Genomic DNA, 567828 nt, shown 5'->3' on the forward strand with positions numbered 1-567828 from the left:
CTGTGGCGTTTTCCTTCTGTGTGTCTTCTTTCACTTCAGTGTGTGTCAGGAAGAGGGGCTGTGGGTCTCCATTTGATTTTTAAAGGAAGACCAGAGATTCAGAACAGGACCAGCCTTGTTTCTGTGAAGCAGGTGCTGTTGCTGAGCCTGTGAATGGGAATGGGTGTGTGTGTGTGGGAGGGGGGTTGATTAGAGAATATTAACTTTGAATCAGAATGTGAAAAATATTCTTGATCTAATGAAGATTCAAGACTGAATTATGTCCAGCTAACTTGCACACTACACTAAATTTTGGCAAGATAGTTGAAGAAAAATCCTATTCAACAGAAAAACTGGGGTGTGGAGCTTTCAAAGGAATTAGGACGGGGGAATCACACTAAGTTATGTGGTAGGGGAAATACAGAGAGGAGATACACACTCAGAAAGGGAGAGAAGTATTTTTATTTAGTTCTTTGAATGGAAAGCAACATCAAATATTGTTTTTTTTTAAAAAAAATTAAAAACAAAGACTGGAAAAAGTAAAAGAATACAAAGGTTTAATGAATATCAAAGTAAAATAAATCAGGATTAACTTAAAAGCACCAGGGAGCTGGATGTTCTGAATAAATGGGGGGAAAATAGAAATATTTCTTACATATATACCCTTAGTCCCGACCATCCATCACTTCCACCTTTATTCCTTCCTCTGTATCTTATACAGATTCAACTTTCCTTCTCCATACTGCAGGTATCTGTTCTCCTAAGCTACAAGAGAGTCAGAGAACAGTGGTCCCAGAGGGTCCCCACCTCTCCTATTGGGTAAAATATGCAAGTGAACCATTGACAGCCTAAGTCTGTTGCTGTCCAACTGCTGAGCTATTTGCTTCTGTGCCTCTAAGAGACAGAGGCCCCCTCGACTTATCCCAAGTGATAAGATAGAAGGTGTTGAGACTCTTGTGAAACAGGAGAAGGGACTGGGCAAAGGCGACGAGCAATTGAACAAATGGTTACCAGTCTCAGTGGGGAGAAAGATTGTCCCAGATCTCTAAAGAAGGAAAAGGGGTGGAGTTGAGAGACAAGAAAACAACTTGAAAGAAAGAAAACACTTGCCTGTGCTTTATTCCCCTATAGAGTCTTAAGCCCTGTAAAAGAAAAATCTAATGAGGTACAATATATTTAAAAATGTCCATAAGTGTACAGTTTGATGAATTTTTACCTGTATATGCCTCCATGGAACATACCCCACATAATTTCAGTACTTTAAGAAGCTAGTCCTGCCCTTCTCAGTGAAAACCGCCCTTCCCAGAGATAACTACCATTCTGATTTCTATCATCAAAGATTAATGTTACCTGTTCTTGAATTTAATGAATATAGAATTTAGGCTATACACATGTCTGCTTTCTTTCATTTATCATTACAGTTGCATGTTCATTTTTTTTTATTGCTGTGTAGTATTTCATTGCATAACTATATGATGTCTATCCATTATATTGATGCACCTTTGGGTTGTTTCCACTTTTTGTCTATTATGAAAAACCTGCCATGGGTGTTCTTGTACATGTTGTTTGGTGGATATATTGCAATCATTTATCCTGAGTATACACCAAAGCGTATAGATCGCTTAATTTGCTTTTGGCTACTACATGGAGGGGGGAATATCTCATGATGCCTACTTTCTTTCTGAAGTAATTGAATAAGGGGATAATGGCAAAAGCTGTCATCCAGAGCACCAAATAAATACCTAACACATATCAGAGCCTTTATACATAATCTCATTTCCTTCTCAACTATTCTAAAAAGTATTTATTATTATTGTTCCTAATTTGCTAACAATATTGAATGCTATGTATTGTATCAGGAAACGGCCTTGACTTCCTAAAGTGGCGGTCTTAGGGGTGGCAGTAGTGGTTGCGGAGTGTGTAAGTCCTCCATGAGAGGAGCTGTGAAAAAAAGGAAGTGATGGAAGGTCTCGCTGTATAGAGGAGGCTGGATATTGGTCTGCAGAGAGGGGATGATCTGGAGAACACAGAGTGGTCCATTCCAGGTAGGATGCAGGGGAAGAGTGAAACTGGGAGATGGGCTTTAATTTGATTGGGATGTGTCTGTGCATTATGGGGGGATGGGGGAGGATAGTGCGGTAAGCAATAAATCGAAGAGAACAGGTAGTAGGAAATTTGGAAGAGTTTTTAAATTTTTAAACCATGTTCGAACTTACCCCATAGTGGGGAAAAACTTGAAAGAACTTTGTAAAGCAAGATTTCATGACGATCATCCTGGTAGCTGTGTGAAGAATAAGTTAATAGCAGGGAAAACATTCAAAAGCTGTTATGAGTCAAGGAGCAAGGCCATTCGTACTCGAATATAGGAAGTTGGACCCCAGGAGAAAAATCAAAGTTGGCGATGACAGAATCTGGTATTTTATAGTATCTTAGTGAGCATAAATACTTGCACTTCTATTACCTGTAGCCTATGGGGTGGGCAGAGATAACTGACCCCATTTTACTGATGGGAATACTGGAGATAGGAATGGTCTGGGCTTACCCCCAAATAAGCAAATTATAGAGCTGAGACTTGAATCCACGCCTGATGTTTCACTGAGGTGATGATTGAGATGCATGCAAATTTCTTTCAGTCCCATTTAAATGTGAGCAACCTTTCCCGCATCTCTAGGTATTTAATTCCCCGAAAGGAGGCCATATGACAGCATATGCGTGTTTATAGGAATCCAGTGTCCTGGAAAGATGCGATCTCTTTTTATTTGTACAGTTTTCTTGCATGATCTTTCCATTGAGAAAAAGGTTTATGAACACTGAGACACTGACTTCCAACGGTTTCCACCTCAGAATGCATTTTAAGTGGTCATTTTATCGATGTACTATTTTACTTATAAATGTGAATAAGAAAGCATGTAAAAATGACTATAGATAGGCAAAGAAAACTAAATACTGACTTATCACTTATCAGAAAAACAACCCCAAATGGTTCACTTCGATTTTCTAAAATGGCTCAAAACACTTCAGAAAATTAGAAAGAAAAATGTCAAAATAATAGTAGATTACATGCTACTCAAAATCCGGAGTACTTTGTTCTAGAATCTGTCCATGCCTAGCCAACATACTATAGGTAGGTAAATGTTTCCTGAATGAGGTACTGTGACCCATAAAGTCCGATAATTGTCATGAATGCTCCTAAGTATACCTTAGGTATGTGATAGAAAGAGCACTAGGCAAGGGAGTCTTATGGTCTCCACCCTTTTTTAGCAGACTGATGTTTGGTAAATCACCTCACTATTTCGCCGACATCAATTTTCTCCTCTATTAAATGAGAGCCTGGACTGACAGGTGATCTGGTAGTATCTTGCCACTTTTTTTGCATTCTAGGTGTGTTCTCCTGGCATTCACCCAATTTTTCAATGGTAAACTTTTTATAACTAAGTTTAATACTGCTTTTTATGCTTGCAGAGAGTATGAAAAAAGTATCATGGAGTCTTTCCCTCAGTGTCTCCTAGGGGAGTAATGGAGATAAAGATAAGTTTTAGAAAGGTCATTAGCAGATCAATCTTTTTTTTTTTTTTTTTTTGCAGGAGTTTGCTATGTAGTTAATATATCTCTGGGTTAGTTCTCAGATATGTCAGATTCAAACTTATAATAAAGTTTTCTTCTTTTTTTGTTGTAAACCTTGCACTCTTAAACATAATCTTAAATACGGCTCTTTTTTTTTTTTCTATTCCCATCCATCAACTAGAGCAGCCTTGTGAAATATGTGGTGAAAACTTTTGTAAAGGACATGCATTCACATATGCCAATAAACTGACACCAGGTAGAAATGAGAATGAAATTGTTTTTAAAATGGGAGTCCTTTTTGAGAAGTTGGATGCGTTAAACTCCTAGAGAGTATGATTACCTGTAATGGTCTTATAGCACCTCATGTGTAAGTTGGCATGGAATAAATGACGGCTGGGGCGGGGGGGGGGCAAACTTTCCAAATAAGTCGTCGATTATTATATGAGAAAAAGTTCCATTAAAGATGAGATTGCAGCGCACACAGACGTCGCTTTCTACCTCTGTTTATTGCACATTGTCATTATTTTAAGGCAACACTGCCTGGCACTAACGGAAACAAAATTTTACATGGTTTTTGTCATTACTGTTGTTTTTATCTGCTCTGTTCTACTCTTGATTGAGCCAGGATTGACTTGGTCCAGCCCGCGGATATGCTTTCCACTTGTTAAGAGGGCTTAGAAACTTTAGTTGTTCTCACATTTTCTTCCAGCTCTGTTCCAGTTACTGGATTCTCTAAAATTAAGGGCTCAACATTTCATGGAGCTAGCTTTACTTTTTCTATCAATTACAGCATTTCCAAATCATCTTTGTAGTGGTTACAACAGATAGATAGCATTCGTAACGAAAGAAAGGGTCAGAGAAGTTGCAAATAGTAGTTCTCGTCTCTCACTTAGCTGTATGTAGTAGGCTGGTTTGTTCTTGTTGTTCATATCTACCTCTTGGTCTATCTTTATCTATATGACTAATATTTTCTTTAACTATTTCTGCAAAGTTAGTGCTGAGTTAAAAATACAGACGTGCATTTATCCCAGTACCCACTTATCCAATATACAAATCCAACTACTGGGTAAAACAAGGCAAGAATGGGACCGCCTATATCCACAAAATAACTGGGTGTAGATTTGCATGTAGAGAGCCCCCCACCCTCACCTGCTCTGAGTAAGCGCCTTTTAAGATATGTGCCTGTGTGTACGCGTGCGCGTGCACGCGCCCTTCCCGAGCCATCTGGATGATGATGCGAAAGAGAAGGTTTTTGCATTGCAAAGGCTGATTTTTTAAAAAATGCTGTGCATGTAGTTAATAGCCAAGAGCGTGGTCCTCCTGGGGGATGCGAAGGAGGGGAGAGGCGGCCGCACCAGCAGCCTGCTGGGGGCTGACCTGATTCCCTAGAATCCTCGCCTCCCTTCCTCTTTCCTCGCTACGTCCTTCCTTCTCCTTTTCTCCTCTCCCCCTCCCCCTTTTCCCTTCCCCAGATAAGCAGTTCTCAGAAACAAAGAACGCGGGCTCTCCAGGCAGGCATCAGCGCTTAAGCCCCGCGCACGCACCGCAAGCGGCACCTCGTTGGGGGACCAGGGCTCTCCGGCTGCGCGTCCCCTCCCCAGCCGCCCCCGCCTCCCGCACGCGCTCGCCCGCTCCCTCCCGGCTCGCTTCCTCCCCCACCTTCGCAGCGCTGGGAGGAAGGCACCCGGGCTCAAGATGGCTTTAGCCGGGCTCTGCGCCCTGCTAGCCTGCTGCTGGGGGCCGGCGGCGGTGCTGGCCACGGCCACGGGCGACGTGGACCCCTCCAAGGAGCTGGAGTGCAAGCTCAAGAGCATCACGGTGTCAGCGCTGCCCTTCCTGCGCGAGAACGACCTGAGCATCATGCACAGCCCCTCGGCCTCCGAGCCGAAGCTCCTCTTCTCCGTGCGCAACGACTTCCCGGGCGAGATGGTCGTGGTGGACGACCTGGAGAACACGGAGCTGCCCTACTTCGTGCTGGGTGAGTCCCGGGGGAGGTCGAAGCGGCCGGAGGCGCGGCCCGGCGCCCCCACCCCCACCTCGGCTCGCCCCGCACACCCACCGTCAGGCGACCGCCCCTCCCCCACCCCCACCTCGCTGGATCCGCCCCGTTCCCCACCGTTCTCCACACCCACTCGCGGGCTAGCGCCACAAGACACCTACCTTCTCCCCGCATCCGACCTGGATGCTGGGCCCACCACCTCCCCTCAGCCGCCCTGCCCTGAGGAACAACTGGTTGCAAGAGTCTCTCTGAAACCGTCCCCAGCCTTGACCTCCCAGCTTTCATACAGAACTCTTCCTCAGCAGCCCTCAGCCCTCCCCCTTACTCCCTGGCCATGGGCGCCGTTCTTTACTTCACACACCTGGGACACCCACCTCCAGGCACAGGCCCTGGGGGAGTTGGAAAAAGAGACCCCATTGTCACCTAGCTTGCCCTGGCTGGATCTCAAGGCTTTGCTCAGAGCTACTCATCTGTCACCAGGTTACCCCACACTGTCTGGCCTTCCTTCAGATCACTGAGACTCCTCTACCCCTGGTGTCCACCATGGCAAGTCTTACCCCCAGGCCTCCGTGTAACCGCCCCTCCATGCAGCCTCACCTCTCAGTTCCCTGGATAGATCATCCAGCTGTGGCCTTTCGGTGTGGGATTTTCTTTGTTCTCCTGGACACCTTAGGTGGGCAGAGGCATTCCTGCGCACTGGCCTCCCAGGGCAGGAGGCTCTTCCTGCCTTCCTTTGTCTGTTTGTCTGTTTACATCTCCTTCAGGATCCCTCTTTTAATTTCCTTAAGGCCATGAAACTCCTTCAGGTCCTGGGAACTCTACATCACTTCTAATCCACCCCTCGTTTTCACTATTGAGATGCAAAGATACTGTGGTCCTGCTCCAGCATCTTGCAAAGCACCGCGGGTTCATGTGACTTCCTTAACCAAAGCTTCCCTCACTTTTCCACGTGCAAATGTAGCTCTCACCCTGTTGGGCACACCCACCATGCAGTTCATTTCTTTAGCCATGCTGTAAGTCCTATTTATTTTGTCCAGGAGAGAATTCAAAGGTAATCACAAGAAAGTCTCTAGATCTGAGAAAAAAATGCAGATGTCCAAAAGGCTGTTTCATTTAGTGAGCGCCCTACCTACTAGAGTTCACGCTGTAGGATCAGGGCTTCCTGATGGCCGGATGTAGGCTAGAGCCATGAGTAGGATGCTATCCAACATCTCCTTGTGCTCTTCACACTGAAAACATTAAGAAGCGGGTGAGTAAACCTCAACTTCCCACCCCTATGGAAAAGCAATTTCAAAAATCGTCTGGTCCTTTGAAAAGTTGGTTTATAATTCCTGGAGTGCAGCTCAGGCAACTCGTTAAAGCCCAACACTCTTGATGGCATGATTTATTTTTGCATTAAAAACTATAATATCGTAATAAGAACTGGGGGGCCGACTGGGAATGGGGACATTGTGCATATGCTGCTCATTAAAACGTGCTATTGCGGGTGATTCAGTGGACGTAAATTTCCCGTTGAATTCATGGTGATGTGCGAGTATGATCTGTCCATCACAGTGTGTAAAAGCGAGTAGAGGGACTTACGTGTTTCTAACGGGCCTGTTTTGGGCTCCACATGCTGTGTCCACTGTGTGCGAAGAGGGACACGTGTGATGTGTGAATAAAAGGAATATTGGACTAGCAGGTATTCAAAACTCACTTCCCTTTTTGCAGAATCCCAAAGCCAGGGCCTAAAGCCATGATGTGCCTACCAGGATCCAATGTGCACAGCAAAAGACCAGATGTTACGAGTGGGTTTTCTGCACCTCTGTGCACAGCTGCCCAGTGCAGTACCCTGCTGGGGTTGCTATGGTAACCTGCAAGTTGGCATTTACACACAGGGACAGACTCTCTCACTCCAGGGCCAGATGCATTTGCTAAATGCACTGATTGTCCCCCGCCCTCCCAGTCAGTGGGGCATGTTCAGAACCAGAGATGAGCTGGTACTCATCCCTCTGGCCCAGTATTCCCAGGGGGAGTGAGAAGGAATCTCGAGCTGAGCGGGGGAGCAGAGCTAGGAAGAAAGGGAGAAGTCTCCGAGTTCATGGAGTGTAGACTCGAGGTCATTGCTTTTGAAGTTAACTTTTGTGGATCTCGTCACTTTTAGCCAATAATAAAGACTACAGTGACTTTGATTTAGAGCTTTCCGTGTGCTTGTCTCTGGACCCTGATTAGTCTAACTCATCCCCTGGACAAATCTGAATCAGTCAGTCTTGGGAATTTTTTGAGTATTCATCTGCTGGGCACTATGAAGATACAGAATTTAAAAAAGAGAGAGAGAAAGAGAACAAATGAACAAACAAAAACAACAAAGTTCCTTTCGCCAGGCCTTCTCTGGTCAGCAGATACAGAGATAGCCTTCGAGCTGTAAGGGATAACACCCGATTGTGTGGTCTGGCCTAAGTGGGGGTAGGAGTGCCAGGAGGAGATTCTGCATGATAAGATCAGACTCCATGAAGACCTGGGCTTGACTAGGGGCCTCGGCCAAATCAGATCCTTTGGTTTCCTTCGTCTGCAGGATCAAGTTTTGTCACTTCTGTGAGGCAAACCACCAGCCTCTTATCCCTGCAGGCCTGCTGTGGCATGTCAGGACTCTATCGAGACTTTGCATGTGCCGTTCCCTCTGGCTAGAATGCTCTTCCCGCCTTCTCCACTTGGCAGTCCTTCATTCTTTCTTCCTTCTAAGCCCTGATGCATGTCACCTCTCTACGAAGCCGTTTCTACCCTCCCAAGACCAGTTTAGTCCATCCCACTTCTGTGTTCTTTGCGCGGATTAAAAACAAACAAACGAACAAAATGAATGAAATTCATGATAGATTGGTTTGGGCTTGGCCTAGGAAAAGTGAAGCCATCTGACATCATGGCAAAAAGATGAGCCAAGGGCGATAGTGGGAGAATATGGGAACGGCACGCGTACGGAGGTCAGCCCTGTGGTGTGAAGAGTAGAGAGAGTTGCGCCTGGCTCGTGGGAGTGGGGTGTGGCCCTCCACTTAAGAGCTGGGCAGGGGAAGGCTGACTTGACATGGAAAGTGGTGCAGCCTGACTCCCAGGGGCTGTCTCAACCATTGGCGTGGTCGGTTTTGCTTATGGGATGATCTCGAAGGGCCACGGAGGGGGTGGCGGTAGGGTTTGCAAACTATGGTGCCGGGGTCATATGTGACTTTCAGTTCTGTTTTGTTTGGCCACATAGTTTTAAATTGGAATATTTTTAGTCAAGGCATGCCGTCTTTAGATTGCAGTGCTTCCCACGAATTCTGATTGGACTATGGCTTCTTTCTAGCTGGCAACTCTAAGTCGGTAATCTAAACCCCTCTTTTCAGAAGTGCGGTAAAACTGTAATTTCTAAGATAATTAAGCACATAGGCCTAATGACCCTCTCAGCCAATTAAAAATTTATATTTCAACCATAATTTTGTATCTCAGCTTTCAAAACAGTAGCGAGTCCTGTTGTAGAGCTGTATTTGATTTGGAGACAACTGGTTAACCCGCAGTGTGCTTCCACACCCAGGTGTGGTTTTCCGCGCCGCGAACGGAACCTGGTTATCACCCTCGTTACTATGTGAAGGGGCTGCTCCTCTGTTTCAGCTCCAACTACTGAGCCTGTGCATCTGTGAAACATCATGAAGAAAGCTGTTTCTCTCAGAATTTAGCTTTAGCTGTCATGGCTTCTGATTGAAGAAGGTACTCCTGAAGATAAATCAGCCATGTGGTGAGTTCCCACGAGCAAGGTGCTGTTTAAAGTGTCCGGAGCAGTCCGGTGTGGTGGTTAAAAGAACAGGCTTTGAAGATAGATCTGATGTCAACTTCTGGCTTTCCAAGAGTGGAGAAAAGTAAGGATTGGAGAAATTAAATAACTTACTCAGGGTCACAGAGCTAACAGCTGATGGATCCATCACTCAAACTGAGGCCAATATAACATTTAAGCCTTTCTGCTGGTTACTCTGCCTTACAATTTTTCAAAACCCTGTTCTTTTTCATGGCTGGATGAAAGGAGCCCTGGCAATGGTTAGACTGGGGAGAGCGCGCTCACCTGGTGTGTACAGAAGAGTCCTCTGTGCTTCTGTGTAAACACCTTTTGGACATTCTAGACCACTGAGTGATTTCTCAATCAAGCCTTACTGCAGAAGAGCATGTACTCCCTCAGGAAATGCTCACCTAAGCTGCTGTACTTCCCTAAGGAGAACTGGGGACTTCTGGTTTTAGTCGTAGCTTCCAGGTTGGGGTAGCCCTGTCCCATGGTGTGCTATGCAACCGCAGTCATGGTGTACAAGATAGGGTTCATGGGGATGAAACTAACATGTCCAGGTTTCTTCTTAGAAGGGCCCCGTGGAAATGCAGAGTGGGAATCCAGGGAGAATGGTCCACTGTCAAACCAAGCCATCCAGAAGGTACTGTGGTTCAAGCTCCTTTCCCAAGGCCACTGGCCTTCGTATTTGGTGGCCTCATGCTTGGAATCCAGGGTCAGAGCCCAGTGGTGCTGCTTGAGTAGCAGTCACTGAGCTTTTCAATTGGCTTCAAATGTAATGCTGGATGTGACTTTTTACATATTGATGAGTTTTTGCCTAACAGGAAACACTCCCAACTTTATTCACACATCTCCCCATCTGAGAAGAAACTTTAAAATTTGTTTCTTTTCCCTGTTTTTGGTCTCTGCTACGGTGAGCTGCTTAGATTAACGGTAAACAGATTCTCACAGACTGCCAGTCCCATCCGAGACATGGGAAGATGAATGGCAGCAATCTTAAGGTATGGTCTTCAGCACTTACATAACTTATGCTAGCAGAATGCACTAATTTATAGTATTGAGAGTGTTATTATTTTACCATGTCTCTACAGAAATGTAGATTTTTACATCAAAGGAATTTTGAATGCAAGAGTGATGAATTCTACAACACTTCAAATGCTCTTCTAGATATATCGATATGGCTTGAATTCACGTCATTGGAGTTTTTGAAGGAAAAATAAAATACACGCTTAATTTCTTTATTCATCTTTGGAGGAAAGATTGAGGTCTTGTTCTCTAGAGCTTATCCCTCCCTCCCTTCCTCCCTTCCTTCCTTTCTTCCTTCTTTCCTTCCTTGTTCATTCCTTTCTTCTTAGGAGTGTAATTAAACTTAAATGGCTAGTAGTTTCTCAGGTTAAGGACAGTTTATGAAAAGAATTTGGCATCTTTTCAGCAGGAAAATGCCAAGTCTTTATTTCTTCACTTTTACACCAAGTTCAAGTATATGCACACAGATGGCAGGAAAAGCTCTATTTTGAGCAAGTTAATCTCCCAGGACAAGTCGAGGCCTCTGGTAATTTCTAACATCCCACCATTTGGCATCTATTGCCATTTTTTTATTACGAATATGAAAGTCATTTTATTTTTTAACCACATACAATTTAAACCTTTGAGACAAAAAACAATACCTTTATCGATTCTTAGGTTTCTTAGGACGAAAATTTGGAAAAATTAAATTGTTGCTAATGGTAACCTAAAGTGACATGACAACTTTTGTAAAGCAATTTGGTATTTTAAGTAAAGTTGAAAACATGCATGCCTTATGGACCCAACAATTCCCAAACACTTCTAGGTGTTTGTTGCACAAGTCACAAACGTGTTTGTTACATGTGTACACGAGAACATTTGTAGCCACATTTTTGGTCATAGCAAAACCTGGAAGCAACCCAGTATCCAGTAACAGGAAGCAAGATGTGGGCACAGTGTACATTCATCAACTGAATGTCATCTAGCCACGAAAATACATGAGTTGCAGTTTCATATACCAACATGGATGTAGCTCGCAAATGTACCATTAAGTGAAAATAAGCAACTAGCTAAAAAATACATACAATACAATTTTATTTATATAAAATTCAAAATGACAAGGTAATGATCAAGAATATATACAGATATGTTTAAATTTACATAAAAAACAAGGAAACAAAAAAAAACACAAAATAAAGGATGGGTGTTACCCCTGGTGGAAAGGGGAAGGGGAAATGAGGAGCTTCAAACATTCTGACAGTACTTGATCTTTGTTTTTCTTCCTTTTAAAAAAAAATAAACTTATTTTTATAATAGTTTTAGATACAGAAAAATTGTGAAGACAGTAATCAGGGTTCCCATATACCCCACCCCAAGTCCTCCTGTTATAAACATCTTACATTAGTATGAGGCACTTTTTACAATTAAAGAACCAGTATCCATACATGACTGTTAACTAAAGTCCATACTTTATTCAGACTGCCTTAGCTTTTACCGAATGCCAGTTTTCTGCTCCAAGGTCCCCTACAGTGTACCCCATTAGAGTTCATCACCACCAATCTTTAGGCTCCTTTTGGCAGAGACGGCTTCTCAGACTTGTTTTTCATGACCTTGATAGTCTTTAGGTGAACTGGTCAGATGTTAAAGTTACTCTCTTTCCCCTCTCTCCATACTGTACTCTTTGAAGGAAGCCACCGTGCACAGTCCATATCGAAGGAATGGGGGTCGTGGTCTACTTTTTTGAAAGCTGAGTATCTAGATAAATTATTTTGAATTATTCTACATAAGGGAATTGTCTCTTATCGCTCATTAATTTATTTACATAATCATTAATTTATATCATATGGAATATTGAGTATTTATTTTTATACTTAGGGTTATAATCCAATACTACTTTATTGATTTTATTTCCCACATTGCCCAGTTTGGACTCACGGGAGCACTTTCAGATGGCTTCTGTGCCCTGCTGATGTACCCCCATCCCTGTAGGTTTCGGTTCTATTTTTGCTTCGTGAGCACTTTGTTACTTTCTGTCAAGACAGACTGCTCCGGGCTAGTTTTGTATATTGCTGGCTCTCATCCTAGGATCAGCTATTTCCCCTAATTCTTTTGATTAGAGGATGGTATTAGAAACCAGATCTAGGCACTATGTGTGCTTATTTATACTGGGCTGTTGTTTCTCAGCTCTCTCTGCTGACAGAGCAAGGAAATATATGAATGTGTGCACACTAACTTCATATGTATACATTTCTCTGTAAATATTTCTGTAGGTAACCATCTGTACACATAGTAAACTGAGTATGAGTGCATACTGATGTCTCCAGCTGTAACCTGTTATCTAATCATCATTACCTGATTATCATTGTCTAATCTGTGGGTCATTCTAGCCTCCTCCCCTTCCTTCCTCATCCCATTCCAACAGTGGGAAATCTGGTTCCCACTGTCTTCCATCTACTTATTTACTCGTTCAACTTCACTATGCATCTATAGCAGTATCCAAGTTGTTTACCCGTTCCCCCATAGGGAAAAAGTCTTTATCAGTTAGAGTACAATTCTTACATACAGTCTTGCACTGCTTAACAATGCAGATATCTTCTGCCTTGTGCAGACATCACAGAGTGCACTTACACAGACCTAGATGGTGTGGGCTACTACGTAACTAGGCCATGTGAAATAGCCTATTACTCTGTAGGGGAAGAAAATAATATTCTTTCTACCCTTCTGGGTTCTCGGCTGAGACATCCTTGTAATAAAAGACAGATTAACAGGAGAAAAACAATCAGAAATTTAATAACATGTTTACCTCTCGTCAGCACTGTCTTTTTGAGACTCACTCAATGTCACTTTATGCAAATATAGCCCAACGCTGTCCAATTGCTCTTTCTGCAATGACAGTGTTCTGTATCTGCCTTAACCCATATGTAGTCCCTAGCCATTTGAAATGGAGGAACTGAATTTTTACTTTAAACAAAAAATTTTTAGTTATTTTTGCATTTAAATAACCTCATGTGGCTACCATATCCAACAGTGCATACACAAAATATCTCCACCATTGTGGAACATTTACAGGGCAGCACAGGTCCAGCCCATTGATTCTGACTGCTGCAGAGGACTCTGTGGTGGGCATCTGCCCCTTTCAGTGATGGACACCATGTTAGTTTTAGCTCCTCATCACTATAAACAATGCTGCAGTTATCCTATCCACGCATATTTTTCAAGGGCTATTATTAAAATTTCTCTGGGATAGATAAGCAGCTGTAGAAGTGCTGGTTCATAATTATTATGTCTCCTCAATTTGACTGAAGACTGTCAAATCATGCTCAGGATGGCTGTACCAGTCTGTACTTTCATCAATACTATTTGAGGGTTCCTATGTTCCCATATCCCCCCCAACACTTGTCTTTACCTGGTGTTCTAATACATGTCAATCTACAACGTGTAAAGTGATATCTCGTTATCTCATTTTGTATTTTTAGGAGCACTTTAAATACTATGGAGATCATTCCTTTGACTGTAGTATGAGTTCCAAATACTTTTTTTTCCCCCAAATTATTGTATGTCTCTTGATCTTGCCTATGTTTTTATTTAGTTGGTTGGTCGTTATTTCCAGAAGCTTTTTAATTTTATGTAACTAAAGTTACTAATTATTTAATTTTTGGTTTCTACACCTTACGTCTTAGTTGAGAAGTTCTTCACTTTAAGGTAATAAAAAGATTCACCAATTTTTCTTCTCGTACTGTAATGGTTTCACTCTTTGCATTTAAATACTTGATATATTTTGAACTTATTCTGGTATATGCTGTGGGATATAACCTTATTCAAATGTACTATATAAAGCACCAACTTTACTTCTCCATATGGTTACTCAGATGTCTCAGTGCAATATATTAAATAGTGTGTTATTTCCCTTTTAATTTGTCACCTTTACCATATACAAAATTCCTTAATAGGTCTCTCTAAGCTTCTGTTATATTTCTCACATATATATTTATGTACTTATCCATATCGTTTTAATTATAGAAGGACTGTTGTATGTTTTAATATTTGGTAGGACTAGTCACCCTTTCTTACTATTCTTTTTTATAATTCTCTTAGCTATTTTTTTAATATAAACTTTTCAAAAGAGCTTGTCTATTTCTAAAAAAAAAAAAAAAACCAAACAAACAAAATCAAGAATAACAAAAACTAGTGGTATTTTTGATTGAAATTCTGTTAAAAATTTTAAATCAACTAAGGAAGAATTAAATTGTTAAGATGAAGATGTTGGATTTTTCTATTTGAGAAGTTGGTATCTTTGTATTTGTTCAAGTCTTTTAGTCTGCCCTTTAGTAGAATTTTAAAGGCTGTTTTTTTGTTTTTGTTTTTTTTTTTTGTTTTTTGTTTTTTGTTTTCCCCTGAGTTCTTATATATTTCTTGCTAGATTTCCTTCTAGGTATTTTATCTTTTTGTGCTTTTGTAAAAGGAGTGTTTTGTTTTTATACGCATATTCTAAGTGATCACAGTTTCTCTCTATGAAAGCTACGGATGTCTGTGTGTTAATTTTCAGCCCCCTCTTGCTTTACTGAATTCCGTAGCTACAGATGTGTCAGTTCTCTCAGATATTTTAGTTATACAGACATATCTCATGCACATACCGGTTATTTTATATCTTCCTCTCAAGTTTTCATACTTCTAATTTCATTCTCTTGTCTCATTACACTGGTAGTAACTCTAGTACCATGTCAGATAAGAATGTGATAATGCGAATTCTTGTCTTTTCCTGATTTTAATGGTAACAGCCCTGCTGTCTTGCCGTTATAATGGCTTTGGGTAAAAATAGCTAAAAATTAACATGTTAAAGGAGAATTGAGTATTTTTTCCTTATCAAAATTATTTTTTAAAAATATTTAAAATATGTTTTTGGTATTTATAATCGTATGATTTTTCTCCCTAGATTTATTAAAAGGATGAATAATATAGATTTCTTCCAACTGAACCTTGCATTCCTGAAATAACTCTCACTTGGTAAATGATGAATTATTCCCTTTATATGCTGTTGGATTCTGTTTTGTTGTTAAGGATATTCCGTGTCGATATTTCTAAGTGAGATTAGCCTTAGCTTTTCTGTGTGTGTGTGTGTGTGTGTGTGCGCGCGCGCGTGTGCGCGTGTAACTTTTATCAAATGTAAAATTGATATGGTATCAATTTTACATTTGCTTCATAAAAATAATATCCAAGTTTTCCTTCTTTGTTTGCACTAGAGCAATTTAAATAGCCTTGAAATTATTTCTAGAGTCTGTAATCATAGCCAGTGTACTACACAGTGTGGTTCATGGAATGGCTGAATTAAGAACTGAATCTTTTGTTAGTAAATAACGAACAACTAAATCAGACAGGATAATAGGGAATTCTTTCCAGAAAAGATGGTCTGAGTCGAGATTAAAGGATAGTGGGATTTAGTCTGGTAACCACGGGAGTTCTGAGTTTGGGGGATAAATAAAGTATGAGCTTTAGCCTAAGGAAGCAGGAATTAGAAAGCATAAAAACTAGATTGGATGTGCAGTATGGAAATATTTAAGTGCCATCTTTGGCACCAATGTCGAAGTTGACAGCCTTCAACTTCGAAGTGGCCTGAGGGGTCGTGAAGCGATGCATGTAAACCACGGGTGTGCCCAGTGAAAATCTGATACCGTCGCCTGTTTCTAGGTGGCTTTCGTAATTCTGCATAGTGAGGGAATTCTCACAGTGGACGAGCCACAGGACGTAGTCCTTTTGTCATGAAACCTGTGACCGTACAGCATGGCCGGGAGCCATGTGGTACCAGACTGTGCACGCTTAGTGGCCTTGACTTCTGGCTTCGGATTGTCCTTTTCTCTTGTGGAAATCTGCTTTCCCCCCGCAACTTCTACGAATTTAAATTTTCCCTCATCCGTTTTATCCCGTCATGATCTCATCCTGTGCCTTGACCTTGCTCTCCTTCCCATGTCCCATGCTTTTTAAAGAGGCACCGTACGTAGGAAAGAAGTTACCCTTCTGGAACAGAGAGACCTTTAAAAAGTGACTTAAAGAAGAAAAGCTCATCGTCCTTCAGATGGCAGTCCCGAGGGGAGTGGGTCAGGCAGGAAGCGTGGTGGTTCAGAAATCCAGGATCCTTCCATCTCGTTGCTCTGCCGTCCTGGGTCATTATTCCTCTTCTGCACATGAAGCGGGTTCACGCATGCGTGTGGTTCAGCTCACAGGCAGGAGAAGGGCCGAGGTCCAGGCTGACAGTTTTTTGATTTAAACAAGTGAGACAAAACCCGCACACATCCCATCTACCCCCGTGCCATTGGTGAGAACTTTGTTCCATGCCCTGAATCTGGGCCAGTGACTAGGGGAAGTACATACAGTCTTAGCTGGGCGGTCATGTTAACTTCTTAAATTTAACGCGATCATCACTTAAATTCTGCAAAGGAGGGAGAGAGGGAGGAAGGACAGATTTTATTTTAAAAAATAACAGTCCTTGTCACAGGGACTTCAAAAAACTTAAAAACCGTCTGCCCAGCCCATATACTTTTGTCTTGGAAGTGCACACCTTCAGCCTTGTCGCCTTCTGCCCGTCCTCGTCACCCCCATCATCAGCTTCTAGGCCGCTTACCAATACGCATGGCGCTGCCGCTCTGATTTTTCTCTTTAATCTCCTACCTTTACCCAAGACATGTCATTAACTATGCCAAGATCTGAGTGTGAATCTCCATTTATGTGGATGGGAGGTGCCATAAATACCCGGATTCTGATCTCGCTTTGGTCCTAAACATAGCTTATTAATTTTTTATTGCCCTCGAACAACCTCTCCTTCCAGCACCCTGACTACTTTAGACCTTTAGTGAGATAGTTAATCTCCCAACTTAATGCCTACATCTTTACACGTCGCATAGGGCCTTGCCTCATACTTCTCCTGAAGAATGGAGGCTACCAGGATAATTTCTGCACACCCCCAACTCTCAGACCTGCAGACCTGCTGCCACGCCCATTGTTACCTTTTCATCTCCAACCGCCAATACTTTTTTAATAAATTAAATAATATATTTAACCCAATATATCCAAAATGGCGTCCTTTTGATAATCAATACACAATATTAACAAGACAGTTTATATTTCTGTTCTCAGCCTTCTAAATCCAGTGTGTCATTTACACTGACAGCCACATTTCACGTGCTTAGTAGCCACATGTGGCCGGTGGCTACTGTGCTGGACAGCACAGATGAGTGGTTGTAAAGAAACTTCTCAGTGCGTAGAAGCCCAAATTAACAGCCAGATAGCTTAAAATTGCTCATGGAGACTTATCTAGCTTTTTGAGGCCAAGTTCAGTACCTTTTAGAGAGGAGATTCTCAAAGTTCATTTTTCTAATTGAGTTATTTTTATTTTTTTTTCAGTTGAATGTTCATACTTGTTTTATGTCAGTATGGTCAAAATACCTCATTGTAGCAATGAATCATTTTGTTAGTCATGAAACGAAAAAGAATTCATACATTTTAGTTTGTTTCTCAGAAATGAGAGCTGTTTTAAGAATGTGTTTTCGTGAGGTTTGCCAAAATTTTTCATCACACAATAGCTTTTTTTTCTGCCAATTCTTTTTGAGCAGCTGCTAAGTACTGGTCCTGAGAGCAAGCTCTCGGGATACAGTGAAAAATAAAAAAGGTACATCCTCTTCACAGAACCAAGAATTCTCTCTTCTGGGACCTCATCGTATGTTATTTTTCTCTTTTATACCTTTAGTATTTCTTTCCCCTTCTTTTCCCTAGATTTTTCAGTTCAGCCTATAGATGTAGTCATGGTTCTCTTGTCATAAATATACATATATATACATATATCCGCTTATGTACTCTCTTAGCAAGTGCCTTCACAGGGGCTTTTGACTGCATCGCACTAATTGCGTTTTACCCCAAGGCTAAGTCCCATGGACACACCTGCCCTCATCTTCATGGCCCGCTGTTACATTTGCCACTGCAGATCCTCCCTGAAATTGTCTCCTTTTCTTGGGAAATGTACAACCTCTTCATAGGTAAGAAGGTACTTTGTAAAACTGGAAGAAATCCAATGTGGCCAGGACATAAAAGTAGAAAGATTCCTCCCCAGATCAGCTGGAGGGACCTTCAGAAGCCCCACCGGTTCCCAACTTACGGTGCTGTATCGATTTCCAGGACCTGCCGAAGAGGCTCAGGAGTCCTAGCAAGGCATGAAAGGTCCTTCAGGATGTGGCTTCATTTCTCTAGCACCATCTCAAATTAACCTCATATCAGTTGAGACTTTTTTTCATTGCACGTAAGAGAAAACTTAACTGGAACAGAGGTAACGATGAAGGGGATTCATAGACTCGGTCAATGAAATGGTAATCAGGCTTAGGCTTCTCAGGCCCGTAACTGTGAGAATGCCATTCTCCCGGCCTTGGCCTTCTCCATGTGAGCCGCATCCTCAGCATGGTCATTAGATCTCTGCGGTTCCAGGCATCACATCCGCCTGGAGAAGGTCCAGAGGAAGTTGGAAATGCTTCTGCGAGCTCTCTCATGAAAGGAAAAAGAGTGCTGTCTCCCAGCAGCCCTCTGCAAGCTACACCCCACAATTCTTTGGGTGAATTGACTTAGGCCTGCCCATCCCTGGATCAGTCTCTGTGCCAGGGGGGATGCGGTAACTGGTCAGCTTTGCATCCAGGGCCCATTTCTGGAGCTGAGGAGAGAGGGGAGGGGAAGAGGAACCTCAACAAGCTCGTTTTTGTACTTCAAGTATTGTGACCTATTATCGTCTCTTTTATTTTTTCCCCTAAATCCTTTCATTCTTCTGTATACTGTACATCTTGAATACAACTTCCTCTTTCTGTGGGTCCTATATTCTCATAGCATTCCATGCCTACCTCTCTAGTAATACTCAGTATTTCTAAAATTATTCTCTTCCGCGTTCACCTATCCCATGAGACTAAAAGGATCCTTACAGGAAGACATTTTCTTAATCATCTCAGTATCCTCAGCTTCCAGCACGATGCTTGCTTGTCATGGGGCATGTGCTTCCTGAATGCATGTCGAACTTTACCAGACCAGCTCCTGAGCCATCTTCAGCTCTAGCTCGGTTGTTCTCAGGTGTTCACAGATCTTCCCATGGATGCATTTGACCTTTCCAGAGACTCTTTGCTGTGGAAACTATGTTCTGCATAATATCAAGGTATTACCTGTCCTTTTCCCTGAGTTTATATTTATACCGATGGTGCAAAAGCAGCGATGAGAAAAGCTGTAGGCACCTTACCAGGAATTAATGCAGTGACTCCAAACCACACTCGTAGTCACTGTCCTTTGCGCCACACTCACAGTTTTGTAAAAATCTATTTTTACTTTGGGGTAGCCTCGGTGAAGCAATATGAATTATTAATTTACTAAATATTGACATTTGAGTGTGTGTCCTCTTAATAATCTAACTGACAAAATGAGAAGTATGTAGAAAGCGCCTTGATAAGCTGAAGTGTGATTGAGTTGCGAGCCGAACTATCTGCTTTTGTCTCATATCACAGTTTTTACTTGCAAGAACAAGCAGACTGTACTTATTCAGACTTGGGGATTTGGCCCACATGTTCTTTAAGATGAGCAAAGTGAGCTTAGAAAACAATTGACAGTATTCGTAGCCAATGATAAAATCCAAGCTTTCAAGATTAAAGAAAAGCACATTATAAAAACCCGTAAATGCCACAGGGAGCTTGTCAGCTTGCCCACACTTACGGATGTTTCTCAGGAGACCAGTAATGAAGGAAAGTTGTTGATACCGGGTAGTGAAATGTGCCCACATTCGGAACATCTGTGCCAATTCACAAGCCAGTACTTTCAAAATGCCCAGGGCGTGATGTTTCCAAACCATGCGTCAGTTAGAAAGTACATTCGGATTTCAAATGGGTAGTGAGTTTTAATGAAGAACGTACAAAACGTTCAATGTGTGGTTTCTGTTTCCACGTTGCCACTCGCCTTTAAGACAGCAATGCTTGCAGAGTTTTGGTGTACTACCAGAGAACATCCACACTCTTCTGAAATGGCCGTGAAAATGCTCCTGCCCTGGTGACTTCATCTCTGTGTGAGGCAGGCTTTTCTTAATAGACTTCAGCCAAAATGACAGTTCGCACTGCATTCAGTGCAGAAGCAGAGGTGAGAATCCAGTTGCCTTCTATTCGGCTGGATATTTAAAGAACTGCGATATATATGACAGTGCCACTCTTCTCATTATTTCTTTTGTCATAAAAAAATATTGCTTTTACATAAAATATATGACTTCTGTTATTATATAACATACATAGAGTGGGTTTCTTGTTGTTGTTTTTCAATGGATTAATAAATATTTAAAACATTTCTCAGTGCCGGCTTCAAATGTGATAAACTTTGATAGCTAGAGCCTGCATAAACAAAAGCTCTCTGTGGCTCTCAGGAACTTTAACAATGAAAAGGGTTTCTGAGACTGAGAAGTTTGAGAACTGGTGATCCAGCTCACATGGCACCTCTGCTGGGAACCAACTCTGTGTCCCAGGGAGAATTCATTATCTTTCGTGTGCGTGTTGCAGGCCTTGGTTTATATCTCTGTTACAACACTTCCCAGAGAGTCGCATCTTGGTTCGTACGCCTGCTTTTTTTCTAGCCAACGAGCCTCACGCGGGTGTGTATCTGATAGTCACACGTGATGAACGAATGGGGGAATGAGTGAAGATAACTGGTCTCCTCCTTCTACTCCAGCTCCATTGTTTTTTTGTCACTGAGTTTTAATGAGTATCCTGGGGTTGCCTTGGAGGGCAGAGCTTTATAGACACGTGGTAACCTCTACCAATTAGATGTGGGAGATTTCTAAAAGTCAGGAAGGAAATGCGATTGATCAAGACTTTCCGAATCATGGCGCTTAAAAATGCTTTCAGAGGTGCTTTTTTTTAATCACTTTTTTTTTTTTTCAGGATTTTGGATATACAGTAAGCCTAGAAGACATACTGTCATCATTTCTTAAAGGTTGCAGGGGAGGCCGGTTGAAAGGCTATGACATTTAAAGCAACTTTGGCTTGTTCCCCAAGGGTCCTGGGATTAAAAGCAAGGAGGATGGCTATTATTCTAGAGCCACTTGGGAGAGTTTGAGCTACTTTCAGACAGGCTCTAAAACCCAGGCATTTTTACCTTCATTTACCACCGGAGGAATGGAGATGAAAGTTGATTGTTCTAAGGTTGCACGTTAAAGAAATCTAGTCAGTAATCCAACTTTCTCAAATCTTGGTCCCGGACTGTGCAGTCCTGGGCATTAGTCATTTGGAGACTCAGAGACGTGAGGACTCAAGGTCCTCTGAAAGCTTCTAGGGCAGTGCTTCTCGGACTCATTCATGGCAGGAGATCTCTCTCTCTCTTTTTCCCTGGACTAGCTTCATGTCCTCTCATGGCTGGAGGTGATGGGTTCGGGGACTGTGGCTTACAACAGACCCCACCAGTTACCCCAAGCGTTGAAGGTGAACATCACCTCATGGCTGATGCATTCGCGGCATACCAGCGCGCTGTGGCGTACCTGCTGGGATGTTCTTTTCCAGTCCGAAGTGTCTTTGTGGGAAGGAGCTAGAACCTCAACATCCCCTGTGTGGACTCTGTGTGTGCAGTGAGAGCTCACTAATAACTGTTCTAAGCATCTGAAAACTGTGGCACCTCCAAATTGGACCAGATTGCCCCTAAAACACAGGGCTGTTCTCCAGTATGTTAAACCAGCTCGTAAATAACACAAAACCATTGGGATCCACCCCCAGCTCCTTTCTCGTCTTGGCTTCAGGCTTCAGTACTATTCGTAATCCAGCATAGAGTGCATGTTCCAGAATTTCTCGTGACCTCGTCAACAGCAAGTTATCGTCTGTGGAAACATGTAATAACCATAATTTCCATGGTGATAAAGTTCTAGCCAAACCTAGAGGCGCAAAGAAACTTGATATTTTATTTACCTGTGGGACCTTGTTCAGTATTAGCATAGCCCAATAAATGGTAACTGATTATTTGTGAAATAATTTAGGCTTACAGGAAAGTAGCAAAAATAGTGTAGAGTATGCCCTGATACACTTCACCCAGCTTCTTAGGATGAACCTTTGGTCCACATATAATGAATAATCAGAGCTAAACAATTAGCATTGGTATAGGAATATTTTTAGCCAGTACCTGGGCTACATTATAAAGATATAACATTTAAACATATATTAGAAAACATGTTTTAGAAAACAGTAGGCATATCAAACTCATAATTTCATTAATTTTTTTTGTCACTAAGACTCAGATTCAGCAAAAAAAAAAAAACATGTAAAATAATTTTAATTTAAAAACAGTTAAGTGTCTAAAATTTTAGGTGGTATCTGGATGCGGCAAAATTAAATTATGAAGGAATTCCTTGAATGAGTGGCATTTGGGAATCTAAGGAAATGCGTGATTCGGAAAGATGAAGCATTAACCTCATCCTGGCCACCTTGTTGGGTGCCTCTCAGAGGCTGGCTCCCCGGGCGGCTTCACTGCTTCACGGCGCTGCTCCCAGCCTTCTGCATCCTCCAACCAGCAGGCTGACGATGGGCAAGTCTAGAACAAAGTCCCTGCACTTGAACATAGCCAAGTTGACTTTCTATAATCTTCCCATTACAATGTAGACGGATGATTATGGTGGTGGTGCTGAAAGTTAATGTTCTTCCTAAGACTGGACATTGACAAAAACTTGGAAATGTTCGTACTAGAGGGAGATGTGAGAGGGAAATGTAAATTATTCAGTTAATGGGTTTTCCCCAATAAAAATGCAAAAACTGCTTTCATCTTTCAGGTCACCACGTAAATCACGCTGCCGTCTGGCAGTTTTACGTTCTCCCGAGTTCTGTGCAGAGGTGATTACTGAGAACTCTGGAGCAGGGTAGCTATTCGCGGAGTTTAGATAGCCATGAGGGGCATGCAGAAGGCTAGAAGGACTTGTGTTTAATTTGGAATGGAATTTGCTGACCACATCTGTCTTCTCAAGTTCTCAGCCTTTCCTCCTCCCTCAGGAGTCAAAATCACTTTAAATAATCTGTGACTCTTGAAAACTCAGCGTTTCTTTTTATATTTCCCTCCTCCTTTCTCCTGGCTCAGAGAATCCTGACTTCCCCCCATACATGAGGAGCGAAAGCTTGGTGAAATGTAGGGTTTAAATTAAGCCCCCCCCCCCCCCAGTTTTATTGTCCTTCCAGAAATCAGGAATTTGCTAGATTAAATAAGGACCTCCATATAGAACAAAAGTGTTTTCTATTATGTGGTATACTTTTTGAAAAAAGTGTTTTTTTAAACAGAGTCTTTTTCAAGGAAAGTAGACTCAATGTCGCTGACTACTAGGTACTGTTTCTCTATTTTTTTTCTTATATAAAATCCTGGGCATAAGAAGTGGCAGTAATGTATAAAGGACCGTTTGATTGTTAGTTGCCACTTAACAGTCTTTCTGTCATGCTTTTTATGTTTTTTATTTCCCTGGCTTTCCAGATCATTCTACATCAACTGGTATTCCAAAGTAGTACCAACTCTTGGGGTGCTCTGGAATAATGGGGGGAGGGGTCTGCTGTCTGAATGTGAAGCCTACAAACTGTGTTTAACACAAACTTCTATTTCCGCATTGGCTTTTACTTGTTTATTAATTTCTGGTTTGATTCCTTTATTTCTCATGGGTTTGTTCATAATGCAATAACCACTGACAGTACAGCATAATTTAAAAAGATATGACAACAGTTTGACCGCCGAGCCACATGCTGACCACTTTGCCTAGAATTTGTAAATTTGCTGGTAATGTGTAATTATTATTTTCATTATTTTTATTGCCCCGAATAACAATACGTACAGAATAAATATCACCAAAGGGAGCTGTCATCAGAGCCTGTTTACATACCCATTAGAGCTGGGGTTCATGGTATAATGATGCGAACAGTCGCCTGTGGCTATTGTTATGCTGGTAGACACATGAGGAGCATTAGAAAATTGGCTCATGTATTCATACTAACTTGGCAGGTGGAATCCAGTACAGTCTTGTGTGCTGTAATGACACTGGCAACAAACTAACCTGTTGAGTGACTTCATACAGGCAAGAGAGACAGCTAGGCTTTGGTTTTGCCCCCAGGTGCCCTTTGTGAAATACTTCCCATTAGGGTTGAGTGGACCCAATGAAGGTCACCCACTTCTTCTCCCAGGTTCAAAACCAATTGAGAGGCAGAGACAGGAGAGAGTTGGAGATGGAAATGTCACCTTTATTACTGATAAAACTAGGCTGGGAGACCATGGCTTAGATATGATCAAAAGGCTTGCCTAACATTCTTTTCAACTAACGTCACGTTCTCAAACACCTGGCTTCCTGGGACTTAGAGCTGGCCCTGCCAGATAAACCCCTGCAGAGTTCACAGGACAGAGCAGAAGGTGTACTTTCCTCAGGCCTGAAGCAAAAACAAACAGCTGGGAGTGGAGGGCCCGAGCCCTGCCGGCTCAGATCTGTCCCGGTGCTCATCACTCAGATCCGTTTCTCTTCTTCCCACGAGCAAAGCACGGGCAGAGAGACCAAAGGCGTGGGAGCACGGACCCCCGCCACCCCCTGCACTCTCTGTGTGCCGGGCCCTATGCTAAGGACGCTACCCATGGTCTCAAGCAGCACAACTATGCTATGACATGAGTGCTATTTGACTATTGTAGAAACAACGGCTTCGTAAGAGTAGTTTCTCTAAGATCGCACAGCGAGAAAGTAGGGGAGAGAAAATTCATCCTTCAGTCCCCCCGACCTCACAGCCTGTGCTCTTAGCCCAAGCACTGTGAAGTCTTGGACACTTTGCATTTAACTGTGCAAAGTGTCTCACCGTAGCACGCGCCTGGACATAGCTCCACGTGTCCCCATTTCTTGGTTTAGCCATCTGTTCAATGGGGAGAACAACCCTAACTGAGAAGAGAGAACTCTGATGAGGAAGAGATGGTAAAGAATGGTTGTGAACTACAGCCGGCAGACACACACACACACGGGTGCCCGAGGAATGCACGTGCGCGTGATGGATGCATACTTAAACGGGGAGAGGAGAGTGTGCTGCGCCCTTTGCAAAATGTTCTTCGTCTGTGAGCGGACTCTTGCCGACACTGCTGGCTGAAGGAGGTTCGCCTCGTTTCCCATAAAGTGATAAATTGGGTCACGTTGTGCTTGGGACAGTCAGTCATTCATCCTTCCGTACAACACGTATAAGGTGTCCACTTTGTACCAGGCAGCTTGGGGCTAAATACAGGGGATGCTTTAGCGGGACAGGTAATGCTCACGTGACCCGGGACTATGTGGTTCTGTGTGTACTCCGGAAAGGGAAGGTAGTTAAAAATATGGTCATGTCCGCTCAGCTGTGGTGGATTCTTGACAGATCTGTTTTCAGCTAGCATAACTCTCATTCTTCTCAAAAACACTTTCACTGTATTTGACTGCTGAAAGAAAAACACTTTCTTTTACTCACAACATTTCTGACACCAAATGTGTGGGGTTTTTTTCCCCCTACATCAACCAATTTTCCAATTCTGCAGACATTGTCTGGGTGTCCTACAATTTGATCATGACTCTAACAACCTGGAGTTAATGCAGACCCCACAGGGACAGGGCTCAGAGACATAAGACTGTCCCCCACTTCAGAGGCCAGTCACAAGTCCTAGATTGTCACCTATACTTCTGGCCAATCAATTATAAATTGGGGTTTCTATAACTGTCTTCTCATTCTCAACAATTTGCCATAATGGTATACAGAATTCAGGGCAACAGTTACTAACGTTTATCTGTGTGTTAAGAAGGACAGGATAAAGGACAGATGAGCACCTAGATGAAGAGGTGCACAGGATGGGGCCGGAAGGGTCCCAAGCACAGGAGCCTCTGTTTCTGTGGAGTTGGGCCATGCTGCTCCCCGTGCTCGTGGATGTGTTCACCAACCCAGAAGCTCTTTGAACCTCATACTTTAGGGATTTTTACGGAGGCTTCATCATGTAGGCACGATCCATTGTTCACTCAGTCTCCATCCAGCTCTCTTCCCTCCCCCCAGAGGATGGGGCAGAGGGCTGAGCGTTCCAAGCATCCAATCACGGCTTGACCTCTGTAGTGAACAGTCACCATCTAAGAGCCCACCAAGAGTCACCTCATTAGAACAAAAATGTCCCATCACCAAGGAAATTTCAAGGATTTAGGAGCTGTGTGTAAGACACTTCTGATCACTTGGGAAAATATGAGGGTTTTAGGAGCTCTGTTCAGGACCCAGGGATGGAGACCAAGTACACATTTCTTATTGTGCCACAATCGCCTACAGCATCACCATGATGCAGAATTCATTCATTCATTCAGTTGCACACTCGAAGGTGGCTGTGAAGCCCTATGTTTATTTCTCAGGATTCTCTTTGATTACGGCCAATTGGGAAAAAAATTGGGGCTCAAAATGGGAGTGATTTGGAAATAGTCTCACTCATTTGGTGGTTAGTGAGCTGTGGCTTATCTACAAGTGTATTATCTTCTTTTTATGCCAAATGTGGACATCCCTCGGCTGTATATGGAGAACTTCCCAAAAGATTTATTTAAATACCCTGGTAAAGAACACAGTGAAAGTGCTTGGGATATTTAGATGGAACAGACCAAGGGTAGATGAGGGGAGGTTTTCCGGGCTTTGTCGTACCCTCTTGTTGCTCTATGCCAACAAATTCAGTGTGTTTCTGTCCACTCTGAGGCTTCCACTTGTAAGATTAAAACAATAACTACTATTGGCTAAATCCTAAAGACTCACCGGTTTTCCTATTATCGCTAATAGACTTCTTGACAGTCAAGATTCTCAGTTGTTTCCACACTGTGTCTGCTCCAGCAAGACTGTCCCCAATGCCATATCCAAGTGACCTTCTTGAGTCAAGCTCTAAGCGTCTGTGCAGGACAAATGCATTGGTCTTGATTTGGTTCATAGCCTGTCTTTCATTCTAGATCGTTCTTTTCCCCTTCTCTACTCCCTGAAATGCTAATCATTCTGCAAAGTTCAGCCTGAGTCCTTCTCTTTGGTAAAGACCTCCCATAACTGCACTCTCTCACAGAAATATTCCTCATCCTCTAAGTCCCATAATTCTTGTTATCCAGCTCGCATTATTTCATATCACTTAACTGTTTGCTCTGTGTTACTTTTCCCTTCCAGCTAGATGGCAAGCTCGTGTATAGGAGGGACTATTTTTATGTGTCTTTCGTTAGACCTTCATCTTGGTTAGTGCTCAGAACGGTGCTCCGCTCATCACAGGTGCTCGATAAGCACAGAATATGCACAGGAGCCCTCATCTGCTGAGGCCCGCGAGATCCCGAGCTCCGGCAATAACTCACACTCGGAAGGGTGTTCAATGGGTTGGCCTTTCCTTCCTAGCTTTTCTGCGTGATGAAGTGGCAAGAGCTTAAACTTATTCATTCAATGACCACAGCCAAGTTTTCTTCAAAGCCCCTGAACATCGGCTGCCTCATCTGCATAGGAAAGATAATGCTTCTCTCCTAAAACTGCAGGAAATCACTTACTCTGGGAAGCTGGCACAGTGTTTGGCACCGACAAGATGCCTCTTCTTGCTACCCGCTTGGACTCCGCCCAAACTGCACCTTCTCCTCTGCCTTTAATCAGGTAGCTCCCAAGTGCCCCTCTCTGTTCAGTTATATCCTGATTAATGAAAGCTTTCTAAGGAAGCTCAGCTCGGTGCAAACAAACTCACAGAAACCTCTAAATCTTTGGGAAGCGGAGCTGTCCGAGCACATTAGCATGACAAAACCACCTCGGGACACAGCTATTTGTCCGAGTCCAGTTGAAGAGGGGGCCATGTCAGCTCAGCAAAATGGCCGAGCGTTCTAAATATATCTGGATGCTCAGCCTCCTTCTCTGCGTTCCCTCCTTCCGCCTGTCGGAAACCAGAGATTCCTCAGTGACTTCACGTCATTCCCACCACCACACCGCGAAGGACCCGGTATCGTTAACTCTCTGACTCGCTGACTTGGAGTCGAATGAGAATGAGTTTCAGCCAGTGTGTTACCTGAACCAGCAGTTATATTTTAAACCTTTCTGTCTTTGGTGGCATGTGAAACTTTGTCTAATGGAACAAGATCTTCAGCATTTGCAAGTAGAGAGACTTTTTTCTTTTCTTTTTTTATTTTATTTATTTATTTTTTTAGGTGACGCAACACTTGGTTGACCTCACAGATTGCAAGGACGTTGTCATCTTACAATCCCTTATTTTTTATTTATTTATTTATTTATTTATTTTATTTTTTACGCCTACAGCACCTGGTCTTCCCAGGTGGTCTTCCATCTAAGTACTAACCAGGCCCGACCCTGCTTAGCTTCCGAGATCAGATGGGATCGGGTTTGTTCAGGGTAGCATGTCCGTAGATGAAAGATTTTCTGGAGCTGGGACATTTATAATCTCAATCTGCAGGCTCTAATGTTCACCTTGAGCATAAACCAAATTTAGCATTTTTTAAGGTGACAGGATATGTTGGCTCGGGCGTGGTGTCTCTCATCTTCTTTGATGGCTCAGCTCTGTCCTCTGCTGGGGATGGTTAATGTGGGCTGGGTTCTGGAGCCCATTCTGGTGGCGGCCGGATAGAGAAGTGAGTACTACACGACAGGCCCCTTCCAGCCTCTGGAGAGTTCCGTCTCCTGCCAGTGGTACTTGGAAGCCACCTCCTTCTGTCACTGGCCAGTTGATCAGGATCTTCTCATCTGTCTGCCCGCTCTAACACTCCCTCCGTTGACTGAGGTGTCTGAACCGCATACTAAACTCTATCCTTATTAGTTTCTGTTCTAAGACACATAGATAGACCGGATGCTGTTTTAGTTACCATTTCATTAACAGATTTTCCACACTCTAAAAATCCTTAGAAACCACAACAGGCAGAAGGCACAGTCGAAAGAGTATTAGGCTATGAGAGATCCAGTTTCAATTTGCACAGATATCATTGGTCCTCAATAGTCTCCAGGTCCAGCTCTGGGTCCTGGGCAACCAAGAGCAGTCCTGAGCCTGAGCTTTCACAGGCCTTGGGGTAGATGTTCGAGTTCTGCCTCTAGGGAACAGTGACCTTGGACAAATGCATTCGCCTCTCTGGGTTATGTAGAGAATGACGGCGTTGGGGAAGGTGAATCTGACACCCTTTCCAGCTGTAGAATTTATGAATCTGTGTGCGGTCGACCTGCTGAGAACTGATACTTCCCAGTGATATTTTCATATCGTAACAACCCTTCTTGCCTGACGTCCTTGCTCCCTTTTCTTTGTCTCTTACATTCGTTCCATCGTAGTTAATAATGTCTCAGTTAATAATGAGGGCCTCTGCCCTTCAGGAAGAGATGTCTGCCGGAACTACAGGTAGCCCGTCCCTCTTTCTGGTTTCTGCTTTCTGAGTCGTGTATCTCTCACAGTCCCTCCTCTCATCTTCACCGGCCTGTCGACTCACATGTTATTAATGCCTCTTTGCTGATTTTGCCCATCGATATGATTGCTCGGCGTTTACACCGTGGCTTTTCCAAATCGCATCCCCATAGATTTCTTCCTCGGCCTTTCCCGATTGTCCACACTTGCGTTTTCTAAACCAGTGGTTCCCAACCAGGGATGAGGCTATCCCCGCTCCTCAGGGAGCATTTGGCAGTCTCTGGAGACATTCTGGTTGCCACACCGAGTGGCGACTGCTGCCGGCATCCAGTGGGGACAGGCCAGGGAGGCCGGCAAACATTTCCCAGCGCACAGGGCAGCCCCACGACAAAGAACTGTCATCCCAAAATGTCAGTAGCACTGACGTGAAGAAACCCTTGTATAATCCTTTTTAATTTCTTAAGTGCAGAGATCAAATCTGTCCATTTCTATTTGAATGGCATGCAACGTCGGACTACGTAAGGAGGATGACGGGACTTCTTTATTATTGTTTTACTAACCTCTCGGCAGGTGAACAGAGCCACATTGTACATTCAGTCATATTACAATCTCACAAGCACATCCAGAAAGGAAGGGCTGCCTCAAACCACGGTTTGATACTTCTCGCGAGACTTTGAAATGGCTAAAGATTTGTCTGTTGGGACCCTTAACCATGTGGAATAAGACTACAGACCCTCAGGCGATCCAGCTGAGATATGTTCGAAAAAGGACACCACGTGAGAAGAGCCACAAGCACTGCATCAGTCACTTCTGAGGCATGGGGCGCCTGCCATGGGTGAAAACTGCGAGAAAGAAAAACCTTGAGTAGGACGGGATTTAATCTGATGGCAAAGTGTAGCACAGTGTCAGGCCCTCTTAATGGGCAACAGTGATACTTTCTTCCAGGGGAGAGGTCATTCAGTCTGGGATTTGTTTTGCTTTACTTTATAATCCCCACGTTAGAGCTGATGATTATAAACCCATGATAAAATGTTCTAGAACAATACTTGTAAAACCTTAATGTGCATACAAATCGCCCGGGGATATTATTAAAATCACAAGTATTTTTAAGTAGTTCTGGGGTGGGCACCACGATGACACATCTAACAAGCTGTAGACACACTTGGGGTGACCAGGTTTTAGAGCATCAAAACCGGAAAGTATTTAAAGGTCATTTAGTCCAAGCCTCTGCGTCACGGGGATGAAAGCGAGACCCGGAGACTGTAGGGCAGTCACGGACAGAGTGCGGTGACCAGATGTCCGAGCTCAGCCCAGTCCCACTCCTTCCCCGCGCGGGCCTTTTCGCACTCTCGTTGGCAAATCGCATACTGTCGCTGAGCCTTGGGTTTCTCCTTTTAGAAACAAGTGGGCCGTGGGCCGCGTGCATTGTGCCACAGCCCAGATGTCATCTCCTCCAAGCTTCTGTCGTCTGAATGCCAACGGTCACCCCTGCTCGTCTCTTTTCCTGTGGACTGCTGCCCGAGGGAATGGATCTGGGGTTGCAGGCAGCGGGGCTGGGAGGGCAGAGGATGGCCAGGGACCGGCGTCGGGGTACCGGCAGGATAGGCAGGCACCGTCTTCATGTGGTGAGTGCACCTCTTTGAGATGGGCTCTACCTCTGTCCACAAATGAATGCCGGCACCCGTCAGCTGGCTCGGGGCCACTGATCTGCCTAGATGCGCAGAGCGTGATGCGAGCTGGCCCTCCTTGCTGCTGAGACACAGGTGATGAAGCGAAAGCCGCAACCTGGGGCAGGAAGCACGTCTACCTGCCCCTCCGAACGTAGCAGAGCTTCTCAGCATCACGGGGACGGCCCTTCTGTTAGACCCGCATCAGAGGGCAGTGAGGAGAGCTCCGGGAGCGAGGGGGAGAGAGGAGACTTGCACCTTCATTCTTCATGCGCTTGACCCTCTCATTATTCATCTGCTGTAATGTCTTCCCTGGCATCGTGTGGCTTCTCAGGTCACGGTTATAAGTAACCACTACGAAAAGCCTCGGACATCCCTCTGGGGATTTCCGAGGCACTGCTCACGACTCACTGGAAAATAATGATTATCCCTTTTCGCGGAGAATGATTATTATTGCTAAAGTTTCTCTCCTTCCTGTGCACATTCTTTCTACTTCCTCTTCGCATTCTATAGTAGCATCCCGTGAAGCCATCTTTAAAACGTGAAGAAAAAAAATCAATATTTTAAGCAATAAAAATCCATCATTTTTCACTGAATTTTTCTTTGAGGAGTTTTGCAGACATCAGACAATAAATCTCTTTCATATTCCTTTAAAGTATTAAGGAGGGTAGCTCTTTTCATTTCGTCTTGAGTAATAGCAAGACTGAAACACACCAATTTTAGCATTGGCCTAAATTCACTCCTTTGGGTTGGTTGAGAGTGGACCCACATCAAGAACGGAACCAGGTTGTCTAGTTGGAATTCTGACACCTTGTGATTCTCCGCTCCGGTGAGGTCGCTCCCCTAAGTACATGAGTCAGGACTGCAGGGGTGGGAGACTGGTGTTCTCTAACAGGATCAGGGCTGTAATTGCTGATGAGGCCTTGGGATGGGGCAGGAGTGGATAATGAGCGGTGAAGGGGTCAGCTAGGTGCTGCTGCCTTCCTGGCCCGCGTTTCGGAAGCAAGAAGGCACTCAGTGAAATGAAACTGTAACCCATTTAGTGTTGATGAAATGACATTCTTATGTTTGCAATCCATTAGTAATCTGCAGATTTCAGTACTCCTTGGAAGCATGGAGGCCAGCTAGGTACACGAAAGGATGAATTTTTGAGGTGTTAGAGCAATAGATTAGAATTTGTGGGTCCAGAGATCAGTGCCCTTGTTTCTGCTACTGTTATCTGTAATCAACAAATGCTTTCAACCCACATTATCTGGGTAACTACTATGGACACAGCACAGTCCTAGGCACAGATGATTTTGTCCCCCTGGTATCTAATACACAGTAGGTACCCAGGATGAATTCTTGACTAGAACAATGTATAAACTAAGGTAAATGAGACCTCTTCCTTACCCTCATATAGCTTTCAGAAGCATATAGTCTGGAGCAAAACAAAAATGTTCTTTGTCTCACTTTGTCCACATTAAAAATAAAAATAAACTAGACCTTTACAGGGCAAACCTTAAACGCATGCATCCCCACCCTTTTGGATAAGTAGAAACGCTTGCCCACAAATTACCATTAGATGCTAACCTGAGCCCTTACATTAGCTGGACTATAGATAGAATAATGATTTTCATCTTTGTTCAGATGGCGTTCATTGTGCAAGCGATATTAATCACAAGAGATAGCCCCGTTCCTGCCCCGTCATTCTGCTCTGACCACCTCTGTCCTTGCTTTATCCATCACCAATTAGCAGGAAGGGAGGCAGTGGTGAGGAATTTGGGATCATAGGACATTCATGTCTGCACAGCACATGGATTTTGTTAGGTAAAAGGCAGTCATGTCAATCTCATGAAAAGACCCTCCTCTTTCTTGAGGTAACAGAATGTTGTGGAAAGACAAGAGCTGGGCTTTGTATGAAGACAGACCCTGTTTCAAATGCCATCTGTGGGCAATTGTTGTCCAGTTACTTAACTTCTCTGAGCCTAGGTTTTCTTTCGACTATGGGGGAAGTTCAGAAACAGTAAATCACCCAGCACATAATCGTCGATTCGTAAATAACTGTTCTTATTCTGATTATTACTTAGGCCAATGCTGAGAGCTATCTTTTGAGATACCTCAGTTGAACAGCTGAGGTGAAATGTGTGAGAGAAACAAGATACAACAGGATGGGTGTGTATGTTTGTGACTCTGGGATGGCGGGGCCACACTAAAAGCTGTCTTTATAAGGAGATTGCGTGGTCAGTCATGCTTTATGAACTGACTGAAAAGGATCGTTTTTCCTGGAGGATCTGACCCGAGCTGGGAAACATGGGGAGGGAGAATTCCAAATTAGGACAGCTCCTTCATCTTTTTAGCGCCTTCTCACTCTGGGTGTGACCATCCCCGAACACACGATGATCCTCCTTGGGGTCTAAGCAAACGCCGTGGTTCCAGGTCTTGCGTGAACGGCTCTGTCAGCGTCGTAGCAGCTCGCGCCTGTTAAGTGCAGGCGGCCTGCTCGGCAGGCGCTAGAACATAGGCCAGGGCATGGTGCTGGGTGGTTGGCGGAGAGGAATCACATGGGCTTTGATTTCCCTCGGGGCCTTTGGGACCCAGCTCTCTGTCCCCTAGCCTGTGCCGCGACGGGATTCTGGATTATTGCTTCCAGACTCCTGTTTTGGATGTTCTGTTGAAAGTGTAATCTTAACGAAGAGCTGAACCCCTACTGCTGATGTGCCTGGACTGTCCTCCTGATGGCTTGGGTGTTGGGGTCAGCAGGGGACGCGCAGGGATTCAGCCCCAGAATCACAAAGCCGTCCGAGTGAAGCCACAGGGTGGGGAAGGCAGGCTGTCACCTCTCCTCTCTGGCGACTTCATTTGCTCCCTATTTATCTCTACTTGGTGATTATTAAGTCCAAATGGAAGATAGTAACTGGTAGTCTGAAAGGCAGAAGTGAGTCTTCTTAGCCAAGGTAAGACCCACATTTCTCAGGGAAAGGAGTTCGATTGTACTTTTCTGTTTGCTCACATGTTTTTAGTAACAACGCTTTCCCCACCTCCTTTAATTCTAAAGGTAATATATGCTCACAGTAATTATGTCAGAAAAAAATAGGAAAGCATAAAGAAGCGAAAAACATCACTCTTAACCTCACCCACCAGAGGTATCCCTATTGACACATAGGTGCAGGCCTTTCTTCTTAAGCATCGTTTTTTACCTGCTCGAAGTACTATTGGAAGTGTCATTAGAAATTTTGGGTTTCCACTTGAAATTTTAATATAAACAAATTTTCATATCGAAATTTAAAAACATCGATTTTATAAACTCTGAGAAGGCAGTGGATGGCTGTATGTAGATGGTTTACCATTAAATTCTCAGAGCGCCTAGCAAATAAATATTTGTCGAATAAATTGAACAATGATATCCTAACATTTGGAATTCAGTAGTCTACTGAATAATGTTAATGTTTACAACTTGTTTATTTTTGTGATGCCGCAGTGATCATCTTTGGTGTAACAAACTTCTTTTGTGTTTCTGGTTATCGTCTTCAGATAGATTCCCAGAAGTATAAGTTTATACTTGATCAAAAGGATATGAATGTTTTTCAGGTTCTTGGAACATACTACCCAGTCGCTTTCCAGAAAGGCTACGTTAATCTACTTCCACAGGAAGCACGTGAGAGGCACATTTCGCTGCAGCCCAGGCAGATAGCTAGTGAAGAGACCAGGACCACTGGGGCAGCTCTGTCCATCGGCGAGGACAGACCAGAGCCACTTCTGGTCAACTGAGGCAAAGGTGTTTTTAAATAGGATCTGAAGAGTGAAATGTGTCACGTACTTTAATTTAAAAAAATCCAATAAGTGCAAACTGGGGCTCGGAGTAGAGAAGAAATCGTTTTAGGGAAACTAAAATATAAAGCTTTCTCCTGCTCGAGGGACCTGTGGGCCAGCCCCCACGAGCCGCAGAGAGGGGGCGCCGTGCTTGGAGCTAACAGTAACCTTGTCTGCCTTCACCGCTTAGTGTCAAACGCTTTAACATGAACCAGGCTTACACCAAGCTCTCTCGGTGACACTAATCCCTGATTTAATTACCCTTGACACTGTGTGATGGGCCCTAACGAGCGAGGCTCCCTAATGAGCTGCATCTTGGGGTGTGGCCCTCACCCAGGCTAACTCTGGTGGGTGCAGAAAACCAGCTTCCAGCTCAGGGACTTCAATGCAAGTGACAAGGCAGCATCCAGTGACCTGCAATGTGATACCTTTAAGTGGGAAGGTGACACATGGTATTTTCCTGGCCTTAAATCATTGGAAAGGAAGAACTGCAGGGACGGTTTTCAGAGTGTCAGCATTGTGCGGGTACCATGCCACCTTCCCTGAGACAGAGTCATCTTTCCGGGGACAAGGACCGTTCTGGTTTTTTCGCTCTTTGTTAAAGTTTCTTTATTGACATACCATGGGACTGGAGTGGGAGGGTGCGGCTGCCAACTGTGGTGGAGGGACGTCCTCACCTGATGACCAGGATGTCACAGACCACCCTGTCCAGCACTGGCAAGGTTTAGCCCTGCTCTTCTTTGTTGACAGAGGCAAGGTGACTGCTTCGTAAGAGGATCTTCAACGAGAAGAAGTGACAGAAAAAGGGAAAGTCGAATGAATTGGAAAAAGTAGAGGTGTTTATAAAATAAGCATTAGCCATGAATGGGTTTGTCTGTTCACAAAGCTGTGTGACCTTGGAACGAGTTAACCTTTGTCAGCCTCAGTTTCCTCGTCTCTGAAATGTAGATGATAGTACTCACATTGCAGGGTTCTCATGAACATGAAAAGATAGAATGCACAAAGATGTGACCAGAGCATGGCTTTTAGACCCTCCTTAGGACTCAAGAAATGGCAGCTGCTTTTTCATTGTTGCTAGGTGATCGTTATTTCCTGTTCTTTTCTTTATTCGGCCCTTTCCTCCAGTGCGGACTATATAAAGACATTCCAGCTCCCAGTCTGAGGAAGATTTGGGTTGGCGGTGCTTCTAGAGCTGACAGCTGCACAGGTCCTTGCCGGCATTCCGCTTTCTCATTTAGTAGGGTCCCCAGATCTTGCAGAAGTTGTTCTCCGGTCTCATTTCTGCATCTTCCACCTCCTGTCCTTAAACTGGTTTTTAGTTTGACTGTGAAACTATAACTGTCTCTTCCATTCATGTCTGGTTCCCAACGTCTTGGATGTGAATTTCCCACTTGAAATTCAGACAAACTTGTTCTATAAACTTAATGATTACACACAGACCTGGAAGTTAGACCCTCATCCCTTACACATGTTTGCTGTGAAGTTTTTACACGGCCTGAAGCATCTTCTTCAGTTTGTTTCCCCAGTAAGATCGAATCTACCGTTTGATGAAATGGGGCAAGCCTTCATCTACTGCTCTAGTTGGGCCCATCGACCCGGTCTAAAAGCCTGAGTAATCCTGATAGCGCCGCCATCTTTCCTTGGAGTTCCTTTGCCCCTTCAACAGTCAGAGGCCAATCCATTCTCTGTGCTTAGATTCTTTTTTGACTGGTTATCATATTGCTACTTCATGCTGATAAGAAACTCAAGCCCTCCTATGTATTCAGCGCAGAGATAAGTGATTGCTACGTCCTAAGGCTGGTAGTTTATCCAGATTCTGCTGGGCTGGGTTGCTAGTTCTATCTATCCACTCCCCTAGTTTCTTTGAGATGCATTCTATAACACTAAACACTTTCCCTCAAGTGCCCCTACCGGGTATGAGCAGTTTAGATTCTTGTCTAATACCCAAAGAGCATAAACACACTGTTGAAATCTCAGAAGAGAGAGAGGAGTCATTTTATCACAGATGTTTCTTCTAGATTTTAATTTGAGAGTTGCTTAGAGGATCTTGTATTTGGTACATACACACGCACAGACAGACACGTACCGACTTCAAAAATAGCTATGGTACTGTGAGTTCCCCAAACTAAGGGAAAAGAATATTTTTAAAATTGTGGGCTTTTTCAAAAGTAACTCGTTTGACTTTTGAAAGCAATATATGGAGAATTTGAGGATAAGAATTTTAGGATTGACTTTTAGAATTGTGATTCAATCAAACAAACATTAATTGTAGTTTGTAGTCTTTGAATTCACCATAGAAAAGCCCGTCACAGGCAATAGAATCTCTTTGTACATAATAGAGAAATTATGGGGAGTATGACCTGCAGAGATAAGAAAGATTCTCCAGAGAGGCTCATGAAACGGAAAAAAATGGCTACCCTTTTGTTTTTCCTTTTATACAGTACTTCCCAGTTATAACTCCTCTTCAGAAATGTGCCATTTGCTCAGATTAATCTAATGACAAGAAATTATGCAAATAACTTTAAATCTCCATGTAGGGTTGTAATTAATAAATAATAGAGACCCCAAACCATTTTGCTGTTCGATCGAAAATTACATTTATATTATTATTTTTCTTCTTTTTATCAGAACCTGCTGATTGCCTCACCGGGGCATTGTGAGTTACTATTTATAAAGAAATTGCATCTCTCTGGAATAAAGGTCATTTTCTCTTGGTGCATAAGTTGACATGAAAAATTACATCTACAGCAAACATTTATGTTTTGAATCATATGCGTACAGGATACGGTTGACCTGACAAACTGTTTAAATAAATCATCAAAATGGGATGCCATCCATCTAATAGTTTGGAAAGAACTTGCTAGTGAAACTGTAAAACTATGGGCCCAAGGTGTCGGATGGTACCTGTCTGAGCAACCTGATTTCGTGTTTGCCTGCGGAACTGTCAGAGACACCCTGGGGTGTGCAGAAGGGACTGCCTCAGATAACCCTTCCATTGTAAGAAAGAGGTGAAGCACTTGGAAAGAGAGGGTCATTGAACAGGTTTCAAAACACAGCCAGGGCTAGAGAGCACAGTGGTTAGGGTGTTGGGCTTCAGACCCAGATGGAGTGGGGCGAAATGCCAGAGCTGTTTGATTGTGGAGAAGGCACTGGGTGTGGGCAGAATGGCAGAAAATACTGTGACATGGATGAAGAACTGGCTTAGATGTCAAGGAAGACGATAAATGGGTGCTTCTCGGAATAAAATGCATTAACCGTGGGGTCTTCTAGAAACCACTCCTTCAAAAATTTTAATTTAACATTTTAATATTTTTATAGAAGAGAGAGGCCATAATGAAATTTCTTTAGTGTGCAATCGACATTAAAGTCTTTCACATACAGGAATGTCAAGCCAATAGAAATAAATTTCAGAAATATCAGGGGAGATTAGAAGAGGGAGTCGAAAGGTAACTTTTGTAAAAAAAAAAAAAGAAAAGAAAAAAGAAAAAGTTAAAGCTTTATTCTTTGCCATCCAGGTGATTATGACCTGATTATGACCTGTACAAGGTGTCTGATGGTTTCAGATATTGTTCACCTCTTTCAGTACCTTTGACGTTTGTTGTTTATGCTATTTATTTGGCATAGAATATATGTTAGCTTTAAAATGTCATTTACCCTTTTTCATACGTATGTCAAATCTCCAATCATGTTGTTTGTTTCCTCCCGGTATCACTAGAACCTACCACACAGAACCCAGAATTTACTAGATCCTTAGTAAACCTTTAGTGGTATTCTTTATGATTACCTAGCCCAAGCTCCCTAGAAAACAGGGCCTAAGGACCAGGTTCTGATGCTTTATTTGCAAGGTGAGGGCCAAACATAGTAAGGAGAAGGGGCGATGAGAGTGGGAAGAAGAAGAAAAGATGTACCATGATGTATTATCATAGTGGTCACTGCTTCGTGACACCAGCAAGAAGACTTAGCATGTCGCCGGCACATGTTTGGCTCTGCCAAATGGGAAGCCTTTGGCCTGGGCTGTGGCACACCTTGGAGCAGTTCGTGGAAGGAAGGCCAGCCAGTAGGCAGGCAGGAAGGAAGGAAGAGAGAGACCGTTTTTGGCTCCTTCCTTTGTCCTGTTTCCCATTGGTCAACGTCTATACCAGAGGAGTTCCCGTGCTTCCCAGTTGCATCATCTGGCCCCTGCGGTGGCCACTCAGCAAGCCAGGTCTCAAACCCTAAGTAGCGATGCTACATTCGATCCGGAAATTGCAGGGGGTGCCAAGACTCAAGGGATGCAGCTAGGTAGCCCGGTTGTATGTTCCTAGTCAGAGGAGAAGATCCGTCACTCCCAAGCAGTAACTGATTGGCTTAAATCAATTCATCAGACACAAAGATAGCTGAGGATGGAGCAAGCCGCTGAGGGTCTTGAAGGCAGGTGGTGCCTAAGGAGTCAGATGAAGCCCGTAAGATGTATCTGAGAGCATGCTGATGACGATGATGATGGTGAAGAAGAAGTAACGCTGACAGTGAGAAATGAAGCCAAGAAAGTGCTTGAAGAGGCCAACAAGAACCAACGAACAAGAGGAATTTTTAAACGTGAGGATAGGTTCCGCGCTCTTCCATTTAGAGAGGTGAAGGCCAAGAAAAGTTCTAATTATATGACCATAGATTTGTTCACAACATCTTGGAGTATTAGAAATAAGGGGCATCCTCTGAAGCTTGAAGGAGAGACTTCACTTGGGAGAAATGAAAGGAGGTATTATTATTACTTAATATAGTGGGTAGTAAACATAGAACGTATCTCCCTCAAATGTGATACTGTCAGAAAATACAAATTGGTTGAAGGATAATTTAGGTAAGTTTATATTTTATGGAGCTATAATCGGAGGAAATTAAGGGTGTTTAGGATACTAGCTCTAACCTTTTAAGATTGAGATCACAAAAGACAGTAATGTCCTTTCTTTAATGTACTTGGTGTCATTTTCAATGACTGAATCCTGGTCTGAATGGATCATTGGTCTAAGCCTATATAGGGCGCTTTACGTAACTATTTTTATCATCAGTATCCCTGGTAATTTCAGGGACTTTCCCCTTGCGGGAGGCGTGGGGAGGTAGGTGTGCAGGGTGCATCAGACTCGTCGTCTCGGCGTCTAGGTGAGCATCCTGCTCTCCCACTGAGGTGTGATGTTCACCTTAAAGATTCCTCTGCCTTTGCCTAGTTCTGTTAGCATGGAATTCTCCTCTGCGAACCAGTCAGGAACTAAATGAGCACTCGATCCACGTGATCTCTGCATAGTCGTTTGAAACACCACTATAATAAAATACATTAGTTTCATCACACTCATTCCGAACTCTAGTTCACTGCCTAAATTAATCCCTACCCTTGAATTTTCTTCTCCCTCTGTTTATCCAGATCCATGCGCTGAAAGGTTCGGGCCAATTCCCGTTTCTCCACAAGACCTTCTCTGACCACCTCACTCCTCATGGCCTTTCACTGCTTTAAATCATTTGACATTTATTGTCGTTATCATAAATACTCGGCTTTATGCTATCTCGAATCGGTTGCTGATCACTTTGTTTGTACGTAGATCACTTCACTCTAACCAGATGTTAAGCCCTTTTAAGACGGAGCGAGGTCTCCGGGTACCTTCAGGTTTCCCCAGCTTGGAGCACAACTACTTAGTTGATACTGAGTGAGAAATTGGCAGGGGAGTGGAGGATGCATGCTACCATCAGACAGACTCAGGGTACTGGGCAGCTCTCTGTGGCCCCACGTGAAAATGCTTCCTCATTGCTTTTGGACAATAAAAGCCATTCTGATGGCGCTGAGAATAATAAAAGGGGCTGCCCTTTTTAGTGGCGCTAACTCATTCCCACTCCTCCTCCTCTTATCAAAACATGCCTGAGAATCCTGAAGACCTCCTAATTGATAATAAAGAGAACATAATCTCCTGCCTGATTTAGAAAAATAATTCGCCTTCCCTATTTTGGTCCTGTTGTTCCCCTGGGCAGTGGCTTCGGTGGTAGCTGTTAGCACAGTGCCTCAGGCGGTGTACGTCAGATAAGGAAATGCATCCTTACTGAGTTCTTCCCCAAACTCCAATCTGAGCTCAATCACAGTTTAGCCAAAGCAGTAGCAAGCTCACACTGACACACCCTCACCGAATCTGTGATGAGTCTCAAGGGCCTTCTTCCTCTTCGCTGTCCTGGAGAGAATTTTGATGGAGGGAATTCATCTGCACTAGGGAGCCAGGAAAAAAGAATGACTCAAATAATTAAGCCTGGAACACGCTACTCAACTTCTGTCGGCCTCAGTTTCGTTATCTCTCAGATGTTTTGTAAGAGGATGAAATGAGATGCAAATACATACGATGCACGGACAGGTGAGGGTAGTTAGTGCTTCGTACGGACAGGTGAGGGTAGTTAGTGCTTCATTGGCAGGTGGCGTCTCCTGACCAGGATTCTGGCTGCCTGCTTTGAGCTCGTGTGTTCAGGCGGGCGTGCAGGGAAAAAGAGCTGAACTAGTGCCCTGTGCTGCTTAGAAAGGTCTGTGGAATGTGCACGTGCAAGAAGAGTCGAGCCCTTGGAGGGAAGCAGCTCCCAAAGCCCCATGATAATCAGATGTGCAGCTGAAAGCCTTCCTCCAAAGCATCTCCATCGGAGAGAACACAATTAAATGCCCTTCAGTCACGCCTTTTACACAATGGGTCTGTCCCCTCCTCAGCACGATGGAAATAGACTTGCAACTCTGGGGCTTAGTCCTTCACTTCTCTCCTCCCGGAGGGGCCACTGGAGTCAGCTTTCTGCCTGGGGTTAGTTCACAAGTCAATTGATCCCATAGTGAAGTCGTAGAGCCAGGGTGGGTCACATGCAGCTTGAGACCAGTAGCTGCCGTCCTCTGAGAACACCTGCTGTCAAAAACCCTGTCCTCCTTATGAAGAAAGAAGTAGCCTCTGGGCCACCAAGAGCCCACTGGCTGGGAGCGAGCGTAAGAAGCTGGGATAGGAGCGTGAGGGTCTACCGTCCGTGATCTGTGATTGCCGCCATTGGGCCACTGGCTTAGGGTTGTATATTTTGTAGCCTCTGTAAAAAAGGAAAAATAGTACCCACCCTACTTCCTCCATGGGGTTCTGATGAGAAGCAGATGCTCCAGTGTATTTGCGAGAACTTGGCAAACCACAAAAGGCGCTAGGCAGTTGTTGGGCATTAATTGAGATTAGAGGAAATAAAAGTCCAATAGTGATTATTATTTGGTGAAGTTTTCCTCTTTGTTCTAAGTGAATATTTTGAACGTCGTTGTGCAAATTTGTGCTGACCTTCCTTATTTCCCACTGACCTTTGGTGTTGGTGTGAAGCCGCCCCCTCTCTGTGAGCGTTTGCTTAGGGATCCCCAGTAATGCCTTCTGCTCAGCCGGGACCGCTTTCCTCAGCTCCCTCTATGAAACCTGGCAGAAGCATGTGTTTCTTCCGTCCTGACTGGTCACTGAGGCCAGGGTCAAGTCCAGCTGCATGTGGCTGATGTGTGGTTTTAATAAGCGAGGCAGAGCCAGCTGCTCTGGGCCTTTCCTGGGGCGTCGAGGTGCCCCGGCCTTGAACCTGGGGGCCGGTGTTCCAGGCATGTGCCCACCATGGTAACCCCCAGAGGAAGAAGGGTGAGGGGTCCAGAAGAGGCTGTGCAGTTTGGTGTGGCTTCCAGCTCACCGTCTCAAGGGACCTCCTCTCTCCGACTATTCTCATAATTTATTGCAAGCAGCTGAGGAGACCTTTTAGATCCTGGGCATTTCTGCCTCCAGTTCTATGAAATGAGGACAATTCCTGTCACCTCCCTGGAGGGAAGGCAGTGAGTGATGAGTTAGGTAATGTCTGGACAGAACGCTGGCACCGTGAAGTGCGGAGGGCAGGATGGCCAAATGCGAAAACACTGAGCGGTGATGTGAGTGATCGAGGCACAGGACGGGGAGGGGAGTGTCGCCCCAGCCTTGTCAGCAGGAACCTGAGCGGAGTTTGGGGCGAGGGGCTGGTGAGGGGGGCGGTAGTGAAGGGAGAATTGGAGGCGTCCCTGTTCTGCTCTGTAAGAGTCCTCTGCGGCACCCTTGACCGAGCGTGTGGAGACTCCGCCTGCCGCCACATCCCAGCAGCGATCGAGGGCTTCCGAGCTGTCCCGGCTCGGCTCCCGTGTCGCCAGATGTCACGGGGAATCAGGTCGACAGGAAGCAAAGACGGTGCCACCATCTGGGTTTTGTTTGGGTGGCATCGAGCTCTGCCTCTTTGAGAGCAGGTGAGACGTGGCTCCCCCATCACTTCCCGTCCCCACCTCCGAGCCTCTGGCCGTCCACGTGTCCACCTGAACTCCCCGCCTTCCCCCGACCCTCAGTAACACGGGTTCACCCTCTCCGCCTCCTCATTTCGACTTATTTTAAAAGCACGTTGTCTCGAGGAGAATGCGATTTGGCAGGAAATGGTAGGGCCCCCATCAATCTCTTTTTAGAACCAATAACCCCGAGGTGCTCCAGGTAGAGGCAGTATATCCTCCGTCAGCATTTACACCTCTGCTTGTGCCAAGAAACAGAACTGCCAGCTCTGTGCTAAGTGGGTCAAGAGGTCCCCTCCCTTGTGTCTACTTCCACTCTGCTGACGATGTCCCCGAGCCTTTCCGTTCCAACAGCAAGGCCACCATCCCATTCCTACACCAGGACTCACCCAGCTTGAACTGTTGGCACGTATAACCCACCTCCTGGGTCAAATATGGGTCCTCACCCCAAACCCAGACTTTTGGAAGGGCACTCCACAGGCCTGACTTTTTACCTAATTTTTAGGGCCTGTCAGATCAGCCAATCACATGTAACCTGAGAGCTGATAGAAGCCTAATGAAGTAGGAGGAAGGGGAGGAGATGGAGGCAGAAACACTTTACAGATAGTTTCTTCTAGTAAAATGTTGTCTCCCTTAATTTGACCCCAAACCCCAGAAAGTCTAAGAGTGGGGAGATGAGCAACCTCAGGCTCGGAGGTTGTCTCGTCCCCCGTCACACAGCCATCGGGGGCAGAGCTGCAGACTTGTTCAAGGTCACTGGCTTTTTTTAGGAACATAGATCTCTCAGTCTTTTACCCAGTGTTTTTCTTATAAGGCACCCAGCAATCCCTCATGTCTACAGGATTTTGATGATGCCCTATCTCTGAGTCACAGTCAAAATGCGAAACCTTTTATCCTCACAAAGCTCATGTGCGGTTTACAGAGTGCATAAGGTCAACCTGAGTGTTTGGACAATGGCAAGGCCCCTCCTTCTATGAAGACAAAGCAAAAGCGGCAACAATAAACTAAAGCAAAAACAAATACCAGCTGGTTTACGAAATTGTTAATTCACATGTCTTCTGATTCCTCTGGGGTGAACACGCTCTACACTTGCAAGCCACCCACATTTCTGAATCTCAGCTCACGACAGTCTAATGCACAAAAAACAGGGTGATCGGCAGAGACCCAGATTAGAACCCCCCCGGGCTCAGATCTGACAGAGACCCTCGCTAAGCCCCGTGCAGCCAGAGCACGTCGTCCAGTCCGAGGGCCATCTTCTCTCTAACGACCGGACTCGCTGAGTGGGCTTCCCCCACCGAATTCCTGCAGCTAAGAGAAAAGCGAAGGCGAACACCGACTTAGAACAACCGACGAGGGACCGCGTGTGCGAGTGAGTTAGGAAAGGGGAGACTCATTACAGCCGGAAGCGCTGTCGTTTTGTTACGGAGGACCCTCCTCCTGTCTGGGAGTCATGAATATTGCATCAAAAGAATAAGCTTATTTAAGAGAAGGGAAAAGAACCCAGAAGCTGAGAGAATTCAATAACTCCTGGGAACTAGCCTTAGGAAAGCCTTTTCATTTTAATTGTGGAAGTGAAGTTTTTGTCAGGGTTTGGCCTTGGATTTTGTAGCTTTGTGTGACTCCAGATCAAGAAGCCCTTTTGGGATGCCAGAGGGGAGGAGAGAGCTCTTTGTGAAAAGGAGGCGGGCGGTGACTTCATAACCAGTGTGGCTCTTGGCACCGATGAGGCGTCTCCATCCTTGGTTCCTATACAGGTTTTTTTTTTTTTTTTTTTTTTTTTTTTTTTGTAGAATTTCCCAGTGTTTGAATCTCACCAGGGTTGTCGAGGATGTTTCAAGGTGCATAGCATTGCAGCAGCTCACCATTTTTATACTTCAGTGAGATATCAAGCAACCCGACAAACATAGTTCTAGGGGTCCTTCCAGCTGAGGTCAGTGGCGGGAGCCCACTGCAGCTCTGCTGACCAGGTCGGAGGCCGTGTGGCCGCTGCTGCTTGTGTGGAGCAGAGCAGACAGACATCACAACACGTGGAACCGGAAGGAGGAGGCGGTTTCCTGCGTTATTTGTCAGGTTTTTCACCCTGACTCTCTGGCGGACCACGTGACAAGGCTCCTGTTTGGGGAGAACGGGTTCTTTGAGCAGTCTTCCCTGTCTCTTCCTCTGCTATTTTAGGGCTGGGAGGCAGCGTCTGCTGGTTGGTTGTCATTGAGAAGAGGCAGGTTGTTGATGGACTTAACCTGGGGGTGCTTCTGTGTGATATGCGGGGGGTGGGGGGGCGGCAATAATAACAAATGGATGGTAATGGCAGCGCGGAAGGCATTAAGGTGGCCCAGAGGTAAATCCACATTGTGCTGTGTGGGCAGGTTCAGTCCAGGAGTCTGGAATTCTAGGTGACCTGCCCCCCAGAACTCGGCTGGCTTCGGCTTTCAAGTTGCTCAAAGGAGTGCAAGGTTTAGGAGAAAAGGAGAGAAAGAGGGAGAATCAGAATACCCTTTGGATTTCTGCAGCTTCTTTTGAGTGGAGAAGGACTCTTTAGCCAGAGCCTCCATCCAGAACCTCGTTTCCATGGCAACCCACTCTCAGCCTGCAAAGCCGACAGCCCACTCTGGCACTAGTGTTGCCGAACCAGAAAATGGAAGAGTTTTGTTTCCTAGATTATTAGTGTTAAATATGTGCACAGAGAGGTATGTAGGAATCTGTGTATTTAGTAGCAAATGCTATTTTTCTTCCTCGACCTTAAACACAAATTCTGTACGTTTATTTAGCATCTACTCTCCACTGGGCAGGTAGGTTCTGGGAATCCAGAGGTGAATAGGACGTGGTCTTGGATGTTGACATCTGCGGTGGGGTTACCACACCAGAGGTCCATGTCACCGAGCCCTTCCGTGCCGGTGTCTCACTGGTGCAGGCGAGGGCATAGCTAACTTTGGCAGGAGAGGCATTCAGGAACTGGCAAAAAAGGAGAGAGTAAAAGTTTTCCAGGTGGGGGATGTGAGGAGAAGGGAATTCCTGTGGGAGTCACATCTATTAAGCAGGAAATAGACCGAACTATGATTTCGTTTCCCGCCGTGTCCCTGAGGCTCCCTGACCCCCCATAGATTCTGCCCAGCGGCTATCGAAGGTTCTGGCTGCAGCACGACCACCTTGGGATGATTCAAAGCCTGTGGACCGATGTCGTTTCCTGCATCTTAACGGGGCTATCACCTCCATCTTGCCTTAAGGGACAAAGGCAGTTCTAACATTCTGGAGAGAGGTAATTCTGGCAAAGCAGATGCCATGGGGAGCTCAGAAGGTAGTTAGTGCTAATTTTTGGAAGACAGCTTGTAATTAAATATTTGAATTTTTTTGTTGTCGTTTGGGGATTAGAGTATGTTCTCCCTGAGACATCCATCCCGCCATTAGTTTGGCTCCCCATATGATGACTTCTGTGAAGAGGGACATACCTGTTCTGAGCTACCGTAGTGGTCTTTACTTTAGCTCGCAGATTTCTTTGTGCTCCTGGGGATATGCTAATTTGCATATTGGCACGAAGAATATAAAGATAAATTACTTCTCTGGGAGCACCGGAGAGCAAGGCCCACCTCAGTAAGGTTCCACAGAGCCCTCCAGCACCAGTGCCAGTCATCCTGTGACGACTCCGTGCATATTAATTGGTGATAATTGAAAAATAACACCCATCATCCTTAAAGAAGGAACCCGCCCCAAATGATTGCACTTTTATACAAAGGCTATCTTTATTACCGAGGTTCACTAGATAATCAGATGGCCATTATCATGCTCAATATTTCTACTAATATATATTTAGTCTTTCCATTCATTCAACAGCTCTGTTCAAAGCGGCGTGGTGGGGGACATAAAAATGAAAAAGAACAAGTCCTATTTCCGAAAAATCTTACAATTTACTGGTCGTGGAAGGGAGAGTGGAGATGTATAAATAAATACGATACGGAGCAGAATGAAGCAATAACTGTATATATAGAAATGTGCGTGTGTGTATGTATATACACATGTGTACAGATCACTGTGCCTCATCCACAACACGTTTTGCAAGTGTAAAATGATTGATAGGCTAAACATGCTGTAAACACACATGGAAGAAATGATTCATTTTGCTGGGTGTCCAGGACAGAAAGGCTTTGCGGGGGAAGTAACGTTTATGTAGAATTTCAAAGGGCGAGTGATATTTCGTGGGTATAGAGAAGGGCGAAGGCCGGGAGGTGGGGCATCGTGGGGCGCCCCCGGGGACGGTGAGCGAGCCAGCGAGGCAGGATACACTGTGAGACACCTGGAAATCGGGCGCTTGACTTTGGAGACTCTTGGGTGTCATCATGCGTAGGAGTTTGGATTTTATTTTCCCGGCGGGGAGGGAGGAATGAGGAGCCGTGGAAGACGTCGGGGGTGGGGGGAACCGATGTGCGTTTTCTGCTTTTGTTTTTTATCCTCCCAGGAGTTCGTAAGCTCCACCGGGTGAGGCCTTTCCCCCCACTTTGCTCGCTCACCCGTCCCAAGGGCCCACCCAGCGCCTGGCACTCAGTAGGTAATGATCGAGCGGGATTCCACCAGGGCCTTAGGGATTTATTTCTGGGCTGATGTGAAAGTCAGGAGGCGAGAAGGATTTCGGGCAGGAATTCAGGAAAGCTTTTCCAGAAGCTCAGGGGTAAACGGATGAGCCTGAAGCTGAGGATGGCGCTCAGAAAGGAAAAGAACTGTAACGGGGGTGCCGAGGAAAGCACCCCGCCATGGAAAAACGTGGGGCCGAGCGTCAGACATGTCCCTCGGACGTCCCTGGGACTGCCACCAACCTAGGCTCGGCTCCAAGGAAAGTGCCACCTCCCCTGGGTAGGGTGTGGAGCCGCCGAGAAGGAGGAGATAATGGCTTTGCTTTTGGAAAGGTTGAATGTGAGATGTTCTCGGGAGATTTATGTGGCTACTCAAAGGGAAAGTTGGGGAATGGTGCTCCGTTGGGGACAGGGGGACTGTCCTGAAGGACGTGGGAGTCATTAGGAGAGTGGCGATTGATAACTGAGGTGCAGGGAGCTGGGGAGGAAATGGAGAGCAGGACTTACCGGGATGGGAGACAAAACCTGAGGGAAGCTCACATTTATTGGGTGAGAAATTCAAAAACTTGAGAATCGGGATGGAAGTCAGCACTGAAATAGGAGGGCAGAGGGTCAAAGAATTCGAAATGGCGTTTTCTGGTTGAGGATGAGACCAAAGAACTCAGTTTGGTGGAAAACCAGGGAGGGCGAGATGGGTAAGAATCCCTGGATTAGAGAGTCAAGAGGTGCTAGTAATTTCCATGGAATGGTAGAGGCAGGAAACACTACAGGAAGTCGAAAATGTTGGCGGAGAAAATGGAGTGCAAATATGTTTGGCAACGGAGGAAAAAAGAGAGGAGGGTTCAGTTTCAGGGGAAATCAGAGTCGACGAAAGACTTTTTATATTTTATGAAGGGAAGTAGGTTTGTGAGCTGAGGGCAAGGAAACTCTTATGTAAAGATTTAACGATAAACTTTTAGTCATTTCTATGATATAGGAGAAGTATTTTGATTCTGAAAATAGAGGCATTATAAGACTCCTGCTTTCATGCACACATAAAGTAATATAATCCATCTGAGCATGACTTTAATGTGATGATGCCAGACGCAATGCACAATGATGTTTATCTTGCTAACAACGACCATGTGGGCAGCCTCAGGTTTTGTGTACGGGAAGAGGGCTTGTCGCTCTAAATGCTGTGAAGGGCAAGAGGTGGCGACATCGCGGGCTGCCTGTGCCCGTCTCTCCATTGCCCAGCGATGGCTGTGCAGTCCCAAGAAAGGTGGACATCAGGTCAGACGGAGTAAGAACTCGGGAGTCGTGGATTGGGGTTTTATCAGAATGTTAGGAATCTTAGATGTTGAGGTACTTTGGAAGGTTATTGGCACTTTCGCCTTGTCCTCCAGAAGGTTTCAGTGAAAAGGGTTCCAAATTGTGACGTCCCACCGTATCAGTGTGCCTGCGACCTGGAGAGGTATCAGTGTAGAGAGAAAAGGATCTCGTGGGGTTTTATGTCATTCGTCCTCGGTTTGGTGAGTTAGAGAGCAGAGCTGGCGTAGAAGCAAATGGGAAAACATTTTTTCCTTAACCAGATAATACAGCCAAATAGAAGCGAGTAAAATTTGTCATCCCTTTTGTGAAAGTTGAAGATTTCGTTTTGCCCCGTGTCTTCAGAGAGCCGGGACAGAAGGCTTGTTACAGAAGCGTGACATGGGCCGAATGCACGTAGAAAGGGTTCTGTGCAAGATGTTTCCAGTGGGGAGACTGAGTCAGGGACATGCGCTGTCTCTCTGTCATTTCTCACAACTACAAGTGAGTCTACAATTATCTCCAAATAAAAGAGTTTAATTAAAAAAGTTAAAAGTATGTGTGAGCCATCGATGTCACATCGCCCATGTGGCTCAGGATTCTGCTCTAATGTGAAAGCAACAGGTTTCAAACACCTGTCTATTAAGAAATGATTGTGTTTTAGGCCCTGTGCTAACTAGGCGCTTTGCATTCTCTTTTCATCAGTTCATCGGCCCTGTGATGGGTATGATTATACTCCTGTGACATATAAGGAAATTGAGGCTCAAAAATTTCAACTGCCCACGCTCACCGGCAGGTAATCGGAAAATACGGAGCCAACCCGGCCCATCTGTCGCCAAAGCGTGCATGCATGGTCACTAAGCCCTGCTCCCTCTGCATCCTTTCCGGTGACATGTTCTCCTCTAACCGGTGGTTAACTCAGAGCCCATGGGGTGTCTTGTCTGCCTCTAGCCATCGTTTCTTAGCATCGATCATTGGGGCTTATTCCCCTATGAGTTTATCGAAATACTTACTCCACTTATTTATGTGACCAATTTTATGACCTCTACTTCACTATCTCAATTTGACTATCAGTCAAGTTTATGTGCTGCGCTGCAGAAAGGTGTGTCTTTTTAAATTGAACTCTCGCTCTTCGATTTCCACGATTTCCACGGAGAAACGCCTCGCTCCCTTCCCACCCGCTAATTAACTATTGAGATTAGGTGGGGCTTGCCGATGTGGTGGGGCCAATCTTGTAGCCGGAACTGGAAGAGTGTGGGAGGGTTGGGAGGACCCGGAAACTGATATTGGGGCAGAGCCCACAGCTTCCGGAACCAGGGCAGTGGCCGAGCTCCTGCAGCGAGAGCGAGGAGGGGAGTTTAAGTTAGGCGCCCTGGAAAGGAGAATGCAGACAAAATAAAGAGCAAAACAGGGCTAGCCCGGGCCCTGACACATCCGGAGGAGACCAGGTGGGAGCAGACAGAGGAGGCGGGGAGGAGAACACGCCCCGGGCCGAGAGGACAGCGGTGCTGAGCAAACTCCTCCCGGGCCGATGTCGTCTGTGCGCTGCCTCTGAGAAACAGCCAGCTCCAGGACGGGGACAGCCTCACGCGTCACCCAGCTGGCCCTGGCTCTAAGGTGCGTTGAGACTCTTAGTCACCCAATCTTGACTGTCTTACTATCATATGTGGTGTTTTTAGCCCTGTGGGGAGGGGCGGGGGCGTGGAGAAATGGCGTCTTCTTGGCCACGTGGAAGCTGGAACTAGCCGCAGGTGTTTCTCGCTTGGTTTGGAGCAAGTGCTGTGGTGATGAGTTACGCGGTTAGTGCCCCCTGTGGCGAGTTGACTGCCCCGTGCCGCTCTGAGCCAGAACGCCTCGCGATACAGAAGCACCTCCCCGGCGATGGCTGGGAGGGTGCAGAGAAGGCCGGAGAATGGGCGTGGGGCCGCTGGCCTCACGCGGGTCGGTTCTCTCTGTGCCCGCGCGTCCCTTTGCAGGGGAGGCTTTGTGCAGAGTTGGGGAAGAATTGGTCGTCGGCTAGTGAAAGTTAGCTCTGCAAAGATCTCCTTACAGGGAAAATAAAAGAGAATCCTCACAACGCGTCACAGGGGAGCGAGGTCATGGCAGAGGGAGGAGCAGGAGAGGAAGTTGAGGAAGAAATTAATGAGAAGAACACTGGGCTTGAAAGCAGACTGACTTGGAAAAGGAAAAAGAGAAAATGGTTCTGGGCTGCCCCAGACTGTCTAAGCTGCGTGGCGTGTAGAGTTGAAAGGAAACGTGTTAGACTTGGAGGACGCCCGCACCGCATGCTTTTCTCCTCGCCCTGCTTCCCAGGCTGCATCTCAAACCCAAGGGCATTGGGTGTGGGGGACGAAGGCTACAGAGATGCCCGTTTGAGAGGGAGCCAGGTCCACTCGTTGTGGTGTATCGATCGAGCGCCGTTCGAAGCCATATTCCCCATTGAACCTCATCACCTGCATCCGCCTTCGAGTCAGTGTCCCCAGGGTCCTCAGTCGGGTTGTCGCCTGCTGGACAAGGGCCGCATGCAGAGCGTCCTCTAGGAACTCCTCGCTGGTGAGCGGGGCCTCTGCCAGACTGCAGACGAGGAAGGGGGGTGGGAGCGAGCAGTTCTGGAAGCCTCTGGTGTGTGCTGCCCGCTAGTCCCTCTTCCTTTGATGTGCAAGAGTCCCTACACAAAAGCCACCGTCAGCTGCAAAAACATGGTAATAAGTATTTTCTTTTCCTGCTGAAATAAAGCAATTACCGCAGACTATGCAAACACCTAAGTGACCCCACTGGTAACCGGAGCAATTTGCTGTGAAGTTGGTTTCCACTGCAATAGCAAAGCGCTCCATGAGAGCCGGCCTTGACAGTGGAGCGCAGACATGGAAGAGGGTCCCTTGCTCTTCGGCTTCTGTAAGGAGGCTGCCGGCAGCCCTGGAGGGAGAGAGGGGCAGGGGGAAGGAGTGACGTGCCAAGCAGAGCCGTGGAACGTGGCAAAGAGTTGCAAAACGACTTTGCACTGAAAACCTCCAAATTGCCAGCCCTTTCCTTGGCTGAGACAGCCATGGTTGGGGCTTGTCGGGTAGGATCATGATCATGTGAGAACTGCTGTAGCCTCCAAGGTCATAGGAGACATACCGAAATTCTGCCTTACAAATGGGGACTGCTTCCTGCTGCTGTGGACGCCCTCCTTTGCTGAGCAGTGCACCTCCTGTTTGCAGAATTGAGGTGAGAGCTTGGGCGACCCCCACATGGTATACCTAAACCCTCCGTCCCCGTCTTTTATGTGACCTGGTGCTATCTTAGCAGCTATCCCAGGGAAGATTATCATCCCATCCCTTAGAACAGTACCTGAATGTTCTAGAAAGCACCAAGGTTCCTCTGAAGCCATCTGACAGAAGAGTGCCATGTTTGACCACACACTTGTAGGATTTGCTTTGTAAATGCTTTTTACAAATCTACTCTTGAGAGTGGTCTGTGGACCAGAAGCATTGGCATCACCTGGGGACTTATTAGCAATGCGGATGCCAAGGCTCCACCCCCGACCTAGTGAATCAGCCCTGTGCTTTCCCAAGACCTCAGGCGAGTCACACGTGCCTCGAAGTCTAAGAAGCGCTACCATCAGTGTCTTCAGTGATGCTTCTCTCAGGAGTGTTATGGGGAGCAAGCCTCGCCTTTGCAGCTCGCCCTAGATCCAAATCTTAGCTCGTTACTTAATGACGTTGATCAAGAAACTTGACTTCTCTGAGACTCAGTTTCTCCAGTATAAAATCATAATACCAGGGCAGTTGTGAGAATTCAGTGTGCTAATAATACATATCAAGTGTCTAGAACGAGACTGAATTAGCGAACTGTCTTTGTACTATCAAGTTCTCCTGTTTAAAGGACCTTTGAATAAAATACCTCACCTCCATCCCTAAAAGGCTAGCTTTTATAGAAACCGGCGTTTTCAAGTGTTACGGGAGAATTCCATAGAATTTCGCTTTGCTCGATCGATCTCAGCTCTCTTAAACTGCGCCAGGCTTTCACAGTGATCTTTTTCTAACTCATGTCTACTTCATAATTAAAGGCGAGGTACTGGCTTGTTTCCTGGTCAGAGGATCTTTCGCATTTGCTTTTCTTTGAAGCGGACCATGGTGCCGCTGCACGGGCTTTGGGCTTTGACCATCTTGGGTCTAGACTGTAGATCTGTCATTTACTAATGTGTGACCTGGAGGAGTTGTCTGGTCTCTGTGAACTTTTGTTTCCTTATGTCGAAAATGGACCTAATAAATCCTTATCTCATAGGGTCATTGTGAAGAGATAGTGAAAATTATATACAGCTGAAGAGACAGAACCTTGCACATAGTAGGTGTTATATATATGTATTTCCTCCTCCTTGGTATCCAGAAATAACTAACCATTTTGGGGACAGTTAAACTAATATGTACCCTAGAACGTCACTGGAAAAGGAAGATTTGCATGCCAGTGAACACACCTCTAATTTTTTATCCTCTTTTAGTCACTGGCCACTTCAGAATCAGAGCTAATGCTGTGTCGGACAGTCCAGGCAAAATGGTATAATGATGCATTGCTCTTGTGACTTGTTTTAATAAATTAACTTTGCAGTGTTACCTATTTTTATGCTTAGGAATGCATTCTAACTTAGTTCTTATTTGATCTTTATAACTTATTTTAAAGGTCTCTTTGTACATTATTTTTTCCTCTTTCAGCCTTGTGATGGCCCTCGTCCAAAAGCAATGAAATTATGACCTGGTAAAATCTCTATTAACGGTTGTTTTCAGTGTCATGTATAGTTCATAATTACCCACCAACTTTGAGTTCTCAAAGCTACAGTGAGAAAAAATCAAGTATTAGTGTGCTTTGTGCAGAGATAAATAAGGTAGAGAAAGGATAGAGAAGGGAAGGCGAATAACCAGTGAATGGTAGTAAGTAGTCTAAGAGGAAAACATTCGGATGCATAATTAAAGATGAAAGATGCCTTCAGCTGAACTTTTGAAAGAGGCAGAGAAATCAGTGAGTCTGAGAATCTTGGCTGGGTTATCTATTCTAGTAGATTGGAAACTGGAAAGATGAAAACTCTTCCACCAAAAATGGTAAAAGAGTGTAGAGAATCATATAGCTTTATGAAAGGAAGGACCCCTGAGAGATCTTCAAGTCTGTCTTCTTTGTCTTGAGGTCTACCCACATGCAATTCTAGACAGATGAGAACCCATTTTTGCTTTTAAACAATGTTAGAAGAAGATACCCCACGGTCTCTTGATTCCAATTAACATTTAACAATTTTGAATGTTTTGAACAATTTCCAGTCACAGAGTGCTTTTCCTGAAATCTAACCCAAGTCCCATGTTTCTTATTCAACAATGATTTTTACAGATAGTATACTGCCAAGGGCTGGAATTTTAAAATGCCATCCTAGAGCATTTCGACATCCGGTACAGTCAAGTTAACTATCTCTTGAGATACTGTGTGTGTGTGTGTGTGTGTGTGTGTAACATTTGTCTCCCTTAAAACCACTTTACAAGTTTTAGCCGGTATATCTCAAGCATCTGACAATTTATTACAAACGTAAGATTAGTGATTTTATACACGCCTTCCTAGTATCTATTTGTATTTCTCTACTATTTCTTGAATAAATGAGTTTCTTAGATTTACTACCTGTTTTCTGCAAGCTTCGGGTACATACTTTTAAATGTAGTAGCAGACAGTATTTTAAAAATCGATCTTCATAATTTAATGGATTTCAATTTTATCTGTTCTCAGTCTTCGCTTTTGCCAAAGTCATGAGGCCCGACATCCTCTATCAATTCCAGATGTTCTTTGGAATCAAATAACCCTACGCTCTGCTGAATTTCGTTCTGTTTTTCTGTATGCCATGCCGTCTCCTCTTCTAGCTCGTCTCCTCTTCCTCACTACAAAGTTGGTGTCCTTCAGGACTCAGCCCTCTTCTGCTTGTGCTCTGCCTGTTCTCCAGAGGTGACCTCACTCACGCCCTTGGTTTCCATTGCTACCTAAATGCCTACGACTTCTAAATCTGTACCTTCGGTCCAGATGTTTTGCTGAGCTCGAGAGCCACATGTGTATTTGCATACAGAATATGAGCATTTATGAGCACAGGCATTGGAAGTTCACATATCCCAAACTGGATTCACCTTTCCTCCCTTACCTTCTATTCCTCTTCCTTCTGTTTTCCATACTGTAGAAAATGACACAACCCATTATTCACTGTAGCCAGAATGTGGAAACAACCCATCAAAACGCCCATCAAAAGACCAATGGATAAACAAAATGTGCTATATACATACAATGGAACATTCAGCCTTTAAAAAGGAAGGGCATTCTGACACATGCTATAATGTGCATGGACCTAGAGGACATTATGCTACGTGAAGTAAACCAGACAAAGAAGACAAATACTGTATGATTCTACTTATATGCAGCCCCTAGAGCCATCAAATACACAGAGGCAAAAAGTAGAGAGATGTCTGCCTGGAGCAGAGAGGGACGTGGATGGAGAGTTCCTGGTCAACAGGTACAGAGATGTTCAGTTTGGGGAATCGAAAACAGTTCTGGACATGAATTTAGTGATGATTGTATAACAAGGTGACTGCACTTAATTCCAGTGAACTGTCCATGTAAAAAATAGTCAAGATAGTGAGTTTCATGGTATGTGTATCTTACCACAGTTTCAGAAAGACAACAAAGTAAGGGACCGTGTTAAAAGGCACCACAGAAAGCAATCTGCCAAATCCAGAATATGGAACATACAAGATAAATGGCCGAGCACCTCTAAAAAAAATCAAAGGTGTGGGAAAAGGGGGAAAGACGGAATGCAGGAGGCCTGAGGGACAAAACAATTAATTAAAAAAGTGAGTCAGCAACACCGAGGGCCTTCCACCTAGGCTTTTCAGCAGGAAGCTAGAAGTCACGCTCGCATCTTCCTGCCCCGTGTGCCCATCCGTACATGTGCGCACGCGTACTCGGCTTACAGGAAACCCCCCGGGTTCTGACTTAGAAACAAGCCAGCTCCAAAGGAGCTGGGTAAAGCAGACATTTTTTGTTTTAGAATAGGAAGAAAGACTTTTCGAGGAAGTGGGGCTGCTAAGGGCGTTGAGCGCTGGGTAAGGTAGAGTTACTGAAGAGCTGGCTGTTGGAGGGAAGATTCTAGATAGAGGGACAGAACGAGGATGTGGTGGGAAGAGGCTTGAGGCAGGAGTGGCAGTGAGGGATGGGGAGCTGCTGGCAGCCTTTTTGCCTGACCAGCCATGGTCATCCTGGCTTCCCATAGAAAGGGTCCCTCCGGAGCGGTGTGCGCCGTCCTCCATTTGGTCTGTCATATTTTGTTTTGTCGGTAGGCCAACGAGTGTATGCATTTGACATCCTGTGATATAAGGTGTCAGAAAGAAATTTGATCAGATCTAGTTCTGGAAGCTTCTAGAAAACGGGTCATGCTTTACAAAGGAATTGGGGACCTGAACAAGTTGATCGTGAAGGGATAGATCTTACAGGGAAACCAGTGACTTATCTAATCAAGTGTGTATTTTATAGAGAAGGGAAGGAGAGGGGACATTTTCAGATGTCTTCTACAGTCGTTTCATGGATGCAAGCCAGATGAGCCCTAAGGGGACATTGCTGTTTGAAGATATAACCAGGATACGCTTGACGAATAGAGAATCTGGATTGAAGGGCAATGGAAACGCCGTTTTGAGAATTCGGATTCTGTAACAGATGCAGGGGAAGCTCCTTCTTAAACACGTGGTTTTCGTATTCTGTGTGCAAATACACATGTGGCTCTCAAGCTCAGCGTGGTTCCTGTGTTGGACATCCTGGCGTGGTGGGGCAGGCCTCTGGTTAAGTTGGTTGCAACCTCTTCCTCCCTGGACCATTATATTAAGTCCCCTCCCCATGGCAGGTTATTGTTCTGCATTCTCCTTTCTTTCTTTGACGCAATAGTTTAAATCCATTAATGAAAGTCCTGGCTGAACACTCAGGTTTACAGGATTTACTGAGACCGTACTCAGAAGGTACAGGGAGGGATAGTGCAGTGTGCAGAGGCCGCGCGTGGTGGCCTCCAGAGGCCCGAAGGGGCTGGGTCTGGAACCCAGAACTGTTTGGAGAAAGCCGTGACTTCCACGAAGGGACACAGCCAGCCCAGGCCCAGCCCACAGGTCAGCCTCCCGGGTACAGAGCAAGAGGAAGACGGGCAGCAGAGGAACTGTCCCCGTCGGGTTTCCATGTCCACCTCGTGGCGTCTCCACGTTGGTGTTACTGCATTTATCCTGAGCACGGTTTCCAATTAGTTTTCCCTTTCCTAATCTTGCATTTATATTACGATGCGTACTTACTCATTCATTTGCATTTTGAAGATGGAGTCTGTTTTATAGCCAGTTTAGTCCTGCCGGTCTTAACCCGAGCCACGAACCCTCTACCAGAACCTCTCGGTCCCTAGCGTGCTTGGGAAGAACCCGCTCGTAATGCTGATTCTGATTCGGGATGTCTGTGGAGGGGACTGAGGCTCCTCGTTTCTAACCAGCTCCCAAGTGGTACCTGTGCATCTGGTTCATGGGCCACATTTTGAAGAGCGAGGCACTGCGTGATTGGAAAATGGTCTTTAGATAAACTGCCAGCTGCCCCGAATTAGTTAGGTGAGGTAGTGGGAGGGTCCACCCTTCTACTGATGGCCTGCCATCTGCTCCTTCATTATTTCTTGGCATGGCCACTAGTTCCCAGGATTCAGGTGTACCAAGTGCTTCTCCAAGCCTCAAAATTTCTGCCTTCCATGTGGGATTTGATGCTGCTTTTCTTCCTGGACTTGTGAGGGAACCGCGACAGCAAATTACCGTGATTATCTCCTGAGAGTGGTGTCGTAAGTCCTGCGATCTGCCTCACTGTCACTGTCATTCGTTTGAACACCAGCCAGCTCGATGCTCACCTGAGCCAAATAAGATGACGGTGTTTTGGTGTTCGGCTCGGTGAGTCGCAGGAAATGAGGGGGTCTCTACTCTTAGGGTGAGTTTACCTTTAACGAAGCAAGGTATCGCAGACTAAAATGTGGGGGGTATCTCAACATGTCCTTGGCCCTCTCGTTCCACGGAATTTCAGCAGATCTTACAAACAGCACAGATAAGTGACCAGTTTACCAGAGGCCGAAGCTCTGCTAATAGTGGGGAAGGCGTAGGGGAGGGGGCAGGGACCTGTTCCTCTGAGCGTTTTTTCAGGTAGTAAGCTGCCATATCAGTGAGCAGAAGTCTGAAAGCCGGGACCGAGGGAAGTTACAGATGGGGCCTAAGGGAGGTCACTGTGTCCCTGTGGATGCTGCCGGACATTGTGTCCATGGGCTGAGATGGCAGCGAGGCCAATGGAGTTAAAAATATGGGAAGTTTAAGGTGGAGAAGAGGTATATAAAGGATGAATTCGTATCATAATCAATTGGGAAAAGCAATAACATTTACGAAAATAGCTATTTTAACCTAAATAATATAAAATGCTATTTACTGCATGCCTACAATATGGCCAGTTCTCTGCACATTTTCTTTCCAATCATCATGCCAACTCTGAGAAATAGCATAAGATCCCAGACTCTAAATTGCCTGGCTTTAAATCGTGTGCACTAATTTCTAGAATTGTGGCATTATGAAGCTTTTAACCTCCCTATGCTACATGATTTTTAGACGGTGAAATGGACATGAAAATAGCAACAATCTCATAGGGTTGTCTCGAGGAATAAAGAACTGATAAGTGAAAATTACTGAGATCAATGCCAGCATAGACTAATTTCTCAATCAGCACTAATAATAATGATGATTATCATCTAATCAGGTTCAATTTCCTGCTTAAATGTGAGTTCTTTCCATGAAGGCTTGTTGTCTCTTCCAGCTTGGTGAAAATACAATTTATAGTGGGATGACCAAGTTAGCTATGGTGGCGGAGGAGTCTTAATAATGTTGAAATTGTCACAGTATTTTCCTGTTATGTTTATAGCATAATCATCTAGAGAAGAACATACAAAAAATGATTTGAGACTGGAGAACATGGCGATCATGATTCTTAGGGATTCCGAGGAGCTAAGGCGAAGGAAATTCATGCTGTAATGGTAAATCAAGGCTCTTCCGTTTTTGGCATGGTTCTTTTGGGGGAGCAGAAAGGCACTAAACTCTCTTAAAGAACCATTTAGCCCTTGAATCTGGAAAGTATTTCAGGCAAGTTCTTTGAGACTCAAAATGTAATTATTACTGAGAATCCAGTGTAGCATCAAGTGTTGTCAAAGTCCCACACGAGCATATTATTTAATCCTCTATCGCTGTTTTGCGGTAGCCAAGTGTTGTCACGTAATCCCCCATCAGTGAGGAAATGACGGGCCTGGAATTCCTAAGTGACTCCCTGCTCAAGGACAGACGGCGAGTCAGAGAGAGAGCCATCGCCTGACCGGGCCAGCGAGTCTCCCTTCTGCCCGTTAACTCCATGAGCCAGGCTAAGTCGTTGAAGAGGAATGCCCATTTGGGAAAAAGAAACTCATTTCAAAATGGTACTTGACAAAAGGCAGCGGTAATCAAGAGGGATCAAGGTAAAGCTCAGAGGAGCACTATGTCACAGTCGTCAGGTTGACACGGACCTGCACATCATCTCGTCGACAGCTTTCTGCCTCACAGAGGAAGAAGGAAGGGTTTAGACCTCAGGATCACTTGCAGCTGGTGTCAGCGCAGAGACGAGAACCTCTTCCCGGGCTAACATTCATATCACTCCATCGCTGTCCCCCAAAGTGCAGTGGCTTGAGCCGGATGAGCGTGAGCGATTGTGGCGTTCTTTTGGTAGGAAATGGTTAAACTGGGAAGTCATGTTTTTTAATTATCGAAATCATTTATTGATGCTGAGACATTGTTTGTTTGGTGAACATATGTGGAGAATATTAATAGATATTATATATCACTAAAGTGCCTCCTTATTGACTTCTGTGTCACAACATAAACACGCATAGCCCAATAAAACATGACTTTGTCTTAATAGCATTATGAATAAATTATTAAGGACTTTTTTTTCTTCCGCAGTAATTTTACTAGTTAAAAAAAAAAAACATCGATAGGACTGTAATTAAAAGTAAAGGGATGTGCAGCAGCTTTTAGCCATAATCCCCAGAAATTTAATAAAGAACTGTCAAAGCTCAGATGAACGAGCATGCTATTTCTGAGGGACTCCTGGAGGATGGCTTTCAAGGGGCCATCATCACCTCAGTGGCTGCTTGTGCATCTCGCTGACTGTGGCTGAGGTCTGTGCCGTGGAGAGCCTGCCCAGAATGGGCAGCGCCATGCTCGTTGGGGGCCAACGGGCGTTGCCAAGTCCAGGGAGTGAGTGCGTCTTCCTTTTCTGCATCATCCATGTCCAGCATAAACCTGGCTTATAGTAGGCCCTCTTCAAGTGCATGCCGGATGAGTTACTGCACTCCAGGCCATTACCCTTGAACTCTAAAGCCATCCCACGGTTTGGGTTTCTTACTGAGCCGGCCTCGGGATCTGCTCGGGAGCGTGGGGCACACTGCGAATAACTGCGATAAGACCTGAGGAGGGCCTAGTTTAATGAGCAAGGGGCCCCTGTGTCAGCCAGACCTACGTTTTACTGATGGCTTCACTGTCTTAGGCAAGTTACTTTGTCATTTGTACCCTCATGTCTTTATAAATGATAATACCTGCCTTTCAGGGGCCCGTGTGATGACCAATAAACATGTGAAATGATCTCATGTTTTACATGAACAGCCTGGGAGGTTGTTCCTCTTCACACTGCCTGCCGCCGGGCGGAAACCTTAGAGGAAAGTCACCTGATCACAAGCTGGCTCTTGCATCCGATTATCTACTGTTCTGCTATGTTTGTGTAACCGTTTAGTATCTGCTGCCCCATCTCGGTAGCTCACTGTATCTTCTTCTCTGTTCTCACCTGGGATCAGTTTTAGTTCGGAGTCCCTGTGGCTGCTCTCTCTTGACCAGCCCTCCAGTGTGCTTTCGGTCAATTCTCCCAGGGCCCGGTCCTGCTGACCCTGCCGGAGAGGACACAGAGGACTTATCTCCACCCCATGATTTTGTATGCAACGGCAGGGCTTATTGTACATCTCTAGTTGTTTGTTTGTTTGGCTTTTCAATCCATCAAGTCCCCAAATATAGCTCCACCTCAACTGCTTGCCATAATGTCTCATTGAGAGTTAGGAAATTACTCTTATGTTCTGTTGGGAGCTGAGAACGTGTGTGATCTGTGTGGGACTAACGCCAGTCTGCATCATTCAAGGGCCCCTGCACTCATGGTCACACGATTCCATTCTTGGCAGTTGCACGGTGCATTTTTCTGAAGACGTTGGCTGGTTCTTTTTACACCTGTGAGGACAGGTAGTTGTTGTCATTTGTTCACAGCGTAGGGGCCTGAGACATGGAGTCGGATGCTTATTCTGGGTCCTAGCAGCAGCCATGCGGTCAGGGAGTAGTTTTCAGGGGAGGCCTGTCCCGGTCCGAGTTCTGATACCTCAAAGCAGGATATCAGGTTGACTGTTTCTCTGAAGCCTTCTGGGTTGGCACCGTTACCTTTTCCTCTTTGGATGTTGGCCATTTCTTAGCGCTAGGAGCGATCCCTTCTGGGGTCTAAGGGAAGTTAGACACATTGAACGTCAATACCTAACCTTTTGAGACCTGCTTTGTGGCAGGCCTCTCACAGAGCACCCCTTGATACCATCATTTAATAAAAAACGTTGGGCTGAATTGAAAAAGATCCGACTCGGCAATGACAATTATTATCCTCCTACCCCCTCACTACCTCAGCCCTTTAAGACTTTTTTGTTGTTGGTTTCCAGGCAAAAGGGCGGTCGTGTTTTTTCTTTGCACTTGGAATACTCAATCATGTTAGGATGGAATTGAAACAGAGTTGAAAAGAATCCTTCGTTGTGCTTTTTTTTTTTTTCTCTAGGGGATGCAGACATTTCTTCAAAAGGCTTTTGACCTCTCACGAAGCCGTGTGACAGGGAAAGAGCCCAGTGGGGCAGTGGTCCGAAATTTGAATATTTCTTTCCTTATTTAGTAGCAGTGTAACTCACATAAGCATCATCCTCTCAGAGTTTATTCCCTTCTCTGTAGAATAAGGCCAGTAGTATTTACCTTTGAAAGTTATTGTAAAGATTATATAAGCATTTAACACTGTACTGACTCATCACGGCCACTTAAAAGCTTATTCTCCATGTTCCAAATGACGTGTTCCCCAAATGTATCTGATTTAGCTTAGTAATTCCTGGGACCCATCTCAGATACCACTGCCAGCAATCAACTTGAAATGACAGACCTTTGCTCACTCATTATCCTAATAGGTCCATTTTTAGTGTTTGAAAACTGAGACCCAATCTTGCCTTGGGGCAAAATGAAGTTAAGTGGCTTGGTTCCTGCATAAGAATGACATTTCTGCATTTGGGTCTCTCATTTGCAAGCTGGTAACCAGTTTCTTAAGGGAGGACGAGAGAAGCCTAGGGCCAGGGAGGAAAGGCTGCCCTGTGTGCTGTCATTCTTCATCTTATTGAGGGGACATCTACTAATTGTCATTCTCACCTTATCATGTCTTTATAGGAAAACTTTTAGGGCTTCAGATTTTTTAGAAGACATATACATATGCTCACATAAACTCACAAATCATAATCATATAGGTCAATATATTTTAAGAAAGACAGCAGCCCTGATGACCAGGACCCTGATCGGGGTACAAAATGGCATCAGCCTCCCCTCCCCCTCAATGTTCCTTGTGCCTCTCCCTTCCAGTAGCTCTTGCTACCCCTCCCCCGACCCCACCGAAAAGCTAACTTGATCTGCAATGCAGTAGATCACTATGATTACTCTTAAATTTTATATAAAAGAATCATAACTTTTTATGTGTGGCTTTTACTCTACCTTACCTGTTTGCGAAAATCTGTTTGTGTTATTGAGAGTAGCTGTAGATCACTCATTGTCACTATTGTGTGACTATATCACAATGTTCTATTTACGCTGCTATTGGTGGCCATTTGGGTAGTTTCCAGTTTGGTGCTATGTTGAATCGGGCTCCTATGAGCATTCTTGTGCATGTCTTTTGACTCATACGTAAATGAATTTTTCCTTCACTGCAAATTGTTTATTAAAACACAAAACAATGGACAGTGAAAAACATCCTCATTTTTTTTTTTTTTTTTACTTTTTGGTGGGAGTAGGGCAGGGTATGGAAGGGTAGTGACAAATGGAGACAGCCTAGGAGGAAAGTTAAGTCCGTACCTACGAGTGGGATTTTTAGCTTATAGTGGATGGAAGTGCTTAGCTTTCAAGCCTACTGCTGCACGGTTCTCTAAAGTCGGATCTTCGGTTTTGACAAGATGAGGTCATTGCTGGTAACCTTGGGAAAGGGCCCGGAGACCAAACTTGTATTAGTCATCAACCTTCCTCATACTTAGCAGTGGAACCATCTTCCTCAAGCCGAAGTTTCTGTGCTACTTACAAATGGAGTTTCAATACCCAAGTTGTATCATAATAGCTAGTTGTCCTCACCCCGTGGTTAATGATTTGCTCTCATCCTGGACTCCTGAAGGCAAACCATTTTCCATGGAGGCACCAACCTTTCTCTGGATGTGAAAGCCTCAGCTTTTTCCTTTTTATGGTACAATAAAGGCCCACTTTTCAAAGTTGGCCAGCAGGGGTTTCGGGTATCAGTAGAAAAATTCTGTGTATGCAGTTTCTAAGCTATCTTTACCCTGCTTGTTCTGTTCTGGAAAATGTATTACTAGGAGCTGTCACTTGTCTTAAATGTTTTAATGAATGATATTTAGTTGCCGTAGGCTTTTTTTTTTTTTTTAGCAAAGTACATAGGTTTTTTTTTTTTTTTTTTTTTTAATCCAGAAAGAAATGGAAAATCCACTAGGCAACTGTATTGGCAAAACAGTTACTTGTCCCCATCTCTAATATTTTATTAGTTTTTATTTTTAACATTAATATTTATTCAGAAGGTATTCATTAAGCATCATCTATTTGTCAGGGACTTATGATCTAGAAATAGGTTAACAGAAACCCGCACAGTCAATGAAAGTCTCTTGTGTCTAAAAACACGACCAATCTGATATTTTGCATGGTTTTTCTTTTTAAAATAAAAAATAATGGAAGATAGTATATGGTCAATGTAGAAAACTTAATTTTTTTGAACAGCCTGTACAGATCATAAAATATAAACTCAAACTTTAAAGAAAGATTATATGTTGATTTATTCCTTTTTGCCTGCCTGTTTTCCCTGGATTATAATTATTATACTGAAAAGCTGGTAAGAATGATGTTTTTGTAGGAAAAAAGAGAGTACATGAAAGTCAGCTTTGGTGTTTCTGCAACATAATACTTTGTGTTTAATTTTTAATTATAGCAGTACAAGAGATTATATCCAGTGTATTGAGAATTGATGTTACTTAATGGGAATGTATATTCTTCCCTAGTAGTATATGTATTATTCATAGGAAAAAAAAAATGATCTTGCACGAAAGGGCAGCTGGTCCTTTAAGAAAACGGACCTCCTGATTTCAAGTAGCTGCTAACAGTGGCTTTGATTTGCTGCCCAAAGTGCACTTATAGGCTCATTTAACATTAATAGAAGGTGGTCTGGGTTTCTTCACGACCTCTTGGACCTCAGTCATAGACTGGGTCGGTTAAGAGTACGCAGCCAGTTAGCAACAGGTCACGGGATGCCGCTTCTCACCTTTATCTCCCTCGTGGTTCTACTCAGTGATACCCACTTCCTTACCCCGAGACAGATGGAAGGAGGGGATGGAGGTCAGTTCATCACAGGAAATTATATGCAATGCCTTTTTAAAGTCACTCTTCTGCACTTTGTCCTTCCGTTCCCCCTTTATCTTCACTTCTGAATTCCTACCGTTCCTCCTTTTCCACAGCTGTTTGCTTATTCGACAGTGACCGTCACAACACCTAATGCCACATAAGGAAAAGTCACGTCATTACTGTATAGAGAGTGACTGCAAAGCAGAGTAAAGCCGCTTGTCCAGAGAAGTAAATAATAAGGATAGCTCTCTGTGCATTCCAGAGGTCACTGCGGCATTATTAACGATGGCCAAGATATGGATCTAAACGTCCATTGGTAATTAAATGGATAAAGGAAAAAATACACACACACGCACACACATCACTCTGCCTTAAAAAAGGAGATCCTGTCATTTTACAACATGGACCTCTTGAGGACATTATGCTGTGAAATAAGCCATCACAGAAGGGACACACAGTGCATGATTCCGCTTACATGAAGTGTCTACGGTAGTAAAACTCACAGAAGCAGAAAGTAGAATGGTGGTTGCCAGGGACTTAGGAGAGGAGGAAATGGGAAGATGCTGTTCACTGGGTGTGGTTTTAATCATCCAAAATGAAAACGTTCGAGAGCTCTGCTCTGCACTGATGTGTATATAGTTAACAGTACTGCGCCGTGCTCTTAAAAACTTGTTGAGGGGAGGGAGCCATCATGTTAAGTGTTTTTTATACACACACACAAAAGCACAGATTGAGAATGGAAATACATACAATGAATGTGAACAGGACACAAAGGAAAGATAATGGACTTGAGATTATGTACATTGAAACTGGAACGGGAGCTGCAGTTGAATACACTCAGGAGAGAGTCACAGGAACAGGCAGCCTGTCTTCACACCCACTCTGTGCTCATTTGAGGGTGTGCTCTGGCCTTTTGGGAGGCGGGATGTACAGTGGCTAAGGGCATGCAGTTTGGTGTCAGACGGTCCTGGGATTGAATCTTGGCTGCCTGGTTGTGAATGGAAAATTTTCTGAACTTCTGTTAGCCTTGTTGTTCTCATCTGTACAGCAGAAGACAATATCTGTCTCAGTTGAACAGTTTAAATGAGACAATTTGTCGGGCAATCTCACATGAAAATTGCGATTGTTATTAACATAGATGCACCATTGTTACATGAGGTTGGAGTAACTGAATTATAGGGGAGTTGTGTGAGAGTTCCTGAAATTTCAGGCCAGGATATTTCTACAAGGCAGGCTCTCAGTATCAGCATCTGTATGTAGATCTGCACCCAAAATGTAAATCCCAAAATGTAAAGCCCCAAATGTAAACCTTCAATTAAATTCTGAAACCCGACAATCCCATGTACAAACATACAGTTGAAAAGTCAGCTGTCACCTACAATTAAGAAAAAAACCTGAACTTTCAAAAATGAAACTCTGTAGTCATTAATCTGTGGGAAATAATTGGACTCTCTCTTGATTTTTTTTTTTTTTTAATCTTTAGATGAAATCTGCTCACTGTGTCATTTTTCAACCAGCTGGGTCCTGGTCAGAAGCAGGAGGATCCATGGCAGAGCCCATCTGGAGGGCCTGCCTCTGAGGGTCTTCTTCTTTTTTCCTTTTCCTTTCTTTTCTTTTTTCTTTTTTTTCTTTTTAATCGTTGCTTCCTAGGCTTGCTCTTTTAAGAAGGGCAAACGTGACATCTCCGAATGTTAGCTCAGACAGGGTTTCTTTCCTTCTTGAACTAACAGAGATATAATTGTGGTTGCTTGAAGATTTTGCAGTTCCTAGCTGGTGATCATGATTTTAAGGCAAGAGGATTTTTTTTCTTAAATCACAGAAGTCATCCCTGTGCCAGGTTTGGTCGGAGTCATTGTCCTTTTGGTAACTCTAAGGTGGCGGAGTCACATTCAGTGTCCTGACGCTTAGGGTTGAACGTCCTTCAGACTTCAGCAGGGCGTTTGTCAAGGTCCCCCACACTAGCTCTCTGGACACGATGGGAGGAGAAGGCAGAATGCTGGTCCAACTAAGTAAATTCCTAAGTGATTGAAATTTCATAGTGGATTCCAGTCAGATTTTTATTCAGACATTTACTCAGTATCAACACATATTTATATGGAGCTTTGTTTTCAGGATCTTTTCCCCAGGTGCTGGAGATGCACCCGTGGCCAGAGGAGACAGACAGCACCTGCCTTCACGGAGCTTATATTATTCTATTGTCTTGTCACGTCCTCTGTCCTCAGTCCTGTCTTGTTCAGCATTTCTGTTGCTAACATCTGTGACACTTAAAGACATGTTTGTCCTCCAGAGCTATAGTAGGAAAGACAGTGTTTATTGGCATAAGGATAGACAGACATATAGAAATGGGGTAGAATTAAGAATCCAGAGACCAATCCTTATGTCTATGGAAAATTCATTTTGACAAGGGTGCCAAGAAACCGCAAAACTGCATGTCCCATCATGCAAAAGAACAAAGAATCCCTTACCTCATGCCATTTACAAAAATTCACTCAAAGTGGATTTAATATCTACATGTAAGAGCTAGAACTATAAAACTCATAGAAGAAAACATAGATATAAGTCTTTGTGATCTTGGATTAGACAGTGGGTCTTAAGTATGACACCAAAAGCACAAGCAACAAAGGAAAAATAGATAAATCAGGCTGCATCAAGATTTGAAACTTTCAAGAACACCATCAGGAAGTGGAAATACAACCCACAGGATAGGAGTGAATATTTGCAAATCATGTGTCTGATAATGACTTTGTATCCAGAATACATAAAAAGTTCTTATAACTCAACAATAAAAAGACAAATAATCCAACTAAAATTTGGGCAAAGATTTGAAGAGACATTTCTCCAAAGAAGATATACGAACGACAAATAAACACACAAGAGGACAACATCATTAGTTGTTAGGGAGCTACAAATAAAAATCACAATGAAATACCACTTCATAACCACTAGGATGGCTATAAGAAAAAGAACAAACAATAATAAATGTCGACAAGGATGTGGAGAAAGTAAAACCATCGCACATTGCTGGTGGGAGTGTAGAATGCTTCAGCCGATACAGAAAACGATTTGGCATTTCTTCAAAAAGTTAAACATAGAGTTACCATATGACCCAACCATTCCACTTTTAGGTGTGTACGCAAGAGAGCTGAAAGCATCTGTTCACACAAAAACTTATACACGAATGTTCATCGCAGTATTATTCATAATATTCAAAAAATGGAAACGGTCCAAGTGTGCATCAGCTGATAAATGAATAAACAAAATGTGCTATATCCATACAATATACTATTATTTGGCCATAAAAATGAATGAAGTATGGCTATTTACTACAACGTGAATGAATCTTAAAAACATTATGCTAAGTGAAGGAAACCGACACAAAAGGCTAAATATTGTATGAGTCCATTTATATCAGATGTCCATAACAGGCCAAGCCGTGGAGACAGAAAGTAAATTAGTGGTTGTCGGAGGGTGGATGGAGGTCAGATAGGGACTGCTAACGGGAACAGAATTTCTTTGTGGCACAATTAAACTCTTCCGGAATTTGATAGTAGCGATGGTTGCCCGACTTTGTAAATATATTAAAAATCGCTAATTGTACAATTTAAAAGGGTAGAGTTTGTGGTATGTGAATTATATCTCAAAGAAGGACATGCTTATCGTAATTATAGGTTACGTGAAACTAGCAAAGGGGATATTTGCATTGGATGGCAAAGATGGCGAAATCAGTACTCAGAAGAATCTTGACAGATCGAAAAGATAGGCTGAATCTGACAAGGTGAAATTTAGTAGGAATAAACATAGAGTCCTAAAACTGTATTCAAGAAAAACAACTAATAACAGCTCTCTAAAAATAATTCCAGGCTTTAGTTCACGGGAGCCCGACGTGAGTCAACAGAATGTCACATCCTAAAAAGGTTAATGTACCGTTTGCAGCATTAATAGAAGTGTAGTTACTCAAATGAGGCATTAACATCATTTTTTTTTGAGAGCTGGTCAAATGACACACGGACTTTTGAGGTCAGTCTGGTTGCTGTGTTTCAGGAAGCATCTAGTTCAGTGGGTGAATCGGGTACAAATACACACCGTGGTTGGCTTTTTACAAAGGCTGCTTTCTCACTTGAAGGCGTTTTGGTAGGACAGGCTCTCTCCTCCCCACCAGCCCCATTGCTCCTTCGTTACCTTAAGCAGAACCAGACTCGCACGTGCGTGTTACCCACCTGCTGCTTACTGTGTTTGAGTTCCCCTGCCCCTCTCCACCCAGTCCCCAAAACAAAGGCACGTGAACAAGATGGTAAAGGGTCCCAAATCACGTTGAAAAGATAAGAATTAGTTGAATAAATAAGTTATGTTTGATCGAAAGAAGATCTGGAAGCCGTGGGAGCCGATGACTTCAGGCGTTTGAAGGTCTTACATGCAGACGTGAGAAGGGTCAGAGGAGTACGAGGGGGTGATGGGCTGAGGCCTCGGAGAAGGTGCTTCGGTTCGGCGTGGAGAGCATTTCAGCATAGCTCCCCGTGGATGGATGGCCTTTACCCGTAAGTGGAGTGTCGCTTGAGCTTTATTGACACAAACCACATGGCCGCGTAGATGGAATTTATGATCAAATGAAGACAGAGTCTACATGACCTTTATAACCTCTTTTAGTTTTAAGGGTTCATCATGATGCTAATTATCTGTCAAGCCAGCCCACCGGTTTATCTGTGAAACGCTCGACCAGGGACTGGAAACATAAGACCGGTTCATGGATCTCGTTCTTTAGGAAGCTCACAGTCTCAAAAGGATAATGAGAGTTATTGTGAGGATTAAGCGATGCCGTGTTTGTAAAGCAAAGCCTGTGTTTAGCACATAGTGTAAACTCACCGTTATGCTCTTTTAAATTATGGGAGACAGACGAAGTACATCTAGCGAATGGGATATGTATGTATGGTCGAACGACAGAGTGCGGTTGTGTTGGTTGCTGATTCTTAGGAACTTGGGTCCCCTCCATCTGGGACATTGTCATGTGGTGATGATTGGCTCTTAAGGTGAGAACAAATTGCAGAGATGATCAGTTTGGCTGTATATTTTAAGTCACGATTTTCTAACTTTCTGGGGCCTTGCATTGTTTTATATTGTATTGATGATAGTGGTGGTGATTAAGGGGGGTGTGTGTGTGTGTCTGTGCTACAAGTGTGTGCCTTTATGCTCATGTGAGCAAGGCCAAACCAACAGATGGCTAACTCGTGCGTTTAGTGTCAGAAGTGAAGAGGATGCCCTGTTTTTACTCCGCGAAGTAAAAGCTCTGATCAACCACAGACTGTTGGTCACCCAGGAAAGGTGGCTGTTTTCAGTGACTCCTAACTTCCATTTCTTTTTATTGTTTAATTAATTAATTTAATTAATTAATTATTTTTATGGTGACATTGGTTAACGAAATCCAATACTAATTTCGATTTTAGCGTCTGATTTCGAGCCCTTTCCTGAAGGTCATTTTCGTGGAACCCCAGGGAGCCTAGCGGGCCGACAGCGCTGGGAAGAGTGTGGCGGGTGGGTGGACAGCAGGCTCCCAGGCTGGGCAGTGCAGGGAGGAGGCCGAAGCCACCCTTCATGCACGTGTGACTACGTGAGACGTGAGTGCGTGTGAGGGAGGGCGGTGTGAGCGTGCAAACACGTGTATGCTGGGAGGTGTCGGATACGGTTTCTAGGACTTGTACTTGTTGATCTTACTTGTCCCAAACATTTTCACTACATGGTGGCCCTATAGTGCACCTCCCCTTCCCGCTCCTCGTCCTTCCCATCATAGCTGTGGATCAGAGATTAATACATGAGTGATAACAAATGGCTTTAACTTCCTTGCATAGGAGCTTCTGTTATTAGAAGCGTCTAATTGGTCCCATTCAGAAACAATCCAGAAACTCTCATTGGCCTTCAGAGACCACCCAGGGGTGTGAGCTTCCCACTGAGCAGAAAGACTCTTGGCATCAGACAAAGATAAATTTCAAACCTTAATAGTAGTTACTTCCGGGAGTGGGAGGAACTGCAAGGCAGAGGGGCAGAAGTCGCTTTAAGAACTTATGGGTGGTTTGACTTCTTAGAATGAGCGTGTTGCGTTTAAAAGTAGCAATGTTTAAAATAATTTTTTAAGATAGTACAATGTCAATAGAGTGTGGGATTTTTTGGAAAAATTAAACTGGCATCCTTTGATCTGTGTAAAATTCCAAAAAACACACATTTTTCCTTGTGATGTCTTGTTTGCCTTCTCGATTTTACTGATGGTGACACTGGCCACATTCGAGAAAGTCTGGTCAGGCGTGTGGCTAATGTCATAGCTCTTCCAACTGCTCTTGTCTTTGGCTTATAGGCATGATTCCCAAGCCCAAGGGAGCTGCCTCCCTGTCCCCTTCCCCACCTCCGTGAAGTGGGGAGCACCGAGAAAGGTTGGGAGCAAATATTATTCAGCTCCAGCAATGGAACTTTGGGCTTTTTGGTGCTGGGGGAGCGGCAGGCAGGTGGGCACCTCCACGTGCAGTGGTAGGAAGCCCTCGCTTCTCCGGAGGTGCTGAAGTCGAGTTCCAGTACAATTCTGTCACATCGGAGGGGCTAGGATGTATTTTCAAAATTCAAGCCTTTAGGGCTGTGCCAAACTGAAACTCCGAGGCCCCTGAGATTGGTTCCTCCTCGCTGTTACCGGAGTCGAAGGGAGAAAAAGATTAAGTGATAATAACACCTTACAAGTATACAACTTCTTTAATCCAAAGCTCTTTGCCAGCAGCTCGGCAAACCCCAGGGCCGAGGGCCCAGCTCAGCCAGTGCTGAAATGCAGCCTTGCCCAACCGGAGGCCCCTCCGGCCAACAAGCCACCCTCGGAGCCACCTGACTCCAGACTTCCCTTGGTGAGGTGAAAATGAAGGCTGCATCGAACACCGTGGCAGGGGCGCTTTTTTGAGGCAAAATGTAATTACCAGAGTCGGAGCTAGCCTGCAAGTGGGGATTAGCACTCCCCAGCCCCCCAAGCACCTCGGGCTCTCTGACTGGCTTCAGCAAGATTTGGGGTTTTATGCTTCCATCTGAAAGTCAGCTCTGTCTGAAACTGGTTGAGGACTAGCCAACAACAGGGCCATTGATTCATCGCAACCAGAGGAAAGGATTTACTGGGATTTCTTGTAAACCCAGGCAGCCTGAGGGTGGAGGTGGGGATTAGAGGCGGTTCGCAGAGTGCGAAGGTTGTGAAAGAGGCCATGGTCACCTCCAGATTCTAAATAATGTTCGGGCGCCTGCCGAGCGGGCCGGACCCGCCGAACCCGCCAAACCCGCCTGTGGCTCGCCAAGCGTGCTGCTGAGCATGGCTGGCCTGTCACAGTCAGCATCGCGGGGACTGGTCCTCGTCTCGGACCAAAGAACGTTACCGAAAGATGCTTTCCTGCCTTAGGCAAGTCTCACGCAACCAGATTAGGAGTGTGGAAATTGGGGTTTTTCGTTCTGTCCTGGTCAGGAGACATAATGGCCTCCTGTATGTCACTGCCCCTGTGGTGCCTCGTTCTGCAGCAAGTCGGGGTCTTCACTAAAGACGTCTCCCACAGCCCTGGGGGTTTTACGGACATGCTGGGCCGCCGCCCGGAGGGCAGGGGGAGGGGACGAGGGGGCTCTGGGTCTACTGTCCCTGCGAGGAGGAGAAGCTGGCTCTCCCCTTGTCTTTGTTGACATAGCAAGTGTCCCTTTAAGGTTTCTTCTGAAGAAGGAGCTTTGCTAAATTAAAATGGCTCTAATAATCTGAGCCCGTGCAAATAGCTTGTCAGTTTTACAAACAAAACACCCTGAATCTGCGTATTAGTTACCATGGAAGATTCCTAACAGTATATAATGTTAAGATAAAACTGTTTTTTCCCACCAAAAACTATTTATTGATCACGGAAAAATTAGAAGAAACAAAGAATAGGCAGAAGAAAAAAATTTAAAATCGCCTATAACCCTACTCTCCAGAGATGAACTGTAATCATTAGTTGCATATTTTGCCAGTTTTCTATTCATATGTAATTTGTTTTTAGAAAACTGAGCTCGTATTTTACACAATTTTCAAAGAAAATAAAAAAAAATTATTTAATCTTATATTATAAGTGATTTGCCATGTCATTAAATGTTCTTTGAAACATGCAATAGTTAATGGTCTTTAGTGGTAAATAGTATTTCATCTTAGGTCCTCATCATCCTTCATTCACTGTTTCTTTCAGTGTCTGAGCATTAAATTCCAGGAGGAACATTGTTGGAATGATTTTTTGCCACCACGTATATCAATTTAAAGTTTAATTGTTGATGTCGTTGGTTGATTTATTTGTTTAGTTTTAGGGTTATGGCTATTTTTCCCTTCTTGAAAATTTGTGTTTATGTCTAAAACTAGTTGACATGAGAAGAAAGCAAAAGATGGAGAAAAGAGTGGGATGAATACATTCATGATGCTGCGGAGAAGGTCCCGCTAGAGAGACGAGGAGGAGGAATGAAAAACGCTAGGGCAAGGTGTGTGGGGGAGGGCCGCGTTTCTCTGATGCTGTGAAAGACCTGGCTTCCTCGGTTATGCAGAGAAGCCTCTGTGTCAGATCGTGATTATTGACTTTGAAAAACGATTCCATTTCTGAGGAACACAATATGGGCCACACAGATCCCCCACAGAGCATCGTGATCCCCCACAGAGCATCGCCCCCACAGAGCATCGTGAGGGGCTTGACTAAGAACCGCGTGAAGAGTAAGACAACCCGTCGCCAATTTTGACGTTGCCACTAGCATCGCAGACTTGGGCCAGTGGCCAAACTCTGTCACTTCCTCACATAGTAAGGCGGTTCCGGCAGGCCAGTTGTTTCCCATGACAGACACCAGCCCACCTAGGAGCCACGGAGAGAAGGGCGTCTCTGTGGCATTCGCAGTAATTGTGAAGCACCTGATAGAAACTCTGCCCTTGCTATTGAAGAAAGAGAGAAGGAGAAAACCAGGGAGACCCACATTTATTCATTCCGTGCCTCCTCCATGCCCACCACGGTGTGAACCAGGCTCTTTACCTCGGTCACCTCTCACAACGATCCTGGGCAGCGGGGATTCTGCAGGTGCCCTTTGCTGCCTTAGCTGCATTTCACAGGTGAGGGCTCCGAGGCTCAGATCAGTTCAGTGGCCTGTCCAGAGTCATGTGGCTTGTAAGTGGCAAAAAAAAGGATTCAAATTCATACCGCCTGGCTCCAAAACCTCTGGTCTTTTCACTGAACCATGTATGTCTTTCAAGAAAAAGAGAAAAAAAATAAATTATTACCCGATAAATAAATTTGGTAAACAGAAAAAAAAAATATATGATACAGGCTCTCTGTCAGACTGCAAAAAAAAAAAAAAAAAGATGCTTTAGAAACTCTGGACTATTTCATCTCTAAGTTCTACTCCAACATAGACAGCCAAATGCCTTTCCTTCATATCTTCTAGTTGTCAAGGAGCATGAGAAATCCTTTAGTCCAATCGCTGTTTTATAGATAAGAAACTGGGGTTTGGAAAAAGGTAATTGACTTGCTCTGTGTCATTTAGATGGTTAGGAGCAGAACTCAATTAAGGTCCAGAGTCATCCGTTGTTATCAAGTGAGACAAGTATTTGTAACACCTGCCCACGCCTGGCATGGATTAATACCCGTCATTTGGTAAAGGTCATTCCTTTGCTTGCCCTCTTCCTGTGTTCATTCCTTCATCCGCTCAGCATTCACTTGCTGCGCCCGCGCCATATTTTCAAGAGGCTCTTGGCCCAGAAGTTCACAGTATCCGACGCCAATGCTCTTCTGCTCACACCCAATGTCATTTGGGGAAGGAGTCGGACGTTAGTGGGCCGAGAAGTAAATGGGAAAATGAGCAGAGAAAACGAATTTATAGATTCAATTTTTGAAGGTCTGGGCAATAAATAAAAGAAAAAAGGCAGTAAGAAAAGTCAAAATCAAGATCAAAAGTGGGTTTTTTTTGTTGTTGTTTGAGGAGATGAAGGTGAGAATGACTGTGAGCATAATTTTAGACCAAGAAAGAAGAAATCCTGGAAAAACAGACTGAAGGTAAAAGAGACAAGATAGTGGAGCAAAACCTTTCGAGTTAGCAAGTGAGGGAGAGGGTCGAGGGCCCCAGCAGAGGTGCTGAACTTTAGAAAACGCAGAATGGCATTCCCTATAAGGTGCAAACGATGGAAAGGAACAGCAAAGATACGGCAGCTCTCGTCATGAGAGGCCAAGGAGTCAGCGGCGTTCACCTTTCTTATAGGATAGGTTGGGATTGGGATGATAGGTTTGAGTCATAAAGGTGGGAATAGGGCTCAGCATGTCCCCGCTCTGGAGGGACACGCTCTTCGGCACCTGTGACTGGGAAGCGCCTTGAACCCTGGGAGCTCACAGAGCAGCCCGTCTAGAGTGGGCGGCACGAGGGGCCCGGGGTGGTGGTGACACATAACTAGATGGTTGTCTTGCCCTGAGTCAGTGCGGTCACTTGCCTTTCTTTGCGCTAACGTGGAAACTGTGACACCTCCAGCCATTCACTCCCCGAGAGAGGTTTAGAAGTGTGCTCACGAGAACCGACTCCCCTCGCGATGGGGAACCAGACCCGGGCTGCGCCTTGCAGTCGGAGGCCTGTGGCACCTCGTAGGGCCGTCGTCACCTGTCTGCAGACATTATAAGGAGGCTCTGAAGTAGATTCTTTCCACCTCCACAGGAGACAAAGCTAACAGGAGCAGGTTTAAGTGGCAGCAAGGGAGGATTTACTCTGACAAAAGAAGAAAAACATCGTAATTTAGGCTAAGGCTCTGGGGGAGGGCTCGGGGCATCCAGCCTGGAGACCCCCAGGCCCTCATTTGTCTGGCTGCTTGTGACACAGAAGAGATTCACCTGATGTTAAGACTCCCTTATACCTAATTTATAGTCTTGGTGTTCTGACCCCCGGTGGTCATTGCTGAGATAGGACCACTTAGGTGGCCGGCCATGTTGATAACTGAGGACAGGGAAGAGTTCCACCAAAAACAAGGGGGGAAAAACCTCTTTTTTGGGTCTTTGCAAGAGGAAAGCATTTTATTCCAGGGGTTAGACATCTAATGCCTAGTCACGGTTTTATCTGGGGGAAAGCTCCGGGTGCTTTATTTTCATTCTTTTCTGACTTTACCTTGGAATCCTTACTTCTGGTACCTAGAAACAGTGTTTTCATTTTAAGAAAGGAGATGAAGCATTTTTTTTTGTCAGTAGTGCATGACTTGACTTAGCATAGAAAAAGGATTCCTTGCAAGAATGGCAGAACATTCCAAGCACTGTTGTCTCCTGGCATTGAGTGGGACCACAAAGAGGACGAAAGATCACCAGTGTTGAATTTGTAAGTGAAGAGCAATGCTTTTTATACTCTGCCCAGACAACCAAAAACATATGGCCCTGGATTCACATAACAGGGAAAATATACTGATCCATGGCCAGTTGTAGTCACCAGGTCACTAAACCTATTTCTCCACATATAAAAGGGGACTATCTTGCCTCTCAGTACAAATGTAATAAAATCTAGTAATGCAGCCATGAAAATAAGCACTGGCCCATAACCTCAGGGTTTAAGAAGTCAAGGCTAATGAGGAATGGGCAGTATACGAAAAATAAATTGAATTTCCTCCTCTTTATCTTGGGTTTAATAGGAATTTGGGTGTATTTTCCACAGAGAACATGTGCCTTTTGCAGGCAGGATGGAGAAAAATAAGAAGGACTGCGCATTACAAAGAAGAGGAGTAGGCAGAGTTATAAATGGGGGCATGGCCAATGAAAGTGTTAGGATCCTAATAAGTTTTAAATCTGCTAGCGAGTAATGAGGTACCAATACTTAGGCATGTTTATAGTGACGGAGCATTGATGGGAAGCCAGGAGTATTTGATGAGACGTGCCCGTGTTATTATTCTGGTTTGTATAACAAACCTTACAGGCAATGAATGAATGAAGGAATGAAAGTTCACACAACTCACTAGTGCCAGAAGCAAGCAAGGGACTCTTGGTTTTCTTTTTTCCTGTTCACATTTTTCCCTGCTTCCTGCTGCTTGATGAGAAGACCCTGGCGTTTAAAGTGGTACCATTGGTTCATTTTCTCTACAAAATTTATCTTGTTTTCAAGTTGAAACGTTAGGGCTCACAGGCTAATCAGAAGTAAGCGAGGATGGGTTTCCCATTTCCAGAACTTGTCATCTCAAGGCTCGGTTATATTTTAATTGTCCAAGGAAAAATACAGGAAAGACGCACACGTGTACCGAGTGCCTGCTGCGCTCCTCCCATGTGGTCTCATTTAATCCTCACACACCTTTTGCAGTGTATATTACCATCTACATTGTACAAATGAATTCGCGGAGGCTCCAAAGTTCTGTCACTTGCCAAGCTAGGATCAGATGACTAGCAAATGCCAGAGTTGGGAGTTTCGCCACGTCTTTCTGACTCTGAAGTCCATTCTCTTTTCTTTCCACTGCGCTTCCTCCCTAGGGGAACAGAACGAAATTAGAGACATAAAATCTCAAGAAGTTTCACTAAAAGACATTCCTCTGTGACTCCAATAACAAATTGGACGGAAGAGACAGGAGCTGTGAACCCTGAATCTTATCGTGTTGCATGGTGTGATTTCAAGAAAATCAATTAATCCCTCATTCCCCATCTCTTTATATTCACAAATATGGGACGCACAGACTTTCCTCATCAATCAATTAATGAAAAAGAGTTACTTTATAAGTGAGTTTGTGTCTTTGGCTACGGAGATGCATTTGATGCAATTACCAACCATAAAAGTGACCTCATTTCTATAAGAAACTGCTGTTGGTCTAAAGGAAATAAGACAGCTGGTCTAGTGAGAAGCAAGCAGTGGATAAAAAATTGATTCCCTTTTTATTTAATTTTATGTAAAGTCTTTGTAGAGATATGTGAGGTCTATATCTTATGCTTGGAGATAAAGCAAAAATGGAGGAAGGAAGACATGCTTAGCAGGGGAAGAGGAAGGACAGGCGTGTACGTGCCAAATTGATTATTTTTTTTCCTGTAGATCTAATAACTCCAAGATGGAGATTGATATTTTTGCTTGAGCATTAAACACGTAACATTCATAGCATTTATCGGACCTCAACAGTTACTGGCTGTTAGTAGAACTTGAATTTCAACATTGGTTACACAGAGCAGAGAGTCTAAAATAAAATACACTGAACAGAGCCATAGAAAAAAAATATTCAAAGGAGAAGCATCTCAGAATATAAAAATTATATTTCCATTTCTTTCTGGATTTTGAGAGGCAATATAACAGAAAGACCTCCAGTCCGAGATTCTTTCTCTGGATTTTTTTTTTTTTTTTTAATGAGCTAATGTTCCTCGTGACCTTGGGCAAAATACTTAATTCTCTGAGCTTTTGTTGTTGTTTTTTTTAAATGAGGGGCGTGGGGTTTATGCTGTTGAAGAAGGATCTGGTCTGTAAGATGAGGGAGGACAGTGTCTCTACGTTCCTTCCCAGTACTTGTGTCCCTAGGTTTTATGGTGGCTGGGATACTCGATTTGGTCTCCAGAAACCTTCAGAGCGCTCCTGATGACGTGACAGCAGGGAGGCAGGAGAAGACAAATGTTAGAAGGCCCAGATAATGGGAGGGAAATGGGGAAATTGTGACTGATTCTTTTCCTTAAAATCATGGCACTTCTTTCGAAATAGAGCCCTAAATATAAAGATTTTTGAATTGGAAGGGAGCATTAACCCAAACTCTTGGAGGCGAAGTTTCTGGAGGATGAAACACTGTGAGACTTTTTTGTTTATGGGACAGCCCCCTCCCGGGCGAAGGGTGTGTGACGGCTGGGGAGACCTGCGCCGGCCTCGACCCTTGCCTTACAAAGTGCCCGGTGCCACATGCTGCCATTCTCCTGGGACCTGGGAAAGACACCAGCTTCTTTGCCAAGCATCCGTCACACCGACAGTCAGGATGCTCCCTCAGACACGTGACCCGCTTTCCCCCCGTCTTATAAAAGGTTCAGCCGCGACGCCCCTAATGCGACCCCGTCCCGGTTCCGTTCGCCGCCTCTCTGCGCCGCCTTCCCTTGCTGGGTCCCGTGTTCGGTGCCGCCGGCTTCTTTGTCCCTGCAGGTGCGGACGAATTAGCATAAAGAGTAAGTTGCAGAACTGGAGAACCGCAAATTTGATTTCAAAAGCCATTTCAGATTGAGGTCCACTTGGTGGCATTAGGAGCAAAACTAATAAACCAGATTTTTTTTCCTACTCAATTTTTTTTTTATTTTTTTTTTTTTTTTTTACTTGACAGCATCCCTTTAGAAGTAGACTATTTTATCAGACTCTGATTTTAGCTTGTCACATACACTTCTCTTTCGAGGGGTTTCCTTCCTCATGATTGCTGACCGTTCAGTCGTGTGGGTTGGCAAAGGAAAATCTTTTGTTTCATTATGAAGGATGCGTCGCCTTCAGCGTAGTTTCCTGCCCGTGTGTTCGCGATGCCGCGTATCGTGGTTTGATGCTGTCCGTGCTGTCGTGACTCTCACTTTGCAGACGTGAAATACATCGCAGAGGGAATTCAGGGCCATACCTACACTTTGAAAAGATACATCCTGGAGAAACCAGGGTCTCTCACTCTCTTACGGTCTAAACAAACATTTTCTCTTATGGCTTCTCACATAAAGAGTGAACTATCTTTAGCTGTTCTGCAGAATTGAAAAAAAATTCTTCTGTAAGCTGTGGTCAGGAGGCCGGTGCCGGGGGCCATGATCAAGGCCATCTAGCGAGGGGGCAGAGTTGAGGGTCCTTTGAGCACCCCTGATCTCCTGCCGGAACTTCACGTCACAGGCTCCTTTGGTTGCAAACACAGTGACTCGCGCAGATCATTCGGCGATGGGGAAGGCTGGGCGGGAATCACGCATGCCGGCAGGAGGCAGGGACCTCGCAGGAATGAAGGGGCGGGAGCCACCCTCCTGCCCGGCCTCCAGGCAGGCGGACCTGCACCCGGGACGGCGCTGCAGGCCCCGCGAGCGTTTCGGGATATCTCCCATGTTGTTAAGATGCCTCCTCCCCTGCCGCACACCTGCCCTTCCTCTTACCCCTGCCGTCTGGCCTCGCTTTTCCCTCCGAGCCCGGTGTCTCTTCTCTTCCTCAAAGCTTTGCTTACTCACACGTTTTCTGATTTCTCATCTCTCCAGCTTGAAGTGGCCCTCATGGCCCATCTGTGCCTTTACTCTGCATCTCTCTGAGCTCCGCTTCTGCTGACCGACGCCTGATTCCTTCCGTAGTTCCCACTTCAGATTCCTGAGGGTGAGACTCTGATTAGCTCATCTCGAGCTGAGCCACGTGGTGGGTCGCTGCCCAGTCCGCAGACAGGCTGCCCTTAGGGGCAAGGTGCCCACCCCGAGGGTGTCATGTGGAAAGAAGTGCCAGGAAAGGGTCCGTGGGACGAGGGACGGGTCCCTCTGGAAGGGGCGGCGGGCAGCCACTGGCCCTCTCGTCTTTTCGTGAACCTTCCGAATACTGTTCCTCGCCCTGAAGGAGCCTGGCAGCCAGTGAGGAATGACTGGGCTTTCATTTCTAGGAGCGAGAATGTTTTCAAGGTCAGGAAAGGAGAAATCATTAAACTGGCCATAGCTACGAGATACTGCATTAAAAGCTTCACATTTATTACGGTGTTTCCTGCTCACGACAACTCGATAAAGTAGATGTTACAGTGCTTACTGGGCTTAAATAACCTGTTCAAGACAAACCAGCAGTAAGTAGAAAGGTTGATATTTAAACCAGTCTTTCTGACTCCAAATTATCCTCCTTCCGGATCTAACGAGGTATCTAGAAGTAGCGTTTTCTTCACCTGAGTTGAATTCAGCATTTCTGACGTTGTGTGATTGGCGTGAGGGCTGCGATGGGAGGGCGAGTGTCCTACGCCAGGACCGGGATGGAGGGGAGTCGCTTGGTGAGGCTACGGAGACATCGTCCCTCCAACCATGGCTCCCTAATGTCAGCGCCGGGAGTCACAGTGCCACCTTGAGGTCACTTCACCCCCGGCAGATGTGAGTGCACCGTGCGGAAGCCTTCGGTGACTTATATTAACACAGATCCATCGTTAATGTGACAAATATGCACACCTGCAGACTTAATTGCTTCAATTTCCTTGAGTCACTGATAGGTTTATGGCCGGCCTCAATTCCAGTAAAACCGAAGCAATCTAGATTGGACAAGAAAGCGTCTTGCCCCAATCAATCTCCCGAACAGACTCAGACTCCAGCCCTGATGACAGACGTCCCTTCTCGACAGGGTAATTAAAGAGGCAGAGCCAGCTACTTTTCAAAGTCCCTTCATCTTAGTTTTATCATCTATAACACAGTCTCGGGAAGTCTAGACAGAAAACATCTTTCCTTCTCTCATCCCTCGTCAGACGATCGGCCCTCCATCTTGGCAAAGGCTGGACCTCTCTCGCTTCGGAGGCCAGTCAGCCTGGGCTTTCTGGTTTGTTGCTGTGAGGATGGTGGAGGTGGTGAAGGGTTTCTGTTGCAGCTTAGAGATCCTCACACCTAAGAGTGAAAGGTTTGCCCGAAAAAGGAAGAGCCATCTTTTTACCAGAAGCTTTTTTCCCCCACAAAATCTAGGTCCGGCTCTTCATGAAAAACCAAAGCTAACACAAAGTAAAATATCAGTTATCCTTTAAATACCGAGGAAGCCTTTAGGAAAGAAAGCAAAGCTACTTAGTATATGTTTTCTGTCAATGGAACATTTTAAATATCAAAAAAATTTTTTTTTAATCAAGGATTTGGAAATTCTAATAGATTATTACATGATTTTTGAAATAATGTGTTACGTTGGAATTCATTGATCAAAAATAGATTTTTGGAATCATCAAGAATATAAGAGATCTTCAAAAATATAAAGAAATGTGCCAGTCAGAAAACCCTCTCATTTTTTCATGACTGTGGAGGAGAAAAATGAGAAAAGTAACAGAATGACTTTTCTCAGTTTTTATTGAAGAATTTGTCAAATTTCAGCAAGCGTGTTACTACCTGAAACAAGTAAGAGCGAGTACTAAGAACACCTCGAAGGAGGTAAAACAGAAGAGTTAAATTACTGGTGCTGCATGAAATGCACTCATGAATCCCGAAGAATTTCAGAGATGAAGTTGAGGAACGCGGGGTGGAGCATCCAGTCCAGCCCGATGTGGCAGACCAACCCTGTCTGTGAGGACTCCGAGCCCTTACTGGGGACAATCCGCCAGCGCTGATGGTGATGGATGAGATCTGTAAACAGTTCGACATCAGTTGAACCCAGCGCGAGTGTAGGGGGTGGGACCAGTGGGCGTCTATAAAGGGAAAGCAAGGCCAAATATAGGGGTGGGGCATGCTGATCAAGGGGACCTACTTAGATTTCCAAAATGCTTTGGGAGCTTCTCCCTTTAGAATCTTCTTTTTAATTTTTTTTTTAATTTTTTTTTAAATAAGAAGTTACTATTTGATAGGCAGGGACCCTCAGTAATGAAAGCAGTACAATTAGCAGTCTTTCTACATGATTTGTGTGATACTAAACTTTATATGCAAAGAAGTCAAGGTGCCGGAGGAGGCAGACCTCAAGGTCGTTAGAATCTGTGTTAGAGGACCACAGAGAGGGAGGCGATTTTATGTCATCGGCCTCAAGGTCACGCCCTCCCAGATGAAGGCCCGCGCTCCAGCTGTAAAACACAAGGCCCTCTATCATACCATTAATGATTCAGGAAAGTAACCCAGAGTTCACGAAAATCATCCTCGGAAAACATCAACCCAACTTGCTGTCCTGGCTACGAACAAGGAGGCACAATGTCATGGTGACGGGCATGAGAAGCCCAGCAGGGCTCTGCGCTAATGTAGAATCATGTTGATTCTTTTTTTTTTTTTTTTAACCAGGAATAAAGTAAGTTATTCTTGTCACTAATCTTTAATGATTGCATTAATACGAATAATAACTATAACCCATATTTCCCATATTTTGAAGTTTTTCCATGTGTATCTTCACCTTAGCAGCTCTGTGAGGTACACATTTGATAGGCATGGACCCTCAGTCATGAAAGCGGTACGATAGTTTGTATCATTACTATTGTTTGAAAGACGGAGGAACTGAGGCACAAAGCTTTTAGCGACAGCAGGTGCAGAAGCCTTGTCACCTCCTTAGGTTTTACAACATTACAACCCTTCCTGTTTCTGCTCTGCTACATTACTGCACTCTAGGGAACGTATTTAATAAACCCACAGAAAGTGCCCAGAAAGGCAGTTAGAATGGGCAGCAGGAAGTGGGTGTGGCTGTGTAAAGGCAGAGTAAAAATCCTGACACACGCTAGACACAACAGCCCAATAAGGATGAAAGAAATCAGAATGAGTCTGCGGACAAAAAGGCAAAGATTAAGAAAGGAACGGCGTCTGTATTTATCACAGAAGATATAAGCGACCCTGTTCACCGAATACTCAACTGCTAGGATTCAAAGCTTCACCTGAAACTCAAGGAAGATAAATTTAGGGCACATAAAAGGAAGTACTGCTTTATCCAGCAGGTATATTCATATGGATCTTACTTCCCAGTGTGTGGTATAATCAGAAACTATAGATGCAGTAAACAAAACCAAAAAAGATACTTGAAAATTTCATGAATGAAAAAGACGTAGTTTCTCGGAAGCTTAGAAAATTGGCTTCAGCTTTAAGACTGACGTCAGGGAGGATTCGTTCCCCGCCCCACACCTCGCCCCGCACAGAGTGGCTTTTCACCTGTGCGCCTCTTTGGCCACAGAATGAGGACTAGGTAGATGGAGAAGCGGTCAACGCTCTACCGCTCTCCTTAGGTTCCTGTCTTGGTGTCCTGACTTAAGTCTCATAATCTGCTCATTCCAGTTATTCTCACTTGTGTTCACAATCGAATGGCTTGATTGTAGAGCTTGTCACTGTATTCTTTCTAAAGTGTGCTCTTACACGTCAGAAGCAGAAAGCCCAACACTCATCGTTTTCATCTGGTTAAACTTCATTAAGGTTGTTTTCGATGTAGCCTTTAATTAACAGGCTAGTGCTACGGACTAAGGAATAGGAATATCAGCTCCACCTCTGCCTGCTAATTGCTTGACCTTTGGTCCAGGCAGGGTTTGCCACAGTCGACTAAGAACTACCCGTGGTAGGGTCACCTTGCAGTGGGAATACATGTAGAGCATTGCCGAAAATGAAAAAATTAAACTCCAGAAGAAGCGTAATGCCAATTAATAGTATCAAGGCTATGTCAGATAAATCACGAGAAAAGGGGCAAGGACCACTTAGTGAGCAAGTACGTTGATTAGAAATTAGGCTTATAATAGGGGTATGTATTAGGAGGCCTGTAGGAACGGGACAGAAAGACAGTGGTTGAGAGCCCAGACTCTGGAGGTAGACAGTCTGTTTGAACGCAGTCTCCCCCACTTGCTAAATGTATGATGCGAGGCGAGTCATTGAACCTCTCATTGAGCCTCACCCTTCTCGCCTGCACTTGTTATCCACTTCCTACAAGGACTCTGAAGATGAAATGAATCCAAAGCATTTAGATAGGGCCTATTTTATGACATACTTCGTAAGCATTAGCTCTTATTGTATATGGGGTTGATCGTACCTGTTTGGGGGCTGATGTTTGTATATGCCTTCCTACATAACGACCTGATCAAGGTCAAAGGCAAAGAATACATAGATGGCTTATCAGGTGCCAGGGCACGTGCCACCATTTCCCATTCTCGTGGCCATGGCAGGCGATTTCGAGGACCCTGCCTCACTTATCTTCTCACACAGTGTGTCTACAGCCTCTTCCTTGGTCATTGCTCAGCGGTGGGCAGAGCCGAAGTCGAGTCATTAGCCTGCATGTTGATTATCCCTCGCTGGACTGTCACTCACTAAGTGGCAAATGGAAAGAGTGAGGCTTCAGGAAGAGTACTGCTCTTCTAAAGTCACAATGCCAAAGTCTCATGACCAGTTACCTAACCTCTTTGCGCCTCACTTTCTTAATCCTCAGTAATAATAGTAAACACCTTGTGGTCTGTCAAGTAGCTTAATGAGAATGTATGCGTTTAACCCATTACCTATCACCTAGGAAGTGCTAACTGTAAGTTCGCCGCTGTGAAAAATAGCAATAATTATTGATAGCCTTGCTTTATTCCCGTCCGATCCAGCCTGATTATCACAGCACTTTATGGGCACTCGGCCTGTGCAGAGCACGAATTAACACTCTCGTAAACAGAGATGAGTAAAGGAGAAAAACGCCCCTGGTGCCACGAGCCACATGTGATGACGTCAACACAGATTGAGCCGTGCTCCGAAGAGCAGCGGCCGGCACAGGAAGGGGCGGAAGGAGAAAGTGGGCAGAGGAGCGGTGTCGAGGAATGCAGAGGAGCAGACAGGACACAAACGGTCATGGACCTGTTTCCTAAAATGCATCCTTCACGAAGCGCGCATGCCTCCCCTTTCCCACCGCCAGCCCCTCAGAGGCGTTTTGTGTGGAGGGCAGGTAGGGAAGGGAGGGTTCTAGAATTAAGATAGAATTTTAGAGAATCGGAAGGATGCTGGCAACTGGTACTGTCACTGTATGTTATTCCCAGCTTAGCAGCAACATATTTTAGCAATCAAGTGACCTTGTCTTCTTTTTAAATCATCATCATTCACTCAGCAGGGGCTGGATGGCTCCATCAGCATTTACATGGGAATATCTGTCAGGTCATTTAGAGGTCATCTAGACCCCTTTTGTCATGAATACTTACATAGATCAGCCTGCAGAAATGGGCCCAAGGCTGTGTCAAGAGAGTCTTCAAACCAGTAACCGGAAGAAACAGATCTCATCCTCCAAGGGAGTCTGTCACAAGGAAATCACATCAGATTGCTTTGTGATTTATACACTAGTGTCGATTGGTTGATAACTCAATTTCATTCCTGTATCTATAAGCCCAGACTTTTCAAACTCCTGACAGTGTTCACTCTTGATGTATAACTTCTGTATATCTAATTCATTAAGCTGAAATACAAGCACAGTGGTTCATGATTTCTCAGTATAAATAAATACTGAGTATAAATACATTGCTTTGGAAGGCTGTACAGTTTGGTAGAAAGAGCACTGTGCTAGGAGTCCAAAGGCTGGATTCGAACCCTGTTATCTCCATCTCATTAGCTCTAACCCCTGAGATCCTCACTTACCCTCTGGGCGTCGGACTCTCATTCTGTAAAACCTACCACTCAGGATTGATGAAAGAAAAGGGAGGGGGGCTTTGAAAGTTATATAGTGATTATAACAAGAAATTTTTTACTTGCTCAAGTCTTCATAGGAGTCCCTTTCCCCTTTCTCAGGCTGAACAACACAGTGGAGATACATTAGATTATTGACACCCCATTTTCACTTTGTAGGAACTTAAGGTTGAACTCAGCCCTCAGTATGGCAATTGCAGATCATAGGAAGATTAAAAAACAAAATCTGAGAATTCGAGTGAGAAGAAACTTTACAGATCACTTAGACACCCTTTTCTTTTTTGAAAAACCTTTATTAAAGAATGATTGACAAATAAATAGTACGCATTTAAAGTGTGCCATGTGATAATCTGGTATCGTATACTTAGACCCCTTTTTCTATAGGAGGAAGGGATTGAGAGAAAGCCTAGAGGAATGGCCGGCCCTCTGAGCTTTGGGCTCCCCAGTTGTGTAGGTACAAGAAGACAATGGTCATGGTCGCAAGGTGGGCTCACAGGCCTGTGGGGATGGGCTGGAAAGCCTCGTCGCTCAAAGTAAAGATGAGACCGCAAGATTCCACTCGAGTGCAGTCACTACCTCTTAGCATTATGATGTTAAAAAAAATTCAAATAAATTTAAGGATCTAATAGGCTTTATTTAATGATTCATGAATCAGACAGCATCTCATCTTAGCAGATAGACATGAGCTCTGAGGAGCTGGGCAAAATGGAAGATGTATAAGCAGAAGGAGGTGGGGTGAGGAAGTTATTCCAGCCATGAGTGATTGTTTCAGGAAGGTCACCTTCCTTGGGCAGGTTACTCACCAGTGCTGACCAGGTAATTCCTTTCCAGTTGGTTAAAGTTTACATTCCTGGAAGAGGCTGAGACTGCAGCTAAGTTAGGTATTATATCACAGTTTGCTGGCGTGGGGCTTAGCACAAGTGACTCCATTTGGGGCCTGATGTTTTTTTCTTTTAACAGTCACCTCCTTTTGTTCAGGCTCTTCTTAGTGTAGCTCTGAGATGTGGTCAAAATATAAAGCATTCGCGCCTCTCCCAGCTACGGCTCCCAAGTTCTCACAGTTTTTGCTCATCCTCTGTGTGGTATTCACAGGTCGAGACTTCAGGTTCACATTTTTGAAGTCAGTCATTCTCTTTGTTCCTATTCTGACATTCCAGACTCAGGGAGATCATTTACTTCCTGCTTAGCAGCTGCAAACATGCATTTTAAGCTTTTGAGCGAACACAGTAGACCCTTTACAACGCAGGAGTTAGGGACGCTGACTTGTTCTGCACAGTCGAAAATCTGAGTATGACTTAAGTCAGCCCTCTGCATGTGCGATGTCCACCCTCTAGTTGATCCTTAAACAATGAAGGTTTGAACTGTATGGGTCAATTGAACCGGGTGAGTTAACTGAAAAAATTTTGTGCATAAGTAGACCTGGGCATTGTAAACCCATGTTGTTCAAGCATCAACTTCACCAGGGGGCCTAACTATGATCATTATAAGTAGGATAATTCCAAATGTTTGAGTCAGTTCAGAGCCAGGGTTCCCAAGACCCAAACCAATGAAAATCACATAAGTCTAAGAAAGACCTGTTAAAGGAGTCACCTTGTTAAGCCATCTGTCTTGCTCAGTGGTCTTACGATTGAGTTTCAACGTCCACAGAAGTGTTAATGCAGGTTCCACAGGTGGCACTGGCCACAGCACAGCACCTTCCTGCTCGGCTAGAAGAGAATCAAGGGCCCTCCTATTCTTAAAACCAACTTTGGCCAAAGAACGTAAGGATTTGGGGGCAGCTGTTGTTTCAACAGCAGATTCTGTGGTATTTTTAAGAGTCAGGGAGAGGTTCCATATCATAACCTCATTTACATCCTAACCAGGGAAGTGAGGTCCTGCCCAAGGAAGCGAGTCTTGACTCCTGAGCACCTCCTGGTAGCTTCGTTCTAAGTCGATGCTGCAGATTCAGGGGAGTTGACTCGTGAAAAGTCTCTGTGTATTTGTGAATGGTTCGTGAGAAAATTTAAGGGCGGTCTTTGTTCTCAGTGATTCCAGATAGGAAGGGGGAGAAAATATATCAGTTTAGAGAGTCATCCATAGCCAGGTGTTTGAGGAAACTAGAAGGATTTGGTATCCATTTCGGTGTCCAGGGTCATAACAAAACCCCAAAGACAATTAGCAGGACTAGAATCTAATTAATCTACAAAGGTGCAAACATAGTTTTTCTCTCTACTGTCATCCCAATTTTTTAAATCAAAGATAATTACAGTCAAATTAATTTATTGACAATAAGCTTAGCCTGATTATTTATGTAAATGCAGCAAGAATAGTGATTGACCATGTAAGCTCTATTTAAGACCGCTTTGCTGGAACTTCTCATAAGGACTCTCAGATTGAACTCTTGAAAGCCTCTGGAGTCCGGGAAGCCAAGGCAAGGACTCACCATCAGATTTTACCTTCAATACCTGTAGTTAGGGTGAATCTCTTCTCTCAAGGTCCCCAAAATATCCTGAGGTTCCTGGGCCTGCCGGGAAATGACCTTTCTTACTCACTTGGTGAAGGCCACCGACACTGTAAGCAGAACAACAGGTGGATTTATCCAATGAGCGTTATCGGCTTCATACAGTCAACCTTATTAGTTCCTTAAAGCTGTCCGGTCATATCTGATGCTTACGCACATCGCTCTCAAAATGTGACATTCCAGTCAAAGCCATGATAATATAGTCAGTGTGTCCAATTGTGTCCTGTTACAAGGAGAATGGATTTTCACTGAACTTACGCAAATAATTATACTGCCATGAATAGAATACTCAAGAGTTTCTGAATTCTGGAGGGATCAGGTAGGAAGAGAAAGTCAGTGTTTCATCTTTGTTTACAAAGGTATACTTAACTCTAAGTCATAGATAGCTTAAGATAAAAGCTTTTCTTAAATCTGGAAAAACAAAACATTGAGGACACAGCAATGTTTCAGACGAAAAGTCACAAAAATGTGCTGATCGTCCTCAGTTCGTTCAGTTCCAGGTAATTAACACTTATTCTGCTTGAATCCAGTTTTTCCATTAGTTCTGGAAATTCTTACCCAGTTTTGTTTTATGATCTCAAAGTTATCGGAAACCTGTACTTGTCAGAGTCCTTCCCATGAATCTTCCTGAAGATGAAGCACTTTTATAGGAATAGTTTTGCAAAAGCATCAGAGTGAAACGATAATCATCTGTATATGTCAAAAGACTTAAAAATGGCCATAGTTAAAACAATCGACAGGGAAATTTGGTTATTTATTTAGCATACAATATTTTAAGAAATAACTAGGATTATGACCGATAGCATTTTATTTTCTAGGGCCAGAATTTTTGCAATACCTACAAGCCTTTTAAGATGAAAAGGCAAAGTTAATTGCTAAAAAGGATAGACAGACTTTGAATTCTTTCTAAAGCTGAATTTCTGGTTTTGCAAAGATTTGTAGGGTGATTATAATTGATATCATTTATACCCTAAATGATATCATGGGGCTAAACTGCCTATCTTACTACATTATTATTAATTTGGTTCTTTACATCAGGGAGAAGATTTGCAACTGAGATGGAAATCAGAAAATCAGCTTTGTCTTTGGACTGGTTTCCCCCCTTCCCCCCACCCCCCCGGGTATATTTAACTTAGGGGAGAAGGCCTAAAATAATTCCTGTCAGGCTGTGAATATCAGCTTCCAATTTGGCTAGATTTCTGATCGTAGAGTTATTAAATCTTTTCAGATATCTTGTCAGATTTAAGCTGGGGCAAAGAGTAAATATTTCTGGCAATATTAGATAACCTCGAAGACCCAAGAGGCAACCCCCAATAGAGTGCAAAAGATACTCTCTTTACACGATTTAGAGACGGCCCCAAAGATTCATAAGCAGTGGCCTGGATTTTCAAAAGAAGGGACAATGTGAAGTCTTTTTATTATTTTCCTTTCTCTGCCGGGCTCAACAGACAGACACCGGGAGAGCTGCTGACTCTGGTAAGAATCCTCACCGTTAGCCAGCCTTGGCCAGCTTTTCCCAGGATCCCATTTGCTGGCTCTGAGTGAGATATAAAGTAGAGAGCGTAGCTCCAGCATCTACCAAAATTTGGCCAGTTTTAAAATTACTTTTAGTTTTAGTTTCTCCTTCGCCCTGTAAGGGAATTACGTACAGATCGCTATTTGCTGGAGAATCCGTTGGAGTCGAGTCAGCTCTGGGAGGGGTCTCTGTGGGGGTCCTCCTCCAAGGGCAGATATGAGAGGCCATTTGAGGTGATGTGGACAAATCTGCATAGGCCCTTTGAGGACAACCTCTCTTCCAGTGCCCCAGCTGATTGATTACAACTGAGAAATCTGTCACTGGGCCAGGGTTTTAATGGTGGACCCCTGGGAGGATGTGATGTGGGGGGCCCAGGGATGTTAAGTTCCTGGCCTCGAAGAGCTTGCAGCTGTAACCGCTTTTGTTTACTATCTTGTATCTTTAAATGTTTATTAGCCTTTTGCAACAAATTTTTTAGTGAAGCTATTTTGGAATTTTGAAGCCTTATAAAGCGAGCTGCTTCTGTGTACCAGTAAAAATAGGCATTGCGTTCTGTTTGTTTGATGTGGGAACCCTTGTTTTCAAGTGCACGTTTTAAATGAGTGATCTTGTCTAATTGGAACATTCCCCAGCATGGCCATTGTAATTCTAGGTAGTTTTTAGTAAGACTTTGCCATTTTTATAGATAACTACAGCTTCCGGAACCACAGTTTTTTGACATAAAAGAAGCAGGTGTGCTGAAGGCGGCGTGCTCTACTTTTTTTAAATGGAAGGATCCCATTTTTCCTATCGATTATCTATCAATCAGTCTATTGATCTATCGATCAATCTAATGTCTCATCTGTTTTAGTTAAAAGCCAAGCTAATACCTAAAAGAGATGTGCCACTGGGTTAGGAATTGCGTGATGTTTTACAGTGGACCTCATTGCATAGTACCTTTTTTGAGGTTGGCCAGTGATTTAGTGTCAATCTAAAGTAATCTGCGACCAACTTATCCTAACGTGGGGGTCTCTGGGTTAGGTGGCGAGTGCTCTTAACATTTCAATGCTCAGCCCACTGCCCGCCAGTTTTTGTGGCTTTGTGGCTTTCGAGATGCCCGTTAGCAGTAGCTAACGATAGCCATAGCTGATGATAACAAGCACTAATCTACACAAAACGAGACAGACCAACATGAGCTTTCACACACCGACAGCAGCCAGGAGAGGTCACAGCAGCCTGGCCAAAAGAAGTCCCTGTGCCCGTCACCAGCAGTTGCCAAGACAGAACTGGGGACTAGAGAAAGGACTGAACCAGCAGACTCCAAAGAAGAGGGACCGCAGACTGATTCCACCAGCAGTTCCCAGTCTCTAGAACCTAGAGACAGAGCCGAGGGCTGGGGTTTTCCAGTCAAGTGGGAATTGTGGCCTGAGCCAAGGGCTGGGGCCAGGGTTCTGGTAGCACCGTCTGTTCTTTGGGCTGGCTGACCTGCCCTGGGTCAGGAAGCCAATGACACCAGGCGCTCCATGCACAGACTGTGGAGTTCAGAACCGGGAGGCGCTTACCCGTGGCCTTTGGAAATGGTGAGAAAGACGGAGCGCTCAGAAGGCTTCGCAGGTGCCATGCCCGCGTTCTGCGTCATTCCCAAAGCTGTCGGAGGTCCCCTTTGGTTCCATCGCTGCCACCAAATCTGTTAAAAACCAAAATTCAACTGAATACATTTAAAGATCAAATTGGCTTTATTTGATCATTCATGAATCGGGCAGCATCTCATGTTAGCAGGTAGAAACGAGCTCTGAGGAGCTGTACAAAATGGAAGACTATAGGCAGAAGGAGGCGGGGTAAGGAAGTTATTCCAGCCAAGAGTGATCGTTTCAGGAAGGTCATCATCCTTTGGGAGGAGCAGGGGTCTGTTAGGCAGATGACCTCGTTCGTGCTGACTAGGTAATTCCAGGTGCACTGCTCAAAGCTTGCATTTCTGGGAGAAGCTGAAACTGTTCTTCGGTTAGGTGTTAAGTTTTGGTTTGCTGACGGTGAGCTTTGCGCAAGTGACTCCATTTTGGGCCTGTTGTTTCTTTTTTTAACAGTGATAACGAGGTCTTACACAGATTAGTCTGCAGGAAAGGACTGGGCTGACCATTGCAGGAAGCACACAGCTGTCATTTTAACCCCGCCTGCGTCTGCCCTTTCACTTCTCTTTGATCTCAGCCACCCCCCCACCCCCCCCGCCCCTCGCCATGTCCCTCCTGGCGGACCTGCCCATTTTAATTCACGACTATCTTGCTAAGTGTCTGACGGCACGCTCACTGGATTGGCCTCGTGTGCCAGTCTTGAATGGGCATGTGTAGCATAGTAACCCTCTGTGAAAGCCCTTGTGGGTGGATCTTAGAGCAAAACAAGTATAAGTGGAGTTTTATCAGCGATATCCGAAAGTGTTCAATTTGCTAAGGCGCGTTAGAGAAGTGTACAGGTATAACTTGGACCACGTTCCTCATTGTGACTGGGCAGATTTCTAGACTTACGGCTCCTGAATTCTGAAGACTTTTAAACATCTGGAGTCATTTAAAGGTACTGTTTGCTTTACTCTGTCAAGGACTATTGCTCAATTTTAGAATTCATTTGAGCAATACTAATCATGGCACTAATAAACACAGTATTGATGATGATGATGATGGTGATGATGATGATGATGATGATGTTGATGGTCAGTGGTGTTTACTTATATGCCAGATGATGCTAAGCGCTTTACTTATATTATCCTGGGGTTGAGATTTGCAAAGTGAAAGAATGGGCGTTGAAATAGAGGAAAGGAACAGTAGTAGCCTTGAAGCCAGGAGCTCTAGGATTCTCCACCCGCCCACCCCAATTTCAGTATTTCCCGACTGGTGAACTTGTTCGAGTTGTTGACTTCCGGAATTCCTTATCTGTAAAGTGGAGCTATAAATACCCACATCAGAGGGTCGTTGAGGAGCAAGTTGGCTCCTGAGTGGTGAAAGGGCTTCTTAGCAGAGCCGGTGCATAATAGGCATGTCATTACTCATTAAGCCGAATCATAGATGCCAACGGAAATACAACCGGATGAGGAATAATTAGAAATGAAGACGAATCCAGACAGTTTAGGACACGCAATGGGCTCTTCTCCTTCTGTGAGTCATTTATAGGTGATATTTTGTCGTCATCGACTTCGTTTTCCATCCATTTCATAAGGTGAGAGCCATAAAGGAGACCTCGCTGAACTAGTTCAGGATCAGAGAATTGTAACAGACACTCAACTCACTGACGATGAAAGCCTAGAGTCCCAGAGAGGATTCGGGATGAACGGGGTTTCACTGGACACCTGTTCACAGAAAGCAGCGCCCCGGCTTTCTGAGCCCCAGGTGTGTGCACGGCCTCCAACGCTACACTGCAGGGGAGCCCCCCCCCCCCCCACTGACCCACGGTCCTACAGAGCTCAAATCAGAATTCCAATCGTGAAAGCATGGACTTCACAATGCCTTATTCTCATAACGCTGCATGCAGTGATCCGTAAATACATATTTTAACATTACGGAGTTTAAATATTATTACAAACCTTACTTGATGTCAGATTTTGTTAAATGCATGCCGTTATCTCAATTTACAAAGGTCAGCCGGGTGGCGGTGGAGAATAGAACTAGATGTATTTAAAATTTTTCTTACCAGTACATCTATGGCTCAGATAACCCTGTCTTTTTCAGAGAGCTTTGGGTTTTTTCCACCCGCTTTCAAATGACACTTTAATGAGTATCATGTGGATAAACTCTTTGCAGAGGTTTGAAAAGACCCCGAGAAACATTGTGGCGGGAACAAGCAAACGATTTTGGGTGAAATCACAAGCCATTCGAATGCCTCCTCATCTCCCTGGTTGTGTCAGAACCTTCTGGCTGCATCTTCCCCCACAGGAATGTTTTCATCTCCATGGCTAGGTAAATAGAACGTTCGCCGAGTTGCTTGATTGCTATTCATGCGAGCGCAGAGTGACCTACTTCCAGCAGCATCCATAGAAAGCTTCGCTGCTTTCCATCAGGCCGGGTCTGAAAAGCTGCCCTGTGCTTTCCGGAGCTCCTGCCCACACCTGCCTCCGAGACGACACGCTACGGGCCACCGAGGGCCCTCGTTCCTCTCTCTGACGTCACTCCTACTTTCTGTGTCGGTCCATTTTAGTCCATCTCCAACCTCTCCTGGAAAGGAGAAGTGGTGGGTGGGCAGCTTTAAAGGATGTGAGCGTGTCTGATTTTTCGAGTAGAGCTCTAAAAAAAGGACGTTGGAGAAGGGTTGCAGAGAGAAATCAGGTGAAGTTTTTGTTTGTGTGTTTGTCTAATTGAGACTACGCTTGTCCACGTAAACAGCTAAATAACTCATAGGAAACCATTCAGAGGCATCTGTATGGGAACAATGCTTTTGAATTGGGACCACTGATTGGCGTACCCAGAGGTCACTGTCATGCACTTCAGCACAGCCCATCCTTACGCTATAAATTGATAGGCTGGACTGAGCTGGAAGCATTCCAAACTCCGAGAGGAAAGTGTGATTCGAAAAACTTCCACAGGGACTTTGATCCACTTGGCAGAAACATACTCAGCCTGTACCTGATTTGGGGTCTAACCGGAGCCAAGTGTCATGTGTGGTTTTGTGCCGTTGAAACTGTGATTTGTGCTGGGGAGTCCTGGGAGAGAGCTTCTAGTCCAGTCACTAGAAAAGTGAGCTTCAGAGAGATGGCAGAGCCTTGTTCTCCCCGCTTCCCGCCCGGCGCCCCAGTTAACCTGCCATTCTGATTCTCTTCAGCGGCTCATTAATGCTCTAGGCCCTTTTGTTTTTGCCATTGAGAGCAAATGTCACCGAGCAGGAGAAAGAGAAATTTAATTCCCCTTCTCCTGGTCACGAGTAGAAATTTCGATTCCAAATCTCAGCAAGTCAGAAAAGTTCTAGTTACTTGAAAAAGGCAGCTCTGCGTTTCTGCCAGGTGAGAGATTCTCGAAACTCGAAGCCATCTCGCTATAAAGCTTTGCTCACACGGTTCTGTGGCCATCGCGCAAGCCCCTTGGGAGGCCGGGGAGCAAGAACGAGATGGTGTGCGACAAGCGGTGAGTTGAATCGAGGAGCCACAGCGAGAATTCCGCTCCCAGCTGGACTCTGAACATCTTCACAAAAGGGTTTCCTGGCCATGCTGTCCACCATTTTGTTGTGTTGTTAGCCGGGTCTGTAGACAGACAAACTTCAGGCAAACCCTCATGTTCCGGGCACCTGTGCTGATTGAATTCAGCCCTAGTGGGGCCCCTTGTCTTACGTGGCTCTCACTCTGGGAGCTCCATACCCAACAGCCCCCGTGGTGAGCAGTGTGGAGGCCCAGCCAACTCGACCCAAGGCATGTTGTTCCTCTGGCCATTCTCCCTTCCTCACGTCTTCTGACTTTGTCCTTTCTCTCTGCCTCCTTCTCCTTCGTCTGCTTTTCATCTGTCCCTCATCTTCCTTCACAGATGGCCAGGACACTAATGTGCTGCTGTCATTATGTTTATGAAACACGTTGAGGTCCACAGAGGCTGTCGATCCAGAGACGTTAAAGCTTTGAGTCACGTTTGATACCAGGGTAAAGATTTGCAGGGTAATTAGTGATCCTCTACTGTTATTAACCTCTGACTTAAGCAGGTTATTTTCTTACGAAGGTGTTGAAAGGCAATGCCACCGTTAATGGTTTTAGTTGGAAGACCATAATGAAGCCATGTGGGAAACTAGACCTACCATCAATATCTTTCAAACTCTTGAATTAAAGTTGAGGGAAAAGGAAAATAAAAAAAAAAAGAATTGAAGAAAAGGGTGTAATTCTATCGCAGGTCTACCTTTGGTGACCTTAATGACGGTCCCTGATGGACAAGACCCATTTGTTATTCTTGGTTTGGGGCAGTTGGCTTATCGCTACTAAATTTCTGAGCTCGTTGCCCGGGGAAACTCTGGGGAACCCTCTCAGAAGCCATTTTAGGATTAACAGCAAGTTTGAAGTCTGGATCTAAGCAAAGTCTTCTGATCATAATGGCCATCAGAGGGGAGGGCCACCCTCAACCTTGAAAGACTGTGGGGTCAGTTCATCAGGTGCCCTCAAGATGAGTCTGAAAAGCGGCATGTTAATGCCACTTCCTGGCTTGCTCTCTCCACCTGCGCCACCTCATTCTGCTCAGTTGGATTCAGCTTGAAACTCAGCCTTGCCGGGAGTGAGAAGGGGCCCAAACGCTAGAACTGCTCCAAGCCACTCTAAGTTAATCAGCGAATTAAAGGATCTTTGAGAATGTCCCCAGTTCTAGCCCATAGTTGACTTTAAATCGTTAAATACTTCGAAAGGGGGAATCGTGGATCTGGTCCTCGGTGAAGTCATCTTTTGAAACAATTCCGATCCACATATGGTGTGCTGTCTCGGCAGCTCCTTTCTGGGGTTTTCAGCATGAGGGAGACCTCAGGCAGGAGCAAGGCCCTCAGATGGCATGGGAATGTTGTAATGCCTGGGGAAGGTATTTTTGCAGCAAGATTTGGGCGTCTTAAGCTAACCCCACAAAAAGACAGCGCTGCGAGCTAACAGCACACAAGCTAACATTAGAACAATGACTCAGGCCGATTTAAACGTGATTTCATCTCACCCTCCTTCCTGCTGCCTGTCCCCATCCCAGATTATCCTCTAGCGTGACTTTCCCTGCCCGAGTTATCATCATCCAGGTTCTCTGCTCCATGCAGAAGCTCCGAGGTTTCTGCTTTAGAAGCCGCATATCTGTAGCAGCGTGAGTGGAACCTTTCTCACCAGCCTGAGGTCCGGTCTGAGAAATGGGCCTGGCTCTGAAAGGCTCTGACCAACACATCCCCCATCTGTCTTCCCTGTGCTCAGAGAGCAAGGAGAGGTGGAGTACGGGTTGACCTTAAGAGACGATTCGATGCTGTTTGGGACATTGAAATTGTCATCTTTCTAGGTGGTCCCATGAAGCACACCCTTTTGGGCTCAGAACTCTGGATTGTCAGAGTTACGAAAGGATCTTGAAATTCATCTATACAACCCCTCCTCATACAGATGAGAAAACTCACCTGGGGGCAGCTCATTGAAGGTTATTCCAGACCCAGGTTTCCTGGGGTCTAGTTCAGAACTTCGATCACTGCAAAAGACCGTGTCAGAGTCACAGGGCCACTGCGATTGGACCCAGTCTGCCAGCTTCTGTCTTGCTGAGTCTTCTCTATCTTTGTAGATCGTGGATTCCTTTGCTTTTCTGCTTCGATAAAACCGCAGGTGATATCCCCTGGCTCCAAACTCCTTAAACTGGTATCTACAACTTTGGCAGTTGGCACCAATCTGCATTTTTAGCCTCACATCCTCCACCCTGAGGCGTAACCCGACCTCCCTGGGTCCTGCAGACGCGCGCTCTCCTGCCGTTCCTTCGTTCCTTCACACACACCGTCCTCTGCGTCCGGAATTGCCTCCCCGCATTTCTTCCCATCGCATCTCTTCCCATAGGCTTATGCCCAGCCAAGTTCCACCCGCTTGCTCAGCACTGCGGTGACTGTGTGGAGGGCTTACTCATGGCCATGTCTTCAGTTTCTTACTACACCAAAAGCTCCTCGAGAGTAGGGACCATGTGGCACAATCGGCCGACTGTGGCAAATATGGTGTGCTCCAAAAAAACATTTGTCATGTGCGAGAATAAATGGCACCCTAGTTTCTGTGTATTCCAGGCAGCGCCAGAATCTCGGAAGGTGCCGAGAGGTGGGAGTTTTGTGTCAGGGACGAACGGACAGGCTCAACGACGGAGCAGCCGTGCCTTCCGGGGCTCTCAGCCCCCAGCGTGGTGACGACGTCGGTGCTCACGCCACCTGTGGCATCTTGAGCCGACCGCATAGGCTCCTGTTGGCGCCTGTTTTTGTTCGGCACGTCTTAGCAAAGGCTCCGTCTGAGCCCCGTCTGCAGCCCTTGGGAGGCCTCGGACGAGAGCGTTTCGTCCCCTCCCTGGTTTGCCTCTCGGAGGTCTCGGGGCGGGCTGGCGCTGGCAAAGCCATTTCCGAGCGTTTCTCCTTGAGGTGGATATATTTGGCTGACGTGCGGACCAACACGATCGTGTCAGTGTTCCAGGCTCCGTCTGGCCTCAGCCCCAGCGGCAGCGAAATTCGCAAGCCCTTCACTGCGCCCTGCGTGGTTTTCCATGGGCCGACCTGGGCCAGGTACAACGCAGGTAAAGTAAGCAGGCTCCTGGTTCGGCATTTTAGTTCTTCCGTGCCAGGTGCTGCCAGGAGAGGGAGAAAAGCCAAGGAGAAAGCCATCTTTTCCTAATTATCTCAAATCTATAAAAGAACAGTGCCCTCATGGGCAGGTGCGGCGCCCGCCTTCCTTTGCCCTTTGCCCTCCATGATGAGTCTGGTGTGGGCGGACTCAGGATGCCCCCTCCGCAGGGTTGGGCATGAATAACCCGCAGAGCGGTTCAGAGGCCTGGCCTGGTGCCGAGGCCATGGCGCTGCGCCCTCAGCCTCCCGGGAACACGCCGTCAGCGCCGTCACCGTACCTGTGCCTTTCCTTGGTGCCGTCGCTCCTGGAACCCTGGAGCAGGACCCTCCTCCTCGTGAAAAGTCTCGGGCTGGCGATGATCACAGGGTTCCTCTCGAGGCTGGTGAAGAGAAAGGTGTTCTGGAATTAGAATGGCAATGGTCACACAACACCGAATGTACTAAAAACCACTGAATTGTGCACTTAGAGAGGGTGAGTTCTGGGGCATGTCAATTATAACTTATTTTTAAATGAAGTCATGCAGTACGAAAACCCTGCACAAAAAGTTAAAAAATCCGTAGCCAAAAAACTCCTAAAAGGATTTCTCAAGTGTTTCCTCTGCGTGTGTGTGTGCGCACACGTGCATGTGTGTGCGCACACATGCTGGGGAGGCAGGTCATCTGCTGTGTGAGTTTTGGTGGAGAGGATCTGGTAGGAGGTCATCTGCTGTGTTCCCTGTTCTGTGTCAGGCCAGGGTGACCTTGGTCTGGGTATTTACGTGTCTTTGCTTTCACAGGTAAAGCAGAGGTAATGAGCCTGACCTACTTGCCAAGCATCTCCTGGGAAATAACAATCTGGTTTGTTAAGCGCTTTAGAGTGATGAGGGGCCAGATTCTTTCTGACTAGTTATAGGAAGGGCTGAAATGGCATCGACGTGTGTGGAACAAATCTCAGGCTGGGTTGGGTAGAGCAGGTATGGACGGGAGGCTGGATGCGTGCTGCTCTGGGTGATCGCATGACGCCATTGGGTGCTCCCATAGGAACCGGTAGCGCGGGTGATTCTTCTGTCTGTGTGAGAAGGAAACAGAGTGTGGTTTCTACAGCAATGACAGGAAGAGGCCTCGGGGGAGGAGGGTGTGTTTCTCAGGAGGACTATTCCCAGTGCTTTGATGCGGAGGCCTGGTGAGCAGTCAGAAAGGTGCCGCTGTCCAGGACAGTTGGTGGCTGGAGGTGACCTGTGGTGTGGCTGCGCTGGTCCACATGGGCGGGCGCCCTCAGACGCACGCCCAAGGGTTCCTCTTCACCTGGAAATCGCGAAATCTTCCTCAGTGGGACGGTAAACAGGAAGCCAGTGTCACTCCCTCATCAGGCCGTGCCCGTGGAAAACCAGGACCAGGATGCAGGGGACTTGGCACACTCACATCCTCTGCCCACAGCAGCTTCCTGGATACTTGTGACAATGACTTCCTAGAGCACGGGCGGCTCACAAGCCCATCACTCATTGGGATGAACGAGTCCCCTCGGCGATTAGGGAGCAGGGCCAAGGACGAGAGGAAGTCTGGTCACCTCGGCCGTGCTACCCGCTGGACCTCCTTCACACGCCCTGGTCCATGGCCCGAGACAGGAGATCATGTCGGTGTCTTTCAGGCACCGGCTGATGACCTGTGGCTCACACACATTCTTCACTGGAATCACCTTCTGAGAAGGCTGCTTCCCTCCCCTCTTCCACCCTCCACCCATGCAAAATCAGTCTTTCTTTCTTAAATTTTGTCCTGCACATGGTGTAACACTTACCACATCTATCTGAGATGAGGGCCTCATTTAGATTAGTATCTTAGTGGCTAGAACAGTGTCTGCTGTATAATACACACCCAATGTATGTCTGCTAAATTAATGAATAGATAAGTAAATAAATAAAGCAGTACATCATTTGCGCCTTCATACAAATAGTGAAAGATATTTACAAACTCCATAAATATTTAACATTGCTTTCCTCTTTATGGTTGTGGTACTTGATGAGAATACTCTTCTAAATGTATCTTATTAAATCTTTTTTATGTCTATGGAATTTTTTTTTGGTCAAAGGTGATAAATTTTGGGAGAAGGAGCCATGCCTTTAAAAAATGAATTTTCATAAAGCAAAGCTTTCATAAAGCCAGTGTGTGTTCAGCATAATATTAGTTCCCTAGGGTGCTGATAGTTATTAAGGAAATAGTAGTTTGGGGGCCAAATGAAGTTCGGGAGAGGCCGGGTTCACCAGGTCTCTCTCTCTATTGTGGAATGTCTCAAGGCTTTGACATGATGTTGCTTAGTGTTATGAGCAAGAGCGACACATAGCAACGCACTTCTGCAATAGTATCTTAGCACCAACAGCATGAAGTGTGTCATAGGTTTTCGGTATGTTGTTATTAATTTGATGCTGATAGTACATTGCCCTGGTTTGGAGCCCCGAGAGCAGATGAATGCTTGTGTCTGGGGTAAGGGCCCACTTCTACGCTGCCCTCTCCACATAGACCACCTCTCCTCTGAAAAAAGGAAGAGAAAATTTAAAGGGAGTTAACACATTACTTCACCTGCCACAGCAAGTATCAGGCATTGCCGGTCGACTATGCAGCAAATGTCTGTGTTTTCAGAAATGACCCGTCAGCTCCGGCTGCCCTGCAGTCACCTCCCAGGACTGTTCCCTAAGCGCCAGTTCTCTGCGTAGTAGTTACCAGCTCTCTCCTTGGTAGATTCGCCGGAGTCTAGGAGTAATTGATAGGGAACTCACACTTTCTAATTTACAAGAGGAAAACAACCTTGTATTTACCTCAGGGGGCGATCAGGGTATTCAAACTGTGGATAAAGGATGATGTATTGATCATAGAAATATAGAGATGAACTTGAATTTTTACCCTGGTAGTTTTCTCAATGGGCGAGAGGCAGTTCCCCTAGATTATTGTGGAAAGCCCTGTGGGAAATAATCCTCTTCTTCTCAGGGTCTGTCCCCTTCCCTGAGATTTGGAGCAGCAGTCAGCCTGACCTAACTATAGCTGGACCCCTGTGTTGCCTTCAGCTGACACTGGCCGATTGGTACCAGTGTCTAGGAAGAAGATGAATAAGAAGATTCAGACCGATGCGGTTGGAATTCTGACCTGTGCCTGTGGTGTTTGCCCTCTAGAGATCTCAGGGAACACAGAGGACATCCCTCTGGTGCGCTGGAGGCAGCAGTGGCTGGAGAATGGCACCCTGCTTTTTCATATCCATCACCAAGATGGCGCCCCGAGCCTCCCTGGACAAGACCCAACCCAAGAACCGCAGCACGAGTCGGCAGAGGAGGAGCTGAGGATCCTGCACATCTCAGTCATGGTAAGAGCGGCACAGCCTCAGCCTCTCGGGCCGGAGCTTGTGTGACCTTGACATTGAGAGTCTTGGTGCGTAGATAGAGCTCTGTGAGACCCAATGCCATAATGGCCATTGATGGGAAATGCCTCTGTCTGTGGCCTACGTAAAAGTTGCCTAGAGAAGAACAAAGACTTGAAGTAACTTATACAAACACGCCATCAACAATATCAGATGAGGGCAGTGGATTGTCTTAGAAAGGAGTGATTCACCTAGTAGATCAGAATATCTCATAGTCGTTGCTCAATAAATGTTTGCCGAATGACCGGATTGCTAAGTTGCTTGCTGCTGCCAAGCCCGCTTCTCTTTTCTCCCACCTGGGAGAAAGTTAGCAGCAGTCAGCCTGACCTAGCTGTAGCTGGACCCTGGCTTTCTCTTTTCTTATAATAAAGGCCATATCAATAGATACCAGTCCCTGCTTGTAGCCCAGCTTAGACACATCCACATTGCTCCTCCAATTCTGAAATTATTTAAAAGATTAGAAGATTCCAATTAGAAGATTCTTCCTCAAAAAAATTAGAAGAGTCTTCCTAAAATTCTAGGAACTCGTGTTTTAGAATCTCACTAGAAAGAGCTACAGTGGCAGTCAGGGGTTTGGTCCGTGGTGTTTTGTTCACCGATGTACCCTTAGCACTTAGTGCAATGCATTCACATAGTTAATGCTTACTGAATATCTTTGGGAAAAAAATGAATGAATTTTCCAGTAGAGAGAGAAAATAGCTGTCTCATGTGGTATTTCATGTGTTATTATTAATGTTGGTAATACGGTCCATCTGCTCCTACGTTGAGGCTTGACTGGTTAGTCATGGGCCATATGCAGGGAGGGCGTGGGCTAGTTCACTGCTAGCAAACTCCACTGAGAACCAGTCTAGGTCCCCGCCCAATCTCTGATAAACTCTCAGAAGGTGAGCCTTTCGTTTCTTCCTCAACCAGTGTCCCCATGAAAAACTGGCTTGATAGATTACCTATACCTGCATATAGGATACTTTATTTAAACTATATGGTCAACAAAAGCGTTTTCGTACGGCAGACGGGAAGCCTCGGTGTCCGGGTATCCTGGGAGGCAGACGGGCGACTGGGGTTGCTGTGCCTCATCCTTACACATCCATCGAGGTTTCTAACGCGGGCGCTGCACAACCCGTGCATCTGTAACCAAAGGCCAGCGCTTCCTCTCTCAGAGGAGCTTGTCTTCAGCGCGGTTTGCAGTTTCCAGAGAGCGGTCACATCAGGCCCACGGGCCAGACCCGCCCTGACGTTGACCGAGGTGATCGATATCGAGGCCGTATTGTCTTCATATTTATAACGCAGTCTGGTTGAAAAGAAGGACGCAGTGGTGGCCTTCGTGTATCAGGAGACGTGTGTGGCGGGGCTGGGGCAGTGTCGCGAGGGTCCACACAAGCACAGCTATCCCGGTGGCTGCCTCACATCTTGGCTGTAGCGGGACCCCTGCTGTCCGTCCTCAGAACGAGCCACTCCAGGAAGTTCTCTAGAGAAGTGTGTGCGTCTGTGTGTGCGCGTGCATGTGTACTCGGTTGTGGGGGTGGGCTGCAGCGAGGATGGGAATACGCTGATCGAGGATGCCGGCGGAAGTGAGGACGAGGCTGTACCCTTAAAACACAGCCGCCCCTGTGAGAAGCCCTACGTTACAGATGTTTTTCTTCTTTCGAGACACCCCTGGGCAGGGATTAATGGACGGTGTACACCAAAATGGAAAGATAAGGAAAGCCAGCTCTAGACCTGTGTCTTAGATCTTCCCTTCAGAGGCTACTGGTCACTCACGGCAGTCCATCAATGACTTTTCCATTTTCCAAATAAATGGCGGTTATTATCCTTTCAGCTTCATTTAAACTGTGTTATTTTCAGAGAGGCCAGAGGAGGCAGTGGTTAAAAGGGCATGGGCTAAGGTAGACCATGGACAAGTCTTGTGTTTGTCTCTGGCTTAGCCTCTGGGATGTGGATAGGCCCACATTTCCCTGAAAAACTTAGGAAGCCTTCGACTTCTGCAGGAGACTAGGGCCCCCATGGTGAGCTCCCTCCTGTCCTCATCGGAGACGGTGCAGACAGTGGCGTCGTCTGCAGCCCAGCCTGCCGTCTTGCCTTTCCTCTTTCCTGTCCCGTTTCCCGCTCCACCACACAGCCTCGCACACTGCCTCTCCTACCCGTAAGAGTCTACCCTAGCAACAGCTCCAAAGTCTGAAGCTGGGAATCTGCCCTCAGCTCAGAAATCAAGCCTGAAGGCCTCCTATTTGAAGCTGTGGTTCCTGGAGTTTCTTATGGCTGCTTCTTAAGAGAATCAGAGATGGTAGGCTTTATCTGATACACTTTATACCATGTCCTTTGGCGGTAGGTAGGCAGCCATCTGAGGCGTCCAGAATGCGTGCGTTCTAAGTGTGAGGAGATAGCAAATCCTTTGACTAATAACAGTGCTGGGTAGCGAAATGCACTCGAACACAATCTTACTACCCAGACCTTGTTGGTTATGAGATGACAATAGCGGGGCTATTTTTCATTAACTATAATGATCACTATTGATACAGTTCAGTTGGGACCCAATTAGCATAACTCAAAAAAGAGGAAAGTTAAGGCGATTATCAAAACACGAATACACCCAACCTTTTCTCTCTTGTTAAGAAAATGTATATTTAAAAGCTTAACTGATTATCCTAAGTATTTCTATTATGTGCTCAGGGAATTAATGATTCTATGAAAACCTTAAAGTTTGCATTTCTCTCGTTTTGTATTTATACTTTTCTCATCCATCTTTCCTCAATGCAGGAACCACTGTTTACTTTTATATTTTGCATTTGCCATGTTTTGTTTTAAACCCAAATGAGAGAACGAGAAGCAAAGGAAAATGTTTTTTTGTATCCTTATGACATTGTATGAATGGAAATGAGTCCTCTCTTCCACCATGCCTAGTATAAATATACCATCAGCAAGATCATGGGCTTGCACAAAACCAATACCTCAGCTGGGAACTTGGCAATTTAAAGCTTTGAAAAACCTTTTGCTTTTCTTATTTTTCAATCACGCCCTAAAATTTTTGAACCATTTTTTTCCAAAGAGATACTATTCTTCCCTGCGTAGCATAATTGGATTTTCCTCCTGAAATCCTGTATCATTGCTTCAAGGGTCAAATGATGTATTTTCACCTCCTGCATGATTCAAACTTGGCTGAGGAGATTTATTTCAAATTTTGCAAGATAATTGACATTTAAAACTACAAAGTACACAAGGATACTCTTTTTCAAACTCTTTAACAAGTGAAAGAAAAATCATCAAATGAAAATTGAAGTGTGAGTTTAAACCAGAAGTCAATGAATTCTTCAGTAATAAACAAATTGTTTATTCTATAGATCAGGTTTTAATATGGCTTTTCATCACATATTCAGACTGTGTAGATGTAAATTTCTATATTTTACTTTTGCTGGTTTACCATAGATCTACATTTTTCTTCTTAAAGCATATAAAAGAATTTAATGATATATAATAAAATGGTAATGTATCATCTACATATTTCACCTTTGTAATTAAACATGGCTGTGTTAATAGACTTCCTATATGCATATAGGTTGCTTAAATGGATTTTTCACAGCTAAGAGCCTTTCAAAAATGCTTCAGTTCGATATACATTTTGAAGTGATAATTCCGAGTGGTAGATAGTCTCTTTCCTCCTTCAGGCTTCTTAGGCACAATTCACAACTGTGGGAAGAAAATAATCTTTGAGCATTGGTCTCTCTCCCTGAGGATGGGAATAGAGCTCACCAATCAGACGCGGGTGCCGCTCAGGACCACCAGCTCCCCATGTGGAGCGCATTGGCCAGCATGTGCAAGTCCACAGGGCCTTCTGCTGCTGGCTTCTCCGGTGTCCCCAGGCTCTCTGTTTCTGGGAGCCTCAGGCGAGCCCAAGACACACAGTTTTCTTTAGAGAGAAACAATCAAGAGAATAAGGTTCGAGGACAAAAGAGACCACGGGTGCTGTTTCAGAGTCCCGGAGCAAAGTAACTAGAATGGCCACATTAGGGAAGTTCCAGTCTGGGACTTTGGGACTGAAGTTTGGCACTGAAGCCCACAGAACACGCAGGGGAGCCTCTAGGACCGTGTTCCCAAGACTGCAAACAACTCGGTGCCCAAGGACCAATCCCTGCTCCCTGTTACATTTTATTTATATCTATCTATCTATCTATCTATCTATCTATCTATCTATCTATCTATCTGCCTGTCTATCTTTCTTTCTTTCTATCTATCTATCTATCTATCTATCTATCTATCTATCTATTTTTTATTTTTAATTTGAACGCAGCCCCGAGCATCACGTGTTGCCTGGCTTGAAGCTGTCTTCATTTCACTGCTGAAGCTCAGCCACTTCTAGGGCGGAGAACAGCAGTTCTGAGCGTGGTCATCACTGTGTGCCACCCAGATCATCAAGTACTTATTGTTTGTGGGCACAGGGGAGAGCGCTAGATACTTTTTTTTTTCTGTCAGCATCTTTTGCCTTCAGAAAATCCGTTACAATGATTCATGAGCAACTTCATTCATCAGGGTCACTTTTACATCTTACTCGTCAATTGATATGCCCCACTTCATCATGGCCGAGCCCTCTGACCTTTAAGAAACAAATGGAGAAGTTTAGACGTGCCCTGTGTTACCACAAAGGACGGAACTAGAGTAATAAACTGAAAAGTACGAAAAGACAGATCCTGATTCAGCGCAAGGAACTTTTCTAGCAATTCAAGCCATCCGTCATGGGGCCAGACTGACTTACTGGTCAGACTGTCCACCTGCCAGTCGTCACTGTGTTCTCTGCCTTCCATCAGGAAAACGGTGGGCAGTTCCTAAAATAAACAGCAAGATCCCTGAAAACGAAAGCTCTTTGTTCTTGGGATTCTCTCTGAGAGACTTTCTGTGCAACAGACTGGAGGTGCCAGAGCCTTTTTGGAGGCTATTCCAAGTGCCAGGGGAAGGTGTGGCTTGCAAGCCTCCTCACCGGGCACCGTGGTCTGGCTGTGTGTCTCTCGCAGGTGCATGTGAGTCCGTTAGCCATTCAGTTGCTCAGCCGTTCTGTCCTGCTTATGCCCTCTCGCATTCCTGAAGAGTAGGAGCCGAGGTATAATAGAAAGAAACACTGAGGTTAGACTTGGAAGGTGGCCATCGGATCCTGGCTTCGCCACTTCAGGTAGTTGGCTGACCCGTTTGGAAGCTGCATTCCCTCATCTGTGACATGGATGCATGGGTTAGGCGTTTTCATTGTAGAGAATGGAGATCCACACGGGCCTTCTCTGTAAGTTTTACTATAGAAATTAATATGGAAGTAAGGGAGACAGGAATCCTCTGATTAAGGGAAAAAAAAAAAAAAAAAAGTCCCCAAAGCAGAATTGCATGGAGCCAGAAGCTGGAAGACTGTGTGGGATCCAGGTCGTCTGGTCAACCCGCAGCCTCTGCAGTGTGTGGCCCTCCCTTTGGTACCTGTTTCTAGTGCCCTGTGGCTGTGCGTTTGTCCCCTTGTGCAGTTTACTCTCTGCATTCCTCCCCGTTCCAATGCCTTTATGTGTCTGTGCTTTCGCTGATCGAGGCACCTCACTGGGACCCTTCCTGACTTCTCTCAGTGTTGCGATGGCCTTAACTCTGTTCCTAGGCTGTCAGATTCCCTGCTTTCCCTCGCCACCCCCTTATTCTTTCTCCTTAGGGAGAGAAGCAGATGGCCGCACCTAGTTGCCATAGTTCCTGTGTGTTCAGAGCTTTTCTTGTCGTGTTATCCCATAGGTGGGTAAAACCCTAACCTTCTCCTGTTGGCTGTCGTTGTGAGGAGATTGGCTTCTGTGGCACAGAAAATAAGCTCTCCTGCTCCTGGCATAGCCAGGAACTAGTTCCCTAGCAGAGCTGAGAAGCCATGATTCCATGGCTTCCTTGTGCAGTACAACAGGCATACTGCAATCTACCTTGTAGAGATTGAGGAGAATCGAAGGATAACTGTCACCACCACCGTCATCGTTATCACCATCACCACCACCATCATCATCATCATCATCGTCGACATCATCAGCATCATCAACTCATTTTGTGCTGACTATGCACCAGGCACGATTCTAAGTACCTTCAGTATGTAGCAGCTTATTTTTTATTTTTACCACACTGCCACCAGATAAGGCTCCTTATTATCTCATTTTACAGGCGGAGGGACCAAGGGCCAGATAAGATAAATAACTTACCTAAAGTTAAACGACGCTCAGGTCGCAGAGCCAGGGTTTGAGGCGAGGCAGTCGGCAGCGTCCAGACCCTGTTCTCTGGGAAGCGCGCAGCTCATGCCCTGGCCCGTGGCGAGTGCCCAGCGTGTAACCCGCACGTGCCCTCCCACCCGCTTTTGTTGTTTCGACTTCTGTCTGCCGAGGCTTACCTGACACTTTTCCCCATTTTCACTTCAAAACTCATAACCGTGTGAGCACTAGGACCCACAACCGAGGGGAAAACACAGATATTTCTTTCTGGAGCTCCACCAGGCAGCTAACCCCAAAAGCTCAGATTCTGTTCAGCTCGGCTAACCCCACCTGCTAACTCTGAGTTCAGCCACGCCACCTCGCAGCTGCCAGTGGGCTCATTGGCAGGGAAGGGAAGAGGGCAGTTGGGGACTTCCAACTCTAAAATTGTGAAAGTCATGTAACAAGAAACTTAGGCTTCTTTATATACCTACTTTCGCACTTGCGGAGTAAATTTCTAGAAACTAAAAAAAAGCATTTTAAAAGTGTTATTGACTTATCGATCTAAAAGAATCATTGGCTCATTTCTTCATTTAGATATCGATTCTTTCGTTTAACAACATCTGTCAGACTTCAGGTGCTTTTTCTTTAGCTACCAAGGAGATAGAAAATTAATAGTACGAGACTCCGCTTTCGAGGAACATTCAGTCGCATTACTGATACTTAACATTCGAGGATGGCGTTTGGCAGAAGAGGAGCCTGGTGGAATGTGCCGTCTTTTCTGTTCCGTTCTCTTCTCTACGTCCCTTTGACAGTTCTGCTCTTCCGTTTCCTGAAGCTCGCAGAGGCCTGACGTCACCCCTACTTTTCCAGATGTCAGGGAAAGTAGCCAAGAGGCCACATTTTCACAAGGATACTAATGTTTTTTTTTTTTTTTAACAACTTGATGTAATATTCTGTTCAACAATTTAACTCACTTGATATAGAAGCCAAAGATTTACTTTGAAGTATTTAGTTCCAAAAATCCCTGAAGATCCTTTTGAAACCAGGAGTTATAATCTCTGCAGGGTTTAAGTCAATGTTAAGAGCTGGCAATAGTCATAGTAATGAAGCTATCACTTTACTCACTGTGTTCCAGACAATGTGTGATATTATTTTCATGAGTAATATCAATCAATTCCCATAGTAACTTTGTGAAATTAGATACGAATCCCCTACCCCGCCCCCCTTTTTCAAAAGTGAAACTCTGAGACTTAGAGAAAGCAAGCCTCAGAGTCAAGGTCGCACAGGTGGAGCCAGGATTCAAGACAAGTGCATTTGAATTCAGCCTCCAGTCTGCTGTGAGACTCTGCTGCTTGGCGGCAGCACAGCTGGCCGGTTTCTCCTGTTTTCCGGGCTGTGGGAGCACTTTGTTTCTTTCCGCTAGAGCGGTGGGCATCCTGCACTTGGTGGAGACTGGGAAGGCACACAGAGAACTGGATGAGATGAGATCGTGGTGGAGTCTTCAAGCTACTTCAAAAGGCGGAGAGCTGGATTGGGCAAAAAGATCGAGCATTGCAAAGTAGCTTGGAGTTGACTCTGAGCCCAGGTCGTTGGGAAGCCAGTCGGGACTCTTAATCTATGGCATTCAGGTTTAGCGAGATAGTTTATAGCAATTTAAATCCTAGTCCTACCACTTACCTGATTTTCTAGTAACCTTGGATAAATCATTTAATCTCTCTAAACTCACTGTCCTTATCTATAAAATGGGAATAATAATAGATTCTACTTCATAGGCTGTTTTGATGATTAAATGAGATGATTTTCATTGTTTCCTACAATGCCTGGCTTATGGGAAGTGCCCAGTAAACATTAACTAGGGAACTCTTGGGGTGCCATGCAAGCTGCCTGTAACAATTCTGTGGGCAGCGCTTTACCCAGGGGCCCACTTCCTCAGGGAAGCAGAAAAGCAGCTGGGATCATAGCAACCTCGTAGAAGATTCTGGAGGGGCTGTGCCCAGGGAAAAGACCAAGGCAATTAAGGACGTCGGGACGACAGAACGAGCCCATCCCATAGCCGGGGTGCAGTCATGTACATCCAGGGTATTGTTAAGCCACCTCCGTGTCATTGTTTGTAGGGTTTCCTAGCAGCCATGTTATGGTTAAGGATGATAATCCCAGTTACAAGCTTCTCTGGAAGAACTTCACTAATTTATGTTTTAATCAATTCAAATGATGTCATTATGGGAATTTCTTTTCTGCCCAGGTAACCACACATACAAAGGTTGTTATTACATTCACAACAGGGAAAAGAAAGCATGGAATGGTAGGTTCCCAACCAGCAGTGGAGGAAAAACTCAGAGACGCTTATTCCTAATGCTGTTGACTGTCCTCTGGGTCGCGTTGTGTGCCCCTTGCCTTTGCCCCTCTCGAAAGCTTTGCGATTCTCCCACAGACCTGATGTTTGTCTTTAAATATGACCTCAAACTCAAACCATGGACTCTGGTTGGATTCAGTAGATGTGGCCAGCTACTTATGCCCATAGAGAGAACACTAGCATGGGTCATGGCAGGACATTGGGCCAGGGCTCGGCGAAGGGCCAAATGGTAAACATTTTCAGCTTCGCAGGCCATATGAGCCCTGTTGCAGCTGCCCAGCTCTTGCCAGTGCAGTGCCAAAGCAGCCATACATGGTATGTAAGTGAATGGGTATGGCCCCATGTTCCAATAAAACTTTATTTATAAAAACAGCCAGTGGGCCATATTTCACCTAGAGGCCATAGACTGCTGCCCCCGATCTAGTACTTTCCCCTCATTTTGTCTGCAGAGCCCAACAGAGACTAAAATCCAACAACTTGGTAGAAGCAATAGCATCCTGTTTGCAGTGTAAAGACAACAGTTTGCTGGTTCTCGATAGACTCCTATAGATTGATCAGGCATTGACAAAGATTATCCTTGCTACAAATTCAAGGCACGTGGTATTCACCATCTCAGGTGACATTAGCCTCTCCTGACAGGTACTAAAGGTTTAGTGAAGACAAAATTCAATGAAAACAAAAGAAGGGCAGACTTGATAAGAGAAGTATAAACAAGATACCAATTAGCAAATATGCTTCCTTTTCCTTCCCTGTAAGGCTGATGACTTCTGCTTGGTTTCAGCCGTGACATACACAGTAGACTTTTATGAAAGACCTGCATGTGTTGAAACAGCCCCTTAAAGTGAAATACTCACAGACGTGTACACACGGGAGTCGCATTGTGCCAGATGTGTCGTGATAAGGTTGGCCAGTGTGGGACTGATATGTAAGGGCATTTAGACTTAGCGCTGGCTCTCCGTCTTGCTGATGAGGCTGACGGTGCACAGAGCATTTTAAGACCTTGCCTCGTAAAATCAGCCGTGACTCTCAATTTTCCTCTAGTTCATTAAAAGTCTTGCCTGTATGTACGGCTTATGTCAGTAGCCCTCTTCAAGGTTGTGTAGAGGTCTCTTTGGTGCATCTGGGGAGGTCAGGAGCTTCTTAATGCTGCCTTGCTATTTATGATTCTCTTGATCCCTCTATCTCTGCCACTGGTACCCTCGAATAGCAATGGAGATGAGTCAAGTAGCCTTCTAGCTCAGGATGACTCAGATGCTCAGTTGATTGGCACATCAGACTAATGCTGACAGCAGTGGGTGCTTCAGGGAGCAGGAACTGGGACCCTCTGGGCTCTGGCTCCCACTTGCCAAGTTTGAAGGTAAACGGAAGGTGAACTTAAGGTGAGTTATTCAGCCGTAGTACCGCAAAGAAGGCAGGGCTGTACGAGGTCCCTAGGGGAGATCCGACACCAGGTGTTTATTGAAGAATTCAGCCTTTTCTTTCCTCCCTTCCTGTGTCTTGTCTGAGGAAGATCATGAAGGGCTTTAGGACTAAGACACATAGCATTTTGGATTTATGAGTGAACGTGTCAGAATTTGGCATTTATGGGCCTTAGATGCATTATTACGAAGTGAGAAAAGTTGCCACAGAGAAGAAACTCGGAGAGGCTCCGCATCCCCAGTGATGTGACGACACCCTCCTTTATTTCTTTTTATTCCCTAAATATCATGGAGTGTATATACATCCAAGCCACCGTCCCCAGGATTTCCGCTGGCTCGTCAGTCCGCAGCCCCAGCTCACCTCCATGCTCCGCCGATCGGGGCAGGCGCCCGGGCATCCAAGGCCCCCGGCCTCTCCAGGGCGGGGCTCCCTGCCTTGGGCTCCACCTGAGGTCGGGATGAGACAGCACCAACATGTCCCTGCCAGGGCTCCGCTCAGAGTTTCTGCAGAAGAGGGATGCAGGCAGGGGAGCCAGCTGGACCTACCTGGACCGCACTTTCTCTTCCTTTCCCAGTAGTGATCGAAACTGGGCCAAGGAAGCCAGTGGCCTCCTGCTGGATGGGGCCGCTGAATCAGAGTCGGAGGCTTCCTTCAGAGTTTCTCTCCCTTGAAAGTCTGAAACCTGAGGCAGGTGCCTTCACCTTCCCGAGCTTCCATTTTCTCACCTGTAGATGAGTGTTCTCGAACTTCTACACCTTTCTTTTTTCTTTTTTCCTTTTCTATCATATATTTAGACGATCTGTGTTCATGCTTTCCAAATATTTTAATTTAAATTGACTTGCTTTTTCGGATGGAACTCATTTTAGCCATAACTTGGATGAAAATGCCAGCAAATTCATAGGTTCGATGGTGTAGTTTGTTATAGTTTGTTATTTCAATAGAGGTTTGGACAAACAATATTTTATTAAGTAAATAATAAAATGAAAACGTTGTACACTTCCGCCGGCCAATGGCATACCGTCGACCAGAAGCGCACGGGTGGCTTGTGAGAACCCCGCTTTGGGGACCCCAGGCTGAACGACCTTGTAAGCTGCCCCCTACTCTCGCATTCTAGGGACGTAAGGGCAAAGGGCTCGTGGGCCGCCAGCAATCCCTGGTTACAGCAGACTTCAGAGCAATATGTGAAAAAGCTTTGTTCCATTCCCTGCAGAAACTGGGCGTTTTTTTTTTTCTTTCCCGTTTTTTCTTTCCCGTTTATGGTGCACTCGTGTGCCTGGGAGGGAGCTGTCACTTCCCACCAGGCCGATCCCTTGAAAGGAGTTCGATGGCTTTGAGCCCTTTTCCGTGGCCCCGTGGGGCCCCTCTGCGGGCTCCCTGGGCTTTGCTGAACTGCTGACCCAAGCAAGGCCTCTTCTGTTCAGCCCGCTCCACCCTGCACAGTCCCCTTGGGGCTCCCTCGATGTGTCCCCCACCTTTGCTGACGGGACGTGCTCCAGGAGCCTCAGGTTGGAGTGGCCTCCAGACCACGTGAGGCAGTGCAGGCCATGGAAAGGGCCTCACGCTTGGGGCATTTGGCAAGGAGAAATGTCCCGTGGGGTCACCTCCGGAGGACTTCGGGTGCTCTGAGAAGAGGACCTTTATCTCCCTGTCTAAAATGACTCTGGCGAAGCCTGAGGCAGGGCGGGTCCTGGCATGCACAGCACAGCTGAGCGGCGTCTGTGGTTCTTCCTCACCTGACCGCTTCGGTTGCCCTGCGTGCTCTGTTCTCAGGACGACCATTACATCTTAGCGAGAAAAGGCTGCTTTCGAAGGAAAATCCCTGACAGGGAGGTGGACTTCGACTCATCACATAACAGGGCCCGTCCCAGGCTTCCCTTCAGGCGGGCCCCCCGGTTCACAGGCAGCCTCCGCTCAGGGGCAAGGGCGAGCCGATGCCACGTTCCCACCAGGAGCGGGAGGCCCCCCCCAAGGCACAGGAGACTCAGCCGCCCCCCCACCCCCGCCTCCCTCCCCTGCGTGCCCCTTCTGACTTCCTCTGCCTCTTTGATCAAGCTCGGATCTGATGTTCATTTTCACCTGATTTCATCTAATGAAAAAAGTTAGAATGGGAAGTGGGCCATGTAACTATTCCTGCGTGATGCCCTGAGCAGATTCAAAGGGCTGTTTCTGCATCCAGAAATTTTTACCAGCATCTGTGTTCAGCGTTGCCTCCTTACCCAGCTCATCTCCTCCTCCCGGGTTGCTGGGGCTGCAGAGAAAGAACTCTTGAAAGGAAGAAAGACAGTTACTTCACTTGAAAATCATCTGCACAAATAGTGCATTTTATTACTTGAGGACAGAAAGACTTCAGTCTCGCTGTTTATTCTCACCGCCTGGGATCACCCTTTCCGCACCTTCCTGCTCTCTGTCCCTGTCCCTGCCGTGGCCATGGCATTGTCCTCTCATGCCCTCGCTTTGCCTTCCCGTGTACGTATTCGGATCTTATCTACCTTTCGGGTCCTACCTGACATGTCTCCATCTGGCCTCCTTCCCCGAGTTTTCAGCCGGAGACCATCAGTTTTCAGCCAGAGACCATTCCTCCCACTGGGATTCCTATGGCTGAGCCAGAAGGAAAGACTTCTCTGCGGCTCCCTCATGGCTGGTATCTGTTTCCATCCAATGTGTCAGTGTTTTGATGAGCCTTTTCTTCTCTCCTAGACTCTAGCCTCTTAAATGGCAGGGTCTGGTCTGGCTGATGCATCTTTATATTTCTTACAGCTTCCAAGCCCAGCGCTTCATACAAGAAACATCCCCAGTTGGTGTTTGTGAAATGAATATAATTTGTTTGTATTATTTTTTTTTCTCTCTCTCTTGGTCCTTACGACTCTCTCTGTCTCTAGCCATGGCTCCTTTCCAGCAAGCTTCTGACTTACAGATCTATCCGTCTGGATGTCTCTCATGCATGTCAAACAACACGGGTCAAACGAAATGCATCTCTGTCTTTCCAACCACCCTCTACAGCTCTGGTCCTCCGCCTCACTCGGTGGGAGGACCTCACGCAGGGTCACCCAGGCTACGCGACCGCGTGCGTGGTCTCCCTCCGCTCCCTCTCCTTTCTCATTCGGTCTGGCACCAAGCGCTGCTCGGTTGATTTTGCAAACATCCCTGGAATCCCCGTCTTCATTGCCTCTCCCCTACGGCTGCCGATGCAGCCCCCGTCACCCCCTCCAGACGGCCGCAGCAGTCCACCCGTTCCCCCGCCTTCTGTCCCGTTCCCCTCAGAACTTCCCTCTCACTGTCGCTGGTCTGTGCCTGGGAACGTGCGGCTTGGACAACGTCACCTTCCTGGTGAAAGCCTCGAGTAGTCCCCTCTGCTCAGAAGGGTGAGCTTTTCCATGGCCTGTCCCTCGCTTAGCCACACTGACCAGCTCAGTCATCTCTCCTGGGCCTCCTTTGATTTTTAGTACTTCTATGGTTTCAGTAATGCTGTGCCTTTGGCTTAAAATGTCTCTCGTCTCCTCTGAGTAGGGTCTGTTCTAATGACTCGTGACTTTAAGATTCCCCCCGTGACGTCCCCTAGGAAATGGCCTGGCCCCCCTTCCCTCTACGCAGGGCGGAGGGTGCTGGGTAAGCGCTGGCCCACAGTCCTGCCGCCGTCCCTGTCTGTGTGTGAGGCTCTGTCCCCTGAGTGCAGTCTCCTCGCGGGAGAATGGGCAGAATGGGCAGGATGAATGGGCAGCCCTGTGAGGAAGGCTGAGCAAGTCTGACAAAACAGGAAACTGAGGCTCAAAGAAGTCGAGGGGCAGCGTGGCTGGTAAATGTCTCTGTGGGGACTGGGGGCCAGCTGGCGAGTCAGTGCCCTGTCCTCTGTCCCACAAGACCTTTGTCTGAACGCTCTGCTCCGGGCTCTTCTCTGGTTGTTGTGGCTTCTTTCTCTCCACCTCCCTTCTTCCCTTCACATACTCACAGAAAGGGAATCTTAGGGAAGATTGTCGCACGCCAGAGCTGGCTAGGTCACAAAGCCACCTCTCTCTCTCTCTCTCTCTCTCTCTCTCTCTCTCTCTCTCTCTCTCTCTCTCTATATATATATATATATATATATATACACACATATATGTATCTATATGTCTGTATATCTATATCTATATCTAAAGCTATCCATATAAATATAGATATCAACTTTAAAGTGTTTTATAATTGACACTGAGCAAAATCACTGTGGAAGGTTTTCAGAGTGGCAACTTCAGTTTTGAGTGTTAGGGGCGTAAGGACCGAAGTGGCACCACCTGGTTCGATGCAGCGCCGAAGGCCCCTGCCAGGACCTGGAGGCTGCACAGCCCCCTGGCCGGGACGGTGGACAATGCACGGCTGCCCGGGAAAAACAAACAAACAAAAACATCCCTGTGTCTTGTCCTCGGTAGCTGCGTTCACACCTCTGCGGTTCACAGCCACAGTGCCATGTCCCCATCATTTGTAAAGTGTGGCAAGCGAATTGGTTACTAATAGTAGCAGTTGCAATGCTGAAAATTGGAACTGGTTTCCTTTTTTTTCCATTAGAGCAGAGGCAACATTATAAATGACCCATAATCAGGCCCCTCACACCCAACTCACTTTCCGGTATGGCTTCTTGACTGAGGGAGGAAAACAACGGAGGTACAGCTGGTACCGGAAGCGTGCCGACCTCTCCGTGTGCCCCCGGGCCTGCCCAGTGGGGAGCCCACATCGTCATGGTGTGGTGGCAGCAGACACGTGGGAATGTTGGTCCCAACAGTGTTCGGCGCTCTCGCTACGCCAGAGTTAGGATGCACAACTAACAGAATAGACTTAAGAAGAACTTCTTCATCCTATCTGCGGTCGATCTGCAGAACCAGAAATATAAATGTAAATGCATGCATGTGTGTGTGACCTCTCTGGTGATGAGACTCCATTAGTGCATATATTAATGAAAACAAAAGGTAAAGCTTCAGTTCCCAAGAGAAGGGACTTCTAAGAATTTTTTTTTATGTCATTCTCTGTGTAAAGCACTTAGTATAGCTCTTCCTATATTAGGTATTTTAAACTGTGATGACATATTTCTTTGACCGCTCTGGTGATGAGACTCCATTCGTGCAGAGCTCTGTGGAACAGAGTAAGGTCAAATCCAAGTGCAGGTCAGTTAGTTTTACTAGAAAAAAATCCGCATTGGTTTAAGTGAGCACTCCGCCATCTCCCAGCAGCGTGCTGATGGTACAGAAAGGCACGAGCTAGAACAAGGCTGGGTGAATATAAGCCGTCACACCCTCCCGATGAGGGGTTCACGGCACGGACCTGCCGTTTGACTGTCCTCAGGGGTGAGGAGAGTGACATCGCACAATCAGCCGACTTCTTCCCAGGAGGGCTCTGCAGCCAAGGGGCCAGCTGAGAGGAGCAGAGGCGGACTTCCAGATGCGGGCCTTAACGTCTGATCTGACAGACAGTGCAAACGTCACGCTATTCCTGCTCGAGCAGCCTTGCCGAGCCGGCAGTTAATCGAGCAGCGCTCGGTTTACGGAGACCGGCCTGGGCCAGGCCCTCTGCTGAAAGTTCTTCCGACATGGTCTCCGCCTGCAAGTCTAGCCAGAGTTGGGCTTTAGTCATTGGGAAAAAATGGCACGTCTGAGGATTGGAGTAACTAGAGTAGGTTTCAGCAAAGACAGGGAGTTAAACTGGGACTTAAAGGATGTGAAGGACTTACACCCTCTAGGGAGAGGGAGGGTGAGGCAGGACATGCCGGGGAAGTAGGGCGCAAAGGCGCAGGAGAAGGCGAAGAGAAGCCCTGTCCCCTCTGTCAGCTCTTGTCACTCTCCCTCCTTCCCCTTCTTCTTCCGAACCCCCTCTTTTTTCTCTTTCTCCTTCCCTCTTTCTTACAATAGAACCGAATATTAAGAATAGAAATAAATAAATAAATCACCGCTATCAGAAAGTAGAAGAATGAAACCCTGGAACAGTACGACCTGAATTAAGTCGTCATGCTGTCGCAGGTTGGCTGGGAACGGCCCTCGTGGGGTCAGAGACACATGCCTGCCCCAGGTACAGAATCGAGCGTTGGCTGCGCAGATGATGTCTGCCTCGTCCGTTGCCTTGGGAGCAAGAATCCTTGACCGTGTCTGGGCTATGTAAGTGTCTCTGGCTGGATCAGGCTGACCTGTGGCTTCACTCTGCCTCCTCAAGCCACTGATCGATCTGTCAAAAAAATACCAGAGTTGGGCCCTTTGTCACTTTCCATGAGGGCTGGGGCAGAGCTCGGGCGTGGCTTCCAGCTCCCCTCTGTCCTGGACCATCTCAGCTGCTGAGCACTGCACCTGTGCCCAAGGTCCTGGCGTACGTGACTAGCATCGGGCCAGGAATGAAGGGAGCCGCGGTCAGCTAGGGAAGACATCAAGTTCACAGGTGACAGGGTCTCTACGCCACGTCACCACGAGTCCATCCCACCCCCGCCTCACCCAAAGCCAAATGCAAGAGCGAAATCCTAGAAAACATGAAGCACAAAGCTGACGGGATGCGGAGAGGGGCGCGTGGGGCGCCGGGGAAGGGCACATGGGGCGGGTGGGGCGCCGGGGAAGGGCACACGGGGCGCGTGGGGCGCCAGGGAAGGGCACACGGGGCGCGTGGGGCGCCGGGGAAGGGCACACGGGGCGGGGCGGGTGTTTTGGTTTTCGTTTTTTTTTTTAAATTAATGATGGGAAGGATTTGAAGACTTTTGCAATGGCTTTGCCAGCAAAAACTATAATTAGCTGAAGACAATATGCTGCTGATGTTGGAACTGGTGGTTTCACGGAGCCTCCCCTGATGAGAACATCAGCGTGTCGCTCAGAGATTGCCCTCACAGCCAGGCCCCTTCTCCAGCTTCTGTGCTTGATTAGTTCCACAGAAAAATTGAAATATAATAATTTTTTAAGAGGGAGAAATAAGAGCCACCGCACTTAGTGCGTGGCCCCAGAGGAGACACTTTTAACTGTCAGTCCCGCCCCCTCTCTGATGCCAGACAAAGTTTGCTGGCAAGGAGTGAGGGGCTCGGAAGGGATTTCAGCGTATGACGTGCTAACTGTGTGTGTGTACGTCATCTCTGCTTGACCTTAATTCCTTGGTGGGGTCTTTTTTTTTTTTTTGGCTACAATTCTTTGGCTCTAATATGCATCTTACTTGGATGCCAAGATCAAATCACAGCTGGGATGCTATAGGAGATACGAGCATGGATGTCCGTTGTTCTCAGCGTTTCGGGTCCAATCAGTTACAATTTAGAGGAGCTTCATGAGTAGAAAGCCGTGTAGAAGACTTTTGCTAATACCTGTATGTGACCAGCACTGAAACACTTGCATTGGGTGTGGCCATTATTATCCTTTGAGTTCTAATGCAAAACATGACCTGAGGGTTTATCTGATGTTCTCCAAATCTCTTTGGCCAGCAGACTTTTGGGAGGCCTGACTGCAATGCAGTTCCTTGTTCCCCTGAAAATGTTCAAGTTCAAGATTTTCTCCATGGTCCATCTTCTATGTGTGTTGTTACATTGTAGGAAATGTCCACTATTCCTCTTAAGTCTCTCATCCCAGGACAAGAGTTTATAGACAGCGAATGGGCCAGAGCCCATGTGCATGGGCGGCAGAGTATTCTCATGGAGACGGTTGAGCATCTATTACCTGGAGACCTTGAAGGCAGTCGATTTCACCTAGAAAACATCCACCTAAGAACAGACCTCTCCATAGGTTGCCCCTGCCTGTGTCAAAATGATAGCCCAACAAGCATAACCACCCTTAGCACAATAAAATTATTGCTTGAAATTATGTGTTTGGTCAACCCAGTGATCAAGCTTAACTGAACTGAGTGCATCTGGGACAGGCGATATAGGCAGTTTTGAGTGTAGACATTTGGGAATCTTCATTTTCACACCCCGAGAGTTAGGTGTAGGAGCGTGGCCATCCAGGGCTTAATTCAGAGACCACGGGGAGCTGTGAAGCTGGCGCCCGGACTGCAGTGATAGGCCCCTTTCAGGCCTTGAAACATCATTAAGATGTGTGCTCGAGCCTCGATTTGGCCTCATGCTACCACATAAACTTAGGCAAGTTATTTATCCCCTTCGATCTTCTATTTCCTCGTCCAAAAATGGAAATAGTAATTTCTACTGCTTACATTTTTTTTTTGGTAGGATTAAATAAAATAGCAAGTGTAATTCACTATGTGCTATGTTTGGCATGTGGTTAGTACTTTACAAATGCTAGTTATTATCATTCCCTCTCCATTGTGTGATATATAAGAATAAGGCAGTGTGTGCATAGAATAACAAAATAAAGCAACGATTCAGGGAAGGAATAAAGCGCATGTAATGGGCTTGCTGTAGGAAGCTGAGAAATGCTTTCACAGTGGTGTGTAGCCTTTAAGACAGTCACAGGGCTATCAGCCACATGGGGTTGTCACCTCTCTCGGTGCGGGGTCTGTGACGTTGGAGAGCTCACTGTGAAAGAGAGCCAGGCAGGGCTCCTGAACACTTGACCAGACCCTGGTACACCAGACCTCATGGCGATCATGACAATTGAGTTGTTCCTCTCCCTGTGGGACAAGGATGTGATCCAGTCCTGCCCACTGCGTGAGGGGCCTCACCCCGTCTTCCCCGGACTAGCAGGCATCTCCAAATAGTGCAGCCATTAAGGGCCCATCTCAGTGCTACAATGGGGGAGGAAACAGACCTTTTAAATCTTCACCGACTCAGCGATATTGATGAATGTGTACGAGATGTAGGGAAATCCTGACATTTTGAATCTCTCTTTTCTTCTGTTTCCACCTGTTTTCATCTGAAGTCCTTGGCATCCCCACAGGCCATTGGAATCCCCACACGTGCCTCGCATAGGTCTGCTTTCACGACTGAGCTTCGAATGTGATTGGCTCAGCCCCTGTCGCTGCCCGCGGGGCGATTAGTGGTTGAGTCCGAGACCTGCTCTCCTCCCCTTGAGCTGGACTGCCTGACTTTCGAGGAGGCGAGGGGAAGTGGGGTTCAACAACTTTATTATTTCAGAGAGAAAGAGTGTTAAAGTCCAGTGGTCATTAGCACACACCGTGCTAGCTGCCTCTTCTCTCACTTATTCAATAATTCCCTTAAAGTTTGGTCCTAATGGAGCAGATTGTTGTTATCATTTTATTTCGTCAAGTTCACCTACTGCATAACAACAAAGAGGAGAGGAGGAAGGGCATGTGGCTGTGATGGGCATTGGGCATTATCCAGCTGGAGATGTTCGTTTATTGGCTTCACGCGTGGCTGGTGACGATTCAAAGGGCTGGTACACGTGGAGGGAGCCTGTCTCACACAGCTCTGCCCCTGGCTTTGCTGAGACAGCGACCTGGAGAGCTTTCACTTCTGCGTGGACCCTTTTGATCTCCTGGCCTGCCCGTCACACCTTCATGCACCCGTGTGCACACACATATCCACACACGTTGCTTACCTGTGGGGCCATTCTCTTAACACAACCCTGATTGGGGTCCCATCTTAATATCTGGCTAGGCAACATCCTCTCAGAAAATTGTTAAGCCTGCCTCCAGAGGGCTGGGGAGAAGATCTCAGCTTTGCCCTGGTCACCTGATACCTCACTGCTATCCCACTCTGCAGAGAGCCAGCCAGGCCGCTCCTTGGAGTTGGAGACTCTCTCAGAGTCACCCTGGACCTAGAAAACCCAACCCACAGCCAAGTGCTTCTCTGTCACCCCGCTTCACCCCGTTCCATTCGGCTCTAGCATTCTCCTTAAGCGACAGGTCAAATCAAACAACAGGTCACCAAAGCTCCTCACGGTTAGACAGCTCCGAGCACCTTGTAAACAAACGCACTCCTTCGCTCTTGCTCTGGGACGGAGCAGCAGAGGCTCTGAGGCAAGAAAAATCCCAAGAACCAAAAAGGCAGCTCTATAAAAAGAATCTGAAAAAGAACAACTTGAAATAACCCAGGCTGACTCCAGCAGACTGGCCTCCAGTCACTTCCCCTGTCGTAGGGCTTTGGGCTGTCATTAGATAAATCCCCTGACACCTCATGAAGAAATGAAAGGCAAACTTCCCAGATTAGAGATGCGAGGCAGTGGTCAAAGCTAACAGAATTAAAACTCTTAGACCTGGAGGTGCGGTGGGGTGGGGAGCAAAGCTCTAAAGTCGAGATTCCGCCTGAGAAGAACGTCACGCTCCTGGCTTCTTTGGGTTGGAAAGGCCCTCAGAAGTCACTCTGTTTAACCTAGAAGGCTTAGTCTGCGACTTTGTCTCTTGCTTATGGAAGGTTGCTTGGCCCCTGTCTTTACCCAACGAATGACGTTTTAAAGAGAGAGGATGAAGAGGGGACATCCTATTTCTTCCCTAAGCTTTGGATACTTGGACCAGAAGAGTGAGGAAGGGGTCCCGAAGCTTCTCATGGCAGGCAGGCTACAGTCGCATCATGCCCCATTGAGAGGCTAACCGGGCAGGCGGGTCTGTCCCCTGCCAATGGGATGTGCAGTTCACGTCAGAAGCCCCAGAAGACATATCGAGGCCTCTTAATTAACGTGGTGGCTCATGGCAACTGGAAAGCATTTCCACATGGTTAAAGACTTCAGAAAACCCCCAAGGGGAAGTAATGTTCCTAATAATTTATAAATTGAACTCGCTACTTAATATGCTTCAAGTGTTTCTCTCGTCTTCCATTTGGGAAGAAGATGGGCAGGGGATAATGGGTTTCTGTTCACCGGCCACCACTGAAAAGAGAATCCGCCTGAAGAGCAAACCAGGGGGCTTTCTCTTCTAGTTTAGGTGACGCCTTCTGGCAGTTAAAGGGCTCCTCAAGGTCAAGAACTTGTTACTACAATTTCGGTGACATCATTTGATTTCAGAGGCCTTATCGTGCCTTTGGGGATGAGATGGTGGGGCGGGGGGCAGAGGAGCTGGAGTCAGCTTATCAGGGGCTCCATTGGCCCAGCTCTGAAGGGTCAGTTCCATCATATCCTCAGTCTATCGTTTCAGGCTTTACTGGGCAGGAAGTGCTCACAGATACTTTCTCTATCATTAGTTTACCAGTTTAGAGCTGTTTCCAGTTTGATAAGGACGAATGTCACAATCATTTTAAGTGGGAAGAGTCAATGCATTTCTTTCAGTCGCTTCATTTGTTAGATAAAGGTCTGGGGTGGTTCAAAAGGTTATGCAGCTTGCAGCCATTCAGCCGGTTAGCCCTGCTATTTTATTGGCGACTTTCATGTTATTACTAATTTAGGTCTAGTTTTCCATTGCTCTCATAGAAACACAGGATCTGACGAGACCTTGAAAAGCCACCTGTCTACCTCTTCCACTCCCGACCCCTGGCACATCTGGATGTAGATTAGAGTCTGAACCAGCATTGCCATATGGGCTCGCACAGCTGTTCTCCACTCGGTCTGTCTTTTTTGAAAGGCAGAGACAGATGTGAGTGATCGCCGTCGCATACGAGAGAGGGCCTTTGCCCCAGACCTTCGGGCGCTGTTGTGGGGGGAGATAAGAGACATGGGCCACCGAACTTGTCTATTTGAATCTTATTTTTTCAACCACCACGTAATTCCCTTCGAGACATAATTGGAATTCAGTACGTCCAGTTGCCTTGAGGGATAATTAATTATGTCTCCGACCCACTCTTCTGGCTCCTCCTCGGTGAAACCAGGCTTCGAAATGTGAACTGATTGATTGGCTGTAGTCCTTTGACAGATGGTAGCCGGAAACAGAATCTCAGCTTTTCCATTTCTTTGCCAAGGATTCATAAAATCCAGGCGACATCCTAAATGCTGGTGACATTGATAGATCCAGATTCTTTATTCGGAGATTTACGGATCATACGACACTGATTTGGGATAAGAGAAGGATTCCGCTTGCTCCTGCGTTGTTACCTAGAGGACCATCTCTAGTCCGCGGCCTGTCACAGTTTCTTCGGTTGGAAAAAGAGTTAACGATTGGCTGTTTCCAGCCCTTGTGATCTGTTTTTATCTTCCTTTTGTGCCTGTGTTTACCTTTAAAAATGAATTATACAGATTATTTCCTCTAACTCAGATGTAAACTCCAGGAGAGCAGGACCTATACCTGAATTATTCACTGTAGAATCCCCGTAAGAGCGACCAGTAGACAAATGCCTTGCTAAAGTGAGTAGATACTTGTTGAATGAGCATGAATTGAACGAATGAATGAGTCATATAAGCAGCTGACTTATATGAGCTTTGCTTGTGGGCACATAGAAGATTTCTATATTGAAATATACTCCAAGTTGATCCCTCCCTCCCTCTTCCTTCTCTCCCTGCCTTCCTTCCTTCTACAATTATTGAGCACCTCCTTTATGCCAGGCACTGTGCTTGACTCTGGAGCTTAGTGGCCCCTGCTCTCATGAGATCTATAATCTAGTAGATGAGGTTGACAAGCAGATCAAAGGTAAAAGTCTCTGTGGTTAGGGTTATGTGGAGGGTTCTGCAGGCGATTCAGAGAGACTAGGGGAAAAATTGGCTGGAGTTAGCTAAGGGAGGGAGGGGGGACCCAGACCCAGGGGCAATACACGGAGCAGGTAACGAGACCATCTCATGGCTGGCCTACGTGACTGGGATGAGCATCAAAGGGAGATTGCCAAGAATGTTCTATCCCTGGGCAATCACCATCGACGTTATATAAAATATTGTTACATAATGATCCCCAAATCTGCACATTATCTGACAAACCTCATACTGCTCTCTCAGGTGAGTGCTGCAAATGTCAGTGTCATAATAAAATAAAAGCCGATTTCATTTGTTTGATCTCCATTAAAGCCAGGAGAAATGATTTATTGATTTTTAAAGAAAAACATATTTTTAAATGCCACGTTTTTTGCAAGCTTCTTGTTAATAGATGTGGCATTCTCATATACCCCAACTCGCTTCTAGTTACAAAATGTTAACAGTTTTGAGGAAAATCAATAGAATAATCAGAAAACTCATGAAAAGATGAACAAAGAGCAAAATAATTCCATATCTTGGAGTCGGTGTTTTTTTCTCAACGTTCTAAGTTTCCAACTTGCTCACTTGGGTCCAGATATTTCTTAACTTCTTTTTTGTTTTGTCTTTAATGCCATAAAAACTGAAATGGAGACACATAAACGAAGACTAGCATCCAAACACAGCCGAGGTAGTGCAGAAACTCAAAGCCGGGAGCGCGCGTGCAAGGAACACCTGCACACTTTGTGCAGACCTGTGTGGTTACGTTGCCATCGTGCGCGTCCGCGTGCCTACACGCACGCTTCAGGCGAAAGCGTGTTCGAGGTCGCACACGTGGAGCGGGTTCGTTCCTCCCCACAGGTTTTCTTTTGTCAGACGAGAAGAAACGTGTAGCTTGCCTTTCTCTTTTCAACCTGGCCATCAGGAAGCTCCTCGCTACAGCTCTTGGTCCAGGATTTCTCTCTACTCCATCTACCACCTCTTTGTTTCCTTAAATGATTCGAAAGACAGCCTTCAGGTATCTGTCTTTTTTTATCGAGACGATTTCAAACCCTCTGTGGAAGTAGAGAGGAGAAAAATAATGATACTGTTAAAGAATTATAGTTTATCGCAGGACCGTAAAAGTAATCAAAGCGAACCCATCTCCAAGTTCCCACTGCAGAAGGAAAATTACCAAGGCCGCTGTACCCACGCCTTTTCCTGGTGCAGTGGAGGGCCCACGTGTATGTATGTGTGTGTGTGTGTGTGTGTGTGTGTGTGTGTGTGTGTGTGTATATATATATATATATATGTATTTTACCTACGCCCTTCTTACCACCTGACTGGATAGGGCAGAGAAGCAGTTCAGATGAATTTGTGTGTAGTGATTTTAAAAGTTATCACTATTATAAAATACTCTTATTGCGTTATATTATATAGTAATATCATATAACATTGTAAATATTATTATTTACATAACAATCCACAATCGATAAGTTGCCTCACAGTGTTGTGACACCTGCCACCGATTTGTGTGATGGAGGAAGAGAAACCGCCCCACATCCTGCATGACCGAGAATCCTTTTTCATTTGCCTGGCTAAGTGTCACCTAATGTCTGGAAGTCATCACAGGTGTTAAAATGTCTAGGTCATCGGGAGTCGCTGACTCTAAGCAGAGGAAATGCCTCGCTAAGGCAGGATTGGAGATGCTGAGGACCTGGGCTCAGCCAAGTGCAAACGTGCGTTCTAGCTCCCGATAAGTCGTCGATGGTTTTTAAAACTCAATGTAAAATACTTACTAAGCATCTAGTGCTAAAGGGAATTCTAGATTAACCCGACAGAACGGTGCCGTGAGGAGACCGGTGAGGGAGGGTCTGGGCCGAGGCGCAGCTCTGCGCCCTCTAGTCTCGTGGTCTCTCAGGCCTCGCTTCTTCATTAGAAAGCCGAGGCTGGATCCAGAGATTTTCGATGAGTCTCGCTATTGGGGGGAACACAGGTTTCTCTGTGGAAATTCCTACTAAATTGGCATTTTCGTCGGTGACCTCCAGGTGTGTCGCGAAGCGTGGCGCACGGTCTCACTTGAGCACAGAGGCCTCGAAGCGTGAGTGTGTCGCCCTTCACTCCCGACTGACCTCGGGTGGGGACCCTGCGTGGGCACTTCGTCGAAGGCCCTGTGTTCGCGACGGCGCTCTTCCGACCCGCCGTCAGCTAGAAGGCACTTTGAACAGTTCCTCCTTTTCCTGCGGAGGGTGGGCCTGGATCTAGGCGGAATCACGCACACTGTCCTCTTAGGAATGTGAGGTGGTTGCCACGGGGTGTCTGTCCCCAGTGAGCAAAGCTCATTTGGGGTGACTTGTGCTTTAGAGCATAGGCTCTGAAGTGAGAGTCATTTTGTTCCCATTTCAGCCCTAATCATGTGCTGTGTGACCTTGGGCACATTTTATTTTATTTATTTATTTTTTTACCTTTGTTCCTTAGTGTTTTCAAATGTAGAATGGGGAAATGCGAAATAGTAGAACAGTTTAAGTCAACCTCTTAGAGTTACACTTCTAGGTCGTTCAGAACCAATGCCTGACGGATACATACACAGCAAAGCCGCGTCGCGGACAACTGTTCCCATTCTGTTCCTGCATAACGTGGACGAAGGACCTATGGCCTGGTTCTTATCATAACCCCGCAGTGACCATGTGAAAGGAGCATGAGGGGGGAGGGTGGATGGGGTGCCTGAAAACCTCCGTGTGAGCAGGAAAGACGGCGGTCAGACCGTTCCTCAGAGACGGCTGTACATGCTCCCCGCACGGCTCTGTGGGGAACAAAATCACCTCTCGCTTTCACGAGCCTGATTCAACGTCTGACGGCCTTTCTCACTTGGGAAGTGATTCTTTCTGTGGCTTAATTACCTGTTGTTGGAGTCTCGGTTTGGGGAAAGGGGAGCGGGTCTCACTCTGAGATACAGGGTCTGCCGACAAGCGGTCAGGTTGGGCTCGAGCATTCACTCCCCACCAGCCAGTGCGGGGCTCGGTTACGGCCCCGTCCCAAGCCGCCCCAAGGGCCCTGTGTGCATGCCCGTAGGGCTGCCAGACAGACGACGGATGGCAGGGGAAGTGGCAGTTGGCCAGGACCCCGAACGCTGGGCTCTGGACTCTCGCCCTGGCTGAAACCTGAGCAGCTTCGTAGCTACACGTTCCCTGTGCTTGCAGAGAGATGTCACCAGGAGAAAGAGTTCTCCAGATAAAAGAAAAATTTGAAAACCTAGAGGCCAGTGTATGTCCCCAACAAGCCACCGGACGTGACCTGTCCCTTGGCAGCTGACTCTGTTGCTTATTGTCTCAGCTCCTCTGTGCAGCCCATTTGAAAGCGGCAGCATCTTGTGTGTGTGTGCGCGCGCGTGCGTATGCTCCTTTATTCATGGTGGTGTTGGGAGCGGAAAGATAAATGGGAAGATTTACAGGGAGAGGAACTTTATAAATCCAAGACAGAATTATTATGAGACTTGAAAAAAGTCCCCTTTAATGAGTTTGAGGGGACAGTCTTGACCCAGCCTCGTGCGGGTGGCTCCTGGGAATTCACAGAGGGTTTTCATCTCTAGCTTGTAGGATGGGGTGGCAGTGATTGAAGCCCAAGATTGCGAGAAGAACCATTTGACACACCCCCGCCTAATGAAATAGGTTTGGAGGGATATTGACCAAAATAAAGGGAGTGAACACAGGTCGTGCATGGGAGATTTATGTCCGCGGAGGGCTGTGCATCCAGGGGCTGGCGAGGCCGTCTCTCCCAGCCCCGCCACGTGGGTGTCCAGGGAGGCGTTCAGCCCCGCCAAGCATGGCATCCTCACCCCTGACAACCTGAGTGTTGCCTGGGGTTTTAAGCGAAGGCTTCAGAGAATGGCCTTGGAGCCCGAGAGAGTCCAGAAGAAAAGTCTCTGCCAGCCTGAGTCGAGGACATGTGTCTCCCCATCTCCTCCCTCAAACGTGGCAGGGATGGAAGCATCACTCAGGACTGCGTGGATGGGAAAAAAGCTGTCCCCAAGGCAGTAGTGACCCACAAGTCGTGGCGAGTGGCGAGATTCCTCAGCACGCCTGGGTGTAAACTCTGCTGGGTGTAGACGTCTCTGTGGGTTGGTCCGTGGTTTTCCCCTGCTGGGGCGGTCACAGCCATGGAGATGTTTAAGCAGAGGCCGAGGACAGCCTTGATGCCCTGCGCTATACTCTGTGTGGCATTTTCCGTAGTTACCTGACTTAGCCCCGAAGCCACTTGCGTGGGTGGGTGGGATCTTCTCCATCACCCAGATGAGGAGCCAGAGATGGCTGATTTAGAGGACTCGCCGATCATTGGTAGAGCCAGAGTTAGAATCTATACATAATTGATTTTAAGATGTGAGAGAGGAAGAAACCAGATGCCATCTGCTGCTAAAAATTGGCCGAAAGTAGCTTTCCATGGAGCAGACTTGCCTTAAACCAACCCTCTCCTTTATTTCTGCACCTGAAATGACACACGAACAACCACAAAGACTTTCTCTTCCGAATCGTCTGCCAAGGCAGAAGCAACCGTGGCCCCTCGAAATGACACACTGGTCAACCCAGTTCCCTGTCCCTTTCATCTCAGCACAGACCACAGTAGACGGTCCCTTTGCTGCTGAGTAGCGCTGGTCACCTGAATGAGCGCGCGCGGGCGACAGGCGGTGGCGGCGGAGGGCCGGTGCCTCCTCGCGGGACGAGCGCCGCACGCCCACCCCAGCCCCCCCCTGCTGTGCTCTCTTCCCAGGGTGGCATGATCGCCCTGCTGCTGTCCATCCTGTGCCTGGTGATGATCCTGTACACACGCCGGCGGTGGTGCAAACGCCGCCGGGTCCCGCAGCCGCAGAAGAGCGCCAGCGCCGAGGCGGCCAACGAGATCCACTACATCCCCTCGGTGCTGATCGGCGGGCACGGCCGCGAGAGCCTGCGCAACGCCCGCGCGCAGGGCCACAACGCCAGCGGCACCCTGAGCATCCGCGAGACGCCCATCCTGGACGGCTACGAGTACGACATCACCGACCTGCGCCACCACCTGCAGCGCGAGTGCATGAACGGAGGGGAGGACTTCGCCAGCCAGGTCACGCGCACCCTCGACTCCCTGCAGGGCTGCAACGAGAAGGCGGGGATGGACCTCACCCCAGGTGCGTGCTCGGGGCCTTGGCGAGCGGGGCAGGGAAGGGAACAGCTGCCTCCTAACTTGGCGGCCGGCGGTCACGCAGAGCGGGACGTACCAGTGGCCTTTCCCGGGTGGGCAAGGAGCGTGAGCTTTTCCGTGAGAGGGTGGGAGCTGTTTCTAGTACAGGAAATGAGTAGAACAGGCGGGGTGAGCAGAACCGCGGGGTCCCCTCTCTGCTTGCACTTTGCACTGGAAGCAGGTAATTTCACATCCAATGCAAATGTGAGTCCGAGCCTCTTTTTGTAAACAGGGAGGCATCCTCGGGGAAATAAGGGAGCAGGAGGATCGTCGTGCATGTGTGACCGTTTGGAATCTGGCATGCTTGTTTGGGCAATTTAATCTTCCCCTGACGTGGAAGGGGTGGAGGCACCCTTTCTGTCCTATGACTCTGGAGACTTTGGCCCAGGCGGGGCCGAGGGGTCGCTGAGCTGAGCTGTCTTGCTTGTGCCTCCATGGTCTTTGCAAGGGACACACTTTTTCAGTGAAAATGAAGGAAGGCGATTATGCTGTCTGGCCTCAAACGCTTCAGAGGAAACAACTGTGCTTTCCTTTAATGGTAGCTCACCTCTCCCTCTCCCCCCCCAACACACACACACGCACGTGTGTGTGTGCACACACACATGCACACTTCTATAAATAATCAACTCCCCATAGATAAAAAACCCAAGGCAACGGTCCTTCAAAGAACTGCTCGATTAGCTTTGAAGAAGACACTTGGGTACTGAACATGGCTATGGACTTTGAGCAGGGCGTGAGAAGAGGGAAAGCACGCATCACAGAGGTCTCCACGCGGCCTGTTATCTAGAAGAGCGTCCGTGTGAACGGCCACTTCCTACTAAGATTACCATCCGGGAACCCCTTGAGGATAGGGGACACGGCCTCCCTACCCCATATTCCCATAGCCCCCGGCACAGTGCCGTGCGAAGCCCACCAAGTAGCCACGTGATACTCAGGGGTTACAAACTGAGATGCGATCAGGGAGCAGGCAGACAGCTCAAAGGTGAGCCAGCCGGACGTCAGGTGGCGGGGACTGGCGCAGACCAGGCGAGAGGGAAAGGGCATGTTCTGCCTGATGCTCTCAAGTTCAAATTCATGTAAAACTCTTTGCTGACCAAAAGAAAGAACTCTTTAGTCCGCATGTAGCCTGAGAGCCGCATGTGGCGACCCTGTCCACACAGAATTAGCTGAATTGGATTTTCAAGTGTAATCACGCTGACTTCGCCGCGCTCATAACTTTGTGGTACCCCAGAAACCCAAGTACTTCAGTCTCTGCCAACCTCTCACTTCTTCTAAAGGTTCCTTATGAAACTCCGTTTGCTTGGTTTGTGCAGATTTCCTTGCTCTCACTTTCTTTTGACCTTTTCTCTCTCAAAGTTTTTGCCTCGACTTTTTCTTACGCAGGGAGTGACAATGCCAAGCTGTCGCTGATGAACAAGTACAAAGATAACATCATCGCCACCAGCCCTGTGGACGCCAACCACCAGCAGGCCACTCTGCTCTCCCACACCTCCAGCAGCCAGAGGAAGCGGATCAACAACAAAGCAAGAGGTGCCCGCGTCTGTCGCGAGGGCTCGGGGGAGGTGGGGAGGGTTCCTCACTATCGGCAGAGGCAGGGTCCTTAGCAGCCACCACCCCCAGTCTCATGCGTGGCCAGAGGGGGTGTGTTTTGGCACAGTATTTCTGGAGGCCTTATAAGTGTTATTTATCAAAACAAACAAACAAACAAAAAGCAAAACAAAACAAAAACAAACAAAAAACCCTTAAGTATAGAAACCTTATGACCAGGTAATTTCATCAACAAGAATTTATCTTCAGGAAACGATTGGACAAATGTGCAAAGATGTGTTTAAAAGGCCGTTTGGCGTGTCGTTTAAAAGAGAGAAAAATTGGAAAGAGCTTCAGTGTCCGTCAATAGGAAATCGGCTAACTGCCTGCACGTCTGCCTGCCATCCGGCAGCTTGCCATGCCGCCGCTCATGGTAATGCAGGTCTGTGCCTGTCAGCCTCTTTCCCGTTCGCCTTGAGAACTCTCGCTGGCGGCGCCCGTGGCTGCAGTGTTCACCACGAGACACTCGCGGGTGGCGGTCCTAACCTGACCCCCCGAATTCGCCGCGAGATGTCTTGCTTTCCATGTTGCATTCGCATCGCTCTAGTATTTCAAGTCCTTGGAAACGAATGACATCATTCCGTTTATAGCATTCTGTTTTTAGTAGTTCAATGACTGAAAATGTCAAATCCTAGAAAACGTCGTGTTCCTACGCATGATGTTAACCAAACGCTGGTGGAGAGCTGCACTTTTTTTTACCTAAACAGGGAAAGGGTTAATGTGGAAAGTTGCCGGCCCATTTATTAAATGGGGGGAAAAAATGAAGTTATAAAGTAGAAGATGCAGCCAAATGCCATTTTTAAGGGGGAGATTAAAAAACGTTTACCTGTTTTTGTATCAGAAAAAGGGAGAGAATATATACATCAAATGTTTTTTTCTCTGATTTGAAAGATTTAGAGGACATCAGCATTGTTCCACTTATACATTTTTGTGTATTTTTTTATTTTCTCTCTCTTTCACATTGAACATATGTTAATTAGAGAACCAGACAAATCAATATCTTACAGACATTAAGACATAGAGACATACGCCCCGTAAGACATAATTCCAGTTTCACATCAACCAGAATCGTGACCCGGAATGAGGGGAGTTTCCCTCTCTTCCTTTTCCAGCCACCATCCAGGAAGGTCCTCCCTGACAGGTGGCTCCTCAGGAGCACACGGGCTGGGTGGAGGTTGGGCTCTAGTGATCGCTGTCATATAAAGGTGAGCTTCTCCGGTCAATCTGGGTATCAGGAAGCTCCAGCCCCGTGGCTGCTCCTCCCAGATCATCAGCCAGCCCGCTTTCATTTTGATTGATTTTGCCCTTGAACTCGCCCCGATGAGTTGGTGTCGCGAAGACGAGACTGAAGATGTTGTCTTTGCCACCTTCCTGCTCATTACAGCCGGTTCCGCCTTCCTGAACCCTGAAGGGGATTCCGGCCCAGAGGCAGAAAACGACCCCCAGCTGACCTTCTACACTGACCCCTCGCGGAGCCGGAGGCGCAGTAGAGGTAGGAAGGGTGCGAGGGGGTGCAGTGGGGTGAACGGGGCTCTGGGGAGGAGAAGGCAGGGAGCTGCAGAGGAGCCGGGTCAGGCTGGGGGCTCCGTGGACCAAAGCCAGTTTCTGCGGGGAGGATTCTCGAGCCGCAATTGGCGTGGTTAGCTCCCGAGGAAGAAAGAAGAGCCCAGAGTGGGAAGTTTCGGAGAATCATCTCTCCCGGATAATGGCGCTCTCAAACAGATTTCCAAGTTGTTTGAAAGGCTATTTCTTGGTCAGAAGACTCTCAATTCCTTCTGGGAGCCTCAGGAGTCACATTTTGCTCTTTACATACAGGAAATAAAGTTGATAAAGTGTGTTGTGTATGGAAAGGTGGGGAGGATGTGAACCCTTGCCTCCCCGGCAGCACTGGCCTTGGGATTGTGCGGGGCAGGGACTGGCGCCGGGGCAACCGAGGAACAATCTAGGGCCTGAGAGGCGCGTGTGTGGCACGTGACCTCTAATCCCCTCCTCACAGAACCACCAGGGCCCAAGCCTGCAAGCCCCCTCCCGTCCCCTGGCGGGCCCTGGGTCGGTGCGTTCCTCCTCCTCGGCTCTGGCGGCGTCGCCTCTCCCTGCAGCCACCCCGCGCCTGTGCCGCTCCACCTGATGTTCAGGTGCGGCAACTGCAGTGGTGGCTGCTACTTGCCGGGACTTGCCGGTGCCACCGTCATGGCTGGCGCAGGTTCAAGCTCCCATCAGCTTCACCACTTACATGCTGCGAGGTACTGGATGAGGACGACAGGTTCTCTGAGCCTCAGTTTCCTCACATATTAAACGGATTAGCAACAGCTCACACGCAGGGCTACCGTCTGGGTCCAGTTATATTGAAGCGGGCTTTTTGGTGACCGGCAAAGCACTGTGGAAGCCCTGCTGTCGTTGCTGTTAGGATTCTCCGCAGGGCAGCCGCAGGGTTCTACAGCACTGCGTGTTAGAGAGCTTTGGACAGGGGCCCCTTGAGATGCAAGGCAGGATATTTGAGTAACATCACATGGTGTTATACTCAATGGCCTTTTCCTCAACCATTAATCACCCAGAGCCCCACAAAAGGCACCTGCATTCTGGGCCTCTCTGACCTCCGCTTGGGTTTTTCCCCTACCAAAGGCATTCTCTCCAGAGACTGGGAATTTAATTCCTCAGTTCCAGTTTCCGCGGCTTTACTGCTCTCAGTACAAAACTTCTTCACACCATTTTCCGTAAGAGACCATGGGGCTCTGGGATGCTTAATGTCTGATGCCCCAGCATCGCCGAGGTGAGAATGTGGACCCTCTGATCCTCGTGACGTGTTTACCTACAACAAATAGTCAACTTAGGCTTACCCAAGCCAAACCACGCCAAGCGGGGTGTGTGTTCTGCTTTAATAAAAGCCCGTCTAAGACAGTCCATAGTAATGAATTAGAATGAGTTTCTTTGCAGCATAAAACTGCTTCTTTTAAATACCAAGCTCTCCCAGTACATCAACTGTTTATTGCTATTAACTAGACTGTAAGCTTCTTAGGGATGGGCATGTCTAATGTATTTTTCCAAAGTGCCTAGTGGAGGATTTTGCCTATAATAGATGCTCGTAAGTGTTTGTTGAATTGAACTGGATACATCAATCAAGCCAGCAAGAAATTTCATAACTCACCTGCCATGGGTCGGGCTTTGCAATAGGTGGTAGAAACATGAAAACATGGCATAATGATAAGACTTAATTTAATGATATAAATAAAATAAAATAAAATAAAATATACATTCAGAAGAGAGAACAGTTAATTCTACCTGGCAGCAATAGAAGGCAGAAAAAGGAGAAAATAATTAGATCTGGGTTACATACAATATAAAGAATTTATTGAAAGAGGAAAGTCTAGGGTAAGGGCATTCTAGCAGTGGAAGATAGCATACAAAAAGCCTTGAAGGCACAAAAAAAGAACAGGGAGTAAAAGTAGTTCAATATGGCAGCCGCAATCCGGGACATTAAATATATAGGCACACGGGGTAGATAGTAGGGACAGGGCTGGAAAACGGGCTCACTACCGAAGGACCCTACACGCGCCATGTTACTAACTGTGTACCCAGCTCCGTAGGTCGCAGGGAGCCCCTGGAAGTTTTGCAGCTGGGCAGGGAGGCTGGATGACGGGCTGATGATGCAGAAGAACTAGAGAGACAAGAGGATGCTCAGCGAGGTATTGCAGCCCCAGGAGAGCAGCGGCGAGGGCCTGCGAGCGGTGACAACACCGAGTGACGAGCTGTCACAGCAGGGCGCGCCAAGGGCCAAGGGGCTAGCGAGGCACGAGCGAGGATCCGCTCCTTAAGGTTTCGGGGAAGTGTTCACAGGGAGACATTGTTTGAGCCGAGACGCGAAGAGTAGGTGTCTACCCGGCTGACAAGGTGACAAAATGGCATTCTGTGGAGGAGGAAATAATATGTGCAGAGTCACAGAGACAGCAGTGATAATGGTCGAGTCAGAAAGCGGTAAATAATCTATTGGAACGAAGCCTGTGGTGCAGGCGTCCGGTCCGCCGAGGGAGTGAGTGCAGACGATCAGGAGGAAGTGCGTGGCCTTGACCGGCGAACACGGACCCAACACTTCAGTGATTTCCTGGCATCGGGGGTGCAGAGGGGGTGACAGTGCTATTTGCCAAACCACGGAAAGAGGAGCGGGAGCAGGTTCGAAGCAGGGTGCAGAGTCCGGTTTTGGATTTGCCCGTGAGCACCCGAGGGACATTCTGGTGGCGGAGCTGCTGCTCGGGCCTGGGCTGGGCCGGCGTAGAAATCTGTAGTGTAGGGAAGCGGACTGCCTGCTGGAAGGGTGCCAACACGGGCGGCCCATCTCCAGGGAGCAAGGGACCGAGGGTCCGGAGGCCGCCCACAGTGCAGGAGTCCCCCTCCCAGCCCTGGACCCCGCCCTCAGGGCGCATGCGCTGCCACCGACCCAAAACCTTCCCTGTGCTCCTGCGAGCAGCAGTTCCCAAGGCTCCCCTGGGCCCAAAGATGGGGCGGTCTCGGGGCCCTGGTCTCAGCCGGACTCGTGTCTAGATCCCAGCCCCTTAGCAGCGGCCTGACCCCAGACCCGCCTAGTGGCCTCTGTACCGCGCTGTCCCCCAGCGGGAGCTGCCTGGGCAGATTGTGGTCGTCCTCAGATGACACGGGCCACAAAACCCTGGGCGCTGGCACCTGACACGTAATCACACTCCGTACTTGTTAGTTACCACCATGAGGCTCATCTCTTCCGACCACCTTTCCTTACCTGTAAAGTGGGTAGTTACTGTGCAGCCTCATAGATTTATGGTAAGAAAGTAAATATTTTAAAAAATCTAAAAAATATTTGTAAAAACGCTTGGCACGTGCTCTGACATAATAAATGCCTTTTATTTTTATCAATAATAAATATTAACGTAAGACCCTAAGAAAATTCCAAAGGACCCACATTTTGTGGGCAACTTACCTTGCTTTCTTACTTTCCCACATCTGTTCTGCATTTATGTGAAATCCTCTCCCCTAAAACCAAAAACAAACGAAAACGCACTAGACAACGCTCGCTTCCTAACCCTGTTCCTACCTACCTGGGGGTGTTCCTTATTCCCCGGCCAGATTTTCTCACCGAGTTTCCTTGTATGACCTCAGCCGGTCACTGTGGGCCTGGGGAGAGCCTCCTGGTCCAAAAACACCCTCTCCTCACACCAAGCACTCTCCTCTCCTGTTCCTCCTCCCAGGCCCTACCGTAGAGTGGGTGCAGGCTCGTTGAGCCCCGGCAGTTCCTGGGGAGACCCGGTGTGAGCCCAGGAGGGGAGGAGCTGGTTTGTGGGCGTGGCCTCTGTGAAAAGCGATGGGAAGTTTGGGGGCTTCCGACGTGGGGCCGGAACATTCCTATTCCTGCCGCCAACATCAAGAGGCGGCGGCACAGCCAAGCGAGTCGAGGGGGGACTTCCTCCTCCTTGGTTCTCCTGGTGGGCCCGGCCCGTGGAGGCTGCACAGGGCTTGCGCACCGCTCACCGTTGATGACCCCAGGGGCCATCTGTTAGTCAGGCCCCCTCTGACTCTGCCCAATGATGTGGTGTTCCACGAGGACGGAGGTCACCGAGGTCATGTAGTGGTGCTCGTTTCCCGTCTGGACGAGGTTTGCCAAGTGTCTGCCCTGTTTGCTGGTTGGGCAGCAAAAGGCCAAGCTGGGCTCTCCCTGCCATGATTTTCAGCGCCGCCGTCTCGCTTTGTCTTTCTTTGCAGTGGGCTCCCCACGCAGTCCCGTGAATAAGACCACCTTGACGCTGATCAGCCTCACCAGCTGCGTGATCGGCCTCGTGTACTCCTCTCATGTCAGCTGCCCTCTCGTCGTCAAAATCACCCTGCACGTCCCCGAGCACCTGATCGCCGATGGTGAGCCCGCTGCTGAGATGCGACTTCCTCCCCAAAGAGAGAGGTCTCGGGTTGGGCAAGGAAGATGGAGAGAAGGCCAGGGGCCGCGGCTACCCATTATGATAAGTGAGGGAAAAGGGAACCTAGTAGGGCTTAGGACAAAATTGGATTGTCCACAGATGAAATCAGAAAACAGATTTAACAAAGAAAAAATTTTAAAAAAAGCTGAACAGATCCCTTCCTCTTCTCTGGCCAGCTCTCATTTCCCAATTGTTTGTTTGTCACCAAGCCCCTGTCTTCATAGAGAAACACAGACCACACTGGATACGGGGAGGTAGACACCCAGACCCTCATAGCCTTTGAGAGGGGAAAAGCTCAGAGAGCAGCAGAAGTGTTTAAGGATCAGCCATGCTTCTGCTTGATATACCCGGGTCAGAGATACTAATTGCACTAACTTGCTATAAACCTAGAACCCCATAGCAAGAACTTACTCTCACCCTGGGGGACCCCGATGTAATGAAGGACTAATGTAGGCCCCGAGAGCCCCTAGCTGACATGTTAGTGTCTCCCCTGGGTTGCTGTAAGGCTGAAAACAGGTAGACACTGTCCACAGCGTTAGGGGGCCTGTGATTTCACAGCAAGAGAAGAAAGGCAGCAGCTCCTGGTCCTTGGATGAGAGCCAGCACCTATGGCTGGGTCACATGGCGCTGTGCCATGGCCATTGCCATGCTGCTCTGTCCCCGCGTCCCTTAGGTCCACCTGGTAGAGATGAGATGAGGCAAGGCAGAGGTCTAAGGGGTGACCAAGCCTCCATGTGCAGATACCTTTCTTGGGGGCTCATGATAGGCTGAGACCGGTAGGAGAAATGATCTTGGGTTGGGACTAACCTGCGAGCATCCCTTACCCCATCTTCAGGGACGTGTGTGTGTGCTCACACGCAGGTGAGCATGCACACGTGTGTACACGGGCACATGCCCCCTCTCTCGCCCCCTGCAGGGAGCCGCTTCATCTTGCTGGAGGGGAGCCAGCTGGATGCCAGCGACTGGCTGAACCCGGCCCAGGTGGTGCTCTTCTCCCAGCAGAACTCCAGCGGGCCCTGGGCCATGGACCTCTGTGCCCGGCGGCTCCTGGACCCCTGTGAACACCAATGCGACCCCGAAACTGGTAGGCAGGAGCACCGGGCAGCGGGTAACTGTCAGAGTTCGTGCCTCTTGCAATCCCCCTTGAACCCTCCCCGAGCCATCCCTCCCGATTGTCACATTGCGATGGGGGACCTGGGCCGTGCACGCCGCCAGCATGCTGGGGCCCCTGAGCATTGTCGGTGCAAAATGTGGGGTCGTCTTCTGGCAGAAGCCTTGAAAGCAGTAGCCCCGCCACAGATGGGTTAGTTTAGACGACCTCTGCGCCCCATTTGCCATCCCGTCGGGATATCAACTACCGGGGCTAGACTTTTTATGCATATTTCTTGTAGAAAATTTAGAAAATCTAGAAAAGCTCACTGAAGAAAATAGTAATCATCTAGAATTCTGTCTTGTGCAGAAAGCATTTAGAAATTTTAATGTCTTCCCTTCCGATCTTCTATCTATGCATGATTTTATCAGGCTTGCAAGTAGAGTTTTCTTGATTTTACTTTTTTACTTATTCTATTATGAGGGTTTTCCAGAACTATTAAATAATCCTCACTAACATAATTTTAATGCCCATTTGGTATTCCATTGTATGTGTATATTATAGCTCATTTAAATAATTCCCGTTATTTGACATTTAGGATGCTTGAAATTTTTAATTTTTACAAATACCACTAAAATGAATATCTTTCCACATAAATGCAGGGCATGTTTGATGAGCCACTTTCTTCAGATAAATCTTAGAAGAGAGATTCCTGGGCCAAATGGTATAGATATATTTCAGGCTGTTAGATTACCAAATGGGGCTAGGGCTTCCCTGAGAGAAGGTCCGATCTCAGACACAGCATACACTGGGGTGCTCTCAGTGCTCCTTCAGCTCCAGTGTTCCCAGGGGTACCCCTCATTCCAGGTGGCTGTACACTTTCATTTAGAGGGGTTCCTCTCCGGCAGTCTTCAGAAAATTCTCTTGCCAGTAGCTTCAGTACCATGGATAGCTCTCTCTCTCAGCGAGGCAGCCCGGTGCCTTAGACCAAAGGAGGGCGATGTTAGTGACGTCGAACACCTTGAAGTGAAATGTTGCTGGAGCCAGAGGCCAAGTCCCCCAGCTGTCTGCACCTCATGCACAGCCCCTCAACACATGCACGCGCGTGCACACACACACACACACACACACACACACACACACGCTGGGGTGCAGGATATTAGTGGAGGTCGAATCCAAGAGACCTGGCCCTTACTTCTGTCATAGTCCATTACTGTATCTCTTTGGGGGAGCAGCAGGTCACTGCATCATCAGAAGTTCACCTTCTTAGGTCTAAAAGTTTTGTTTTTGTTTTTTTTTTTTTTAACGTGGGCCCATCGCAGAGCTTCTAGGCCCCCAGATGGAGGGGAAAGTACAGCATTTTAAACATCTGATGCGCTCACTTGCTGCTCCTCCCACGCTGTCAGGCAAACACCAAACCAAACAGATGGGCCCCAAATCCAGTGTTCCCGGGAGAAAGGGAAAAAAAGAGCTCATCTCAGAGGTGGGCCCTCTCCATGCGACTGAGCTAGTCTCTGGTCCCCCGCTGACTTGGATTATGAGACTCGGGTACAATCTCTGTTGGTAAACTCGCTTCCGAGAAAACGGTGCTCCCCAGAGGGCCTTGAAAGTGTCTTCCGTGGTTTTAAGGAACAGGAAGCCCGTTTCATTACATGTGGAAAGAAGGGACCGGTGTTTTCAGCTTGGAGGAGGGGTTTTAGGAATAACCTGCCTTCTTACTTTACATTAGTGTTAAATTCCCCTAGCAGTTACACGACTTGGCCAAAACCTCATGGCTACCCTGGGCAGAGTCTGTGTTCTCTCCATCGTGAGATCAGAGCAGAAGTGAGATTATAAAGGATCATTTCATGTCCCCAGACATGTCAGATCCAATGGATTCATCATTCGAAACTGTTTAAGCAACCACCAGTTACTGAGCTTGTCTGCAGTGAGGCCTCCATCACGATCTCAGTCCCTCCCAGATGTCTCATTCCCAATCCTTGCTGATAATGACCTTGGCAAGCTCCTCCCTTGCTAGCGGCTTCCCAGTATCTGTGATGATTAATGGATTTGTAACTGGAAAGCCGTGGAGGGGAGAGTAGAAATAAGACCTCAAACCCCACAACAGAACCGAGGTGCAACATCTTCATTTCGGGGTAGCAGCTGAGAAACGATGCTGCAGAGACTTTTGTTTTCATTAATGCTGGAATTGGAAACCCACCCCCTTCCTGCCCTGCTTCTTTCTGCACATGGGATGATGTGGTCATCCCACACGCTCATCAGTAAGACACTTTATCGCCTCCCACACTCCATCCTAGAGTCTTTCTCCAAAGAGTTGAGTGTGGGAATTGGCTGCAAGTCAAGTTGACGTTATTTTTGCCATTCTCCAGCTAACTCGCTTGGAAATGTCATGGTGTTGGGACATGTGCCTTCCCAGCCATGCTGAGGGGCCTGCCCATGTGGATGTGTGGAACTGTGCAAGTACACGTGAATACTTCTTCACATACACACAAACAAACACACAAACCAGCAGCCACTGCGAAGGAGCCACTTCTAGTGCCTGGCGTTTGTCCCAGGCACCCTTCCAGAGTATTGCAAAGTTAAGCACATGTTTACTCATCAGCCGCACAGTGGTCCAGATTACCAGGTGTGGCAGGCAGAATAAGGGGCTCCCACAGATACCATTGTCCTAATTTGCAGAACCCATGAATGTGTTCTGTTACAGGGAAAAGACCAATTAAAGTTGCAGATGGATTAAGTTTGCTAAAGAACTGGCTTTAAAATAACGAGAGTGTCCTGGATCAACCAGACGGGCTAACGTAATCACAAGGGTCCTTGAAAGGGGAAGTGGGTGGAAGAGGAGGAGGCCAGAGCGATGTGATATGAGGAGGACTCCTCCGCCATTGCTGGCTTTGAAGGTGGAGGGAGGGGGCGCGGACCGAGGGTTGCCGGCAGCCTCTAAAGGTGGGAAAGGTAAAGGGGCAGATGCTCTCCTCAAGCCTCCAGAAGGGAACACAGACACCTTGATTTTAGCCAGCTTAACTCTGGTCAGACTTCTGACTTACAGAGTATAAGATGATAAATTTATGTTGAGTTAAACCACCAAGTTGGTGGTATTTTTTTATGGCACCTATAGAAAAGTATTATACCAGGGAAGGAAAAAATGATAAAGCGCAAGCATTGTTAAGTGACCCTTTATATGGCTCCAGCCCAAATGATAGAGGGTGGTTACGTAGACTTTCTGAAGACGTGTCAGGAGGCCATGGAAGAACCTGGGCTGAAGGCACCTTGCCGATCCCTTTTCCATTCCAGCCTCCCTTTTACGTTCTAGCACATGCTATTGGGCGGGACGTAATGTACATACAGGTCTTAGCTCTGTGCCTAGAAGCCCTTCGCCAACTGCACACTGACATTCTCTCCCAGACCGCACCTCCCTCCCCCACCCCCGCCCCAGGTCTGGGGCCTTAGGGGTGTCTCTGGTCAAGCTGGACTAACAGCAAACCACTGAGGTTGTTGTAAAGCTTAGTGCCTGGCTGAATCCAGCCAGGGCTCGACTTTTCCTGTACTTTCTGAGAATTTCATCATGGTTGTGCATCTGTTGGTTGTTTTTCTGATGGCAGCACAGACTAACTGTCTTTGGCGACTTCTCTTTCCACTCTGTCCCTGGCCTTTGTTCTGCCATGCGGGCAGCTGTGGAGGCTTCACACACCTGCTTAATTTCACAGCCCCCATCAATCTTGGCCACAGACCCTCATTCCATTTTCAAGATACGAAGGCATTACAGGTCTGCAAGGAGCAGGGGCTTCCAGCTCAATCGAGTTCTAATCACCATCCAAAATGTTTGCCGAAATCCCTTTTGTCCCGGATCTTTCCACAAGCTGGTCCCAACTGCGCAGAGATACGTAAACCCTGGTGAGGGACACTGGGCCAGTTTTCCAGACTCGATCTAGCTCTCCTCCTCCTTCCTCACTCTGAACCACGGCCTCTCTCTCTCTCTCTAGCTGTCCCTCGCTTTTCGGACACCATTTGTCAGGGCAGCACAGTTCCCATTTTGTCCCTGCCACCTGGATTGTCCACTCATCCCAAACTCTGTTTCATGGCTTGATTAAAGCACCTTCCTTCGGGGTGATGGTCTTTTGTGATATTTTCCTCCGTCTGCTCTTCCAGAGCCACGTGGGGCTGTTCTGCTCTGGGCCTGCCTTTGGCCTGATGTCTCCAAGAGGGAGCAGACAAGGCAATTAGATATTACTCAAGGCCAGATGTCTTGCAAAGATTTCTCTTTTAAGATGAAATGCTCCCGATTGCGTTTAATGAAAGCCAGCAGTCACCTGAAGGAGAGAGGTGACTCGGGGCCTTTGGCCTTGATCTGTATTTCCCTCACAGAAAACTCGCACTGAGCCCAGTCACGTCTGAGGAGCCATAGCTCCAAGGTCTTTCTTTCATCCTTCCACGCGGCCTCTGCCTCGGTCTTTTGTCGGTAGGATGGGGAATGACCGAACGCGCTGTCCCTCATCCGAGGTTTCTCCAGGCATTTGCCTTCAGGGCACCGAACACGAAGCAGCGTGGCCATCTTCAGGCCACACGTGGGTCGCCTCTCAGGGGGCTCCCGGTCTGGCAGTGTGGTCGCCTGCGAGCACCTCCTGCAGGGCACGGTCCTCCCAGGTTGGGCACTTTCCCGTGGCCGTGACACATCTTTCCGTCGGACCCTGTGAACACTGCCACCGAGTCAGCACATCGTGCGTTCCCCGCCATCTGTCACAGCAGATGCAGAGACTGTAACACTTCTAGCTTAGGAGGGCATCCAACACCCTTGTGGGGTCTTTAAAATTCACAGCTAACAGTCAGAGCTTGTGCTTGCACGAAACCCCTCTTAAAGTCAAGATTTAGCAGTGGGTTGCCATAGCAACTTGCCTCATCAAGTCTGAACTCCTTTCAATATAGCTGGCCAAACTGGTTTTGAGGAAGAATACGGAATAGGAAAGTTTGGTGGGTTCCGGAAATGAGGATCATTTGCTAGGCAAATTTTGGATATCCTTAAACTCTTGCCTGATATGTTTGAAAATTTTTCTGTTGCTCCGACTTTGAGCTGCATATGACAGTGTACGGAGAAAAGCGCTGTGTCCCCACATAGTAATGAATGATGGAAATCTCATAAGGAGATAATGACTCCGAAGGCAATTTGAGAAAGGTAAATGTGAGCTACAAATCGTAGGTATTGGCAGTATTAGGAAAATCAGGCTCTGCTTGAACTCTGAGTTGTTCCCGCACTCATGTTTACGTGTTTTGTGGTAACTAGATATCAAATGTGGAGGAAGGACTTTTTTTGTCAACCCTTAATTCTAGGTGAGGCATCCAGCCAAGGCCATTCTGAGAGAGTAACTGTTTGACCACCTCTTGAAGTTACGTCCTGTTTATCGTGTCTTGCCTGATATCCACCAGGACAACTGGGAAATGACCTCCTTCAGGGAGAAGCATAGCTGGGCCCTGGACCCACTAACTGGCTTAGATATGTGCATCTTGGGGCAAGGTGCTGGTGGTGCTATCTGTAAATTTGGGGCAAACTAATTAATTCAGTTATTTTCCATTACACAGTATTTATAAAAGGCCTACTCATGTGGGTGGCGGGGGTGGAGGGGAATCTAACCTCATTCTCACCTTGCATTGCTTATAGTCTGGAGTCCATGGATTTTTTTGGAATTAGTAGAAACGGCCTTCAGCTGAAAGCATTATCACCAACTCCCTAATTTCGAGCTGTGTTTTTCTGTGTTTGACGCAGCTCCCTGACCATCCCTAGATACAGCTCAGCACCATCAACACAGTTAATTCGAGCCTATTGTGAACCTAGCCCATGCGGAAGCCTGAATTTGCCATAAAGGAGACAAAATACCAGTCTTCTGATACTCTCTGTGGATTCCCCACAAATAAGAGGTTACTCATTTTCACTCATGCCTCAGTACCTTGAGCAGGTGTGGGGAAAGGAAATGAGTGTTACCTTGCGTGAGCCCTGATAGACAGCGGCTTACAGGTCAATCTCGAAATGAATAGTTGAGCTGGAATCCTATAAAAGACGCTCTGCCCAGAGCCCACGCATTCTGGTCCCTCATAACTGTGAGGCCCCTTCACTTCATTCGTATTGGTTTTTGTCTTTGGAAGGAGAAAATAGCATTCAACGCTATTATTCTATTTATATCCTTTCTAAGCGTCTCTTGCGAAGGAGATAAAGAAACTGTATGCCCCTTGTCTCCTTAGCGCATGACACCTTTGTTCTTGACAAATTTCAGTCAGTCACACCCTACAAATTAATTTATCAGCCAGTGAAAGTGTTACCATGTGTGCTTTAGGGGAACTGGACTCAGTGGCGCAGGGATGCATAGCATCGTAAGGCGAAGTATTAATGTAAGGAAGCGGCAATGGTTTTCTTCAAGATGCATGCTAAGTAGAGCAACGTTTCTCAGTCTCGCGGGGGTCTTGGATTTACTCATAAATCAGAAAAATGTTATGCAAACCCGCTATGGAAAGAGGTTCACACACACACACACACAAACACAGTTTTGTGTAAGATTTCAGAGGGATTGCAGATCTCTTGGTATACTAATAGAGTAACTAATGATAATGAAGCATAGTAATATTCTAAACAAATATAGAATTGTGGATGATTTTTCCGTTTCCCAGCACCAAGACGATTAGCCATTATGACTTAGAAACCGAAACCCAGAGTTCCTACAAAACCATAATTAGTGTAAGTGGCCTCCTCTATAGTAGTTATTTTCTGGGCTAGCCGCATGGCATGGTGGGTAAAAAAAAAGGCCTGGAGTCAGACAGACACCGATTCAAGTATTAACACTGCCATTTATAAGCTGTCTCCTGCTCCCTTACTTTGTCCGAGCCTCAGTTTCTCCCATCAGCATAGCACAGCTAATAATGCCTGCTTTTCAAGGTTCTTAGAAATATTTGATGAAATAACTCACTTACACGGTCTTTAATTATTTATTGATCACCTAATATATGCCTTGCAGTATACCACGCGCCAAGGAAATAAAGATGAAAAACTCTTTTTGCTCAAAGATTTCTTGGTCTTTGTGCTTACAGAGCACATATAATAGGTACTTTGTAAATGTTAGATTCTCCTACGAGTGGAAATTATCAGGGAGCAGAAAGCGAGGAGATGGGCGGCGTGTGCGTTCACGTGGGCGGCGGGGACGGGGCTGCGCGGCGATAATGGGACTCACGGTCTCGTCCGCGCCCTCTCAGCGTCCGCGTTTAATCCGAGTGCTTCCTATTCGTTTCCCCAAACGCAGACGTGTTAATCAAGCCCTCGTGTTTCTTTTCCTCCCCCCTCGCCTTGCCTCCAAGGGGAATGCCTCTGCTACGAAGGTTACATGAAGGATCCAGTCCACAAGCACCTCTGCATCCGGAACGAATGGGGGACGAACCAGGGGTAAGTGAGGGGACGGCACGTGGGCCAGTCCCCGACGCCGCCGCTTCGCCGCGCGGGCACCGTGAGAACCGGAGCCGACGGGCGTTCGCGTTCTGAGCGGCGAGCGGGTGGAGGTGTCGCGGGGTGTTTCCACATTCGCACCGCCCCAGTGACGTCCGTGCCGTCGCCTTCTCCGCTTACGAGTCCAGAGATGACGCCTCTGACTCGCAGCCCCGCGGCCTCCAGCCGGGCCCCGAAAATCATGCTGAGCCTCTCCTCCTTTCACACCACGGCCAGCCGCGAGGATTCCGCTGGCAGAAGCCAGCCGCGGGTTTTGTCGGGGACACGTGGGGCCACACCGACTCCCGTGCGGCCCTCCCAGGGCTTGACGAGCTTTGCGAGACCGGCGTGCCTAGAAACTTGCCTCCACCAGGGCTGTCAGCAGGGGTGACGTGCCAAGACTCAGGGACTGCTCTGTGTCGAGGATGAGTACTTTTGCCTGAGCCCCCAGTTACTATTTCTCTGAGACCCTGGCTCTTCCCCAAGCACGTTACCGTATCTATTGCTTTTTTTGTTTGACCATTTTACATTTTAGGAATTTTTATCGTGACACAATATATATAATATCGAGTTTTTCTCTTTAGTCATTTTTAAATGTACAGTTTGGTGGCATTCAGTACATTCACATTGTCGTGTAATTGTCCCCACTGTCCATCCTGTAGTGCTTTTTAAAGGGGACTTTCTGCGTTGTTTTGGGTGCCGAGAGCTTGCTTTCTGCGTTGGCCGGGTCGTGGACAAGGGCGGGAGGAGACAGAGTTCAATAAACGTTAACTAAGAAGAGCAGTCAATGGAATAGGGACAGCTAGAGAGAAATCAAGGCAGGAGCCATCTTGGAGCGATTGCCTGAGATGCGGATGAGAAACGCATTTGTGGCCTGACGGGGCGGGAAAGAGAAGCTGCGGCCACTTCACACGCAGCCGTGGAGGACCCAGCCCCTCCGTGTGCTTCTGATGAGACCGAGCCGAGAATAGCGAATGCAGCTCTGGACTCTCAGAGTCATAAACATGGAGACAAATGGGCGAGAGTTTGGAGAAGAGCAATAAAAATGATTGAAGGACCCAAGGGCGTGATTTATGATGAAGGGAGAGAACTCGGCTCTGAGAACTTGGCCAGCTGATGACTAAGTCAAGGCATGATCGATGCCCGTAGGCGGTAAAGAGGGCAAATGTTCTGGAACGGGTCGGGGTTGAGGGAGAAGGACAAGGGAGAACGCAGTTAGGGAAAGGAAATCGGAGTCACAGGTCAGGAGACGGGGGGAAGTCAAAATGCCGTGGAAGTCTTCCGTTAGTGCAAATGAAGGATCGCTTCGTTTCTACGGAATGGGAGATCATATCAGAGAGGCAGTCCGCAAAATTTAGCGGAAGATGTTTGTGGAAGGGTAAGTCCACATGAGGCGGCCGGCGGTGGAAGGCTTGGCGTGGAGGGCCGGAGATTCGGCTAATAGATGTCAAGTGGGGAGTGAATGAAGAAAAGGCGTCATTCGCTGTTTAAACTCGACTTGGTCCCCAGGCTTTCCTGCACCCCGAAACGTTTGCGTCGTGTCTGGGGAGCTGGGATTTTTGCTCCTGTGATGGCTGAGACTCTCAGTTGGCTGGCTATGATTTTCACTGAAAAAATATTGTAAAGGGTGGTGGATAACCAGCTCCCTGTCGCTTAGCCTGCACCCGCGCTGTTGAAGAAAATGACGACAAATATCACCTCCCTCTCTGCTCTGTGTGAGCCAGGCTCGCTCCCCGCGCCGATCAGATTTGGTGGCTAATCACCCAGGCCTCCACGTCCCTTTGCCTGGTAGACAGATCATGCGAGGATGGGCCTGACTTCACTTGGTAATTACACAAGGCTTCGTCATTCCCTCTGGCTGTGTGTAGAGACAGTCTTAGGATGGAGACAAGAGCCCGCAGGGGAATGGTGGAGGCCCCGCATTGGTGTCATTTAAAATAAGACAAGCTAAAGCTCTGAGTTACAGAGTGACAGGAACATTAGCCCCAGGAAACAGACAAGGAGACCTAATCTGTCATTTCCATCTCTAATTTCCATTATTCTCTGATCATCACTGTCTACGAGGTCTCATTTTGGACACTAATAAAATAACGGAGCGACTGTTGGGGGGGGCGGGGGAGTAACTATCTGGAGGATAATGGAACCGGGAGTGATAAGCGGCATGAGTTTATATGGACGTACAAAAAAAGTGCCAGACGAATGACGGCATTTCCCTCATAACGTGGCAAGATAAATGAAACGTGGGAGATGTCATACATCTTGATGTAAATCAGGGGTCCGATGCCGCGCTTCCTTAAATGATTCTTACCAAATTAATCGAAATTGATTTGAATGTGAAGACTGTCACTGGAACTGATAACAGCCTGACAGATTGCCAACTGATGATACATATTGGGGTTTATGGAAAAAAACCAGTGGCGGGCTTCGTCTTCGCGAACGTTTCCTCCGACGTTGCAGACGGTGGAGGGGGGCAGCGTGCGTGGGTGTTTAGGTTTTTCAGTCCGTATTCTCTGTATCACATACATTAAAACAGCTGAACTTTTAAAGTAGAACAGCCAAGTCCTAGGCCAGGAGGAGTTCAAACGAATTCCCTTGTGAAAAAATCTAGGTTAACGTGCCAGGAGCGAAGCAGCGGTAAGCATTCGTGGCTTTCAGACTGGGGAGATCGAGGACAGTAATACCGAAAGGGGATGATTCTGTATGGCAGAAGAGTCACGCCCACGACTTTCTCCAGGCTTCTCCCTCGTGCTGCAGTTTACCTGACGTGTGTGCGCGCACGTGTGTGTGTGTGTGCGTGTGTGTGTGTGTGTGGACGCGTGTGCATGCGTGTGAGCACATGATGCCTCATTTATAGAAATCATCCTGCCTCTATACTCCATTGTTTATTCTCTCCCTCATTCACACCTGCAACAAATATTCTCTCCATTGTTTATCATGGCCCAGGATAAGCTAAATTACTAATTAATTATAAGAAGAAAGATGTGGTTTCTGCTCTGGAAGAACTAATAGTCTAGACAGACAGATGGACGCATAGCAGAAAATGTCAACGAATCCCAAGAGCTATTAAAATAAAGGTGTGAGCAAAGGTCTGTGGGATTACACTTTAAAGGGTGACTTCTGTGGCAGCTAAGGAGCTGGAAGAGGCTCCTTGGAGAACTTAGATTTTGAACCGTTCCATCTAACAGGTAACAAAGATAATTCTCAGCTAAGGGAGTAGCATGTGTCACGGCATGGAGGTGTTGGTAGCATGGTTTTTTCCAGGAATGGCAAATAAATAGCTCAGTGAAACTTAGGAGTGCAGTTTACAGAGATGGGAGAGAGACTGATAAGGTGGGTGAGGACCAGATCGCGAAGAGGTCTTGCTCGTGAAGGCTTTGGGCATCAGAGCTCCGTGTTCACGCCCCTAGAATTGTTAGCAGGTGGGAGAAGTTCCAAGGCGTCTGTATATTTGGTGGAATAATTCTTCACTGCACATTATTTTATGGACTGTCTAAATAATTTAATATAATCCTAAAAGGGAAACAAAAAACACAACACACACGCGCTGACACACAAAACCTCTTGAAACTATCTAAATTTTTATTATTCTGGATTCTACAAATAAGGCACAGTGCTAAAATTATCCTGGAGGTGAAAGTTTTCCAGACCAAACAGCAAAAATGGCAGAGGGTTGGGGACCATGCGTACAAGTCACACAAATCAAGGGGGTTACAGCCATTTTTGGTGACTCTGGTTCTGCCAAAAACGGCCAAGGAGAAGAAGCAAGGCAGATTGAAGCATCTATGTGGATCTGGGTGGTAGATTAAGCCAGTCACCGTAGCTCACCCAGGTGACAGAATCCAGGTGGCAGATTGTGAAGTCAGTGAACTCTTATACAAGAAGCTGCTCTTCACTGAAAGTAAAAATAGCTACAAAAAGATTTAAACAAAGTCATAGATGACAGATTTCTAATGAGTTATTTAAAGAACATGGAATGTTGGAGGTTACATCCTTGGTCTTTGAGGTCAGCAGCAAAATTATCCCCTCCCACAGCACCCCTGGTGACTCGGTTGCCCGGCCGAGGACCCAGAGCGGGAGGGTCCTACCCCGGCACGGAGCTTTGCCATGTCTTCTGTCGGGCCCGAGTCACTTCACTGAATCCCTCCTCGGCCTCACATCCCTTTGGCTGCAGACACACAGCCAGGGACAGTGTCTGATCTCTTTGCTCGGGCAAAAGGACAAATAGGAAATTTTCACAGATGAGAAATGGAAACAATGAATGCGAATGGAGGAGACAAGAGAGATGGATTTACATGAAAATATTAAAGGAGGGAAAACAAATCTATTTAGCTACTTTGGAGATTATTAAGAAAAGCTATAATAGTGTGGTTTTTTTGTTGTTAAATTAAAAGCGTACGCAAGGGCCCTTAGATACATTTTTCAGAACACCACTATTAGATTTAATTCATGCATTTGAAAATTTCCAGTAAATAATCATCTGATTTCTTATTCTGACATCTCAGAGACAGAGGGCAACTCCAAGGAGAGTCCCTGCTGCAGAACTATAACATATCACTCGATTTCAGTGCTGAAGGATGGTGATAGAGTGATAATTCATGATGGGGAGAGATCCGTGGAGAATGAACAGGTATTTCTCCACGGCTTGAGAAGCTGTTGTCAGGAATGGCCCTGCTCATCAGGACACCCCCTCCTTACACTGCCTACCCAGGAGGTAACAGGCTTACCACAATGCCTCCCGGTCAGTGCACATGCACACACGCACGCACACACGTGTGCACGCGCACACTCATCACAGCACCTGCTGCCTCAAAACCTTCTTTCCGTTGTCCCAGGTGCTCATCGTTCTGCCCTATTTCTACAGCTACACCCTGCTGCTCCCCGTCCCAAGAGTGACCGCTTAGGGACTCTGACTCTGTATAAGGAGCAAATGTCCCCCGCCATCGAATCCACTTTCCCTTTTAGACCAAGAGTGAGGAGGGCGTTTGTCACGATTGGCCTCAGCCCTTCCGTCTTGCTCAAAACGCATGCTCTACAGGAGGTGATTTTATTTGGGCTTGCTGGAATGAGGCGAAGCTAACATTTCCCAGGAGACCACTCACAGAACGGTGGCCTGAGCCCGCAGGCAGGATGCCTTGCCTCTGGGTCCTGGGTATCGAGCAGAGTTCCAAAATGACCCCAAATCCATCCTCGTTTCTCCTGGCCACCTACAGCTAACAAGAACTTTCCATCGAAGTGCGCGTGCTGAGCCCCTGCAGGGCGGTGCCTCGAATGCTGAGCCGCCGCTCTGATCCCAAGCCTGGTCTCGGGCAGTGTCTGGCCTTGTGCGACCTGCACCAAGTCTCTTCGGAAATGACTCAGACGGAGACAGACCATCCTGTGTGACACACAACACGTCCTGACTTTCCTTGGCCCATTTCTAGCTCGTCGTCTGGCGTTTACTTCCCCAACTATGTGTCTGTGCCCCTGATGCCCCTCCGGACCCCTGTTACCTTCCTCCGGCCCCTCAGACAAGGTCTGCAGGCCAGCCTGCTGCTGCTGCTGCTGCGGCTGCGGCGTCTCCCGGCGCCCTCCGCCCCCGCCCTGCAGCCCGACGCCATTGTCTGTGCCCAGCTCTGGTCACTGCCATGCCAAGTGCAAATGGGATTACCTCCCCATTAGCAATTTTTTTTTTTTCAGTTTCTGTGTGTGTGTGTGTGCGCGCGCGCGTGTGTGTGCGTGCCGCTCTATTCCTAACTCATTCACTCTTTCCTGGGGTTTCCAGCATATCTATTTGGCCCTTTATTTCTCATTCTTTTCTTCCCTCCCATTTTCTTTCCTCCTATCTCCTTCTCTCCCCCATAGGTATCAGTAGAAATGATTTTCCTTTATCCCACCAATCTCAATGTCAAAACGAGTAGAGGAAGCTCTTAGAATACATCCTAACGTTCCCATTTCCTTCTCGCTGGGAAGCCCTGCTGTATATTACCTGACTCCAGCTGAAGCGTCACCCCCTAGAAGGAGGACCAACCCTGCCCGTCAGGACCCCCTCAGACAGGCTTGATGGGACCAAGTCCCCCAGTTGGCTTGGGAAACTCTGCACTTTGTTCACAGGCGTTTCTCAAGTGGAGACATCTTTAAGTTGAACCCATTTTCCCACACACAAAACAATGTGGTTAGTCGGCCGAGGACAGAGATTACACTTCGTACATGGCAAATAGACATCTGGCCGAGAGCACGGCCCCGCTCGTGCCTGCCCAGGGGAAGAACTGAGACGGAGGCCACCGCTGTGTCTCCAGACCGGCGCCTTTTTTCCAGTTTGCACGAAGTCGCTGAGGAGCTGGTGCCGACCCTGGCTGTCTTCTGAGGTGACGCCCTCTGCTTCCCTCTTAGAGGCGACTTATAACCTTCCTGGTTACTCAGAATGACACGACAGCAAAATGTGCCCTAGTCATTGACTCCCCGATGCCCGTTCACACAGCAGGCACTTCAGAATCATCCGGAGAGCTTATTTAAAACACTGGTTTCTGATCTTCGCCTGGAGATTTTAATTTCCTGGGTCCAGGAGAGGGCCCAGAATCTGTACATGTGACAAGCTCCTCCACGTGATTCCGAAGCGCAGCCAGACTTAAGGGAGACGTGGTGTCTCCACACCCCTTACCAGTGCACCATCCCCTCCCATGAAAATGAGGACCGGTCTGTAGACTGGTGGCTGAGTATATCCTAAAGGGTCCTTGTATTTGACCGATTGGGAAGTAGAGGGCCAGAGAGGTGAAGACACCTCCTCCAGGTGTCAGAGCTGGCGGCCAGGGCTTATAGTGACCAGCGGGTAGTAGAGAGACATCAGTCGCGAGAATTCAGGTTGCAGAGAGAGCCCAGCGTGAAGAGCCTACGACGCTCTGAACGTCCGAGATCGGCTGCAGGCGAGAGGCGGCCATGCCGTGGTCCCCACCTGCTCCGTGCACCCTTCTTCCCCACGACGGGGGAGGGGAGCGCTGAGGGGCTCATCTTCATCCCACCCTCCCCCCAGCGACAAGCGTCTGCCGTCCCCCTACAGTACCTCCCACCCCCCGGAGGAGGTGACTCTGCCACAGTGTTCCCTCTGACGGGTCCAGTCACGGCACCGGAGACTTATTTTAAACAGCTCCGGAGGCGGGAACACTCCTATCTCCTCCGATGTGACCACCAGGGCGAAAAAAAATCAAGTTCAGTGTTCCCCACCCCCACCCCCTTCTGCTCAAGAATGGAAGATAAATTGTTTCAATTTTATAGAAATGAATGTTTTATGTCTTGCCCACGCTTTCCAGACAGAGTCCCGAATTCATGTATGCCACCGAGCGCGTGGCTCTTTTCCACTAGGAACACGCCCTGGACCGTCAGGTCCTTGGGTTTCGGGCTCAGAATACTGGCTCTGAGAGTGCTGCCACTCGCCCCGGCTTCGGAGAGCTTGGCCATTTACCTTTCCTTTCTTTAAGATAAGTAGAAAAAAAAAATCCACTTCTCCCATAGTCAGAGAAAACTACCATTGCCATTTTGGCATGTTTCCTCCCAATTTCTCTTTCTAGGCATCAAAAGTCTTGCTTCCCACCAACCCCGTAACCCTGTGTATATTTTTATTCATTTTCTTAATTTAACAATGATCTTGTATTACTTTGACAATCACAGAATACGGGGGGAAAGATGAAGAAAGTTTTAAAAAGTATCATCGTAGTCCATCGTTTTTCTCAAGCTTTTTCCCCCCAGGGAAGTTATTTTTAGGGTCTGACTTAAACCCCCCACCCCTCACCACCACCATTTTAACCTGATTTTGGAGGAAAGAAGAAAGGGGTTCAGGGTCTGACACGCCGGTAAAAATCCTCTGCTAGAAACATGTCTTGTCTGTAAGTCTGTGTAACAAAGGGCTGAGCACCACGTGGTACCTTCACATCCTCACGTTCAGCACGATGCTCAGTGCAGTACAACTTCAATGTCACTGAAGTCGTGAGCAGTCCCTTCTATGATGCTGATTAATAGCTGTCATTTATTGAGCCTGTAATGCTGGGCTCAGTGAGTTTTTTTTTTTTTTTTAATAGCACTAATCTTGATAAAAGTCCTACAAACTAGTTAAGAGGTAAGCAGTTAATAGTGTTTTTATTTTTTTCCATGTACGATTTCTGTGAAAACAATTTCAGCAAAAGTAATCTTATGGTTTATTCTTCCTAGTTACGTATGTTGGATTCTTATTCAAATGTTCGTACTATAATTATCTTTTCCTAATTTTAACTTCACATAATTTCAGAAATTGGAGAGCAAACATTTTGTCACTGCACATTTCGGTTTTTTACTTTATCTTTTTTTCTTTTCGTAAAAGCGCTGCGTGGAATTGGGAGAAAATCTAGAAAAATAAAAACACGCAGAGCAGTAAAAGGAAGAAAATCCGAGCCACCGAAAGCGCCCACACCCCCTAGAGAGAACTCATTCTGCTTTTTTGTTTTGTTTGTTGAGGTATAATATTTTCGAAGAAGATGGCATTATATTGTTAGATCTCTTGCTTTGTCATATATATGCACATACGTGTATATACACACATAACACGCACGTGTACACATATATGTACGTGTAACAGAAAAGGTGTCTATTATTACTTGAGGCTCAGTAGCCTGGTGGCCAGAGTCACAGAGTGGAGAGCAGACCGTCTGCTGCCAACTCCAGGCGCTTTTCTCTAGACCGTGAGGCACTCTAAGAGCAGTGGGTGCTCGCCGCTGTGGGGTGGCCGCAGTGGGGCTCAGACCCACACCGAGGGCAGGCGGCTGGGAGCCGAGTCAGCATCCCGCTGGGGAGCCTCGTTCTCCCCGTGCCTGGCCCCGCAGCTCTCCCCCCGCCCTGCCCTCGGGTGCAGCGGGGACAACGCTGAGCGATGGGAGCAGCGATAACGGATCTGGACGTGGCCCTTGCGACGCGCCGGCCGCTCTTCTGAGTGCTTCTCACATGCCGACCGACGCGATTCTCATTGCAGCGCGACGAAGCAGAAACTGCCATCGCTTTATTTTACAGGGGGATCTACTGAATACAGCAGCGCCACTGAGAGTCTCATAGGCAAGGAAGGAGAACGTTGGTGCCCAAAGAGAATTTTCTCTTGCCAACTCCCTCAAGGGCTACGGTTCTGAGAATTTCAAAATGAAAGCAGGAGAGAAGCTGCGATTCCTCCCCAAGGCTCTGGGGGCAGGGCCTCTGTGAGTCGAAGCCTAGATTAAAACAACGAGAAGCATGGGATCTGTTATCAAGCATCCCTTTCAAAATCACGCAGATTTGCGGGGAAAGTGACGAGTCCCTGAGGGACATAGCTGGACGCCGAAACACAGTAAACACCATTGGCTACTGCTCATTCGGCTTAAAAATAAATACATACATACATACATACATAAAACATACAAGCACTCGGCGACACCCCAGGCTCGCACCTGGCCGTGGGGGCCAGGCATCTCTCCCTGAGTAGCTTTGTTCCTGTGGCCAGTGCGAAAGGACCGTGGGTCCCAGTCAGAGAGCATGGCTCAGCCGGCGCCCTGGGCTCTGTGACGGATCGCATTCACCTACCTACTGGCACAGATGCGGGAAAATAAAACACCCAGGCAGGTCCTTGCTATTGGCAGAGACTTCAGGGCCCTGGCGCAGTGGCTCGGAGTGACGTCTTCATGTTCGGAGGATGGGCTTGGCCTTTTTCCCCAGGCTGCTCGGCCTCTGGCAAAGGTGGTCTGGGATGCGTTCAGAGGTTTTCCTTTCCAGATGTGGTTGAGAATACCGTTAACTATACTTCACTTAGTAGCCTCGGTCGAACTATTTCCTCCGAGCCTGGCGGCTGTGGCGGCTGCGTCCACGGAGATTCAGGTCCTCCTGCTCGCAGCTGTCACCTGTGTGGAGGCAGCGGGGTGTGTGGGCACAGACTTGTTGCTGGAGAAACGGCCTCACATCTGCCACCTCGTTCCTTCTCCTTAGAAGTGCTGTATCTGGGGCCAGCCTCATAGCTTTTTTGAGCCTCAATTTCTTCATCAGTAAAAATACAAATAATAGCATCTACTTCATAGACTTGTTCTAAGGAGTTTGAAGAAAACCTAAGCAAAACGTGTTGCATTCAATAACGTCAGAGAAAATACGGAAGCGCTCACTGAGCGAAGGCATTAAGTATCCCGCCGACGATGTTTTGCACTGGTCACGGCCTCGTTTATGTTCCCTGAACTGCCACCCGACGAGGAGGATTCAGCATCAGCCCGACAAGTTGGGTTTAGAATGACCCGCCCCTGGCATGTGACTCCCACGAGGGCATAAACAGTGTTTCAGGTATCATTGCATTGTCATACCCTAACGCACTGCCTGGCACTTAGTAGGTGTGTTAAAATATGTGTTAAAATAAATGAAGACACGTGTTTATCTTCGGGCAGGGCTTGCACATACCTGATGAGAATGGTAAATCAACTCCCTAGTGTCAGGAAATGGGAGTGAGTGTATCCGCTGAAGCATTGATACTTCTGCGTGCTCGGAGCTGGGAGCCCACCTCGAGGTCATCACCCGCCACCTGGGTTAGCAACCCCCTCACAGCCTTTTAAGCAGATGGCCCCTCTCCCACTGTGCGAACACACTCAGTGATGGGGGCCACGTTCTTTGGGAAAAAAAACAAAAAAACGTCGCATTCCATTGCCATAGTGCAGATTCTCAGTTCTTCTTTAGGCTGAGCCAAAATATGTTTTCCTGTAACTTTTACCTGTTTGGTCAGCTCTGTCCTTTGGAACAATCAAGAATATATTGATTTTCGTCTTCTATGTTCAGGACTGGTGGCTTACACGGTGCCTTTGTGTGGATTAGAAAAATGAGCTCATGTGTTGCCGAGTGCGGCGTGGGTGCCTGAGAACAAACGAGGCCGCCGGACACGGGCCGGCTGCACGGTAGTGTCTGAGCTGATTGCGATGAGTGCTCCCCCAAGCCGCCTCTTCTGCATATACCTAATTCCTTCAACTTTTTTTAGACATTGAGTTTTCCGGATCCCGTAAAGATCGCACTAGCCGTGTTCTGCTGCTCCCTAGTTTGTCGCCCAGGACCCATCGAATCACAATGCAGAATAAATCATGCCTGTTTCTTCCTGTGTATTTTCTGTTAATGAATTCTGAATTAAGCTTGGATTAGGTCCTTTAAGAAAAGAGTCGTGGTATCGTTGGCTTATAATGGATTTTTGGCCAACTAAGGGTCTTTTTCACGGGGACTGCTGTCAAAGAGAGAAGGCATGTTCAAGACTGCATTCAATTGTCTTAACCTAAATTCAAGTCTTATATGAAACCTTATTAAATTTTAGCTTGGAGCCCACTGAAATCCTTTGGATATCGACTGTTATCCTGTGTATTAGCTATCCCTCCTACTTTACGGTATCTGTAAATTTAATTAACGTGCCTTCAGTGACCTTCTCCAAGTATCTGAAGAAATTGTTAGAGAAAATACCGCCAAGCCCTGCTCCCATCAGAGACTTTCCTGCAGGTTGACCTTGACCCTTTAGTTGAAACTTGTTGGTTTTCCGGTTCGACTACCCCGGAATTCATCAACATACATCTTTTTTCTCTCTAGTCCAAATAAAAGATCTTTGTCAAGGGTCTGGCCCAGGATGGGTTCTCATCACACCTGCTAAACCAGTGAGTGAATTCCTTCCTGAAATCAAGTCAGGTGAATTCTGTGCCGCCCTTTGAAATGCCAACCTAGAGATGCCGTCAAAAAGAGTCACGAGCTTAGCTTGGGCCCCCTCTGGTTAGTGACATTCTCGCTCTTAGATATCTTTGCATACTTTTTTTTTTTTTTAATGTTGATTCATCCTCTTTCTCTAAAGAGCTCAAAGGTATTGCGGTTTTCCCTGCACACTTTCTGTGTGGCTCTCAGGCTCTCTTTCCCTCTGCTTTGTGCACTTTTATCTCATTGAGAGTCTTGCTTTGTAAGGAATTCAAACGATGTGACTGACTTTAAATAGGTTCAACTTGATAAGGGAGGGTAAGGTAATAATAATAGCGAATATTTACTGAGCGTTTTTTGGTGCCTGGCACATTTCTAAGAGCTCTAAGTATTTTTTAAATTCTTGCAACTCTCTGAAGCTATCCCCACCTTTTTACAGATAAGGAAACTTGAGGTACGGAAAAGTTTGGTAACTTGCCCAAAGGTGAGATGATTGGGATTCGCACCCAGACACTTAACTCTCAGGGTGCTGCCTGACCAGGAAAGCTGTGTACTCCACGGGCAAGCAGATCTGCGGGCGGCAACAGCTCCCCACCCCCTCGTGCCTTGCCCCTCCCTCTCCGCTCCCTCCTCTCAAGTGCAGTGCGATGTGGGTCAGACAGCCGACCTGGCTGCAGGCGCGATGGTCAGGATCGCCCGCCAGCCCTTCCCTCGTTCCCAGTGGTGGGGCATCTTCTCTCCACTGCCAGCTCCTCCGTGGGGTTTCCTCCCAGATCCTAGAAGCACCTGGGAGAGGTGAAGGAGGCCCGCGGAGGGGTGGAGTTCGGTGCGGAGGAAGGAGCTGCTTTGGGCGTCCGTAAAGTACATTTAGAGAGATGTTATTTGCGATGCTTCGGGGATCAAGCGGGAGAGACCTGTGTGTCGTGGGCTGGGCGCCCTTCCGGGTACTTTATATCGGTTGTCTTATTTAAATACTAATAAGCAATGATACTGAGTGCTTTCTGCGCGACAGGCGTTATTTGTAAACGCTTTGGGAGTGTTCATATCATTCCCTCCTCACGCCTTGCAGATGGGGAGGCCGTGCACAGAGGGGACACGGTGGGAATGGAAGGAGACGGAGTGACCCCGGCAGTCTGGCTCTGAGTCCAGGCTCTCGGAGGGACACGCGAGGCCAAGTGTGGCCAGCGTGTGGCCTCTCAGCGTGGGCTCCTGCCAGCACTCGGGTCTCCCAGCATTTGTCTTCACGCTGATTTAACCGCTTGCTCTTGACCACACTTACCTGTAACTTTTCCCTCTCCTCATTTTTGCTCAGGATACTTCTTCCCCTTCGGTTCTGTCTTTCCAACATGCTGCCCCCAATTAATGCTTTCCATTCTCCAAGGTCCGGCTCGAACACCTGCTCCTCCATACAGCCTTCCCCACTTTCCCAGCTGGAGGCCGTCTCTTTCTCCTTCGGGCTGCCTCGGGCCTGTCACTCTCTCCCGTGGCAACTGCCACACGTGCGGTGCGCTATTTCTAGCCCTCGATTTGTCTCGATTCCTCATAGACTATGAGACTTTTGGAGCAAGGGCTTAATGTGGGGGTCTCATTCTCAAGTACGCACTGTCGTTCATGAAGCAGGTGCTCAGTAAAACTGGGACGATTGCTCCTGGTGTGATTTCAAGCATCATGAGAAGTGGACTAACAGGACAGATATTTATGTTGGGGACAGGAAGGCGGGAACGTCTTGCTATACCTTCAACACATCACTTCCACCGAGGTCTTCCTCTGAGCCAGACACCGTTTTCAATCCGCCAATCCATTAAGAGTTTAAGTACGAGGGACGGCGCCATTGGACGTGATGTGATGGTTAAGACTGAATGAGCAGACCACCTGAGCGCAAATCCTGGCTCTGCCGCTTAGTGGCTCTGCTCGCTCCCCTTGGGCGAATTACTTGAGCTCTCTGTGCCATGACTTCCTCCCTTGTGAATTTGGGGTGATTCGGTTGCACTGATTGGTAAAGGGGAATCATGGGAAGCGAGAGTGTCTAGCTCGTGGAGGATGCTTTGTAAAACCAGGTGGCAGTGGGATTACAATCCTCTTCCTCCAAGAATCAAGGAATCCAGGTATCATATAATACCTGTCAGGGGCTTGGTTTTCAAAAGGGATCAGGCTTCCATTTTTTAAAACTTTTCAATTTTCACCACTGGCCAACAGTTCCTGGCTGGGCTGGATTTTTTGGTTTGGTTTGGTTTGGTTTTTACTTTTCTCTTTCTACCAGCATCAAAGCAGTTGTCCTAAAGACACACTCCTGCTCTTCAAAAGCTCTGGCTCTCCCTTCCCCAAACTGCTTTTCAGCAGGCAGAGGGGTGGGGTGGGGGTGGCGTGTTGTTGAATGCACTAGCCTAACTCAAGTCTCTTGCTTAATCACACTGCAGTCAGATTTTCCACGCAGGCCCTTAGCATGGCAGGATGCCCTCTTTGAAGTCATTAGTCTTCACAGCAGGGAGAGCACATCATCAAAGACTCCGTTTCCCAGCAACCCCTGCTGTGCCCTTGTGCACCAGAGGGTTGCAGGGCGCGAAGGGGGGTGCAGAAGAGCCCACAAGTGCATTAGGTCTGCTGTTCTCTCTTCTGGTCCTGAACCACGATGCCTTTGAACTAAAGCCCAGGGAGAGGGCTGGTGATGCTATCGTAAAGCCTCTCCCCATTCTTTCAGTTTCGACCAATTTAGCAATTAAACTTGCAAGGGCTGGGGATATGGAATGTAGGGCATGGTTAAGGTTCTGGCTGGTAATCTAAGGCGCTATGGGAGGGGAGTTGGGAAAGGGAAGAAAGTGCCTCTGAGGCTCTAGACACTGAAAATGTACTTGATAATGACTCTGAGCAATCTGCTGTGAAGTTAAAGTTTGTGTGTGTGTGTGTGTGTGTGTGTGTGTGTGTGTGTGTGTAAGACAGTGAGAGATAGCTAATGATAGATAAATAAATGATAGATATGATAGATGATAGATGCATAGATGATAGATGGTAGAGATAGATAGATAGATAGATAGATGATAGATAGATAATTGATAGATTAGATAATTGATACATAGGTAGATAATGATAGATAATAGATGCATAGATGATAGATGGTTGATAGGTAGATAGATAGATCATAGATACATAGATATGATAGATGATAGATGCATAGATGATAGACAGATGATAAATATAGATAGATTAGATAGATAGATGATAGATAGATAGATAGATAGATAGATATAGGTGATAGATAAACTTAGCCTTTGATTGAACAAACCTGGATCTTCATCCTGGCCTTGCTTTTTATTTGCATTTACCTGGGTGGCCCTTTTATTTCTGACTTTCGGTGTCTTGATCCCTTGAAGTTCAGTGACTATAATGAACGAAGTCATGGTTAACAGAGTCATGTGCTTAGACGCAGACTTTAGATTTCGGCATGGACCTGAGCCTTAGATTTCAGCACTGAAGCCTGAGGACTCAGACCAGACTGACTCGCTGTCTTTGGAAGATCAGCTGGTGGAGCTCTGTCATGGAATTCTTAAATGGGACTTTTCGAGTCCACATCCCTGGGTCACCTTGCCCAGGACCAGCAGATGCCTCCTCCGCTGGGTGCCGGCATTGAGTGTCTCCTCTCCGCTGCCGTGATGTCTGTCAGGCTGGCCCCTCACACACAGAGTCTCACCCACACTACCAGTTGCTCCAGCCAGCACTCTGTCCTCCACCTGTACCAACCACTGTGATAGGCCTCGGAACTGGCGCCCTGCCCCTGTGGCTTGTCCTCAGATCCTTTCCTCCAGCCACCAAAAAGATCTACCTGTAAGAGCCGCTCATTCTTCATCCTGCTGAAAACCCACCAGTGAAACAAGTGTCCCTGCAGAGTTGGTTTGGAGTTTTCTGAGGCAGCCTGTGGGCTTTTCCCGACTTGGTTTCTGCCACCTCTGTCAGCCTTATCATCTCCAATCACGTTGGAATTGATAGGTTCCGATGACATGGAATCTGTTCTAGAGCCTGTGTGCGCTCCATGCTGTATGCCCTGAGTCCGGGCCTTGCTTTGGGGGAGTGCCGTGCCTGGAATGGCTTTTTCTACTCCCCTCCTTAGCCCACTCCAAATGTCTCTGGCTGTTTTCTACTTACTGTGGAAATCTACATCCAGAGAGCCCCCTCCGAGACAAACATCTGATGCTGTCTGGTCTTTACAAAGTGGTCCTCTTCTGTGATCCTGCGACCTCATACATTGCCTTGTCTTCACACCATAACCGTAGTGATCTGGTAACTCTAATCATCTGTTCACGTAGCTGCTCCTGCCCCCACCATTCCTGTCCATAAGTTCCTCAAGTACAGGACTGCGTCTTATTCATCTTTGTAGCCACATGGCGTTTCTTGTCATATTCAGTATTAAACACTGAATAAATGTTTGTCGAATGAAGAAGTGATGGTTGCATATGGGCAATTTCTATGCAAACCTCTGCATGAGTTTCTCAGTGCATTCCTAGCCTCCCAAGAGAAACCAGCTTATGTATATTTAATATTTGGCATGATATTCTTTTCTAAATTAACTCATCTATCTTTCATGTGCCACTAGAGTAGGGTACATCTATCATTCATTCACTTGAAAGGCATTTACCAACGACCTTTCATATCTCAGTGTTGTGTTGAGTGCTTGGGAAAAAAAAAAGAGAGGAATAATAATAGCCAACAATATATAGGGCTTATTATGTGCTGGGCGCTTTTCAAAGCACTTAATAGTAACTCATTTATTCTGCACAACAACCATGAGTACTATTACTCTCCACCCTTATTCTGCAGTTGAAGAAATTAGAGAATATAGACTATCCTAGCCAGAGCACCCTAGGAGCAAAGCTTATACACTGAGGTTTCATAGTCAGGTACAGTCCGAGGGCAGTGACCGTGAGGGGAAAAGCTAATTGAGACAGGGAAGGGGAGAAAGCAAAGGCGAGGTGGAGCATCAGTCGCCTGGCCACGGCTTTACGAGAAGCCAGTTTTGGGACAAACAGATACAGTGTAGAAAGTATGGACGTCCGTACCACTGAGCAGTCTGTGGAAAGGGGAGGGATTTATCTGCTGGTTCTTTCCAGGCTCCATCCGGTTCTCATGGGGGTGTTAACTCCCGTGAACATTCTCGGTGTTGGAATAAGTAGAGCTTGTGCTATGCACTTCACACACATGCGCGTGCTCACACGCACACACACACATGTGAGAGCGCACACACACACACACACACATGCACATGTGCGAGTGCGCGCGTGCACACACACACACACACACATTACCACCCAGGTGAAGCTCTGACAGGGGCGAGGAGGAGGGGAGTCTCTATCAGAATTAGGATAAACATTCGCCGTTGGCACAGAGCAGTGTATGAGATGCAGGAAGTACAAGAAGCAAGAGAGCTGAATATGGGCAAGTCAGAGGCTGACTGTAAATAATAGTCTGTTGAATGAATGAGTGAATGAATGAATAAATGAAGAATCGAAATGAACGAAATGAGCAGGAAGCATCGCGAAGACCCATTTGGGCAGGTGCAGCAGAGGGAAACTGCAGTGGCTCCACTGATGACCAGAGGACTAATCACATGGGACAACGAGGCTCACTCCTCGAGCTGACAGCCTAGTACAGTCCCCACCGACCCAGGTTAAGCCACGCAGTGTGGGCTGGTGGGATGGATGCACTGGACTATACAGGTGGTTGTCTGGAAAGAGAGCGTTCCTGGAAGTTCCTAGGTGTTTTGGTTTGTTTTGTTTTGGGCAAGGAAGAGGAGAGAAAGTATAGTGTTTAAGGATAAATAGTATTATTCTATTTACGTCTAACTCCTATTCCAAGAAAAAACCTTCCCAGAACACTCTTGCCTTTTGTTTTGCCCCTCGCCTCTGCTGTGGCGAATTTAACAGATTCTTCCCTGGGGTTCCATGGCGCCTCATACAGCCCGCCGGGGCCTCGGTGCGGTGCAATCAGTGGTATTCTCGTCTGTTTCCCCGCTGGACTGGACAGCAGTGAGAAAGCGCACAGACTGTACCTTCTCCTTGGCTTTTTTTGGTCTTTTTTGTTTGTCTGTTGGTGTTGCCAAGCACTCTTAGTCATACAGTAGGTGTCGAGTAAAATTAAATCAATAACAGAATCAATGAACAAATAGTGCCTGACGGTCGATAGTTCCACTGTAGTCACCCTCAGAGAGAAAACGGTAACACATTTTCTTGCCCTCCTGAGTCTCTCTCTACTCTCGTATCCACCACAAAAGTAAGACCCAGCGACAGAGACTGCCACAAAGATCATTTTTAGAAGCGAGAACAAATCTTGTGGGAAAGAGGAAGGGAGACGAGAGTTTCCTTTGTCGTGCATTGTAGACAGTCGAGAAGGATGCTCTCCCCTCCTCGTCAAGCCTGCTTGTTCATGCAGCGGCCACAGGGACCCCACCAGAGGTCCTCCAGGGTTTTAGGCGCAGAATTCTCACTCTCCGAGGCCGTCTTTGTAACTCTCTCTCATGATATGTTTCAAGGCATTTGTTTCTTTTTTCCTTAAAAAAAAAAAAAAACAAAAAAAAAACAAAAAAAAAAAACAGGCCTTAACCCAGAAGGTCACTTCTTCAATTTCTTCCATCTCCTGCAGACCCATATTTAGCGCTATGGAGAAGCAGCGAATCTGACTGGGATCAATTTCAATTCACTTTTTTTAGGTCTAATTTAGATGCCGGGGAATGTTCTGATTGGCGGCAGGAATAGCTGCCATTTTTTGGGTTCCTACTCTGTGCTTAGCAAGTGCTTTACTTACACTTTGCTTCCATGACTCGCCGACTATGCACCGGGGGACTTGGGGTACCACAGCAACCTTACCTGGGCTCTGTGAGATATTTTAAATTGTCAAAGGAAATACACAGGTATATCCATCACGTTACTACTTTCAATTTTATGAGTCTTATTTTTTCAAATGGCTACTAAGTTGTCAGGATATAAATACTTATTAAGTTGTTTGGTCCTGACTACTTAATAAGTGAAACTAGCAGATATTTTTTTGGACCTAGGGGAGTTGTGAAAATTAAGTCACTTTGGGTACCATGAGCTGACCAAGTTTGGGAACCTCTCTGTACTCCATACAGTGTCTCCAATAACTGGCATTATTCTCTCAAGTTTATCTCTGAGGACGCTAAGAAACAGAGGAGGAATCGAGAAAATGACCACACGGTCAAATGGCTCATGAGTGGCGGAGCTGAGGTTTGAACCCAGGAACACAAGACCCTGAAGTCCATGGGCGTCCACGAAGTCGCCCCACCACAGAGGCAGGGAAGATGAGCTCTCGGACTGTCAGGGCTAAGACAGGCTCCGGCGATAACATAGTCCAGCTATCCCCTGGCCCCGTCACAAACCTCATGAGCACTGGAATTCGGCACAGGGCTCCATCTCCTGACCTAAGGCCACGTGACCTCCTCTTCACCTTTCACTCCGCTCTCTTCCTGGCTTTGGACAAGCACCCAAGATGGAGATGTGGAAGGTGGTTTAGTACCTGAAGCACAGAGAAGCGAGGGGCTTTGGGAAATAGCACCGAGACCCACTGGCGGGCAAAGGGTTTGGTTCACAGGGGTAGACAAAAAGATGAAAAGAATGATCATGGCAATAATGTGGGCTGAGCAAACGTAAATGGGAGGTAGCATCGTCTATTAATGTCTAAGCGACATAAATGTCCCAGGAAAGGGCAGAGAAGTTACTGAAGGGATGTAACTAGACAATTAAATAGGAAGGAGAAGTAAACTTTAGGCTGAAATATGATGCTGTCTGTTAGCTGGTCGGGGAAGGGGCGATGGAAGCTTCTGAATTGCCGTATTGAACAAAGCACTGTGGGAAATACCCATACACCTGAAACTAATATAACTGATATAAGATCATAGACCAACTATGCTTAAATCAAAAAACAGGTTTTTTTAAAAAAAGGTGCCCATGACTGCACCGATGCCCAGAGCGGCGGCCGACGTCGCCTGTCCGATTTGCCATCTGTGTGGTCCTTTATCGGCCGTAGGTGTTCGTTTGTCTCCTGCCGTGGTCTTTACCCTTCCGACATCTGTCCCTCTCGTTCATTCGTATCCATTTCAGGCTCTTGTCTCCATCTTTCGTTTTCCCTTTGTCTTCTTTCGGGCCCCTCGTCCTCACGGTTGCTTCTGATCCGCCTCCCACCCCCACCCTGCCCCGGTTACTCTCCCCTGGCCCATCTTCTCCCTCCTCATCTTCCTCTAGGACCTTGCCTCTTCCAGGTTTCCAGGGAGTTGCTCCTCCTCTCTCTTCTTCCAAAATAGAAGATGAAACTTGCCACTCTGACAAAGAGAACAAAACCTGAAAGTCCCTGCCAAAGTTACAAGGACAGCATTTTCCCTTTTTAGGGGGCTTTAATTTTAAAAGGAAAACAGAACATGGCAGTCTCTTCTCCCTGGCCCTGCTGGCTGCTCACCGCTTTCTGGGCTGTGAGCGTCAGGTGAGGGACCACCAGATAAAAGGCTGCTCCTCGGTGTGGATCGCCTCGGCTTTCGTGGTCCCTCCCAGCCTCAGTGTGTTTTACTGCCTTTTTCCGAAATCCAGGCAGAAAATGGTAGCATTGGCATTTTTAATAAAGGCGGCTGGAGCAGAGAGAGGCAGCTCAAGGAAGCTGAAAGGGGAGATGAAGCTCGAATCCACAGACAGAATTCCCTTCTGGAGACAGGCTGGCTCAGGCCGGGGGCGTGGGGCGCGGGGAGGCGGACAGAGACTCGGCCGTCTGAGGCGCAGCATTCAGGCTGGGATAATTGAAGCTTCGAGCGCGAGCAGACCCAGTTGGGAGGTGGGAAATTGCTGTGCTGGCTTCGGTTTGGCTCAACTCGGTACTGAGGCCCGGCATTGTGAAATGTATTCTAATTTAGCCCATTTTCTCTGTCTTCCTGGAATGAGCCATTATTCGTCCAATGCTGGCAAAAAAAAAAAAAAAAAAAAATCATGCTCCTGGCTCGCTCTTCTCTTATGCTCTCTTCCTCCTCCTCTCCCTGCGCTCTGCAGGAAGGAAGAGGAAATGAACAGGAGGGGCGGGGCCACACCTGGTCTTGATTTAGAAGAAGAAAATGACCCTCGGAGACCCGGAGTCGCTGGCGTCATCTTTCCCTGCTTCATTTTTCTGGGGATACGAACGCGAAAGTTTAATGGAGTCGCGAGGTTTATGTTTTGTCTTTCAGGCCATTGTACCTCTGCAGAGTGAAGCTTAATTGGCTCTTTTCCCACCTTTTTAAAGGAGGGAAAATATCTCCTTGCAGAGGTTACTGTTCTCTAAAGAAAGTGGCAGTGATTAGATCTAATGCCTTTGACAGCTGGATAAAAAGTTGCTAAATAAGAATAAATTGAATGCCTAAACCCGGAGTCAATCTGAAAGCAACACAAATCCCAGACGGCAAAATGGACCATCTTGTCATTGTATTCTTCCCCCATCGCACTTCTAATTCTCTGTGAATAAAAAAGTGGCAAGTCTACTTTACTTTCCCAAATCTAATTTCATAGAGGGCCAGGGCCAAGTCAAAATGGGGGGAATACCCTCTTTACCCCTGAGTTTCAGCCTCTTAAGTGCTTAAGACCTCTCTGCTGGTGAAGTGTCAGCCCAGATCGTCGTAAACATTGTACCCATTTAGAGGTGACGCTAATCCCATTGTTCGAAGCCTTGCAATGTTAACAAGAGAGTGTGACAGTCACAGCCGATGTACTTTACACATGAAATCAATCATTTCAGCCTCATCTGAACAACAAAGGAATGCGTGTATTTATACATCTAGTCGCATCCGGGCTCTACATCCTAGCAGACGCACCTCAATTTCCTTCCCTGGTGACTTATTCCTCTTGTCCCCATGACCCACCCATGACCCAGTAGTTGGTGCCAAGTATACGAATATACATGAAATTATTAACTGCAACTTTAAAATTTTTTTCCAAGATTTTTAAACTGAAATGTTTTTGAAGAGTGTGGAGAGATAAATGGAATTGTATCTCTCAGATTCCTTCGAGGAATAAGTATTGCCTCTGAGTTTCATGTCTAAGGGTAGAATTAGCATCAGCTGGGACTCTCCAACACACTCAGGTTTGGATAGAATGTCGATTCAGACCCAGAGCCGAGTTCTTTGGAAGGAGTCAGAAATTAATCTGAAAATTGCTTTGTTACTGTACCTAGGGATAGAAGGTTTGAGTTTTTTCCCCCATGTCTATTAATTCGTAAATAACCTGAAGTGAGACCTTGGTCTTCGGCATTCCCCACACTAACTCTTGTCCTGGACGAAGGTCAACCAGTTCAACATCTGAAAGGAAGATTTTTCCCAGCCGGGTCCTCTGCCATCCCCGCCTCTCCCGGAGGTTTGGGCAGAGTCCTTGGTCCCCTTCTGCTGGGCCGTCTGTCTGCCCTGGGCGGCCTCTTCCTCTCCCACAGTCACGGCCGTGATCGATGCACCTGTGTCCTCCGAATCTCTGCGTCCAGCCCCGATCTCTTTTCCTGGTTTCAGGCCTCCGGTTCGAACTGCCTTCTGGATGCTCGCTCGTGGGTTTCCTGCAAGCCCCCGAAATTCACTTGTCCAGAACCGACCACAGAACCAACCCACTCCCCACTTTCGATGCCAACTCTAGCTCCACAGTACTTGGCCAGTATAAATGGCGTTAACAATTGCTCAGCCCCCCAGATAGGAAGCTTTGGGATCATTCTCCATAATCCCTCACGACGGCCTTCTCCGCGATCCTGTTCACACGCTCCCCGTTAGCCACCACGTCCTCTTCGGGTATCTCTGCGCCTCCTGAAGGTGTTACGCCCGGCTACCCTCACGGTCCCCACCCGCACGCACCCATGCATGCAGAAATGTGCGGAAGCCGGCGTGACGCTCACGCCTTCGGCCTGTCGAGGCGGCCGGGCTTCCCTTTCTCCCAGCGTGCGTATCCTTTATCATTCTACTGCGTTTTTCGAGTCACGCTTTCGTGTTCCTTCTTGTGAAGAAATTACAACCGTTCCCGGTGGTTTGTCACCGTCTTTAACTCTTATCTCCCGTTTGGACCCGGCAATGGGTTGTCTCATCCTCTTCCTAGTTATTCTGTCCGTAGCGAGTGTGAATGTTGTGAAGACAAATGGGCGGAAGATGAGTCTGGGAAAAGGAAATCGGCGAAGGTGTTGGTAAAGGGAGACGACCCGCCTGGGGCCGAAAGAGCGGGCTGGAGCGTCAGCTGCACAGAGGCGAGGCTGGGAGCCAGAGCTTCGCCGCCACCTCTGGAAACCCGCCGCCCAGCCCTGCCGGCTCATCCGGGCTTCACAGTGGGTACTGGGGTCGGCCACCTCTGCAGGGGGAAGGGAGGAGGTCCTGTCCTCCTCAGGCATGCACGTCCTCTCCTAGGAAGATGGCCTGGATGAAGAGGAAAGTGTGTATGTGTGTGCGTGTGTGACTCAGGGTTACAGTTCGCCCAGATAACGGAGAACAGGAGGGGATTAGCTGTACCCCAGTGGTCAGTATACATCCGTGGAGAGGGGCTTTTGGCACCTGGAGCTGTGGGCAGAGGAAGGAGGTGCATGGGAGGAATCCACGCCTACAACCTGTTTCCTCAGCTCTGGGCTCGTCCCCGGAAGCTGCCAGGTAGCACCCTTCGGAGGCACCCCAAAATGAGGCAGGGGATAGAGCAGTGAGCCCCGCGTGGACCAGCCGTCGGGCGTGGGCTGCCCCTGAGAAGGAGCAGCTCCCAGAGGGAGCCTCAGCTTTGGCCCCTTAGCAGCCACGCTCCCAGTGTTCCGGGGCTGAGCCCTTGGGTGCTGAAGTGGGTACCTGGGTGGGGCCCTGGAGCATCCATGGCGGCCGGCAGAGGGGCAAGAGCGTGGCTGTTCCCGTCAGCATCTGCTCCAGGCGCCAAACTCACGGGGATCGTGGCTGTCGTGTGCCCTGTCTGAGAGTCCTGCACGGGGTTGTGGCATCATGGAGTCCAGGAAAGGGTTGGTGGGGCTGCAGGCTCCTGTGTGTCTTGCTCTACGGGACATCGGTCTGGTCAGTCGGTCAAGGTTTAGGTCTGGGCAGATTGTGACGAACTAGACACTGTACAGACGAGAGTGACCAGAGGCTGGCCATTCGTTTGGCAGGGCTGGGTGACATGCCTGGAGCTGTTCAGAGAAGGAGAAGTGACCGGAGGACATGGTGATCGCTGCGGCAAGAGAGTCGGACTTGATTTGCTTTATCCCAGAAAGGCAGACCCACGACTAGCAGGTACAGATCAGAAGGAAGCAGATTTCAATTCAGATGAGAAAGACGCTGAATGCTTAACACCATCTCAAAATAGGGTGATCCGCCCCAGGTGGCAGCAAGTGTCCCCCGAACCCTCTGAAATCTGGGCCACGTGGCGGGTCTGCGGTGAGGGCCGCGGCTCTAAGTCCTGTGGCTGGATGATCTCCTGAGGCCCAGTCCATCCCGTGCCAACATTCCCGAAAGGACCCGGCCTCTCAGCGTTCAGCGTGACGGTCACCTCGCAAACTGCAAGGCGGCGGTCTTCAGTCCCTTTTCCCCGATGCGTGCGATGGAGGCGAAGGCCTTCCATGCCCGCCTCCCCGAGGCGATGCTCAGCATCCCCCAATCATCTCCGTTGGAGGGAGAGGAAATCAGAAGCCAAACACTGCAGAATGGCATTTTCGAGCACTCCATTCTCCTCGCTGTCTGTTCTGGACAATTACTGAGCCTCAGCCTTTGTCCCTGGCTGGCCGCGGGGAGGGAGGATGAAGGCCCCATCCTGGAGAATGCCAAAAGGGCCGAGAAACCGCACAGCTGGCGCCGTATCCACGAGGCGCGGAGGACGGCCCCCGTCCGCCGCAGCGTCTTTCTCTGCCTTGCCTCTGACTGGGCTGTTACAATCGCTGGACTTCCCGAAGGCTCCACTTGCAGTCGGTTTGACAGAATGGATTAGGCTCTGGCTGGAACCTTCTACAGCGGCACAACCCGACAGCAGCAGGCTCAGCAGCTGCCGTTTGCTCGAGTGGATCTGAGGCCTGCGGGAGAAGCAGGAGCAACGGCCGCGGGGGTCCGAGATCTTTTGTTAGTGCAGAGGCCTCAGGCTGCCCGACCACTGTGCCCAAGTCCAAGGTCAGAGCGAGTACTTTGCAGGCTTGAGAGAGAGAAAGAGGGAGAGAGGGGAGAGGAAGAAAGAGCCACAGCACTGGGCCACTGAGATGAGAACAGTGGAAACCACATCTTGAGCTGATGAGTGCGTTGTCCAGCAAAAAAAAAAAAAAAAAAAAAAACCAAACGAAAAGGCCTATGCAAGGAAGAGCATCTCCAAACCCCAAATCAGAAAACGTACTGGGAGAGAACAAAAAATATATATATCAGTGAATTTTTAACTATGTCTGTGAACGTTTTTCATAGGAAAGATAAAGGCAGCGAGTACAGAACGAGTTAATGCTGCCAAAAGGATTAAGAGGAATAAAAATGGTGTTTACAAATAGACCGGGGAAAAGGAGCACTTGGGAAAAATAGGCCCATAAATAAGTAAAGGGGATTGAAATCTGCTGCCTGCAAGTCTCACACGACTGAGGCACAGAATTGCTTTTTTTCTATCCGTCTTTTACATGAAAAATCACAAGGAAATGTAGGGGGTTGCGATGATTTGCAGGGGGAAGCTAGAACCCCGAGGCCGGGAAGCGTGTCCAGTTCTATCCTGAGGGCCAGGATAGAACTTTCCATCCCTATGTGAAACAATCCCCCGACCCAGGGCTTAACCCTCGCCAGCTCAGACAGGCTGCCCCTGACCGCGCGCCCTCGAGGACCGTGGTCCTCCTTCAGGGCCCTCACCCTGACCGCACTTACGCTTCCCTCAGTGTGGACCCCGCGATGCAGAGCCTCGGGGGCCATCACTCTGGTTCATCTCTGAATCCGCCGAACGTAGAACCTGGCCCGTGCCAGCTGCAGAATGTGTGTGGAAGGAAGGAAGGGAGGAAGCGAGGAAGGAAGGGAGGGAGGGAGGGAGGGAGGGAGGAATGCAGGAATGGACAAGTGAAGGATCTTACCTCGTCTGTCCTCCATATGACTTCTGGCAGCGCAGCCTCTCGAGCCTCAGTGATCTCAGCTGCAAGAGCGGGGTGATCGCAGGAGAGCGAGTGGCTGCTCAGCGGCCCTGTTGCGATGACCGTCTCGTCTGCGCCCGTGACCTCTGTTTTCACCCCCGTCTCTGTGTTTTCCTCTCTTTTCATTGTCAGCCCTGCTTATCCAGCCACCCGCTGCCCACCTCGCCACACGCTCACAGGGAAACGCCAGCCCCTTCAGTCCTTCCTTGTCATTCCCGCCTGGGAATGTGGATGGGGCGGCGTCTCGTTCATCGCGGCCAGCGCAGCTCAGGGACTCCCCTTTGTCCTCTGGCATCACCACGGTGGAGGTGACAGACCAAGGTCATGGCAAGGGCTTCGGTGTCCGAGAGCGCTGGGCTTAAGCCCTGGCCCTGCTGTGTGTTAGCTGTGACTTTGGCTAATGTTATTCAACTTTCCTAAGCCTCATTTTCCTCATCTATTAAATGGAAATCATATCATATCTATGCCTCAGTTTTTTTTTTTTAATGAGAATTGAGTTAAATAATAAATGTAAGGCATTTGGCTCATCGACTACTAGTAAATGTACAATAAATAATGACTTTAACTTGCTGTCTGATAAAAATTGACAAACCAAATGCCACGGATTGTTTGCTTGTCATTCTTATCCCGTTAGACCACGATCTGAGACAGGGACCCGGCCTTTTACCTGTGTGTCCCAGAACCCTCTGCCGTGATCGCTGCTTAAAGAATGACTCACCACATTAATGAAATCCTCGATGGCAGAGAATGTGTGTTAATCATTTCTGTGCCCCATGACAGTGTTTAGTAAAGTGTGTTTTACGTGGCAATTGGTTAATTAATATTTTTCAAGTAAGTAAATACATGAATAAGTGAATGAAAGATCGAATTTATAGCAAAACTTGCTAAATATATGTTGAATTGAAACAAATTAGCAAATAGAAAAGGACTTTAGGGAAAGAGCAAGAGATCTATACTAAATACAAGTCTTTGATGGATTTTGTGATTCTCCCCTGGTTTGTTTACCTTGTCAATTTCCCCCGACATAAAATTACGGGCCTGCAGGAAGCTGTCTCCTCTCCCGCACGTCTCCTGCCTCTCGCCTCGTGTTAGTGCGGTTCGCTTTCCTGACTTCTGGCTGGAATTGCATGCGTGTGTTGGCGGTGAGGTCGGGAGAGCCCTCGGTTTGCAACCTGCTTGGGGTGGGTCGGTCCCACTCAGCAGTGACTAGGCGCTGAGTCTTTTTCTCGTACGGGGATGGATTTGCACAGATCCACTACCCAGCCTGCGCCCTGCTCATCTGTGAGCGAAGATGGGTGTCCAGGGATAGCCACACAGGCTGAGTCTGTGGGCAGGAGTAAGCGAGACTAACGAGCTTTCAGGGGGATTGAACTCAAGACCCTGGCTGCATTAGCCCGGGGTGAAGATCAACCGAGCCTTTCGATTTGGAGTCCAGAGAGAGATGGGGGAAGGAAACTTACATTTAGAAAGTGACAACTGTATTTCAGTCGTCGTACGGGAACTGTATTTATTCATTCGTTTAATCTTCTTACAGTCCTGTGAGTAACAGGCAGTTATTATCACCATTGCATAGCAAAAGAAAGAGAGGCTTAGAAAGGTTAATAACTACGTCGTCAGTTTCACACAGCTGGCAAGGGACTCAAATCCAGACCTGGGACTCCAGTGGAAGTCTGTCTGACTCCAGAGCGCGTCCACAAAGCTCACGCCACTGGGTGATTCTCAGGCTGGTGGTGGCTGCGGGGGGCCCTGCTCTCTGTGGACGTGCTCTGCAGGAGTGCCCTCAGAGTCCCCAGTAGCTACCGGGACATTGAGAGGGTAGGAGGAGGAAAGCAGCAGTGAGTCCTACCAGCCATCGGACCCCTTCCTCCCGCCCCGGAGGAATTGTCGCAGCTGTGGCAATGCGTGGAGTGCGAGTGTGTGTGTGCGTAGCATGTGCACAGACACATGAATGTATGCGTGTATGGGGATCTGTACCCGTGGATGCATTTATGAATGTACGAAAATCCCAACTCTGTATAATACTCTTTTAATGGAAATGTTGATCCAGTGAAATCAAAATGACTGACAGTTAAAAAAAAAAACAAATGTATGACTTATATAATTATAATGAGATTTGGGAATCTTAATTCATCAGTAAAGGGGACAGGAAGGAGCTCAATATGCTTCATCTCTCATTGTTATTCAGAAATTCAAAAAGTGGGTTCTAATGAATCCTTAGGCTCAGTTGTAACTTCGGTTTTAATGGCAGTCAGATTTCATAGAATGCCAAACTCATTCATACAGATTGGCTGGGAGTGTGTGCAAGCCGGCACATACTAGGTTGGTGGTTCTCAACTTATCACGTGCTTTAGGATCATCCAGCTAACTTTTTAAAAATACTGATGTGTGGTCCACCCTAGGCATGTGGAATGAGGGCAACTAGAGTTTGAGAACCACTGTGCGCACATGTGGGGTGAATCTGACGTATCCCAAAGCCTGAGAACCATTCTGCTAACTGTCACTTATGAGAGACGCAAGTTTACGGGAGATTCAGTAGCCATGTCAATGAGAGAACATTTAAAGAGGAAGGCAGGTGAACAGGTGACCTTAGTACCACATGGCGTATGCTAGAGCTGCGCTGTGAAGACCCAGGCAGAGCAGCAGGTAATTCTTTGTGCACCGTGGGTCACGTCTACCACACCCACCACTCTGTACCTAGAGGCGAGGGGCGGGGTGGGCAAGCCAGGCCAGTACCCAGGCAACGTCCCTGCCTGGAGACCCGGCGCCATCTTTGCACGATGCCTCCAGCAGCCCGTGGTGGGGAGAGGAGGAGAGCAAGGTGTGGGAGAGAAGACGGGTCCTGCGATCCGAGGCAGTGCTCGCCTCTGTCCCTTCCCAGCTGCGTGACCTTGGACGGTTTACTTCACCTTGCTCACCCTCTGTTTGCCTTTGCAACCCGGGGATGACTGTGCGGCTGTACAGCTCTCCCGGTGGCCGTGAAATCACGCATGTATGGCGCCCAGATGAGCGCTTTCCTAGCACGTGGCAAATGTTCATTCAGCACGTGGCAGCGACTGTCTCCAGCGTTTTCTGATGTCTGATTTCCAAGAAGTCTTTTTTTTGCTTTCTGTGATCCGTGACCCCAGACTGTCAGGCGAAGTCAAGTCTCTGGGCCAACTTTCCCCGTCTGAGGTCAGACGAGCTCTGGCGCTGCCTTCTCCAATAACCCCTGAGTCTACAGAGGCACCTGTCTGTTCTTTGTCCCAATAAGGCAGGCATTAGGGGTCAAAGCGCTGATGTCTCCCACGTAACTGGGGTCTGTGCCCATGTCCCCTCACCTCCCTCATCCTCTGGCATGCTTTGTGTTGGTGTAAAGGTCACCCGTGGATTCTGTATTTGTATATGTATAGGTATGTACTAGTCAGTATTCTACAGAGAAACAGAACCAAAAGGATGTGGAATATATAGAAAGATTTATTATAAGGTACTGGCTCATGCAATTATGGAGGCTGACATGTCTCAAGACCCGCAGTTAGCAAGTGGAAGACCCAAGAGAGCCAATGGTGTAGTTTCAGGAGTCCAAAGGCCTGAAACTTGACCGAAAGACCATCAAACCGAGGAGAACTGATGTATTTCCAGTTTGAAGGCCAGTAGGATCAAGACTCAAGAGAAGTCATGTTTCAGTTCAAATCCAAAGGCAGAAAAACTGATGTCTCAGTTTGAAGGTCATTAGGCAGAAAGAATTCTCTCTCACCCAGGGAAGGCTTCGCCCAGAATAATGTTTGATAAAAAGCTGGGCACTCCATGGCCCAGTCAAGTTGACGTGTAAAATTATCCATCACACTGTGTGTATTTGTCTTTATTGCCACTTTTGGAGAGGAAGGTTGTATCCTGGAATCTCAAAATAGGGGCGGAAAGTCAGTGTTTTGTTCTTTGTTGTCATTTTAAAGATCATTTTATTTGCTTCTAAAATTTCTTTAAGAAAACTCCTTTTCAACATTTAGAACCAGCATTTCAAATAATGCGAGAATAATTACAGCCGTTTATTCAGAACTTACTATATCCCAGATGATTGCAAGTTATTTGCGCATATTAAATTACTTAATCCTGAGCAGTTGGTGAGCTATTATCCCATTTAACAGATGAGGAAACCGAGCCACAGAGAGGCAGGAATTGTGTCAGCGTTTCACTATATTAAATGAGATCATGTATGCTAAGCGCACACACGCACACATACACAAGCTATGGAATGTAAATGCAAAAAAAGAAGTTGATTAAGAATGGATAATCCGAGATTATCAAAGATCTGAAATCTGTTTATATGCACTTTGTTCAACAGTGTAAAGTTCGTGTGAAGTACGCTCTCTGTCGTGATTTCCATTCTACAAATGAAGAAACCGAGGCTCTACGATGCTCTTATTTGCTTAGCGTGTCATAGTGGCGGGAGGGAGATTGGCTTTGTCACCTCCTCTAGCGTTTCTTCCTTATATCTCAATGTCTGTGGACGTCAGAGGGTGACGTACCATCACCCTCTGAATGGCAGCGCAATTACTGGAAAGAGGGCAAGCGGTGGGCTCAGGGAAAGGCAGGTGGCCGGATGTGGCAGTTGCAGATGTTAGCGACCTGGGCTATGACCATGGGAGTGAGGTGAAGGGCAGAATTGTTTCAGGGAAGAAGTCAAGCCCTGAGTAGTTTGAGAATTGAAAGGGTCACCTTAGGGGCTACCGAAGCCTCCAGAAATGATGGGTAAGTATCGGAAAGGACAGGAGAATGGGACAGGGCGGCGTTGGCACAACTGGAGCAAGGGCAGGAAGGGGATAGAACATTCTAATGGTGGAAATGAACGGCCTTCGGCCAGGCGCAGCGTGTATTAGTGATGGAGCCAGGTTTTAGAACCATCGGTCTGGTTCCAGAACCTACGTTCCTTGCTCCTTTTTCAAGTTACTGACAAATATGTTATTTTTCTGTATAAGAAAGTCTAAATGAATTTGTTTAGCTATAAGTAGACATTAAATAATGAATAAAATCACATCAATATTTAATTTTTCTTTACATGAAATTTACATCTTTAAAGATAACATGAGTTTGTAAAATATACCATGATCATCACGATTTGTTTCTAAAATGTAATGTTAAAAATACATCTTCTACTCACCAAAGGGAATGCTAATTATAATGAATATCATTAAATTTGTTGAGTGTGGTCCATGTGGCAGGCACTGTGCTAAGTACACCCAAGCTCACTTAATAACTCTTGGTGCTATTTCCTCCACATTTGATAGATAAAGATCCTGGGGCCGAAAGAAATTAAGGGACTCTCCCAAGGTAGCATAGTGCGGTGGGCCGCCTCGCTTAGGACCCAAACCCGACCTGTCCGACCTTGGACCTCGTTTGCGGTGTAGTCCGTCCGGGTCTTGCCTGCGTGCTTGCTGTGTGATGGTGTGCCACAGGACAGTGAGGACGCAGCAGAGACGGGGACGGAATCCTCTACGTCTGATGGCAAGAGAACATTAACTACGTCTATGACGGGGGCATCACAGTTACTGGTTCTACGAAGGAGAGTCCAGCATGCTTTGTATAACACGGGGACATGACCTCGTCTTAGGGAAGGTCTATCAGGGACATAATTTTTAAGCCAGGCTTAAGGAAGAGAGTGTAAGTTATCCAAGTAACGAGACGGGGAGAACTTCCAGGTAAAGAAACAACATCCTCCAAGGCCCCAAAGCGCCCTGCAGAAATGTAGGCATGGTTGTTCTTATTATTTAACTTCTGAGAAAGCCACAGATTTACCAGATAATCTAGGCATCGGTCGATCTAGTACTTATCCTTTCCAGAACAGGTACTGATTGTGAAGACAATGGCGCATAATCATCACCCCATCTTATCATTAGGGTAAACTGAGCCATGGAGTATTCCAACCGAGTGCTCAGCTGGAGAAGTCACATTTAGCATTTTTCTCTTTACTTTTTCTCCTGTATATCTTATAAACTACCCTTTTCCGGAAGCATTTTTTAAATGAACCTCTAATGCACCCCGCTGCAAATGCATTTACCTAGATAAGAGAAGGAACTTTTGCTCAAAAGCTCCCATGTTACACATGGACACGCTATCCTCTGTCAGGACCCTGGCTTGTGGGTAGCTGGAGGGAACTTTAGAAACCATGCTTCTACGAGAAATTTCTCCTAGTGTGGGCCAGAGACAGGCTTAAAAGGATGCGCTTTCCGTTAACGATGGACAAATTTTAATTTGTCAAGTGTTCTCTTTAGCGACAAGTGAAAACATGTGTAAGTTCAGCAGAAGCTCCTAGATTCTACAAGCGCATATGAAATACCTTAGTTATTATTGCCTCCAGCCAAGACATTCTCTCCCTCTACACTGAACGGTGCACACACACCCCGCATACGTACTTACATGTCATCTCTCTCACCCTCTACCCCACCTATTTTCTGTCTGTCTGTCTGTCTGTCTATCTATCTATCTATCTAGTATCTCTTCTCCCTCCCACGGCTCCCATAGTAGGCTCTCCACAGGAAGCCCATCACCAGGCATACTGTCCAAGAGCTTCCAACCTCCATTCCCCCATGCCGCGGTAAGGTGGAGAGCTGCAACTAATCAGAAACATCACTTAAAAGACTTGTCCAGAGCAGAACTTGTCCCTTTCTGCCCCGGGAGTGCCGGTCTGAAGGGCTCATCCAGTCGGGGCTGCCAAACAGGCTGGCATCACTCAGTTGGGTCTGAGTTACATAGCAGAAGACATGCCCAGGTAACCCATCAGGTCCAGTCAAGGCCTAATGCCAAGCCTGAAGAAATAAACCCAGCGGCAACTGGTTTGTCTTGGTGAAGAAGAGCAAGAAAGAGCTGAGGAGAGCAGCCGAAGGCTTGGGAATCCCCGGTATTTTGGGAAGACTCCGCATCCACCGTGGGCATGGTGTGACATGGAGGAGAACGGAAAAGGCAAATAAGATATTTCCAGTCATCTCCGAGCGTACGTGACGCGCAAGTGTGGCTTGCTGCCTGCTGGGTTTCATTACGTCAGGGTCCCCTATGTCACAGATTAGGTTCCTGCTTGAGGCGAGGAGTCCCAGCTGGTTCTCATGCTATCCTGTGATGCCCCTGAATCTGGCCATTGGTAGCTGCCCACGTGGGAAGATGATCATTAAGGTCTTGATTTGTCAGAATGAAAATATTAACCAACAAGCAAACTTTATTCTGACTTCTGATTCGGCTAATTTTCCTAAACTAAGGAGATGGGACTGGGTCGCCCAATGCAGGACAGAGATTATTGGATAAGCCAAGTTAAGGTCAAGAGACCGAGGGGTTCTTCCAGTTGTGGGGTTCGACCTCTTGCCCCCCCATCTGGCCTGACACTGTCCTTGAGCTCCTCGATGGGCACTCTTCTCACAAAACTACGTGGGGCACAGCCTGCTCAGTGATGCCACCCAGTCCTGATGGAGACGGCGCCTTTGCCCCACAAGCAGAGAGGGGCTCAGGTGACACTCACCCTCCTCCCCTGAACACCACCTGGGAGTGGCCGTCTCCTGGGTTGGCCCCGGCCGCTCGTCTGACCCAGGACGCGTCGAGAAGTTCTTCTGGGATCACTGTGTCCTACCGAGCAGGGGAGGTGTCTCCTCTGAGGTCTCAGCCTGGAAAGCCGCGAGCTCCGCCGTGCGCGGCAGCCGTTTTGGCAGAAGGGAGCCTGCGGCATGAGACACGGAGCAATGGGCGGACAGTGACGAGGGCCGTGACACCGTTTCCGAGGCCACTCCCGCCGAAGTCTGGACATGGGACTCAACGTCCAGTTCTGTTTCCGTACTTAGACTTGCACGCAGAGAGGGCTCTCCTCTTTCGGTGGGTCTCGGGCAGCTCAGCTCCAAAGTGTCTTTGAGCTTCAGAGGTCCAGCTCTTTGTCGCTTGCCCCTGCTTTTTTCTAGAAGAGTGCCCATCGAGGAGCTCAGCGAGCCTGGTGGGCACCAGTGTCGTTCCGAGCATCGCCAGCACCCAGGACGCATGATCTGCCACCGCCGCCGCCACTTAGCCCATCCCCTGTGACGCCGTCTCTCCTGGCTTTAACTCGTTCTCTTCCATTTGTCTGGACATGTGTGTATTTCTTCAGGAAGACCGTAGGTTCCTTTGCAGGCAAGAACCTCTTTATTCCGACCGCCCTTGCCAAGTATCACAATTCGCACACAACGGGCCCTCCACAAATATTTGCTAAATAGATCAAAGAAGAATTCCCATCGCTCTGACCGATCGGTCCTGACTAGTGGGGAGAAAATGAGTAAGTCCTCTTCATACCTTTGCTGGAGCAGTTTGCGACTCTGACTTCTTTTGCCACGTCACAATTTGCTCCTCCCTCTCTCTGTATACATGGTCACCGCTGTATAGTCACTGCCCTGTGCAGTGACCGCTGAGTGGGTGAGGGGCTTGGTGGGAGCTTGGTCTTCCCATAGTCATCATCGCCTCCTCTCCAGCCAACGCACACTCTTTCGTAGACTGAGTTAACGCCTGGTATTGCTGTTGTATCTACACCTTAGGGCAAGACACCTCTTCCTCTGTAGAAATTTGGGAATCTATTATTTACATTTGAGTCAGGTAACTAATAAACCCGCCTTACTTAAGAAATGCTTGTATGACACTTACTAAATGCTAGACCCTGCTCCAAACATGTTAACTGGTTCTTCCTCAGAACCACCTTACCAGGTGTGACAGTTATTCCCATCAGCCGTGTTTTACAGATGAGGAAATGGGAACAGAGATGATCAGGGCGCTGACTCATGGTCAAAATGCATTTGGTGGCTCAGCTGTGATTTGAAGTAGGCAGGCTGGCTCTGGAACCCACGTCCTACTGCTGTACCCCACTGCCTGGCGACGTGATCGGGGCGGGGCCTACCTCGCACACCTGCGTGCTCTGAATCTCAGTTGCCTTTCTTCACATCCACGCCCACCCAGAGCATGAAGTCTCTTTGACCTGGCATAGCAGTTTGGCCACATGTGCTTAATAGTTCTGGGCTCGTTGATTCCTCACCTATGGCTCGAATACGGGTTTATTTATGTTACTCTGTGCAGCTAATTGTTCACGGCGTAATAAACACCGGTCCTAAAATTTGGCTCCACAAAATATATTTTCAAACAACCTAGGAACTGTGCCAAGAATTAACTCTAATTACATATCATTGTACCAGTTTTGAGTACTAGAGATGACTCAAAGGCAAAATGTGTATTATTTGAAATTATTAAACTGATAGTAAACAAGATGCGATTTTGCCCAAAAAAAAAAAAAAAAAAGAGATGAAGTTGCACATCTCTCTTCTCTTTTGCTTGCCCCTTCTAGGTGTTTGGGATCATGTGGGCAAGCCACAATTTCTAAACTTTATCTTGAATTAAGACGTCTTTTTTAGCTACCCCAAGTCACCAGTTACAGTTCAACAAGAAAGAATCGGAATCAAACCCTGCTCTGTGGGTCCAATGAGCAGAACAAACAGAAACACAGGGGGGCGAGGGGAGCTGTCTGCTTGATGCGAAGGGTGTTCCTAGCACAGTCTCTGGTACTGGACTCTCGCTGTCCCCAGGTATTTCTAAATTGAACTCCCAGAATAAAGCATTTTCAAGTAGAAAGCGTAAATAAGAAGTGCTTTCATTCAAGCCATTCTCTCGTGCGGTCCCTGTCCCCACCCGCCCTCCCAGCAGCTCCCAGCTCATGTGGTTAATTGGTGAGCTGGTTGGGTTAAGTGGGTGGTTCTCAACCTCATCGGACCCAACACCTTATTTTATAACAGAAATGTTTAACTCCTTTCATAATCTTTAAATGAAATTCATAAACTCTATATACAGAAATTTTCAAAGAATAGATATAATTACTTAATAGTAATTAAAGAAATTATGAGAAAGTAATAATATAACTATGTTAATGTGTAAATACTCTGGTAGTATTAAAATAGGTGAAGTAGAGTTAACAGACATTTGTACCTAACGTGTAAAGTGATATGAGATACACAATATATGTAAGATCAATACAGACTGATGCAGATGCTGTCACAGTGATTCAAAAGACCAGGAACAGCATTGCGGACAATAATATGATTTTCCAAAATTACAAACACACGGTAGAATTTATAAGTAATAATATATAATCTTTCCTCAATTTATATGGTAGTCATGCACCTAGAAAATTCATCGTATATTAAAATAGTACAAGCTGCTTTGTACTTATTTGTTAATGGAATTAGCAACTGGGCGCAGATATTTGTAAGCAGGTTTTTACCTAAGCAAATCTGCAAAAAGACGTTTAAAAATGTGCAGGGCCTGGGGAAGTTTTTGTTGTGCAGAGCTGTCCTGAGCACTGCTCAGTTCTAGCCTTCCTGGCCCTGCCTTCTAAATGCCAGTAATGTCCTCCGGCCATCGTGTGATTCAAGAGCAACTGCCACAGTTGTCCCTAACGCCCCCCCACACACACTGACAACCACTGGGTGAAAGTCCAGTATTAGATTTAGCCCCAAATAATGATCTTGACTTATTCTCCTGACTTTTTGTAGTCTTTACAAGCCAAAAGCATGTATACAGTGAAATTCTTAATCAGTAGGTTACGGGGTTGGTAGAACTGGGTTGTCCACGGAGACTATGTCCAGTGAGAGAGCAAGGTCTGGAACCAGACAAAGACCGAGAATCTTCATGTCATTCCGAGTAAGGAAAGGGAACACGCTGACAAGGGACCATGGATGAGCAGTATAGCCTTGGCTTAAAATTTTTGCTTAATCTTCACAGTGGTCTGTGAGGCAACTCTTACTAACCCCATTTTCACAAGTGATGCAGTTACACTCAACAGTACAAATAATCTGCCCAGAGTTGGGCAGTAGGTTCAACAAGGTTTGAGCCCAAACCGTCTGATTCCAGAAGCTTCGTCTTTCCCCGGAAATCATGCCGTCCCTTCCTCTTAAGAGAGGGAATGCTACATTTCTGTTACATCTATATCTGAAGGACTATGAATTATGGCGATGTGAGGTCCACCTTAATATACTCTTACTCTATATGTAGTTCCAATTGTTATGTCTATGAAATTCTGCTTTCCTGGTGGTTCAGTGATTTTTGCATTCATCCTGTTCTTGGTCAGGTTCCAGCATCCGAGGTCCTGAGTAAACTCACATTTGCGAGATTCTTGAGGACAGGACCTAGGTCCTCGTTGTCTTTGGGTCTCCAGAACCAAGCACCGTGCCTGGCGCAAAGCGGATGTTCAGGGCGTGCCGGTTGAGTTGCCTTTAATCGAATGATGTTTTCTCCTTTTAGGCCTTGGCCTTACACGATATTTCAGCGAGGTTTTGACCTGGTTTTGGGAGAACAGCCTTCTGATAAAATATTCAGGTAAGTGCTTGTCTAGGGGCTCGCTCTGGGTGTCTGCGAGCCCCGTGTCCCACGTGCCGGTGAACCCCCTTTCCTAGTGGTGAGGTAAAAACGCAAATACTTTGTTTTGCCCACCTAGTAACGAAAGCACTTACCTTCCCGTCACCCCGTGGTAGCGTGGACTTCGGGGTCACACAGACTCCGTCTGGTTCCTGGCTTCCTTCCTCGCCTGCTCTGTGAACCCCAGTGACTGACTGACCTCTCGGAGCCTCCAGTCTCCATGTTTGTCAGATGGGGCTGCATTCCACGCCCTGCTCTGTTGCCGCGGGGAGTGTATGAGACGATGCAGGGGGAGCCTCTGGCACAGACACTCGCACGGAGCAGGCAATTAATGTCACTCTCTGCCTCTCCATTGTGCATCTAATTTGTGCCTTCTTAAGTTGTTCACAATGATTCTCTCCCGCCCCTGCCTCCCCCTTTTCTCGGCTCTACTTCGTTGTTATTATTAGTTTTTTAATCTACCACCCTCCTGATCAAGTTGAGTATTTCTAGTCCCTCCCAAATTTCTACCTACATACCTGGGAATAGCACGTATTAGAAAAATCAGCAAGCAGAGGAAGGATTTGGGGCCCAGCCATGAACTCCTGGATTTTCACAAAGGTTATGAAAATAAACTGTAACACACGTTTATTTCCAGACTAAGATCTTATCATCCACTTATTTTGTGAAACCGCCCTTCACTTAGCACGCGTTAGCTGAGTACCTACTAAGGGCCAGAGACTGACTGTGCTTGGCCTGGCAGCGGGGACATGGCACGAGGGCGCCCTCTGGTGGAGGACAGAAATCATCCTGCGGGAGTGTCCGATCTCATAGAAAGCTCTGAGTTACTGCATATTGTAACAGGAGGAATGGTGAGCAGTGTGGGGCACGCGAAAAACTCGTACACCGAATAATTTTATCTGTAAGAGTCAAAACCTGGAAACAACGCAAATGGCCATCAAAAGGTGAATTGTAGTGTGTCCGAGCAATAAAAAGAAACTACTGATACACACGCACAGAAAAGAAAGAAAACCTGCTTCGTTTTCACTGCACTGATAGTGTGCTGAGTCTCAGAAATCCACGTTGCCTTTCCAAACCCTCCTGTCAGCCAATCCTGGCCTCGGAGTCAGTTCTGCTCCTGCGTTTGCTCCTGGACCTGGCTTCTCTGCTTGCCGGGGATGGACTGGGCGTGGCCACTGCAGTGTTCCCCAAGGGCGTGCCCTTGGCGAGGGTGCAGATCTACAGGACCGCCTCCTCGCAGGGCCTCCCCTTGCCCTGGCTCTCCTCACTGCCTCTGCAGGAGCAGGCCGAGTCACACTCACAGCGCTGGCCGCAGGCTGCTTTGGAGGATTTGTGCTATGTAAGATGTCGGCTGTCTTCCTTATGCTGTGACTTGGGCGTTTAAACGTTCCAGCAATGCTTTACCTTTTGGCTGGCTTTTTTTCCTTTTTTTTTTTATTACTGGTCTGCCAGCACCTTCGAAGGCCGGTGGAGAGTCCAGCAGAGTTAAGCTGGTGAACATGGAGAAGTTGCATCTCCCCTAAAAGTCAGAAACCAACACTTTGAAAAACAAGGGCTTTTGTGAAATTTCCATTAGAGCAGAGCGCGCACGAAAGCCGTGTCTCCATCCCCACAAGCGCCGTTGACTCTTTTCAAGTTTGCTGCCTGCCAACTGGCTGTGACAGCCACACACTACAGAGAGGATCAGTTATGCGTTTTGACCAGTGCAGTCAGCTGTCTACGGGGCCCATGTGTTAACCGATTAGTGCGTGATCATTGTGGTCCCTAACATGACGATAAGTAATCTTTCAGGCAAGAGTAATGGGTCATGATCTCCTGATTTCAGGTATTAAGAACTTTAATCAAAACCTCTCTGAGATCTGAGCAAACCAACTGCGAATGGCCACTCTGGAAATTACTATGACCTGGTCAGTGACTGTGATTTCTTAGAGAAGCTGATGACCATTTACTTGCTACTCTGCTCACCAGTGATTAAGTGTTCCAATGAATTCCAAGCCACTGAACATTTCCCTGGACCATGGAATAAAATTTAAATTTTGACATTCAAATCTTTCCACGATTGAATGCCAATGTACAGCTGCCTTTTAATAAGCTGCTCTTGTCCTGTAGAATCTCCCACTCTTCATCAAATCTATCGTCTAACTTACCCACAGCCCCAAAAACTTGAATATTTTTCATTTTGCACGTTTACCCATACTCTTTCCTCTAGCAAGAATGCATAGTCACTTCCTAATATAAACACTACCCATGTTCATGGTTGAGACCAAGTCTCAGCTAAACTCAAGGTCTATTGAGCACCTGCTGTTACAAGGCACTGTCTTAGATGCTGTAGATATGACCAAACGAATATGACTGACGTAGTCCCTGACTCCAGGAAATTAGCGGCCCCATCCAAGAACCGTTCTCCAACCTGGCCCTCCGTGAGAATCCCTCGTGTGCTTCAAAAATGACCAGTGATCTTACCCAGCACCAGCCAATTCATTCAAAAGTCCTGGGAGGCGGGGCCAGGGCATAAGTGCTTTTTAAAAGCACCGTAGTCATTCTAACCTGCACCCAGGAGGGAGAAACTCTGCCCCACAGTGAGTGACTCCAGTCCACAATGACGTTTCCTCCTCTAAATTCTATAACATGCTGACTGTAATATTTATTTGTCCATTATTTTATTTCATATTTATTTTTAATGTTCCCAATGAAATGGCTCTCTTCTTGAGGGAAGGAGGAGTGCCCTCTATGACTTTAAATAGTTAATGTCTAACATAAAGTTCTGAACACAGTTAGGGCTTCGGCAAACATCTGGAGATGGTCATTGTAGGTGTCTCCTAAGGACTTGAAACCATGTTATGAAAAGGCCTCATATTCAGCCTCGCCTTGGTAATTTGTAATCCCAAAGAACCTGGAAGGGTCCAAGCTAGACTCAGAGAGTCTCGGGGGAGAAGACCGAGCCTTCCTACCAAACCCAGAGAGTGGCAAGGATGTCCTTTCCACCGTGGCTCAGATCACGCCACTGCACTCGACTCCTCGATGGCAGGAAATGCTGCAGACCGAACTGATCTCTCAGAGCCCTTCCCCTCAAGTGTGGACCTGTGTCCTAGGGAACAGTGGCTCCTCAAATGACCTGCTCTGGGAAGGAGCGGAGATGCCAGGCCAAAAGCTGTCTGTCCATTTTCCCACACTCCATTTCACGCCCAGCCGGAGCGAGAGCGCAGGCTTATTCCGCCCACTGCTCTCTGGCAAACAGGTGCCTCCGAACAGAAGTTTCCCGTTCTAGTTCAACAGGGCCGCGGACGGGACTCGGCCTGCAGCTGAGCCATCAGCTCTGATGGTCACTCTGGGCTGTCACAAGAGGAGGCCTGACTTAGGAAAGCATTCCAGATGCTCACCCAGCTCCTCTCTGGTGCCTTTTTAAAGCCATTCCTGCCAAATCTGCATGAATGAGGGACAGATGAGATTTCAGGACACAGCTTTGCTCTGACAGTTTGTTCTATATTTGGTTTTTGGAGTTAGTAGATTTTGCAGATAAAAGAAAACTTTAGAATTTCATAGGCACGAGCCAGCATGGGCTGGAAAGCTGCCGTGAGGCACACATGGGAATCAGACCGACCCCCACAGTCCCCGTTTACAGAGCAGTGACCTTGGAGAGGTCGCTGAACTTCTTAAACTATTAGTTAACAAGTGCGTAAAGTGGGGCCACATGACCAACCTCGGAGGGCCGTTGTGGGGATAAAAAAGGCAGCCTTCCAGAACACCTGCCCCTCCGAGAGTTCTCCGTGAAGGTGAGTCTCCCGCCACACCTGACCCGGCTCTCCTGTGGGCGCCGTTGTTAGCTTGGCACAGTGTCGCTGTGCACCCGTCTTGACCAGTAAATCCATTTAACCCAGTGCCTTCTCTAAAGGGGGGAGAGTCTTCACCACCACTCCAGCCTGTCAATCTGAGATGTGAGATTATAACCCACAGGAGCCTGTGTCGACTCGAGAACAATCTCCGCATTGATTGGTCAGTAAATATTCACGGCGGGACCTCCTTGGGCCAGACATTGCATCAGGCAGTAGGGATATGAAGGTGGAAAGTCGCTGTCCTCTGCCACCTAAGAGGACACGTTCTTCTGAGCAGCGGTGGCCGCACGAGAAAACAGGCACCATTCGCCACCTCGGGGCCAGCCAGGGCCCGTGTGGAGGTCCTGGAGGGCCTTCCAGAAGGGGCGGCACGAAGAAGAAGGAAAAGGAAATTCAGAAAGAAGGAATCCTCGGAGCAAAGGCAAAGAGTGCGGAAAGGAGGGGGGCTTTAGGAGCTAGAGTCGGTCGGCCCGGCCGGGGCACGGATGTGACAGCCTCGGGGGTGGGAGCTTTGTTCCGTGGGCCTGGGGTGCCGCGAGCAGTCTCACTTGCGGAGAGATGGCTCTTGAAATGTTGCCACGTGCCGAGGAGGAGGGGGAATGGGACTGGAGAGACGTGGGTCTCTCTTCCAGAACACGTCGCCATCGGAACTGTCCGTCGTCTCCGAAGGCCCGTTACGTAAACGACAAGCTACAGGTCACAGATCCGTTGCTGCGCATCGGGGCAAAACTTCTCCTTTTGAAACCGAAAGAGAAAACGAAACAAAAACCCTCTCGGTCCAGATAAACTCCCTCCTCCTGGCACCGCCTGAGCTTGTGCACATGCCCTCTGAAACAGCGTGTGACGGGCGACGTTCCCGGTGCCCCTGCCCCAGCCTGCTCGTCACAGTCTTGCTGCCTCGAGCGCGTCCATCACAAAGGCAAAGCGAGTGTGTAAAAACGTGCGAGTCGTTGCCTTATCCTTAGCGGCGAGTGGCTGAGTGCACAGGACTGGGCCTCTCTGCCTCCCTCACTCGGCCATCTCATCAGTACAGGGGCGACCAGCTGTCCTTGCTGCATGGGACTCTTGAGGGAAGAGGAGGCGGCGGCTGGTGGTGGGAGCCAGGTCCTCTGGTGACATGCTCGTCCCCCATGCCCTAACCACCCGGTGTTGGGTGTCCCTGCAGGTTCACCTACACCCTGGGGGAGGGCATGTGGCTGCCCCTCAGCAAGAGCTTCGTGATCCCACCAGCCGAACTGGCCATCAACCCGTCAGCGAAGTGTAAGACAGACATGACAGTGATGGAGGACGCCGTGGAGGTCCGGTGAGTCCCTCCTCAGGGCGCTGGGGTGCGTCCTTGTCTCGGGGGGCTAAGCGAGAGGGTGCTGGGAAAGGAACCCCAACAAGCCAGAGGGAGAAGGTGGCAGGCTGCCTTCCGGTGCCAGGACCTGCTCTCTCCGGGTCACTGTGGCACACCCCAAGGCCCCTGTGCTGGGAGAGGACAAGCCATTAGAATTGGTAAGCACCTCCCACATCGCCTAAGGACGAGCAGGCAACAAAATGTTGATTTCCTGGCCCGAGTTTAGACCTTCTTCCTAGACTAGGCGTTTCCGCCTTAGCTCGGTTCCCAGATGTGGACAGTGTCTATGATTCGTCTGTTCAAGACTCAGAGTTGGGTCGATCTTGAACTTTTGTAAGAGGGCGCGAGACGCGTCCTGGTCGGCCAGATAGGCACGCGGAATGCGATGCCCCTTGTCTGCACCCAGAGTCACCTCGACCCCTCCCACCCCCTGGTCTCCCCACAGAGAAGAGCTGATGACCTCGTCGTCCTTCGACAGCCTGGAGGTCCTCCTGGACTCCTTCGGGCCAGTGCGTGACTGCAGCAGGGGCAACGGAGGCTGCAGCAAGAACTTCCGCTGCATCTCGGACCGCAAGCTGGACTCCACGGGCTGCGTGGTGCGTCTGTCCCGTCCGCCTCGCGACCGGGCAGGGGGGTCGGAGGGGTGAGGCCCGATACAGACACAGATGCAGCCATGGAAGTACACTGCGAACAAAAGAGAGTCGAGGGTGGTCCTCCCTAGTGGCAACCACCGTCTAGTCCCAATTACAAATTTGCTCTTGACAGAGATGAGAAGCTAATCGCCAGTCGATTAATCAAGAGGTATTTGTGGGGCACCTACTAGGTGACCTGTAACTGCCCAAGGGAAATTTCATGAATTGTGGAACTTGATTCCTTCTTCCCAGTCTCGCAGTCTAGCTGCGAGGGACACCCTCACACAGTTTGAGAATTAATTAACTGCTTAGTAGAATTGATATTGACTCTACTTCAGAAAATAGACTGTATTTACTCTAATAGGAAATGCTAGGGAAAAAAAAATCTACATTTGTCCAGAGTCAAATTACATTAACTATAATAGGAAGTTTTAGGAGAAACCTACCTAAGGCCAGATGAAAGAAGTAAGTTACACCAAAAATGGTAGAGAAAAAAAAATAATAAAACTATGCGCCCTTCGAGACCATGGCAGTGAATTCCTGCCTCACCGAAGGTGGTTTTCTGCTCTGTGGCCGTTGGCGAGGTGTCAAGTGTGTGAGCTGTGAACTGGGAAAGACTGCTAGGCCAGAGCGAACTAAGATACCTCCCACGCCGCGGGCGTGGAGACGGGCTGGACCGCTTAGGGAACTGGAGGCAGGCGAAGACAAGCCATTATCAGCTGGTCTTCTCCATGCCTCCCAACACCAGTCTGTTTCCAGCCTCTTTTTGTCTTTCTAAGGGCGGAGCATGCAATCCTCACAGATAGGGGAGGGAATGAGGCAGAGACGGAGGCAGGGCAGCCGCGCGTGAGGAGTGCACGCAGGAGCAGGCAGACGCATGTCGAGGCACGGGGTTCCTCCAGGGCCAGGAGCTCCCTGCTGCGGGGCGCCAGCTCGCTCCCCAGGTCTGACAGCTGAGCCCTTCCATGGGGGCCCAGAGCAGGAGCGAGCTGCGAGGCCTCAGCCCCGTCTTCCCCGCCTCTGAGCACCTGCTCTGTTCAGGGAGCCATTCTGCATCAAAGATGCACATGTGCCTGGGATCTGGGGGGGCGCTCCCTCGGCCCTCGGGCCTCCCAGACTTCCACCGATCAGGCCGCAGTTGACAGGAGCCTGATTCATCTGAGGAAGGGAGAGGAAAATGAAGAAAAGACGAGGGAAAGAAAGCGCGCTAAGGGGCAGGCAGGCGGAGTACCCGGCAGCTCCTTCCAGAGGAGGGGGAGCTGGCAGAGAAGGCGCTCGGGACGGCACAGAGGTCAGGGCGGCGTAGGCCGCGTCCTGCAAGGGCGGCCGGGCGCTGGGACGCTGCTCCCCTCCCTCTGGCCGGTCCGCTTTCGGACGTCTCAAGCAGCGAGCTTCCCATCCGGGTCCCTCAGGGGACAACTTCACCGCCTGATGGAGCTCCCCGCTGAGACCCTTTTTAATTTTTTTACTCTTCGGCCTGCATTTCTGCAGCCAGATTTCAACCTACCATTTTACATTTCTCTCTCGAGTCCCTAAGTGCTGAAATACTGTTTGTGCACACGTGGGAACATCCTTCTCACACACCCCCCCACCCGTGAGAGTTTGGGCGTGTTCACACATTCACACGCGTGCACACGGCTGTGCTATCCTCCCCGTCCCGCTTCCCACTGCCCTGGCCCTCTCCTGGGCCCCGGAGGACTGGCCCGTCAGAAGCCTCTGCCGGTGATCCCGGCCCCTTTTACTTAGCAGGTAGCCGTGCCGATGTAGTTTTGTGCTTTCAACACTGTGATCTGTGAGACAGAGCTAGCAGGAATAGTTCCGAGGAGTATGCATTTGCAGTAAGAATTGGAGCCACTTCAGAAAGTCGCCCAATTAAGCCAGTGCTCGGTATTAGCATCAGACTCTGAAGTCGCTGGTGCGCGTGGCTCTTGGCGGGAGGAGGGGGCCGGGCTGACTGGCAGGTCATTCAGGCGGCTGTCGTCTCATTGGCTCTGAAGCACGTGATCCCTGACGTAGGGGGAGTGATGGGCCACGTCGTGACCCTTGTGGCCCTGCTGAGGGGTAGATCAGGGACTTTACCTTGACCGACCTGACTCCCTGGGCATCAGCACTATCCCAGAGCCCCAGCGTGTGGCAGAGCCAATGGTGTCGTCTGGAGATGGACCAGGGGCAGAGGCGTCAGCCGCACTGACCTGCCCCTTTGTCCCCTCTCAAAACCCCTGGCATCTGGTTGCCTGGGTGCCGAACCGAAAAGCCTCCTGGGAAAGTCATGTTTTCACGAAAGGAGAGAGATGAGGAACTCAGAACACACTGGCCCTTAGGAAACCTGGGGAAGGGGCGGAGGAGACAGAGCGTACCTCTTCTCCCCCTGCCGGCCGTGGGGCAGGTGCGTGGGCTTGGTCCACGTGGGCCGCTCGACCTCCCTTCTTTTAGGAAGGCATAACGGGTTTCCCAGTCACGCTTGGGCTCCTGCAGGGCCAATCATCGCCCGGTTAATTGCCCTATTATGTATACATCCTCTGCGGGCAGGAAACAAATACCCGTGAAAGGCATAGACCTGGACAAGCTGCAGCCCCTCCGATCCAAACCAGACTACTCGCCAAAAGTGGGCACTGAGGGGCCCTCGGGGGGGATGCCCGAGCGGAGGTCAGCCGCCGCCGGTAGCCGGGTCTCGCTTCTGCCCGTTGTCCTCACCGTGCCAAGGCGGGGGCTGTTGTCCCTGCCCGAAGGACACAGGAGCAGTGGCTCTCTGCTGTGGAGCCCCGTAGGATCCTGCAGAGTCGTCGTGTCGGTGGCCTGTGGCCCCCGTGGCACGCCACCGCAGGTTTCGGGGCTTAAAACGGCACTCACTTGGTATCTTACAGCTCTGCAGGTGAGAATCTGGTATGGGTCCCGCGGGGCTAAAATCAAGGTGTTGCAGGGCCGCGTTCCTTTCTGGAGACCGAGAGAGAGTCCGTGGCCTCGCCGTTCGCAGCTTCCAGAGGCCGCCCATTGCATGTCTCTGACCGTCCTCCTGGAGCACGTCCTCTCTTCTCTTTGGCTTCCCCTTTGTGCTTTTAACGACTCTTACGATTATGTCAGACTCGCCGGTGCAGTCAGGAAGCCCTTCCCATCTCAAGATCCTTAACTTGATCGGCAAAGCCCCCTTTGTCACGTGTAAGGTGACGTGCTCACAGGTGCCGGGGATAATGTGGCAGACACCCTGGGGGAGATGGCCGTGGGGACTGGAGCAGACTCGGGACGCAGGACTCTAGTCTGGACACCCCCGGCTTAAACCAGGGCACCCTTATTCTCATCCAGCCCACCGATTGAGGTTTAATATAAAACTTTGAAAGTTTGGAAACAATTGTCAATGCTAAAAAATAATAATAATAATGGAAAGCCCCACGCTCTACTGCTTCTGTCTCGTCTTCACACTCATCCTGAAAGTGACCCCAAAATGCCTTTGCATCGTGACACGTCTGCGTGCGCTCAGGTGAGCGGACCGCGGCCTTGGCAGGCACGAGGCGGCTGTCCTCCTCGGCCAGAGCATCGTGCTCTCATGAGCTTTGAATTGCCCAGCAACCCCGCCGCCCTTCTGTCCACATGCCATCCTCAGTGGTTTCCCACCAAATGCGTCATTTCCCCTCCACTGGAGCACAGACGTGCAGGGGCCATTAGAGACGACCCGGTCTCCTTCTCTCTGAAGTACAGTAAGCAGAAGAGCGTGCCTTCGAGGCTTTCGGAATGAGGGGCCGGGCGGCTGAGATAGAAATTTAATTCCATCAAACTTCTCCCCTTGGGAGAAGTCCCACATGGCTTCAGAGCCCATGAAAAATTCAGGAAATCATTATTCGCGAAAGGAATAAAACTGCCATGTAGTAAAAGAGAACCTATTTCAGGCAGGAATTACGGTCGCGTGTTTTATGAATCGCCCAGGTAAGGCGAGGCAGGCTCAGATGCAGGAAGTTGTTCATCTCCTCCCCAGGGCCCTGAACATGCTCACGTGTCCATCGCTCAGACTCATCTGCTCGCAGAGCACCCACCTCGTAATCTGGAACTGAGGGGCATGTGTCTCGGGTTTGGTGACACTTGACTAGACGCCTAAGTAATTAATCAACCAAAAATCATTGGTAGAAAAAGAAGAAAGAGACGGTGAAGAAAAGGAGTCGAATGGGGAAAATCATTTTAATCTCATTAACAAATTATGCCTTAGACCAGTAATAAGTCAAGAGCCATGAGCATCTCACGAAAGATGATTAACCTTGTGTATTTTAGGGGTCGCTGAAACTTGAGCTCATTTATTAGACCTTCTTGTTGGGGGAGGGTTGTCACCAGAGTACATGGAATTTTCCTTTTACACCTGTGGTTTATAAAGGCTCTGGGACTGCTAATGTCACCTATGCAAAGAGAGGTTAATGCGTGACCTTGGGGCTCAATCCTGAGCAAACAGTTCTCTTTTAAGGAGCAAATAGACGGGCTGTCCACACTCCAGGGGCAGAGAATGGCCGGCATCTGCAGAGGGAAAATGCGAGCTCCTCCTGCAGGCAGCATCTCTCTCCTGGCGCCTGGGCTCTGGCCGTAGACACTTCTAGGAAGAAGGCACAGTTTGCAGCCTGCGGGTTCTTCGTATTTAGGTTTAGATATTTTTGAGGAGCCCAGAATGTGAATACAAGAGCACGAGGAACATTTAGGCAAAAACAAACCTGTGCCGAGAGAAACTTGATTGATTAGACTTCCGGGGGAATGGTTGGTTGCTCTGGTTCAACAAGGGTTAAGAAGAAGACTCTATTTTTGGTTTCGGCTTTTTATTTTTTCTGGAGAGGTTTCAACAATGTTTTACTCTGAACTGCAGCCCAAGTAAGTTACAGTAAAGATAATTGCATCTTTTTCAGTGATTGAGGATCTTGTCTTGCCTTCAAGGTCACTGCTCTGGACAATTTGCAGGGTTTTGTCCTATAAATATATGCACTCATAATTTGTGTATGTGTATATAAAAGAGGAGAAAGAGAGAGAGAGATTGAGAGAATGAGAGAATGAGAATGTTAGAATGAAGCTACAGATCCATAATAGAATGTACTCTAGGAACGCCTTAAAACATCAGACAGACAAGCAACAAATCTACAGGGTTGCTTGGCTTTGTTGACACATTGTCTTTATTTCTCTAGGAATCCCAGTGAACCCAGGTTTTCTCACACTTGAGAAGCAGCATGGCAGAGTAGGAGGGACACATGTGAGCTTTGGGGTCCAACAGATCTAGGTCAAAAGTCTGATTTTTGCCATTTTCCACCTCTGTGACCTTAAACAAGTTATTACTTAATCTTTTGTAAAATGACAGAAGAAGTCTGCCTTTGTTGTTGGGATTAAAGATAATAATGTAGATTGGAATGAAATGGGCTGTACAGGACAGTGAAGATTGTCCTGTACGTAGAATTGCTTAATTCCTGACAGCTGTTGTTATTTTTTAGCTTCGTTTATGAGAAAAGAAAAATTCAAGGCCCCTAACTCAGTCATCTATAACTATCAGGTGGTCTGCTTTGTCACAGCAATATCACCTCGGCACCGGGGCCAGGCACGGTGCAGTTATGATGGATTTCAGGAACAAAGCCTGGTCCAGTTTCCTTTGGTGATGTCTTTGTCAAAAATCATTCTTCATCAGGCATTCTGGGGGCGGGGGGCGAGGAAGCAGGTGGTGGAGAAGATGGGGACTCCCGGCTGGTGACTGAGGTGGCTAGCTGGTACAGACAGGGCTTGAAACCACGTGAGGCGGGAGTGACTGGAGGGCTCGCTTTGTCTCCACTGTGATGTCGTTTCTCAAGCTTCACAGAAGGAAAAAGAAAGAAAGAACTTGCGGAAACCAGTGCAGGCCGTTTAATTGCAACCGGTCTTCTGCGTTTCGATGCCCACATCCGCGCCCGGGCAGCCTCACAGTGGTGAGGCCGGCTCCCTTCTGCTGGCACATCTGGCCTGGCAGGCGGGTGGCCGAGGCAGGGGATGGGGGGGGGCTGATGAAATGTGGGGTGCGATCCCCAGCTGCCTTGTTTGCTCGTTTACCATCGTCTGGAACATCTGGGTTTGCACAGCACGAGGCAGCCCTTTGAAACTTCTCTAAACACTGTCACCTTCCAGCACTCCAGCTGGCTTTGTGGGGAGGAAGGGGATGGACCAGGCTGGGAGCCTGGCAGGCCCACGGGGGGGCCATTTGTTTGGGAAACTGCAGAATCGGTGTCAGCAAACAGTGCACATCCTGCTGCGATCTTCGGCTGGGAAGCGGGGAGAGCGGAGAGGTGGGTTTTCAGAGGCGCACCTGCAGCAGCCCCGGCTACTCGGCCAAGGTCCTTGGCAGCCCAGGGGAAGAGGCCGCCAGGCGGCAGGACAGGGGGCAGGTGCTTAGCACTGTTCCGGGGAGTTCTGAAAGTCGTTTTTGGTCTGGTTCTGGTTCTGGACAGGTGTGTCTGCTAGCTGACAGTATGCGTGTAGCGGAGTCACAAAAAGGGGGTTAGATCTAAGCTGACTCCAGCTCTGCCTCATACTCACTACTCAACCCTGGGCAAATTATTTGCCCCCTTCCAGCCCGTTGGAAAGAATTGTGTGTAATGCAAATGTGCAGGATCCGTCACTCAGACAGAAGAAGCTGGATGGCGACAGTCATCGGCTTTGAGATGGTCCAGTGCGGTGAGAGGGTCACGCATTAATCGGCATCGTGAGCGGTTCCCACCTCCATTACGTGAGGCTGATCTAGGATGCTGTGAGATGCGGTACCTGAAGGCACGTAGCATGGCGCCCGGCGCCTAGTGAGTGTTTGGTGACCGTCGTGTGGGGGACTGATCTCGGCGTAAGCTAATGAGGGGGCAGCCAAGTCACGGACACCATAGCCAGCCTGCCAGGCCGTGGTCCTGCCGTGGTCAGCGCTTGACTGGGAAAGTTAAGCTCTCTGTGCTGTGGTTTCTTCATATGTAAAACGGGGATGCTCACGCTGCTTACCTCAGGGGGGTGTCGTGGGGGAGAGATGAGTGCCGAGGAATGAGGCAGGCCCCGCCGGTGGACGCGGGGTGCCCTGCGAGAGCCCCGCCGCCCGCCAAGCGCCTTCGTTCTCCCCAGATCCCGGCCGACCTGTCTTGCTGGGTATTCTTTTTGCTGTCATTCTCGGGGCGTTGGTTGAGGACGCGGCGGGGCAGAAAAGCTCGTTGTTTCGCAGTGGCAGGCAGTGTCCAGGGCACCGGGATGTGGCCCAAACGCAAGCGTAGCACCCGTGGGTGCTCGTGACCGTGCATCTTCCGCAAGGGAAGGTCATGACTACGGCCACTCCGCTAGCAAAGTAGCCAGACCTTTCAACAAGGTCACAGAGAAAGTCCGTGTTCTCCGTCCGGCTGGAACCCCTGGCTCGTCCCTTCCCTCCAACACCGGTGTCTGGTCCCAACTTTGACACAGTGCTTCGGGCGTTAAAAACACAGGCCTGTTAATACGAAGTCCACACAGCAGCAGAGGAGTCTCCGCTGAGCACCGGGGTTCTGGCCCCTCCCGCCAGCCCGAGGCCACCGGGTGGGGAGGCCGGCACCCCAGTACCCCCCGCTCTGCCCTGCTGTGTTCTCCCCTCCAGCCTGTTTGGAGAAATCAGCTTCATGCAAATGAGCGCGAGCTGTGCCCGGAGAGAAGCAGCAAGACGTCAGAAAGGTCACTTGCTTGTTAAAGGAAGTGTCCGGCGTGGCGGGGAGTTTGTGCATTATTTGCATTATTGTTAATGGTTTCAAGGCTGAGGGCTAAAAAAAAAATAAAAAGGTGTCAGTGGCTACACTCTGGTGTCCAGGGAACCCAGCCCCCTGACTCACCCCCCCGTGGGTGCTTTCTGATCCCACCAGTGCCCGTCCGGCCTCAGCCCCATGAAGGACAGCTCGGGCTGCTATGACCGCCACGTGGGGGTGGACTGCTCCGACGGCTTCAACGGCGGCTGCGAGCAGCTCTGTCTCCAGCAGATGGCACCCTTCCCAGACGACCCAGCTCTGTACAACATCCTCATGTTCTGCGGGTGAGTTGAGCTGCAGGGGCAGGTGAGGCTCGGCTGGGAGGCGGGGCTGGACTGGCAGAGGTGCATGGTTAAAGCCAGAGTCGCCGGGAAGGTCCAGCCGCCCGGTGCAGGCAGAGACTGAACACGGGCATGGCCTGCTGACACCGGAATTTTCCAAACTGTATTTTGTGGAACATGTTCGTTAGGTGGTTCGTGACAGAAGGGTTTCATGGTCCAAAAAGCTGGGGAAAGATGGTGAGAAACCAACAAACTACCAAAGGAGACCGGGGGGATCTTTGGGGAGGAACCACGATTGATTAAACTCTGCCCCAGGGTCCCAGCGTCCTGTACAGCCACCGCCCTCGGGGGTAGTAGTCCACCGTTTAAGGAGCCCTTGACTGGGGTTCAGCCCTTCCACGCGCCTCATTTCACTGGAGAGAACAGGGCAGGCAGCGCCACCCCGTTTCACAGACGAGAAGGCTAAGGCAGGGTGGCGTCAATCCACTGGCCCCCAAACTGGGGGTCAGTAGGTGTGAAGATCAGCATTAGAATTCAGGACCTCCCGGACTGGCTTTTAAAAACTTCCACGGTTCCCTCAGAATTTTAATTTACACCACTAACTGGAATTATACTTAAGACATTTTCATGTTATGTGAATAAAGTAAAGGTTCGGCCCATTCTTCTAGACCCAGAGTTTGCTTGTCTGTCCTTCCTCCCACCCTTTCTCCCTGTCCCCTCCCCCACTCCCCTCTCCTCGTCCCTCCCCTCCTCCCACCCTCTTCCCGCCGGTCAGGGGCAGGGCTTACTTTATGCCACATACCCCGCTGGCCACAGGGCTGCAAAGATAAATGATGTACGGTTCCTGCCCTCAAGGATCTCACAATCTAATATCCCGGCAGTGGACATCAGTGTTGATAATAACACAGCTGTGCTGGATGGTGGCCTAAAGCCATTCCTTTGTGGGTGTCCAGTCACAGCTGTCCCCTGGATTACTGCAGCCGGCCCCTGACTGTACTTCTCTCCTGTTTTAATCAGAATTCGATACGCGTGTGTAATTAGCACTCTCCAAGCCACTAGTCGTAGCCTGACAAAAGAAGTCCTTGATTCGAGGTTCTTATATAAAGACCAATTCACAGGCACTTACGACTAAAGCTCTCTACTCCCATTTGTTCACACAAATACTTAAATGGCGAGTGGGGAGGACAGTTCAAGTTGCATTAACACGAACCTCGCTTGTGCCTCTGCTAGTAATAATGACAGAAACGTTCGATGACTACCTGCTCTATGCTCAGCACAACGTAAGGTCTTCAAGTTCATTATCTCACTTACTCTTCTCACCAGCCCAGCGGAGCAGCTGCGGCTTTTCCCCCGTTCACAGATGTGGAAACTGAAGCTCAGAGAGGTCCATCGACTGAGCCAAGGTCAGCCAGCAAAGGGCATTACCATCTCGACCTTGCTTCTCACCACTTAAAACTATGATCATTTGTTCCTCCACATAGAACAGAGTCTTTATCTTCTCACAGCAATTACTGTGTTTTAATGCCATGAACATCCACCTATAAATTCTCAATTTTGTGTATTTCTAGAGACACTCAAATTAAATCAATATGCTTTTTAGATGACAGCTTTATCAAAGTCGTTCTTGTTTGAACTCACAAATTATAGTCTTCTCAATATAACTGCAAATAAGGTCAATCAGTGACTTATGAGTCATCGACCCGTATTTACCAACATCGGTATTGTTCTTCCATTAGACTGATTGCACACGCTTAGTGGGGAGCCGCTCGCTCTGCACCTACCTAGATGCTGGGGCGTGCATCTGCTAGACGCCCGGCGTCTGCTTAGTGCAGTCGGAGGGGTAGTTAATACAGGTTGACCTCGTGTCTGGACACATTCAAACAGAACATGGCCGGAAGACGGACAATCTTTCTAATTTTCTCAGCTGACTCGTCACAGAACCAGAATAAAAGATGATCGACTTCTCAAGCCCAGCGTCACTTCCTCCAGCCTTACTATCCTGCAAACAAAGGCAGGGGCTGGCCATGTAGATGGTTCTGGAGAAAGGCTCTGGAAGGTCTTAGATTTAAATGTGTTAACTCATTTACAAGCTTATCTCCACTGACTCCCACCCTGACCTATCTGGGAAATCATATACTTAGAGGAGAACACACTCCAAAGCTATGAGACATTTATCCGCAAAGAAAAGGTGAGAGGTTCAGTGCGATCACGCTGTAGAAGGAGACTTGGTTTATAGGCTGAAGAAACTGAGTTACGAAGGAGACAGAAATCAAAGTGGGGTATTTATAATCATTAGCCAGTCACCACCCTCCCCAAAGCGTTTCCTCCCAACCCACTGGGCTGAGTTGACTGCGTAGCTCGTCGATGGAATGACTTCTCGAGTTTTCCCTTGCGTTAGGTGCATTGAGGATTACAAGCTGGGAGTGGACGGTCGTTCTTGCCAGCTCGTCGCGGAGACCTGCCCCGAGGGAGGCGACTGTGGGGAAGGCAGGGAGCTTCCCATGAACCAGACTCTCTTTGGGGAGATGTTCTTTGGTTACAACAACCATTCCAAGGAAGTGGCTGCTGGACAAGTGCTGAAAGGAACATTCAGGTAAACCTCACACCTGCAGAACCGCTTTTCAGGGATGTTGCCGGATCTTCAGCACCAAGCTTTACGTCTTGGAGCAAGGCAGGCGCCGTCCTGCAAGGGCAGGTTAGGTTCTGTCCCCTGGTCTTCTCCCTCCTCCCAGAGTCCCGGAGCCATGCTTCCTGTGGGCACACAGTGAAGGGTTAGACAAATTTTTATCTTGCCTGGGCAAGGACTGGAAGCCACAATGAAATGCTCACGTCCGATTTTTTCTCTGAGCGGAAGAATCAATGCCTGAGCCCATCTAGAATAGCCAACCTCGGGTACAGTCCAAGATCCTGAGGGTCACTGAGGTCCTTTCAGGGAACAGCCCAGTTCCTACCTTTTGCAGCTACAGAGAGGCTGGATTTTCTTCTTATACTTTAACCCAAACAATGTGTTGCAATACGTTGAATGCAGAGGTGAGAATTCGGCTGTCTCTCATTAACTCAGACATTTGAAAATTTCGTAAAAATGATATAAAATAGTGCTACTCCTCATCATTTTTCATGTTACTATTTAATGGGTTTACTATTGTCATTTTTAATGAATTAATAAATATCTGTTTAAATTCTTCCATTTCTGATAGGGTAAATGTTGATAGATGTAGTCCACATAAACAAAAGCTACTTGGGGCCCTCAGTTATTTTTAGGAACATGAAAGGGTCCTGAGAACAAAATATTTCAAACCACTGATTTAGAATATTTCTAGGAGATTCTCCACTTGACCCCTGCCCCTATTCGATCTTAGGCTATTTGAATACATCTTCCTCAGAACTCATGCTTTCCAGGAGATGATGACGATGGTGATGAATGTTATCACATGGACCAGCAGTTAATAGCAACCTGAGCCCCCCACCCCGCCACACACACACACACACACCCCTGAGGAAACCAACCATTCATTTCCAAGCCAGTTCTTGGAGTCACTTGCTTTCTCTGTTACAGACAGTAAGCTTTACTGCTACTTCCCCTTTCAGCCGGGGACTCTGTCTGCCGATGGCAAGCAGTGAGTTGTAACTCCTCTTATGGAGCCTGGAGTCTTCTCTTTGGTCCAGAGATGAAAGAATCTGTGGTCTAGAAATGAGGCCGCATGTGCCCAGACCCTGTGGAGAGGGGATCAGGGTGTCGGGGCTGGGATGGGAGGAAAGGAAGCGTGGTCTCTATCTTCTGGGGAAACCTTTTCGTCGGGTTTATTTCTCATCTTCCCCAGCCCTCGCCCTACTTCTGACCCACCCATGTCTTACTCCAGACACGTCCATCAAATGGGGTTCAGGGTGAGGAGAACTTTTTGGTCCAGAAAGAATTTTCTCACTGTGGGTTGAGAGATAGATGGCCTCGCAAGGAGTGGGGTTCAGCTGGACACTCGGAAGTGAAGGTCCCTCTGCCTCTCCTTCCAGGAAGAACAACTTCGCTCGCGGTTTAGACCAGCAGCTGCCAGACGGCCTTGTGGTGGCCACTGTTCCCTTGGAGAATCAGTGCCTGGAGGAGATCTCGGCGCCCACTCCCGACCCCGACTTCCTGACCGGTGAGTGTGCCTCCTGGCCTCGCTCAACCCGCGAAAGCCACGCGGCTCCCTGTGGTTTCCTAAAACCAAGACGCTCGACCGCACTTGTTTTGGTTCCTCAGCCAGTGATTTCCTTAATACGTAATGAAACCTCAGTCCTCAAACCGAACGTCGGTAGGATTATTTGTCAGTAAAAGTGCCAACGTTGTTATGTAATCATCTGCAAAATACTCATAATAATACCTTTGCCTGCTAGTCTCATCTGGACGCCTGGAAAACAAATGGGATAATAGCGAAGTAAGAGCTCAGAGTTCCCAGTGGGTCAGAGGCGGTGACCAGGCCACAGGGGAGGCAGAGGAAAGGCGGATGGCTACACTGGCGAGCGCTTGCGGAGCAGTGTGAAGGGATAAAGCTGTCAGAGCTTCGCGTCAAGTGGCCCTGGCTTTGAACCCCGGCTCTGCCGCTTCCGGCTGTGAGGCTTGGGCAGCGCAGTGCCCCAGGGCCAGGGGCAGCCCCGCCTGCCCCCGCCGGGAGCCGTCTGCGCCCGGCCCCATGGCCTTCTGCCCCGGGCGACTGATGAACCCAGCGAGTAGGTTGCTTGGAAGAGGCAGGAACCTCAGGGAAGCTTCTCCTTCCTGTGCCTCTGAAGACCCCCAGTTAGCTCCTTCTGGACCAAGGAAGACACTTCAGAGGGTTCCATGGACCCATGAGGGGCCGCCAGCCGGGCCCCCAGCATCGCACGCTAGAAGGCTGGGTGTGAGCTCAGTGCCCTTGCTGGCTTCGTTCCTTCCTCCACTACTTCCCTATTCTATGACTTCCTTGTTCTACACCTTCCTTCCCTTCCTCCTTCCTTTGCCTAAAAATGGAATGTGCTCCTCAGGGTAAGTCTCTTCGAGATATCAAATTAAGTTCAACACTTTCGTTTAGACCTGGATGGAATTAGAAATAGGCCTGTCTGAGGTAGTGTGGCATAGTGATTAATGGCTTAGGCCCTGGAGCCTGACAGCTGGGCTCACTCTTCACTGGCTGTGTGACCTTGGACAAGTTACTTGCCTTCTCTGTGCCTCAGTTGTTTTATTTATAAAAATGGGTATTATAATACTGTCTTCCTTATAGGATTGATATAAGGAATAAATAAGTGAATATTTGTAAAGTTTATAAAAAAGTTTCTGGCACTTAGTGATTTTATATATATATATGTTAAGTAAATAAATATACCAAGGAAGGAAGAAAATATGACCATTCGAACTACAAAGACTGTTGTTACTATAGGAGAAGGAGAAGGAACAAGAGAAAAAACAATCAGCTATGTTTAAGACCAGAAATAAATCTCATCAAAACTAGTTCCCTTCTAAAATACTATACAGGGGGAGAGAGACAGAGACAGAGATAGAGATAAAGCTGAAAAAATTAAAATACAGCCTCGGGGCCCATTCTAAAGCCCATATCTCCAGCATTAGGGAATCCAGTTGTCTTATTTCCACATCTTTAGCTGAGAAACGCTTCCCATGCAAGCGTAAAACACCTCACAAAGGAGGTGTGAGACAGCTCGCACAGATAAGGCGGGGCGGGGCACAGCAGTGAAAGCCCACCTGGCTTCTGTTCAGAGATGCCAAGGCCTCACACAGGACAACTTCCTGCGGAGGCGAGGAGATTTTGCTTTGGTCACCGGGCTGGAGGACACGGAGCAGCCCTGGACGCTGTCTGAAGCTTTCTGGGGAGAAGCGGGTGGACAAATCTGAGAAACATCAGAAGAACACGTGTTTAAATCTGTTTCCATAGAAATACGGGAAAGAACCAAACTCTGTTCTCAGCCACAACAGAAACGTCTTCTGCCCCAGGCCCTCGACCTTGCCTTATCTGGCCTTTTGGAGGCCAGAGACCTTCTCTGGTTGGACCTAAGTTGGAAGCAAGAGCGAAACTTGGAATCTGTCTGTTATTAATCAAGTCCTAGTCGTACGTGGCCCCCTCTTCCAGGCGTTCCTGTTTGGCACCCTGCACTAGCTGCTGTAGATAGTGTTCTGAGTTGCTACCAATCTGACTCATAGATACCGGACTAGCTTCTTGGGCTGATTACTGTAGATAACAGGTTGGTTTTATGAGCTGGTTGCTGCAGGTCGTGGGGCAGGGTTCTGTTTTCATATATGGTCTGGCATTGGTATTTTCAGTCTCTTAGTTGAGAAAAAGAAGTGAATATAGGGGCGGACCAAGTAGGTGGAGGGGGCCACTGACCACACTCATAGACCTACTGAGTGCCGCATTCATGAAATCTGTAGTAAGATTGACAGCTCCGAGCTCTTTGGGACATCTTCAAGGTCATCAGAGGAAATGGACTCCTGCCTTCAGAACTTTGGGGATAATCATCCCCTTGACGTTTCAAAGAAAAAACAAAAGAAGTCCAGCCTGCCTGCCCTTCCTCCCTCCCTCCCTCCCTCCCTTCCTTCGTTCCTTCCTTCCTTCCTTCCTTTCTTCCTCCCTCCCTCCCTTCTTTCCTTCTTTCTTTCCTTTCTCTCAGATAGGTCTATTCAGTCTTTTTTTTCCCCAAGCATAAGTAAAAAAAATAATAATAATATTTGTTCTAGAGGAAACATAGTGAGAGATACTTTGTTTAAAAAAAGAGTCATTCAGAAATGTGTTTAGAGTAATAATAAAATTAAATTTTAAAAAGCTAGAGCTGACTGCATGCCGAGGGCACCCTGAGAAAGAACTCCATGACTCAGCCACACACACACACACACACACACACTTTGAAATATCCCTTTCTTTGTCAATAATGGAAGTATCATCTGTGAGCGGGCACAGAACAGCACTCCACAGCATTCACAGTCGTGAAACTGTTTCCTCGACTAGTGCTCTCGTGTAAATGCGGTAAGCAGAATTGCTGTTCAGCAGTTAAGTCGTGCAGCTCAGTGTCCCGGCTCATCCTGGGTGCGTGTGGGAATGTCACCCCTTCCGACTCCTCGACATCCGCACTTCCTTCCTTTTCTTGCTCCTCAGTTGTTCTAAACTAAAGGCTACACATTTATAGCGAAAACATCAGTTCTCCCCGACTCTTCAGATACGAAAACTGAAACCAATGAACCGCCTAGCCCAAAGTCTCAAAACTGGTTGGAATCACAGAATTGAAAAGGAAGCATTAGAACATCTCAGCTAAGCCTCTCGCTTTACAGACGAAGCGACTGGGAACCAAAAGAGTCTCCAGCCAGGTGGCTGGAGAGAGGCCACCTGCAGTCAGAAACTGCCCCGTGGCGACATGGCCAGTGGCCAGAGTTAGAACTCCAGCCTCCTGATTCCCGCCCCTTTCTCTTCCCACTAGGAAACAATTCAGTTAAAGGGAACGTTTTATAAAATACTGGAATTTTTTTTATTTATTGCTACTTGTATCAATGGACTTTTCAAAATAACAGCAAGCTGATGAGCTGACGTAACTAGAGAAGGCATGTTCTGTAGAACGATTCTGCAAAGCACGCACATTTATGCTCTAGTGACACGTGCCTTCGAGGTATGTGACTGGACTCTTCAACTTGTAAAGTTAGAATTTCATTTATATGTTTTTAAAATTATTATAAAATTATTTTATAATTTTATATTAATTTTATAAAATTAATATAATTTTATAATAATTTTTAAAATTAATGTAAATGTATAATAATTTTATAAAATTAATATAATTTTATAATTTATAAAATTAATATAAAAGTATAATAATTTTATATTAATTTTAAAAGCATATAAATGAAATGATATGCTCTTATAATTTAATATAAAGGTTAAAAGCCAGAGTAGGTAGTACTATGGCTGTTGTCACAAAATTTAAGGCCCTCAAAGAAGAACATTTGAAAGAAAAAGGACTGAAAATTTTCTCTTAGTCTTAGGTAATTTATCTTTGATTGCCTGAGATAAAATTTAAGCAATTGATTCACTAAGCACCTCTCCCGACCTTTTTGTCTTTTTACTTTACCAATAATTATTCCCATATGATTCATACAGAAAGGGAAATTTGGCAATTGCTGAGCTAATTTGATCAGCCTTGACAAGCAGTTAATTAATCCCACCCACTCTTCATCTAATTTAGGCATAAAATTAGTTGATTTAGCTTGAAGGAAGCATGGGTCAAAATGGCAGGATAATTTACTATGTATGTATTCTTGCCATTATATTTATACAAGTACACTCATCATCTATATCTATCTATCTATCCATCTATCTATCTATCTATCTACTTGTATATCTAAATTTACTATATATATATGACCATTATATTTGCATGTATACATATGTACACATAAGTATGTCTCTATATATTTGTTTCTGTAACTTACACACATAGCAACTATCAGTCATCGAAATGAAGCTAAAATTGGTTTCCTAAACTTAGCAAGGTGTTTTTTTTTAACTTCCTGTGGCCTAATTATTTGGTTTCTGTAGCATTTTATATTTATAGTAATGGCCAAAATTCAAATAGGGTGCCGCCGCCTCCCCAAGGTGCCCAAATAAGAACACCCCATTCTAACATGGCTAGGAGGCTACAAGGATGAGTTAATTGGGATAAGTAACTTGACTTCTCAGAGCCCCAGTTGTCCCATTGATCAAAAGAGGACCACAATGAAAGCGTCTATAACCTTGTCTGGCATATAGATGGCACTCAGTTTAGGGTCATCCCTGCCCCTTAACTTGACATTGTTCCTCATGGTAGAGAAGAAATAAGTGTTATCAGCTTCAGAGTAATTAAAACTTAAATACTGAACACAAATCAGTTAAACGAGACAGAAAAATCAATGTTATCAGGTGCATGAGCTGAGTCAATTACTGCAGCTCTCAAAGAGTAAAAATCTGGTGTGTTACAGTAAACCTAGAGCTTCATATCAATCTATTAAGAGAATATTATAGTAGAATGGTTAAGAACCCTGGCCCTGTCTCAGACACGTCTGGAACTCCACCCTGGCTCTCTGTGATAGCCTCGGGCCCATCTACGAACACCTTTTCTGAGCCTCAGTCTCCCCATTTATAAAAGACAAATAATAATACCTATCTCACAAAGATCAAATGGCTTCATATGTGCAAAGTGCTTAGCACAATGCCTGGCACAGAGTAAAGATTCAATCGCAGCTGTTTAATATGATTCCAGAAATTCTCTCTAACCAAGAATGTCCTCTCGTTTTCTCGCAATTACCACCCCGCCCCCACCCCAACCTGGTAGATTTGGGACTTGTGTATCAATTGCACATGCTCAACCCCAGTCTCCTTTGTCCTAGGGATGGTGAACTTCAGCGAAGTGTCTGGATACCCCGTGCTGCAGCTTTGGAAGGTCCGGTCTGTGATGTACCACATCAGACTCAACCAAGTGACCGTCTCTCAGGGTGAGCGCGGCAGCGAGCCGTCCCTTCTCCCTGCTCCCGGGGCAAGGAGTTCCTTTCCAAGGTCACTGTCTTTTATCCCGTGGTCAAAATGTAGCCACCGTGAGATATATAACCTATTCGCCCAGACTCACCTTCAAGGGCAAATGGCTGGGATAGGCCCTTTTCCTAAGTGTGGATTAAATTGAAAGTTTTGTCCTGGGATATAGAAGAGATAGAAGGGGTGAGGCAGGAACCATTGAGGATAAACACTGACTTTATCACTTTCCCAGGGGTCACCTGTGTGTAGAGAAGACACGCAAAAGCAGATTTTCCTAAACTGACAGACAAAGCTTTCCAAACGTAAAGAGAATGGCCTAAAATTTCCATGCAATGAAGGCAAAAAAAAAGGAGAGAGCCAAAAAGGAGAAAGAAGGATCAGGGAGGAAAAGTAGAAAACAGCTTACAATTCCTAAACAAGTGAGCAAAATAGATGATTGATTGATAGATCGATCGATCGATCGATCGATCTAGTAAGTACAGAGTAGTGAATTTTAAACTTCCTTAGGAAAGATTATTCTTAAAAAATACAGTGGGATGCCTTATACTATTTAAATTGTAGTGGTGAATGCCTTGAATCGCGTTTTGCCCAGCATTTGAACAATTCCAATGCACACTTTCCAAAAGAAAACATTTCTGTAAATACAGCCTTAATGTACATTTATGTCTCTATTTCATCTCATCCCCATGGACTAGAATGTTACTCTACTCCTTTCTCCCGGGATTACCCAAGTAAGGGATGCTCCAGACCTGACGTCTATGCCACAGAGTCCGGCTTCTCTGTGTTGGACGAAAGGGTGACTAGATTCAGATGAAATTGTTAGCACAGGATGACAGGACAAGGAGAGGCAGAGCTCCCGGCCCTCAGGAGAGAGATGCAGGGCAGGTGCCAGGTGGAGAGCTACGAAGGGGTGAGACATACACCCACGGAAAGGAAAGCCGTGTGCGTACGGAAGGAAAACGCATTAAGGGCAGAGAACATTGCCAGGGGACACAAGGGTTCTCAGAACTTCCTATTTCCTAATCACAGAAGGGTTCTTGGCAAGAAGAGATTGAGATGGGATTTTACTGAAGTCAACTCTGCCAGTGCGGAGAACTCCTAGAAAAAACTGCTCTTCCCTCTAGGAAACCGGCAGTACAGACGGGCACTGCGCCGTCCCCATACTCGGTTTGCGCCCTGCGCAGGTGCTGTGCACCTGAGGGGTTAACCGTCGCTACCTCTATCTCCACGTGCCTTTCAAAGCCACCCATGACATCACGGGCCACGTGGACTTCTGCACTTGGGGTCTCGTGCCTGGTCCAGCCTCTGCCTTTCCCTGACAGGACACGGGCGTATAAAGGCCGCACCGAGGGAGGGCCGCGTAATGCTGGCCGGGTTCAGAAGGAGTTGGGTTGGGAAAGTCTGCCATCGGCTATCTTTCCAACAAATATAATTCTCTTAAACAGGGAAGGCAAATCGGAGGTGTGGCCAGCAAGGACGTTCTTGTCACTTCCCAGTCTTTATACTTTAGATCTTCTGAAGTCATTTAAGCCGTGTATTAATGACCGTTCTTAACTTTTCTTCTTCCATCATTCCCCCATTCCCAGTTTGGATGGCCGGCTGAAGGCGATATTCTGCAGACCTTCTTGGTCACTCCCCACCGTTAGAATATTTTGCTCCCTGACCCTGACCGCGGGCACACGCCCACGTACACACAGCAGAAGTTCCGTGAAGCGACACTTCACCTACCGTCAGGAATGTTCTCTGCTGGCATTTGTGTTGCTATTTTAGACTGTGCGCATCCCCCCACAATGCTATTATTTGAGTTCTCTAAATTGATTTACTGTCATGACTGATGATTTGGGATGGAAAAAACCATCGCCCCAAGCAGGGGGTAGATTTGGCAATGCTCTGCTTAGCTTGCACGGTTAACAGCGCCAGCTGGCTTAGAGATCATTCATTCAGGAACTGTAAGGTCTGACTCGGCCAAATGGAGACCCACACCTGATGGCTCCAGCCAGCTCTCCAGCTCGCCCTGGGCCCTGCAGGCCTGTCCAATGAATAGCCCAGGAATCCAGATACCTAGGTTGTGAGTCCTCACTCTTACTCTTGGGTGATGTTTCTCCTTAGCCCTCAGCAATGCTCTCCACTCCCTGGACGGGGCCACATCTCGTGTGGATTTCGTGGCCTTGTTGGACCAGTTTGGCAATCATTACATCCAGGAAGCGATCTACGGCTTCGAGGAGTCCTGCTCCATCTGGTACCCAAACAAGCAGGTCCAGCGCCGACTCTGGCTGGAATACGAAGACATCAGCAAAGGTGAGTGATATGCTCTTCAGCGACTTCTCCGCCCTGTGCAAGCACCGGCTGCCTAGGTGCGATCCATAGGACCAGACTTCAGGAGTCTGTAGGTGAAGGACTAACTCTGAGGTTGCCCGATGCTCTGTGCCCATCCCGAAAATTGCCAGGGTTTGGTCGCTAAAACCAAATCTCAACACGGGGGTATTTGGGGGAAACTAGATGATGGTGTCAAAATCGTATGGTCACTTGTTGGGTATCATAGAGCGAGTCCTGTAAAGGTTTTTACCAGCCACCACGCACACTGCCGCCATGGTGAGGACAAAGTGGTGGGCCGTTCTTGCAGAGGAGGGGAGAAGGCGGAGCCTGCCCACTGCCTCCTGCCTCCAGCACCCCCAGCTTACACCAGCCAGCAGCCCCTTGCAGGAACGACACAGTGAAATCCTTCTCGCCGTACCTGCCATGTGTTTGGGCCCATTTTCCCCATTGATTTGTGCTCTGAGGAACTTTCATTGACCCAAGTATTTATACAACTCCAGATAATAACCCCACAAATATACCTTTGTCCGCCGTTGGATTGCAAATTAGTATTCGGTCTAAGCAGGCATAAGAAATTGGAATTTTTCAGACCTTCTGGTATAGGAGGAGTACTGGCTGGTAAATTTGGATTCTGATCAACCAACACTGGTTTAGAATTGCCATTCGTGGAACGTCTTCTCCTGAGCTTACCCCCGTGGCGTTCTGATGAGGCCAAATCGAGTCGCTAAAGGGCTAATGATGAGATCAGCACAATGGAAACTCAAGAAACAGGTCGTCCTAGGATTTAAAGATCAAGGGTCCTTCTGAGACTCGGGACCTTCTGGTGTCAAGCAGGAAATGGCCCCCCGTGGCTGAGTTGCTTTCGGTTCTCTGAGCTCCTCACAAGCTCCCACATGTCTTGCTCCAGAGGGAGCAGAGATGTGAGAGTCTCTCGTTCGGGCGTTTTCCTCCAGAAGAAGCAACAGGCTTGAGTCTGGGCTGTCGTTCATTGCTGCAGCCATTTCTCCCCAAGCCCTGATTCCTCTAAACTCAAAGGCACCATCGTGGGGTTCTGGTATCCCTTCAAACAAACGTCCGCATCTTCAAATTGTTCTGATTTCAATTTGCCAAGAAAGGAGCATAACATAAGCAAATGTAGATAAGACCAGTTCCAGCTGGCAAAGCTTTCTTATGTTTCCATGCCACAGCCTAGTGATTAAACCAAAAGGCTGACGACTCCTCCCCTGCTTCTGTTTGCCAATAATCCGAGGATTGCCAGCCTCTGGGCCTGCTGGGAGAAGAGCGTCTGACCCACCCCGGAACACTAGGTCCTACCCCCCTTGCTTCTGTCCTGAGCATTGCCGCGTCCTTAAGGTTAAATACTGAGCCCAGGAAGGAAATTTGTCCATGGCCTTAACAGTGTGCCCTGTGCTTCTTGATCTCAGCTATCCTTGCCACTCGGCAGCTAGTTTTGTCACGGTCCGACTGTTGGCTTTAGTTCTTATAGGTCTGATGCATACAACCCCTTGACTGTTAGTGATCTTTGAAGAGATTCAAGCATTTTAGTACATCTGTTTTGAGCTCTCTCAGTCATCTGTGTATACCATCCCCCTGCCTGAATACCTCTAGCATTTTTCTTTCTTATTGTTTGGTCTGATTTTTACTCTTAAATATTTTTCTACTCTCTGAGCACTAATTCCTTTTTCTGGTGTCTATTCGGTTGCCTAAGTTCTGGGAGGATTTTTCTCTCTTCTTGTGCCCTTAGGATCAGCAGTTCGTCTTCCTGGATCTGAGTTCTGTCTCTTCCTGTGTTTTTTCAGTCACCCCCTTCAGCTCCATAAATTGCCGTTTACAATGTAGTGATACCCCGCCCCAGTGCCAGGCCTCAGCTCTGGGTCCAGGATCAAGTTTGCCACTGGCTTAGAAGGCGGCATCGAGCCTTTTCCTCACTCCGGAGCCCTGCGCACGCGCTGCCTATTAACCCCGGCCTCTGTGCCACCCGCCACTTCTGGTACACCATCTCTCCCTCCCTCCTCTCCAAGAGCCAGCTCCCACGTCACCACTGCCACCAAGCCTGCCTCGCTGCCCTGGGCAGAGTCCTTTGCTGCCTGGTTCGTGCTCTTAGACCTCCTTATGTGCGTCCTTCCCTGTACTGTCATTTCTCTCTATGGCTGGCTCCATCATAGGAGACTCCACAGCACTTGCCATATTTCTCTTCTTTTTGTTTTTTAATTTAAAAAGTTTATTTAAAAAATCAAAATGTATAAAACAGAATAAAGTGAAAAATAAATCTTTTTCCCGCTCTTACTTCCTAGTCATCTAGTCCCACTCCCCGGAGGCATGCGGGCAACCATCGCTACCAGTGTACCAGCCAGGCGTCCATTCTGAGATAGTGTAGTCCTAGTCACTTGGAAGCAGACAAAGCAAGTTGCAGGAGAGTAGATATTTTAGGATCTTGTCTGTTTACAGAATTATATATATATATTTATATATACACATATATAAATAATCTTTTAGGCTCACTATATACATAGTATGTATACATATACACATTATATATATTAAATCTCAAAATAGCTTTGTATCTTTAAGAACAAATTATCTGTTTGCTCCAAGATGAGAGGTATGGGGGTGGAGAATTCTATTTTTTTTATACTAAAAACTTCTGTATTGCTTTTGCCACAATAGGCACATGCCACTTTTATAATAAAACTCTTTTAAAACATTGAAAAATATATTCTGAAAAGTTCGTGTTACCTTACATGAAAACTTATAAAGTTAACTGGAAAAAAAATATGTAATTGTATCTACAGTGAATTGAACTTTGGATAGAAATCTGGGAGGAAGGGCAAAAGAATATAACCATTTCTAATTAATCTTTAAGTCTTCATCCCTGACACAGTGCCCGACATATAATTAGCATCCACCGCTTGTTGCAGGAATAAATCTTTTATTTTGTTCTTCAGAAGAAACCAGTAAAGAGCTATAGATCTATAGATTCCAGAGAAGTAACAAAAATTGGACCTTCTGCAATAAAGAACTTCCAAGGGCTTAGTTTTAATCCTTCACCCGACATACTGAGAAGAGCCCGTTTTCTTTCTTTTCTTTTCTTTTACACTCCATTCAAGAGTGGATTTCCTCAGGTCTTTCTTTCTTCCCTTTTCCAATATCACTTTCATTGTTACTTTAGAGCCGACCTTTGCCACTGCCTTTTCTTGCTGTTGCGTTCGGAGCGTATCGCAGGGGTTATCTGTGTTGGCAGGTGGCAACAAGCAAGCTCCTTTCCATTGCACCTTCTCGTCCAAAATTCACTTGTTATTTTTCTTCTGTTTTGTTTTGTGTGGGTTTTTTTTTTTTTTTCTCGCCAGTTGCTTCCTTTCCACGGGGAAAGCTATGAAGAATAGCTTCCTCTTCTTCCAAGATACAGGCTGATAGTTTTCCCTTTAAGTCGGCCCTCTAGCTCTGAGAAGTCTTAAGTCAGATTGGAGCCAAAGGAAGACATAAACCTCCCATGGCATTGTATTTCTACCACACAGAATGCCAGGTTTTCCTCTTTCCACCAATTTATTTTTGAGTAGATGGCACCCAAGACAGACTCAGTTGACCTGTCTCCCCAGGACCGTGAACAGATTTCTGCTACGGCTGAACCAAAAGCAATAGTTGAGTCAGCACTTGACCTTCTGAACCCGGTCTGTGGAGGGTGGCCAGCAGAGAGACCCAGTCTTGTGTATCTGATGCTGGTGCAGTTCATAGGCTAACTTACATAATTGTGGTAAGTGGCATAAAAATCTGATTAAGTTAAGGATACACCGTAGAAATTCAATGAAGAGTAATAACTTAAGTTTCTCTAATGCTTTATGTTTTACAACCCTAGGGCTGAAACCAGCTCCAAAGGCTCTTTTTATGCACATTTACGGCGATGAAGTGAGCACTCAAGCAGCAAAGCAATTATGGCACATAGCTATTTTCTTTAAATGATTAATTAATTCATTCAACAAACGTTTGCTGAGGGCCTGCTCCATGCAAAGCCCTCCAGTGAGCAGAGAAGGGTTTTAGAGGAGACAGCTGTTCTCTGGCAGTCCCAGGCCATGGGGCTGATGAAGGTGCTGCTGAAAATGAGCCTGGTGGCATCATAAACAGAGTCTCCGAAAAGAAGCCGAGCCTTCCTAAACATATGCGTGAGGATTTAATTAGAGTCTTCAAGTCCCCAGGCTCTGATGCAATGAGTCCAGAGTAAACTGGATCTGGAGGTTGGGGGAGGAAATCACTACAAATAACTGCCAAGTAGCGAGCATTTTTTGAGCACTTACCCTGAGCTGGGCACTTTGCTAAATAAGCGTGTTACATAGCTTTTCTCACTCACTCCTGTCTAGACTTTCTGGTGGACCCTTGAGTTTTCTGGATTTTTGATTGTTGTGTGGTTTTCTTTTCTTTTTCCTTTTTTTGGACCGTGATCCGTGATGACACACTACCAGAGGAGTTTATGATTTCCTATGCAGCAGCGTGACTCAGGATTTACTGTGTGTCTAGGTCACGCGAGACCTTGCTGGAGTGGGGATTCTGTTTAGTAAGTCTGGGCGAGGCCGGAGACTCCGCACATCTAACAGGCTCTCAGGGGATGCCAAAACTGCCGACCTGAGAACCACATTCTGGATAGAAAGGTGATAGAGTTTTCTGGAAAACCGACAACAGGGCGCGGGATTTGCCACCGCCCCTGTTCATCCCTCTAGTGCAAAACTCCAACTCTAGAACCATGGCACGTGGCCTCCAAGGGTGTGTCCTAGCTTCCTCTCCGCAGAGGAGTGTCACAGACAGAAGACTAGCCTGAATGGACCTGGGCGTTTCTCTGATTAAGCCTCAGTCCTTAGGCGTGTGTGCAGAAGTGTGCAGTCTTAAGCCCTCGGGGGGCGGGGGGCAGGAAAGGAAGTTGAAAACATGGCAGCAATCAGGATTAAAGGTGATAAGCTGACTTTTTAAGATTTTACATTGCAGGTAACACTGTCCTCATCTTACTCTTTCAAGCGTTCTCCCTAGGTTTTTAAAAATAGTATTCGAGAAGCCCCATTTTTGTTTCTCTAAAAACTGCAAATTGTTGTAGAATTTCCTTGTTTAACCTGGCTGGTGTTTTAGTTGATGAGACAATTCTGGTGGTGATATCAAACTTCTTTCATATAATTATAGGACTGATCATAGCAACATGTTGTCCGTGACATACAATTCGGTAGTTAATTATACAGTATTCTAGATTATTCTCTACTCCAAATATGTAAGCTTTGCCTTCACAACTTGATTGACTGCTTCCTCAGAGTGGGCTTATTTATGCATTTATTTAAAACCTTCTCTATCTAAACGTCGTTGTAGACACTGGGCGTATAATGGTAAATGACACAGTAAAGCTGCCTGCTTTTGTGGAACTTCTAAGGAAGAGAGACAGAAAGTGCTGAGTAACAGATAAATGGAAGCATTTATTCTAGAGAGTGATAGATACTATGAAGAAATAAACCAGGTGATGTTGAGAGGTGCCGATGAAGGTGGCGGGCACAGAGAAGGCCTCGGTCGTGGTGGCGAGGGGGTGAGTTTGAGCTGAGACCTATTAGACAAGAAAGAGCTCGCCATGCAAAATTTGGGGCACAGAACAGTGCGAGCAGAGGAAATAGCCAATACAAAGACTTCATAATCTTTTGAATTCTCTTAGTGTCCAGCATCATACAGGACAGACAGAAGTTACTTGGTAAATATCTAACTGGTCATCAGCAGGACTGTGGGGAAGAGAGAGGCTTGGATGGACTATGAAGAGAAGGAATTCTGCTCCTAGCGAATTTGTTCTGTTCTCTAGATTCAGCAAGCTAGGAAGAGACCAGTTTTTTCAGCCCATCCTTTTTTATCCTTGCCAATCAGTGCTCAAGTGGGCTGGCTATGATGATAGAGACCCAAGGGAAATAAACATACGGCCACAGGCTTGGCAGTGCCATGCAGCTTGTCTACCAGGACTTTCATCTTGATCTTGAGTTATGGGCTCTATCCCACAAGTAATAGTTTATCTATGCGAAAGATATGTCGGGGGGAAATTATAAAATACATGGTGATACAAGGGAGATTCTGCATCACATATGAAAATCTGAACTTGATATCAGTTGGGGTTTTCACCTCTTTTGAGTTACGTGCATGTGCCTTAAGCAATAATATGTCTACATTGGCCATCCTACTGTAAGACATCATGCTGAGGGACAGAGCACTGGATGGGGAGGCAAGAGACTTAGATTTTTGGTCTCAGCTGAGCTATCAGTCAGCCAGCCGGCCTTGAATAAATTACTCAACCCACTTCAAAATAATCTTCTCATCTGTATAATAATTAACTTCTACTTCTACTTCTAATGTTCTGTGACTCTATATACTCAGCACATAATTTCTCCTTCTGGTCAGAAGGCAACATTTAATAATGCCTGGCTCAAGGCTAAATAGGTTAACTCAACTGATATCACAGTGGAAGGAGTTTAATGTAGTTGTTTGTTGCAAGGGCTCCGAGTCAGACAGATCTATCTCAACATTTTTTATTTGCTGTGGCTCTTGAGAAGTTTACTTAATGGCAGCGATGCCTCAGTTTCTATGTCTTTAAAATAGGGCTATGAATACTTATCTCACAAGTAAGGATTGTGTAAGGACTGAATACAATAATTACATATAAAGCACAATGTCTAGCATTCTATAAGCATTCAATGTGTTTTGGTCTCAGTATTATTAGCATTATTTTAATGAACTGTACAGTTTAGCTCATTCTTTTTTTGAGCAAAATAGCAAATGATAAGAATTTCAAGGAAATATCAGTGACACTTGCTCTGGGTAAACTTCCTCTGAGAACACTGCTGTATATTTTAGAAGTCACAAATCACCTACTAACCAGGCTAGAGGGATAGGGGAATCAAATCATCCAAAAACCACAATCAACGTCATGTCCTTTTTGGCAACCATTTCCAGTCCCGGTTACAGTCCTTTTGCTGGAAAAGACCAGGAAATAAGCATGACTTTTCCCACCCATCTTTCTTTCTTTCTTTCTTTCTTTCTTTCTTTCTTTCTTTCTTTCTTTCTTTCTTTCTTTCTTTCTTTCTTTCTGTCTTTCTGTCTTTCTTTCTTTCCTTTATCTCTCTCTCTCTCTCTCTCTCTCTCTCTCTCTCTCTCTCTCTCTCTCTCTGAGGAAGGGTACTCTCTGGGAAATGGACCCCTGCAGAAGCTTTTTTGATAAATGGGCTGGGTTACTGCCTTTTAAGTGCAAAGAAGCTGTCAGGTGCATTCTCCGAAGGGGGAGAAATTCGTGAAAGAGTCCAGCTGGATCAGCCGTCCCTTTTACCTGTGCTTCGAAGCCTGTGCCATCTGGTTCACCGCCTGCAAAGCCACGTGGACACTGATCCCTCCTGTGCCCCAGAGGTGGGAACCTGACCCTACTAACAGCACAAGTTCCTCCAGAAGTAGATGTTGGGGTTGAGAGATAACATATTAGCGGTTTTTGCGTTTTAGTTAGGCTCCACCTTTTCCTGGTTTCCATTAATAGTCCGCGTTAGAGGAACACTTTTGAATTCTCAGAGGCATGAAGGGGTCACCAGTTGCTGGAAGCTGGAGGCCACATCACTCCCGTCTCTGACCATGCCTGGTGCCATGCACGGCATCTAGCAGGCAGTCGAAAATGTTGCTTAAATGAACAAATGAGTGAACGCCATCTTTTTTCCTCTTCCTCTTTTCATTCCAAAGGAAATGACAGCATATTGTCTAAGGCAGCATGTCCCCAAACACCTTCTGCTCCAACTCCCTGGCACCAGTCCACCCTTTTATCACCCTTCCTCCGCATCTCCAGGTTTGGTTAGTGTGAGTGCGAGTGTGAGTGTGAGTGTGTGCAATGTCATGTCCTGGAATTTGGCATTAGAAGACTAGGCTAGACATTAAAACCAAGTGATCAAGCCCAAGGCAGGATCAGGACTAAGCACGAGGGACTGGAATAAAGCCGTGCGTAGGGGTCCAACTCGCGATTGTTGTTCAAGTTTCCAACTGCCGTTTAATGTTATAGGAGCCAACAACGGGCTTTGTTTTCCCGCCCTCCCTATAATCACTTTTCTTTTATAAACAAGTTGGAAGGTTTTCTTTGTTTAGGAGGGTGGGTAATGGGATATATGTTGAGTATAACATGTAACCTGTGTTTAAAACTGAAACACGAGACGTAAAAGTACTTGACGTAAAGTACTAAGACATAAAAGTCTTAGGTGAAACCCCTTTCATCCGTTTGGCCACTGGCCATTTCTGGTCCATTTCTAGTTTCCATCCCTCTGCTGTCAAAGACAGTCTCCCTGAACCTCAAGGAACTCTTTGAAAGTTGGTTCAGTTATTGAAAGGTATAATGGAGAAAATTAAAAATACTTAAGAAAAAACTAGCGTCAAGAAATCAACAAGAAATGGATCAGTAAGTAATTAATTTTGAAAAAATGGAGCAGTTGACATCATTTTCAAACCTAGCCCCAGCTGCCAGGTACAGAACAAAACGTAGACGATTAATGTCACAACAGTCAGAAGCTGCAAAATGCCATCTCTGTCTCTGTTACTGATAAGAGGAAGATGATTTTCCCAATCAGATCAACTTCCTCTCTCTTAAAAATTCCCAGGTACGCTCTGACCTCACTGCTGATAAATTGCTGCCGGCAGAGTCAGCGACATGTAGACCTCAACTCGCGACACCTCGAGGGAAGGCTAGGAGTTCCTTTGCAAAGTAACGATGTCCATACGTTTGTTCAGACATGCATGTTGGTTGTTTACTGTAGATCAGGCACAGTGCTAGGCACCAGGAGAATGATGGGTAAGAAAAGAAGGCTCCTGAGCACAGTGGGATGCTGGATGCTAATGGCAAATCATAACCGTTTCCTCCTCCAGCCTCACCTTAACCGCCTCTCCCCTTGCAGTTGGCTAGTGAGTATCTATGGGACTCAGGAAAGAGACAGAGGAAGCCGTTGCAAGGTCCAGAACACACTCTTCACCTTGAGAGTCCATCCTGCTCCTTAGAAAGTGTCTCAGGGACCAGACTTGCTCATGTTCTGTCAGCTACGGCGGTGCCCACACCGAAGGTGGCTGTCCTCAGGAGGAATCTGTGGCAGTGAAGGGGGCCGCGAAGGGCCGCGCGTGGAGCGCTTTCAATGAAAGACCTCTTGCAACGTCAGGCATCTCTGGGGAGAGGTGCTGTTGGGCTAGACCAGGCCACATGGGGCTCCCCGCCTGGGAGCTTTGTGAAGAGCTGTCCGTAGATTGTTCATGGCCTGGCAACCGCCCACTAAGGCCAGAGAGGGGACAATACCTCCCTAAACCGGTGTATGCCCAGAAAGCAGTCACACTGATCTTCCCTTAAAGCCTGACTTAATTAGAAAAGAAGAGATAGCTCGTCTAGGCCATCACCACCACCCCCAGCCCGCCAACCCGGGTAAGCCCGGCAGGGGACAGTGTCTGTCCCACTCAGTCAGAATTTGATACCACGGGAGCCCTCGGCTTAGAGCAACCGCCACAACTATGTGGGTTCAAAAAGACCTTCGCATAATTTTGCTTTTGCTGAATAAAAAAATAAAAAATAAAAATAAGGAAAGAAAAGGAAAGGTAGAAAGAAGCATTTCTCCAGCTCAATGTCTCAATAAATCTGCCAGTTAAAATACGTGCTCGGTAGGTGGAATGTGAGAGCCAGTGACAGGGGAAAAACAACCTAATCGGGTAAATCAACAGCCCGGACTCCCCTGACATTTTTCCCGTTTCCTTGGGGTTTTTCGTTAGCCAGGTTGATTCCACAGAGGCAGCTTATAAAGCCGCTCCTCGCGTGTGCCCCCTTCGGCAGCGCCGACCGCCACGGCCCCTCCTGTCAATTTATTACCGGCCTGGTCGATCACCGTGGTAATTGGTTCCATATATATTGATGTGTTCGGGGCTTGCGGCTTTATGTATTTTTATTTGGTCTGTGCTCCCTCAGGGGGACGGGACGCAGCGCCCACTTCTTTGCGGCTCCCGGAGATGCTGCCATAGATTCCGCTCACAGCGGGTTCATGGTCACTATCGATCAGAAGGATGCGGACGAGGGCAAAGAGGAGACACCTGCCCCGGAGCTCTCCCGGCCTCTGCGTTCTTGTACAGGGCTGGGTGGAAAGAGGAGATGTTATTCCTTCAAAATTCCCCCAGTGTTTCTCTTCAAGGGTAATTAACAGGTTGGGGCCTGGATAGGGCACGTATCTTGCATTCAGTGGGCTGGGCAAGGTCATTACAGATAAAGATAAAAGCATGTTGAAACCAAAGAAAATCTCTCATATGATTCGATCAGCTATTTTTTTTTTCCTAAAGAATACCTTCATCATTCTTTATTTTTCATCATTCTGTGGGTATTTATTTTCCGCTTTGTCATCATTCTTTATTTTTCATCATTCTGTGGGTATTTATTTTCCGCTTTGTTCAGGCGTCGAACAAACGGTGCTGTAGATCAGACATGGTTTCTGCCCTCGTGGAGGGGACAAGGGAGAGTGGCTCGTGCACAAGTCGCTAAGGGGCGAACAGGACATCGGAGGCTGTGGGCTGTGAGGCGGGTGAAGAGGGCGCCAGGGCAGAGTGACGGAGGCACTCGAGAGCAGGTCGTCGGGGGAGGCCCGGTGGCATCGCGCCGAGGCGTGAAGGCGGAGCCGGAGGGAGACGCCCCGGGACGAGGGAATGGCCGGCGGCAAGGCCCGAGGTAGGGAAGGCTGGTGAGGCTGGAGCAGAGTGCGCGAGGAGCCCCCGGCCTGGCTCGAGGCTGGGGAGGCAGGACGGCCATGCGGGACCCCTAAACCAGCTGGAGAGCGGGCCGCTGAGGCGAGGGCCCCAGGCACGCGTCTGCATGAGGGTCCCTCCAGCACTGGGCGGAATCGCGACAAGGGAGGCCGGAGTGGACTCAGGCGCACCAGTTAGAGACCCGCGGCCATAACCCGGGCCGTGGACACAGAGAGGAAAGGACAGGGCGAGGTTTGTTTGCTGGGCAGAGAAACGTGAAGACAGCGTGGATCTGGGGGAGGTGGGTGCAGGGGAGGAGGAGCCCAGAGGGTTCCTGAGAGCTCCTAGATGTCGGCCAGCACAGCTGGTGAGGCCGCGGCGCCACTGACAAACGGGGGTGGGGATGAAACAGGCTGGGGGAAGAGCTGCGTGCAGGCTCGTCGTTCCGCGTGTCCATAGAGACGTCCAGGTGGAGGAGCGGGTGCTGGACGTGCGGGTCTGGGGCTCAGAGGAGAGGTCACTGCTGGAGGCGCAGGTCTGTCTGTCTGCCGAATCCGACCAGCATCTAAAGCCCCGGGCGCGGACCAGCTCACCCGGGGAGGAAGGCTGGGTGAGAAGTGGGCCCGGGGCCGAGCCCCGAGTTGCTCCTGTGGTGAGAGGCCGAGGGGAGGTGGCAGGAAGCGGGGGCAGGGGGGAGTCCAGCCGAGGAGACCGCGTAGCACCCGGGTGGTGGTCTCAGCAGGTCCACGACGCACGAGATCCTGCGTCCCAGGACAGGACTTAAGAAAATGCTAAAAACAACTCCTCAGCAAAATGCAGCAATCGGGTGTTCTTGCGAAAGCCGGGGAAGTCTGATTTTGAAGACCTTGCGGATCTATGATGGGGAAGGAAGCATGGTGGAAAGGAAGGAGGAGGATGTGGGAGCTGGAAGCTCAGCGGCCGAGTGAGTTTTAAGCAAAGGGCTCAAGGCCTCTGAGCCCTGGTGTCCTCTTCTGCAGGATGGGACAGTGAGGGCATGGCAGAGGATTGGCAGGACTAAGGCTTACGGCCAGCAGAGCGTCTGGCCCAGAGTAGGTCCTCAAAAATCTATTAGGTTGTTTCCCAAAATGGGCACACTAGTCCAACAGGATGTTCTACAAAGAAATGAATTCTGTATTTAAACTATTTCTGACAATGCCGCATACTGTATTTCCTCCTTGGGGATTTGTAACACATCTGAGAATTTTAAAGGCTTTTCAAAGATTTATAAAACACCTGCTTAACTTCCACTCGGCTTGCCCCTTCACATGAGAGCTTGAAAGTCTTTTTGATTGTCTGTCTGTTTGTTATTTTGAGTAATGCTATTAACAAATCCCAAAAACAAAAGTTCTATGAAATCTACTTAGAAAAATTCGGAGGGTTTTATTATTATTATTATTATTTTAACGCTGCTTCTAACAAGGTGGAAGCTTTCTCTTTAAACTTCTCTCTTCAGATTCGGCACCAAATTCTCTTATTCTCTTATCCTTGGTTTGCCCCTCATTCTCTTCCCATGCTTGTCACGCCGGACCTCTGAGCCTGCGTTTGTTACTACAGCCTCCCGTTTCCCGTTTACGCGAACATTCCTGCTCCCCGAGTCTGCATCTCACTGCCCGGCTCACCCCCCTCAGCCATCCTCATCCTCCGTGCCGTTCCCTGAGGGGCTCTGGCCGATGCTTGCTGCTGCCGTTTCAAGCCCGAGGTTTCTGGTCTGCTTCTTCAGAGGCCCGCTCGGTATGACCTGACACTGTACCTTATCTATGCAAAACCTCCACATTACTGAGCCGTAGTCTCCAATGCCCTCCTGAGCCCCCTGCACCTCTGCGTTGTGACCTTATTGCCCCTGGCAACGTGGCCAGCTTCTGCGAGGTCTTCAAAATGCAGTCTCCCGGGAAGCCTCCTGCGACTTCCCTGCTCTTGCTAACAGTCTCTCTTCTCCACACTTTGATTTCTCAGAACAGAGGCTGAATAGTTACGCCATAAATGGTAGCTCTTGTCATCAGGGAGGGTCTCGCCCTGAAAGCCTCACCCAGCGGCTCCGTCGTCAGGGAAGCCTCTGCCAGTCTAACCATCCTAGTGTCATCTGGTCCTTTTTCAGTCCTTTTATTTCTTTTATGGTACTTAAATTCTATACATCCGTCTTGTCTCCTCTACAAGATAATACATCCTTTGAAAGTAGGGATTACACATAATTCACTTCGGTATGTTCAGAAGACCTGCATAGTACCTTGTAAACAGACATTTAATAACTTAGTATTTGCTCTGTCAAATTGAGTCGAATTCCAGTTTGGGTCTTCTGACTTGCCTGATGTCAACCAACTTTTTGATGGGAAGAAAGTCCTGGGAGGCTGAAGACAAAGTGTAAAAAGGGTCTACAAAGATTTTTACTGAAAAAAAAAAAAAAGTAACAACTATTCACACACATCTGTTATCTGTTGGCAACACTTACTTTTACTATTTCTGAAAGTATAAAGTTAGATGTGTCTCAACAAATTGGCAGTATTAATTGGCAGTAAAATTTTCTTGTCAATCACCTTTAAAGGTCTAGTTCTTTTGGCTTTCTTGACACCATTTAAGCTTCTGGCATTGAGGGGGGCAGGTTTTATTTCATTGGTGTGTGTGTATGCACGCACATTTGTGTACCTGTGCACACATGCACAGAGGGATTCATTCCATCATGTGGCATTATTTGTTCGACACTAGACTAGTATAAAGGCAATATCTGGATTATCCTGCAGAAGACCTGTTACTGTAGAAACGATGAGTCAATACAGGATCTTATAACTTCAAGCTTTAGAAACAGAATTCATGATTTACTATATCTGAAGTGGCCTACTTTCTGGATTTCTCTAGACTAACCCCAAGGGTCTTGCTAATATTGAGGAAGGGTTCACGTTTTCTCTTTTCTCTGAAAATAAAAAAAGGATCTGGAAATCCTAGAGCTGTCTTAGTACTAACCCCTAAGTATTATAAATAATTATCCGAGATGTGGTGGGGCGGAGGCCCTGAAATGCTGCCATTTATGTACCATCCACTTCATGCGAGTTCCAGCCAGGTGGCTTTGCAGCTAGAAAGGTTGGCATGGGGATCAGAGTTTCATCATACTCCGCGAGTGCAGAGTTTAGATTTGAAGTGATTAAAGCTCAATATGGCCAACAGCATTTTTTTCTACCCATGTTTTTTTTCCCGATATTAACTAAAGGATCATCCAACTCCCAGAGAGATCGGTTGCCAGCTTCGAGGGTCCCCTTGGGCTACAAGGATCACGTCACTCTGAACAAGCATGCTGGTGACAGCGAGGGTGCCAGAGAGGCCACCACTAGGCAGCCCGGCCACATCTTTCGATCGATATCGTGCCTCCAAACCGTACACGGAAGCACGTCGTCACGCACCGTGACTCTAACGTCATCTTTTCCATCCCGTGGGGCCATCGGGGACCTCGCGGTTCCAGGCCTGGAGCCGGCGGGTCGGCCACAGTCTGGCCTTACTCCTTCCCGCCATCTCAGACATGCAGCCGGAGGCCTGGGCAAGTCGTGGCTTCCGCAGCCTTGTTGTAGGGGGGCGAGCGGCAGAGCCCTTCCTGAGTCCTAGTGTTGTGCCCCACAATGTGGGGGGCTTCTGAGGCCTGTACGGCGTGGGAACTGACCTCCTGGTACCCTTGGCGGGTTACATCCATGTAGATCCGAAGCCCGGAAGTTTGGTTCTTACTGCTGAGTATTCTCATTCTGTCTCTAGCCCATGAGAGCTTTGTTTTGTTTTTATTTTTGAGCATCATTGGTTTGTTTGTTTGTTTGTTTTCATAATGTGCTTATTGAGGACCTACTGGGTGCCAGGACTGAGGCAGGTAATCAGGATACAGTGGTGAACAGTGGCGATCACTGAGAGCTAATAAACCGGAGCCCATGCCAAGGACTTCACATATATCATCCCTTTAATGCTCAGAGCAATGCGTGAGACAAGTGTTATTCGCCCATGTTACAGATACGGAAACATCAGCCCAAAGAGTTGAGCATCTTGTGATATGTCTCAGGGCTCTGCATTCGAACCCAGGCCTAGCGCCCCATATCACGAGATAAGGAGTTCCGGGTGAAGGCGGGTCTCTGCGACCAAGGTGGTGGCCCAGGACGTGACGTGCTCACAGCCTCTGCCTCAGCGCGCGCCCTGAGACCAGACGGGAGTGCTGCGCCCCCTCCAGCCTCCCCTCGTTTCCAGGCCCAGACATCTGCTCTCCTGCTTTCTCTCGCGGTCCAGCCTCGAGGGGGACCCCCGCAGACCCTGTCCTCACCCGCCCGCGGAGCTTCTGCTGGCTCAGCGGTCAAATAGGACCATGTCCGGCTGGGTGTTCGTTGCCGTGACCGTGGCTGCTGCCCCCCATTGACCCTCACCCAGTGGCTTTCTTATTGACAAAAGAAGCTCTGTGTGCATGAGCAGGGGGGACATTAGGAGGGACTGGGGTGCATGGGCCCTGATGGGCGGAGTGACCAGAAGGCCGCCCTTGCCAGTCAGCGTGCCTGCCAGCGGGACCCTGATCTGTGGCCAGCGGCCTCCTCCCCGGCCAGGGACGTGCGCAGGAACCACGCAGTTGCGTCGCGTGAACGTTTATTATTACCTTCGTGTCTGCTGTGTAGGGTACGGGGGGAGTAACGCAATGGAACATCACGGCGCCGTCTCGGTTGCACGTAACCATCACGTTTTCCCCGTGGCACTTGAACGAGACGGGTTAGTGACGAAGTCTGTGGCACCCACGCACCTTTACCATCGTCGTCTGGGGGAGAGCGTGCCATGCGGCTTCCCCATCTGCCCCCCGCTTTGGTGCCCCCCCTGAACGGGGCCGTCCGCCTCCTTCTCACACTTCTCTCCGAGGTCCTTTCGTCATGAGGCGAACTCACGTGACTGAGTAGATCTGTCCTCGGTCAAGCATAAAAGTTTTCTGCTTTTCCTTACCACCACCCAGCCTAGGACTGACCACGCGGTGCTTTTGTCTAGCAAAATCCGGGAAGCGAAGTGACCGTACGTGGCCAGTGATAGACTCCCGCTTGTGGCAACACCCCTCTCGGGGCCAGCAAGGGGTCCCGTGGCCAGGGAGCACGCTTGGTTACTTCTGGAACTGTTTAGGCCGATGTCATTAGAGCCGGAATCAGTAGTTGCGAATTAGGCTGCTTGTACCCTGGGGCCCCGAGTAGCTGCTGGAAGGGCTCCATAAATAATAGAGTTGTTTATTTTTACCAAGCAGTAATGATGTTAAATGCCTAAGGAGTCTGTTCCCCACTTTTATCTCTTTTACATATCGGGGATACGTGTAGAATTTTTAAAACGTGTTCTGCCAATATTTATAAAATAAATTACTCTTGTTTAGGATGGTGAATCCCAGCGTGTTATCGGAACACCCCCTAGGAGTCAGAATCATTCACTGTCCCTGATCAAACGCAGGTCCCCAGTGCCACCCCCGAGTTAGGGAAATACTGAGATCAGGTCACAGAGTAGTAGAAGTTTAACCCTTGGCCATTAAAAGAGACTTTCTTCCGAAATGCTCCTTTCAACTCAAGAGATGAGGACCAGCGGATACGGGACTTGTGCAGAATTCAAAACTGCCCCCAGGAGCCACCACCTCTTTGAGCTGGTGGCTCCGACAGGCGGGAAAGCAGCACAAATTTCAGCGAGGCAACGCTAAGTGGTAACAGACTTTAAGTTCTGTCACATATAGTTAATTTGCAGAATGAATTGGTCAGGGCTGCAAGAGGCTTTAAGGTCCAAATTCATTTGAAAAAGAGAAGCTAGATGAGCATCGAGAGGGAAATGGGGATGTTCCAACGTTCCCTTGCTGGTTGCAGTAGTATTATTATTGAATAATATATTTATTGAAATTTTCTAGATTGGTAGTTAAAAATATTTATAAGCCAGCCTTTGCAGCTTCTCGGCAAGGCACTGAATCTCCGGCTGTGGATCACACAGGCCCCAAGAGGCTCCCACGTACGTGTAACTCAGGTTAGCACCCCCCCCACACACACACACACACACACTGTGCACACTGCGTGCAGCTGAGGTTTTATAACGCGGACCCAAGGCAAGTAGCGGTCATCTGTCAGCTTTACCCATTTCAGGACTGAGCAGGGATTTCCCCGGACTGTGCACCTCTTCTGCACATTTGAAGCTGGAGGGGCAGAGAGATGACCAGGCAGGAGCTGGAGCCTGCAGGGCAGGACGTGGAGGTGGGGTGGGGGGGTGGAGAATGCAGGGAGCTGCTGGTTCTGGCAACGCTGAAGGGACTCACGGGCGCCCCCAAGTGGAGAAGCAATGCCATGTTGTAAACAGAGAAAGGAAAGCCGTATTTATTTTTCTGATTTTTAATTTTTTTAGGCAAGCCTTATTAATCCCACTCTGCGCACGCACGGCCGGGGGGTGGGTGGGCGGGGGCAGAAGCTCAGCGCGGCCCCCGGGGGAGCACTGCTCCCCTGCAGCCTCTCCATTTCTGCACAGCTTTCTCCCTCTGCCTTCCCTGCACTGGCCCCCTGAGTTTCCCCGGCTTCTGCTCCTGAGGGTCTGGGGGGCCCACGCGGCTTCTCAGCTCAGCCTCCCAGACAGGAAAACCAAGACCAGAAAAGAAAAGGCCTTAATCTCCAGACCCGTGAGGGGGAGGGAGGCCCCTTCCGGTAGCCTGCAGGCATGCCCACTCCTCACGTGGTCTTTCTGCTAATGGAGGTTCGAAAATAGCACATCCCGCAGGTGTGCCTCATTTTCACCTCTGCCTCAGCCACGGCCCCTCTCCCCGCCCCCTCTCTCCACGAGCAGCAAAGCGGCGGGAATCATCCAGCGCAGCTCGGCCAGGCTGCGACTCTGAATCTGTGTCAGGTTTATTTCGATGTTGACGAGAAGCCGTGCACAGCTGCTTCCGGGCCTTGGGATGCTGATGTGGCTGGAAACGTCTTCCTTCTTCCCGTTGCCCCCGTGGCCTGGGAGGAAGTCCAAGGGATGGACAGAAGCTCCCAAAGGGCCCCCAAAGGAATCGGCACCTGCCGTGGCTCAGGGGAGGGTTCGCCAGTCAACGTCACGATATCTAGGTCTATGCACATGGCAGTGGGCCTGCGGGCATGTTTTACAAAATTTGCAAAATGTACTTCAGCAGTATTTCCTTCCATTTTGCAACTAGCTTATCTCTGAGCAATTCTCATTTGTGGTCAAGAGTAGCGGCCCTCACTCTGGATCAATGTCTCTCTTCTTAGAAGAAAAATGGAAAATCTCAAAAGAAGCAGGACAGCAAGGCAAGAAATGAATGTGCACCCAGCCCGTGCAGTCAGGACACAGAGGGCTGTCACTTCGTATACAAGTCATGATAAATGATTTATTAATTCGACAAACACTTGCAGGCACTCAGTAAATATTCGTTTAATGAATTGCCGACTGCATTAGTTGCGTTACGTGTTTGGCGCTGTGGGATACTGTAGTGAAGAACAAGATAAAATTTCGCCCCTCACGGATCCCACCATTTGATGGTGCAGCTGGCGGACAGGGCAGGCAGGCACGGTGAGAAGGAGTAAATTTAGAGAGAAGTCACCATGTCGCAGGCGCCGGTAAACTCTCTTCGTGGGGGATGCCAGTGCATGTTTACCACGGCCCCACAGGATCGGTCCAGTTAGTGTCTGCATTTTATAAACGAGGGAGCTGAGCTCAGAGAGGTTAAGAACGTCGCCTTAATTTACGCAGGTGGTAAGGTCAGAGATCAAACTCAGAGGTCTGACTCGGACTTCTCCCTGTAAACTGCATCGCCCGGGTCATCGGCGGGCAAGCGGAGAGGTGGCTGTGCGGGGAGGTAAATAATAGAGACGGGACAGGACCAACAAGGCAGCTGGGATTCCTGGCCGGATCGAGTGGGAAGCTCGTGCCCTTTGCAGAGCTGAGGCCCGCGAGGGGAGGCCAGGGGCCGGGCACGGTGTGCAGCGTGGGGCACGCTGGGCTTGAGGTGCCCGCTGGACGTGCGGGCCGATCTCCGGGAAAGCACAGCAAGGCTCTGTCCGGCTGTGGAGCCGTCACCGAATAACGCTGTGTTCTTCCTACTCGACTACAGCTTTAGCAAGGGGCTAGAGACGACTTACAAATGTTTCGATTTTATTCTTTTTTGTTAAAGTGATATTATAAACTTTAATTAAATTAAAACGGAGTGTTTGGAAGCAATGGCAATGATATACAGTTAAATCGAGCCTGATAGAAGAAAGCTGGATGAGTTATTAGGGGGAAATTTTTGCAACCAAATTTTAAAGCTGCTTTTATCAAATTTAAGTACAGTTGGCATACAATATTATATAGTTATATTAGTTTCAGGTATACAAAATAGTGATTTGACATTTTTCTACCTTACAATGTGACCACCCCACTATTTCTATTAAATCCGTGGTCACGACTTAATATATTTACTTCTCCCTTTCCCCTCCCCCCAAAATATATCCAGAGATAGATGGATAATAGATGATAGAGATAAGTAGATACATACATACATACATACATACCTATATACATACATCTACATACATGGATGGGTGGATGGACAGACACATACATGTATACATACATACATACATGGATGGATAGATAAAGATAGGTAAATGGAGGTGGGGGCCCCAAATGCCTAAACTAGGCCAAGGAGTGTCAGAGATGGGGGAGGCGCAGTCCCCGACCCCAGACGCCCATGACCTCACACGGCGGTGCAGGGAGGAGTGTCCAGCTGATGCCCAGTCCTCTCTGCTCTGGTTACGAGTCCATCGTGTCGTATTCTGCTCTGGGCTCAGAGCTCGTGTCCTTGGCAGGTCTTGAAGTCCAGTTGGACTCCATCCAGAGTGACCTGAACCTCTCTGCCCAAAGACATGATTAAACGCCCTGAGAGACTGATCTGAGCCTGGGTGCGTGGACAGAAATGCAAATTCAGATAACCCAGGACATGTGGGCTGAACAGGAGCAGACTGGGGTGGGGCCTGGAGAGCAGGGTGTCGGGGACTTCAGGGTGCCACGTGCTGTGGCCATGCCTCGTTGGCCCCATGCCAGGCTTTCTTTCCCGTGGCTCCGAAGCTGTCTCCCAAAGCTGGGATCCGATTAGCTTGCGTTTGGTTTCTTTGCTGCCTCATGAACTACCTCCGTAGCTCTAGCTGTGATATCATTAGCACCACATCGCTCTGGGCACCAACTCAGGAGAGAGATGCTTACAGCAGCCCCAGAATCCTACAGGAATCGGACCAATTGACTTCATAACAACTAATTCACCTTCACGACCTGTCAGCTCCCACCAGCACAGCGGGCCCTGCACGAGGATGGCTCGGTTGCTTTTACCATCCTTGTATGCTCCTAAGTCTAGGGGGGGTCAGTAGGTACCTGCCTGAGGCCACGGGCACACAGCCACAGTGAGACTTGGAGCATCGAGAAGGCCAATATTCTCATACCATGATCTGTTGGGGAAATCCATCCACCGTGTGCTGTAGGATACAGATTTAGCCTCAAGCAAATGGCATTTATTTATAGCAAACTGTATGTATAAAGTGCTTTGCAGTTTTAGGGCTGTTAACTACATTCCAGGTTGGCTGTTCTACTTGTAAGAAAGCAGGGTGTCATGGTCGGACTCGGCCACCCCTGTGAGCGAGGGGATGAATTCTGCAAACAGGTGAGAGGAGGCCACACCGGGTGTTCTTGACCAGATGACATCCGTGTCAACTGCAGTTTTTAAGACCATAATTGTAGCTTATTTCATATGTGCAGAGATTGCGTGCTTGTTGAAACAGAATATTTATCTTATTAAGAGACAATATAGTGTCTCCACTTGTCAGAGTATTTCTACCCAGGATTTAGGGGGAAGGAGCTCCTCTCCGCTCACAGAGCTCTCCGAGGGGGAGCCGAAAGCAAGCGTCAGAGATCAGACTCTCCTGAAGCTTTGAGGACTCGAACTACTCTGTCACGCGCCATGGGCGCGGTAGTTATAGGTGACCTCTTCGGGCAAAGGGAGATTCACCTGGGCTTTCACCACCAGACTCCATCCTTTTAAGGAGTATCTCCCAACTGTATCTTTAACCACGCACGGAAAATGCATTTCCTCCTTGAAAAATGTCTCTCTCACGCCTCTCTGTTTTTTGCAGGAGCCTTTTGGGAGTCCCCTGCTCATTACTTCTGAGTAAACTCGGCCCCTCCCTAGACAGCCCCACCCTGTGTGATGAGGGGACTGGAGAAGCCCTTAGGCTTGGTCTCGGCAGGGCCCGCTTTATCCGGACCGGAATGTGTTCAGGAAAAGGCCAATAAGATTCTGAATTAAAACAAGAATTTGGCGGCCTCCCCTCATCTTCTTTTGCACCCTTCCCTGGCCTCTCTTCTCCCTAACCTCGTACCTGTGCAGGGCTGGAGGATATTGGGGGGAGTTGCTACATCTTGGTTTTAACCGGGATAGCCACAAGACAGCAGCAAGGGGAGCAGCCCCACCAATGTCTTTAGCAATTACCCGAGCCTTAATGACGGAGCCCTGGAAGGCGGGAGGCTGTCCGTCGCTCAGCTCCTGACTGTGTTTGGGGTTGCAGTGCCCCCTAGTGGCCTCGTTTGTCCATGAGACTCCTACACCCTGAGCAGGGACCGGGCAGGTGTTTTATATAGGTATATGGATGCGTATGTAGCCATTGGGGAGTGGATTATGGGGATTTGAAGGTTAAAGGCGAGAGAAAAGGGATTTGGTGGCATGTTATTTCCCCCTTGAAGTAAATTTTACTTTACATGAAGGATGTTGAGGATTTTTATGTTCCCTTGTGAGTTTTATTTTCCCTTCATTATTATCTTGTGTCTCTCACTTGGTATTTTTCTCTGTACGGAAAGTTTTATGGAATTGTTTTTGCTCATTAATTTTTTATTAATTGACTGAGAAAAAATTGTGCCACTACAGTTTTTCTTGTAAAGTAGCTATGTGTTACTTTTCCAGAAGTTTATTTTCTGTGTTGCCGAGGTGGCCACCGAATTTACCACACCGTTTTTTTTTTTTTCCCCTCGTGCAGACGTCATTTTAGGCTTGATAGCACCATCTAGTGGTCATTCCATGGAAACCCTTTTCCCAGCCTTTTCGTCGAATGCGTTCTCAGGGAGGGGGGCTGTAGGTCGATAATGACATGCAGCTGATGGTAAGGGGCATGAGGGCCGGCCAGGAGAGCCTCAAGCTCCCTCCTGAGGTCTGCAAGGACAGTTTTAAAACTCTAATCTTGAAAAGAAGCACTATCTCTTTACCAATTTTTTTACTGTCCCAGTAAATGAAGACCTATTTTTTTCTAGAAATAACATCAAGAATGCAAAGACCTCACCCCACCCCCCACTTATCCCTGCCCAGTTCATGTAGCCTGTCAAGGAAGACTGGAGGCCTGGCCAGGGCCTGGGTGAGCAGAGCCCTGCCGGGTCGTGGCCGCTTTACAAATATTCCCAGCCGTGAGCTGCATAAGCCTGGATGTCAGTCAGGATTTACACGCGGCTCAGAGTGACTGTGGGGCCAGCTGGTCTGTGGGCTCCCGGGCCCCCTGTTCGGTGACATCGCTCTTGGATTCGGTGCGTTCAGGTGCGTAGTTCTCCAATACCCTCGAAAGGGCTCAAGCTCAGCTCCTCTGACCTGAATGCTTTGGAATCAGACAAAACCAATTGAAACCTCACAATATACTAGCCGTGTGATCTTGAGGCTCTTGGCCTCACTTTTCTTATCTATAAAATGGGTGTGATGACGGAACTTTATGCAGAGGGCTGGGGTAAGGGCTTCAGGAGGTCTTGAACAGATACCACTCTCCCGGTACATACAGGCTTGATACACCTTACCGATAGTTATGATCAAAGCTACTATGATGATGATTCGACTCATGCTGTTCACTGCGTCGTGCGCTTTAAAATCGCTTCGCCGTTCAGTCCTCACGCAGCGCTGGAGGCGGGTACTGCTAACACCGCCATCGTGTGGATGCGGGAACCGAGTCAGGGAACACTGGCCGCCGTCGTTCGTAACTGAAGACGGCGGTCAGAGGCCTGCACGCATTCGGCGCAGTGTCCTGAGAGGGGCGGTGGATCCGAGGATTCTCGGCAAGGACACCTCCTGCGCTCACGTTTGGAAGGGCCATTTCCAACTCTGGTTTCCGGGGCACAAGCGTCCCCCAAATTGAACGGGCTGACAGAATCTCATCTTACCCCCTCAGTGACTCCTTCTGACCTCTCAAGGATTTGACTCCGGCACCCGGGGACCACGAGGCCGTGCGGGTCCTTGTCTCCGGCCCCCCCTCACTGCCCCTTTCCGTTTGTGTCTGGCAGGCAACTCCCCTTCCGACGAGTCGGAGGAGCGGGAGAGAGACCCCAAGGTGCTGACATTCCCGGAGTACATCGCCAGCCTGTCCGAGCCGGGCACCAAGCGCGTGGCAGCCGGGGTCCGCATGGAGTGCCAGAGCAGGGGCCGGTGCCCGCCGTCCTGCCCCCTGTGTCACGCGACTTCCAGCCCCGACAGCCCCGCCGAGCCAGTCCTGCTGGAGGTGACCAGAGCAGCCCCCATCTATGAGCTGGTGACCAACAACCAGACCCAGAGGGTAAGAGGCCCGGGGCTCGTGGCTCCGGGAGGCACGGGCGACAGCAGAGGGCCTCGCAGGTGGCCCGGGGAGGTGACAGGGTGCAGTCGAACTCCTTGCTAGACTGCGGGTGGTGAGACCATTCGTTTAGCTAATCCAGGTACCTAATTTGCTTAGATTTGCATGTTTGCATATTAAATAAAATCGCTGCATCTGCAGCTCCCACGGTAATGACGCAGGAGTCACAGCTCAGCATTCGTGTAGGTCTTTGGGCGACAAGGGCTGGAGGAAGGAGGTAGGTAGGGACACATAGCATTTGCGGGCACCAAAGTCATTGTTCAGAAAGCTTCAGGGGACCTTCATGGGAGGAGGCTCAGCGCTGCCGCCTCTGTTGGTATGGGAGGTAGACCAGTCGCCCTAACTGAACCCAGGCCTGTCAGGCACAGGTCCCAAACTAGGGATCTGCCCACTTTAGCTTGGAGGGGTGGGGTTGCTTTCCCCCAACTGACTCTAAGAACCAAAAACCACATCCACGCAGACCTTCCTGCCTCATATCACGCTGCTGGTCCTGACGCCTCCCAACCACCCCTGTCTCCCTCCTCCACCCCCCTTCCGGAGGTGCTCGGAGAAAATGAAGGGACCCCAAAGGATGAGCTGGAGAAATGCGGCCCGGGCAGTGACTTAGCCCATCTCCTCTCTCCAGTCTCCTCAAGGACGTAAAGAACCAGCAACAATGGCAAAAATAAAAACCTGAAAGCTCGGGCTGTGGGACATCTGGGACTATAGGCAAAGGTGGCCTTAGGGACGAGGCATAGCGCGAGTCCCAGCAGGGGGCTGCTTACCTGCCTGGGAGGCGAGCTGTCAGTTTGGGCGGAGTGGTAATTGCTTTCTCTCCTTTATAAGGGACACCCGGTGTGTCACAGTTTCAGAGGTGGTGCCGAAGCCAATGGGAAGGAGTGTGTGTGTGTGAGTGTGTGTGTTTCTCTCTCTCACCTGCCCCCCTTTGCCACAGATATTTCATTGTGTGTTTGAAAATAAGGTTTTTCACAGGAACCAAAAGATAAATTGCTCCGTAGGCCAGCACGTTCCTCTTCAATCTGACAGCAGGGACTACGGGGAGAAAAGTGGGAGAGAGCACTGCGGGGCGGGGGGCTCGAAAGGATGGGGAGAAGGAGGGGCTTGGGTCGCTATGGCGACCAAGGCTGCAGTGGCTTTAATCGGATGCCCGGGCCTGCCCCCGCCTCCTGGCGTGAAGTTCCTTAGGGCCAAGCAGAGCCCCGATGCTCGATGCTCCGTCCCTTGGCTCTGCGGCCTCAGCCCTGGCTCCCCGACGCTCACTCTCTTCTCCGCCTCCTCTTGCAGCTCTTGCAGGAGGCCACCATGAGCTCGCTGTGGTGCTCGGGGACCGGCGACGTCATCGAGGACTGGTGCCGCTGCGACTCCACTGCTTTCGGCGCCGACGGACTCCCCACCTGCGCGCCTCTCCCGCAGCCTGTGTACGGTGCCCCTCCGCCCCCCCCACCACCCCGCCCCCCCCGCCAGCACGCCTGCCGCCGCGTTCTTCCGCAGACGCGTGTCATTCAGGGGCCGCTCTCTGCAAAGCTCTAGGCTGGGTGCTGGGGAACGGAAAGGAAAACAGGGCGTCGCCCCTGCCTTCAAGGGGCTTAGAATCTTCTAGAGGAGGCAGGTGTACAAACCGTAACGGTAGAAGGAAGAGTTTGATAAGCGTTATTTGAGACTTTTTTAAAAAAATGTGAGAATGGAATGACCAAGTCTGAATTTGGGGACCGGGGAGGTCTCATGGAAGAGCTGACACTTGCATTTCTCTTTAAAGGCGGAGGAGGTAGGATGGCAGGCTTAGCCGACGAGGGGTAAACACGTTGTCGTTGTCGGGATGAGGTCAGATCTGCCACGAGACCCTGAGGGGGCCGACAGCCCCGGGCGTGGGCCAGTGAGGTGGCTGTCCCCGCCCTCGTAGCAGACACGGAGATGGATTCAGACGGGTCGAATCACTCCCCAGGGTCGCAGAGCGGGAAGCAGAGCATGGCTCAGAGGCCGCGATGGGAGCCGCGGAAGTACAGTGAGGACACGGCCGAGAGGGGACTTCGGATGGAGCGGGCAGGGCCGTGCGGCCGTGGGCAGGCGAGGGAAGCAGAAGCCGAGCGTGGGCGTAAGCCTGGCGGCCTGGGTGGCTGGGGAGATGGACAGGCCACACTTACGAGAAGAAGCATCAGAGAGCAAGCAAGTCCGAGGCCGAGGCCGGTTCCGTTCGGACTCGCCCTGGAGTTGTGCTGGGCCGTCCTACAGCCAAGGCACAGGGGAAGGTGGTTTGGAGCACTGCAGAAGTGTGAACCCTGGAGGTAAGAAGATTTAAATCCAACCGAAGAAGTGAGAAACGGAACCACAGCTCTGAGAAAGGGTGCTCCGGAGGGTGGGGGTGGACGTTAGGGGTGTCGGCATCCGAGGGGTGAGCGGAGCACAGAGTGGTGTGAAGGTGGCCGAGAAGGGACACGTCCGCCGTCCCTTCCCCTCGGGAGAGGGCTGAGCAGAGCTGGCTGGATCCCGTAGGGCCCGACGGGCCAGCGCCCGAGGCGGGAACCGCTTCTCACCTCTGACAGGGCGCCTGCCGGGGGTGGAGCACAGAATTCTCCTGTCTGATAAGGAGCGCAGGTAGGGCAGGCTGGAGGAGCCGAGCCCACGGGGGGGGTAAGGCAAAGGAAGCCGGGGTGAGGCTTGGCCCCCCAGGACCTTGCAGGGCCGAGCAAGCAGGGCAAGGTGGCCGGAGGGGCCGCGAGCGAGGCTGTGCTCGCGAACTGTGGCCTGTTACGTGACGCGGTGGGGGGGCGGGGCGGCCAGGGCCAGGGCCGAGCAGGGAGAACAGCGACAGCAGGTGATCGCAGTGTCAGTACAGGCCCGCGCCGCTCGCCCGCAGATCCGACTGGGCCACATTGTCATCTACAGCAACACCTGCCCAGGACGTCGCTGTCCTTGTTAACTCCAGTCACCTCTTTCGGCAGCAGACCTTAATTTCTTGAATTTTTATCGATAGCGGGAAATAGAAACGCACTCAGCTTCGCACGCGTCTGTGCAAGTGGTGCACACTCGGGCTCCTCAGGGGAGGCCGGCCTCCGTCTGTCGCACACTCGGGCTCCCGGGGAGGCCGGCCTCCGTCTGTGTTCTCACAGAATCCGAGTCCTCAGAAGGGCCGCGTCGCTCGCTTCAGCTTCCCAATGCTTTGTCTTCAAAATCGCCCTCTGCAGATGACTCTAATTAATGAGTTTGTCAATATCCGCACTGTTTTGGGTCTGCTCCGCCTTTAATGTCATATGCAAACTATGCGCTGCTTCGTAGTAAGCCACTACGGAGCATGTGTTTTGCATTATTTTCCCGCTAGCTGAATTCCTGGCTGTTGCTTCCACAGCCTCCCATGATTTCTTGTTAAAGTTCTTATCGCGTATTATCATAATCACATGTATAATTAATTGTATTTTTGTCCGTTGACCGCACCATAGAAGAAGAGGCCAGAGCTGGTGTGCGGACCACTGTATCGTCAACACTCACCAAGCACATTCTTATAAAAGCGCTGGGCGGTTAATAAGTATTTGTGGAACTGAGATCGAGCATCGCTTTGGTGCGATACATCCACGGTACCTTGCCCAGTGATCCTGGACGCTAAGGACAGGCATCTGCGAGCTGAGTGGGGGCTAGAGAGCCAAGATTATGGGCGGTCATGAGATACAGGGACCAAGCAGGGCCGTGAACGGCAGGGGTGCATGTGAGGGAAGGAGGCTGGAGTGAGCAAAAACTGGGAAAAACCCCAGAAGCCAGTGGTCTAGAAAGAAACGGGGAATTGGAAGCGAGTGAGAAACCTGAGACTCGCACACGAAGTCAGAACGAGGCAGCAAATTGAAACCACTTGTGCCGTTAGGAGAGTCGTACCCGCGGATGTCAGTGACAGTTACCAAGCGTCTACAGCGTACGAGGATGTCTGAGGTGGCCAAGGCGCAGGAAGGGGTCAAGACGGACAGGTCACGCAGAATGAGGAAACCATGAGTTGGGAACAGCGAGGGAAGGCCGGGATAATCAGGAAACCGGGATGTTCATAAAAACCCAAGAGCAGAGGCAAAAACGGAAGCCAGAACCTGACTTTGTAGACACAGGTCACCACCCTGAGGATAACCTGACAGGCGACCAACTTCCTCTCGATCGGCAAAGGCCCCTGCGAGCATCACCTTCAAACTGAGCCCGTTCTAAGGCCCAGCCACCAGAAGGCTCGGGGTAGGAGATACACGAGCTCGTGCAGCAGATGCGGAAGCCGGGTTTCCACGGGCAGGACCGATCCCGGTGACGCTGTGGAAACCGAGGGGCCCCTGGCCTGGCTAACGCCAAGCTCTGTGGGTACCACCCTCAGTGGGCCTGGGTATGAGCCTTATAAGCGCATCCTCTTATTTTCCAAGAGCGAATCCAGAAATCATATCTTCAAGCCCTGGAAAGGGCTATCCCCAAAGCGCCACCCACCGACCCCGTGAGATGCGGGCATTCATCTCTGACTCACCTACTGATTTAAGTCCAAGCCCGTGTTGAGTTCCTAATCTGTAACGGGCACTTAGAGGAATAAAGATTTTGAGGATCATCAAGAACCTTTACCCCCTAGTGAAGGGGACGCCCTCAATACCCACCTCATGGCGGCTGCTTAAGCAAAAGATCAGAAAGAAGAGTTTGAGGTGTAACGGTTGAGCAGTGGCCCGTGGCGGTATCGGCGGACCACCGCGGGTCACAGCTGGGCCCCCATGTCATGCTGCTTCCTCTCTGCACTCAGGCTGCGGCTGTCCACGGTGCACGAGCCCAGCAGCACCCTCGTGGTCCTGGAGTGGGAGCACTCGGAACCGCCCATCGGGGTGCAGATCGTAGACTACCTCATCCGCCAAGAGAAGGTCACGGACAGGACGGACCACTCCAAGGTGGAGACAGGTGAGCACCTCCCACTTCCTGGGCTTCGCTTGATCCGGGGGGTGGGGGCTGGGGGGGCAAATAGGACAGAAACAGGGTCTGGCCCTGGCTCGGCTCCGCGGGCCCGGCATTCCAGGGCGATGCGGGAGCAGCAGAGGCAGCACCCATCTTGTCCGCCCGAGAGTTTTCGCATGGCGAGCATCCGACGGTCTTGTTTTGATTTTATTTTCCCTTCTGTTTATGGCAGAGGTGTCTATTTCATTGCCCCTAGGCATACTCACAAAGAAATAACAACACACTAGCTGTCCTAGCCCACAAGTGGGAAACAATTCTGTGCTAACCACTACCCTGATTACAGAAGAAAGCGTTCTTGGCTAATACCCGCCTCCGGTCAAAAGCGTGTGCAAACAGATTCGCTTACCCCACGCCTTGCCCTAAAGCAAACTCCACTACGCCAGGTCCCGCTAGAAGAAGAAACTCCTCAAGGACTGAAAACACCCCATGAAAATGTTCTGCGCATTAGTCTCTCCCTGTCTGCACGTAGGAAAGGCCGACATAAATTGTCCCTAAAACTCACACGTCCGCGGTCCGGTTCAGGGTAGATATCTTCTGGTGGAACGTTGGCTGGGTCTGGGGACACACGCAGGGCCTTGGGGCACGGCGCACCTATCTGTGGCTTCCTCCAAGGCCCTGTTCCCGAGTACGCAGGTGCCACAGCGCCTGGCGGTGACCGCTGACCAGGATAGCTATTCTCTGCCGGTGCCAAGGACGTTTCATGAAAAAAGGGTGGCAAATGTGGCATTTCCTCTTACCTTAGTTGTTTCTGAACCAACTCTGGACAAATGGCTCTAAATCGATGAGTTAAAATATAAAACCATCAAAAAAGACCATGTCTTCTAGGTCTCCTTTCTTTATGCTTGGGATTTAGGAAGACTGGGGGCCCAGCGACCTTAGCGTTACGTTCTCGCCGACTCGATCCTGCCGCATGCTCCCCGCCCCCCGCCCCCCTGCTCGGCCAGCGCGGCGTCTCATGCCTTTTCCATCCCTTCCCCTCCGGGCAGAAACGGTGCTGAGCTTTGTGGACGACATCATCTCTGGAGCGAAGTCCCCTTGCGCCATGCCCTCTCAGGTGCCGGGCAAGCAGCTCACCACCATCTCTCTGATCGTACGGTGCCTGGAAGCCGACACCATCTACATGTGAGTAACACGCACGGCCTGGTCATTCCCTATCCCGAACATCCCTGGGTGTTTGGCTGGTTCTTTTTGGCTAGTCGAGTTCCTTCAGAGGCCTGGGAAAATGTTTGGAGTCTCTCAAGTCTTGTCCTGATGAGCATTATACGGAATCTTCTAGGCACTGGGAGAGGGAGGCTCAAGAGAGATAACATGGTCCTGTCCTTCAAAGAGTCCTTCGAAGAGGGAACGTGAGGCAGAATTAAATAAACACTAGGCAGAAGAGCAAGGGACATGTCGTAGGAGAGATGAGGGAGAAGCGATTCGTTCGGACGCGAGTGGACGGCCTCCGCGTGGGGATGTGCAGAGCGCCAGGAGGCGGAGTCACGAGGGAGAAGGGCCGCCGGGCCGAGGAGGCCGCAGGGGAAAAGCCAAGACGCACGAAGGCAAGTCGCGTGCAAGCAGGCGGCAGGTAAAGGGAACGGAAGAAAACGAAACTGGGAAAATAAATAGTGGGAACGCTGTTGTTACGTCGGAGGAGACTACAGGGGTTTTTTTCCTTTTTGGAGGAAAAGAGTAGAACGCCAAGGACCCTGCTGCAGAAAGCTGGCTCCAGCGGCGCCGAAGGAGTTTACAGAGGCGCGAGACGGTCGGCTTCTCTCTTCAAGGAAAACGCAGCGAGCAGCCCTGGTCTCCCCGGAGCTCTCCCACGCCCCTCCCCGCACCCTGGAGTAAACATGGTGTATTTGGGAAGCGGAGACTCTAGAGACCCCGGAACAGGAGCGACGACCATGGCATCGCAGTTACAGAGGAGCGGCCCGAGGCCCAGGGCAGAATTCACAGCGATGTAGTGCGGGGACCTCCTGACCCCGTCAGATGGAAAACGTTTAACAGTTTGCAGATGAGGTCGCAAGCATAGAGTCAAAGTCGCCAGAACAAATCACTCCTGTTTCCACGGTTCGAGGGTTCATAGAGGAAGAGCGCTGGAAACGTGAGTGGCATTGATTGCGAGGTGAACTTTGACGCTCGGGCTGAATATCTCCAACACGGGAAGACGTTTGACGAGGGGGCCATGCCGACGAAAGTAAAATCCACACAGACAAGTGACGTTCTCGGGGAGGCGGAAAATAGGGAGAGACAGGAAGGATGGCGAGGACTGCTATTGGGCAGCGTGGCCCTTTGGGAGGAGGGGCAGGAAGAGGAACCCGGGCGTCGGAGCACGGGCCTCTTCCCCTGCTGTAAAACGCCCCCAGCTCATTGCAGCCGGAATTGCCATTTATAACCAGGGCTCCAGACTTCTAGTCGCTGTCACGACTATTAGTTAGGCATGTCAGAGCACCTGTGAGCATGAGGCCGGCAGAGGTGTCCGTCAGGAGCACCAGCCCGTGCCCGTCCCGGGCCCCTCCTAGTAAGTCCAGCATTGCCTTCCTGGGTCTTGTGGAACGTTCTGCCGACTTCGATTGTGGAGGAAGTTAGAGACCAGCACGTCGCGGGGGAGCTGAAGGGGGAACCGCCGGCCTCCGCTAGGTGGCGCTGCAGGTGGCAGCAGGAAGGCCCGCGTGGGCGGCCTGGGTGGGGTCCCCGACGTGTGCCTCCCAGAGGGGCCCTGGGTGAACCCTTGAGAACACGTGCACCCCAAGCCCTGGGTTGTCAGCGAGGCGCTTCGAGTCTCTGCAGCTGAACTTTCTCCTCTACGAAACAGGAAGGCAGCCTTCATTTACCAGGTGCCTCCTGCATGTGGGTGCCTCTGGGAACCCTCCCTGACCCCGCGAGGTTAAAGTCAGTGTTCCCAGCTCACGGCTGAGGAGACTGAGGCGCAGCAACGCCGAGCGACGTCCCCGGAAGCTCACAGCTGGCCTCTGGGGCGGGGAGGGTGGTGACGGATCGAATCAGGGTGTGCGGTTCCTGCACGCCGCGCCCCGTGCCCCCGCCACTCCTGCGTCCTGGAAGGACCTAGTCGCGTGACCTTAGCACCCCACGTTAAAGCACAGAGCCGTCTCTTCCCCCGGGGCCACAGACGGGGAGCTGACTTCGTGATCCTGTGCGTTTTCATTAGCGCATCCAAAGCTGTTACTCTGAGAAGAGTCCACAGCGCAAAGACGGCTGAGAACCCCTGGTTGAAAGGGACCCTGAAGTGTGTCTGGTCCAGCACCCTTGTTTTAGAGATGGGGAAATAGGGGCCAGAGTGGACAGAGGACTCTCTGGCCTTCTACCCACTGCCCTCCGTCACCGCGTGGGCTCACAGCGGAGCCACTGCCTTACTGGGCTCATGACAGCAGACAGGAAACTCAGGCGGGCCTGGATTCAGAGGGGTCACACGTGGAGGGGGAGCATCGGCCCTTGACGGGAGGCCGGGGCACACCCAGCGTCAGGCCTTCAAGCCCCCAGCCCTGCAGCCAGCCCAAGCCGGGCCGTGCTGGTTCACACACACAAGCACACACATGCGCGCGCGTGTGTGTGCACGATGGCAGCGTCTTCCACGGTTCTCTAACGAGGAGCGGAACAGTCTGGCCGAGCAGTGGTGGAAAGGACCCCCGGGGGCTTTGGGCGAGGCGGTCGGTGTCCTTGCATTCAACCCTCCAGCCCAGGACCAGGGCTCCTCTGTCCCGAGCAGTGGTTCCCGCTCACCTCTTCCTGTCCTGCGCATGTTTGCTGGTGGCCATGCTAACGCCGAGGACAGATGGAGGAGGCCTTCCCGAATGACCACGTGGCGTCTCCCCATGAAAATGCACTGAGCGCTCGCCGGGCTTTCACAGTGAGAATGAGCCGGCGGCTCCTGCGGTGTCACCCGAGGGCCCAGGGCTCCGGGACTGCCAACGGGTGGCTCTTGGTCAAGCATTTCCTCAACTCAGAACGTTGTGGGACACTTACATTTGTCGATAGTCCTCGATGAAGTTTTTAAAGAGATAGGCTGTGGGAAGGATTTCTTGTCCTAATACTTATTAAAAACAGCAAGGGCCTAGGACCCTGAATTTTACACTCTTGACCCCGCCAGAGTAATGTGAGAATCACTTTTAAGCACAGGCATCTTGACCTGGCCCAGGATAGAGGTTAGCTGGAGCTTACTGCGGGAGGGGACGCAAGGCAAGGGCAGGGTGAGAGGTGACCCAGGCACGGAGAGGGAGGGCCCGCGTGGCAGCCGCCTCGGTGCCCGAGGCTCCGGACCTCTCCCATCACCTGGGCCCTCGGGCGACACCCTGCGGGGCGGTGTCAATCCTGGGACCCGCCCTTCCCCTCCGCCAGCACTCCCGCTCTGTGGAGGGGACCAGGCAGGGACAGGACTCGGGAACAGAGCAGGTGCCAGACGAGGCTGATCGGATCAACCAGCTTCAGGCTCGGTGGCCTCGGTCACCATTCGAGAAACAGCACCAAGAGGCCAAGCCGGTGGCCCTGGGACCGAGTGATGGAGAACTCCAGCGCCACCCAGTGACCCAGTCTGGGCTGGGTGCAGAGAGTCCACTCAGACCTGGGCAGAGAGGGACGGTGGGAGAGAAGGGTGGCAGTCCCTGGGTTTTGGATCAGGGTCACAGTGGGGTTTAGTACGAGGCAAAGCTGTAGATCTCAACTACAGAGCAGAGCAGAGCCCGAGGCCGGCGGAACAGCACCTGTGAGATGGGACAGGAAAATCGGAGCCCCTCCCTGCGCCCCGACTGACCGACAGCGATGGGGCCGGCGGCCCTGCCGGAGGCCGCAGGTGTGGCCTGCGCCAGCGCGCCCCGGAAGCAGTGCGAGGCTCCGGAGCGCACACCGCAATAAGTGCACCGCGGGTCACGAGGGCACCCCCCCCCCCCCACCAGGCAAAGCCCGGCCCGCGGCAAGGCCTCTGGCTCTCTCTGATGACCGCGCCCTCTGCCCCCTGCCAGGTTCACCCTGTGGGGAGTGGACAACACAGGACGGCGCTCCAGGCCGAGCGACGTGATCGTGAAGACCCCTTGCCCCGTGGTGGATGACGTCAAAGCCCAAGGTAAGAGACGCTGAGGCCGGCGGGTCTGCAGAGGGTGCCCCGGGGACCTCCCCTCGCTGTGAGGACAGTGGCAGCGGGCGAGTCGGGAGGAACGACCTGGAGTCCAGTGGGGGAGGAGGAGAACTCAGGGTCCGGCGCAGGAGCGTCGCCTTGCCAGGGGCACTGCTCGGCCCCGGCCCCTGGCGGAAGCCCCCTCGCATCCTGCCCGTCCTCCCGTCCCTAAGTCGAGGAGCCAATAGCAGACGCGGGCGAAGGCCCCAGGCACCACATGGCGACGCTCCAGGTGCTTAGTGCGGCCAAAATCCCCGTGACCTCTGCCCTCAGGAGGCCGACCGGGCCACTTACTCTTTTCATACATTTTGTGCATCTGAAAAGTTATTTTGAATTCAGACACAGAAAGGCTGCCGATTTGGAATTAATTGCTATACCATTCCATCCCTTGACGAAGATCTCTCCGCACCCTTGTTCTGTATTTTGGAGTTACCACCAACCAGTTCTTTGGTCAAGAATTGTCCCTCTGTAGTGCCCCGGGATCAGCCCTTGTCAGTGAAGAAGACTTTGTCTTCAGTCTCCATACAGCGCACAAAACAGCACCTCGTGGGGCTCCCTCTCCCCACGACGCCCCGTGCCTGGTCTTGACGCTGTCCCCTGTTCCAAGGCTTTTCACAACCAGAATTCGGCTCTCCTGGGCAGCACTTCTCCAGGGCTGTAATTAAGATGATCTGATCAAGCACTAATACCTGTTCAGAAGAGCCGAGCTATTTGCACACTCACAGAGACATTGAACCTGGAAGTTTTGGTCATGCAAGTTTCAACAAGGGAAATATCGTGGCCGAACGGATCTCCTCGTAGCCCTCGGATCATCTTACATAGGGTTCCTGACTCCAGCCGCGTCAAGCTGACCACGAGGGGCACCAGATGCAAAATCACAGGGGGGGAAGAGTGACCCGAACCTTCTTCGATGAAGGTCCCTGATGCCGTAGCAGTTCACAACTTCCGAAATGACTTTCGCATTTATCGCCTCCGTTAGCACACATGGCCCGTCAAGGGCACCGTTTACCCGATTATCGTGAGGCTCCTTAAAACTCTTTACCGGATCGCCGTTCCTCTTGTGACAAAAATCAAAATATTTAGCAAGCACACTGGGACCTGGGTGGGGGGGTGGCCCCCGCCCGCCCCCCCCAGCCTCTCCTCGCGTGCCCGCCCCACGGATGTCCATTTCCACTTCCCCCCTTCCGCCACGCAGCCTCGGCGCGAGCTGACATCATTTCCTCGACTGCTCTCCACTCCCGCCCCTGTCCACTGATGAACTCCTCGCAGCCTGCAGACCCCAGAGCAAGTGTCCCTCCCTCGGGGCAGAAGGGGTCAAGGGGCATCGCGAGATGGCCTCGGGCACCACGTTTCTTTCCTTCGGAACGTTCATCTGCGTTTATCACGATCACCACATGTCCGGTGTCTGTCTACGTCACCGGACAGAGAGGTCCACGAACGCGAGGCCCCCGTCTCTTTCTGACCACTGCCGTGTCCCCGACGCTTAGAAGGCAGAATGGTGACCAACTGGCTGATCGAAAAACGTACATTCTGGAGTCAGAACTCCCAGGTTCAAATTCCTGCTCCGCCATCTAACTCCGTGGCCCTGAGCAAGTTATTTCATCTCCTGTCTCAGTTTACTAATCTGGCATCTGTGGACCAACCAGGGCACTGACCTCTACGAGAAGTAATCGCCCCATGATCGCGTGCCCTACGACTGCCTCCTGTATCTGAAGTTGTTTTAAAACACTGCCATCCCCTGAGCGTCAGTGCATGAGGCCAAAGGAAGACATAGCGTTCAATCTTGACTCCAGCCCTCGCTGGCTCTGCAGCCCGGGGCAGGTGACTTTGCCTCTCTTTGATTGTCCTTATTTGTAGACCAGGGACAGTCAAACCCATCTTGCAGTGGTGGCGTGAGGGTTGAAATTCACATACGTAAAGCTCTCGGCAATCAATAGGCCTTTGTTAAATAACCGAGGATACCATAGATCTTAATTTTCTAAATCACTTTCCTTTTTAATCTCTTGAGTCTATTTTAACCACCTGAGGATTTTAAAATTCTGAAAATTTAAATGGATTTCTGAACTAACGTTATTTTTAACGCAGCTAAAGTTGCCGGCTAGAAGACTTTGCTTGCTAAAAGACTGGTATAGCCTGGTGTGGAGAGATATCACCGAGAAATCCTCTTCCAAAGTAGAGTCACATTGCTCTCAAGTCATGAGTTCCCTTCATTTAGCTAACGTTTTTCGATCTACTTTATCGTCTGGCCTTGGGCTAGCCACTCAGAACACCACGGAAGTAAGATCGGGCTCCTGTCCTCATTAGCAATGGGCAAGATAGAAAAGGAAGGAAATTATTTCAATGTCTGGGCAGAGCAGGGGCAGAAACGTATGCATTCCAACCCAGGAGACTCCTGCAGTGGCGATTGTCATTACCAGCAGCCCTGGATTCACTTAGAATTGTGACAAGGAATCAGGTTGCTATGCCTTTAAGCTAACAGGGCATCGAATGGGCAGTCTGGCGCGGAAACCTATACAGACTTAGTTTCTTCATCTCCAGATGTAACACTGGCGCTGAAACAAAGCATCGCTTGCCCATCTTAGTTCCCAGCTGTTTAGGAAGGAAATGTAAACAAATCTCCTCTCTGACAGATGTAATGAGAAAACATTGCATGATAAAATGCTTTGAACTCGCTAGAAGAAAATGCCAAGGCTATCCACATCACTAAGTTCAGCTTAGCAATGCATGCCTTCGAGGCAGACGTATAAAGGATATAAATTAAACTGAAGGATTAATCATTTGGAACTGCAGAATGTACTGGAATTCATTTATGTGTCAGCAAGCGCGTCTTCTTATCTGGTTTGGGCGGCCCCAGCAAAGGTTCTGCGGCCATGGGGCCAGGTTGCTTTTGGTACTGTGGCTACTCCAGGTTCAAGTCGCTCGAGGCAGGACCTGATACAGTGCCTCACTTCACCCCCTGAGCTGGACACCTGGCCCCGGCCACCAGGGCTTCCCTACTGCCTTTTGTAAGACCCACTTGGTACCCAAGCAAATGCAGCTAGAAGACCAGGGGAGGCAATGCCTCAAGGGGCAGACGTGAAGCCCCGCCGACCAACCGCGGGGTGGAGCTAGGGGTGGAGCTGGAGCTGACGTCGTCTTCCTCCCCCTGCCCCATGGACCAGCGGGGATCTGTCCCTTCCTAGGTCCCCTGTGGCAAACACAGCCACCAGCTCCCTCCCTCCCGTTGGCTCTGCCTCTTTTCTTGTCGCATTTCCCCTTGTCCTGCCTCGAGCTTCCCAGGGGTCCCACTTGCCAATAAAGTATTAATCGGTGAGCTTTTGCCTCAGGCTCTGTGTGTTTAGGAGACATGGTAAAGACAGAACATTATAACTGACATTGACCTTGGAGGTGTTCTATTCGAAGTCTTACCCAATGAGGCAGCGGTACAGTGATTTACAGTCAACAACGCACTTTCTCCACACTCTAGGCTCAGCATTCTTTAAGTAACATCTCACACACACACACACGTGTGCATGTGTATGTACACATACACACATCCATGCACATGCCTACATATGTGCCTGTGTGCATCATTTATATACATACATATAATCTTATTTATTTGCCTTATCTGCCTTCCTCAGAAATAGCGGACAAGATCTACAACCTCTTCAATGGCTACACGAGCGGGAAGGAGCAACAGACGGCCTACAACACCCTTCTGGACCTCGGTTCCCCCACCCTGCATCGAGTCCTCTACCACTACAACCAGCATTACGAGAGCTTTGGAGAATTCACCTGGCGGTGTGAGGACGAATTAGGCCCCAGGTAATCATTAAACTTCACTGCCTCTTGTAAAGACCTCAGCTCTTGGAAATTCAGGTACCTCCTCCTACCTCCTCGCTGTAATAATGCACTCAGGCGTTTGCACGGATATCCTGGGTGAGCTTAGGTGCTTGGAGAAGTAAGCCCTGTGCTTTAGGCAGCTCCATTCGTACAGATTAGTTTGGGATAAGCTGTATTTAAGCAGTCAAGTCATGAACGCATTTCCTGAACTTGGAAAAAAGTTTGCCCTTGACCTGCTTTACCACCCCACTCTCCCATGCCGACACAGCATTTCAGACGCTAAACCCGTAGGTGCCAAAAGCTTAGTCTTGTGAAAGAAAATCAGGGATTTTGTTGAAGGGGTGATCCAAATGTATTTCCTGCATACGAACTTTGCATATATTATGTGCATTCTACAGCTGTATTTGAGCTAAATTCCACACTCTTAAAAGGCAACATGGGGGTGGATAGTCAGTGACCCACCTTGACATCTATCTTAGCCAAAGTCAGGATAGTATCGAGTTTGCCAACTTCCTCTGGCCCCCAGGGGACGACTTGCAAGAACTCAGGACCCACTGCTTTTGGATTGCAAGCCCCGACGGATGTCTTTGAAAGAGAGGAACAGGCAGAATATGTAGGATAACAACTTTTGCTTCGTTCATTGTGGCTGTAGTTGCTACTTTTTGAGAAAAACGGATTTCCTTGGAAATTCTGGAATTTACAGAGAGAGACAGGGTGAAGAGGCTTTTTACAGAGAATGTTGGTACCTATATGTCCCCAAAATTATTTAGAAGCTCATGAAGAAAAATAAAATATGGCAAGAATTTGAGAATAGAGAAAAAAGAAAGAAAATGAAAATCAATGCTGTTGTATCCTCTGGCATTAAAAGGATTTTTGCACTCCAGACAACAGGGCCAAACGAAAGTATCACCCCAAAACCATCCTGTCCATCCGACCTCTGACCAAACCAGAGGGCCACCCAGCCTCAGTGTGCCTCTCGCGACCAGAAATTTTAAATTTTTCTAAAAGACCATTGTTCGGGACATTCCCCAAACAATTCTTTCTTTTGAAGGAAGGAGAAAATTTAGGAGTATCTTCCTGAAATAAAACGACGTCGTGTATAAGGTAATATCTGTCCACTCAGTTGCTTCCACTCGGTTCAGAAATAGCCTTGAAAAGGGAACTAGTCGAACACCTTGTCATTCAATGATGATCGATTACGGGCTTTGAAGAAAATTGATTTGATTTGTCTTTCAAAACGGCCGACTCTATCATTCTAAAAGGACAGATATTACCACTAAGATATTAGTTACATTCTCTTTATTTTTTCCTCTCGCATTTTGTTTGTTTCGCTTGGTACCTGCCCCACTTTGCATAACTATCCTGTTGATTAATTTTTTTCATTCATTCATTCATTCGTTCACTCTCTTGACAGATATTTATGGAGGGCCCCAGTTCTAAGTGCCAATGATAAAACAGTGAGCCAGACGGGCCGGCCTCTGCCCGCTCGGAGCTCCACGTCGCCCGGCGTCCGCCTTTCCCGCTTTCTCTCCTTTCTAACCCCCGTGCTTAATCCCTAGGAAAGCCGGCCTCATCCTTTCCCAGCTTGGGGACCTCAGCAGCTGGTGCCACGGCCTCCTTCAGGAGCCCAGGGTGGGCTTGCGACGCAGCCCCCTCAAGTACCTGGGCTGCCGCTACAGCGAGATCAAGCCCTACGGCCTGGACTGGTCCGAGCTCAGCCAGGACCTGCGGAAGACGTGCGAGGAGCAGACCCTGAGCGTGCCCTACAACGATTACGGCGACAGCAAGGAGGTCTAGCGCCGCGACGCCGGAAGGACGTGGGGGCCGGGCGGGGGCGTCCGGGCTGGTTCGCGGGTTTTTAGTATTTTTTAATGGAGCATTGACACCTCCACGGGCACCATGGACACCAGGGAGACACTGATCCTGGCTCCCTGTCGAAGCCCTCGGCCCGGGCTCCGTCCGCACGGCCAGGACGCGCGCCTGCTGGCCGGCGGCTGCACTCTTGAGCCGACTGCGTTGGGGCTTGCTTCGTGGTCGATTCGTTCCTTCCCCCCACCGAGAGTTTCATGAAAACACTCAGAGTTCTGTCGTCCTTCCCCATCAGGCCCCAACGGGTCAAGGCACCTTGTGCTCCCTGAGTTCCTGAGTCCATTGCAAGTGGAGACAGAGACGAGGCCAGAAAGCTGTGAGGCCAGCCGCAGGCTGCATCCCACCCTGGGAGCCCAGGCCGGGACATAGAAGGACGAGAAGAAGATGGCCCCTGTGTGGGCCCCCGCTCCCCGCCCCCACGGCCTTCCTGATGCCGACTTCACACCCGCAGGTGAACCCAGCCGCTGCTCGGGGCCGCGGCGCGCCTCCTGGGCTTTCGGCTCCTCATCCGTGTTACGGGACTGGGACTAATCTCCCCTGTCCTCTCCTCGCTCTTTTGTCGCCTGTAAGAGGTGGCAAAATGCCACCTTCGGCGCGGTCTACCTGGAAGGTGGCTGGCGGTGCAGGGTCTGGGAAAGAAGTGGAATTTACTGTTCCGTAAACCCTGCTGTGCCTCCAGGCTGAGCGCCCGCAGACCCCGCTCTACGCCAGCGACACCAGGCTCCCGATCCTCTCGGGTCTGCACTGCTCACCCTGGACGGAGAAGGCTCGTCCGGTGTCCGCTCTGGGCCAGGAGGGGTCAGTACCGCCACATCAGTGTTTCAGTGAACCGAAGCTATTACTCATCACGAAAAACTTCCGTCCATTCCCCGCCCCCCCCCTTGCTAAATTTAATTATGCTACTGGTCGTACGAACCATTTCTCTGGATGAGCCTCACTTTCGCCCCCCGCCTCGTTGCCAGGAGCAGCAGAAACTCCGTGTGGGCGCGCTCCCCCGACTGCAGGGAAGGCCGGCTGTTGCTTCTGCCCCAGGGCCCAAGTGTCCTCACGGGCGTCATGAGCGGGGCAGCTAACGGGAAGCCCGGCCTTTCAGAAAGCGCTCCGCAGGGCCACGGGGCCAGGCTGATGGGCCCTCGCCATCCCCACGCACCTCAGAGGCCCGAGCGTGCACTTCCGGCCGCGCTGCCTTTGACCGGGCTCCTGATGTGGGGACACCAGGGTGAGGTCAGGAAGAGGCTGTCAGGTCTCCTGATTTCTTTTCTGAACAGTCAAGATGACAGGCCGCTTCCCTCGCGTGCTCACTGTGTGCCAGACACTGAATTCTCACCTGCCCGAAGTGCTGTTCTCAACTCCGTTTCAGTGATGAGGAAGCTGAGGCAAAGAGGGGACGCACGACTCGCTCCGAACGCCTTGCTTACTGTCTGCCTGCACTACGGGGTGAACCCCAGCTGCCGTCCGTGCCCCGGGGCACAGGGGCATGACCCCCCTGCCCGCCGCAGCCCTGCTGTCAGTATTGCCGGGGCAGGGGGTGGCCGGGCGAGCTGCGAGCTCCCCGGGCCCTGCCCGCGCCTCCGTGATGCACCCTCACTCTGCCCCCAGAGCACCTCCCGGTCCCCACAGCCACCGGAGCGAGCGAGGCCTGCGCTCAGGCCGTGAGCACACGGCGCTCCCCTCTCTCTGCAAGTCTCCCCCCAGAAGGAGCGACGGGCCTGCCTCCTGCCTCGGGCACTCCCCCACGGCCAGGGCAAAGACTAGCAGCAAACTAGGTCCCACCTGTGGTGAATGCAGGGCCTCAGGTGAGATGCCTCGGGGACTGGTGTCTCCCCGTCACCGGGGAGGAAGATGCCCTAGGCAGCCGGATACCTGCCAGTGGGCTGGCCGAGGTGGGAGCGGCTCGGCCCCTCCCGAGCCCCGTCCTCTGTCCAAGTCTGCACAGAAAACCAGGTCCACAGGCACAGGGGACGGGGGGGCATCGGTCGCCCTTTCTGTCCCCTGTTTTATCAGGGGCTCACCGTCGCCCCCTCCTCCGTCTTCCCGGCCCTCCCAGGCCCCTCCGCCTCATCGCCGCTCTGCGGCCTGCGGCCCTACCCTTCCTCCTCTGTCCCTCCGCCCCAGGACCCTCCTCCTCCCTCCGCGTCCCCTCCGGCCTCCTCACTGCACCCGTGGGTGCACGCGGACACACCCACACCACTGCACACAGCACACACTACGCAATGCTACACACACTACACACGCACACAAGACACACACTACACACACACACAACACACCCCCTGCACACACGTGTATACTACACACACACTACACGTACACTGTGTACACACACTGTACACACTACGCAATACTACACACACTACACACACAAACACACTGCACAGACGTGCATACCACACGCACACAACACACCCCCTGCACACACATGTACTACATACACACGATACACACTACACAATACTACATACAGTACACATACACTCAACACACCCCCTGCACACACGTGCATACCACACACACACTACACATACACTCTGCACACACATGTACTACATACACACTACGCATACATAATACACACTGCACATACAGTGCATGCACACACACACACTACACACAGTCTACACATATACAGACCACATACACTACACGTACACTATGTATACGCCGTACATACATAATACACACTACACATACATTATACACACATACACCACACACTACATACTACACATATACACACTACATACACTACGCATGCAGTCTGCACACATACTGCACATACACACTATGCACATACTACATAATACCATACACACACTACACGTACACAATACGCTATACTCACACTACACACACACACCACTCCTATGGCTGGTCCCACCTACTTTGGAGTTCTAAACCAGGCCCGAGTGAATGGGGCCGGGGAGGGTCTCGGGACCCGGAGGACTCGTGCCCTGAGAAGACACCATCGATCGCGCCCAATGTCACTCCCCAAAGCTCACCCAGAGGAGCCCGTCCTGACTAGAAAGGACAGTGGCTCTGGGCCAGTATTAAACCCCAGGTTCTCAGGCTGCCAAACAGGTCTTACACCCACCAGCTCCCTCCGGCTCCCAGGAGACCCCGGTGTCCACCTTGAATGGACATGACACATCGTCATAGCATCCGACCTTTCGCCGAGCGTGCAATCGTTTTCCTTGGAGTTTGGTCCATTCGTTATTTTCAGTTAACCATACTTCTTGATTTTCACATGTTCTATTAAAAAACTGATTGTGAAGACAAACGCTTCACTACTGTAGAAGGAAGAAAGAATATAATGTGACCAGTGCCGGGAACAGCAGTATTGTTCAAAAGAGAACTATTGTATGATTGCAAAGAAATGGAATAATCAACTAAATAATAAACGCAGCTGTTAGTAAATGCCAGGCGTGTGGGCGTGGCCTTGTACCTTGAAATAATCAGAGTCATCCAGTTGGAACAACTGCGGAATTGTTACAGTTTAGATGTTCACCTTAGGTTTCAAATACCTAGGCCTTATAGCCTGTTATCCTAACTAGAAGAAAAAATGTTAAATATTTCACAGCAAATTATAAACTTCAAATATTCCTATGTAGCGATGAGTCTCATTTTCTCTCCGCCACCTTCTCCAAATAATTAGCCAATGAGATGTAGTTATTGCGTATCTGCTGTAATTCAGATGCTACCCACGGTCAGAGGGTGCACTGGCGGATAAGATAAGCTTGTTCACCATCACAGAGCATGGCCTTTTATGGGGAAGGTTAGACACCAAACCCATCACTACAAATGTGAAGAGAAATATGACCGATGCTGTGGAGGGTGATGAAACGTATACTTCGGGCATCTAAGAAAAATGCCACATTCCTACCTTGGATTTGGGAGACGCTGGTTATGGTGGAATGCTTCGTGGTGGGTGGCCCGAACACCCAAAATCTTTTTTTCTCTCTAAAGTGTAACTTAAATAGATGTCATCTCCACTGCCACCAGAATGTGAGTCCCTTTATCTTCCGTAACCAGGTGTTGAGCACCTGCACGCTAGCTTAGTAGGCCCTCTTGCAAAGTCCCCGTCTTTGTGCAAGCAGGAGCTATTATTAAAAGCAGGTGAAGACTGTGGCAGTTTTAAAACGTGGCCAGTGATTCTGACACCCTCCCATCTAGAATTGTCTTTGACTGGCTCTGCCCTTGAATCCTGGCAAGTTTACAACAGACTGTCTTAACGCATAGATTCTGATAAAGTGACACTGTGATTTCCCAGTTCGGGTCATAAGAGGCCTTGAGACTTCCGCCTTCTACTCTGGAAACTCTTACTCTTGAGTAAGCGCATGAAAAAATCCGAGGCCGCCACGCTGGGGCCGCCACGCTGGGGCCACCGTGCGGGAGAGGCCACGGGTAAGCGCGCTGGCCACTGTACGAGCTAGGCCCAGACTCCTCCACATTCCTTCAGGGGCACCTGACGCGTGAACGAAGCCGCCCTGGAACCTTGAGACCAGTGGCCCTGCCAGCTGCACACCACCCAGCAACCTCTGTCGATGTCACACGAAAGGGAAGAATCGCCCTGCCAACCCCGGCGCGAATTGCTGAAATTACGCAACATGATAAAATGATTATTGTTGAAGGTCAACATGGTGAGTGAACTGAACTAAGAGCAGAGTTTGACCAAACACGTTTTCGTCTGTTGTTTTGCTTTGCTGGCGAGGGGGAGGGGTCTTCCTTGCGTGCAGCAAAGCTGAGGAGACACAGCCATTTTGCACGTCCCAATCTCGCTGCTTGCCCCACCCCTCCGCGGCCATCAGCACTCAGAGAAGGTACAACTGGGGGGACGGGGCGGGGGGGGGCTGGGCCTGTGTGTTTCCAAGGCTCCTCGTGACATGAGTTCACCAGCATACGCAGAAACGGAACCCACATCTGGCCTCACTGAGCGTTAATCTATACCGGTCGAAGCATGACCCTCATCCCCACTCTGCAGCCTGGTCACATGCTCAGACAGACCCTCCCGGCACAGGGATGGAACTCCGCCACGCCCACTGACCTGCTGTGCCCACACCTCGGCCGAGCCCTGACTGAGAAAGTCGTCCTAACGCACTTCAGACAACCGCGCCTTCCAAACAGTCTCTCTCGGGTACCAGACAGGGGGAGATGTTTTGATCCTCCCTCTGTAGCCTCTATGTCCCTTGGCAACGAGGGAGAGATCCGAGGAGGCCATGATAGAGGTGTTGGTGATGGAGCTGACTGGAGAAGGGCAGGGAGGGGGGGGACATAAAGACAGGGTATTTGGTTGCCACAGCAACGCCAGCAAACACTCAAAGGAGAGGGTGTGGCCCAGGATTTAACGAAGTGCCACTGGGTTTGAGCAGCAGCTGGAATGTCTGAGAGGAGCTGCATTCCTCCCCGCAGAGCCCGGGGCCAGGCCGCCAGCAAGGGCTGCGGGGGCCTCTCAGGAATGCTCCAGGATGAAGACGGGTGGGCGAGACAAGCAGGTCTCCCAGGTGTGGGCGTTCCCACCCCCAGCCGCAGAATGGAGGCCTCCCGGGAGAAATCTGGAAAACTCCACAAAGAGCCACCCCCGCCCTGACCCACCCCAGACTCTGAGCCCTGTGTTCTTCAGAGCAGGGGCAGACGCTTCTCTGCCAGCGTCCACCTCGTCCGTGCCTGCTGCCTGCCCTTCTCCGAGGCGACAGTCTCACAGGGGGCACGAACCTGGGACCGTGAGGCCCTCACAGTTTGGTCACGCAGAAGGCAGCTTTGTGGCGAGTGTCAGCAACGGGAATGCGGGTGGCGGTGGGCTGATGAGGCGAGTCGGGAAAGACGGGGAGACACAGGACCACAGAGGCAGGCTGGGGCTGCGGCCGGGGTCAGAGAGAACGCAGACGCCCGAGGGCGAGGCAGCTAGGAAGCCAGGGGGTCGGCGAGGTCTGCGCTTGCCAGGAGAGTGACAGAGAACCGGACAGCAGCGCCACGGGCAGGACAACCGCTGACCCGCGGCCCGGGGGCACGGGGGCCCGGAGTTCCTTCTTGAGGCTAGGACACGGGTATTGCCAGCGTCCGACCTGGCCCTCACTTCCGGGCCTGGCCGGACTCGCCCTCCTCCGAACGCGGCGCTTTCCTATCCTGTGCCGTCTTCCCCAAGCACGAGCTAACTTTGAGGGGACTCTTCCCTAAGACATAGCAGGAACGGACACTGGGGACAAGTGGCGAGACTTGGAGTACGTCCGAAATGCTAACGGGGTGGCAGTGGGCACTTCGCTGGCAAAGGAGGAAGATCCGGTCGTTGCTAAATGTTACCAGTAGGTGTTTGCTGGGCCCCAGCTACGCTGTGCGGGAGGAACTCACAGGGGACACGTCACATGCCGTGTTTTCGAGGGTGACTAATGCTACCCCACTGAGTGCTCACAGCGACCCTACAAATATAAACTCATTCTCCACGTTACAAGGGGGCCCCAAAGACTCCGTCCTCTGCCAGCGTCTCCCTGAGCTGGAAGTCCGCGCTGGCTCTCAGTTCCGAAGTCTGTCCTCGGAACGAGGCAGCGTGAACACACAAGTGCCTGCCACAGTGCACGTGCAGAGAGCCGGGCTTGAGACGCCCGGATCTCTTGGTACCTCCAGGAACTTCGTGTATATCTGGAGGGTCTCTTGCTACTGTCCCCAAGCCACAACCACTGCTGGAGCCCTCTTTACGTCACAAAGGTAAACTGTCTACCTCTAAAACTGATGTGGGTGGGTGCAGACTGTTCATTAATGAGCATGCTAGCCAGGCAGAATCCTGGGACATGCTCCGGCATTAACGTGACCCTCTAAAACTGTGGATAAATTACACTGTCTTGCTGACATAGGTGTGTTTTTTTTTACTAAAACTTAAAAAAAATCCTTCCCTTAATACTTGGAATCAGGGTCGCCTCCTATTTAATCTGGGGCCTTAGAGTGGCACATGGCATGGCTTTAAATAAAATTATATTTAAAAGATAGCCAAAAGTTCAGAGAACACAATTGCATGTGAGGGGTGTGTGTGTGTGTGAGAGAGAGAGAGAGAGAGAGAGAGACAGAGAGACAGAGAGAGAGACAGAGAGACAGAGAGACAGAGAGACAGAGACAGAGAGAGACTAACTAGCCCATTAGAATAACTCAAAATTTAAGCCAGAACGTGCACGAAAACTCAAAAGCCAGCCAATCACCATCTGCTCTATTCCGGCTCCATGAGTGGTAGACTCTCCACTTTCAACACAGTGAAATGCATCAAAATTCTTTAAGTTGTGAATTATTACATTTTACAGATAGTAAAATTGAGTCTTAAGCTATTAAGCAACTTACTCAGGATCATCCAACTTAATTGCAGATCAGAATTTCTCTTAGATTCTCTCCCTTCCCTGATCGACAGTTGCTATTTCTTGCCAATCCACGGCGAATGCACATCAAAAACTGAAATGTGCACATCGGTTAGCTGGGCTAACGCACACCTCAACATAAAACGGATCGACAGACCCTCAAGCCAATGGTCAACCCGAAAATCAGTCATTTCGACACGACGCACTCACGACCCACAGCCCTACGCTGGGCCTGTGTCACAGTCACGCTGAGGACTGTCGTTAAGAACCAGTCAAAGCATCAAGCTCGAGTGTCCACCAGTCCACCCACCCATCCCGGAGCCCGAACACGGCATCTTCTCTTCTTTCGGGTTTCACATCCATAAAAATCTGGGCTGGGAATTAATTCAGCCAGTTTCAACATTTTCTCCGGGCGGGCACTGTGCAAGGCAGGGCCAGAGATCCCAAACCAAGTAAGGTCACGGTCCCAGGGCACCACGTAGGGGCGTGAAGCTGTGTCCTGCCCGCGGCCGCCTGGTCCAAGGGGCGTCTGTGGCCAGCAATCCAGCCCGTGCTGCGGTTTGCAAGCCGTGGTCCCTGACGCGTTTGCCCTCACGCGGGTGAAGGGGGCTTTTTCCTGCTTCTCACGAAAGGCAGCAAATGTCCTAGTGGAGCCCTGAGTTTCACCTGCTTTCTAAGAGTTCGTGGTTGGGTAGAGGGAGAAGACGAGAACACAGCTAAGCAAACATCGGCCAAGCAGACTGATCATCCAAGGAGGGAACAGTAAGGGGTCGGGGCGCAGGAACACTCATCGGATGGAGGGGCGCAGAGCAGCCTCGCGAGAGTGGCAGTGTGAGGAGGGACTAAGGAAGCGAGCGGGCCGGGCGCGTGGACACGGAGGGAGGGCAGGAGTAGCGGCAGGAGGCTCGCAGGCCAGGGAGGGGCCCTCGGGGGGCGAGGGAGAAGACGGGCCGGTCGGGTTGCCTGCGCTGGCACTGGTCTGGCTCAGGACATGCGGGGTCGGAGAACTCGCCTCCCCGAGTCATGGGTGGCTTGACGACAGCTGTGCTCTTCGGAGGAATGATGTGGGCTCCGTGTGCTGGTGGGTTGGGGGCGAGAGGTAGGAGAAGCGACCTTGCGTGGCCAGGTGACCAAGGCCTAAGGAGGAGGCGACGGCGGCCTGTGCCGGGGTGAGGACAGAGCGAGCGGGACGTAGAACGATGGGTGTGAGTTACGGGGGTGCGATGGGTCACACGCAGGCCGCGGGAAACCGGAGCAGGAAATGCCTTCCCTCCGAGTAAGGGCCGGAGCCATCGCCGCGGCCACGAAGGCCCTCCGTGCGCCTCCCGGCCCCCGTCCGCCTCTGCAGTCACCTGCCTCCCCCGCTCTGCTCCAGCCACACCGGCCTCGGTGCTGTTCCACAGACACCCCGAGTGCTCTTGCACCCCATCCCTGCTGCCCTCTGTGCTGGCTCACTCACCCCGCAGACACTCACTCACTGGGCTCGCTCGCCCTCACCTCCTGCACATCTCCAGAAAGCATAAGTGTTCAATGAATATTCACCGGATAAGACAATGACATTAGTAGCTACGCGGGTATTATTTGCTTCACTAAAACCAGAAAGCCCGGATACAGATTGCATAGCCCTGGGAGATGCTGAGTTCCTCAAGACTAGACTGGTCTACAATTAGGCGGGACGGCCCACAGGAGGGAACGCTACAGTCAATGTCTTGGTCTTTCCAAGACCCTTTTGAGCCTGAGAACTGACAAAACTAAGAAAAGCAAGGAAAAGCGATCACCAGCAAGGAGCTAAACGCAGAAAATCACGCGGGCCTCACGGTGCGTTGGCCACCAGACTGGATTCTGACCGAGAGCGAGCGCTCACGCCCAGGCCGGCCCAGACGAGCAGACTTGAAAATAACCATTATTTTCTAACCTGGCCTTACCCTGTACCAGACCCAGACACCCAAGGCACAGGTGGGCACGGACCACGATGCGATCAAAAGATTCTCACCCCCGCCCCCTTTTATCTCTGAGCCAACCACCGGGCAACCTAAAAATGCAAAGGGTCCAGAATCAGGGGTCTTCCTGGGGTGACATTAAAAAGAGATGACCCAAAGCTGGCTCCAGAGATGCCCCGAAGCTCTTTACACGTGGAAAACCTTCTGTCTACCCTCCGCCCCAGCCTGAGCCCCTCGTCATCTGGTCGGCCTGAATCTAGGGGTCGCGAGTCTGCCAGCTCACAGGTGACTCACCCTGTCATTTAAGTTTGTCAGTCAATGCAAACCAGAGCTCCAAAGTCTCTCTCCAGGACTGTCCCTGGGGAAGCCATTAGGGGAAAGGCAACCTGGCCAGGTGTCTCGGGCCAGCTGGCCACCCTGGCATGTGCTGGGGCGTCTGCTCACACTCGGGGCCTGGCACGGGGGGCGGGCCGTGGGAGGGCGCTCCACGGGGTCTCCTCGGCTTTCCTACCACCGGTTACCAAGGAGGCCACGAGGAAACCAGCAAGCACCTCGCACCACGGACGGGTAAGATGACGTCCCACGTCCGCGTTTCGACCGGGTCCGGGTCCGCGCGGGGCCCAGCGGGCGGAGCACCCCACAGGGGGCAGCGTGTCCCGCGTGACACTCTGGGCGAGAAAACCGGGACTCCGAGCCGAGCCTGCACTTAGCTGTGTGAACGTAAATCCTTCAGGAACCTCTCTGACTCCCTGTTTCTCCATCTGTAAAGACGACAAATCCGAAGGAAAACCCTGCTCCTGCTCCGTCAAACCCACGGGCAGCAATAAAGCCTAAGAAAGCTTTTGTAAACCAGGGAAAGTGTCAGGTAATACGCTTTTTACTCTCAAATATTAATTTCTAGTCGAAACCCCCCTTCCGAGTTCCAAGCTCACGTTCTCAGCTCTCTGTCCCCAGAGGCCCCCAGGCATGCTTAGAAAACCCCCCATCCCTCGGGCGGCCAGGCAGCGCCTGCCGTGGCCAGAGACCTTGGCGAACTGTCCCCAGTTACGAACGCCTCTGCCGGGGGGCCAGACACTGCTTTACACGAAATGCCCCACGATTATCTAACCGGCCTTCGAACCGATTTTATCGAGAAAGCAAACACATGGTCTTTCTCCAAAATCTCACTCCCCCTGGCTGCCTGTTCGGTCAGCGACGACCTTGATGGGTGCGTGAGCTCAACACGGACACATCGTCTTGGACGTTGCTCTCCACCTCTCCCCTTTGCGCATCCTGCTAACTCCCATTTTCCTTTTCCTTCTTACACCTCGGCATCTCCACAGAACCAGGCACGAACCTAAGTCCAGTCGTGTGACCTTAAGAAACGTTCTGCACCCGACTGGCTCTCGGCCTCGTCTATGAAATGGGAACACGGGTGCCGCGGGTGCGGGCGAGGACCGCGCAAGGCGGCGTCTGCCGAGCGCGCGGCACATGCTCGCTGAGGCCTGCCTTCTGGCGCAGCCGGAAGCCCCGGCTGGGAGCCCCGCGTCACCCGGGCTCTCCTAGCTCCCGGCTGCAGGTCGTTAACCCCTTTCTTCACTTCGCCGGGACTCCCCTCTCGCTCTTTCTCGAGTCTGCCTATCAAGACCACATGCGTCCTTCTCGGACCGCCCTTCGAATGGGACCTGCCTTTGGCACCCGGGGGCGACGCTTACTTCCCCTGAACCGTCAATGATCCTTGCGCTTTATTTTCACAGCGTACGACACACTTCCTTCCGTGTCTTCTGCTTTTGTTAAGTGTCACTCTTCTGACAAACGTCCACGTTTATCTTCCTTACACACACCATTAACTTAATGAATAGGACCTAAGTGACCGACAGGGACGATCGACCGATCGCGGCTGTCTGCGCCGGGCACAAATGCGGCAGGCAGCGGGGAAGTGACGGGGTGATTTAAACAGAAAATAAGACAGCCGGGACGCCTCGCGGCTCGCGTGCTGATTTCTTAATGAACATCGTACAGTCTTACGAAATAGCTGGCGGTAGCTGTTCAGGACGCAGTACAGCAGGTGGGTCCCTTCCGCTGTTCCCGCCGAGCCCTGGGGTGCTAACTGAAGGCTGGGGACCCATCTCGCGGAGCAGAGCGCCTCGCGATGGAGGGAGAGGAGGGGGAGGAGCGGACGGCTCTTTCCTTCCCCGTGCACGGTCGCCGGCAGCTCGTTCTGCACACTCCGACCTCTCCTGTCTCTGGTGGGAGCCTGTCACGCTAGTCGTCAAGAGCCCACTAGCCTTGGGCAACCTGGGCGCCAGAGCCCCGCGCTACTAGGGAAAAGAGGAAGCAGAGAAGTGGTTCTGGAACGAGGAAGCAGACGGAAGAGCCTCGGGATGGGCCCCCTCCGCCCCATGACTGGGCGAGCGCCGCAGCGTGAGCTGACGGCCAGCCGCGTGGCTTCATGGGTGACCCGAGAGTCTCACAACGCAGGTCCCGGGGGAGGGCTGAAGGGGCCTGGCGCCTGTGGCTGGCCGGAGCTGACTAAGGCCGGCAGCCTGCAGGCCTGGGGCTTGCCACACACCACAGAAACTGTCGCCCACCTTCCCAGGGCGGCGGTGAATGGTAGGTGTCGCGGACAGAGAGTGAAGCATCTTTAAAGGAAGCAGGAGAGAGAGTCGCTCCCACGTGGCGCCCGCGGAGAGCATGGGCACAGAGGCGCACCAGCCCGGGCCACGGGCTCCACGCCCCGGCGGGCCAGCTGCGGCTTCCTTAGCCGAGCAAGGCCCGGGCGCCTTGGCCATCGCCTCCGCCACCGGCAAGGCAGGGTCCCTACGCAAGGCTCGAAACCCTTCCAGGAATTTGGAGACTCTCCCCAAGAAAACGAGTTTACGGCTTATTTTAAAAATGGAGAATCTAAACTTTTCCAGACGGAAGCCTGCCAGAATCCCAGAAATCAGCATTTATTCTCTTCTTGGAGGCGGCAACTGCGAAGCCAGACAGTGAGCCGTGTCTAGCCGGCCGTGTCCTTCACAGCTGCAAACGGAGAGGGCGAGAGCTGTTTGGACGGACCAGCTGCTCCTCCCCTCCCCCCGTGACCTTGCCGCCCTCACTTCACACCCCCGGTCCTTTTCGTTCCATTCCAGAATATTCTTTCCTACATGAAGTCTGGCTCAAGACAATGGCGGGTCGCCTTTCCTCTTCCTCTTTGCAGAGCCATTGCTTCGGTGCTGATCGAGAACAGAAAACGGGTGACCGGCACCGAAGGCGGCCACCAAGGGCGGCCGAGGCTGCACCCTCACTCCTGCCTGATCTTGGCTTCCGTTGGAGCAGCAGCTTCGGGGGGGGGGGGGGCGGGGAGGGCGCGTCAAGCCCTTCCAGAGATGATGAACTGGGGTGCCGAACAAGAAATCAGCTCCTTACTCTTTCTCCAAGGCCTAATCGAGAACTTGTTACCAAGACACGTAACTACAACAGACCTCATGCCAAAAAAAGCCAGTAAGCGTGGGCTGTGGCCAGAGGCAGGCTGGTGCGGCCAGGTCCGCGCGGCCCAGCTACGGAGCAGGAAAGCAGAACGAGACGGCCCCTACGCTGTGGAAATTCTCCTCTCTGCCCACAGGGTGGCGCCCTTGCTCCACGGTTCCCGGCGCCTGCTCTGATCCACATCTCTGGGTCACGGATTCGACGCACTGCATGTGCACGGAACTTGCCTCGGGTTCCGTGTTATTCGAGGATACCTCTGGTCTGCTTTGGAGGCTTGGAACGAGGCCCGGTCTCCTCGAGGCATTCCGGCCGCCCACCCTGGGTCCGCCGCGCCCCCGGCCCCACCCCTCCCGGCGGCTTCCCTGGGCGCCTCCGCCTCTGCTCCTCCGTCTCCTCCCGCCGGCCCCCCAGGTTTTCTCCCCCAGAAAAATCAACGACTGGCCACGCGACCGTGAACGATGGCCGGGCTTGGGGACTGAGAAGGGGCGAGACCACAGGCCAAGGGTGAGAGACGTGCGAGTCGCTGTGACTCTGGCCATGAGAGAATGCGCCCTCATCTGAACGTGTTGACTGGCGGGCTGGCTGAGCGCCACCCTCGAAGCGGCACAGATGGATGTGTGGGAAACCCTGGGTCTCACCGCCCCCAGCTCTGACTTCCGAGAAGCGAGGAGAAGCTAACGCATTCTTTTGGATGGACGCTCAGGAGCCACAGTCCCGTCCTCCCAGACGCATCAGCGATGGATACTCCCACCCGACTTTCCATGCCTCCGAGAGTCACCATTCCGACCCCCCATCTCCTCAAAGCGGGCCCAGCTCCCAGCGCGCTGGAAGATTCGCTGACGTGCTCACATCAAGAACTCCATTCGACCTCTCGCGACCTGCCAATCCCCATCCCAGAAAGATCGCAGGACTCGCCTCTCCATCCTCAAACCCCCAGCATTCATTTTGGACGTGAACTTCACAGCAGCACGTGTGGAACAACGGATAATTTTTAGCTTAGTAGACAGCAAAAATATATATATTTGTATAATTATGTTTAAATACTTATAAAGAATAACTAACCGCATCATCACTAAAGGAGGCTACACGAAAGACGGGGGAGAGCCAGCGTGGAGTGGACGCGCCCTGAAAGGTGACAATGCATCTACCATGGGTACGGAGAGACTGTCCCTGGCTACTTCTCGTTGGGCGTTTTGGTATCGGCTTACGAGTCGGGCAGGGCTGACGAGGCGGCGGGGTGCGGGGTGCGGAGCAGGGCAGGAGTCGAGGACGGGGTTGGACAGAATATAGATGAAGAGGGAGGGTCCTCGTACCCCCGTGTGTCCCTCCTGCTTTGAACCGACCGCCTCTTTGAGGACACCTGCACCCATGACGCGGCCCCGCTTTAGCTACCGGTCGCAGCAGTCGGCACCGAGAGACACCCTCCTGCGCTCCTCCGGAGCCCCGTCGTGCGCGTCCTCCTTCCTGTATTTCGTGAGCTTTCTTCTTCCTTTGCCTCTCTTTCCTTCTGCGGAGGCCTGAGGGGCTTGATCCCACGGTTACTGATTTTCTTCGGCCTTGGGGTCTCGGCAGGTGCACTCCTCTGAGTCGCAGTCAGCAGCGAATGGGATGACCTGGGTGGGGGGGGATCAAAGAAAAGATGCAGTGACCCGGTTTTGTGCCGAGCGTCTCCCTTTCCCACCAGGTTTCGCTGTTCGCCCTGGGCCCTGGAGGAAGAGCAGGACTCCGTGTTAATATCACGGCCCTGGAAGGAACGCTCGGTCCTCTCCCCCGCAGGCCACGTCGCCTGAGGCAAGGTCGACCTTCCATGCTTCCTGTTCTTCATATATAAGGTGAAGAGGACGAGGAGTACTACCCAGTGGAGAATCTGTGATTTCAATAAGCTGATGCGTACAAAAAAAAAAAAAAACGCATTTCTAGGCACCGATAACTCCCGTTACTCCTTCTTTTAATAGTACCACCGATGTCTAAAACTATTGCTGTTTATGGTTTTGCTGCTATTGTTATTGTCACGAAACCCCTGGAAAGTGAGCGAGACAACTGTTAGCATTTTCTTTTTATAGAAAGCCCAAGAGAGGTGGGGTGACTTAACTAAAGGTCACAGCACACTGTTTAGAAAACCAAAGCTCCGCGGCCCAACTCCGTGGCCCCTGCTCCCCGGTGTTTGCGGGCTGTAGGATTGTCCACCGTCCGCACAAGCATGAGGTTTCGCCCTTCTCAAACCAAGGACACGCTTTGGCTCGGGGAGGCAACGCATCTCTCTACCCACTGTTCGTGGCTGGACTGCGCTCCCGCCTTCTAATTATCCCTCCCTCACGGCAGAGGTGGCCCACAAAAAGCTGCCGCCTGCTGTGGGCACCGCCACCGACGACACATAGACATACTTCTGGGACGTCCACAGCTGGCTGCGGAGAGAGTGGGGCGCTGGGGACTCATGAGGCAAAGTGGCAGAGAGTCTGTCTTTTGGGTATGGACAATGGAACGAGATAAAAATAGACATCTTTCAACAGTCTCGGTTCACCAAAGAGACGAGCCTGGTGATCGGGCGCTTGGGCTGGAGAAAGTGTGGGGTCGTTTCGGGGGAAATCGCTCAGCATGTTTTCGCATGTGAAGTAAAATGTGATTTAGGAGTCAACAGGGGGAGCAAAGTGCCTTTTCCATCCTGGTTCTCGGGTGCCGGCCAGCCAGCGGAATCCATCAGAGACCAGTCCAAGATGTGCCGAGCGGGATGGCAATGGGAAAGAGAGGTGCTCGCCCTTTCCCTAAGTCATCATGCCTTCCTGAGCAGAGACCTTTGAGCGGTTGCTTTCCACAAATGAGAACAGGAATTAGTTGGCATGACTTCCGACCTGCAACCCAAGCACTTGACCTATTTCTTTTGGTTTGGGATTTATGGCTTCTTAGAGCAAGAGAGGGCCAAATCGAATCGAGCGCTCTGCATTACGTAAGTGACTTTGCGTAGGTGGCGAGAACAGAGCCTGGCACATCGGGGGGTATTAGCTATGAGGAGCCACAGTTCTGGGGTCTGCGTAGAGGGGATCATGCCAGGCGCGACTCCGCTGTGGAGACACGTACGTACAAGGATGGGAAGACCATCTTTTGCATGTTTCTGATTCATCAAATTGGCCAACTGGCATCAATTATTTTTGGAGCACTTGGTTTTTTATCCACATTATTGCGATTTCAGCCTGCTGAATTTTCCAGGCTTAGCTTATTAAGCACGGGTGCTAATTTCATAGAATCCAGAGCAATAAGGATAAAAGGCCACCAGGAAAAGGACTACCGTTCGGGGTACGGTCCAGGGAGTGCTCCAGGTAGCTTACAGTGGCTGCTCCACACACGTCTGCATATGCTTATGATACGCTTTATAGGATTATTAATTTAATTATGATTAATAATTGGCTATCACCTTGTTGGTTACCCTGCCTCCCCAAGAGGTGGAGGCCATTCCCCGCCCACAGAGATGTCTCCTGGCCAACAGTAAAGGAGGCTTGATTCTTTCAGGAGCCACGGCTGGCTTTTCTGAAGGAGTTACTGGACTGACAGTCGGAGAATTAGTATTTCCTAAGCATCTATTCTCACTACCCTTAATCCCATCACTTTAGAACCTCCCGGGTTTGCTCATCACACTTCCCTCTTCTCGACCGCTGAATAAACGCGGGGCGCACAGGCCACGGAGGGGAGTGAGCCCGAGGAGCGCCCTCATTCCCGGCACTGCGCCCCGCCCCCCGCCCCGCCCCCGGCCCGGAGCCCCCGCTCACCTTCTTGGAGGAGAGCGTGGAGGAGCAGCAGTCGCCCCCGTCGTAGTGGCAGTAGGCCCGGTTGTTGATGGTGTCGCACCACCCGTCTGCTTGGAAAGGCTGGCAAGGGGGCGGCAGGTCAGTGTCCACGTTCCGCTTCCGCCCCGTCTCCCCCGCGCCCCCCAACCCCGGCGTAATCTGCGGAGCCCGGGCGATGACAAGGGGGCGGGACGCGGCCGACCTCGCACTCTCGGGAAGCTGAAAGGCCGCGAGACAAGACCGCCGGGCCTACGGAACCGTCAGGTTTCACCTGTGGCACCTGCCCCTGGCCCACTCTGGGGTCTCGAATGGGTCATGTGACCCCCCTGACGAACCGTTTCATCTCCTTGTCATGATGGGACCTCATGTCACGTAGCTTACAAAACAGCGTCACACGATTTAGATCCTGATCATGAGGGCAAAGCCTACACATCAGGCTGGGTTGGCTTAGAAGTCCTATTCTGTCAGTGAGGAAATGGAGATGCACAGAGGTGACAAAAACTGCCCTGGGTCGCGCGGCTATGGCCAGGCAGACCTTGGGATTCGGAATCACGCATCCTGACTTTTTGCTGCTTCTCACGGGTTAAGAACCATATCTCCGCCCTTCCTCCTGGTACTCGGATTCAGAGGCCCTAGTGGTCCCAGGGTGCCATGAAGACTCAGACGATGTCTATAAGGAGCACAGTGGTCCTAGGATTCGGGACGCCAGGGCCGGAACAGAGATGGTCCCACAGGTACCACCATCTCTGCACGGCGGCTAGATACAGGGTTAGAGCCGAGAAGGCTGAACCGTTTCCATCGACTCCTGTCACCACCGCAAGTTAACAGGAAACAACATGGGAAAGGGGCCCGGGCCAAACCAGAGGTAATGGACTGTTTCACCCCAAAATGGAATGCATGATAAGAATAGCAACGGGCGGTTAAAAAATAGCTCAGCGGCCCAGCGCATTGTTTCTCCAGACCCACGTCTGGAGGGAAAGCGTCCCACAGCGTCCTGCGGGCCACACCGGCCAGCCCGCCACCTCAGTCACGCTGGCGGTTCCCCATCCTGAGCGGACGCCCGACGGCGAGGCCTCAGGAAACGTCTCGTGGTCAGACTCTTCGGGCCACAAGACAGTCCACAGACTCCTGAGCTCTGAGGGCACCTTTCAGTTTACATGACCAAATCACTTTCTCTCCCCCGCCCTTCTTAGATGTCAAGTAGAAGAACTGTTCCCTGTTTTGCTGTGCTTTGATGAGAGAGATCACTAAACTCAAAAAAAAAAAAAAAAGAAAAGAAAGAAAAGAAAAAGGCCATTAAATAATTTTCAGCCATCGAGTTACATCAGAACGAGCCCATCCAAGATATTACTTCAGTGTTTTGGTTTATTCTATGGGGTCCTGAGGTCATCTGAACATCACTCCAGATGTGTACCAGCTTGCCAATCGCCGAGACGCTGCTACTTGTGGGGTGGGACTCGACAGCTGTCACACAGCTGCACAACAATGTCAGTTGAGAGGAGGAAGCGAAAATGAATTCTGTTTTCATCACCAGCCTCGCTGGGATAAAAGACAAAGATTCCGAGATGAGCGTTTGTCTTTGACACTGGAGCCAGTTACTCTGGCTCTGGAGAACTCGGAGTAACTGTATGGTCAGACCTTGGGGCCTCCCGGCAGCCAGATAACGGGACTCACGACGCAGCTAGCAGCACCCTTACTGAACACTGTCGCTGCTCCGCGGTCCTCCCCCGAGGACCGGAGCCACCTGCCGACACGCCTCGGGGTTTTCTCCGTCTCTGTCCAGTGTCAGGGGCATACTCATCAGTCACGGCATCTGTTTCTTTTCCTCCAGCCCTGACTGACTCATTGGCAAAACTCGATCTGTTCCTTCTTTATTTTTTCATGAAATTGCCTATAAAACCACCCAAAATACTTTTCCTACATTTATAAGTATGGTTTCATTACAGAGGATTAAAGGGAGATCGAAAGAAGATCTTCCTCTTCATAAGAACAACTTAAACATTTTAATAGATTAGTAAAGGATGCTGGGGAATCTGTCTTTCCAAAGTGCTCCCCACAGATGGCTTCTTTTCATTTCAATAACATCAGGGAAAGTACCTTGAAAAGAGCAGAAATGGTCTAGGGCAGAGGTCCCCCACCTGTTTGGACCGGGGTTCCTTTGAGAACCTAACACCTGATGATCAGAGGCGGAGCTGAGGCGGTGATGCTAGCGCTGGGGAGCGCTGGGGAGCGGCCGCAGATCCAGAAGCAGCTTCGCTCACTCGCCCACCGCTCACCTCCTGCCGTGCGGCTTGGTTCCTAACAGGCCACAGATCAGTACCGGTCCAGGGCCCAGGGGTTGGGGATCCCTGGTCTAGGGACATCCCCTGGGTTCCACTGGACTCCTATTGTTATAGCTCAGACATGATTTCTAGAAGCAGCTTCTTTTCTGCTCTTAAAGGGTCATCTGGGAAGAAAAGGGAATTTATAAAAAGGAGCAGAAGCACAGAGAAAAGGTTGAATAGTTCCAAGTATTTAATTTACTATATACCTATTAGAATTAATTGCTCCTCCCCCGACCTGCCAAAAACAACTTCCCCACCCTAAACAAACAGAGGCTCCTATGGCAACGCTCTGCTGGGAAGCTCGACAGCTTGGGTCCGGAGTTACGCTGGAAAAAATAGGAAGGGAAAAATGACTAATTGATCCAAAGGTTATTAAGTATTTGAAGACTGGATGGAGACTAGGAGACCGAAATCCCCATCAACGGAAGGTGCTGGATTTGGCGCCCCATGCCGCCCCACAGGAAACTTTCCCAAGGGAGGGGACGGGGCCTGGCTTCTCTGTACGAAGTGACCGTGGGGGGCGTGCTACCCACACATCTGCCTCGTGTATCCTGTAGCGTCAGAAAGCAAAGTATTTTCAAATACCTGAAACTTATTTGTTTAGGAGTCACTTTTCCATATCCATTTTTTTAACCATTCTGACAAAAGAAAAACAAAATCCTTTACGAAATGCCTATTTGCTTTCCTTCTAATAACTCACAGAATACAAAGTCACCAACATGAACACTTCATTTATACTTACAAGTACACACGTACACACACACACACACACCCCCATGTGCGATTAACCTCTAAGCCGGAGTCAAGCTTCTTAGAATTATACTTCAAGTAAGTAGCTACATCTGAGGGAAAGCCTGGGTTACTCTCTTGTGACGTGTGAGCTTGAGGACACCGACTTCGGCTGCTTTGGGGAGGCACTTCTCGCCAGCCTCTCTGTGCCAGCGGCCCCCGACCTGTTTGGGACCGGGGTTCCTATGAGAACCTAACACCTGAGGTCCCAGGCAGCCAAGGTGGCCAGATGAGCGGCTGCGTGTAAGTGACTCAAAACAAGGAGGAAGGGCTGTCCCTCTATCCTGCGCTGCTCTGGAAGCTTCTCAAAAGCAAAGGTAAATTCTTCATTATGGTCTATCACCTGGTGATATTTCCTGTTCAAGGTCGTTAGCCACAGAGACGGTGGCCCTGTCTGTTGTCTGGATGCAGTTATTCATTCATTCAGTCAGTCATTCATTCAGTCAACACTCTTTACCCCATGCCCACGTGAGCCAGGCATTGCTACGGGGAAATGTAAATAAATAAGTAAATCGTGGCTCCGGCCCTCGAGAGAGAAGGCGCCAGAAGCTCGCTGGGCGTGATGAGAGCTAGCACAGAGAGGTGGACAGGAAGGAAGCACCTCGCCCAGATTTGGGGGGTAGGGGATGAGCGTGAGCTTTCAGGGGCTGGCCCTGCTCCATCTAGCCCGTGTGGAGGGGTCTAGGATGACTGAGAAGGGAAGAAGGAGGTGCAAACAGGCGGGCAATCCCGGACTGCCTCTCACAGGGCCACCTCAGGAAGAGCACCGTCACCTTTGACTGATGATACCTCTAGTACTTGCATTAGACGAAGAATGTTCTTCTTCTACAGCTTACACTAGGCTGGGATCTCAGCCAGAGGTGACCATATCCCCAGAGGCAAGGGGCAGGCCAGGGTCCTGATTTATCATCTTGAGGATGGTTTTAGGCCAGAAGAAGGCGTAATCAGGTGTTTGCCTATCGCCTAACACATTTCCTTCCTCCCATATCATTTCCCATCGAAACCCTCCAGCTACGTGAATGACAAACCAGACCCACACCCGTGTCTTCACACTGGTGAGGCTGCACCAGGCCCAGAGGAAGCCCCTTTTCCAGGGCTCAGTGATGCCCTCTGGCCTGATTCTTTTCGCCTTTTGTGGTGTGGACCTGCCTACTGTGTCCACACTGCCCGCCTTCGCTGCCAGGACTCTCTTAGAATCTCGGCAGTGAAACTTGGGCGGCTGTTGAGGGCCCGTCAGGGACTCTCGGCGACCAGAACGCTACTTGATATATTTTTTAAAGACCACCGATACACGAAATTCTAAGGCTCGATGGAGGCTCGAAGCCAATTTAGCACAAAACTCATTTTACTAACAATGAGATGGAGCCTTAAAAAGTGAAACGTCTTGCTTGCAAGGCTAGTTAGTGGCAGTCCTGGGAATGGAGCCCAAACATCTTGCTTCTTGACCTGATGTTCTTTCTAGGCTACCACACCAGTGTGATTTGATGACTTCATTAGTCGTTTAATTTATTGGGAATACAGGGTAACGCAAATTCTGTTGGCACCTCTACAAAAAGGGCTTTGGCGTAAGAGCGTTAACGATGACGTCAACCCAGAGATCCGGCACAGAAACGGAGGAAAGGTCAGACACGTACAATCCCAATTCCCTGGGGCCCCACAATTTCACTCCGTTTTCTCGGTTGTGGGTCAGAGTTGATCCTAAACGAGCTTCCTGACACTTCAGCTCCTTCTCGTCCTGGGGCTTGGTCGGCCCATCTTTCCCTAGAGGCTGATTCCCCCTGAGGAAGCAGCTCCCCGCTCCCATCCCATCAACAGATGCCTGACACCCAGAAGCGTTTCTTTCTGGCCCCAGAATGCTCACGCCGGGAGTTTTTCTGCTCACTGCAGTCGTCTGAGGGAAGATGAAATGAAGGAAGCCTTTCCACTCCTCCAGTGTTCACCCTTTGTGGGTTTGTGACAATCTTCTTGGAAAAGGTAAAGTTAAAATAGACAGATAGATACCCTGGGATGGATTGAGCAGCAAGAATTTCTTAGATACAGCCTCCTCTGGAAAATCTTATCCAGCTTTCTGGACCCAGAGAGCTCTCCTATGGTACATTTTATCCTCAGATGCAAATTACAGGACTTAACGCTCTGGATGAAGAATCAAGGGCTCAGAGTCTAAATATCTTTTTAGTCCCAGAGACTAGTTCAGTGTCGGATGCACAACAGGTTCTCAACCAACCAGCCAGCCAACCAACCCACGGACATGATGGCGGCTAACTGCATTTCCTTAGAATACAAGGGCCAGGTACTTCCTCTTCATTCTCCTGCTCCCGATAATTTACCAGGCACGCTGCTTTATAAGAATCACATAACTTAGACACGGGTTTAGCTATTACGGGCGTGTAATCCTTTTCTTTTTCTTTTCTTAGTATAAACGTAGACACAATAGACAGGCTTCAGAGTTAAAAGAGATTTTCTATCTATATTTCAATATCCTACTAGGTGTAGTATTGGTATAAATTCATTTCTAAGTGAGGAGAGATAGAATACGCCATCTAAAAGTTCTCCTTCTCTAAATAATCCAAAAATGTTGGATCGAATTTAACAACATCCTCCCAATTCGACAGCTGAGATAATGAAAAAAGAAAGGAAATCACCAGGGGCCAAAAGCAAAAAGAAGCTACAAACCAGAGCAGACCAAGAAGGCGCTAAACCCATAGCTGTCCCAGGAATGTTTGTAAATGTCTTTAATCAGGTGGCTGGGTTTTAATAGCTGCCTGAGAATGGAAGCTGAGGTCTTGGCTCTTTAAGTGACTCTCTTAGTATTTTAATAGGACTACCTTTGTGAAGACTGATAAGCAATGGCGTAGTCATATGGTGATGCTGCATAGGTAGACTGACTCACCTGAAACCAAGAGATTGCTCCTGCCTGCCAGCCCTGAAGTCTACATGATTCAATCCCGAGCCTTGGCAAAGTCACCGGTCGCGAAGACATTAGGGACCTGTTGAGTTACCAGCTAACAGCTGAGCCTGCAAAGAGCACCTCCTCAAAGGCCGAGGGTCTACTCTACAAACAACTGATGAGCGAGATGCAGCTGAAAGGCAATAATGATGTATCTTGTTGGATGGGCAGAAGGAAGCAGCCTTGTTTGGTGGTTCCAAGAGAGGATCTGGGACTTGGGGTCTGCTGTGCTTTACTGGTCCATGGGAGGTCATACGGTTTCTGTGCAGGGCTTCAAGCCTCTGCCTGTGTAAGCCACCAGACCCTCAAACAAAGAGAACCAAATGTGTCCCTTTATGGGGTCTGAAAGAGAAGCCTGGTTATAACCAGCTTATCTCATCCGACACCCAAACCAAAGCACGGTCTCGGGCTAGACCTTACCAAGTAGTGCAAAACCGAATCTCTTCTGAGAGAAATAGCGAGGATAAATTGAGACGGAAAAGAAAAGCCAACAAACAAAATAAGATCGAATGACTTCGTTCACCCACAATATTTTCATCTGCTTCGAGGTACCCAGAGCTTAATAGCTTCCACCCAGGAAAACGAGCAGGGCCGCACGGCACGTGACCCAGGGCGGGGGGTGTGGCGTTACAGGCGCCTACGCCCCGATCCCAGCTCTGCCCCTCACTAACCACGAGACAGAGCGGGCTACCGGCTTCCTTCTCTAAGCAGCAGCGTCCTCGTCTGCGAATGAGGAGAACACCCACCTGGTAGGGTGGTGCCGGGAAGAAATGAGCAAACAGAGGAGAAATGCTCAGCATGGTGCCTGCCCACAGCAAGGATGCGATGAAGCCTCGTTTTGTGAAGGTGTCAGAAACATGACCTTTGCTTTCACAGTGTGGGTCGGTGTCTGAGCTCCCTCCACAGAGACTCTGGTGAGACAAACTTCAGCACTTTGGCGTCACAGCCACGGAGGCCCCCGTCCCCACGAGCCGCCCGCCCGTCCCATCTATTTTCACCGCAGAGGCGCCCACCTGAGTCAGGCGACAAGGGAAACGGGTCTGGAACCTACAAACACAGAGTGGGAAAGGCCTGACTGGCTTCTGGAAGCGCACGCTCTGCTCAAAACCATCGCGGTAGCCTCTGAAAAACACCGGACCGTCACCGACACCTCTTGCCTGACGCGCGCAGGGCAAACAGGAAGGCGAGAAGCCTCCCTGTGGCTGATTCTTCAGCCAGAAATAACCTCCCAGCAGCTCCTTTCATTCTGCCGCAAGTGAAGACCCAGGGAGCAGACTCCACTTCGCCCACGAACACGCGCCAGCCCGCTTCCCCACGTCGCCCCTCCTCTTGGCCCAACGTGGCCGGCAGCTTCTCAGGCACCAAAGTGGGGTGGGCGGAGTCAGAGCCCCGAAGGGTGCAGGTGGGGAAGGGGAGTGTTCGTGGAGGGTCTGTATTTGTGGGTGCCAGGAAAACAGCTGCCCCAGCAAAGAGCCCGGCTCCTCGAGACACAGACAGCAGGGGGCACCCTTCCACAGGTCCTTGTCACTCTTAGGGGCTTAAAACAAGACGGCACAGCCGTCCCGCAAACCTGCGATCTGTGCTGTTGAGAGGTGCCGCCCTAGTGAGCCGCTGGTACTGATAGCGGTGTGTCTGGTCCTCAGGCGACCGGAGGCCTCAGCTCGGGTAAGACGCTCTGTGCCTTTGGCTCTCCTCGCTCTCCACCTCTTACCGAAACTACACGGGACTACGACAGCACCCGGCCCTGCGTTCCCTGCCGCCACCTTTATTTACTGATCAAATTTCCATAATCGCTCCATGATTCCAGGCGAAGTCACCGCCTGGCCCCACCCCATGTCCGCTGGGCTCCCGGCGTCCTGACGTTTGGGCTGTGTCTGAGCTCGGGCTGCCAGCAAGAACCGACGGCGGCGGCTCAGCGGACCTTGCACACGCCTCCGCTGCAAGGCCAGTGGCCCGCCGCGTTTCGCGACTGCGTTTCTGCTGCCTGCACGGCGGGAGTGGTCTGGGTGGCACGCGAGCTCCCAGACACAGGCTTGCTGCACGGCATGCGCTGTCTCCTCCGAAACGGGGATGGGCGAACGACTGGTCCAGGAGGTTTCTGCCCCGTCTCCCGCTAACTGGAGCCAGCTGCCGGTCTCAAGGTCGGAGCAGACACTTGGCACACAAGAGGCTTGAAACCTGGGAGGGCCATGAGGCGGGGTCGCTTCTGAATTGTTTTCTTTACTATTCTTATCTCCTTCCTTCAGAAGCACGGCTGCCGCTACACCAGCACAATGCCTGACACACCACACTCGGTGCTGAATGCGCACTTCGTCAGCGAGACTTGGGCATCCCCGGCCGACTCGGTACACTTGGAAGGCAGAATATGTTTTGCTTTCTACTCCTCTCGCCCGTCTCCAGGAGGAGGCGCCCCTCCTCTGCCTTGTTCCCTGACTTTCCCAGGTACGCCCTCGCTATCGATTACTCTCTAAAACGTCACCCGAAATTAGCTTAGGATGACCTTCCAGGTAAGAGTTCACGAACAGTAGACTTTATACAGCACCAAACTGAAAGATTCAGAAGAACGAAACAGAGCAAACTTTCAGGCCATGGCAGGCGCCTTGCCGAGCACGTGGGACCTGCCGCCGCCTCCGCCCACCTCTGCCGCGCTCACTCACTCGGCCCTCCCTTCCTTGGCCCTCTGCCCACGTGGCCGACATTAAGCTGTGCCTGCCGTGCAGGAGCTCGCGCAGCTCCGGGGGGTGAGGGAGACGGAAAGGCTGCGGTGCAGCCTGCCGCTGGGGGAAGGGGTGGGGAGCACGTGGCCCCGGGGCAGGGTCCAGGCCGTCCGCTCCGACTCTGAGCCTTCGCTTCCCTCTGTCCCTGTCTCCTGCTCGCTCGACCCGCCTGCAGTGCATGGAGGTTGAAGTGGGCCTCGGCTGAGCCAGGCTGCTCCCCCACAGCCCCCGCCATGGGCGCTCACCCCCCGCCCGGCGCACGCTCGGGCCGGGCAGCTCTCGTTCTCGGCTACCCCCGCCCGTCCCGTCCCGTCCCGTCCCGGGGAAGGTGACCGGGAACGCGGGCTACGGGAGGAAACGGCAACATTCACATTCTTCTGGGCGCCCCCGCTGTCCCCGAGCATCTTATCTGCGTGCGTGCCCCCTTCTCGCTCACCCCTTCTCTCCCTCCTCCATCGCTCCCTCTCTCTCTTTCGTATTCGTTTCCGCAGCGATCAAGCACACGGAGGGAAGTGTCGAGGGGGAAGCAGAGACTCCGCGGGTGGGACGCGCTGTTTAGGCGACCAAAGTGCCTGGCAAAGCCTTTGCCATCCCGATGCCACGCCTGGCTCTTCCAGAGACTGTTCACGCGGGGTAAATCTAAATCCGCACTGCTTGAGCCCCCGTTAAGTGTTCGTCCACGGGGCATAACGTGGGGCGTTTGTCTTTTCCTGTTCTTTCTTTCATGTATATGTGATATGTGCGTGTACCTGTATATATGCACACATGCACATAAATATATATATATGATGTAGATCACATGTATGATATGTAACATAGATGTGCTTTTTATGTAACACGAATGCGTGTGATGATATATAGTATTTATAGTATATGTAATATTAAAATGCTTTTATCTTGTACTCACACGCACACATATAATATCTCGTACCCGGCCCTTGCTGTGTATAAGGCACCGTGCTGCTGGGCGTGTGAAACCCTCCCCGTAACCCGGCGAGGCAGGCATCATCATCGCGCCCATTTCCCAGGTGAAGAAACACAGAGCCCAGAGCTGCGGAGGAATCTGTCTGCGGGAAGGACGCAGAGCCGCCACCTGACACCCAGGCCTGCGCCCGGACCCTCCCGAGGCGTCCGGGCCGCCTTCGGCAGCACCGCCATCTAACGACGACGGGGCTCTCTCCTCTCCCCAGTACGGCACGCCTGGCCCAGTCTCTCACCGAAACTACGGGCTCATGTCACTTTCTGTCTGAGCAAAAGTCAACGCCACAGAAATCCACCAGAAACGTATCATCTGGGATGGGAGCCAGGCATGGGGCTCGTCGCCGGCACCCCGGGACGGCCATCGACACACGGCGGGTTCTACGCGTGGCCAGGTCTTTGTCTTAAAGCAGCTTTGGTGGCGTCGGCACTGAGTGAGCAGAATCTGAAGAGCGTCTGAGGCAACAGGGAAGAAACCACAGGCCTGCGGAGGCTGCGTCCCCACAGTAATGGACGGCAGCGCGAAGAGCTACGGCGGTTCAGAACAGGCAAGAGGCTGGGACGTTTCAGGAAGGCTCTGCGACAGATGCGGGATTAGGCTTAACCTTCGAGGACAGACAGAACTTGGGGAGAAAAATGGGGAGAAAAATCCCAGCAGGAGGGCACATGTAAGCAAGATTTCAGATGGAAAAGGAAAAGATAGATCTGTTTTTTTTCCTGCCTCGACGATTAACGGCCCACAATTGGAACTAGGTCAGAATCTCCAGCCAGAGGAATCTAGTCCTCATCCCGAAGACAAGAAAGAGCCATGGAAGGGTCGTGTTTGTTTGTTTGTTTGTTTGTTTTGAACCGAACACAATATAAAATTTGTGCTTCAAAGGCTGAATCTGGGGACAGCAGGGAATGTCCAGGAGAGAAATGGAAGGCTCGAGAGCAGGGAGAAATTGCAAAAAAAAAAAAAGGGCAGGGAGACGTTGGTCTCGAGCAGACATGAACCTAGAAGAACGGAACTGGCTACCTACAAGACGGAACCAAAAAGAGCAGATGGGAAGGGGGAGGGAAACCGTCAGGACTTGGAGAACGGTCGCGTTTGGGTAGAAGGCCAATGGAGGTGAAGGTTTACCTACGACATTTTGACTATTCAAATCGTATGAAGCTTTTCTCAAAAAAAAATACGCTCATTAAAAAAATAACTAGAAAGAATCCTTACAAAATCTAAGGACTGGGTTATGGGAAATGGAGCCTGGTCAGCCAGCAAACCCTGCCTCCCTCCCCGGGAGACGCCGCACACATTCTCTTTCTCCCTACAAGCACAGGCCGAGCGGGTCCGCACACTTTCCCTCCCGTCCGACTCCTGCCAGGCGTTCCCCAACTCCTAGACACGACGACTGTACCACCCCCAGAAACACCCAGGCCCAGCCGAGACGAGGAACGGCAGGGGGGAGGTGTCATGTTCATTCGAGAATACTTTCTTGCCAAGAGTCTTGTTTCTTTCAGCCCCGGTCTAATTTTCAGTTCCCGCCCCACGAGCAGCTCCAGTTGGGTGGCTGATCATTGTGGTTCTCGGCCTCAGCCTGTCACGCCATCCCGGGGTGGCGGCCCGGCCGCTCTGTTCTCCGTTAACCGGTCGGCCGTTCGGTCTCACTTTCGCCCATATGGAGCCTGTCCTCTGCGCGAGTGTCTTGTTTACACCCCCTTCATCTACGGGGCGCTCGTCTGTGTGTCTTAGTCACTCACCGGCTGAGCGGCCGCATCTGCTTTACATGTTCTCTGCTCTCGTGTCCTCGCTCCCCGACGCTGGCGGAGGCGGCGTTCACTGGCGCGCCTCCTCGTTCTCTGGCTTGAAGCTCGCGAAGCCCGGGGAGGCGTCCTAACAGGTGGCCAGCATCCCGTGGTCTGCTCTCAGTCGAGTTCTCTAAAACCCTGCATTCCTAGTTTATGCGTGGTTTGTTTGTTTTTAATCTTTTTTTTTTTTTTTTCTTCTCAGTTTAAGAACAGGAACTCCGGGATCAGAGCGCCAGGGTTCATTTACTAGTCCCACAAGTGAACGTTAACTCGGCCCCCCAATTTCCTCATCAGTGACACGGGAATGGTAATAATAATGGTGATAACTCCTCAGGGTATGCACCTGGCATACGACAAACACTCAAGTTATTAAGTGTACTATGAGGCCAGGAGCGATTCTTTGTTTGCTTCCTGAGTGTAGTGAGCTCGAATACTCTACTGAGAGTTCCCTGTCTATGAAGGTGGGGAGCAGCTACTGGATAACCCAGTCATTCTTCCTCTCTCTGGACTGTGATCAGCAATCCCAGGACCCAACCATGCATATGAGACAGAATTACAATACATCACATAGACTTAAGCGGGCAAAATACATAATGATACAGGCAAAACACACAAAGTTATCGGAACTCCTAATCATCTTTCTCACATCCTATTGTTGATAGTTGAGTACCAGCGACACTGTAATTGTTTTTAATCCTCTGATCTTTTTTCCCCCCATTGTCCCCACCTTCACAAGGAACTCTGCTCCCTCTGATAACTCCTTAACCAATGTACCCACCCCTGTCACAGTATCTGCACATCCTCCTGTGCTTCTGAAAAACAGCTCACACACTGGGCGGGGGGGTGGAGGGTGGTCAATGACAAATACATATCTGCAACTAAATAGAAGATTAAGGCAAAAAAATGACTGCAACTCTGGCAAGTTTAGGACTTTGGAGCCCCACAGGGGAGACAAGTATTTGGGGGAGAAATAGGAGCATGTGTAGCACCCCCAAAATTATATCATGGTGGTAGCCACTTATTAAATAAAGCTGGCACACCCAGTTCTCTGCATCAGGACGTTTTTTGCCCAGGTGAAATAAGCATCAGCAAACACATATTGTTACGAACTGAATTGTGTTCCCCCCAAACGCATCTGCGGAAGCCCAACTCCCAGTACGATGGTATTTTGAGTAAGGCCTTTGGGAGGCAGTTAAGTTTAGAAGATGTCCTGAGAGTAAGGCCCTTGGGATGGGGTTCACGTCTTTTTAAGAAGGGGCATGATAGCGTCCGCTCTCTCTGCCATGCGATGACCAGCGAGAAGGCGGCCATCTGCACCCCCGGAAGAGAGCCCTCGCCAGGAAACAGCCCCTCGAGCTGGGACCTCTCGCACTGTGAAAAAGAAATGTGCCCACTGTTTACGCCGCCCAGTCTGCGGCATTTTGTCACAGTGGCCTGAGCGGAATAACACACATCTCATATAGTGACTTCCTTAATTCGGCTATTTTTCACTGATTTGTCAACCCAAAGAATCCCCAGAGACCCTATCTGAAAAGGGGGAACGCGAAAGCAGGTAAGGGGAGGAGGGCGGGCGGGAAGCGGCCGCCACAGGGAGCCCACAGAGGTGCACGGTCGCTTGCTTCTGCTATTCGGTTTCTAGGCAATTCTGGGTGGGTCTGGCCCTCGCACTGGGCACACAAGGCATGAAACCAGGACAGGTGAAGCCGGCCGACAAGCTGGGCGGACCGCAGGCACTCCCGACTCAGCCACGGGGTCATCCGGGTCCTCAGCGGCTCCTCAGCCGGACAGCATCCCCGACACCCAGCAGCTCTGCAGACGCGCACCGCCGAGTTTAATGTTTCTCGCATTAGAAAGACTTCAGCTGAAGCTAATCTCATTTTTAATTAGTCCTTGCATTGCCTGGTGAGGCAGATTAATATGATTACCCATATTCCACTGATGGGGAAAATGAGACAAAAGGCCATGCCCCAAGGTCACTTGAAGAATGAGCAACAGAGGTGAAAATTAAATGTAAGCATTTCAGACTTCCGAACCAGAGCGAGGGGGAAAGGGCTTTGTCGGGAAGTGAGTTTAATCTCTATTTGTTTAGGGTCATCCACATCTGGATAATGCACATTCAATTTATTACTTGGTTTCTCTAATTAAAAAGTAAATTTAAAATAAAGTACTAACTCTACTTTTGAACCCCAATATTCCATATTCGATGCATAACCAATTTACCAAAAAAAATTATATATATATATATAAAAAATTATAAAATTATGCCAGGAACAGTCAAAGAAGAGAATCAAATGAGTATCAGTTAGCCAAATGTGAATATATTGACTATTTATGGCATGTTCACTATTAAACTTGACTGTGGGAGATGGGTATAAGCAAAGAAGAATCAAACATGCCCCCTGCCTTCTAGAAACTGCTCTGACTGGACATTCGAAATAGGCGCACCAACAGAAACACAAATGACACACACTTCCAACCGCATAGCCAGGACCCAGGTCTGCTCTTTGCCCCCCGCGGGTGTTTGAGCGTCGCGTGCCGATCGACTGCTGGCTAGGCTTATCTCACAGCCAACCAGGACATGCGTGTAAGCGGCAAGCCCATGGGATCGCCGTCCACGCCCTCCTCCCAACCAGTCAACTTCATCTTCGACTCCTCTCTCCTTATCACGCCCGGCGCCCAAATGTCATCATTCCTCTGCAGAAACGGTTTTCTATCCAGCCTCTTCTAGCCCTTCTCTTTCCACTTGGCCGTCACGTTAGTTCAAGATGAGAGACAGTGAGGGGCCGGCTCTCGTGGTCCAAATTTGCCACCACGATTTTCCTCTTAAAATGTAAGTCCTATCACCTTTTCTCTATGACAGACATATTTAATGCACACCTGATATCTGTATGTGTCCTTACGTTTCCCTGGCTCCCTTGCAGTAGGTAGCAATTTAATGTTTTACCCCTATCGTATACCCCAAGCTGGGAACTCCTTATTCATTTGTGTAATCTTGACGCACAGTAGGCACTTAGTAAGTATTATTTTAAGTGAAGAAATGAACAGATGGCCCTGAATAAATGAAGCGATCGCAGTTTAGTAACCATGATGCAAGTCGGGAGAGGAGGCTGGGACACTCCTACAAACCCCAGCCATTGGGGGGGAGCAGCAAGCTTTTAGATTGAGAAATGGCCTGAGGCACATACCGGAAAAAAAAAAAAAAAAGAAAAGCTGGATGAGCTTGTTTTTTCATGTGTTGGAATCTGGAGCCCTCGATTCTGTAGCTGAGCTTGGAGAGGCGGGAAGAGGCTTCCCATGCATGCAGTATTGTACATTCCTGGGTTAGAACATGTTTTCTTTGGGGGCTGCTGTGGTTTCTTTTTCTCTTCTCTTTTCTTTTTACTTTTTATTTTTTCCAGCTTTGGAAGCATCTAATGTTTGCAATAATGATAACAACAACAAAAATATGAGGCTGGCCCAGCGTGAATCAGGAGGGAACTTGCACAGGCGGCGGGTGTAGCGGGTAGGACCAGGGGGTGGGGAGCGGAGGGATGGGAGACGAAAAGGAAAAACGCAGTTGCCAGGAGCCGAACAGAAGAAGGTGCCACGCACGGCACGTGGCCGGCACAGGGGCAGCAGCGTCTGCCCTCAACGAGGGGCCCTGGGGTGCGCGTGTGCGTGCAGAGGCCACACGCAGGCGCTGGGCTGCAGGAAGCCTGCTCGTGGCTCCAGCCTCGCTCGCCCGAAACGCCACCGTGGGTCGGACCTGCAGCCAACTTAGTCCTAAGAGGTACGTCGCGGGCGAGATGAGGCTGCGGAAAAGAAGCCCGAGGAGAGCCACACGCGCCGCCTGACCCGTCCGAATCTCCCTCCTGCCACGTCCTCGTCACCGATCTCACACAGGAAGGAAAGCAACGTATAAGGCCGAAGAGGCTCTGGAGACGCTGCTGGGGGAACGGAGGGCTGATGTAGGGTCCCTGGACGGGGGGTACCGAGATGAGGAAGAGGCGATGAGTCTGTTTTCAAAAGAGTTGCCTGGTTTGGGGATTTTTTCACTTGTTTGTTTTATTTTATTTCTACTATTACTTATTTATTTTTAGTTTGGTTAAGCATTGGCAGGACCATTTTCTCTCTTATTCTCGTGACTTTGTTCAATAAAATAAAGGAAAAAGAAGGTGGGGGGGCGTAGCTTCTACAGAGGTGGGCACCCTCCTGAGGGGGAGCTTGTGCAGGGCAGCTCCCCCGGGTGCTGGGCTAGGATGCTGCCAGGCACGCCTTGGGGCCGAGCTGTGGTGAGGCTGGCTAGTCGTGAGACTGGCCCGGAGGCTACTGCAGTGACCCAGGTCCCAGATCACAGGGTGGCAGGAGTCGAGATGGTGAAAAGTGGCTGGACTGTGGGTACATTTTAAAGGTAGAGCTAGAGGGATTACCTGATGAACTGGATGTGGAGGGTAAGAGAAAGAGAGGAAAAAAGATGACACCAGGACTTCTGTCCTAAGCAGCCGGAAGGACGAAGTTGCCATCCACCGAGACCCAGGGACCCAGGCGAAGTCCACACAGGGAAAGGAGAAACCACGGCACGCGCTCCCTGCCTCCCTCTGAATCCCACCCGCTGCTCCGCAATCTTCATCTTCGGTCACCGGGCCCGCTTTTCCCCCCCGACTCAGAGTCCACGGCATCTGTAGCCGCTTCTGTCCCCTTCGCCTGGGTCTCCGGCCTGTCACCCAGCTCACTGTCCCTGCCCACAGCCCATGTAAATATTCAAGTCTCATCCACATCAAAGGTCCGTCACAGACACGGTTTTCCACTGAAGTTGCTGCCCATCGCATGCTTTGTAATCTTTCAAAAATAAAGCATGAGAGACTTAATAGACTATCTTGCTAGCACTCGCTCATTATCACGAGTACTTAATAAAATAATTTCTCTTAAAGGAATATCTATTTCAGTAGGATGAATTAGAAATGATTCAAATTACATGAACTTTCTAAGAGAGCCTGTCTATGTGACTATTTAATGATGGCATTATGGTGGTAAGTGGTAGACGAATCCATGTTGTACAGAATGTAAGTACCGTCTCAGTGAACGTACTGAGTCACGCCCAGACTGCATTTAAAACGCATTTTAGAAACACGGATAGAAATATTAGTGGAGCAAAGTCCCGATGAAAAGAGGAAAGGAGCAGAATTTTTTTATAGATGGAACCCGATTGATGATATTTGCTTGCTGCTAATTCTTATAACCTCAGCGTACTGATCAGGAAGCGCCTGGAAGGTTGGGCAGATTGAAAAAAAAAAAAAAGAAGGTAGCATTTCTGCGATGTCAAGTTCGGATGTAGGCAAGTAACATTTAAATTATCTGCAAGGCCGGGCTAGAAATGAAAACCCGAAACAACAGAAAAATACGGAAAAGCACCGAGTACCTCAGAAAACAAGGGTGTGGTGGGAGGAGAAAAAGGGAAATCCATGTCGGAAAGAGACCTAACGGAGTGAGAAAGTGGCCCACCCGGGAGGCCCAGACAAAAGCAGCCAAATGCAGCCTGCAGAAAGCCCACCGGGAAGTCCCCGGCCCAGCGTGGCTCCCCGGGGATGCAAGGCGGGCATCGACTCTCATGAATGTTGTTTATCTAGATGAGGTCTCACAATCTGCATGCTTGTGCTTTTAATGTTTCCCTTAAAAAAAAAAAAAAAGCGGGGAAAGAAAACAATGGTTTTTGCTTTCACAATGAAAAACTAGTCCTGATTACCATTCGGAGTCGGGTTTGCAGAGCTCCCAGCCGGAGGATCTGAAGGAGAGAGCCCGGCCCCAGGGAGGCTCTGGACGGGCCTGAAGCCGTGCCCAGATTCTCAGTCTGGTGCAGACTGAACAAAGCTGGCGGTGAAATTCACAAACACATCTCCAGGGGACTGGAATTTGGCAGCCCGTGAGCCTGGAAGACAGCTCCGACTTAAGCTAATTTTCGTTTTTTCTCTGGATTTTAACACGTCCAACACCTACTTAGATTTAGATTCATAGGGACTACAACTACCCAACCAGAAGGGAAGTGGCTGTGCTCTGATTGGCTCTGAGGCCGTCACTCTTCCCACGGGGATCGACCCCCTTCTTTTTATAGCCCCTTTTCACCCACAGATACTAAGGAACTTGGCAAGGCCATAAAAGAAAAGCAAGCCCGTGTGATCTGCCCCCTGAGACGCAGAGAGTGAAGGAGCGTATATTTGATTTTCAAACTGCCGACATACGGCAGAGGTTAATTGTCGGCTATTATTTAAAGGACGGGACATAAATAAAAGGAGTTAAACAACTTCGCCATCACACGGTGCTCGAGCCTTACAGTTGGCCCAGAACTCGGGTGTTTTGTCTGTGGATATCATTAAAAGAAGATTCATTTTTCTATCTTCGATAAGGAATTTAAGAAGACATACTCAAGGTAGAGTGTTTTTTGAAAGATGAGTAGCAATTCCATCTGATGGCACTTTGAAGTTCAAGTCTTGGGCATTTACCAGAACTAATTTGTGACTATCTGGTGATGAAAAGGCGCTAGTAAAGCAGGGGAACAGGAGAAATCTTATAGACAAACATGGGAAGAGAGTGGCTGACCAGGTTTCGCTCTGAAGCCAAGGGGAAGGGAAAGGAGAGAGAGTTGGATCAGGGAAGAGACCTTAGTCTCGGTGCATTCTTTGAGTCCCTTGCCACTGTCACTGATGGGCTATTTTTCTCAAACTCTAGGCCAGCAGGTCTCGAAGCTGAGGGCACGTCGGAACCACCCGGAGGGCCTGGACGCCATCCCCAGAGTTCCTGACCCCGAAGTCCAGGGTGCGTCCTGAGAGCTTGCGTCTCTAACGCGTTCCCCAGCAATGCTGCTGCCACCGGTCAGGGGCCACAGCGGTTCTCTGTGGGCTCAAGTCTCGCTGCCACCACGTGGGGGTCCTGAGTCCCGCAGAGCTCAGTGGGTCTGACTTGCTTGGGTCTCAAAGGACTTCACCCTGGAGAAGCTGCCCCTTCCTGTTCCCCTGCAGGAGGACCTGAACCCAGTTCAGCTGCCGCAGGGAATGTGGGACTTCTGCACTGGACTGTCCCCGACAAGCACGTTTTCATTTCACTTTTTAGAATAAAGACCCCTCCAATTTATGGTTGTGCTGATAGGTTTTGCCGCCCTGCAACAAAGCTTCACATGGTCGGATAGGAAGAGCTGTAACACTTCTATCTATCTATCTATATATCTATCTATCTATCTATCTATCTATCATCTATCTCGCATCTCATCATACAAAAACAAGGGGACAAAATCCTAACAAAGGACAAAGCCTTTTCTCCAAAAGAGCCCCCCACATTATGTGCAGGCCCATAATTATCACAATGGCTCAGGTATTACCACTCCCCGCCCAACCTCTGGCCCCCGACTCAGACCTGTGCGCAGGCTTTTCTGCACCCTGGAATAAAACACATCTCTGAGAATGGGACCTTTTAGTCCGACTCCAGTGCCTCTCTACCCTTTCTTGGTTCAAACTCTGGGCAAGGAAAACGGGCATAATAAAAGCTTGATTGTCATGCCATCATTTCCACCGCATGAGTTAACAGAGCAGCCCCTCAGCCCACAGACTTCCAGCAGCCAACTGGGCAGTGCCCACGAGGGATCAGGAGGCACATGTCCCAGACACAGCCACCAGGGCTACCATCTGGAACGTACATCCTGAAAGCGGGAGGTCCAAGACACCACGGAAGGCTAGCGAGCGCGGCCGCTCCGCCCGAGCCGCGCCTGTGCCCGAGGCCTCCTAACCGGCCTCTCGGCTCACAAGTCGCTCCTGTCCCGACTCCTCTCACCGCAGCATCTCTTATGGCAACGAGACACAAAAACCTCTCCACCTGTCGCTTTAAGAAAGCACAACATACGGACGTTTGAATCCGGGGCGCACTAGATGCAGAGAGAGAGAGAACACCGGACCATCTTCTGTGTCGGAGATATTAGAAGATGTTTAACCATGTCAGAGCGAGAAAAACACATATCTCATTAAAGTGTTCTAAGGACTAATATGCCTTTTAAACACTTCTCTTTGTAATCTTGTATAAAGTCTCCACATAGTTACGTATATAATTTCTTAGGCAATATCATTACTCATGTGTTATATTATTTGGCAATTTGTACAATAGCTTAATATTAATTATTTCACTTGATTCTCACAGGAATTCTGAGACAAAGCCAGGCAGATACTGTAGACAGCTAATAGGTGCACAGTCAGAATCTGAACATAATTCTTCTCACATCGTCCTGCCTCTGTCCTCCTTTGCAGCTCTCTTTTTTGAAAGAACCGGCAAAAGGTCGAAGAATCAGAAACCGTAATCCAACATGGAGGCTGCCAGGAAGGATGGCATGGACTTGCAAGAAACACATGCTCACAGAAAAAGCAGAGCCAAAGGCAGGCCAATGGGCGCTCAACTTTAATCCTCCTGCAGGAAGGAAGTTAATCATTTCTATCCGAAAGAAGGCTGTACGTTCGGTCTTTATTCTCAGCTGCGTCCCCGAGAGGACAAGATGTTCTTAGTCTAAGTGGAACCTAGGACTACGGACTTTGGCAGAATGAATAAATGGGACCTCATGAAGAAGGAAGGAAGAAAGGGAGGGAGGGAGGAAGGAAGGGAGGGAGGGAGGAAGGGAGGGAGGGCGGGCGGGCGGGCAGACAGACGATTACGCATAGATCTGATAATACCATGGGGTTCATGGATGGGGTGAGCGCTCCCTTTCATTATCACCCCACAAAACGAGGAGTCTCTTTCTCTTTCTTGCCCCTTCACTCCCTCTCCTTCCCTCACTTCCCAGTGCAGATTAAGACACGAAGGCTCCATCCCGCTCAGCTGACCCAGGACTGGAATTTACATTTGTCTGACTCCAAAACCTTTCCACCACCCAAGATGCCAACTTTGCCCATTTGCAACTTACAGAAGAAACAGAACATACGAGCGGTGTCCAGGTCAAGGGCAAACGTGAGAAACCACCGGAAGTGTCCGCGGTCGAGGGCAGATTCGCACGACAATTCCCCCTCTTCCCAGGCGGCGCATTACACGTGACTAGAATTGAACGTATGAACGAGTCTGGACTCCAGATATGGGGTATGCGCGTGTTCTCGCTGAGACAACGGGAACATATGTGGCAAGGAGAAGATGGCATCATTTACACACAAGTGTTTCAGAGACAACCTTAGCGCGGTCCTTTAAAGAATGTAAGAGGCACAGGGCAGCGGAGAATCAAAGGCGAAACCTCCGTGGCCAAAGGGCTAGACACTAAGGAAGGTGCGGGAGTGGCTCAGACGGGGAGGGTGGTCAGGTGACGGACTCACCGCCTCGGGCTCATTGAGAGAAATAAAGGAGGAGAGACTCTGCTCTTAAAGGGCCGGCGGTCTGTCTAAAGGGCAGAGCTGAGAACTGCATTCTGTATTGGGAAGTAGCAAACGGAAAACCCCTTTTGGGTGCTGGGGGACAAAGGGCGGAGCAGGAGCCGGGTTTCCGCGCTCCGCCGCCGAACATTCCCTCCCCGCACCGAGCCCCCTCCGCTTTCTCCCGCCTCTAGGTCCGTTTTCCCTCTGTCCGTCTGTCTGTGACGCTCTTCGGTGTCCCCTGATACATTCGGCTGACTTTTTCCAGTAAAGAATTAAGTGTCTGCCAAGCTGCCCCTAGAGCGTGCCAGCCCCGGCCTCTCTCCTCCCCTCTTTCTCCTGGTCGCCCGCCCTCCCTGCAGCCCTCGCTATGAAGACCCAGAGCCGCTGGTCCTTCTCCCCGACCCAGCCCCCTTTCCTCTCCACCGGGTGCCCACTGTCCTCCTCCTTGGCTTCTTCCTCTCTCCCTTCTAAGTGGGTTTCTCTCTTCCTAGCCATCCCTAGGAGACCAGATTTGTTCCTTCAAATCGTGTCCTATCCGGAGAGTCTCAGGAAATATTGTAGAAAAAGCAGAATGCACACAGTATTAACTAGGATTTTTCCTAGACAAAGGAAGCTTCAAATTAGGGATCCATAGACCGAAAACCTTCCTGTCGGCTCCTGCAGTGACTAGGACGGTGGCTGTCAGCCTTCGGTGGCCTTCAGAATCGCCTGAAGGCCTGGTTAAAACGCAGCACGCGGGGCCCCGCCCTGAATCTGTGATTCAGCAGGTGTGAGGCGGGGCCCGAGAATGTGCATTTCCAACAGGCTCCCTGGTGATGCCAGGTCCAGGGGCCACACTGAGAACCACCGGAGGGAGGGCACCGGCAGCGGTCAGGCGGTCAGGGCTCAGCTGTGCGTGGGAACGATTCCTTGTCATATCAACACAGGGACCGGCAGAAGCCTAGGGTGCTCTCGGTCAGGGATCCCGAGCATGTGCGGGGCACAGCGCGGGGGGAGCGGGAGGAGGGCAGGCTCTGCGGTTAACCTCCCGGGCGACGCCGAGCCAGCTCCAAGCCCTGCCGTCCACCCTCCCGCTTCCCGTCACGCACGGAAGCAGCAGAAGGGAGTTCTCAGGGTCCCTCTGACCCCCTCCCAGGCCCCCAGCCCTGCGTCTGTTTATCGCCCTCCGTCCCTGGCCGCCTGTTCCCCCTGCTTCCCCCCTGCCCAGAGGATGAGTCACTCCCCCTCCTCCCCACCCACTGTCATCTGTTTTTCTAATGATGGCAGAAGATGAGCTGTTCTGTTGGCCCACCCGTAACAAAGCACACTCCATGCTAGCATTTTTCCTGATGCAGTCTCGGAGTGCTATTTTTCTGGTCTCATTCCCCTACCCAGTTTTCCTTTGTCTGAAGCCCCACCCTTTCCCCTTCTTTGGCCTCACGTAGATCCTGGTTTCCCAGAATTAGATCAAGAGAAACAGAGATACAGAAGAATGGAGGGACCAGCATGCATATGGGCCGGATGTGTGTGTAGGCGGGGAGGCGGAGTGGGGTTGGGTGTTGGAAATCGGCTGCAGCCAGAATGGCCCAGGTATCGCTGATAAATGGCTCAATTACTTCCAGTGAGAGATTTGGATGACAAAACCTATTGTGACTGAGACCAGAGTCTTTGTGTTTGTCACTGGCTATTCCAGGGTGAGAGGACTTAAACGGGGGAGGGGGTGTGTGCGCGGCACTCCACCCTCCTCTCATGTCAGGACCCCATGAGCGAGGCCCTGCCTTGTTCATGACTCTTCCCTGCAATCACTCCTGTTGCAGCGAATTCACGGCACCCTAAGTCCTGCCGGTAGAGGATCCCCCTTGTGAAGCAGCAGACAGGGTTCTAGCAAAGGTCTACTATGGGTTACAGACCTGCCTCCGAGGCCGACATCCCGGACGCCTTGTGTGACTCAGGCAGTGGGTGTCCATTAGGGGAACATGCTGGGCGGGGGCCTCAGGGAGGGGCGAGGACCATGGTGACCCGAAGAGCAAGTAGCTGCCCTTCCCGGATTGTAGCTGCTACTCAGATTTGGCTAATGGTTGCCATGGTTTACAGATATTCTTGTTTTTCAAGAGGAAAGTCTTTGCATAAAATGTTTTATATTTATTTTTGTTTGAAGTACGTGCAATGTTATACACACACTTATAAATTTTATGTGAAAATCCCAATTTTTAAATGTTGGCAACCAAGACAAAATTGTTTTTAGACCTCATGTTGGCCAAATAAACCTGTCTGTGGGCCATTAGTCTGAGAAAAAACAAAAAAAAACCTTATCTTACTAAGCTCAAGCAAGGCCCAGATAGAAAATCCCAAAACCATAAATAATTCTGATTTGCTTTTAACTTATTTTGTATTAAGTCATTTAAAATGAAATCCTGGAATTTTGTTTTATAAAAAACCCAAAACCAAACATTCTAATATCCGTAATTGTGGGATTGTGGAGATAAATTTAAGAAATTAAGCAAAAGGCATAGGAATGGAGAAGGGGGTGGGGGTAACTTGAATGAGAAAGACTCAAGTCCCTGCGGGTTAAGCCAACCAGAGAACTCTGGTCTGGGTGCGGGGAAGGGGTGGCGGCTTACCTCGCAGGACTGGATGCAGTGGACCAGGACGGGGTCTGGGTGCCACTGACGCCGCCCGGTGCACACGATGCTCTGAAGGAGAAGAGTCAAGATGCCTGGTCAGTGAGAGAAGGGGCAAGTCCTGAGCGTCCCCCGCCAGCCCACCCCTGCTCCCCAGGGAGCGAGACCCTGCCTGTGCCCCCACGAAGAAGGCCAAGGACGTCTGGTCTTCCCCGGGCACCTGCTAACCCTGCTGGTGGCGCCCAGGCAGGAACTCTCAGTGGAGGGAGCTTTTCCCGCTCTCCACCCTCATCTTCCTCCCCAAGGTGTCCACATTGCCAGAGCAACGGGGTGCGTGTGTTTGCAAAAAGGACCATCAGGACTGTAATGAGTCTAACGTGATTTTAGGCGCAACGTTGGTTCCATCTGTTTTGAAATTTTAAATAACGTTACAAGGAATTGTGCTTTCTCGATTCCAAAAACATGACGCTAAGTGCCCGAGCAAGGCCTGGAGGCTGTGAGCACTGTCTTTGCCTTCCTCGTCTCTGCACACAACCAACAGGGTTAACACGAAACCAGCGGGGTCGAACACGGCCCCGACGTTAGGCCGGCGACAGCGAAAACATGTTCATGCTAGAACACAGGTGACTGCCTCGTTCTCAACCGCCATTTCCAGACGCGCATTTAAACAGCCATCTACTCTTCATTCCCTCTGACTCACCTACTACAACTCATTTCATTGAGCTTTTTCCTTTCAATTTTTGTATTTTGAAATCTCAAAAGATGCACTTCAGGTAAAAAGGAGGCCCCATTTGAGGTTTCAAAGACACAAGGAAATTCTCTCCTTAGCCTGCTACCAACCCACGCATTTGCAGGCTTGCGTACTCACATTTTAACTCGGCACAACAGGAATTCAATGCAATGGTAAGAAAAATAATACATGGTGAGACATGAGCTTTACACAAGGTAGCACCTCCGGTAATTGGGAATCATACACTCTATGGTGCTAAGGCTGCAGTAATCAGATTGGAGACATTTGCATGTGTTAATGTAGAGGTGTGTGAACATACACCTCGTAGTCAGATGCGAGAATGGGGATCTGCAATATTTTCCTGGAGTTACTCTGCTATAAACTAAGGCTCCTCGGCTCTCCTAAAGAGAAATAAATACTATAAACCCTATACATTTTGATATTCAAAATTCCATATTGGAATCATATAGATGGTTACTTGGCTTACATTATCATTAAAAAAAAAAGGATTATTAAATCTATGCGTTGAGTTTTTTTTGAACACTTTAAAAATTCTAAAAATACATTGCAAAAAAGAGAGAGAGAGAAGCCTGTCTTGATTTCTAATTCTTTCTCTCCAACATTCTTTTCTCCTATTATTTCCAATTTCTTTTTTCACTTCTTTGTATTTTTATGCATTTGTATATCATGATCACATCACATATGTTCACGGAATAAAAATATAAAAGGCATGAAAGGGTGCATGACCCCGTCCCTGCTCCTGCTCCCGCCACCTGGCTCCGTCCCACCTATTTTCAATTCTCTTTGGTATCATGACAGAGAGAAAGAGAGAGGAAAGCACGGAGGCAGGCAGGCAGGCAGACAGACAGACAGACAAGGGGCCAGTTAAGAGTTATGAGGATGACCGTAAGGCTGTATAAAGGCTGTTGTCTAGTTAAACGCCTAGTTAAAGGTCACGAGACTGATGGTTAGCCAACATTAAGATGTAACACAACATTGCTCAATTGTTTTTTTTATTCCAATAGTTGCTTGGCAGAATCAGACCACGGAGTTCTGGTGCCTTCCATGATTGTGACAATTCCCGTATTTCTTATAGATGCATGCAACCGACAGAAAACACAGCATTGTTCGGCGTATTTGGATATTTGGACCATAGCACATTACCCTGCTGTTTGCTTTTCAGTTCCTACCCCTCGGCCCCATCCTCCAAGACCCTCTTGTCTACTCATCCCCAGTGATGAGATAGCCTGGGTGCCTAGAGCCAAGCTGAGAGCAAGCAATTCCATGCTCAAAACTGATGAAAAAGAAGACTTTTCCATGACTCATGACTGAGTGATTTATTTTCCCCCCAAAGTGTGACAAGTGGCGCTGTAGCTGTTATATATAATTGCATCCTTCGAGAGGACACTTTGGTACGGGGAGGGGGTGAGGTGGGTGGGCCGGGGATGAGGGCAAGGAGTAGGAAGCCAGGGACAGAGGGAAGGGGAGACCATCCAGCTGGAAGTTATGGCTCCAGAAGGGCTCTCTCTTCTCTGTTTCTTCCTGCCTCTCTCTTCCTCTTAAAACATTTTCTTTTTGTTTCAATAATTATTAATCCTTTGGGGACACATTTGGGGGGAAAAAAAGTCAGAAATTATAAGATTTCTTTTGATTGAGCACTTCTGCCGAAGTGAGAAACTGAGCAAGGGATGTCAAGCTGAATCTTTGCAAACCAAACTTGTAAAACTGCAAGAAATTCTCATTAATTTGTCCCTTACTAATTTGTAATTATAAAATACTAAAAAAAAAAAAAGAAAGAAAGAAAAGCACTGTCTGTGAAAAATGGATTTATGAATCAAATTACTAAGGGAAATGAGATGTTATGATAGATGCCCTTGTACTTCAGAAAGAAACACTTTCAAATACAATTGAAAAAATCTCATTTGCTCGCGAACAATTGCCACATTTATGCATAGAAAAGAATCTTGCCATGAAATCTGGTTGCTGAACGATCTTAATAACATAAGTTAAAATGTTAATTTTCCTACTGTAAACAGGAAAGTCAAGAGATATTGTAAAATACCCTCTTGACAGAGTGGACAACCACAGAAACGTAACCTAGCACAGGCTTTTTGGAAAAATGGCCCTGAGGAGGTGGGAGCCATCCTCCTCTTTGGGCTCTTGGGTTTCACCCGGCAACCTCCTTCTGAGCAAGGGATGCGAGGAGTCGTGCCGGAGGAGATCTGGGGCTGAAAGTAAGACAACGCCCCTCCCCTCGAGAATCTCACATGTTTGGTGCGTGAATGCGAGAGAGAACAAGGGAGACGAGAAAATACAGGGATGAGAGAAGCTCCCAGCGCTCCCGGCAGAAGTCTGAGGATCGTCCACACCCTCCGCTCAGGCGCCCTGGACATCGGGCTCTGGGTTCTGCCGAGAGGTGCAGGAGGGCAGTAGGGCACATACCCCTGTTTCTCAGCATAAGCGGTGGCAGTTGGCTGTTTCCTGCCTGTCCCAACTGCCAAATACCACTGCTCTGCCACCTCGACCGGCAGGCATTTACTGGACTGCCCAGAAGCGCTTTTTGTTCAAATCCTCTCTGTCGTGGTATTTCCCTGCTGATGCCATCACCACAGAAAGGTCTAGATTTCTGTTTGTAATAGGTGAGTTAGTTAGGCTCTGAAATCACACCAGGGAATATGCTGTCAGTGGAGAACTGCTCAGCAGTCTTAGAGTCTCAGAACATAAAAATGTCCCTCTCCTCACCTGAACTTTGACAGGCTCCATCCAGTGCTCCAGAGTGTCAGTGGTGACATTCTCGGGCAGAATCACGGGATCATTCGGAGGGATCATACACGACGGGGAGCACACTGCACCTGAAGGGACAGACATTTACAGTGTGTGCCTGAACCTCCCAGATCTCTGTTCTGGGTCATCGTTATCATGAGTGTAGGCAGGGCTGACTTTCATCTACTAAGCACCCGATACGTTCTACAGCTACGGCATCACGTTGACTCTGCTGTCCCAAGCGCCCCTCATCTTTCTGGCCCAAGACTCCCCGGGAGCCCCTGGATCGCCATATCCTGGGTCCGGCAGACCTCCGAGACCCCCGGACCTGGCCTACCAAAGCCTGTCCTTATTGGCTGATGCTTTTTAAGTATAGTCAATACTTTCCTACTTAAATGATCATCTGAAGTGTGCCAACTACAGCATCTACTACCTGAGAACTCGACTTGGAGAGAGAAAAATAGCTCGGAAATTCTGAAGACAGATTTATAATGTCTGCTGCAACAATGATGATCATTATGCCAGCAGCCAAGAAAACTACGTGATTAAAAGAGGAACAACAGGAAATCAGAAGCAGAGATGTTGGCCATGCATTGGCTTCTTGAAGGAAAATCTTGCTCTGTTCCTTCGCATATGGAGCCCGAGAGTGTTCTAAAATTTTATTCAAAGAAGGCACACTCCAGGGTTCTCTTTTTCCTCATCTGTAGACTTGACGATCTCCAAGTTTCTTTTCAGCTCTCATTGTCTCCATTTTGATGTTTTTTGCTAATTCGTATAATAACTCAAAGAGCTACATGACTCTTAAGGACTCTATACACGTGAGTGCATGACATTTTAATGTAGAGATTAGGGGTGGAGAGATGAGAATGTGCTCATGAAAATGACAGGCGGGAGGCAAAGCCCCAGCGCCCCCTGCCTGCGTCTGACCACAAGACACCTCTAGGCAAAGAGCAACTTCCGCGAAGAAGGTAAAGGACCATCTCGGAAACTAATGAGCTTTCTCATTGACTCAAATTATACTCATTGGCATTACACGTTAGGATGACTTATAAGAGCTCCTTGCTTGTAGAGTTCAGAACTTAGGGTTAATTGCACAAGGTTTTCCACAAAGAGCATCTCTGTTCTACAATGCTTTGGTCCAGCCAAGGCAAAGTTGAGTTGACATCACTGTGTGTCGGCTCTGGCCACAGAGACCTTTCATTGCAATTATTTGATTAAGAAGTTGCCCAGAGGCTTTGCAGCCTGGTTCTCTGTAGAGAAAGGATGGCTGAAGAAGTGCAGCACAAGCAAATGCAATCTCAAATGGTCCTTTTCAGGAATTCCCTGCTCCGGGCACAGCCGCAGAGGGCTGGGGGAGGAGCCCAGCACGCGCGTGGTGTGTGGCTGCCCTTTCCCGCCTTCTCGCTTGGAATCGAAACTCCTACCACAAACTCATCCACTCCTGGCGAAGTGGGAAACGTGACCGGACACTGGACACTGCATGAATAGCTCAGCGGTCGCAGTAACTAAGTGTGCACATGTCTGCCAGAACCGCACGGCTTTGCCGTAAACTGCATCTTTACTGATGCAGCTAAGAGTCGACCTGCGCTTCCGTCCACTCCTCAGGGAGAACCGTGGATCTGATTCAACATCCAGCCTGGCTTCATAACGGGATTACTTGGGAGCAGAATTCAGCATCTCTCCCCCGAACTTACCGATCCCGAATCCTTGCTCGCACTTGTACTCCACCGAATTCAGACCGGAGGGGGGTGGTGGACATTCCCCTTGCAGCTTCTCACACAACCTGAACTCCTCGGTCCACAGTCCCTCCTTAGTGCAGCGGGTGAGAAGCTAGAACAGCAAAGGTAAAGAACAGTTCATCATTGTTTTGCTCACTTCATTTGAAGTGGGGAAGAGTGGTCTGATCAAATGGTCGTATTCTCCCACTTCTAGAATGCCGACTAAAAGACACTATTGAAATAATAAACCATGTTGTTACTGACCCCGCAAAAAAAGTCATGACAATTTTTTGTTGTTTTGATCTGAAGAACTCATGAACAATTTTGTCATTTATGAAACTTAACTCGCAACGTGTTTTCCTTGGATGAGCTATCAACTATATCCCATTACTCTGGAATATTTTTTTGAAATTTCTTCCCAGATGGTGTTGTTTTGCAGCGATGGATCCGTACTGTCACACGAATGCTGTTTGTGGCAAATGCCGGACTGTTTTCAAGACGAGTTTGATCCAGTGAAACCAATTCGTAATTTCTCCGAGGTGTTTTTCGCCTTTCTGCTAGAATGGACACACATCATAGCTGCTTTTGACCTCGCCAGAGTCCTACTGCCTTTCCCCACGTGTGTTTGTCTGTGTGACTCCAGGCTTCACACTCCCAGTGACACAAAGTATGCTACACGCAGAACAAGAGAAACACACTAACTCACAAAACCCAAGAAAGTGAGGTTTTAGAATCACGGATAACTCTCCCTTCATCCGGCCAACTTTGTGAGTCCTTAAACAGTCGGTGCAAACAGATGTGTTTGATTTCTTGTCTTATTCATGGCATATGCTTTTCACGTCTGTCCCGAAGTGCTTATCTGGGAGTGCTGGACACCGAGGTAAAGACATGTGCCAGGAGAGCAGATAAGGTCATTGATCGTTGGAAGCCTGATTAACTTCCTGCTTCACATATGCGTGTGGTACATGAAAAGATTCTAAAATAAAACTCATCTTAGTCACATAACCATGATGAGACAGACTGTCGTTCTCATCTGGGACCTCTTCAGCCAAAATCCTAGAGAATAATTGCCAGACAGCGCTTTCGGCTTTGCCTTTGTTGAGGGGTTCACATGCCTGTTCACGCCTGTTCCACTGAAGGACAGAATCCCAGCATCCCTGGCCACGTCAGGTCAGCGGCTACCCACGGGACAAAGTCACATTGCCAAATCGGAATCCCAGCATTTTTTTTTGGAATGCACCCAGGTACCCAAACCATCAGGTTTTCCTCTCATCCAAGAGGGAGTTATGAAAGAGTATTCTGAAAACGTGGTATCTTCTGAATCCCCTATCAAACAATATCGACGCCCCTGCTAGAATCCCAACTGTGTACGGCCCTGCCTGTGGGGATTCGTGCGGGTCATTTCTCCTCGCCATTCTTGGATCGGTTGTCAAGGTCGCAGGGCAACCTGCTGCAAAGCAAAGTCAAGTCATCCTTACCCTTTGGCCTTCCCGGTGGCAGCTGAGCACACACTGGCTGTTGAACTGAAAGCCGTTGGTACACTCGTACATGCCTTCGAAGACGGGGGCCGGGGGCTCGCACGCCACCGGCACGCAGCTGCCTCGCGTCCAGGTGCCCCCCTCCAGGCACTGGATCTTCAGGAACGTGCTGGCGAGACATAAAACGAACGGCCCATCAGACTCCCCCCCGGGTCACGCGGAAAGGCTGGATCCTAAGTGATATGGGATGAGGATCGGCAAATAGGCAGGAGTGGACGACCCTTGTTAGCCCGATGTCTTACCTCTCCAGTCTAATTTCTAAGTCACGGAAGTAAAAATAACAATGCGCACTTAGTAGCAGCGATAGTAGCAGCTGCTTCACGGTAATATTGGACATATTACTCTCCAGAGAGATCGATAAACACGAGTGGAGGGTCTAGACTGTTTACGGCTTGGTTTTCTTCAAGCCTTTCCTCTCAGAGGAGTCTCGCACCTAAATGCCAGGTAGTACGGAGTACAGAGAAGGTGACCGTACATGCAGGGACCACCCAGAGGGGATCTGAGAGTCGCCGGTGTTCATGTGGTGACATAGGTGATGAAGCTGCCAATATTTACCGTATTTACCGGTTCTCCAGACAGGGGCGAAGATGCCCCAGTATGAATCTTCTTTTGAAACAGAAGTTCTTACCCTGCACTTCAGAAGGGCAAGAGCCTCGCTAGAGACTACCATGGTCATTTTGTTTGTTTACAAGTCCATATTTTTCCTAGGAAAGCGTTCATAGCTTTCATCAGATTCCTAAAGTAGACATGACTCAGCCCTGTCCTGGAGGACTCGCCCTCCTGCTCGCGAACGGACATGGCCTCCAACCAGGGAGACTGCATTTGCGGTGGACGGTCATCAACAGAATCAGGCCTCGCCACTTTGAATTCCGCTCTATTCCCCTTCTGACTCACTGCCAATTTGAAGGGGCTTTCCATTTTGCAGTTTCAATGCATCCATTTCGGAGTCAGAACTTTTCCGGGTACAGATAAGCTTGTGATTCTAAAACAGAAATAATCCTGTGGCCATTGACTCGGCCACATGGTGGCCTTACACTGCTATTTTCCAGTATCTTGATGCCCTTTGTAAATTTAAATATGCCCATCACCTACACCCTTTTAGCCGACGACTAGACTATTACACAGTGCCTCTTGTGTCTTTCTCCAGGATTCTGATTTTATACCAGTATAACATTTATCACATTGTTTTATAAATGTGCACATGTGTTTCTTTCCCACTAGGTTGGGAGCTTCCTGAATGCGAGGATTGTGTCTTATTCTAATTTTTTAATTCACAAGAAACAAAATAATATCTGGCTTATGTGAGGCATTAATTAAATATTTGCCAAATTGAATCTTTTAAGCAAAATTCACATTGCAGAGCACAATATGTATTTTAACAAACTGAATCATCAGAATATGCCTAATGAAGGGGTATGGTTATTCCCATTTTATAAATAAACATACTCAGAGATGTTAAAGAATTTGCCCAAGATTCTACAGCACAGAATACATGTGATTTCAAATAATTTAAATAAATTCTAATTGTTTAACATACTTGAACAATCCACTTAGAAACACACAGAGTGTTTATTATTAAATAATTATTCATACCTTTATTCCCATGAATATTTTAGGACAGAAATCTGATTTTAAGACAGGAATCTTTAGCATCATAGTTCATGTGGACATATAGCTACTATCTGTTAATAAAAAATACTACTTTTGAGCTATATTTCAGGTATCTGGCAAGATACCTACATAATCTCATCAGCACTCTCAAACAATAATTAAAGATAAATATCAATACCCACATTTCCAAGAAGGAAATCGAGCTTGAGAGAGACTGAAGGCTAGCTCGAGTATGCACAGTAAGAGCTGCAGGCAGGGCTGGGACCTGGGGTAACCCATTGCCAGAGCCGGGGGTCTCCCGCTGTGACAGGTTTAACTGCCCCTTACACGCTCTACGTCCACTTTTCATATCAACAGCATCTCTTGCTACTGCACATCCCAGACACCCTTCATCCTGAGGCCACATCTACGAGAGCAGAAGGTTCATTCAAATATTTTGTATTGAGAAATAAACTATATACACACCACATAAATCTTAGCGTATAGCTCGAACAATTTTTACATGTGAGCACACCTAAGTAACCATCACTCGGATCTAGTCACAGAGCATGTCTGCCCCTCCAAGCTCCCTGTGTACCCCTGAACCTCCCAACATACCACCCCAAAGCTCCTCGTGCCCCCTAAAGCTCCCAGTGGTGCTCCTCTCAGTTAAAGCTCCCCACACCCCACAACCTACACTACTCTGACTTCCTCGTCCGTATGGATGAGCTTTGCCAGTTCTTGAACTTGACGTAAATGAAATCACATACTGTGCACCCTTTAGTATATGGCTCCTTTCCCTAACGGAAGAGGTCATTGTAAAACATCTTCCCAAATGTGTTTTCAATGACATGTTTGCCATCGTTCGACTCTCAGGAAGCCCCTTCTGTCCCTCTCCGGGACTGGGCATTTACTCTTTGTTCGCACCGCAGAGTGTAAACCCTCCCAGGGACTCTCCCCTTTCTGCCACCTCGCACAGAGGAAGTCCTCCCCGCACCCTTGCCCCACCTCCTCTGTGCTGACTTCCCCCGGCTGCAGAGAGCAGGCAACGCCGCTGACACCGGGGGGCGGGGGGGGGGGGGGAGGCGAGGCGGTAAAACCTCGCATGTCGGCCTGGCCATAAAGGAAAACCCTTGCTTGGCCAGGATGGTAATATTTTGACTTCGCGTGGTATTTTTCTCTGAACTGGTTGGAGCGCCTCCACCATGGAAACAGTCCGCCCTTTTCTTGCCCAGAGTGAAGAGACACTCAAGAATGCCGACTTCATGGGGCTCCTCGCCAGTTTAATAACCTCAGGGTGGGGGCGGACAGATCGAACCTGGATGGTGAAGAGAGGGTCGGGTGTTGCGGGTGGTACCCAGATGTCATGACAGGGCCTGCCCTGCAAACCATCAGGAGTATCAGTAAAACACAGGGCGGGGGGGATGCTGGGAGGCAGACGGGAAAGCAGCACGATTTTCTCCGGAGCCCCCATCCCACAGGGGCACTCCGGGCAGGAGCGAGGAGGCGTGGGGAGAGTCCTGACTCCCTAGGCAGCCCCATTCCCTCTCTTCGGGGGGTTCCTATGCCCGCTCAACCTCACAGATCCTCCCCGCAGCTTCTTCTCAGTAGGACGGGATGGCTTCCCATGGCCATCTCTCCATAAACCTCTCACTCCATCAGGTGACTGCTTCAGGTCCCACCTGCAGACCCCTCTGCCTGTCAGCCCCTGCTTATGGCGCTGACCTTGAGACCCCATGGTATGGAGCCTGGCACTTGGACGTCATGGGCTGGTTCTGGTCACTCTGCTCTAAAAGAGACTGTGATTGTGGCAGGAGTTCAAAGTGTCCTGGCTTCCTCCCGTCTCTAGGAAATTTGGTTTCCATGCAGGGCCCTTGAAAGGGACCGAGGCCCACTGCAGTGGCAGGGCTTTGACCTCCAGTGGTGTCACGGGGGACACTTCTAGTTTGGTGATGCTGAGGACGGACCTCTGATCATTTCGAAATCATTCATGAAAAAAAAAACTGATTTATTCACAGTGGTCCAACTCTTCTGCACAAAGTGCATGAATTAAGAGCCAGGTGACACTCTGAAGTCATGAAGTGAATCAGTTGACATTTCAAAGGATGATGGCATTGGATGCTAGACCAAGGCACACAGGCAGGTCCTCACAAGGGATCCCAAGACTTCTCTGACCGCCTAGCCCAAATGCCCTTCGCGTGAATCGCTCTACTCATTATCAGCTTCCTACGTTTTCGTTATCCCAGTGGAGTAAGGAGGGCTCGGCACTCTCGTTTCGCAGGCAGGAAACTGTACGTTAATAACTAGGATGTGAAACTCAAGGACCTTGGACTTAAAGAGGACTTTATGACTTTGATCTCAAAGGCAAGGGAAGTAAAAGCAAAAATAAATGAATGGGTCTTCATTAAACTAAAAACCTTCTGCTTAGCAAAAGAAACTGTCAACAAGGTAAAGAGACAACCATCTGAATGGGGAAATATATTTGTAAGCAACACCTCTAATAAGAGCCTAACATCCAAAATATACAAAGAACTCATATGACTCAATAGCGACACAAAAACATGATACAATCAAAAAATGGGCAGAGGATCTGAACAGACACTTCTCCCCAGAGGACATACAAATGGCCAACAAATATATGAAAAGATGCTCAACATCGCTAGCTATTTGGGAAATGCAGATCAAAACCACAATGAGATTCTCTATTTTTAAACTTGCCAGCTGTCTTCACATGTAGCCAGGTTGGCAAACCAATAAAACCTACGCTGCTTTCCTATACTAGCAAAAGCAAGCCATAGGTTTAGAAATCAGAGAGCAAAGCCACCCGCCCACCTAATAGCTCTGATCCGAAAGGCTGGATGATTTGCAAGGAGCAAACTGGACAGCGACGGCCAGAGACTCACTGTGCAGATGGTATCATGAGGTGTTGGGGCAGAAGGAGGTTTATATTTATTTTCCCTCTAACTACTCCAGACAAATCACCACGATTTCCAAGTGCGAAGATGCTTTTTCCAATTTCTAGAACTTCGGTATCCATCTAGTGCTGAAAATCCAGCTGTGCTTTTTCTGCTTCTTAAACCATTGCCAGAAAAAAAAAGATCTTGTAATCAAAACTTGGCTGAAAGTTTGATTGATGTTGCTTGAGGCACACATGCCTCTACCCCATCTTTCTATCACCACTGCAGCGTTTTCAAAAGTGATATCTATTTTCCATTAGAGAAAATAAAAGTATGATTGTTGACTCTAAGAGAATGACCATGTCTTCACTGATGGAGGGCATCTGGTGTCTCCAATGGGGGTAGCCTCTCGTGAATAATTACAACAGAATAACAATAAAATACAGAGCACTTATGTGCTAGGCAGTTCTGCAGAGGCATATGTCTCTATCAAAGCCACTGTTAGCTGGGTTCCTGATTCCCTGTCTCCACACAGGTTCTTCCTCAATCATCTGTACCTTAGTAATCGATAGCACCATCTACTCTGTTGCTTAAATTTGAAACTTAGGAGATACCCTTGATTCTACTCTTTCTCTCAATCTTACCTTTTCCCCCAAGTCCCCACCTGATCTTATTCACATACCAGCAAGTTTTACCTCCCAAATATCTCTGGAATCTGTCCCCATGCCTCACGCCATGAGTGCTAGCCCATGAGTGTGCATCTCTCACCTCCTAACTGGACACCCCACTTCTCCGGATCCCTTCCTACCCCATCAGCAGACACCAGTCAGAGGGACATTTTATAAAAATATTAGGTCTTCTCATTTTCCAGCTTAGAACATTCTGATTGCCTCCTGTTGCATGAAAAATACAATCCACACTTTCTTGCCCCTCCTGCATGAGGTCCTACACGATCTGACCCCACTTTCTCTGACCTCATCCCGGTCACCTTCCTTAATGCTCTCCATCCATACTGGACTTAGAACCCCAAGCACGGCCAAGTTCATTCCCTACAGGAGACATTGTTGTCATTCTCTCTGTTCGTGATGCTTTTATTTTTGCTCTTCTCCTGACTGGTTCTTCTTTCTCTCTAAAAATAATTTTTGTGAGAGTAGAAATGCTGCTGCTGCTGCTAATGATAATGATATAAATCAAAAGCGGCTACTGATGACCAGAAATGTAATATGACTAAAAACTGTGCTTGGTTGTTTATTTCTATTATCTCATTAAATCCTTACAAAAATCTATATGTACTCCCGTTTTCTATTATCTCCATTTCACGAATGATCAATACAGATCAGTAACTTGCCCAAGGTCGAAGGGTAATAAATAGCAAAGCTGGGATTCAAATTTAACTCTCACTGACCCAGAATGTGTGTCCTAAACCACTAAGCCAAGAGATCGTTCTTGGACTAAGGAAACCTCTCCTAGCAATTTGACTAAGTTGTCTTCTTTAGAAGTTTTAGGAAATTGTTTTAATCATTAAACTCAGTTCTAGAAATCTTTAAACTATTCCCAATATCCTGTCTTCAGGGAAGATCTAGATCCAATCCTCTAGAGTGTGAGTAGAGAACAATGACCAAAACCCATCAAGAGGAAGAAAACAACCTTGTCCATTCGGACTGGAAGTTCTCCACGTATAACGTTACGTATCACCCACTAAGATTGTGCCCATGCGGTGTTGGTGTTTATGATATATCACTGCTTCTTTTTCACTGCCTGGTGGTATGAATTGTTATGCATCACTTCTCTCAATGCTGTTATACTGAAGTGTTAACTCTTCTCATTGATTCTATTGAGACGGAAAATAAAAGATAGACACTTAGAGCTGGAAGTCACTCAAAGGCTGTTCCTTCTTTTATAGATGTGGGAAAAAATGTCCCAGAAAAATGGAGTAATTTGCTCAATCTTGAACGTCTTGTTAGCCTAGGCATGGAACGGTTTTAACACCATATACTGTCTGAGTAATCATGTAACGGCTACTTAACAACACTCAGTCTCAGTTTTCTCATCTGTCATAGGGGATAGCAATATACTGAAATGTATTATTATTATACTAGATCGAGTTATATATGCCTCTACCATATATTATTTTATACTATTATTTTATTATGTAATAAAATTTATTAGTGTCATGAGAAATAAATGGGATAATGTATATAAAATGCTCAGCACACATAGCATGTAGGAGAAATCATTATCTCACCATCATCATCATGAACCCAATGAACGGAGCCCATAACTTATGCGTTTTAACCTCTGCCACATAAACGACCTCTCTGTGTGTGCAGACGGGTCAAGCACGCATGTCTAGCTCAAACCAGAAAAGCAGGATTAGCTAAGCAAAAGGTCACTGTCGGGGAGAGCTCTGAGCAGAAGGAACAGCATGTCCCCGGGCCCAGGGCTGAGTTCGCCACGGTGTACATGAAAGAGTAAAAGAAGTTTGGTAGCATCGGGGTGAAGTTACAGAAGTGTATGCGTGGCAGTTGGGGAGAAGGGGTCCCCTGAGTAAGGCAGTGAGCAACGAGGCTGGAGAAGTAACCAAGGCAGTTGCATTTCCCTGTCCTCGGGGGTTCTTTTCAGAGCAGGCAGAGCCACCCTCAGATTCCAGGGAGAGGGGCAAGGATCCCAGGGTCAGGAGAAATCACACACACGTGGGAGAGGGAGCCTGTGCGCCCCCTGGGGCCGGGGCCTCGGTGAGGTCTGGCCCCTCGTGCGCGCATCTCCAGTCCCAGCCCAGAGACTGGCGAGTGTGCCGGCTGTAGCTCCGCCCTCCCGGCCATCCCCAGGTCAAATGGGACAAAGCTTAAACAGGACCACAGAAGAGAAAAGTAGGATCCAGTCCCTACATTTCTTTTCTCTTGAAACAATGGTCAATAGACTTGGGAAGAAGCAGAAAGGTAAGGTACTTGACTGATATTGTGGGAGCCATTTCCTACTTTCAAAAAGAAATGAACAAAACGTCACACCTGGGACACGTATTAAACGTCACAGTTTATAAAACGCTTTCAGTACATTACCCCCTTTCGGCTTCGACACAACACTGTGGGGTAGAGATCATTACTGCCCCTTGCGCTGGGGATGCAAACGTTGAGACACACGAGCTGAAGCACACCGGTCAGGGCCATGCGAAACGGCAAGCCGCAAATTCAACCGTCCCGTGGGTTTTCCCACCGCCTGTCGACCCGCGTGACGAGAGCGTGTGCCCGATGGGTCTGAATCGCCCTGCCTGTTTTTCTCAATCTCCTCCCCTCCTGCCTGCACGTCCTAGAAAGAAGCTGAGGGCCCCATCTGTACAACTCCAGGCTCTTCCCGCCAAGCCGAGGAACAAAGCTGACATAGTTCGTTGCGTAAACACTGTGGCAAATGACAGTGATTTACGCCCGACTTGCGAACTTCTGATCACCAACTCGCCGCCTGCTATGTAAACAGGTATAAACTAAGATTTACATCAGTTTACACAGCGAGGTAAATAACCTCATCTCTCCTCAACATGGCGCTTGCAAACGTAAATGTTTAAGCCCAAACCGACACTGACGTTTTGATGCAAGTTTCCAGATTTCTCAACCAGAAAAGTTCTGTCGCTGAATGGGCCTTGTGTGTCCCTGGCTGGGGTGGAGATGCAGGGCCAGGCGGAGAGCCCACAGTTCCGGGGGGCAGGGGGGGAGGTCTCACTGGGCCAAGGAAGCTGGAAATAATCCCTTCACCCCTAATCCTTCCTGCTCCTGAGACTTTTCTCTCCTGCTCAGTTATTCTTCACCGCATGGCTCTGCAGACACCTGAGACGGGTTCAGGTGTGTGAACAGGGAGGTGAGAAGACAGGGGAAAAGCAGCCTTCAGGTTGGCTGTGATACCACTCCCACCTAAACAGGGCCAGCGCCCTCCCCGCCTGCCCACAAGTGATATGCAAATTGATCTAGCGCCTATGCAAATCACACACAAATGTGCTTCTGGTTGTCAAAAAACTGTTGCCTGTGCCTGCTGAAGTCCACTGAGCCCGAGTGCTGCCTCCTGTGAAGTTCCCATCGGTGTCATTCATGTTGTGATCAGCCTGAGTCTCCCTTGGGCTGGGCGGGCGAGGAGGGGGCCGTGCCCCTCCCCTCCTCTCGCATGTGTGTCTGGGCCTTTTCTGCAGCGGGAGGCCCTGGGTGAAGCCAGACTCAATCCGACCCATGTTTCGATGGCTGGGTATTGACTGCAGAAGGGCATGTGTGTGAGCCGGAGAGTAAGATTTCCTTCGGCTCCCTTAGAGAATTCTAGCTTACAAGTGAAGTTCATATCCTCTGGCATCATTGGAAAATCTATGTGTGGGATTTTGCTAGTTTAAAAAAAGAAAAATCTAGAAAAAAGTACCTGTTGTGGTCAGATTTTTAATCACTCCTGGGTAGGAAATGAATTTGATTTTCTCTCGTTCTGATGTAATTTGTGGTAGGGAAGGAATAGCTACTATTTACTGAGTACAAAGAATTTCTTTTCCTGAAAGCTTTTTGTTTGTTCAGAAAAGGATTTGTTTTCTGAGACTGTTTATTGAGCCCCTGATACAAGGCGGGCACTAGGCCGGTTACGTGTTAGCTTGTTCACTCCTCAACCCGACGCTGAGGTGGGCGCTATGCTCATCTCATGAAGGGGTCAGGTAACCTGCTTGAGGTCACTCCAGCATGACTGTCCTCAGAGCCTGTCCCCTGAAACACATGTAAAGCTTTCGTGCTTTCTGACCCTCCGCACCTGCAGAAGGTAGGCACCCCTGACTTCCTGTACACAGAGGCCCAGGACAAGAATGCAGAGACTGTAACGACAATACCAATTGCTAATACACAGCGAGTTTTGTGCTTTAAGAATAAATTTACTGAATCTTATGTTTGATACGTGTGAACTTCTTTAGTCCCCACATCAGCCTATCAGGTAGAATTTATTACTTTTATCCTCATTTTGCAGATGAGGAAGACTGAGGCGGCATCACACAACTAATAAGTGTCTGAGCAATCGTAAGCCCCCAGCTGTCCTGAAGAGGATGTCCCCGCGCACGGCTGGAGGCGGGTGACGTGCGTAACACTTGGAAAGCTCCTACCACTTACCCTAAAAGAAAATGATCATTAGGGCAGTGATTCCTAAGCACCTAGGTGAGACCGTGGGATCTCGCTCAGGAAAAAGCATCTTTACTGCAAGCACAGCAGGTCAACCTGCCTGTCATGACTAGGGAATACACACAATAAGCAGCAGACGACCTAGAAGGTCTTAAGATCATTCTCGAAACAACGATCTAGGATTCACGGCGAGGGAACAGGAGCGAGTGAGCGTACAAGTGTGGAGAAAACCGCCAAGCCCGGGGCCGGACAAGTTGACTCACGTCCTGAGGGTCCTCTCCGTGCTCTCCAGCGCATAGTAGCCGCGTTTGCACTCGTATCTGCAGACAGAGCCCACGTCGTGCTGGCCCTGGAGGCAGCGTGGCAGGAGCGAGCTGGCGTTCGGGATCGCAGGGGGCGCGTCGCACTCCAGCTTGCAGTAGGCCTCGGGGAGCGACCAGAGCCCGTCTTCCAGGCAGGTCAGCCATGGGCTCAGTCCTGACTCCAGGAAAGAGAGGCACAGGAGGCTCAGAGCAGGGACCACGAATGTAAGGAGAGCGCAAAGGACCCAAACCTGTCAAGGCGCTGGCATTCTTAGCAAGCGCACGACTCTCTGTTCGGCAACTTCTCTAAAATCTCAGGTCAAATGTTTATCTTACACTTTTTGCCACAGAACCTCCGATGTGACCTATTATACAGAACGGAGGTCAGATAACTATTTCTCGACATCAATGAAGGAAGGGCTAATAATCAAATCGTTACCTCGCTTCCTAACTACAGATGACAGAAATACGGCAGTGACGGCGTCACGGGAAGCATTGTGATAATGACACGTGACCCTTTCACGGTGCTTAGTACATGGCAGGCACCGTTCTAAGCTTTCGACACTTCTTAACTCATGTAAACTTCAAACAAACCTATAAAATAGACATCAGTACCTCCCCTCCTTTGCAGCTGAGGAAGCTGGGTTTGGGTAACTTGCTCGAACTAGTAAGAGGTAAGGACTGAACTCGGGCAGTTTGGCCGCAGAGCTCTGGGCTGAAACACCCTGTCTCGGGCCTAGTACAATTCACGATTTCTCTACATTGCAATCCGTGGACTTGTCCCAGTCGCATCCCCAGCCCACCCTAGACCTTCTAAATCCCAGCCCGTCCACGTGGGGCTCAGGAAGCTGCATTTGTAAGGAGCCCTTGTTAGGCCCCCAGTGTCTGGGAAGAGGTAACAGCAGGGTGGCGGGCCGGTCAGAGCAGGTGCCTCCCCGTCATCTTTGTGCGTGAGCAGGACGGCCAGGGACAAATATTATAACTGCCCCCTCGCTAGAAAATAGAACTAAAAGCACCCAACTCATAGGATGGCTGTAAATGGCCATTTAAAACGTGCATGACAACGTGTGTCTTAATTGTTATTATCATCAGGAAGCTGTTAGTTGGCTTCACTGTGGAGGACACACGATCAAGCAAAAACTGAGAAGAGCCTTAGTCTCTTTCGTTGACGACATTCCGAGCAGAGCACCCTTCCGGGTAGTCGGGACAAAGAGCGGCGTTGCCCTTCGGGACTCTGCTGGTGTCATCAGAAGAGGGTGGCACAGAAGGGCAAAGGGGAAGAGTACCGGGGTAAAGGAAAGGGCCCCAAAGTAGCCCCGAAGAGGGAGGGGCTGAAGGGAACTGCACGCGGGTCCGGCTGGCCACACGGTACCTTGAAGCTTGGCTGGCGGGACACAGGACACGGCGCAGCGTTTCAGGAAGGTTGTCCCCTCTGAGCAGGAGAAGGTCGCATGGCTCACCAAGGACGGGTCGGGGACCCCGCAGTCAAGGGCCACGCAGCTCACTGCCCGGTCCCAGCGCCCAGAGGAGCAGGTGAGCAGAATTTCCTTCTATAAACAGAAAATGTTCTTCTGTCAAGGTCACTTAAAAAGGCTTATCAACACACCTTCCTGCTGATTGTGCAAACACTCGAGACGGGTGAAAATGGTTGCGCCTTTCTCCCCCCCCCCCCTACGCCTTACCGTCTTGATGTACGGCCTCGGGACGCCCAGGTGTGGTGCCCAGGCAGCACGGTCCTCCCTGCGGGAGGGTCAGGGGGAGACGCCCCTCCAGGCCGGCGCTGGGCTGCCCTCCGCGTGCTCCCGCACACTGGCTGGCCGCCCCTCCCCACCCTGCTCCGTGCCCCTGACCTGCGCTTGGGCTCAGCACCCAGGGCAACCTGGGCATTGGAGAGCGGGCGAGGGAAGAGGCCGGGCGCTCCTTCCCTCTGCTCCCTCCCTTGGGGCCTGCCTCCGACTGGCGCCCTCCGGTGCCGCCGGCCCTTGCACCCTGCCCCTGTGCTCTCCTCCCCGGCCTCTCTGGCTGCCCCCCCGCAGTCCACTTTCCTGGCCCGGGGCTGACAGCAGAGCCCCTGCCCCTTGGGGTCCTGCGCCACCTCCACGTAATTTCCCTATGTCCTGTCAGCACCTTTCTAAGCAGCCCCTTTACTAAATTCTCTCAAATTGCCCACTTTGGAGCAGCCGTCTGTTTCTTGCTGGGACTCTTTCTGATAAGCGAGCTGATAAAGGTACTGAGCAGAATCACCTCCACTGAGAACAGCGCCTAAGAAGAGCTGCAAATTAATGCATACGGGGCGCCTTTCACACCCTGTGGCTAAATTTGAGAGATCGCAGCCATTTCCCCGGGGCCTATCATTCCGTAGGGCAGCTGGGGTTCATCGCCGCTGAGTAGATGAAGCAAACATTACGCACCTGGAAGGTTCAGGTTCTGCATTAGGTTTGGACAAACAGGATACCCTTAAGGAGCTAATCACCTACCAGCAGAGCCAAACACGGGATGAAACTGTGGTTCGGAAAGCGCCCGAAGGGGGAAGAATGGAAGGAAGGAGAGAGACGTGAAGGGAGGAAAGGACGTGCAGAAGCCAACGCAAGAGGCAGGCTGCCGTGTCCTGCCCCGCTCCGTGACGACTGGCGGGAACACGAGCCGAGAATGCCAACGAGAGAGCGAAAGAACTGGGGAACGGGGACCGAAAAGCAAGAAAACACAAATACGTCAAGAACAGAGAGTGGGGGGGGGGGGGTGACGACTCTGTGGCTCAGCCAGCCACGCCGCCAGAGACCCCGGCCACCAGGGCCAGAGCGACCGGCGACGGCACCTGTCAGTCGCCCCGACGCCCGCTGCTGGCCGCGGCTCCCCCTTGCTCTCCGAGGTTGCCGCGTGGCCTGCCAGGGCATCCCGCACAACACCAGACACCTGTTTCCGTTTAGTTTCAGTTCTCATGTCAACACGAAGCAAACACCCCCCCCCACTGCCTCGTGATCGTGAGCCGGGGGCCGTGGGCCCGTGGCGCTCCCCTCGCGGGCCCAGCCGCAGGTGCTGAGCGCGGTCGCTGGATGGCCGAGTCCACCACGTGGCTGGGAAGGGCGCGCGCCCACGCACCTCGTGCCAGCCCGGACGCCGCCCTTACACGCGCTCACGGCCCGAGCTCGGCTCGCAGCCCAGGGGCCGCAGAGAGGGCGGCTCTCACACTCGGCCTGTGTTCCTGGTTTTCCTCCCGGCTTCACCGAATACTGTCCACTTCGCCTTGAATTTGCTCCTGATTTTAACGCACTGCAAACAGTCCTTTCTTCTCTCCCCTTCTTAACCAATCACACAAATGTACTTGGTCCCTATGTTGTTTTTTTTTGGTACTTTTTTTCATTTTTTTTTTCTATCTCTTTTCTAGTGCAAGTTAAGCTGGGTTAAGAGCATTTACTTTTGACCAAAGCATCATAGACCAAGGATGCCTCAAGCTATATTAAAACTATTTGTCCCTACACAAGATCTAAACCATTGGAAACCAAAGATTGTATCTTTAAATTCTGATTATCTCTGATCAACTGAAATTCTCCCATGGACCCACAACCCGCTGCTATGCAGTCAACTAGTACAACATGAAAAAAATGTTTTCAGTCTTCCGAACCCTTGATACCCAACTGGCAATCACGCGCCCCCTCTTTCCTCATCATGCCCCATCTTCCTGGATCTCTTCTCAAGGGCCACTGTCTCTCTCTCATACTATGCCCATGCTTTCGAATGGCCGATGTCAGGTTAAAATGCTCTGTAGGCCATAGAACGCCCTCTAAAGGAAAGGGAAGAAACAAAATCTTTAGTTGAGACTACATCACCATGCTCACAATAATGGCAGCTTAACAGAGCACTACGAGCCTATCACTTTGCTAGAAGCTTTTTATTATTTCCATCAGTCATCACAGTAACTCAAATGACATAAATACTTCTAATTATTTTACAAATGTGGAAACAGACAAAGAGGTTAGTTTCTTTTGTTTGTTTGTTTTTACCTAAACTTACACACACCGACTACGTGGAGCCAAAATTTCTTTTCAGGTCTGTTTCCTGAGCCATGCTCTTAATTAATATTTTCTTCTCCCTCCAAAATACCTTGAAATCCTGGAAAGGGTACTGTGGCAGCTTGCAGAAATACAGCAAATTCATTTAAAGCCAGAATCACGCTATTAATCCCCATCTCGATAACAGAGGGAAGAAAACCTGACTCTCTCTCTCCAGACTTCTTATAAAAAGGGCTGGGGGGTCAGACAATGAACCACAGATAATTAACCACAACCTATCTTGTCTGCAAATTGGGGACGAGGCTAAACTATGGCATTCTTATCTTCAAGACAAAAGTGGGGACCACAGTTTCTGACAGGAAGACAAGGACAAGGGATAATGGAATAAGCATTCCTATCTATGCCCGCCTGGAGAGAAACGGATGTCCTAGGTAACGGAACCTGACCTACACAGGCCCTTATACACTTTGCATTTCTGTAAGACCATGTTCCTCCTCCTTCAGCAGAGTCCTCATTTTTCCTTTCAAATGATTTAAAAACCCCTGCCCTTCCCCATTGGGCCAGCGAGAGGAACATGAGTACCTCCCCTCCCAGGAGCGCGGTCCTTATGACCAAGGGTTTCCAACTCACCTGCAAGGGCCTGAGGTACTGCCCACTGCTGGCCTGAAGGACGAATCCCTTTTTACAGGCGATAGCGCACTCCATGTGACCTGGGCCGTCAGAGGTACAGTTCACCACGTCCGCGTGATCGAGCAGCAGTGGGGCACAGCTGCCCTGCTCCCCACAGGGCCGATGGGGACAGCTGGGGAGGACAGAAACAGAAGCAGCTTAGACCGGCTCAGGGCCAACAGGCAACAGCAAAGACTTTGCAGCTCCATCCGGAATGTTCCTTCAAACCGAAGAGAACAATTTTTTCCCCTCAAAACCTACATTAAACTCATCACCGCCTTCTATAGGACCTGAAACCATGCAGCATAAAATAAACAAGAACGTTATCGGCTAATAAGCAATGATTAACCGACTTTCCACGGTTCTTCTAGGACAGAATGGTGATGGGACGAGGCGGCGAGTGTGTCCCAGAAGCCCTGGACGACGTCGGAAAGGACAGATCAGAAGGTAATCCTCAGGTATTTACAGCAGGCGCTGCTGCGCCCCAAACAATGAGAACTGAGCCGGGACAAAAGTTAGGGGCGAATCCTGGGGACTCCGGGTTGGGTCAATTGTTTAGCCACGGGCCTGCGTGAAGGGTTGGAGTGTCTTAGATGGCAGCAAAGGCAACGCTGATCAGTTCGGAAACATTTTCGGCAGCAAGCCGTGGCGGGACCCACACCGCTGAGAACCAGCGCTGGCTGAGCAGAGACTGACCGCAGGACACGAAGAGCAGACACACACTGAGTTGCTGCCCGCGCCCGACACACACAGAGAGAGAGAGAGAGAGAGAGAGAGAGAGAGAGAGAGAGAGAGAGAGAGAGAGAGAGAGAGGGGCAAACGCCCCGCAGCCCCAGGACGCTCAGCGGGACTGTCACGGCGACGAGGACCTGACAAACGGAGCGTGCCGTCTTGCCACGGCAGCATCTCGGAGGTAAGCCACGAGGGCGCTGGTGAGCACGTCTGAACTGGAATGCTGGCTCCACCATTTGAGACCTGCGTGACTCAGCCGAGCGGCTCCTACCCCTGTGTTTCGGCTCCTCCCCAGTAAGATGAGGACGCTGAGGGCGCACCTGCACCTGCCTCGGGGTTGGTATTGTTCCAGAGTTAACCCCCTCTGCTGCTCCACCACCAACGGCCCAAGATCTCGCCCCTCAGGGGCCGGTTTCCTGTCATCGACTCACACTTTCCGGTTTCCCCACTTCTGCCCAGTTTCTCAATTTGCTGAGATTTCTAAAAGGTCTTCCTTCTCCAAGAAGTTTCTCCAGACATCTTTCTCCTTCGAGCCTCCCAGGGAAATTTAATAAATAAATAAATAACTCCCTTCTAATGCTTCTTTGCTCTACACTGTATTATAGTCATGCATGTTCGTTCTTCAGTTAATTAATTTATGTATCCTCTGATCCACCAGGGAGTTAGTTAGTATCTAAGTGTCTCCTAAATGCTGAATCTCCTACCTAGATTACAAACTTCTTGAAGGCAGATCTCTTACTCACTTTTACATCTACCATATACCTTGCTGTAGTAGAGACAATAAAAGTTTGTTGAATTAAATTTGTTCGTATTATAGACAGCAAAGTAATAAGTCTATGGCTATCAAAATGGAAAATGTGTTCAATTCTGTAGTGGCAAAGTGGGACCTAAAACACAAAAGTATTATTATCAGACAATGATTCAACTGCCTTGCCCTCCTCATTCATTCATTAACGATCATCTACTATGCACTCACCATTGGCAGGCGCTGGTCTGAGTACCGAGAGTATGGTATGTACCGTGCCCTTCAGGAACTCAGAGTCTAGTGGGAGGGACCAACCAGATCTTTCTGATATTTGTTACCAGGAGTGCTAAATGTTAAGCAAAATAACGACTATGTATTTCATCATCTTTAATCTGGTCAGTGTCTTCTTCAAAAGATCTGAGCAACGATACGAGAAAGTGGAAAATAAAATGTCATTAAATATGTACATGCTGCCGCGAAATCATTGAGCATTGACTTTAAAAGCATTAGTTCAAAAGCAGGGATTTAACCTGACTATGCTAAACTCGCTGTCCCGGCTCTTACACCTAAGGGACTGAAGTCCTATGTCGGTGACATTCTCACTTCTCTCTCTACCTACCTATGCCGTGAGGTAGAGGATGAAGGGTTGGAGCTAAGTGATGCGAGGGAAACTTTGACTCCTCCGAGCCCTGATTACGCCCTGTGATGGCATGCTCTCCCTCACTCACCCCCTGGGGCTGACGGAGAAAGAAAGATGAGTTGGGGGATAGGGGTGTTAACTGCCAGGTGGAATTCCCCAAATGCAACGCTGATAATTACGTATGCAACACAGGAAATGCATCTTGTCTCTGAGTCTCCATTCGACCTGTCTGGATAAGGGATCCAAAACCTAACTATCCTTCATGGGATGAGGCCGAAACACCTCATTAGGGATGCTACAAAGGACTCCAAGTTCCATAGATGCTTCATGCCCTCGAGAGCCGCAAAATCTAGTACATCTCCAGCGTGCTCAGCAGAGAGGACTGGGGCACACGGAGTCATGAACAGTTGAGGTTTACGTCAGCTCATTGCCAAGAAATTAATGTGCAATAGCACATGCTGTTTTTCGGCTCCTCCATCCAATTCTCGTTGAGGACAAACGCTCGCTCAGACAAACACTGAGTACTCTGAACGAGCCTCCTTCCATCAGGAGGGGGTTCCATTAAGTACCGTTACCATGACTACTGGCGTGAGAAGTCCGACCAGCACTGGCAGCAAGGGAGGACAGAAGAGAAGAGAAGTGGCATGAAATAAGAGCAAGACCGGGAAAAAAAAAAAAAAACCACCCGACCCAGACCTGTTTATGAAGTGAGAAATGGTTTCGGGACAGCGGCTACGAATTCTTTCACTAGCTTATATTTCCATTTGCTTCCTTTTTAAGGAATTTGTTTTACGAGGACAGTGTTTGTCAGATCGTTAGCTTCTGATGGCATCTGGTACCAATTGCAGACTTTTCTCCCTCACACCTCAACCCCAAACCCCCGCCTGTGTTTCCCTTCCACTACAAACACGGCTCCTCTGAGTCAAGTCCTGGTCTCCCTCTTCCCACCCCCCCGATGCATTTTCCTGTCCACCTACTGCCGCATGAGCTCCGATAGGATAAAGGTAATGCGGACGGTAAAAACGGTTAGTCTTAAACCGTCTCGAAACCGTTCTTCTTACGGTCTTTGGACACACGTTAATGACGGTGGCAGCGGCAAAGACTTACGATGCCCCAGAGAGGTGGGAAGTCAGGTATTTGTCTTGGTTGGACATACGAGGAAACTAAAGTCGTTTGGGAGACTGGCTGGAGGCCACACAGAGCGTCGGAGGAAAATCCTCGGCTGGATCTCAGAGCCCGCGCTCTCGGGGCCAGCCTGGGCCACGAGGCCGTCTCCCCGGGGATGCGGCTGCTCTCCTGCTGCTTTCTTCTCGATTCAAAAGCCAGCAGCAGGGGCCAGGGTGAGCCAAGGAGCTCCTCGGCAGGGGAGTCAGGGGGAGAAAGTATAAAGTATGGAACAGTCCGTCTCCATTTCGAGCAGTCTTCTCTTAAACGATAGCAAATCAAGCTGGCACTATTTGTCCAGTGGCCGCACGGTCTGCAAGATGCCCTGCCAAGTGTGTTTCCCCTTTTGGCAAAAGCGCCTCACCCTTCCACCCGTTTTTTCCAGATCTTTCTTCACACCTCATCATAGTGTGTTCTCAGGTAAGGATGTGATGATGAACCCAGTCAGATGTGATTCACAGGTATTTCCATTTTAACAGGAGACAAAGTTCTAAGCCAAAGGAATGAGTTTTTCATGCTGGAATGTTAGGTCAGTGGGGCCTTAGAAATCGCACTCTGCGGACGGCCACCTGCCTGCTTTGCACTTGGTCCCTCCACTTCTCTGGATAAGCTTCTGCTCTCTTTTTGGTCCTCACTTGCCCAAGTCATTATGTTGGAGGGTTTTAAAAAGTGCTTTCAAGCATCCCTGTTCCAAATGTATTTTAACCCTAGGCTGTCCTCCTCCTGTACATCACCTGCTTGTGGTCACCCAGGCACAATCCCAGCACGGTCCTGCCATAATGATGCCCGTGTGTCCCCTTTGTTTTGGGTCTGTAAGCGACGCATGAACTTGAGGAACCTCTGTTGGCACAGTTCCATCCAGGGGTGACCTTCATGTGTCATGAGCCAGGCTTTCTTAACACCAAAGTTGTACGTTACACTCAGGAAATATTTTTTAAATATAGACACCCGGACTTGGTGCCCTGGAGATTTTGATTCGGTAGGTGGGATCCTGGCATCTGTGATTTGTTTAAGTTGCAACGTTTCTGGTGCTCACCAGGCGTGAAGCCCGGCACCACAAAGCTCTGGATACGCGTAACCTGAATGATATGGCAGTCAATTCCATAGGCCATAAACTGTAAAATAACAAGGCCGATTCCAGGAGAAACCGGTCCCAATGCTTGATCTTTGTGCTTTAATGTACGAGCACAAATTATCACGTAGAAGCCACAAGACAGATCAAAGCACAAAACCTTTTTTCCCCTTGTTCTGAAGAAACTTTCAGTACAGCCGAAGAGAAAAATAATAATAATTAAATCATGTGTTACTGATTATAAGTTCATGGCTGCTTCAGAGAAAGTTGTATCGGTGGATGTGATTTGACCTCGATGAATGAATAGGATTTAGAAAGGCGAAATCGCTGTCCGGGTCATCACCTCTGCCACCCCGTGGACGGAGCGCAGGGCAAGACGGCACCGCCGAACCCAGACGGAGATCTCCATAGATTCAGCATGTGTGGGTCTCTCGAATTCTGACTAACTCAGAGAACTGATACTGAAAGACATCAACGTCTGTATTGAAAGACAGGCTAGAAGGGAGGCTCCCCAAGTTCTCCTCCGCCTTCCAGCTGTGAGCGAGGAACAGGGGTCGGGCTGACACCACAAAGCAGAAGCTCTCCAAAGAGAGAACCTACCCTGAGCTGTCCCCCGGGGTGTGCCAGGCCAGGCGCCTTTTTTTCGTGTTCTGTTCTTTGTTGAGGCCACTGAGGGAAGTTGCCAAAGCTTCCAGCCAAGACGCACATTTGGGCAACGGGGTATTTTCTGATGAATGGATGGGGTCCTGGCCGTTCTGCCTCACGGCTTTGAGCCAAGGCTGTCCTCAGGGCCTGAGCCACCCCGGAGGGATTCGGGAGGCTATGACAACATGCCAGAGTCGGTCAGAATCAATCGACCCGTTTCTCCTAGGTGAGGGCCGATGGAAGATATGGGCTAAGGCCCCTATTTCTTGACCACAGCCGCTGGGGAGGCGGGGGAGGCGGCGGTGCGGGGGACCTTTAACAGCGATCTTGCAGGAAGCACCGAGATGGACCTTAAAGGTAATTCAACCCGAATCCTCCTTTTAGAGGAAACTGAGACCAAAACAAATGATGGGATATTCCAGAACTTTCTACCACACTAATACTACAACATAACAAGGAAGCATTTTAATTAAACGTGGGCTCGAACTCAAAATCAGGATGACATCGGCTCACGAAGTTTTCTAGTCAGTATCCTGCCGTGCTCAGGCAGCAAGAAAAGTCCGACCACGTTTGACATCTGGAATCTGGGCTAGTTCGGGAGAATCTGTCTGGCACGTGCAGCACGTTTTTTGAGAAACGGCGTGGTGCAGCCTGGGTTCAGGTCTTGACTCGCCCCTGCTTCATCTCCGCAACCTTGGATAAGTCTTCTAACCACTCTGGCCCTCTGACTGCAAATCTGTAAAATGGTGCGGTTGAACGAGGCTCTCTCAAGGGTCCCTTCCAGCTCTAACATGGTATTTAATTTCATAGATGAGGTGCTGGTGGTATTGGGGTGGGAGCACAGAAAACCCAGGGATGGGCAGGATGTGGTGGAAAACCCAAAAAGAGAGTTTCGCACAACCTTTCGTGCCCAGTCTAAGTTTCTGCTTAATGTCCCGACTTCCCAGTTGTTCAGTTAAACACAATCTTGCAATTCTTTTATCCAAGACGTGCCACCGTTGACCCAAGAGCAGTGCCAGTGGTTTCTGTAGAAGCAGCTCTTTTAAGGTTAAATAGTAAAAGAGGATCGGATTTCTCTCCATTCCCCCACTGCGTTTTATTGATTCTTATTGAAATAAGAGGGTGTGGGCTCCGAAGGAATGTATGCTCTGGATTTGGCGGCAGATGGACGTAGATGGAGGGAATGTAGCACAGACTGGAAGAGACGGAGTCCTCATTAATCTTCCCACCACCAACAGCAAAACCGAGTAAAAACAACAGCATCCATCCTTAGAGAGCTTTGCCGTTTCTCCAAACCAGTACAGAAGAGACGGTCCCCGCCCTGGCCCCCCACTCTGCCTGCCCCTCACTCTGGCCCCATCTTCGCTCTACAGGACATGAACCATCGGCTTCAGCGGGCAGAACGATGCTGGTCCTGGGGGGAGTTGCACTGAAGGATCATACCAACTGGGAAGGGAAAATTAACTCAAGTCCTTCTCTGAAGTTTCTCATCGGAGGGAAGCAGCGGAATCCAAGTAGTAACTGACTCTGCCCCCGCGTGACTGAGAAATGACGAATTTTTGCACTAAGCAGACTTCTCCCTTTCCTGTACCCTGGGAAAGTGGAGCTTTTCCCTGCGCCTCTACTGAAGTCTTTGTCCCAAAGTTGCCCCTCAAAATACCCCTGTTGGAAGATGTCTACTTCTTCCTAGACTGTGACCTATTTGTAAGTTCAAGACTGGACTCTGGTGGCCCAGTACTGGGTAATTTGCTTCGCTTATTTCTAATTCTGGGCACTGTTTTTACCACGCCTGGCTGTAATACCAGAAGTCCCATCCAAATGCCGCCTGTCCTTCTAAAGAGAAACACATTTACATCACGCAGCCAAAAGCACTCGCTTTCAAAGGCCCTGTCTCATAAAGTTTCGGAACCCATGATTTTAACGTAGATTACAAAATACGCGGGATACCAAAGGAAGAATCAAAACAATGGCCGACTACCCGGCCGAGAATGCGCTTCTAGCGCTGCGGGACGGAAGCAGAATCCCTCATCAGAACAACAACTAAATATATACACAGCTTTGCCCTCCGGTGTGCGGAGGAAGCAGCCATCTCCTCTGGGACATGCCTACAGGAGTGATCGCTGGAGCCCTCCCGCCCCGCCCCCCGCCCCCACCCACCTGCCACTGCTCATCCCTGGGCAGCCACATCAATAGGCCAAGCCTGGGGAACTGTGAAGCACGCGGAGTTAAGCGAGGGAACAGCACAGTCCCGTGAATAAAGTTTAATGGGCACGAGGTTCCACCTGGATCGCTGCTGGAACAGCACCTATAGGGGGCAGGAGGAAGGGGCAGGCGGCTTCTCTGTGGCTTCGCATAAGCTGCACAGGAATTGCTGTCTTGAGGATTTGCCAGCCAGCACCGTGAACGAGTCCCAAACTTACCTATAAAAGTGGAAACCTAAAATACGGGCTCGGCCCTGTGGGACTCGCTCCCTTTCCCCTTGGCTCCCTTTCCCTATGAAGCCGCTGGACTCCCCAGCGGAAGCTTCACACTGTTCCCATCATCTCGTAACTTCGGAACTTGTCAGTCCCGAGCTGACATCAGATTTGGAACATCGCTCCCCTCTGTCCCCCTGCTCTTCCTCGCGATCCAAGCCTTGCAACATCATTTGCTTACGGAGAAATGACGGCTCAGAGAAGGCAAGAGACTAACTACCCTGCGGTCCTGCGGCGAGACAAGATACTGTGGCCAAAGGCGAGACGCAGAGGTCTGGACTTGCTGCCACTCCCGTCACCGAACGTCCCCCGTCTCCACAGTGACGGCTGCGCAGAACCAGGCACGGCCTGAGAGTCATCGCAGCCAGGATTCATGGTCAGATCCATCAACAGTATCTGTCTACTTGGCAGGCTGGCAAAGTGACAGAACCCGGGAAAAACCGGTTTGTTGTTGTTGTCTGCGCTCTCTCCCCCAGCTGCCATGGATGTGCGGCGTAAGGGCGGGCCAGACCCGAGCAAAACTGGAAAGCAGGTGGCATTCTAAACTCATCTCTTGTCAGCACCGCCTTCTCTGCTTCTCCTGCTCCCCGAAACTTCCTGAGGCCCCAGTCTGGTTTTGAACAGTCAAGGTCCGTAAGAGAATATACTCTCGAAATAAATAAGTTGGTAATGACTTAAAACATCTCTACTCCTGATAAGCAGTTATTTACAATTTTAAAGAGACTTCTAGAGATTGTCAAAACTCGAAGAAAACAATTTCTAACAGGGGAATTCCAGAAGCCATTGGGAGCCATTGTTTGGGAGTCAGTGTTTGGGAGTCAGTGTTTTGAAACGGTCTGTTCCTCAGAGGAAGACACCAACCCCACGTCTTCCCAAGCCATGTGTGCCTGTTCCTAGCTATTTAACTAGAACGTATCCCACTAAGAACCATCGCAGACAAAATCACATTTTAATAAAAGCTACTTCTAGAATGGTCTAGCCAACACCCCAATAATCGCCTAAAGGAGACGATGTCCATGACGTTTTCCTTTTTTCCTCTATAACCCCACGACAGTAAACAGCCGAGAAGACTCAAACAGCTCACGGTCCTTCACCAGGCCATCCATCACCGGCCGGGACGATCAGGATCCTGTCGACTAGACTCTCCTGCTTCCCCCTTATTTTGTGGACAAATCGTTCTGGGAAAAGGAAGTTGGGCAAGAAATCTAGGGAACAAAAGAGCAGCTGTAATTCTTTCTTTGTCTAAGACACAAAAAAAACAGATTCAGTGTTAATTTGCTAAACTGCTTTCGGAAAGAAGATAATCAAATGAGTAGAAATGCAGCCCATAGTTCATTTCTACAGTGCCTGCCCCGGCAGCAAGAGAAGATACTTCTCATCGCCCCAGAGCATTACCAAAAACCCACTCCGAAAAGGGAAAACTGAACCAGGAGCCAAAGAAGAAGCAAATGCTTTAACACGCAGCCCCCAGAGAAAGGAAGGGGGGAGCCCTCCACTTTGTGAGGCCATAAAAAGGGCGGTGATCTGACCCTGCTGCATGGGACCGGCAGGGGAAGGAGAGGCCCGGCAGGGTTTAGGAGCCCCGCCCAGGCGGAGGAGGACGGGGAAATGCTGGCAGCTCAAATCCGAGCTCCAGAATAAGAACTGGTAAAGCAGCAGCAACGAGGCTCCCAGAGAATAGTGAAGCTCGACGCAGAGTGACGGACAATGGCGACAGAATGGCCCCATCGCCACGACCAGGCTCACAAACCGATTACAGCAGGGAGGCGCGAGGGCACTGAGCCTGCTCTGGCCGCAGGCCCCTAGGCGGGGCTCAGGGGCCTTAAAATCGAGCCCCAACCCTACCTGTAATCTACAGCATAACCAAGAAGAATCATTTTCACACCTGAGCCCCAACATCTCCCAAGCGGAAAACGAAGCCACCTCCATCCAGAAATTCTCTGGGATTACCAGCATCATAGAAGTGAAGTTTTATGAGAAAGCTGCTCTGCTTTCTACCACATGCTTCCACCCTCAATCAAAATCCCAAGTCTACAGTGAATTCTTAAAGGAGGGCGACCCAGAATCCCTCTGTATGTGACTTAGTGATGCAGGCTCTGTCTTCTTGGCCGGCAGATCCTCTGCAAGAATAGCTTTCTCAAGCTAAAGATACGTCAGCCTGTGATGACATTAACCCTCCATGGTGCCACAGGTCACAGAAAGTTATGAGTTATTCGGTGACAGCTCATTGTTGGTTTCTCTCCCTGGTTTATTTCTTTCTTTTGCAGTCCCTGCTTCAGGAAACGGAGCTTGGAAACAGAGACTGCACGGAGAAAATGAAGGCGCCTAAACTAGTTCACAGGTACATAAAGTTGTAGGTCTGTGAGCCCCGAACATTCCAAACCAACAGTCTACATTACTCTTCGGTTTCTCGTTTTTTAAATAACGTAATCTTCTGCTTTAAACAAGCATGGTTAAGAAAACATGGCGGGTATGTTCATAATATATATGTGTATTTTTATGTTAAATACACAAGAGTCAGAGGTTGAAGTCCAATATCATTCTCCAAGAGAATGAAATATTTTTTTCTCAGTTTTTCTCTCTTCTAAGAAGAGTTTTTTTATTTGGGTTAGGACCCCACAGGAGCTGGATCAAAACTTCTTTTTCCAATGATCCCAAATTCCCTGGATTCTGTCCATATAATTGCCTTAATCTAGATCATTTATTTCCCGAACTTCCCAAAGTCCAAACTATGTTTATTCATCTGCCCTTTCTCACCTACTGCAGCAAATATCATCATCTCACCTGCATGACTTGGAGCCCACATCAACATTACATAAACGCATCTAAAATACAGATGCTCTTCAAGTATTCCAGGGCCAGTTAAGCTCTTGTTACCCCGATCCAAATACAGTTTGAAAGAGGATGGCAGGGTTTCTTGGACAGTAGTTGACATGGATATATTTCTGAAATAGTTTTCCATTCATTTATTAAAACTTTACTTAAAAACAAATTACTTGGATTCTAGTATTAGTTGTGCTCATTTAAAATAAGGAGAATTTATATACTTTGAATCTCAGTTTTTCCTTAACTGAAAAATGATTCATGGACACTGGGCACTTAATAAATTTTTCTGAATGATAAATAGTCCATCTCCTCCTATACACAGTTACACATGCTTACACACATATACTCACATGCCATGTAGAATAATTTTACAAATAAATTTACATTAAAATTTCAGAAGACTTTCTTGTACTTGAAGTAAAATACAGTAATACATGCATGCTGTGTACACACACACACACACACACACAGACTCTCTCTGTCTCTCTGTCTCTCTCTGTGTCTCTCTGTCTCTCTGTCTCTCTGTCTCTTATTCTCATCCTACCATCATTTTAGATGTAAATTGTTACAAGAATCAATACTCAATTATCCACAATGATAAAAAGGATCAAAGCACGACTATATATAGTGAGTGAGAAAGAATGAGAGTGAGAACAAGGGAGAAGAAAGGACCCAGGTTTCCACATGGATTTTCACTTGAAAAGACTGATATCCCACTCAATTTTAATTTAGAATACTTGGCTTTGATAAGCTACATTTTAAGGTAAACCTCAGAACCCACTACAGTTTTATATTTATGAGTATCTATTACGTGTTTTCCATCTCAATCAGAATGTGTATTTATACTGAATAAGCTAATGAGGTATTTATACTTTATGTTTGCCTTGGACTTAAAATTAGTTCAAAACATTAAAATATATATATATATATATATATGAATTTCCAGTGAAGTCAATCTACTTTGAAATTATTTTGAAAAGTGGTCTTAGTATTAAAGCCAAGAACTGAAAGGAAATTTTATCTCAAACGTAAAGGCAGAGAACAAAGGGCTTTCTCCTTGGTCGATGAGCCCTTTTCTCCCCGTTATCAACTTGTTGCCTCTCGTTCCAAATCCACTCTTCATTTCCCTGCTTTGTGAGGCCAGCAATGTAAACCTGCTCTTTTGCCAGTGGGCATGACATCAGATTCTCCCAGCAGAGGTAACTGGGGAGGCGTCACAGAAGGAGGGGGCGTGTCCTCCTGACTCCTGCATGGCTCCCTCCCGCTCCGCCTTTGGCACCTGCAGTGGGGCCAGGTTGCTTTCCAGCAGGCCTCAAAGGTACCCCCCAAAAATGACTTCCCAGAAAGCTTCGTTGGCACCCCAATGGCAGCTTTCCAGCAAGTCCCAAAGCACCCCAGCAGGCAGCTTCCTGATGAGCTTCACTCAGCGCCCCCGTGGGTGCTTTCCTTATCACCAGGTCCAGGTCGTGAGACCCAGGCAAACTTCTCTGCCATCCAGCATGCCACTACCCAGTTTCCAACGAGACCCAATCGCAGCCGTAGGTTAGGGGCCTCTTTTACATTTGTTCCTTCCTCTGATATCCTCCCCTCATTCTGAAAAGGAACGGTTTCTCCCTCTGCTCACCTTCCCTCTAGCTGCCAGGGTCCTCTTTACCCCTTAGCAGTCAATCCCCTGCTACTAGTTAATGGCTAATTTATATTAAATGCTCCCTATTCTAATTTCTGTGCCCCTGGCTGGACCCCACCTGCTCCAGGATGAAACTGGGAGTGGTACTAGGAGGCAGATTCAGGAAGACAGAACGGGGGGTCAGCTGGCTGTGCCTTTGGGCCTGAGGACGACGCTGAGCTCCCCGTCAGCAGGGAAGGGGGTGCTGCTGCTCCCTGATGTGCAGAGAGGTCATGATTAACAAGCTGTCGCCTGGCACTGATTGTGAGGAAGAGCCAACTGAGAACAAGCCAGCTGGGAAGGCCAAGGGGCAGCGGGACCTGACCACAGCAGGCGAAGCCCGCGCTCCTGCACCGTCTCTCCGGGACCCTCTGTGGACTAAGCTGAACATGGTGCCAGCCGGCAGAGGACAGGTACTAATGAAACCCTGCTCTGAGGCTGCGAACGAGGATGATCAGAGTGGATTTTGAGTTGAGAAACGACGAGCTGACGGGTGACTGGCGCACCCCGTGAAGGGAGGACAGTGAAAGGGAACGAGACGAACGGGCTCTTCTCCCGCCGGGCGTTAGGACATGCGGCAAACTCACTCGCCTGTCGTTCTCAGCCAAGCTCGCGAGAATGCCACGGGGCGACTTCCCCCTGCTTCCCATTTAAACGCCAACAATACAAAAAAGGGGGGGAAAGCTCTTATCAATATCAAAAACCAAGACTGACAGCTGAAGTCTCTGAGGATTTCCTCCTGATTTCAAAACGTATTGGAACTGGATTGAGAAACATCAGTGGAAGCCAAAGTATGCATTCGTTCGTTTGTTCGTTTATTTGTTTGTTTTCTTGAAAAAGAAATCAAGGAACAGAGCCACGCTAACAGAAGGGAGGGAAACGGGGTATTCTTTCCTCCATTCCTCGCCCCTATAAGGGCCAGGACACTGGACACTGCTTTTCAGGGCTCACTGACCAGTTCTCTGCCCATCGGTCCTCGTTGATACCACCCTTTTTTGCTACTTTGAGACTTCAGGCCAGGAAGTATAACAATCTTGGCGGGAGTGGGGGTGAAAGCAAGTGGAGAGGGTTGGGAACCACTGGCAAAGGTCACTGAATCCTGGCAGATCAATGACCCAAAGGTGAGAAGGCTGCAGAGTCCTGAAGGATACTAGCAGCGCGAGGACCATGACATAAATTTCGGAATGAAAACTCGGAGTGTTTTTATACCGTGAAACCCGCTGTCATTGTAAACAGTGCAGGGAACGTGCCCTGGGCTCTGACAGCAGAGATAGACGGAGGTGAAACATAATTTTTTAAAAGGCAAGTATTTATCACACAAATGCAAACCAAACAAAAGGAAAGCAGGGGGGGAAATCTTAATTCCAGTCGAAGTAGAGCACAAAGCCAAAAGCACTTAAAGTGGCAAAGGGTTGGCAAGAGGCAGGACACTAATACAGACGAAAAGTCACAGGAGGTTGCGCACCTACTTAGTTAACATCAAACTATCAGAAGCCAGAACTGCTTGAAATACGAGGAAAAACCGAAAGCAGCTCAATCGCTTGGAAGGTGACGCTGTGTTCTCGACCTTTTGTGGAGCAAGTGGGAAGGAAAATCTATCGGTGGGAAAGTATGAATGCTGAAAAGGGATGAGCAGCCAGAAGTTCGGGCCACTGTCATGAGCCCCGGGAAAGGAAATAGTGTCCTTCTTCAGAAGGTTCGGCACCGGAGGGCCTGATGGGGTCACGTTAGGAGGGCTCACGAGGCGTCACAGTCACTGTTCCTCCTGCTTCCGTGTGACCGGAAGGACAGAATTCCGGTGTAGGACGGACCACGGGCTCATCAGAAAGTCTTCCCTACTAGTGACTTCTTCTGCTCTTGACCTTGTGAATTTTCCATGGCGATAACAAGCATCCTGATTACCTGCATGCTAATCCACTCGTATAGGCAAATTCACCCACTAGTGCCTGGGTTATGTATCTCAAACACGCTCCAAATCCCACTGCATTAATCACAAAGGTCGTTCGCACTTCCCAAAGCCATGGGCACGCACAGTCCTGGGTTGGCTGGGGGTCGACCTGACACTCTAATGCACGGAAAGCCATGGCGGGTCATGCAGGACCTTTCCCTAAAGGCGAGAGCCGGGAACGTCCAGAGAGTAGAAGTGAACCGAGCACTTACAGAGCACTGGGGACCGAAACCTGGAATGCTGAACTCGGTTTTCAAGACTAAGTGGTTCACGATCAGCAGACGAAGCCCAAAGGGTCATAAACTGGGTAGCCATCGCAGCAGAATGGGAAACGAGATGAAGAAAGAGATCAAAGCCAAAGGGTCCAAGCCAAGGATCGCGGACGTCACTGGGGAGCTGGAGTTAGGTTTGTTGGCCCTCAGCTGAGGTTCTGTGGGCCAGTCGGGCTGCGTTAAAGACATGGTGTTGTAGGGTAGACAGGCCAGTGGTCATTACTGGTTAAATACGGAATGGATAACACATCTCCTACTGCCAGGCATCTGTCAACTCTCCCTTACCCATTTTAGTATTAACAGAATTCAGGTCATAAGTGGTAAGAGGGAGGTAGCCAGGAATCCCTCTCACTATGCCCAGAATTTGAGGGTTTCTCATTATGGTCTATCTACATCTACAACTGTGATTGATACAAAGATGCAAAGAGACTTCTATTCTTTGAGAGTACCTAGGGATTCGGATTTTAAATCTGTTCACAAAGGAAACGTATGGGATCTACGCAGTTCCCTGTGTATCAAAACTTACCATACTGTGCTGATTTGCTGGCAGAGAAGGAAAAGGCAATTTGCATGGTTCCTGTCAGTCACATGTGGTTTGGAAATGCCGATGCATTCCAGATACACTCTGTGTAAACTGAAGAATCATATCCTATTTCCACTGGTTTGCATGCATGCATATGAAACTCGTTTCTCTCACAAGGCCAAATGAAGATAGGTGAAGACCTAGCAGGGGCGATCACAGTTAATACCTTCTTTGTCAAAACCTCACAGCTGTGATGGTGGGGAGCATTCTCATCCCTCAGGTCTAGGGAGGCTATGACTTCTACATTGTTAGCTTGCTTGTTCGGTTCTATTCTGTGGTGCTCTGAGAAACAAAATCTGTAACTGTCATTCAGCACACAGTTTCTGATACCTACTATGTGCCGCACCCTCTGCTAGGTACTGAGAGATAGCCAAGCAGAATTTCCAATGCGGGGAGCTCAGCGTTTGGTGGGAAAGAACAAGTAAATAAATAGCCATCGCCGATGCGATCGCTGCTTTTGCAGAGTGCGGGTCATGTACAATACCTTATGGAAACGGGGCAGGAGTCTGCCAAAACTCCACAGAAAGAAAGGTGAATCCTGATGGCAAAGCATGAGTTGAAATGAGGGAGGACTGGAAGGCATTCAGGAAAGCGGGAACTCTATGTGCAAAGACACGAGCTCATCAGGAACACATGTTGCGGGGACCCGAAAGAAGCTCTGCCCAGCTCGAGGCCAGAGGTAGAGCCAGGAGAGAAAGTAAGTTGAAAACACATGAGAAAGGCAATAATCCTAGTAAACAATGTTGTTTTAATAGTCCACATTCTTGTGTTAATATTGGAAGATGCTCGCTCACGAAGACGACTCAGAAGGTGCAGAGGAACGAGCTGACGTTCCGACGTGCACCATCTCAACTCCATCCCTTGCTGTTCCTCCCATCTGGCACTTGCAACGATACCTGGCAGGTAGTCAGCACTTACTTCACATAAAATACTATTACCGCATGGGCTAGACAGCCTCTAAGATGGTCCCTAATGATTCATGCCCCGATGCACACCCCTGCCCTTGAGTATCGGCTGGACTTACTGACTCATTTCTAAGTAACGGAATATACGAGAAGTCACGGGTTGTCACTTCCAACACTGCGTTATAAAAAGACTGTGGCTTCCCTTTTGGGCAAGCGTCTCATGTACTCAAACTTTCTGGCTCTCTTTGTCTCTTGGGTCATTAGTTGCCATGTCATGAGAACACTCCGGCAGCGTAAAGAGAAGCCCACGTGGCGAGGATCTGAGCCACGCCTAGGTGAGCATGCCCACTGTCGGCACCCACGGGAGCGAGCTTGGATGCAGAACTTCTGAGGCCTGCCAACAGCCACATGAGTGAGCCTGGAAGTGAATTCTCCAGTTCCACTCAAGCCTTGAGGATTCTGTAGCCCTCGCCAAGAACCTGATGGAAAGCTCAAAAGAGACAGCTAAGCCAAGAGACACCCAGATGGTTAGCATCTAGATCCCGCACCCACAGAAACTGTGATAAGCCACTCAATTTTGGTATAATTTGCCACAAAGAAAAGGATAATACGTGTACTATACTAGTACGGTCTACTTCCATTCCCTAATCGAGGCTGGGTCTCTGGTATACCTAGGTAGGGTATGGCAGCAACAGAGCTTCTCCTTGGCGATGAGGCACCATCTGGAAACTCAGCTTTTGTGACCAGGATCCCAATCGCCGGACACCCCACCCCTCAAGGGACTAACCCCTGCCACCTACGGCCCCACTCGACGGATCGACCATTCACAGAAGGAGTCCAGCCCAGCTCCAGCACAGGTCACTGTCTGGTGTGCTCCCTTCCCCTTTGGGGCCAACCGTGGGCAAAGCCGAAGTACAGTCCCTCTGCTAGCTGTGGCTGAAAGCCCAGGAAACCTCTACCTACATGACGATAGTCACGGACGTCCACAGAAAGGCGCACGTAGCTAATGTATTCCCGATTCCCATCTGCAACTCCAATTGATTGTATGATGTCTTAGAAACTAAGTGTTTACACTGCTGAGGTGGGAACAAGTGGAAAAACATATTGCTTTGGGAACACTGACATTTTGGCAGAGAATTTTTGGTAGTTTATATAACAATGCTAACTTAAAGGCAGTGGTTTTATATGTAAAAAAAGATTTTAAGACCTGGTAAAGATGTTGAATATTTACATAAAAAATTATGCTCAGCTAAGGAAAGAAGAACAAAACAGTGCTTCCACCAATTGTTCTTTGCTTGTTTATGTCTTTTTAGTAGTTCTTAGAGCCGTTTTTTAGGTAGCAATTAAGCACCCACCATGCCGTATATGGAAATGATAGCAGTTCATCACAGCCACAAGGAAAAGAAAGGAAAAAAGGAAGGAAGGGGACTTTGTACCTCTGTCCCTGATGATTCTGCCCCTCGTGCTCGGGGATGCAGTTATCGGGAGCTGCAGGACTTGGGTGGGATGATGTCCTTAGAGCCACCGCTGAGATGCCCACCAACGAGGATGAGAAGTTCAGCAGCACTGAGGTGGTACGGTGGGCGAGGACATCCGGGCGATGGGTCACATTGATAACCAGCGGGTTATCCCGGCATGACAGCTCATAGGTTCCTGAAGAGAAACAAGGACATGAATAACATTTTGAGCCATTTACAGAGCACCATTTTTCCACATCTAGTATTCACTGTGTCCTCTCAGTGACTCTGACATAGGCAAGTTACCAACCAACATCAGAGACAGACGTGAAGCTGACTCCTGGGTCTACTGGATTGTTCTCCAGTGGCCCTAAATGGATAACTATCGGACTCACCAAGAGAGTGGTTGTTTCCACTGACATCAGTCAGGTGAAGGGTCGCTGTTGGCCTCGGATGCTTCCCAGACGCCAGGCCATCAGATGTCAAGAAGACGAAAACTGCCACGGCCACTCCTGGTCTACTGAAACACACCTGGGCATAAGCACACGTATGTACGAGCCATTATTCCCACTGGGCTATCAAGGAGTGTAAAGTAAGGGCTCCCCTTTCCCTTACGAGTGAGAAAAACATGGAGTAGGCAGGGAAAGATACTCGAGCTTACACCGAAAGTTAAAATCAGATAAAAAGGAGATAACTTTTAGCATGAGACTTTTTTACCACCAAAAATGTTTTTACTTGAACCTGTCTTTCTTTAAATTTCTCAAAGAAGAGCATTCAAAGAGACTATCGCTTGAGACAATTAGCCACCATCTAGCCAGCCAACACTTCCTGAGGTCCAAAGTGAGAGAAGTGGACAGGACGGTCACCAAGCTAACAGTTTATTCTGAACGGCCGCAGCTCATTATCCTTCCCCAACTCCCTGTCTTCCCCTAAAATTTTTCTTTTTTCGGTCTACGATGCTGGGGCAAGGTTACCGCAGAGTCTGTTTTCTGAGATTAGAACGTGCCAAATTCTTTATTCTCGTGCAGATCTCCTGGTGCCCCAAGCATTTTCATCTTATCCATGACTGGAAAATAAGCCACCAGGGAAACACAGGAAACTCTGCTTATGTATAAGGACTATCCCTCGGTGCTGAGGCTGATAACGATAAAACTGTTTTACCAAGTCAACCATGGACGTGTTATCCCTGGAAATCCTTTAATATAAAAGAAAACATCTTAGAGACTGAAGGAGGGCCCGGAGAGCTTATTTTCCATACTGAAATTATTCAATGCAGTCATTCTAGTTTTATTTCCTATAGCTCAACGTTATTCTTCATTTCCATTGAGAATAGGTTCCAATCTTGTCTGGTGTGACGAGGGTGTTACATTACTAGCAACTATGTATACTCCCTTAGCTTTTTATCAGGTTCTGGGGGTGAAGAAGCCCCAAGAAAACTGTCCTCGGGGTAAAAGCAGCATGCAACATCTGATGGCAGGGACCTCCTCCTCCTCCTCTGAACTTGGGGAGCAGGAGAGTCAAACATGCTTTCCACTTTAACGAGCATTCCTCCTCGTCCGCAGACTGACTTCCCCTAGTCTCGGCGGCGTGTTTACAGGGTCCATTTGCACTGCTGGCTTGATGAGGGAGACTTTATGGTCAGTGCAGGACACCTCTCCCTTCTTTCTCTCCTCCTTTGAGGGCAGGACAAGCCACACTCCCTTTTTACGGTGCCTTTCCCGCCCTCCCTTTTCATTTCCCCTCTTTGAAGTAATAAATATTCCCTTAGAACCTAGGAAACACCCAGACCCATAGGTTATGGCTCGCAATACGAGGTCCTTTGTTCCCAGCTGGATGAGGGCTAGACATGAAACACACCGTAAGGTAACCAATGGCCTAACGCAAAGCCCTCAACTCCGACGGCAAACGACATCAAAGTCCCCTGGGAACTCCCATGACCTCTTCCTTTTCATACGCCACAAAAGAGACCTGAGCACTGCGAGAAAGTTCTGGGTCATTTCCTGAGCCAGGGACAGGCAGAGTCCAAACAAGTACCTGGCGGCTTGACCCCAGGGGGCCTCGGGCTTGAAGACTGGGGTGGCTTCAACGGGGTACAGGGGCGTTCAGTCTTCCCACCTCCGTTGGGGCCCCAGAGAGAACTGCCCGTGTGAAACTAATGAGCAGGTATCAACCTTGTGGTGCGGGTCTCTCTGTGCCCCAAAATGTCGGCCTCATCTGGCATCTTCTAGAAGCGCTGCCACCTTGCTATACGGGTCCCGGAATCCCGATCGCTTGAACCCGAGCCGGCTCCTGGTGGCAGGGTCTCTGTGCCTCGATGTGGGGGAAGCCACTATGCTGGGGCTTCCAGGCCGTGGCTTGAGTAGGGAAATCACGGGCGAGACTTACAAAGACGACACAGGCAGAGCGAGGCTGGGCTATGCGCAGCAAGGGGAGACGAGGGTCCGGTGGAGGTTCCAGGTGCCTAGCCTCGGGCGCCCCCTCTCACGGTGACATGGAAGACGCACCAAGCAGGCCCCGCAGCGGCAACCAGATGCAGGGGAAGCAGAAACTCTCTCACACAGCTGTGGGAGCCCCGACATCAGAGACCAGTCTGAGTGTCCACATATGCGCACGAGCCTCTCGGACGGGGTGAAGGGAACCACGCAAGCTCACCATTCTGGAGCGAGTGTCAGCCCGGTAGAGCCCTGGGTTCGACTCTCAGCTCCATCCCGACTCGCCAGGCAAGTCTGAGCGAAGCAGCTCTCCTCTGAGCCGGGGCGTCCCTGTCCACGCCTGAGAAACAGACATGTGACCCCTCTCACGTGACGACGACGAGGCGTGAAGAAAACCACATGGAAACACAGGACGGTGCCTGTCGCCCCGTAAGGACTTGGCGCTCGATAATCTTATTTCCAGAAATGAATGTTTTTAAAATTCTGTTTACATTTGAGGAAGACCAGGGTAAAAAGAAAATTTTTAAAAAGAAACACAGAGTACACTACGTTTTTCTGAACTGTATGGACGGATGCTGTTTTCAATTGGTACGTGTAGAAACGCGAACTGGGACTCGGGGAAAACTGGCAAAATCCGAGGCTCTTGGTTTGGACTGTAGAGATACAGTCCAAACGGAATGGAATCCACGAAAGATACGTTTTACACGCATATAACTTTTAATAGACTTTTCAGGAAATCCAGTTCAATAGACAGTTATTAAAAACCTACTTTCGCAATAGACAAACTTCTAAGATTTACAGTGTAATTAGAATACTAAAGGTGTATTTCTTATTTAAACAAAGATGATATTTTTAAAAGTTGCTCTTTCCACAACCCAGCCACAGCTATTTTAATATACAGAATTTATTATTTAATGTAAGTAATAACTTTTACGTATCTATATATGAAAGACAGGCAGCAGCTGCAGCAGAAAATTTGGCCAGAGTTTTACTTATCCCATGCCACCTTTGGCACTATGAGTGACACTCCTCTAATCACCACACCGAGGGAACAGCTGTCCCCTCCTTCAGGACTGACCACCCAGACCCACAAGAGGCACTCCCAAGAAGAAACCCCAAGACGCTAAGACGTCGGGAGGATTCTGAGCTTTGTCTGTAACGCTTCATTATCTGTGTTAACGAGGAGGCTGCGGTCATGCGCGGCATGGGCAATATAAAACGAGTGTGAACATGGCTCTTATGAAAAGGAAAGACGACAACTAGACCTCAGAAAGTAGGCAAGATCTTTCAGAAAAACAAGTCATCGTCAGGGCCGAGCAATGGTCTCGAGATAGGGAGGGGCTGCGAGTGAAACAGGCTCAGCGAATCCATCGCAGAACACTGTGGCGCAGAGGAAACACACATTGGATGGATGGACGGAAGGACGGACGCACGGACAGACAGAGACTGACTGAAAGGCAGGCCAAGTAGAACCGGTCCCACAAACTCGCTTGCTTGTTCATCCAAAGCCCGCACGCTAACTGCTGGACCTAACCGCTGGCCACTGGGGAGGGGGAAGAGCGAGGGGATGTTTTCCTCGTGCAGAATTGTCGGGGCTTAAGAAATCTCTCTTCAATCTGCCGGCTGGGTACAGACACGCTTAACGTGCTCCCAAGCCAAGCGTTCCGACTTCCAGGTCGTCCTTTGTGGTGGTCACTGGCAAGCAGACCCTGAAAATACACCACAAACTTGAAAAGAATCTTCTCCGAGGTTTTTAGAATGCTTTTGGTTAGTTACTGGGTTGTTATTTTTTTCTATGCCTTTCCATTTTCACTCCTCTGTGGCTCTCCCCGATTCCAAGGAGAAAGGGACGGCCGCTGGACAGGAGGAAGTGGGCGGATACTCCATTCTGTTTGTGCAGCACTTTACAGTTTGCCAAGCGCGACCACGTGCTGCGCCAGAGCCTCCCCCAGGCTCACGGGGTTTTGTCTGAGATTTTTGTGCTGTAATATCCCCAGGATACAAAGGTTATTTTGTAGAAGTGGGATTCTACAGAGCTGAAGTAACTTCCTCTAGCTAAATGCTAGGGGAATTTCCAACTTTAAGTTCTATACTCTTTTTTTTATTTTTTAATATTTTCTAACTTTAAAAAAAATTATTTTATTATTAGTTTCAAGTAGACAGTCCATTGGTTAGACATTTACACGGTTTATAAACCGATCCCTCTAATCGCTCTTTCCCTGGGCTCTCCGCCGAGCCATTGCATTAATGCGGACTGCATTCCCTATGCCGTGCTCCCCATCCCCGGGACCATCTATCAACTACTAATCTGTACGTCTTTATTTTTAACTGCACAATGGTTCTTAATTTGGGGTGAGCAGGAGATCACAGATTCTTTAGAAAGTGTATTGACTCTTGTTCCCTCTCAAAAACTGAAGTCACACAAACACTTAGGCATACCAGCTTCATATAATTTCAGGGAGCTAAGGGAACACTTTAAAAACCAGTAGTAGTACATTTAAAAATGTTCTCTTATCTTCCTGAAACTGTATGAAGCTTTTATAACAGAAGGAAAATAGTAATGTTGTAATAAGCATGTAAAGAGGGAAAAGGGGTACTAGATAGATTTAGTGGGGTGATCACTTTGTGAGTTATAAGATCTCTTACCACTATGCTGTACAACTGAGACCAATATATTATTGTATGCCAACTATAATTGAAAAAACTCATTGAATTATACACTGTAAATATGAGCAAATAATTATCTATTATATTTCGATAAAACCATAAAAAAAAGAAACCATTCTCAAAGGAAAAAAATAGTAGTAGTCCCATTAAAGGATCAACAGAAATCGGATTAAGAATACGTGCACTATTTGTTGAACCATATGCCTTTTCTGTAGGTGAAAAATTATCGATTAGAAATTTTATTATGGACCATCTAACTATATGGATAATCCTGTCAATGTAGACTTTAGAAGTTTGACAAGGAAGAGATCAACTCTCAAAGTTTCAGGGGGTTTGCCCCGAAGTCCAAAGCTAACAGATGAAAGAAGGGTGCGAGGCAACTAGCCTCTCGCCGTTGATGATGACCACGTCTTGGTGGTCCCCATACTCGAAGACATTAGTCAAAATGGAAGGGAGTTTGGAACCTGGTTTGGCTTCCTTCCCTTATCTCTTGGTATTGGTCAAAACCCAGGTCATTTCCTGTGTCATTCCTTCACAGTACAAGTGAGGCTACAGACTCCATGAGCTTACGTAGTTCTTGTTCCAGAAGAGTGAGGTCATTTTGCGACATGAAGAGGGAACCACTGTTATGACCCTCGCTGTCTCTGGGGAGTCATTTCAAAACGTATGACTTGGCAAGTCAGTGGGAAGGTTCAGAGCAGAAGCAACTCGCTGGCTCAGGTGCTACTAAGAGCATTTGCATACCTGTGACTTTAGACACCAGGACAAAGCATGCAGAGACTCCATGTTAGAAGAGCTTGGGGCACGCAGAAGGGGGATCAGAAAGAGACAAAAGCAAATTTGCGGTGAATGCTGTGGTGTGCCACCCGGATCCCCTCCCCACTGACTCAGCTCAGCTCATGGCCATCTCTTTTCAGAATTGTTCTGGGAGCCACCACAAGGGTCATGCCATTTCCACAGGACCAGAGGAGAGGGGAGAAACCCATGTCCCACAGCTTTTAGAAACGACTGCGTGGGATACAGGAGGGACAGCTCAGAAGGGCCCGCTCAGCTCCCTGTGGGACGCCGACACGTCCTTGTGGCTACTGCTCCTCCTGTCTACTCCCAGGTCCCTCACTCCCCATAGGTGTTAATCCCAAGGCAAGCTCTCAATAAACTTTTGCACGCAAATCTTCATCTCAGAGTCTGGATCCTAAGGAAACTCCACTTAAGACGAAGTCTGAGAATGAGAACATTTGTCATGGATGGAGAAGGTTCTCCCGGGAGGAAGAACGCAGAAGTGAGCGGGTGGAGGAGTACACCGCAGAGCCAGGCAAGCTTCCCTCCTGGCTGGGAAAAAAAGGTTGCTATCTCAATTATTCCTGAAAATTAGAGTCTGCTCAGTTGTCACGTCTGGGGCCTGTCGAAGCTTCCACGTTAAATCAGTAAAAAGTTAGATGAGTAGTACTCACATAAGAAAGTGGAAAATGAGTGTTTTGCTCTCTGGGGATGAAGTGTTTAAGCCACTGGGAGAAGAAGTTCCTCTCTCGATGCACTAGGCTAGGTTTCGATGGAAAGGAAAATCATACATGCACAGCCATCTTTGCTTCTGCACCATTCCCAGGGGTGCAGGGACCCACAGAGGTTAATTTTCCGAACAGAAGATTTCCTTTTCAAAGGCAAGAACTTTTCAGAAATTTCAGTCAGATGTATAGAAATAACTCCAGGGAATATTAGAAATGTTCTGCCCTCTTAAACAGAGGATCCTGTAGGTAACGGAATTTTCACTTGACAAATTGGAAGCACCATCCCGAACATCCATTGTTTTCCTGAATGCTGAGGTCAACAACCCTCTTAGTGTGCATGCAAATCACCTGAGGATCCTGTTACAATGCGGATTCTGATTTAGTAGGGGTGAGATTCTGCACTTTCATCTGCTCTCAGGTGAGGCTGACGCTTTTGGATGCCAGCCATATTTTAAGTAGCAAGGCTCTAAAGGCATCAATGGATATGATTATCTTTATCTTTAGCTTTGATAGCCTAACACTGTTTCTCTTATTAATAATATTTTGTATTATCTCTTTCTTTTAAAATTTCACCATTGAGCTTAAAATAAAATGCAGAGCTCGAAGGAATCATCTAAACCAAACACTCCATTTTAAAACTAAGAAAAACGATGCCCAAGGAGGTTATATGATTTACATGAGGTCACTTGACTAGTAAATGGTAAAAACAAGGCTTATAATACTTTTTCTTTGAGTACATGTTTCACCAAGTTTCTAAATTCTCTACTAATTTGTTGCTCCTTTTCTATGGCAGACTGAAAATTCAGAGAACTAATATTGTTGGAATTCTATGTAAAGGAAATAGGCTCTAACAAAGGGTCCAGTCAACTTTCCTATGAACAAAGTCTAAGAACTCAAAGTAGTGATGGGACTTTGTGCTTTCTACACATGAGCTACTTCCTTTTTTTCCTTAATTATGAAATTCAGACAGTTTTCTGGGTGATTGAAGTCATCTCTAAAGAGAGAATTAGCAACTGATTTATTAAATTAAAAAGAATTAGAAGGGTTGCCAGCTTTAGCAAAAACAAACAAAAACAAACAGACACCCACTTAAATTGGAATGTCGGAGAAACAACAAACAATTTGTTAGTGTAAGTATGCCTTGAATATAGCAATAATACTAAAAATTATTGTTTATCTGAAATATTTTTTTCTGCAATCCAAAGTTGGAAAGATATAAGGATGCACAATAAAAAAAAAAAAATGAACAGAAGAAAGAAGACCAGAGAACACAAATTTAAAAAAAAAAAAAAAAAACAAAGAATGGAGAAAAGGATTTTGTAGATGTTTTTGTATAGAAACAAAATAGAGAAAAAGATGAAGTATGGTAGACACTTTTAAACCAGCTAAAGGACAGTACACCTTTCTAATACAAACTAGTCCTTAATTTCTGAATGAATAAAGGCTCACTACTGAAGTACTTCCTAATAAAATGAAGACCATGAGGCGGAGAAAGAAAAAAAAAAACACCTCTCATAATGACACACAGCTGGCATGATAATAAAGTTGTTATACTTTGAAAAATCAGTGCTAGAAACAAACAAAATGAATGATTTTAAAAAGAAAATATAAGTTATAAAATACTTAGGGCTGATTGACAATGAAAGTATTATATGTCAACATTTATGAGCCACAAGAAAGTAGTACTTACAGGAGATTATGGAACAATGAAAACAAATCATTCAAGGATTCAACACAATAAGCCAACAAAGAACCTTGGTGTCGACCCAGAGAAACAGCAAGAGAAGAAATAATAAAGATAAGAATAGTAACCGGTGAGCTAGAGAACAACTAGAATGAGAAAATAAACAAATAAAACTAAAAAGTGTTCTTAGAGGAAATCCCAGACGCAACAATCAAGAAGAGAAAAAGAAAGGCCAAAACATACGCTCTAAAGGGAGTGATGACTATAGTTAAAGGGAGGCAAGACGTAATAAAAATACATTATGAACAATTATCACCACTAAGTCTGAATATATGGAAGAAATTAATACATTTATGGAAATATCCAATAGTTCAAAACTGAACATAAAAAAGAAATATATTAATAAAAATAAATGATAAAAGATTAATCGATAAAACTTAAGAGGATATCTAAAATATCATATATAATAAACAAGTGGGTTTACTCCACAAAGGCAAAAATGATATCTAAAAATTTTTTAAATCTATCAATATTATTCAACATAATGATAGATCAAAAGAGGAAAATCACATGATTATGTCAATTGATACAAATCAAGTGTTCAAGTTGAGTTCGTATACACCAGTACATTTTCCAAGAGGCAGAATAAATGACCTAAGGCTTATTCTAAAATGTATGTGGAAAATAAGTGTTTATAAATAATAAATACCTAATTCAGTTTTGAAAAAGATGCGCAGAACAGTAAAAGGGGAGACATGCTCTACAAGATATGTTTACGTAGTAAAAGTTATAAAAATAAAAACAGTGTTTTGCTGGTGTAAAGAAAAAGAATACAGATCAATGGAATGCAACAGTGTTTAAAAAAAAACAGGTTCATGTATATTCTAGAAATAGTATGTAATTACCATGGCACCACAAATCATCAGGGCAAGAATGAATGTTTTAGCGGATGGAGTTAGAAAAATTAGCTTATCATATTTAGAAAACAAAAATGAAACCCTACCTTATTCTATATACAAAACCAAATTTCAAGTATGTAAAAACTATAAAACATATTAAAAATTTTTTAAATCTTTGCAACCTTAGAAAACTAATAAATTTGTCTATATTACAATTAAATAGAAAACACTAAATGCCTGATAATTATTTTCATAAAGGGATGTTCTACTCCACTAATAATCATAAAAATTCAAATTAGAAAGAGATATTACTTTATTCCCATCAAATTAATTAATTTTAGTAATTGGAAAATATTAGGTTCAGACTAGGATATGTAATGGATATTCTATTGTCGATGTTTTGAAATTCTTAAGTTTAAGTCCATGTGTCTACATGTATGTCTATATGTTGGGTATATTTACGGGTTGTCTCGTTCCATTAATCTGTCCAGTCATCTACCAGGACCCTGGATATTTTAACCACTATCATTTTATGATATATGCTGATATTTGACAGGTCGAGGCCTCCTTCATTACTCGCCTTTTTCAGAATTTCCATAAAAACATTAAAATCAACGTTATAATTCTCTTTAAAATCTTGTTAGAATTTACTAAAATTATGTGAACTGTAATACTCAGGGAGAATTGACCTTTATATGACATTGAATCTTTCTATACAGGACCATTTTTTTTAAAGCCATCATTACACCTTTGTATAGATATTTCAATTTTTTTTACATTTATTCATAGATATTTTACCATTTTAATCGCTATTATAAATCAAGTATTTTCTTTCATGATATTTTCTCATTGATTATTGTTTAAAATTGGAGAGCATATTTACTTTCATTTAATTTATATTGAACTAAGTGAAATAATTTTCAGGTTGCTTTCTCTTTTCAGATGTTAACTCCAGTTATGAGAAAAATAATTCAAATTTTACTTCTCATTTTTTATGTCTCATTTCTCTAATGACTCCTTGAGTATAAAATTAAACATCTAACTGATTTGGCTGCTACTCTCAGAGAAAGTAAAATAACTGATGATAAGGAGTTTTTTCTATTTCACTGATTTCTGCTTCCTGTTATTGCCTTTTTAATTTTACCTTGTTTTTTAATTTGATTTTTTTCTAAGGCGGAAATGTTAATTATTGATTTTATAATTTCCCCCTAAATATAGACATTCAAAGCTTTACATTTCCCTGTTAAGTACTGTTTCAATCACATCCCATAAACTTTAACATGTTCTTTCATTACCATCCTGCTCGAAACATTTTCTAATTTCCCCCATGGGCTCTGGATTGCTTAGGATTGTACTGCTTGAATATCAAAAAATTAAAGATTTCCTAGATATCTAGTTATCATTTCTGATTTAGTACTGCTGGGATCAGAGCATGCGCTCTTCGTAATTTCAATCAGACACGTTTATTGAGGCTTGTTTCAGAGTCTAGTCCATGCCCTGCCTTGGTGAACGTACCATATGCATTCCGCAGCTGTCAATGTTTCTACAAATGTCAGTGAGGTCAAGATATTTGGTAATGATCTTCAGATCTTAAATACTTGTCCTGATTTCTTTGTCTACTTGTTATATCAATTACATAGAGATGATAATAAATCTCCAATTATAACTATGGATTTGGCTGTTCATCTATTAGTTCTGTCCATTTTTTAATTCATTTCCTTTGAGGCTCTGTTCTCAGATACTTCGATTTTATAACAATTAAGATGACTCTGTATTTTTGATAAGTTGACCCATTTATTGTTATAAAATGTCCCTCTATCTCAGGTAACAAATACTCTGCTTTGAAGTCTATTTTGTCAGATATCAACACAGAACATGAATTTTCTTATGCTTAGAGCTTACGTGGCATATAATTTCTACACTTACATTTTCAATCTGCATGTTTTTATGTTTAATGTGTTTTTTATAAACAGTATATAATCGGTTCTTTCCATTTTATGTGACTGATGATCTCTGTCTTTATGTGGCATTTTTAGAGAATTTGAACTTAATGTAACTAATAATACAGTTAGATTCAAGTCTACCATCTTGATATTTGTTTCCTCTTAATTATTTGTTTCTTTCACCTTAAAGGAAGATGGTGAGCCGCTCATCTTTGAATCCCTCTACAGTGAAATATTCTGTTCATCTTAGGCAGTGTTTATTGAATTGAATTAAAAGTGAGTGTTGTTATGGAATGGAAATAAGACAAATGACCATAAGTACCTTTAGTATTAACTAAAAACATGATACAGAGCTGAGGCCAGCACACGACAGTCCATGTGCCAGATATGCCAGATATGCCTATTTTTGTATGATCTGTGATCTCAGAATGGTTTTTGCATTTTCATATGATTGAAAAAACTCAAAAGAAAAATAATGTGAAAAATCATATGAAATCGACATTTCAGTGCTCATACATATAACTTTATTAGAACACAGCCATGCTCACTCATTTACATATGGTCTATGGTTGCTTTCATTCTGAGACCATACGGCTCACAAACCCCAAACTGTTTCTTATTTGGCTCTTTACAGGAAATGTTCCCCAAACATTTCTGTAAGAAGAAAGGCCATGGCTTTGGGATAAGCTGGATTTGAATTTGAATCTTATTTGTATCTCTACTAGCTATGTTATCTAAAATGCTTAACACTTCTGAGCTTCCAGATCATTGTTTTTGGAATAAGAAAAATCATATCTCTAATAGAGAATGTGTTTAAGAATTAATAACAAGATGCCTGGAACAGAGTAAATGTCAATAAATAATGGTCCTCTTCCTCCTCAACTCCCCAATCTCCCAGTGCCTGGCGTTAGAAATTCTCATCTTTGAAATCCAATCAATTAAATATGCATTGCATTTTCAGTTGAAGATTCATATGCAGTGTTTGGCTAGTTAAACCCAAACCAAGAAAGGGAGGAAATTATGGTTAACAGGCTTTAGGCTTTATGTAGCAAGGGTTTCCAGGCAGTGGTCTGTAATTTATAACCGATGTGGAGGACCCTGGTATTTAAAATACTATGAGCATGTGATGGTTTCTGTTAGGGTTGCTAAACAGTCTAGTCTGAGTGAGACTGTTCCAATCTGTAAACATTTCAGAACGGTCATGAAAATAAACATAAGTGCATGATTTTGCCTATGTTGATGGGCTCCCCGTGAAACCAAGCAAATACTTATTTGCTGTCGGCTTCTCAAATTGCTTCATTTGTTCTCTGTATTGCTTAGATTCAAAGCACCCTCTGAGAAGGATCGTGCCTTCTGTTTCTTTCTCTATCCCCCAATGGCACTCGGAGTTTACAACATGTGTTTAATAAATCCTATGGATCAGATCCATAGATACGCTGTCTTTGAAGAATTTCAAAAATCCAACAAAAGAAGTGAGGAAGCCTCTCCTTCCAATTCCACATATGGTTTAATTTGTTTTCTTGCTCACGTCAGGCTCCCCTGTTTAGCCCAGTGCTTAGCTCTGGGTTTGCCCTATCCCAGACACATAATAAATGCTAACTGAATGCGGCAACGTAGAGGAATCAACATGGAAATAGAGTCAACGGCCCTGATCTTCAGGTTGGCCTTCAGGTTTACCAGTCTATTCTCGAGTAATGTAGAAAAGCACTTTGAGTCTTTAATTCTTATTTTACACATCTATAAAATAGGAAAACACATAGTTTGCCAAATTCACAGGGCAACTGTGGAAATCAAATAATAAAGTGCATGAGACTGCACTTTATAAACTATAAATGACTTTAAAATGTGCTTATTATTATAAATAACAAAACTAGTCTACATTTTGTGCTATGTAAAGGAAAGTTCTTATATGTTGGTCTATTGGGCCAAGAAGAGGGGGGAAAAAGTAAACTATGAGATATAAGTTGCCTCAGTAAATGTGGACTGAAATGATAAGAATTTATTTGGGCAAGTAGCATTTCAAGGAAAAAAAAAGGATTTTTGGAAAGATATTTTCGAGGCTGATGTTTTCCAGTACAACTGTTTCTCACTTGTGCAATAAATTTGTCTCTGATCCATTGGACACAAATCATATTTGTGTATCAAATAAAGATTAAAGTATACTAAAAGGAATCATAGAGTCAAAAACCGTGTAGTTCTCAGAAAACTTTGAAAAAACCTAACCAGTTTACTTTTTAATATCATTTCCTAATTTATTTGGTATTATGTGTATTTGTGAAATATGAACTTTCTTAATAGGTGCTGTACATTAATGTTCAATGACAAATTTCAGTGATTTTTCTTATACAAGGTCTTTACTTCTAGATCACTTATAGTAAGAACAGGGTACTAAAACTAAAATATATATGGTAGCAAACTGATATACATTAAAAGAATTCCAGTTGGACATTTATGCTTCCAGCTAGATGAAGTAGCTTACAGTAGAATGAACACTTCTGACAATGACAAGAAAATTTATAAAATAAAACAAATTAAAAATGTTTGAAAGATTTGAGAGCAACCAGGGCAATAAGGACTGATGAGACTCAAACAGAGAGACACTACATTGAGGGGAAACGAACGTTCTGTGTCATTTTTGCCAGAGGTGTTTTTCCATCCCTAAGCCATGCAGAAGAAGAATATAAGAAGCTAGGCAGAAATTGGTAGGTGAGACCAAAAACCTAAGCAGAGCTAAGGAGACACAAACTACTTAGGATAAAGAACTTATACTTCAGATACTATCAAAGCAAAGTGCCCAGTCTAAGCTTCTAGTTGAGACCCCTGAAGGCTTAGGCCTTAGGAGAAAGGAAAGATGAAACATATCAGTGTTACCAATATAGAAACACAAGCCTCAGTCATCTTAATTACTGATTGGATGAAGGTGTTCTTTCCTAAATCTTACTATGTTTAAAAATGAACTAAATCATCTCGAAAGGAAGATATCATTAGCCAGAGCCTCTACAATTTATTCAATGTCTGATATTCAGTTAAAATATTATTCAGCATGGTCGTAGATATACTTAAGTGAATAAAAGTAAAAAGAAAAAATAGTCAACATAAATAGACCTCAGGTCATGAGGCTGTCAGTTGTATCAAACACAGACTTTAATATGATTGTGTTTCGCATAGTTTTTAAAATAGACTATAAGATGAAGAATTTCAAAGAAAATCATAATCTACTTAAATAGGTAATCTAGAATTAAAAATACAATAACTGAAATTAATAATTTAATAAACAGTTTAACAGCCAAACACATGGAGTAAAAGTTGGGATTAGTAAAGCAGAAAATATCTCAGTATAGAATAATCAGACCGAAGCATGGAGAAGAAAGGGAACTAAAAATAGAAGAAAGAGAAAAGAGACAAAAGATAAACAACAAAAAGGTCTCATGCGTGCACATTCAGTGTCCGAGGAAGACAAGGAAGTGTAAATGGGCGAGTTGTTCCTAACTATTGAAGACAAAAGAGAAAGAGAATATATTTAAAATGCCAGATAATAAAAGGCGTTTCCTTCGAAGTAATTCATATCAGATGTATAGCTAACTCTCCAAAGTGTGAAACTGAAAAGTCAAAGGAATAACATCGTTAAATGGATGAAAGAAAACAACGGCTACCTAGAATTCTCAGCAAGCAAAGACGCCCTTTGCAAATGAATGTCAAATAAAGATATTTTTGGCTATATGAAAACTGAAAGAATTCATTGCCAGCAGACTCATATTAAAAGAAATAAATTATTTTTATTTAAAAGGAACATAGAAATGTAGAAATTTTAAATTATGTGAACTTAAAAAAGCCAAAATGCATTAAAGGGAGGTAAAACTCTCCAAAGTATCAATTTATTATAAAACTGTGAGAGTTCTTACTCATAACAGACTCTAACCAGTTAAGGATGCATGCTATAGTCTCTACAATAACAAGTTAAAGGAAAAAAAAGAATAAATAACAAACTAAAAGAATAGGAAATAAATAAAACTATTTGTTTAATCTAAAAACAGGTAAGAAGTAGAAAAAAACAAAGAATATATGAAACAAATACATGACAAAAATATGTTGGTAGACTTAAAATTAAACATCATTAATTACATTAATGAAATTTGGCTAAATACACCTATTGGAAATGAGAAAATTTTAGACTGAATATATATATTAAATATTATTAAATATATTTACATGAAAAGATCAAAAGTAATGAGATGGAATAAGATACAACATGCAAACATAAACAAACAGGTATAGCTACACTAATATCAGACAAAGTTTACAGATAAGCAAGAAGTATTCTTAGAGATCAAGAGAGACATTTTTTAATGTTAAAAGAGATAATCCACCAGGAAGATTTAGAAATTCTAAAATTATTCAAATTTCAGTTGGCACAATATAATTATCACTGCAGAAAATTTTAGATTGACTATATCCACAAATCGCCATGTCAATAACAAATGTGAATCATGATCAGTGACAATCACGTGGTTTCTTTCAAAGTGAGTCATTGATTAATCACTGTGTCTCTCTGTTTTTCAGTTCACGCAGAGACAGAAAAGTATGTAGTTGTGTTGCTTTCTCATCTCTCAGTGATAAACCTACATGGCATTTGACAAAAATGGATAATCAAAAGAGCGAATTTGCAAAGGAACGAAAAACGATAATGGTGGAGGTGAAGTCTGAATTAAAGGTCAATAGAGTTATAGAAGAAACAGCTGACTGTGAATGCTGAAGCTGCTGCCATTTGAGAGACTCTCGATATGCAGCCAGAGGAGCTTAGTGCAAGTGAAATTATTAACATAATTGACAAGAGTGATTGCGACAAAAAGGATGAAGATGTCCCAGAAGAAGCAAGTCCAAGAAAAAAGTCATGTTAAAAGAACTCGCAGAAATATGTTACAATATTGAAAGTGCAAAGGATAAAATACTGGAAGCAGATCCAAATGGAAATGTGACAATTCATGAAGGCACAGAAATACTGTTTTGTAATGTAAGTCATGTGATGAAAAAAATTAAAAAAGGCAAGCACTGTTCAAACTACTCTTTGGTAACTATTTTTTTTTTTTAATAAAATAAAACACTTGAATTCTCTGTTTCTAATGTTTTATATTATAGTGAACTAAATAAATATCAGTTTTACTATTTTTTATGATTTCTCTTCACATGTATTGCTAAAAATGAGAGTTTTAATACTGTGACAAAAGCTTTAAGAAGCCATAGCAATTGTTATTCTACCCACTGATTATTAAGTTTGTTTTGCATAGTTTTAGCTTACATGGTCATTTTGGGTTTCCACACCACCATACAAAGTGAGAATTGTCTGCATACTTAACAACACATCTTCAACATGTATAAATCAAAAAAGTGACAAAAATAAAAGAGGAACAGACAAATCTAAGATTACGGTGGGAGATTCTAACATCGCAGTATCTCTCAGTAGCTGATGGAAAACAGTACACAAAAGATCGGGCAAAATATGTATTATAGACAATACATACTTGATACACAGACAATTTTAACAACACGATAGATGAATTTGATATCATAAATATGTAGAATGCTGTATGCAGCAATTTCAGACTACATATTCTTTTCAAAGTACATGTAATATTTGCCATTATTGACTATCTCCTGGTCCCTAATTCAAGTCCCAATAAATTACAAAGGATTGAAACTATACCCTTTGACCACAGAAGACTCTAGCTATTAATCAAAAAAAAAAAAAAGTATCCAGAAAATCCACAAATGTTTGGAAATTGAACATCAAAATCAGTTATATATGACTTAGGTGTCAAAAAGAGATATCAAATGAAAACCAGGAGATATGTTTGAACTAAATGATAACAAATACGAGATGTATGAAATTTGTAGGGTGTTGCTAAAGTCACACTTAGAAGGAAACTGATGGCCTTAATACATATATAAAAAGAGAAGTGAAGCTAAAAATTATCCAAGCATCATCTCAAGTTACTAGAAAAAGAACAAATTAAATACAGACGTAAGGGAAGTGAATAATGAATAAAAGAGCACATACGTATGTTCTTGTTTTTATTTTCTTCCTTTTATGGTTGCACATAAGTAGCCCTTTTGTATAAATATACAGATATATACACATATACATATAGGTGCATATATACATATATGTGCACCTATATGTATTTATTCAGTTGATTCTATAAAAAAGATTCACAAAGGATTCATAAAATCAATAAACACTTGGCAAGCCTGAGCAAATAAATAAATAAAAGAAGCCCCAAATTAATGATAGCATGAGTGGGAAAAAGTCCTAGAGAGCGTGGAAACATTGCAAAGAAAATAAGAGAACATTACAAAAAGCAATGCCAATAAATTCAAAATTTTAGAAATAAAATCAACAAATTACTTGAAAAACTTCACTTACCAAAATTGACCTAAGAAAAAAGAGAAAACCCAAATTCTTCTATATTTGTTTTAAAATTTAACACATAATTTAAATTTTTTCCTCAAAGAAAACTCCAGGCTGAAATAGCTTCACTGATGCATACCTCCAAAATTAATACCAAACTTAAATAGAATATTCCAGATAACTGGAGAAAAAATAAAACTTATTTTAGGAGTCAAATTTACCCTTCTTCAGAAAACCTGACAAGACAGTAAAATATAATAAAATTAGGAGCTAAGCTCTAATGAACACAGATGAAAAAACACTTAAAGTATTCTCAAAAAGATTCCAAAATTGTTGACAAAGGATTATACAACACCTTCAAGTTGTAATTTTTTTCAGGTACATAAAGGTGGTTCATATTTAAAAGTTTATCAAAGTCAAGACATTGTCAGAACAAAGGGGAAAATAAAATGAACAACTCAGATGCAGAAAAGCATTTGATAAAATTCAACTCCCTTTTGTCAGAAAATTATAAAACATTAAGAGAAATGAACGATTCAAAGTACCTGAAGAATATATTAGAAGACTAGTATGTTAAAGAGTAATCTCTCCTCAAATTGACTTATAGATTCAAAGAAATCCCAAAGAGAATTGCACCAGATTTTTTACTTCCATGTGTAGAAATTGAAGTTGATTCTAAAATTTACATGGAAATTCAAAGGACTAAGAATAGCCAATGCAGTCTGGAAAAAGGGAACCAGATTTTAGACCTACATGATCAGATTTTAAGACTCATCGAAAATGTACAATGAGAGTTTAATACTGATGTAAAAATATACAGACCAATCGAATAAAATATAGAATTAATAAACCAACCTCCACATAAAGATTTCCAGATGATTTATGACGAAAGTGGAGCAGCAAAGCACAGTGGGGGGAAAACATTTGGCTTGAGTAAAAGCGCTTCTAGATCTATTATATATTCATATGGGAAAAGTTCTTGACCCCTATCTCACACAATACACAGAAATTCCTGATGGACTGTAGACCTACATATGAAAGATAAAGCAATAAAATTCTGAGACGATAACATAGAAAAGCATACACTATGGTAGATGAAAATTTCTTAATAGAATACACGAAAAGCTCTGACCACAAAGAAAAGAAGAATAAATTGAACTTCAGTAGAATTTAGAACTTCTGTTCAGCTAAAGATAACATTAAGAACAAAAAAAAAAGCAAGCCAAAGAGTATTGGAAAATATTAAAAAATACAGACATGAAAAAAGATTTACATTCAAAAAATCATAAAGAAATCATGTAAAATAAAAAAGAAAATGACAGATAACCCAATAGAAAATCAGACAGAGATTTGAATACACTTTTCAGGAAATATACAGGGGGATATATCAATGGCCAGTGTCTCTCAATCTCATCAGTCAACATGTAAATGCAAATGGAAACCACAGGGGGTAAAATTAAGACATAAAATATCAAGTGTTGGTGAAACTGTGAAGAAACTGGAATGCCCATAAGCCTCTGGTGGAAGTATAAATTAATGCAATTACTGTGGAAAATGATTTGGAATCATCTATCAAAGCTGGTCATCTGCCTCCTTATGATCCTAGTAGCTCCAAATAAGCCCAACTGTTTCTACACATTCATCGAAAGAAAGGTACAGAAATGTTTATGGCAGAACAACTTGTAATGTGATAACAGAAAAAAAACTGGAAATAATCCACACGTTCATCTGTATGGATAAGTAAATTGCAGTGTCCCGTGTAGGGGAATGCTACGTGGCAATGAACATGAGCGCTTCTGCTCGGCCGAGCAGTAGGAACACTGAGGGAGGAAAGATCCGACACAAAAAGTACAAACTGTGAAATTTTTCACAGAGTTCAAAACCAGACGAAAGCAACCTACGGAGCTAGAAAGGAAAATACTAAACACCTTTTGGAGGCTGATGCCCTATTTCTTGATCTGGGTGGTGGTTAGAGAATGTTCCCCTTTGCAAAAATTCGTTCATCTGTGCATTTCTGACGTTGGCACTGTCCTCTGTGTGTTACACTTTGATAAACCGATTACTTATAAAGAAGTACAAATTTCAAAAAGAGGTGAAGATAAATTCAAAATGTAAAAACTTCAAGATAACAAAAGGAAATTCCCCAACAAGCCAGTCCAGTGCATGGTTTGTGAGCTCACACACGCACACATTCACACACACACACACACACACACACACACACACACACACACACACAGAGACACCTGCACCATCGATCCGCAGCCTTTCCAAAAGCCATTTGGGCCACTTACTTTGAGCCAAACCTCGTCGTCTCTCTCCAGGCTCCCTTCTTGCCGCTCACGCCCTTCGTCCCGAGGTCCTTTTCCACCGGTGACACAGGGAAACCAGCCAGCGAGGGGACGCTGCTCTGGTAAATCTGGATGGTATGCTGTGCAAACCTGAAATGCAATTTCGACTAAAAATTAAAGGTGGTGGGTGCGAGACAAGGACCAGAAATGAAACTGTGCAGCTCAAGACCAAAGTTTCCCTCTCTTCCTGAGCAGCTAGCGATTACATTATCGGCAGGAAATTCGGCCGCGTAGGTCTCGATGCTGTCAGCCTTCAGGTATAACCGCCTGGGTAGAAAACCACACAAGGCAGAGCTCAGCCCGCCGGCGACCAAGGGATCTCGCCCAAAGACTAGTCCTGGCACATTTCAGGCAATTCCCCCTAGGATGCCACGGAAGTGTGCCTGGGTCGGTGGCCAGAGCCTTGCCTCGCAGGGCCCACTGGCCCCAGGAGGGAGGCTACTGAGTCAGCGGACCACTGAGCATTCAGATGGGTAAAGGAGCCAGGGAAGCAAAACTCGAGGAAATTTCTCCCACTTCACTTCAGGAGGACAGACAGGCTAGACTAAGAACCACTCTAAAGAGCCGTCACTAACTCAGGATCTCCCAACTTTCCTGGCTCCCTGTCACTGGGCACCAGAACCCTTGCAAAAAAAAAAAAATGCCAGAATTAGGCTGAGGGAGTGTCGCAGACATGGCTAGTTGCCTACCCATGCCCATTTTCCCATTACTTTCTTATTAACAAACTCCAGCTTTGTTCGCGGAGACAGCGTATCCAGATATAAATGCTCATCTCTTCAGGGTCCCTTACAACTGAGGGCGACGAAGTAACCTGGACCTGACTAGAGGGATGTCGGTGGAAGTCTACAGTGCTGACCTCCAGAAAAGATGCCATTTTCCCCATAAAAAGAGGAAGACTCAGCTAGCACGCCCCTATTTCCCTTTGACCTTCTCCCTTCTTCCTGCTTGAAACGCTGACGCCATGCCCAAAGGGGCAGCAGTCACGCTCACGTACAGGGGGCAGAAAGTCCCAAGCCAAGGATGTGAGGAACTGGAATCTGGAAGACACCTAGGTCCTTGATGAGTTCCTGGACTGTGGCACCAACCCGGGCCAGTCCCTCAACCCTGGAATGTGTCCTCGAGGCTAAAATCCAGTGACAAAATACCTAGACAGCCAAATCTCACTTCTGTTGAAAGGACTGTATTGCCTATTGTTATGATGAATGGGAGAGTTTATTGGGAAATTGCTGTAGTTGGAATAGCACCCAGCAGCCGAAGCAATCTGCTCTTCAGTATTCAACTATAATTCACAGATGTCAGTCCTCAGGGGATCTCTTATTTATTCAGACAGATATTCTAGGAAAATTGTGTACCTCAGGATTTGTTTTTAGTGCTTGCTCTAGGATTTTTTTCAGTAATTAGAATTCTTTAAATCAAATCATACTTCGATCTTCTTATATTTTAAATTTCATTTGCTCCATGTGGTAAACCATTGAGTTTAATATAAAAGGCATTAATTACTATACCCATTTTAGATGTGAGAAAATTGGGGCCCACAGAGGGTAAGTGACTTGTTGGATCTCACTCAGTAATAATAATAGTAATACTGGTGAATCCAATAGTATATAACCCAGGCATTCTGACTCTTGACTGCTTCTTCTCCTTCTTTTAGAAGAAATTATCTCAAATACAAATCCGAAGTGTAATTTCTGATACGTGTACTTCTTAGGTTAATTTTCAAATGCCTTTATATACCTTGAAGTCAGCTATTGCATAGCCAAAGGGTCCTTGATGAAAATCGGTGAGTTACGTGGGCCGAAGGTTGAGGACGAGATTTAATTCCTAGTCTAGAAGCTTTTCTCTTAACATTACCTTATTCTGAGTTCAGGACTAAATTTGATGTCCAAGTCAGGAGAAAAATATAAACTCCCATTAAGCATCTGGGGGAGTCACTTCAAAATTTTGCTCAGACTTGACTCTATTCTGGCCTAACTCACCATGGAATGAGGTTCTCCTGTTACCAAGGAAACAGGACACTTGTCTTTGTCTTCGTGGGAGGAGGAAGCGTGGGTAGCCCACTGATCCAGGTATCCATCAGGAGTATAAAGACCACAGTCTATAAGGCTGGCTTCCTTCTCAAAAGGCTCACATATCCCGTCTCCCTTGTATATATAACACAGGCTCGGCTCCCCTGCCAAGAAATATCGTATGACATTTGAAAGGGTTTTTATATATGTCATATAAAAATAATTACATTTTCCTCCAGCCCACTAAAGAGAATCTTATAATTGACAGTTGAACGTCCACACAAACATACAGACAACACACACGCACACACACACCCCTAAAGAATAATTCTTTTCTATTGGAAAAGTGGTAGAATCCACCCATACAATAAAAGTACAGAAAGGGGTGGGATGGGAGGTTAGAAGGACAGGGAGGAAAACAGTGGCTGTGGGCTGGATGCGGAAAGAAACTCTAAGGAATAGCTGAGCGAGACCCTTTGGGGAGGCTGGGGGTATGCGAAAAGCAGACAAAAGAAGGAATTTAAATAAATAGTGTGATGTGTTAGGTATTTGGATCTCCTTCACGGTTTTCGTAATGTCCCATTTGGGGGGGGGGGGGTCGGCTTGCAATCACTTTTGCTGCTGGATTGTGTTTCTTCAACGAGCCTGCCTCTGCTCTCGCGTGGACGACGTGGGCTTGGATTTCTGAGGATCTCCACGTATGAGTTAGTCTTGCAGCAACCATGGGAGGTACGTATTTTTTGTTTGTTTCATAAGTAGGAAACCTGGGCCTCAGTGATTCTAAGTGACTTGTCAAAGGTCCCCGTGACTCATAAGTCACAGAGCTTGGATTTGAGCCAGGCTCACGGAGTGTGGGTGTGGGGGGCTCTCCACCGCTCACACCGCCTCAGGCTGAGACAGGACCTTCTTCAAGAGCAAATAGGTGAGAAATAAAGGCTTACGACAAACTATCAGGTTACAAATCAAGCTTTTTAATCTCTGGACAAGCTCCATCCTTGCGCATAGGATAACCCTAAGTGAGGAGTACTTAACTAGCTATGTGCAAACAACTTCAAATGTAGGAAGCCGAGATGCACTTATAAGGCCATTTATTAAGTTCTACTGAATTTTCTACTAAAAAGGGGGACAGATTAAGATTAGCAGCACAATTCTTCCCATTTCTACTTAAAATAATTGGACATGAAAATAAGATCAAGATTCAAAATAAATCACACAGGTACACATTTGATATTATTACTAAAACATGCCATTACTATCCCAATCTTGTTGTTTCCACCTCTTCATAGCAATGCCACAGGGCTACTCCAATAGTTTTCAGCTGCTCATCAACATGGATTTATTAATTATCTTCCTCAATAATTTATTCAAGTCTAAGACCCTACCATGGTAAATTAATCTCACTTGCCAGGAATAAGCTGCTGTTCTGAAGACTTGGTTCTGTTCTAAGTCTATCTGGGGCTTCAAATGCCTACATTTCATCAAACCTAGGGCCTTCCCAACCCACTCCCCAAAGCCAATACATGTATATTTGGAATGACTCCCCCGTAATTATTCTCCTCTCTCTCTCTCCCTCTCTGCCCTCCCTCCCTCTCTCCATCTCTAGAAGACAGACATGTATATGTGTATTTATATACATAAATACTATATATACATTTCATATGTATATATACATATATGTATATCTGAATACACGTATATATTTTACATGTAATTTATTATGCACATATTATTTATAACATATATTTGTTTCATTTTTCTATTTATTACCCAGTGACTGTTTCTTCTTGCTGCTTCTCTATTTCTTTTTTACTAAGCACTTAAAATTTTACCTCTGTTTTTTCAAATCCATCTAAACGCAACTGGCACTTTTAAAACACATTTCATTTCACAGTGGTTCCTTCAATCCTCATCTTTGGAGAAATAGTGAAATAGAACTATATGCTTAGCATACCATACATGTGTTACTCACTGAAACAGATGTCTAACTGTGGAATATATCATTTTTAACTTTGCTTCGTAAAATTTAGGTCTAGTCTTACTAAAGCTAGAGGCTAAGAAAATATGAACTAAACTGAATGGGATCAGATATGATAGAAACCAAGTGAGGTCTGCTCTTAAGTTAAATGAGACGTAACCTGCACTGGGGAAGGCACAGTGTTTGGAGAGTGTGTGTGTGCACGCGCGTGTGTGTGTGTGCGATATGAGCCCCCGCTGTGTGCAATAAACGGAAACGAAGCAAACAGAGGTGGGATTAACAAACAGTTGGTAGAGAAGAGGGGAGGTCCTCGGGTCAGCATATTCTGCACACTCAGGCCACGTGTGGAGTATTGAATTCCTTTCTGGGCACCGACCACGTGAAGCATGCAGGCTTAAGGTCAATAGGAAAGGGTCTGGAAACCTAATCACATGAGAGGATGTTTGGATTGGAAAGCAGAATAATGAGGAGGCATTTCAAGTATCTGAATGGTAGTCAAATAAAACAGGGGGAAAAAATTATCCTCATAGTTTCAGAGCAAGGAAAAAGCACTCGATTAAGCATTAGGATGGCTGAGTTCCAGTACTGGCCCGGCAGAGACCTCATTGTATGCCTGTGGATGAGCCACTAAGATTCTCTGAGCCTCAGTTTCCAGACCAGAAAGGGGAGATGAATTTTATAACAGATAAAGCTATTTTTAAACAGCGTAATCTATTGCAAGGTGCACTCTTCACTGCTAGAAGTATGTGAGCAGAGGCCAGGGCCCATCTCTCGAGAAGCTGAGGAAGGGATTTCGGCAAGGGAAGGAAGCTGGACTTCAGTCACCACAACGCTGTATGTGGGAAGGAATCAGGGTGTCTGTTAGACTTGCGGTCCACGGTGGGCAGTGAATATTTTTTGTTGGAGAGATGGATGGATGGATGGATGGGTAGAAGGAAGGAAGGAAGGAAGGAAGGAAGGAAGGAAGGAAGGAAGGAAGGAAGGAAGGAAGATCACTAAGAGTCTATGGTTTTATGATTCTGCTCTATAGAACAGGGGTACTACTGTGTTTTGTACAGTATTTAACACCTTAATAAATTCTGCATAATTATATCGTACCCTGCATTATCTTGAGATTTAGAGACATTAAAATATTTTTAAATGCACTGCTGTTTAAAATAACTTTGACGAGTGGTTACATTCTAGAAAATTATTTCGATGTATGCAGATGGGAATGGAAAAATAATCAACATCCAAGAAGTTGTTGATGGCTTTATCCAGAATTAGGAGACATGTTCAGACGGCCTCCTTGAGCGGCAAGAGTCTAGAGTCAATGCCACCTAGCTCTAATTTCCAGTGATTCCCGAAGACTGAGAAGTGTTATGACCCTCTGCCGCCCTTCACGATGTCATCTATCAAACACGGTACTCCTTTTAGCTTACAATGATCCCTTACCCTAACTTTTACATAGAATCTGAATGATTGTGTTACTCAGTTGATATTTGGATATTAGACATGAGGACCCAAGAGAAGTCCTTGGCAAAATTAATCTAGGAGGCAGTGTAACGCAGGGGTTTAACCTGCCGATTCTACAACTGTCCTTCCTTGGTTCAAATCCTGACATCACCACCTCTAGCTGTGTAAGAGAAAGCAAGATATCTCAGGGCTTTGTGCCTCGGTTTAGTCTCCTCATCAAACGAGATAATAGATGTGAAGCAATTAGTATGCGGCACATGACAGACACACCAAACGTTACTATTATTATTATCGTCATCACCAAGCTATATGTCACAGAATGTCAAGAACTCACAAAATTCAGACCTGAAGCCACCTCCAAAACTAGGACAGAAGCCTCTGCAGGTGCTCCTAGACTCACCTACGCACTTGAAGCCTTCCTCCAGTTCACAGGCCCCTGAGCAGCCGTCTCCGCTCCGCAGATCCCCATCATCACACTCTTCTCCCGAGCTCCTGGAAGGTACAGATATACTTGCTTATACACATACGCGCATAAAATGACTTTTCTTTTTAGTGACCATCATTTTAAATTCTTTAAATTCCTTATGATATATTAAAAAGTGCAAGCTGCAGAAAAATAGAAGTAGATGTTTTCACAGAAAAAAAAATTAGGTATATAGACATTTAAAGAAGACACAAATTAAGCAATGATATTCGATTGGCGTTTCCGGTGGGCTGTGGGAATTCCCAAAATTCAAATAGCTCATGGCTCAGAAACGTCTAGAAGATTCATTAGGACCCTGACCGTGTTTCTGGTAAGAGGTCTCCACCTAGAAAGGGCCTGTCGGCTCTATTACGAATGAATTCTGAGATGCAGTGAATTAGGCGAAGAGAAACAAAGCCAGCTTATCCGAGTGTGGTTTTGTCTTCGGTTCATTTTTATCTGACATTTTTTTGCGTTCACTGTTTTGATCAGTCTAGATGCAGTTGTCGTCGAGTTCAAGATTCTGTAGAACGGAAATCCGTCTGGAGAGACTCGGCAGCCGGCCAACTGCTGCGTTCTCTCAGCCCAAGGCAAGGTCCCTGTCCTTTCTCCCTACCACTACTACCACCTGGTGGTTGGTAACATGTATTGCAGGGGAGAAACATACCGAGAAAAGAAAAGTTTCATGTTTGTTTTGAAACCTCAAACGCTGATAAAACCAATGACTAAATCTGGATTGGGAGGAAGAGGGGGAGAGTTGGTTTAGAGTGAGGAGTACACAAAGCATGTTGTGGGAATAAAATAACAAAGCTGGGTTTTGAAAGAACCAAGATTTGGCTATTGTAAAATGGCTTGAGATTTACCCTTTTTTCTCCTTGACTTTTCCCTGTGGCCAAATGGGCACACATTTAACTCGGCAGCTGAAGGGTTTTGGAATGCTAAAGTGTTTTCAGCCTCTGGGCATCACCAACAGCTCTAACCATTGTTTAAAGCATACCTCCTCAAGGGATGGAGTAAAGTTTAAAGAATTAAATATGGGAATGCTTTAAAATGAATTAAAAGCATCTTATAGGAGAAAAGATAAGAGATATAAAAATAACAGAACTGAAGAAATTATGAAAACTTCATATTCATTTTCATCTTGAAGATAATCTAAGCAATCAATATAAGCATATTGGGTATCATCTCAGGCACTGTAGCCCAATAGAAATATGAGACCTGTATTACATATAATTTTTAATTTTTTTAAAAATCATATTATAAAGTAAAAAGAAACAGGCAAAATTAATTTTAATATATTTCACCTAACTCAATATAGCCACAATATTATTTCAATGTGTAATCAGTACAAAAAAATTATTGACACATTATATTCTTTTTTTGAATGCTGTCTTTAAAAACTGATGTGCATTTCTCATAAAACATCTCTATTTAAATATGATCTGTATTCAGATTTCTTAGAATTATGGTTAGAAAAGTAGATTCTACCTACTCAAATTACTTCAGATACACTTAAAGGTTTTCCGGTAACTGGATCAAGTTTTGGTTTTTAGATTAAACTTAAATTACTGAAAATAAAATAAAATTCAGTTTCTTAGTTGCACTTGCCACATTCCGAAGGCTCGACAGTCACCACATGGGGTTGGTGGCTCCCCACTGGGCAGCAGAGACTGAGATAATGAACTTGTACCCCAACACCGCTCACAATTTCAGGGCCCTCCGTGGTTTTCATTTTGATATTTTATTGATAAGTGGCACCCGAAGTGACAACTTTTAGCTTTTAATAAAAAATTCTTATATCTAGAGTCTGAGGATGACTTCTTGGGGATCTGTGATTCCCTTAGAATGAACCAGCACATTTCTCAAGTTTTAAACAGTGGGTTAAATCCTTCGGATGGCTCCTTCTCGTGCTCTGTATAATGGGGAGCCTCCGGCCGAGGGAAAGCCGCGATTCAGAGAAATCTTCCCATTGGATGGCAGAACTAAGCATGACTCTTTACAGAGAGGGGATACAGGCAGACGCTTACAGGGATGTTTCGATAAGAAACTTCGTAAGGCCCGGTGGCCAAGCTGCCTCAGGAGAAGCTGTTTCGAGGCACAGGAGAGAATGTGCAACATCAAGGTATAGAGAGGGCCATGCACCGCTCTGGCCCAGACTTCCCGGCACATGTGGCTCCCTGGGACCTCAAGCGGCTACCATCAGAGAACAGCTGTAGGAGACGCCGTGACACCGGGAAAAGTTTCATTTAAGGAGGATCGTGCCTGGGTAGCAGTGGGGACCAAACCCCCCCCCCCCATACGCCTTACCTGGTGGGTGGCAGACTTAAACGGAGGGGCCAGAACAGGGAAATAACAACAGCCAGTCTTAGTCTGCACACACAGGAGGCTTCCCCAGGGAGAAATGTGACCGACATGGAAGAAGGAAGGCAGCAGAGCGAATGAGAGAGAAGCTGGCAGCAAACTGGCAAGGTCTGGGTATTCGAGTAACCCCGTCCTCTCCATATATTATCAAAACCTGGGAACATTTGGTGTTCACACTTCTGTGAAAAGGAACAGGCTTACACCAAAACTTGAGGATCTTAGCAGACTGAGACGATGAACAGTGCTGAGTGATTGCTCAGTGATGGGATGGGATTCCAAGAAAGGCTGTAGAAGTGCTTCCTATTAGGGCTTCAAGATACAATATATTTTCACCTGATCTTGGAAATTAAGGATAGGCCATCTTCTCGGCACGCAGAATCTAAGACGAACCACAGCGAGTGGCCTTCCGGGCTCCTATGCCCAGGGAGCTTTATGTAAGTGACAAGTTAAAGGAGCGTTCGGGACAGGTTAACGTGGGGTGACTGCTGGGACACAGGAGTTTTCTGTACTAAGTGTGGAAGAGTCGCAGGAGAGCCAGAGCGAATCAGTCCCCTAGGCTGATGCCGCAAGTGGGCAACAGAACGAGGAACATGCTGTGCCGAGAAACCACGGGAGGGATCCCATCTTCACCTCGGCGATGTTATGGGGCGGCTGGAAATGACATTGCAATTGGTCTTCCAGGGTCCAACGAGCGAGTGAAGCTCAGAAAGCTGACCTTCGTCATTTGGCAGCGTAGGACAGGCCACTGACCCTAAAGCTAGCCTCGCCTCCTCCTGTGGCATCATTCGACGAGTAACTTTCTCCCCCGTGAATGCCTTCCCTGAACCACAGCTGTTCTCTGAGAGCTTAATAGCATCCCCGACAGAATCAGCCTCGATATCACAGCTCTGGGGTGAGATCTAAACAAAAGTGGGTCCCTCCTTTGCTACGAAGGGATGTGAGTGACATCTCATACCACATCTCCAAACAAGCGGAACTAAAACTCGAAGCTGGCCCGCCTGCTCAGAGCGGGGCCCACGCACACGGTACTCACCTTGCCACCTTCCCATCTCCACAGAAAGGAGCTCCGTGCACGTGGCTCAGAGGAGGCGACGCTTCTCCCAGTTCTGCTCCCGCTATAGCTTGAACTTGGTACTGATATGTCTGCCCAGGCCTGACCTCCCTGTGGAAACCAGAGGGCTGTGACCACCACGTCCGGGAAGCAAGACATGCCCCGGGTCCTTTGCGCATGGTGTGCGGGAGTTTAAAAGTAATATTACGGGGAACGTAAATGTTAAACAGGTACCGCCAAGTTATCTGACACCAAGTGTGGGGCACACGGCCCTACACAGCTGCAGAATGTTTGAAACTGTACTCGTTTCTGTATTCCCAGGACATTCCCCGTAGTTAATGTGCAATAAACGTTCGTTGAAGAAACACTGAACTAACTAACGGTCCTACGCAATCTAGGAGGGTGGCGTTTCAAGTGTATCTTAACCACGTTTAAAAAAAAAAAATCATCAACTATCGAAAAACTAGTGTATTTTGAAAATAAAGAACCTGAAGACGAAGCTTCAGAGTTGGAGCTCAGCAAGGCCCTTCCCGAGTCTGCGGGTTGGTTTCTTTGTCTCTCGAGAGAATTTGCGTCTGGACGAGAATTTGTGTCGGGAGGGCTGGAGGGAAGGCACTCTCACCAAGAAGCAGGTGAGCACACCCTGCGTCACCATCTTGGAGATGCAAGAAATTCCACAATTAGAAATGTCTTGCATTACCGCCTGCCTCCAAACCTGCCAACACACACGTGTGTGAGGAATGAAGTTTCATGAGGAGCCTACCCGACTCGCCGGGGTCCGAGTGCGCCGATCGGCCGGGGAGTGTGAAAGACGGAACATTTCAGAGGGGAGGAGGCCGATGGCTTCGAGGGCAAATTCCGCCCTCGTCTGCATTTTGTCCAACGCCTGTCCTAACGGGAACAGTACCGCCCGGGTCGAGGCGAGATGGGAGCGACTGAGGAGGACAGGCTCTCACGGGGCCGTTGGGACTGCCGTGAATGACCGACCACCCAACGTCTCCCGCCAAGACCCCCTCCTCTTTACCGGGCTCTTCGACTCGACCGCAAAGCCACGTGCCCTCGTTTAACGCTGCCGCCATCGTCAAGCGGGAAATGCCACGGGGATTCAAACCCGCCCGTCAGAACCCCTGTGCTAGCCCTTAGTTATTTTAATAGGAAAGACGCCCAAATTTTAAAGGCTTTTCAATTTCTAAATTAGCTTTCTTTAGGGAAGCAATCTCCTCACGAGAGTGCCGAGAGTGCCGGATGTTTCAAAAGCAACACCGATTTCATATCCCAGTCGATTCGGATGGCTTCCCTTCACAGGGGGGCATCCGTCGGGACTGCTCACCCGGGCACTCATAAAAGCGTGACGCCACTCCACACGGGCTGGGAGAAAGGATGGGCAGAGAGCGTGGGCACGTGTTTGCGCCTCTGGGGGACACGCTCGGCGGCAGGCGGCCCGAGCTTCGACGCCCCGGGTTTGTAAAAGGCAGCCTGCTGGAAAGGAAAGGGAACCTAAATGGGCCCAGTCAAAACACTGGATTTGAATCCTGATACAGCCAGTAACCAGCTCCGTTCAGCCAAAGTAAAGCGAAGCTTAGGTTTCTCATCGGTAGAAGGGGATGTTATTGACCTTAAAGATTGTGTGTGTATGCGGGGATGTCAAGCTAGATAACGAATATCATTTTAATGGCCTTATTAGAGAAGCTCAAAAATGATGCTGTTGTCACCAGTAGTCTACAGTCCATGCCCATGAGTCTCCGTTTGTTTGTCCTGTTCATTTGTTGTTTTTAGGTTAATATGTAGGCGGCGGGGGAGGGGGGAGGTGGAAGGGGTAAAGGGGGTCAAATGTGTGGTGACAGAAATAAATCTAACTATGGGAGGTGAACACACGGTGTAAATATATATGTACCTTACTGTTAGATAGATAGATAGATAGATAGATAGATAGATAGATAGACAGACAGACAGACAAGTAGAGTCAATTGTGTCTAGTAAAAAAAAATAATAAAAAAAGATTAAAAAATAATATTCTTTTCACAGTCATCCCATGAGCTACCTTCTCATTGGCATTAGCTTTTCGGCCATTTCACTGTCCTCTAGTTCTAATTCAGAGAGCAAATACGGGAAGGAAACTGTAGCGAAGCTCAAGGAGAACACTCTCCTCGTTTTCCGGAGCTGTGGCCGACTGCAGAAGGACCACGATTCTTCCCATCCCGAGCGCACGCCCCTCTGCCGTGTGACTTCGCTGCTCCTCTCATCAGAGGTAAGAGTCTGCCCTGCCACCCCTTGGCTCTGGGACTGGCTGTGTGACTTGCTCTGGCTGGTGGATCGTTGTCATGAGTAACAAGCAGAGGCTTGAAAAATGCAAGCATTTGGGGGCATGCCCTCCCCCGCTGCTGGAAACCCTTTCACCGGCACCAGGACAAGTCCGGGCAAAGCCTACAAAATGAGAGCTGGTCTGGGAAGAGGCCTTGTGTCCCCAGACGCCGGAGCTGAGCCTCCATCGTGCGCGTGAGGTCGTCCCAGGCCACCCAGGCCACCTGGCGCTGGCCCAGCCAGCCCCGGTGAGAACACCCAGCCAACCCCTAGAAGTGTAAGAAACAGCGTTTGTTGTTTTAACTCACTGTGTTGAGTGACTATTTCTAATGCAACAAAAACTAACCAATACAGCACCTCTGATAAGACTTTTTTCCTACCCCACATTTTGCCCGCGGGGCAGTCTCTGAGGAAGATTACGAGGTAGGGAGAATTTGTCTTTGGTGATACCAGTGCCCTGCTCTAGACATTGAACTCTTTTAAGCCGATGACCTTATCTGAGTCTGTGTCCCCGGCACTGAGCGCACGGTGCCAGGAACACAGCTAATCGTAGGAAGAACAGAAGAAAGAGTAGAGGAGAGTTGGAAGAGAAAAAAGAGGGAGGGACGGACGAGAGAAAGAGGAAAACATGAAACACACATCACGAGTGAGTCATGGGATGAAGTACGACGTCCGAGGACCCTCGGCCTCCTCGCCTGGCTATGGGGGAGCGGACCGGGACCTCCCGGGGTTGCGGGAACTGTGGTAGATTATCCGAAAGTTACAGCGAGGGATCAGACACGAAACTGTGTCACCAGCCAGGAGTATCTGACTCTGAGCTACTGATCTGTGGCAAGTACGTTCAGTCCAACCGAAATGCCTCGCATGCCGACGCCCGGCAGCGTCAGTCAGGGCACCTGCTGGCCCTTTTTAGGGAATGTTTTCTGTTTTTCATCTCGGATATGCCGCTTTAGAATAAAATCCCCTCTGAGATTCTGAACATTACACTGTGAACATGTCGCAGTGTAAAAAAAATGTGTGTGGGGGCAGGGGGAGAGGAAGCAAAGCCCACTCCCAAACCCCAAGAAGCCCCATGGTTTAGAAAAGCCCTCCTGCCCAACTCACACATCCGTGAACTTCCTGTGAGGATGTGTCACCATGGCGGGCGAGCCGCTGGCAAACGGGGGCTCGCGGAGAACCTGGTACGTCACGGGCTGGCAGCCAGAGCACAGGGGGCTGCGGGGCCGCGAAGCCAGCAGAGCGGCGTCGATCTCCATCCGCTCGTCGAAGGTGTACACCTTCACCCCCGACACCTCCCCGTCGACATGCAGCTTGATGGTGAGCGGGGTGTCACAGAATGTGTCTAAGGGGCCCAGGTGCACGGACTCCTGGTGTTCCAGCAAGATCTCCACATCGAAGAGGGCCTGGGGGGAGTCCAGGGACAGATAGGTGACCCACAGGGTGAGGGTGTCAGCCCGGACAGGGTGCTGGAAGAGAAGCTCCAGGCTACAGCCTTCTGCGGGGCAGGGGACCGTCATATTCATGTGGTACAAGTGGAGCTCAGGACTCCAGGCCTGCAGGCTGGGCTCACAGGGCTGATCCACGTCCGGAGGGCCTGGGGGAGACAAGCAGACAGACAGACACCTCAGGATCCAGCACGGTAGGTCTGAAAACGAGCAGCCCCCATCAGCGGCCAGAAAGAAGAATGAAGAAGAGAACTTTGAATTCCTGGGGAAGCTGGCCAGCTCAGCGGGTTGGACCTTAAGCACTACCAAGCTCAAAGGTGTGACAATTCAGAAGGATGGCTGCTTGTCCCGCATCACCTCTACTAGGTGACCTTGACCAAGACAGCTGTTACAGGGCCCTGGGCATGGTGCAGCCCAGATCTCAGCTGGAACGCGAGGCCGACACAGAGAAGGTAAGTCACGGCCTTCACGAACCCTTAAGCAGAGGAGATTTCTTTGTGCTTAGTTTATTAATAATTTATGCTAAATCGGTGCTTCCGAAGCCCTGTTTTATGTTCATTTCAGCCTACGCTACATCCTGGCTAACTAGGCGCTTCACAAACTTGCTTCCTTCCCTAAGGTCGCACCTGAGCAGCCCCGCCAAACCACTGTCGCCAAATCGTAAAACCATGCATTGAAATCTCCTTTTCAGCTCACGTGTGTGTGAGCATAGGCTGCCGCGTGGAGAAAACAGTAGGCGGGAAGTAGAAACACTTATTCTTGAGTGGGAAAAAATGGGGATTTGGTAGCCAAGCAAAAAATGTAATCACGAAAACTCGAATATCACCAACACATTAAGGGTAGCTCTGTGGAAAAAATAATGCAAACAAGATGCTTTTCTTTTATATCACGCGAGGGGAATTGAAGGAGAATGCTAAATTAGGAATCCGTAGAGTCTGGCTGTGGCCGGTCTTTTTAAGCCCGGATTTCTTCCTTTATCATGTAAGTACTATTTAACCCCTGCCTTACTAGGTTAGTGTGGAAGAGCTATACAATATTCCATAGAAACATGTACAACCTGCATTTGCAAAAGTAGTATTATTAGCCCTTCAGAATTTGAAAAATAAACAATGTCCCAAAATCCAGAGGAAACAAGCTCGAATGTGTGTGTGTGTGTGTGTGTGTGTGTGTTACAAGTTATAGTCCTAATTGTTTTTTACTTATACTGTGGATCTATTCATTAATTCGTTCATTCAACAAAATTTGACTATGCGCATGTTTTATATCTGGCACTAATCTAGGTGAACGAGAGAGAGAAAGGGTCTCGCCCTTACATATCTTACAGTCGGTGCAGCCACAGACGAAGAGGTATAAGTGTAATTCCAAGTGATAACAGCACCATTGAGGAAAAACGAGAACTAGAGAATGATGGGGTGTAGCCAAGGGTGTCCCCCCCCACCCCAGAAGATGACATTAATGCAGGGACCGTGCCCAGCGCAGTCTGCCATCCCCGACAGCATTTAGACAGTGCTAGTTCTCGACAGGTGTTCGTAAAGTGCCGTTAAACACACGTTTATCGTATCCGTGAATACACGTGCTTGCGTGTGCTCTGCTGGGGGTTCGACGACTGTCACTGTATTTCGACCATGACTTGGTCCTTCACCTTCTCAAAGCAGAAGACCAGTATTTCTTAGCATTTTCTGACAATCATCTGAAAATGCTAGCAGAGTGAAGGCCTTTGAAAGCCAATGCAAGGGTAGCATTGCCCGTCAGAAAGTTTGTATAAACAATCTCATAATAAAATAGGTGAGGGCCCGAAAAGCTGACTGGCTTGGATGGCCTCAAGACACAATACGAGACTCAGAACCCAGGACTGCTAAGTTCTTCCACCTCTACCAAATAATTTGAAAAACTTCCAAGAATTATATAGAAAAAAGTACAGGACCAAGGAGTCAAGTGAGCATTAACTCACTAGCACAGGATGAACCGTCTGCCGCAAAAATCATCTTTTACGAAATGCCAGTCTCCGAACGAGTCCAATGCAGCGCCAATGTGAACTTTACACCCACTTTCCATTCTTTCCCCAAAACCCTCAGCTGGAAAGACTCCTATGAGATCAACCTAGTGAACTGTCTCCCTAGTGAAATGTCTCCTCGAGGGCCCCATCGTTCCAGGAACTGGGAGCCCAAGAGGAGACAGTGTAGACTCTTAGACCAATGTTCTCCTTTTTTTCTTGTCAGAGTCAAGAGTGCAGATTCACTCAAATAGGATCATGTCCAACACGTCTCACTGAGGAGTTTTTAGGATCTTAAAAAATAGCAAAAGGGAATGACGATAACCAGGGAAACACTGGAGATGCTGGCGGTGGATCGACTCAAGCCTGCCGTCAGAAGGCGCTGACAGTCAACGGTGTTATTGGACTTGGGTCTGGGTAACACTCAGGCTCTGGTCTGTCTTAGAGGCACTGATGTACATATGTGACTGAATACGTAACTGAGAAGTCGGGTTGAGGAACAGAAAAAGGGAGTTCAAACATTTCCCCGTCCCAACGCCTAGCGTAGATCATGTCCAAAGCACGACCAGTACCAGTGAATAACAGACTCATAAAAACAGCCTAGATGAGAATGACCCGTTTGGAACACCTTGTCCCCCCGCCGCCTCCCCACATGGACGGGCTCCAGGGCATGAGTGTCCCCTGCAATGTGCTAATGCTCTCCTGCGGGAGCAGTGACGGGTCCGCTTCCACTGCCACGTGGCGAGGCTGCTCCATGAGCTATGCACTCGACGGCCTGAGCTTTCTTGTTCTGGGGTCGCCCCGGTTCAGCTGACTTACCCACCCCTCTGTCCTCTGCGCTGACCTCGACTTCACTGCGACCAGTGAGCGTCCATGGTAAGCACAGCACATGGGATGTCGGGCACACAGAGGTGCCGGGCAGAGGCTTCACACACACACGCACGCACGCACGCACACACGCACGCAAACGCATGCACGCACGCACACGCACGCACGCACGCACGCACACGCACGCACACACAGGCACGCGGGTCGCCGTGCCCTCCTTTACCTCCACCCCCATTCTCAGCGGCCCCCAGAGTATAAATGGAAAAGCCAAGGTCCTTTACCCACTGCCTCCTCTGGAGTCCAGTAGCCCGAGGAGTCGCACACGCGCCTGGAGGAAGCCGAGTGCACATACTGACGGAACGTCCCATCTTCGGCGCAGGCGCCGCACACGCTGCCCGGGGTCCTGGGGAGATGGAGGGGGAGACGGGGGGACTCCGTCAGATCAACGCGATGACGAAATTCAGAAGAACTCGTGCGGATGGGGGGAATGGCGACAGGTAGCGAGACTCTAGGGGGAACACAACTCTCCCTCAACGCAGTTCCTTCTGGTGTAGACCTCATCTTCACGAATTCACCGTGACACGGAAAATCTCAAGAAGCAGAGGAAGTGAACGAAGTCGTAAAAGAGGCCGGCAGGGATGAAAGTGGGCAGCTTCCAGCCTCCAGCGCTCAACACAAAATAAGCGCAATCTGAATCCTTCGACACGAAACTCCTTTCTACGCTGACTCTCGAGAAGCCCTCCAAGGCCCCCTTGCTTTCTCCCACCTGAATCAGACAAGTTTTAGAGTAAAATTATTAGCCGTGTGTGGCCTCGTGTTTTAAACTCCCTGCTTTTTTAATCACATACGTAAAATAAAAGTCGTGTGACATGTAACACCCCCGGGCTCTCCGTCGTCTGTGGGGACACGGCCGAGTTCCTTATCATGCCCCTGGGCCCCTCACAAGACAGCTCCGTCACAAGCCTCACCGACGTCAGTTCTTTCGTGAACTTTATGTTCCCACCACCACGAACTGAACATCATTCCACAATTACACCACGCCCTTCACACGGCTCTGTGAAACGTGCTCCTCTCTCTCCTGCCCAACAGCCTTTCCAAGACCCTCCGCTTGGCAAACTCCTACGCCGCCTTCGAGGTCCATCCAATGTGACCTCTCGTGGCACTTGGACTGACCCCTGAGCGGCAGGCACTCTCTCCCCCCAGGGGCACCCACTGCACCTCCGGGCTCCTATCTGAGGGTGTCGCTCTGTAAAACAGAGAATCCTGGTCCCCATTCCCTCCCCTCTGCCTGTGAGCAGGTCCAGGCAGAGCCTGATTCTCTCTACGCCCCGCAGCGGGCACAGGGACCAGCCCGGCAGTCCCTCCAGGGAGTGTGGCGTATGGGCATCTCTGAAACTATTGGTACACCGATGGAGAGCTCTTTAAGCACCACGTCTGGGGTAACCAGAGCAAGAACGGGCGACGATGACAGCTAAATAACAAGGGGAAGTCACTCCGTGAGGCTCGTCTCTGATGCTCTAACTCTTTTAAGAAGCCCCGCTGTGAACGATGCAGCTGAGAATGGAGGCATGGAATCGCCGTCTCTCACCGGCTGGGGGAGAGACGTAGTATCTTGTAAGATAACTAGAAAAACAGTGCTGCTGAGGAGGGGTCACAGTTACGCTGCCAGCACCTCCTATACCTGGCACGGTGCCACCAGGCGCTTGTCCTAAGTTATTTCTAATCCCTGTAAAAACCCTGTGTTTACAGACCAAGACACTCAGGCTCAGGGAGATTAAGCAAATTGCCTAAGGTCACCGACGAGCTGCTCAGTTCCTCTGAGCAAGTTCCCAAACACCAGCAAGTGTCCAGAACTTCGGCGAGGGCCAGGCGGCGCTCGGTCCGGCCTCTGCCTGCCGTGGGCACCGACTGCTGTGCGGACTCGGCTCCAAACCCCGTGTCCCGGACGCGCCGGTCCTCCCGCGGCCGCTGCCCAGTGCGTGGTTGGGCTCCTTCCCTTCTGACATAAGCATCCCAAAGACGCACGGGGGAGGAATAAACAGCTCCCAGCGTGACACAATCGCTGGCCGTGTGACGTGAGTGCCCCCGGCGCGCGCGTGGGGAGGCCTCGGCGCCGGGGCCCACCTCGCGGGGGGACAGCAGGCACACGGCAGCCTCCTCTGCCTACAGGCTCGCGGCGAGCCAGCCCCGGGGTCTGCTCTAGCGTAACGCTCCGCCCGAGAGAGACGCGAAGGACTAAACTGTTTACATGCGCCGCAGAAACGGATGCGCCGCAGAAACGGATGCGCCGCTCTCGGCCTGCGCATGCGCGCGGAGGACTTCGCGCGTGCGACCGGAGCCGCGCAAGGGCGCGCTCGCCGAAGCACAGCCTGACCCACGTCGCACGGATACGTGCGGACTCACGAAGGGGGGACCGTGCGCGCGCGCCTGGGTGCTGACGACAATCCAAAGCGCTTTACAGGACTGTGGGGTCCAAGTGATGTCATCCGGGTTTCAAGGACAGGTGCCAAGATGTCAAAAGGCCGGGAACACCACTTGCACAAATGATTCCCTTGCTCCCTCCCCATCCTGTCGCTCCCTGTCCTCTGTCTCGGCTTTTAGCAAGACTGGAGTACGTGGAAATACGCTCCAGGGACAGCCAGCTCCTTAGCTTCCCCGGAGGGGAAGTGCGGCACACAGGTGATAAACAGGAAAGCTCTAAGTTAAAAGAAATAATACGCTCCACGTTCCCCACTCCTGAAATTCCAGTGGGTGCCCCGGATTCACCCCTCTTTAGCTGCGGCATCCTGGCTCAGCCCCGTGGGCTGCTCTATGCCTCAAATCTCTCACTCACATAGCAGGGGTTGTGCTTAGTGCAGTGGCTGAAGACGACCTTCGCAGGGAAGAGACCTAGCAGGACGCTTCGCACACAGAGTGACCACAGAGAGGACGGCTACCCCTGCGATTTAGAACGTGGTGGCAGGTTCTGAAAGCCGAGGGCCTACGCACGTCAGGGACGGGGTCCTGGTCCTTCTCGGTTACACCGCGCGCCTCCATCCTCCCACCAACCGACAGGTGTCATCTTTATACTACCTTCTCTCCGCTTCACAAAAACTTCCCTGGTGCTCATTTACAACAATTGCAAAGGGATGAGAAAACAAACAAACTAACTAATCTTAGACATGATTCTCCTCCATACGCATGTAGTAGGTGTCTATTGTGGCAGGCTAAGAGACTGAGAAACAGAAAACAGACCTGCCCCCAAGGAGCTGCTATTTGAGTGGGGCGGATAGAAAAATGAACAGATAATGGTAGCTCCACAAGACGGCAGACATTCCCGGGGTAGGCACCAGGTCCAGCAGGAGGCAGGGGAAGCACTGGAAGCGCCCACATAACCCAGTGAACCCCTGATGGATAGCTTGCCGCCCGCCCGCCCCCAGAACTGCCTGGAGGAACCCGTCCCTCCCCTCCAGCCCCCTGTGCAAGTAGCAAGCCTCTGTCCCAACCTTACACCAAGGAGGAATGGCTGGCCTGGACAGGTGGCAAATGCCATCTCAATTTTGTCAGTTCGCCTTTATCATATCTGTCAACCTTTACACAGCTCCCGGAAGCCTGCCAGATGTGACATTTCGAAAGAAACATCTGATAGGCCCCTCGCCACGGAGCGAGCACACGCAACGAGCCTCTCGCCACAGAAGGTGAGGACTGAGCAGGGCGGAGGAGGCGGCCCTCGGCAGCTGTGCGCCTGGTCAGACTTCCAACCCCAGGCTGCGAGAACGCATCCTTCCCCTTGCGCGTAAGAAATGCCACGGAGGAAGGACAGCAGCTCGGCCAGGGCCAGTGCCTTTCTCACCCGTCATACACGACTCCACTGATCGGAGGCAGCCAGTGGATCGTGAGGGACTTGTCGGTCTGCCCGACGACCATGGGCGGGATGGGAATGGGGGTGGGCTTCCGGCTTTCACTCCACTGTTGGTATACAAGGTCCAGATAGCAGTGCATTCGGGCCACCTGGTTAGGAGTGAAGCTGTCAGTGCAGTCGTCATCTGTGAAGACAGAAAAGAGAACAGGGGAGATGGAGATTTTAACCTGCAAAACCCACCAAGGCAGGGATCAATTCCGCCTGTTCACGCCCGAGTCACCAGCTCCTAACGACACACCCCGCGCCCGTTAGGCTCCGTAAACGCCTGTCGAACGAACGAATGTGTTCTGCTCCAGCAGGTGTCTAAGCTGGGAGTGGGAAAGAGAAGGCAGAGAGCAGCACCTGCTTCTCCCTAAGGCAGGGTCCTTGGCTGGGTTTGGCCCAGGGTGAGCCCAGGGGTCCGACGCCCCTCTGAGCGGATGGCTGCTGACTCAGGAAGCCACAAGATGGCAGTGTTTCAGCACGTGGCCTTTTTATGTGGGAACACTGGTGGAGTTGCAGACACCTGCTTTATGCCCAGTAAATCTGGCCAGGATTAGTGAGGACTCAGCGGGGACGCTCAAGGGAGAGAGAGCACCAAAATGTCAAGGAGGCAACAAGACCGGGCATGGTGGTCCCGACATGACTTCAGGAGCTTGCAAAATCTCCCTAGTAGCGTTAGAAAGCGAGTTATCTTAGTTTTAGAGCCTTTTTCAATGAAAGCACATCATATACGGCCGCTTGCTTGCTAAAAGTTCCCTCTGCCGATTTCAAAGGCCTTACCTAAACAGCTCTGCCCCCCACTGTCTGGTCTCTCTACCCTGGCAAGGGATGCTGGTCCTCGATTCGACTAAATTGTACACCAAAATGAGACTTGGATAGGAATATATTGATTGATAGCTTGCAAAAGAGACCAGGTCACTACTCTTTCTTACCTTCAAAGGCATGACCAAGGTCCTATCGTTTATGTGTGTGTGCATGTGTGTGTATTTAGATAGTTCTAGAACTTATCACCAAACAAGCCCCAAAACCTTATAGAAAAATTACACCCTTTCTCTGCCACTCTCATTAAATCAAATCCGTTCTTTTTAGGAATAAATGATAAATTTGAGTCCATTATATATTACTCTTTTTTTGCCAGAAACATGGACGGTGTGAAGGGGCAAGGAAGAGGCATAATCCAGGACAACAAGGACAGGAAATATGGTTGTTCCCAAGGCCAAGAAAGCGTCATTTTTTTAACGACATGACACCACGTGGGGAAGCCCAGAATCAACGCTTGGCCACTGTTGAAAGAGGAGAATCTGATACTTTAAAATAATGTAGAATGAAAAGGAACCCTGAACTTAAAATTAAGCAAGGCCATTCCAAGACAGAAGCGTGTGTTTTTGTTTGTTTGTTTGTTTGTTTTTGTTTTTGTTTTTTATCTCTAGCGGAGGAGAACCTAGTCAAGAAGACCCTTGAAAACTTCAATATTTCTGTAAGGTCTTCAAAGACGTGACAAAAAAAACTATGCCGTGACAAACATACTTGGACCCCCTGGCACAAACGACTGCTTGATAATCCTCTCCAGCCCCCACGCCTCCTCTCCCCCAGCCCCCAAAGTCGCCCGTGTCGCCTTAATAGAAGGCACACACGTCAAGACCGTTGTGATACCTGTATAGCTCATGTAGTTGCTGAATGGAGCTCCCGGGAAGCGGGCGGCGCCACAGGTGTCATTGGCAGGCTCCGGGTCCCGGCACAGCTTGCTCTTGGGAGTAGGGGCAGTGTCGGCACAGAGGTCTCCCGTCTCCATGGACGGCGCCGTCTCCCTGCAGGGATCATCACAGGATTCTCTTTCACTGACGCCTTTGAAGACGTGGTAGAGTCCCAGGACATGGCCCACTTCGTGGATCATGATGTTGGTATGGCCAGGCATGCCATAATACGCTGGGTTGAGGACAACGCCGCCTGCAACGGAAGGTTCGGAAAACACCTCTAAGCGTGCGATGAAAAGCAGCCCTCTGATAAACAGTCTTCCGATAAACGCCAAATATCCCATTTCAGCCTCCGAGGCGACACTTCATAACTTCCAGGGGCATCAGCTCCCGTCTTCCCTCCAGCCCCAAACACCCTCTGGACTACCCCATAAACACGTGTTTACCCTCTCTCATGGTGAGTGCTGCACTGGACGCCAGGGGTGAAACACAGGCCGGGCGACATGCCAAGGCCGGGGTCCTCAGCCCTGCCTGCACGTGAAATCACCCACGGCGGTTAAAACGTGCAGATGTCCAAATGCTGGCTTACGCGGCATGCGGCCCAGGATCTGAGGACGAGGTATATGCCCCAGGTCGAGAGCCGCCAGTCTGGGCGACAGCACGTGGGGTTTGGAGCCAGGGAGACCTGGGTCTGACTCCTGGCCCCTCCACGTACCAGCTCCGAGGACCCGAACAGCTACCTGACCCAGAACTCCGGTTCGGCGTGTGGAAGATAGAAGGGCAGCACCCCTCCTTGGTCTGTGGGCGCTGAGGAAAATGACAGCTGCGTTTGCTCCTTCTGATTGCGCGACTGCCATTCTGAAGGAGCTGACAGCCGCTGAGACAAAGGACAAGTCCAGGTGGACTACCGTGAAACTCGGAATGTCGCAGACCTTACTCAGATTTCACCAGCTCTCGTGCGTGCGTGCGTGCGTGCGTGCGTGTGCGTGTGTGTGCGTGCGTGTGGTTCCATGCGGTCTTATCACAGGTTTACCTTTGTGCAACCGGCACCACAGTCGAGATGCTGAACTGCTCCACCACCGCTAAGATTGTCCTCCTGCTACCCTTTCTGGCAACACCCACACTCATATCCCTTTCTCCCCAACCCATTCCCAAACCCTGGCGAGCACTACCTTGCTCTCTAATTTCGTCATTGTGAGAATACTACATAAATAGAACCGCACAGCATGTAACTTTTGAGATTTTTTTTGTTTGTTTTGTTTTGTTTTGTTTTCATTCAGCATAATACTCTTGAGATCCATTTAGGTCATTTTGCGGATTAACACCGTTCCTTTTTATTGCTGAGCACACAACAGTTAAACTCCATTGTACTACAGATGTGCTTACCGCTGGTTTAAGCAGTTAGAAGGACACTTGTCATGTCTCGTTTGGGGCTCTAACAAATAAAGTTGCTATGCATAGTGATGTCATGGTTTTTAAATGGATATACGTTTTCGTTTCTCTAGGATCGATGTCCAGGAGTCCAATTGCTGGGTCATATGGTAGGTGGATGCTTAGTTCTATCGGGAACTGCCAAAGCATCCTGCAGAGTGGCTGCACCACTTCACAGCGACGTGTGAAAGACCCAGTTTCTCCGCATCCTCACCAGCACTGAGTATTAGCACTATCTTAAAAAAAATTCTATTAAAATATAGCCGACATACAATATTATATTAGTTTCAGGTATCCACCACAGCGATTAGACATTTATACACCTTACGATGCGATCACCACTCTAAGGCTAGTAACTGGCACTGTACAAATTCATTACAATATTATTGACTATATTTCTTGTACTGTGCCCTACATCCCTGTGTAGTTTTCATTTTAGCGACTATAATAAGTGTATAGTGATATCTCATGTGGTTTTAATTTGAATTTCCCTCATGGTTAATGATATTGAACATCTTTTCAAGTCCTTATTTTGTATCTGTATGTCCTCTTTGGTAAAATGTTTGTTCATGCCTTCGTCCATTTCCTAACTGGAATGTTTGTTTTTCTGTTGAGTTTTGAGGGTTCTTTATATTTTCTAGATACAAATCCTTCATGAGATGTGAGGTCGGCAAATATCTCTTCCAAGTCTGATGTCTCTTTGTTCATCTTAACTAAGTCTTTCTCTGAGAAAATGTTTTAAATTTTGAACAAGCCCAACTTATCAGTTTTTATTTACATGGACTATATTTTTGGTGTTATATATAAGCGCTCTTCACCAAATCCTGCTCTGAAAATTTTCTTTGTTTTCTTTTAAAAGTTCTAGAGTTTCGTTTTTTATATTTAAGTGTATGATCTATTTGAGTTAATTTTTGTACAAGGTGTGATATGATATTCAAGGTTGAAATTCATTTACTTGTGCCTGTTGATGTCCAATTGCTTCAACACCATTAGTGGACAATATTTATTGCTTATCAACATCTATAGCATATGTAAGAATATTACTTTTTTTATTCCTCATAGTAGTAATATATTCCTTCTCCCTCAAGTGTTTTTTTCTTTGATCAGTCTTTCTAGAGGTTTACCTTTCCTTTGCCTCTCCGTCCCCCCAAAAAACTTTTGGCTCTTATTTTTTTTCTAACTAATGTTTACTTCCTATTTTATTTATTTATTCCCTTATTTTTATTACTTCCTTCTGTCTTCATTCTTTTGGTTTAATATGTGAATTTCCAAAAAAAAAAAAAAAAAACGTAAGATGGATCTTATTCCATGTCATCAATTTATTTACATCTAGATTATAGCTCTGGTCTAAGACATCCTGAGTATTTTCCAATGTTTGCTCTAAAACCTCTTATTTGTATGCATTGGAACATTTTCACAGATCCTCCCCGAAGCCATGCTAAGCTGAAAGCCACTAATTCATTAAGTTTATGTTTTTGCTTTCTTTTTTCCCCAAACGCACTTCCCCAAACTCCCTTCGGTCCTCCTCTTTTTGTAAAACCGTATTTGGCCCCTACTTCACTTACCCAGGTGACTGACGGCTTCTTTGTCCCAAGGCCAGGTGGCAGCGCCGGCGAGGTCTTCCCTTACTGAGCTGGCAAAGTAGACGTTGAGGAAGTGAGTGCCGTTGAGCTGCAGCGTCTCCTTCAGCTCCTTCACACTCATGTACGCCCTGGAGAGCATGCGAGAGGGGAAGTGAGCACAGCGGATCCCACGCAGAGCGCAGCGGAGCCCGCTCGCCACGCTTCCGGCCAGCACTGCCTCTCACAGGGGCACGGACCAGGCCGTCGTGACGATCACAGCACACATTTGGGACATTTACTCCAAGGGAAATACAGCCTACCTCGTTAGCACTATACTATTTATGTGAATACTCAGTATTTGACATCGAACTCCATTCCCCACTCTACACCCAGATTCTTCCTTCAAGGTAAATCCAATGGCACTCCTCATTCTTTGCCCTGAGAATGACACCCAGGCCACGGTGAGAAAGGCCTTCCGGCTCTGTCCCCGGCTCTCTCCATCACACCACATGACCATTATTATGGTATGAAGACCAACTGAATCTTTATTTCAGCATATGCTTGCTTCCAGACCTTTTAAAGAGAAGTAGTGGCTAGGAAACGTGAAATAAAAGAGGAAAATAAGAGATGAGTGATAGATAGAAGAGGATGTCCTAAAGCTATTGCAAAAAATGTCAACTGTGCATATGTGTATATATGTGTGTATGTAATATATAAATATATGTACATATGTATATATGTGTGTATGCGTGTGTGTATATATACATATGTGTGTGTGTGTGTATAATTTCCTTTTGTAGTCTCTTTATCCATAGAAACTCTATTCCTATTCCAACGGCCTTATGATACCAAGTATCTTTATTGGTGGTCTTCGAAGGAACAGGCAATATTATGTTTGCACTTATGCACAGAATTAATAGTCTATTAAGAACACATGCCCTGTGACCCATAAAAAAGGAGACGAGCATTTGATCTCTTCATAAGCTCACATATAATCAAAGACCTCCATCTTCCTGACATCAGTGAAACTTAAAACTTTGGCACGAGCACACAGAGCCTCCCCGTTCTCGCCAAAGAGCTATTTTAAGAAGGAATGACTAACCCGGGGCTCAGTGGCCCCTACGACTCCCTGGATAATTCCGACGATGGCCACAGTCTGCCACTCCCAAGAGGGAGACGTTCTTATCGGAGCTTTAACTGGGCAGACAGTTTCCACGACATTAGCTGGAAATTTCCTTTACAGATCCTACTTCATTGTTGCTCTTCTGGTTGACAAGTTGCAGACACTGAGACCTCCCAGCCCAGAAGCTCACGTTAGGACATCAAGACCCTTCTTCTCTTGCTCGCTCTGCCCCAACCACACCATTGATGCCATGTGCTTAACCCACGTGTGGAGGCCCTGGCAAGGAATACCCAAGAAATAGAGATCCCAAAGAAGACTGCTTGTGTTCTTTGGAACAGGACCAAGAAGGGGAATAAAAGTAAAGAAACAAAACAGATTTTGCTACAGAACTGAAGATGTTTGGAAGAAAAGGGATTTGAAAAGTGCTCTTTCTGATTGACTTATAATATCTTGGAAAATAGTTCTCGGCCCCAAGAAATCATCCAAATTCCATGAAGTGATGTCAGATGCGGTCACAGGATGTTCCTTTTGCTGCTCTCCTGGAGACGCAGTGTTTTCTGGACCGGTGCCTGGTTCTCCCCGAACGTCAGTCACATCCCCTTTCCCTTTCTCCTTTATTAAAAATAATTACATTTTCCTGTATCGACAAATTGATGGTTTGGAATAATTCTTCAACGTGGAGATGTTTCAACAGGCCAGAGGAAAGGACCAGAGAGCAGGCAGATGGGAGAAGAGAGAAGAGAGAAGGGAGAAGAAAAGAGGAAAATGGAAAGGAACAGAAACGGGGCAGAGCGACTCTGAGGCCGCACGTGTGCGCAGCTGAGGCCCCCGCGGAAGAGAAGCTGCTGCATTTCTCTGTCTGTATCCAGGGTCCCGGTTAAAATCAGGAGCTGGGAACTTCACAGTCTTCTCCTGTTCCCCTCCCGCATTTTTCCACATCCGCCTGTCCCTCGCAGGGTTTACTTGGGCTATCTGTGTGTTACTGGCCTCTGTCTGCCATTGGCCAGTCTTGGCCGCCATCCTTCTGTCCTCCCTCAACCCAGAGGTTCCACCAATTTCCCTCCAAGAGGCCTCCTCCTGCACCGACCCTGTTAGCTGCGTCCACTCAGCCCTCTTTCCTTCCTCTCTAATTCTCTCTCCAGCCACGAGCCACCCTCCCAGATGAGAGTGTTTATGTCATGCTGGCGGCAAACTGGGTGCAGTTGCTCTGACTTCCAAACTCCCCAGAAATATAGACGGAAGTCGGCGAGTATACAGGAGAGAATACATTTTTAAAAGTCAGAAACATATGGAAATAGTCATTAACTGAATCCATAGAATCATGCCTTATTTTGTTGGAAACAAAGATATGTGTCCAGATTATTCCCTAAACCCAAAAGGGTAAAAATATAGATATCAGTGTGTCTCCTTTGCATGCCGAGTGCTCCGCCTACTGTAACCCACGTGCACCATTTCAGAAGTTAAATCAGAGCTAACGAAGGCAAACACGTTAGCTCGTCAAATAATAGGACAAGAGCCTGGCTCAGACCGAGGGTGGGGAAAAGTGGATATTATTCATAAATTCAGAGCTTAATATTCAAGGGGAGGTAAAATGACATACACAAGTGTCAGCATAAGGGTCACGAATGGACAAGAACTGAACCGTGTATGAAAAGGGAGATGAGCCACCTTAATCTGCTTGATGTCTGCGAGCAGCTCCCTTACTGCGCTCTCCCTGCCCTAGATTGAAATACTCACCATACCCTTCCCCCCGAGGACTCAGATCAACCAAGGTGAAGCCGAGTATTGATTTTTATTAAAAAAAAAAAAAAAAATTGTCTCAGAAACAAGCTCTCCTTGAGGCTGACATATCAAGTTGCCATGGCCACTGCTCAAGTCTGCTGTTCCCGACTTTGTGATGGCGGCCTGCAGGTTAGATGCCAACCATTTCCGGCGTCAGGCCCACTGGGGTCCACCGTCCCACAGACTTACTGCGCTCATTTTGATTTCTTTTCTTTTCTTCTCTTGGATTTCTGCCTTGCTTCCTGACCACTGAGCCCAGCCACACTCCGATAGCTAAGTGTGCATATAAACTCTGATTTTTGCTTAGTTTCTGACTAAGCAAAGTGAAAGAAAGGACAAAGAAATAGCTCTTTGTGTTCTGCTTTAATAGTCAGTTGATTAACGCTTTTATAGACTGATAGAAATAATCCAAGAATGAAGCCAGGTAAGGATAAAGGTCCTGAGCTGTCTGAAGGAAGGTGAACCAGTATTGGAAACTGGCATGTTGAGAAACAAAAGGAAGGATGCATGTGGGCCCTGAGACGGGGACCCCAGTCGCATGCCGATCAGAGCAAGCCCCGCCCACAGGGCGACTCAGCCCGCATTCCACGGGTTGGAAGGCGGCCGCCACCAGAACAAAATCAGATGCCCTCAGGGACCCCCCAGTTCCCCTCGTAGAAATGTTGTTCCACAGCTGGAATATTTTGGTTTGGTTGAATCTAAGCCTTCCTGTCACTGCGGTGCACAATGACTCTCTACCCAGAATGCACCGAGGGTTCCTCCTTCATCCCCTTCCACTACCCACTTTGCCAGCCGTCCTTCCCCCGGTGACAGTCCCCTTTGCCCTGCTCTCCCAGCCCTCTCACCAGACCCACGCCACAGGACTTAGTGGTCCTCGGAGTACCAAGCTGGCATTCTCCCGGCTGCCCCGGGCAACTTCCAAAGTTAGTTTTGTATTTTGTTTTGTTTTGTTGCCTTTTATCAAATTCCTCCCACTTCAGGGCACACAGCACCCTACAAGGTCACTTCTCCCTCATTCTCCACGTCCTCTCATTTTCCCATCTCCTGTTCGTTGCATACACATGGAGGGCTTTGGAGTCTAGCTCACGACCTTCCTCTTAATCCCACCTCCTATCACCTGGGGAAATTTCAACATTTATGAAAAACATCCACTGAAAACACGGTCTTATTTCTGACTTCCTTATCTCCAATGACCTTCGCAGATGCTTCACATATATTTTCTCTTGTAAAACTCACAACAGTCCTATGAGGTCAGCATAAATATTTTATTTTACAGGTAAGAAACTAAAGCTTACAGAGAAAATCACTTGCCCCAAACCACAAAGCTTGTAAGTGTTAGAGGCAAGTTTTAAACCTGAGTTCTTCTCATTCCAAACCACATATACTGTCTTCTAGACTTAAGTTGGTTTTCCTAATATATGTGAGTCACTGTGCTGGGCCTTGGCTATGAAAAAATAAATAAGACATGACTCTTATTTTCAAGAAGCTCGGTCTGGTGAAGAAGACACCCACGTAAACAAATCATTATGACACAAGGTGACAGGCATTATCATAGTAGCCATGTGCACAAAATTATCTGCAAGAACAGAAGATGAGAGTGAAAAATCGGCTTAGAGAACCTGAGGGTGAGAAGGCGTTGTGGAAGTTTGCAGCCGATGTTACGAACTGGTTTGTGCACATCTAGCCCACCCTCCTCCCAGTGTGATGTCCAAGCCTACATTTCTCCCACTCTCTCGGACCAGGAGATGTGGACATGATTTAGAGTCTACCAATCAGTTGTGCCTAATGACAGTTGGAAGGTGACAGTGAGATGAAGCCCTTACTTCTACCTGCTTTTTGTTTCTCCGCCTGCAAGCATGGCGGGGTGAGGGCTCTGGTGCCCGGGCACTAGCAGTGAGGGCGGGGAGAAGCAGGTGTGGGCCAAACACTGTGGCTGGAGTGGATCTAGCAGGCACAGCGTGACTCAGCGATGGCGGCTGTGGTTCCCGAACTCTGTGTTCCTGACACCAGCAGTTCTACGGGGACCTTAGGGCTCCCCACCTTCTTATCTGTGGTGGGGGCTCCACTTGCAGGCCAGTTCTGCAGTGCTGTCCGGAGAAATATTCCTGGATGCCCAAACTCGATTCCACTACACTGGCCCTGACAAAACCTTGGTAACAACTAAATTCCTATATTTAATCCTTTTTTGGTTAAAATGCTATGGTACTTTCTGTCTGCTGCAACTAAATCTTAACTAATTCAGAGAAGATATTCCAGTTGTGTTTTCAATGTTTGATTTTAGTTCTCAAGGTAAAAAAGCCAAGGAAGATATAGTCAAATAAACACATGTTCGCGCGCGCGTGCGCGCGCGCACACACACACACACACACACACACACACACGAAACCAAAAGTAACTAGAAGTCCTGATGGAAGAAATAATGCAAGAATTATTTTCGAACGAATTAGTCCCCAGAATCATAAGATCCCAAGACAGACCTGCCTGAGTGCTTATGCAACACTTAACATTAACCTTTACACATAATGGAGAGTTGCAGGACGGCTGAAGACTGCAAGATACTTCAAGTACCATTAGAGGAAAAAGAAGAAATTTGGAAACTACAGACTAGTGAGCTCGATGCTGATAATTCCCAAGTATTATTAAATAAACAAATTTTTACTACTTAGATGAGAAGAGGCATTAATTAATTACTGGAACTACTATGGGCTCACCTGAATAATAATAATAATAATAAAAAAGACACACAACTAATCCCATTTATTTTGTTGTCCTTTAGCTGTTTTGTTGGATCTACTAGAATGGGATGATGGCCTAAAGAAAATATGTCTTGATTCAACAGTATATGTGATAAATCTCTCATGAGACCTCGGTAAGGAGGGTGGAGAATGTGTACAGTTATCGGTCTCCAACGACTCCCAAGAGGGTTGGTTCTCTGTGTTCACCCTTGTTTAATTACATAATCCGTGTCTTCCAAGAATTCATACAATGTAAGTTTATCAGATTTCCAAAGACATAAATTGAAGACAGATAATATGTTGGATGGTAGAATAAAGATTCGAATAGGTCTCAAAACGCTACGATTAACGAGGGTCAACTCAACAGGCAAAATTCACAAGTTTTAAAGGTAAAATTCTAATTTAAGCACAAAAAGAGAACACAATTGCCCAAAGATAATATTAAGGACTCAGCCTAGCACCGGTAGGAAGAAAATGCCTATAGATTTCAGTTGCCAACAGTGTTCCGTGACTCCCCGGGGAAAATGTACAGACCCCCTTACCCCCACCCCCGTGCCAGGATTTAATCCTAGGCACAGAGACAGTGCCCTGACATGAAGACCTGTGTTTAGTTATCCTGTCCTTCTCTGAGGACACTGGAGCCTTAGACGTGTCTGGAAGACGGAGACTTTTCAGTTAAGAGGGAGATCTGGCAAAAATGCCGTGTGAAGAATGGCGGAAGAAATAAGGGATATTTAGTCCAGATGGCGGGGGTGGGAGACAGCAAAACTGTTTAAACGTTTTGCAATTGAACTGCGTATAAGAGGCTTGCTCTGCAAAACTCCGGAGGAAAAGATTAGGGCCAATGAGTAAAGTTATGAAGAACTGTATGTTGCCTCGACATATCGAAAAACTTACTTTTAGTTGTTAAGAAATTAACTTGCCTGTCACTAGAAATATCCAAGTTGAAGTCAAAGGGTTCCTTTGCAGAGACGTTGAAAGGGTAAGTCTTACAGTAAACCAAATACTAAATCAAACCGTCCCTCACAGCTCTGAACCGTCACAATCATAAAGCTCTGAGGCATTCTCACCATTGCAATGTTTACCAAATGATTTCTGTATCGATAGCTCCCTCTTTTTGATTTTCTCATACATTTTGGACGTTTTTACCAGGATAGCCTTTGTTATGGGTTAGATTGTATCTAATCAAAACCTCTTGAAGTCTTACGCCCCTGCACCTGTGACAGTAACCTTACTGGGAAGTGAGGTCTTTGCAGATGACCAGGTTAAGGTAAGGTCACTAGGGTGGGCCCTAATCCAACGTGATTACGTCCTTATAAAAAGCAGAAATTTGGACGCAGAGGGAGCACACAGGGAAGACGATGTGAGACACAGGGAGGATGTCGGCTGCAAGCCAAGGCATGCCTGAAGCTACCGGAAGGGAGGAGAGGCGCCTGGAACAGCGTCTGCCTCATAACCCTCAAGTGTCAACTGTGCCGACACCTTGGTCTTGGACCTCCAGCCTCCAGAACCGTAAGACAATAAATTTTTGCTGTTTAAGCTACCCAGTGCGTGACACTTTGTTATGGTGGCTCACAGAAACCAGTAAAGCTCTCATCACTTCAAATCTACAGGCCAACTACCTCACTGTTTTAATCATCCCAACCAACCAAGATCTTTAGTCTAATTTAATTTAATTTTCTATTCATGTTATAATTCTACTAATTGCTTAGCTAGGTATCTAACCATCCAATTAGTCGACAACTCCTATAGGATCTTCTTTCACAGTCTTTAAAAAGGCATTCCACGTTCCCCTTCTCATTGCCACAATCTGGAATACATCCTCTTTGTCTATCATGTACTGACATATCTCCTTATTTTTCTTCCTCTAAGATCGTATTCACTCCAGTCTGCCCAGTACCACATCAAAGCTGGGGTATCTCTGTTCACTCTTGGTTCCCTGTGGTCTGCGCAAGGAAGTTCTTTACATTTCCTTTAAGCTGCTACTCAGAGCCTCCGAATCCGACCCCAGGCCGACCCCCCAGGCTTACCCTAGCACCACTATGCCGTTGACTGAGCTAAACTGACTTATTCATTGACCTCGAACATGCCTTCCATTGTTGTGGTTTTGAGGTTGTTTGGTTGGTTCCTACATTGTCCTCCCTCCCTCCCTCCCTTACACCTCTCTCTCTCTCCCTCTCTCTCTCTCTCTCTCTCTTTCCTCTTTGCTTCGCTTATGCTGTTCTCCCCTTACACACACAATTATCAAAATTGTATCTGACATTCAAGACCCATTTTCTATCACATTTCTTCCATGAAGCCACACTGATCACCTCAGCCCGAAATTGAGAACCTATGTAAGAATCACCATGGCACTCAGTCCAGCCTGTAAAATAATGGATTATAGTCTGTAATTACAGTATGTAAGCCTGTTTTGGCAATATTCGCCAGCAGTAAAAATCCTACCTCTAAATATTTAACTTATGACATTTGTACGAGTTTTAAATATGCATCAACAAGAAAAGCATAATAGCAAAAATATTTGGTATAATAACATGATAGTATAATAGCATAGAATATCACATTAATAGAATAAATAGTATAATAGTAAAGAAAAATATAATAGCAAAATGTAGATAGTGTATATCTCCATTAGCATGGATCTGGCAAGACAGATTCAAAGTATATCATATTTGTATCATGAAGTTATTAAAAATTACCTCGATCTATATTTGTTAAAATGCAAAAATGCCCCCAACATACTATTGAGTGAAAAAGCCCGCTGTACAACAGTAAGTTTAATATAATTCTATTCATGTAGAACCATATACATATGGCATCCTAGATATGAGGAGGATATTATATATGAATATGTGCACATATGTATATGTGTATATATCAATGCAGAATAATACAAAGAAAATAAATAATACAAAGAAAAGAATAATACAAAGAAAATTACTCCAAATCCCACTACATAATTTTATCCCCTTCTAGATATTGAGGTTGACATGCGTATATGGTTTTAAATTAATATGTATATATTATACATATGCATATATATATATATATATATATATATGAAAGTCCTTTGCTTATTTTAATATTACAGAGCATTCCTATTTCATTAGCTGGGCAGTTTCCAGAAGTCAAGCACCATGCCTTTCTCAGTGTGAGAGGGACTTAGTGCATCATCTTGCATATTATCAAGTGCTCATTTAATATCGATTGAACACATCGATGGTGGAGATGGGCTGTAATTGGAAGATGAGGTGGAGAATACCCCGCCGTCCCCCCACTCAAGTTCACCGACACTTCCCTGCTGCAGAACCCCCTTAATCCACAACGGTCCAGTGATATCTGAAGGAGCCGAACTTCAAAGAATAACACACATAGGACCCGCTGTCTCTGGTGGAGGACGAGAGGCAAAAACATGCCCCCAAACAAAGCCCCAAATATACTCTTTGACAACTCTCTTTTTGGTGACCAAAGACAGAGTAGGTTCTTGGCAAAAACACTATATGCGATAAACTCTCAGGGCCTGGGTGGAAATGGGCAATGTGACTCCACAGGCATCATACTAGATTTAAAAATAGGAAGCTTTTCCCCAGGGGAGTGGTCCTTGCGGGTGACTGGAGCAGACACAATGTGTTTCAAGGGATGGCAAAAGCCCATGAAGTCATGTACTATTTTAGTCATTGTTTTGTGTTTCTTTTCTCTTCTCCTAAAGCTCTTTCTTCCATTGCTTTAGAACATTTTAAAAGGTTTTCTTCAAATCCTATTTTTAATCAAAGCATTCTTTCTGTAATATGTCACACATACACATACACACACACACACACACACGCACACACACAAAGAAGTCAGTTTTGATGATACACGTGCACCAAACTGAACTCGACTTTCTATTCTGTCGACATAGGGAAGGTGAATGAATCCGATAAGAATATTGTGGCTGAAAATCCTTCGCACTTTGACTTCAGAAAGCAGATGACGCACTCGAGTCAGAGAGAAAGTCCCGAGCACCTACGGAATCTCAGGCCTGGGGCTGGACAGCCAGGATGTCACACTGATTCTGGCTCCGCGGAGAATGTGGCTTTTTAGGGGAGATGACAAGGAAATGGGCACTCGCTCTGTGAGCAGAGAGAATGGAAGGTGTGAGACTCTACTGACGGGAGCCTCTGACAGGGATTCAGGCACGAGGGAGGTCTTCTCAGAACTGACAGCTGTCCCAGTATGGAGCTGCCCTGGCGAGGGGGTGTGGGGGGGCGGGAGGGACCGCCGCCAGGACGAAGCCTCAAGGGCCGGGTGAGAAAGGGAAGCAGTTCGCGGGGTCTGGAAGGGCTGATGCTGAAACAGGTACCCACAGCCAGACCCCGAAAGGTCTGGCAAACCTTGGAAAGAAGCTGAGAGTTCTTTAGAACAAGGAAGGAATAGGGTTAGATTTGCCTTTTAGAAAGTCCGGTCTTGAGACTATGTAAACAACAGATCTGAGGTGAGCGAAACTCAAGGCAGAGAAGCCTGTAGGAAGGATGTGAGAGGTATTTAGGAATAAAACTAATAGAAATTGGTGATTAATTGGATGAGGCGCAGTGAGGAAGAAGAAGAGTCCAAAATAATTCTCGGGTTTTTAAACCGAGTAACTGGGTAACACAATTCACTGAGCCTGGGGACAGGAGGCGGAGTAGGTCTGGGTGGCTGTCTGGAGTCAGCTGTGAACATCAAAATATAGATGCTTGTTAGACACACATACATATGGTTCTTTAGATCGGAGCAATATATGAATTTGGAAAACCTTAACACACAAGTGATAACAAACACTGTAGAATGAATGAGGTACTGCGCTGCTGACTTCCTGATGAGTGTACTCAACATAACACGTGCTCAGAGAACCAGAAGGCGGAGGGGGGAGTTCATTGTCAAAAATACATCCAGACTCGAGCGATCAGAAAGTCTCGAGAGAGACGATATTAACGTCGCATTGTTTAAAAACATGAACGCTTACTTTAACTGAGATGTCATGGGACAGTGAAGGGTGATCTTTCCGGAAGGTCTCAAGTGCCTCTGTCTGACGCAGGAAAAGGTGTAGGAAGCGAGAAGGAAAGGCGCAGCGTCAGAGCCTGAGGAACAGTAACTTTTAAGGAGCCGGCAGAGGAAAAGAACTTGGCAGAGAGGCTGGCAGAGGTCCGGGGGAGTCGGCTCTCCGGAGCCAAGGGAGAAGGCCGTTCTGAATGTTCCCGGCCTCGACGTGTGAGAAGAACAGAGAGGTCTCCGTCAGAAGTGCAAACAGGAGGAGGTTAGTGACTCTGACAGGAGTAATTTCAGAAGAACGGTCGAGCCAAAAACCAGACCGCGGTGGATGGGAAGTGAGTGCGTATCAGGAAGGGGAAGATGATGGGCACAGACGAGGACCCCGGCAGTGCAGCCAGACGGCGAGGGTGCAGAGGAGGATACATCACCTCCGTGACAGGGGATTTAAGCATTATTAAATCTGTTTACTAAAAAGACAGCGGAAAAGACAGAGAAAAATGAAAAGAAAGAGACCCCAACAGGGAAGACCACCTCACACAGGAGTGTGGGGGTATTGTGGATACCCCACACACGTGGGTACTCCCACCCCCTGGCGTGCTGAGGATTGGCTGCTAACAGCTCACTGTTACGGCTTTTTTTCTTAAAGAATCTCCCTTAGCAGAATAAGAGCTGCCTCACAGGAGACCGTGCTTGCCTCCTCCCAGAGGCAGTTCCCAGATAATGACTGGCTGACGGAAGTCCGAAAGCCACCCCTTTGTCCCAAGATGGGGCCAAATCCATGTGCAATTCCAGGCCCGGTGTGCCCCGTGAGACTGCGCCGAGGCGGACTCCAGGGGACACCACGCACTTGCTCCGCCTGGCGCCACCTTACCCCGTGCCCCTCGCCCCTTCCTGCTAAGAGAAACCCTGAGGACATCACAAATGCCAAGTGTCCTGTCTCGGGCGCCACTTCTCGGGAATCTTCTGGAAGACCGAGAGGAACACATGCCCAAGCAATAGAGGGGCGGAGGGGAGGGAGGGATGCGAATGGCTTGGAGAGCTGATGGCTTTGCATTGAGAGAATGCTCCGCTAACTTCTGCTGCTTTCCCAATAAAGCAGGAGGTGAGGGGATCCCCTAAGAGTGGGAAGCGAGGGGATGAGGACAGAAATTTGCAAAGACGTAGAAGGTGCGAAACACTCATCGTGAAAGCAGAGGGAAGAAGCAGCCACCTACAAGGCCGATACAGGGGGGTTAGTCAGACGGGTTCGTGAAAAGATACTCCCATACTCACCTTTCCCTAAATCCAGTTAGTTATAACGCCTACTCGGATGCAACCAAGGAACTTCCGCTCGTGATGATTTTAGAGTGCAGCAGACGATAATTTCCTAGATGTGGGAGTTACGTCATATAATAAATTCTGTTACTCATAAATTAGACTGAAAGATGGTCTCCTCTCGCCCTCAGCATTCTCTGTACCGCTGTCCTCTGCAGGGTCCCCATGACCTCCCAGCCGTTCTGTCCAGGACACCTGCCTGCCCTTCCCTTCTTGACCTCTCTGAGGCCTGTGACACTGTCGATCACTTTCTCGAAATGCCCTCTTCGCTTGGTTTCTGCAGGCCCCGCCTTCCCAGACTCTCCCGGGGGCCCGTTTCCCCCTCCCCTTCTTCTCCTTCTTTCCCTGGGCCCGTCCTTCTCATTACTCCCCTCTCAGGGCGAACGCACGCGCTTCTGCGGTTTGGTCCGTGATGGCGACTCCAAATATGTACCTCTAGCTTCTAATTACCTCCTGAGCTCCGGGATATGTCTAACCACCTAATGACTATCGTCCCCTAGATGTCCCTCAGGGGCCTCAAACTCGACAAGTCTAAACTTCGATTCGTTCTCCCTTGTAATCGCCGCTTCTTGCATTTCCCTTTCGTGGAGACGAGCCTCACCGTTACTCCGTAGCCAACTCAGAACTTCAGATCGGTCGATCCGATCGGTCGATCCGATCGGTCCCCAGGCCTGGTAAGTTCCACACTGAACGTCTCTAAAATCTCCCCCTTCCACTGTCCGCCGTGGCTTTCAGCCAGCAAACTTTCCTCTCACGCTTTATGGAGTAAAATCTCTCCTGCCCACCTATCTCCCGTCTCCCCGCATCTTCTTCCATGCGAGCAAGCCGTTCCCTTGCACACAGTACTCCAATGGTGTCCAGTGCGTTTGGGACAAAATCCAAATGTCTTAAAGAATTTTCAAAGTCCCTCCTGATCCGGCCCCCTTGCTACCTATCTGTGTAGCTTGACCTCTGGCCGTTATTTCTCTGACACTGCTTTTCCCAAACCTCCAGGTCCTCACAGCTCGGCGCCTGTGTTATGTTCTCTCTTGGTCCCATGAAAGGGTGCAAATATGTTTTTCTGTCCAGAATGTTCTCTGTGTACTTTTCTGGTAACAACTATGCAGTATCGAAAATCGCTACAGATGTCGCCTGTTCTGGGATGGTTTCCCTGACATCCGTCCCAACCACAGATTTGGTTCCCGGCCGAGGCCCTGCCTCAGCAGGCTCCGTGTCCCTCCAGCACGCACTTATGGCATTATGCTGGCGACAGGAGCAAAGTCAAAACCTGAACCGAGATCCTTCCGAGGCCAGAGCCCTCGGTCCAGCGTGGCACAGCGCCGCCTGCAACGGCAGACGAACTCTTCTCGATGTTTAGTCCCTGAACTGAAGTGAAATAGATTCCACTGTGTGATATGTACATTGTAATGTGGGAAACAGCCACTTCCGTGTCCATATGTGACCGGTTTTGATAAAACCATTTAGTGCAAAAGACAGCTAGATACTAAAATAGGCATTTAAAAAATATCCTGACACTCTTGGGCTAGCTGGGCCCTTCTCGTGGAGCTCACCATTTCCCCAGGAGCTGCTGGGACCTGCGGCCAGGCTCACTGGCCATCGTGCCTCAAGAGACAGAGGGCTCCCAATTCCACCTTCTCACCTGACAGACCCTCACAAGCCCACAGGCCCCTCATGGCTACTATGTACACGTGCCTCTTGACGAAGAGGCTTTGGATAGAAGAATTTTTCTTTGCTTTTGGCATCAGCATTTATAAACTCTGATTCCGGAAGGTCGCCAGACCATTCCTGTCCATCTGCAAGTTGCAAGTGTCACAGCGGCTGAGGAAAGAGAACTCTGTACACGTACAGAGACACCCCCCTCAGCCTCCCTTCCCCGCTCACCCCTGCTGGCTCGTCCCTCCTCCTCTCCTCTCCCATGAGCACTGGGACACAGAAGGGCACACCATTTCAGCCACTGGACTGCGCTTCCTTTTCCAGAAGGACAGGGCCAGCGTTCTACGCAGAGAGCACACTTCCTCTCCTCCATCCCTCTCCCTCGCCGCCCCTCGAAGCCGGCTGAGGGTCATGTGCTGGCTGAGCCATCGCATTGTGACTATGGCCCTGCGATGACTCACGCCCTTGCGGTCTCCTGTGTTTACCACGGGTGCTCTAGTCGAGCTGGATTTCCCTTTCCTCAGGAAACCGAGAGCTAAGCCGTTTCTCCATTTCCCTCCTGCCATCCCAACAGTCTCCGTATCACCCTTTGTCCTCTCGAAGGTATGCGTGTGTGCTTGTGTGTGCGTATGTGCGTGTGTGTGTGTGTGTGTGTGTGTGTGTGTGTGTGTTCTCTAGACCATGGACTCACAGCTACCGGTTGTAGGCCAAATTCCACCTGTGTCCGGTTTTGTCTGGTCTGTGAATTAAGAATGGGTTTTACGTTTTTAAAGAGTCGTGAAGAAAAGAAGAGGAAGGAGGAAGAGGAAGAAGAAGAGGAAGGAGGAAGAGGAGCAAGAAGAACTACATGCGTGGCCTGAACGCTTAAAAATTTACTACCCAGCCCTGAACAAAAAAGCTTGGTCATCTCCATTTTATACTGAAGTATGTTTCTAATACATGATTCTGAATTCGGATGGACATGGATTTATGGTTCTTGAGCTGCTGGTATTTACCATTATTTTATTTGACCCACATAAATTTATTTTGCTTAACAAAATATGCACTCAAGCATCCTCTGCAATTATTGTCATTTAAAGTGTAAAAAAACTAGCAATCGTGCCTTTCTCGGCTATTTACTCTTTTGGGCAAAAGATTTTTCCATCTCATTCAAAGGCATTTCTGTGAGAGGAAGGCACCGCCCCGAAAAGCAGAGAATTATCTTTCTCTAGGGCGTGGAATAGAAAGGAAATCTTTCTGCTGCCCCATTTTATCTAAGTCTGGTCATACAGACAAGTTGCAATTTGGTCAGAGAGTCGAGCGGCATTTCTGGGAGCAATGTGGATATTTGGCAGTGAGTTTGCTGCAGAATCGTATGCAGAAACTTCATCCTCCGGGCCTTCTCGCAGCGTTCGTGCAAACACACGAGTCTCAGTGACATCGCCATCACGGAGAAGCCTTTAAGACCAACGTGACAATGAAACGACTCAGACTAGGTTAACTTTTTTTTTTTTTTTTGCTATTATGAATTATGGTTCTTTATATAAATTTATTTTTTTAAATTAGTTTCAAGTATACAGTACATTGGTTAGACATCTATAATGTTCATAAAATGTTAAAAAAAAAAAAAGACAGGCGTGTACTCCCTTCCTTATTCTAAATAGAGATTATTAAATGTTCTGAGACCTCCTGTATTAAATTAAACTAAAATCCATTTAAACTCCTAGGGGATGGCATAAGTAGTAAGAAAGACTGTAGCTCTGAATTAAGATGACCTGGGTTAATCTGGGCCTTATCAGCTTCTTGAATCATTTGGAGCATTACGTAGTATCGCTAAGCATGTTTCATGTTTTGAAAAGTGACTATAATCATTTAAAAAATAAACACAAAAATAGTCTCGGAAGTAAAGAGAATAATAGTACCTGCCTCATAAAATTGCTGCTCAGGTTAAATAAAATATTGTGTGTACATAAACCAAGGCACCAAGCGCAAAGAAAACTGTTATTCCTCAAACATATCTAAAAATGACATACTTTTTTGTTTTTCGAATAATGCCTATTTAAAAATTAATGGAATGTACTTTCACAAACTGATCGAAACTCGGTCGGGCTTGTTTTCAAAAGTTACGGAAAGACAGAAAGAAGGAGGCAGAGAAACTTGGAACAGAGACAGAACCGATAACTATTTCTTCACTGCTGAAAAATTTATGAGGAGAACGATTTATTTTAGAAGAGAAACTCTATTTTTGAAGAATGAAAAGGGCAAATGAGACCTGTGTTAGAATATTCACCCTATACCATGCAACGTTTTTTGGAGGCTAGAACAAAAGCAGCTTCGCAATGAAAAGGCCAACACACGCCGGCTCACGAGGCAGGCCCCGCGAAGGCAGGTAAGGTGAGGCGTCGCTTCTGTGCGTACGAGCCTCCGTGGCAGAGCTCAGGCCTGTTAATTCCTATTATTCCGACTCCACTCCAGTGTTTGGAACCAAAAGAAGGGTTGACCAACAATAGCAAACACAGAAAACAGAGACGTAAGAGAAAAAGGACCAAGTGAGTGAGTCTTCTTTTTTTTGCACCCGGCATTTCTCCCAAAGACGAAAACAAGCATGAATGCGTCATCTGTGTAGCCTCGTTCCTTATTTTTAAAAAGTCAGCATTCCCAACTCCAAGAGTTATTAACAAAGTATTTCCGATATTCAGCATCCTCCACTCATCGTCCCTGATACACACACATGACACACGCGCGTGCGCGCGCACACACGTGCACACTTTCTTAAAACTCGAGTTTATTTTTAGGCCAGAAAGAGTGGGTGTTCCGCACCAGGGCCCTCTGCTCCTGAGCAGACATTCTCAAAAGGCTCTATTGCCAGATAGAAAAAGTTCGCCGCAGAATTTATTAGATGAACTTTCGCAAAACTCGGATTTCCTTTTAACCAGAAGGTGAAAAAAATACATATCCAAGAATCCTGCTCAGACCCAGCCTTGCACTCGACACACGGGAATTCGCAGGGGCTGGGGATTCTCCGCGACCCCCGCCCCTCGGGCCTGCTCACCCACCCACAGCATGCTGCGGAGGGGGGACCGACTTCGCTGGCATCCGGTCCACTCTCTTCCCTGCGAATGTGCAATTCCATGTCCCTAAATGATAGGGAAGATTGGGCCAAAGAAAACTCAAAACAATACGTTTGTTCAATAGTTCTAATGGCTGCGCTGAGCCCGCCAACAAAAACACAGCTAAATCATTCCTGGAAGGCATCTACCAGCTGCCGAGACCCACAGAGTCCCCGCCCACCACCTCCTCCTTCCTGCCACTCAATTTTTTTTTTCTTACTTTCATTTTTTTTGGTTTTTTTCATTTTGGCCTTTTCCAAGAAAAGTATGTAAAATACCCGAAGAATGTTCTCTTTTCAGTATGTTTTGTGTTTGGGGTACAGATGCATGTTTACTTTTCATGGGTAGGGTGAACATACTTTCAGACCAAAAATCAAGATGTGGTTTTATAGTATAAGGTACTTTATAAAACAATGGAAGAGAAGCTTTGAGATCATGACTTTCTTGAAAAGTTCAAGTAGGGTCAGCCTTCATTATTAAGGACAGAAACGTATCTGATGTATGTTCTTTCAAAAATGACTTTCTGAGAAGTCACCATTTCCTAGCACTGTGAAAGGCACTTGGGATGATACCGAGATAATTCGACTAAAAAGAAAAGATCTCCACCCTAGACGATGATTAACAAATCATCCCCACCCTATCTTCTTCCACAGAAAATGGTCATGGTGACCCCTCTGAGAGGAGCTAAGGAAGACACTGGCAGTGAGGAGAAGAGGAAAATGAGACAGGGAAGAAAAAAAAAAAAGTTAGGATTAGAATATAAAATAAGAAAAGAAACAAAGAGTAGGCAGAGAGCAGAGAAAATAAAGATGTTTCTAAGAGGCCAAGGCCACCAACAGTTGAATCAAGAGCCAGTACTATGCACTCCTACATGGGCAAACAATCAAAGCCACACGGATGGAATTAGATCCCATGGCTTCTTATCTCCAAATTATCAAGAAAGTCATCAAATTCTTCCAAATTTCTTAAAAGGGCATGCTATCACTGTGAATTAGAATGTGTCTTCAGGATTTCTTTCCTTCAATACAATTCCTATTAAAATCATAAGTCCCCTATTTTTATTACAATATATGGGGCATACAAAAAACAAAAACAAAAAACAAAAAACAAAAAACCATGGTGCCACTTTCCACTGGGTTAGGGCTGACTTGAACACTTGGGCCTGGAGGAATCTGCCACATTGATCCTGTGATTCAAACGGCGGGGAAGGAGCCCGTGAAAAATGCTGCTGCGTCGACTGTCACAGAGGGGAGACTCTGGGTAAGCAGTGGGGGAGCCCTAGCTCCCCCTAGTGAGTCCAGTAACCTATCTGTTCAGACTCAGGTGGTCTCCCCTCCCATCCGTCCTGCACCCTGCTGCAAATTAACATTTCAGGGAATAAGTGGGGGCCATGTCAGTCTCTGCTCAAAACCCACCATGGCTTTTCATTGCCCAATAATTAGTTTTAGACCCTGGGTTTTCCGTTGAAGATCTGTCATGTGCTTGCTCTTTGGCCTTCGTTCCCTATGCTTCTGCACGTTCCCCGATGCGGGGTAATGACATTGCTTTCCATTTACTGAAGATACCTAGAAATGTTCCCAAATGTTCACCCACGCTACCCCTATTGCCTGAAACCCCAAAATTCCACCTACCAAGTTTATCAATCCATCAATCTCCAGATGAATTTTTTGTCTCCTTTAGACATACAACCTAATTCCTACCTCCTCACTCCTGCTGTATTATAGCTACGATGAAACCCTATACTTCATTTTAATATGTAACCACATTTTACTCTGGTTCACATTTATATTTATCTCAGTATCACATTATAAGTTCACGGAATATGTCTTCTTTTAGTCTCCCACGAAGAACCTAGGTTCTTACAGAATACATTCAGCAATTATTTGCTTTATGAATGAACAAACCTAGATCTTTGTGTTTCAAAAAAAAAAATGTGTCACTTATTATACTGAGAATTTCCAAACGTTTTTGTGTATCACAATCACCTCTGAAATTTGTTTAAAAATATATATATGTGAATAGAGTCCAGACATTAAAATTTTTAAAAAGCTGATTATTCTGATCTACCACAAAACTTGTGAGGCCATAGTCTATAAAATTTTAATTATGGAAAACATTTTGAGTCAGCAATCCCAAATATTTAGGTTAAAACTTAGAAGTTGAAATCGGCTCACCAATTCTACCAACTTTCCAGTCTGGAAGTCATCTTAACAGAAGCACATTTGTTTGCCAATGTTCCCCGATGACCTTCAAGCCAATTGGTTACTCTAAATGACCAACCTTTCTGAGAAAGCATTTCTTCAGAGATATTCACTAGCTATTTAAATTCAGAGCTTACCCAAGTTCCAAGACTGGATTCGAGCCCTGGCTGTGTAAATTAGTAGCTGGCCAACCTTTAAGTCACTTAAAACCTCAGCCTCAGTTTCCCTGATCGAAATGTGGAAACAAAGAAACAGGCAAATAGGTACTTCTGAAAATTCTATTTGTCTCTGTAAAATGAAGTCGCTCCAACAGAAGTTCTCTGCTAATTGATATGATTGTCACTTTACAAGTGTATTTGTTGACACTGTCCCTTTCGTAGTCTCGAAAGCAGAACACATCAATAAGAAACCATTTTATGTGGGTACCACAGAGGTACAGTGAAATAAGGTTGAAGCTGTTTTGTGTTATTTACTCTGAGTCCCTGGTTTCAGAATTGATGACAAACTCCACTTGGCACTTCTGGACGTGCGGGCTTCGGGTCTCCAGGATTCGCTCCTGGTAACTCAGGTTATCTGAGGGCATTTGGCAGCGCTCTGCGAGGTGCCGTCAGCAACGTCAGTTTTGCAACCTCATTTGTCACATAATTAAATTACTGTATAATAAAATCTATGTGTGCCACACAATAAAATGCTCATTCTCCTCCTGTGGTACAGTATACTTAAATATAAAACAGCCACGAGGGAAGATTTTGGAAACGACATTAAAAGGTCAGCCTGAAAATTATTTTAATTCATTTAGGAAAAAAAAAAAAGAAAAAGAAAAACAAACCCAGGAAGAATTAATTTCCAAACCAAAGGGACTGAGGAAAGTTGAGTGGAAAACAGGAAATTAAGGGAGAAGGAAACAAGTGCCGGGGCAAGAGACAGAGAGGAAGAGAGAGACCCCTGCGCCCCGCATCCTCTCCAGGGCCGCCGCGCGCTTCGCAGACTGAGCCCCATCTATGGCGCCCACCTTTGGCCCGAAGTGCGGTAAGTCAGCACCGGTCATTCGCCTCTGAGACAAGCACTGAGTCGCTCTCGTGAAGCCCTCAGGAAACCGCTCCCCAGACGAGCCAGGTACCCGTGATCCACCTCTCTGCCTGCCAGCGTCCCCATCTGTGGGAGCCGAGATAATGGGTCCCTGAACTGAGCCGGCTACTGTGAAGATTCGGTGCACAGCACTGAGGCCAGTCAGCGTCTGATACGCAGCGAGCGCTCAGGACCAAGTGTTTTCTTTCCCTTCCTCCTCCTCCTCCTCCTCCTCCTCCTCCTCCTCCTCCTCCTCCTCCTCCTCCTCCTCCTCCAGCTTTGTCTTGTCGTTGGCTACTGGTCTATTGTCAACATTATTGCTCTTCTATGCCTTGTCTTTACTAATCCACTTCCTTAAGTCCTCCACAGAGCAGCGATGTTCAATTTTTCCCCAAGAGCCCTCGGACCCTAGGAGGCTACTTGGGGACAGCTGAGAGGTGTGCCTCTAGGTCATTGCTGCAGAAGCCCTTTGGGGGCTGTTTATTAAACTGATTTCTTACAGCCAAACAGCTCCATTGCTAACATAAGGTTTGAACACCCCCCCCCCAAGACACCTAGACACCTAGACACGCCCAGGGCTTTCCCACTTCACCGTCTTACCTCCCAGCCCGCCCCAGCCCAGCCATCCTGACAGCCGTTCATCTTGATATCTGATTCTCCTGCCACGAAGCGCCCCACAAAACTTTCAAGGTTGAATCGATCTCAGCATCTGTGCTTCCGTCCAGTTTCCTGAGAGCTGATTAAAGAAATAAAATACAACCACACGGATGGGTGTCACTGCTCACTGTTGGCCTTCAGCCTCGGCTGCATGCTCTCTGCTGCCTAGCAACCCGAGCGTCTCCAGGAAGCGACTTCCTCCATTCCCTGCTCCCTCCCTAAACCATCTCCCAAGCCAACCCCACCCGACCCTAGAAAACGTGCTCCCCAGCTTACTGAGCAAAGGAAAGCCGCACGGCGACACCTCCCGTCAGCCCCGTCCTCTCTGCTCTCATTGGGCCCCTTCCGGCCCCTTCCGCCCGCTCGCGCTATCCTCGGCCACGGTTCTTCAAAGCCTTCATCGTTCTCACCTCCCATCGGCTCCTCAACAATTGTCCTCTGTATCTCGCTCCCGCATATCACGACATTTGCCGACGATCGCTCTGTAGCCTCAAATCTGATTGAAATTTTTCTGTCCTTATTTTATTACACTTGGTGATTTTACTTCTTACTCTTTTTTTTTTTAAACAGCTTTATTGAGATGGGATTCATATAATATACAGTTCACCCACTGTAAGTGACAATTCGACGTGTTCGGTGTATTCGCAGATACGTGCACTGTCGCCGAAGTCAATTTTAGAAAATTTTTATTACCACAAAAAGAAGCCCCGCATCCTTTAGCTGTTTTCTCCCTGTGTCCCGTATTCTCCAGCTCTAAGCAACCTCTAATCTGCATTCCGTCTCCATAGCTTGGCCTGGTCTGGACATTTCACACAGATGGAGTCATATAATATGTGGTCTTTTGTGACTGGCTTCTTTCGCTTAGCGTAATGTTCTCAAGTTCCATCCATGTTGTGGCATGTACTGATACTTCATTCCTTTTCCTGGCTGAGTAATGTTCCATTGCATAGACATACCACATTTTGTTTATCAATCTTGTAAGCCTTTAAGAAATTCTCTCCTCCTGCTACTCTGTGATAACACAGCCTCCTGGATTCACTCTACCTTTGTTTTTCCCCCACCTTCTTTAAAGGATTTCTCTTCCAACTCCTTATCACTTAACTAATCGTCTGGGGTTCGCATTCTACAAATTCTGCTGGGGTGAATTCATCAAAATCTATGGCATCAACTGTCATCAATTTGCTGATGACTGCCAAAACAGTATCTATGATCCACAGGCTGTTCTCTAAGTTTCAAATTGCATATTCAGTTTTCCGCAGGATATTTGTACCTAGCTGTATCTCTGAGCATTTCACATTCAGTTAGTCTAAAGCTGAATTTACCTCTTACCTCCACTCTTCGCTCCCAAGCGATTTTTCCTCAATTCTTCGTCACAGTGAATGGCGTTTGCCACCCAGTCGTCTGTGCCATAAATACACGAGTCAGCCCTTCCTTCAGGCCCTGCCCATTTTCTGCCGGTTCCCGAAGCCTTTATAATCCTAAACATTCCTCAGACATCTATCCTCTTCTCTTCACTTTTATTGTCACTACTTTTAGCTTAAGCATTTGTCATTTCTTCTGAGAATTACCGAAATAACGTCTGCATTGTCCCCCTGCAACCCATTCTCCATAGTTCTACAAAGTGCTAATCTTTCACGTCTTTTTAAACACTCTTTAGTTGTTCCCCATAGTTTAGCACACGAAGTTTCATTATCTCCTCCTCGCCTAATTCTCTGGCATCGCGAGCCTTTTCCCTCAGACATTTTTTTGCTCCAGCTTTATCCTCCTCAGCTGCTAGTTCGCATCTGTGTGCTTTTGCATAACGTTATTTTGCCTAGAATATTTTTATTTATAAAAACAAACACTTATTTCCTATAAATATATAAGATATATTCAGTTAGGTAAAGCTAAAAGTATTTTAACACACATAGTAATAACCTTTACCTAAATAAGTCATCACTCAAAGTTCACCACTAGGAAGCTTTCTACAACCTCTCTGTCTAATGTAGCTAACTCTCACTGATGTTTTCTGATTAAATATTGATCATCGTATACTGTGAGCTTTTGAAGGCAGGACTTACATCCCATTTAACTTTGTGTCCCTGAGGGCCTAACATATTGGTCAGTATGTGTTTAACCTTCAATAATGTTTTAAGAATCTTCCATCTTACATTTTCCAGGAAGTGTTTTCTTTGTCCCCAATCTTTTTGGGGTGATCCACCTAAGTGCTTCCAAACACGATTGAGATATTCTGTCATAATACCTATTACACTGCAAGATAACGATTGTGTTTGTCTTTATATCACATAATCCGGCCTCTGCCATATGACCCAGTTCTGATCATTTAACTTATACCTGTGTCGATGACCCTACCTTCATTTCCTTATTATCTGCTGAATACCCTAAGCACACACAGAATTGGACCCCAGCCAAAATTGTACACCAGGCCTCTGTCAGGATCTGAAATTCTAAATTCCATCTTGGTATCTGCAGTTCTGCCAGTCTCATCTGAGACCCACCTTTCCACCTGCCTCCCTGCATGTCTGGACTTCTGAGAACTCAGACATTCATGCTGAAATTTCCCATCATCCTCATGATCACCCCCTTGGAGAGTCCAGTATTTAATATTTTGACCTATCATTAAATGAGAAGGTTACATCTCCTTTTAACAAGAACAACTTATTTGGCTGAAATCATGAAAATAATATTTTATTTATGAAAATTCAGGCAATATCAACTGGTGGCAGGAACCGTTTTCTGATGGACTAAGTTCCTTTGAATTTATAGCACTTGTGTGTCCACATATATCTACCCACTCAAAAGGAAGCCGGCTCTGATATTGTGTATAACTTGTTAATATCAGAGGGAGTTCCTGGAGTAAATATCTCCCTGGGAAAATATTATAAACTATTGCAGATGGGGGTCAGGTTGGTCTGTTTACACACCTCTGGATTGCTTTTCTGTTGCTGGATGAAGGCCTTAAGTTTTATGGGTAGCATAAATCATAAGTGCAGCCTAGGATTCCATATTCAGCTGTTAACATAAAAGACCTGTCAAATGCACTACGTCTTGCAAAGCACAGAGCTAGAAAGAAAAATTGAATTTTGTCGGTAAGCAAGCTCTTTAGAAATAGGAAACTGTAGGTCTTTATTCAACAATTGAGAGACAGTTTCAATTCCAGAAGATAAACCAAAGGAAAAGGCAAATACAAGGCTATCTTTGTTTAAAGAAACTTTTAAAACCATTCTGCCAGACCCATCCTTATCTTCTGCTTTGCTTGAATTTATTATCAACCAGAGATCAATCTGTCCTTGCATATTTCCAAGAGATAGCAATCATTCTCATTCTCTCTGCCTTTCTCTTGAGCAATGTCAGTAGGCTTTGCTCCCAAACCCCCTCAAATGAAACCCCCTCAAATAATAAACATAGCAACAGAGGTGCCAACCACGTACAGGAAAGCATGAAGAAATGGGAGCGGAGGAAATGACTAAGCTAAGTCTTAATAAGAAGTGTACCAGATGAAGGATGGAGACCTATTCCAGCAAGGGAGGCATGAACATGGGAAGAAGACTGACAGGTTTGGAAAACAATGAGAAGTTTTGTGTATTCGAGACATGATAAGAGATGAGAATAGAACAGTAGATCTCAGGAAAATGAAGAAAGATCTTAAATGCCTTAGTAATAATAATATCCCCTATTTGGCATGCATTTAATTTATTCTTGTCCCAATAATGATGAAGTAACTGACCTGAACCAAAATAACCTATTCTGTTACTTGGGGATCAGTGAGGGCTCACTCACTCATAATTTATAAGGTTTAGCATTCAAGGAACTCTAAGTCTTTTTGTTATTACTTTAATCATCCACACCATTTCCTTGGGTAGGTGATGGAAACAGGTAGAGTACCTGCCCAGATGTACAGTGATTCTAATGGATTTATTTATGGACACAAAATAAAGGAAGGAGCCCAGGAGATGCTCAGCAAATTACTGATGAATAAATTTAAAATGAATCAAACAAAAATCTGATCTTTTGGAAAACCAGAGTCTGCCTGCTTGATTCCACTCCTTTGAGTGCCAGGATAGCTCTCTGTCCTGCCCCCTGTGGAAAAGGCAGCCAGCTGCTCAGGGAGAGAAGACTTCAGCAGGGACAGCCCCAGGTGAAATGAGGACTGGCTCTTTCTTCGGCCCAACCATCATGAAGGTCGGTTCCAACTCTCCCTGGCACTGTGGGAGTTTACACTACTCGTTTCAATGGCTTTCTGCTGCCAGAGCCTCTTCACTGCCCAGCGATCTACACAGCCAACAGTGAGTGAATCATCAGAGAGTTCACCTCTCTAAGTGAGAGATGCATTGACTCAACTAGCCAAGGGGCCTTCGTCGGGAATGGAATGAGAGAGGAAAAAACAGCAGGCCAGAGAGTGGGAATCAAAATGGAAGCTCTTGAGACAGATGTCAAATGATCGTAATGATAATAGAGGGAACAAAATCCCTCAAGCTATTAATTTGCTCAATGACTTTCCTTGTCACTTGACCCTATTTTTATTTCTCTTGGACTTAGGTGGGCAGAATCAGAGTTGATGAAAGCAGATGATTTTAGAAGTTTTATTATACTGGACAGAGCTCGCCATCATGTTTTACCAACTCTCTCAACCTCGGCTGTGCTCAGCATCGAAACCCCAACTTCAGAAGGAAAACTGCACTGTTATTGTTCACCACCGTCAAGATTGTCAGTAAAGAGCACTTGCTTCAAGACACCTTGATAGTAAACACAAGAAAAATGGCTTGATAAGTAACCCCTGGGGACAGTCCTTGGCCTAAGGTCATCATTCCAGGGTCTGTTAGCTCTTTAAAGGTCACTCTTGGCCTCTTTAGACCATAGTTTGTATATTTATATCTTCGATAAATTTATTTAGCACAAATGTCCTAGGTACCTACCATGTTCTCTGTGCAAGACTACACAAGGCCGAGTGTGAGAGATTTTGGTCGTTTCTTCTATCAAATGAGGATAATACTCATCTCTCAGAATGGTAACTAAATGGTACAAAAGTGTAAAATGTACTTCCTTCAGCGCCTGACACAAAATAGAAAGGTAAACTGTCTCTGTTCCCCCAGGAACTCACTGTATAGACTCTACCTACGAGCGGTCCACTGCAACTGCTCACCTCTCATGGACTCTGCAAGCAGCCATGCCCACCAGGTCTATACTTAAGCTTGGCGTTCTGGGCTGAGAACCCCATGGGGCTTTCTTCTGCATGCATTCTAGACCCTAACCCTACTGCCCTATTAGGTGTCAAATTAAAAGAAAACTGTGGAACTTTTTTAAATTTAAGTATAACTGACCAACGAGGACACCACAAAGAGGCAGTCAAGTGATGACCGACATGAATAATATAGTTCTGACACAAGACACTTCGAAATTTGTGGAAAGTGTTCTTCACTACTCTTTTCGAAAGAGAGAAAGAAAGGCAGAGAGAGCAATGTTTCCTGGCATGAGGTAGTGTTGTGTCTCCTAGAGGCAGTCACTGCAATAGACAGGCCATCGATCCTAATTTTGAGCCCTCACTTGACAGAGCAGGTGGCTCTTGGGAGTCACCTGTGCCAGAGAAAAATCACTGCCATCGACTGGTTCTTCTTGGAGTTCTGTATGGAAATTTAATCTCTATTGCTAAAAAATTGGCTTTGTCTAAGACAATCGCCAGTTCTCTCTCTCTCTCTCTTTCTCTCTCTCTCTCTCTCTCTCTCTCTCTCTCGCTCTCGCTCTCGCTCTCGCTCTCTCTGTATCTCTCTCTCTCTCTCATAGTTTTCTGGTTGTTTTTAACGTAAGGCTGCGTGGGCTAAATTACTTGGAAAAGTGAAGTCCGATTGAGACATATGGGTAAAAACTCACAAGGGTATTGGTCATCTCAAACATCAGGTTAGGGAGCCAGGGGCCAGGGGTGACGACTGTGAGGACAGCAGCTTTGACCACCAGGTAGGATTACAGCGTCCAAGGCCTCGTCTGGGTTTCTGAGTGAACCCATTACATTCTTCCTAATATTAGACTTGTCATCTTCCCTTACAATGAACACTCGCTAAGTTAACAGCTACTTAATCTGGAAACATCTCAGAAGACCCCAAGTAGCTTTCAGATCCATGAATTACCAAGGAAGATGTCTGCCCCTCAGAAAAACAGACTGAGCTATTAGCACATCCGTGAAGCAACATTCTCCCCTCCCGTGACTATATTAACGGTGTCTCCTGGTCTCTCATTACTCCTTCCCATGTGGGGTCTTCTGTTGTTGCTGTTCCCTTCACACTCTGTTGCCCACCCCCTCCTCTCCTCCCTCTCAACCCCTCTCTGTGGAATCTTTTATCTCTTGCCGGTATCTCCACACCTGAAGGCAGGTGGAGAGTGTGCTGTCCGGATAGCCAATGTTATTACGCCCTTATTAGGAAAATACGGAAAAGGAGAGATTAACTAGTGTTTATCCTGAGACACTGTCCATAAATTTTAAATGCAAATAAAACTTTATTTTACTTTTGGTCCTCAGTCCCTTCCAAGAGTATCTGCTTATAGAATAAATTTCTATAAATTGAGCCTCACTTGCAATGTTTTCCATTTTCTTCCATTATCTAAAGAAATGTGACAGTGCCAGGCAGTAACTTGACATTTCCAGAATTAATTGGGTAAATATGTTCCCAAGAGCCCTTATATGGCAAAAGATGTACTAACAGAAATGAAGCAATAAAAAGCCTTCCGGGAACATGTGCTTAGCACGTGGCTCTACGATGGTGTCAGGAAGTGTTTTCACTGGCTGAACAGCCCTCGATGAATTTTGTATGTACATGGCCCCTTCTGGAAATAGCCAGGAAGTCCCCAAGTGTCCCAGAATCCTTCCCAATATTACGCTTCGGGAACCCACTCAGTTAAACAGCACTCTATAAAACGAAGAGCTGTGAGAGACTTTTTAGGTCCACTCAGGTTTTCAGACGAGTCGTTATGCCCGATGAGACGGCCCGAGTCCCTGAAGAGGACCTCCTCAACCTCCCGTGGAGTTCACTTTGACGTGGGGGCTTCTCCGCACACCACGCTTTACTCAGAAATGGACCGGATCATTGCCTCAAACCCCCACTGAGACACCACGCGAAGGTTCTAGATGCCTGAGGTGCCCCACATGCAACTTGATGGAAAGGAAATTAAGAAATACAATCTCCAAGGATTTGTTTACTTTCTGGCCAACTTTTCAAGTTTCCATAAGTAATAATAGAGGCCACTGGACAGGCTTCAGGCAAGGCTGGCTTAGCACCAGATGCGGCTGTTATCTGGACAGTAGATAGCCCGGTTAATAGAGCTTCCCTATCTCCAGGGAGATGGCTAAGGGGGCAGTGAAGGGGCTAGCTGACCTCCACTGGACTCTTATTACAGGCTGGCAAATTCAGGAGCAAGTTCACAATCAAAGGAAAAGGAAGCCAGTGTGCTCTGTGCACAGCTCTCTCTTTCTTCCACTCATCGCCTTCCTTCTCTTCACCATCCAACCTCTTTGTCTCTTTTGCCCTCCCTCCCCACCCCTCACCCTGGTTTGGGTTAATGATTTGTTCATTCTTCAAAACAGAAGAATGCTGCCAGCTCGGGAAAAATGACATGGCTTTCTCGGTCTGCTCCCTGTTGGAATTTTTCCTATTTCCAAACTTCTTCTGTGGCAATGGTTCTTTTTAAATGGGGGCTCAGATGCTGCTCTCCGTGCCAACTGCGGAGATTTGGTCACCCAGCCAGCAGGGTGCCCAGCCAGGGACGCCGCAGAGTCAGCCCGTTCTAATTTCCTGGGGGTTACACTACCCACGACGACTGGTAGCCCTGGGCTTTATTCTCATTATGAACTTTAGTTCCCATCCTCTTTTGATCTATCTCATTATTTTTCTCCTTCTCCAGCAACATCTACTCTATTAATGATTACGTTATGTGAAACTAGTAGACCAGGTAAGCAGATGGCCAGACAGGCAAAGGAGTCTGTGATCTCAAACTTCTTTTTCTAATCCCTGAAAGACAGCTTTGAGACTATGGAGTGAAGCAGAGGCATGGAATGAGATGGAGAAACGGAGGCAGAGACTTACACATGGCATCTTCTGTCTCCTGCCTAGTGGCTTGAATAGTTGGGTACAGTTGGGGGAACAAGTAGGAGTCAGACGACCCCACCCTTGGGTCATCCAATCAGATAATCAGCTGGCTGTGTGGCTTGAGACAAGCTTCCTCATACATGCATAATGTAATGTAACATAATGTAATATGGTTAAACTAAATGACCTCCAAGGTCTATTCCATGACTGAGTTCAGGTAAGCTCACGTCCTTCAGAATTTACCTTGGTCCCACCCCCTTAAAGATTCACAGCAGCTGTTTTCAGAACCACCTTTCACAGTAGCCCATGAAAGAAGGAAATGGGGTTAGACACATAAGTTTCCTTCTAATGTCAGGACACGAAGACTGGCTGAAAAGGGGCTATTACGAAAAATCTCCACGTTCCTCAAGCCCTTTCTCTGTCAGCAATCTCCTCCCTCTCAGGAGACAGCTGCCCCTCTGTTCACCGACAAGGTCAAGGCCATCAGGCCAAACCTCTCTCGAATCCTCACCTGTGTGCCAACCACACAGACGCCTGCGTCCACCCTCACCTCCTTCCCTCTAGTCTCAGAGAGAGATGGGTCCTTTCTCTGGCTCGCGCGAAAGGCCACTCTTTCGATTACTGTTCTTCTTTAAAATTGTTCCTGGACAAAAATGACCTTTTGCTCAGGAGCAGACTCAAGGATGATTCTTTAAGAGAATATTCGATTTTCATGTAAGGGGGTTGTCACCGCTCCGGTTTTCTCTACGCGGGGTCCCCAGGGGGAACTTCTGGCCAGTATCACGACCTGTGCTGGCTGCTCTCTTGAGTAGCTGCTTGTTTTCATCTTATCACAGAGTGAGCTACGCAGCTTACCCTGTCTCCCTCTTCGTATCAATTCTGGCAAGTTCAGAGCTAATTCTGGTCGAACTCTTCACTCTAACGTGTGTGCTCATTTCACACACCGAATTCGACACTGACTTCGTTTTTTCTTACCTGTCCTCATTTTCCCTTTTTCCCCCTCTTTCTTATCCATACATTTCTCATTTTAAATCGTTATATCACACGAAAGTATAAATTATACCGTAAGTTCTATCTGCAGTAAGGCATGATATCACTAACCCCGAAAGAAATGAATACATTTCGTATTTAGAAACAGGCATTCGAAATGCACAAGGCTTTCTCTTCCCATAGAAATGAAATTCCAAACATGTAAGAAAAACTTTGGAATGAGCATTAGAACAGAATTCCTTATATTTGAGTTTGAGTATTGGCCATAATAAATTCTTGAAATAAGGTGATCCGATCAAATTGATTGCATGAAGATGCCGGGGCAGCTCCCCGTGAACCCTAAAATTAGGACAGACCGTACCACATAGGCCTTTTCAAAGCTACCTATAACAGGATCTCTGACCATACAGGAAGGTCCTAGAATGACAGAATTAGAGGTGAAGACTTCTTCCCATTAGATTAAAATTTACAGAAAAGGAGCAGACCAAATTATTGAGCAGGAGAGTTAGATATAATTATAAAACTCATTTAACTGAAAGTATTATGCTCCACATGGAGCCCATCTGAATAACTGTTCTAACACTGGACTGTGAACGCCCTGTGATGCTGCCATATTTTCACAGTTAATGGTAAGGTCATTGAATAAATGGCAATCGTTATTATTGTTATCGTCCTATATCATCTTACACTATATACCAGGTGCCGAGCCCCTGCTGCACTTCCTCTCCCAGCTAATGCACCCTTCCTGCTGGTCTCTGCTGCCCATCTTTCAAGAACAACTTCAAACCCCATGCCCTCCACGACTGGGTCCTTCCATTTGGGAAGAGGTGAACATATACACGATTCTTGGAACAGTTATTCTAATGACAGTGTACATTTGGGGGTTAGAATGGAGGAAGACTAAAAGTAGAGACAAACTGGCTGGACACTGGAGACGTTCAGATGTGGGCAGGGGGCAAAGATGGCGAGAGACGGCGCTCGGCTTGACTCTACTCGGTATCGTGATTATGTCCACGTATGCGTCTCTCCCACCCGACTCTGAAGACAAGGATCACGTCCCTAGCGCCTGCCACTGTGTCTGAAACACAAGAGGTGTTCGGTAAATGTAGAAATGGAACGAATTAATTAAAGAGTGGGTGAGTGAATACAACGAATGAAGTGCAAAAGACACCCTTTATTTTGGCCCCTCGATGAAGCAGGGAAGAGTTAAAATCCCATCCTTGCAGGAGAAAGGGGCCGTTTTATCGTCCTGCTCATCACCGCTCTCCTCCCCAAACGCTGGATGGGCTCCAGGTTGCTGATGTTCCTTATAAAACCCGCTGCCCAGAACTAAGCACAGACTCCAGACAGGGCCTGATCGGGACTGTGTCTAGAGGGATCATCTCTTCCAGCCATCTGAACACTCTATCCCTTTTAACAGAGCCCAAAATCGTTGGCGTATTTTTAACGGCCACGTCACGCTTTTGCGTCATACGAAGCTTATGCCCACGATGATTTTCATATTGATTATTGAAAACACAAATATCCACCAGCTTTGTTTGCACGTTTTATATCCTAAAATCCAAGTTCATCTCTGTAAATTCTCACGGTGTCGGGCTGAGCCCGGGATTCGATTCTTTACATTTTCACGTAAAATCATTTGGAATCCCTAATCTGTCATAGTCCTAGGTGCTCTGCGCCCCACGACTGCGCAGCATTTACTCGGCAGCTAATTCTGAGTATCCACTGGGTGGCAAACACAGGCGGTGGGCACGGCCCCCCCCCCCCCCCCGCCCGAACAGCAATCGTTTCTAAAGCGCTGTAGAGGGAAGATGCTCCTCAACTCCACGCTGCATTTACGCTCACGTGCGAAGGGGGCCTGGGAGGGGAGGCAGGGTGCAGGCGCCCTATGAGTCAGGGTGCTTTCTGTCCGTGGCGACTCCTCGTTACTCTGCAAGGATCATCTCGCCCCGGTTAAATTCCACGCCGAGGTAAATAGCTCTTCCACATCTGTTTCAATCATCCGCTCAACATCCCCCTGCAAACGTCCACCATCTCTTCAAACTGACTGCTGAAGCCACTGCAACGTCTCACCAAACACTTTCGCTTACGAAGTATTCTCAGTGTGAGTCCTTTCAACGGGTATTGTCTCCTTTGAACGTCACATGGCTTCTGACTGCCTACTGTTCCAATCCCTAAGCCCAACACGTGAGGCCCCCTCAAAGTCACTTTTCTAATTTTCTCTTTCTTATTCTTCCCTAGGGAAAAAAAGTCCCCTCCTTTCAAGTTGTTCTTCTCATAGTGGCCTGAAGAGGTTTGCACATGACAATCGGTACTTTGGTTCATATCTTTGCCCTCGTTTAATAAACTTTCTCCTGCTCCTGACTATTCACGTTTTAAGAAAACCACCTCTTATCTAATGCCCCTTCTAAACACTAAGGCCTTAGAGTTTTCCATTTCCTATCCCTCATCTCTTCAAGTATATATTCTCTAAAATGATCATTATATAATTAAACAAATACCTGTTGCACACCCACTCTGAGCTGAACTCTTCGTTAGGCATGTGAGGCTTAAACCTGACACACAGTGTGGAATGGGGGTTGATAGCACCGGCTCTGACGTCTGACCTAATCCCTCTTCTACCGCTGCCATAAGATAGTTATTTAACTAAATTCCTATTTTCTTACATGGAGATAATCGAAATATTTGCTTCTTGGAGCTATCGTGAGCATTAAATAAGAGAATCCATGCAAAGCTCTTTACTTCATTGGTAAAATAGATACATGGTTGATAGAGAGACAGAGAGATAGACAAACAGGGTTACGTTACTAGGAAAACGAAGGTCTAAGGAAATGGTGCCTGTCAGGAGTTTCACCCCCAAGATGAAAACCCAGCTCGCTGCACCCCATGTGTTGGCACCACCTCGCGAGGGCTGCCCGGGGAACCCTCAGGAGTCCTCCCTATGGCCCACTCCTTTGGCCATAGTTGCTTGAACCTGAGGCTGGCCAGAAACCTATGACTTCTGATGTGACAGACAAAGATGAGTGGGACCAAACCCCACAGGCTCGTTCCAGAATCTGAAGCAAGACTCTGCAAGAAACCGGGGTAATTGGCAGTGAGATATGAGTCTGAAGAGATGACTCAACGAGACAAAGAGGGGGCCCCGGCAAGCCGAGTTCAGTTTCAATGGAAAGCCGTAAGGAGACGCGAACTCCGTAATCTAACCAACTAGTGACAAGGCCCGAATGGCGCAGATGTACTGAGACATAGAGCACCCTGTGGCCTGCGAAAGACACGGGGTGCTCGAGCCCGTCTGGCTCCACCTCCAGCCCATATGTAATTGTACAACGAACCCATTTTCTTTAGTTAACTTGAGTGAGTCTCTGTTCCTGGCAACCACAAACGGCTGACCAACACGCCTGGTAGGGACCCTGCTAACCTGCAGCATCATTTCGAAGAGGCTGCATCTGATGGGAGGGAGCCGCCTCCCTGCTGGGGACCTGCCCTTCCTCTTCCTGGCCGCTATAGTTGACGAGTTCTCAACTGGTCCTCAACATTCACTCCATGTTTCTCACTTTCAGAGCCACCTGGGAGCTCCGCTCCTCAAACAATGAGGCAATGAATGGAACTGCTCAGGGCCTTTCCCTCCCCGGCTAACACACTCGCACTTTCATGGGTATCTTTAGTTATTTGACTTACCTCTGAAGACGGCAATTCTACCACGGTCATGAGTCAAGTAGGAGGGGTTATGAGAGGGTAGATTCTGAAGACCCCGTTTTCCAATGCAGAGTAGCGTACTCCACCCTACCCAACCCCGATCCAACACTGTCGTTCATTCTCCCTATGTCACTGATGTTTCATACACATATACACGTACATATATATATATATATACACAAATTCATTTCAAAAATATCAGTTGAGCACTTCCCACATTCAAGAATTATAAACAAGACAGAGTAAAAGGAAAAAAAAAAAAGAACTGTAAACGAAGAGCCTTAAAGTCTTGTGCAAGAGACAGACAGCAACGGGTAATTACAGTAAGTATGATAAATATGTGTTTGGGCAGGGGGCAAATTTTTACTGTAGAGGGGTAAATAGTAAATATTTTAGGTTGTGTGGGCCACGCAGTCTCCATTGTAACTACACGACTTCGCCACATGAAAGCAGCCATAAACAATGTGTAAACAAGTGGATTCCAATAAAAGCGCATTCCAATAACATTTTATCTGGTGGTAGGCTAAATCTGGTCCATGGGCCACAGTCTGCCAATCACCATACTAGGGGAAGAGCTTTCCTTCACTCGTCAAATCTGTTGAACACTTCTTATTCCTTTTGCTGTTCTAAGTGAGAAGGCATTAAAATAGTAACCCAAACATACGAAAACCCCTTCTCCGACGGAACTTTCATTCTAGCAGAGAAGATGGACATTAAGCAAAATTTAAAATGTATATAACATACAGCTCATTAGTAAGAAATTCCAAGAACAGAACTAAAACAGGAAAGAAAGCATTAAGAGTCAGAAGGGTATGTGAAATTTTAGATGAGGTCACCAGGGAAGGCTTCGCCAAAGGTGACTTTGAGAAAAGACTCGAAGGAAGTGGGAAAACTAGCCTTCTGGAATTCTGGAGGGAGAACATTCCAGCACAGTGAGACGCCACTCCCAAAGCATGCGGGAGAAGGGTGGCTGTCAAGGGGCAGTGAGAAGGCCAGCACGGCTGGAATTAAGTAAGCAAGGGGGAGCATGGGCGGAGGTGAGGCCACAAAAGGAAGAGGTGCCACATCGGGTGGAGTCCTGCAGGTCAGGGTCACGCTGTTGGCCTTGACCTTGAGTGAGCTGGGAAGCTAGCTGCTGGAGAATTCTGGGCAGAGGGATGAGCGCCGAGTTCCGCTCTAACAGGATTCCCCCGGCTGCTTTGTTAAAACCAGACTCGGGGTGGGGACTGTGAGTAAAAGTGGGGAGGCCAGTGAAGACGCTATTGTAGTAACACAGGTGGGGGACCCCGGGATGAGAAGCGATGCAAAAGAGACAGCGATTTGAGTACAAAAGGAACGTTCCCAGGACTGCGGAAGTGACATCCTAACTGAGAGGCAGAGGATAAGCAAGCGTCACCCAAGTATCAAGCTATGGGACTCAGGTCCACAGAGCTCCTGGTGAGAGGTCAGAGGCCACTGCGGTTCAGGGAAGTCATGGGTCAGCAGCTTCCACGCGAGGCTGACACTCTGTTGAAACAAATCCTCAAAAAAACAAACCTGATGTCCAAGCTAACTGTGTGCTCCACCTACTCCACGACCCACCTCCCCGGGCTAGGGGAAGACCCAGCAACAAGGTTTAACTTTTATTCAGTCACTAAAGTAACATAGAAACAGGGTTCCTAGAGAAAAGAAAAAAGAAAATGTTCATAAATGTGCAGTTGGGTTTTTTTGGGTTCTTAGGCTTAAATCCTAGGACAGGACCCCTAAGTGAAGTCACCTGAGACACTGGCATCCGGCCAGAACACCAGGGCCGGCACCCTAACTACTAGGAAAACGCCCAAGTATCTTGGTGTTGGATGTAGTTGGTTGGAGACTAGAGTCTCTCCTAAAAACTTTCTAAGAGGAAATATTTTTAACCCAGACGCACCACCTGGCTCACTTGCAAGCCTCTTTGGCGAGGGGAAAAACTATGAAATGGAGAAAAACAACCTCACCTCACCTCGGAAGGGAGGGTCACTGAGCCAGCTGAACGGAGAAACTGGATGTCATTTACTCTATGACATGGTACCTACTGGGACCGGGAAGAAATTGGCCTGTCGGGAAACGAACAGGAGACATTTCTATTTGCAGGAAAACTTTCTGAACTTCCCTGTAAGATATTCTCTTACTTCTTCCCTCCTATTCTCTTTGCCGGGTGAAATGAGCATGAGAAGGTGAGGCCAGTCTCTTTAGAGTTCACATTGTTTGCACGATTGGAAGGGGCCAGTGGCGGGGAGGTTGAGACCTTTTCTTGCTGTTCGATTTTAAAGTTTCTCCTCCACTTCTCTGCCCTCTTCTGCCCTTACACTTATTTTCTGGTGTAGGCGTTTTGTTTGTTTGTTTGTTTGGCTGCAGGGAATTTAGAATCCCAGCTTCAAAAGAAACCTGTCGTGAAGCCCGGCTCACGTCTAACAGACCCGCCATCGCAGGGCCCAGGCTGACCATTCCTTTAGCTCAACAGCCGCAGAGGATGGGGTAAGCAAGGCACAGCTGATCTCCAGCATCCAGGTGTGTGCGGCACCAAGTTCCCCTTCGGTGTCACGTGTGTCTGCCCCCCTGCCACAGGATACACGCGCCGTACTGCGCACACCTGCAGACGCCACTCTCTCTGCCGCTGCCCACCCTCTGCAGGGTTCTCAGCATAGCTGCGTACAGCAGTCCTTCTGCCCTCGAAGCAAAACTCAGGAGATGAAGCAAAGACGAGGCAGTGAGACATCAACACACAGAGCCCTCGGCCCACCGAACAAGCGGGAGGCGTTGTCCCCCATCCGCTTCGGAGCACGGTCTGACGCTGGGTGACCGATGGCTTGCTTAAACTGTGCTCGGCTATTTGTATTTATTTGGTGATTTTTCTCGGCATGATAACAAGATTATGAAATCGGACACACGGGAACCACGGACAGAGGCAAGCGCACTGTTCCATGTTTGGCTGGACACTAAGCTCAACCCTAGTGTGAAAAGGAGAAAGAGGATAAGAGATGGAAAGTAGGTTGGGAAAAATAAAAGAAACAGTTCGCAACCAAAAAGAAACTGAAGCCCGCCATGATCAGCGAAGCCGAGTCTCCCTTAGGACAGAGAGTGTCCTTCGGCCAGGCTTCGGAGGACGCGTCATGAGGAGTGGTCAGTGGCCTTTGTGTTCTCACGGGGACGGACTCTCAAGCCCCTTCCTTCCTCAGCTCTTGCAGACCTTCTCTCGGAGAAGCCACTATGTAGCAATAGGCATCCGGCCCACACAGCCGTGGCTGCCCGCAAGCCAAGTTCCCCTCCTTTAGTAATTCTGTTCAACTGGCTGGGTAATGTATCAATAATTCATATCTCCTCCTGCTCAGCCCCAAGTCTGATAAATAATCGCCCTTTGATAAGTCCATCTGGGCTACAGATGTTTGGTGCTGGATTCCTCAGGCTCTGCCCTACTCTCAGACCCTCTGGGAGAGGGACGTCTTTGAGATAGAGTTCTGGTTTCTCACTGGGCTAGGGGCAGGGGACCTGCTGAGTGAGATCTGAGAAATGAGGAGGATTGCTCGCACACCGATCGTTGCACCTGCATGTTAGGAATCTACCTACAGGTGCCTCCCTCCTCTGCCTCCCCGCTATCCCCGCTAAACCGTGAGCTCCCAAGTAAGGCTCTGTGCCTGACACACTCTGTTTGCTCAGTGAACATCTGGCAAGGCATCTGATGAAGCTGGATTCCCTTCGGGGTCACATGTAATGGAATCGTGAGCCTGAGTTCTGTGATTTAATTGCAGTGATAGGGATCCTGCCTAAGTTCAGAGTCAATCGATAACCACACCAAGTCCCAGGCCCTCAAGAATTCCAGGGGTCTGCGTCTCCACGAATCCAAAGTGCTTTCAAATGAACCGCGGTGCGGAAGAGCGGTCTACACTCCATGCTCTGCTTGTAGTGCCTTGGCCTGGACTGAAACACCTAAAATTCATATAAAACTACCAAGCCCCTCTGCTGAGTTGTTAGCACCGAGACTCTCTGCTCAGCTTTCCACATCTGGGCATCTTAGGAATAATTGGTTTTCAAAATATAGGTCTTGCCAGAGTTATGCAAAACACTGAAAATTTGTTATAATCACAATTCAACATAAGGAACACAAGGGAGAAGATGGGAGAAGGAAAAAGATATTGTAATGAAATAAATAAATGTAAGGGGCCTGAGAAGAGAAGGGCTCGCCTCTCCCCTTGGCTCTGCTCCAGGTCCCTTCCCCCAAAAGAGGGAATTCACAGATTACCATTGCTTTCCAGTTCATGAGTATAAAAGTAAAAGCGTGGCTCCTACTGTAAGCAAGCACTAGATGGTTGAGGAAATCCTCTAACATGAAAGACAAAGAGGAATTTAGAAGAAAAAAAAAAAAAGGAAAAAATTGATGACGGATCAATTAGATAGAGTGCATAGAAAAAAATTCTGAATGGATCTCATTTTTAGCATCAAAAAAGGTTGCATTCTTAAAATAAAAATGATTAGTATAGAAAACCAAAGAATAAGATCTTAAAAATATAATTGCTGAAATAAAAACAATAGAAGAGTTGGAAGTTAAACTCAAGGAAATCCCCCCCCCCAAAAAAAAAATAACCAAGAGATAATCCATATGAGAGAAAAAAGAAAAAGAAAAAAAAAAGACAGAGAATAAATTCAGGACATCCATCTCAGTAGAAAAAGAGAACAGAGAAAACTGAATTTTAAAAATCAAAGTAATAATCTAATAGTACTTGCCAGAGGTGAGGGGCAGGAGGGTCGAAATTTAAAGGACCACTGTGTTATCAACAAGAGAAGGATAAAAGGTCAACCCTGTTGTTTAAAAATGTTATCATACTATCCCTAAAACAAGGTTAAGATTCTAAACCATTTTTAAAAAGAAACAATTTCTACCTCTAAAAAGACACAGAATCATCAGAATAGAAGCTAGAGGCAATTAATAAATTTCTTCAGAAGTTTGAGAATGTTTCACAACCTCAAATTTTACACCAAGACAAACTGTCAGTAATTGTGCAAAGGCAAAATAAAAACATTTTGATAAATGTATTTTCAGAAAAAAATTTCCTAAAACACCATTTCTTAGAAAGTGTTTTCCAATAAAATAGGGTAGGAAAAAAAAAAAGGCAGTAAACAGAAGTTCCAGGATGACAGCTGTGCAGCAGACCTAAAGATGGCTGGTCACAACTGAAAGTGGACAGAGAAACAGAATACACTAGAAGGAAGAGCTCCAGAATGTATTAAAAAAAAAAAGAAAAAAAGAACACGACATTAGATAGCAAAAAAGAAGGAAAGAAGAAAGGAAGGGAAAAGGGGAGAAAGGGAGGAACTAGAAACTTAAGGGGTAGGGGAGGGTGGAAAGTAACTACGCCAGAAAAAAATATAGAATAACAGAATAACACTTTGTTCTGCAACAACAACAAAAAATATTTCGTAGTCGTGATATTGTACATGAATATGTGTATAACGAATTCGACCAAAAACAGTAAAATAATTATGTTGAAAAGGTGGAGAGGGAGAGGCAGTAGAAAAGTTATCTCATCTTTATCATGAGAGCCAGTCAACGCAGAATGTTTAAAACTGACGACTCAAGTCATGTGATATTTGGAGCTGTAGAGGCAATTGCCAGAAGAGACAGGTAAACTCAACGTGGGAGCCAGGCCAGAGAGTGGAGTGGGAGGGGCAGGAAGTGGGCAGGGGACTGTCTCCTTCCTGACGTCTTTCGGTACGATTTGATATTTTCAACCATGAACATTTGTTACTTTGATTTAAATATTTTTAACTATCGGAAAGTATAAATAGTTCCTTTTATTCCACTGAGTTTTGCATGTAGGGGTAAGAAGGTTCGAAACACTTCTGGGTCTATAGATAAAGAGGGATGAGTTACCATGGCGACTCTGCAGCGTAAGTTATAAACGCCCAGATAGGGGCAGTGGCAGTAAGGATTTAGAGAGGCGAAAGGCCACACTGAGGAAAAGGACGCGTGGACGCCTGGAGAGACAGCTCTCTCAGGCAGAGCAGCGGGCCGCCGTAAGGAACGAGGAGACAGATGAAAACAAGCCAGATTTCCCTCTCTGGGAATCCTGAGAGTTGGCAACCACTGTTACAACTGAGGTTTAGTTTCTGCTTAAGGTTATCAAAATCTAGAAACCAAACCCAAACAGAATCTTTCTTATGTGACTATTTCTGGTAATGTGATCAGTTCCCTGTGTATTATTATGTAAACAAAGGCTGCCGATCTGTCAGCTCTAATAATCATAATAACTAACGTTTAGTTTAGAACTATTTTTGTATATTGAGAAGTTTTAGAGTTACCAAACACTTTTCCGTACCTTATTTCATTTGATTCATAAAAAAAAAAAAAAAAAAAAAAAAAAAAAAAAAAAAAAAACCCTAGGATATAGGTAATGCAAAGTACTACTACAATCACCCCCATTTTACCAACAAGCCCCCTGACTTGCAGAGAGTGACTTACACAATTTACATAGCTAATTTTAAGTAGTGAGGACTCAGGACTCTGGCTATATTTCCTGATTCCAAATCTTACACTCAACCCCTGACATCACGTGCCTGAAGTACAGGCAAACCTATTAACTGGTGTTAACTGACTGCCCGCATACAGGACACAGTGAATTACCATATGAATTGTGATCAACAAACACAAAGGCAGCCAAGTAGGGATCGAGTGGGAGGTGAGATCCAGTCCTCCTGCCTCCCACCAACACGACGCCCTAGCTCAGGTGTGAGCCTTATTATAATTTGTACCAAGGTGCCAGGTCCGTAACAGAGAAGCCTTGCCCACACGTACAAATTAACAAGTTTACCTCCCACATCTCTCTCCTACCTCCTTCCAAAACTCCCCAGACCTCGAGCAGACCGTCCAATGGAAATTCTGTTGTTGACTTCCGTCTCACCTTGGAAGACACACTGGATTCAATCGCTCATTAAAATAAACATGAGGTAAACGACGAAGGGCCGGCTGCCTTTCTAGGCACTGGCAGTGTCCTGATTAACAGGAGCCGCGATTTCATGAGGCTGACATTCCGGGCAGGGGACAGACAAAGGAAGCACGCGGAAAACATCAGAGGTGATCAGTGGTGTTCAGAGAACTGAAATTACTTGGCGTAACAGTGGTCGATTGGGTGATTTAAATTGGGGCGTCAGGAAAGTCCTCTTCAGGAGGTGACACTTAAGCAAATATTGGAATGACAAGAGAAAATCCATCAACTGAAGAGGAGGGAGAAAAGGATTGCAAGAAGATGAAACTGGCTCATGCAAAACACAAGCTTGATTATCCCATGGAAAAGAAGAGAGTCCGGGAGGCCGCGCCTCGCGGGGCATCGTACTGGGGGAGGAAGCTGGAGAGACAGGCAGGGGTCTGGCTGCAGCGGGGCCTGTGAGCCAGGCAGACGGTCTGCATTTTACTCAAGGTACAGCGGGAAAAAAAATTTAAGAAGAGGAATGACAGGATCGGATTCGCCTTTTACAAAGGATCTTTCTAGGTGCTATGTGGAGAACGGAATTCAGTGAGCAGCAGGGAAAGGCTCGTCACCTAAAGGAGGCGTGTGGTCACACGTAGGATGTCTTGTGTTCAGGAAGCTGCTGCATGGAGACCAAGCATGTAAGAGGCCCCCACACGGATCCGCGCTGCTCCGCGGGGACCTAAGACCGCGGGCAGAGCGCTCGTGGGTGACCGGGAGCACTGGTTTCTATTTACACGCACCTGTTTGCTCTCCGTGGCCACCCCCCGCTTCCTCTCACAGGCTAAGCTGCTCAGGTGTCTCAAGCACCTGGTGCATCCGTCTTCAGGTGCACGTCACACCACACACACTGCTGTGTGCTCCACAGAGAGTGAGTACTGCGAGGGCCGTCCCTTGTCCTAGTCATCTCTATGTCCCTAATTACGTAACCCAACACCTAGTGCTTCAGGAAAGCACAATAATGTCTGGAGGACGCATGTTTTATCTGGGAGCCACGTGAACCCCCTTTCTGTCTCCAGAAGCCAAAAGGAGAAAATGATGCTAGAAATGCGCCCTAGAGCAGGGCACCCCAAGCCCCGGGGCCTTACCTCCTGGGCGAGTCGGGGTCGAAGCAGGTCCTGTGCACGTCGGCCACCTCGGGGTCACAGCAGTCGCCGTCGTCGAAGTCGTTCAGCATGTTGTTGCACTCGGCGTGGCAGAGCCCGTCCCTGCGGTTCCAGGCATAGCAGCGGCCGCGCAGGCGGCAGTCGCCCCCGTCGTAGCCCGTGAGCGGGTGCTCGCACTCGGGGTCGCAGTGGTCGTTGCCGATCTTGCCGGGCTCACAGCCCACGAGCACGACCCGGAGGCGCAGCGTGGAGTTGAGGACCCGCTGGACACTCAGCTGCCAGGTGATGTTGTAGCGGCCGAAGGCCTCGTTCAGAGCCTCGTGCTGCCGGCGGATCTGCTGCTCGCTCACGGTGGGGTTCAGGCCCTCGTCGTCGCAGACATTCACCACCTGGTAGCGTATCACCTTCTCCCCGCGAAGGGGCCAGTGCCCGTTGTACTGGGAGATGAGTTCTACATTGTCACACGCCGTCTGCCCACAGAGCGGGGGCCGCAGAGGCGACAAGATCTCAGGCTCCAGCTCCAAGCCCTGGAGAACCTCGAGCCGTGGGTATGTCTCCTCTCTAAAGGGGGCCCACTGTTCTTCCAGGGGCTCGAAACTGGCCGTCAGGACCAGCGTGGCCAGCTCCTCCACCCCGCTCGGATGCTGAGGACTGTGCTGCAGGTGGCTTTGCGAGAGGGCCATTGACCAGAAGACCAGCGTGCCCAGGTGTCCACGGAAACGGTGTCCGTGCTCAGAGCTGTCCCCTCCCACGAGCACAGCGCGGCAAGATGCCATGAAGGGGCTGTGCAGGGGCCCAGACTGCTCTGGACTACTGGCCACCTGAGTGCCATCCACATACAGGGCCATGCGCCGTCCGTCGTAAGTGGCCGCCACGTGCGTCCACGTGCCTGGCTGGTAGCGACTGTGGCCAGTCACAACGGTGGCTGTCTTCACGCGGTCGGTGCGAAGCGAGAAGAAGAAGCGAGCATCTCGCCTGCCCACGTCCTTTCCTGAGCGGATCCCCAGGGCCCAGCCCTTGTCACTGACAGTGTGGGAGCAGTTATCAAACACACCTGGGAAAGAAGGAAGGATCGAGGGGAGAAAGACCAGATACAAAGGGGGGATGGAGAAAGGGAGAAGAAAACCCGTGTGAATAGCAAGAATGCAGGTTTTTAATGGGAAAAAATTAAGTGACACAGATTCCCCCCACCCTAAGATGCCTGCTCAGTAGCCCCACATCAGGCCCTCCAGCAACGTCTCTCCCTAAAGGAAGCTGATTTGAAATTTCATCAAATTTAGCTCATTCTTTACTCCCAGATAACCATATTGGAAGTTGTAATGGGGACGTCTAATGTAAGCGACGACCATCCTCGAGCACTTTGTCACCAATGTTCCTGATGCAGACGTTGAGTCCATGCCTTGTCTCTCTGACCCTAGTCCCTTTTCTTTTCCTCAAAGCCATGAGGGCAGTCATAGTTTTTACAAAAGACGGTACTCTCTCGTGCCCTCAGAAGGTCATTTTCCCTAATGTATACTGAAATGCTGATTCTTATGGGGAAAACAAGGAGCTGATGAATCAAGGAGTCCCACCGGAGAAGACCGTACAACCCAGACGTCATTCCCAGCCCGCTATTCCCTCTAGTGTCTCTCTAAGGTCAAGGACACCCATCCACAAAGAACCGTTGCTCCCCAGAGTAGGCAAAATGGCATTGCCCCATGGCCTTAGCCTGAAAACTTGGTCAAATCAGTTAGAAGAAAGACTGTCTTATAGCCAATGGTGCCCGCCACAGTGCAGAGCAGAGGGAACCTGGCCAGGTGGGTGAAGATCCTCACCACTCGCTACTCTGCCACCTTGCTCAAGGGACGCACAAGACTACCAAGTCCAACTGAGTAAACAAAAGGAGGAACACCTGTAGATAATTAGATCATCAATAAGTTGGCAGGAGGAAGGAGTAGTCAGGTCATACGTAACATGAGAAATGCTAAAGGCAGTTTGGAGGCCTTAAGTGTTTCCATCTTTGGTCATGAACCCACCATCTCCTCCCAGGAATCTCTTAGAATACATAGCTCCATTCCTCGACTCTGGAGGGTGTGAAGGGAGAATTATTTGATTCTATTCTCCCTTAAGAGTGAATAAACCAAACTGCAGTGAGGCTGGAATTGCAGTCTGTATTCAGACAAACACAGGTTTAGCCCCAACATTGAATTTATAATCTGGGAGCTCCAAGCTCCACCCCTAGGTGGTGGGAAGAGAATCAGTCTTGGTTACTTGGAGGGCTGTCACTCTACTAACCCACAAAGAGTTCACATTTCATCTCATTGTCATGCTCCTCCTGGGAAAAAGCGTCCCACTTGGAATTAGCCATTTCGGTCCATCGAACGTTTACTGAACACCCCATTCAAGCCAGACACCAACACTCTTCCAGCTTTGGAAGAAAAGGTGGTCTCTGCCCACGGGAAGTCTCTTGGGGAAGTGAGAAACATAGGAGATTACTTCAGAATAAAATCAGAACTCAGATCGAGGGATACAGAGGTGAGCGAAAAGAGAGCCAAATCTCAACCCACAGATCAGAGAGGACTTCCCGAAGGGACGAGACCCAAATCTATCCTTGAAGAACATGTAAGAGTTGGCCAGGCAAAAGAATTACAGAAGATCATCACACAGTGAGGACAGCAGGAATGGAGGTACCTGGGGCGAAAGAGGTCAAGGTATGTCTTATATAGCACAGTAAGGGGCTCATACTACCTAAGTTATGAAATACGTAGAGGTTTTTGTATTGCTGCCAAATGCCTCTGGTGTCCTGAGAGCACGCAGAGTAACTGTAGCAGGAAACGTGCCAAGGTTATTGGCCTTGCCTGCACACTAGATCTAACCGCGATCAAGACATAAAAGAAAGTTTCCAAAGCTTGCAGATGGACAAGTGTGGCCCAAGAAATACGTGAACACCACAAAAGGACCCGTGCACTTGTGCAGTACGTATTTATGAAGCAATGCGATGCAAGCTGCCAACCTCAGTCATCGGGGCTGGCGATTTCGCCAGTGATCAAATGTTTGTTTGACATCGTGGAGAGTTCGGTACAGTGCAGAAGAGAAAGCTTAATAAATAAATATAATGAAATATACTGACTGTTGGAAGTATAAGAAACTTATGGGAGTGAAAGAAGAACCTCTTTATTAAAACATAGACATAATAGAGCAGAAATTCTGCCTAAGGTTACTATATGCCAACTTTCCAATGCTGATCCATCCTCTTAATAATTTGATTCCTAGAACACACTCACCATCCAAATCTACCTGTGAAACTAGAGCCACCTTGATTACCAGTGAGACTATCTGGGAAAGTTAGGAAGCCCTAAAACCAAATATCCCATGAGAAAAGTTTAGGCAATCCCAGATTAAAGGTTTTTCCAGTTCGCCCAGGAACATTCACTGTAAGATTCCTTAGAACCTGCATTTATAGAAAATACCCACTTCGCTGAATCTTCTACACTGGGATATGGTGCTCTTTTTATAAACATTTTTTCCTTCACTTTTTAGCATGTAACAATATCTCCCATTTATATCATACTCGAGCTTTCCAAAGCGATCTTACAGAAACTATCATTTAAAGCTATCCTGTGAGCGAGGCAAGATTATCATCACCAACCTCTTTATATAGATAAAGATACTGTGGCCCTGAGGGTTCTGGGGCCAGGCTGGGTGCACTGGGAACCATGGCGTCATAACTCGGAGCCCAGAAAAGTTTTCTGTGGTGGGGAAGCCCATGGTGCACGGTGGTGACAAGCATGAGTCAGCCAAGAGCTTCAGTGCCTAGTCTACCACTTATATGCTACGTGGCCTTGGAAAAGTTGTCTCATCTTGCTGAGCCTCAGCCTACTCATTTGCAGATTGCACCTGTAAAATGAAATCTGTCACTGGTCTGCTCTTCAGCATCTGTCAGAAATAAGCCGAGATCACAAACCTACCTGTTGGGGTTGTTGTGAGAATTAAAGAACACTTGTGGAAGATCTGAGCACAGTGCCTAACTACAAAAATGACTGACGAACATGAACTCTGATGCTGAGAAGCATCTGATAACAAGATATCAAAAAGAAAAACATATTAGATATAAACATCACTGTGCGATGTTTAACAACTGAAGGGGAGGGGGAAAGCAAACAAGTCCTGATTTGAAGCATTTGCCAATTTCTGTGGTATAAACATTCCTCCAATAGCCATTTTGAAGTTACCACACGCTGGGACACAGAGCAGCCCGCACAGCGCACCCACACGCTCTCAGGGGGGCCCCCAGCCCTGCTCCCTCAACGCTGTCAAGGAGGAGTAAGGTGGACTCTGCCTTGAAAGAAAAAGTACCAAATCCCCACATAGAGGAGACTTCTCTTTCTTCTCAGTCTAGCAGAGAGAAGCTGAAAAAAGCAGCTCCGTCTAAGCCAACACGTTATCCACGCTCAGATTCTGAGCTTGTGCAACGTTGAGGTTTTACAACTTTGGATGTACATGCGATGGAAGCGAACGCGTCGTAACTGTTGCTTATTCATCAAAGCCACATTCTTGGGAGGAACAGAGGGACCAGATCATCAACGTGATTTATGGAATCACTCAACACTAAACTGAACCGTGATAGCCCATGGATTAGGAAAAGTCAGATCGAATGATGTCACTTGAAAAACGGTGGTGGAACCGAAGCCAAGCATGTGGACCGTGTCATCTTAAACCTTTAAGTATCGTCCTTTTAGCTCGTTTGGAACTGGCTTCCATTATGTATCGATGTTGACTAGATTGAAAATGGCTCCAACACCTTACCTTGTATTTAATCTAAGTTCAGAGAAGAAGGGAAGTAAACCGAAGGAACGTTTCTTGTTCGTTTTATTCCTGCACTCAACTCCACAGGGGCAAGTGTATTTAGAGACCCTGAGTAGCTTCACAGAGCTACATACTCATGTGGGTCTTTAGGAAAAAATCATTTGCATATAGTCTCTACTATTATCAATTGCCAGTGTTTGAAATGTATAGAGTTAACTTCCCTCAAGGAGAAAAGGCTTCTCTCAACCTGGGATACAGTCTCCCTGATTACAAAAAAAAAAAAAAGTTCTAAAAACAGAGAAGATCGCAGCTAGAATGTTACAAACCGTTTAATGGGGAAATACTTAAATGTGGCCCCTGGAGAGGAGGAATCCTCCTTCCTCCCGTTTCTTGGGTTTTTCCTTGGCACTCAGGAGGTCTTGTCTTACACGAAGAAGAAAGGAGGCTTAACCTACCTTTTATTAAATGTCCGCTATGCTCCAAATACTGACCCAAGTGTCACAAATGTATGACCTGGATTTTATTATCCTCCCTTACAAAACAAAAAACAGTGAGCATCCTAGAAGTTAAGTGGGTCGGCCACGGTCTTACAGCTAGGACGGGCCAGAGACAGGGACGGACGCCAGGTCTGCTCAACCCAAACGCCAGGTTCTTCCCACCACACTAAGACATTTCGAATACTGAAACTGAAGTTGTTAGTTCTTGTTCGGGAGGAAGAGCAGGAAAGGGCCGGTGAGCTCGGCATCATCAAATTTTCGGATTGCTCCTTGAAGGTGAATGGGATCTGACTCTCCAAAAATACACAGGCTAACGTCCACATCTTGGGAAGGCTTGGCGCGCATGGATTGCCTAGAACAAGGCTTACTATTTCCCTGATGGCCAGGACCCACATGGACAAGCTGTCTTGCTAAACATTTGGTCAAATTTCTGGGTGGCCCTACAGGGTCTCCCGTGACACGTAATGCTCGGCAATCAATTCTCAAGCATCCCAAGGGAGAAGGAAGGGCTTCTTCTCCCAAAGCCAGGATCGTAGCTGAAGGTCGGGGGACGCGAACAGCCCTCAACTGAAAACTCGCTCCCGGCTCAGCGGCTGCCGTCGCCGCTGGCTTCTTTCTTGGCGTCTCCACTAGGTTTGCGACCAGCCACGTAGGGCTCCGCATGAGGAGGAAATGCAATGGAAGGGAGGCGAGGCGATCCCCACAGGACGGGCTCCCGCCCCTCAACTGCTCCGACCGCTCGCCTCCTTCCCCGGCAGATATCTTCCCTCTCCCCTACTGGAACCTTCTGTCGGTTGGTTTTGACGGAAGGGACTGCCCTTGACCACAAGAGCAGAGAGAGGGAGCTATGCTTTGGCAATGCTCTTGGCACTGTAACGAGGAGAAAAGCACCATTCATACCAGGGGTTATATAAATCGATACACAGCGGGAAAACAAAGACTCTTCTGAGAACTGTCGGGAGTCAACCTGTCCTTGGCACTCTTAGTCTTGGTAGCAACCAAAGGGAAAAGAGCATCGCGTGCCTTTTCCTCCTCAAAGTGGAGGAGCGTGTGTGTTTCGGGAACATTATGTGAACTCATTTTGGAGTGTTGAAACAAATGCAAAAGCCAACAGAGTGACCCTAAGGGACCATGCGGGCCGAGTGCTGAGGATGAGGCAGTCGGACTTCATCCTCCCTCGTGAGACCTTCCCGATCAAAATCTGCTCTCTAGTCAACACGCCGTTTTTCTGACACCATGAACATCGCATCGCTCCCCTTGGCTCCAACACCTCCCATCTACGCGCACGCCCCTCGAAAGCCAGCCGAAGCGCCACCGTGTCCTCGAGGCCGTCCTCGGCCGCCCTCATCAGTGGTCTCTGCAGCTTGCCGAGCCTCACGACACTACTGCTGTTTTCCTCATTCGGCCAAGCAAGTTGAGCATTTGCTGGGGACGAGAGCGTGTCTTAGGGATCTGGGAACTCTCCACACGATCAAAAAGGAAACAGGGTCGAGCTCCTGCACTGCACCCACTCTGCTCCGGACGTCAAGCTGAGTCACGTGAGTCTTGAGTCCCAGCAGGAACATTTCTCACCAGTTTTTTTTTTTTTTTTTGGAGGGCGGGGCGATAACCCTGCAATTGCATCTGACCTGCAGGGCTGATGGATGCAAAGCGGACCAAGCTCTCTCTTCGCTGTACAGCTACAGGCGCTCGGACTGGCCCAGGACGTAAGATGTGCTGGTCCCTGGCCTTCTCATCGTAAGCTGCTTCCTTCCGGTCCTGCACGCCTGGATGACAGCACGTGTGGTGAAACTTCCCGAGAGCCCTTCCTGGGCAAAGCCCCATCCTCGAGGGAACACCTCCCCGTGGCAGAGTCCACAGAGGAGAGACCGTCTAACAACAGGCCGAGGCGGCTGGCGGAAGACGCAGACGAGGCCCAGGCAGCGACGCCGCCCTCGGCACAGACCCGGCCGTGGAATCCCCATGGGGGGGGGGGGGCGGGGGGTTCTCTGCACCTCTGGGAGGATGCAAGTTGGGGGTGAGAGTCCTGCTTTGCCCAGAAGGCCCCTCCGCTTCGGGAAGGTGAGGCTCGACAGAACAGAGGAGTCACGCGCAGCGGCACCAGCGCTGGTAACTGAGAAAACATGCCGTGCGGCACCAGCTTGTTTTTAGGAGGAAAACGACCTAGAAACAGGGCCGGGTTAGGGCGTGACCATCCATCAACCCGCTACAGGCTGGGTCCCTTCTCGGGGTGTCGTGCCTGGGCCCCCCACCACCACACACACACACAGGGCTCTCCACTGCCTTCTGCACGACTCCTCACCCGGCTGCCCACCCCAGACAGTGCAAGGCGGACGAACGGGTCGAGGACAAGGAGCGGACAGCCCACCCATCGAGGCTGTGCAGCTTGGCAGCGCACGGGGCTGTCAGCAGGAACGGAGGGACAGAGTGAAAAACGAAGGCCGGGAGGTGTTTTCCAGCTCTGCTAGATAACTTTGCTTCGAGGCAGGACCAGGCCCAGCCTTTCATCTGCGGCCCAAGCTTTGACAAATTAGAGCACTGAGCAGGCAAAGCTCCTGGGAAAGTTTCACAAGCGTCTTCAGCACATTTTTCAACCTCTCCTCACAGTCCACTTCTCATCTTCGTCACGCTCTCGTCGTGCACGAAGATGACAGAAATCAGGGCGGGGGGTGTCCCTGGCTTCCCGCAGGCCACCCACGCCTAGGGGGAGAGTCCAGGAGGCACATGTGCAGAGAGTAGGCTGGCCTTGCTTCGTGACCACCCGAGAGAGCAGGGAAACTGAGAACGGCGAGGCGGGGACTAAGAATGCAGAGGTGTGTGCGACCTCAGAAGAGGAGCCCACGTGACAGCCGCAGGCGACACTCAGCAAGGTTCCGACACAAAGCGTCGACCCCTGTTAGCCACCCTTAGGGTTATCGCTGTTACCCATCGGGCGGGGAGGGTGGGGCTAAATCAAATGCAGCACCACCGTCCGGACGCCTGCGGTCAAAAGTGCCCGCGTGAGCCGGTCAGGCTGAGAGCGCACGCGGGTCTCCCGAAGGCGGCGGGGCTGGACCAGAGCGGCCGGGTTTCGCCGCACCTCTGAGCAACCCCGGGTCTGAGCAAACACAGATTCAGCGGCAGGGCTCAGGCAGCACCTGGAATTCGGCATTTCTAGCAGGCTTCCGAGCAAAGCCACTGCTGCTGGCCTTCGGACCACACTTTGAGCTGAAGGACTCTAAATCAGAGTAGGTCAAGATCTGTGTCTTTGAGGGTGGGCCTTGGTCAGCGGCAGGGCAGGGAACAGAGGCTCATCTAGTGACTTAAATACACTTCACATCTGCAGCTAAGTGCCCCCCACCAACCCTCATCCGCTTACGGCAGATGCACCCGCACACGCTCACACACAGATGCAAACACACGCCACAGACATGTTGGCCTAGCGAGCACCTGAGTTACTTCTCTGCTCACATATCACCTGCACGATAATATCAGGGGAACAGCAACAGAAAAACGGAGGCCAGGGCGGGTAAAGACATGAATGGGGAAACTCATAGGAGAAGAAATAAGACTTCCAAGTGTTCAATCTCAAAGAAATGCAAATTAAGAAAACATTCTCGTCTCGCATGTTAGCGAAGATGGAAAACAGTGATGGTCTATCGATTCGGTGACGTTTGGTGAAACAGTCACCCTCACGCACTGCGGGGAAGAGAGCAAACCAGTAAACCACCCCAGGGAGCCATTTCGGCAAGGACATTCACGTCCTCTGATCCTGTAAGGAAACAAGCGAAGAGGTGTGATCACCCACGGGATAGACGAAGATGTTCACGACAGCATTATTTATCATGGAAAAAAACCCACGCAGTCCATCCAAACACCAGAATACCGCTCTACCTTTAAAAATCACATTTAGAAGATAAATAACATCCTGGGGACGTCACATAGGACTCGACTATAGTTAACGCTAGTGTGTGGTAAGTCTGAAGGTTGATAAAAGAGTAAATCCTAACAGTCTCCATCACACGAAAAATAACATGGTTTTTTTTTTTCCATTTTTTAAAATCCATGTGAGATCATGGACGTTAACTAACCTGATCGCGGTAACCATTTTGTAATACATGTTAAGTCAAGCCATCATGCACTATACCTTATGCAGTGCTGTATCTCAATTATATATCAATAAAACTGAAAGAAAAATAAATTAATAAAATAAAAGTTTCTTAATAAGATAAAAATAAAAACCACATTTTAGAAGAATATTTATGGACATGGGAAAACATCTACAGCTGATTTATTAGAAAAACATTCAGTGTAAGTTCTGAAACAATATATGTATTCTGATCCAAACTAGATAAAATAACATATATGTGCTCATTTTCATTAGTGCAGATTCACAGGGAAAGGAATTTCTCGATTTTTATATTTAACAAATATTCTACGATAGACAATCTCTCTGAATCTGTTTTGCCATCCATAAAACGAAACTAATGATAGCGATAGTGACTTCATTTGAGATCAAATACAGGTAAAGCCTGACCATAGTAAAGACTCAAAAAATGTAAGCTGTTATTAACTACAGCTGTTTTCAGCCTCCAGTGCTCACAATGGAGTCTAGCACAAAGTAGACACTCAATAAATATATGCCGAATGGGCTAATTAAGAATTATACACTGCACGTAGAGCATTGGTAAGTTATGTCGGCTGGAATAGATCACAAAGGACACCAAATAAGAGTTAACCAGTGTTGACTTTACACTCTGGATGACAAATCAGGAGCCATTGAAAGGCTTTAAGTGGAGAAAGATAAGACAGGGCAGATGGTGACCTGCTCCGATTTGTCTGTTAGGAAATTGCAGTGATGTTAGAAAACCGGAATAATTAATAATAACGTAAGGGCAAAACTAAATTAGCTAGTAAACAGTACATTGACCATCCCATTTCTCTATGGCCTGGAGGTTGTTTAAAAGAATTCGACACTGCTTGGAAAAGTCTAGAAAGCAAAGGGCTTGGGCTACTGTGAAGCCCAGAACTGGGAGGACACCGGCCCCGCACGGCCATCAACCCGCAAAGGTCTGGGGCAGCAGGAGCCTCGTGCCTAGGGAAGCTTCCTTGATCACTGCAACGAACAGCAACATGGCTTTAGGCGTCTGTCACCCACTGCCTGGGTGGTTAGCTCTTTTCTTGCTGAAAAAGTAATCCACCGGGGTCAGAAGAAAAACTACCTGGATGGGCAACCCGAAGTTCCAGCGTGCCTCCCAGGGAACAGACGACACCTCCCAAAGAGTGGAGATGATCTCCCGAGACAACCCTGCCTCGTTTCCAGACTCTCCACGGCCTTGATCCAGTCCCGCCGATGGCCAAGGGGAGCCAGCCCAGCAGCCAAGGGAGAATCACACAGGTGGTTAAGAGTAGCTTACCGGGGAGACTGCAGAGTGAGATCCACTGGATCGACCAAACTGAACACCTCTGCAGACCTGAGCAACACTGAGCGACTCTGCGTCCTATTTTCCTCATCGGTAACATGGAGAGAGTAATAGCGCTCGGCATTATCATTCACTGCTAATACTATACGTCACGTTAACACGTGCAGGCCTTATCGCGTCGAGTGTATTAAAAACTCACCGAGAACAGGTAATCCTGCCTTCGACGTCCCCACACTCCCACTGTCCCAAGGCCGATGTCTTGCTCATGGTAGGAATGGTGACTCGCTAACGAATTAAATCCAGGAGAGGCAGCTAGCGCAGCTGCCAAGAGCACTGGCAACGACCCCGTAAAAATTCCATCCCCCTAACGAAGAAAAAGCCCTCGTCTGAGAAAAAGCAACCCGCTCGCATTGTGTACGTCACTCCCTCCCTCCCCACAGCGGGGGGCGGTCGCCGGCCACAGCGCCCCCCGTGGAAATATGCTGGATCCACGAGGATGGAGGGCGGTCATCAGACTGCTGTCACCTCCCCGCAAGTCCTGGGCAATTTCCCCTCGAGTCACACTGTCCGTTATCTCAGTACATCTGAGCAACTTTATTCTCCTCCACGAGGAAATAAATAAATAACTGAAGTTTAATAAGTACGAAAATGCTTCTTACTTTAGTCATTCCCACAAGGAAGGGAGGGAAGGAGGGAGGGAGTGGGGTGAGGAGGGGGAAGGGAGGGAGGAAGGAATGAATTTGGGGACATAAACCCCCCGAATGGAGAAGGCAGGTTGGGTAGAAGCTGAGAGAACGGCGTGGAGTCCCACACCTCAGAGAGCCTCAGGGCTTCTGAATCTCTTAATCCTGAGACGACGCCCCAGCCCCCAGCACGAGCTGGTCCCGGGAGAGACCCAGAGTCACCGCGTCACCCACGGCAGGACGCCGCGGCCCCCTTCTGCGACCCGACCCCACCTCTGGCCAAGTCCCTCTGAGAACCCCCTTTTAGAGCTCCAGCTAAGCAGCACCAACATCGATTTCCTGTTTTTTTCCTTTCCCCCACCAAATAAATTTTGCGATCCCTCTCAGAAATTTGCTTTGGCACTTCTTTTGCCACGTACGGTTTACAGAGTCAGTGCCGCCCTGAGAAGTGTTTATATAGTGTTTAACGTATACTCCGTGACTTGGAGGCACGCGGCTTACTTAAAGGAAGCTTGGAGAAGATGCTCTTGATGAAACTAACCTCCCGGCTTATCCGTCAGCTCAGGTCAGATGGTCGCATGTCAGGTTTTCTTAAAGTGAGACATCACATGACTTTCACCACGCCAGTATTCATCCAACGCATCCTCTGTTCACTAGAAGACTATGTGCTGCCCATTGACTTAGTAACGTCAGGACATTTTTGCCTCTACCATGTGGTCACAAATACCCCGGAGAGACGCTGATGACCTCAAGCGCCAGGGAGTGGAGCTGGAGCGTGAGCCGCCGGACAGTCGCACCGTCACGCTCAGAGGAAGCCCCTCTGTGCCGCCGCCTGCAAGCGACTCTCCTTCCCCCATCCGTGCCCCGGACGCCTGGGTGACTCCGCAGTCCCAGATCTCTCACCGCTGTGACTCAGACAGAGACCCGGTCTCGGCCCGTGTGGGCCACAGAGAGACGGCAATGCCCCAGCACCACCCGAGCTCCGACCTGGCGACAGTGAAGAGCGTCTTACGGGAAGGCCGGAAAGGCTGGGAGAGCCGTCGGCCCACGCCACACGCCTGGCCTCCGGGGAAGGAAAGCAGGAGCGAGGCCGGGCTGACGCGCCGGAGACGCCGGTGCCGTGTGCGGATGCTGGACAAGGCCTCCAGCCAGAGCCCGCGTCACAGCCGTCTGGAGTCTGCGTCCCCGGCCCACCAAGGCCGGGCCGACTCTCGTGCGACCACTGAGAGGCGTATCACCACGGCAGCCACGACGATTTTAGAAGAATCCCTTTGCAAACTTAGGTTTGAGAAGCAATGCTCTAGGGCACGCACGAGTTGACAAAGTTTTTTTCCACAGAGGGCCAGGCGGTAAGTATTTTAGGCTTTGCAGGCTACGCGGTCTCTGTTGCAACTAACCCACTCGGCCACTTAGCATGAAAGCGGCCACAGAAAACACGTGGGCGTGGCTGGGTTCCCACAAAACTTCATTTACAAAAGCAGTCTCCGGCTTGGGACCAGATGCGGCCCCAAGGCCCCGGGATACCAACCCCTGCTCTGGAGTCGAGAGCTCGAGCGTTTAGAAAGTAACTACACTCTTTCTTCACATGAAACAGGCAGGCGAGAAGCTGCTCTCTCGAAGGTCGGAGCGAAGCTGTGACCCACCAGCTCCCCTCCGAGGCCCCCGAGACACCTGTGCAGGCGGCAAACGTAGAATCTGAAAGCCACTCCCCCGGCTACCCACGATGAACCCCCCCCCCCCAGTTTTGGAAAGTCCCTCATTCCTGATGGGCATCCAGAGATCGAAATCTCCACCTCCTCTGCCCCGCCCCCCCCCCCCCCCACACACACACACCGCCGCGACTCCGACGCTGTGCCGGACAGTTTGGGACGGCAGAAGCGAGTCAGACACACGTCTGCCTCATGGGGAGCTTTCGGCCGATCGAAATGACACATGTACAGAAGCAACAAGGCAGGAAGTCGCGTGCACCGGGCCAGCCACATGTGGAGGGCCGTGAACGCCGAGAAGTTCAGGAGACGAGTTTCACACAAGGAATGCAGGAAGGCTGCATGGAGGAGGGGGCCGACGGACAGTCTGTCTTACTTCTGCGACCAGACACTGCCTCTCCTCTGGAGGGCCACACAACCACCCAACCAAAAATCAGCACCCACGCCTTGTCCACAGGGGCAGCTCAGGAATCGCACCCCCGCGACCATGGGCAGCCCCCCCCCTGGGGGCCCAACAAGGCCCTCACATGACGGCCCTTCCACATCAAGGACAGGACGGCTGCGGCCTTGCCTCATGAAGGCCCCAGGCAAGCACCGACACGTTGGAACAAGCGGCCGGGGCAAGGGGGCGGCTCCCGGGGCCCTCAGAGGAGCCCGGAGAAGGCGCGTGTGTGGCTCTCTCGCCGCCGAGTCCCGCCGGACGAAAGCGGAGCGGGCACATGGCCCTCCTGGAGACCCTCTTTGCACGTAGGTTGACGTGTCTGTGTCCGTGACTCTGTCCCCCGTGATCCTCCATCTTCCCCATGAACAAGTGTCGACTTCCCTGAGTACAGAGGTTCCTTACGGGGAGAAAGAAACGCCACCGCGGTCGGTGACATTTGTAACACACACATAAAAAAGCTATCAACACGCTGTTCACAATGGGCTTTTAAAGCGAAGGCCAGCGGAATCCAGAGAACTCTGGAATGTACGTGAACCATCCAGATCTGTACGCTTTTCACGGGGCAGGCGCAAAGCTTTCGTCGGACTCTCAAAAGGGTTTGAGACCTTATGTAAGCTTTGGTGTCGCGGTCCAGTTTACTCAAAAGCCCAGGCTAAAAATAACGCGGCTTAAAAAAGCCAGGGCCCTTTCAGCCCTCATCCTGCCGTGTCCTTGACCACTCCGAGGCCACCTTGTCAAAAACCCTGGTCATCACCGCTCCTATTTGACAGATGAGCAGACTAAAAGCCTATGAAATCATGAAGTTAATATCCTACCTAAGCAAAGATTATCGGGCTGGAGTCAAAGACACGGAGAGGAACGTACTGCCCTCAGCGACAACGGCCTCCCGCCCGCAACGCCGCATGGACCTCACGTCACGCGTCAACGGCACGGGCCGAGCTATGTGTCAGGCACGTCACGTGCGTGACGTACGTAGACATGATCTGCAGGACATGATCTTGTTTTTTTTTTTTTTTTTGCCTCGAGGACACCAAGACTCCGAAGAGGTCAATGGCTTGCCAAAGATCCTGGCCCTGTGTCAGAGAGGGGGACCGGACTGCAGGGCTGCCTGACTCCCACGCTCTGCACTGGGGGACACCCTCTGAAACTCGGGTCCTCCGAGGAGGCCAGCTCGTCTAAGGCAGGGGCAGCTCGCAGACCCCTCTGTGCCCCCCGCGGAGCTTTGCCGCGCTCTGCGTGGCAGGGCTCCCCAGAAATATTTGTCGGATGAGGAAACCTGGATCAGGCTCCATCCCCTGCCACTGGGAGCTGCAGGTGGTTCCCCACCGGGGCCACTTCAGGGAACATTTGAAGTCAATTATGGGTGAGGTGGGACCTGTCACAAGGTTTTCTCCCGCGTGTGTTGGGGTTGAAAGGGAGGAACGGAAGCTGAGAGGAGGGAAGGGAACAGGACGGTCTCCAGGCTGGGTGATGGGGCGTGGTTTTCACACCAGGATGGGACGGGATTCGGCTCACGCCCACGGCAGGGTCCCCACAGGCTCCTGACCTCAGGCTACTGCCAGGTAGCACATGTCCCAGACTGACCAGGACCCCGGGGAGCTGACCCACTGGAGTGGCTGCACCCGGCCCCCTCGCAGACCTTGCTGCCGGCTTCCGAGCTGCAGAAGGGAGGCAGCTTCATGAGGCCGCGTTTTCGGGGGGCCCGGCACCATCACTCCCCTGCTGGGGGCCAGAGGTAACAGGGCCTGCGCCGTCCTTGGCCCTAAACAGAAGTGTCCCCCAGCGATCCAGTCCAGAGTCCGACTTCCTACTTGGGAAGAATGTGGGCGTCTGGGGAGAGGGGAAGGAGGTCACCCCTGTTGGCTTTGTTTTTTTCACTGGTTGCTACAAGTGCAAGTTGGTCACCGCCCCCCAAAACGCCACGTTAGCCCCTTCGCATAGGCCCTGCAAAAAGACTTGGATGAACCTGGCTCTAAGAGATACCGACCAGCCACACTCCTGGAGAGGACGAGTGAATACAGAGGGGAGGCCGGGGCAGGACAGCCCTCGAGGAGGAAGAGGAGGAAGCCGGACCCGTTTCCCCGGACGCGGCTTCTAGAGAGAGGCGCCTGCGCCCCTGTGTGTGAAGCAACACCGCCACCTAGTGCCCCGCGTGGGAAGTGTTCCCCACGGCCGCATCTGCGGGGTCCTTACAGTGGCTGCGGCTGAAGTGAGGACGTCCGGAGATGAGCAGACGAGACTCAAGAAGCCGGGTCTAAGGTTAGCAGGTAGAAGCTGGGGCTTCAGAGCCGCTGGGGGGAGAGTGTGGGAGCCGAGCCTCGCGGCACCTGGACCGTCCTCCGTGGAGCAGCAGAGCGTCGGCGTCTGAACCACATGTACCTCCTGGGAACGTGACCCGGTCATCGCCGCTCTGCACAGGTGGAGGCCGACCCCCGCCCCACACCCCCGCCCACCCAGGAGCAGGCGGTGACCAGCTAATGGCCCAGTGCCCAGTGCTGGGACGGGAGGCAGAGATGGGCCGCCCTGCTGACAGCAGCGCACCTCGGGGACCTGTATTCCTTACGGGGACGACCTTTGACCGCTTCGCAGTTTTCAGCCCCGGCCCCGGCGAAGCATCAGGAGCAAAGCACAGTGAGACACGGGTCCCTGTGCCCTCGGGAGCCTGGTTTCCAGCACCCTGAGGAATGACGGCCTGCTCCCAGCCCCCACTTCGCCTCGAATCTTTCCTGAAGCAGGGAGGCGCCGGACCTCGGGGTCCCCGCCCCTGGCCCCTGCTGCTGAGGACTCAAGGGGAAACGCCAGGATACCACAGGGGCCACTCTGATTCGAAGAGAAAGAAACCTCAGAAGCTAGACTGTCTGCAAAAGATTTCTTGCCTAATTTTACATGCTTAGGGAGGTTAAAAGAGTTCAGATGGGCACTTTGGAGAAGGATCTGGGTCTGTGGCCTGTGGCAAGGTGGGGGGCGGCGGGTGGTGATGGGCAGGTGGGCGGCGAAGGAGGGAGAGGCGTGGGGGAGGTGTGGCAAGGAATGCTGTCACTGGAGTCGAGCCGCGATGCTGCTCTCCGTGCAGAGGACACAGACGGGCATGGAGGAGACCGGACGGGGGTCAGGCAGCCCCCTCCCAGGTCTGCTTCCTCAGCCGGGGGTTTTAACCACCCAGAGCGGCAGCGTCTAAGAGCCTCCTTCACAGACACCCCCGTTGGATCCTGTGCTCATGCTGCGCGGCCAGGGGGCTGGTCCCAGGTCCCCACGTCGCCACTGCAGGGGGAGGGGCGGGCGGTGCCGCCGGCCGCGGTCTCGACGGCAGGCGCACAGCCTCCCCGGCAGATGGGCACGCGGCAGCGAGCGCGGGCAGCAAGAGGATGTCATCTGGGGAAAGCGGCGCTGCCAGCGCCGAGCACATAATTGTCGTGTTATTTCTTCCCTTCGGCCCCGGAGTGAGGATTTCCTTCTCCTCCCTCTCTCCCCCGACCGACACGTTCCAGCCCAGCCCCTTCTCCTTCCCCTCCCCTCACGCCCTCTCCCACCCCAAAATAAAATCGAGCGAAACCACAAAACTCTAGCGTGCTCCGTGTCTGGGAATCCCAGCTTCCCAGGGCGAAATCACAGCCAAGGAGGGGGAGGCAGGGCGTCCGGGGGGCCGTCCAGGCAGCGGCCCCGTGCAGGGGCTCCCTGCCGCCAGCCTGCCTTCTCTGCTCCGAGGCGGCTTACGTGCGGGCGTCCGGCGGCCTGGGGAGCTGTCACGCGTCTCGGGGCTGTGCAGCTGCACCGCCCCCGCCCGCCCCCCCCCCCCGGTCCGCTCAGGCATGCCTCCCGTGGCTTCCGTCTCCCCATCAAAGTAACAGGACCGGAAACCCCGATGGGTGTTGTGACCAATCCGAAGTCACAGGACGAAAGCGGGTTCTACGTGCGCCGAGCCTCGTGTGCGGGTCTGTCACGGGGGACCCCGAAGGATGGTGAGACACAGGGAAGACTCGGCTCTCGTCCTCACCCCCTGTCCTCCCCGCCGCCCTCCGTGAGGCAGGGGAGACGGTGGCTCCTAACCCCACCCTGCTCCTCGTCCTGCTGGGTGACGTTCTGTGAAAACCGAGATCTGGGAATAGTGAGAAATAATGTGGGTGATGGTCCCAGACGCCGCCTCGGATCCAACCCAGAGAGCTGCGCCAGGCGCGTTTTCAGGTCCCTCTTACAAAAGCCAGGGCTGGAACCCAGGGAGGTGGCGTGCAGGTGCTCGCCATTTCCAGACGCCCCTGATTCTCAGGGGACCCCAGGACCCGGGCCAGGGAGCGGATTTCTGCTAAGTTCCAGGGCTACTCGAAGGACAGGGGACCGGTCAGGATCCCACGGCGGTGCACCGGGCAGCCTTGTCCTCTGGCTGCCAGGCGTGACTCACTGCCGGGTCCTTGCTTTCTCACATAGCTTCAAAGGGGGGCGGGGGGGAGCTGAGTCTCTCATACTGGACCATGAGAACTGAAATATGACACCTTTTCCCCAGTGACAAAGAAGCAGAGGTCTCCCCCTTTGGAGGGGCAAGAGTGAGCCGGAGGTCCCCTGAGTGCCAGCACAGCGCCCGGGACCGGAGAGCAGGACAAGAGACCGTGCTCTCGGGTGACAGAGTGTGGAGGCCTGCCCGGCCGGTGAGGAAAGCCTCTGCCCCACCACGCCCGGGCCAGCCCCGGGGCCACCCCTGCCCCGCCCGCCCCCTGTGCCTCATCCAACACGGATGAAGCCGTCGTAGCCCCCAGGACCACGGAGAGCCCGGCGTGGGTCGTTACCTGTGATGATGGCCGGGTCGCTCTGTCCTCCCTCCGGGTTCACCCAGGCTTCCACTGTGAACGCCTCCCGGGGAATCTTGGCCAGCACTTCCGGCCGCAGCCGCAGCCGCTCCCGCCTCCCCGAGAAGTACAGGACGGGCAACCTTCCTCCGCGGGCGTGCGAGGCCTCTGCGTCCCAGGAGGGGTCCGCTTCTCCGTTCTGGATGCTGTCCTCCAGAGCCCTGGTCCTGACCCCGAGCTTAGGCAGAGGTTGGGAACGTCGGGGCGAGGCTCCGGGGTCTGCCTGCACGCCCTCTGCCTGCCCCTTTGCCGCCTGGCGAGGACGCCTGGTCCTGGCCCGACCCTCCCCCCGGGTCCCCGGCGTGGGTTCCTTCCGCCTTGCGAAGGGGGTGGTGACGGTGGCAGCCGCGGCTGAGGGCTCCGGAGTCCCAGCCTCGCCCGGAGCCGGCCTGGATCCTCCATCGTCAGGACGAGCGTCACCGTCTCGCAGCGGTGCGGACTGCCCAATGGCACCGTCCCCTGCCCACAGGGGACGCTCAGCCTCGCCGCTCACGCCAGCACCTGCCGCGCCCTCGGCGGCTGGCTCCCTGCGTCCTGCATGGCGGGGGCCCAGATCCCCCACGGGGTAGGGCCGCAGGTAGCTGCCCGGACTGCTGGGGTACACCCCAAAGAGGTGGTGTTGGGGGGCAGCCCTGGGTCTCCGGACCCTGGCCCCCAGCCAGCAGCGTTCTCCTTCCGACAGCAGCTGGCGCAGGTGTCCTCGCTGAGCCAGCGACCGCTTAGGCGTCCAGCCTGGCTCGGAGGAGGCGGCCGTGCCCAGCGCCCACCCGGCCAGAATCACCAGGCTTATTCCCAGGACCTTTGAGCACTTCATCCCTCCCCCCTGGCTCTTTGCACAGAACCAGAAGTCAACTTCTGGGTACCACACGGGAGCGATGGGGAGGAGGGAACCAGACGGCCAGCAGCGGCTTTGCAGTCGCTGGGGCAACCGTTTTGTTCACGCACCAAACTTTTCTAAGCAGCCCCCAGAAGAGCGCCTCTCTGGCTCCCCGCGCTGGTGCCCGGCCCACACCCCTCGCTCTCTCTGCTCTAGCTCAGTCCCTGCAGGATGAAGTTCCTCTCTCTGGGTTCCTCTGAATCTCCTCCAGAGAGCTCAGGTTTCTTTTTCTTCCTCCCCCCCCCCTTTTTCAATAGCCCCTCCCCTCGTCGATTCTAGAGGAGGGACATGTGGACATTGGCCAAAGCCTCCCAGACACACACTCGCTCCCAGACACACACCCCGCGCTACCTGGGGTCATGAAAAAGCCCCTTCCCCTGTCCTCCGTATCTTTCCGCCTCTCCCCGCCCCAGGAGTTCCCTTCTCTTCAGAGTCCTTAACCTATAGCACATTCATCTTCAAACACATCCCCGGGAGAGCCTGTGTACAGCGACGACTTGATGCTTCGTATCTAAAAAGGCAAAGAGAATCTAGGTGCACAGAATCCCAGCTGGTACTTAACTCTCGCTCCAGGTGTCTCTGCAGCCGGCCGGAGCGCAGCTGGCCTCCGACCAGCCCGCGAGGCTCAGAGGGCGCCCTTCGGCTCCGTGCTTGGGGGTGGCGAAGTGTTGAAGTTTGTTTATTTTTAGTCCCCTTCCAACTTGTTAGTATGTTGCAAGTCTCTGGAAAGTTCTCCTTTGGGGTGCCGGTCTGATGTCCTGATAACCTTATGAGTCTCAGAGCCCTGGGCTTCACCTTCTGGGAGTCTCGTGGGTCCCTGGGGAGACGGAAGGACGGCAAGTAGGGCGGGGACCCCAGGGGACCCGCTCGCTCTGGTCCCTCCTGCTCCCTGTCTCCCTTCCTCTGCCTGTAATTACCCCCTCGCTTGCTTCATTTAAAGGCAATGATGATGTCAAAGCTAATAAGTTCAGAGCCTCACTCCACCTCCTCCCTGTCCCCTCCTTCCTCCTGAAAACCTCCCACCTCACTGAGGCACGGGGCGGGGGGTGGGGGGTGGGGCAGGCGGCACTCGGCTTCCCCAGGACACATCTCTCGGGCTTTCTCTCTCAGCGGCCGCAGCCCGCACGATCAATGGCAAACAATCGATTCTGTGTTGGAGAACTGCTTCCTGTGAGCGAGCGAGCTCTCCCTCACACACACACACACACACACACTCACACACTCACACTCACGCATGGGTCGTGGACAGACCCGCCTAATAAATCCACACCGACCTTTCAGGAGTCACTCGCACCTCTTGCTTCTGTTTCGCACAAACCTCCTGCATTTTTTTTTTCTTGTTTATGTCATTTAAGACTGAAAACGAAGTACCCCAGATTCACTTTATAGTGGACATGGGGAGACAGGAGAAAGCCGGTGATCCTGCCGTAAGAAGCATTGAACGGCAAGGCCACAAATGCTGACTGTGTGGGTCCTTGTCCCCTCTGAAGTGACGAGAAGTCGCCCCGTGCTGAGTGAGCAGAAGAAAAACATCGAATGCGATGCTCCAAATAATTTACAGAAATGGACAGTGAGACCCGAACGACTATTTTTTCAATCGATTTTAAATAAATGGATAGGACGGAGGAGTGAATCATGTGATCTTAACCTCTGTAATAATGTTTGCCTAGATGCGGGCTGTCTCAAGGAGAACCCCTGAACACATCTGCATGCACACACACACGCGCGCGCGCGCGCACACACACACGCACTCATGCGCACAGAGCATGGGTCTGATTTCTCGACACAGGTGAGGATGTTTGACCTCAGGTGGCCACAAAGCAAACAGGGAAATCTATTGGGTCCTTCGTTCAACAATGAGAAAAATCACCTACGCGTCTAAAGTCACGGCTCGTGTTGCCCACACGTGAAACCTACGGCCCACGCAGCGTGCAGCACGATCACACTGGCTCTTCCGCCTTGGGTCGCCTCGGGTCTTCTGAACTCCCCCAGCCCAGCTACCCGCTGACTTGTGCGCTTTAAGAATGCCGTCCCCCCAAACACCCCCCCGGGACTTGCCCTGCTTCCCTGTGCAGCCGTCCACTGGAGCCTCAAAGCAAGTCCCCAAAGAAGCTACCGGTCCAGGCACGTGGGGCTCGCTAGGCAGAAGAGGCTCGACCCGAACTGCCCTTTTTCCCTCCTACCATTTCCTCCCTCCCTGCACTTTTGTGCCTCAGTCCTTGGTTTATTTTTTTCCTGCAGCAGCTCAATTTCTACTGGGGCTTTGGAAGAGGGTAGGGGGAGATGCAGCTGAAAGACAGAAGAGCCAAGTTGAGGTGGGGTGGGGGAGTGGGGGAGAGAGAGAGAGAGAGAGAGAGAGAGAGAGAGAGAGAGAGAGAGAGAGAGAGAGGAACCAGGCAAGGAAGCAGAGGAACCTCAGTTCGAATGAAGGAAGACACTCAGGTAAGAAAAGGAGAAGTAAGCTTTGCCTCCCTCATGCCACCCCCACGACCCCCAGAAAAAGGGTTCCTACCATTCATCTCAGGAGGGGGCAACCGGCCGGGAGGAGGAATCCCGCCTGCCCTGCTCCCTCTCCCTGGGAGCGAGCTCGCATCCCCTATAGGACCCTCCTGGCTCTCAGCGGCTAGTAATCCATTCATAGGGTTTCAAGAAGCTACGCGAAACTCAGGCTTCCAGTCCAGTCTCTCTCTCTCTCTCCCCTTCATTCCTCTGCTCACCACTCTCCTTCGGCTCTTGGCAGTCCAAAGTTTAAAAAAAAAAAAATGTTGAACCATTTCTGTGTTTTCCTCCTGTTGTAACTTTTGCTGTGACATCATAACCCGGCCCACCAACACCCCACCTCTCGCTCTCCTTCCCATCCCACCCCTCATCATCAGCTCCGTACCCCCAGAAACAGCCCCCCCCCACAGAGACGCAGGGCTCCCGTGGGTTCCGACGTGGGAAGCGCACAGCCGCCCGAAGGTGCCCCTCGCTGCCCTCGGGCCCCCCTCCTCCCTGCCGCCTCCCTGCCTTACCCCCGCTCTCTGAAAGCTTGGAACAACGATCCCATCTGTCTGACATGTGGGGAAAGGTGGGCTGGATTCACATAATCTGTCAAGTGGATCGGGTCAAACACGCGGCAACCCCCTCCCCACGCGATTCCCTCACACACACACACACACACGCACACGCACGCACACACGACCCCAGAGACGGTGTGAGAGGACTCAGCCTCGCACGCCACCCACCCTGCATGCCAGGGAGACAGACGCCAAACGCGCCGGAGGAGACGCACACTCAGACGCACACGGGGACCCCGGGGCTCCTGTGTTCGCGACACACACACCCGCACCCCGGCCCGGCCCCTTCCCCCAGCCCGGCCGTCCCGCAAGTGCACAGGCTGGAAGGCTGGCAGGAGCTGCTTCTGAACCCTCCGAGGAGAGGGTTTTCCCCCTATCTGTGGTGATCAGACTGGAGCGGGGTTGCCAGCAGACGCGGGAGGCCCAGCCGGGGTGCAGGCTTTGCAGCGGGGAAGCTAGAGGGACCGGGAACGGGAGGCGAGGCGCTCGACTCACTCCACCCTGACGGGGCGGCTGGGGATGGGGGGCGAGAGTCATTTCGGAAATGCCCAAGGAATGAAGGGAGAAGGCACGGATTTCTTAAAGGGTGTTTGCGAGAGGAACGGTGCCCTGCTCTGCAGGTAAATCCGTGAGGCAAGACATGGAGCTGAGAGATAAACAAGGGCGGAGAGAGAGGGAGCCGAAGGAGAAGGAGGGATGAGGGGTGGGGAGGGCGAGGGGATGGGGAAGGGGGCAGGGGAGGGGGCAGAGGCGGGGAGGGGGCAGAGAGGGGGAGGGGCAGAGGAGGAAGGGAAGGGAGGAGGGAGGAAGGAGATGGAAGGGGGAGGGGGGACTGGAGAGGAAGGGAGTGAGGTGGAGGGGGGAGGGGTGGGGGACAAAATGGAAAGAGGAGCGTCTGGGAGGAGGAAGGACTGGGAAAGAAAAGCAGGGAAGGGAGGAGGGAAGAACGAGACCGAGAGGGAGAGAAAGAGAGAGCCGGGTGGTGAGGCGCGGGAGCCGGGAGGCCGGGAAGGCGGTTCGGATCCCCGAGGGCCACACGTGCAGAAGTCGCAGAGGCAGGTGAAGGGAGACGCCGTCCAATGGCACAGAGCTGAGCTCCCGTGCACAGGAATCCGAGGGCGCGCAGCGCGGGGCCTCACTCTCGGTGGCTAGGCACGTTTCTTAAAAGCCCAGATTGCCGGGTTCCGCGCGGTCTCTTTCAGTAAATCCCCGTCCCTCCTCCCTCCCTGCCTCCTCCACCTTCCTCCCCTCACCTTTCTGTTCCCAGCACTACCTTCCCCTGGAGAATTCACAAGGAAAATTGAGACACCCACCACCCTTCCCCTACCCCCCCAAAAAAACAAAAACAAACAAAAAAACACCCTTAATAGCCCCTTTCTTTGCCTCTGTCCACAGAGGGGCCCACTTATCTGAAGGTTGAGCTGTGCGCTCAATCTGCACTTCATTTTGACCCAATTTATACTTTTTTTCTCCCAGCCAGGAGGACATCGGGGCTGTTTTGTTTGTATTTGCTGCCGTAGTGGGACTGCTGAGTTTCCACTGGCTTTGTCACCATTATTCTTAAGAGCCTTTGAGCAAAGCGGGGAGCCGGTCCAGTTGGCGTCCACCTGCAGTACTGAGCGTTTGCAGGGGGAAGAGATGGGCTGGGGAGACCCCTGAATATGGTCACCGATCCGGACTTTCTGATTCCAAAATCTGATCCCTTGAGGGAAAGGCTCAGCTGGGAGCCGGCCAGTGAGCATAGTAATGAGCGCCTCCCAAGAACACAACCAAACGTAGGATCTATATATAGGAGCAGAATCTGGTTTAGCTACTTGCAGTCTAAAACGACACCTGGAAGCAAACATTTCAGCAATATGTTTACTGGAATTGTATCTGGCTCGTGCTAGAGCGAGCGAGCTTCTCTGAAGGGTTCCGCCTCCTGGCTCGGGGTTATCACCTTCTGACCCACCCCACCACCTTCTCCCCCACCTCCAGGGCTCAGAGTTGGGAGTCAGTGTCTCATTCACAGGGGTTACTTGAAATTCTTTTGGGGCGACCTACCGCAGCCCACTTTGCATGGGGAAGGAAACAAGGGTGAAGTCACACGATTAACGGCAGGGCCCAATAGAGCACCCAAGTCTCCTGAGTCCCAACCCGGGTCTTTGCTGTCTACGACCCACAGCCAATCGGACGAAGGGCAGCATCAGAGGCCGGCCCCTCGAGGTCCGCATCCAGGCCACACTGCCCGGGGAATACGTGCTGGACACATGTGTTTTGTAGCTCAGCACCACACAGCACTCGGAAGAAAATGCAAATCTGGATTTCACGCTCCTCCCCGAGCATCTCGAGCCAAGAGAGGCCCCCCTCTTTCTGTAGAACGGAGGGTGTTCCACGCGTCAGAAAACCGTATTTTCTTCCGCAGCACTATGACCGTTATAAATTGTTATTGACGTTAATGGCAGTGTTTTTGCAAAGTGCCTTTCATCCACACAGACCAAAGTATTTCAGCCACGGGTTCGGCTTTCCTGCCCCTGGCGGAGGTGACATGCCAGACATAGACTCCCCCTGGTGACAGTCTTTTTTGGTAAGTGTTTCCTGTAACATTTCAAGCCGTGAAACCAGCTTGTGGAGCCCTTGGGCTGGGGGAGAGTTTAACTGAGGGGCTGGGTCCTGCCCCGTTCATCAGGAAAACAAAGCCTCCGCAGGGTTTGGGGGCTGCCTCTGCACCCCGGGTCTCTTCGAAAGGCCGCCTCATAACAAGTAGGTTTGTACACTTGCTTTTCCTTGGCCCCGATGCACATTCGCATGCATTCTCTCCTCCCAGCCACAAGGACACGAACGCGAGGCGAGTGTTACGGCCACGTTACAGACAAGGACATTGAGGCTGAAAGTTACTCAAGTCATACAAGGACCTGCAGACACTAAAAATGCAGCCAGGACAAATCTCAAAGGAATTATGCCAAGCAGAAGCAGCCGCACTCAAAAGGCCACATCCAGGATGATTCCATTTAGGTGACATTCTGGGAAAGGCAAGACTCCAAAGAGGATAGATCCGTGGCTGCCCGGAACGAGGGCTTGGGAGGTCAGGGAGTTGAATACAAAAAGCACGAAGGGATGTTGGGGTGACAACATTGTTTCTATTGGGATTGTGGTTGTGATGCACGACTGTATGCATTTGTCAAAACTCAAAGAACTATGGTCAAAACAAGGTCGCCGTATGTGACTTACACCTCACTAGACCTGGGGCAGGGGGCGGGGAGGAAAATGCAGCCAGGGCCAGGGCCAGGGTCCTTTGCTCCTGAATATAGTGTTCTTCTGTCTACGCCCTGCAGGTGGCCATGGACCAAAGGAAAGGGTGACATTGTTTGGTCATGGGTTGGAGCCGCTCTGCGCCTAACGTTTCCACTGACCCCGTCGCCTATCCCCAGAAGGTGCAGGACTGACGGGAGCAGCGCCAGCTTTGAGTCCCAGCTCCGTGGACCGATGGCCCTAACAAACCAAATTACAGTCACCAAGCAGGCACTGGTCAATGATAAGGCCCCTGACCTGACCTTCAGCAGCTGCCTGACCTTGGCAAGTTAATGAACTTCTCTGAGTGATCCGTAAACGCGGAGACTGGAGTCTAAGACGTCTGAGTTCCCTCCCAGCTCTTGCTTGAGATTCTCTCATTTTTCAGCCCGACACTTTTCTAAGATCCTGTCTTCTCAATTATTAAAAAAAAAAAAAAAACAAAAAGCCAGTGCCCACATCCTATAAATATCCCAGAGACTCAAGTGTCCATCAGCGGTGGCACCCCGAACTTTATTTTAGTCCTTAAAGAAAGCGATCTACCCCAATGCGACCCCACTGCGATACTAATGCAAAGAACGAGGGGAGCATGCGGGGGGCTCCTGAGCTCTGCTATGGCGGTGAGGAAGGTGTCCTATCGATGGATATCACTGTCGCGCATCTAGCAAGTCCAATATCAGAACATATGGTACCAGTGCGACAATACCTAAGTGGGAACGGTTTTTAAATCTGATACTGTGCTAGAATCTTAAAATGTGGCGAGTCCCCCACGATGGTAATAACAAGAACATTAGTAGGAACTAAGATTTATTACTTACGATATGGCGGGCACCGTTCTGGCCACTTTATATACAGTAGTCGATTCGTCCCCCTCCCACCGGTCTGTGAGGTGGGTGCTTCTAACACCCCCATTTTCAAATGAAGAATAATGGTAGCAGCTGATGTTTATTAAGTACATACTACATGCTCACTGTAGCACCTATTAGTCGATGAAAATCTACTAAGCGATGGATATAAATTATCTCATAGAATCCAACAGCCAACCTATGTGGTAGCTCCACTATGAGCCCTATTTTCACATGGGAACACCAAGGCACAGAGAGCTCAAGCAACTCATCTGAGATTGTCCACCCCAAAAAGAGCCGCCTGTCTCCAGAGCCCTTGAACTTCATCACCGCACCATGCTTACTCTTTGCAAAGGGCGTAAAGACGGACCGTAAAGATGGTCTGACTCCCGGCATAACAAAACCAGAATTTTCCCGATGAGGACATCCCGGTGATTTCTCTGGAGCAGAGGAAAGAGCTTTGCCTAAAGTTTCCCCTAGCAGAGGGCCCGATGCCTTCGAGAAAGAAAGCCCCAGCTGCTAGCCATGGCCACGTGCCGGCTCTGCTTCTGCCAATGCTCGGGCACCTTCCACAGCTCCCCAGGAACTCCCGCTGTCACCGCCGTTGCCCTCAGACCCAGCATGTCCCCCTGAAATCTAAGGGACACCTAACAACCAGTTGTAAGTGGAAAATTGATCGCTTCCCCAGCTCACTGACTCCATCTGGGAGGAATTTTACAAGATGGGTAAATTTTGAGTCATCTACTTATTATGACTAATACAAACTTTTAACACGAATAACAGCTATTATCTGATTGTCTATTAACCCCCATAAACTATATGCTTCCTGTGTTAAGGTCAACCCTGTTACAAAACTCCAGGTTTTAGCCCAGATTCCAAGTACTGAGAGGCCCTCATGTCATTTAATTGCTGAAATGTGGTCCACGTGAAAATATTTCAAAGTGGATACACCCCCAAGCCGTCTTCAGGAAAGGGACCAGGCCTATGGAAAGGAAAAATGTACCCTTCCTGCAGCCCAGCCCCGCCTTTCCGTAGATCACAGCCACAGCTGGAGGCAGGAACGGAAACAAGGCACTCCGAACCCCCAAGGTTGTCGGATGTCTTTCAGCTCGCTCAACAGAGACCCTGTCCGGTAGGTGCCAAGAAAAGGTCAATGTTCTTTCCTGCAGACCTAACACCAGCTAATGCGGTAGGGTTAAGAGAAAAGGCTCCACAGGTGACACATCTGGATTCCAATCTGGGTTCTGCCCCCATGGCCTACACGGTTTGGGAACAAGAGTGACCCGTGACCTCAGTGGGAGACCGTAACAAGAAGCGTTTCTCGGCAACGGAAGCAGCACAGAGTAAGCACTTAATAAACGTTAGTATCGCTAAAGAAGTTAACGCCTTCAAATTCGCTGCCCTACGAGTTTCTTGTTTTAAACTTTCGATTACTCCCGATGATCCATTTTGGTGCCTCTTTTCACTGGGCTCAGAAAATAAGCCCATCCTGTGTTCCAACGTTCATCTGAAGCAGTCATTCTCAGTCCTTCGGTCCCGCAAGTCCCATTGTTATAGCAAAAGGTCGAATACAGTATGACCTGCCTTACATGATTTCCAAAAAAAAAAAAAAGTCAATGCTCTATCTATAATATATAAAAGATACCCTACAATGAAATAAAATAAATTTCAATATATAAATATTTCTGGCACAACTACATTAAAAGACAAATGCAGGAATCAAATGCTTGAACTTACTTCTCATGGATAAGGTTGGATTTGAAAGAAATAAGAAAATATTCGACCTACATCACACGTATTTTTCTTTACATTGGCACCGAAATTGGGGCTATCAGTGTGCCCTCGTGTATACCTCCAAACTGAGCACAAGGACAGGAGCTCCAAATGCACAGGCTCCTAGAGGTGTGTGTACGGGTGACTCAAATGCAAAGGCATGACTTTCCAAAACAGGGAACAGCTCTTGGCAAAATCTGCAGACAAGCCAAAAGGCAATCTTCCCTCAAAAACATGTGAGTTGCATTCTTAGGAAAGTATATTTAGGATTCGCTCTGCGGGGCTATCCGCGCCCTCCAGCAAAGGCTAATGTGCCTGGCGCCTGCCTACTGAATGCCAGCAGCAACCTCCAATCATCCTGGACACCAAAACCACCCCCGCTATTTTCCAAAGGGTCCCTAGGGGGCAGCACTTCCCCCACTGAGAACCACTCATCTAAACCAAGGCCAAAATATTATGCAGACAAATCTGCTTGAAACTTACATCCATATTTGCCTTTGACACGCTGCCAAGATCCACAAGGAAGGAAGTCGTGTGGAGCCTTCTAACATAACGGCAGTTCTTATGGTACTTGGTGAGCACACTCCTCAGTAGTGGCTTGAACTGTATGTACCTCACATACACCCGAAGATGTATAGAACACATTCTACCTAAATATTCTAACTATCATCCAGGGAGCTTCTCCTTGCTCAAGTAGCAGTTTACTCAGTTCTGTTAAGCTCTCTCTGCTTAAAAATAAATAGAGAACAATGTCGAGGATTATGGATCGCAAAACTCAAACCCTGGATTCTGGTCCTTGGCCCCCAATGCCACACTATGTGCCTCAAGGTATCCCTGGGACATGTTGGTTACAGAAGCCGTGGCCATCGCCGGCCCTGAGCAGATCTTGGGCTGAAGCGGTAAGATCTCAGAAGCCAGGGTGGAGATGCTCTGTTGTCCCCAGAGAACGGTTTCCCATGTGATGCTGGGCATCCATGCCACAGGGGGAGGGTTTGAGTTCTCACTTTCCTTGGCCTGAATTGACTCGGTCAGTTCATCTGGCCACGTGGTTAAGAGCCTCGTTTTAACGCAACATTTTGGCCTCACCTCGCCTCTGAACTAGGCCTTCAGCGAAGAAGCAGTTAAATCACTACGTTGAGCACGTAAGTGGCTCCATGTAATCTTCCAGGCAACGGAAGCAGGGCGCCTGCCACAGATCACACTGGATTCTGAGGAGACGCTGAGGATGAGTATGAGCACTGTCCCGGACGGCCCAACAGACGCGTTAGAGAGGAAGCCGGAACGTGAGCAGCCTGTGAAGATGTGGCCGTCGGCGCTGTCTGAGAAGGCCACCACGCGCCCAGGGGGAAGCAACCAACTCTTTTGTGCAGTAATCGAGGGGATTTCACGGGGGCAGGGGGGGGCGGTATTTGTTCAGCAGAGTCTTAGATGAGGACTGGGAGATGTCCGAGTGAAGGGCACTTCTAGCAATAATGGCACGTACGAGATGTCCCAGCCGGCACTTCATTCAAGACAGCGTGTGTCGTTAAGGGCTACAGGTTATCCACGTGCATGTCTTTCTTCCCAGTGACTATGCAAGGCAATCTAGGGAGGTGTCTGTGTCTTATTTTCTATATATCCCTAGAGGGCTGAAAAGACAAACAAACAAACAGAAAAAAAAAAAAAAAAACAGGCTCCATTGAAGATCGTTGGGGAGAAGAAATGCCTAGAGGCAACATATGGCCCCTAACCTTTTCTCAACTTCCTGTTGAAGAGCCTGGAGCCCTTCCCAGCAGACTAAGACTGGAAAGGACACACAGAGGTTGAAACAGTACCCACGGCCCTCAAAGAGGCAATGGAAAAAAGGTACCATTTGAATAGCAAAAAGGCTACCTGTTCCTTGTTTCTCTTTCCGGGATCAGGCTCAGCCAAGTCCAGACCTGAAGGAAAGGCATGGCCCCACCCAGGAAAGGAAGCAGTCGACAAAATGAAAAGACAATCTATGGAACGGAAGAAACTATGTGCAAACTAGATATCTGATTAGGGGTTGATATCCGAAGCATAGAAGAAAATCAAATGACTCAACACCAATGCGCGCGCGCGCGCACACACACACACACACACACACCACTCGCAGCCTTACAAAAATGAGCAAAGGATCTGAATAGACATTTTTCCAAAGAAGACATACAAATGGCCAGCAAGTGAAGACACATCAAATACCTTATAATGTCACTAATCATCAGTGAAACACAATTCGAAACCACAGTGAGATACCTCACACCGTGCACCTTTTAGGGTTTTATCAAAAAAACAGGTGATAGCAAGAGTTGGTGAGGATGGGGAGAAAGGGAACCTTGTGGGCTCTGGGTAGAAATGTAAATCGGGGCAGCTGTTATGGAAAACAGCATGGAGGCTCCTCAAAAAATAAAAAATATAACTCCCATGTGATCCAGCAATCCTACTTCTGGGTACATGTCCACAGGAAATAAAATCTAGATCTCGATGTATGTGCATTTTCACTGCAGCATTATTCACAAGAACCAAGAAACAAAAACACCTCAAGTGTCCATGGAGTGATGGAGGGATGGATGGATGGATGGATGGATGGAGGGACGCATAAAGAAGATGTGGTGTATATACACAATGGAATATTGTTCAGCCATGAGAAAGAAGAACCGAACAGAAATCGAGGCTGTGAGTGAAGAGCCTGCCCTGCGGGGGGCGGCAGATCCGTGGCTCCCGCCGGGTCAGGCCGCCGTGACCTGAGTCCGCTTCCCTCCACTTGCCGTCCACCTTCCCTTGGAAACCACCTCCCTGGCTGGGCCCCACGCAGCCGCCGGCCCCAGCTTGAGCCCTGTGCGCCAGGCCGGCGCTGGCAGCCAGATGAAGAGACTGGCACAGCTCTAGAGCCCCCTGAGCTCCGCTGTCAGGACGGCTCTCGTCTGCCCGGTCAGACTGGCGCAAGGGCATTTGAACTTAGAACGGCTCGGTGCAAGGCTTATCCAGCAGGGAAAGGAAAGGCCCCTGCTCAGCACCTATTAAACTGGAATCCCAATTTCACTCATTGCCATGTGAGTCTCAGGACCCGCCAAGATATTAGGGTACAGGTGAAAGGAAACAGGTTCAGAGACGACTGAAGTCTCTTCAAGAATCCGAGGGATAATCCGTAAAGGTTATATAAACAGCCATAACTTTAACCAAAATTTTTTTTAAACTTGTGAGGCTAAGCAAAAACAAACCGTAAGCCTTTCAGAACCAGAGTTTCATCTGGCCTCTTTGATGAATGAGCCTGCCTTTAAAAGACCTGTGAATGAAGAGCTGAGCTGGCGGCAGGATTTATAGGTGACTCGAATTTGCGAAGTCTTGTCTACTGAAAAGATAAAGGGACTCTGAAAAGAGATCGCCTGAGTGTGAATACTACTTAGGGAGCTGGGCCAGCAGGGGCAGGGGAGTCGGCGGGGGTGTGGGTGGGCGTTGGGGTGGGGGCAGGGACTGGAGAAAAGCAAGACTGAGGCGAAAAGGAGTGGAGAGGAGAGAGGCTTAAGTTGCATTCTTCCCTTCATCTCTAAAAAGTCACGAGAGCTTGCTCGGAGGAAAACCCAGTCCAATTTGGCTCCGGGAAGAATTCTGGATGAGAACGCAGCGGATTGGGCCCTGGGGTCCTTAGGCTGTGATGCTGGCACCTGGCGTCAGCTAGGACTATCGGGGTCACCGGGACAAACGTCCTCACCTCCCCGTATTGATCTCCACTTCAATGCAACAGAAGCAATGACGGTAACTCGCCTTGTAGGCCATGAGGATTAACTAAAAGGGTGACTTTTAGGGGCGTGTTTGGTTCACTCTGACTCCTCGCACATGATCAAGACAAGTGCCCTGGCTCCGCTAAGTGAGAGGCAGAGGGGACAGGGGAGGTTTGGAAGAGGTAATCGCATCACTCGGGAGCACGCGTGAGTAGAACGAAATGTTAGGATGGGAGATGAGAAACGATGCGATCAAAGCAAAGCCCAGGGCGTTCTGAGTCACTGTGCTGAGGTGATGAAGAAGCGGAGTCGAGACAGGAGCCATTCTCAAAGCATCAGGGTCCCAGAGAACAGAAAAAGATACAGCGAGCCCGGGCTGGATGGTGGGGTTCAGGACGTGGCACTCAGGGGGGAAGAAGGAATCGATGAAACATGAGGTTAAATTATGCAGTGGTGAGTAGCATCGGCAAAGGTCCAGATAGCCAAGAGGTTAAAAGGCAGGAAGATCAAGGGCACACTCTAGATTAGGCAGCAGGGCTAGGGTCCCAGAGGTCACAGCATTAACTGAAGATGCCTGGTCCTACCACAAGGCCACTTACTCTGCGTGTGTGGACCAGGCTCTCAGATGGGTAAGATGGACAGCGCCGAAGAGACGGCCCCTGACTACAGCATCCTGAGGGAAATTAAAGGCTCGTTCCTTCTATCCTTGCCAAAGTACCGTACTTAAACCTTTCCCACGTTAATTTTATTCATCGCGTTATCCGCGTCAGGGGGGAAAGCTACATGCATCATACACACACGTGCGTGCACACGCACACACACGCACACCATACCCCCTCCACTTTCAAACGACCACTTTCTCTCTCTCTTAAAAAATAAAGATAAAAAGACTCGTCTCCTAAAGCATGGACTAAAGAAGGAAGGAGGGAAGGAAGGAAGGAAGGAAGGAAGGAAGGAAGGAAGGAAGGAAGGAAGGAAGGAAGGAAGGAAGGAAGGAAGGAAGGAAGGAAGGAAGGAAGGAAGGAAGGAAGGAAGGAAGGAGGGAAGGAAGGAAGGAAGAGAACACAGAACTCGGCGCACGAACGAGGGGAGGGCACGTCCCGGCTCTGCAGGCCGGCGAGCGCTGCGCCAGGCAGATGTGCGGGGGTTTAAATGGGTCAGAGCACGGAACGAGGGGCCCACTTAACGTTCATGCTGGATGAGACGGCCCAAGAATAACGTCAGTCCCAAGCACGAAGAGGCGGACACGGAGGTGCAGGATGGTACAGCACGGCCGACCTGCCTTGGAGAGAGGGGACAGTGGGCATCCAACTGGGGCGACACTGGGGAACAGACCCGAAAAGGTACCAAGTGCATGCGAAGCAAAGGAAGAGAACCTATAAAGAAAGGTCCCTTCCGGAAAAACAGTCTCCTGGGAAAACGACCTGCTGCACCTCGGTGGGACCGTGAATGACAGCACTGAGGCACCGAGTTAGATGCCCGGGCCCTGGGGCTGGGTAACTGAGGCCCAAGACTAGCTCTGCTGCGCACCAGACAGACGCTGCTCTAAGCCTCCGCTCACCTGCAAACTCCAGGTGACAGCTGCACCTCCAGCGCAGGGTCGTGCGCGGGTCAAATGAGACAAACACACGAGCAGAGCTCGGCAGTCTCGGCGCAGACTGTACCACGCGAAGCAGACCTGCCCGTGCCCGTGCTCCGGTAGTACCGCTCGCTGCCTCCGACTCTTTACTCCCTCCTGTCCTGGGCTTTGCAGGGCCCTCCCACGGTGACCGTGGCCCGGGCTGGCGGGACGCTACCGAATGTGACCACGACGGGGCACGCTTGTTCTCACTGCCCCGCCGTGGCCTCGAGGACCTGCCAAGGCTGACCTGGCAGAGGATGACAACCACAGAACTGGGCGAGTGATGCCAGCGCTCCTGGTTGAGGCCGCTCTCGATCGCCCAGGATGGGCCGACCCCACCGACACGGGGAAGCAGACCTAACCGAGCTCGGCAGAGCACGCGGCCCATCTGCGGCCACCCCCGGAAGGGTGAACCGGTCTAGCCAAGATCGGCCAAGCCAGACCGACGCCCCACACACGCGTGAGCTAATAACGCTGCATTGCCTGTGCGACTCACGTTTTGTTTACGCGGCAGCGTTATCGTGACGCCTGACGGCTGATGCGCTATTGTTATTAACGGCGTCACTGTCATTCTTATTACAACCGCCACTTTTCAGAGGAGCACGGAAAGGCTCGCCTGCGCCCTACACTCCTGTCACAAGCCAAACATCTTCCTCACAATCTGCCATTCTTTACGGAGAAAAAAACGGCTCAGACGGAACGAGCAGGCGGCGGCTGCTCCGGAACTCGGTGCCTCGTGCGCCTGACAGGTTGTTGCTAATGATGCTGTTATTTTTCTAGCGAGCGGAGAAGCCCGTGACAGCGCGACCTCACGGGCTGCTATGACGAGTCGTTAATTAGTTTAATTAGTGAAGAGCCCTTCCTCCGCCAACGTGGATTCCAGCCCCCTGTGTTCCCACAGGTGCTCCGCAGCGTGAGGTCCTGAGAAAGCACTTGTCAGGAGCCCTGCAGAATCAAAGGCGCTAGACGGCTGTGTTCTCGGGGCCCCCGCCGTCGCCCGCAGCGAGCAACACTTGCTCTGTGCCCGGCCCTGCGGGCGGCGCTTCGGGCGCCGTATCTCATTGATTCCTCCCAAAAATCCAAAAGCGAGGGCTGCTCTTATCCCCAGCAGAGACACGAGAAAGCCGAGGCTCAGAGAAGTTACGGCCAGGCTTCCAAGGTTGCAGGGCTAGTTGGCGACGGGGCTGGGACTAAAACACAGTTCCGCACGAGCCCGTTCTCACGAGGGTTCTGGGCGCTGTCTCTCCGGCCCCCAGCCCGCCCTCTGCCTCGGGCCCCGTGCTCTCTGCTCACTCATCTTCCCCTGACATTACGCTCTCAGAAACAACCCCGCACTAGCCCCTGGACCGTCCCTGTGTCTTTAGCCCACTATGCTCCTGTCCCCGGGTTACTTGCATGTATGCTCGTTATCAGTGGAACTGGTTTAATTACGAGGGAGAGCAATCCCTAGAGAGTAGCCTATTAAGCCAAAAAGATTCTTAACTTAGCTCTTCTGAAAATGGAATCTGGAGGTCAGAAAAATAAAGTCTTATGAATGGCTCCCCAGTCTTCAAGCATCTGGGTCCCTTCTCTCTGGCTCTACAGTACAGAGATGTGCTTCTGCCTCTGAGCCCAACATTGCTGCTCGAGCTCCAGGAATCGCATCTACATTCCAGCCAGCCGTGTGGAGGAAAGGAAGAGGGGAATGCCCCTTTCTTCTAAGAACATTTACCCTCCATCCCTTTCCCACTTCCTGCTCCTCATTTTTCTCCAGCCGGTGACAAGCTGGTCCATCCCACTTTTTATCACGACCTTCTAGAGTCTCCCTCTGCCCCTTGAGAATGGGAACAGGAGCATGAGGGTCGCAGTGAGGAGCAATCTCGGATCTTTTTGCACGTCAAAAAGCAAGACGTTCAGCAATTTGCAAAAGATTTAACTGAATTCTGAGCTGGACTCCCAGAGCAAATAACTTCCATTCCGACTGCGTGCAAATCCTCACTCTTCTCCTTCCCCCTTCTTTCCAAGTCCCCCCAAAGCCCAATCTCTGTGTGTCAGCATTTGAATCGTAAGCAATGAAGCTTTGCGAGACTCCGTTTCCCGTCTAGGGTGGTCGCCCACAAGAAAGCAGCTCTGAAGCTGGACCACGGGCCACACGAGAGATTAGCTCGAGTGTACAGCCTGCTTCTCATGGGTCTGTGCCTTCTAAGACTCCGATCCAGATAAGCCACTTACGGCAAGTCTCTGTTCAGTCCAGCCGCACTTCGAGAGCTCGACGGCCACACGACCTCTGTGTTGGACAGAGCTGGTCTAGACAGACTCTCTCTGCTCACAGTGGGGTCCAGGGACCAGCGACACCGGCAGCGTCACCTGGGAGCCTGTGACAGTGACTGGCTCTCGGGCCGTCCCACTGAACCAGGACCTGCATTTCAACCAGACCTTCAGCTGACAGGCACATGCGAGTTTGGGCAACGCTGCCGCAGACAAAGGCAGAAGTCCTCCTGAAGGAAATCCCGCGTGAGGAATGCGTACGAAGGTATGAGCATCACTAATCAGTGACAGGGAGGAGCTGCAAAATTTCCTCCCCCCTGGCTGGTTGCCCAGAGAAAAATGATTTAACGAAACAGCACCACAGCTGAGTAACAAATAGCTCCAAATGGAGTGACCTGAAGAAACAAGATTCATCTCTGAAGGCTCCTGAATCGTCCAATCCCATGGATTCAGCCTTAATAAAACAACTTAAGGTGACGGTGGCTGTGACATAGCCCTTTACCTATGGACACAGCCATAGGAAATATTTCAAACAGAATCACCACCTCCCCAAAATAACTCCCTTAGCAGCCTTCCAAGGTGCCTAACATCCTTACCCTTGGACTTGCACCTTTGGACTGAGGTGTAATTCTCAGAAAGCCCTGGGCAACATGAAGCTCATCTCTGGAAAGGGGGACCACGGACAGGTTTGCCCGTGCCAAACGGAGCATCTGTTCGTAGCACACACACGGGAGGAAAGGAGCAGAAAGTCGGGGTTTTGACAGAAATGGAAAACGTTCTGAAGCCCGTAAAGAGTGGTCTCGACAGAGGACAGAGGGGCAGCAGCGAGGAGCCCAGCATGAACGTCATCGGCCCGAGTCGGCCTCATCGGGAACCAGGACCAAATCTGCATCCATCTGATCAGTGCGGAGGACGCTGGGGTGAGCAGGGGAGCTTCCGGTCTGTTTGGGGGCACGGGGGGGGGTGTTCAGTGCATTTGCGTGGCGTCTGGTGGTCATGCTGATGCTGGGCAGCAGCAATGGAGACAGAAGCTGTGGCCGACAGAGGTGCATCCAGGGAGTACAGACGATGTACGTGGACCTGAGTCCCCTGCTGTCCTGACCCACGGCCAGGTGGGCGCGGGAAGCGGGCCGCCCCCGGGCCCTTGGCCGTGACGACAGGTGAGTGCCCGGGCCCGGCGTGAACGTGAGACTTCCGCTAGCACCTACGTGTTACCAGCGGCCCGGGGGGGAGTCAAACAAACACACCGCCCTGACGACGTCGGCCGCTGTTTGAGCAGGTGCCTTTTCCCGAAGGAAATTGCGTGTGTTGTTTTTAATATCTCTTGTCCATCTGCTCTGGTTGTTTCCTCTGGCCCAGACCGGAAGGTTTCGTCGCATCACCTGGACAGAGATGTGACCACACGGTCACCTTCGCGGAACCACAGGGACACGCTCGGCCTCTCTCTCACACACAAACCCCAGGAAGTATAAATAGAAACATTGCCTTTATTTGTCGACCTAATGCTTATGGGGAAGCTGGCTCAGAGGCATAAAAGCTCACCCTTCCAATTCACTGAACTTTGGGCCCATAATTCTTGCAGTTCAGAAAATTAAATAGAGGTCAGCGATTCGTGCAGAAGGCACCGGAGGGAGAGAGCCGGAACGGGGCCATTAAAGCCGGCAAACGTGCTTGTGCGTTTTCCATTTTCTTGTGTTGTTTCTGTGGGGTCTTCCGCAGCCGAAGGGCTGCTGGTTTATGGAGTGAAAAATGTCAAAGCAAGAGACAGCTTTTCTTCAGCACCTCTGCCAAACGTCAAGGCCAGCTCTGCACCTACACGGCCCTCGGCCCGGAGGTCTCTAGGGGGCCCAGTTCCCAAAATACAGATGTGCCACCATTAGCATCAACTTCGGTCGGTGCCAAGATGCGCCGCGGGGCCGGCTCACGACCTGCATGAGTCCCGCAAAACACCGAAACCCACGCACTCGGTTTTATGGTGGCAATCTTGTTTTCTGACACACGTACTGTGCACATTTCGGCTGGGAAGGAAAGTCCGGGAAGTTAGTGGAAAGAGAAACATGGACCTAGAACCTCTAATCGATCAGATGGTAGCTGGCTGTTCAGCAGTAAGAAGCCCCCAAAATGCCAGAAGGAAAAGCCACTCAGAGGGTATCCTTCATGAAGGAAGGCAGGTCGGTGACCGGTTTGCCTGAGAAAACTAGCTGAAAATCTGGACTCTGTGGGGAAACTGGTAAAAAAGCAAACACCATTTCATATCCACAGCAGCCTAGACAGATTCTCAGCAAACCCTGGGTGACCCTGACCGTGAGCCCGGGCTCATGGCTGCCCCCGCGCTGAGCTTCGAAACGTCCTAGCACTGAGACGGGGCCTTTTTTCAGATTCCGTCCTTGTTCAGAAGGCCTGCGTCTTGGCAGCCTTCGCCTTCGACACGAGACCCCGCGGACCAGCGATGGCGAAGCCGGGACACCCCGCAGTGTCACGCTGGACCAGCTCGCTTCCACGGGCCGTGCGGAGCTGCTGGAAGCCGGTGGGATCCAACTTGGACCCGGCCCGCCTGCCTGCTGCTCGCGACCATGTTGGCGTGGGCACTCCCGTTTACATCAAAAGGTCTCCGTATTTGCTTGGCAAATAATTCAATACAAATTAGAACATTCAGTTCCAGTTTGGCCTGGTAACCTCCTGTAGACAGAGCTGAAACTCTGGTGGCCTTTTATGAACTACCAAAGTGGCCTAAGATATTGGCCCTAATGAAACTTTCTTGTGGTCATAGAATTGATTCTCCCAGTTGGAAGTAAAAACCAGAGCTATATAAAAGTAGAGAGAAGAAAGGGGGGTGGAGGAATGCACAAATACCCTTAGCCCTATAAAACTTTGGATACTACTTCTTAGACCCTGTTTTTCATACCAATCCAACCCCAATACCTGAGAGCCTCCATGAAATACACACTCTGAGTAGAAAACCATGCGATTTTTGACTCTCACCATTCACGAATCACAAAATTAAGATACAGAGATTTGAAGTGAGTTGTCCGAGATCACAAAGCCATCCAGTGCAGGTCTCTAGCTCCGTGCCAGCCTCCTTCTACCGCGACAATTTAAGGGGGAAAAGGAGAATCTTCTACAGCAATCTTAAGATGTAAATAAATGGGTCTTAAGCCTCACGGACTTCAGAGCTCCTAACTTTTCGAGGCCTGAGGAAAGAGTGAGGGTTGGCGTCTCTTCTTTGAAAAGGTGATTCCTAGGTCTGGCCACCCCACATCACGGGAGTGTCTTGTCGCCCAGGACCGCGGGCAGCCGACAGGGACACTGGGCCTACTAACCCACCTTCTAAGAGCAGGTAGCTCACCAGCCTCTGACGAGGGGTGATAGAGAGCCTTCTTCCGCAGCCCACGCTACATGCCCGCCTGCAAAAATGAGAGAAATTTCCAGGATGCGCGCGAAGTGATGCTGTTGAGATTTTTAGCCAGCTCCTGCACGTCAAGCATCGGAATCCCTCCGGCCCATTGGTATTAGCTCTCCCGGCATTGAAGAAAGGATGAGGGGAGAAAAACTGAGGACTACGGCACGGACAGCAAAAAGCAGGGGGAAGAAAAGGGAAACTTGGCCTCGAGAGAAAATAAATAGCAGCACAGATGCGAACGTGCCAATGAAAAGGGCAAGCGCTCATCCCTCGGACGGGGTTAAAAAAAAAAAAAGTCTGGCGATGGACCACCACGCCAGCAAACGTTCCACGGCACCGAAAACACAGCTAGCCACAAAACCATTTTTCCTCCAGACTTTTTGTTTAGGTTGGAAAATGCAGCATGAAGACGTGTGTGGTGAGGGAGGGCCCGGCGCGAGCTCATGCGCAGGCCGAGAGCTGCTGCCTTCCCTCTGCGCCCACCATTCCCCTCCCCTCCCCTCCCCTCGCCCAGGAGAGGAGCAGACTCCTGTCTCCTGCCGTGGACACCCCCAGCACTCCACGACCTCAGCGGCCAGGCGCTCGGATCCCCGGTGCTCTCTAGCTGTCTGCCTCCCCCCGTTAACCGCGGGCTGGAAGCAAAGCCTCGGAGTGGGCTCTCCACCACAGCCAGCTGCGTCGTGACACCTGGATGGAGGTCAGAGGTCAGCCTCTGACCTTCTGAGACTCCCAGGGGCAGTCGGAGACTAAAACGGGCTGCTGGCCTCGCTCTCCCACCTCGATTTCCGTCATCGGCTTTTTCCTCACTTCTATTTCTGTCATCGGCTTTGTCCCAATTTCAAGTCACACTCCAGGGAAAAACCTAAAGGCCTCCTTTCTTCTTTAATGCCCTGTACTGCATTTCAACAGATTCTAATAGCGTGCCCACGGTGCGCAGAGTGCTGTGCTAGGTTATCTTGGAGGTTATAAATGAAAACGCACGGCCTGTGTCCTGCCTTCGAGAAACCCTCCAGCGAGCAGAGTGAGTTGCTATAGCACTTGCTGTGCACACAGCATATCTAGGTACAGAGGTCGGAAAGGAAGGATCTAGCAGGACTTCGTGAGGACGTGAAGGATGCTGGAAAGAGAGCAGGAGAAGCCCCGCCCCGGCTCGGCGTAAGCATGGGGTACACGGAAAGAGCCATGGGCTGGAAGCTCTCAAAGGCAGGTTAAGGTTAGCCCCAGGAGTCCTGAATGTCGGCCTGAGAGATGCAGACTTGGTGGGGAGGAGCACTGGTGCCTGGGATAGAGAGAGAGGGTCATGGTGAATCAGAGCTTGTCCAAAAGTCCATTCGAGTAGACGAATGGTTGTTTTCCTTTTCATTCAGTGTTTGGGGCCACTGTGCCTCCCAAGGCACCGTAGAATGGAAAGAAAACCGACCTTTGGGCAAGATAGCTCTGAATGTAAGTTGGATTCTACCATTACTTAGCTCTAAGCCTTTGGGCAAGGGTTTGCGACTGGTAGGAACTTGTTCGCCCCCTTGATACAAAAAACAACCCATCGCCCTCTTCTTCCCAGTCAAATAGAACCTGCCTCTGGATTTTGACTAGCAAGTAAGAAGCGTATTCTCTGAAATATTGGGGGTGCGAGGGGAGAAGGTCAGGGGGTGGCTGCCCCTCCACAGCCACGTTCAAACGACTCAGAAGGCTTGAGCGTTCAGAGAACACGGGGAAAGGCCGCTGTCCTTCAGTCCCTCTCAGGCAGCCTGAGTGCCTAACGTCCGAGCCCTCACGGTCCACTCGAGGGTGGGAGACTCCATCTCCTCCACACCACCTCCTCACTGCAGCTCCTCAGCCATGGCGGTGGAGAGAGACCCCCTCCCTGGGTTATCGGGGACCAGAGAGGTTCCCAGGATGCAAGGAAATCTGGGATGATCTGGGCACCCTGCCTGGCACCGAATGTCCCAACCAATGGCACCGACGTGCCGGCCCATCAGAGACCCTGTCGGGGAGCACGACGGGATCGCTACCACCCCACCATCCATCTCCCGAAGCCAGCTCTACTTTAAATCAAAGCACCGACCTGGGTGAGGGATTTCTTCTGAATATCCGCCAACTTCTTTTTTGGCTCTGAAGCGAAAAGCCATCATCGAACAACTCCAGAGGCAAAGGAATCCGGAAGACTGAACAGGCAGGCTGGGCCATCCTACCTGTGGATGAGAGGAGGAAGGTGTGAGGGCAAAAGCAGAGGAACGCATCACTCATTCATTCTTCTGAGAGATTAATCAGTCATTCAATCAAAACATATGCACTGAGCATCCACTCGGGTTCCGGCACTGTGCCAAGTCAGCACAGTGCACAGAGCGTGGAGGTAGAGGAGGGGTGGCGGACCTCTCCTCGCGGAGCTCACGTTCTATCATTATCCCAAAACAAGAAAGCAGCAGGAAGAAATCTCAAAAAAGTATCCAGCAGCAAACTTGATCTAGATGAGCCTCCATCTCCTCGCCTCCAACATGGGAACAATGCTACCTTTGCCAGGGAGTTGCCGTAGGGTCAGACGCGGTGATGCGCCCGAAGCACGCGCCACAGAGCTGTAACACAGGATGCCCGCCGCTCGGCGCAGCGACGGTGCCCCCCTTGGCCTCCGGACTCGCTATGTGAAGCTGCGAACTGCTCCCCCTTGATACTTCCTTCGACGCCTGCCTCACTCGTGCCGCATTTCTGAAGAGTCTTTCGGTTTCTCGAGCACCACCGCCAGATCCTTTTACGTCCGTTATCTTGCGTTATTCCCATTTCCCAGAGGAGGCCCCTCCGGCAGCATAAGCGATTAGTTCAGGTCCCAGGGTCAGGCAGAGAGTGCGCGTTCGAGCTCACGTCTTCCACCGCCAAGCCTGTGCTTCTCCCTCAGGTAGTGTGGCCCTCCCGGCAGGTGGCTCCTTTCAAAGACCCTCCCCTCCCCCACTGGTCCCAGGTCGGAAGCTCGCAGGTCAGAGGCTGTGGATCAGAGGCAGGGCGGCTTACTCAGGGCAGGCTCCCCACCTCACGAATCCCCCAAAAAACTCCGTCTCTTAACTCAGGTAACAGCTCATTTCTCCCCACAGGACTGTCCGACAAGGATTCACGCAACCAGTTGGGACTTCGTCTGAATCTTCAGGGCTTTTTTTTTTGTCCGCTGTTGGCAGATGGGAAAAGAGGAAGGACCCAAAGGATCGCTCCGGGGCTTCTTACTGGGCTATGCTCAGAAGTGAAATGGTCAGTCGTTTTGCCCACATCCTACTGGCCACAACTCAGTCACATGGTCACACCTAACTGCAAGGGATGCTGGGAAATGCAGTGGAGCGGTACATCCCAGAGGCGAAGGCAGCGGCATTGGGCGAACACCCAGTTGTCTCTGCCAGAGTGGGCAGCGGCACTTGGGTGGCAGCAACGTCCCGGAGAGCATTGCGTTTAAAACACTCCAGTCAAGAAGCAGAGGACTCCTGAGACTGTTTTCCTTGCAGAGTTGTTGCGAGGGCCAGAGGGATCTATCCAGAGCTCCACCACCCACTGTGAGCCCTTAGTCAACAGTCGCCGAGGAGGGGCAGCAAGGTCCAGGGAGACAGACGTGACCTTGAGTTCCCCTCACCAGCTCTAGGTCACCGGGCAGGTTTTATCATTTCCGTGAGCATGGAACTTCATCTCAAAAGTATGGATACTAGTAGCCTATTTCTACTCAAGAGAATAACATGGAAAATTCTTTGAAATATGAACTGTCTCAAAATCTCAAGCTAAATGGGTACCGATTTTGCTTTCAGTGAAAAAAGACTGAAAACACACAATAAATACATTGTTGGTGGAAGGTTCCAGACGCCCTAGGTGAATGCCTGCATTAGGGAGACCAGGGCTTCCCATCCAAAGGCTACCTGGGCGGACTCTCAGGCAGCCTCTACTATATGATCTACTTCTGGAAAATTGCCAATAGCTAGGGTTTTTGAGATTTTAATCTTATTCTGAAGATTAAGGCAGTGGTTCTCAAACTTGGCTGTGTATCAGAATCATATGGAAAAAATTTCTCAGATAATTCCAAGGTCATCAGATAGGCATTACTCCATTAACATCATTAAACCACCATCCTGGTATATTAAAAGAAATCGTGAATGTTCTTTAACATACCCATTTATCCACTTTATCATTTGTTAAATAAAGCAGAACACGATCCTAACATACCATGCCCTTCAGTGCCGAACTACACAAGCACATGCACCATAAAGTGAGTATAGACACTGTGAACTTGACATATAAATGCTTGAATGAAGACAGGGGGCTGGTCAGAAGCCAGGAGAGTTTGACTAGATTGAGTGATGGAGTCGTTCATTCCTTCAGCCAATCAGCTGAATCGTCATTATTGAGCCATTTGTCAGGAACCGTGCAAGGCTCTAAGAATATACAGATGAATAAAAGATAGTTCCTATCTTTCAAGCAAACAAAGACAGAAAAGCCACAGCCAAGCTTGTTTCCTGAAAGCACCCATCACGATGCTTCTAAAATGTTAAGCCCATAACATTTTATTAGGAACAAATGCAGCTCCATAAGATGGGATGGACCATACTTCTGCTCATCAATCACATTGCAACCCACCTGGAGCTAAGCCCTGGACCACATGGTGAATAGTCCCATTATTCACTGCCAAGAAGATAATGCCATGTCAAAGGCTACATCCCTCAGGAAGCCTTTCCTGATCGTCAGAGCCAAAAATAACAGTTCCCTGTAATAAGCGTTTTATTTATTTCAGGTCACTACCCTATGCTTGTATATTTATTTTTAACATCATCTCCCCTCCCTTGTAGTGTTAACTTGTTATACTGCTGTTTCCTTTGAAATATTTTCAGGAAAAAAAAAATCCATTAAAGTATATAGCTCTCTTTTCCATGACCCTGAGTGCCTGCCCATGACAGCTAGCAGAGCAACCTGATGCCTGGACTCTCGGCCACTAAGTGTTCCTCGATCATGCTGCAAATGTCCCCACCAGCAAGAGTGCAGCCAGGCGACCTCGGACTGAGTGCATTCTGCGGCTTATCTATCCCACCTTTTACCTCTACCATTCGACTCATGTTTACAGAACAACAGTCTTGACCTATAATGACTGGGAAAATATCTGCAAATGATAATTCTAGAAAGAAATACATAGGGGGTACCATGATGGATGTCGAAAGGTAAGTTTTGGAGCCACTTGAGAATTCTTCAGGGAAAGAGACATGGACGAGAAAACAGATGGTAAAAGTCAGTCGGCAATTCGAGTCTAGTGGGAGTCCTTGGACATATTGAGGGGCCTAAAATATCATTGTCACCGGCAAGGAACTGCCTGGGGCTGAAGCAACACTGCAGGTCACAACTTCAGAGAAGTTGGAGGGGAAAGGAAAGCCACTTGCCAATGTATAAGAGAACTTAATTCCGCAGGGACTGCGCCATAAATAACCCTTACAGCTCCGATTGTTAGAGCTCTCATTTCTGACCCCGCCACCCCAGGCAGGTATGGGCGCTTCGTCCCTCCCTCTGAATCGTAAACGTTTTTCACAAGGGATTCTATGCCTCGTTCCTATTTGACTTCCTTAGAGTCATGTCAAAAAAAAAAAAAATTAAAATGAATGAATGAGTGAATTTCTAAATAAAAGAGACCACTCACCATCTCTGACATGTCACTTAGGAAAAAAAAAAAAATCTTGTAAGTTCTGAGCACAGATCATTTTTTGTCAGGAATTTCCCAAGCGTTAGGGCCTCCCAAAAGAAGATCAGCAGGACAAATAGCCTTGAGCTGGTGACGAGTCAGGCGCAAGCTGTGGACAGAGGCTCGAGCTTATCACAGTCTGACTTTCAGGGATCAGAGATAATCTGACAGTCTCCGGGTTCCCAATGGGCCTCATATTCAGTTTAATAAATGGGAAGAATTAAGGGAGATGTAGGCCTCCTCCAAGGAAGTAGTTGCATCCAGGACAGAGAGCAGACTTCTCTAGAAGTTCTGAGGAGTAAGTGGGGGTGGGGGAAGGGGGAAACGGCTCTGGTTGGTTAAGATATAGCAGCACTTACCCCTCGGAAGTGTTTACGCTTCACACAAAAAAAGTGTTTACCAGCCCACTCCACAGCTCCCCTAAAGCAAAACTGTTTGTATTTGGCTTGAACAAGGTGTCCTGGAAAACCGGGCTGCAGATTCAGCCCACTCTGCCTACAGAGAGGTAACCACACCTCCGGACAGGTACACCCCAGAGGTGTGCGTATCCGGTCTATCGGGGGAAAATCTGGCCTAACCACCACACTGGCGGGCGAGTCTTCATGTCAAGCCAAGAAGTTGCTAAATCTGCTCCTAGGAGCTACCCCCCACACCCCCCGCCTGCCAGGCTGCTCTGCCCCGCCTGTCCCCAAGTCTAGGGGAAGGAAGCTGGTGGTGCAGGATGGGAGAGACCCTGTCCCGGGAAATTCAGACAAGAGGTTCCGGAACTCTTCCCTCCTCACCCAGGCAGTGCAGAAGAGTCACAAAGAGAGTGACACTTTAACGAGTGCCTAATGGGGCATCAGCTCCACCTTGAAGAGGAAGAAGGAAGAGGCGAGGCACGGAGCCCGGTCTGGCCCAGGTTTACGGTGTTCAACTTTCCTCTCAATACTCAGAGAGAGAGAGAGACAGACAGACAGACAGGCAGACACTGGGCACCTCTGCAGGAGACTGCAGCGATTTTAGTAGGGCGTAAAGTGGGAGGGTGAAATAGCATTACTATCACAACCGGCATCATAACTGCTCCGTGGGGAACGACTGTCCTTGCTGAGTGAATAAACACGCTGATAAGCAGCCGAGGACGGAGGGTGAGACGCTGAGCGTCGTCGTCGGCAGAGAGCGGCTCTGCCGAAGGTGAGAGGAGTCGTTCCGCTTCCGGGGGACGGAAGGGAGAGAGGAGTCGTGAGAAGGGGCGAGGCACCCGCAGGCCGCAGGGCGGTGTCGCCGTGACCGGTCTCCAGCGGGGGGGGGGGGGGGGGGGGGGCACCGAAAACGTTCTGAGAATGAGCACAGTCTCAGGTTCAAGCTGAAGTTTATACTGCCACCATTTAAAATTCTCTTTTTACACCCCGAAATTCCTTATTAAACCTACAGCTCGCAAAAAAAAAAAAAAAAAATAATAATGCTTTCATGAGTAGAAACTGTAGCAATTAAGAGATTTACATTTTGTGTTTAGGTTGGTATTGTGTGAAACAGACACAGTCCAAAAGGGACCTGTAAACGGGCTCATGAGGAGAAAATAATTCCCCTGGAAATTCATGGTAATACTGGGGAGCCTTTTGGTCTTTCATAAGCTGTGGAATCAGAAGTTTGACCCAATCTTATCCCGATTACTAGGAAAAGAGGACCCAGCCAGTACCAGGCTTACGGGTTATTAACAAATTCTGTGTGTGTGTGTGTGGGGGGGGGGTCCCCTGCTTCGTTCCTGCTCACTGTTGTGGAATCGCCACATCTCACGTACACGCCCAGCAGAGTCTCACCAGACCTTCGCGGACGTGTCTCAGGTGTGCCACCCGTGCAGACGGAACGAGGACCGCCTGCCACCACTTGTTCGCCCGGTGCGGGGGCGGGGGGGGGGCGCCTTCCCCCCGCCAGCCGGCCTACTGCCCTCCACGGGTGCTGCGCCCAGTATCTGCCCCCGTCTCCTGCCCACAGGCGCACACCGGGGGAATCATTCCTTCCGAAGTGTGTGTTGGCCACCTCTGATCGTGCAACAAAGCACCCCAAAACGCGGTGGCTGAAAACGACCTATCAATCCCCGTGATCCTGCGGGGGGACTGAGCATTTCCTCTGCTTCCTGTGGAGTCAGGCGGGGCACTCGGGCGACGGGAAGTCGAAAGCGGCCTGGTCGACGGCTGGCCGGCTGGCCGCGGGGTCCCTCGGGGCCTGCGTTTCCGTCCGGCGGGCCTGGCCGTGGCGTTCCTCGGGCTTCCCCAGCGCAGGCGGCTGAGCTCCGGGAGAGGCGGGAGGAGAGGCCGGAGCCTGTCCGAGCCCGGCCTCAGCACTCACAGGGCGTCGCCTCTGCCACTTTCTGTTGGTAAAACTTTAAAGGCGGAAAACGCACTCCACCTCCTGATGAAAAGGACCAGAGGGAGGAAAGTGGAGGTCAACTCTGACCCCGACACCACACTGCTGGTCCACACATGCGCACACACACACTCCAAGGCTGCGCTTTCTTACGCAGACCCTGGCACACCCCTCTCCTTCCGACCCGTGGCAGGAAGTCAGTCTGAGAAGCTCTCGGTCTGTCTCCACTGGCAGTGAGCTCCGTAAGCCTGAGGGACCAGACCGGGAGAGTCTGGGGCAGGAGCGGGGTCCTGAGTCATTACTTTCCCGCCCAGCAGTCTCCGCCCCCCCCCCCACAAGCCCCTTGGCTTCTCAGTCACCCACACTTCCTCCTGGGACCAGCCCACTTATCGCGGGGCTTCGAAGGTTTTATTCCATTGGCTTACTCCAAAAAGCATGAGTTCCCCTTAATCAGAGAGATATGCATGCGCCATTTTGATAAGCGGCTAACTACGAAACGTCTCTGCCGCTTATCCGACGTTGGCACAGACATGACAAGACCTTCACAGTGTCCGTGGCAGCCACATCTCAGTGACAGTTCCCCAGATCTAGCTCGCGCAGCGATCCTGCCCTCCGAGAGGATGACTTGACTTGCCCGGACCTGAACGACGTTAGAAAAACTCCCAGTGAGTCAAGTCCTGAACTCCACTGAGCTGGCGTAGTCCCAGGATTTTTCTGTAGTTCTCAGAAATATCCATCACCAGCAGCCCCACCCCCACCCCCCAAACGGTCCCTAATCAGCCTCGTCTCTGGATACGGAGAGGCCTGGGAGGAAGAAAAAAGAAAAAGACAGGAGCTACAGCTGGAGGAGGAGGAGGAGGAGGAGAAGGCGCATGACGTTCCGAACGCCCACCTTGTCCCTGGGCTAGAAAAAGGCTAGAGCTGCTAACGCCGCAAACAAATCCCTTTCCTCCCATCCCTTCCCCAGGGAACGAAGATTCTGAGCACGGTCAACTGCGAAGCCCTCACCCCAAGGACAGTCACCAACCAGGCAAGTTAAACCAGAGCTCAGGGCAGTTTCTCCTCCAGCCCGACCTTCTCCAACCTTCTCCGGTCGCGCCGCTCGGCTCCACCTCACCTTGCAGAAGCCAAGCGGTCAGCGGGAAGAGCACCTGTTAGCGCCCGCGGGACAATGAACACGGTTTCCTGCAGCTTCTGCCCACCGACTTCCGGCTTCGCTACCTGGTTATGAATGTTAAAAAGGAAAAGATGCTGTCAGCAAACGAGGAGAGTTGGTGATAAATCACCGTGTTTGGGTTTCTATTAACTGCAATTCCTTATCCAGACAGGTGACGGGCGTGCGCGCCGTTCCTGTCTCCTGGGGGTTATCGGCGGCCAAATCTCCCAGCGTCGAGGTGCAGAAGCAGCAGCAACTCGGGACTGTGAACGGTGGCTCCCGAACGCGCTGTTTTGTTACCTCTTCCTGCCATCGCCTCACAGAGATGTTCGGTTCATCTAACTCAGATGAGCCTAGACCTTCACTGGGAAGAGCGGCGAAGCAGGTTTTCCTCTAGCAGGAAACAGTCTACACACGGGGCGGCAGCAGCGTGAGCGGTCCACGCTGCGCACCTTCGCCACCTTTTGGTTCTAAAGAACGGGGCCCGTTCCCCTCCCTACCTTCCCGTCCCCCTCCACCCGCCTCTTCGCCCACCCAGCTTGTTCTCAAATGCCTCCTTCTCCAAGAGCCTCCCCCTACTCCACAGGTGAGGCCAGTGCCGTTCCGAGCTCCTTGGTCCCCTGGCACACCCACGGCTGCCTTACCCCGGAGTGAAGTTACTTGCTCACGCGTCTCCCTAGAAGGCCGGGCTGATAAAGGGCCGTGCCTTACTCTGCTTTGCTTCATTAGATCCTAATCCCCCAACGGGCTCGTAGGAAGTATTGAGTCCACATTGAACTGAACTGAATGGACATCTAACACTCCGCTGTGGGATTTTCAGGATGCTCTTTCTTCTCAATGATACCCCAATAAGAAGTATTCCCTTCGAAATCATCCCCATTCTCTCCTGAGTCCGACTGAGCTAAGGGCAGAAATCTGTGAGGTGGATGTCCACTCCTGGACCAGCCCATGGCTCGCCCTTGCCCCGCACACGCTGGCACAGGCACAGGAATGGGGCCCTTTGCGAATCGTTTCCGAATTTACCCTCGTAAAGTCTGCATAAAGCTTTTTAAAATCATAAGGATTCTTGATTGGACTTCGAACGCCCGGAATTTTTCAAATTGCACTCAAAAGAACTCTTTTCTGCTTACCCTCCTTTCGAAGCCACTAACACCAAACTTCAGGGCCTGGGTCTTTTCAGGGGTTTCCTGGTGAGTCTCTTTTTCAACCTGTCAAGCTTTCTGAAGTCAAGGGAAACTCCACTGCAGTGCTCCTGTTGGTACTGCCGTCGATTGGGATGAACCTTATGGATTCTCTGCCTTCGGACTGAACTATTTTCGACACCACGGACGGACACTTCCAGATTACACAGCTGTGTGTTGTATGCGGTACTATTAATTTCCTCACATGCATTCTTATTCGAAGGGAAGAAGGCAGCAAGACATCTTGGAGAATCGTCCGGACCGAGAGTCAAAAGAACTGTGAAGGGACTCGAATATTTTATGGAAGGAGGTGGTCCCTGACCAGCTAAGTAGGTAGATAGGTAGTAGGTAGGTTAATAGGTGAGTAAACAAGATGTGCCGACTAACTAGCCCTCTGAGGTTAGGTGAGTCGTTCCTTCCTTCCCTCTGGGCCTCGGTTTCCAGTTTTCTAAACTGCGGGGGGTTGGACTGGCTGGTCGCCCAGCTCCGCACGAGCCCTCCGCGTCGACGAAGGACTCCGCGCCCGGCCGTCCTTTCCGCCACGTCCCCGTCCCCACCCCCGCGTGTTCCGTGTTCCCCGCCACCTTCTTCCACTGCTCTTGTCCAGGTGACTCTCGATCCACGGAATCCACTTTCTTACGTTGCATTTCCTTTCTGCCCTGAATTCTAGGGCTCCCCGGTTTGTGGCCCCTCCTCCCACGGGGGCCGGTCACCCTTCAGGCTTCAAGTGTCTTCTTCGTGTTCACAAGGACCAAAGAAAGGCCCCCGACTTACTTCCCGTGGCAAAGGATCCTGAAGTGTCCTGAAAAGCTAATGTGACTTCTGTAAACGCCTCGCTCACCGACCGACTGAGAAGCCAAGTCTCTGGCTCACCCCGGCTTTTAGTCACCTGTTCTTAATTGCGTGGGTCCGCATATTTGCCATAGGCTTGTTTCACAGCCTGGGACGAGCTGTCCGGGGAGACAGCCTGCCCTCCCTCCCCAAACACCTCCCATGTGAGAGGAGCTGTCATGGATATCCCCTCACAGGGGGAGTTTTCCTTTTAATATTTATAAACAAGGAAGAACTCTTCTCTCCCCGACTTGAAATGCATATATTCGTTCATTAGCAGGCACTGACGATGCTGAGGTAATGGGCTGTCCTGGATTCACGGCGGGGACTGTCTCACGGCCCGCGGGCCTGTGCATTTTAATGTGATTAAAAGGCTTCTGTTTGGAACCTTGGCTAATTAAGAGTCATGCCTTCCTCCTTCCACCTGCCATCCCCAACCCGCTGTCTTTTAGGACACCGATCGTGGCCCAATTAATCCCGCCACCAGTCAAAGCGAGAGAAGAAAGGGGGACGTGTCATTGCGGTGTTGGCTTCTTAATGAGAAAAGAGTATTTAAGCTAAGGGAAACGTCCTTGTTTATGAAAAGAGTTGAGGAAGAGTCTCTATAAATACGGGAACTTGGTAGGGGCAAGACAGTTGACCAGAGATTGTGGAGTAATTGCTCGCACTGATGCGAGTTCAATTTATTCATTCATCATTAGGAGTTGTCGCGAGTTTCGTTCATGCCAGAAATCACAGACGAGACAGTAAGAGAAGCAGGTTATAGAGTTGTTGTTGTTTGTTTGTTTTTTTAAGTGACGTAAAAGTGAAAATGGCAGCAGCAGGTGTCACTAGTCTGTCTCTGAGAAAACCATCCACGAATGAAAGAGGTCCACCTTAACCTTCGAGAGCCAATCAGATTCCCAGGGATAGTCACATGGTCACTTCCTTTTCTATATCTCTGTCATCCTTTAATGCCAAGGCTTATAAATGGAAAGTTTCATCTTTAAAAAAAGGTAGACAAAGGAGAGGAAGGACAGTGGTAAGTGACGAGGAAAAGGGTATTTATAATTAAGCTTTCCTCGGATACGTGAAAGCCTGTCGTAACGGAGAGAACTAAGCTTTCTCTACGTGACTTTGAAGAACAGAAATGGAAATCTTGGCAGCATCTGTGAGGAGACTCTCAGTGGCCAAGGACCCGAGCCTGAGGGAGATCTAAAGTAAGAGGAGGAAGGCATGGGCTCGGCCTTCAGGGCTCTGCCACCCCCACACGGCTGCCCTCCCCAGTCCTGGATGTCTTAGACATGTGTGGTCCAGGGATGAGAAGAGCCACCAGACAGTCACCAAGCAGAGCGCCTCGCACTCAGGCTGGCCGACGTTGGCCAGGTAACCTCGCTGCCTCGAGTCTCACCCTCGAAATGGGAAAACGGTGCCTCTTCAGAGGACGGTTCTGAGGGCTAAATGAGAAAAAGCCTTTGAAGTACCTAGTGCCAAGCTCACTGGCCATTAGTCCCCGTTGACTATCCACAGCAAGTGTACTACGGAACCAAGCTCCAAAGTGACAGCTACTCCCTGTCACAGTGAAGAACACTTTTCCAGAAGTAAGAGAAAAATGCGGGGTGGAGAGGAACTCACTCTCCCGGCCACGAAGATGCGTAAATGCAAAAGGCCACATCATTAAGCCGGCCTCGCCCAGCTCGCTGGGTATTAATAACGGAACACAGACGGGTCACAGAAGCAAGATAAAAATAACCTGAAAGCCCTGGGTTTATGCAACAGGTCCATGTGGCTTGTCCCGTTGAGGAGCCGCTGGTCTGAGACATCCGCTCGGGTCCCACAGGAAGCCCACGAACAGGCAGCAGCTTAATGGCGCTTCTACCGCAGATACTCGCATTACGAGCTGGAAGCTCTTTATTTTCTAAAAGTCTGAGCAATCACATCGCCCTGGATGAGGTCATGTAGAGACTGCACTGCTGACCCAATGGACCATAATGCCCTTTTACAGCTTCCGGCTATCAAACTGCCACTTGTCCTTCAGGGCGGCTCACACGGCCCCTCCTCTGGGAGGCCATTCCCACTCCCTGGTCAGAACTGATCACTCCTGACTTTGGATCCGCAGAGAACCCTTCCACTCTGTTAGCTCGCACAAGGCCTCTCCCTCATCAGAAAGGATGACGACATCCGTAACAGTTACCGAAGACTTTCCCAGTAGCAGATACTGTGCTTAGTGTGTTACGGGCGCACATTCAGTTCATCCTGGGAGGTAGATATTTTTATTCTTCACATTTTACTGATGATGAAACTGAAGTTTAGTGAATACAGCGACCACCCTGCCCACAGTCACACGGCTGGTGAAGCAAGATTAAGACCAAGGCCAGCAGCCTCCAGGGTCCCCCGACTCACATTCACTGCTGTCTGTCTCTCCACAACGCCTTATGCCCTGTAAGAGCTCGATAAAGAGTCCTACGCTGAGTAGGATGATTTTGACGGAAAGGTATGCCTGACCAGAGGGGCCAGTCTGGAGAGGGCGAACCCTACTACGGACACGCGTTGGAGGGAGAGGCTGTCCGCAGCCCACCGGCCTGGTCACCACAGTCCCCCTCAGCCTCCTTTTTAGTCCTAGTCGTGCCCAAGATTTGATACAAAAGTCCAAAACTTCCTTGAGGCACATTCCACCTACAACGAGAGCTGTAGAGAAAGGAACGTATGCCTGTTTTTTCAAGTTTTACGTTTGGCCTCTGTGGGTGACGAGCCCGAGCTGCAGTGAAACACAGGTTGAACCCAAATGGTTGGAAGCTGAGGAAACTCCTCAGCTAAACCGGTGAAGGGGAGGGCTCCAGAGGCCGACCTGGCTTCCGGTCTGGGGCTTGACATTCCAGCCACCCAATTATCTTCGGAAGATCCAAGGATGGGTCATGTTTCAAATGGATGGGAAATAAGTTGTCTGGAATGAAAGCACCTGAATCGCTCACGCCATGCGCAAGCCTTCCACAGGACTCGCCTGCCTTTTGCACGGCGAGACCGGGCCGTTGCCCCTTCCCCGATGTCCCCCCACCAACCCGACACATACGGGGGATTTTGTTTTTACTTTAAAAACTGACCAGAGGCAACGTCTAGTTCATCGAGGGTGGAGAAGAGTACTAAAATACATACTCGAAACCTCTTTTAGCATAACTCAACAAAAGAAATTGCCAGTCTACGGCCACGCCGCCCTGAACAAGCCCGATCCCATCTGCTCTCGGAAGCTACGCAGAGTCGGACCTGGTTAGTACTTGGGTGGGAGACCACCTAGGAAGACCAGGTGCTGTAGGCATAAAAAATAAAAAATAAGGGATTGGAAGCTGACAAGTTCCTTGCAATCTGCGAGGTCCACCAAGGGTTGCCTTGCTTAAAAATATTTTTTTAAAAAAGAAATTTCCAAGAGAAAACTGATCAATAATTGATCATATCTTTTCAAATTAGTGTTTTGTATCTCTTCAAATAAATACCCAGAAGTGGGATTGCTGGGTCATATGGTAGTTCTGTTTTTAAAAATTCAAAAAGATATACATATCCCTGTGTTCACTGTAGCATCATTTACAATAGCCAAGATATGGAAGCAACCTATGGAAGTGTCCATCGAAAGATGACCAGATAAAGAAGACATGGTACATGTATGCAATGGAACATTACTCGACCATAAAAAGAATAAAATCCTATCATTTGCGACCACACGGATGGATCTAGAGGGTATTATGCTAAGTAATATAAGTCAGACAGAGAAAGACAAATGTCATATGATTAAACTTATATATGGAATCTAAAAAACAAAATGAACAGACATCACAGAAACAAAGCCACCGACACAGAGAACAAACTGACGGTCGCCAGATGGGAGGGTGGTTGATGGGCTGGGTGAAAATGGCGATGGGATTAAGAAGTGCAAATTGGCAGTTACAAAACAGTCACGAAGATGTAAGGCGCAGCATAGGGAATGTAGTCGATACTATTGTAATAGCTATGTCAGCGTGGTACCAGACTGATCGGGGTGGTCGCTTTGTAAATTACATAAACGTCTAACCACTATGTTGTACACCTGAAACTAATATTATTGAATGTCAACTGTAATTGAAAAAATTTTTAATTAAAAAAGGTAATCGATCATGTCAGTTGTATTAACCATTTGAAGGAAAGAGTACATAAGTACAGAAGACTGGCTGAGAATACAAGTAAATTCCTCTCCATCCTCATAGCTACATGATACCTGTATCACATCATATGCCAGACATGGACTTTCACTAATATCATTTGACTTTAAGGAAATATGGGCAAGAACCTTGTCTGAGGCATCACTACTTTATTCTAACGGCCTCAAATAAATGGTTAGACTTCTCAGAGGATGATAACAGACAGTTCCCATATTTGGATCCAATGTTTGGAGAAAAGTAGAAAATAAAAACTTGCACAGTTATTTTTTTCTTGCTTAATGGTCATCTCTACTTTTAACAATAAGTGTTAGTCCTGCTTATTTTCAAAAACAGACTTAACAGAGAACTTGCACCAGAAGTTATTCTATATGCTGGTCTATGTTCATCCCTTTTTCACTTACTTATTGCACAAAAGACTGTCTTTTATTAGCAATTGTGAAGCTGAACCACAGTGCATTAATTTTATAAATGAGATGTCGGTGTAACTATCACAAAAGGTTCAGAGGAAGACTGAAGAGTGTGGCATCACCATGGTGACCTGCTGAGATGGTGAGCATCCCAGGGGCAACGGACCACAGGAAAACCATTAGAAAGCTCTTCTCCAGGGACCTGTTGCTGTTTACTCAACCACTTAAGGAACAATCAGGGCCACAAAGTCAAGGAAGCAATCACTCTTCTCTGACTATTACAGAGAATGAAAGGGAGTCTCTGGGCTCTTTTACAACCATTTGTACAGACGTGACCTCGGGGAAGGTTCCCCACCTCTGACTGGAAAATCGCTTTAGCAAGACAGAAAAGGTTTCACAAAATGCCCGAGGGGTACAATAGTTCATTATTAGCTTGTTTGCTCCCCCATTTGAAGTTCCTGTAGATTTGTGTTTCACTCATTTGGACAGATGTGAGGAAGTGATTTAGGGGTTTGGAGAGGAATCACCCCAAGAATGGAGATGAAGACAGAGGGGGACAGGGCACCTTCACAGAAAAGAATGTCGCAGCAATAAGACTGTCTTACAAAGATCTGTCCTTCCTTGTTTGTTTGCAATTACCGTACAAAAGAAAAGACACTAATTATTAAGGGCGATAACTAAAAGAACAGATATTTGTTAGAATCCACATTAAAACTGACTTGTAAGAGATGCTAGTGCTGAGAGAAGAGACTTTTCTATCAACTCCGGGAATTCGCTTTGTTGCTGCTACTTCTGTGCTGTTAACTTTGAGATTCGCTGTCATGAGTAGGTGTCTATTTCTTTCCTATACATTTTGTAACATATAGATACAAACACATGTTGCATGTAGAAAATATAACATTTTATGAAGATTAACATTTGGAAATGAGTAAGGTTGACAATAGCTAATTAATGCTAAGCTAGCAGCCTTCTAAGTACTAATATACCATAAAATAAAACCAATTTGTTCAGTCTACTTACAAGGTAAAGTATATATTAGTCAATATTTCCAATGAGCTGCCTCAGGATGATTTCTCAAGGCCATGTTAGGCATTAGCCAATTGATATGGCTGACGTCAACAGAAACCATGGTTTAGGTTTATGCCGTCGCATACATAGGTTAGGGGAAATTGGTATTGAGTCATTATCGAAGGCTAATTCCAGTAAGAACTGGTTATATTTGATTTATTGCATGGCTACAGAATGTATCTCTAATCTTAGCCAGAAATTTTCTAAATTCATGTTGCTGGTCAAAAGAGATGTGAAACAAATAGGCATAAATTGCAATTACTATTATAAGATAATTTAAGGATAAATCAGGTGTGAACTCAGTCACTTGGTTATGTATATGTGCATACATATTTATAGGTATAGATTTTCTTTAAAAATTAACTTATGGTAAAAAATTGTTTTGAAAAGAAAATACCAATAAATTGAATTTTTTTCTTGTTGCGACCTTTCACATCTAAAGTTGCTTTTGATTTTTTCCCTAAAAATATAAAAATATGCTATATTTAATGTGGTCTGTCCCTAAAATCATTGTTTTTCTTGTTTTTGAAATATCTGAAAATAAAAAAATACAAAATATTTCTAATATTTCTGATGGAGAGGGGTTGGAACAAAAACAAATATCTCGAAAATTATTCTATTTTTACTGAGTTAATGAAATCTCACGGCTCTCTACATACATATACGCATTTCTAAATGTGAACATTTAAAAGTGCCACCTTTCCTTTGACTTAAGTACATTTATCCATGTGCATCTAAACACGCACTCACTTACCTCAGGATTCTTATCTCTAATTCAATTGCAAAGGGGTGTAAACATCTCAAACCCAGACCAGGGTGTTCTCATCTATTATTGAAAGAACATGATGCTCTCCAAATACATCCATACGTACGCACAGAGAGACACGTCACGGACTCGGGCCCAGGGAAATGTCGCAAGCATTCGTTCAGTTGCCATGAGCTAGGAGAGCGGCAGGAACCTACTCACAGATTCTGAAGGGGGGGCGGGGGTGGGGGGCTCTGGAGAACTGGAGAATTCATGTCCCGTTCAAGGAGGCAGGCCCAGCTCAGGTCCAGCTAACCGCTGCCCTGTGGGAACGTGGATGCTAATCTGCAAGATCACTCTTATTCAAAAAGAGCCAAAAAAAAAAAAAAAAACCCTTATTTTTATGTGAAATCTCTCAATGTACTCATTGTGAGCCAAATAAAATACAGTTTTGAAAAAGATCACCCATGGGGTCCCTGTCAGAAATATCTCTAGAAGGTAAAGCTAGAATTAGTGGCTCAGAGTTTTTAAGAGTTAGGTGTCTAATCTTTGTAACACAGGGCGATGTGGCAGGTGCTTTGTGAGCCGTGAGTGCACCGTCCCCGGGGTGTAGGGAAGCAGAAGCCGATGGGGGGAAGGAATTGTGTGCAAAACGAATCCTGCATGAGGTAGTCTGGCTGGCCCACAATAAAAGTCTCCAGGTCGGCTCCGCAGTTTCCTAAAGGAGACAAATCAGAAAATGGTCTCCCCCGAGAAGATGACCTTTGAAGGCCACATCGCCTACCTTGGATTTAAACACGTTGCTGAAAGAGACAACGGAGAAAGCAGCTCGGCGTTTCCAAGGGCAGGCGAGCCCACGCCAAAGACATATGTGCACGTGTCTTGCCCCTGGGATAGGATTTTAATAGAACAAATCCAAATCCCTGTCTAGTTACCAAAAAAATAATAATAATAATTTCCTGGCCCTGCGATGTTCTGGGATGTTTGGAATGAGGAGACTGTGGCTTTGGGGGGTTACATGTCTGCTGCTCACGAGTCGCGTGCTCATGGACACCTCACGTTCCCCTCTCAGATAACGTGAATGATTTACCGTCATTTCACACCTAATGTTGTAAAGATAGTGCCCCCCCCACTTTGCTTTCTTCTCATGCTCCCTTTTCTGGCATCCCTCATGTCAAGGGGAAGCAGCAGAATCCGACCTCTTCCTACACCCCAGTGGCCCATCATGTGCCCACCATCCTGAGGGGAAGCGCTCCGAGATGACATCATGAGCCATCAGCTGAAGAGGAAATGTGAGTTCCTGGTGTAAGAAGCCAGAGGATGGAATTTCCACGTAACACCAAAGACAACAAGATGCCCAGAAAAATGAAGCCGGTGTGCAATTGAGCCGCAGGTCTCATGAAGGCATACTCTGGGCAATAAGAGAGCCAAACCGAAAGGCAGAAATTACCTCTGCGGCGGCCTGAAAAATTCTCAAGGCCACCTGTAGGATTCTGGGTAAGGGAGAAGGTTCCATCTCCTGGTGGCAGCTGTGACCCTCAACCCTTCATATAAAGTGGATATTTAAATGTCAGATCATATGTGCCTATTGAACTCAATTTTAACTTTAGATATGCTCTCTTAAGGGAAAAGATGATTCCTATTAAAAAAGCAGTTATGAGAATCCTGACATTGCCCATGCTTACCCCGAACACGTTTAATTAGGAAAAAAAAAAAAAGTGGCTGCAGAAAAATTAGTTAAAGGGGATATGGCTAATATAACTCTAAAATTTGTTTAAAATGTGGCACGTATCAAAATTGTCTGCGAAATTCCTTGCTCTCTCTGCTGAAAAATATCAAAGATGCCATGAGACTACGATGCTTAGTCTGAGAGGTTACACTATTGCTCCTGGGATTTAGAAAAACTGCCTGGTTTAAAATTAAAAAATAAAAAAACTTTTCGGACCCGTAAGATCACACAAATAGTTCCTGACAAGCTCTTACTAGTGAAACGGTTCTGTTTTTCTCACGGGCATCACTCAGCTATCGATACATTATTTGACTAATAACTGATTAGCAATAAACAGTTCCCGCATCCTAACTGAGGGGCAGCAGGAATAACGACATCCCGGTCTCTGGAGCCAGACTGCCCGGAGTGAAATCCCAGCCTCACCACCTACGAGCTGTCAAGCTTCTTCACTTCTGCGCAGTTTCCTCCTTCATAGACTAGTAAGCCTGCAGTGATGAGGGTGTGCTGAGGATTAAATAATTTGACCTACATAAGGCAGTTCCCGACACACAGGTTGCGCTGCATGTCCGTGAGCCGTTATTAGTATCTCTTGTCTTATAAAATCCATTTGGCCCCTAGACAGTCGCTAGGCTGCTTTCTCTGTCCCAGGCACTACACCAGGCACTGGAATACTCGTCACATTTCCTAAACCGGCGGCAGGAATCTGAGCGGTGTAGACAGTGCGTTCCCAAGTATAGACACTGAACAGGAAGGTGGAAGTGGCCGCGAGCCTCCCTCTCCTACCCACTGAATGCATAAATCAGGAACGGCGTGCTTCAAGCGGAAGTCCCCCAGGATCTATCTATTCGTGAAATTTGCAGTTAGCAATCCGCTCAGGTGGCTTTTGTCACATCTGCATTTCACATCTGGCTTAGATTTCTGTTACTAGATGATGCTTCTAATTTGTGTTTTGGGTCAAGGCCCAGCTCCCAGCGTGTGCGGACAGAGTTACAAATGAGGAGGCCCTGTTATCAGCAGGCCAGGAGGGACAGTTTTGATGTGAGCATGCTGTGCCAGTTCTCATATGTCCACAGCCCAGGCCAGGATCTGCCCTCACTTATGCATGCACGGCTTCCATTGACGTCAGCAGGGACAGAGCTCATGTAACAGGAGGCAGAAATTTGGCTCTCTGATTTTTAATAGAATTAAGTGCCCAAAGTTTTGCTGATGCAGGTTGCAAATTTAAACCCCAAAGGGTCCGGAAAATGCAACAGGACATGGGTCTGCTGGCAATCTCATCTTTAGCCCAGGCCATGTAATTAAGGACGTACCAAATTTCTCAAGCCTAACTTGGAAGGCCCTCACGCTATTGTGCCGATGAGCTGTGTGTGGCCTCCCACTGCAGTCGGACCTTGAGGTGCGAGTCCAAGATTTTGTCTGTGGCTTCAGATAAAACCCTAATGAACGGCCCCGACTCACTGTCAGTTGCGGGGTTCCACTCCTGGTCCGGGTTTAACAACAATGCTGCAATCTGCCGGCGGTGCCAAACTCTAGTCCCCACCTTAAACGAGCGAAGAATTATGTAATGAAATCCAGGGGGCTTAGCATTCTTAGAGCATCCAGTCTAAGTTTCAGTGTAATTTCTGTTGAGACATGTCCATAGCTTTGTCTTAATATTGGTGTGGTTTTTAAATTTTAATTTAATTTTATGCAATGATGTTAACAATTGGATCTCCCAGACCTGAGCATCTGGTAGTAAGTTTCTGAGTGGTAAAATACAATTGAAACAGAAATATTAAGCCAAACCAATGACCACCCCCCCCCCCAAAAAAAAAAAAAAAACCTTAATTATGACTGGAGATGTTTTAGGAGGTTCCTTTAACCAGCTATTTCAAGTTCTGTTTCCAGGACCCCACTCAGCTCTCTCTTTGGGGTTCTCCTGCCTGCAGAGAGTACTTGTTCTGCCCTGGTCCCGGGCTACAGGCTTTGCCCTTGAGAAGGAGGCAGCATTGGCCGTGACCGAGGATGAAGTCTGCTCTACTCAGGAGATGGGTATTCACAAGCTCCGCACGCCGAAACCGCGTGCTCCAACAGCTTCGGCAGCAACAGAGCTGCCGTCCTGCCAGCCTCACGTTTCAATGAAGGGGGACCGGCGGACAAGCTCCAAGAAGGCGTTAGCGAGTGTCTGAAACGGATCAGTTAAAAACGAACGGACTAAGAACATTACTTAGAAATAGGGAAGTGAATATCGAGGCGAAAAAGGAGTCGGAAAGTGCAAGTCCTGGAAAATCAGATTGAGGGAGGACGGGGGGCCGGGGGGTTGATGCAGGGCAGGCAGGGCAGGAGGCCACCGTCCTCGCTCTCCTTCAAGGGTCGACCTCGTTTTGCCGTTTGGTGATCTCACGCTCCGTGATCCCACACTCGCTGCGTCACGGAACTGCAACCCGTCAGAGTGGGGGCCACTCTCACAGATCTCTTCCTGCATTTTTCAAATCGAGTCACAACTGGTTAGCATGTTCATGAAATCAACTTAGGGGACTGTGACCAACATGTTGAAACGGCATGACATAGAGTAGATCGGAGAGCATTATCATCTGGACCACAATAGAAAATGTGTTTTTATCGGAAATTATGATGAAAAAAAAAATATATTCGCAATCTATTCAGTGTTTCCGGCTTCCTACTTAACTCCCAACCAGTTTCCTCAACCGTGACACCCAGTTCATCTACCATCCTAACTCATTCTAAATAAGAGCGTGCATACGGAAATGCTTTAAAAACCATCCAGCTCAAGCCATACCCAAGGTATAGTTTTGACTTTACTATTATTATTATTATTATTATTCTTGAGAAATGTCTGAGCTAGCTGACCTTCACCTTTGTGCAGCTCTTCAATGCGGAAACAGCCCGGGTACCAGCCCCACCCCACAGCCGGCTCTTCTAAGAAGCCACTGGTGTCAGGTAGGGTGTGGCCCAGGGACCCAGATCAGGCGAGCCAATCAGGGGCACTTGAGGCTGCAGGCTGCAGGGAAGGATCGCGGTTATGAGTCATAAGGACTAGAATCCAAGTCCAGCTCGGCCTCAAACTAACAACACAACTTAGGGTAGAAAGTTTAACCTCCCCGAGTCTCAGAACATCTTCATCATCATCACCGCCACCAACACCGAAACCACCATCTTTGTTTTATATTCTGAAAACAGAGAAAGAAAATCATCTCACACTCGCCCTGGAGCACCTGCAGTGCCGCCGAAGAGACTGAACCCTGCGTGAGCTGAGAGCCAGCAGGGGCTGGGACAGCGACCCCAAAGCCGGCTCTGCGGCCACCAAAGTGTGACCTGGGACCCATGCCCGGCGCCAGGGAGACCTGCTGCGCTGGGCTCTGCCACCCGCGCCCTGTGAGTGCCGCTGACTTACCTTCCAGGTGTAGAGACGTTTCTCGCCCTCAAGTCTCGCAGCCTCTATTTCCAGCCTCACGCTTCTGACCCCCTGGTGTTCTGACTCAGGGCCTCGGTCCGCAAGCAGCGTGTGGCCATCCAACCACACCACACCCAGAACCCAAGAGCCGGGGGTCGGCTACGTTCTACAGGTGCTGAACTTGGGGATGGAAGACTTCAGCTCCTCTTCTGGTCCTGCCACTTTCTCGGGGGACCTTTGCTAAATCATCTCATCTCTCTGATCTTACTTTTCTCCTTCAATTTCTCCCTCCTTGGAACTTTTACCACAGCAAGTAAAAATTGGGGAATGTTTGCATTTCCCCAGTGATGTTAATGGGAGCAAAACAAATAACCATTGCAAGATATTTTATTTTTAGAATGGTTTAATAAGAAATAATGCTATTTGTTTTTTATGTTGATCTTGACTATTTCTATAAAAGGCAACCACCTCGATTTTTCTCAAGTATACGCCTTGTTAATTCCAATGGCCTTCCCGTAACACTCGTCCCTGCCACCATCCGATTCCACCTACATTGTTCGTGTTCATGCAAATGTCTTCTCCGAGTTTTCATTGGAGCCCAGACCAAACACCACCTTATCTGCGAAGGCAGCTCCCAGCCTCTCCCCAAGCAAAACTCACGTTTACCCCTTCAGGACGCACAGCCTTAATCCACACAGATAACACGGGGTGGACCACACCCCGTGGGGTCCTACTCTCTCCCTGAGGATAGGGACTCTCCCTCCTTCCTGCCAACCTTCCCATGGCGCCTGGCACTTAGCCAGCATAGAGTAAACGTCTGATCAAAGAACGAGTTATCTCGACTTGTCAAGATTTACAGCCTTGGACGAGGTTATAAGAGATCCTCGCTCTTTCTCGTCCAGGCAGCAGAGCCAGTCAGCGGCCCAGCCCTCTGAGTCACAGGCGGAGCCGCACTTGTGACCATGTTGTGAATCCAGTTTCAGGCCAGGAAGAGCAGCATATGGTCACCAGACAGTCTGTAATAAGTAGGACAGTATCTAGTCGGGACTAAAATGCGTGGTAAAAACAACAACAACAACAACAAAATACCCTATTTGCGGGATGTTGGGAATCTCGGAGTCCAGGTAGAGTGTGGGGTTCCTACTCCAGCTGTGGAGTGACCATCAGGAGGGACAGTCAAGTGGCCGGGGTCCTTGGAACCTTCCCACCCTCCACGACCGTGCAGGGCCTCCTCTAAGGAGTACTGAGCATCGATGGAGCCCACTGATCCCCGATGCCTGTGCCGGCTACTCTGTGTTCTGGTCACTTCGGACAAACAGGAAGCCAGAGCGGTCTGAACCTCAGTGCTTCCCCACAGCCTCACGCAGTGGACACGCGATCCCGATGTGGAGGGCGGGGTGGCAGAAGGTGAAAGGAAGGCAGCGAGGGGGGATGTGGATGGAAGAGCCGGAGCTTTGGGTCTCCTTTTACCGACCAGACACAAGCCGCGCTGGACTTCCTTCATGCCAGGCTTGAGCAACCACGTTCCATCCACGAAACAGCAGAAATAATCAGCAGTATTTGCCAAGTGCTTACTATGGGCTTTGCACCCAGAAAGGTGCTTTAATCTCAACCACACGCAAAGTACACAGTATTATCATACCCATTATTCAAGTGAGAAAAGGGAACCTCAGAGGACCAAGTACTGGTCCGAACCCACACAGATCCTCAGCGGCGCAGCCAAAACTCATACTCGAATCTAATTTCGGAGTCGCTCCTTTAAACCCTCTACACACAACCATGTTTCCAGATATTTTAACCTGTTTCCCAAATTTTAACCACTTTTTTCTTATATATGTACTTCAAATTAATTTGATATATAAACAAATATATATCGATGTATATATCTGTACCTATCTATACATCTATATCCATATATATATATATCCACACATACATCACTATTCACATATATATCTATATCCACATAAAATCTGTACCCATATATAGATATATAGATAAAACCTCCAATCCCCATTATACTCTACATTTCGATTCATATATTATAGGATAAAGCCGAAGCAGCCCTAAGAAGTAATAGCCTATAACCACTCAACCAATTCTTCCATTCATTGTCTTATTTTAAATAACAGATATAAAAGTTCAGTTACTCTAGGACACAAGGATGACCTAGACCTATTTCTATCCGCACAGGACATTTGGAGAAAGAAGGATGTCACCGCGGAGGAAAGAATAAAATAGTAATATGAGGGTTTAACGTCTCTGAAGGTACTTTTGCTGCTCACCCTTAAAACAGGATGCAAAAGGGGCCTTTTCCATTTTTTCTGCTCGCCTGCCTCAAATCCCAGGCGGGATTCCCACATCAACCCCATCGCCTGAGTTGAACTTAGAAACGGCCTCTTAACACCAATATTCCAGTCTGGAATTGGGAGCCTGAATACGAATATTCTTGACCCAACTACCTTTTTTTAACCCCTCTGGTCCCCTTTATTGTCTCTCTCGTTATTTACACACGTAGCCGGGCCCCTGCCTGACTCCGAAAGGACCCTTCCTTTCACATGCTCGTACTTAATAAACGCTAGTTAGAGAGTCAAACCAGGAAACTCCTGGGGAACAGCCCAGCCTAACGAGTCATCAGCGTGGAACAGGCCACGCGTATGCTGTGAACACTGACCGGCCCTGGCCACCCACGTGGCTTGCCCACTCCTTAGGTCTGCCCGTGCTTTTGCCCAAAATGAGGGTCACAGGGACTGGAGAAATAATGAAATGTCAAAATGGTAATAAAAGCTCCCGGGCGGGTAGCTCCTCCGCGGTTTCTCATAACCAGCCTGCTGGTCCCGGTTTAGGGCCTTTTCTTTGGAAATTCCTCACCACGCTCCCCACTGGCGAACTGGCCACAGCGGCTGAGATCAGTGTCAACGCCAGCAGAGAGCAGCTACTGGCCAACAGCATTTCCAGGGAGCCTCGGGGGAAATGGGGGAGACTCGTGGGCAGACGTGGAGATTTAAAAGCCGCACACCTTCTAGGTGCTGCTGGAGCATGTTTCTCAAGCAATTCGCATAGATAACGGGCCAACCACCCCCAGCTCCGATGCGTCTTTCTGCTCACACTTCCCACTGCTGCGCCCCCTCCCTACAGAGATGCCCCAAAACGGATTTTCTGTTGATTTCAAAACATCCTCTGTGCTTTCCCATTTCTAGGCCTTTGCTTGTGACGGCCCCTCCTTCTGCTCTCCGCCCAGGGGAAGTAAGATACTGCTCGAACGCCACCTTCCTTGTGAAGTCCTTCCCGATTCCATTCATCCGATACGCTCTCTCTAAGCTCCAGACCCCGACGGCACTTTGCATGAGAACTTCCCTCTAGTACAGCGCACTCCGCCTTGCGCTGCGGACATGCCCGCGCCTGCCTACGCGTCTCTGCTACCTGGACGCTCTCTGTGACATTCCAGGCCCCGCGTACAACCTCTCACACGTATTACATACAGGTGCATACACACACACACACACACACACACACACACACTCACATCTGCACGTATTCAACAATTCCTTGTGCTGTGCTTTTTCTGTTCAAATCGCTGGAGTGGCTTCTGACCGAGTTCTGACTGAGACAGCCAGAGCCATCGAAGGCGCAGTGGATGAAGGACGCAGACCGCGGGGGGAGGCGGGGCCTGGAACCCAAAGGACGAATACGGTGTCAGAAGGCGAAGCGGCGCGGGGCGTCGTGCTGAGCTGGTTCTCACGTACGGGGAGGACGGAGAGTTGACTTTGGGACGGCGACATGCGGGACACCTGATAACCTTCGGAGGAGCATCGATCAGGTTCCCCCGCCAGCACACCTCCCCCTCAAATTGTGGAATCGCGCTCCGCGCTCTGCTGGGAAGCCACCCACCCTCTCAGGTCCGACCCCATCGCCAGGCGCGCGGGCGGAGCTGGCCAGGGTGCTGCTCGCCCGGGCTGCATGAGCACGGAGCCCAAGTTGGTCCAGTGAGAGTCGCACCCAGTTAGAGCACCCAGGAATTTCCCACTGGACAGGAAACTAAAAAGACAGGCTATCAGCCCAGAGATGCCGATGGTCACTGTGCCACGCGAAGATAGAGCCTGCCTGAAGACAGAGCCCACGCGGAGACATTGGGGCCAAGAAGAAACAAATTCTGATGGCGTGTGTGTGAGCCCCTGGAGCCCGTTAGCCTGAAGCCGGCCTTGCAATTTTTAGGTGCGTGAGAAGATAAACTCCTTTTTTTCCGTTGATGACAACGGGATTTTAATTTTCTTCACTTACAACCGAAAAGGGTCGTGAGCAAAGCAACGTTCAGTTAGTCGCCACGGCACAGAAAACAGCCGATGAGTTAGGCGACCTGACCGCAGTCTCTGCGGCCAGGCTGAGTCCATGGGCCGCGTCTTTAACTCGTACCAGTTCTTTCTGCCACGGTCACGGTTTAGCTTAGGGAAGAAAAGGATCTGGACTCACGGATTTCACCACGAGTGAAGGACTTTTCCGGATTGTGGTGAATGGCTATTCTCTCCTCTCTCTATGGCACGAGAATGTGTTATCGCGAAGAGACGTTGTGACCAAGGGAACCAGTAAAATCTATCTTGAAATGAATTGGAAATATGTAGCGATCCATCCTTTTGAGGACATCCATTCTCGTCCAGGGTCAGAGCGATGTAAATCATGGCCTCGATCCCGCCTTCACCCCCAAATGCTGTGATTAAATCTGACTTGCCTCCTTTGTTAACTCAGCTCCAGGCAATAAGCTGATGTGATAACTGGTCCCCCTCAGCGGTGGGTCGCTGGGGAAGTCAGCTTCTTCGGCGAATCACAAATGTGTGTTTGACCACTGTTTGTCTCCTGGAACCCTTTGCCCTGGCCACACCAGGAGATGTCCCTGGTCAGATATAAATTTAGATCCTTGCAAGTTGGACAGACAACTCTGTCTCGAAGCCGCCTCGTGGCATCACCCCAGGGCTGTGTCGGAGCCCCCCTCCCTCCCCCCCCCCTGCAGGGCGATGGCATGGAGACCCTGTTGCCGCAGGGAGCTTAGTCTGTGTCTGTGTGTTTCAGCATTTCAGAGCTTAAATCAACCCATGAAATATTCATGGGGCTCTAAAGTAGTGGGCAGGCGAACGGCTCTCTTACAGGAACATCGATATCCTTGGAGCCAGGCGTAATCCCATACTCAGAGAGCTTCTCTCCCCCTTCATCACTTCGGGTCCAGCCCTGCTGCGTTAACGGCTCGGGTGGTGGCGGGTGGGCCAAGGGCACAGGAGAATGACAAGCAGAAGGCACCACGGGGTGCCGGCGCGGGTCGGGAACGGGGAGGGGTGCTCTCTCACACATAGTCCGGGAGAGACACTCGGCGTGGCCACCCCGAGGACCCGGAGGCTGTGTGTCAGTCGGGCGACTGGCTCCAGTGTTTTCGTCTGGTCTGTGATTCCAGGTGTGTACGTAGGATTTTCGCCAGAGCCAGAGGGAGGCGCGGAGGGGGAGGGGAGTCCTACCCGGTGTCATGGAAGGAAATGACTGTTGAAGAAAGAAAATATTTTCTTTCACCCATTCTCCGTCACACATGGGAGCCCCTTTGGGTGTAGAGAGAGGTACAGGATCAATGTCTACAAAGCACACCTCGCCCGGCAGACAGCTGGCGTGCTACACAATGACGCCTGCCTGTCCCCTTCCCCGCCTTCACCCCCTGCCAACCACAGACTAGCCCTGAAGGTGGGGTGGAAGTCTACCTTCTCCTTTTCCCTTCTTAGCCTCTCAGTTCAGGGACAGGGCCAAGAAAGGGGGCCAGTTGGGACGCTGGTTTCCTGACGTGGGTACCTGTCCCTCAGGATGGAGTAGGGCCTGCCAACGCATTCCGGCCTTCCCCGCCTAAACACCGTGGAGCAGCCCGCTCCCCAGCCCCGCTCGGCGTTACTGAGACCCATCCAGCACTGCCCTTTCGGGCGCCCCAGGAGCCAGGGAGCCGGAGACGTCTGGGAGACCGGTGCCCAGAGCAGCACTGCCAAGCCAAGCTGGGGACTGAGGAGGCCCAGTTACAGGCATGGTTGAGGGAGGGAGGCGTGGGCCGCAGGACGGGGCAGGGGAGCCCACACGCGCGCCCTCTCCCACCGGCTGGCTTCTCTCCAGCAAGACTCAGGGAGCAGCAGTGTTCGACCCTGGGCCCCGAGGGTGTCAGCCAGCTGGAAACCCCGGGAGTGGCCGGCAGGAGGTGGAGAGGGGCCCCAGGCTACGGCCACTTCCCTGCGTATTTCCCTGCTGAAGCCTAAGTCTTCAAGTCCAGGCTTGAGAACATAATGTCGGGTTTTTTGTTTGTTTGTTTGTTTTTTAATTTTCTGTGCTTTAAGGTTGACGTGCTGTAAATTCGGGGAAGAAAGCAACAGCAGTCAGTTTTACAAATCAAGTCGTGTTCTATCTCGCACGCAGAGGCTTCCTGACCACAGGGCTTGTTAAAGGGAAGCTTCCGGGTTCAAGGCAGGGAGCACAGTATCTGGATTCTCTGGAGAGAAGCTTGAGCCTCATGAGGTACTGAACGATACAGGCTGACCAACAATGAAAAGTAGGAGGAACCAAGAAGCCCTGAGGGGACGGGCCCTCGTCCGTGACGTTTCCGAGTGGGCCCACGCCACACCCACTCACAGCCAATACCTACGGGAGTCCCAGAGGGTCCTCAAGCCCACTGGCCTCGGGCCGCAGCATCTCCTAACACTTCCTCTTCTCCAGCAAGAAGCCAGGGGGGCTACTTCTTAGGGACACCTGCCTGGTAGTCTGCGATGCGCGCACTCCGCTACACGATGGTCTCACAAGTGAAAAGGCCAAAGAATCGCCACCTCCTTTTTTTCTGTGTGACTCTGCTGCGTACTTAAGAGATGCTACTCCCCACTATCCACCCACCGCAACCTTCACAAGAAAAAAGCAAAAAAGCCAAAACCAGCTGAGCCCAAAAGAGACGGTTCTAATGCTGCCTTACGCTCTCCTAGAATTTGCCTCTGTGCTTTAGTTAACATGCTGCGTGACTTTGGGAAAATTGCTTCGCCTCTCTGTGCCTTAGTTTCCTCATCTTCAAAATGGAGATTATAACAGTACCTATTCCATGGGCTGCTGTGCTAATTAAACGAGATGATGTATGCAAAGATTCCTAGAATGCACAGCGAGTCCTTACAGGAGTGCTAGCTAACATTATTACTATAGCAATTGCTACCGGTGCCTCCAAAATGTCTGTCAAGTAAAATTCTTGTAAGTTCCCACAGAGAAAACACCCTCGTCTGTTGATTGACGTGGAGACACTGAGGCAGCCGATCTGCCCTCCGGCCTTATGTAACTTAGAAGGTAGACTCTATTTTTTTCCCCATTGCACTGATGAGGCAACCGAAACTCAGAGAGTAAGTCGCCCCACGTGACGCAGCTAGTAAGGAGCAGAGCCCGGATTCAAACCGAGGCTTATATGACTCCTGAGCCTGTGATATTAAGCACTAGCCTTCACTTCTAGTTACAGCCAAACAGTTTTTCAAGGCATCTACAATATCAGAATGCGGCCCTTTGGAATGGCTTTTGCAATCGATACGTGTTCTTCAATATTTCTCAGTTTCTTCCTGTTGAAAATCAAGGGCCTTTGACAGTCCGTAGCTGTGCACGAGCTTCTTTCTTTGTGGCCTTTTCCACGGCAGAAGCCACTCAGAACACTCGGCCACAGATCCTAGCCAAGGCTAACATGCCGGCAGTTTCCAGATACGCTGCATTAGGCACAGCTTACATGCTATGACGACTAGGTGCTGATCAGCGTCATTTGTCCCACGTCTTCAAGAGCAGATAACCAGGCTGACAATCTGTTAGCCGCTTGAATTCTCCATTGTTCATTCCAGCTTTTGGAAGGATCGTGGCCACCAGGGCCTTTAGAGAGATCTCCTTTAGAAGAGAAACAGGGAAGTGTTCCCTGCCGCGAAGGCTCATTCCTCCTCAGCCCTACCCCTTGCACTGGCCTCCTCCGGGAACCCTTGTTGGACAAACTGTGGTACCCGGGACAGGTGATTCTGAAAGGCCTGCATCTCCGGGCGTGGATGAGCAATAAAACTTCCTAGTGGGAGTCTATTCTCCCCAAAGTAGAGGAGTATTTCTTTTCCCATGCATTAAGGGCTGTATGCCTGGGAAGTCTGAAAACGGGGAGGACAGGAAACGTGTCCCCTTCCCGGGCGGGAACGCGGACGCCCGTTCTGGCTCGCCTGGGCGCAGAAGCCACCACGTAGTGCCAGGAGCACATCCCCACACTGGCATCCAGCACGCACAGGGCAGGGCCATTAAAAATAGACACGAGATTCGTTTGAATCCCATTCCCGATCTCCAGTTCGTATCTTCCATATCTAACTGGCTTTTCTGGTGTCTAGCTTGCTGTTGCCCTTGGAATGAGACGGTCTGACACGCTCTGCCCCGGCCCTCAGTGACGACCCAGGACCGCCCTAACGCCCACCCGGCATGCCTCTTCCTGGACCTCCTCAGGCAAAGCCAACGGCCTTCACGCCCTCTCGCTGCTGACCGGGCTCACCCGGATCCCACCTCGGTCATGTCACAACTCGAAAAAGCACATCCCCTGTGATAAGGTCACTGACTTTCAGATAAAATGACAGTCGCCATCTGTTTTTCTTATTATGGTGGGGACTTGAGCTTTAGCTCCCGGATTCTCAGACCGTAAGTACGGCAGAGAACAGATGATATTCAGTCAACAAGTCAACGCCGGGATGCACAACTCCGTGTGCTCGGTGCTGGAAAGGGGCGACAAGACAGGCGAAGTCCTTGCCGTCAGGGAGCATGCAATCCGGACGTGAAGTGCGAGCGGCCTGCTGATACCGTGCGAACCACCTCGCATATCGCTAGGCGAATGGGCTGTTCGCGGGACTGCGACGGCGGCCTCCTTGACGACGAATCCTCAGGACGCTCCCTTCTCTCACTCTTCTCAAATAACGCTGAAATACATCAGGTGGGATGAGAAGGAATCGAAGCTTCATAAACCAGTGTTGGCTCCAAAACGTACAAAAGCCTTTCGAAATCTCAGCACCGAATAACTACGGTTAAGTCAGGAAATCCGAACCCCGCTAATACCGAAACGTCGCGCTTTCTGCAGGCCCCGTGATCACCTCGGTTTCTGTCTCCCGTTGCCATTGTAGGCGCAGTTCGGTTCTCAAGGAAGATAACTCAGTCGCTTCTCTCTTAACATTTTACCACCCAAATTTCCAGACTTTTAAAATTAAGTGGGCGAATGGCCACTTCCCCGCCTCATTAAAAGACTTCCCTCTCCCATACTCCAAAAAAATAAAGTGGAAAAAAAAAAAAAAACCACACTAAAATTGTTCATCTCTATTAACAGGAATATAAGGTGCCGGATTATTTTTTCAGCTCAGCCAAGACATTGCCAGATGACCTTTTTCAATTGTTTAACTTGTCTGGTGAGTTTGTTTGTTTTTTTTTTTTAAAGCAAATATGTCTGACAATTTTTTTTTTTTTGCCCCGTTTCCGTCCTGGAGGGTCCCTAATGACAGGAACTTCGCTAGCCAGGGCTATTCCTGGGTATCGAGGGGATGAAGAGACAGCGCTTACTAAAAGAGGGAACCATCTCTCCCCAGTGTGGACCTTCCTCCTGAAAGGACGCCCTGAGGCCAGTAACAACTGATGTCGCGCCAGGAGCCGAGAATCCGGGCTTTTCATTTTCGGTAACACTCCATTAAAAACTCCTCACCTATACTAGGCTTCCGGTTATTCACGCACCAACCCGTACCCACACACACGTATGTAATCATTCATTCAGTCGACAAACATTTATTGAGCACCTACTCTGTGCCAGCCCCAAGTTACTGGCCGTGGTTTTCTCAGCACAGGAAGCCTCCCACACGTGCTTTAGACGAGCCCTGCGCCTCGGGAACGGCTTCACGGAGCAGCACTCACGTGCTGTGTTCGCTGTGCAAACTCGTCGTTTTAGTCTCAATGTAAAAAAATCTGGAAAACGTAGAAAGAAAAAAACTTTTGAGATCAACCGCCAACGATGACTACCACATTTACATTGGATTTAGTTTTTTTTTTCCTTTTCTTTTTTGTATTTAGTTTGATGTAGGTGTATTCATACTGTACGTAGAATTTCCTACTTGCTTGGTTTCCCCACTTATCCACGCAACATGCGATTTTTCCAAGCGCAAAATCCTGGGGCTTACAAGAGGATTCTGAAGATGTTGGAGCACAAAGCACCAGGAGTCCGTCTCCTGACCTAGAAAATATCTGCACTGGCAGAATCTGTCCGATAGAACTATTTTGGAACTCTGGTGTCTATTGAAGCCTTGCAACTTCCAGGGGAAGGCTCGGACAGTAAATTGTGGTTAATTTTGGTCAATTTCAGCTCTTAGCACAAGTTGCAGCTATCCACGACTCAGTCCTAGTCCCACGGCAGGCCAGCGGTGCGCATGCTCCTTGAGCAGTCTGCGGGAAGCTTGCAGACCCAGGACCGGCGATAAAGGCACTGCCCTCCAAATGTCAGATGACAGCTTCTCATCGCTGAGATGCAGGCGAAGAGACAGGAAGCTGTCGTTGCGCGCTTGCCCCACAGTGGCAAGCCCTTCTCCTTCAGCCGAAGTGACTTCCAGGGGACTTAAAGGCCTGCGCTCTCTTTACTCCTCTTCATTTTTCTATTTTTCCCCCTTTGGGGAGCCAGACAGCAATGACCAGCATGTTAAAAAGCAGCTGCGTATACAGGAAAAATTAGAGAGAGATTGACCAAGCACACCCAGGGAAAGGCTCAGAAAAGAACTCAGTAGACCCTACATTTACACCCCAGGATTATCCTTGGCACAGAGACAGTGTATGACGATTTTTTAAAAAAATAACAAAAAATAAAAACAGCAAACCACAGGGAAAAAGAATCTGATCTCCAAGTTACCATATTATTAGGTTCAAATGTCCAGTTTTCAACAACAAAAAAAAATCACAAAGCATACAAAGAAATAGGAAACTATGGCCCATTCAAAGGAAAAAAATAGACACTGTCCCTGAAAAAGACCTAATGGCAGACCTACTAGATAACGACTTTAAAACAACTGTCTTAAGAAGCTCAAAGAACTAAAGAAAGATGTGGAGGAAGTCAAACAGTGTGAGAACAAAACAGAAATATCAACAAAGATATAGAAAACATTAAAAAAAAAAGTAAGTATGGAGCTAAAAAGCACTAGAACTAAAATGAAAAATTTCACTAGAAAGATTCAAAGACAGATTTGAGCAGCAGCAGCAGAAATCAGAAAACTTGATAGGACAACAGGAATTACTGAGTCTGAGGAACAGAAAAATACAGATTGAAGAAAAACGAGTAGAGCCAAAGGAACCAACAAACGGACTAACATCCACATTGAAAGAGGCCCAGAAGAAGAGAAAAAGGGGCAAAGAGGATATTTGAAGAAATAATGTTTGCGTCTGTCATCAATTTGTCATCCCAAATTGATGACAGACACAACTGTAAACATCCGAGAAGCTCAATAAACTTCAAGAAAAAATAAACTCGAAGTGGCCTACATGGGAGCACTTTATTACAAAACTTTCAAACGGCAAGATAAAGACAGAACCTTGGCATCGGCAAGAAAGGAGTGACGCATCACATGTGAGGGACCCTCAAGCGCTCGTCAGAAACTCTGGATGCCAGAAGGCTCTCAAAAAGGAAACGCGGTCAACCAAGAGCCCTGTGTCTGGCAAAACTACCCCCAAAAAGTGAAGGAAAGATCAAGGCGTTCCGAGGTAAATGAAAGCCGAGGGGAGTTTGTGGCCACGAGTCCCGCCCTGCGAGAAATGCTCAAGGGAGGACCACAGGGTGACATGAGAGGACACCGGACAGGAACTCAGAGCCATGTGAAGAAGCAAAGATCTTCACAGAAGTAGCACGTGGGAAATTCTAAAAGTTAGTATTATCGTAACCATCATTTATAATTCCACTTTTTGTTTTACATATGATTTAAGGGACCAATAAATATTTTTTAAAACAACTGAAGAATTCAGGGGTTAAGGACGCTGACCCCCTACATATACCATACTTTTTACTCCCCAAAGACTTCAGTTGTCCTTCAGGATTGGTGAGGGACTGATTCCAGGACCCCCCCTCCCCCCCGCCCCCACATAGGTAACAAATCCAGGAGATGCTCAAGTCTCTCATATAAAATGGCACAGAACAATGTGCAGTCAACTCTCTGATCTGTGGATTCGCAACTGCAGATCAGAAATGCTGTTTTCACAACTTCGACAACACCAAATGCTAACAAGGATGTAGAGCAACAGGAACTCTCATACATGGCTGGTGGGAATGTACACGGTACAGACACTTTAGAAGACAGTCTGGCAATTTCTTAAACACTGAACAAGTTCTTACTGTGTGATCCAGTAATCTCACTCCTCGGCATTTACCCAAAGGAGTTAAAGACTCTGTCTATGCAGAAACCTGCACTCAGATAGCTATAGCTGCTTTATTCGTAACTGCCAAAACTTGGAAGCAACCCACATGCCTTCAGTAGGTGAATGGATATGTAAACAGTAGTCCATCCAGACAAGAGATATTACTCAGTGCTATAAAGAAATGCGCAATCGAGCCATGAAAAGACATGGAGAAATCTTACATACACATTACTAAGTGAAAGAAACCAATATGAAAGGCTATAATACTATGTGATCCCAACCACATAAATTCTGGAAAAGGCAAAACTAGAGAGGCAGTAAAAAGTCAGGTCCAGGGGAGAGACGGGTGAACGGCAGAGCACAGAGGATTCGGAGGGTGATGAAACCACTCTGTGTGGTATTATAATGGCGCACACATGTCCTTATGCGTTTGCTCACACCCACACGATACACGACACCAAGACTAAAGGCTAATGCAAACTATGGGCTTCGCGTTATGACCTGTCGATGGAGGTTCAACAACCATAACGAACGGACCACTCTGGCCTGAGGTGTGGACGCCAGGAAGGCCGTGCACAGGAGGCTAACGGGAACTCCCTCTGCCTTCTACGCAATTTTGCTGTGAACCAAAAACTGCTCTGGAAATAAAGTCTGGCGGTAGTAGTTCCGATATCGTCGTCTGGAGCCTGTGGTGTTTGTTTAAAACCTACAGTACCAACTTTGGAATGGAAGTGTCAAGATGAACTCATGAAGTAGTGTATCTTTAAAAGAATATGGATATTTCCGCTCTGCCCACTGAAAAGACCAAGAAGCAATGATCACAGTAGCAATGAGAATACTTTGTGCCTAGAGTGTGGTTTTGAAATACCAATTCCTGCTAAGAGAAACCAGGGATTCCTGAAGAAATGGCAGAGTCCAGGCCTGGGGCGGGGAACGTTCAAGATGAGCCCAGAATATCTTGTCGATGTCAGACAGCAAAGAAGTCCTCGAAGGCTACGAGGGTCAAGGGTCGTGTCAAAGGGTTCGGTGCCGACAGAAAAGGCTCCCACTGGCCAAAAACGGGACGAATTGGGCTGCAGTACAGACCATGACTACGACTGCTTGAAACTCATCTAGTATACTGAATATGCGTATGGATACCTGAGTTCACAATAATTAAAATAAAAAGGCATTTTTGGAGGATGAAAAGAAACATTATCTTGACACTCGGTAAATAAAAGAAAAAAGTGAAACATTTACTTGACCTCTCTATCTGAATCGTAGCACTGATTAAACAAATACTAGATGAGGAAACATGTCTTGTTATAGAACTATTCTAACTAGTAACTGAAAAAACAACAGGATTATAATATTCTGCAGCCCATACTAAATTGGTGGATCTGGGCACTGAGCATCGATGTCTGCGAAAGGAACGAAGAGAAACGAGCAAACATTATATACTTCCTGATGCAGCGCCCGTCACCTTGCCAGAGGGATTGAACCTGAGTTTTAAGCCTCCAAACCCAGCTGCCACTTGGCAGGAAATAGGGAGGACAGAGGAACATGCCAGCTGCCGGGAGAGTGCCGTCGGCAACACCCAGACTGCGGGGTGCTGCAAGCCAAAGGCTTTGGGCGCCTCGAAAAACTCAACTGTCGGGAAGAGACGTGTCGATTTAAAACATATGTCGAAGTCATTTTAAACGAACAAAATTAAGCCGTAGTTTAGGTATGCCACTTTGGTAGTAACTTCCCGCCCCTCCATCCCCATCCCTACCTCCAAAAGAAGTAGAAGGACGTGATTTCTACAGAAGTCGAGACAGCGCTACTGCCGGGGGCAGAGAGGAGCTGTGACAGCATTAAGGACACCTGGAGGGTTTCTGACGTCGCTGAGGAAATCCTGCGTCTTTACCCGGGTGATGACTGAATGGCTTAACACTCCATTAAGCCCTGCGTTTGTGTTGTCTGGTTTTCTGGACTTGTTTTGTAACTTAAAAAAGGCTTCACACACGCACACACACACACACGCACGCACACATGCACATACACACACACGCAAACACACACACACGCAAACACACACACACACACACACGAGCTGAGGTATCTGGAAAACACTTTCTGATATGGAGGATCTTGAACTGGGTCTTGAAAGGCAGGGGAAATGGAAGTGGGGAATGGAAATCTAATCGGCTAGCGGCCAAGAAGCACCCCCAGGATCCGTCTGAGCTCCTCGGCTATCTGGAGGCAGCACCTCAGATTCCTCGGGCCCAGACCCAGAAGCCCAGAGCCCCCCATCGTCCTCCGCTCTTAAGCTCTTCCTACTTGCCACTGCCCCGCACGGGTCCTCCTGTGCCAAGTAACAAACACTTCCGTCCACATTCCTCGTGGCGTCGGCATGAGCCCCACCTAAAAAGGCACGTTCAACCAGCTACCCCCCACTCTCTGTCAAGGCTGGAGAGGACGAACCCCGGGTCCTAGACCCAAGCGCTCCCTCGCATTCGGAGTGTACTGTTTGACCCGAGAAGCCACTGGGGACTTGGAGCTAACCCATGGGGCCGGCTCCTGCTCTCGTTCAACTCAAACCTAAAAAAGAATAAAATAAAACAATTTAGAAGGCTGACCCGAAGCAGTGGTCTCCAGATTGGACATCAGATCCAGCCACGATTAGAGCAGACGCCACATGGGGAAGGCTGGCACGGAACTGATCGTCGCAAAGGATTCTTGGAATCGTTGTGTTGTTTTCGAAATGATTGTGTTTTCATTTCGCATTTTTTGTCGTTTCTGGTCCATTTTCACTGGGGGGTTGAATATTTCTCTGGGTTTTCTGTGTTGTTGCCTTTGGGGACATGAAGTCTTCCTTCGGGAAAGCATTCTTTCCTCAGCTCAGCCCCTTCCCTTCTCCCGCGTGTTCCCTACAGCCTAGAGCCGGCCTCCCTGCTCCCGACCGACCGGTACCTCCTGGCCTGATCCTTCTCCTCGCCCGCCCTTGATTTAGAACGTGTCCCTCCGATCTGTGTCCCTCTGGTCGCCCTGCCAGCTTTCGGGTCTAGAAAAGGCAGGTGAAAAGTGTGAATGGGTGTTCAGACATCTTCACGGGGAAATTAAAAGACAGGAACCGCCGTGCAGCCAAGTCAGGGCCGAAGTGAGAATTCTCACCCCTGACTCGATGGGGCCGCTGCCGAGCGGGGGAAGTAGACACAGATGCCCCCGCGAGGCAAAACGAGACGTCGGCACAAGCCGATTCTCAGCGTCCGCGTCTCTCCGTGATGGGTGGTGTGAGTGAACCCCACCCAAGCGTCTCTCCTCACCTCCACTTCAAAATCCAGGCCCCCTCCAGCTCGGTGCAGGAGCAGGATGGGGTGGGGAGCGGGGGGTGGGAGCTTATTTACGTGTGGTGTAAATATCAGTTAGCATCTGCCCTGGGGAATTTCACAAAAGGGAAAATCGTGCTCCGTGGTAGATAAATTCCATCATTCCTTCTGGACAGTATTTGGAAAGTAAAGTCTCTTCCTCAAGCCCATAAAAAAAAAAAAAAAAAAAAAAAACTCCGTGCAGGAGCTGGCGGCTGCCCCTGCAGAGAGAGGTCTGTGCAGAGCATGGCTGCCGAGCCCCAGGCCGGCTGCACCGGGCCTGCGGGGAGGTTAGCAGAGCACCTGGAGCTGTCTGCAGCGCTGGAATGAGGCCTCTGACGCTCCTGCTCACACACACACCCTCCAGGACATCTGGGGGGTACGCGGAGTGTCTCCCGCCCTCCCAGCCTGGGAGGTGAGGGAAGAAGCTCCCCGTAAAACAGTCCAGGACCTTTGGCCCAGTGGATGTTCTCAAAAGCAGTCATCCTCGGGCCAGTTCCCAAGAAATACCATAGTCAGCTTTTTTCTTCCTTTTCTAGTGGGAGCTGTTCTCCCGGGCTCGGGGGGAAGTGCGCAACTGCTCACGCAATCCTCCGGGACAGCACTTCCCAAAGTGCCACCCACAGCTCGGGCCCCACGGAAACGCCGCTGCTCCCCACCTCTCCCCGTGATGCGATCAGCCCTGGACCATCCTGCGTTTATTACGACAAACGCATTCGCAAGGGTGTTAGTGGGCCGTGTGAGTCAAAGCCTGTGCTCAGACAGCTCTCCCGGAAACGCGTCAGGAAAGCAGAGGGAGGGAGAGGAAAGGAGGGACCCGTGTGCTTGACGGATACCACAGGGAGACCACGGACGACCTGTTTTTCTGATAGAAAAGTACTTTTTCAAGAGTTAGGCTTTTCGAAAGCCACAAGGAGTTGAGTAAAGAGAAGTGTCTTCTGGGCAAAAAGACCTGATCTTACCAAGGAAATTAAAGCAGAAACACTGCCCTTGAGACCAGCACGTGCCCCTTCCACATCCCCGATACGGGCCCATCATTATCCCTGCCATATGGGACCGGCGTGAGTGCTTAACCAGGTGACACTCTGACTGGCGAAGCGCGGCCCCTGACCGCGGTGCGCGTCCTGTACGTACGGGATTGTTGTTATTAAGGTGGAGTGCTTTAAAGGCTTCGCGCCCCACAAGGACCCCCGAGGGACGGAGAGAAGCAGGGGATCGGCGTTCCCCACGTACCCCCGGGCCAGACGCACTTCCCCTTCTGAGACACAGTCACACCTGCGAGCCGGAGGGGAGAGGGCGGCAGGCGCTTGGGCGGCCGAGTCAATGCTCGCGGTTCCTGGGCTAACAGGTTTTAAAAATCAGTTTCGGCCTTTTCGAGAGAAAGATGAAGGCGGGGGGGGGGGGGGGGACAAGAGAACAGGAAGCGCCCCATGCGAATGTCGCCTGCGGAGCTCCCAGTCCTTCCCGGGCCCACCGTGCCGGCGAGCGGGCTGCACCCAGACAGGCGAGGGACCCCATGACCACGCTCCCCCGTGCTTAGCTAGGGGGACGGAAGGAGAAAGGCGTCGTGCACCTGGGAGGGTGTCCGTGCCAGCTGCCGAGCAGGATTTGCTCAACCGATCGAAGCCGCTCCCTTCCAAAGCGACGCCCCTCCCTCGCTGTGGGTATCCCTGAAAGCCACGGGGACTAATTACAAGCAGATTTGCGTTTCCTGCTGCTGGCTAGACACCCAGATTCGCTTCCCACATCGACAAAGCCCCTGAGTACAAGGGAAAAAGCTCAGCCTGGAGCGCTCCGCGGAGGGCGTTTGGAGAGAGGAGGGTGATGGCCCAGAGACGTCCGGCCGAGAGAAGCCAGGGGCTCGTGCCAAGCATCACCAACCTCTCCCGTGCCCCCCCAGACGGTCCGAACGTGAGCCCTGCACGACCCATGTGGAAGCTGCCTGAATCCACAGACCTCGAGGTGCCCGGCGTCTCCGGACCGTGCACACCTTGACACTGTCCCCGCCTAGCGCATTCTGCCCACTTTACGACGGTCGGCCTTGGCCTCGTGCCCCTTTCCACCACTTGCCCTCCCCAGGCAGCCCCTCTGGGGTCTCTGTGTGCAATGCCAAACTCGACCTTGTTGTCAAACCACAAGACGGGGAGCAGCTTAATTAAATTCGCACTCTCAGCACCTAACGAATGTAGTTCCAGGTACATCGTAGCGGCTCCATGAGCAGCCGTCGGGTGGATTCTTAGCGCACCAACCACAGGGCTCGGCTGTGGGCACGACTGAGAGTGACTTGTGCTGGGGTGCCCACGTCTCTGTCCTCAGAGGAGAGGACTTTCGATTAGGGAGGGTAACTAGGACCCGCGGTGGAGCAGAGTAAAGTAAACTGGCTCAAGGGAGAACTGGACTCGGCACCCTGACCTCGCTGGCACCTTTGCATGTTAGCGAAGGGGACGGGGTGCGGGCTGCCCGATTCGCCAGATGCTCAGGTGCCAAGGCTCCGCCCTCGCAACAGAACCCATCTTCGCAACAAAGAGGGCGTCCTGCCCGCGAATGCGGCGTCTCAGAGTTCAGATGGAGAAGCCGAAGCTCACCTCCTGCGAGGCAGCTGCTGCCCTCTGTTTGCAACTGACCAGACCCTGCGGACGCTTTCGACAACGCAAATAAAAGCTCAGGAGAAAACAACAGGGAAAGAGCAGAGATACAGCCTCGGCTCGCGTGGATTTATTCCAGAATCACTAGACCCCCGACGAGGTCTCGGGGCTACAAACTATAATGTCGGATTTCTAAACAACACAGATGAGCCCAACACTGGGACTGCAGAAACACTCTTTCTCACTCCAAGTTGCAAGGAATTTTTGGCTTCCCAAGATGCTCAATCCCCTTTTGCCCTGATGTGACCCGTGAAGAACATACGGGGCCACCCCTAGGCGGGGTTCACAGCCCGGGGCAAGTCACACTGCTGTTTTCTGCACCTGGAAAGACCACACCCCTCTCCACTGCGAGGCCGATGCGTTCGACGCCCACTCCCACGCTCTCCGCCGCCCTCGTGAGAGGCCTTTTCTGCCTCCCTGCGATACTTAAGCACGGTCCTCTCAATCACACCCTTGGAAATTAATCCCATTACCTCGCAGATAAGACACCATGATTTGGGGAAATTGTGACATGAGAAAAGGCAAAAATGCAATCGTCAATGAAAAGATAGGATTCTAACATTGAAAACACAGTAGGATCCTACTGTGGCTTAAAAACATAAATGGGAACAACCCAAATTGCAAACATCTAACATCCCACCACCCAGAGGTAACCACGGCGGGTACACGATGGAATCGTGGACTATTTTATAGTTTCTTCCTTCTATTTTTTGGCATAGTCCTAATTTTCTACGGTAATCTCAACCACGTTTCTGACAAGAAAAACATTTCTGTCATTTGTAATGTTTTATAGCAAATTAGTTAAGAAGGACCTTTTCAAACTCCCAGTTAGCTAAGACAGTTTAGCAGCCAATGGTGGGGAGAGCTACGCCCAGCACCGGGCCGAAGCCCAGGAGAACCAGAGTCACCAGCTCATGGCGGCAGCTGCAGCCTAAACGGAGACACTTACCAAGGAAAAGTGAGGCCATGTGTTACGACTTGTTAGACTGGGGAAACTGAGCCTTGAAGCAGGAACCTGACCCTTGAAAGGGGAGAATGCTGAAGGATGCTTGCCCCGGTTGCTAGGGCCACAGCCCAGCCCTCGGACGCCAAAGGGGTATGAAAAGCCCCTTTGCCCACATCGGACACCAAGACAAGCTAGTGAACGCCTAGCATCTTGCCCAGAGAGCAGGCGGGCTGTAAGGACACCCCTAACACGGACTGCGTGCGTCGCGCCTCCTTAACCTCTGCCGCATGCTGTAGCTCGTTTTGATCCTCAAAAGGACTCGTGACGTAAGGTGGGACAGGTATCACAATTCCGTGTATGGCTTAGGAAACTGAGATATCAAGAGAGTGAGTGAACCACCGATGCAGGATCCTGAGTGTGTTCTCGTGGCTCCTTGCACACCGCATGGCCGAGGTCGGGCAGGCGTGCTTTGTAATTAAGACCAGAGGAACGGAGGCAGGGGAGGTAGACAGGAAGGTTGAGAGGTGGTGCAGCAGACTCCCGTGGGACTTTCTGGACATTTTCCATTAATAAGTAAGATATAAATAATTTGCCATTTGTCTTGCGACTTAGCAGGTACTCGCCTTTTAATTAATCGCATAAAAGCAGGAAGTCTGACCGAAAGCAGAATGACTGATTTCGAGCTCAGTTTGGAATGAGAAGAGGTTTTATTTTTTGCTTAATTTGAATATGGGATTCTTGATGGCCTGGGGACCCTGTTAAACCAGATCCTGAAGCCCAGGCATTGACGAGCCGGCCCCATTCAATCCAACAAGGGTTGTCGAGAACATTTCTGCATGCTGCTACCAGGGGGAGCCTCAGACTTGTGTCTGAGCCCAGCGCTGTCTCTTGCTTCTCTGGCAGGCCCCACTCTGCAAGCACAGGCCCCATCGGAGCAGTCACCAGATGAGAAGATGTCGCCATGCCTCTTTTTCCATCACGCTGTGAGCCCTGAGAGGCAAGGCCCACTCCCTAGTCACCTCAAAAGCCTAGGAGATGACCTGAAACACAGCCGGCCCTCAACACTCCCGGCCAACAGATGAGCGAGCGAATGCACAAACCGGCTCACCCGGTTTGACCTCTCTGAAGGCTCAGGCCTCCCACCTGCGAATCGGGTCTAGGCACACCCGTCATACCTGAGCCGCGGGTGTGTCCCACACACACACACTAAAATGCAGAAAACGCAAATGCAGGAGGCTGTTGCGCTCGTTCAGGGCCGTGTCCCCGACATCCACACGAGAACCCTACTGCGCACCCAGTGTGGGTGTGAGGGCGAGAGAGGGGACAGGAAGGACGGAACACTCGGTGTGCCCCGCGACCGCCACCTGATGAGCTATGATCGTCCCCACAAGCGTAAGGGGCCCTGGTCACCAGGCAGCGCACGGTGCTGAGAGAGGCTCCGCCCCACCCCCGCCAGTCGGTCTCCCCCGTCACGGCTGCAGGGGTGGTGGGCGGGCCACGCTCGGCCTCCTCTTCCTCAGAGGACAGTTTTGTCTTTTTCGAACCCTCCGTGATGTGGGAGGGTGGTAAGGCCCAGACTGAGCCACGTCAACTAAGCCAGCATCCAAGAGAATGTCTGTCGCACACCCCAAAACTCACCTAGAACCCATAATGCCATGGGGGGGCGGGGGGTCACTAAGCCAGGCTCAGAGGGCTGCAGCGCTGCACACAAAGGCCCCAAGCGGGAGCTGGGAGCCGGCGAGACAGGCCTCTGCCGCCCGCCCGGAGCTGGACGGCACGTGGGAGCCTCTGTGGCCTCCCCCAGCCAGAGAGCCACCTCAGCACAGGCACTTCCTGGGGATTAATGAGGCACAGAAAGGAATAACACCTCAAACCATTAACCCCGGCCAGCCATAAATCCTCAGGAATTGCACGGCAGAGTGCCTGCTCCTGCTATATTAAGGTGAAAATGCATTTTTTAAAAGCCTATGGATTTTTTTTAATGGACAACAATATTATCGGTACCCAATGGGCCTTCCCACAGATTGAACACCTCAGCCCGGGGCCCTTCGCTCAATCTCTAATGCTCCTCCTCCCTTTTCCTGCTACCCGCCTTTTGCCCTTTGCTCACAGAATGCTGAAAAACACCGCGCAAACGGAAAGCGCTGGGACGAGAGAAACGCGAGCCTGCCGGGGACGCGGGAGCCACAGCCTGAGAGCAAGCGCCAGCTCCGTGGGTGGGCTCGGTGGGCAGCCAGGCGGGAGACGTCAAGAGTGGGCGCTGCCAAGGGCAGGGAACCCCGCTGACTTCTCCGGCGTCCAGGTCCCCGGCGACAACGGAAATGTTATCTGGCGGAAGCAGCCATTTTTAGGCCGTTAACAACTTCGCTAAAAAATGCCGTCTGCAACAGTCAACCACCTACCGGAGCCTTGGGCAACGGAGCTCAACGCAGGTGTCAACGGGGAAGAAAGCGAGGAGGAGAGACAAACCGGGCTCGCGGAGGCCCCGGGTCCTGGGCCAACGAACGCCGAGGGGAAGTAAACGCCGGATCATCAGTGAGCTTACCGGACTAGTTTTTTTTTTTTCTAGGACAAGCCCAGTTAGAGGATGACTAAAGATAAACAGAAGCCAGAAGAGAAGTGAAGGCCAAGGGGCTTAGCGACTACCCTCTGGGCAGTCGTGGGGTGCTGACATTGCGGGGGGGCTCTGTCCACTGGGAGCTTACCTGTGAGTAACATCGCTACTCCCTGACTCAGTTTCCCTATTACGAACATCTCTTCCAAGTAACTTCCTCCAGCGAGTCACTCTGGGGGATAAAGAGTTAACATCTGCACATCTCAAGGAGACTTTGGAGAACAAGGTTCTATTCTAAGTGAGGGATTCCTGTTATAACACATTCTGTAGACTGACAAAACTAAGTGGCCTCTCCATCATATAACCATAATCCTCCCCAGCGTACAGAAGTCCAGAAATAAAGACCAGATGTCTTCAAATTGCTGACGTCGGTGGAGCCGGTTCCACTCGCTCCCAGCGATTGCTGAACCGAGCTTCCCCTGGACGCAAAGCTGAGGATTTCCATCATTGTGTTATTGGCTTTTTTCACCACAGTTTTCCCGTGCACGTACACGGGCGCCCTGTGGGCCTGCTTCGGTCCGGAGTGGAGTTTTCCACTCCTCAGAGGACGCGTGTGCAGAAGCGCAGTGGAAAGCCGCGGAGCGCCGCGCCTCCCTCTTCCGGCACCGAAGCGCCAGCTTCTCATTAGCAGCTGCTCGGGACGGCCAGGGCTCCACCGGCGACGTGCTCAGATTCTTTTTCCCCCAAGAAAAATTTATGAAGATTCCGCCCCAGGCCCGTTCTCCCAACAACCGTCCACCCCCACCCCCACCCCCAAAGCCCCAGACCGCATGGGGAGGCCCGTGCCGTGCCAGCCAGCTGGGGGGTGCCTCCCCCACTCCCTATTCATCCATTCGCCCTACGAGTCTAGTTTGCGCTGTTTCCCAACAGCGTTAGGCAGGGCTAAAACGTTTCCTGGTTCTCATTCTCAGGCCTCTCTCCTGTGTATTTGGCCCATTAGATCATAAGCTTCTCGGCCATGAGAACCGTATGTCATAACGCCTTCTTAATCTTCCCCTCTGCGCTCACCGATGTCGGTATATCGACAGGTCTTAGTGAAGAGCGTGCTGATTAGATTATTCGAAAAGGGAGAAAGGAGAGGAAAAAATAAGCCGTGACTAGTTGCCAACCAAAAAGAGCTGTGTGCGTGCGTGTGTGTGCTGTGCGTTCATCTGTGTACGTCCGCGTGCCCCACGCACACTTGCGGAGACCGTACTACGTCTGTTCCCGGTTTGGTCACAGAAAAGAAGAAACACAGTCAAGTTCTCGTGCTCCCAGGACACCACCCCCCCCCCAGGACGTCCTTTGCTACGGTTTGCTAGATCCTGGGGTTTCATGGTGCTTGTGTGTTCGTAGAGTTTATTTTCTTTGGCCAAAGAGGGATGCTGCGTTTGGATACGTCTCGCATATCCAAACTGGGTATGGGTCCTGTAAGCATCTGCTTGATTCAGGTTCGGAATACAAAAAGCAGAACAGGGTGTTAGACGTAATTTAGAACCAAGTCGTTTTCTTTGTGACGTGTGACACTATCTCAAACCCGGGTGAAAAGGCAGAACGATTCACACAGGCCGCGAGGAACCCGCAGGAGGCCCCTGAGGTCCGGCTGGAACGCTGTCACGACAAGTATGTAAGAAACGAACCTCTGGCTCCTCTGAATCTAGCTATGAGCCTAATTTAGGACGAGATGGAGTTGTCATCTAATCATACTTAATCCTCACCAAAAAAAACCCGTGACGTCGTTACAACTATCATTCCTATCTTCATCAAAGCCTAAAGAAATGAAGGGACTTGCCCAAGATCATACAGCTAGTGAGTGTCTGCGGCAGCATTTAACCCCCAGTTTATCTGGCGTTCTTGGTTCTTCTAACTTCACCAACGTGATGCAGGAGACATAAGGCTAAACAGGTCTCCACTGATCGATCAAGAGGGCTATTCTGGCCCAAGGGCACTGCAGATAGCAAACATCTGCTTAGTAATTATGATACAGGGGCCTGTTCCACACGGCAGTCCTCAGATGTTGACAGGTTGGGCGCATGCAAATCCCAGTCTCACCCCTAGATGCTGGAAAGGCAGGACTAATACAGACTCTGTGTCTACTCCGGAGTGGTCCCGTGACAGGCTTTCCATACTGGAAGAAGTCCTTGTTGCTCAGTACGGCTGCGGACAAACCCCGCACCGGAAGAGCTGTTGTTCTCTCTCCTTTCTGGAAAGCTCGGCAGTGACTCTGCGCTGGCAGTCCCAGGGCACGCCCTTCGGGTTTCCAGAGAGGATGAGAATTCGGTTTTACCAGGGGTGACGACAGAGACAGTATATGCAGATCACCGAATTCAGTCAAAAAGCCTCTCGCTGCAAAGCACAGAAGCCCTCGTCTGGTTTCACGGAGGTACCCATGATCCGTGTTGGGCAAACACCTGCCCTTCGCACGTGGGCTCTCCTGCTGGGTCACTGGGTCCCTGCAGCACAACCAGAGTCCTCCAACTACACATACGCGAGAGGTTTAGAAGCCAGGTGGGTGGGATCAGACGGCGATGCCAAGCTCTAGGAATTTTATTTATTCTCTTTAATTTTTATTATTTGTTATTATTATTTATGGCTACAGCGCATGATCTTCCTAGGTGGTCTCCCCCAACCTGTAGGGATTTTAAAATCTTTCGTTTCCGTTTTCAGGGTCTGTGTCTATTTGTTTTGATTTGTGCTGAGAGGTTTGCAGGGAGCTAGCTACTTAAGTCCATTCTTCCTTGCAACCCACAGCAGTGCCTTTCTTAGGTGGCTTTTAAAGATGGAGTTTAAGTAAGTAATCAAATAACAGGATGAAACTAACCAGGCCCATGATTTCTTTTTGCCTTTTAGCAAATGATAGCATACATGCAGAAAATGCACAAATAAGTGGACAGCTCAATGGACTTCACAAAACTGAACATGTCTAATCGCCACCCCAGGAGCCCTGCTTCTGACTTCCCCTGGTCACCGCACGCTCCCCAAGAGCAAAATCTCTCCTAACGCCATAGGTGAGTTTAGCCTGTTTCCGCAATTCTGTAACTGAATTCATAGAGTGTGTATTTTCTGGTGCCGGGCTCCTTTTACTCAACACTGTTTGTTCAGATTCGTCCACGGTATTGCATTTACTTTCAGATCGTTTATCTCAATTGCTGTGTATTATCCCATTGTGTTAAAAAACAAACAAAAAAAGAAAAGCCACGGTTTATTTGTCCTTTCTGTCAATGGGTATTTGCGTAGTTTCCAGGATCTGGCTATTACGAATAACTCTGCTACGAACACTCCTGTACAAGTGTTTCGGTGTGTTTCTGTTGGACACACACCGAGAAGTACAACTGCCGGGCCCCAGGTGTGAGCACATGTATAGTCAGCTTCAGCAGACACCGCCAAACACTCCTCCAAGATGGCATTCTCACCTGATTTCCGCCTGTGTGCTTTCACCTGCGATTCTTCACCCTCCTATACTGGGAACTTGAGTCCAACTAAGGGTTAGGGACTATACAACTGCAGTCGCGCCATGCCCGCCTGAGGATAAAGTCCCTGGTGCTCTAAAGTAGTACCTCGCCCCCTGCAGATGCTCCAAAAACAGTTCTTCCCCCAGCAAGGAAAAAGGGGCATCTGGGGGCAATTCCATGCTGTGACAGAAGAGTTACTGCACTTGACACTGTTTTGCTTTGGGTGGGGGGAGAGTTTCATTAAGTCCAAAGCAATTACAAAGGAGATGGAGGCCGGATCAGCAGGCCTCTGCTCCCCACACACCACAGCAAAGGCCCTCAGAGATCCACTGGGGTGGAGACCGGCCGGGGCCCTTTATAACCCCAATGAGAAGTCATCCTAATGGTCTCCAGAGTGGAGCGTAAATCAGGGCGATGCGGAGCTCTGAAAACCTGTCTTTTATTGCTGATCTCTCGGTTCTGAAAGGGTGAGGGGGGTTGCGTGAAAGCATGTGACACTCTACAAGTCGACAAACAAGTTCCAGACAATGGTTCCTGGCCTTGCCAAGGCTGTGGTTGAGGTTTTTCATAAGCTCATTGGGACTGATTCTCGTCACTGTGCTTTACTCATTAGCTCCTTGAAGTTGGGTACCTCCGGGTGGAGGCCCCAGACTTCAGTATTTTTCTAAAGGGCTCATCACTGCGGGAGGGAGGCGAGGCATGGGGGTGGGTGTGGCTGGCTCTCAGCCTCAGCAAGGTGCCGCCTGCCTGGGTCTCCCTCGCAGGCGGGAGGTAAGAGCCAGCATTCGCACACAGGACCTCACGGGGGGCGGCTTCTGCAAGGGTGTGGACGAGACTCAGCACTCAGAGTTCCAGTGCTGCAAGAAGTCCTGGGCTCTGCACCGTGCCCCTCCCAAACATCCCCCATTACAGTTTTGCTTGGTTTTCCTATGGACGTAGGGCGAAAAGGCATTGGGAAAACCCTCTTTGACTGATCAAAGTTGCAAAGTTGTAAGGATATCATCATTTCCTTTGATATCAATCTGGTAAAAAGCTCACCGACTATAAGACTTGCAACCTAGTTCCATGTGCCTGGTTTTCCTAAGTTTCATCATGGTGGAATATTTGTGAGTCAAGGAGATTTATTCAAAGAGAGAGGGAAGAAGAGGAAGAACGAGTTCTTTATAAAACAAATTGCAACCTTATAAGAATACTCTACTCTTAACACTTGCTGCTCCCCACCCTTGACCAGAAGGACATTCTGTGTATTATATCATAATGACATGACACTAATTGAACCAGCCCCTGGCTCTCCGGTGCCTTCCAGAAACAGTTTAAACCACTTGCCTTCCCTGTCAAGTCCCTTCGCTAGTTTCTGGCTACATTTCTTCCCGTCGCAGCCTCCTCTTCTATGTAATTCTTACACTAGAACGAAGTATATCTTTGTTCTGCCTCGTCTGCCTTTTTCATTTTATTCCACCATCTTGGCATCCAGACCACACTGTCTGTCCCTAGATGGCGCCTCCTTGAACCCAGGGACTTTCCGCCCCTCCTTATGACTCTCTTCTTCCAGAAACATCCATCCTATTTCCCTTTCTGATCCCTAGAAGAAAAGAGACTAGGCCCAGCGCCCCTTGTAGAAATGTATGGTGTGTACACCAAAAAGGACCTAGAAAAACTAGTCGCAATTCCTCAAAGCCTTTTCATCTTCTTTCCCATTTGTCCACACATTGTGCCTGATGGGGATGCTTCATCGTTCATGTGTGTGGACAGAGATGAGCAGTCTAAGTAGCCTGACCAACGAGCCAACAGGGAAAAATAGGATCATGTTATTGACACGTCTGAACTGAATTCTTTATCTTCAATAAACATTCTTTAAGGTACATCGACACATTTTTATGCATTTTTACACGTAGATAGCTACAAGATACGGTATCATACATTGTGATGCACAATCTGCTAAGTATTTTTAGAGATACGTTGTCACTCGATCCTCACAACCATCCTGTGATGAGATGGAATGATGGTAGGTCTATTTGATGGAGAAAGAGACTGAGACAGAGAGTCCAGTCAATAGTTCCGGGCCTATGACTTCTGGTCGGTGTTCTTTCCCCACTGTATTACACTCTCATTAAATCTGAGCATGGAAAGGCCCTCCTCAACAAGCATGTTTCTTTAATAAGCCTACCATAATGCCTGAACGCCATTGTAGATTCATTTGTTCCTTTTAAATTTAAGTCCCCAGATATAAAACGTAAAGTCACAATTATAAGAATTAGTTCTAGCATAACTGACTGACATCTTTGATAGCTGTGAACAAGGAGCCTAAAGACATGTGTCCCGAAGTTCCAAATTATGTGTTTGTTGAAACACTGGTGAGAACAAAAGTCCTTGAAGAACAAGGTATTTGCCCTGTCTTCATGACTTGCTAGTCTGTGATCTTGGGGCAAATTACTTTTGATCATCATTCTCCCCATCAAGACAAGAGAAATAACAGTAATACCCAGATGAAGTGCTGGAACTGTAAGCAGGTACAATAAAAACTATAAATTACCACCGAAAGAGTTAGCTCCCTCCACCAAAATGAGTTAAACTGTCATGGTCTCCTCCAAGGACTGAGCCTTTATAAATCTAAGATGGTCTATGGGATTTATAAGGTCACCTTCAGAAATAAAATTTAGAGGGACCAATCATGGTGGCAAACCGCATTTCTGCTATCACGTTAAGTCCCTAAACCACAGAGCTTCTTACTATTCCATGTTTGGACATCTGCACCCAGTATATATCCCGAGAACCCAGGTCAGGATGAAAAGAGGCCTGGGAAGTTCAAAACTGCCCCATGAGATCAGCTGTAGAACCAAACCGAGCAGAGCAGGGATACTTAGGGAGCTTCCAAGGGTCCCCGAGCAACCCTGGGAAATGGCAGGGCCAGTCTGGCCAAAGGCACAACCATGCTAATTTTCAAGATGATCATTCATCCTCTTATTCGCTTCTTCATTCACACACTTAACAAATATGTATTGAAAACCAGCTATGAGCTGGGTCCTCGGGAAGCTCGGGGGCTTCATGAAGCAGCAAAGAGACCTGGTTTTTCCCTCTGGGAGCTTACTGTCCACTTATGATGAATATGTGAAAAATCCATCCTAACCACGCGGTTCCTAGAGCACTTCGTCAAGGATGCTATGCTCAAAACCCCATCCTGATACTTTAACACAATGAAAATGCCTGTCGAACTCTTCCACCCGTATGGCTCCATTTCCTTCCCACCGAGCGCCCAGTCCTGCTCACCCTGCTCATTACTCCCCGGACCTTGCTCTCAGGTGTAAGCCTTCTTTCTTGCCAAGTCTGTGACTGGGAACAATTTCCTAGTTGGTGGGAATTCCCTCCCCATCTTCAAAAGAATACCACCCACCGTTCTACTTACCTGCCCTCACTCTGCACCCCAGCTTAACTGGAAGTTTCAGTTCCTAAACGCACCATTCTCAATGTTTCCTTAAGTCACCTGTACCCACTAAACACGCTGCCTGAAAAGCTCTCTCAAGAACCACACCCCTGTACCCCACACACGCGCACGCACACACACTCACATGCACGCACGCACACACACGCACACGCATGCACTGCCCTCAAACCTTGGCTACGTCCCACTCATCCTTCAGGTCTCAGTTTAAAGTATACTTTCAATCACCAAGCCCTGACCCGAGGCTGAGGCCGGCTCTTCCTGGCTTATGTGTCTCCCGTACGCTTGCCACGCAGCATGTGTTTCATGACCCTGTTCACACGTGCAATCGCTTGTTCGATATTTTTCTTAGGCTCTGCTGTGAGAGCGGTGTTTACTTGCTAGCACCCAGCACAGTGCCCACAGGATACACAGCTAATGACCTTTTTTTTTTTTTTTTTTTGCATGATAAATGAATTTCCACTTCCCCTGCCCCAAGGTGAATTTTAAATATGCCTGCCTACTCACTCTCCTGAGTTGATCTCAAGTTTTCTTCCTGCTTGAGAGAGTTCATGACCTTCACACTATAATCTCCTTTTTTGTTGTTGTTGTTTATTTCTCCTAGTGTGATTTCGCTGCCACGTATGTCCAGGGCACCATATAAATGTTAAAAGCGTGAGCAGATTTTCTGCGGTTGGAACACAGTGAGTGAACACGGTGAGAAGTGACCTTCTGCTCTGTGATTAAACAAGACACAGAATGCTACTCGCTGTCAGAACAGGACGACGTCAACACAGTCTAGATTAACGTGGATGTTACTGGCTTGTCTGCGTCCAAAACAGATAGGAATCTGGCATTGGCCCTGGCTGATGAAAAAAAGTATATATTAGACGAGTTCTGAAGCTAATGTTTCTTGACCTTTGCAAGCAGCATTTCTTCACTACTGTGGATCGGGGAGAGGGGGGGTATCCAGGACACATGGAGAACTTAAGAGAGAGAACACAAAATTCTAAAAACTCATGATCAACATAAAGCTTGTGTCCTGCCAATGTCAGATACAGTTTTTCCAAGATACAAATTCCATGGATACGTTCAGGGAACCAAAGGGACATTTGATCGGTTGGCCACCAAGCTAAAGCTGGTTCTGGATCCAAATTCTTTCCTCATATCTTCACATCCAACCCCTCCCCCACCCACTGCCACTCGGGTGGCTCATGCTGTCCAATGCGGCCTTCAGATTCCTTCGCACAGGCGTCTCTGCAGGCCTTCACGCGAAGAGAAAAAAAATCACAGAAACCAAAGAAACGTGTGAGCTCGTCTTTCACCGCTCTCCCGCCTGACGGGATCCTGTGTCCTTCCTTTTCATTAGACTCTGCCCCAAAATGGTACCGCACCACACACGTGCAAGCAAAAGGCGGCGTGGACGGACGGGGAGACGGTTGATGAGGGTGGATGGTTCATGTCATGGAGACAATGAGTTCTTCCAAAAAAGAGAAAGAAAGCTTTTATGATAAGTCAGATCTAAGAGTCTGGAAAATGACATTCCACTGTAGTGTCTTTCTTTAAGCAGATGTACAACGTCCACCAGCTCTCCAGTAGAATACCTAAGTACTGAAAGGCACGATGTGACAGGCTATCTAGTGAGAAATTAGCACTTTAAATACGGTATTGTCTAAAGAACTATACTTAAAATAATCAAATTCATGATTTCTTCCTTCAGCTCGCGGGCATTGGATAGCTACTCTGCGCCCAGAGACGATGCCACGTGCCAGGAAGCCCACGCAGGTACGAGGCTGGGCCCTGTGGGAGCTTCCGTTTGAGTGGAGGAAACAAGGTAACAAAGAATTGCAGCACGCTGAGAAAATAAGGAAGAAAGGAAAGCAAAAAGCCAAAGAGCTAATGAGATGATAATGTGGAAAACAACGGGGCGAAATCCACCTGGGGACTTCTAGAAGGCCTTTAGTGGATGACGCTTACATGAATAATTAATAGTAGCATTAGCAATACCCAGTATTGTAATTTTTATGGATGGACCCTAGTGAATCTAGGGTGACATATAATAGCATGAACAATATGAGTTAAGTACATTAAAATAATCTTTTTTTTCCTAAGCTAGACAGTTCCTTGCCTTGTGTGAAACAACTAAAACAGTGAAGAATTTGTGGATGATGATTTTCGGTGGTGAAAACGAAGGTTGCTGGACTACAGAATCCCTAGCAAAATTACAGGGAGGCCAGATTATGTAAACAATTGCTAATAATTAACTCTTTCAGGGAATGCATAGTGTTTTATGAGATGTTTAAAAAAACAAAATATTTGAATTAGAAGGGAATCAGACAGACATCTAGCTGAATACTGGTGTCCCTTTATCACATATATTTGGCTGCCTTTCATCTGCTCTGTTAGTCTGTAAGTTCTGAGAGGATAAGACCTGTGTCTTATTTATTTTGCATCGTCGTACTAAGTAAGAAGCAGGAGCTCAATAATGTTTCCGGAAGGAAGAAAAACTAAGAGGTTACTTATTCGACACCTTATCTTAAAGATATAGAAACAGAGCCTCAGACTTAAGGACTAAGAGAACAAACAAAATTTTTTAATGGTAAAGGCAGAGCTGAAATCAGGTGTCTTCTTGTAGCTTTCCCCTGCATACCTTCACCTCCTCCATGTAGATGCCAAAAAAAAAAAAGAGCAGAAATTTGGACCCCACTTTCAAAATGTTGCTGATCGCTAAAACCCTAAGCCTTACCTCTGACACTGTTTCCGGACCCCACAGGTCCCCAAAACAGTGGGCAGCCCCACGGAGTATGGAAAACTAGCCCAGTGTTCCATGTTTTGCTTTGGTTTTGGGGGTTTTTGTTTTTTTTTTTGTTTTTTTTTTTTTTGTCACTTCCTACTGTTAGTCATTAGCAGGATTCTATTTTAGGATGGAAATACTTTCCACTACCCCTACTGAATCAACTCTGCGTAGCAAAAAGTACCACTGGTTTATTGGCTCTTTCTAGCCTGATACTGCTTTTATCCCTGCATACCTCGTACCATGACATCAATGGGACTGATGGTGATGGGGAGGATTTTCTGTTTGTCTTTGGTTACCACTGATTGAATTTAACTAAGGACTGCAGGCCGAAAGTTGACACCGTAGAGGAACTAAGTTTCCGAGAGTTTTCGTCGATAAAGAAATAAAACAAAAGTTAGGTAATGATAATACAATCCTGCGGGTGAAAATTACATTTCCTTTATGAGCCAACTAAAGAACTAGAATAAAAGAGATTAAATTAAATCGTTTCTACGTCAAGCTCCCAAAATTAAAACTGAATCCTTAACTTCAAACTCACCCTCTATACAGGGCCACCATAGTGACCTTAGAAAATTGCACAGGTAGATCATTTTCACTGCTTAGCAAGGAGAAAAAAATAACTAAAAATAAGTACGAGGGCAAAAATCAGAAAAAAATCAGGAGAGGTGTGCCATCCCTGTGTATTCATTTGCCGGGGTTAAATTTGATATTGAATCATAAGTGCACATTACATAAGATTCTGGAAACTCAGCATTTTCGACGCGGCTGCACTTTCTAGAAGTTCCTCCTGGCTGCAGAGGTGTTCAGTTGTGAGGGCAGAAGGATACTTATCCAGAAAGCAGAAACGAATTCGCCACACTGAATTTCCGAGTTTTTACAAAGTTTTCAACGCTGTTGTAATTTAATTCATTATACACCACTGAGCATCAGACACATGCAAAGCCTTAACTACCCTAAGAGTGACAGGAGCCTGAGGTAGGAACCACGGTCCCGGCTCTCAAGCAGTCCACGTTTAACAGGAAACATCACATACGCTTGTAAGATACAGTACCATAAGAAATGTCAGCCCTCCGGTCCAGTTCTGCTCCTATCTGCTACCCTCAGAGTGCCTCCAGCCAAGCACCAACGCCATCCTACAGGTAGAGACTGGATTAGCGCAGACGCTAATATTTGCTGTAACGAGGAGCACCAAGCACCTGCTGACTGCATCAGATTCTACCTCAGAATCCAAGCTCTCCTCCTTGAGTCTGTTCTCCCCTCTGCGCTGGCCTGCCCTCTTGCCCCTGACCCTGCCCCAGCTGCTCCTCTCCCGACCTGCCAAGCCCTTAGGCCATCAGTCTTGCCTTGCCCTACCCTAGGGGATCTATGCTTTCTTGATTTCTGATCCTCTTCCCAGGTTTATCCTCTGACGGGTTGTGACATATGACATACATTTCCATTGCACTGTCAGACTGCTCATCTGGCTTCTGACTCCTGACCCTTGACCCCTGGATCTGGTTTACTCTTGGAACTAGCTCTGCCTAAGTGTTTTCAACCACACCGAATCCCTGCTCCGTATGAAACACATTCGCATTGTGACTACACTTAGAGGACGTCAGAGATGCAGAATAAAATCCCAGAGTAATAAATCTGGGGCAGTTGTTTGAGCAGATAAATCATTTCTGTCAGTAAAATGACCGAATTAGAACAACCCTTCAAAAACACAATTCACGCTCTGAAAAGAACCATTAAAATGATCAAAATCATCAAATTTAATATCCAACCATAAAAACGTGTGTTATTATGTAGAAGCAGCTACTTTCTGAGAATTTTATCTTAAGGTCCCAATATACCTAAAACCATACCTAAGAGCTAGGAAGGACTTTAGAGATTATCTAGTTAAACCCTGTACTCAGCGAAAAAGCCCCTTGTTGAAGAGAGAGCTCTTCGACCTCATTGTCCAGCACACACCTACTGATCACCTCTATGGACCAGTTTTAGTGCTAGTAAAATGAAATGAAGACCTAGGCTTCGAGAAGCTTCCACCCAGGTGGAACAAACAACTATAAACAAACAACATGAAACAAACAACTATAACACAGTGTGATGAACACTGTGACAGAAACAACTTCGGGATTCGACGGGAACTCACAGGAGTGAAGAACGGAACCTCGCCGAGATTAGGAGAATGATGCACAGGAAGCGAGGTCAGAGGTGGCTTTCCGGTCCGGCAGGCTCTTGGGACGAGCTGCAATGACCAAGCCACGTGAAATGAGCAGGTGTTTAAGGCGGAGATGACAGCGCAGACGGGGCAAGAAGGCTTAATGGAAGGAAAGCTGGCAAGGTTAGGAAGAGCTGGATGAGAAAAGGCCTTGGCTCTTCCGGCAAGACAACCGGATGGCGCACTGGGCACAGCAGGGGGCCCTGAAGGGACACCGAGCGGGGGAGTTCGTGACAATATTTTCATCTGAGACACACCACCCAGCAGCGATGTAGAGGATGGACCGAAGGAGTAGGAGACGGAAGTAGCAGGGAAACGGAGCTGATGCACCTGGCGTCGAGCAGATGGCAGGACTGTGTGACTCAGTCCCAGGGCCAAGGCAGAAAGCTGAGAAGCAGACAGGTGAGAAAGCACCTGGCCAGCGAGGGGCAGGCAGGATGGGTCGCGGCCTCAGATCGGACCCCACGAACTTCACGCCTTCCTTTCTGGTCTACGAAAGTTCCCAGAAATACCAAAAATACACTGTTCGTGGTACCAACGTACCTTTCTCCAGGTCTCTGGTGCAGTCACACCTGTACTGTATGACTTCTTCCCTTCCTCCCCAATTCCCCTGTGCACACCCGCCAGCCCACAGCTAATCTACCTTACTTCCTGTGCTCGTAAAAGAATGAGAAATTCTGCAGTGAGCTGGGGGACCTGGGGATATCACAACTTCATTGGGTCCCAGTTTTCTACTTGCACTATTGAACTGAAGTCTCCTGAATGAAGAGACAACTACAGTACTACAGAAGAGAAATGACAAGGTCCGACACAAAGCAAGGAGGTGTGACAAAGACAGGGAACAGACTACACGGGCATTTTAAAGAAAGAACTGGCAAGACCCATGTATGACAGAGCTTGCGGAAGGAGGCTGACTTTCTTGTCTCTGTATTAGTGTCTCTTTTTCAGTTCTCAGCCTCCTACCTCCCCTGAATGAAGACAATGATGACAGGAAGGCTATTCAGACAGTAAATTATTATCAAGAAGAGTCTCTGTTGGTTTTTAAATAGATAACATTGATCGTTTTCCATTTGAGATGGCTCGATGTAGACTCATTTACCCATAAGAAAAGGAAACATAAATACCTTCACACAGTTCTTTCTAGCTTTGTGAGTCTGTCTTTGGGCTTTATACTCTGTGTTAAAACACTCATATATGTGCTGACAACATCTGATCCTGTAGAACCAGTTTATGGGCACTGAAACCACTGAATTTCTTGTTAGAGGAGTGTATAATCCACTCATTATTACTCTTTGCTCTTCGTTGTAGGCTGAATTTGGAGACTGAGTATTAGGGCAGTAAATGCGTTTAAAAAAATACCTCCAAGCGATCTCCTTCCAGCCTTCAATATTATCTGGGCGCAAGGTGGGCCCAATGATTTCCCCCCAAGAATTTTTGCGCACGAGCTATCCTGGACAGGCCCCTCCTGAAGCACTTGACTAGTCCCAGGCAGACTGTGATGGAAAATTCTGTGCTGGGTCCCAGAGGTCACACAAAGAAATGCATATGTGTCAGCCCTGGAAAAGTGTCCTCTGCATTCCGGCAGCAAACTGTTTGGGAATGTCGTCCCTCAGAGGAGCTCACGCCAGACCCAATTAAAGTCATGGAAATAAAAAGTGGAAAGATGACATGATGGCTAGAAAGGACCATAACGTTTTAGAATGGAAAGAGATATTAGATATGGTCTGTTCTAACGCCCTCAGTTATAATTGAGGAAACTGAGGCTCAAAGATCTAAAGCAACAGGTGAGAGGCCCTATCAGGACTCTCCCCGGACCTCCAGCTCCAGGTTCTGCTCTCGTCCCGTCGTGCATTACCACTCGTGGAATCCCAGAGCCGTAGGGAGCAGTGCGTTCTGGCTGAGGTTCAGATATGCTAGCATGTGGAACCAGGCGCCCTCCTGTCCGGAGGTCATCTGCGCGCTCCGGGGTAAGTGTCGCGGAATGTTTGTGAATACTTAGATAAGAATCTAGCTGCATCCTTTTACTGGTATGGGGCCCGGGACCCCCATGGGAAAGAACTTGAACTGTGTCCATAATTGAGTCTAGACAAATACAAATATTTCTGATAGACCGGGGAAGTCCCAAGGGAAGCCATGTTCCAAAGAGCAACAACAAGGCCACGGAAGGAAAAGTTACCATAAGTAAGGAGGAGTCTTGCAAGTCATAGACTTAGTATCAGGGCCCAAGTGTAAAAAAAGGGAGCAGTTATTCTGGGCCTCATATGAGGTTGTCCTTAAAACACTTCTCATCTAGCCCCAACCAGCCTCCTGGGATGTCTATATGTCCAAGGCCGAAGAGAACCACGCAAAAACAAAAACACGAAAGAAATCACTCACTCAGCGGCATCTGCATGTCTGACCAAAAAAAAAAAAAAAAACGACCTCCACAGAGGGCTGGATGATGAAAACGAAAGATTTTACCACTTAGGGAGTGAAGCAGCTATGTCAGGGACCCCAACAAAGGAGCTAGAAACAAACACAGTTTTCCTCGCCAGCAGGAGACTCAGAGGACACAGATGGGCAAAGATGCGGAGAAGCTTCGCTCAGCCGGCAGCAGAAAGAGCACACGCGGCGAGGCGCGTGGAGGCCGAACACGGGCCGTCCGCTGCTGTCGGTGGCTCCCGACCTCCCGCACCAGCGGCGTGGCGGAGCAGTGCCAGCGGCTTCGAGGCGACGAGGGCGGGCAGGAGCTGGAGCCGGTGAACTAGAGTGACAAGCTCTCTTCTCGCCGTGTGTTCCATCCACTCAGAGCTCACGGATAAGACAGCAGGTATCCGCGCCACAGGCTGGGCTCCCCAGGAGGAAGACGACCTCCGAGACAGCAGGCTCTGTGGGAGACCTTCGCTGTGGGCTCCTCCTGGGATCTGAACTCTGGGACAGATGAAAGCGGCGCTGAACACAGAGGGATGCTGGTCTGCGGTAAGTCCCAACACAGTCACCAGCCGATCCCACGGGGAGCTCTGGAACTGGGATTGGCCTACAGAGTTGAGGAACAACAGGCGGGCCTTTCTACCCCTGTATCGATCACGTGGATTGCCTCCAGGAAGGAATGATCACCGTGGGTGAGGTGACGTTCAGCAGAGGACAGTCTCTGGTCAGAGACCCCACTACAAGACATCAGCCACCAGCTCCCAACCACTTCGAAAATGAGTATTTTGATCCTCAAGGAAGGATCTGGACAGCATGCCATGGCACGTAGCACGATTTGTTACATAAATGAAGGGCACAGCCTATGCTACATGTGAGACCCCTCCATCTTTTTGAGGATTCCTAAAGCCATAGGAAACACAATAAGGTTGAGGTCCAACCATTTGAAAGATGGGTACTGTTGATCAGCAGATTGAGGGACAAATTGTTCAAATAAATGTCAGCCGGGGTCTACAAGCATCCAGGCTCCATTAAGACTCGAAAAGGTTAACACTCCCTCGGTCCAGCCTTCCACCTCTAGCGACCAGCCGTCTGGGTGCCAGGAGAGCAAAACCCACACCACTCAATAAAGAACGATGCATTACGGGTTCGTGGGCCTATGACGCGCCTGTTCCCCACCTTGGAACTCTATCCAATAGTGAAGCTTCCGACCAAATACGGATCCAAATATCAGTTTCTTCATGGCCTGGAAAGCATTCAATGACCCTCGACGCAGGGGTCCTGGTACCTGTGCTGGAGAATACAGCTTATACCTGATGTGAGTTGGACCCCTATCTTCCATCTTTGTATATATCGTGGAGCCTGCATACTTGAATGTGTCATGAGGTCCTACAGAGCAGACCGCGGGGACCTGCACCCACCTGGACAAAGAGTCTGCGTGTCTGACTCAGCCTAATAAAGGAGGAGCTTTATACGATGACCTGCCCCAGGGAAAACATGGCCCCAAAAATCCACTGGACTCTAACAAAGCAGAGCAGTCTCTCCCAAGAGGAGGAGGAAGTCCGCAGACTGAGAGAGAAAGAGGCGGTAGTACTGGTAGAAATGTCACCTTTGTGCGAACAGGTCACACAGTGGAAGACATGAACATCCTTCCCCAAGCCACAGGACAGTTGCTTGTCCAGCCTCGATCATCTCCAGGATGAGCGGTGCGCTGTTCACCAGGAGACCCCTCACTGTTGACAAGTTCTTCGTACGTTCTGAGCTGAAAACTTGTGCCATTTAAGTCCCACTCACTGATTCGAACCCCGCCTTCTAGGACATCAGGAATATCTGTGTTCTTCTACTACATAAGCAGACTTCGACTTCCCACATGCTACCCAGCCCATCGGACAAATCTTCATGGCAATATTTTTCCAATTATGTTGCTAATATGTATGAACCTAAACTTGCAGCTGATTCTGTAGACCTGAGGTGGGACCTGTGACTCCACACAGTTTAACATACACATGTTGTCCAAAACTCCTGCTTTTAGCAACACAGCATTAGACTGAGATTCTTAAGAGCAGAGATCTTATCCTGTTTACCTCTGTATTTCTGACACTTAGTAGAAGGTTCTGAAAAAACCTTATTGAATGAATAGAAAATTAAACATAAAACAAATGAACGAAGAGTTTTAAAGATAGCTATCGCCTACAAATTATCTATGTCTTTTCCTTTTCAGAATAAATGTACCCAGTTTTCTTCACGACAGACCCTTCTGAATCCTGTCACTCTCCCCTAAAGCACTACCATTGTCAACAGTCCTGTCAAAATGTGGTGTCTGAAGTCTGATTCATCCTCTCCATGTGGCCCGTGCAAGGAACAACTAGCTCCCTTGATCAGAATACAAGAATGCTTCTCAGACTGGGTAAGACTGCCATAAATTTTTTTGGCAGCCAAATGACACTGTTGGCCTACACTTCGCTTATAGTCCACTAAAACTTCTACAAACTATCCCCACCCTCGTCTTGAGCAGAAGCAGTTGACCTTTTTTTAATTAATTGTAATACTCTTCTCCTACCCCTATCGAATTTCATCTTAGTCCTTTCAGCTAATTATTCCATTCTGTCGAAAAGCCTTTCATATCTTGATTCTGTCACCCAATACATTAGCTATTTCTCCTTCATGACATGATAATCTGTTGTTTGGTGGCCTTCAAATGTGAGTAAGAGAAAAGGCTGGCCCTTTATAGAAGTCAAGTTGGAAAACAGAGGGAGCCGTCAGGCAGAAAGGACTCTAAATTAGTGAGCTAGAATCAAGCGCTGTTTGAGGGCCACTTCCAAGTCCTCAGAGAAGCACCCAGGAGGTTAACTCACAGCGTCTCTGAGCTTCAGAGGGCAGACTAATAAAGAAATGTGGCTACATGAAATTAAATTCACTTAGTGCTCAAAGAATACTAGCATGTGAAAAGCAATTAAGGACTTTCTTCTGAAAAACAACCCATTTAATGCGTTTTTTTTAATCTTTGCTCTGAGACTTTCTTATTTCTAAAAACAAAAAATATAACTAAATTATATGGGGTTTTTTTTCCAATAAAGATACCTTCATATAAAATTTTTTAAGTTAAAAAATATCTTAAAATAAAAACTACAGGAAGATACAATCTAGTGTTATATTCCCTATTACTTACCTCTATTACTTATACCTATTCTCTATTATTTATACCTAAGGAAAGTCTACGCAGAGTTTAGTCTGCTTTCAACAAGCTCCATTAGTGATCTATCATAACTGTACAAAAACAGGCATCATTTCCAGTAGAAGTTCATTTTCTAAGGAGCTAGTCCAGCCCCCTTTACGGGATTTTAGTAATGAACTGTTACGAAGGAGTTAACAGTGTATAATACAGGACTCGAATCTGGTAACCAAAAGATTAGATGGCAATGAAGCTAAAAGAAAACACCAAAACTTAGATTTTGGTCACTTTTCTTCTTCCCCTTGAAGCACTGTGACTGCAGGCATTTAAGGGAAAGTCTAGCTGATATATTTTCCCATTCCGATCCCAAGTGCCAGAAATTAAAGAATTGCAGCATTATACCACATTTTTTAACTTTTAAAATGACCTCGAAATTATTTTTCTGGAGCACGTATTTGTGCAGAAAGCGGAAAGCTATAATATTTTATTCTCCACCCTCCAGAATTCAGACTTTTTTCCCCAATACAAGGGATCAGAAAAGGGAAAGACACAGACACAGAGAAGGCCAGGCGAAGACAGGGCCAGAGACTGGAGTTTTGAGCCACAAACTGAGAATGCCTTGGAGCCATCGGAAGCTGGAGGAGGCAAGGAAGCATCCTCCCCTGGAGCCTGCAGACGGGTACAGCCCTCCCCACACCTGGATTTTAGACCCCTGGTCTCCAGGACTGAAGAAAATAAATGTCTATTGTTTTAAGCCACTAAGATTGTGGTCAGTTTTTGCAGGAACGACAGGAAGCTAAAACACCAGTTCAGTAAAATAATACGGATTAGGCAAGTTTCCCTTTCCTTTCTACCCAGAACGACCCCCATCCTCCATCTTCAGAGCTGGCGGTGCCCAGTCCAGTCTCCCTCACGTTGCCATCGCCCTAACTCAGCTTCCATTGCTGCATTTCCCTCTCTGGGTCTTCCACCTCCCCCTCCACTTACGGCTTCCCTATGATTACACTGGGCCCATCCTGACAGTCCACCAGAACCTCCCTCTCTCAGGACCCTCGATTTGGTTACTGCGCAAGGTGACACAGTCGCCCAGTTCCAGGGATGAAGATAGGGACGCCGCGGAGGAGATGGAGGCATTATCCTGCCTACTGCACACTGCTGTAAGCGTGCCCATGGGTAAAGCTATCACCAAACTAGATGACAATTGTTGCCACAAACCACAAAATACAGAGAGAGAACAAACAACTACAAAGCCTGCATGGCTTCAGCACCTACACGGAGAAAGCAGAAATGGCAGGGTGTCCGATGCAACTGGAAACATGAGCCCTCCAAAATCCCTAGTAGATACTCACTGAAAAGCGCAATGGGCCCATCTGAGACCAGTAGCTGAGTCGAGAGAGACTCAAGGTTCACGGTGAGCACAAGGAGCCCACGATAAAGAGTGGAAGGGCTGGATCAGTCTAGGCTACAGGAAATCTACAGAAATTAACACACTAAATACTAAAATACTCATGCAGGATAAAGCCCAACAGTAAGAAGAGATCCCTAAGAGTCGACTCAAACGGAGCAGGGCAGAGAAACAGGAGCGAAAGCCGTGTGGTGTAGGGGAAGATGATGACATCAGAAAGCATGAGTCCCTTCACCAGTCTGAGAAAATAACAGAAGAGAAAGCTCGTTAAATTCGAAAAGCTATCATGGTCCATCCCACCATCCTTAAAACGAAGAAAAACTCATTTTACTCAAAATGTGGCACAAACAAGGATCATGAGCAAATCCCATAAAAGGTTATAACTTGTAAAAAGGAAATAAAGAGCAGAATAACATGCTTTCGGACAACAGAAACGCTGCAAAAGGTCATGTCTGCAAAAGAAATGAGAACAGCAACCTAATATTTCCAAATGAGCTAAACATTCATTAAGAAAATGATGGAAGTGTTGAAAGAAAAACATATACCATAATTAGAATCATTAGAAAAGAGAATACATGACCCAAGAAGAATTATAAAGAATATAAAATCTCAATAATTGTAACTACATTCGAAGGAATAAATAAGGGGATAAATACATAATACATTAAGATAAATAGGTGAAGAATAAAAATTTTAAACTAAAAAATAACCAGGTTAGAAACTTCAGTGCCAGCCCAGATGGGGTAACAGAAGCCAAATTCACCATCTCATGTGAACAAGTTAAAAAAAAAAAAATAGAGTCCTCCTACTGCCCTAACACACTGCCTAAAGATGGTTCCCAGGCTACTGTGCAGGTCGGAGGACCAAGAAGATCTCATAGTTCTCACGCAGTCGGGAGGTAGAGCTGGAAATCCACCGAGGCCAAGAGGCAACCCGGACTTTACAGGGCAGAGTGCTACACAGGAGTGGGAAGAGAAATTGATTTGGAAATCTGCAGAGAGTCTTCCTTGAGTTTTCATCTAAATACTGATCAACTCATCCACGTGAATCACCCAAGCAGGGAAAGAGCCAAGGAAAAGGGTTAGAGGAAACAGTTCTTGAGGCTCTTGGAGAATAGCTCCCATTCCGACCAGCCAGAATGCAGAACTTAGCACAGGGCATTAGGTAAAGTGCTCAAGGAGTTTTGTCACAGTGCCAGGGGACAATTAACGCAATGCTAAATTCTGTCCCCTCCACTTCCCCCCCACCCCCAACAACAACAACAACAACAAAACAAAACAAATCTTAAAATCAGGACCATAAAGGAAGAAACTATTTCCAAGAAGTTATATGGTACCACAGAACAAGTCAATAATATTTATAATAGTACAAGTAAATATCCAGCACCCAGCAAGGTAAAATTTACAATGCCTGCCATCCAATCAAAATTATCGGCCACCGAAAGAAAAAGGAAAGTATGACCCACATTGAGGGGGAAAATCAAACAACCTGATCCAACAATGACACAGATATGATTAACAAATATAAAGAGATTAAAAGAATTCTTATCCGGTGGTGTACTGAGGTCAGCTCATACTGTCTCAGAAGAGAAAATTTTTCAATTATTCTCCATTACTGAGAATTTTAAAAGCTAGTGGTCAAACATAGCCACCATTTAAAATTAAATTATACAGATTTACGATAAAATAATCTGTGTTTAAAGCAAAGGTAGCAAATACTAAAACTCATCAGTTCTAATTATTTTACTACATTTTAGCACAATCTGTGCTTCTGAAGTTATTTAAGGTCATCAAATGTGTATGGTGAAGATGCGATAAAACCTTAACCAGAAGAACAAATGTAAATTAAACCCACTGTATGCAAAAGGAACTAAATAATAAAGATGAGTGTGAAAACCAATGAAATAGAAAAGCCATAGAGAAAATTAAGTGAAAGCAATTTCTTTGAGGAATAAAATTGATAAACCTCTAGCCAGACTAAAAAAAGAGGGAGAGAGAGAGAAGGGAAAAAATGTCAATATCAGGAATGAGAAAGGTGACATCACAACAAAATCTACAGATATTAAAAGGATAATAAGGAAATATTATGAACTTTATGCCAATAAATTTAACAAGTTATATTAAATGGTCGAATTCTTGGAAGACACAAATTCAAACCTCATTCAAGAAGCAGATAAACTAAAGAGCCCTACAGCTATTTTAAAAAATGAATTCATAGTTTAAAACCTTCCCACAAAGAAAACTCCAGCCCACACTGCTTTACTGGTGAATTCTACAAAACATTTAAGAAAGAAATAATGCCATTTGTACACAAACTCTTCTAGAAAATCAAAAAGGAGAGACGAGTTCCTAACTTATTCTATAAGGCCCAGATTATCCTGATTCCAAACACAGACAGAGCCTTTATAAGAAAAGTAAATTATAGACAAACATCTATTATGAGCATAGTTGCACAAATTCTAAACAAAATTTTAGCAAATTAAATTTTACAATATATAAAAAGAATATCACAGCATGACCCAGAATGTAAGGTCTATTTAACATTTTAAAATCAATCAAGATAACTTATCATATTTATATTCTAAAATAGAAAAATCACATATTAGCTCAATAGAAGCACACAAAGTACTTAACAAAAAAACAAAAGCCATCCTGATAAAAATTCTCTACGAACTTAGAATAAAAGAGAATTTCCTCAATCAGATAAAGGACAACTATGAAAAATCTAAAGCTAACATAATACTTAATAATGAAAAACAAAAGGGATTCTCCTTAAGATTAGGAAGGAACAAAACAAAGATGTACATTCTCACTTCTATTAAACATTGTACCTGAAGTTCTGGCCACTACGATTAGACAAGAAAAGAAATATATCCATACGGGAAAGGAAAAAGTCAAATGTATTTATTCACAGACAACTGCAATAGAATACAAACCTTTCTATGTATATTACATGAATAATTGTAAAGCTGAATTAAATATATATGAGAGATTTTTAAAACACAGACCACATAGTGAAACATTATTTGTATAAAAGACTTGTATAAAAATAATGGCCTGTAAGTAAAGAATATTGTGGAGTGGACAGGGAAATTCAGGATTTCTCTGAGTAGCTTGTTTTATAGATTTACTTTGGACTCATGTACATACTCGACATGGCTATAAATATTTTAATTTAAAAAATCATTCCAAAAAAAAAGTTAAAACAAAATAAAACTAAAGAACTGAAATGTGTGTCTAGCTCGTCACATAACCACATAGAGAGGAACTTCAAAAATAGACTCCAAATCCAATTGTTGGTGGAAGGGCTGGTATTATTATTCTGAAACAGCTGTCCGCGTGTTGTGGGATAAAGCAAATGAGTATGTGATGATCTGTCATTCCTGCTGCAAATCAAGATTCTCAGAAAACTAAGAGGAAACTGGCTTTCCTACAACCACAGAACAACGTCAGAGATTCAGCGATCGGAGAGTCTGGAATACTTGCAACCTTCGGTTATATTTGGCTTTAAGGTAAATACGAGTTTACTATCTTTGGAAGTTTTCTAGGAATAACAGTAAGAAAACTAGATCGAGTTAAAAATAGCATAGTAAAGGGAGAGAGTCAAGAGCCCCGGGTTCGAGCTCTGGGTCAGCTAAGGCTGACCCAGAGCTGGGGGCTGTGAACTGGATGACATCTCCGGTCTCGTAAAGTTTTTAAACCCTGTCACAGCCCCAGCACGTACATGAGATGCCAGCAGCCTACTCTTTCGGTTCGGCAGTTTCAGGAGGCTGACCCACCAGCAGATGTCCAATCTCACTGGAAAGGTGCACGGTACACATACATCGAAAAAATCAGTGCTTCCGCAAGCGGACCACAGAACACTGGCACCAGTATGTTTATCTGGAAGGAAAAGTAACGGAGAACATATCATTAGGGAGCATAATTACAATAAAACTCTCAGGATTGGAAAGCCTGAACAATACCAATTTACCGCAAGGGTCCACAGATTGAAGGCCACATTCGCCAGACGTGGAATTCCTAAAAGGATTATCTCCGGCGACGGGCCACAGTCGTCCTCAAAGGAATTGCCGCATTTTGCCAAAATATGAGATTTTGTGAGGGGCTGAAAGAATGAAACTCTAAAACACATTGGATCGAGCTGAGACTAATGACTAAGGCCCCTGCCTCAGACTATTTGGAGCAAGGAATGCATCGCGGGCAACTTTCAACTCCTTTCTTCGGTATTATCAGCTCAGCGCCCCCGTCGGCACTACTGTCTGCATGGGACGCGAGGGCCACGGCAGCGAGTCTACTCCTCACACAAATGCTGGAAAACCGAATAAAAACAGATACAATAAACAACTCACGACAGGCCCTGGGCTAACTCCTTAGTCTCTGAAATCCTACTCCTTGGACCTTAGGGCTGAAAGAGGAGGTATTATTCTTGCTGGTGCTGGTTTGTTTTAAGATGACACCACAGTCTCACAGGAAAAATTCTGGCAAAGATCGACATTTTCTTTAACTAGTGCAATAAGTATGGCTTGAGAACCTAATGGACCTAGACCTGGGCCGATGAAGTACAATCCTGCCTCAGTCAAGGCTTTGTTAGTGACAAGCAACAGAAGTCACCCAAGCTATCTTAAAAAGCAAAAATGTATTGTGTAGCTTATGGAAACCAAGCGTGAGCGACACAGTTGGCCTTCGCGTGGGCTGTCATTAGGAACTGGGAAGGTTGGAGCCAAGGCAGAACGTGGGCCTCGTGTCCACCTTGCTTGTACATCTTGCTTCTTCTCTCTCCCTACTGCGGCATAAGATGGCTGCCTCTGATAGACAACCTCCAACATGAACTCAGGTCCTCACATCTTCATCTTTACACTCACATAATCCATAAAACCTGAGCGTGGGCCAGGCCCAATAACTCCTAATATGGAATACAATAAAAACGATGGTATGTCACTTCCAAGATTAGGTTAAGCGGCTTCCATCTTGCCTACTTTCGCTCTTGTTCATGCTGACTCACAGCAGCTACTACCTTATGTCTGATCTGTGAAGAGACCCACATCAAAAGGAACTGAGAGGAGCCTGCGAGCAACAGCCAGGGGAAAACCAAGACCCTCTGTTCAACAGCCCACGAGGACCTAAATCCTGTCAGGAGTGACACTGAGCTCAGAAGTGGGGTCCACCTCAGGCAAGCTTTCGGATGAGATGGCAGCCCCAGTTGAGGCCCCAATGGAAACCTTGCGAGAGATCTTGAGCCAGAAGCATCCAGCTAACCCATACCCAGATTCCTGACCCACGAAAAATGAGATAATAAATGTTTATTGTTAAAAGCCATTAAATAAATGTTTATTGTTAAAAGCCATTAAATTTGAGAGGAAATTTTATGTGTAGATAACTAATACAAATTTGGGTACCACAAGGAATGCCTTAAAATACAGGAGTAGCTTTCGAACCAGGAGGTGGACAGCGGCCAAAGGATTTTAAGCAGAACGTTTAGAAAGAGCTTAAGCTGCCTTGAACGTGCTTTTGGTAGAAATTGGGACTTTGGGGATGCTGCCAGTGAGAGCTCAAAAAAAAAGAAGTCGGAGGCAGGTTACTGGAAACGGGAATTAGGAGATCTTTATTGTATAAGGGCAGAAAGCTTAACAACACTGTCGTCTGCGGTCACGCAGAAAGCAGAGCGCATTCCTAACAACCCGGATGACCCACTTAAGGGGTTTCTGAGTGTCAAAGGTGCCACCTGGTTTCTTCATGCTGTCCACAGTAAAATGTGAAAGGAAAGAGATGAAGGACTATTAAACTAAAGAAACCAGGAATGGATGACTTCATAAATTCTCAGCCCCTTCAGATTAAGAAATGGCTTCCAAGTAAAGGACGAATCAAGAGCACCGCGGGGAACGCGATCAAAGATAAGGCTGACGGTGCCATTGTAAAACTTTTGTTCGGATCTCAGAAGAAACAACGGTGGTACCTACTAGTGCTACTCAGGTGTGCCTTACGGGGTCCTTCAAACAACAGGTCTTCTGAGAAGCTTACATGCATTGTCCCTCATCCATTTCATCAGAGGCTCGATGTGAAAAGAAAAAAAAAAAAAAAAGGCTTTTCCCAAAGAGATTTACAAGAATGGACTTTACCTGAGAGCGTGAACTACAATGACACTCATAGAAAACCCACAATATTTTTGAGAGAATTGTATCAGCAGAAACACTGGCTGAAAGGGACAGAGGCAGTACAAAATGAGAAGAGGCCGTTTGGCCCCCACAATTTAACGGGTAGGACGAAAGCTGAGAAAACTACTCTGCCGAAAATATTACCTTTCCTCCAAAGGGAAGGATGACTCAGGGGTACATCCAAGAGCCCAGAGAGCAGAGCCAAGAGCCACGGAGAATGATTCTCAGGTCTTGAGACACAGTCGAAAGAATTCTGACATTTGTTTGTTCAGATTTCAGAATTGCTAGAAACCAGTGACTCCTGTGTGGTGTCCCTTCCCCCGTGCCTTTTGGACCAGGAAGGTCTATACCAGCTCATCTACGTCCATCCCACAACTGTGCTGTGTGTACTGGGGCAGATAATTTGTCTCTTCAGTCTTACACGTCTACAGAGGAACTGTCCCGGAGAAGCTATACTCAAGGGATTACTCCTAAGATGTGGCATCCAGACCTGGATCTGAGCTAGATAATAAGGTTCCAGGCTTTGGATTGATGCTGTAATGTCATACTCTTGGGTAGAGGTAAGTGTATTTTGCATGAAAGAGGGACCTATCGAAGTTCAGAGGGCAGACTGTAGTAGGAAGACTTTAAGATAGCCCGCAATACCTGCCTCCTGGTGTTTACATCCTTGCATAATCATCCACCCTTGAGTGTGGAATGGACCTAGTCACTTCCTTCTAAAAGTGATGATCTATCACCTGCAAGATTAGTTTACAATGAGAATGCATCTTCCATTCTGTCTCCCTCCTTCCCTCCCTCTCCCTCTCTCTCGTGTTCTCTGATGGAAGCCAGCTTCCTATAATGCAAAGAACTTAGGGAAGCCCCTGACCAACAACAAGCAAGGAACTGAGACTCTCTATCTAACAGCCCATGAGAAACTGACTCCTTCCAACCACCACAAGAGTGAGCACAGAAGGAGTTCTTAGCTCAGTCAAGCCTTCAGATGAGACCACAGCCCTTGCCAATCAAGGTGGATAGCACTATGCAACCTTGTGAGAGATGATGAGGTAGAGCCATTCCTAGCCATTCCTAAATTTCTGACCCACAGAAACTGAGATAATCAATGTTTCTTGTTTAAAACTATTAACTTTCAGGTGATTTGTTATAAAGCAATAAATAAGTAATACAGTGGCCCAGTCCTGTGCCTAAGACTCTGGCACCACCAACGGACAGGTATCCCAGTGGATGATTTCCAAATTTCCAAGAGAAAGATTCTAAAATTCTGACTGACCCCGGTTGGCTTGGATGTCTGCCACCAGTACAAACAGCTATAGTCACGGAAGGAACAAAGTCATTTAGTACAATTACGGCCACAAGGTTCTCCTCCTGTGAGTACAGACCAGTAGTCAGAGAAGAGGAAGTAGGCTAGGAAAACATCTCTTAAAAGGCAATCCACATCTAGTCGGAGAGATAAAACTCTCAGAATAAACAAAGACTGTAAATGATTAACTACGGCCCGTGTCCCTATCACCTGAAACATCAAGTCTAGAGCTGTGCCTAATGTGACTCTAACACAACCAGGAAGTTCTGTTACTAGAATTACACTGTTTGCTATTTTTAAAAATAATCCATTAAGCTAGTTGTTGAGCACAGTGCTCAGAACACAATCAACTGAATCCGTTTGTTGACACAACGAGAAAAAAAGGCAAGCAGTGTCAGACTAGCAAAGAAACGTTCCTCTCTGAGGGAAGAGAAAGAAAATCTCAGAAGTTAGTCTTCTACAGGGCACGACTTCCCCCAATGAATCCTCTGTAAAAACAGGTGTCTTGGTATGATTGAGCAAAGATTGAGCAAAGGGCTGAAGATCTCTCTGAAACCAAGAACATCACGGTCGGATGGTGTTAAGAAAAGAGCTTCTCATTTCTCTCTCTGGTAGAAACGTTTTCTGACTGCCAGAGAGTATATGTTACCAGAGTGCCGGTCCCAGAGACTAAAAAGATACAGAGGAAAGTAGCAAAGGAAAGGACTGAGTAAGAAGAGGTGGGAGAAGAAAACCCAGAAAAAGATCGGAAATGGGCTTTTAAGTCGAGAAGCTATAGAGAATATATCCTGATGATTTATAGCACTAATTTATACCTAGGATTCTGAAAGTGAAGTTTAAAAGTCAGACATATGAATTAGAAGACTAGTGCTTCCCATCCGTCACCATGGCTTTGTACCACGGGTACTTAAGAAAGTCAGACAGAGAAAACCTATAATCGTTAGCCGATCATCTCATCCCATCCACTTCCCCCCCAACCATGACCAAAAGGTTTTTTACCTCCAATTCTTTGCTGCGACCCTAATCTGTCCCATCACTGGGCAACTCAGTGATAATACCACCGTTACCAGTAATATCAACAACAGCTACTATTTATTGAGTCCTGGTCGAGCCTTAAGCAATGCGGTGAGCACCTTTGATGCACGGCATACAATCCTGTAGCGTGGGCACCACTGAATTCTCCATTCAGTAGATGAGGAACCCATGTAAAGCTAAGAGAGGTCTACAAAGGCTGCCCTGGGATGCACAGCTGAAAATGAAAAGGCTGGACCTGGACCTACGTTCAAAGCCCACGGCCACTGTGTTGGCCTCCCATGATATGGCATTTGCTGGGCACTTACATGCCACCACTGCGCTGAGAGTTTGGCTTACATTATCTCGTTAGATGATCACGGCAGCCCATAGGTAGGTTTGATGATCCCGTGGTACAAAACGAGAGTCTACGAAAATGTACTGATCGCCAGACTATTGTCCACTGACCCTCCAGCTAAAATCAACCACTACTTGAGTCACTAACATGTGCAAAGTGAACACTTAGTAAGAACAAGCTTTGTAAACAATGTGTTTTCTGATGGCCGTAATGGGTGAACGGCGTACGAATATCATCATGCAAGGTATCCCTAGTTTCATGGATTACTAGACTCTCGGTAAACTCCTTCTCTTCTCATTTCAGAGGTCACAGAGGGCTCCTTCTTGCGGTGTACCCACTTAACACAGTGCCCACACAGAAGTCGACGGGCGTTCCAGGAATAGGCGAGCCAGATGTGGCTGCTGGGTGGGGCGGAAGACGATAACCAGAGTCCAGACGGCTGTGCTCATGTTGCTCTGTGTTGACATCTGATACGGCTATTCTTGTCTGTGTTTACATGCCCCAGTTATCTGGTTCAACCAGACAGGGTTTTATTAATATTACTAATGGTTGCCATAACAGCAAGCATGTGAATATGCTTTAGCTATGAAATTGTGACAAGTATTTGGTTGATCGCAGTCCGTAAATTGCATCGGCGGGATGATCTCCAGGGGTGAAGGGAGATGGAACGGGACATCACCGGATGGACACTTGCTTTGATCTCATCGGAGAAACTTACGCAGTGATTTCTCCTGAAGAAGTTCCTTTCCAGGGGCTTCCTCTGGAAATTTGGAGCTGTTTGACTCTTGGAGAAAAGCCAGTAACTCAACGAAAGACTCTTCCTAGACCATAAATAGCCGTCTGGGTTTGTGTCTTCTATTTCCATTACTCTCCCTCCCCTAACCTCTCATTCCTCTCAGGATATTAATGGAAATCGGGTGCTGCTTATAGCTCTGACTTCTTAGGTGAAATTCCTTTGGACTGGAGATCCTTGCTAAAGTTTACACTGGATCATTATGACGAGGAGAAAAGGCAAGATGGTGGGTCTGGAAGACATGGGAAATGATCTCTGCCACTGAGGAATCTGTGGTCCCGTTCAAGGAGCAAGGGGTCTGAAGGGTTTCCTGAGGGGTGGGGCTTTTCGTTTTACAACCAGGAAAATCCAGGGCAAACCAAGATGAGTTAAGTCACTCTATGAAGTGAGTCTGAGAAATTCCCTTCATCTAATTAGACCTCATTTCTCCCGACTCTAAAAACGAATTAAAAATTTCAACTCCTTCACCCTTATTCAAGACAAGAAAAAAAAAATGCATGAAATTTCACTTCGAAAAGGACTATGGAGATGCGAGCCACGTCTGGTCCGGAGCGACACTGAATTGGGCCCCTTTGATGAAACACCTCAACATCCACGACCTCGAAAGGCACAGCTGGTCTGCGAGCCAGTGGAGGACCACGTAACAAACTGGTTCCCTGAAGGTATCTGAGTGTTCCCACGATGTAGCTTACACACCGTAAGAATCTGGTTCAAGCAAAATGGAACAACCAATCTTAAAACTCCCAACACACAGGTACATGTTTAGGATGAATGAGACACGATCAGTGGAATATTTTGACTGCAAGAGGTTACAACGTAAACGGCAAAGGAGATACCAGGCCGAGGTGTTTCGTTTAATGCATCTGTTGAGGAGGGGAGTGAAAGGGGGTAAAGGGGACAGCCGGTAAAGGCACCCTAGGGTGATGCCAGACCACCACGCCACTGTCAGTGGACAAAGAGCAGTCATTGGCCTTGGAATTACCCATCATTCATTGTTTTCTAGTGCGGTAGGAATGCTGTGAGAATTACAGGTTGGTGCGGGGGGGAGATGCACTGAACGCCCCCACCCCCACCCCCACCCCCACCCCTCAATTCAGAACACACTCAGGAGAAGGAAGGAGCACGGTCTTCTCCAGAGTACTAGCAAGGACAACACTATGCCCCCACTTTGGCTCCGCTCGGCCGATACAGAAAAAGACCCTCCGCCCAAAGCTCTGTCGGGGCCGATGGGCCCTGTGCGAATGAGGCTGCGGAGACAGCGCTCACCCCGTGAGGCCACACAGATGATCCATCATGTGCTTTTCTGTGCCCAAAAGGCTTCGGGAATGTTATGGTTTGAATTGTGTCCCCCCCCCCAAAAAAAAAGCTATGTTGAAGGCCAAACCCCTGGTACCTATGAAAGTGACCTTATTTAGAAATAAGGTCTTTTCAGATAGAATCGAGTCGAGGTTACTGAATTCGGGTGGGCCCGATCTAATGACTGGTGTCCTTATAAGAGGAAATTCGGACACAGAGACACACAAGAATAACGCATGGTGAAAACACAGAGCTTAGAGTGATGCGTTCACAGGCCAAAGCATACCGAGAACCGCTGGCAGCCGCTAGAAGTTAGCGGAAAGGCGCGGAACGGGCTCTTCCTCAGACGGAACCTTTCTGAAACCTGGATCTTGGAATTTTGGCCTCCAAAACTGTGAGAGAATAAACTTCTGCTGTAGTAAGCCGCCCAGTTTGTAAGTTTGCTGTGGCAACCCTAGGGCACGAATACGGAGGTCGAGGGTCTGTCCTTGGAAAAAAAGAGCGAAGTAGGGACCCCTGGACACGGAAATTCCTGCCTGGTTTACTGAATTCACCGCCTTCCACCAGGCTTGCCTCCCCGCACCTGCCACACTGAGGCTGGAGGCACGAGACGCCCTTCGAAGCCCTCGGTGCCGTCCCCTCACTTTACCCAGGACAGACGCAGACCTGCGAAGCGCTGTGAGATGTGGGCCCTGTCCCTCTTTTAGCTCTGCCTCCTGCCTCTTTCACTGTACTAAGGGGCTCTTAAAACACCCCGTCTTTCTCACGTCCTGGTGACTTCGCGCACACGGGCTTTGCCAGTATGAAGACCCAACACGACTCTCACCTCCCCGGGAAGCTGTCCTTCACTGCTGTGGGAGGGGGAGATGTCTGACCTTCGTTCTCTAGCATAGAGCTTCAACAACCCTTGAAAGTCTCTTAGCGATAGAAGTGTCTTTGTTATGTTCCTGATGTGACTCTGGTAGGCCCCTCGATGGTCTCGGGAGCGAGGCACGTCACCAGAAGAGGTTGGGACTCGCATCACCAGACATCCGGGGAGAACAGTAGGACTGGAGATTGAGCCCAATCCTGTAGCCAAGATTTAGTCAATCACGCCTATGTAATGAGACCCCAATAAAAACCGTGGTCAGCCAAGCTCAGAGGTCGGGGAACACGTGGATATGCTGGAAGCATGATGCAGCCCGACTTCACGGGGAGCAGGTGCGGGAACTCTGCGCTCCCTTCCTGAGCTCGCCCAATTTGTATCTCTTACAAGGAAACTGTGACCATGAGGATAGCACTTTCATGAGTTCTGTTCTAGCATATTATCGAATGTGAGGGGCTTGCGGAAATGCTCAAATGTGTAGCCGGTCAGTCAGAAGATGAGGTGACCTGAGGTCCCACGAGGTGCAGCTGGCATCTGAAGTCAGGGCGGTCTTGCGGAGGCCCGACCCTTTAGCCTGTGGCGTCTGACACTAACTCCCGGCGGTGAGTGTCGGGACTGTGTGCAGCACACCGGGCTGGGCTGCCTGCCACTCCACCTCCTCCCTGGCTGCTGTGGGAGTCCGTGTCGTTCTTGCGTACCCACAAGGAATCCTCCTCCGCAATCAATCCGTGCTCTTGGACTGGAGCTGATCCTATTTCTTTAGCTCCAGAGTAAACATCTGACCCGGACCTAACCAGCAGGCATGTCCCACCTCCCCTGGTTGCTTTAGGGGGGAAGGGGGGGGCACGCGATCCAAGTCGGCACCGTAAGATCGGAAAAGCGCCCTCTTCCCACGAGGGTTGCTAGGTGGATAACGCACAAGGCCACGGCACCGTCTGCAGAGAATCTGCCCGAGAATGATGTCAATACCAGAGAAAGAAGAGCTTGGGAGACAACTCCCCCGAGGGAGCGTACGAGACTCTGGACTTCTGAAACAGAAAACACCTCCTGTACTTCCAAGTCACGTTAGTCAGTGAATTATTTTATTCACGCTGCTCTGAGCCAAGTCTTCTGTCACCTGCAACCGAAAGAATCTCGACGACAGACCGCGCTTCCTGAGTATCCCCGCGGCCCTCACGTCCGCCATGGCTCCCGTACCTCGGCTGGTTGGCCTAGCGCAGGTGGGCGGTGACCGGGCCTCGCTCACCTCGAGCGTCTGCGATGTCCACCTCGACGCCTACGGGAGTGCTCGGCATGCATGTTCTGAGTAAACATTGGGTAACTACGCACGTCTTATACAACTGTTCGTCTCCTCCTCCCTCGCATCTTTCTCCCTCTCGCCTCCGCCCCCAGCACAGTCTCGTTCGCAGAGTCAAAGGGGAAAATAGGCGCCTGCCGGAAATGAAAAGAATTAAATTGTTCTTTTCCCCAGAGATGTGTGTGAGAGTCTCTTCTCGCTCCCTCGCCTCAGTGTCCTCATTTGTAAAGTGAACGATGTCTGAAGGTCCTTGAAAGGGAAAACCTTCCACGAATCTAACACCTGCTAAATTATTGGTTAGAGACTCAGCCAGCGCTGTTCAGGGCTAAGCTATGAGTCGTCCCTGGACTAGCTACACTTTAATAATGATTCCTGAGGACGAAACCCCTTGAGTGATTGAAGAGGTGACACGACAAAGGCGGAGTGGTAAAGCCGAGGGAGGAGTGAGCGACGGGTGTGCCCAGCTCGGCGGCCGCCTGCGCCCCATCTGCCCGGAGCTTTGCCACTGAAACCGCCGCTGGGAAGACGGAGAACAGGGCCAGCTGCAGAAGATGGACCCGATCACATCCCTTAACCACGCGCACTGCCCAACTCCCGGCTCCAGTCGCAGAACCAGACCGTAAGCCAGAACTGGGCCCAAATCCACTGGCTGGGTAAGTGGCTGGTCCCGAGGCAGTGACACGGTGGCCCCAAACTCAAAAGGAAAACATCCGTCACGAGAGAGAGATGGCGGGATCCAGCGAGGAAGAGTGGCCAACCCGCGCCTCTCGCTCTCACCAGATGGGAATGAGATCTAGGCCCGCTGTCCATGCGGGGGACTGTCACCGGTCTCTAGCTCCTCGTGGACGGCCATGTCTTTTTTTCCCGAGGGCACGAACTGAAATGTCTTTATTTTAGGCCAAATTCCGGCCCACCAAAGGATAAAGCTATAGAAGAATCTCAAGAGAAGAACCACGAGAAGGCCATACGTCACGAGTCTGGTGTCCCCTAGCCCTGCCTGCCCACCCAGGCGGGGTCCTGACGGGGCATCGAGAAGCTGAGCCCCCACCGGATGGAGCCCACCTCTGCTCCAACCAAGCCCAGAGGCCCGGCCTAGAAGCGGAGGAGCACCTGGAGCAGGGAGCATCACCGCAGGTATCCGGGCCCTGGATCAACCCCGCCGCCCTCCGAGGGGTTGGCACAGGGCGGCTACTGAAAAGGGGAGGAGAGAGAGGAAGGGAGACGCTTTTCAAACCTTCCGGACCAGATTATTATACGATGTCTCCTTTCCTTCTGACTAGACTATAAATGACACTACTAAGAGATTCCCAGGGACAGCTATAAGGTACAGGCCGAACGCAGGACTTCTCGAGAGAACACGATTTTTAAAATTCCAGAGAGAAACTTCTATGCCAGGTCCCCCCACCTAGGCTCAGAGTATCTTTATGAAGCTGCTCCATGTAACTTTCAAACATCAATTCCTTGGTCTAAGATCTTAATTACTGTTATAATGCATGTGCTCCCAGGAAAATGACCTTTGAAGTCAGTCTTGACTACTTTAATCTCAAGGTGAAAACTTCCTACTCTTTACTGAAGTAACTTTGATGAGTGAGGGAAGCCGGGAAGAAACGAGAGGAAGGAGAGAAAGAAATGAGAGAGAAAAATAGTGATCGTGAATGAGTCTACGCACAAAAAAAGAAAGGGAACGCCGAGACCACTGCCTTCTAACTTTGCAGAAAAGTTGTCCTACTAGGGTGGAATCAAAATCCTTAAATATGACCCTTTGCGAGTGTATGAAGCTTATGGAAATAAATCCTGCATTAGGGCAGCAGGAAGTTCTCTTTCTATCTCCAAACATCACCGGAATAACTGCATTTCTGAACTGTCTGCTCCTCCCTCCCACACAGGCATAATCTGGGATCACTTCATAGCACTAGGCACCTCCCTGTAAATCTTGCCTGTCTGATACATGCTGTGGAAGCCTAGAGATCACCGCTCCACGCTTTGCAGCTCTTGAGCTACCACCATCAGGTTCTTCACATTGCAGTTTCTAAAGAAAGAACCTCAGGAAAGAAACACATTAGCCCTTCCGAAGCTGTGGGACTGCCAAGTTTCTCTTGGGTAAGAGCACCCTCTGGTGGTGAATGTCTGTTTTGTGGCCTAACAGCTCTGTCTCTGGAGGTGCAAGGTCTCCCAACAGGGCTCACCCCCAAATCCTTCCAGATAGAAACGGATTCCAGGATCTTTCCTGGTAGCATAACCATCCACCAAAATCAAAACTATGAAGTCTTGGTTCGGCGCCTTGCTCTATCATTCCCAATGTGTGACTGTTGCATAGTCACCTGTATCACTTTCTCAATTATAAGTAAGAAAACAATGCCAACATTAGGAGCAAATGAAAATGCCTGATACTCAACAAATTACTGTATACAGTAAAATAAGATGCCGTGATGATTTACCAGATACATACAGATCTCAGAATCAAAAGAAAGTTCTTGATGTTACATTCTTATCCTGATGGCCCCTTCATGCTTGTGTAGCTACCCTTACAAATCTCTTACACCCATATTTTCCTTCTGGATGCCTGCTTTCCGCCTTCTAGTCCCTCGTTACTTACTGCCCACTTCACTACTACAGCCTGGTGCTCCTGCCTCGTCGTTCCTCCAAACCACCTTGCCAACTGCTGCTTTACTAATCCTAACGGCTACGCTCACCGAGTCAATTCCCAGCTTTGGAACCCAGGAGAACTTCCTGTGGCCTTGAGCACGGATCTGCAAGAACCAGAGGCAGCAAGAGTGAGCAAACACAGTGCTTTATCACGCAGGGAGGGAGCGGGGTAAATGCTCCCACCGTAATCGATTTCAGGATATAACATCAATGTCGCTGAACAGCAGTTGGGAGGAGAGGCATACCACTGGCTCTCATAAGCTGGGGCGAGCCAACTCCAGTCACCTCCAGCCCAACTCTGCCCACAATCGTATTTTGTTCTTGGTCCTTCTTCGGAACAAATAGCGTGCATCAAAATTGTTAATGTGTAACAGAATGATGTTTAAGCTTGTTTTCTGTTTTTTTTTAAACAGCAAATAGAAGAAATACAATACAGATCCTTCACTCATTCCATAACTGCTGCCCACACATGCGGTGATGGACAAAAAAGGGCTCCGCTGTCTAGTTGGCAAAGCTGCCCTTGCAGTGCTGGGAGTCTATTCCTATACAGTATGGTTTATTTACTTTTACTTACTTATTTATTTATTTTTAGGCAAGGCAACCGTTGGTTGACCTCACAGATTGCAAGGATCTTGTCAGCTTACATTCCCTTATTCTTTATTTTTCACACCTACGGCACCTGGTCTTCCTAGGCGGTCTCCCATCCAAGTACTAACCAGGACTGACCCTGCTTAGCTTCCCAGAGCAGATGGGATTGGGAGTGTTCAGGGTGGCATGGCCATAGACACTCTATGCATTTAATAATATGTGTTAATGCTTCTGGACAAAACATTCTGATTCCCAGTGTCTAAGGTTTGATTCTTAGAGTAAATAGCCCTGAAGCCATAGTCACGTAGGTTGCTAAGATTACTGAATAATAGTAGCTTATTTCATGGTTTTCGATGTCATGTAGTAATACGTAGTCACTGTTCTGGAAAAGTTGCTTTTTTGCAATTTTTCTTCAGCTATTCCGTATTTTTCCACAAACTGCACATATAGATAGGTACAGAAGTACAGGAGTGTAAGTGAGTGTGTGTGCGCTGGGCTTTCTTGCCTTTTTTATGAAATCAGGAAAGAAGCCAGACCTGAAGGTGCACTAAAACCATTTTCGTGTTGCATGCTGGGATGCTGCTGCCAAATTCCTAAAGAAAATAAGCTTCTGAACAAAGGAAAACACACCTCTTATAGAGGCCACCAGAATGACGAACCTTCTAATTATAAGAGTAGCCCTCACTTTTACAGTGTTTCACACTTTTCGAAGGGCTTTTAAATGCATTATGCCTTCCGGTGGACTTCTGCCGAAGTACGTTCTCGGCATGGTCTAGAATCTTGGCAGAAAGCTGCCAAAAGAACATTAAAACAAATACCTAGAATTCAAGATTGGAGAAATGGAGAGAACAGGTAATTTTTCACTTCAATCTTGGCTTTAACGTAGTGGGTATTACATTGGGGGAGAAAAGTCCCATGTAATCATCATTTAAATTAATCTCAAGCATGATACGGTCTAGGTATATCCACGTTGTCACAAATGGCTAAGTGAACTAAGTCAGACAAAGACAAATGCCATATGGTTTTCACTTACATGTGGTTTTTTTTTTAAAAAGAAAAGCTGAACAAACAAAACACTCTCATAGAAACGAAAAACAAACTGGTGGTCGCCAGAGGGGAGGGGTTGAAGGAAAGGGTGACAAAGGTGAAGGGGACTATAATCGATAATAGCGTGACAACTTTGCACGGTGACAGATGGTTACTAGACTGTGTGGTGTTCACATCACAAGATACATAAATGTCTAACCAGTATGCTGTACACCTGAAACTAAAAAGAAAAAAGAAAAAAAAAAAACAAATCATGAATGTCAACTCTAATCAAAAAATAGAGATGCAGTCTACAGCCATGCCGCCCTGAACAAGCCCGATCCTGTCTGACCTCAGAAGCTAAGCAGGGTCAGGCCTGGTTAGTACTTGGATGGGAGACCACCTAGGAAGACCAGGCGCTGTAGGCGTAAAAAATAAATTAATTAATAAATAAATAAATAGGGAATCAGTAAACTGACTAGGTCCTTGCAATCTGTGAAGTCAACCAAAGGTTGCCTCGCCTAAAAAAATAAAATAATAATAATAATAATAATAAAATAAAGAGGTACAAATTATAGTTACAAATTAGTCATGAGGACTATAGTCAATAATTTTGCATTATCTACGTATGGTGTTGGCTCGGTAGTAGCCCTATTGGGGTTACCACTTTGTAAGTTACATAAATGTCTAATCACCATATTATACACCTGCAGTAAATATAATACTGTATGTCAACCATAACTGAAAAATAAAATAAAATAAATAAAATAAAATAAATTATAATGCTTACTAAAAGACATAATAAAAAAACTAATCTAAAGCAGTAGGAATTACCACCTCATCACGCACTGGAAAGGTGACCTCACTAGATAATGTACATAGTCGTCCGCATAACAAAAAAGAGAAAGGACAGGAGAAAAGCATTTTTGGAAGTTGACATGAACTCCTAGCATAAGATCAGATCATGGTATAAATAATGAGCTTTCCTGTTTGACTCAAAGGAGCTTAATCATCCATGCCAATCTCCGAGGCACAGTAGTGGCAGAAAGAGCAGATGAACCAACAGAAAAAGAGAGTGCGTGACTTGACCTCGCCCCGCACGGGCAGCACGGGCCAGTACCTGGGATTGCTTGAGCTGCAGCAGCGGCTCATAAAGACAGCTGTCTTCACCGGACGGCATGAAAACCAACTGGTGGCAGTTCTTCACCTGTCCCTGAGAGAACTGCCTAATTTGAATGGGACTCTAACCCCGCAGTCATAGAGAATCCGGTATGTGCCAGAGGATTCGGAGGAAAACAGAGATTGCCCTTGACATCAGTGAAAACAGGGTCCTTGTTGAGGAGATAAAGGAATCGCACATTCAAGAGTAACCAGCCAAATAAGACACGAAAGGTTGCAGGCAAGGGGAGTCAGTGCGGACAGTGTTCAAGGATGGCTCCACGGGAGATATGGGACTCACTCTGGGTGCTGAAGGGCAGATGGACAAAGAAAAGGTGCAAAAGGACCTTGAGGCAAATCGGAACAAAATCACAGAGATGCAACCACGTAGTGGATACGGAGGGGACGCAAAGTAAACCAGGGTAGACAGTGAGGCGTGTTTTTCAATTAAGGGGGAATACATAAAGAACATGTATCCTTTAAGCGGGCCCGTTCCTCCGCCTGCTACGGCATGAAACCGGAAGGCCGGAAAAGCGTAAGGCCTCGTGGTTCCTTCATGGAATCCTGAGCAGAGGCTAGCAAAATATAAACAAAGAAACTACAGAATGTTAAAAAGTTCTGAGTTCTTTCTAATAAACACCAAAGGGAGAAACATTGTAACTGCATCCACCCTGTAGTTCACTTACGAAGAGAGAGGCGGCCCTAAGAAGAAACTAGGCGATGGTGGCAAAGACGACGACGATGACAACGGCCAGCACTGATTGTGCTTATAACGTCCCAGGAATTGTGCTTTAGTCCCATATTATTTTATCGTGACAGAAACTTCATGACACTTATTAGACAGGACTTTTGGTAACAACAAATACTGTAAAACTGACTCAAAATAGCTTAGCATCAAAGAGAATTAATTGTCTGGCATAACTGAAAAGTCCAGGGGTAGGTGTTCCCGGCTTCGGAAATGGCTGAATCCAGGGGACCAAACGATGCTATCAGGATTCTGACACTATTTTCATCTCTCGGCTCTGCTCTACTCGGACTGTTGGCTTCGCTCGCAACCAGGTCGCCCTTGGCAAACCTGCAGAAACCGACTACCGGGCGCTCCAAGCCTCAGGCTTACACTGAGAGGCCAAAAGGAAAAGAAACGTCTCTCTTGCTTTCCCTGCCCTCTCCCTCTCCTTCTCCCCATCATCATGGGCTCTGAATGGCTCTGCTGAGTGCATGACACTCAGACCAAATGCTCCAGCGTCAGGCTCGAGTCCTGCGGTCATTCCACTAGATAGTCAAGTAATGGGCTTGGCAGACGCTCCTGGCACCAGAAGAGACAGGAAGAGCAGTTCCCAGTGGAAAGCAAGCTGCCATGCAAATGTCCGCTACAGGTAAATACTAACATCCCTATGTGGTGATGAGAAAATTGAGGCTTTGGGTGGTTAAGCTCGAAACCAGGCTTGGAGAGTAAGACCGCTCATTGTTAAAACAATGGCTGTTAAGCTGAGACACTTTCGAAAAGGACCGGGCTTGAGTACCACCCAGATAATTAACCCAGAATCTAGGTGTTGAGAACCGGGTGGCATTTGTTTCAAGTTCCTCAGGCGATTCTCATATGCGGGCAGCACTGAGAAACCCTGTCCTGAGCAGCGGGCCCGTTAATCACGAATCCCGGGGCTGCAGACAGCGCTCGCTTCCGCCACCCTCGTAACCCAGCTCATGAGATGGAAGCGACGGCTCACGCATCGTTACACCGTCCCATCTTTACAGCTGCGGTCCCCGGTGGCGCTTCACCAGACAGAGCAGACGGCAATAAATATTTGTTCAGCTGACCTGACGTAGCTCCCTGGATTATCACACAAACACTCCTGCTGGCATGAAAGGTTCGAAGGGGGGAAACAATGAAACTACCCGTGATGTAGCAGTGATAACAACGACGGGAAGGAAGAAAAGGGAAAAGTGATAGTGACCCAGCGACCATATTTTCTGAGTCAAAAAAGAAACAGAAAAAGAAATAAGGAGCTCAGTAGGTGAGACCACGCGTAGCGTGAATTACTTTTAAATTAACATACCCTTCGAGCTCGCTCCTTATCTCTCATTCTGCCTGGTCCCTTAATTATGACATCCTTATTCCCCAATTAGAATCTAATTAAGCTTGTCAGCCCCTTCTAGACGGTTAACTAGTTTTTTTTTTTTCCTCTCTCTGAAAAGCTAAGCTTTATTAAATCGAAACCCTTGATGGAAAAGCAGTATGTTCTAATGACTTTTTGATCTTTCATTTCATGTGACTATACCACACTAAACGATACCTTTCGCCTGATAAAAAGTTTAATGTCGCTGCAGACAAGCAACTGCACTTCGGTTAATAAAATAAAAAGCTTCTTTCAGAACTACACTAAGATGACAGCAATGGGTTCTACGTTCCTTCTGCTAACGAGTTTCTTTCCCACAAAATAACTTAACCTGATGCTCTCGGCCTTTCGTTTCCCCCTGTGGTAGTCCTTGAATGCACGTGACTCTACCTGGGTGTGAAGGTGGATCCAGAGTAACTGTAATTTTCCCGACCTGGTTGTCTCTATTCTAGAATCGCCCTGGGATTGCCCCTTCGCGCTGCGGCCTGCAGTGGCCGCGGGCTCTGCCTCGCGCACGTCGTCCGTGGGGCTGTCACCAGCGGCCCGCTGGTGCCCGGAGGCCCGCCCCTGCGGGGTTCGCGCGCTCCCTCCGTCTAGAGGGTTTGGGGGCGGGGGGGGGGGGGATGCATATCTGCTTGATCATCTAGTAATCAGTCCCCCGGGGGAGTTTATTTCTAGCAAAAACAGATGTGACTCTAAAGTGTGTTTCAGCTGGGCCCTCGGGCTAGAGAAGCATTTGCTCACAGAGGCCCTTGGGCAGTGCGCTGGGCGGGTCCCCATGTCTCCCGCTTCCACAGCGTTTGGCCGGAGCAGGCTCGGGATCCCTTCCCCAGCCCGGCGCCCTCCGGCCTCCCTCCCAGGCACAGCCTTCGGGGGCGCCTTCCCCGCGCCCCTCGGCTCCGGGACCTGCCGACGCCGCTTTCTGAGCGCGTTTCCTGACCGCCCGCCAACCGGGCGCCCCCAGGCTCGTCAGCGTGATTCCGCCGAGGTGGAGGCCCAACTGCCCGGTCACCCAGTCAGCGCGCCCCGACACCCGCCCGGTCACCCAGTCAGCGTGCCCCGACACCCACCCGCTCACCCAGTCAGCGCGCCCCGACACCCACCTGGTCACCCAGTCAGCGCGCCCCCGACACCCACCCGCTCACCCGGCGCCGGCCTCCGCGTCCACGGCGCGCGCGGGCCACTCCTTCGCGGGGCGGCCGAGAGGCGCGAGGCCCGGGTGTCTCCGGACGATGCGAGCGCAGCGCAGCGGCCGCGGAGAAGCGTGGGGGGAGGAGCCCCGGGGAGCACCCCGAGCGGCGCCCGCGCACCTGCCGCGCAGGCTCGGCGGCTTCCGGGACGGCCGCTCCCGGGACGAGCAGGTGGAGCTCGTGGAAGATGGCGACGCCCCGCCGACCTCCCGGCGCCTCGCGGGGCCCCCCGCACCCCCGCGCCCGGGCCCCTGCCCGCCCCACCCCGCAGCCTTCGACCACCGCGCACCACACGGAAACCGCGCGGCTTTTTGCAGGAAGAAAAAATAAAAAGGTGGGAAGAGCGGCCCTGTCTGGGAAGGAAAGCCAGGCTCATCCCCTTCGGTCACATTTTTTCCGAGGTTTGCGTCCTTGCATTTTTACCGTCGGTAACCGCTAAGGAAAAAGCGGGCTCTACCTGGGGGCCCCGGGAGGGCGCGTGTTTCTTCGCGGGAAGAATCTGGAAATTTCCTGTAGGAGCTCGCTGCTCGCGGACTCGCTGCTGTCCCCCCCTTAAGGGCCACCGCCAGCACCCCGAGACTTCAGAACCGGTGCCTTAGGGGTCTCTGGATCTCTTGGCTTAAGTCTTTCGGGACTCGAGGTATTTCCTTCATCAGAGATAGTTAAGTGTTCGCGCCCAGGAGCCTTGCAAGGGCGGGCGCGAGACCCTCGTGGCCGTTCGCAGTGAGGGCCCTGTCGGGAGCTGTGCTGCACGCACTCAGGGAAGCGACCGTGCGGCCACAGCGGCGGGTCCCCCACCGGCGGTGTGTCGCCGCCGCCACGCGCAGGCCCGACCCTGACCCTGCGCAGGGCCCCGGCTCCTCCGCTCGTCGCCCCCTCCGTTCACTTTCCCTCCCAGTTCAGCTTTCTTCCTCCTGAATTGCATCCTTCGGTACTTCCTTCGGCGAGGTTCTCTCGTGTTAAAATTCTTCTGTTCTTATTTTGTCTGAAAATGTTGGTTTAGGGGGGAGGGGAAGCTTTATGTGCAAGCGAAAGTTAAGCTGGCTACCGAATTTAGGTTAGTATTTATTTTCTCTTAACACTTCTGACCTCTTACATTGCTTGTTGAGAAGTCTCCAGCCAGTTAAACTATCATTTCTTTGTTGGTAAGTTGCCTTTTTTCTTAAGTTGCTTTTATTATATTCTTTCGGTCTTTGATAATCTGTAGGTTCACTAAGATGTGTCTAGATTTATTTTATTTATTCGGTTGAGAACTTTGTTGCGCTTCTTGATACTTAGGACTCATGTTTGTTTGTTTGTTTTATTAAGGCTGAAAAAATTTTGCCTGCTCTGTCTTTGAATATTACCTCTCCGCCATTCTCTTTATTCTTTCTTACAGAGACTCCTAACAGAGCTATGTTTCACCTTATATCCTCAGCGTTTCTTGATGTTTTATGTTTTCCAACATTTCCTTTCTAGCGCTTTCCAGAGAATTTCCCCAGGTATATCTTCTAGTATACTAATTCTCTTTTTAGCCATATCTAGCATTTTTTTTTTACATATCCAATCATTTCAGTGTCTACATATTCAATTATTTTTAAATATGCTTATTCTTTTTCAGAATCCTTATGGTTTATGTCTTTAGTCCCTCTTTTATGTCACTTAAAGCATACATTATTTGATCTGATAGTTCCATTAATCGATGCATCGTCACTCATAAGGAATTGTTTCTCAAGTACTTTACAATTTTGGAGTGAGAGCTTATCTTCATTTGATTTCATTATTCTGCTTAAAGTAACCAGTTAATTGCCCTTAGGTTTCTTTCTTTCTTTCTTTCTTTCTTTCTTTCTTTCTTTCTTTCTTTCTTTCTTTCTTCCTTTCTTTTATAAACACATTCTACTTTGTCTCTCTTGATTTTCTGTAGTGGTTAAGAACAGAAACTCTGTATCAGACACACAGGCTTTAAACCATAGTGTTTTTACTTTATCAGTGAGGAGGCTTTCAGCAACAAGTAGGTGAAAACTAACCAAACGTTTTTTAAGGGATGAGAATATTGACTCTCTAGCACAGTGAGTCCTGAGATAGGGTGGTATTAGGATTGATTAATCCAGCAGGGTCTTTCTATCTCTCCACTCTGTCATCTTCATGATGTCACCTTTGTTCTTTGGTTTTCTTCCTTCGCATTTGCTTGATGTCTTAAAGTGCCCCATGCACCACAGCCCCAGACCAGAGCACCCAGAGGCAGGGCAAGTACAAGGTATCTTTGTGTTAAGAATGAGGATAATCTATCCAGAAGCCCCAAGGTTAATTTCCTCTTACTTCTCATTGGCCCAAATCGTGTTCCATTCTCATGCCTGGACCAATTACTTAGCAAGGGAAAGAACATCACCGTTACTGAATCAGACCAACTAAAACCGCCCCTTGAGTTGAAGAGAGTCACTGTCTGCAATGGTGGAAAAATAATGGACTTCTCTTTGCGAAATAAAAGGAGGGAAGAGATGTTTGGCGAGTGACCGGTAGTATCTTCCCATTTTTCCTTTTTTAGCTGTGTTGTCCTGGAGAGGTCACCGAACATCTCTCAGCCTCAGTTTCCTTATCTATTAAATGCAAATAATAATAATAATACCTACCATCTAGGGTTTTATGAACATTAAATGGGATTGTTCTATGTTCTACCACTTAGCACAGTGCCTGAAACATAATATCCAATAAATGTTAGCTACTAATTTGGCATCCAATTTTCAAAGACTCTTGTAATTAGATGCTTTTTCTGATATCTGACTTTCCCACTTCTAGCAGCTAATAACATGTGTATTAACCTATCACATGATTTAAAGGTTTTCTTCTTTATGTTTTAATCACTGAGCTTCTCTTCCATGGTTCCTTTGCCATTTATTCAATTTACTTGAAGAGAAGTACAAAAGTAGACTCAATGCTAAATTAAAGAACTGATACACACTGGGGATAGTAGGAAAATTACTATAATTCTGGCTATAATACAGCTTAATCTATTTGAAATGTCCAAGCTTAGTATTTGCTTTTATGACAAACTACTGTAGTCTCGTATCTGGCTAATAGTCCACCGTGACCCCCGGGTCTTGCTGTGTCTAAGCATGCCATTCCCAGTCGTTTTCACCAGTAGGGATTTCTTTCTGGTTAATGTGGGCTAAGACTTCTTTCAGAGAACTGTCTCAGATGCCTGTGAAGCAGAACATCAAAGAGAGAAATTTTTCAAATATAAAGTTTTGTCAGCTCGATATGGCAATGTTATCTCTGCAATTGTAGATAACTCTCAGAAATGATGCAGGCAGTGCTACTGAATTATGTATGTATGTTATGTGTTGGTTTTAAAAAAGATGCTGCTATAATATCCACATCTTAGATGAGAGAAATGGATAGAAATCATTTGAGTATATCAGAGGTTTTGTGTTTTTTAGGTGCTTTGTGATTTCTCTGAGCACTTCCTCAGGATCATTTTAATAAGGTCAGCTTTGTAAATGAGGTATATAAGGCTGCTTGGGGCCAGATAAAGAGCGCTGGCCTGGGATATGAGCGAGCCTGGTTCCAGCCCTGCTTCTGATTATCCGTGCCGCCTCAGGCGATTTGTGTGTACTTTCTGGACCTCCGTCTCCTCGTTCTGAGCACCAGCCTCTGTAACCCTGACCTTCTCGGCAGGGCTGATACTGCCGACCGTGGTCACACCCTGGGACTCGACATCCCCTTCACCACACTGGGCTCATACGTCATCCACTCCAGTGAGGTGTGTGGCGTGTTCTCCAAACACATCGCAAGTTCCTCCCCTTGGCAGGGGACGTGGGAGCTGTGTCTGTGTGATCCCCTTTTGACCCATGGCTGCACGGTCTGCTTTTGTGGGTCAAAAGAGCAGTTTCTGGCATCTTTTGACAATGTGCTTAGCTAGGTTCATAAACACCTGAGGAAAATATCTCAGTATTTTTGATGATCTAATGGCGTGAGGTCCCAGAGATCATTTAGAACCACACCCCCCTGCCCCCCCCACACACACCCCTCCTTTCTCATGTAAGAAAATACTGCTGTGGCTGGCTGCAGGTGGAGTAAGATCAGAACCCGGATCTCGTGCCTCAGGGACGCTGGTTTTCACGACAGCAGGCTGCTTCTTCCAAATACTCCAAAGAGTCAGCATCGGGGGCGAGGCACCAATATAAACATAGCCTGTCAAAATCATGTTCACGAGGCTGTACGGTCCACAAACACTGTACCCCCTCTTTGATTTCGTTTCGGCCTCACCCCAAAGGGGCCGCCACGCGGAAGATCCAAGTGGCGTGCCCAGCAACACTTCGCCAGGCGGTCACAGCGCCAGCCCATTTCTTGGGAGGCCGGTGTCTTTGACTCCAGGACTTAGCCCTGGCTTCCATTAAACAGGCGGATTACCAAGAAATGAAGTCGATCTTTCCACACCTCTGGCTGCCGAGCGAGCAACCTGAGCTGGGTCGGTCCATTTGGCAAAATGCTCCCAGCCATCCGCGTGTTCTAATCCACTAATATCAACACTATAATCAAGTTTACTTTTAGGAAACTCCTGAGAAGGAAACCAACCAGAAGCCAGATGTTCTAGCCGATTCTTTTCTTTTCTTTTTTTCCTCTTTAGATGCTCTGAAATCACTCGTTACTATACTTTTAATTATGTTAATGTGCAATTATGTGAATGGGTGGTTCACACAGAAAAAAAGTCACTAGATAACACTGTTTTCAATCCGAAGCTTTTTCATCACATAATATTGCAAATTTCTCACATTTACAATAAGGAGCTTCAGCCTAGTGGTCAAGCAGGAGGGCTCAAGTGCTCACATCAGTCTTCAAATCATGCCTCTTTTTCAAGCTATAGAACCTGTTACAGTCCTCACTCATATAAGAGAGAAAATTGTCGCACATACATCATAAAGTTGTCAAGAGAATTATACGTGGTAATACCTATAAAGGGCTTAAAGTTGTGCCAAGCACACAGTAAGCAATAAATGTTTGGTATCGGTGTTATAATTTACATAACAGGGTGTCACATTATCCTCATTTTGCAAACAAGGAAACTGAGACTCAGAGAGGTTAGTGGTTTTCCTAAAGCCAAAAAGTCATAAGTGTCCTTCTGGGAATTTATTGGCTAAAACCTTATTAAAGATTAATTGGTATCAAGATGGGAGCAAAAGCAAGAACAGGAAATGAAGGAGCAACGCTAGGCCAGCTGGGGCAGGGGCGGGAGGATGCCCCGCAGGACCTCATGACGGCCCGGAGCTGAGTGTCGCCAACTCCGCGCTTCTGCTGGACTCAATAAGTGACCAGGCTGTCACCCTGCTTCCCTCAAGTGGCTTGGCTTTCCCTCAAAGTGTGACAGCCACAGCAGAGAGTCAGATCACACAGAAAGACGACACCTTTCGAGTCCCTGACTGAGGCAGCCTCCACGAGGAAAGCCTGTCGTAAGTCCACCATGAGATGTAATAGCTCCGTTTAAACATGAGAACATATCAGTCACGTGGGCACGACCCTCTTTGGTCAAGAGGTCTGTAAAGCTAGGAATCCTCCTGGCCGATAGGAAGAAACTAAATTATCTACGGCATTGTCGTCATTGCTGTGTTAGTTCCTCATCTGGCCTGGACTGGTCAGGTCCTGTTCAGTGAGACCGGCCTCCGGTCACTGGTTTAACAACAATGCCAAAGCACTGTGGAAGTGTCTAAACCCTAACCCCGGTGTCTGTTCTTATCTCTCCACAGAGCAGTAATAGTTGGTGGACTGGCGTGTACTTCTCACATTTTGAGTAGGATTGGCATAAATACAAGGACACATGTGGTCAACTTCATGAGAAATTCAGAAGTGGACCCAAGGTTAATTCGGAGGCGCGTGTCATTAGCAAAGACTCAGACTTTTTTTTATTATTATTAGTATCCCTTTTCACAAGATATTGATTTCTCTCCTCAGGTTTGTAATCTCCTGACCAGAGGCCTCCAGAGTCCCGGTTATCACTTCCTCAGCGTTATCCAAAGGAGGAAGGAGAGATGCAAGCGAAAGGGCTTTCTCCTCAGGCAGGTCTGTCTTCACTCTGAGAGGACTGACTCATCCGGAAGTTCCCCAAACACCCCCCCCCCCCCCAGTGCACCCGACCCTGCCCCTGTACCAGGCAGGCGAAGGAGAGCAGGACCGCTGTGGTTGAAAGAGGCTGATGAGGATCAACAGCACACTGCCAGGCGAGCCAAAGTCAGGGGCGTTGACAAAAAAAAAGAACAAGGAACGGCTGTTAAGTAAGAAAAGAAGTGTCTGCCACAGGATTCGTGGCTCTGCTCAGACCACGTAAGGCCTAGAGAAGTCTGTCCTCAGGGAAGATGCGGCATTCTGCAAGAAGGACGAAGGATGCACTCAAAATTTTTAATGTGCTATAGACTTCTTATCCACTGTCAAGATCTAAAATTCGGAAGCGGAGAGGGTACATATCCCACTCATTATCTCCTGAGCAGGTAAAAACAACGACAACAACAACGACTTCATAAGCCTCCTTTTCCTTGTTTGTAAAAGGGGCTCATAACAGGACTTTCCTCAGAGGTGGGTTTTAAGGATTCTAAAAGTTAATAGAAAGCACTTAGAATGGGTCTTGGCATGGGGCAAGCCCTAAATAAACCTTAACCTTATTAGTATTGCTAAGTGGAAATGGGGGACTCATTTTGAGTTTCCACATAATCCAGGGTTACTTCAGAGTTCGGAGATACCTAGGGCAGTTTCTGGGACTCATTTCGCATAAATGCACAATAAAGAAAGAGTGAGCCTGTAGAGAGAAATTGTATGGAAATTTCTGAGAGAAGAAACGTGACTTCTGAGAGAATACCGTCAAGGCACTGACTCTGAACCAACGGCGATTCAGTGGACCCAGATCTCTCTGAGTCCAGCAAAACCCAAGAGTCTTGCTTCCCCTGAGTCACTTTGGGGCCCAGTTTGAAGAGGTTCCGGGAAGAGCTGTGGAGCACCAGAGCTGCACTCTGCCTTTAGAGGTGGTGCTAAGGTTTTGATTCTGTGCTGTCTGCTCGCCAAGAAGCTATTCCAGGAAGCAGGAGACTCTGGAGTGACCCAGAGGATCTTTCAAGAGCTGTTGACAGGAGCAACTGGGGTTAGCACAGCCAGCAGAAAACGCTGCTGCGAGTCCTGGCATGCCACGACATCGAGAGGAAGGGTCCCCAGGAGCGAGGGACCCGGGCATCCCCTGTCACTGAGGGCCGTAATCTGCTAAAGCTGCACCATCAGGAGCAATTTCTAAAAGACAGTGCTAGAAACTGCCAGAGGAACCGATCCTCAATCCTCGTTATCCAAAGCCTCAGACCCTCGGCTGAAACTGCAAGGTCTTAATTGCTCAGAAGTGTCCGTCCCTCCTCACTGTCTGTTCAGCAGATCAAAGGGCTGACCACCGAATAGCAAACCTTAGAGGGAACGGCATGTGCTTGGAATCGAAAGACCTGGGCTTGAGTTCCGGGCTTTCCATTCTGTGACCTTGGGTACGTCTCTTAGTCCTCTGAGCTTCGGAGGATTTCATGAGCGAATATATATGAAAATGCTTTTTTCTTTACATAACATAAAGTACCAGGGAAATCAAAAACATTATAATTATTTTTTCAGCATATTCCTCAATAAATAACAAAATTAACAATTTTGTACAAGAGAATCCGAAGGGAATACAGCCCCCAGAAAATCTGAGTAGGGGCCCAGGCCAGTTTTAAAAACCTTTAATAGAAACATAGCTAAAAGGATGAGGTATGGAGAATGAGAGTCTCACTAATGAATAAGATCGGATTCAAATTTGTGACCTCACGTCATTGGGCCTTTGCATAGACGTGGTACAATTTTTCAGCTGCTTAACGTTCTTGAAAAACCATTTTGTTTCAAATGAAAAACCACCTGAAAGTTTCCGGAAGAGGGTTTTTTTTTTTTTTTTTTTAGGGAAAACTCAGGTTTAACATCTCTGAGGCTGATCTTTTCCCAGTGTCGTCCCTCCCAAGGTTCCTTGAGAAAACCAGAAGTCGGCAGCAACGTTTCGGCAGTCGGGAGAGGAGGACACGTTGCAAGATGTGACCACAGCAGCCGTGTGGAGTCAGGACACCCTCTGCGATCCGGGCAGACCGGTGCCGTGAGGACGGCCGTGACCCCTGCCCTTCCCCACCAGTCTGGCGGATTCCTGCTCACGTCAGGGGTGGCACTACCTCCCGGCCCCGGGTGCCGTCTTCTGCACTGGCAACTCGTGGTGCTTCTGACAGACTCCATCTGCCTCTCCACTTCGAGTTTCCACTACTGCATTGACATCTGGGATTCAAAACTATTCCACCTACTGTCAACAGAGCCTTCTTGAAAAAAAAAAAAGAAAGGAAAAAAAAAAAAACACTCAAGAACTGAAACAACCCAAACACTAAAATGAAACAGAGAAACAGCATTATTTTTGTCTTGTTTTTTAAGTACAGCTCTCCATCCCCCACGTGTTTATTCTATAATTAGAAAGGGTGTTATGATCACCCTCTAAAAATCTTGTTTTTATAATACTGAAATTACCATATGATATTAATTTGGGGAGAGAAAAAAACAGGAAAGCACAAAAAGTTCTGCAATGCAGTACCATGGAGTTTCAGAGGCAAGAGGAATAACTAAAAAAAAAAGAAGAAGAAGAAAAAAAATGGTCTATTCATGTTTTTAGGCATGAAATGATGAAATTGTTTAGTTTGAGTGCACATTGACTCTTGCCCGGACTATTGCAGTAGACTAAATTGATTATCTTACCTCCCAATTGTTCCCTCCTCTGATTCAATCTCCAGAATATGGTCCTGAATCCCAAATCTGGTCGTGTCTTCAGTCTGGTCAGAAGCATTTAGATGACCCTCATCACCTACGGGACTGAGGACCGACCCCCCAGACTCGGTATCCGAGGCTCCCCTAGTCATTTTCTATAGAGTTGACACTGCCTCACCTGGGCGGCATTTGAAAATGTTGGGGGTTTTCTTCTCAGTGGTCAAAATAACGTGGAGCACAACAGGATTTTGGAAGTGGGACCAGGAACATACACTCCCCGAGATGACAGAGAACCATCCACCCCCAAATACCAACAGCACACCCACTGAGAAACTCTGAGCCCAACTTTTCTACTTCTCCTAACTATTTTCTGCTCCTTCCTCTATCATATCCAACACCCCAGCCACCCCGATTAGTCCCATTTCTAACCTGAAAGGCTGTACTCACACTAGTCTCTAACCAGAGACCTTCCCAAACCACGACCTCCGCCACCCTCGGTCCTTCAAAACCCAGCATAAACTACCCCTCGCCTCCAGTCAACGTTAATCCCTCCCGCTTCTGTGATCCCACATGACTTTACTTCTACCTCGGCTTTAATGCTCACTGTATTCTGCCTTATATTATTGTCATTTTTATTACTTTTATACAGCTTTATATACCTCGAACACTGAGCTCTCGGTGCCTAGTACTTAGTAGATTTGTTGAATTAACCACGTTATTTAAACATTTTTTCTATAAAATATATGGGGACATTTCACACTCTTTAAACTACCAGTGGATACAATATGTAGTCTTATTAGTTCTCCATTGGCAAAAATCTGTTTTAGTAAATTGAAAAAAAATGTTTGGTTTCCTGCCCCTGTAACTCAGGGTTAAATCCTTTCTAAAGAAACAGCCAAAAGGAGTGCGTCTTCCAAAAGCCACAAGGCGCAGGAAAATGTAACTTTGGTGTCACCCGGTGAGAGCTCTGTGTACACAGAGCTCCCCAAATGACTAAACTTTACAAATTTTGGTTGACTTTAATTCAACTTTCCAAAAAAAAAAAAATTTTTTTTAAGTCACCTTTGGACTAGGATGAAACGTGGAAAATTTCAACTCGAAGTAAAAAAAAAAAAAAAATTTTTTTTTTTTTTCCTAGGAAGCTGTGAGCAAAAAAAAACAAGACTTGGCGAGAGCCGGCTACCACCTCCATCACAGGACAGGCCACTGCCAGCGCCACACTTGTTGATGAGACGTTTGGCCCGAGGCCCGCTGCAGAAATATCGTCTGCGACTTTATTTTGCTGGAGATTTCATCCGTGAAGATTTTCTCTTCCAGTTACAAAGTTCTCCCCGGAGGGACATAGCCGCTTTTTGGAAACCTGTGGCATGTTGGCAAGCCTGGCCCTGTTTACCATGGAAACTTGTACTTGGATGAGACTGCAGTGTATGACCTGGTAGGAGCAGAGATGGGTGTTTGCGGCCTGCTGTTTTCTCTTTGTGTTGATTTGGAAATTACAAATCACAGAACCAGATCAAATAGCTTTGATCTTTCCAGCTCGTTCGTTCATCGTGGCGTACGGTCATACCTGCGTGGACTTGAAAATACATTGACAGATGACAGAACACGTTATGGTTGGAATTTATGAATTTCGTTCTGATTGATCTGCGTTGGGTTGCCCAAAAAAGGAGTAGACTCTTTGTAAACTGAATGATTTCATGTCTGCTTATCTGTTGTTCTTTCTTAGGGAGTTCTAAACTATCTAGCTTCGAAGTGGCATTGACAGGTTTTTGTTTTTTTAATTAGAACGAAAGAAATTAACCAGTCTGCCTGCAAACAGATATTATCGGCTTTCCTCTAAATAACTGTTTAAAGCATCTGGTCCAGGATTGTGTAAGAGATTTGTTTTTATGTCTTTGGGAAATAGTTAACTGTCTGGTCCAGGACCTCATCACTTCTTGCCTGGATTACTGCAATAGTGCCTAACTTGATCCCAAAGCACGATTCTCACACCCCACCCTCAATCCATTTGCCACACTCCTTCCTACTGGCACTGTCACCCAAAAAAAAAAAAAACAAAAAAAACAGATCTGATCACCCCAGTCCAATGGTTAAAACTCATCAAAGGGTTGAGAGGAGCTTTTGGGAGAAAGCGCCAGTTAGCATGGCATGCGAAGTTCTGTTCCAGCCTTCTCCCCTGACTCATGGTGCTTTCATTCTATTCCACCCCACCACATGTTCCGCTGTAAGTCATCACTCGGTTGAGCTGCTTTGCCTTCGAACCAGCAGTTCCCGTGCATGTAATGTCACCTCTGGAACTGCCCACCCTTTCTGTGGCTTGCTCCTCTTCATCTCCCGGCTCGTGGGCCACTTTCTCCAGACACCAACCCCAAATTTCTCGCCTAAGAAAGTCGCCCCCCAGTGTGTTCCATAACCTTGCGAGATCTGCAGGATGGCACCTGTCACCCAGTGTTGCATTTTAATAGCATGGAAGTTCCAAGAGATCATATTTTTTTCCCTTTCTAACATTTTGAGAAAACAGAGTAGATTTAAGAACCAAGTTGAATGCAAAGAAACTTCAGAAAATCCAAAAGGAATTGAAGACTGCTCTATTTCAAGCAGAGCCATGGCTGTGAGCTTAAGAACCACCCAAAGTGTGTCACAGCTCCAAAGCATTGACCAGTGTGTTTGCTCCTTGTCCATCTACTGGTCCAAAGCTGAGAGAATGTCTCCCCTTCGTCGTTCTAAGGAATAGACGAGTACGCTCTGACGGGAAGGTAGATAGATCTGTACGCGGCAGTGAATTAAGGTCGATGGCAGGGTCCGGACTGACATGGCCTGCCCCAGTGGTTTAATAGATGTCGTCAGCACTGACAGCACCGAAGAGAACCGCTGTCCCATCTAGGACACCGAAGACCGCTTTGCTTTTCGTCATATTACATCCGAGGAAGCCAAGTGCAAGTTGTACACAGTGAGGAGGATCTATGGGCACAAAAGGAATCCCTCATCTACCCTGATCCCCTCATCAAAGTGAACGATGCCATTCAGGTAGATTGGGAGCTGGCAAGGTTGCTGACTTCATCAAGGTTGACACTGGTAACCCGTATGTGTTTAACCAGAGGTGCTGACGTGGGAAGCCGTGGTGGGATCGCCACCAGAGAGAAACATCCTGGTGCTTTCGATGTGGTTCATGGGAAAGATGCCAAAGGCAACAGCTTTGCCACCTGACTCCAACATCTTTGTTGTCAGCAAAGGCAGCAAACTAGAGATTGCTCTCCCCCGAGGCACAGGGCTCTGCCTCCCGGCTGCGGATAAGGGAGACAGGAGACCGGCCGCCGTGCAACAGCGGCTAAAATGATCTCCTCACGATGGACCTGGAAGGGTCTTCGTACTTAATGAAATGCAGACAAAATGGCATACTTAAAAAAAAAAAGGAATTAAATAATGGCATAAATGATTCAAGAACTAAAAGTTATTTGTGCACTCACCATTCAAATGATTTTCTGACCCTTTGTACTATGTGTGTAATATTGACCAACCAACCTAGAGCATCTGAAATAAAAATGCCAACCACAGTTCGTAGCCAATAAGCCACCTCTCGTTATCCCATAGATATTGGTAATTTTCAGAATAAACCATTTTAAATTTACTTGAATACAAAAGAATTTTCATAAATGATCATCTTTAGCACTTTTGATAAAAAAGTATGTTGTTAACTTGAACCAGTAATAGGGTTTACGATTCGAAACAATCTGCTTATTAGATGTGTAACTTTTCCACTTTAAAAAAAAAATTCCTACATAGGCATTGACAGCTCAAAGAGCACAGTCTTTAATTCTAGTGATGATAAACCCAGCTCCAGTCCAGAACTTGTACTTCCTGGCATCTTTTACCCAAGCTCCAGGGGTTAAAATCAGTGTTTGAAATCAGCCTTCTACATTAAAAAAAAAAAAAAAAAATCTACGGAGTGTGATTGATGTACAATCTAGACCCCAAAAAGCATCCCTTCCTGCCCTCCCCAACCTTTACTGATCAGTGTCTGAAACTACTTTAACAAACAGAAACACACAATAAGAGGAAATAAGGCTTAAGATGTCATCAAAGACATTACCCATTACATTAAATTCACTCTGCATATTATACTTTCCTTTTTGCCTTCTCTGCTAGGAAGCTCCAGAGTCCAATTTACTGTTCAGTTATGGTAAAATTTTTCTAATTTCTGCTTTAGTTAGAAACCTCATCCCTTTTTCTATATTTTCTGAACAAAATGTATGTGTCCCCCTCATTCATATGTGGAAGCCCTAACCCCCAGTGCGGCTGTATTTGGAGATGGGAGCCTGTAAGGAAGTAATTAAGGTTACATGAGGTCATAAGGGTAGGTCCCTGATCCAACTGAATTAGTGTTCTTACAAGAAGAGACACCAGAATGCTGGCGTACTCAGCTTGTCTCTCCCTCCTTCCTTCCTCCCGCACATGCACCGAGGAGAGGCCGTGTGAGGACATGACGAGAAGGCAGCCAGGAAGAGAGCTCTCACCAGAAATCGAATCAGCTTGAACCTTGATCTTGGACTTCTAGCCTCCGGAACTGCGAGAAAATAAATTTCTGTTGCTTAAACCACGCAGCCTACCGTATCGCATTGGCAGCCCAAGCTGACTATTCCATACGTGATTCCCGCCTTCGGTTTTTGTCTGACTCTTTACTGCTCACCCGGCAACCAGTTCTTAAGTCCCAGTTCCCATGAAGCCTGCTGTGCTACACCTCTTACCATCCACCCACCAGTCACAAAAACTTTGCAAAAATATTCCATGAAGCGAAAGAAATTGAGAAGTAATAACAGAGCACAATAATTTGGGGGCTGCACTCAATCTACACTTGCAACCTTAAAATTGCTTTTTAAAGAGAACTCTCTCCAACTATAAAAAGCAATAGCCTTTTTCTGACTGATAGTGTTCAGTTTTATCAGTGATGTGTCTGTAAAACTGGCAAAATTAACAAGTGTGCTGTTGTGACTTGACTTCATGGGATAGTGTGTCCTTACTGAACACTGGAACCCACACCCCGTTACCATTTCTTTTTTCATGTTTTTCTCTTTTTTTCCTAATCTTCCATCTGACCCACAATCCAATCCTCCATTCTCAGGCCTTTCCCGCCTAACGCAATGTCAGCAAATCATCTCAATGTTGCCTGTTTCTTTGCTGCCGTTCAGTTTCATTTGTGAAAATTGTTCTCATAAGACTTATAGGAGAGCTATCCCATAAGCTTTATGAAGAATAAGATATTCTAAGAGAAGTATACACAGCTAATAGTAATCAATTAATAGTTTTTGTGTCAAGAAAAAAAATCGTTACGATAATAAGCATTTCCACTATAGCTCACATGCCTAAAATTTTCTTTAAAAATTCTTCTCCTTATGAACTTAAATATTCTGTATTTGCGTTGAATGAAAAATTATGTCACTGGAATATTTGAAATAAATCTATTCTGACTTTTCTTTTTAGGTATAGAAGTAAAGAAGTGACACATTTACTTATTTAAAATTGTATTTGATCATCTTTACAAAGACAGCTAAGAAGTGGTTGGACCTTGTAGATTCTTAGATATCAGTGAGAGGTACTTTTAGTGAAACCCAGGAAAAATAATAAACTAAAGTTAAATGTGATTCGAAAATACTTTATAGGCATCTCAGAAAAAGTCTTAACTATCTCCTGGATGAGCTTGTCAAGATTAGCCATCCTCCTGAGCATTTGGAAAGTGAGAGAAGTTAAACACCTTAAGCTACAACAGCGTCCAAAAATGGAATGACCATATCCACTTAGTCGTCAAGCATAGAGACAAGTACGCCTTGATAGAAGACCATTGGTTAAGAAAGTGAGCACCAGATCTCACTACCTGGAGAATTAAAGTACTTAGTGTTTTCTAGAATTGCCCAAAAAGAGCTGACCAGGTCTAACATTTAAGATGTCATGGACTCCCCAATATAGACCTTCCTAGTCTTCTATTCCACGGTCCTATCACAGACCCTGCTGTACAGTCAAACAAAACTCCTCCCTGACCACTCATGCTCCATGTTACTCTGCTTTGCTTTCTTTGTAATACTTACCACTATCTGAAATTATCTAATTGATCTGTTTACTGAATGTCCTTTACCTCTCAAAACGTAAGTCTTATAAGACCAAAGATTTTTCCTTCTTAAGTGCTGAATCTCTGAGACAGTGTAGGTACTCTATAAATATTTATGGAACGCATGAATGGATAGATGAATGAATAACATCTCCCATAAACATCTGAAGTTCATTGCCTCTGTGCCTTAGCATATAAAGCTTCTTCCATCTAGAATGCCTGTCCTCCCCCTCCTCTATCATTCTTCATGGTCCAATTGAAATTTTATAGCATCTGGGCCTGTGTTAGACTTGGCAATGTGCAAGCTTCAGCTCCCTTCATGGAGTGAGAGATATTTAAGAGGTCAGCCTTTGGTGGTTTCTGTTCACAGATGCACGCGCGCACACACACACACACACACACACACACACAATATCACTCAGTAAGCACTTAACTAACTAATGAATGAAACTAATGTACTATCCAAGTTCTAAATGTGATTTCACTTTTTAACAAGAAAAGCGGACCTATTCTTTAGTGCTATGGAATGGCAGAGGAAATATATCAATTACACGTGTTCAATCCACACAGAAACAGCCCGAGTGGATGACTCTGATGTAAATTCAAATAATTAGTTAATAAACCTGGATTCGATTTTGTCATATTAAGATCAGTTGTTCCCTGCCTGGCTTCTGGGACATACCCAGGACTCCCTAGGGCATTCCGATCGGAGTTTGGAAAAACAGAAGGAAAAAAAGAAAAAACAGAATTTTCTCAAACTTACATAAATCTACGGGGGCCTCTGCCCGTGGGTTCACATCAGGCTGACCTCTGCTCTGCCCTAGATGGAGATACTGGCTTGAGCAGGTCAGTTGTGATTTATAAAGGCAGAAAAAGAAATGCTTTTGCTCATCCCTTGAACTGAAATATCTTAGTACCAGGTCAGCATTTCTAGTCCCACTCATTGTTTTAACCACCAAATTCTCTATTCAAAGTATCAGTGTTTAGTGCTTTTTCTCTGCAATACTTCCATGCTGTCTTTACCTTCTAACACAGAAGCATATCTTATTCATTTCAAGTCGCTAGGTAATATCTCTGGCTGAGTCGAGAGGTGAATGAAATCTGTGGGTGATAGTACAGTTGGTGAAATGGGGAGTTAAAAATTGGCCAGTGAGTCTCAAAAGTTCGTTTTTGTGATACCTTGGTTGTGATACCCAAAAGGTATTGCAAAATCCTTAGAACCATATTAATTTGGATTCACCTTTAAATTTCTGAAGTAAATATGGGGCAATAGAATTTTTTGACACAAACAAAACAAAAGTTATTGCATCTCCAAACGTTGCAAACTATTGTTCCCACAGACAGACTTAGTCCATTTCATGACCGTTGTTCAGTTACTTACTACAAAGTTTAGTTGTTTTGTAATGATAATGAATTCATGTTTCCTACATTTAAAGTTTTTGTAATGATAATGAATTCATGTTTCCTACATTTAAAACTATTGACCCTTCTTTAAAACCTCGGAATTAGAAACCTGATTTGTGTGGGAGGGTTACACAGATAACTAATAAAAGTTCCACCATGGCTGGCTTGCTAACATTAGACAAATGCGAAGAGTTACCCGGTGGGCAAGATAGAGAGGTGCCTATGGATTCATTGACCCTAATCCATTCCACTGATGCTAGTGATAGACAAGAGTATGGCTCACTCAGAAGACCACCTTTAATCAATTTAAATACACCATATACACACACTTGAATTAGGAACAAAAAAGGAGATAAAGAAAGGTTAATTGCACAATCTCAATCCCAAATGCATGAGCACAGAGCTGGAAAGTATTTTCTTTGGTACCAGTGTACTCAGCACAAGTAACAATCGATACTTGTTTACTTAATAGTATTTAGAACTTATTACTTAGTATTTTTTAGTACTTACTTTGTGTCAGAAGTTGTTCAAAGTCCTTTAACACATCAGCCATTTAAACCTCACAGCAGGTAAGTAGGTGGTAGGCTATTATTATTGTTTTAAACATTTTACAAAGAAAGAAACAGACACAAAGAGAACAGGCAAATTGTCCCAAATCCTACAGCCTTTATTTAAGTGGTGGAATTAGGTTACAAAGGCAGGGATTTACGGCTCCACAGTCCACACTGTGAACCAGTCTGCTACCTGCTTAGGGGGTACAGGCAAGTCTATAAATCACTGGTGAAAGAGATCTTGAAGTTACAGACTATTCAAGAAGCATTGCACAAGAACAAGAAAATGGCAACTAACCAAGGGGTCGCATTGCTTCAAACGACCTAAAACGGGCACCAGACTAATCTAGATCAGGACAGACGGGTGTTACTAAGATGTGCACTCTCCTTACATCGTCACCAGAGAAAATATTCCACAACTGCGAAATAGGAAGTCCTGAAAAACCATCCAGAAAAAAAAAATCACACGTTTGTTGTGGACAAATCAAATTACTGAGAAACATGGTAAATGCTATCATGATGGGTTTCCCTCAGTTATATTTGAGAAGTTAGAGATACCCTTATTGGCATGTCAGTTGCAATGAGGTGTGCAAGAAAGGAACAAATGAGTATCACGGGGAGGCGTCACTGAGCTAAGGTGATCATGAAGGCACTGGAGGTGTCTGGAAGAAACATCATTACTCCTTCAAAGTCACTTATCTCTTAAGAATAACACACTTGAAAAAAAGGAAAGAAAGAAAGGAAAAAGGAAACTAAGAAAGAAAGAAGAATGGACTATATCCACGGTCAGCGCAAAAACTCCTTTAGACAATGTAAGGATCTATAATCAGTGAAGATCAAATTAGAACCTCATTACTAGGTCATCATTTTGTTTGTTTTTTTTTTACATCATCATTTCCTATTTGTTCATTCTTCTTCCTCTTCTTGGCATCAACAGAAGTGATAATAATACACAGTTTTACAAGACGGCTCTCCATCTAAAGTAGGCATGCCCAGTAGGAAGCACCTAGACGTGCCTAGATTGGTAAATCCCACCATATAACATGATCGACTTCGTACAAGCACCCCAAATTAAGGAGATTACTTCAAGGAGCCAGCTCTAGAGAGCCATGACTTAAAAACCAATGCTTTGAACCTAATGGAGACTCAAAATTGTGAATATTATTAAATAAATTAAATTCAGCTATTTCAGCAACCAGAAATGTCACAGCTGTGATTACGTTCTCACTTAGAAGTGTAACACCCAAATACCCGTCCAAGATAATGAATGAGATAATTAATGAGATGACCTCATGAAATGCACCATTTCTAATCTATTTAATTATTTAGTAGATCACTTGGACAATTATATAGCCTTGACTAAAAATCCTATTTTACACAGAGGAGCTACAAATATTTCATTAATATCAATTTAATTTTCTGAAAGAAAAATACAAAATTAAACACTGAATTAAACCTGCAAGTGAAAAGTATATTTTATAAACATATTTGATCATCTAACACAATATTAAGACACTTTGAAATATGCAGAACATTTAACCACATCTTCAAATAACACCTTTGTCAATGGCAAGCAAGTTGTTAATGAAAATTACATTCAAACCTTCCTTATTTTAAATAAATTCATAGCACTTAAAGCTTCAGCAACATGGCGTTTTAGCATTTACTCTCTTGCCAGTGATTACATAAACTAATAAAATTATAAAAACAACACATATTTTATTATTAAAGTTCACTAAGACAACACATCATCATTCTCACACATACATCTTTATAAAAACTATTAAAAAGTATAAACGATGCTTACTTATGTGCTGTTACAATTAGGATACCAGGGACTTTGCATCCAGATTAAACTGGCTTCAGAAACGAACTTCCTAAAGAAACAAACATATTTCATTGGTTCATTCATTTATTTGTTCAACAAATATATATTGAGTACCTATAAAAAGGCATAACACGTTGTACTACCAACTTTTGATAAGTATTAATATATCAACTTATTATATTCTTAATTCACATAGCCTATCATAAGTGCAACTTAACGTTTAATTAATTTAATGATGAAACTTTTGAGAATGTCTCATATAATTTTCTTAAATTATTGTCCTTGGGCCAATTTCTATGTGTAGACAACACACATTAAAAAAAAAAAAATGGGGGGCAATGGACCATATCGACAACTAACTTCCAAATAGTTCAAAAGAAGAAATTACTGTGCTGTTCTTGAACCTTTTCTGTGTGAGATGTCTTTTCCAAAATAGATTTTTTTTTTTTTAACATTGAAAACGAATAAAAAGGCGGGCTAGAAATTGCATCCTCTGAGACTTCTGAATAGTTCCACTGTTGGATTAAGCCTTAAGGCTCTAGGCCTTCTTGCTTTGCCTTCCACTTGGTAAATCCTTTTCCACTTTAGGGCCTTTGCTCTTTCGTTCCCTCTGCCAGGAATGCCTTCCCCCGAATAGGTCCGTGGCTTTGTTCCTCGCTGTGCTCAGGTCTTCGCTCAAATGTCATCTCTCTGGCGGCACGCACCCCTGTCGCTCCCCATTCTTTTCCCTGCTGCAGCAGACTGTTACGTGAGTCTGCTTTGAACCACTGTGCTTGAAATAACAAAAAGAAATCCATGTGTAATAGACTCAGCATTAAGATGGCTCCATTAAGATGGATCCTGAAGCAAATTGTAGCATTACTCATCCTTCTACATCAATAAGGATTCTATTTCCAGACATAATGACATCTACTGGTTTGGAAACTATTTTCTTCTTAATATTAAAGAATACTTTTATTAAAAAATCTCTTGGAGGTCCAATGACATTTGCTGATTGAAATGGAAAGGAGATGTTCCCTCTTGGGCACTATAAATGTGGCTTTTCAAGTTAGACAGACCTGGCCTCAAATTTCAGGCTTGCAACTAACTAGCTATGTGAGCATACCACTGAAACTACTCTCATTAAAAGCACCCAAAACCTTCTTTTGGTTTAATCCAATAGACATATTCCAGCTCTTAGCCATTGGAACTCTCCAAGTCATTTGATGCAGATAACAACTATTTTTGTTTTCCAGAAATTTTGTGGTTTTTTTTTTTACATTTTTGGCTGCTGTTTATCAGTCACCTTTGCAGTCTCTTCCTTTCTTTGTCTTTCAAATATTGTTGGTGCTCAGAGTTCTGAACTAGGCACTCTTTTCCCACTCCGTCTTTTTTTCTTGGTGCTATCGGCCTCTCCCATGCAGACTTCCAATGCAGCTTACAGCTACATCTTAAGGTCCAGATTCAGGGGTACAACTGTCTACTCAATATCACCATGTAAATTTCCCAGAGACACGTCAAATAGATTATGTCCAAACAGGAACTCAGCTCTTCGTTCATACCCAGCCTACATTCTCTTGTTCCCTGAGTTAATGAAGGCATCAGGATCCCTCCTCCACTTCATAAACCTGTATCATCCTTAACTCCACGCTCACCTTCACCTTTCCCATCTCTGACCAATCACCAAATCTGTCATAGGTACCACCTATGTACCTCAACTCTGTTCACGTCACTTCATCCCCACTGTCACTACCCTAATTCAAGGAAAAAGGTCATCACCTCTAGAGAGCAGAGACTTACACTGGTAGCGCTGCAATGGGAAACAGGTAAAGAGCAACTTCGAGTATTTAGAATACATTAACGTTTTATTCTCGCGATCTCTGACTTTCAGAAAAGGGGAAAGTTATGCCCCAAAGGCCATTCATAGCTGTCAGAGACTATGGCCCTTGATGAGTTTGTTTCATTAATCAATGCTAAAGTAGAAAATAAAGGCATTTAACAATGGAGGCATTGATTGTAATAACCAAGCAACCCTACACAAGCCCAGAAAAGTATAGTCGATCTGATTCTACTTGGTTCAAATTTGGTTAAACTGAGAATTTTAGAAGTTAAGATTTAATGAGAGATTTAGGACTAAACATATTTATAATGAAATGTTAATACTAGTTAATAATTGTACTTTCATATTAAAAAAAAATGTAATGCTTATGCCTCCTATGAATTACCCGAAAGCATCAAAATGACAATTGTATCAACATCCTACTTTGTTTAAGGTGTATTATGTTTTAGAAATAGTTACTATTTAAGTAGCTATTCTTATAACTGAATAATAATGATGTTATTAATAATAATACAACTCTATTAAAAAACAGGCAAAGGATCCGAATAGTCATTTTCCCCAAAGAAGATATACAAATGGCCAATAAGTCAATGAAGATATGTTCAACATCATTAGTTATAAGAGAAATGCAATCAAAACCACAGTGCGATACCACTTCACATCCATTAGGGTGGCTGTCATCCAAAAATGAACAATAACAAGGGTCGGCGAGGATGTGGGGAAATTGCAACCTTCGCATATTGCTCTCGAGGATGTTAAATGGTGTAACTGCTTTGGAAAATGGTTTGGCTGCTCCTCAAAATACTACTATCGACCTAGCAACTCTACGTATATACGCAAGAGAAATGAAAACACACGTCTACACAAAAAAACTCGAACACAAATTTCATAGCAGCATTTTTCATAATAGCCAAAAAGTGAAAATGACCCAAATGGCCACCGTCAAATGATGAATGCAGAAATAAAGTATGGTAAATCCATAGAATGGGATATTTTCAAGATATAAAACAGAATGGATTACTAGTCCATGCTACGACATGTATGAACTTTGAAAATATTACGCCGAGAGAAGCCAGACACAAAAGGCCATATGCTGTATGATTCCATGGATACGAAGTGTACAGAATATGCAAATCTATAGAAACAAAGTGGATTTACTGGTTGCCTCGGGCGCCAGGGTACTTGGCAAAGGGAGAAGGCAGAGAATGACTATGGATGGATAAGGGTTTTGGAGGGGAGGAAACAAAAGGAGTCTAAAATTAGATTGGGATAATGATTGTACAACCCTGAAAATATGCTTTTAAAAACACTTTGAATAATACAGTCTAAATGGATGCATTGTATGCTATGTTAATTATATCTCAATAGATCTCAATTTCTTTAAACAAGCAAAATAAAAAGAAATAATTACTACGCAAACCTGTTTGTCAATAGTGTTGGTTAGAAATGCATTTGACTATAAGTGTCAAAACTCAGCTGACAGCGACTTAAGCCAAAAGGAGTTTACTCTTCTCACATAGCGAGAAGGCCGGAGGTAGGTGACCACTCTGCCTCTGCTGCTCCACACCTTCCTGGATCCCGGCTTTCGGACCCATGGATCCTTGTGCTTGACGCCCGATGATTGCAAGACGGATACTGCAGCTCCACACGTCATGAGCAGGAACGATAGGAAAAGGACGATACCAGTCACTTCTGTCCCCAAGAAAAGCAAAGCTTTCCAGGACACACCCAGCTGACACCCACTTACAACTCGCCCTAGATGCATGGGAGGCTTACAAGGTCAGTGCTTGTCACGTGTAAGAGTCCAGTAAGAGTCCTACAGGCAGCAAAGAAGGAAAAAAGTGGTATCGAGTAGAGAAACAGTGTCTGCCACACTACCTCTCTCCATGCGCATACCTTGAAAACCTTACAAACACAGAATCGTACTAACGATCTTAATTTTTAAAAAAACACAACATTTACATGAATGCCCTAGTTGGTACCTGACGAAGCTAATCACCCCTCCTTTTGCCTTACTCATCCCGTCCCTGGCCATAGGGATGGCTTCCTTTCTACAGAGGCCATCTTCTGGATGCTTCACCGGCTGGTCTCTGGAAATCCCCAGTTTGAGGCTATGCTGACTAAATAAAAAACACAAACAAAAAAATATCCTGACCACATACAAAATGCTCTCTGATTTTATAAGGAAGGAAATTTGATTTCTCACATGCTCGCCTCATGCCCTCCGACTTCTCCCCACTCGACACGCTCACGCACACACGTCCATACCAAAAAAACAAAAACAAAAAAAAAAAAACCTTTTGTTTTTCTCTCTAGAGAGTCGGCTTCGATCTCTCTTAGGGCTGCTCTCTTCCCCTAGTGGTTTTCTCATAGGTACAATCCAATGTTTCAGCCACGTTAAAATAGTTCTAACCTTACAGAAAAAGCAAGATGTGGTGAGATTGTGGGCTATTTTCAGTCACACAGGTAGCAAGGTCCGTCAGAACCCATTCTGTTTCAAAGTTTCATGTGGATCTGATGATTTCCATCATGCCATTTGGAAGTTCACCTTTTTTTTTTTTTTTTTTTTTCAGGAAATACCATGTGCCAGAGAACATGATAAATGCTTTGGATACCTTACCGCTATTGCCACATCACCCTTTGAGGTTAGGATGCTGGACCCAAAGTAGTTGAGTAACTTTCCCAAACTCACACAGCTACTTAGTTGCAGACCTGGAGTCGAAGCCAGGTTTGTCTGACTTTTAAAGTCATATTTATAGTGCCCGAGAGGGAGCACCTCATTGTACTTGACTTTTAAATTCAATCAGACCTCTAAGAGATGTTTAATAAAAGTAATATTCTTTCATATTATGATGAAAATAGTTTCCAAACCAGTAGGTATTATTATGTCTGGAAATAGAATATTTATTGAGGTATAAGGATGAGTAATGCTACAATTTGCTTCAGAATCCATGTTATGGGGATTGCTGAATTTTTTTATACATGAATTGCATTCTGTTATTTCAAACACTGGGGTCCAAAACAGATTCACATGAACCCTTTTGTAAAAACAAAGAGGAGGGAAAACGTACCAGTTTTTTTTATGCAGCCAGCAAAACTCTGATACCAAAACCTAAAAGCACATTTAAGAAAAAAAAAATTACAAATCGATGTTTTTCATGAACACAGATTCAAAAATCCGCACCAAGTTTCAACCAATGGAATCTAACAACAGAGTAAGGATAATTTACCATGACCAAGCGAGGTTTGTCTTAGAAGTGCAAAGCTAGGTCAACAGGAGAAAAACCAATCAATAGAATTCACCACACTTACCAGATAAGAGAAGAAAAAAAACCAATCACTTCAACAGAATGCAGAAAAAGCATTTGACAAATTCAATGTTTATTCCTGCTCAAAATCGCAAAAACTAGAAATCAAAAATAATTGCCTTGATCATTTAGAACGATGGCTAAAATCCAAAAGGAATATATTAAACGCTTTCCTCATAAGATCAGGACGAGGACAATGCTATTTGTTCTTATCCCTTTTACTCACCATCGTATTAACAGCCTAGGCAAAGCAATAAAATCCCATTACACTTTTTAAAAGGGGTTGTAGGTTTCGTATTGTGCTGTTTGCCCTGCTATTTTGATGTTATACGGTCTTGAATCTGTCAGCTCATCCATCTGATCCGCAAAATGCGGGTTAAGGAAGCCATTCCACTAAACATAATTTTCAACGAGATAAGATGGGATTATTATGGAAGCATATATGTTCCTGTATGTTTATGGAGCAGGAGGAGAAAAAAAAATAATGTCTCCAAGAACTGACTGACTTCACTGCATCCGTGTAATTTGCCTGTGATTGTCCCTTCAGCACCCAGCATATTAACGTCACCACCTCCTTTGACCAGAGAGAAATGATAGTTTCAACTACCCTTCCATTTCTCCTTCTCAACTTTTTTCAAGCTTCAAATCTCCATTTCCTTGAAAAGTAACAGTTCATTATCAAAAATGGTCCTGTTTTTTACTATAAAATGCCATGCTCATTTTATAACAAATTTATTTATTATCGTGTGCTGTTTATTGTGAATATAAAGTTTATGGTACAGCATGTAAACTTTACATATGTTACTGGTGATGTTTCAAGCATTTTCCATCCTGATATGATAGTATGTGATGTGGGTGTGAACAATAGCCCAAAATATGATTGATTGATAGATAGATACATAGATAGATACATAGATAGATACATAAATAGATACATAGATACATAGATAGACAGGTAATATATGAATGGTTGGAGGTGACAGAGACAGAGACAGAGACATCTTTGCCGGATGATGCGCACCACTGCCGAACTGGCAAGGCCTTGAACCTTGAGCAAGCCAGCAGAATTCACGCCCAGCACTAAGGCGATTTCCAAGAGCCTCTCTGCATCAACTTCTTGTGCCCCCAAAAAGCGACCGTTCTTTTTGCTGCAATTATACTGTACCTGGTGATTCTCACCTGCTTCAGGGCCTTAGCACAGTACCGATGCCCCTCCTCCCCGTCGGTGGTTGAGATGTTCCTTGCTGCTTTCTTCTTCGTTATCTACGTGTGTGACCCGCACCTCAACCTGCAGTTCATCGACTACCCCTGGAGTGCTTTCTTCCAAATCCTCATGGTCCCGAAACTCTCTGTCTCTTGTTGTCTTTGCTAAAAGGAGAGATTGTTGCCCGGGTACCCAACTGCCACAGACCTCTATTCCGCATTTCCCTTGCACCAGCAAAGGTACACCTACAGTAGCCTCCACCGACTCCGCGGATGGCAAGTAGGCTATTGTCCCTCATTTCTTTGCAACCCGCAAATAACTCCATCCACAATAACCCCTGCCTGCCCCAACAACACTCTGCAAACTGCCAGTTCCCTACTGAGGTAAAAGTGCCTCGATCGGGATCGTTTGACTTCCAGTCTGCTGATCCATGTTACCCTCCTAGGTGCGGCCGCCTTCTGCAGTACCCAAAAGGACACACACGCTTACCCGGATATCTGAAAGTAGAGCGTTCCTAAGAAACCTTTTGTAAACTGAAATGGCATAAAGCAAAGAAGCAATTGCCATTAATATATATAAAATAACCTGCTAAATCATACCAAACATGCTTAATTATGTCCAATCGTATGCTAAGCTTAACACCTAACCTGCTCTCTTAGGCTTTTCTGGTACCTTAGGACACATCTTGCTAATGGATGCACAAAATAAACGGAGATAAAGCACAGGTGCTCACAGACACAGTCCGAGGCTCGGAGGGCTGGAAGCTGAGACACTGAGCGTGGGTCTGGGGAAGGAGCTCGGCCGGGCCGCGCCTGCTGCTCAGGGTGCATGCTGCCCCTATGTGACTGGCCGGCAAAAGAATGCCAGATGCTGTTTTCACTTCTCAGCCTTTTCCGGAAGATCGAAACTCCTCTTTGAATTTCTTTCTGTTAGCAAAAATTGGTAATAACGTTAAGTCTTTCAGGAAAAGCGAAGTGGCATAATGCGAACTTTCGAAAAGCAGAGCTAACGTTGGTCGACACCCCACCTAGGTCGCGAGGTGAAGGGAGAAGTTGCCGCAGGTTTTAGACTCCAAATCTGAGGCCGCGACCTCTTCTGTGCAGGGAGTGGCTTTGGGAAGGATAAATAAATAATAAAGAGATAGTTAAGGAACAGAATGATGAACAAATGAATTCTTTGTTATAAGTTAAAAAGAAGAAATGAGAAAAAAAGAAAAAAGATATGTCGATTGTCATTTTAAAAGCTTGTAAATTTGCCGCTATATTCATTGATGCCTAAACCTCTATAACAGATGAAATAATAAAATTCTAATCAAAATTTTTTTTAAAAAGAAGAGGCATTGTACCAAGAAAACATTCATTAGGGCATACCTCTGCTGTTCACACCTGGGGGAAGATTAAGGAGCAGAAAGAAGCAAGAATAAAACATGGTCTAAATCACAAACTATTTTGACTGAATGGCTGTTTGTTTCATACGTCTGTGTAAAACAAAGGCTTCAGTGCCTACAAAAAAAAAAACTGGTTTAAAATACATTCCAGTTTTCAGAAGCTGAATTCAGTCTAATGCCAGTTTTTTCCCTTGCCTTCTGAGTTCATATTTCTCACATTAAAAGAGAAGGCCATGTCACCATGCACATGTATCCCTGAAAGTCCACACATGTCCCCCCTCCATCATCGCTCTTTCAGATTTAATTTCAAGCCTCCTTAACGATGAACCAATGTTCGCAATCTAATGGCTAATCCCTACTTCATCCCCCAAAACGACCCCTAAAAGGCCGAGAGCAAAGGGTCAGATAAGACGCTTAAAATACAGACTTTCTTTGCCTCTTCCCTTCTATCCTCATTCGCACTCCCACCCCACCTTCCGACCGTCTTATCTGGAGAATGTTCTCCTCTAGAGAGCCACACCAAAAGTGAGCTTATTTCACAAGTCTGAGGGAAAACAGGATTTGGGGTAAAAAGTCTGGTCTTACACTCCAAAGTCAATTTCTGGCAATCACAAACACATCTTTGGTCAAGTAGATTGTGGACCATAAAAACTTGGTTACAACCACAAAGATAAAAATGAGTCACTGAGATATTTTATGATATGATTTATTTGGAGAGTGGCCATTCTGGAAAGGGTCAGCAAGATGGCTTTTCCCATAGGACACCAGGGTTCCTAAGATGATTAGTATTGTTAAGAGCTATTTGTTATTTAAAACAAATAATAAAATAGCACATGTGCAGGGGGAAGAAGACTTCAAACAGAATAACATGAAGTCGTATCCTAGCCTGGGCCGTTGGCCAGCTCTGCATCTCAAAATTAACTCCTTTGGGGGTTTCTTTCTTATCTTTCCAGAATTCCCATGCATTCATATGTGTATATGTGCTTTAAGAACAATTTATTTCCTTTGTTTCGCACAAATGGAGAAATATGGTTTATTCTTTTTTTTTTTAACATCTACCTCATTATTTTTAAGAGATGCATAATATTTCCCTATTGTTGCATATTTAGGTTGTCCCCCAGTTTTTTTTTTCTCATGACAAATGATCCTGCGACAATTTGCATATGCCTCTGTTCAGACTTGCAGATATGTATCCATTGGATGAATTCCAGAGTGGAATATCCAGATGTGAAGCTTTGAGTATTGTTAATTTTAATGATATTGCCAAATTGTATAAATTACTAAATATGTCATCAATTTATACTTGCACTAACAGTGGATGAAGTTCTTCTTTCCCCATAGCCTCACTAATGATATTTTATCATCCTAGTTTTGAATCCTTTTCAATAATCTGATAGGTGGAAAATGACATTTCTTTGTGTTCTTTATTTCAATGTGCATTTCTTCATTTATGAATAAGGTTGAGTTTGCTTTGATGTGTTTGTATTTGTATTTATTTTTCTGTAAAACACCAATTTACATTATTGATTTTCCTTTTTATAGCTTATATTTATCAATTTATAAGAACACTTACGTATGAAGGAAATTAGTATTTTGCCTGAAATGTTATATATATTTTTGCAGTTTGCCTATTTTTTAACCTCATTTTAGAATATTTGGTGCTGTACTGAAAGCTTCTTTTTCTTTAATCTGTATTCATTTATCAGTATTTTTCTTTCTACCTTCATGTTTTTGTATATTTGTTACAAAATTCTCTTTCATTTAAATTATTAATTTTTCAAATGTAGACATTTTACCTAAAATTTTTTTTTCACTTGTATCTGAAGCTGGTAAAAATTCAGCTCTTGTTTTCCCCATTGGAAAGTCAGTTGTTCCAATACCAAATTAATACATAATCCATTTTTCCTCACTGATTTGAAATGTCACCATCAGCATACATCACATTCCGTGTTATTTGAGTCTACGCACGCACACACGCACGCGCGCGCGCACACACACACACACACACACACACACTGTGCTTTTTCTCTAGAGGCAGCGGAGGGTAAGCAAGACTCCACAAGTTACAGATGCCAAAATACGGAGCGGCTCAGTCTCTGGGTAGCTTAGCCAGGCCTGAGGCAGCCCAAGCCCTAAGACAGTCGCTCTGTAAGCAGCGTCATTCGGTTTCTCAGCACACCACACAAATATTTTCAATTTCTATGTCTGCCGAAACGCAAAGAAGGTTGGGAAGCACTAGTGTTCCGAAGGGAATAGGATTAGATCTGTGCATAAAAGGATTTCTACGTTCAAGTTCAGGCTCCATTCTTACGGGTGGTGTGACCTTGGGCGAATTATTAATTTACCTTGTTTAACGGGAAATTAAAGCAATTTGCTATGGTTGTTTTTATTTGTTTTTGTTTTTGGAATGGATGTTGAATTTTAACAAATACCTTTTCAGCGTCTATAAAGATAGCCCTGTTTTTTAACCCCTTAACCTATTAATATATGAATTAAATCAGGAGATTTTGCAATATTGAACCAAATGTTCATTCCTGGCAGGAACTTTACTTAGTCTATATTATTCTTTTAAATTACTAATAGATGCTATTAGCTAATTTTTAAAGATTTTTTTATATTCAAAAGTTATATCGTTATTCAAAAGTTACATTTATATTCTTTTCTACTGTACTACCTTTGTCAATTTTTTAAATCACTGCTTTCAGGCACCATAGAGAATATTTGAAAGCTTTCTCTCTCTACATATTGGAACAGTTGAAATAGCATTGAGATTATTTGTTCTTTGGAAGTTTGAGAGATATCATATGTGAAGATCTCTGGGCTTAGGACTTTTAAGTAGGTAACTCTTTGACAATTTCCAAGAATAGCGGCTGTTTACATTTTATAATTTCTCTCTCATTAATTTCAGTGATTTATATTTTCCTAGAAAACCACCTATTTCAACCATCTTTTCCAATTTATTTGTTAAGTGTTTATCGAAGAAATCGATGATAGTTCTTTTAATCTCCTCTGCCTCTCTGGTGATTTACATTTTTGTATACAGTGAAGCTGCACACTCATTTACATGATTTATAAACCATATTAAAATCCAGCCTCTCCAATGAATCTATTGAGGCTGTAAAGCCTTAACATTATAACTGAATGGAGTACGCCAAGCAAAGCTCTAGAATTTTTCATGCATCTCCTTTTATGTTTCAAGATTTGATAATTATCTTAATCAACAAAAATGTATTGAGTATCTACTGTTGTAGGCAATAGTAATATAGTGGGGAATGTGGTTTAAATACCCAAATATAACAAACTTTTCCCATAGCACTCCAATAATCATATTCATATATATCAGTTTACTGAGAGAGATTCATTCAAACATATTGGAAGAGAGCAAAAAAAGATGTTCGATGATTGGATTCACTAGCTGCTGACACCTTGATGTCCCCCATACTACAAAGAAACACTACCTGGCAGACCATAATGTCAGCAACTTATCCAAGACAAGGCTTATAAAGTCTAAAGACCAACCTGTACACTTCCTCAGACAGCTCTCCCCTTTCTTGCACGTAAAGTACAACTAGTACCTTTCTTAAATAACATGTTCAATTTCACAGAATTCTACTGTATATGAAAAATTCAATTCAAGAGAATACATATATGAATACACATGTGAATACTCATCTATCGTGGATGACCTTGAATGCCCGTCCTTCTAGGGTTCATGGTCTCGGCATCCGCTCTTACTGTATTTTCTGTCCTGCCTGTTGTCATTTCTTCTTCAGTGACACCCATGGTAAATATGTTGAACTTCTTTCGCCTATTGTGCCAGTTATTAATGTATTTCCCTTCCTCTCCAAATCCATCCTCACTGCCTACTCTGTGACAATAAAGATGGATGCCGGAGATACTCTCTTTTGTCGGTGCAATGTTAGTAGAGGGCTCTGGGGCGGCTCCATTGGAGACAGAGGTTTTTCTTCCTGGTTCCAGTGTGCTCTTCTGGGCAGGCCCCTGCAGCGCACACAGCTCCTACAGTCCCTGATCCGGCAACACACGTGGTTTCTCCACTGCTGGCTTCTAACGGCTCTCAGCGACCAGAAGCGCACACTCCTTCTCATGGGAAACTTTCCCTAGAACGCTCTCTGCCAGCTCAGCACCTCCTGGTAGGCAGCTTCATGGCCCCAGTGAACTTCACCTTCCACTGAGCCGTGGCGCACCCTCTGGACAAGATCACGATCTCAGAAGAGGGTACATAGAGGGTGATGACTCCAAAAATATGGGTAATCTCTCTTTCTTGACGATACACCTCATTTCTAGGGGTAGCAGTTGCTACTTCTATCTGCTATTTATATATTTTAGAGTTCTTTCTACTCCTTCCTAGCTGTTATGGGCTGAATTGTGTCCTCCCAAAATTCGTATTTTGAAGTCTTAACTCCCAGTACCTCAGAATGCGACTGTATTTGAAGACAAAATATGTAAAAAGATAATTAAGTTCAAAACAAGCTCGCTCGGGCAGGCCTTAATCAAATATGACTGGAATCCTACTAAGAAGAGGAAATTTGGACGCAAACAGAGAGGGAAGACCATGTTAAGACTGTTGTCTTAGCCACCAATCCCCCATTACTCCAACCTCTTGTTATAATTAATACTTCATTATATTACATTTTCCTAATCCCTGGTTTCTGTCTCATGATTCGACCCTATCTCTAATACATACTGTTTCCTTGAACATTTTTCTCTCTTTATTCTTATTTGTTAACTTTTTGTTTATACATTACTTTGCAAAATTTTCTCAAACCTGTCTTCCATACACCTGATTGGCTTTTCTGTTTTTGATATTACTTTTATTTGGGGGACATGTTTTTTTCACCCTTCCATGTCTTCCCTGCATGTTTCCAGAACACTCTTCATCTCGACGTTGTCTTAGTAAGTATTTCTTTAACAGTGGTATTTCTTCCTGTGCTCTTGTTTCAAAACACTGTTTAAAATATGTTTTGATGTTGCTGATGAGCATTTATTTGAAATGTTCAAGTACTGCTTACCGTATCTTCTCCAGACGTATAGGCGTCATCTTTTGTGCGTTCAGTTCCTTTCCTCCTTTACTCTTATTGGACTTCAGTTTAAGCCCCATGCTGGTTCATTTCTAAACCGTTCTTCCTAGGCGTGTTATTTGCTGAAGAAAAAGTCGGGGAAGTGAGTTGGAACAAGTGAGTTCAGTAGCCAATACTGAACTCATGTTTTCAGTGCTGAGTTCCCCACAGTCGATCTCCATGCTCTCAGAGTGCCTCACTCCACACGAATGGGGTGATTTTCATATGATAACATCATTTCCTGGTTCAGCTCAGTGATCGGCAGGCACGAAGTTGACTGTCACTTACTCTCACT

General features: G+C 48.0%; 2 protein-coding genes, 1 non-coding gene and 4 pseudogenes across 4 annotated transcripts; 4 read left to right on the forward strand and 3 right to left on the reverse strand.

The window, feature by feature from the left end:
- The first annotated feature begins 4735 nt into the window (after positions 1-4735).
- ASTN1 (astrotactin 1) lies at positions 4736-249633 on the forward strand. Of its 2 annotated transcripts, none has more exons than XM_016154373.2 (23): positions 4736-5521; positions 101662-101849; positions 129008-129401; positions 130838-130984; positions 132426-132533; positions 136766-136915; positions 137891-138082; positions 145397-145481; positions 182523-182597; positions 187635-187772; positions 188254-188404; positions 196279-196445; positions 198841-199035; positions 200451-200578; positions 205813-205917; positions 208064-208252; positions 231305-231573; positions 232915-233048; positions 236372-236523; positions 237564-237699; positions 241536-241636; positions 245311-245494; positions 247072-249633. In XM_016154373.2, the coding sequence occupies exons 1-23, from the start codon at positions 5239-5241 to the stop codon at positions 247307-247309; spliced, it is 3909 nt and encodes a 1302-aa protein (XP_016009859.1). In that variant the 5' UTR covers positions 4736-5238; the 3' UTR covers positions 247310-249633. The 2 variants fall into 2 exon arrangements, with proteins under 2 accessions (XP_016009859.1, XP_016009860.1); XM_016154374.2 differs by having other exon boundaries at positions 4738-5521; positions 137891-138058.
- LOC118613034 lies at positions 28598-28716 on the reverse strand. Its single transcript, XR_004955330.1, has one exon. It is a non-coding gene; the product is annotated as a 5S ribosomal RNA (ribosomal RNA).
- Positions 249634-261082: 11449 nt separating the features above from the next.
- PAPPA2 (pappalysin 2) lies at positions 261083-430815 on the reverse strand. The gene is made up of 22 exons (XM_016154370.2): positions 429942-430815; positions 411631-412702; positions 370176-370321; positions 367139-367432; positions 365435-365627; positions 361884-362005; positions 358441-358930; positions 355018-355146; positions 351561-351652; positions 347701-347894; positions 345668-345814; positions 326233-326368; positions 325817-326033; positions 308670-308841; positions 305402-305579; positions 303991-304204; positions 294058-294226; positions 292556-292691; positions 290841-290950; positions 287369-287440; positions 263864-263962; positions 261083-261715 (listed from the first exon to the last, which is right to left on the reverse strand). Exons 1-22 carry the CDS (start codon positions 430813-430815, stop codon positions 261641-261643), a joined length of 5331 nt encoding a protein of 1776 aa, XP_016009856.2. The 3' UTR covers positions 261083-261640.
- Positions 430816-465185: 34370 nt separating this feature from the next.
- Positions 465186-465304, forward strand: LOC118612981 (annotated as a pseudogene).
- A 65375-nt stretch (positions 465305-530679) lies between these two features.
- LOC118612983 lies at positions 530680-530798 on the reverse strand (annotated as a pseudogene).
- A 1137-nt stretch (positions 530799-531935) lies between these two features.
- LOC118612987 lies at positions 531936-532054 on the forward strand (annotated as a pseudogene).
- A 12883-nt stretch (positions 532055-544937) lies between these two features.
- On the forward strand, positions 544938-548191 carry LOC107515503 (annotated as a pseudogene).
- Positions 548192-567828: the final 19637 nt, after the last annotated feature.

The sequence above is a fragment of the Rousettus aegyptiacus genome, unplaced genomic scaffold (genome assembly GCF_014176215.1).
Source record: "Rousettus aegyptiacus isolate mRouAeg1 unplaced genomic scaffold, mRouAeg1.p scaffold_m13_p_17, whole genome shotgun sequence".
In the NCBI taxonomy this organism is placed as follows: Eukaryota; Metazoa; Chordata; class Mammalia; order Chiroptera; family Pteropodidae; genus Rousettus; species Rousettus aegyptiacus.

What these genes read in the sequence shown, in the direction of transcription:
- ASTN1 (XM_016154373.2), top strand. Translation starts at nt 5,239, where the DNA reads ATGGCTTTAGCCGGGCTCTGCGCCCTGCTAGCCTGCTGCTGGGGGCCG. An exon ending in GATCAACAACAAAGCAAGAG is followed by an intron (nt 130,985 to 132,425) that starts GTGCCCGCGTCT and finishes TGCTCATTACAG; the next exon opens with CCGGTTCCGCCTTCCTGAAC. An exon ending in GAATGGGGGACGAACCAGGG is followed by an intron (nt 145,482 to 182,522) that starts GTAAGTGAGGGG and finishes TTCTCCTTTTAG; the next exon opens with GCCTTGGCCTTACACGATAT.
- PAPPA2 (XM_016154370.2), bottom strand. Translation starts at nt 430,815, where the DNA reads ATGAAGTGCTCAAAGGTCCTGGGAATAAGCCTGGTGATTCTGGCCGGG. An exon ending in CAGAATCATCAGGGACAGAG is followed by an intron (nt 308,842 to 325,816) that starts GTACAAAGTCCC and finishes TGTCCTCCCCAG; the next exon opens with CTGTCCCCATCGGCCCTGTG. An exon ending in AGTACCTCAGGCCCTTGCAG is followed by an intron (nt 305,580 to 308,669) that starts GTGAGTTGGAAA and finishes TTCTGTTTATAG; the next exon opens with AAGGAAATTCTGCTCACCTG.